The 576,716-nt window shown below is 44.6% G+C and overlaps 1 protein-coding gene across 1 annotated transcript; it reads right to left on the reverse strand.

Moving 5' to 3' along the window:
- Nucleotides 1-5,279: 5,279 nt before the first annotated feature.
- On the reverse strand, nucleotides 5,280-417,436 carry SLC38A1 (solute carrier family 38 member 1). Its single transcript, XM_069229085.1, has 16 exons — nucleotides 417,159-417,436; nucleotides 377,586-377,800; nucleotides 336,731-336,806; nucleotides 324,641-324,756; nucleotides 172,147-172,220; nucleotides 154,498-154,590; nucleotides 105,474-105,555; nucleotides 98,537-98,619; nucleotides 89,622-89,680; nucleotides 89,394-89,522; nucleotides 35,379-35,458; nucleotides 32,732-32,832; nucleotides 23,952-24,070; nucleotides 14,085-14,226; nucleotides 13,890-13,987; nucleotides 5,280-12,972 (listed from the first exon to the last, which is right to left on the reverse strand). Exons 2-16 carry the CDS (start codon nucleotides 377,702-377,704, stop codon nucleotides 12,874-12,876), a joined length of 1,470 nt encoding a protein of 489 aa, XP_069085186.1. The 5' UTR covers nucleotides 377,705-377,800; nucleotides 417,159-417,436; the 3' UTR covers nucleotides 5,280-12,873.
- Nucleotides 417,437-576,716: the final 159,280 nt, after the last annotated feature.

The raw sequence follows: 576,716 nt of genomic DNA on the forward strand, positions 1-576,716 counted from the left end.
AGGCTCAAGCTTTGTGTTACAATGCCCCAGGGCACTCCAGCTAGTGGAGATGCCCGCCCCCTGGACACAGCCCCCACATTTGGCGGCAAGTCCAGGAGAGATAATGAGAAAAACAAGGAGGAGTCACTGGCCAGTCAGGACAGCCCCTAAGGTGTCCTGAGCTGAGGTGACTCTGACTTTTAGAAATCCTCCATCTTGTAGAAGGAGGATTCCCCCAATAGGGATAGGAATAATGTGACCCCCTCCCCTTGGGAGGAGGCACAAAGAGTGTGTACCCACCCTCAGGGCTAGTAGCCATTGGCTACTAACCCCCCAGACCTAAACACGCCCTTAAATTTAGTATTTAAGGGCTCCCCTGAACCTAAGAATTTAGATTCCTGCAACTTACCGAAGAAGAAGACTGCTGAGCTGAAAACCCCTGCAGAAGAAGAAAGAAGACACCAATTGCTTTGGCCCCAGTCCTACCGGCCTGGCTCCTGCCTTCTAAAGAAACCTGCTCCAGCGACGCTTTCTCAAGGACCAGCGACCTCTGAATCCTCAGAGGACTGCCCTGCTTCAAGAGGAACAAGAAACTCCAGAGGACAGCGGACCTGCTCCAAAAAGACTGCAACTTTGTTTCAGAGGAGCAGATTTAAAGACCCCTGCAATCCCCCAAGAAGCGTGAGACTTGCAACACTGCACCCGGCGACCCCGACTCGACTGGTGGAGAACTAACACCTCAGGGAGGACCCTCCGGCAACTCCGAGACTGTGAGTAACCAAAGTTGTCCCCCCTGAGCCCCCACAGCGACGCCTGCAGAGGGAATCCCCAGGCTCCCCCTGACCGCGACTGCCTGACTCTAAAATCCCGACGGCTGGAAAAGACCCTGCACCCGCAGCCCCCAGCACCTGAAGGATCGGAACTCCAGTGCAGGAGTGACCCCCAGGAGGCCCTCTCCCTTGCCCAGGTGGTGGCTACCCCGAGGAGCCCCCCCCTTGCCTGCCTGCATCGCTGAAGAGACCCCTTGGTCTCCCATTGACTCCCAGTGGAAACCCGACGCTTGTTTGCACACTGCACCCGGCCGCCCCCGCGCTGCTGAGGGTGTACTTTTTGTGTGGACTTGTGTCCCCCCCGGTGCCCTACAAAACCCCCCTGGTCTGCCCTCCGAAGACGCGGGTACTTACCTGCTGGCAGACTGGAACCGGGGCACCCCCTTCTCTCCATTGAAGCCTATGCGTTTTGGGCACCACTTTGAACTCTGCACCTGACCGGCCCTGAGCTGCTGGTGTGGTAACTTTGGGGTTGCTCTGAACCCCCAACGGTGGGCTACCTTGGACCCCAATCTTAACCCCGTAGGTGGTTTACTTACCTGCTAAAACTAACAATACTTTACCTCCCCCAGGAACTGTGAAAATTGCACTGTGTCCACTTTTAAAACAGCTATTTGTGTTTTATGTGAAAGGTATATATGCTACTGTGATTATTCAAAGTTCCTAAAGTACTTACCTGCAATACCTTTCAAATGAGATATTACATGTAGAATTTGAACCTGTGGTTCTTAAAATAAACTAAGAAAAGATATTTTTCTATAACAAAACCTATTTGCCTGGATTTGTCTCTGAGTGTGTGTTCCTCATTTATTGCCTGTGTGTATGTACAACAAATGCTTAACACTACTCCTTTGATAAGCCTACTGCTCGACCACACTACCACAAAATAGAGCATTAGTATTATCTCTTTTTGCCACTATCTTACCTCTAAGGGGATCCCTTGGACTCTGTGCATGCTATTCCTTACTTTGAAATAGCACATACAGAGCCAACTTCCTACACAAACCTTTTAGTGTATTCCGTAAGGAGCAGGAGCTAGATGTCGGGAATTGCTTTTTCTTAGGATCGAATGACTGTGGGTTTCGAAGGTGCTTAAAATCAAGATTACCCCCACATACTTTTATTCTTTCACTAATTCCACGGTGGGATGTTCCGGGTGTGACGTTGGTGGTGGGCTTCTTCTTGTGCTGACTAGCATTATTTTGGTTTTCTTAAGATTGATTTGGAGACCATGCTCTTTCACATAGGCTGCTGTGGCATTTATTAGTCTCTGCAGGCCAGAAATACGTTATCAGCATACAAGATGTGAGAGGCATTAAAACCTCACATTGTTGGGCGTGCAAGTTTATTTCATTAAGAGTTCTTGACAGGTCTGCTAATTACAATTTAAGCAAGAACCGGCCAAGGACACAGCCCTGTTTCAGGCCATTACTTGTGTGTATTTTCCTTGAAACAGTTGTACCAGAGCCCAGACTTACTTGTGTCCAAGTGTCAGTATTTAATAGCTGGATAGCTTTGAGGAGTCTTGGAGAGATACCCCAGTTCATGAGTTTGCACCAGAGAATGGTGCGCTATACCTTTTCAAGCGCAAAGTGAAGGTCTACAAAACAGAAGCGGAGGCTCCGAGATCTGGATCTTGCTTTATCGATTAATAAAGTTAGAGTTAAGATGTTTGTCATTGTTACTGTATTTTTAACAAACCCTGTTTGATTTACTGGATCTAGTGAATTTTCCACTGCCCATTCAGTCAGGTCTGCCAGCAAAATATTGGTAAAGTATTTTGCCTCCCCATCTGACACAGCGATCAGCCTATAGTTTGACTGTACTGTCTTCTTTCCAGCTTTGTGGATCGGGGCTATAAATGACCCCTGCCAGATGTCATGTACAGCCTGATGCAGAAGGACGGGGTATAAATGTGGCACAGTTGTTGGCCCAGTAGTGGGGATTTTCTTTAAATATGGCCTGTTGTAGGCCATCGGGGCCAGGGGCTCCGTCGCCTCACCATGAAGAAATTAGCATTAATTTCCCCTAGAACAGCAATGTTGACAGCTATTGATAGATCACATGTGCCTGTTAAGCTTTACAGTGCACTCTTACTGACAAGTTCCTGCCACTCATTTATGGGCACCTAAAGGAAAAGGATCAACCCTATAACTGTTGGTGAATTAGAGGAACCTGCTGAAGTAAGTTGTTTGAGGCATACAGTAAGGAAAATGTCATAATTCTGCTCAATATCTGTCTACACTCGAATTAGTCCCTAAAATTAAAAGAAATTCTGTTTGGAAGGCGAGTGGCTCATGTTCCTTATACATGTCAAAAGAAACTGCATGGCAATACTTTTATATTAATTTTCAAGTGTCGGTTTTGCTCAGGACTCAACCTTGGACTGCTTACATTTTAGACTAATATTAAACAGGTTTAAATTTATTTGCACTGTAAATTAAATGTTAGCAAAATCTGACAAGAGCCTGTATTAAATAACTCTTTTTGTTGACAAAAGAAGTATGTTATTGTTCCTTAGAACAGCAAACTGTTCAAAACGTGGAATATATATATATATAAGTTGGTTAGTAATATTGCCTGAAAGTTCTAGCTACAGATGACAAACAAAAATATTGAAGCTGTCTCCTAATAACATTTGTACCTTAACTTTAGACTGCATCTGTACATTCAAAGATCTTACCAAAGGAGATGAACATTCAGGCACGCGATATTACATTTTTTCTATTTGTGTACAAGATTGTCCTGAAGGATTCCAAGGTGTGTGTTACATTTGAAGAACCTGAACCATTGCATTGAGGAGTGCAACACCTGGAATAAGATTGTGGGTTCGGAAGATGATGGGGGGGGGTTTGGGAAATGCAGATTAATTATTGCTCATTGCCAGGTTGTAGAGTGCAAGAATTCTTCTCAATACTTGTGGCCTGATTATGTGTGGTCCATGTTGGAGTAGATAATTATGCACTTCAAGAAATCCAACACTGAGGTGTTTGGAATTTATAAAGTGCTATAATTAGTACCTAGTCTGATTTATTGGGGATTGACATGCAGATTTCAATGCTGCCGCACTAAAATCCACAGGGGCATATTTATACTCCGTTTGCGCTGGAATTGCGTCGTTTTTTTTTACGCAATTTCGACGCAAAACTAACTCCATATTTATACTTTGGCGTTAGACGCGTCTAGCGCCAAAGTCCATGGAGTTAGCGTCATTTTTTAGCGTGGATACCTACTTTGCGTTAATTATATGCAAGGTAGGCGTTCCCGTCTAAAAAATTGACTCTGAGGCATGTGCGTCGGATTTATACTCCTGGGCAAAAATCACGCCCGGGAGTGGGCGGGTCAAAAAAAATGACGTACGGCCGCTTTTGCGCCGTTTTTTAGCGCCTGCAAAAGGCAGGCGTTAAGGGACCTGTGGGTTCTGAAGGAGCCCAGAGGTGCCCTCCCATGCCCCCAGGGACACCCCCTGTCACCCTTGCCCACCCCAGGAGGAAACCCAAGGCTGGAGGGACCCATCCCAGGGACATTAAGGTAAGTTCAGGTAAGTATTTTTTTTTTTTTTTTTGTGGCATAGGGGGGCCTGATTTGTGCCACCCTACATGCCACTATGCCCAATGACCATGCCCAGGGGACAGAAGTCCCCTGGGCATGGCCATTGGGCAAGGGGGCATGACTCCTGTCTTTGCTAAGACAGGAGTCATTTCTATGGGGGTTGGGAGTGAAAAAAAATGGCACAAATCGGGTTGAGGCGAAAAAATTGCCTCAACCTGACTTGCCCCATTTCTTGACGCCCAAGCCCCATATCCCCCTACGCCAGCGCTGCCTGGTGTACGTCGTTTTTTTTAACGCACACCAGACGGCGACGGCGGCTAACGCCGGCTAACGTCATTCAATAAATACGGCGCCCGCATGGTGCTTCAGAATGGCGTTAGCCGGCGCTAATTTTTTTGACGCAAAACTGCGTTAGCGCAGTTTTGCGTCAAAAAGTATAAATATGGGCCACAGTTCCCTAAAATAGCCGACCTTTATCCCTGTGACATTCAGGCACGTTTGACTTGTTGAAATTTAACGAAGTGTGCAAACTTTATAGCATCCAGTAATTATCAGCTGCAGTGAACATTGTACCACTTATTACTGCAACCCCTACTTACACAGGTGTTTGTACAGGAATCGCAATGTAAAAGGTATATGTAATCAGGCGCTTATCTATGACGTTTTTAATATGGAACATTTGACCTTTGTAGGCTGTAATTGTGTAGTGGTAATGCTCAGTCCTCTGCTTGATTGGATGTAATGTCACTTTAATGGTTTTGCTTGGTAATAAAAATAAAGATTATCAAGTAATACAGTACGTAAATGTAAACAAACATACATTATTTCATTTGTGAGAAAGTTACTAAATTGTATTGTTATAAAAAATGCATGGCATAATATAGTATCACGACTTTCGATTTTGCCAAACAAAAAATAGTGTATGTTAGTAATTTTATTAAGAAGAGCGAAAAGTATTCTGGAATTTAACAGAAGCAAACTTATTATTCACAATGATTCTAATGAACAACACAAGTGATCGAAAGAGTGCACATCAGTAAACCCAGAATTTGGATTAAAACAGGTGACATCTGATATACAGTTAAACTTTACAAAGCAGGTTTATGTGAAAAACTTTAATTTCAAGTTTTTTTGGAAAAAAAATTACTTTCAGACATTAGGTTTGGTTGAAGGTAACACTGAAAAACAAAAGACACAACACATGTAAACATTTGTAATGTACAGTTACTGCTCATTAAAGCACTTTATCCTATATACCCCTGTAAATTTGTGCTCATTTGGTTGATTACACAACCTTGATTTTCTCAAACCAAGAAAGAATATTTGAAAAGGTAAAAACATAAGCTTTTTCAGACCCTTTAGACAACCTGAAATTTACAGAAATACTGTGCAATTATATTGTACTTGTGTTTATAAAGACAGAATATTGCATGAATATTCTTCGTCCATTTGTATGCACATCTACAGTTTCATGTATCAACTGTGGAGGTACTTCCATATTTTGCCACAGATGTAATAATATCTTCTACATAAATTATTATAGAAAGCTGATACTATCTATGCTAAAACTACACAGGTCTTGGATAATTTCATTGCGTTACAATGTGGCGTAAATTATTACAGTTTTAGACAGTTTTAGACGTGGAGGGAATTAGCTCAATATTTTAGAGTGGACTTACATATTTTACAACTACATCGTTTATATTTGTAGAAGCTTTCCAACACAGAGATACAAATATATATGTTATGAACGTGTATATAGATATGCACTTACTACCACTTAATTTTTCATCAGGAAAAGCAACTGCAAAAATATACAGCCAGCTATATATTTACAATATATTTACACAACAAACATATTTCACACAATGCATGACAGCTGCATAGATTTCGTATCAGAATATAAAAAGCTAGGTGACACTACATGTATTATACTGCGTACAATTATGTTCTTTTCCATATATACTTCATTATCTTTTAATTTACCATACTTATTTTGAACGTTTGTGTAATCATCTTTAGAATTTCATGGAAGAAAACCACCCCTTCAAGTGACTTTGCATTATTACAGGATGGGTGACATTTTCTGCAAACAGTTTGCAGAATTGGATTGAGTACACAGAAATACATGGCCAGGATGCCACAAAACACTCCACTCCCTTTGTTGTACATCTATGAGAAGTTTGCCTCAAATATTCTGCATGGTTCTCTGGACCACAATTGTGAAAACAGATAATTTAGGGGAAGATCTCTACTGGAGTCCTACCACAATGGGACAAAAGCAACATTATGAAAACAGTGACGTCCCATCTAAGTATCTAGACCTATATAATTTGGAATGGAGGATACAGCAACAGGGGCCAAAAAGGCGCCCATTAAATACGATCAAGATATTTTTGTACTGATCTCTGCTTTCGATGTTTAAAGTACTTCCGCTTCAAATAACCAAACATTTTTGCTCCAATTACGTGTTCTTTGGCAAAAATCTCAATATTTGTTTCATGCTCATGCAAGAACAAACAAGTATTTGCCTAAATATCCAAGGTATGTGTCATTTACTGTTCTAAATTGTCCTCAAAGACACAAGACAATTGAAGGGAAAACAGTTGTTCAAAAAATTGTTTGGTGTGGAAGCTGATGCTCACATGAATGTGATTTAAGAACAGGAAGTAAGAGTTGGACGGCAATACTTCTGGATAGGACATTGCAGCACTGGTACAAAAAATCCAAATTTAAGAAAATGTCAGAAAGGCACAGAAAAGCTTTCAGGAAGGGGAATAAGGGGAAATGTAGAGACAATAAAGAGGCTTCAATATGGAATTAATACCTGAGTGATGGAATGGTTAGGGGTTTGTGGTCCTCAACAATGTGTTGTCAGTTTCAATTTTTTTGTCTTCTGATGCAGTGTGAAGATATCTGATACTGAGTACAATTATTAAAGACTAAGGGGCAGATTTAAGAAAAGTGGCACTGCTCCCAGTGCTGTGCCACTCTTCTTGCGTCGCTTAGCACCCTCTACTGCCACCATGTGTATTTAAAACACGGTGCGCCACGGCGCAGGGTAGGGGGCAATGGCATCAAAACGTTTGATGCTATTGATGTACTGTTCAGGGTTAGCATCAATATTTTGGCGCTAATCCTGAACAGTACATAGGGGACCATTGCAACCAGTGGCTTGCCTCTTTTTAATGCCTTAACACCATTTTTGTGGTCCCCCTAACATGGGAACGCCCCCTTTGCATACATTATGCATGCATAATGTGGCGAAAAGGGTTACAAAGTGTCGCAATCCATGCACTGCGTCACTTTGTTAATATGGTGCTGCGATTTTTTAAGCCTATCGCCATATAAGTGTAAAAGAAATTACGCTAATGTGGAGCAGCTTCTTAAATCTGGGCCTAAATTGTCGAAGGTAATTGGGCAAGCAAGAATGATTGGCTTTGCCATTGCTAGTGTTTCTAAGTAGCCTGCTTCTTGAGGTTGAAACAGGTCAAAAGAGAAAAAATCGCACCTTCTGAAAGAGTCAAAAGTGAGTTAGAAATGAGGATACTTACCCATGCGGTAGAGATGTGCTGAAGACTTTAGGGGCAGATTTAAGCAAAGTGGCTGTGCACCCAGTGCAACGCCACTTTTCGTGCTCCCCTTATCGCCCCCCCTACTGCCACCATGTGTGCGCTGTATTTAAAATACAGCACACCAGGGTGCAGGAAAGGGGTCAATAGTGTCAACATTTTTTACGCTATTGATGTACTGTTCAGGGTTAGCGCCAATATTTTGGTGCTAACCTTGAACAGTACATAGGGGCCCATTGTAACCAATGGTGTGCCCCCTTTAACACCTGCTCTGAGCAGCCGTTAAAAGTAGCGGCAAAAAATGATGAAGTGGAATCTCTCTTGTGCCATTTTTGTGGTCCATGCATAATGTATGCATTATGTGGCACAAAGGGTTAAAAGAGGTGCAATGCATGCATTGCACCACTTTGTAAATATGGCACAGCAAATTTTGAAGCCTAACGCCACATTAGCGTAAATAAAAGACACTAATGTGGTGCTAGAGTTTCTTAAGTCTGGGCCTTAGTTGTAACTACTTAGATGGAATCAAGCACCAGTGTAACCAGTTAATGGTGTTTTAACAAATATTATTCATGGACATAGACAACCAAGCCCTATTGACAGCTCAACGTTTAAGTGTTGGATCAAATTGTACCATTTAATGATTTTTTTTGTTATGGAAAAGCATACATGGGACAGAAATCAATAAAGAGTAATTCCTTAAGTTACTAGAGATAGACTTTCATGCCTGCACCTGCCTTTCTTCCTCTCTCCTTATTATTGTCAGGACCCTCAAAACTGGTTCTCCTACATGTTTAACAGGGTGCACTACCTCGTTTTTATGAGCTCTGGAAAAAGTAAAGTGTCACAATCAGATCTTTTAGGGATCCTATCCGCCATGAAGGCAGAGGTCTTAGGATACATGATGTTTCCATCTAATGTACTGATGGCTGAGAAAGAAACTGGCATTTCCTGAAAAGTATACCCAGGGACATTTTCTTTAGAGAAAATGTTGTTTCAGTTTACATATGAGGGTACAAAACAGAAGAGCGGCTTACTATTATTAACAATATTAACAAAGGAAGGCCTTGGTGGCACAAGAACAACTTTCAGAATTTTGGTTGTTCAGTCAGTCAGAATTCTCCATACTTTATTTTTTTATGAACCCTTTCATTGCACAGATACATGTAAAAGGAAATGTCAAAAGTATTTTGTTACACACTTTACCTGGTTCAGTGATGTATTTGTACTTTGTATTTGCAAAACAATTTAATCGGAAGAGTTTAGTAAACAAAATGTAAACATAGCCATAAGAGTTAATCTCAAAATTAGAACTCTGGTCTTTCTGCATTCATATTTTTAAAAATGCTTTTCTGAATAGGCTAGAGGCTCCATTTTATAGAACAACCCGTTATGTAGGGTGCCTAACATATCTGCCCTCTTTTTTTGTTTTGCAGTTTGCTGCTTGTTGTTCCAGAAGGGGATCACAAACACTACAATCCCCAGAATGCAAACAGAAAATCAGAAGTAGAAGGACTGCTTATTTGTGCTATAACCCAACTAGCGATCCCAGGTAATATTATGCTCTTTCTAACAAATATTATGCAAGTTATTTAAAGATTATTGATGGTGAGAGGGGAAACATCTAAAAAAAAGTACACACGCTGCTGTTTTATGTACAGAGAGGTGTTGGGGTGGCGTAGTGGCATAGGCGCGTGCTGCTGCTGCAAGCAAGCGTCCCGCTATGATGTGAATCTGCAGCTTTTGTGCATGTGGAAGAGTAACAATACTGCACCAATAAAAGTAGAGCTTTCCATAAAAACAATAAAAAGTAGCAACAGATACTGTGCGCTTTGATCTTTCTTTTCACAATTCGAAACGATCAAAACATTAAAGTACAACTTTCACAAGTGAGCAAGTGGAAAAAGAACCAGCCTTGATTTTTTCCAACTACCTCGAAACGAATTGAAAATGAAATATACATACGATTTTTCTTCAACGTTCAATGTTACAAACAGGAAAAAATGTGCTTCACTGGTTTCAAATAAATACACTTGAATAAATTAAAATGCATTGATATATAACATCTACACAAGTCACAGCGTATTCAACGATTTCCATACATCGTTAATCTTTGATCAACTATTTGAATCACTGGGTTTTCTGGTAAGCAATCAGAAGCAGGCACGGCATACTAACAGATTTTGCCCCACTCACTAATTTCCTTATTTTGGGGAACTCTAGAGATTGCACATTTGTGACAATATGGTACTAGTGAGTCGCCAATCAGTCACAATCGCAAGATGTTTTTAAAATACTACCATCTGGTATACTCAGTAAAAAAAGTCACTTGCTGTAGATTGTGGCCATTAACTTGATGGCACAGAGTCTTTTCTTTCCTCGTCTACTTTCAATATTAATGAACTAAGTGCCGGCGATATGTGGAATCTTCGCGTCCTGTGCGGTTTCTGTAGATACGCGCACCAGTCTGCGGCCTCCCAGATCCCCCAGCCTGAGCTTGTCTTACTGAGTTATGCATCTGACTGATCTGATTGTTGACCAACCAAGAACAAGATGGCTGCATTCCTTCATTCAAACATGAGGTCTATTGTTCCTGCTGAATGTGGCTGTTTTAGCTATTGCTCTAGATAATGTTATGCGCCTCTAACATCTAAACATTACTTAAACAGTATTGTGTTTCCCATGCCACTTGCTCATATATATACTAAGGGTTCGTAACTCCCCACTGCTACATAGTTCCTAAATATTTACATCTCTTTGCTATTTTTTGGCTGTGCCTCAATTATCAACGTAATTTAAGCTGCTCTTGTTTTATACACATATTATTCAACATCGAGTTCTTCCAAAGATCAATACTTGCATTCTACTTTTTAAAGGCAAGCACCCGTCCATCCCCAGGCTACAATTCTGGTCCCATAACGTTACAAAGCAACGACGCTTGTGAGGGGAGTGTGCAATCTACTGTTCTATCCTAGCCTTGGAGCCCTCTTTACGAAGCGTGCAATGTATCAGATTAGTCATCTGAGTTTGTGATTCCAGAAAGAATACACAGCACACCGTTCTCTGGAATCACTGTGTTACATAGGGATGTATAGAATGCATCTCTCAAGAAACATACAAAGGTTGCATGAAATGTTTCCAGTGTGCGAATTTAATGTGAAATAATGCTACTGATTGTATTCGTTAATGAACTCAGAACAATAAATGCGAACAGAAGAAATGGCAATATGTGTGTTTTTAAAAAAAAGACCCTATGTTTTTGTAGTCTCAAAATAATCCTTCATTATAGTTGCCAAGTGGCTTAAAACTATAAATCCGGCCCTGATCTTCCAGGCAATAACACTTTGCATTCTGCGACTTTTGTGGTTTCTATTATTCAAGTATGAGCCTAAAAACCCCAGCACACAATATCCTGTTGCGTGAAAAGTCAAGACTGACTAAACGTTTCGGAAGTCGCATGGCGTAATTTGACGGACTAGCTTCCTGTTCATGCCATAAGCATGTTTAATGATTTGTGAACCAAGAACATATTTGTAGTGGCTAGTTCGTTGACTGTGGATCATGTAGGTCATATTTTGGTTTCCCACTTGACCTCATCGCTTGTGCTTCAGTTTCCTTTGTTGTCATAATTGGGGACATTTAGAAGAAACCTGACTCCAAGAGCCAATTAGGTACTGATATGTTACCATGGAAGACCATCACATCTGGCTGTAGGGTATATCTGGAAAAGGGTACTTTGTAATGCAATGAGCTGCGTGCATGACTCTGCAGCACTTTGCAACGTTTACTACACAAATTACCTCATTTACTGGGGTCGTGTATCTCAGTTCTGACGTTCTGGCGAGGTAGAATGTATAATAATGTTTATCTCGGTACAGTAAATAGCAACAGGAAGTCACAGCAAATATATTGTTTTCTTAAAATGGAGATAAAAACACAAAAATTCACAAGTGATTCTTAAACAAAAGCCAGAGGAATGAAATCCTTAAAAAAGTTGTGGCTACTATTTCTTGAGAAATAAAAAGTGAATGTAGGTCCTGAAGTGATACCATGAGGACACACTTTTCTCTTAGGCTTCACTAGCTGCCCTTGTAGATCATTTGCAATATGTTTACGAATACGACAAACATCTCCCTTTTGACAGAGAATGAGCATCACCTAGAGCCATTTCTTATGTGGTCACAGGTTTGGGGGTTATTGGGCATTGGCTTATGCAGCAATTCCATGTTAGCCTAGTGCACAATAATCGGTCCAAAAATAAATAACAAAATCTCCCCTCAGACCAGGTCATATGTGGTTATAACTTTAACCTCAAAAAGCCAAAAATAGCTAGTGGTTTATCACCAGGTTGGCTGAAGTTAAAAACCAGCAAGTACAGCTGAATATCTGCACTATGGTTAGTCCTGATCGGATCCCTCCTTGCCTACCAGCAGTTGTGTGTGCTAGAATTCCTCACTTGGAAACAAAATGGGTTCTGGTAATGAAATAACATTTCTCAATACTGAGAGGTCTACCTCCAAAATGATCTTGGATGACTTGGGGCGCCATTCAGATCTTTGTCAGTCAGAATGCCATGAGGAAGAGACTTTCTGCAGAGAAGATAAGGAAGTGTCTTACTGGAGGCATCAAATACAATATAACACCTCCATTTTAATAAAATAATCCTGAGACTGTAGTGGCTCGGAGACAAACCTTTTGGGAAGCTACTACAAATCCTTTGAGCTACATTCTGTGGGGACATTTCTTTGATACAACGCATTGAAACATCTGTTAGTAAACTAGGCCTGCTTTTTCTTTGAAAAGGCAATATTATATCTATTTAATGTATTTCGTTCGTATTGCTGTAGACTTGTAGACGGCAGGGTGGATATTTGAAAAGGGTAATGGAGATTTTGGTGAGCAGCCAACAGGAATGTGTTCTCTTCCGTATCCGACGGACATCATTGGCCTTCTTTGTCCCCTGTGTTCACCCAATCATAGATGACAAGAGGAATACTGACTAAGGAAAACAGCGCCCCCAATGCCAAGAAAGCAAATGCCTGCAACAAAACATAATGTACAGATTAATTGAGCAGATTATTTGAGTATGTTATGAGTAGTCCATCTCTGGTTATAGCTCTATGCAGCATATAAAACTGAAAACAGTATGAGGCTCGGGCAAGTTCTCCTCAGCTAGTGTAGGCCTTCGAATCCAAAATAAACATTATTGTCAATCAGCTAAACGAGGCAGTCTATTTATATTAAGGGAAAGTGTCCAGAATGAAGTTTAGTGTAGAGGGTTAGTACGTGCTTGGAATATTGTGTATTGTACAAATGTCACATTCTAAAACAAGATTATGCTAAATAAACTATTAGGTCACTGGTGTGAATGTATTTAAATCAGGGGGTGAGCCCAGAGTCTAAGGCCAGGCTGGACCCCAAATCAAATGTTAAGTGGCTCACTTTCAGCCCAGAGGTCATACGTGACCCTAAACCAGAGGTACTTTGCTCACTTCACATCAAAGGCCGGCACAAAGCCAAAGATCACATTTACCTACTTGTTATTATGTCTTCGATGGTAATGCAGTGGCTATGTCTTCAGAGGCTTACACTGAGAGTCGCCTTAAAAAAAGATTTACATCGATGCTGAGAAATCAAATCAGCTGAGAGCCTGAAAAAGGACACCTGTGGGTGGATGACCCTTTAAAAGCTGTTTCAGGCTCATTTGTGTAGTGGCACCTTCTCTCATTGCCCAGACTTAACCCATTTGCTCAGGGTCTGCGGGATGATGTCCACTTAGTAGCCCTTCCACCCCGCCATGCCGATAAAAGTATGTAGTACGCAGGGACAAACTGCCAGCTAGACCTGCTCTAAGACTGGGTGCCGTAGCATGTGATATTATCACGAAACAGAACCTCCAAAATGTAGACTTTCTATCAAATAAGAGTTGAAGAACATGTGCTCTGGTGATACCTACCCACAGCCTCTGCTTATATTCGTCCTCGTCCCCTTTAGTGATTTTTAAGTAAAGAGATGCTGGCAGGATAAAGATCAGCATGTTTGCAGACGTCACGCCTAAAGCAATAGAAAGAAGGAGGAGTTTTAGAAACATAGTATACTCACTTAAGTACATACATGAGGCTCTTACTAACGCACTTAAAGTGTTCCTTACCGATCACACCAAAGATGTCTTTCATAGAGGGTATGAAAATGACCAAGAGGTCCAGAATAGCTAAGAGAATTAATGTCACAGTGACATGTTGGCATATGTTTGGCTTTGCTTTCCTGGCCAGCTCGAACAATGAAGACCGCACCTGGAAGTTACAAAGAGACAAGTGTTCCATTTCACTATACATTTTTATGATGTCACTTCGGTCACAAGAGCTAAGACTAAGCACATCCACTGCAGAACCAAACTCCTGCTTCAACCCCAGCGTTTAGTGCACATCGACCTTCCTCACCACATTCTGCACAAAAGTCCAGGTTGCCACAACCAGTTCCTGCCTTTGCCTGCCTTTACGGTGATTTTCAAACTGTTCGTTAGGAGAAGGTACCTGGCCACCTTAATCGAGAACTAAGCAAGCCAAACATGGGCGCGGGTCACGTGATCACCTTCGTAAACTGGCATTATAAAAAGTCTAAAAATAAAAGCTTTATTGAAGGTGTGCTTTTGTGTTTCATACAAAGGTTATTGTCCCATGTCATTCTTATATGGACGAGGTGATCTTTTTGTGAGGAAACCTTTACAAGCTGTACTCTTCATGCATACAAAGTGTAGGCGCTGTGCGCCTGAGTACAGGGTAGGCTGGGTCAGTGAGTGTGTGGGCAGGGTCAGAGACATAGCTAGCAGTACTGTAGCGCAAAATGGTAGGGCCCCCTGCAGAATGTCAGGAAGGGTCCAGGCGTCTTGCAAATCGCACAGATATTCATTGGTCTTGGGCTCAATGGGGCCCCCATGAAGGATTCCTCAGAGGCTTGCATTATGCCCCTGCCATGATCAAAAGCACACAGCACCTTTTGCTGGGCCTCCGTCTGCCAGCCATGCTACATGAACAGTGTTGCTTTTCAGCTTTTTTCTGTTTGGGAACGCAGAGTGGCTTTCTCGAACTTTTAAATGTTTTTTATTCCATGTCATTGCAAGCATTCTGCCAGACATGCAATGACATGACTTAAGGACTGAGGGGGCCCCTTTAAAACAAGGAACAATGGGCCCCCTCCCGCGCCGCGGGGCTGCAGGGTCCTCCGATATGCCCATGATAGGTAAATAGAACAAAATATTTATTCTGAAACAATTTTTGTGGTTATTAACTAACTTATTGCAAACGTTATATAAAAATGTAATAGTTTATGGGCAATGAATTATTCTGGGAGGAAACCTTAGCCGGTTAATGCAAACACACATATTTACCCAAAAAGAAGCAGACTAACGCACAGTATAGCTTTTCACATATTTATAATCTTGTTAGAGGCTTTGGTGACACATTTAGAGGCTAGAATATTAATTTTTGAAAATAATAAATAGACAAAAGTTCCCTCCACTTTCGAATAGGAGTTTTCGATTTGTACAGAGGGAGGTAATTTACAAGGCACTTATGAATTTCCATGAACAAGACAAGATAAAATGTGTTCCCTAAGGAGTTCATTGTTCTGTCATTGAGAGATCATTTTTAAATAATTGGAAAATAATGCTTATTTATGTGTTTTTAGGTTAGTATAGCTAGGCCGCAAATTGAATTTTCCGAGCCTTTCCTTGTTTGCACTGACATTTGGTTTAAAGTTCCTGAAAAAACTGTGGCTTTTAGATATGCATGACGGTGACGGATATCCCGCCAGCCGAAATCTAAATCCCATTATATCCTACAGGGTTTAGATCTCTGTGGATGGTATATCCGTCACGACGGAGTAACTTGTTAGCCAATATCCAAATCAGGCCCTAAGTTTTCTACCTGCAAATTTTTTCTCTTCAATGTGTTTTTTTCCTTCTCATAAAATAATTAAAATGGTATTTAGTTCATGGTGTTATTTTCTTATACTGTATCTATCTGTTTGTCTGAGGAGGAAACCATGTTGATGTGGTACAATAATCAAAGCTGTTGCTGCCCGAGCAGCAACTCTATTTTCATTTGTAGTTTGCTTCAATAGGGCAATGTAATTTCCCTTGTTTGTAAGGGAAAGGGAATACATATTTATTCATGATTTAGGCGTTCCCTAAATTAACTTATGTTATGCAGCACAATTTCTACAACGTTGAGGGGGTTTATGTCATGTATCTTTGTTAGTACAGCCCTATGATGCCACTCACGCCATGTTGAATGCATTGTTTTTGACTTCTTGAAACTGTACAATATGCCCTTTCTGGGATGTGTGCGCTTTGACAGTTCGCTTATTTGATTTATGCAGGAAGACTTTCTATTACCTTGCAACAGATCAATCTTCATTTGAGACTGTTATCTAATTTTAGAAACAGACTTTCACTGCCTTTCTTATTTAGCAGTCTTTATGTTGGACTGTTCTCTGATTTATGGTAGGCTCTCCCTTGACTTATGAACTGAGTAGAATTCTATGTCAGGACCGGAGGCGAGGATTATGCATCATCTTTCTTCACTTTTTATTAACAGCAGGTTCAAAGTTCAACAAATATAAAAAAATGAACTACAACACCCATGGAAGAGCATCACCATGGCAACCAATGTCCAATCACTGTTCTATCCGACAGTCCGTATATATATATATATATATATATACAGCAGTGCCGATGTCCGTCCTCTTTCTTTACTGCTCATTCGTCAGTTAAGTAATTTCCCTTACTGTCTCTGAGTTTGGAAAGAGTGCTTATATATTCTGTATTTTTTTGCCATTACATGTGCTTTCGCTGTGTGCTGGCTTGCTTATAGTCGCCGTTTCTATTGGCAACAACGCACTGTAGGCAGTTTGCTTTGCCTGAGCGCAGATTCAGATTTTAATCTACGTCAGGTCCACCAGAGGGCGCTCTTTCGCGCACTCCAGTGCCCAATGCATTTCCCTTCAGCGATTCGAGCCGCGTGAGGCGCTCGATCGCCTTAGAGTAATGCGTTAGGGTTTTAGTGAGCATACAGCTCATTTGTAACCCTTCAACCCCCACAATTACACCACGTTTGCGGTAGGACAGCTTTCTTTCAGAGCGTGACGCAGCGATTGCGTATCGCACGTCGAGACCGTTGCTCTCCTCGATTACTGACAGGAGTGCGGGGGGCTTCTCTCAGTATTTTTAAGGGAGTTTCTCCTGTCTTGACCCTCTCTGTGTCCCTCCATGCAGTCCTCTCAGGACCACGATATTTACCCCACCCTGTCCCCAGGGGAGGGCACCTCTCAGCGGATGCTTCCCCCTGAGGTGGATGTCCTCCTTACCCAAGCCATCAATAGGGCCTTGGCCCCTCTGAAGGATAGTGTGGCCAAACTATCCGACCAGGTTTTTAGGGGGACAGGCATGTTTGGGGGGATGGGGGCTGACCATAAAAGTGCGGCGGCCCCTAAGATAATTTGCAAGCGCGACACGGGGCACCTGGAAGGCTTCGATCTCCCTCCCGAAGTCTTCCATAAGAGTGCGTGCACGCTGAAGCGACCACCCTTCCGGGAGGGTTCTTACCCCGGAGAGACCAGTGAGGAGGTTCACCACATACTAGACCCGGACGCAGGGTCACCCAAGCGGGTAGAGGGGGACACAGAGGGGGATTCTTCCTCTGAGGAGGAGCAGGATTCAGGGCGTCCGTGGTGTCCGACCTCTAACTTAACAGACCGGCAGGAGGCTGAGGACTCTGACATGTTCCAACCAGAGGATACTTACCACCCTAGATCCTCTGAATGGCACCTGGAGAAGAGAGTGGCAGACTATGTTGCCAGTAAAATTCGGCAACCTCTAGATAAGGAAGTTAGGGCCCAGCTGAGGTCCGAATGCCCTCGTCCTACTCTGCCAGGCAATGTAGTGGCGACACCAGAGATTGACCTGAACATGTGCACATTCTTCGCAAAATACGTTAAAGACCCCAAGAAGGGCATTGACCGCTCCTGGAGAGAATGCCAGGACAAATTGTTGGACGTCCAGGGACCTCTAACACAGATCATACAACTCGCTGAACACACGAAGCACACCAATACTCCCCTGCCTACGGATATCGTAGCGGGATTGGCCCAGAGGGCAGTATGTCTATTGGGCAACGTTAATTGCGCCCTCTCCACGGAGAGGCGACGATCCTTACTCATCAAGGTCGACCCCAAATTAGGAGAACTCTCCAACTCAGAGGCAGGGGCTATTGCCCAAGGGAAATTGTTTGGCGACCCTTTTGTGAAGGAGTTGGGCAAGTTTGTGGCCACCTTCTCAGCGCTTGATAAGGCGCAAACCTCCATAAAAAAGATCTTCCGGGGGAAGGTTTTTGGAGGGGCCGGAAGAGGCAGGGGTCGCTCCTCCGGCCGAACGTACCAACAGGGCCCCAGTTCCTACCCCTCCAGAAACAATGGATGGCGAGACAGCCGACAAGGCGCCTTCTTCTCCAATCGGGGTAGAGGGAAAAGCAGAAGAGACGCCCGGGGTGGAGCGAACGCTCTCGGAGGTACCAACGGTGAGTATTACCCTTTTTTCCCCTCAAATTCTCGGAGGGAGGCTGCGTTTCTTCACACAAAAGTGGTCCCAAATAACTTCTCCAGACGGTGTCAGGGTTCCACATAGAGTTTTGGGGATCTCCGATCCAGGAGGAAACGCCGCGGCCTTTGGTCTTTACGGAGTCAGACACTGCGCTGATAGATTCGGAGGTCCAGGATCTCCTGCGCAAGGAAGCCATTCGCGTGTCAGTCCGTCACCCCAGAGGTTTCGTGAGCAATCTTTTTCTCATGAAGAAAAAGGATAAAGGCTTCCGGCCAGTCATCAATCTCAGAGCTTTCAACGAGTGGGTCATATACAGGCACTTCAAAATGGAAGGCATTCACATGCTCAGGGATCTCCTGCTGCACGGGGATTGGCTGATTCGGCTGGACCTCAAGTATGCTTACCTGACGGTCCCGATTTTTCCACCTCATCGCCGATTCCTGCAATTCTTCTGGAGGGATCAGGTGTTCGAGTTCACGTCCCTGCCTTTCGGACTGTCGTCGGCACCTTGGTGCATCACGAAACTGCTCAAACCAGTGGTGGAGTACCTACGGTCTCGGGGGATCCATTTGATCATTTACCTCGACGGCATCCTCCTGATGGACCAGTCCCGCACGCAGCTAATTTCCAATGCGAACACAACTATTCAGCTCCTCCAGGACTGGGGGTTCGAGATAAACTCCCAGAAGTCGGACCTTCTGCCCTCACAGTCCATGACCTTCCTGGGGTTCCTCATCGACTCCCAGGCAACCTCCCTCAGTCTCCCGGGCTCGAAGATATCCAAAATCAAAAAAGAGTTGTCGAAGGTCTTGAGGCGCGACAGGATCCCTCTCAGGCAATTGGCCAGAGTGGTGGGGCTCCTCTCATCCTCGATTCAGGCCATCTTCCCGGGCCTGCTTCACTACAGGGCCCTTCAACGCCTGAAGGCTCACCACCTGCGACGCGGCCTTACTTATTCCGAACTGATAACTCTCCCCCAGGAGGCACGGAAGGAGATCCAGTGGTGGCTGGACCACATGGAGGCGTGGAACGGCAGGGCGATCTTCGGTGCCTCGCCGGACCTCGTGATAGAGTCGGACGCCAGCCGTTACGGTTTGGGGGCCCGATGTGGGGATGTCTAGTTCGGGGCACGCTGGACCCTACGGGAACTCAACCTTCACATCAACTGTCTGGAACTCCTAGCGAGATCCTTCGCGATCAAGTCCCTGACGCAGGACAAGGTCTCCTGTTGCATTCTCTTGAGAATGGACAACATATCAGAGGTGCAGTACATAAACCGTTTGGAGGGCACCCGCTCGAAGGCCCTAGCGGAGATGGCGAAGGATTTCTGGCACTTCTGCCTCCAACAAGATATCGGTGACGGCGGAGTACCTTCCGGGCTCCCAGATCACCCTTGCGGACTGAAACTCCAGATATCTGGAGGATCCCAGCGATTGGCAACTGGACAGAACTGTATTCCTCACACTCATGAAGCGCTGGGGTCCCTGTTCAGTGGACCTTATTGCGTCCAGGTGGAATGTCCACCTACCACAATACTTCAGCTGGCGTCCAGACCCCGGTGCGACGGTGGTAGACGCCTTCCTACAGGATTGGGGGTGGGATCAGAGTTATGCATTCCCCCCTTCCCTCCTAATCCTGAGAGTGACAGCACAAGTACGTCGCCAAGGAGCTACAGTGATCCTGATTACTCCGCTGTGGAGATCGCAGGTGTGGTTTCCTTCCCTTCTGGAACTCTGTTGCGATCTTCTGATTCAGCTTCCGGTCTTCCCGATCATTCTATTGAATCCAGAAGGACAGCTACACCCGCTAGTCCTTCAGGGCCATCTCTCCCTGGTGGCTTGGAGGATTTCCGGTCTCGCTGGACGGACCACAGACTTTCATAGGAGGCTGAAAGATTTATCAGACAAGCTTGGGCCCCGAGTACCTGTAAAAGATACAAGTCAGCCTGGTATCGTTGGGCTCGTTGGTGTGTGGGAAGGCACATCGATCCCATGGGGGCCGAGATTACAGATGTCATAAATTTCCTAGCCGCTCTTGCGGAGGCAGGTCAGTCCTACTGCTCGATTAATTCGGTTCGATCTACGATATCGGCGGGACACCCCCCTATTAACACTTGCCTGGTGGGGGAGCACCCATGGGTGTGCAAGCTACTAAAAGGCATCCGGTTGACCAGACCTCCTGAACCCAGGTACTCCACATTGTGGGACGTCAACCAGGTTCTACGTCTGTTGCTCTCTTGGCAAGACAACCAGTATCTTTCCCGGAAGGAATTGTCAGCAAAGTTAGCTATTTTGCTCTGCCTCATCTCTTGTAAGCGTACGGATGTGAGAGCTCTGGACATGTCTGCTAGGGTTTTCTCTCCAGAGGGTGTGACTTTCACGATATCCAGACATACAAAGTGTAATACCAAGTCGGTAACCTATCCCGCTTATGAACATACACCCAAACTGTGTGTGGTAAGGTGTCTGAAGGCATATGAGGAAGTGACGGCCGAACTTTGGCCCCCGGGGGAACTACAATTGTTGATTTCCATAAAGAAACCCTTTAGAGCAGTTTCCTCCTCCTCCATTGCTAGGTGGGTCAAATGGATTTTGATGGAAGCGGGCATCAATGTGCAGGTTTTTGGGGCACACTCCACTCGGGGGCCATGGCCTCCAAAGCAGTACAGCTAGGGGGAAGGCTGGAGGACATCATGAAAGCGGCCGACTGGTCGTCAGAATCCATGTTAAAAAAATTATATTTTAAACCCATCCACGAAGCAGCCTCTTTGGTGGTAGGTAAGCTTTAAACATGCATAATCCTCGCCTCCTGTCCTGACATAGAATGAGAAATTTCCTAGCTATCGAGAAGGAAAGTTTCAATTCTATTAAGGACACGGAGGCGAGGATTATCCCGCCCGACATTACGGGCATATCGCCCACCCAGGAGCTGACTCAACGAATCTGGAGGTGGTATTCATTTTTTCCAGATTTAATCATGATGTTATCTAAGGTTGAATTTGTTCAAGCCTGTTAATGGTGTTTGCAAGCATTATCGTTTCTTATAATGAGGTGAGTGGGATCTCCGGACTGTTTGCTTACTTCACCTGTTTATACCTTAACGGACACGAGTCCCAAACTCATTATTTTACATTACTTCCTAGGAACAGAAACCGCACCAACCTAACGACAGCTTAACTTCCTATTGCAGTGAAGTCGAGGACGGACGTTGGCACTGCTGGATATATATACGGACTGTCGGATAGAACAGTGATTGGACATTGGTTGCCATGGTAACGCTGTCCCATGGGTGTTGTAGTTCATTTTTTTTATATTTGTTGAACTTTGAACCTGCTGTTAATAAAAAGTGAAGAAAGATGATGCATAATCCTCTCCTCCGTGTTCCTAATAAAATTGAAACTTTCCTTCTCGATAGCTAGGAAATTTCTCATTATGCTAGTTCATAACAAAACTATATTTTGTTCCTTAATTCCCTTAAGTTTTGACCTCTCACAACTGGATTTAGTTTTATGAATTATTGATGCTGATTTGAATCGAACTAATGTTTTGCTTTTTTTAATGATTCTTAATTTCAAATAAACCTTTATGGTTTTGACTTCGAATATTGTCCTGAGAGGTTTTCCTTCTTTGTTCTAGGGCCCTGATGCCTTGGGACTCACACAGCCCTGTTCTTATGCATCTGCAGTATGTAGAGTGAATTCATTGAGTCCACTATTTCTCTGAGTTATTTTAGGCAGCACAGCTCGGAAACAGAAAAAAGGCAAGCCCTGCTCACCATTTCTGAGTTGTACTGTCTGTAACTCAAACCTTAAATCAGACAAATACTGAATTAAATTAATTTGCTTTGCAAACTGCAGGTGCATAAAAACAGGCACTTGGCTCTGCGCTGCAGTAGCAGCGGCCATCATGATACAGCTCCAGGTGGTTACCTCAATGCCCGTGGAATTTGCATACAGACCATAGGTGCCTGCAGACACTGCAAAAAATCACTGAAATAAATGAGGTAGTAACTTTGTACTTATGCGGAAAGTGATGAATCCTGCTTCCTATGCTCACCCCTTTGCATCCTCCTTTGAGCTTCCTTTTGGGTGATTCTTGGTTTGAGTTATGTCAGTAACCTGTGAAGCGCCACATCTCCCTTCTCGGGGTCATTAAAAGCATTAGGCCATGGAGTGATCAAATGTGGAGCAGTCTAGTAGTCCTCCTACTCTATTTGACACCTTCAGCCAGCTCTGGTGTTTAGGGCTGGCTCTTTAGATACTGGGACTTTAAAACTCACGCTCTTATTAGAACAGGCAAACATCCCAGCTTATTAGGTTCTATTGGTTAAAAAATCTCACCTAGATAAAAGTGCTCCTGATGGCATGGGGTAACTGGTGTAGAAGTTATATTCCGATTAGCATTATATGTGCTTGTTAATAAGAATCATTTGCATATGAAACAAAATTCTTGTGATGCACAGAAATATACTTTTCTGGCCTATGCTAACTATCCCTCAACTAGGCCTCGCCATCATTTTACAATAACATGGCCTATGTTTCACATTTCTTGTGTGTTTATATTTTCTCATTGACACCGCAGCAAAATGTGCACTGTTGATTAGGTATGCTATGTTATTCTCGGAGAACTCCAGAGGAACCCTTTAGATACTTTCAAGGCATCGTGCCTGAACACTGTATTGCATAAATTATGGGTTTTGTCATTGTTCATGTAACTAGCTTGTTCTGATACCTCCAGTGACTTTGGGTCAGAAGGGGCAAATTATTATCCATAGTGATAGGATGGTGTAGTTAAATGATGTTTTATAAGGTAGAATTTAGATTTGTTGTAATGTCCTACATTTGCTCTCACCATGCTGACAGTGCATTTCCGATTACATTCTGTGGTGACATTTTCTACAAAAACCCTTGAATTAAGAGGTGAGCTAGTTCTTTATGGGTGTCTGTCACGGATGCTGTCCGTTTCTCTATCAATTTCCTACATCATTTGGCTTAATACTACATCTTTTTAAACTCCGGGGAGTCTTCATGGAATTAATTTCTATGTCTTTTGACTGATTTATTGAAAGTGCCGTATGTTTACCTTTCGTTATTGCACTTCAATATTTTAATAAACCTTCATGGTAAATCTATATATCTGATCTCCAGCTCCTTTTTTGAGTCCATTCATGATTGTTGACTGTGTTTTGAAATGCTATTTGAAACTTATCATTAGGGACATATTGCCACATCTATTCTTGAGGACAACCCTGTGACCAGCCCTGCAATGGGTGCTATGGAAATCATGCAGAATCCCTCAGAGATAGCACCCACAATGGTACCTCGTGAATTTATATTTTGGCAACATGCAACCCGCGCACTTTTATGTACCACCGTTCTGCTACTGATATTCTATTACAAACCTTGAGACATCTTTTACTTACAGTAAAAAACAATACCGGCACAGTGAGTATTACAGCAGTAATCACAGCCAGTCGCACTGTCAAGAGGAGGACGTCCGTTTTACTCTGGTACGTGTGCAGCAGCTCAGAATGTACATTGCCTACAAAACAGCATTCAGAGCAGCAGGTCAACAGTACAGCCATAAACAACACCTCAAAAATGCACTCTTGTGCTAGAAACCAACGGGACGCAATCAGTCAACATTAACATGCCAACATTGTTTACACAGAGAATCTTTCCCCAGGAACTGACGCCTAGTGACTGTGCTAGTAGGAGACTCAAAATCGAGCCCTGGTGGCTTTTCCACATGGCGGTGATATCTGTGATACTTGCAGCGCTGGAAATGGAAAAAATACTCTGAGATTCCATAAATTGGGGGGAAGGAAGTGTGGCAGAAAAAATGGGGTGGAGTGACAAGGGGCAGAGTAATGCAAAGCAGAGTTTGACAGTCAACTTATACTTTTTTTTTTAAAACTGTGCACAGAAACCAATAACAAGGAAAAATAAGACATTAAGGGCCTGATTTAGATATTGGTGGAGGGGTTACTCCGTCACAACAGTGACGTATATCCCGTTAGGCGAAATCTGAATCCAATTGGATATAATGGGATTTAGATTTTGGCGGATGGGATATTTATCACTGTTATGATGGTGTAACCCCTCCCCCAGTATCTTTATCTGGCCCTAAATCTGTAGTGGCGTGCGTAATTGGTCACCAATAGGGTGCATTTCAAAATATCTTATATAAATGTGTTTATTTATAGATTGTAGCGCATGCTGTTTCCCAAACATGGAGTCTGGGCACTGATGATGGTGGGGTTGCACTGCTAGATGAGAAAACTAGAAGAGTTGGGTCTTTACTTTTTTGAGGAATTAGAGAGGTGCTTAAGATTCGTCACAAACAGTTAGGAGCGCACCTGCCTGACATCCCAGCAATTAATCTGCCCCATTGCATCATGGTAGATGTAGTATCTTCAAAAAACGAACTCCATTAATTTTTAAATATTTCACCTTTAAGTAGGTACAGCCTTTACTGTGCATCTCTGGACACATGTGTTTCTGGGTTAGTCCCTTCTTCAGCAGAGAACATATTTGCGGGGTGCTGGGAATGCTGCCATAAATCACCCGGTTTCAGTACCTCTTCCCTGGCCTGCTGGTGCCTGCTCCAGAGCTCGTCAGCCCAATGGCTCAAGGGAGCCTTTAAAGTCACAAACAGTTAGGAGCGCACCTGCCTGACATCCCAGCAATTAATCTGCCCCATTGCATCATGGTAGATGTAGTATCTTCAAAAAACGAACTCCATTAATTTTTAAATATTTCACCTTTAAGTAGGTACAGCCTTTACTGTGCATCTCTGGACACATGTGTTTCTGGGTTAGTCCCTTCTTCAGCAGAGAACATATTTGCGGGGTGCTGGGAATGCTGCCATAAATCACCCGGTTTCAGTACCTCTTCCCTGGCCTGCTGGTTTATTAATTGCTGGGATGTTAGGCAGGTGCGCTCCTAACTGTTTGTGACTTTAAAGGCTCCCTTGAGCTACTGGGCTGACGAGCTCTGGAGCAGGCACCAGCATGCCAGGGAAGAGGTACTGAAACCGGGGGATTTATGGCAGCATTCCCAGCACCCCGCAAATATGTTCTCTGCTGAAGAAGGGACTAACCCAGAAACACATGTGTCCAGAGATGCACAGTAAAGGCTGTACCTACTTAAAGGTGAAATATTTAAAAATTAATGGAGTTCGTTTTTTGAAGATACTACATCTACCATGATGCAATGGGGCAGATTAATTGCTGGGATGTTAGGCAGGTGCGCTCCTAACTGTTTGTGACTTTAAAGGCTCCCTTGAGCTACTGGGCTGACGAGCTCTGGAGCAGGCACCAGCATGCCAGGGAAGAGGTACTGAAACCGGGGGATTTATGGCAGCATTCCCAGCACCCCGCAAATATGTTCTCTGCTGAAGAAGGGACTAACCCAGAAACACATGTGTCCAGAGATGCACAGTAAAGGCTGTACCTACTTAAAGGTGAAATATTTAAAAATTAATGGAGTTCGTTTTTTGAAGATACTACATCTACCATGATGCAATGGGGCAGATTAATTGCTGGGATGTTAGGCAGGTGCGCTCCTAACTGTTTGTGACTTTAAAGGCTCCCTTGAGCTACTGGGCTGACGAGCTCTGGAGCAGGCACCAGCATGCCAGGGAAGAGGTACTGAAACCGGGGGATTTATGGCAGCATTCCCAGCACCCCGCAAATATGTTCTCTGCTGAAGAAGGGACTAACCCAGAAACACATGTGTCCAGAGATGCACAGTAAAGGCTGTACCTACTTAAAGGTGAAATATTTAAAAATTAATGGAGTTCGTTTTTTGAACATACTACATCTACCATGATGCAATGGGGCAGATTAATTGCTGGGATGTTAGGCAGGTGCGCTCCTAACTGTTTGTGACTTTAAAGGCTCCCTTGAGCTACTGGGCTGACGAGCTCTGGAGCAGGCACCAGCATGCCAGGGAAGAGGTACTGAAACCGGGGGATTTATGGCAGCATTCCCAGCACCCCGCAAATATGTTCTCTGCTGAAGAAGGGACTAACCCAGAAACACATGTGTCCAGAGATGCACAGTAAAGGCTGTACCTACTTAAAGGTGAAATATTTAAAAATTAATGGAGTTCGTTTTTTGAAGATACTACATCTACCATGATGCAATGGGGCAGATTAATTGCTGGGATGTTAGGCAGGTGCGCTCCTAACTGTTTGTGACTTTAAAGGCTCCCTTGAGCTACTGGGCTGACGAGCTCTGGAGCAGGCACCAGCATGCCAGGGAAGAGGTACTGAAACCGGGGGATTTATGGCAGCATTCCCAGCACCCCGCAAATATGTTCTCTGCTGAAGAAGGGACTAACCCAGAAACACATGTGTCCAGAGATGCACAGTAAAGGCTGTACCTACTTAAAGGTGAAATATTTAAAAATTAATGGAGTTCGTTTTTTGAAGATACTACATCTACCATGATGCAATGGGGCAGATTAATTGCTGGGATGTTAGGCAGGTGCGCTCCTAACTGTTTGTGGCTTAAGATTCGTCTAAAGTGTGTTCCACAGAGTCGCTGTGAGGTAGGAGAAGGAATGTCCGACTGTACTTCCCTTGTGAATGATGGCGATCTGAAGCAGTGTTTGAAAGGAGGATCTAAGGCCATGAGTAGGCCAATAGAGATTAAAGATGTTTCTTAAATATACAGGCCCAGAGACGTTTTTTGCTCTGTGGGCAATGCAAAGGGCTTTAAAAGCTGCTTGTTACTTAATAGGGTGGGAGGGGAGATATGTAACTTTAAAAGTAATTTGATGCTGAAGAAGTGGGGGCAATTTCAGGATTAGAGGCGCAGCTGCATTGTGTACCACTAGAAAGCGGTAGAGAAGAATCTCTGGTAGACTCAAATATAGTGCATTGCCATAGTCCAAACGTGAAGTGATAAGAGAGTGAACCATGGTGCGTTTGGCTGAATTGTGAAGAAAAGAAAGACCTTTTTGGAGCATAAGTAGCATGAAGAAGCAGGCATGTACCTGATTCTTGAAATTAAGTTGGTCGTCTATTGTAAAGCCAAGATTCTTTGCCAAGATTACTGGGAAGGGAGTGGTGCCTAACTCTAAAGGCTACCGGTCAGGTGACCACGGAACTGTGGGATGACCGAAGAGGAGCACCTTGGTTTTATCACGGTCTGACTTGAGGAAGTTGGATTGCGTCCATATGGCAACTACACTCATAAAGGCTCTGAAAATGGAGTTGCCTTGCTTTTGCTCTTCTGAGAAGGACACAATAATTTGAATATAGCCTGCGTATGTTGTTACATTGAATCCATAAGAGGGAACCAGAAATGCTACAGGTTGAAGATATATATTAAATAGGCTGGGGTTGATGGAGGAGCTCTGATGTGCTCCACAGTTTGTGATAGAATTAGATAGGAAAGGACTAGCTGCATCCTTTGATAATGTGAGCGCAAAAATAAGCCAAGCCATTTCAGCGCACTGAGGCAGATGCCGATGTCAAAAAGACTGTGTAATAAACTGGAGTAGGAGCCAGTATAGAAAGCAGATGATAAGTCGAAAAATATGAGCGTAGATGAGAGTCCTTGGGTCAGTTTAGACCTGATATTTTCTGTGGCTGCCACTACGGTAATTTCTGTTATATTCAAAGGCCTGATACCAGACTGTGAGGGGTCAGTACGTTGTTAGTTTATAAGTAGGTGGAGATCCGCTTGTTGATAGCTTTTTCCAAGATCTTATATGGAACTAAAAGCAACAAGATGGGTCTATAGTTGCTTAGAACATTTAGGTCAACTGAATGTTTTCTTAACAAACGTACAATATGGGTTTGTTTCCATTGGTCATGCACCATATCAGAAGAAAGGGTTATATAATACAAGTCTGTACGCAGTGGTAAAAGGATCTCAGATCCCAGGGCATAGATGTGTTGTGGGCAGCTGTCATTAGTTGAGTCTGATTTAATGGAGGCCAAAAGTATGGATATTTCTTTCTTGAAATTGGCTCAGTGGGTATTGCCAGGAAGTTTGAGTTCCATTATTGTGGCTAAAGTCTGCTCTGTAGGGCAGAGAGGGGGCAATTTGTTATGCAGTTCTAAAATTTTGTTAGAAAAAAATTAAGACAAATTCAGTTCATGCAGTTCTTTGCAATGAGAAAGATTTCTTCAGCCAACTTGGAAGCCGATTCACTTTTATTAGTATTAAAGCAAGTTTGGGTGACACAGTTTAGTTTGGGGTAGTCCCTCAGAGCTGTCCTATAGTGGGCTTGTCTCTCCATCGAATACAAGAGAGGCAAGAGCCCTTCCTTTGTCTTACAGTGTCTTTTGGGCAAACGAAGTTCCTCATTGAACCATGTAGCCAATGGTTGTTTGCAATGGCTTTGACAATGTTTCAGGGAAGCGATATTGTCAATTGCAGAAGTTAGCCAATTATTGAAAGTTGTGACTGCTGTGGTTACATTCTTAGTAATTTCAATAGGAGTTTTGGAAAGAATATGCTTACGCTTAGCTTCACTCATTTTGGACTAATTGCAATTTAATTTGGAGGTGTGGATAAGAGTAGACTCTCATGAAGTGGAACGCAAAAGAGGAATGTAGAAAGTAGCTAATAAACAGTCCAAATTAGGGCAGGGGAGCAGGGACTCTGTTTTTTAGCAATGCTACAGCTAATAGACCAGCAATGAATGGTGCTAGACCTCCCCCCCATGTGCCCTGACAGTCTAGTGGTTGCATCAGCTAGCTATGGGATAGCGGAAGCAATATCAGAGTTAGCGATCTCACATTACCAGGTGTCGTTTATGAAACATACATCTGGCTTTAATGTGTAGTTGGATCAGAAACAGCCTCATGATATTTTGGAAAAGAACATACGTTTAGTAGAAGAGCATTAAGCCTTGAAGGTTGCTTTTCTGAGGGCGAAATTTCATTCAGATTGTTGGACTGAGGGCTGACCAAAAAGTGTGAAAAATTTCTTACAAACTTAATGCAGCTGCTAAAGGAGATATGTGTGTGCCCAGCAATTGTCAGGCAATAATAATATCAGTAACATTCTCTGGTGGTTAATGCAGTTGGCGGGGCAATCTATGTTTGTCTAGTCACAGTTTTCATGCATCATAAAGTAAAGTAGATGGGTAATATGTCTCCTGCAAAGTACAACGTAAAACATGCAGATCTCAGATTTGTATTTCATTGAGATAGCTCAGTGAGTTGCGGTTTTTGTCACGGAGATGCTTGTGTTACTTGTAGCCCATGAGTTACAATCACTCTCATAAAGCACAGTGAGCCTGAGTGAGCCTTGAAACTAAATCTAGGAGGTGACTGAAAACTGCAAGGCACACATAAGTTTAGAACGTAACGTTATTTTCTCAATCTTTCAATGTACAAAGTTTGCTAAATAGAGTTCATTTAGTTAATAATGCAGTTCAGTTAGTACAAGGAACCTCAAACACTGTGCTCCGTCCTCAATACCTGACATTGTAGTTCTCCAGACCAAGCACTCTCGACATATTTTGCCTATCAATGTTGATGATATGTGACACCTTCTAACCCCCATTTTCTTGTTTAACGTTTCTTTTACATTGGCGTACAAAGTGTATTAGCCTCTGTATAAAATATGTGTGTGATGTAACATGCTGTGGCACCCTACATTGGGATAAGGGGAGTATTTAAATAAACTAAGTAAAAATAATTAGTAAGTGATTTTTGCGTTATTATTAGTACAACTACGCAGATAGACGTCTGACATTCTCAAAGTGCATGCTTATCCTTTACATTCGTGGGGTGAACAAAGTCATAAACTTTAATTGGTTTGGCATTTCTGGGTGTTAGGCTCCAGATAGCTCCCACCTAAATTAAAATTACAACAAAAAGTGGGCTGATGGAACTTTAAGTGAAGCCTTTGTATTGGGAACAGCTGAAAGTGAAAATAAGAAACCTCCGTCTTCCCTTGCAGGTTGCTACTCCGAATGGAAAGCAGATAACATGTGCGCACTCACCACTGAATGTGTCCCTGCGTCAGCAAATTACAGGAGGATAAATTCACCATATTTCACAGGGACTGCCTGGATCCAGCTCAATAACAGCTGCCAGATCTGGAATCTGTGCTTGTGTTTTTTTAATGATTTTTGAAAAACCCTAGCACTGTGGAAGCTGCTGGTCCCTCATTAATCTGAAAAAATATCTACAAGCAAAAATATTAACTGGCCTCAAAAAACACACATTGCCAAAGTAGTCCCTAGTACTTAAAGGAATGACTTCACGTCTGGATGTGCTTCTTGTGAAAGGGCAGAATGCCATCACTCACAGTGAAGTGAGCCAGTTTCTGAAGAGGGCTAATCCATTGTCCCATGCTGCATTGGGTAGAAGATACATTTGAATGAAACAAAGACGGATCAATGGAAAAAGAGGGCCATGTGAAAGCCCATATAAGTAAGTATATTAGATATATAATTTTAGTAAAATCAAAAAGTCTTGGATGCCATCAGGCTTTAAATAACATAGGCTAAAACCATAAACACTTTTCTGAAGGGAGCTGCTTTTGTGTGGATGTGCTGCTTGTTAAAGGACAGAAATCTTCACTCATTGTGCAGATAGCCAGTTGAATGTAGTGCGCTGATCCATTCCCCATGCAGTATGCAGAAGGAAAATGTGAAATACACAATAACAGACCAATGGACAAAGAGGTATTGTTCAAAGTCCCTATAGGTAGGTAGGTCATATGTATAATTTCCGTAAAATCAAAAAGTCATGGCTAACGCCATACCTAAAAAGGCCACATTAATGGTTATGCATGTTGTGTAAAAACAACAAGAAAATTAAAATCTGTATCATCTTCAAAGCAAAATCATCAGTCGAAAATCACCAGTTATCTGAAAACGGGATGAGACTTTCTGTTTAAACCCATCATTTCCTCTGTTTATCATCCACATAGGATATTAAGATTTTGCAATGGAGTGTGCATTTGTTACCTGTGCCTCTCTGTAGATACCTGTATACCATGATTAAAATTATATTTGCCACTGATTGTCACCAGTTTTACACAAACACGAATTTTAAACACACCCCTCTTAACAGACAGTAGAAATTCTTCCATTGGCCAAGATTTCAGATTATAAATGCATATTTTAGATTTCTGATTTACGTGTATTATGGGGGTCATTCAGACCTTGGCGGACGGCGGAGGCCGTCCGCCAAGGTACCGCCGACAAATGACCACACCTCGGTCAAAAGACCGCGGCGGCCATTAAAACATTTCCGCTGGGCCGGCGGGCGCTCTCCAAAAGAGCGCCCGCCGGCCCAGCGGAAATGCCCCTGCAACGAGGACGCCGGCTCAGAATTGAGCCGGCGTAGTTGCAGGGGTGCGACGGGTGCAGTTGCACCCGTCGCGTATTTCAGTGTCTGCAAAGCAGACACTGAAATACTTTGTGGGGCCCTCTTACTGGGGCCCCTGCAGTGCCCATGCCTTTGGCATGGGCACTGCAGGGGCCCCCAGGGGCCCCGCGGCACCCCCTACCGCCATCCTGTTCATGGCGGGTTTCCCGCCATGAACAGGATGGCGGTAGGGGGTGTCTGAATCCCCATGGCGGCGGAGCACGAGGATTCAATGGGGCAGCGGTAAACCGGCGGGAGACCGCCGGTTTACCCTTTCTGACCGCGGCTGAACCGCCGTGGTCAGAATGCCCTTGGGAGCACCGCCAGCCTGTTGGCGGTGCTCCCGTGGTCGGTGACCCTGGCGGTCACCGGCCGCCAGGGTCAGAATGACCCCCTATATGTTTAAATGTTCTGTATTTTGACAAACAGCAGTGGAGATGAACAAGAATATTATCATTGTCGCTGTTCTGCAATGTATTCGAGCTGTGATTAAAAATACTGTATATGTTGTTTTAAAAGAACATATTTTTGAAGTGTCAGACTATGAGACTACAAGGGCCACTTTAGTCGCAAGGCATTGAGGAAGAAAGACACAGGGAGACTAAACAGATGTTTCATGTTAATACATAGAGAGTTGAAAGATGAGACAAGGTGAGCCGAACAGCGCTCGGAGTTTCAACACGTTATATCATATTATGTATCCTCAACATATAAATAAATAATGTTAAACAGGCCACATACTCACAGCATCATCTTTGACGAGCTACAAAAAAACATCTTTGAATCGCTTTCTGACCTTGCAGTGGTTTGTTTGAAAGAGTTTAGGATACAACAGCGACTTTAAATTGTTCTTACCATAAAACGTCAAGTAGCCAAAAATAGCGGTCATTAGATACATGGAGAACATGGCAAAAAAGGAAACGTTGGATACCATTTGCATTTTTTTCTGGGAACGACTGTGAAGAAAAGCAACACAAGACGGGTCAGTGTGCTAGTGGAAGGCACTGCACTGCAATCAAATTATGAGTGACTTAAGGAAACCCCAAACGTGCCTAACAGCCGGGGCAGAAGATGTTACCACCCTCTATAAGATATGACACTCTTCCAAGCATCGTTCCATCACATCATTTCATATCTGTCCAATATCACAAACTAGAAGTGCTGTATTAAAATACACCGAACATAGTAATGAGCTGCACACTTGGGCGAGACTAATGTGCATTCTGTACTGTTATGTAAGGATAGCATCTCGTATGCTTCCAGATAAAATTGTCTACATGTCATAAGAGGGTGCGCATCACCACATCGCGAATTAACACACATTTATACATCACATGGTCCAAAAACAATGAACTATTTCAGATACTCTGACATGACACAGCCAGGCTAAACCTGAACACACTTTGAATTCTGTATCTAATATACATTTTGGGAACTTATCACAGACATCTCAAGCTCTCCTATCTGTATTAGATATGAGCAGCCAGTGGCGCTGGAACAGTTTTCAAATGTGAAAAAGGCAGGAGTCAGACTAAGAAAAAGTGTAGCAAATGACCCACGCCCATTCAGCAAGAAAGTGGTGATTTTGCATTTTTGAGCATCCTGTCGCAAATATACTACCAAATTACGGTGTGTTTACAGACAGCACATTCTCCATTTAATTGGCTACTGAGTTTGCTAACAGTTTTACTGATAAAACTAGAGAGCACACGAATGATAATGCATGGAAATCGTGTTTCAGTCAATAGTTGTCATTTGTACATCATAAAGGGCCATATGTACGAACACTTTTTCCCATAGACACAGAATGGGTAAAAACCTTTCCTACATTTGGCCCAAAGTGTCTTGACTTTAATTTATTAACATCTTGTTTCACTTCAGATTTAAGAAAATCATGCTTCATTTGTGGTTTCCTAACTGCAGATCTATTTTGAAATAATTGTTCATTCATTTACAGATATTTAAATGTAGTTGTGAGTTAGAAAAATAACATCCTATTGCCTTTCCTTTTAAATCAGAAAGATTGTCACAGAGTTGACTTAACAAAATCCTCTCACTTTGTAGCTGGAGAAAGAGAAGTAAACACAATTTCCATCTTAGAAGAATAGGCAACTCTGACATAGTTCTGGAAAAGGATTTCAATAGACTTCATTGTGGAATTATCACCTTTTATATGGTTATTATAACACTTAATTGTAACACTTAACTTTAGTAGACTATTTTACAAATATATTACCAACAGCTATGGAATTAACAGAAATGTTTCTGATGGATTTCTTTCGAATAAATGGTGTTTCTGATGTTGTTATTGGAAACAGGCAAACTTAGTTCACATCACTCTTCTGGAAAAAACTTACTAAAGGTATAAGCATTCCAAATCCTCCAGCTATCACCCACAAATAGATGGACAACAAGATGGACATATAGAATGCCTGAATTAGTCTACTGAATAATATCTTTTATGTTGTCTAATGATCCAATGGAATGCTTGGAAAAGATTGATTGTACTGGCAGAGTTCCCTTACAAAAACATACAGCGCTCATTTTCAGTGGTGTAACAAAACTTGAGGGGGTCCCTCTGCAAAGTACTTGGAGGGATCACCCTCAAGACTTACTAAGGAGCACTCAGGCCAGGGAAACGTGCTCAGAGGCCCCCTTGAAGCTCAGGCCCCTCCGCACAGTGGGGGCTTCCTGGGGTATTTGTTACGCCACTGCTCATCTTAGGGTGATCACCTTTCTATTGGTCATGAGTTCCATCCATAAATGTGGCCTGTCAAGATCACAGCTTCTTCTGTTACTTGTCACAGATCTCCTACAATATATCTGGGCCTTTCTTTAAGGTGCTTACCACTATCACAGGCAGGTTAAGGAACAATGTAAACATTTTGTAGATCCCCTTAGGAGCCCAAAATCTTCATACCAGAAGGGGCAAAGGGTTTGGCTGTCCACTATACATCTTACTGTTCCAGGTTCACATCGCAAGTTCACACTCCGTATGTAGATTCTTTTAATGTCACAGGTTAAGGTGGGCGCTTTGGCTGCTTGCCTTGCGCTTCCTCGCAATGGCACATCCACCGAATCTTTTGCATTGACACTATGGACCTCATTCAGTAATAGTGGATGGCTCTCTTGACTATGAAGTACAATCAATAATTGATTCCTAGGTGCAGAAGGCCTAGTTGTAATACCTGGCAGTCTGTAAAGGGTATGATATCCCGGAAAGATCATAGGAACCAGGTGATTCTGTTCTTGCCGATCATTTGGTCACAAAATATTGCAAATGCTTTTCTTTAAAACCAGGCCCTGCATCTTGTTCCCGAGGGGCGTTCTTTGGGGGTAAACGGGGTTCTGTCAGGGAACTGTGACAGAGACCATATCTTAAATTAAATCTTCCAGTGTTCACTTTGTGTGATGAGACATAAAATGTGGCTTGTGAATCAGGTGATAGGTTTTTGCGTATCATACATTCACCTCATAAATTTAAAACAAATGAATGTCTTACTCTTTGAGTTCACTGTAAATCGGAAGTACAGAAGGATGGCATACAAATGCAAATGCAAGGGTGGGCATGGCGTAGACAGTCTGTGAAAGTGTAAAAAAAACAAATAGTTAAAGATATAGTAACATTTTAAGTTTACATACAGAGAATACCATTGTGGAAATACATTTCAGCATTTCGCATGTTCTGCAGAGAACCATACCACTTCCAACCCCCAATCATAAAAGAATTATACCGAACATCTTTATATGAAAAAACAAATATGCAACACAAAAATGACTGAGACACACAACAGCAAAATTCAGAGCAGGTGAGAGGAGAGAAGCAGGACCTCCACTTTTCTTCTTTTTCTCATATAGTAATTGACTAATGTTTTTCATTAACCCTATCAACCCTGCTTAATCTACCAATGTTCTTCACATATTTTTCATATGGTCTCCAACTCATTCCTAAGGTATTAATTATTTCCTAGAACCTTTGTGTAAGAACTATCTTACCAGCAAGCTACCATCTAACACGTCCAGAGCCTCTAACTGATCTTTCCTATCACAGTACATGTTTCAGCAACACTGTCCCATTGATTCTGCTGTATTACAAGCACTTCCATAGACTGGTCGGTTCCCATTGTGTGGAAATTGAACTTTGAATGTCTTCTGTTTGCATTTCATAGAGGTAAAAACATTAAGAATCATGGTCAGACCTAACTTGCTCATCACTAGATCCAGTACCACGTTAACCACTCTGTAGGGTCTGCCTCCTGTTGTTGGTCATTCCAGATGTGGAAATTGCAATGTTTGATAATTTACCATTGAGACAAAAGAGTTTGTGTTTAACTATATTAAAATCATTTGGATCAGTGTTCTGATTGTAATACTGAAAATTTTATTTATACTATCAATTGTCCATGCAATATGATTTACATTGGTCAAACTACACAGTAGGTACGCATAAGGATTTCCAACATAGGAGTTGCCTTCAGTGTAAAGTGGTGAATGCTCTATTGGTGGACCACTTCTTGGAGAGTAGTGAAAATGATCTCCGTTGGCAAGTCCTCACGGCATCACAGTTTTCAAGCCCCCTCCAAGAGGGGCCAACATCAACTCCCTACTCGATAAACAGGAATTTAAGTGGATAATACGGACAAACAGCTTTAACACTGACCTGAATAGGATGGAGGACTGGACCATGTTAATATAGCTGTAATTACTATTGGGGGGCTTTCAGGCTTTAATTTGCTCTTAATGGACTTTATGGTACATAGTTCTTGTACATTCATGAGTATTATGTTCCCGAGATATGTTCCTCTCTGTTTATCTCGGCTATTCCCCTTTCCTCACTTGCATTTCTGATCTAATTTGATTTGGTTATTTTGATCTCTTCACAATTGCTATGCTCTTGTACTACCTAGGGGCAAGCTTCTTTCAGCTTAGTTGCACCCACTTTCTAGTTCTATTCTGGTTTTTTAAGTACGACAACTGGTTGCATCCAATTCCAGTTTTGCTCCCTTGCTATTATTTTATTTCTGGCTTTTATAAGCACTGCACGTGGTTGGTTCTTTCTTTTATTTATTTAAGATAATTGACAATTTTTTATTAGGTTGCCTTCTTGTCCCCCCACATGGTTACTTCTCCTTTATCTCGCACTTACTTATGCCTAATTCAAGATGGCTGCCCCAGTTTTATGGAGTGGGCCACTTGACGCATGCTCCTCACTCCTGCCGGCCTTCATATTCATTGCCCGCCACTGAGTATGGGTTTGTTGTCTTTGAGCCAATTTGCTCTGCAGGAACAGTTTGTCTTTATGGTCCGGCCGCCCTGCTGTCTTTTGATTATCTGAGTGATACTTCTCTCACGTGAATGGCTGCCCGATGGTGCACGCATGTCACGCTATAGGAATTGGGACATTCTGCAATTAATAATATGGTAGGTCATTTCTTCCAGTCTGATTGCACAAGTCCATCCCGAACTTGTGGATAATTAAGGAGGCCTGCTTCAAGTTGTGTACTTTAATTCATTCTTTGGTTGTTTTTTGGCCCCATAGCGCTTTACCTTGGATGTTCCTGTTTTGGCACATTGACCTCTCTTACCATAATTATTGAGCTTGGTGTTCTTAGGGCTTGGACTCCATAGTTTATTGCATGGTTTTTGTTGTCACTACCTGGTTTGGGTGCTTAAGGATTGTGAGATTTTGTTTGCAGTTTCCATTCATGCATTTTTGTTTATGCACCACTAGAGAGGGGGATGCACTGACCTTAAGAATCAGCTTGGAGAAGCGTAAAGACATGCAGGTACGGTACTGGTAGGGCCCACGATGGGCTGACTCCCCTTGCCTAAGGGACGCATTATGATACTGATTGGGCAGTGGAGATCCGAACATAATGTGACAGTTGAAGACATAACTGTGAGACCAGTGGTATTAATGTGCATTGGAGATGCAATTAAAGGAGGGGGGACAGATGGGGTGGGGTTGAGTGGGTTGTTTATTGTTTATTGAGAATGAAGGTTGCCAATGGATGATAGGAGTCACATATGCAACATAGTAAGTGGATGCAACAGAATTGAAAGACATGTTTATTGTAAAATTGCTCTTATATATGCTATGTGAAGATGATAATTGAATGAGTCCAGATGGGCCTTCTGTATCGGTTAAAATTAATAAAACGTGTTTAATTTTTTAAAAAAAAAATCAATGAGTGAATCTATGGCAAATTAAATGTAGTTTTTACTAGTATTTGGCACGGTCTCAACTGGGTTTATTTTGCTATATCACACTGTCCATTATCACTCACCATTTACTCTTTAGCACGGTGTCAGTAATGCACTTGGGCTTAGGTGACATCCTTCATTAAGAATGATATTAATCATACAATGTACAAAAAAGAAATGACTCAGGCTTTAAAGTGAAACACAAAGATACTTAAGAATTGAGGTCACATTCCAACAGTACTCATGCTCATTGCTACTGAATACAAATCAACAAAAGCTGAGTCAAAGTACTCTAGTCGACAACGTTTAAATCCTTTAGTCTAATATGTGGAACATCATCAGGACCAAAGCAATGTGCCTGACGAGAAAGGGTGTTCAATACATAACCCAGAGCATGAATAGTACAAAACATTGATCGATCCCCTATTTTCAATTCTGGGATCACTATCCAAGAAAAAAAAGGTGGGTTATAGTTGCATCCTCAAGTGCCTGTATGTATCAAAAAGTAGAAAAAAGAGGGGCGGGGAGAGGGAATAAGTGGGGGAAAGGGGAAAAAGGAGCAGATGGGAGAGAGGACAACAGTGAAGAAGGAAGAGAAAACAAGAGAGAAACAAAAAAGATAAAACTATGTTTCTTTCCCTGTATGTGTGTGTTTCCCCACGACATTAATCAGTTTGTAAATACATGTATTTATTTTTTCATTTTTTCTATCTTGTGAATTAGAAATAGACTCTATTGGGGCTCTATTGTCATTTTATGTTTATTGTTTTTCTTGAGGGACCTATGTTCCTTTACAGCATACTTTGACTCCTGGGCCCTGAGTACCTATGGGTGCCCTTGTTCTTTATAGTGTATACTGGAAAAGAAGCAAACAGTGGATTTCCACATTTCCCAAGTTGCACATACATCCTCATACCTCAAAGACAGAACATCTGCTCCTCTGTTCCAGGTTTGTATAATTTATTTTAGGCAGATCCCTGACATGTTCACTTAGGGGCACAAAAGGTTCAGTAACCTGGAGACACATTATGCTATAACTGTGCTATCCTTGGAGGATATAAACCAAATTAGCCTGCAAGATAAGCTATCCTAAAAGTCTCTGTTAGGTCCATGAATATTCAAGGAAAAGAGCAGTTTATCTTCAGAGCAGGGCGATGGGACATCCTTAATCCGAGGCTTTGCTGAAGTTCTGTGTTTTACTAAGAGCTTTCCCAGAGGGATCATCTCTGCAGGGACATCTTTGTAGCTCCTAGAAGCTTGCTGGCAGTTAGCACTAAGCGTTGGGAGGCAGTTAACTGGTGGCATACTTTGTACCCATCATGGATTTCTCCTTGCCAGAAATATTGACCTAAGGCAGTTAGGTAAATCCCCACTTTAAGACTCCTGATATCAGTGGAGGCAGACAATGCATTTGTTTATATTGCAAAAATAACTATGACTGCACTACTCCATAAAAATGTCCAAAATGTAGCAGAACCCCAGTGGAAAATCGGCACAAGAAATTCTATGTTCAATACATTTGATCACAGGTGACACTTTAAACTAGAATGCGCGAAGAATCCATTGCAGAGCGCAAATGTCCTGCCAATCAGTTCAGGAGCATTACTGTTTCAAACTGAAAAGGTTCCTTTGGTAAAAATGACCACACTCTCTGTTGCTAGAATCCCATGTCCCATCCTCTCCTGGTCTCAGCCTTAGAAGCTCACCAAATAAATAGTTAAATGAAGACTCATTTTCTTTTGAGGCATTTTCCCACTGCTCATTGACTTTCATGGAAGCCATGAATAAATGTTTTCGTATTATTTTGGTTAGCTATTTGCCTTCTAATGGGTTCAAGTATTGAGGTCTGTCAAGGTACTAACTGATGAGACAGTGGTACGCTAGGCAGAGTTGTCATTGCTGTCTAATCACTGACCTCATACACAAGGAATACCGCTCCAAGAAAAACAAGATACCCTGGTACCAGCTGTCTCTAAAGTAAAACCATTCCTACCAGAAAGCAAATTAAGGACTGCAGTCCAAGCCCTCATACAGTAGCTGATCAGTAACTGACCAATTCTGGGCTAAAAGAACAGACAAATTATAACCTAAGAAAGTGCCTCATCTTACCTGGAGATAATGTGTAACAGGCATGTAACAACGCCAGAGAGTGTCAGGTATATCTTATTTAATGTTGTGAGTTGGCAGCCTTTTACCGCAAGTGCATACACACAATGATTTATTTGAATGCAGATTTAGTGCAGAAAAGAGAAAGAAAATAATTGCAAAATCGATAACATCATAGTGAAAGCATAAAAAATAAATCTACATTTTTAAAATTTGGCAACTTATCATATAAGGTATTTTTAGAACGTGTACATGCCTAATTTTAATGCCTGAAGAGGAAACGTATTGCCATAAAGAGGGTACAAGTATTTCAATACATGCGACACACACTTGTCCCTGCACTTCATTTATATTGTGCAGTTTACATGGCTGCCTGCAGAGCAAGTACATGTTATGTTTCTTTTGGAAAATATATTATAAGGCAGTCTTCTCAAACGTCGTTAGATAGCCGGCCTCTGAGCTGCACTGCTCAGCTAGCTTGAATGTAAAAGTCCTGATCTCGCTGAGAGGTCTGTGAACACCAATAATATAGCAATCTAAGTATTAATTTTTAGAAGAATAAACCTTGAATCATGATGAAAGGAGACAGAAATAATGTGAGGATTCCCTCACACACTCAATTAAAAGTTAAAGGTATTCTGCTTTCTCCTATGCACCATGTTTTCCAATAATAAACATGAACATATTAAGTAGAAACATACTGACAAATGGGAAACCTATTGCATGTAATGCACATTGTTGCAAAGCAACAACAACAAATGCATCAACTACTGCAAATGAATAAATGTTTATATGGCATGAGCAAATGTGCAAAGGCACATTACGAGGAGCCTTAAAAGACATGTAGTGCAAAATATATGACAATGTGCTGTACATTAAGGCATTGCTCGTCCTCAATCTGCTCTTCCAACAAGATGATACGAAAACTTAGGGTTATCCAAATGTTTGGGTTTTCAGAATGGATCACAAGTCCTATATCCATGCCAGATTAGTAGGCTAACAACTGACTATGTAAACTAATTTCTTTCCGACTAATTTTATGTGACGTTTTGTCTACATATGAGTAGCACTGAGGATAACGAAATTTATATTTTGCCCTCAAAATAATGGGAAAAGGTTACCAACCGGTACAAATGATTTGTATGAAACGCTAAAACAACACTGGTTAAACATGCTTAACAAAACAAACCCAACTTAATTCTTCAGAAAATGTACAAAAGTCAATATGCCCTGCCCTCCTAAAGTGTGCCCCCCCCTTCAGCCTACAGCAACAACTACCCCTAAACACCGCTAGGCACAAAATGTGTGGGATGCCATCTAAAATAGGTCAACACCTAATTAGAGACAGCTGTGCTGGGCATCAGACTGGACAGTTTGTATTTTATTGTATCAAGAAAAAAATGAAGAATTATTAGAAACATGAATGTGGAGCACTGGTTGAACATCTGTTTACTTTGCATATTTTTTTGACGTATAGAAGTCTGAGCTGTTGACCACCGCCGTACGATTTGGCTTGCCAACGAAGTTCCACGCCCTAGTCCCCTCCCTACCTCTCCATCTACCGTAGGCCTGTCCTGGCTCAAGAAGCTGGGTTAACCGTGAAACCTAACACAATAAAAATAATTAACTCCTTTTAACTAAGAAGTATTTTTGCTCTTGAAAGTAAGTTATGAAAACTGTTGTGCAGGAGAAATTCTGCCTATCATTATCTTTGGCAATCAGTCATGTACCGAAAAGTTGAAACCTTTGCTACAGGTCCAAAAGCCTCACTTGAATAAAAAATGTACCTCATTTTAAACTGGATCTCAAGTTTGAGAAAACAATTAAGAACACAAATATATCCTAATTTGGCCTTGTTATTTGAACTTTTGATATGTGGAGTCTGCTGTCCCTAATTCAGACTCACTGCTTAATGAGATGCATACAGGCAGCTAAGGCTGGAAGATGCATTTCACCAACACCTGTGGATGATCATGTTGAAAGACGGGCTGCCCAAAGCTTCAGAGGGAACAAACATAGTGGAAAGGGAATGGGGGCTGACCATGGTTCCCAGTCTGCATATTTTCGACTGTATCGACTTGATCATATTTGAATCCTCATTTAGTGTTTGGTGGAGCACCACAATAAATCGTTTGTGCTCCCACCCTGCCTAAATCACTGTTCCCTCGCTTTATTTACAGTTCGAGGAAGCACTGTGTTTACACCACAGAGTGTAATCTTATGAATTGGTCACTGCCCGGCCCCGCAGACCGTTCATGAGACTTTTTTTTTTAAATAAAGACATTTTTATTGATTTTGCAAAATAAAACAGTGATACATACATGTAACTAGGCGCCAACGGGCACCGAACAAGGTCAATCCTGAGTCCTGGACAACACCCTGAGTGAAAAGATTATGCACCTCCCTGCAAAATTGTCTCGTGAAAATTTTCACCCATTAGAAGGGGGAGAAGGAAGGGCTTGTTCAGGCTCTTCCGGTGTTAAGCCCGTCGATAGTGCTGGGAGGTTGATTGTTGTGGCCTCCCATTTCCCCCATACCTTATTATATTTATTCGGGCACCCTCTAGCCTCGTAGACAAGTTTTTCACGTTGAGCACACCAATCCACTCCTCGCCTCCATTTAGTCAAAGTTGGTGCGCTTTTGGTTTTCCAGTCTGCCATTATATCTCTTTTAGCCACTAAGCATGCTACCCCGAGAAAGGTCCGTTCCACCCTCCTCAGTCCAGTATCAACCATTATCCCCAGTAGGAGCGGCTTTGGTGTCAACCCCATGTCCATCTGTAGGGCCGTTGAGATCTCCCTTGTAACAGCCTTCCAGTAAGCTTTAATGATTGGGCAGGACCATACCATGTGGAAAAGGTCTGCGTTTGGGTCCTTACAATGTGGACAGTCGGCTGCAGTATGGAGACCTGCCCTGTACAACCTGACGGGTGTTAACTAGGCCGCATGGAGATAGTAAGTCTGTATTAGTCGGAGACGAGTCGTCATCGTTAGGATGTGTGGAGCTGCTAATGCTTCATTCCAGTCTACCTCTTCCATAGGACACACCCACCCCTCCCATCTCCGACGGAGTCCCTCTAGGGAGTCGGCAGTGGTGGCGATTAACGACCGATATATCTGGGAGACACCTCCCCTACCCAGGTTCCCCATCAGAGCTTTCGCCTCCATAGGGCTGTATTCGGGTATGCCATCCCCTATTTGGATTTCTGTCAGTAAGGCGTGACGGATTTGGAGGTACCTATGGAATTGTGTCTTGTTTAGTGAAAACATTTTCTGGAGGTCTTCAAAGGAGCGCATGTGTGAGCCTTCCCATACGTCACCCAGTGTAGAAATACCTATTATGTCCCACTTCTGAAATCCTTCCAGACCTGCTACCTCCCTTAAATGTGTTCCCCGCCATAATGGGGTTTGATGGGTGTGGCGCCCCCACCACCCTGTCACCTTTTGGGCCGTCTGCCAACCCCGCAGCACCACCCCGGTCACCTCCGGTGTCCCACGTGAGATCGGGCCTCCGTACAGGGCATCAAAGATCTTTGGGTAACTCATGGTCTGGAGTTCTAGCCGATACGCCGGATCTGTCCATCCACCCCCCACCCAATCATTGATCACTAGTAGTTGCATTGCTAGGTGGTAGTAATGGATGTTGGACATTCCCAGTCCCCCCTCATAAACATCTCTCTGACAGATTTTAAGCGCCAATCGAGGACGGGTGCCATTCCATAAAAATTGGCGTGCCTGTGAGTCCCTCTCTCTGAACCATCTCATGGGGATAGGGTGAGGGAAATTCTGGAGGAGATAAAGAAGTCTGGGGAGAACCATCATCTTGTAGAGAGCGAGTCTCCCATGTAGATTGAGGGGGAGGTCTCTCCATCGTTGGAGGTCGGTTTGTATTCTCTTGGTTAATGGTGTGATGCTGCTCCCATGCTAGCTCAGGGAGCAAGGAGACGTGCACACCCAGGTATTTAAAGCTATTTCTTCGTATTGGAATGTTTTGCTGCCAGTCTATACAGTCTCGGGATTGATGGAGTGGAACCAGCAAGGATTTACTCGGGTTTAGGGTCAACCCTGAGGCTTCCGAGAAGAGACCTAAAATGTGTAGAATGCGGGGCCCACTCTTAGCCGGGTTTGAGATGTACAACAGGACATCATCCGCATACAATGCCACGCGATCCTCTTGGCAGACGGGCCAGTGCCAGCCCTCAATCAGCGGGTCTTCTCGTAACAACTTCGCCAAAGGCTCTATTATTAGTGCGAAAAGCAGGGGGGATAATGGGCATCCCTGCCGGGTGCCACGGCCGATAGGGAATGGGTCCGAGATTACTCCATTCACTTGGACATGGGCCGTTGGATTAGAATAAAGTAGTCTCACTAGACCCCGGAATCTAGGCCCAAGTCCGTTTCTTTGTAGGACTTTTTCGAGATAGGACCAGTCTACCGTGTCAAAGGCTTTCTCGAAATCGAGTAAAAGCAAAGCCAGGGGGGTATGAGACAAGGTCCTTTGATGCGCCAAGGCTAAATGCAACCGCCTAATACAGTGCCTAGTGCTACGGGCAGGCATGAAGCCACATTGGTCAGGGTGCACCAACGTGGGCATTACATCTCTTAGCCTTGAGGCCAGGATTGAGGCTAGTACTTTAACTTCAGTGTTGAGGAGTGAGATGGGTCGATATGCCGAACAGTGCTGCGACGGGGGTTGGGTCTTGGGGATCACTACTATTGTCGCTAGGTCAATCCCAGGAGGGAAGTGGCCCTTCCGTTCAGCCTCTTCATACATATTGAGTAGGTGTGGAGCCAGAATATCACTACATTTCTTGTATATCTCTGGCGGGAATCCATCGGGACCTGGGGTCTTGCCTGATGCCAGGCTGGCAATCGCACTAGTTATTTCTGTGAGGCTAATTTCCTCATCCATCCTACTCCTGGCCATCTGAGAGACTCTATAAAGAGTTATGTCGTTCAGGAGGGGGGATTCCCGTTCAATGGTGGGTCGAGGGTGTTCTGTGTACAGGCGTGCATAGTAAGAGGCAAAGCTCCGTGCAATCTCAATGGGCACTTTAGAGAGAGTACCCGAGTCATCTCTGATCTCAGGTATGATTCTATTGGCCAAGGGGCGGGTGGCCAGCCAATGCAAAAGTTTCCCATTCTTGTCCCCCCAGCCATATACTCGTGTGGCCGAAGCTCTCCATAAGTGTTTTGCCGACTCAAGCACTAAGTGCTTGATTTCCTTTCGGACCCTAGTGAGTTGCCTCACAGTGGAAGCCGAGGATAAGGTTGTTTGTTGGCGCTCCAAGTTTAGCGCCTCAGCTTCCAACTCAGACACTCGTGAGTCTCGAGCACGCTCACGTGCCCGAAGAAGACACTTGGCATGCCCTCTTAGCGTGACTTTGCAAGCGGCCCATATTATACCTGGGGACTGGACCGTTCCCAAGTTCTGCTCAAAATACTGCGCAAGGCGGTCTCTTATTTCAAGGGCATATTCGTTATCTTGCAAATACCATGCGTTCAGTCTCCATATCGGGCGGCTGGTGGGGTCTGTTCCACCCAATCGAACCCGCACAAGTGCGTGGTCTGAGACCCCTCGTGGCAATATATCAGCTCCCTTGACACCGGTAATGTCTAGAGCAGGCATAAATATTAAGTCAATTCTGGAATGTGTCCTGTGAGCGGCTGATGTGTGTGTGTATTGACGTTCTTTAGGGTGCCAGGTTCGCCACACCTCGCAGAGACCAAGGCTCTCCATCCATCCGTTAAGACTCGTAGCCCGGGAGGACCTACTAGTGGTGATGTCACCAGATACATCCAGTCTGGGGTCCAGAACAGCATTAAAATCCCCTCCTATCAACGTGGTTCCCTGGGGGAGTCCCGCCACCACCCGGCGGAGTGAGATTAGGAAGGCATCGAATCCCGCTGGAGGGGCGTATGCACATATGAGGTTAAGCGGTGAGCCGCGAAGCACCCCTGAGGCTACCACAAACCTGCCCTGTGGGTCAGACAGTGTCGATGTAATCACCATAGGTAGTGAGCGACTAAGTAAGATGGCCACTCCCCTGGATCCCCTGGAGAAACCCGCATGATAAACCCTGTCAAATCCTCCCCGTGAGAGCATAGGGCATTTAGTTCCCAGGAGATGGGTTTCCTGCAGTAGGACCACTGAGGGGGAGTATCTGCAGAGGGTGTTGAAAACTGCGGATCTTTTGATCTTATCTAAGAGCCCGTTTACATTCCAGGAGATGATTTGTGTCAGTGAGGACCTGTCGTGGGCTGCGTGGGTGCCGTATCTTGTCAGGTGTCCATCAGTGGAAACAAGGATGACCTCTTAAAACTTAACATTGAAATACTAAACCTATAGTGATTAAGTGACTGAGTGTTACTATCTAAACCCAACTCAAACTTCTCACCCCCCACCTGCCCCCCACCCCATACTCCCACCCCGGAAGCATCTGTCGCCCATGTACCCAACCAGAACAAAACAGCCAGTGAGACTGTCGTGGGAGTAGAGTGGTGGACCCCTCCATTCAGTCGGATCATTCTGCAATCATCAATGAAAAGTCGTTAAGTCGTACTTGGCGAACCCCAGGGAGCCGCCGGGTTATCCGAAGGTACGTCCCGGAGGGCCCCATGAGGGCGATCCGGTCCCCTCGGTATCCTCCATGTGTGACAATGGGAGCTCCATGCAACATTTCAGCCAAGCACCGGGGACTGGCTCAGACGGCCGCCATCCTCGGCTCGCACCTGGTCTTGCACCTCCGGGGACTCAACGGAGGCCTCCTCCATCCGGGGGTCAGGGTCTCCAGCCGTCTCACCACTTCCGGATATAGTTAGGTCCCCTCGCCCCCCCTTCCGGGATCTGGTGCGCCTCCGGCTCCTTCGGGGTCCTCCCATAGGGGGGGGCCTATCTCGAGCGGGTTCACCCCCTTGTTTCAGGGGTCCCCTTCGGGCTCCAATGCCCTCCTCGGTCAGCCAGTCCCATGCCTCCTCCGGAGATTCAAAGAAATGTGCCCTGCCAGCCATAATGACATTAAGCCGCGCGGGGAAGAGGAGCATGTATGAGAGTTGCATTACTCTAAGTTTTTGTTTAACTTGCTCATACGATCGGCGGCGGGTCTGGACCTCTCGTGTGTAGTCTGGGAATATTAAGATCTTATGATTCTCCCATTGAAGATCTTCCAAGCGTCTCGCCTCTTTGAGGATATTGTCTCGATCTTTGAAATTAAAAAAACGTGCGATCATCGGGCGCTTCGGGCCACCCGGAGGGGGCCGCGGTGCAAGGGCTCTGTGTGCGCGTTCAATTGCAAACCAGGGTGAGAGGGCCTGGTCTGGCATCCAGGTCTTAATCCAGCGCTCCAAAAATTCTGAGACTTTATCTTCCTCCGCGCCCTCCGGGAATCCGACAAAACGCAGGTTGTTGCGTCTAGATCGATTTTCTGCATCCTCTGCACGGCGGTGCAGCTCGCTGGTTCGGGTCTGTAGCTGGGCAACTTTTGTTCTAAGATCAGCCAGTTCGTCCTCAGTTTGGGAGACCCGGCCTTCCACTTCGGTAATTCGGCTCACTGCATTTCTGAGGTCCTGCCTGATAAGGCCCATATCTTCACGCACTTCCCCGATTCTGGTCTCCACAGCCGACTGCGACGACTGAATTGCTTGGAGGATGGCGCTTACTCCGTCTAACGCTGGGCCTCCACTAGCAGTTTCCCCTTCTCTCCTGGGGCCCGCCGGCATCGTGAACTGGTCGATCTTTTGCTGGGAGGCCGGGGGTTGTTTGTTCGTTTTGTCCTTTCCCATTCTGTCTCAGGTAACTTGGCTTGTCGGCGCCCAAGTCCACCTGCAGGGTATCAAAAGCATATGCGGGTGGGCACCGACCCAATCACCTCCCCAGGGTGTGGTAGGCACTGGTCCTCAACACTCTGATTCACGCCGCCAAGCGGCCACCCGGTCCTGCAGCAGGCCCTGCCTCGCACCTCTAGGTCTCCAGTAGGTCTTATTCCTTGGTGGAATCAACCACCCGGTGTATTGTTTCGGTTGGGACTTTTCTCCCTGCCAAGTTTGTGTCGAAGCCCCCTTTACCTTCCAAGGGGGGCGAGGGGCCCCACGCCTCTCAGGGCCCAAAACCAGTGGCCACCCAGGGGCCCCCCACTCCGCCCAGGCGCTCAAAGCCGACCGCCGGGAGCAGGACCGCCCCACATGGCAGTCTCCTCGATGAATTCAGCCTGCCCCCGGAGCCCGCGTACCTGCGCGGCAGAGTCCGGCCGCCGGGAGCCCTCCTGCAGCCGCTCGTACAATCCCAGCGGATCCACCAGGGCCCGGGTCCCGGTGCGCAGCGCCGGCGCCCCCGGAGTCGACCCCACCACCCAGGGCGGCCACCCCCGCGGACAGGCCGCTCGCAGAAGCACGGCCGGGCGTCTCAATTACCTCGCCCCCACCAGTCCGGACAAAAAGGCCTCTCGTACCTCCCGGACCTCCGCGCAGATGCACGGCAGGGTCCGGGTCACCAGGAGCACTCCGCGGTCGTCCCCACCACAATCTCGTCGGCCCACGGGGGGCCCGGGCTCCGAGGCGCAGGGTCGACGTCCCCAGCGTCACCCACAGAGCGGCCGCATCAACGGAGGAGCCTCTCACCTCGGGTTCGGCATAGCGCCGCAGCCCCGGCCGCCATCTTGGTTTAATCGGTCCGGTCGCGGCCGGTGTTTACGGCACAGATTTGCCGTTATTCGCTTCTGGGGAGGATCCCTGGGGTCCAGGAGCCGTCTGGCATGTTTAGGGCCATGCCAATAGTGTAGATGATGGCAGCTTCATGGGGCGGATGACGGAGGGGTCCAGAGCACTCTCAGAGTGCGACCGCCATCTTGATGCCCGAAGCCACGCCCCCATGAGACTCTTAATGAAGACTTAGGCGGTCATTCTGACCTTGGCGGACGGCGGAGGCCGTCCGCCAAGGTACCGCCGTCAGAACACCGCACCGCGGTCGAAAGACCGCAGCGGTGATTCTGACATTTGCCCTGGGCTGGCGGGCGGCCGCCAAAAGTCCGCCCGCCAGCCCAGGGCAAATCAACCTTCCCACTAGGATGCCGGCTCAGAATTGAGCCGGCGGAGTGGGAAGGTGCGACGGGTGCAGTTGCACCCGTCGCGTATTTCAGTGTCTGCTGGGCAGACACTGAAATACTTTTTGGGGCCCTCTTACGGGGGCCCCTGCTGTGCCCATGCCATTGGCATGGGCACTGCAGGGGCCCCCAGGGGCCCCGCGGCACCCCCTACCGCCATCCTGTTCCCGGCGGGAGAACCGCCAGGAACTGGATGGCGGTAGGGGGTGTCAGAATCCCCATGGCGGCGGAGAGCGCTCCGCCGCCATGGAGGATTCTCAAGGGCAGCGGAAAGTCGGCGGGACACCGCCGACTTTCCGTTTCTGGCCGCGGCTGAACCACCGCGGTCAGAATGCCCAGCGGTGCACCGCCAGCCTGTTGGCGGTGCTACCGCCGACCTCCGCCATGGCGGTAATTACCGCCAGGGTCAGAATGACCCCCTTAATATCCTTTCAAAAGAAGTTTACTGCCAAGGTAATTTTCTCCGATACGCAGTATGACATCCTAGGATAGGTGGTTGAAGTGATCAGATTTAGGCAGTCTGAATAAGGCACCTATTAGTGCAATCTCATACACTGTTACGCATAATAATAGAGTGCAAACATCAAAAACAAAACAAGCAGTAAGAACAATGCAAAAATCATAGAAGGGAATATTTCTTAGAAACCTAATTTACTCTTGTTTATTATACATGTATTGTTCAGTTCTTGTTTACAGGTTTTGAAGATCAGTTATTTGGTAATCAGCCAACATATGTCTTGCTCTGTGTGATCTGAAGGCCTTGGGCTTTCTCAAAGGTTGAGGTATGTAAATAAGGTATTGATCTTGGTGGGATTAGAAACTTATGCTCAGTATGTACAAAAGCCCTCATGTGATATTGAATCGGTGGCGTCTTTTACTGTAGGGTCAATGTGATCTGTTCTGAGCTCTAGCCCAGTCGACAGTGAGCCAAAGGAACACTTAAGGAAACTAGTTTACAGCTGCAGACTGGACTATGGAGCATAGCCTCATGGACCATTTTCGCACAAGCATCTATTGAGTTGGCACTTGAAATCAGATAAGGCTCCAAATTGGAATTTAATGATAGGAAAGCAGTGAATCTTTTTTTTAGCAAAGATACATATCACATTCAACTGAAGATACGTTAACAAGTGTAGTGCTTTGTGTATTTAACCACCGACTCTATCTTGACCATTGATTCCATTTTGTGCACTGTTTCAGATGCTGCCACGGCAGCGCAGGGTTTTTCCACTCAGAGCTTGTTTTTCACACAGAATGTCTTTTTGTTTTTTTCTCACTAGAACAAGGTCATACTGTGTTGGAACCTATTACAGAGAATGCGGACAGGATAAGAGGGTACCAGGCTGGGAATGTTTTCATCAGAGTAAGGTACAGCTCTGTCTCTGCAATGCGCATTGGGACCTGGTCAGTTCTTTTGCGTGTTTTCGACACAGACCAAGTACAGCCAGCGTTTGATTTCGTAACAGAGGGGAGGGCTTTCTAGAATGCTCTTCTAGCCTGTTTAAGGTATAAAATACAGGGGCACTTGGTGCTAAGACAGGAACTCACCTGTGGAGAAAATACGCTGCCTGGGAGACTTTGATCCCACGTGTGGTCTCCTGCCATCAGAGGGTTCCCCGGTCGGGGTGCTGGCTAGGATAGCGGATTTACCCCTCATGGTGATGCATTTTAACTGTTCATTATTTAGTATATACATATATGTATATATGTATATATATATATATATGTTTACTGTTGATACAATGCATTGCACATCTCTGTCTGTGATAGCTTAACTGCTGTGATGCTACTTGTGCATATACATGTTTTACTTCATTTGAGTTAAATGCTTGTTTTCATATATTTGTGTGCTTTTATTTGATATCTGGGAAGTGCCTTAATAAATTACGTGGACTAAGAGTGCTGAATTCTTTGGCATTGTTTCCTCTTAGTTCTAGCAAGAGCAACACAAACTGGCATCACTTGCAGGATTCAAAGTAAAAGATTAAAAAGTTAAAAATGTTTGGCAAAAACCAAAGGCAGTTTCCAGATGCCAAGTGAAATACCGGGTTGGGAAAAAGCTTCTTATGATGTACTTGCAAAACGAGTAGGCTTGCGGTGCCGGATTGAGTGAGAATTGGGACGTGTGTATGGTAGATGCTGAACCAGCAAAAGTATTAGCTTGTTTGCAAAACGTTCCAGTAGAAAAAAGAAGAGAATTATCTAACTTAGGCAGAAGGGGCTGGATCCTTTTATGTGCTTATCGGAAAATGCAAGAGAAATGTGTTCAGTTAGAACAGGAACATGCACAATTAAAAAGGCAGTCTGTGGATGCCAAAAATACCCTGACAATATTATCATGTCAGAATAAATTACTACAAGATAAAGTTGATACTTACCAGACCGTGACAGAGCGGACTGCAGTGGTTGTAGCTCAATATAAATACAGGAAGTGACAGAGAAGAGTTAACAAAAAGAAGGTTCATTTAGCATTGCCAAAGCAGGGCTAGACTGGAATCCTGACAAATGGGATGCTAATACTTGGGATCCCTCTGACTTTTCTGACTCCGGTGAAGACTCTTTTCAAAACTGTGGTGGTCAAGGTGAGGCAGACGAACAGAAAGTGGTTTGTGCACAGCCTATATTTAGCCAGAAAATACAGGACACCCTTCAAAATCCAGGGTGGGGGGGGTTGAGATGCACTCTCTAGAAAATTATTCTTAACAGGAAATCAATCACATTATGGATAGGTTTCGTCAAAAAACTGGAAAGGTGTTGTTTATATGGATGGTGCGATTGTTTGACACAGGTGCTTCTGGAGTGGCGTTGGATGTGGGGGATGCAAGGAAGTTCTATACCCTTAGTGCTGATTCCATTATACTGGAGCAATTTAGAGGTTATGGGGACGAAGGAGTGACTAATCTGTTACAATTGGTAGTTATAGGGTATATTCACAAATCTCATACAGAGTCAGACTGGCCACCAAATGATAAACCATGGTACACATTGAGAGATGCGATGCAGAGAATTAAGGAAGAAAGTATGAATTATGCTGTCCTTTTAAATGAGGCTCACAATTTGATGGATGCATCACTGACTGACACTGATGTGCGAAACAAAATAATTCTGTTAGCTATCCCAGCTTACAAGCAGGTTATAATGACTCTCTTAATTAACCAGACAGGGCAAGCATTGAAAGATGTGCTTGAGGCAGTGCGTGAGTTGGGAGATCTGGGAGACTGGGTAAAATCTGAGAGAGCCTCGAGGTCTGAGGGCTGTACAGATAATAAACATACAGATAATAACAGAGTATCTAGGAGAGATATGTTTATGGCATTGTGAAAGGATAGTGTCAACAAAGAATAGATAGATGGGATAGATACCAAGAGTCTGTGGGAGATGTATTGCAAGGGAGGCCTGGACAGAAAAGGGGGACGGGCAGGAAAGTGAATAAGCAGGATAACACACAGGTGAGTCAGGGCAGGTCAGAGATGCCGGAGGGAGGAGAGAGAAAAAAAAATTCCTCAAAGGTGAAGGAGGAGGAAGATTTGAATTTTGATTGGCTGACTGAGGAGAACAGGAAAGGAGAAGAATCTCCTCAAAGGTATGAGAGCATATATCCGGATTTGACTTGGGGAGAAGTCAACAGATTTAAATCAGATTAGGAAATAGGCCAAATTCCGGTACAGAGATGGGCTCGCAAGGATAACAGACCCCATGTTGATTTAGAAATTCACTGGAAAAATAGAAATGTTAAAAAAGGTCCGGGCCTTGGTGGACACCGGAGAAGAGGCCTCGTTAATATATGGAAATCCGAAAAGGTTCACAGGTCAGCACTACACCATCACAGGGTTGGGTGGAAAGAAAACTCCTGCTGTGCAGACTAATGTTCAAGTGAAAACAGGTATAAGGGCAAAAAGAGAATGCACTGTCTTGATAGTGGCCCTATTAGAATATATTCTTGAAATTGTTCTAGTGAAGGGAATGACTTTATATTTGGAGAATGGGTGTTATCATTTGGATCAAAGAGATACATTTCAGCAGTAGCAGTGAAGGTGGGTCATCTGAAGATACCCCCAGTGAAGGTACTTCCAGCTCCAAGGTAGTTCAGTTGAAATAGTACCGAATTCCGGGATGGCAGGAGGAGATAAGTAAGACCATATAGGATTTGGTAGAGGTAGGAGTGGTGGCCCCGGTCACCACTGGGTAGAACAATCCTTTGTGGCCTGTGCCCAAACCAGATGGGAGCTGTAGAATGACTATCGATTATCGAGGATTGAACAAATATACACCCCCTTTGACTGCCGTGGTCCCCGACACCCTCACTTTGATTGAAAGGATATAAAAACATAAAAGGGGTATGCAGCCATTGATATTGCTAATGTTTTCTTTTCTATACCATTGGCTCCTGAGAATCAGGAGCAATTTGCTTTCTCGTGCCATAGAAGATAATTTAAGTCATTAGGATTGTCCATAGGGTATGTACACAGCCCCACCATCTGTCACCGGCTGGTGGCAAAACACTTGTATGAGGTACCTGTTATTCTAGGAGTGCAGCTGTCTCATTATATAGATGATGTGCTGATTCAGGGAGAAACACAAGAACAGATGCAGACTCAGTTGGAAAGGGTTGTGGAACATTTGCAAAGGGTGGAAGATACATCCAGCTAAGATGCAAGGACCCTCTCAAAATGTGAAGTTTCTAGGAATTCATTTGAATCAGGAACATAGAGAGGTGTTGCTGCAGGTAGGACAAAAGATAATAGAATTTGCCACACCCCTTAATAAGCAGGAAACTCAGCGATTCACTGAATTGTTTGGCTTTTGGAGACAGCATATCCCACACTTGAGTCAGATTTTGGCCCCTTTGTGCATGGTGACTCGAAAGAAACATGAGTTTGAATGGGAAGAGCAGCAGCAGTGTGCGTTTTATTTGGCAAAGGAGGCGAGTCAACATGTTTTAGACTTATGGCCAGTACAGAAAGGAGACATTGAGTTACATGTGACCATTCAGGGGTAGTATGCAAATGGGAGTATGTGGCAAATACAGGGAAGAAAGAGTGTGCCCCTGGATTTCTAAACCAAAAAGTTACCAGACGCTGGAGAAAGATATACTACCTTTGAAAAGCAGTTACTGGCGTGTCATTGGGCTCTAATGGATACTGAGCAAATGACAATAGGACATAATGTGATACTGAGACCCGAGATCCCGATAATGCAGTGGGTGATGAGTTCACCCAAAACTCACCGCATAGGCCCTGCACAGGAAGCAAGTGTCATTTAGTGGAACTGGTACATACAGGACAGGGCCAGAGTGGGACCAGCAGGAACCGCGGCCCTGCATGAAAAGGTGGCACAGATCTCCGTGTAGGATGAAAAGGTGTTACAGGAGGTGCCAGAGGTTAAGGAGTCATCTGTAAGGTGGGGTGAGACATTTGAGTCCTTGTCCCCTGAGGTTAGGAAGCATGTATGGTTCACTCATGGCTCAGCCAAGCAAGTGGGGACCAAGAGAAACTGGAACGCAATGTCATATAATCTTATAAAACCAGGAAGCTGCTTCCACTATAGGAGATGGGAAGAGTTGTCAATATGGAGAATTGTATGCTGTATATCATGCTCTAAAACAAGAATTATCTGGGAAATGTCACATTTATACTGATTCCTGGTCTACTGCCAATGGGCTAGCTAACTGGCACCCTACGTGGCATGCACATAACTGGCAAATACATTCTAAGGAGGTGTGGGGCAAAGAATTGTGGCAAACAATTGGGGAAATAATAGAGTACAGTACGGTCACTGTATATCATGTAGATACCCACTGTCCTACCGACTCACAAGAACAATGGTTTAATTCCTTTACAGATGACAAAGCCAAAATCTCAGAGGCAGAAGTGGCGGAACAGGATTCTGACTTGGTGGGGATGGCTAAGTGGGCTCACCAAAAATGCAGACACCTGAGAGAGAAGGCCACTAACAGGTAGGCAGAGATTAGAGGGATGCACATTCCAATAGATATTATCAAAACAGTTATCATGCAATGTCCTATTTGTCAACACACGCAACAGAGATCTGTTCCGCAGACTGTCAGAGGTCAGTTAGGGAGAGGAAAGTTGCCAGGGTAGATGTGGCAGATTGATTACATCGGGCCACTACTGAATAGTCACGGGTGTCAATACACCTGCACTGTGGTATATACTTATTCTGGTTACCCGAGCGCGTTTCCATGTAATCGTGCTACTCAGTTTAATACCATCAGGACGCTAGACTTGTAAATGTTGTATTATGGTCCAGAGTGACAACAGGTCGCATTTTAAAGGTAAGTTGGTGCAAGACTACTGTTCACAACACAATATAGAGTGGATTTATCATATTCCATATTACCCACAAGCTGCAGGATTGATTGAGAGAATGAATGGCTTGCTGAAAGCCCAGTTGCACAAGTTGGATAATGGTACGTTGAGATATTGGAGAGATCATTTAAATGAAGCCCTTCAGATCCTGAATAATAGAACTTTGATGTTAGAAGTGGGGTATTTGGTTGGCAGTCAGGCTACCCCCTGTCCAAGCAAGGACCCTCACTCTAGTCAGGGTAAAGGAGAATCACCCTCAGCTAACTCCTGCTGATCCCCTTGGTAGCTTGGCATGAGCAAGCAGGCTTAGCTTCAGAGTGATAGGTGTAAAGTATTTGTACCAACACACACATTAAATAATGAAAACACTACAAAATTACACAACACAGGTTTAGAGAAATAGAAAATATTTATCTAAACAAAACAAGACCAAAACGACAAAAAAACAACATACACAAGTCAAGTTTTTAATTAAAAAGCAGAATGAGTCTCAAATCCTTGAGAAAATAGGTAAAACACTGTTAGCGCTGAAAAGTACCTGGGTAGCGTTAAAATAACACGCACGGGTGAGTGTGCATTGAAAAAGGTAAGCGGTGCGTCGATTTCTCACCCGCAAGCGAGACCGTGCGTTGTTTCTCTTTCTCTGGTCGAGTCGGCGTGCATCGCTTTCCTCCTCGCAGGGGAGTGAAGCGTAGATCCGGGCAGCACTCAGGTCCGGGCAGGCGTTGTGTCATTTTTCCACACCCAGGAAGGTTTGCATCGAAAATCCTGCCGCACGGTATCAGCAAAACCGCGCAATGTGGGTTGCAAGGTTAGCCTCTGTCAGCAGGTGTTGCGCGTTGTTCTACCAGCTCAGTGTGTCGATTTTCCAGCTGCGATGTCGGTGGAGCACCGATTTCTGCCCGAAGCCGGCGGCGTGTCGTTTTTCATCCGCGCCTCGAAAGGTGCGTCAAATTGTTCCCTGCACAGCGGTCTGTGTGTGGATTTTCAGTCTTGGTCTGTCAGCTTCACCTTCCAAGCCCCCAGAAACTGGATAGGGCACCACTTGGCAGGGAAGGGTCTCAGCAGAGAGTACAGGTGCTGGCAGGAGAAGTCTTTGATGGCCCTGAGACTTCAACAATAGGAGGCAAGCTCAGGGAAAACCCTTGGAGATTTCTTCAAAAGCAGAAAGGGACACAAAGTCCAGTCTTTGTCCTCTTGCACACCCAGAAGCAGAAACTGCAGGATAGCTCCACAAAGCACTGTCTCAGGCAGGGCAGCACTTATCCTCAGCTCTTCAGCTCTTCTCCAGGCAGAGGTTCCTCTTGTTGTCCAGAAGTGTTCTAAAGTCTGTGGTTTTGGGTGCTCTTCTTATACCCATTTTGGCCTTTGAAGAAGGCTTACTTCAAAGGAAAGTCTCTCTTGTTTGTGAAATCATGCCTTGCCCAGGCCAGGCCCCAGACACATGCCAGGGGGTTGGAGACTGCATTGTGTGAAGGCAGGCACAGCCCTTTCAGGTGTAAGTGACTACTCCTCCCCTCCCTCCTAGCACAGATGGCTCATCAGGATATGCAGGCTACATCCCAGCTCCCTTTGTGTCACTGTCTAGAGAGCGGTGCAAGCAGTTCAACTGTCAAACTGACCCAGACAGGGAATCCCCAAACAGGCAGAATGGTTTAAACAAGAAAATGCCCACTTTCTAAAAGTGGCATTTTCAAAGACACAACCTTAAAACCAACTTTGCTAAAAGATGTATTTTAAAATTGTGAGCCCAGAGACCCCAAACTCTACATGTCTATCTGCTCCCTGAAGGAATCTATGCTTTAATCATATTTAAAGGTAGCCCCCATGTTAACCTATGAGAGAGATAGGCCTTGCAACAGGAAAAAACAAATTTGGCAGTATTTCACTGTCAGGACATATAAAACACATTAGTATATGTCCTACCTTAAACATACACTGCACCCTCCGAATTGGGCTACCTAGGGCCTTCCTTAGGGGTGTCTTACATGTAAGAAAAGGGAAGGTTTAGGCCTAGCAAGTGGGTACACTTGCCAAGTCGAACTGGCAGTTAAAATCTGCACACACAGACACTGCAGTGGCAGGTCTGAGCCATGTTTACAGGGCTACTAATGTGGGTGGCACAACCAGTGATTTAGGCCCACTAGTAGCATTTGATTTACAAGCCCTGGGCACCTCTAGTGCACTGTACTAGGGGCTTACCAGTAAATTAAATATGACAATCATGGAAAGCAAATTATATACACAATTTATACAGGAGCACGTGCACTTTAGCACTGGATAGCAGTGGTAAAGTGCCCAGAGTAACAAAAACAGCAAAAACAGAGTCCAGCACACATCAGCAACCTGGGAAACAGAGGCAAAAAGTTAGGGGAGACCACACCAAGGATGAAAAGTCTAACATTTGACAAATGCAGAAACTCCTTCAATGCGAATGCTGACCCCAGCTTTACAGATACAACCACATGTAGCAACTAATAGTATTAGGTGCTGGGAGACAAAGGCAGGAGCTTTAGCTCCATACTGAGCAACACCACAATCTGCAGGTCTTGATTTGCATGCTTTGAACATGTACAGGCTGAAACCAAGAGACATGATGCTCATAGCAACAGATGTTGGGATATAAATTTCCCCAGAGCATTTTGGATTGATTGCTCTTCGATCTGGGCTGGCAATCAAGGGTATTCATCTCTTGGGGGGAGTGACTGATGCAGACTACTAAAGTGAAATTAAAGTGATTCTTTTGAACAGTGGAGACACTGATTTGATAATACAACCTGGAGACAGAATTGCTCAAATTCCAATGTATGGAAGTATAGTTAAAAAGGGAATTGCCCCAGCCCTTCTTACAGTGCGTGGGGATGGAGGCTTCGGCTCAACTGACAAAAATCCTCATGCTAAGGTGTGTGCAGAATCCCTAAATCGTCCTCCTGAACCAGCAGAAATCATAGCAAAGGGCAAAGACAATATTCTGTTAGTTATGAAACCAGGACAAGAAAAATGGGAATATGTACCAGCTGCTAAATGCTATTTGCGAGAATGATCATGATTGTCTCTTTTACATATCATACTATAAGGTGTCTTTGTGCTAGCTGTTCTGATTTGAGCATGTTTGGCTGGATCTGAGTGGGGTTGGGAGGGGCTGAAAGCCCCCAGCTCTGAAGTAATCAACCAACAACGTAGATAGACACCCTTGCTGCACCAGTCCGAGAAACTTGGATTTATTTAGCCCAAACCCTGTAGAACAGGTCGGACTTCTGCATCACGACTATGAAAAGCACTGTTGATGTCATTTCCACATGCTTAGTCGCTATTCCAACTTCCGCCAGTGTTCTGCTGCACATTTTCAATGGCACAAAAGCTGATGAAGCAGTGGAAGAAATAGATGTACTGACTCATTTGACCTCTTACGAGTGTTGCGGGGTTTGCCAAGAAACGACGGAGGAAAAATGGGACAACCTAACACAGGTAATCACTTACAATTTTACTGCCGGCAATGTCTGCTACAACCTAACATGCAACACTTACAAAATCAGAAAGTGCGCTAAAATGCACCTTGAAGCAACAAGGGGGTCTCCTCAAGAGATCCCATGGGAAAAATGAGTACTATGTCAACGAAAAGCGATAAAATGTGTTAAAATGTAAATGATAGCATGCCTGGCAAGAATATAGGGGGTCATTCTAAGTCTGGCGGGCGGCGGTGGCCGCCCGCCAGACTTCCCCCCTCCAAAATACCGCTCCGCGGTCGCAAGACCGCTGAGGGTATTTTGGCTTTTGCACTGGGCTGGCGGGCGACCGCCAAAAGGCCGCCCGCCAGCCCAGTGCAAAAATCCTTCCCACGAGGACGCCGGCTCAGAATTGAGCCGGCGGAGTGGGAAGGTGCGACGGGTGCAGTTGCACCCGTCGCGAATTTCACTGTCTGCAATGCAGACAGTGAAATTCAAAGTGGGGCCTGCTTACGGGGGCCCCTGCAGTGCCCATGCCATTGGCATTGGCATGGGCACTGCAGGGGCCCCCAGGGGCCTCACGACACCCCATACCGCCATCCTGTTCCTGGCGGGCGAACCGCCAGGAACAGGATGGCGGTATGGGGTGTCTGAATCCCCATGGAGGCGCAGCGAGCTGCGCCGCCATGGAGGATTCAGAAGGGCAGCGGAAAACCGGCGGCAGACCGCCGTTTTTCCTCTTCTGACCGCGGCTGAACCGCTGCGGTCAGAATGCCCTGCGGGGCACCGGCAGCCTGTTGGCGGTGCTCCCGCCGACCCTGGTCTAGTACCGCCGGGGTCAGAATCACCCCCATAGTGTCTGCTGCTAGTCACATTAAGCATGTCAAGTTACCTGTTGGATGATTATTTTCTTGTGGAAATATCACATATACTTCCATTCCTGCAAATATAACTGGAGGGTTGTGTGCTTCCATGGGGCTAGGACTCATGACGTTTCCATTACACACTGAATTACATACTCAAAATGCAGGGGCAACAGTTCAATTAAGTGAAGACTGTGATTCTGAAGTTCAGTTATTATCTAGATCAGAATATGTAGGCTTAGGTCTTTCTATGGTAGTAGTTCCAGGATTAGCTGTTTATAATACTAGAGTTATTAACAAACTAGCATGTTTGATGGTTAAGAATATTAATAATACATCTATTGCTTTGGCAGAGTTATTACTAGATATACAAGGCACTAGAAAAGCTACTTTGCAAAACAGGCCAGCTATTGACTACTTGTTTTTGAAGCACAACCATGGCTGCTCAGAATTTGAAGGAATGTGTTGTTTTAACCTATCAGATCATTCTAAATGTATCCAGTCTAACAGTGAAGCCTTGCACAAATTAGTGAAGGGAGTGAAGCAAGATGTACACAAAGGGTGGTGAGACTGGCTCCTTAAGTGGCTTCCACATTTTGGTCAGCTTCATTCTATTTCAGGTGGAATACTTGTAATAATTTGTATCATAATAATGCTATGTTGCTGTATACAATGCATACCTATTCTAATGACCATGTTTAGACCAAAAAGGGTTACATTCAGACCAGTATCTCAGAGAGTCAGTGGTCAAAGCGTGGAGTGTAATGCTATGTATACTTCATCTTCATCTTCATCTTGATCATTGACTCCATTTTGTGCACTGTTTCAGATGCTGCCACGGCAGCGCAGGGTTTTTCCACACAGAGCTTGTCTTTCACACAGTACATGATTTTGCTTTTCCCACCAGAACAGGGTCATACCATGTTGGGACATATTATGGAGGATGCGGACAAGATAAGAGGGTATCAGGCTGGGAACATTTTCATCAGAGAAAGGTACAGCTGTCTCTGTAATGCGCATTGGGGCCTGGCTAGTTCTTTTATGTGTTTTCGACACAGACCAAGTACAGCCAGCAGTTGATTTCGTAACACAGGGGAGGGCATTCTAGAATTCTAGAAGGCTCTCCTAGCTTGTTTAAGGTATAAAAAAGCGGGGATTTGGTGCTAAGACAGGAACTCACCTGTGGAGCAAATTCTCTGCCCGGAAGAATTCGATCCCATGTGTAGTCTCCTGCCTTGGCTGTCAGAGGGTTCCCCAGCCGTTGTGCTGGCTAGGATGACGGATATACCCCTCATGGTGATGCGTTTGAAAGTTTGATTATTTAGCATATATATATATATATATATATATATATATATATATATATATATATATATATATATATATATATATATATATATATATATATATTCACTGTTAATACATTGCAATGCACTTCTCTGTCTGTGGTTGTTTAACTGCTACGATTCTTGTGCATATACATGTTTTACTTCATTTGAGTTAGATGCATATTTCCATATACTCGTGTGCTTTTCTTTGATATCTGGGAAGTTCCTTAATAAATTAGGGCCAGATGTAGGAAGCCTTTTGCGCCTCGCAAACTGCGAAAAACGCAGTGTGCGAGGCGCAAAAGGCTTAACGCGATGCACAACCTCAAATTGCGAGTCGTACCGACTTGCAATTTGAGGCTGCGACTCGCAAATAGGAAGGGGTGTTCCCTTCCTATTTGCGACCGCATCACCATGCAGAGTTGGTTTGTGACCGCGAATGCGGTCGCAAACCAACTCGCAGTTACCATCCACTTGAAGTGTATGGTAACTCATTTGCAAAAGGGAAGGGGTCCCCATGGGACCCCTTCCCCTTTGTGAATGCCCCCAAAAATATTTTTTCAGAGCAGGCAGTGGTCCTATGGACCACTGCCTGCTCTGAAAAAAACGAAATGGTCAAATGGTTTCGGAATTTTTTCTTTTTGCAGCTCGTTTTCCTTTAAGGAAAACGGGCTGCAAAAAGAAACAAAAAAACTGCTTTATTCAAAAAGCAGTCACGGACATGGTGGTCTGCTGTCTCCAGCAGGCCACCATCCCTGTGAGTGCCTAGATTCGTTATGGTGTCGCAAACTGCGACCCACCTCATTAATATTCATGAGGTGGCTCTTTGCGACCTCATAGCGAGTCGCAGAAGGTGTCTGAGACACCTTTCTACATAATAGTTTGCGAGTTGCAAATTGCGAGCCGCTATGACTCGCAATTTGCAAGTCGCAAAATATTTTTTTGCTACATCTGGCCCTTAATTATTCAGACTAAAAGTGCTGCATTCTTTGGCATCGTTTTCTCTTAGTTCAAGCAAGAGCAACTCAACAAGGTAGGGTCAATATCTTTGGAATAACACTATTTAAAAAGTGATACTGATTCCTTAAACCCTTCACTCCCAGGCCTTCCCCCCCTCAGGTGCCAGGCATTTGTTTGGGCTATTTAGGGCAGTTTGCACTTAGGCCCTCATAACATTTTGTCCACATAAGCTACCCATGCCAAATTGACGTCCTTGTTTGCCAACATCCTAAGGATTCTAGAGGTAACCAGAGTTTGTGGGTTTCCCTGGAGGAGATCAAGAAATTAGCCACAATAAAGCAAAAATGTTGTTTTTGTTTAAAAAAATAGGAACAAAGGGCTGCAGAAGAAGGCTTGTAGTTTTTTCCTTGACAATGGCATCAACAAAGGGTTTGTGGTGCTAAAATCACCATCTTCCCAGCTTTCAGGAACAGGAAGACTTGAATCTGAAAGTCACGTTTTTCAACACAATTTTGGCATTTTACAGGGACATACCCCATTTTTACTATTTTTTGTGCTTTTAGCCTCCTTCCAGTTAGTGACAGAAATGGGTATGAAACTAATGCTGGATCCTGGAAAGCTAAACAGTTCTGAAACGTAGACAAAATTCTGAATTCACCAAGGGGTCATTTGTATAGATCCTTCAAGGTTTTTCTACAGAAAATACCAGCGGAAATAAAACAATATTGCAATTGAGGTTAAAAGAAGCAATTTTTCCCCATGTTTTACTCTGCAACTTTTTCCTGCGATGTCAAATTTTCAAAAGTAATATACCGTTACATCTGCTGGACTTTTCTGGTTGCAGGATATATTGGGCTTATAGGTTCATCAAGAACCCTAGGTACCCTGAGCCAATAAAGGAGCTGCACTTTGCAATGGGTTTTCATTGTATACCGCAATTCAATTTGGTAAAATATAAAGAGTGAAAAATGGGTATCAAGGAAACCTTTCTATTTCCGAAATGGGCACAAGATAAGGTGGTGAGAAGCAGTGGTTATTTGCACATCTCTGAATTCCGGGGTGCCCATAGTAGCATGTGAATTACAGGGCATTTCTCAAATAGATGTCTTTTTTACACACTGTCTTACATTTGGAAGGAAGAAATGTAGAGAAAGACAAGGGGCAATAACACTTGTTCTTCTATTCTGTGGTCCCCCAAGTCTCCCGATAAAAATGGTTTCTCACTTGCATGGGTAGGCCTAATGCCCGCGACAGGAAATGCAACATGAACACATCACATTTTTACATTGAAATCTGACATGTTTTTTGGAAAGTGCCTAGCTGTGGATTTTGGCCGCTAGCTCAGCTGGCACCTAGGGAAACCTACCAAACCTGTGCATTTTTTTAAAGTAGACACCTAGAGAAATCCATGATGGGGTGACTTGTTGGGCTCTCACCAGGTTATGTTACCCAGAATCCTTTGCAAACCTCAAAATTTGGCAAAAAAAACACTTTTTCCTCACATTTTGGTGGTAGAAAGTTCTGGAGTATTTCCTTCCACCCAGCATTTCCCCAAGTATCCTGATGAAAATGGTACCTCACTTGTGTGGGTAGGCCTAGTGCCCGTGAAAGTAAATGCCCCAAAACACTATGTGGACACATCAAAATGATCAAATACAAAACTACCTGTTTTTGCAGAGGGGGAGCACCTGCATTTTTGATCTTGAGCTCAGCAGCCATATTGGAAAAACCTACCCAGCTCAAACATTTCTGAAAACTAGACACTCGAGGGAGTCCATGGAGGTGAGACTTGCGTGGATCCCCCTGTGTTTTCTTGCCGAGAATCCTCGACAAACCTAAAATTTAGCTAAAAACTCACATTTTCCCACATTTCTGTGTGGGATCACACACCAGAGCAAATTTCCTACCACCCAATGTTTCCCTCAGTCTCCCGGTAAAATGATACCTCACTTGTGTATGTGGGCCAAGTGCCTGTGACAGGGAAGAGCCAAAAACATGTAAAAAATGAGGGGGAACCAAAGCGGGTCGAAAAGGGCAGTTTGAAAAAAAAACATTTTTAGCCGGACAAGTGGGGCAGAATTTTTAGCGGTATAGATGCGACAATGCTGGGTGGTAGGACTTTTGTGGATTCCTGCAGATTATGGAAGGTTTCATCACAAAAATGTGGGAAAAATTTGTGTCCAAAAAGTGCAGCCCTCACCATTCCAAGTGGGACGATTTTGAGAGTTAGCCAAGCTCTCATGGCCCAATCAAATGTCCTCTTGCTTGCCATGGGTTAAGATGTTTTAGTGTGCGGGGGAGAGCTGAAAGACTGTTACCCCCTTCAGTTGGGGTGGGGGCATAACCATGCCCATACTGGTTGGTAGCCACCACCCCACTATTTTCTTTTTTAATTCCCTGGCATCTAGCAGGTTTTTTGCCCCCAGGGGAGTGAGCAGGGGGTAATTGCTGCATCTGCCCACCGGTGGGCAGAACAACTTTTTCCCCATTTATTTGGGGTGGGGGTATGGCCATATCCCCATCCTCTCTTTTAAAAAAAAAAGTTCTTCCCTGGTCTCTGCTGGGCTGCCTGCCCCTTGGGGGCAGATGGGCCTTCCAAGAATAGGCCGATCTGCCCCCAAAGGGGGCAGAAATGGCCAAAAGTAATGTGCCCCCATGGGGTGCGACCCTTGCCCAAGGGGCTGCCACCCCGAAAAACACACACACACACACACACAATCACCAATCTCTGGTGCCTAGGTGGTTTCTGCCCCTCTGGGGGCAGATCGGTCTAATAGAAATAGGCTGATCTGCCCCCAAGGGGACAGAAATGACCTAAAATAAATTTGCCCCCAGGGGAGCGAATCTTGCCTGAGGGGTCGCACCCCATCTGTAAAAAAATAGTTTTTTAAATCCCTGGTGCCTAGTGGTTTCTGCCCCCTTTGGGGGGAGATTGGCCTAATTAAAATAGGCTGATCTGTTCCAAGGGGGGAGGGCAGAAATGGCCAAAAAATTAATTTGCACCCCCAGGGTCGCAACCCTTGTGTGAAATAGCTAAAAAAAAAAAAAAAATCCTTGGTGTCTAGTGGATTCTGCCCCCCTTGGAGGCAGATTGGTCTAAGAAAAATAGGCTGATCTGCCCTCACGGGGGCAGAAATGGCCTAAAATAAATTTGCTCCCTAGGGGAGCGACTCTTGCCTAAGGGATCACTCCTGTCCTGTAAAAAAAGAAAAGTAAACAATCCCTGGCATCTAATGGTTTCTGCCCCTCCACCCCCCGTGGGCAGATCGGCCTAATTTCAGTTGGCCAAACATCCCTGGTGTCTAGTGGACATTTATGCAGCCTGATCGCTTCAACATCACAGAGGCATGAAAGGAAAGGCCTTTCCTTTCCTTTTATGCCTCTGCCTGCCCCCATCTCCTGAGCTTCCAGCGCAATGGGGGGACGACCTCTGATGAGGTCAGCGTGCGACTGCGCTCTGACGTCATCAGACTTCACGGAGGGAGGTGGGGGTCAGGGGCTGAAGGGGAAGCGATTCCCCTTCCATCCCTGCCCATAGTCATGGGAAGGAGTGGGATGCCCAAGAGGGAAGCGCTAGCGCTCCCACCGTCAGCTGGGTGCAAGACGAGCGGGTCTCGTCCTCAGCACACAGCAACTGTGGCCTAGGATGAGACCAGCTCGTACTGGGCACATTGAGGGTTAAAAAGGCCACTCTGGTGGAATCATCACATGTATGCACAGGACCGGCTTTAGCGCTTGTGGCGCCTTGTGTGACAATCTTTTCTGGTGCCCCCCCAATGATCTCCTCCTCTGATTCCCTCAGTACCACCTGGCAAAACTGCCCCTCATCTCTCCATAGCCTCTCTCTTACATACCTTTCATTTGTTTTAAAGTGCCGGTAAAGGCTGGCTTTATTAGTCCACTCAACTGTCCACATAAAATACAAATCTGTGCTGTGCAGCAGGCACATTAACCCTCTGCGCTACTTTATGACGAGTCAATACTTTCACTACATAAAACTCTGATCTCTCTCCCTAGCAGTAACATTAATCACAAAAGTTATCTTGACATTTTTATTACTGCTTGAAACCTGGATGCACAAAGAACTCTGAAGAAGGTGCTTTTAAATAGTCATTATTGATAAACACAGCACGCCCTCTGAAGTCAATACCACCAGCCCCCCCTTTCCAGGTCAGCACTGAGTGCAGCCTCACCAGTTGCACTGCCCTAAAGCTGTCTGGTGAATATAATCACTTTAATGGCTTCCTCTTTGGAACCCAGGTCAAGGCATTGTCCTCAGAAGACTCCTGCCGCCAGTTATAAAATGGATTTGGGGACCAAAAATCATTGTGCCTGACCTATCACCTTCCCTATGATGTCATACTGGCTGTGAATCTCTTCTTATCAGTGCAACTGGGCTACAGGGGATTCTGTGAAATTGGGAGGCAGCTGGTAGGGACCCCTGGGTAACTGAGCTTCTGCAGTGGTAGTGGTAGTATTGGTGGGACTCTTGTAACTTGAAGAGGTCCAGAAGTGGTGGGGCTTGGATCTGTTTTAATCAAGTGACTCACACTTATGTAGCCCTGCCGCCACCAGAAACAATCAATCAATCAAGAAATTTATAAAGCGCGCTATGTACCCGTTAGGGTTTCAAGGCGCTAGGGGTAGCTGCTATCGGTCGAAGAGCCATGTCTTGAGGAGTCTCCTGAAGGTGAGGAGGTCCTGGGTCTGGCGTAGGGAGGTCGGAAGTGGGTTCCAGGTCTTGGCGGCGAGGTAAGAGAAGGATCTGCCGCCGGAGGTCTTGCGCTGGATTCGGGGGATGATGGGGAGGGAAAGGTTGGCAGAGCGGAGTTGGCGGGAGGGGACGTAGAAGTTGAGTCTGTTGTTCAGGTAGGCGGGTCCGGCGTCGTGTAGAGCTTTGTGCGCGTGGGTGAGAAGTTTGAAGGTGATCCTCTTGTCCACGGGGAGCCAGTGGAGGTCCTTCAGGTGGTGGGAGATGTGGCATCGGCGGGGTATGTCGAGGATCAAGCGGGCAGATGAGTTCTGGATGCGTTGGAGTCGTTGGATGTCTTTTGTTGGGATGCCTGTGTAGAGTGCGTTGCCGTAGTCAAGTCTGCTACTGACGAGGGCTTGGGTCACCGTCTTTCTGGTTTCCGTAGGGATCCACTTGAAGATTCTGCGGAGCATGCGGAGGGTGTTGAAACAGGAGGAGGAGACTGCGTTGACCTGTTTGGACATGGTGAGAGCGGAGTCGAGGATGAAGCCTAGGTTGCGTGCGTGGTTGGCTGGAGTGGGTGGGGGGCCCAGTGCGGTGGGCCACCAAGAGTCGTCCCAGGCCGAGGGGGAACGACCGAGGATGAGGACTTCTGTCTTGTCGGAGTTTAGTTTCAGGCGGCTGTTTCTCATCCATTCGGCGATGGATTTCAGTCCCTCGTGTAGGTTGGCTTTGGCGGTGTGTGGATCTTTAGTGAGGGAGAGGACGAGCTGGGTGTCGTCAGCATAGGAGAGGATGCTGAGGTTGTGCTGACGGGCCAGTTGTGCGAGGGGTGCCATGTAGACGTTGAACAGCGTCGGGCTAAGCGAGGAGCCTTGGGGGACGCCGCAGATGAGGTTGGTGGCTTCGGAGAAGGAAGGGTGAGAGTCAGACTCTCTGGGTTCTACCGGAGAGAAAAGAGGAGATCCAGTTGAGGGCATTGTCTTGAATTCCGGCTTCGTGGAGTCGGGTTAGTAGGGTGCGGTGGCAGACCGTATCGAAAGCGGCGGATAGGTCTAGGAGGATCAGGGCTGAGGTTTCGCCGTTGTCCATTTGTTGTCTGATGTCGTCTGTGGCAGCGAGGAGTGCAGTCTCGGTGCTGTGGTTGCGTCTGAATCCGGATTGGGAGGGGTCTAGGATGGAGTTGTCTTTGAGGTAGTGGGAGAGCTGTGCGTTGACGATCTTCTCGATGACCTTCGCTGGGAAGGGGAGGAGGGAGATCGGTCGGAAGTTTTTGAGGTCGTTGAGGTCAGCCTTGGGTTTCTTGAGGAGGGGTTGGATGTCGGCGTGCTTCCAGCTGTCCGGGAAGGTTGCGGTGTTGAAGGAAAGGTTGATGATCTTGCGTAGTTGGGGGGCGATGGTGGCGTTGGCTTTGTTGAAGACGTGATGTGGGCAGGGGTCAGAGGGAGATCCTGAGTGGATGGAGTTCATGGTCTTTAGGGTTTCGGCGTCGTCTACGTGGGTCCAGGTGGTGAGGCGGTCGGCGTGGGAGGGGTTGTTGGGGGTGGGGTCTGGCGGAGGTGTGGTGTTGAAGCTGTTGTGGATGGCGGCGATTTTCTGGTAGAAAAAGGTGGAGAGAGCAATATTTGTGCTGGCAGAGATGAAACCAGCAGATCTGGCAAAGAAGAGGGACCACCAAATTATCACAAAGCAAAAAAGAAGCACTGAAAAAGTCAAAAGACTGACAGTCAATGCCAGGTGTATTGGTTGTGCCAACACTTGTTGTAATACTTGTGGCTTGAATAATACTTGTAATACCTGGCAAAAATGAAAGAAGCGATAAGTGGGTCACACTTTAAGTGTTGGCTTCAGGCGTTGCAACCTGACTTTAAGCCTTCATCCCATGGTAAAATATCTAACCTCCTGATGACTTCAAACAGAGTATCCAAAACGCATGATACATATGTGAGTGTCGGACTCCTACATATTTATTACATCTGGCTTATTTTAAACGAATGCAATGCTGCTTTATTAATTAAATGTGGCCATACTCGGCTGTGCACAGAAAAACTATGCAGAATAACACTAGCCAAACTGTGTGCTTGTCACTAGAGCTCATACATGAGGAAACCTTATTGCTAAATGTGATTTGTCAATAGCACTGAGTTGACAGACTGCTGTATGCAAAAAAACTGTTATCATTTGCCACAGATTTAATTATAGCAATCCATACCCTTCTTCAAGACAAACTGAAGAAAGATCGGCTTGTTACACAGAAACGGGAACCTTCGCCATTAAAAAAAGGAGTAGCGTTGCTAGCTCATAGCCAACCTATGGAATTTTAATGGACAGAAGAATAGCATGACAAACTCAAAAGGAAGCCACCGTCAGTGAGCAGCATGCCAATTATCAGGTTCTCTGGCACCCAGGTCCCACCATCAGGTGTTGCACACCCTACCTGAACACTATCAGCATGTAAGCTCCATAAGGCTTATAACCTGTGGAGTATGTGAAAATTGTTTCTTTCTGACTCTTAAATCATTTTTCCTGGGCAAGAGGGAGACTGGGAGGTAATGTAGGCAGGGTCCCTGTGGGATGGAGAGTGAGACAGGGTATATGCCAGAGGCAGCTCAGTTCGGTTGTCTAAAGGGTATGCTCAGCCAGGCGGAACGTGCCACTCCTGTCTGGGAAGTAATGTAGACAGGGTCCCTGCGAAATGGTGAGTGAGACTGGGTATTTGCTGGAGGCAGCTCAGTTCGGGTGTTTAAAGGGTATGCTCAGCCAGGCGGAACATGCCACTCCTGCCCGGGGTGGTCAAGTACACCAGCTAGATAACCTGCGCTCACCCTTGAGTAGCTTGGCATGGAGCAGGCAGGCTTATCTCTGAGGCAATGTGTAAAGCTACAGTACACACGTTCCCACAACACCCCAGCTGAACGACCCCAAAGAGGCTTGACATGGGTTGTAGGTATAGAAAAATTGTATTCAACATGCACATAACACAGTTTGATTACAATGTGACCTCAGTGTAAATGTCAATGAACACACAGCATACAACAATAGGCAATGTAAGCTTTGCTGTAAATCTCAATTAACAACGCAACACACGATAATAGGCCCAACTGTGTTAAACATTGATCACTGCATGTACATTTGAGGAAAACGTACATTTGCATCCCACACCCGCATAAGGTGACCACCCACTGTCAGAACTAGGCCCACCTTATGCCAACATATGGCATCCACCCGTGGTTAGCACAAGGCCCCCCCTCATGGCCTCTACTACTACCTGACCCACCAGGCCTAAGGCACACTTCAGTTCAACCATGGCTGGTCCCGCACACGCTGGCCAGCGAGGTTGCCCCACTTGGGGAGCACCTGCGCTTTCATCTTCACCTTGCCCATAGTGGGGGCCGATGCTTGTGGCCCATGGTCACGTATCAGGGAACCAGCTCCTCACCTTGGGATCCGTCCTGCTCCCTTCCAGTTGGGTTTAACCCCTGGGTAGTCCCCCCCTATCTGGGCAGGTCCTTTGGGATGAACCCGCCCGGCACCATGCCGACAACAATGGATGGTTGGGTGAAGGAGAATGAAGTAAAGGATGATCAGGGGCTGTACAATTTGATTGCAAAAGAGCACATGTAGAGCACATATTCAGTCTTTGTTTTGCAGATCTGCTACAACACCTGATTGATAGTAAGCTTGCTGGCCACAGGGAGCTTGCTTTGGAGGTGGACCACTGGCTCAGCATAAGGGTCCACAAGAAGGTACCTGGGAGTGACCCAAAGAAGGGTGGTTCAGGTTCCCCCCAGCTAAGTGAGGGGGAGGTCAAGGGAGACACAGACAGGTCCCAGAGTAAAGGAGGAGGAAAGGGTTCCAATGCCCCTTCTAAGAAACAAGGAGGAGGTTATGATGGGCGGTGGCTCAGGGTGCCCCATTTCGAACCCTGCTGCTTTGATTGCTCTCAGCTAAGACACAAGCAGGGAGACCCATTCTTCCCTAAGAATGCAAACTCTGGTGGGACCTTTACAGGGGCTGCCAATGCAGCATGTGTGTGCAGTTTTAAACTGCCATTTGGACCTGGCAAAATAAACCTTTTTTCAGGCCTAAGTCTTCCTTTTTAATACATATAAGTCACCCCTTGGGTAGGGCCTGGACAGTCGAAAGGGCGGGTGCAATGTATTTGAAAGGTAGGATATAAACTTTTGAGTTTTACGTGCCCTGTAGGGAAAAACATTTAAATTAGTTTCTTACTACTGAAAGGCCAACCTCTCCCATAGGATCACATTGGACTTACCTTATTACATTAATAAGCTGTAACTTCCAACTGGGACCAGGCAGACAGGCCAGGTTTGGTGTCTAAAAATAGTAATTAAAAGCCCTCTTCTATGCTAAAGTCAGATTTTTCAAACAATTCTGAAAAAGCCACTTTTAGAAAGTTGCCATTTTCTTGTCCTAACCATTTGGTGACTGCAGTCTGTGCCTGGGTTACATCACTAGGTGTAACTAGCAGTTGGGCTTTGTGTATTGCCCCTAGACAGCAACACAAAATAGCAAGCTTAGGTGTGCCTAGATGTGCCATCACTGGCAGGATGCGAGGGTGGAGCTGGGCACAGTCCTACTTATGTTTTAATAGGCTGTGTCTTGCCTCCACGCAAAGGGCTGCATTCCCCCTGTAGTTAGTCTGAGCCAGGAAAGGGAAGGCAGGATGCCTGGAGACTTCAAAGGGGATTCTAGAAGCTTCTCCCACCTTCAGAGGAAGGGCATCAGGTATAAATATTGGACCTTAGACACCAATTCGTCAGTACACTTCTGGACCTGTGGACACTCTGCCAGGAAGAAGGACTGCTGTGCTGCTGAAAAAACTTCCACTCTGCTGGACAGCTGCTCTGAAAGACCTGCTATCCCGCTGTGCTGACCTGTTGCCTGCTGCCCTCTTGCCTGGGTGAGAAGAACTAGACCTGCATCTGTTGAACGCAGGAACTCAAAGTGACTCCAAGGGCTAGTTGGCTAGCCTCCTAATTAGAGCTTCAGGGACAGAAGGCTCCAACAACCTTGCACTCAGCACCTGGACTCTGATATCTGTGAGTCTACCCTGCTAAGTGGTGCCACTCCAGTCATGGACCCTTGGAAGTGAACTTAAGGTCCTCTGCCAGCCTCTGTGGAGGCAACAGAACTGACACATCACCACTGCTGTGTGGATTGGATCTGTCACAAAGACACGCATGCTTAGCGGAACCGCAAGTGCATGATGCATCATTGGCTCAGGCCCTCGTATCCTTCATTGATGGTAGACTCAAAGCCACATCGGACTGCATATCACAGCCTAAAAGCTCCTCAGAACTGAAGCATTGCTGAAAGCCCCATCAAAGTGACCCTCAACGACAAAGCAGGGACTTGCATCGCAGTCTCGCCATGTCCTCAAACAGCAGCATTGATCTGACTGTGATGCATCTCCAAAGCAGATCCTCACATAGCTCCATAAACCAGGATTTAAGGTACTCGGTTCAGCAGGCCCAGCTGGATTCCTGTAGCCGGCCTGTGCTCCATCACGGTCAGCATGAACTTGTGACTTTGCTTAAGACTGGCGTGACCCACACTTGCTTTTGGTGCTATTTTCACTAATTCTCTAAAAGTGAACATCTCTGATTCTACTGATTGGAATGTTGTCATTTTGGTCTTGCTTTGTTTTTTAAAGATTGTTCTATTTTACTAACTGGGTTTGGGATCCTATTTGTGTGGTATTCTCACTTCATTACTAAGTGTTGCAGAAATACTTTACATTGTTCCTCTAAGTTAAGCCTGACTGGAATGTGCCAAGCTACCAGAGGGGTGGGCACAGGTTAGTTTAGGATTTGTTTGTGCCTCACCTTTACAAGGGTTGTGGTTGCTGCTTGACCTGGGCCCTGTCATCCAGCAATCCAATTTCTTACAAAACCCTATGAGCACAAAGGCAAGCAGATGGGCTTGGTGAAAATTATGTTGAGCACCAGAATTCAAAGGAATGCACTTACTGTGTTAAGAGGAGAGACAGAATCTTGCCTGAAATAACCAAGAAAGCCAGGGTCATAAGCTTGGTAGAGTGGTTGATGGTATTGTATATTCCAAAGTTTTGAAAAATGAAAAAAGGGACACTGTGGGCTCTGGCGAGTAAGATGACAACGCGCATCAGGGATTTTTCTGGGGGCTTTGGTCTCCAGATGCCAGAAATATTGAAGAATGAGCGATAGCAAGTGAACCCATAGAATTCCACTCACTCAAATGTTTTCGAGAAAAAAAGGGAAGTTGGTAAAGTGGACAATAGTGTTCATGAGAGGAAGGGTAAACCATTTGGTTATTTCATTCCAGAGGTAGAACAACTGCAGGTTTAAAGGAGTGAGATTATTAGCCAGAGATGGCAGGTGGGTGAAAAGGAAGGAGAGACACGGCAAGACGCCAATATGGGCAGAGTGCGTGGTGGTAAAGAGTGATGTGTAAAAGGGTGGATTCAGCACAGAGAAGAGTGCTCATTGTGTTTCCAATGAAGACTACTATCCTGGCTGAAAATAGTAACATGGCCTCCATTGTAGGGGTGCTCAGTGACATGGCCAACACCATGAAAAGAGAACAGAGCACACCAGCGGCCCACTTCCACTAGCCAGTCCACTCAGCAGCCATCAACATCTGCTGCAGCTAGTGGACAGGAGGACCTGCAACACCACCCACAGGCCAACAGCACCCCTCCCCATGCAGAAGGTGAACCACCCGCAAATGTTCCTTTGACCAGACAGACACCAGAGACTGTTGCTAAGACTGAGACCACCACCAGGAAATGAGCCCCTCCAGAATGTCCCCCTTGTGTGCCACTGAGTCACCTTGTTCACTTTGGACTGCCATTGCTCCTTTTCCGATGGCCCCATGGACACTGGACCTGTGGTACAAACCAACTGGGCCACTACACTGAAGTTTTCTCCACCATCACCCCACTCAGAATTACAGACTGAGTGTCATTGGAAGTACTGCTGAATGATATGTGTCCTATTGTCCACATCCTCCTCATCCTCCTCCTCCTCCTCATCACTGTCTTCAGTGTCCTCTGCTGCCACAGGTACATTGTCTCCCCCCTGCAGGTAGGGCACATGGCGCCTGAGGGCCAAATTGTGCAGCATACAGCAACCCACCACTATCTGGCAGACCTTCTTAGGGGCTTAGCATAGGGGTCTACCTGTTAAATGGAGGCCCCGGAACCTGGCTTTCAGTAGACCAAATGTGAGTTCAACATCCCTCCTGGTACGGCCATGTACTTCATTGTACCGGTGTTCTGCCCCTGTTCTCGGATTCCTCACTGGGGTCAACAGCCAGGACAAGTTTGGGTATCCTGGAGTCACCTGGAAGTAGGGAGGGACACAGATTACTCATGTACAATGGCATGGAGTACAACTCATGTTGGCATACACAGACATACACTGTGTGAAGACTCAAGCTCACCTATGAGCCACACTCTGTGCCTCTGTAGTCGTGTCATCACCTGTGGGATGCTGCTATTCCTCAATACATAGGCATCGTGCACAGATCCAGGAAACTTGGCAGTGACGTGGGAGATGTATTGATCAGCAAGGCACACCATCTGGACATTTAGAGAGTGGTAACTCTTCCTATTCCTGTAGACCTGCTCACTTGTTCTGGGAGGGACCAAAGCAATATGGGTCCAGTCAATGGCCCCAATCGCATGTGGTATGTGTCCTATGGCATAGAATCCAGCCTTCACAGTGAGCAAATCTTCACTCTGGGGGAATGAGAAGTAGCTGCTGATGTGTTTGAGCATGGCAGCCAAAAACCTTCCAAGCACAATCAAAAATATTGGCTGTGACATTCCTGCAGCCAAGCCCACTGTCACCTGGAATGAACCACTTGCCAGGAAGTGGAACACTAACAGTACCTGCACTACGGGGGGTATTGCTGTAGTGCTACGGATAGCAGGAATCAGATCTGGCTCCAATTGTTGACACAGCTCAGTAATTGTGGCTCTGTCTAGACGATAGGTAAGTATGATGTGCTGGTTCTCCAGTGTAGCCAAGTTCACTAGGGGTCTGTACACGGATGCTTGCCTCCTCCTCCACAGAGGTAGGTATCTAAGTAAACCAAACATAAGATGTGTGTGACTACAGGAAGTATGGAAACACAATATCACAGTCCCCAAAGCATGTATGTATGTAGAAGACTGGAATTGTCTAGGTATGTACAATCAATACCTATGACGCACATAAATGTGTCCAACATAAGTACCAGCATAAGGAAATGACAACCGCCTGTCCTGTATGCAGGTACAGGCGGAAGTGACTTCACTCCGCTGGCATTTGGCGTCATGGCGGAAGGCGGTCTGCACTGCAGTGCAACTCCTCATTGACTAACATGGAGCTCTATGGAGCACAGGAACCAATGATGATTAACGCCGGCGGTGACGATGTTCACCGCCACGGATGTGACCATCATTTTCTCTGTACCACTTCACTTGATTCCTGACTCTCTATGGTTCAACATCTCCACTGCTTGTGCTGCTGTGTCCTGTGTCTGGAACCTGCGATGGCCCGTGCTACACGGGAAAAGGCCCCAGCCTTCACATCTGAGGAGTTGGTGAGGCTTGTGGATGGGGTCCTACCCCTGGATGGGCAGTTGTATGGGCCGCCAGACCAACAGGTGAGTACATCATGTGTGCGTTGGATGCAACATGGCTGCATGAAGATATATGCGTGTGCTGGCAGTGTGTCAGTTGGGGGGTTTGGCTGCATGCAATGTGTATGCAGAGGTACGGGTCATGTGTGTGCTTAATGTGGGTTCTATGCAGTATGTAAGCCATTTCTGTTACAGAATGGAGTGTTGAGTTCAAGGTGTCCTTCTGTCTGTGTCGCATCTTCAGGTCAACGCCCATCAGAAGAAAGGGTTGTGGGGTCCCATCGCCAAAGATGTGCGGACCCTGGGGGTCCATAGCTGGCAGAGCACCGACTGCAGGAAACGGTGGGAGGACCTGAGATGCTGGGCCCAGAAGCCTGCGGAGGCCCAGCTGGGGACGGCCTCCCAATGAGGGAGAGGTGCCCTTCGGACCCTGACCCCCCTAATGGCCCGCATGCTGGCGGGAGCCAATCCTGAGTTGTATGGGTGCTTGAGGGCAGCACAGCAGCCACAAGGAGGTAGTATAGACTGTGTGGTATTTTGTTTTTGTTGACTGCCATGGGGTTTGGGTGCAAGGTTCTAGTCAGTGGATGCCCCAATATGCCGGTTTAGCTATTCTTGTGTTGTCCTGCTTAGCAATGTAGGGAGGAATGTATATTTGGTATTAGTAAGTAGCTAGCATACCATGACAGACATGGCTTAGTGAGTCCCAGTAGGTGTGCAGTTGGTAATGTTTGGGTTCTTTACTGCTGTTGTACCCAGGTAATGGTTTGGCATTGTGGTCCATACTGCACAGTGTTAGTCCCAGTGAGTGATTGTGATGTGTATGCCATATGGGATGTTGATGCTGTGATTGACCATGTGCTCCCTCTCTTTTTCCCCCACCCTCTCTCCTTTTCTCATCCTGTCCTTGTGTGCAATAGCATCATCTGGTGAAGGAGCAGGGGCACTGGTGAGTGGGGGAGCTGCAGCCCACGCTACCCAGGAGGCAGAGTCCACTGACGAAGAGGGGATCAATGGGTTAGAGGGCGAGGGGAGCACCACAGGGGAGACTGGAGCAGTTACATCTGCCTCTAATTCCTCCTCCGGTGGAAGCTCCCTGGTGGTGACAGACCCCTCTGGGACCACTCCAGCTACAAGATCTTCCTCCATCCCCATACCAGCACCTTCCTCCCAGTAGCCCCAAGCCCGCTCACGCAGGAGGGTGGGGGTCTCCTTTGCCCCAGGCACATCAGGCCCTGCCATAGTCAGCCCTGCTGCCCTCACTGAGGAGGCTATTGACCTCCTGAAACCCATCTCCGTAGGGCAGTAAACCATAGTAAGTGCCATCCAGGGGCTGGCATCACAGATGCAACAATGCAATACCTACCTGGAGGGCATTCAGGGTGGCTTGGCTGCCCCACATAGATCGTTTCAGGCTCTGGCGTCCTCTTTGACGGCAGCCAGTGTCCCTAGTTCTTCTGTCCCCCCTTCAACTACCTGTTCCCAGTCCCAAAGCCCTCTCCCCCAACCCACGTACATAATCTGACAAGCATGCACCCAAAACAACAGACAGGACTCGCACAGAAAAACTCAGGCACCACACTTCACTCAACAAGCACACACACAGCCAACACACAGAAGCACATACAACAACAGCCACTGCCTCCACTGTCCCCCTCCTCCTCGTCCCTCACAGTCACATCAACACCATCAACACTCACACCTGCATGCACTGCATCATCAGTCCCGGATCCTGCCACCTGTACAGTCTTGCCCACAGTCACTACAACAGCAGACATGCAGACTAGCACTCCATACACCACATGCGAAGTCACCACCACCACCATCACAACCTCATGCAGCACACCCACCTCACTTGCAGACACCACAACAACATACATACACATGTCCTGTTTGTCCTCTCCCACCCTGTCTGCCCCACACTACCAAATGAACGGTCCCACTCAGACACTCAACAGCTATCCACCTCACACACGCACACTGCCCATGCACCTACACCCAATTCCAGCACACCTACTCCTCTTACAACCACTCCCTATACCTCTACTCCCAAACCTCCTCCCACATCCCACCCCACTGGACCTAAGAAACTTTTCCTTTCCTGCCTTGACCTCTTCCCTTGCCCCGTCCTGCCTGTAAGAGAAAGATCCTTCTCCCCCAGCCCAGTACCGCCAGCTCTCAGTCTTCTCTTGTCCCTCCCCCTGCAGCAAAACCTAGCAGTAAAGGATACAAGACTACCACTCCATTCCCCTGCTCCAAGCCCACTCCTCTGCCCCCTAAACAAAAGAGTAAGGACCCGGCCCCTCCCAATCCCAAGTCCTAGGACCCCCCTCCCAAAACTCCCTCCCACCTCTCCTACCTCCTGAGGGGCCTGCCTACTATCATCATGATGCTCCTTCCCAGCGGAATGACTTGGGCTGTCAGGAGTCAAGTTGGGCCTTGGACGTTACCCTGTGGCTATTCATTGACAATGGACTGGCCAATAGCCCTCTCTGTATATACAGGGGAGCTGGCGGCGGAGCAGCCCCCATGGATCTCGTTCCCTCTTAGAGGATCACCGGATCAGGTAAGGTGATCGTCCGTTAGGGGAGGGGGTGGGGGGGTGTTGTGTGTGTGCATGGGGGTGTGTGTGTGAGTGTGTAGAGGGGGTGTGTGAGTGCGTGTATGCAATCGGGGTGTGTTGTGTGTATGGGAAATGTCTGTGTGTATATCTGTGTGTATGTCTGTGTGTATGTGTGCGTGTATGTGTGTGTGTATGTGTAGTTGTAGTGTAAGTGTGCGTGTAGCGGGGATGTGTGTGTCAATGTTGGGGGGTGGGAACAAATTTCCTGGCACTGATAGTGCCTACCGACATGGATTTTGTGGCGGTACAGAACCCCGCGAAATCCATGGCGTTATGCGGAGTCGTGATGCCGGTGGCAGTGTAGTAACGGCCGCCGGGCTGGAGACCGAAGTCTCCAGCCCAGCGGTCTTTACCACCCTGGCGGTCGGAGTGGAGAAGTGGCGGTTTTGCATGGCGGTCACCGCCATGCTTGTAATTCCAATTTTTTTTACTGGCGGCTTGTTTTCAGTATTACCGCCACTTCTCCACTGACCGCCAGGGTTGTAATGAGGGCCTAAATCTTCAGATGGTTCTCAGTGTGTGGTATGTGTGTATGGTGTGTGTTGTGCGTGTGGGTGTGTCACTCTCCCCTCCCTCCCTTGTGTGCTAGGTGGCTGTACTCACCGTTGTCCTCTTCATCAGAATTGCTGCTCCTGCACTGCCATTGCGTGGTACAGCATCAGCAGGACTTCCAGTTCAGGTTCCATGGCGGCCGCAGACTCCTCTATGTCCCTGGAGGTGAGTGTCTCCTTCTATATGATGTGTTTCCGCCAGGCTTTTGGTGGCGGTGGTCCCGTCCTGGAAATCCTGGCGGTCTGCTGTGTCATAATATGGTGGATGAGTCATTGTCTTCTGCCAGCCTGAAGATGCCTACCACCATGGTCAGTGGACTGACCGCACTGGCGTTCCAGGTGGTACATTGGCTGTCTATGGGAAGGATCACTGCGGTGGTCATAATTTGGCGGTCTTCGCAGCCAGCATGGCGACGGTACTACTCCCTTCACCGGCGTGGCGGGCACCTGACTGCCAATGTCAGAATGAGGGCCATAGTTTGTAGCAAACATATATACAAGTGTGTAAAGGGAACGTAGAGAGTGACTCTACTGAGCACTTTTTATGTGATCTATTTTTATTGATTGCCTTTTAAGTAACTGATGTACTGGCAAATGTCAATTGCTTGCTAAAAATAACAATAGCAATAGTTATAGGTCATGTTCTATTCTGATGCTGCGGGATACTTTCTAAAGGAAAATCAATTCCTGCTATCAAAGTACAGAACTACTGGAACAAAAGGAGAACTGATGCAATGAGCAGTTATGTTGACTCTAGGAATACGAGAGCAGAAACAAGCATCTCTCATTTCGTCCTCTATGCTCCTTTCCCCTACTGGCTACAAGAGCTTTTACTTGAAATAATCTTCGATATATTTTACATTTTCATTCACATCTGTACATAAATCTAAACGCATTTGTGTATATCACTTGCGGTTTGACTTGGTCAATGCATTTTGTTAGTAATGATTTCTGAATATAGTGTGGCTATCTCAAATGAAAAATAAAGTTTTTTTCAATCTATCATGCGTTTTATTGCTCTTACTATAGTTGTCATTGCAATTTACAGATTTCAAAGGTATTTCTAAGAGATAATGACATTTGGTGTACTTTAGATACAGCAAAATCTATCTAACTGAAAGCACCCAAGAGCAAGCAAAGAACCGCGGGCATACTTAGCTCACCATACCAAGACAGGTCAGCTACGCTAGGACTGGAGATCTTGGAAAGGGTTGGAGTTGAAATCTCCATCTTCAAACAATACATAGAAGCATAGATTTACTCATGTGCATAATGTTTACTAATATTGAGATTAAATATGTGTACACAGGCCTCTAAAATTAGGCTATCAGTGGAGAGGAGCGGAGCACTGTGTGGCTGGCGGTGAGAATTGTAGATGGCCATATCTCAGGATCACAAAACACTGTGCTATGGCATGCACTCTTCATGAATAACAAGAAGCACTTACTGTTCACTATGTGCCCACCTCTACATATACTTTGTCCAATTGCGAAGCAAAGACAACAGCTGCATAGAAGCCACCATACACTCTGCCTTTTACTTTCAAGACCTGATGGACATTGTTGAAGTGTATGGAAAGCCAAGCAAAGGCTGTGGGAGTGAAGGGGTGAGGAGACTGAGAAAGCAGAGGGAGAAAAGGTCAGGTACATGGGAACAAAGTGGTTAGAAGCCACTTGGTGTTGGTTCCTAGTGAAGTGGCCTCCTCCCCTCTATGAAAGAGATTCTCATCAGTGCATATATCCTGGAATTGTGAAAATAAGACTGCATTTCTTTGTTTTGTCATTGGCGTCTGATGTTGAGATCTAGGTCAGTGGAAGAAAGGGGAGTCTTCTGCACACCACTATGCAGTACCTGCGTATAAACACACATTGTGCACCTAGGTATTTCAGAATGTTTGCCTTCCATCACCCTCCTATTATTGTTTCATTATGATTAGCAAACCAGAACCATCATGCCACTTTCAATAATTGAAAAAATTACCAAGGATCAAATGGATTCAGATCAAGATAAAGCACAAAAGAAAAATATCTCTCAATATAAGCATGCAATGAACAAATTAACCTCAAAAACTAATTTGCATTGCAAGCTACCTGAGATGTTTCTTAAAAAGAAAGCAATACCTCATGTTGCTTCGATATTCCCTTTAGTGCGGTCACAGCTGCAGTCAGCTATTTCCATATCGATTCCCTGGCCTTTAGCCCCTTAGTCCCACATGCAAGGTCAGAGGCATGCAAGTACAGGAGTGATTAGAAGCCCCTGGAAGACCTGTCCAGGCAAAAGGAATCATGAATGATAAAAACATTCAAAAACTGTGTAAGGAAATGCCTCCTTGGCTTGGTTACCCCCTGACTTTTTTCCTTTTGCTGATGCCAAACTGTGATTGAAAGTGTGCTGGGACCCTGCTAACCAGGCCCCAGCACCAGTGTTCTTTCCCTAAACTGTACCTTTGCTTCCACAATTGGCACGGCCCTGGCACTCAGATAAGTCCCTTGTAAATGGTACCCCTGGTACCAAGGGCACTAATGCCAGGGAAGGTCTCTAAGGGCTCCAGCATGTCTTATGCCACCCTATTGACCCCTCACTCAGCACATGCACACTGCCTCACAGCTTGTGTGTGCTGGTGGAGTGAAAATGACCAAGTCAACATGGCTCTCGCCTCAGAGTGCCATGCCAACTTCACACTACCTGTGGCATAGGTAAGTCACCACTCTAGCAGGCCTTACAGCCCTAAGGAAGGGTGCACTATACCACAGGTGGGGGCATATGTGCAAGCGCACTATGCCCCTACAGTGTCTAAGCAAAACCTTAGACATTGTAAGTGCAGGGTAGCCATAAAGAGTATATGGTCTGGGAGTTGTCAAACACAAACTCCACAGTTCCCATTATGGCTACACTGAAATCTGGGAAGTTTGGTATCAAACTTCTCAGCACAATAAATGCACACTGATGCCAGTGTGGAATTTCTTAGAGATGCCCCCCGAATACCAGTCCGACTCCTAGTGCTAGGCCGACCAGCTTCTGACAGCCTGCCACAACCAGACGAGTTTCTGGCCACATGGGGAGAGTGCCTTTTTCACTCTGTGGCCAGGAACAAAGCCGTACTGGGTGGAGGTGCTTCTCACCTCCCCCTGCAGGGACTGTAACACCTCAAAGGCTCACCCCTTTTGTTACAGCGCCACAGGGCATCCTAGCTAGTGGAGATCCCACCCCTCTGGCCACTGCCCCCACTTTTGGCGGCAAGGCTGGAGGAGATAATGAGAAAAACAAGGAGGAGTCACCTACCAGTCAGGGCAGCCCCTAAGGTGCCCTGAGCTGAGGTGACCCCTGCCTTTAGAAATCCTCCATCTTAGTTTTGGAGGATTCCCCCAATAGGATTAGGGGTGTGCCCCCCTCCCCGCAGAGAGGAGGCACAAAGAGGGTGTAGCCCCCCTCCACGACAGTAGCCATTGGCTACTGCCCCCAGACTAAATTCACCCCTAAATTTAGTATTTAGCGGCAGCCCAGAACCCAAGAAATCAGAATCCTGCAACCTGAAACAAGAAGAAGGACTGCTGAGCTGAAAGCCCTGCAGAGACGACGGAGACGACAACTGCTTTGGCCCCAGCCCTACCGGCCTGTCTCCTGACTCGAAGAACACTGCAACAGTGACGCATCCGACAGGGACCAGCGACCTCTGAATCCTCAGAGGTCTGCACTGACCCAAAGGACCAAGAAACTCCTGTGAGCAGAGGCTCTGCTCAGCAACAACAACAATTTTGCAACAAAAAAGCAACTTTTAAAGAACTCACTCTTCCAGCCGGAAGCGTGAGACTTCACCCTCTGCACCCACACCCCCGACTCGAGCTCCAGAGAACCAACACTACAGGGAGGACTCCCAGGCAACTGCGACCTCATGAGTAGCCCGAGACGACCCCCCTGGACCCACACAGCGACGCATGCAGAGAGAATCCAGAGGGTCCCCCTGACCGCTACTGCCTGTAACAAGGAACCCGACGCCTAGACCAAGCACTGCACTCACAGCCCCCAGGACCAGAAGGAACCAAACCTCAGTGCAGGAGTGACCCTCAGGCGACCCTCTGCCTTGCCCAGTCAGTGGCTGACCCGAGTAGCCCCCCTGTGCCCTGCCTGCACCGCCAGAGTGACCCCTAGTTCCCTCCATTGAATCCTATACAAAACCCAAAGCCTGCTTTGCACACTGCACCCGGCCGCCCCTATGCCGCTGAGGGTGTGTTTTGTGTGCCTACTTGTATCCCCCCCAGTGCTCTACAAAACTCCCCTGATCTGCCCTCCGAAGATGCAGGTACTTACTTGCTGGCAGACTGGAACCGGTGCACCCCTGTTCTTCATAGGTGCCTATGTGTTTTGGGCACCTCTTTGACCTCTGCACCTGACCAGCCCTGAGCTGCTGGTGTGGTAACTTTGGGGTTGCCTTGAACCCCCAACGGTGGGCTGCCTATGCTCAGGAACTTAGACTTGTAAGTGTCTTACTTACCTGACAAACTAACCATTACTTACCTCCCCCAGGAACTGTTGATTTTTGCACTGTGTCCACTTTTAAAATAGCTTATTGTGATTTTTAATAAAACTGTGTATACTATTGCTCTAATTCAAAGTTCCTAACTTACCTGTGTGGACTACCTTGCATTTTATGTATTTACTTCAAATCTTAAACTTGTGGTTCTAAAAATAAATTAAGAAAACATATTTTTCTATACAAAAACTATTGGCCTGGAGTTAAGTCTTTGAGTGTGTTTTCCTCATTTATTGCCTGTGTGTGTACAAAAAATGCTTAACACTACCCTCTGATAAGCCTACTGCTCGACCACACTACCACAAAATAGAGCATTAGAATTATCTAATTTTGTCACTATCTTACCTCTAAGGGATACCCTTCGACTCTGTGCACACTATCTCTTACTTTGAGATAGTATGTACTGATCCAACTTCCTACAAACAGGATAAAGACCTTGTAACAAATCCTTTCTGTTTCAGTCCACTGTGCATTTCAGCACTGAAGGTAACTGGGAAGTACACCTAGGTCAACAATATATCCTGGATTCGATGGATCGCTAAGAAACTGCATCTTCCAGGAACAAAGGAGTCTAGACAGCAACTATTATTACAATAGACACAGGCCTCAAAATCCTTGGAGGCCAAGTTGAGTTGTCTGACTGGTAATAACCATGCTCCTAGTCCTTTACAGTGATGTACCTTGTCGGACAAGGCTCTTTTTAGAGGATTTTACTGAAACATTTTGCTTTTTTTTCTCCCAGTTTGTGCTTACTCTGTGCAATAAATTATAGCTGCACTAGGGGATTGCAGTGGAGCAGCTTCATAATGTTTAGTATCATTAGATTCTTAACCTTTCCAATGGTAAAGGTGGTTTTGTCAGTAATACCTTGGAAATGTCACTTCTAGAAACTGTGCTTTTCCATGTTCTACAATCCCTTTTGTGTGCCTTTTTAATTCAAGCTTTATTCCACTGGGGCTGGGGGAAACCACATCTGTGCAGTCCCCAACAACAGCTATAAAACGTGGGCAACTGAAATGATAGACCTCGGTCTGTCAATTGCGGGCCTGGTTGGTTAAATTGGAGGGAGAAGTTTTGACATTTGGCCTCTCGGATTCAGATCATAGCCTCACTAACGATGAAGGTCTACATTCCATGGCCCTATGACAGACAGGACTGAAATTTAGGGGAGACATCTGTGTTTCATAGGGGAACAACATCTACTTCAAAGGCACAGTTGAGTATAACTAGGGATAGTACACTTCAGCAATTTAGAGATGCACTTCCAGGAACGCAGGACAGAGCCCCGAACTGCGTGGTGCACACTGCCGGAATACTCTGCTGTACACAGGAGAATTTACTGTCCTAGGAAGGGACCGCACACCCTTCCTCCATCGTGGCTGGCCTAGGCACACTGCTTGCTGCACTGTAACACTCTTAAGTGTGCTCTCCAAGGGATTGTTGGCTTACCCCATGTTCTGTGTGGAGGTCCAGGGCCATCAAATACCTACTTCGAGGGCTCTACACTTTCTACCATGTCATCTGGAGAGTGGTGCCCTCCTACATGTCTACAGTGTCTGCTGGATTCCACTGGGTAGCAGCAGTATGAATGTAGAACTAAGAATTGTACCTGGAGACTAAGGGGCTCATTCTGACCCGGGAGCACCGCCAACAGGCTGGCGGTGCTCCGCAGGGCATTCTGACCGCGGCGGTTTGGCCGCGGTCAGACCAGGAAAACCGGCGGTCTCCCGCCGGTTTTCCGCTGCCCTGGGAATCCCCCCGCCGCCATGGGGGGTTCCGACCCCCTCACCGCCATCCTGTTCCTGGCGGTTCCGACCGCCAGGAACAGGATGGCGGTGAGGGGTGTCGTGGGGCCCCTGTGGCATGGGCACTGCAGGGGCCCCCGTAAGAGGGCCCCACTTTGAATTCCAGTGTCTGCTCAGCAGACACTGGAATTCGCGACGGGTGCAACTGCACCCGTCGCACCTTCCGACTCCGCCGGCTCCATTCGGAGCCGGCTTCCTCGTGGGAAGGGGTTTCCCGCTGGGCTGGCGGGCAGCCTGCTGGCAGTCGCCCGCCAGCCCAGCGGGAAAGCCAGAATGGCCTCCGCGGTCTTTCGACCGCGGAGCGGCCATATGGCGGTTCCCTCCAGGCGGGCGGCTCCTGCCGCCCGCCGGGGTCTGAATGACCCCCTAAGTCTGCCTGGTGCAGAGCCTGCAAAGTGCTACCCCCATTTAAGGGGTGTGGCCCATTATTGTGGGGCGATGTCACGCATAAGTGTTTGGTTTATAGTGAACAGATTACTGGTTGCAGGACCCCGAATGGGCCATTGTTGTTGAGAGAGCCGCATTTCTCTCATGCAATACCCGGCTGCATGCTCATTGTGTCCGTTGGCTGTGTCACTGGTTGCCACCCTCAAAGGTGTTGCATTCTACCTCGTGCGGTACCGCTGAACTGGTGTCTGTGTGTGTGACCGGATTGGTTTGGTGTGACTCAAGACGTCATGCACCAGGCGTTGTGTCTCATTCCAGCGAGGTACGGAATGGGAACTGATTGTGTGTGTTCAGAAGTGCCTGGTGCGACTCAAGTCATTGCGCACCAGGCGTAGCATCTAATTTGCGGGAGGCACTGCAGTGATAACCTTTTGTCTGCAAGCAGGATTGTCTGGTGCGACTCAAGTCACCAGACGTTGTGCCTCATTCCAGGGAGGCACAGCATTGGAACTTGTCATGTGCCAGCGGGATTGTCTGGTGTGACTCAAGCCATCGTGCACCAGATGTTGTGCCTCATTCCAGGGAAGCACGTACTGGAACTCATTGTGTGCAAATGGGATTGTCTGGTGCGACTTAAGTCATTGTGCACCAGATGCTGTGCCTCATTCCAGGGAGGCACAGCAGTGGTAATTTATTGTGTGCAAGCGGGATTGTCTGGTGCGACTCAGGCCATCATGCACCAGACTCTGTGCCTCATTCCAGCGAGACACAGCAGTGGTGACCTTTAGTGTAAGAGTGGAATTGTCTGGTGTGACTCAAGTCATAGCGCACCAGATGTTGGGCCTCATCTCATGGAGGTCCTGCATTGAGCACTTTGCGTCTGCATTCTGAAGTTTCTTGTTCGACTCAGGCCATCGTGCACCAGACCTTGTGCCCATACCAGGAGGGCAAAGAATTTGGTAAACTCTTTGTGTGCAACCGGGACGCTTGGAGCAGTCCAAGTCATCGGGCCCCAGACCTGGTGCCTCCTGTCCTGGGAGGTGCCAGATTGGTAACTATCTGTAAAGTGGGATGTCTGGCTTGGCTGGGCACCACTGTGAACAGTGCGTCCTAAGGCGACCCTCTCCCTGTGCTTTGTAGACCAGGGGCCACGCCCGAAGGCTGGTGTGGAGACCCCTGAGTGAACTTTCCGAGTGGGGACCAAACCTTCATTTGCCGACTGTGGCTTGATCAGCCATTCTCTCTTTCTTTCACTGTACCTTTGCCCGGGATCCTGTCTAAGTGTAATCACCAGCCACGAGTGGCCTAGTATTGGGAAAAGGCTGCTTCATCGCTAACTGGTGGTGGGAATTGGTTGGAGGAAGGTTTGGGTCCAAAAAGGGTATGCAAACTCATCTACACCTCACCTGCCGTCTGTCATAGCACTGCAGTAGGGTGCTGGAAGCGAGTGTGTGACAGTGTGTGTATTCTAGCATGACTGATATCCATGGCACCGCATAGCAGTGTGGAGTAAGAGTGTGGGAGCGAGTGTCTGGGCTAGATTTCACCCTGCGGTAGCGTTGCCATGTCTGTTGTTTATAATAGCAGCTGGCATTGACGTTTAGTGGTGCGGCCTATGCCATAGAGCTATTTCAAAAGAGCTATAGTTCTCTGTATGTATACGTTGTTGGTATCGTTGGGAACCAGGGCGCATCCTACAACAATTTTATTTTGAATTAGGGTGACTGCTGGGGTGGGTCTTGTGCTGCCTACATACACCTCGTGTGAAGTCTCATTTGTGATGCTCACTGTACTTATTGTGTGGATGTGCTGTGTTAATGCTTTACTCTGTGATAAGACTGATTGCTCTGTGCCAAGCTACCCAAGGGTGAGCGCAGGTTATACAGTGAGTGTAATCACCCACCCTTAATGGGAATGGTAAGTTCTGCCTGGCTTGGGCCTCACCTCAGCCAACCAGAATGTGCTGCCTGCAACATACCTCAAGTGGACCATTCAGGGGACTCCTCAGATATTTCCTCCACATTGTGAGGGAATCTTCTTCCTTGATCTTTGAGACCCTTCTGGATATGCTGGGCCTTTTAAGGACAGATCCAGCAATGTCACAGAATAAGGAATCTTTGTCCAATATTAAAGTGTTCCCCACACCAAACACGCCTGTTATTGTAATAACATGATGTAAGTGGATTTACTTAGTAGCAGTCTACATCTAATAGAGACAGCTCCACAAGATAGCCTATGAGGAAAAACTTCCTAGCTCTTAAATACCACCCCTAAATGAAAATACACTCGACAGAAACCAAATGTTATCCCCAGGAAGAGCAAATAGAAATCTTTTTTTTTAAACTGGGTACATTTCCTGGGGTCAAAAAGCTGGGAGTGCCGTTTCTGACGATTTGGCTTGCCACCTTAGGGTCATGCCACACCTTTTCATGTAGATGATGTCTGCCCCTTCTTACCCTATCTGCTAGCAAAACTCTTCAGTCAAGAGCTTGGCAATCCCTAGCAAGCTATAGTGGCATAAATTAATATAATTTACTGCCAACTCAGGAGATATTAACCACATACTAAAATTAACATTCACTGCAAAATATGTCTGAAATAGTTAATATTCCGTGTGAGACTAAAAATGTTTTAAATTTACATTAACAAATGTTTGCTTCAGCCAAAAGTACAGTCACATTGTAAAACTCAAACCTGTCATCGCCAGAACTTAAAAGATTCAGGTTACGGGTTTTCATTAATTCACCCACATATGGAATATATTGCTGCCATGTGACAGCTTATCAGATGACCTACTACATCGCAGAGACATTTCTGATTTGTGAAGGGTAAAAGATTTGTCGCAGCATTCACTTAATAGCTACCCACATACCTTTAGTCATGACCTTGCCATCTCTAATTACAAAACTGGAGTATAAGTATTACATATTAAACACATTCGAGAGTGAGACTAGTGTTCCGATCTCCAGGCTGTTCAGGCTTGCATGATGAGCTGCATTGAAAGTGAAGGGCATGTCATTTTGAAAAGGACATATGGTGCCTGCTGCTGGGACAGCATGCTCCAAATGCCAGCAAAAGGCAAATCTTAAGGGCCCAAAAAACAAATCAAAAAGTGTCAAGGGAACCAGTGAAAATACAATTGCTCACATTAACGCTCTGACTTCTGTTTATATTTCTCTGAGTTTACTTCATCCCTATATTGACAAGTAATGTTTTCCTGTACTCTGGTGCAGGAAAAAGTCAATCGATAGAACGTAAAATAAAAACTGTTCACAAACGTTTTCGAACTGTGTGTATTATTAAGTGGATCCAATGCAAGTTTGCTAATTGCATAAGGTGTAGAGGCAGAGGGTTTATTTAATGAAAAAGCACATGAACTATAAGCTGAAATTAATATGGTGACAGCAAGTATAGTGGTATTTTTCAAGTTAATTGTGTCTGAAAATGTCACTCTAATTACTAACAAGAAAACTATTACAATTGAAAAAGGATCTTACATTAGAGGAAAATGGGCTATTTCCTTACATAATAAACATAGCTATATTTTACGAAAAGTTCTTATGAACTATTTATGCCACCTTCATTCACAGCCGAGCCTGCTGTGAGCATTGCACTATAAGCTCTCAAAATCATAGCATATGCACTGCTTCAATGACTGCATGGTGTGTAGCTTATGTGTCTTTACATCCAATAATCTGTTCTTAACTTTTAAAACTGCTTGTTGCATCATATTTATTCCTAGTCCATTTATTTCCCGAACACTTCTAAAAACAACATCAAATTGATCAACTTGGTCCACTGGTAACAGGACACAATAGAGTCATAAAGGAAACCATAATATTCAGTGATTGCAACAGAGGATGCAATTACCAATTCCCTACAGTCCCATATCACAGGGCACACGATTAGGGTCCAGACAATTTGAGGTCTTAAACATACAAGCTTAGATAAAAATAAAGTTACCTTTGAATTGAAGGTGAAATACTTTGGTGTACACATCTCTTCAATTGTAGATTTATCATTTGGTAGACTATGCATTGTTCCATTCAGTTCTGGTAAAGGACAAGGAATATGGAACTTTTTGTAGACAACCTATAAGGAAATGAACACTGTGCTTAATCTGGATCAAACAATATGATCCCCAAAAAATACAACTGTGGATGACAATTTAGTTTAGCATTCAGAACTTACCACAATGAGGAAAAAGAACATACAGGTCAGGGAAAATCCACTAGTGTAACCAAGGTACCCTAAAAGGAATTAAGACATTCAATCAGTCATGATGAGAAGGTTGAACAAAGAGTGAAAACTTGTATTTTAATATTATTGCTAAATTTATCCCCCGATGGCTTGTGGCAGGTAAATAATTATAAAATTCAGAAAGTCTAAAATTAAGAGCTAGTGTTGATTTGGATCAGGTGTGTAAAATAATACCTCCGCCTCCAGCACACCCGGAATCAGGGCCTAAGTTTGAATACTCAATAATGCAAAATTGGCTTTTGCTCCCCATTTTTAGAAAAAATAATTACTTTGGCTAACGCTGAAGGTAGATCACTCCTTGGGCCACCGTCAGACCATTTGAGGATACTGGTATACGGATATGGCATATTTTCTGGAAGCTCTCAGTTCTAACTCCTGCTCCTGTTTCAGCAATTACAATCAACCTGACCAGGGGTACGAAGACAACTGGATGGTACTGCTCTTCACTGGATATCCCCATCCTGCACTGGAATTAATCTGTCATCTAAGACTGACTAAGGGCCTGATTTTAAGTTTGGCGGATGGGTTACTCTGTAACAAACGCAACAGGTATCCTTTTGCCAGTATTACAAGTGCATTATATCCAAATACATTTGTAATACGGCCAAACTCTAAATTGGGCTGGGCCCTAAGTCTGAAGGTAAGTTTTTGTCAGTGGCTTAATCTTTGCCTTGAGATGACCTAACAAAGGACCATGCCACTTGAAGACTTTTGTCACTTGTTCTTCAGACAGTTTTCCCACTCCCATTGAATGTATTTGCTGCTCAGAATAAAGTGTGTACTATGGCTGTACCACTGCATTCCCGCTGTATTGCCATAGGAATCTTGTGTACCATATTATTGAAGTTGTTTAAAAGAGTAATTTCTAGCAGTGAAATTTTATGTTTAGAGTTCTTTCATCTGCACATGGCAGCCTTTATCTCGACTGTTTGGAACTGTGTGTTTCAGTCTCTGAATCCCCGTGTAACATCGCTACCTTCAGGATCTAATCTTTCAGACTGACCAGCTACCAAAACGGTGAGCTAGGAATTGATGGTGGAGAAGTGGCTCATCTCTGTTTGTGAATAAGACATGCTCAGGAGAGGCAGAGGTTTGCTGTAGTGACGAAATACTTTTTCCCTCTTCCTTCTACCAAGCCAGTAATTTTATTCCATTAGTGAGACACAGTTGGAATCTTGGAAGAGAACAGCTGATATTTTACCATTCCCCTAACAGAAATGCTTTTAGGTATTATTCATAGCTATAAAACAACAAAATATACTATTCCTTTTTACTTTAAATTTTCTTTTACATTTTGCATAACATCACACTTAAATGGAAACACAAAAATAAAGCCCTGTAGAAAAGGTCTAAACAGGAATCATCTTAATGCAGTTCTCATGAGCAGTAAAAAATATTTTTCTCTAAAAAGACATGTATTTCGATCAAAGGCCCATATTTATACTTTTTGACGCAAACCTGCGCCGGTGCTGGTTTGCGTCAAAACATTTACCACCGGCTAACACCATTCCAACGCGCCAGGCGGGCGCCTTATTTATGACATTAGCTGATGCTGCGGGCTGGTCAGAGTAAAAAAAATGACTCGAACCAGGCAGCCCCGGCATAGGGGAAAATGGGGGTTGTGCGTCAAAAAATGGTGCAAGTCAGGTTAGAGTAAAAAATCATGGCTCTAACCGGACTAGCGCCATTTTTTGACGCACAACCCCCATAGAAATGACTCCTGTCTTAGCAAAGACAGGAGTCATGCCCCCCTGCCCAATGGCCATGCCCAGGGGACTCCTAGCCCCTGGGCATGGCCATTGGGCACCGTGGCATGTAGGGGGGCTCAAGTTAGGCCCCCTATGCCACTATTTTTTTTTTAAATAGTCCTACCTCAACTTACCTGTACTTACCTGGGATGGGTCCCCCCATCCATGGGTGTCCTCCAGGGGAGGGTGGGGGTGGCAGAGGGTGTCCCTGGGGGCAGGGAAGGGCACCTGTGGACTGCTTCCATGGTCATGAGCCCACAGGTCCCTTAACGCCTGATCTCACCCAGGCGTTAAAAAACGGCGCACAGCAGGCTGGGTGCAGTTTTTTAAGGCCTGCCCCCTCCTGTGCGTCAAAATGACGGGGGAGTATAAATAAGGCGCACAGGCCTTAAAGTAATTTTTTTGGACAGGAACACCTACCTTGCATGTCATTAATGCAAGGTGGTTTCCCACAAACAGAAAATGACGCACACAGAGGAATTTTGACATTCGCGGGGTCGGGCGTCATAGTATAAATATGGTGCAAGGTTTGCGCCGAATATGTCAACATTTTTGACGGACATTCGGCGCAAACAGAGTATGATTATGCCCCAAAGAACACTAAAAAAATTAAGTTTTTCACCACTGATGCAGTATTCAATAGTACAATCAATGACTGCATTGAAAACGTTGAAAAGCTCATAGTCAGCATCCACAGCTCTAGCAATCCATCCTACCCTTTATAAATTGTTTTTTTATTATGTTATCCATGTGGAATGCACTCTAGAGGACACAGAGCTAAAAAGATTCACTTCCAAGGTTTATAATCCGGGTATGCAGTCTGATCATGAGCTTCCTTGAACCATGAAAGAAGCATTATATAGCTTCCAGATACCCTTCAGTAATCATTTACTCTTTACACAAATATCAACATAAGGTAAGCAATGTCACCAAAACAGCATTTCAACATCTGAGAATGCTGAGGTTGGGGGGGAGGGGTGATCTACCAGGCTTCCTCCTTGCCCAGAAAATTTCCCCGGTTTTAGCCGTGGCTATTTTATGCCTCGATCACTGCAATTGCCTCTATAGGGTTCTTCCAAATAAACCACTCTCAGAACCAGATCTATATACCGATCCTCCTGTTCAGACTAAAACAACAGCTCTGGAGGGAATCCTACCTTAGCCAAAATGCAAGGTCACACATATCAGTAAAGGCTTGACAAATAACAAGCATTAGGAAACATGAACATAGACTTGCGGTTGGCTGGACTTGTCCTGATCTTCAACCAACTTCAGGTTATTCTGTGCTGTTTCTGATGGTGTGGGAGCTCTTGTGACACAATTCAGGGTCACTCTTACCTGTTCAGGGTGCCAGAATAAAGGGCCTGGTTTAGATCTTGGCAGAGGAGTTACTCCATCACAACGGTACCTGATATCCCGCCTGCCGAAATATAAATCCCATAGGATACAATTGGATTTATATTTTGGCTGACGGGATATTTGTCACTGTTGTGATTGAGTAACTTGCCCATCAAGATTTAAATCAGGCCCGAAGACTTTATTCCAAACTCTGTTCAGTTCTTCTTGATAAGATGACTCTCTTGTTTCCAGAGTGGCAAGTTCTTGAAAGAAGTTCATTCTGCTCTTCCTAAGGATCAGTATTTGTTTCTTCAGTGTGCCTCTCTTAGGCTCCTACCTCTGTCCCAGAGTCCCCAAGCCCACAATGAAGGTGCCCACACCACTCAGCTTATTTCACCACTTATAATGGGAATTCAAATGGCCCTGTGTATGTCCATCACGATTGGTAGTGCACCGCTAAAAACCTCTGACTTAATAAACTGCCCAACACAGACTTGATGTCTATTGCCTCTAGATGCACGGAACCACCAGCACCCTTACCTTGGAGGTCTGGCTGCATTTTAAAGGTCTTCAGTTTTATTCTCAACTGTAACAATGGAGATAACTGCACAGTAGTGAAATGCTTCTTGATGCTGTATTTCAGTTTGGGTTTTGTCAATGTATCCATGAAGTTCACTTTGCCATTAAAACCTTGAACATCATGTCCTATCTAAACTGTCCCCCCTGAAGTCACTGTGGGTCAGTTATGCTTTCACTGCTGAGACCTTATCAGAAACCGGAAGTGAGGACTTCGTAAGGTCTTGTAATGTAATTGTATCTATCAGAGTGAGACAAGCAAGTTGGGGATCTTCTTCCATTTTCCTGCTGGTGTCCTCAGCTGAAGAGGGAGACCTGTGCAGGAAGACCTCCTTCTTGTCCCTGGCAGTATTGTTCTAGTTCTGTTTGGGTGGCATTATTGCTGAACAGCTTAATCTAGCGTTTTAAACAATGGAAAATGATGGACACCTGCTATTTATCTACTTCTCTGAAGGAAGTTCTACTACTGAGGAATGACTGTGCAAAGCTTGCCTACTGATCTGAGCACTGGAGTATTTTAAAGGAAACCAAGTTCATTACAAACGAAGAGGATGGCTGCCATTCCTAATTTAGCCTTTAAAATGATCTGATTTACAAAAGACAGTTGGTATTGAAATATCAATTACATTTTGGGATTATGGCTCCGTTCTGGGGGTCATCAGTCAGTCATAAGACTTAAGGCCAGGAACCACTCTGCACGCCGAGCAGCCCCACCAGACTGCCCTCGTGTTCCTGATCCCGCCCTTGCTGCTGCTGCGAGTTCGAGGCCCTCCACCACCCACTGGCACCCGCCTGCGCCTCATCCCTGGTATCTAGTGGTAGACGTAAGTATCGTGTGTTGGTCTTGTTATCTTGTGTGTTTGTCTTGTTATCTGTATTCTGTGCTTGTGTGCTGTTTTCTGCTTATTGCCTTTTTGCCTGTTTATTTTTATTGTTGTCTCTGCCCGTTTCTGCCTTGCTTTGCTCTGCCCCGGTCTCCCCATTCCCGTTGCTGCGTCCGCTGCGTCCCTGCCCCCCTCGAGCCCCCATTCGCCACCCTCTCCCGCCTCCCAGCTACTCCTCCCTCCCACCTCCCCTTCTTAATGGCACCCGCTGCGCGGTGCTCTGAGTGACCCCTGACCTGACTTAAGGCCAGGAACCTCTCTGCACGCCGAGCAGCTCCACCAGACTGCCCTCGTGTTCCTGACCCCGTCCTTGCTGCTGCAGCGAGTTCGAGGCCCTCCACCACCCGCAGGCACCCGCCTGCGCCTCATTCCTGGTGTCTAGTGGTAGACAAAAGTATTGTGTGTTGGTCTTGTTATCTTGTGTGTTTGTCTTGTTATCTGTATTCTGTGCTTGTGTGCCGTTTTCTGCTTATTGCCTTTTTGCCTGTTTATTTTTATTGTTGTCTCTGCCTGTTTCTGCCTTGCTTTGATCTGCCCCGGTCTCCCCGTTCCTGCCGCTGCATCCCCTGAGGCCCTGCCCCCCTCATGCCCCCATTCAGCACCCCCTCCCACCTCCCAGCTGCTCCTCCCTCCCACCTCTCCTTCTTAATGGCGGCCGCTTTGCGGTGCTCAGAGTGACCCCTGACGTGACTTAAGGCCAGGAACCACTCTGCACGCCGAGCAGCTCCACCAGACCGCCCTTGTGTTCCTGACCCCACCCTCACTGCTGCCGCGAGTTTGAGGCCCTCCATCACCCGCTGGCACCCGCCTGCACCTCATCCCTGGTGTCTAGTGGTAGACGTAAGTATTGTGTGTTGGTCTTGTTATCTTGTGTGTTTGTCTTGTTATCTGATTCTGTGCTTGTGTGCCGTTTTCTGCTTATTGCCTTTTTGCCTGTTTATTTTTATTGTTGTCTCTGCCTGTTTCTGCCCGTTTCTGCCTTGTTTTGATCTGCCCGGTCTCCCTGTTCCCACCGCTGCGTCCTCTGCAGCCCGCCCCCTTCGCGCCCACATTTGCCACCTCCTCCCGCCTTCCAACTGCTCCTACCTCCCACCTCCCCTTCTTAATGGTGGCCGATGTACGGTACTGCTGCTGGAGCGCCAGAGGAGTGCCAGAGGCAAGCCCGTTTGCACCCGTCCGCATCTGGACTGCACCCAGCGCCTTTCTCCCTGCCCCTCGCACCTCCCACGCCGCCAGACGCCACTACAGCACTTCGGAACTCCTCGCGCTCAACCCTGGTGGCCCAAGTGCCTGCAACCAGGCCTCTCCTAGGGACACCCACAGACCTTTTTCTTGCCGCTCATGCCACTTCACCTGCGCTCAAGCCACCAAGCATCACAACAACGCCGCACAGCCCAACCACCTCAGCTGCATCCTACTCAACACCTGCTCCGTCCACAAGCACGCCATCGAACTCTTGGACCTGCTCACATCTTCCTCCCCAGACATCGCCTTCCTCACCGAAACCTGGATGAACCCCTCATTGGAACCGGACATCGCCATAGGTATCCCTGAGGGCTACAAGATCACCCGAAGAGACCGTACCAACAAACCAGCAGGAGGAATTGCCATTGTCCACAGAAGCTCCATCAGGATCGCAATCGACACCCATGATGACCTAGATGCGCAGAACACCTGCACTTCCAGATAAATGTTAATGCCAACACCACCCTGAGAGGAACCGTCATCTATAGACCCCTGGGCCAACTTCACTCACACCACCGACTACTGTTGTGTTAATTTTTCCTTCTAGAAGCCCACCAGCCATCACCAACAGCATTGGATCCCTCACTGCAAGTGGGACAAGATTTCCAAGGACAAATTGATCTCCAACCTCGCTCACGCCCTACCACCCAACACCAACGACTCCAACACCGCTGTCCTCAACCTCAAACTATGGCTCGACGACTGTGCCAACATTCTCGCCCCACTCAAGAAAACCACCAACAACCACACCAACAAGAAAGCTCCCTGGTTCACATCAGACCTTCAGGCATCTAAACGCGAATGTCAGAAAGTCGAGAAGATCTGATGACAGGAACATTCAGAAGACAACCAAGCCGCCCTCAAATCAGCCATACGCAAACATCACCAGCTCATCCGAGCCACCAAAAGATCTTTATACAAAGAGCGTATTGACAACAACGCACACAATAGCAAGGAGCTCTTCAGCATCATCAAGGAACTCACCAACCCCAAGTCCTGCTCCGCCGACCCACCCCACTCACAAGACCTCTGCGACTCCCTCGCCACCTTCTTTCACAGCAAGATCACCGACATCCATGGAAGTTTCACACCACTGCCCCCCACCTCCACCACGGCCAGGGTGGACCCCAACGCACCCTGCCACACCAACATCCTGAACGCCTGGACCCCCACCGACGATGAGGAAAACACCAAGACCATGAGCACTACCCACTCCGGCTCTCCCGCTGACCCCTGTCCTCACCACATCTTCAATAAAGCCAGCCAAATCATCGCTCCCCAGCTCCGGACCATCATCAACATCTCCTTCGAGACCGCCATCTTCCCAGAGAGCTGGAAACATGCCAAAGTCAATGCCCTGCTCAAAAAATCCAAAGCCGACCCAGAAGACCTCAAAAACTACCGACCTATCTCCCTTCTCCCATTCCCCGCAAAGGTCATCGAGAAGATAGTCAACAACCAGCTATCCCGCTTCCTGGAGGACAACAGCCTACTCGACGTCTCCTAGCCAGTATTCCACAAGAACCACAGCACCAAGACCGCCCTTATCTCCTGCACCGACGACATCAGGAGCAGACTCGACAGAGGAGAAACCGTCACCCTAATCCTCTTTGACCTTTCTGCAGCCTTTGACACCGTCTGCCACCACACCCTTCGCACACGCCTCTCCGATGCCGGAATACACCCACAGAGCCCTGTACTGGCTCACCTCCTTTCTCTCTGGAAAAACCCAGAAAGTCTTCCTTGCCCCATTCCTGTCCAAGGCCACCAAGACCATCTGTGGAGTTCCCCAGGGATCCTCACTCAGCCCCACCCTCTGCAATGTCTACATGGCTCCGCTCGCCAACATCGTATGATCCCACAGCCTCAACATCGTCTCCTACGCAGACGACACGCAGCTCATCCTCTCTCTCACGAAGTACCCCGCAACCGCTAAGATCAACCTCCACACCGGACTCCACGCCATCGCCAACTGGATGAAAGAAAGCCGCCTCAAGCTAAACTCTGAGAAAACTGAGATCATCATCTTCGGCCCCAACAGATCACCATGGGGCGACTCCTGGTGTCCTGCCACCCTGGGGTCGTCTCCAAAGCCCACCACCCATGCATGCAACCTCAGCTTCATACTGGACTCTTCTCTCTCCATGACCCAGCAAGTCAACACCATCACATCCTCATGCTACAACACCCTTTGCATGCTCCGCAAGACCTTCAGATGGATCCCCGTGGAAACCAGAAGAACGGTCTCACACACCCTCGCCAGCAGTAGACTGGACTACGGCAACGCCCTCAATCGGGGATAATGGCCAAGCTCCAGAAGAAACTCCAGCCCATCCAGAACGCCTCAGCACAACTCATCCTCAACCTCCGTGGCCACAAACACATCTCAGCCCACCTCAGAGATCTCTACTGGCTCCCCGTCAACAAAAGGATCGTCTTCAAGCTCCTGATCCATGCTCACAAAGCTCTCCACGACACCGGACCGGCCTATCTCAACGAGCGTCTCAACTTCCACATCCCTACACGCCAACTCTGCTCCACCAACCTCGCCCTTGCTACCGTTCCCTGCATTCACCGCACCACTTCTGGCGGTAGATCCTTCTCCCACCTTGCTGCCAAAACCTGGACATCCCTCCCGTCAACCTACGTCTGACCCAGGACCTCCTGACCTTCAGGAAACACCTCAAGACCTGGCTCTTCGAACAGTAGCACCCCCCTCCCATCCCCCCCAGCGCCTTGAGACCCTGTCGGGTGAGTAGCACGCTTAACAAATCACTGATTGATTGACTGATAAGAGCCATTGTGTGGTTAGGGCCTTGAGATACGTGTGCCATTCCGTGTGTACATTGAACGATAAGCTTGGGTGCTGCTTGTGTCATGAAGTGTGCCAATATGCAACATGTGACGAGGAATGAGTGAAACAGGTGTATTTTCCTCTCACAGGTGAGTTCAGCACCTTCACACTGCATAAGTGTTAAGTGGCAGTAGGGAACAGAAATTTTATTTAAAAAACAAGTGTCAATATTTTTAACTGTTATTCCATGTGAGCTCTTACCTAGATTCTTCAGGAGACACAGGGGAAGAATAATAGCAATGGTGACGACAACCACGAGTATTCGGCCATCTACATACCAGGCCCTATAAAGAAATAAATCGATGAAATCAAACAGCAGTGCAATTAGCATAATTGATAGGATTTTAAAGCGCAGCCCACCCTCGCTAACAATGCACGTTTTTTAAACCGGCTACACAATATAGGCAATTAGAATAAATACTTGCCAGACTAGTTTGAGCACTTAAGTGAAGCAAAAATGCCCAGGACCCCTTGACAATGAATACAGCGTGAGATGTTTGATTTAGCTTAACTGTATTTTGTTCACTCTTTCTTCAAACAATCAACATTTAGGACGGCAATTGTTGGCCTCAGAGATGCTGGAAGACCATTGTGCCCACCATTGTCTTGGTGATTGGAGGAGGTGGCGGAGATAGATATAGATATAAACTCCCACATGCAAAGTAAAATTTAAACATTTCAAGTAAATATCTATCTATACATATAATAATAATACATGTACATAGATATAGATATATATTCCCACATGCAAAGTAAAATTTTAACATTTCAAGTAAATATATATCTCTATATATAATACATGTATACATATGTATATACACTGATATATAGGCTTGTGTGCATGCATTTAAGCACACACATACACACACACCATTTACCCCTTGTTGTTGGCCTCACCCGCTGTGCACCGCTAGAAGCATTGGCAAAGCCAATGGGTTTCACCTTTGAAACCTATTGGCTTTGACAATGTTTAGTAGCCGTGCTGTACATCAGTGTGGATGCTTTGCAGTGTGGCTTAAAACTAATTTAAAAGAGTGTTGTGACACAGCCAGGCTAATGCGTTTTTGTTTTCTTCAAAAAATTGCATTAGTGCTGGATGCATTATAGTCCTTTATAATTATTTTTAGACATGCTGCACCGCAGCAACGCTGTGAGACAGACATTTGACCAGTTAAAACCTGGACAACTATTACCCATGTCTGTGATCAAATTTCTAACACTGGGAACATGTAGTGTGTTATTTGTCTGAAAAGTGCTTTGGCGCCTCCTCACCTGTAAAATGCACTACATGATACTAACAGAGAGACAGACATGCATTTGATTTATTAACCAAAAGCTGATATGTTTCAAAGATCTTGAAAAGTGGGCGTTCCTTTTGTACTTACATTGACCTGCCCGTCTGAACTGCTGCCTGCAGGGATGAGGCTCAAGGAAGAGCCTCAGCTGAGTCCCCTCTTAAAAACAAGCCCCTGTGCTCTCGGTAATTGGCTCCTCAGTAAGTTCGCAATAGTTTTAGTAGGAAACACTTCGTTTGGAAATGTCTCACTGCTTAATGATATAATATCCACAGTCTAACAATGTAATTGTCTCCATAGGCGAGAACGTGTTCAGTTTCGGCTTTAATCTGCGGTACGGATGCCATGAACCAGGACTGAGTCCAAGCATCAGCTGCCCTAAGCAGGTGGTGATTCATCATGCAATGACATGACCTAGTTGCACTCTGGAACAGTTTGCGTGTCCTCCTTTTCCACTCTCAAGGCAAGAAAATAAAGCACAGTAGGACAATCAACAGCTGTGACAAGGAAAAAGCAACTCAGCACTCGGGCCTATATTTCCTGGCCCGGAAAATGAGCAGGTATTTCCTTCCCTGTGAAGTTAGTGATACATGGGAAATCAGCAAGCAACTCTGGGGACTGAGGAAAGTCTGTTCTGTTATGTGGTAAACCTAGAGGTTCACTAAGAGAGGAGGAATTATCAGGAGAACCAGTCATTTCTGGTCCAGTTCTCCTGACGATTCCCATTTTACCTGGAATCTTCATCCAGAGTTTACAGCTGCTTTGAAAGGCCGAAATCTCCAGTTGAAAGTAAACAGGTCAGAGTGCCTCACAATTCTGACCAGTGGTTAAAGTGTTACCAGCCTCATTGGAATTAAGTGGCCACTGGGACTGAAGGCTTTAGATGAAATTTAAAAAGCACTCCCAAAAAAAGGTTACAATGCCACTGACATGAGCACTGGTGCTAGCCAATTGTCGTGTCACAAAGAGTCTGCAAGTCACCTAGAACTGTGGCTGGCACTCATTTTAAAATGGATGCATCCCACTTAGGGTCTCATGACGTGTGGACTGGCAAAATGAATTGGAAATACCGAGCCCAATATTTCCATTACTGGCTGCTGTTACAATCCCACTTATGTCATGATATATGCGGCCTGGAATGGGGAATAGTCAGGAGAACCTTGTAGTATTGGGCTGTTTGATGCGTGTTTTCAAAAATTCTAGACATTTTTAACTCAAATTCGATTTGCTCTGAGTAAAAAGGAGACATTAAAGAATTTAGAGGAGGGGTGTCCATCATAGGTCTAGGAACACCGCCTCCATCCCAGTTTTTCAGAATAACCACTGATAATATAAATCAGTCCCACTGTTTTCTTTCTACGTAATTCTGCCTTGTCTTACACCACTGCCCTTAGGGTAAGTAAAAGGTCTTCACCTGTCTGAAATCTGAAATCAATTGCACAAAGCAGTGCAACATATGCGTCCCCATCACCTTCAGTGGTTTAGTTGCTTTTAATACGCAAACAACAGCACACAAACTTATATGCCAAGGTATCAGTTCATCAAGGGTTGAAGTATAGCACCATCCTTGTCTAACTGCAAAGGCGATCAAAAGAAAAACAGTTAAAACATGAGCAGCACCGGAAGTTCATAATGGCAAATCTCAAAATATGCAAACCTCAACAAATGAGTGCCAGGAAATACGTGCACGCCAAGAGTGGTAGCCACAGAAACACAAAGAAAGGAAGTCGTAATTCTGTCCACCTGTGACTTGGGTTTTACTCTTCTTTAGTTTGTGCTTACCTCTAAATGAATGCTCAGTATTAGTGTTACTCCTTCTAGCACCACAGGGGCCAGCAGCTAGCCAGGCCTCCCTCTTTTACACTGGGCCAGCTCCCTGACAGACCGTCTTAGGTAAGCCACCCTGAGACATTCATGCCTGAAGAGTACCAAACTGCCCTTGAGGTGGGCCGAGAGCCCTCTTGGCGGAAGCAGAAGTTTTGATCCTCGCCTGCTTCAGGGGCACTGAGGCCAGGGGCACTGAGGAAAAAAACGTGGCACCTTGCAGCCTAATCGTATCACCTTTCTACCTCAAAACTAACAGTTATATCTCTTTGTGGTAGACATGTTTAGTGCAAGGCCAACCTTCTTTTCCTTTTCTTCCACTTATGAAGTATCTGCCTGAGTTTCCCAGCTCTGGCGATCAAGGTTTAATCCTCATGAAGGAGGTTTTCAATGGATTGTTCACCTGTATAGATCCTTCATGGGATTTTTGGCATACCCATTACATGCGACTTTAATGTTATATCAGGGCCGGCTTTAGCGCTGGTGGTGGCCTGTGCAAAAGTCTTTTTTGGCAACCCCGCCCCATGACCACCTCCTCGGACTCACTCACTACCACGGCAAATGTGCCCCTCATCTCTCCATAGCCCCCCTTTCACATACATTCGTTTTAAAGTGCTGGTGAAGGCTGACCTTACTAATTCACTCAGCTATCCACATAAAATATAGTTGTGTTCTTTGTTAACCCTCTACACTGCTTTATGGCGAGTCAAAGACGCCAAAACTCCCCTCTCTCTCCTTAGCAGGAACATTAATCACAAGAGGTTTCTTGACATTTTAATTGTTTCCTGAAGGCTGGACGCACAAGGAACTTTTCAGCAGAAATTTAAACCGCAAATTTCCTAAGTTGTTGCTAAACACAGCGCCCCCAAATCTCGTCTGCTTCGCCCTAAAGCCGTCCCTGGGTTATATGTATGTCTTGTATGCGTTACGTTTCATGAAAATGCTCTCCAGAACAAGTGTTGTTAGTCTGTTAAATGCTTTCGTTATAATCGGGCATTCTTTTCCTTTGCATTCAACGTTTTTTAAGCAGTCGAAGGAATGATATTAAGTTTAAATTTGGGTTTACATTGAGTTGACATATGGGGCGACAAAAAACAAGATAAATGGTGATGTAAGACATAATTAACTGTGCAAAGAAATGACAGATGTCAAATACACTGTGCTTCAAGGCCAGTGTGTCTGTGCACTGCTACTAATAAGAAGAGGCTGAGTGACAGCATTAAATATTATGCTCGGCAGAGACCCCCTCAGGTCATCTGTAGCATAAAGGCTACGTCAGCTTATCTCAACACCCGTAGGCAGCAGGACAGAGGACATGTACAAAAGTGTTTTTAAGTGAAATATTTGAAGTTGATAGTAGCCATGCCTGAGGCACATGCCTACAAAATGATGCAGCCACCTGCGTCAAAATTTTTTTTTTTTTTTTAGCCATGTTGCACAGCATCAGGGATTCTGTGAACCATAGCTAAAATCTATTGGCAGAGCCAATAGGACCAACAAAGCAACCTTTTGGCCTTGCCAATGCTTGTTAGGTTTGGTGTTAGTCAAGACCTTTTGATTTTACTAAAATTATATGCATAAAATGCTTACTTTCGGGGCTTGCTCCCAGCCCTTTTTATCCATTGGTCCATTGTTGTGTAATTAACATTGTCTTTAGCCCACTACAGCATGGGTCAGCACTTCAGCCACTGAATAGCATTTCACTGTGAGTGATGGCATTCTGCCCTTTCATAAGCACACTCACACACAAAATAGTTCACTTAAGTGCCAGGGGCGTTAATGACAATGTGTGTTTTTTCTGAGATCAAAACTATTTGCTTTTAGGCAATGTTTATTTTTATATTTATGATAGCCCTGCAGCTTCCCCAACAATAAAGTTTTGCAAAAAACATTACAAAACAAAATATGCATTGATAAAGCCAAAAGACTGGTGTCCAACAAGAGGCATAGATTATGTCAATGGTTATTATTTTATTGGACATGCAGAGCAAACAACTATAAGTATGCACACCAATCTAATAAAAATAAGCATTGGCAAAGTCAATAGGACGCACATTTCATAATACAGGCATAGCTCTATTGGGTTTGCCAATACTTGGCTGCTTTGGCTACTCTAGACCCAAGGCATTCCAGGATGGTCACCTGCTTGACTCTGTAAGCTCAGGTCACCATCTTGTTTTTTTCCCAAAGTAAGCGAAAGATGGCAAGATGGCTACTGTGTAAGATTGCTAGCATTCAAGAGCACACAGGTGCATGCTCTGGCAGCATTCATAAATATTTTTTTGCTATAGTTTGACAATTTCATTCCAAGATAGCAATCTATGAATCCAAAAAGCAAGTGCTAAAACGGAATTAAAAACCAAAAAAGTCCCCTTGCGTTAGCAGAGGAAGGATCCAACTCATCCAGTCAGAAACAATGTAAAGAAGAAATGTTCCAGTGCTGGGAACATTTTCTAGCAGGGAGGGACAATATTGAATAAGAAGAGGCGAACTGAGGAAATCAATCAATGGGGGTCATTCTGACCCTGGCGGTCCAAGACCGCCAGGGCCACGGATGACTGAAGCACTGCCAACAGGCTGGCGGTGCTTCATTGCCCATTCCGACCGCGGCTGTAAAGCCGCGGTCGGAAAACCGGGTTTGGCGGTTTCCCGCCGGATTTCCCCCGGTTGGGCGAATCCTCCATGGCGGCGCTGCAAGGGATTCTGACCCCCTTCCCGCCAGCCTGTTTCTGGCGGTTTTTATCGCCAGGAACAGGCTGGCGGGAACGGTGTCCTGGGGCCCCAGCCTGCTTTTCACTGTCTGCCTAGCAGACAGTGAAAAGCGTGACGGGTGCAACTGCACCCGTCGCACACCTGCAACACCGCCGGCTCCATTCGGAGCCGGCTTCCGTGTTGCAGGCCCCTTTCCCGCTGGGCCGGCGGGCGCTACCTTAGGTAGCGCCAGCCGGCCCAGCGGGAAAGTTAGAATGGCGCCAGCGGTCTTTTGACCGCGGGGCGGCCGAATGGCGGTTCCCTCCAGGCGGGCGGCGACCACCGGGGTCAGAATGACCCCCAATGTATTGTAGAGTGCGGCTATTCACCCGTTAGGGTCTCAAGGCGCTGGGGGGTGGCAGAAGTGAAGGTCAGAGGGGATCAAGTGAAGAGCCAAGTTTTGAGGTCCTTTCTGAATTGTGATAGAGAGGGAGATCTTCTGAGGTGGATAGGAAGGGAGTTCCAGGTCTTGGCCGTGTGGTGTGGTGGAAGAAGGACCTTCCTCCAGCTGTGGCCTTCTGGACGCGTGGGACGGCGGAGAGGCCGGCGGAGCGGAGTTGCCTGGTGGGCTTGTAGACGTGGAGTCTTTGGTTGAGGTATTCTGGTTCGGCGTTGTGGAGGGCTCTGTATGCGTGGGTGAGAAGTTTGAATGTGATTCTCTTGTCTATTGGGAGCCAGTGCAGGTCTCTCAGTAAGGCGGAGGTGTGGCTGTGTTTAGGGGCGTTTTTAATAAGAGAGGCGGAGGCGTTCTGGATTCATTGTAGTCTATTGTGTACCTTGGTGGTGGTTCCGGTGTAGAGTGAGTTGCCGTAGTCCAAGCTGCTGCTGACAAGGGCCTGGGTGACTGTTCTTTTGGATTCGGTTGGAATCCATTTGAAGATCTTCCGGAGCATACTCATTGTGTTGAAACAGGTGGAGGAGACTCCGCTGACTTGATGGTTCATCAAGAGTGCTGAGTCCAGGATGAAACTGAGCTTGTGGGCGTGGTCGGTGCGGGCCAGAGCGCTTCCAAGGGCAGTGGGCCAATGGGCAGGCAAGAAAGTCATCCAATCATAAGCAATGGACTGACCCCAAGTTGACTATGTATTTCATTGTAGGCATAACGTTGTAAACAACCAACAGCTAAAGCTGGGAGGTTCTCTAAGGGACATATATCCAATGGGGATGTTTAAGTGCTGACCTCAGACATTTAAGCAACAATGGGTAAAACATTTTCAGGTTGCTGAACTCCAGTAGCAATACTTTAAAATAATAAAGATTATACTTACGAAAATTCAACATCTTTTCCCATGAGGAATTTAATTGCCGATGGTAGCTCAGTCTTTACGATGAAAAGGTAGCTCAGCATCGCTGTAGGGAAATGGAGTAAATGAAGTAAGGCAAGTGGATCCATAATAATATAGTGCACAGATATGCAATATATACTCCTGATATTGTTATCACACAAACATTGTGATTTGTTTTAGACCTCAAAGTATTGGGAACCACGTCCATATGAACCGTCCAAAAGATATTAGTCACGTGATTTTACAAGTAGAAATATGTCTTGTATTAAAACACACTAAATACCACATCATTTATCCACAGCAAAGTCCGTTCAGAATGAAATGTTTGTCACATTACATCAAAAAGCAGAACAACCCTACAGAATAGAAACCTATGAACTCCCTGCTTACCTGTAAATAATATTGAATCGCATGGTAGGACTCTTGGCTACTGTTCATCATTCCAGTTCTCCCCAGCTGGGTTCACACAAATACACATTCATACATACACACATACATATGTGCATCTCTCTGTTTTGATGGAGCTTTACGAAAAAGTGAGGTATCTGAATGTCTAGTGTCAAAGGGCAGCCAGGGAGGCTCACTGCCATTATTATCATGAATGGTTTGTTGTCACCAGTGCAATACAGACCAGGATTAAATTTTACAGGAGTCACAATTTAGACTGCTCGAATGAACATGAAACGTTTAAAGAAAGAAGGGAAAAACCTAAAAAAAAAGTGGAGGCCCTAAAATGAGGCTGGAAAACATTCCATTATAATTTCGAAAGACACTTTGACTAAGTGGAAATGCTTTGCACACACGCACGGACACATCAGATCAGTTTGTTGGGGGAGTAGGAAGCATAATAATGAGTTTTAGAGCGCATTTTGGGGTTTATTTCCTAAACCAGACACTTTTAAAATATGTCACTTTGCCGGAATGTAAGCTTAGTGATTACTGTGGCATACTGTAGTTGAGTTCCAACCCTTCTACCATCTCCTCGTGTCACCCATGACTGTTTACTATTGGCACATTTGGAAAGATGACTTTACAAGATGTAGAACTCAGTCTTCCAAACAGAATGAAATAGTCCTGAGGTCTGAAACACCAAAGGTAAACAACAGAACCCAGCATGGATACTGCCCAGTAACCACCTGAGGTCCCAGGACCTACCAAAAAGCTTTTACAATCAATCTACTTTTGCTTTTGTCCCATCATATGAAAATGGGAGGGAGATTTAGAAATAGGCACAATACAGGTTTTGAGTGCTGCAAAAAAACAAAAGGATCGCTAAGTATGTGGACACTCACTGGTGTGGGTAGACACCACCACTAGACTTAACGTCTAATTTTACAACTTTACCTAAAATGCTGAAAATAACCACTGAATTCTGTATCATGACTCTTTCTTTGTAGCGCAAGTGTCACCATGGATGAAGGCACACGCAACATGATGAGGTGGCTATTTTGGTTTTGGTTTTTAATCACCATTCAATGATGCGAACACCCATCTTGGAACAGTAATTCAAAGAAACATAAAAAGTGTGCCAAAGGGCAAGTTTTGTACAAAAAAGGGGCCAAGCAGGTAATTAAAGCTGCTATGCTCTCTGAAAAATATATATGTTAATTCAGCTAGATTGGAAGGTGAGTCGGGGGAGGGACAGCAGTGGGAAGTTTTGATGGAGTGAATGGTGGTAGCAGCAGTGGAGCAACAAAGATGCTGATTATTAAAATTGTAACAAGTGAGAAACTCAAACGGGACCTGAAGGGAGGAGAAACAGGCAGAGTCCCGGGGAATTGAACAGGTATGGTGGGAGAACCAACCAACGCGTTAGTATAGGGTAGAGAGATTTCATTGAGGAAATAGCACACAAGGGGTCTTGAGGTTTCATTTTCCCATGATAATATTAATTAAGTTGCAGCAAAGACCACCTCCTTCAGGTGCACAAAAAGGTCTTATTGCATCACTGGCATACGCCCTGGAAAAAACAAAGGCCTGAGTAGCTCTACAGAAGTACTGTGATGAGAAATGTCCTGCAACCTCTGAATATTAAGTTGACAACTTGCTGTCGTCACAAATCCACTTATGTGTGAAGATTGAGTCAGGCCTGTGTCTGATGTGAAGCCGAGGGGTTTGACAACAGTTAAAAGAGAAGGACAAAAGTCATCTTAATAGACCAATAAGCAAATGCGTAATTTCATACATTTATTGCATTTTGACGATGCGCAATGTGAGCTGTTTTGAATTTATGGGTGAGATGTGCTTGAGCAGGCCAAACATGCTTAAGTGTAAGCTGATTTGAAGTTCTCCTGAAAGTATTTCGCTCTCGAGAACTGGGTGTGAAGAGGGAAACACAGAGCTTATAAGAAAGAACAGAGAAGCAACACATTCATTGGTGTGTCTTTATGCAGTGGTGACTGATGGTAGAGTTTTTGAGGAATGCGTGGTATGTAAATATGTGCAAAGAAGGCAACCGTGACTGTCATGTGATCCTTTTATTTGAGCTTTTGTTTTTTGTTTTATTGTTCAGCACATAATTTAATATCAGCACAGTATGTGAGGTCACAGCTAATCTTGAAATGTACTTAAAAGATTATATAATACATAAGCGTACGCAATCTTTGTATAAAAGCCAGTCTCTAATTTTCTTATTACAGGACTTGTGATGCATCTAGTCACCTGTAATAAAGATTTGAAGCTTAACTGTAAGAACTTATTACAGTTGAGTTCTGATGTCACAATGCCCGCGGCTAGATACAGTGTAGGGGAAATGAAGGCAGATCCAGAGCATAATTAAAACTGTAGTTTCAAATAAGCATTTACAATGCAATAGGTCTCTCATTTGCTTGGGAAAGAGCTATTGGCATTGTAAATTCTTAACTAGACTTTTCTTGCCACATAAATTGGTCAAGCCTGCCTCATAATTTGGTCTGACACATAATTCCAGTGGCCCTGCAGATAACTAAAGCACTTTCATTCACCTTCTTGCCCTATCTGCAGCAAAAAAGAGAATGTTGCCATTTAGCATCTTAATTTAAATCTGCCATGCTAATTACAACAGAATACCACTTTCACCACCCCACCATCAGAGTTGCTGGCTGGCTAACACAATTCCTAAGACAAGACAGCCACAGAGGAGTAACGAGAGAAATTATCCAGAACAGTTTCGCAAACATATCAAGAGTTTTCAAACAGTCAAAGTTTAATAAGGATGTTAAATTGGCCTGAATTATGGTCATAATTGTAATAAAGAGAGATTATTAAACCATTTATAATAATCATATAAAGCTTTGTCAGAAATAAACTTTTGGCATTAGACTGTAATGCTCACAACATCCCCTAGAGGGCACAATAACAAAAATATAATTTGTAAGGAACATGGTCATGTAACCATATTGTTAGCCTCAAGAGGGGATAACCCCATGAAAAAAATATAGGTGAAAGTAATGCAGTGTAACCGTATACTTAGCCCCTAAAGAACATTGTTAGGGCTTGCAGGCCTACTGCAATGATATTACAACCAAGGCCTTTAAAACAAAACTTCCCCAGCTATAAAATAAAAGTTGTAGCCATATTATTTTGGGGTCCCCATTAACCTAGTGTGTGGACCCAGAGATGGTTTAGACAGAAAGAGCATTTTGAAGGTGGTCCCATTGTCCTACGACCACCAGAGGCTGAGTTATGAGCCAAAATGTTTTGTACAAGTAATCCCCTGCAAAGCATTATGGGGTGAGTTGTTGTGCTGCAAATATTATAGTATGTAGGCTACAATGCTCAGAACAGCCCACAGAGGACAACACAATAAAAATAGCATTTGGAAGAAACATGGTCATATAACCACTGAGTCTGCCCTTAGAGAGCATGACAACATGAAACAAGAATGGCAGAAAGTAATGCAGTATAACTATATATTTAGTCCCTAGAGGACACACTTTCAAGGCTAGCAGAACACATTGATATTACACACAAGACCCACAAAACATACGTTCTCTGAGCTGTAAAACAAAAGTTCCAACCATGAGAAAGCTTGAAAAGTTAATGAATGGTGGTAGGGATTATTATTTTGTAGTCCCAGCTCACATAGTGTGGGGATCCAGAGATGATGTAAATAGAAGGAGCACATTGTGGTCAATGCTGTGAAGGTGGTCCCATTGTTCTAAGACCACCACAGGCTGAGCTATGACCCACAATGAAAATAGCATATGTAAGAAACATGGTCACGTAACTGTATAGTTAGCCCCTAGAAGGCATAACCACAAAAATAATGGACGAAAGTAAGGCAGTGGAACCATATATTTACCCCCTAGAGGGCATAGTAAATTACACATATTCAGAGCTAACAGGCCTATAGCAATGATATTATAAAGATGGCTATTAAACCACAACAAACTCTCAGCTGTAAAACAAATGTTCCAGCCACGAGAAAGGTTAAACAGACACTAAATGATGAGAGGGGTTAACACCACCGGCTGAGTTATGAGCAAAAATGTTTTGTAACAGTGATGCCCTGCAAAGCATCGTGGGACAGGTTTCCTGCCACAAATATTTAAATATGTTGATATGACTGTAATGCTTAGAACAGCCCCTAGTTGGCCCCACAATAGAAATAGCATTTGGAAGAAATATGGTCATGTAACCAGGCAGTCAGCCCTTAGAGAGCATAGCCACATGAAAAAGAATGTGAGAAAGTAATGCAGTATACCTATATATTTAGTCCCTAGTGCATTACACATTTTCAAGGATAGCAGAACTATTAGAATGATATTTCAAACAAGATCAATAAAACAAACCTTATCTCAGCTGTAAAACAAAAGTTCCAGCCATAAAAAAGCTTAAAAAGATAATAATGGTGATAGCGGTTATTATTCTGTAGTCCCCACTAACATAGTGAGGGGACCCCGAGATGATGTAGACAGAAAGAGCACATTATGGTCAATGTTGTGAAGGTGGTCCCATTGTCCTAGAACCACCACAGGCTGAGTTATGAGCAAAAATGTTTTGTGAAAGTAATGCTTGCAAAGCATTACAGAACAGGTTTCCATGCCAAGAACATTTTAATATGTAGATATGACTGTAACACATAGAACAGCCCCTGGAGAACCCCACAATGAAAATGGCATTTGTAAGAAACATGGGCCTGTAACTCTATAGTTAGCCTCTAGAGAACATAACCATAAAAAAATGGGAGAAAGTAATGCAGTGAGGGCATAATACATTACACATACCCAGGGCTAACAGACCTATAACAATGACATTATAAGAAAGCCATTATAACACAATCTACTCTCGGCTACAAAAACAAAAGTTCTAGCCATGGTAAAGGTTAAACAGATGCTGAATGGTGGGAGGGTTTTTTCGTTTTGGGGTCCCCACTAGGGACCCAAAGATGATGTAGACAGAAAGAGCACATTGTTGTGAATATTGTGGTAATGGTCCCATTGTCCTAGGACCACCACAGACTGAGTTATGAGCAAAAATGTTTTGTAAAAGAAATGACCTGCAAAGCATTATGGGACAAGTTTCCGTGACACAAATATTTTAATATGTTGATATGACTGTAATGCTCAGAACAGCGCCTAGAGGACTCCACAATGAAAAGAACATTTGTAAGAAAAATGTTCAAGGAACTGTAAAGTTTGCCCCTAGAGAGCATAACCACAAAAAAATGGCAGAAAGTAATGCAGTGCAACCATATATTTAGCCCCTAGAGTACATAGTACATTACACATATTCAGGGCTAATAGGAGTATAACAATGATATTACAAATAAAGCCCTTAAAACACAACCTACTCTCTATCGTAAAAACAAAAGTTCTAGCCATAAGAAAGGTTAGACAGATGCTGAATTGTGGGAGGAGTTATTTTGGTGGGTCCCCACTAACCTAGTGTGGGGACCCAAGGATGATGTGGACAGAAAGAACACATTGTTGTGAAAGTTTTGGTTTTGGCCCCATTGTCCTAGGAAAACCACAGGCTGAGTTATGAGTAAAACATTTTTTTTAAATAAATGTCCTGTAAAGCATTATTGGACTTAAGTTTTCTGTACCACGAACATTTTAATATGTTGATATGACTAATGCTTAGAAAAGCCCCTAAAGAACCTAGAAAGAAAAGAGTGTAAACAACATGGTTATGTAACTGTATCATTAGCCCCTAGGGACCATAACCACACAAAAAAAGGCAGAAAGCATTTGCAATAAGAGCTAATAACGTTGTAAATTCCTAACTGGACTTTCTTGCCACTTAAATTTAAAATGAAAAGTAGAATAGTTGACATAAGCGAGCTAATTCAAACCGCCATAGCCCCCATGAGCATGAGCGTGAAGGAGAGACACAAAAAGAAAAAGAAGTTCGCTCGCAGACAAACATATTGGCAATCGTGCAGCTATCCATATAACAGGGGCAGTTTGCAAGGAGGTAACAAAACCGCCCCAAGGAGAGACAAATGTAAAGCATTTACCAATGATAACAAAGGATTTTTGAAAGGCAAGCCCACGAACAAGTGAAAGTGATGGGCGTGTGGTGGGTGTGGTTAAAAGGCCATAATACTTACAACAGGTCAAAGCTCATGCACGCTTGACCTAAAAATGTTTCCAGAAATTGACATGAAATCTGTAAATAGGTAACTATCTAGTTTAACAGGGCATGTTGATGTTTTAAAAATTAAAAAGGCATGTGAGAGCTTTAAGAGAAGGTTTCTGTTGCTACAGACAGTTTGAAGGCAATGCCTGCCACTGACAAAGGCTAGACCGTTTTCTGTAAAATGTGGTGGTTATCGATATAAGGGCTGGAATGAAACAACCTGCAGTAGAAGCTGAAGCTATGTCATAATGGAAGGTATTCCATTAACTGCCACAGAAGCTCATTCTTTAACTGCATATATAATTTGATGCTTTATGATTAATTATCATGCAATACACATGATTTCAGAAAGCCATGAGTACTTAAGTTCCTTAACCTCGGTGGCAGTATTTCGGTTCATAGAAGAAATATTAAACCCATCATGATTTTCCCATTTGCCTCCACAAAACACTGTTTTTCTTGCTTTCTTACATTTCTTACACAACTGGTCTTCAAGTAAGGCAATTTATTAGAATTCACAGAAATAATCTTAATGCCCAAAGTTAGAAATGGGGTCTCAGGTTGGCTGTTAGTTTGCACTCTGTCCAAGCAGGGATCCTCACTCTAGTCAGAGCAATGAAGATAGACACTTAAGATAACCCCCACTCTCCCCCTTGGTAGCTTGGCACAAGCAGTAAGGCTTATCTCAAAGACAATGTGTAAAGTATTTGTACCAAAACACACATTAATACAGTGAAATACTACAAAATGGACACCACACCAGTTTAGGAAATTAGCCAATATTTATCTAAATCAAACAAGAGCAAAACAACAAAAATCCAACATACACGAGTAAAGTTATGAATTTTTTAAATAATAGAATCTTACTCGATAAAAAACAATGGAAACTTTGTTGTTACATGAAGTACCTGGTTTGTGTAAAAATGAAAGCTGCACGGGCTAGCCTGTGTTGGAAAAGTGTTGATTTGTTACTCGCAAGTGAGGCCATGCTTCGTTTCTTCTTCTGTTGGGTAGGCGATGCATCGATTTTCTCTCCCACAAGAGACCGATGCATCAATGTCCGACCGGGGCACCTCGGATCAGCGCAGGTTCACATTGATTTTGACACACAGTGATGACGCATGCGAAAACCAGTGCGGTGATCGAAAACCGCGCTGCCTGGGGTTTGTGTTGTTTTCAGCAGCAGCAAGCAGGTGTTGCGTCGTATCTCCAGCCGCAATGCAGGTGATATGTCAATTTCCCAGCCACGATACAGGTGGTGCGTGATTTCTCAGCCGCAATGCAGGTGGTGCGTTGTTTTTATAGCCGTGTTGCAGGTGGTGCGTTGAAACTTTCCCCGCACGCCTCCTGTGCGTAGATTTTCACCTTGGTTCTACCAGCTTCACCTTTCAAGGGCCCAGGTACTGGATAGGGCATCACTTGGCAGAGTCGGAGTCTCAGCAGAGAGCCCAGGTGCTGGCAGAGGAAGTGTTTGATGGCCCTGAGACTTCACAACAGGAGGCAAGCTCGGTCCAAGCCCTGGGAGACACTTCACAAGCAAGAATATACCACAAAGTCCAGTCTTTGTCCTTTTTCAGGCAGAAGCAGCAACTGCGGGCCAAACCTGCAAAGCATAGTCACAGGCAAAGGGGCAGTACTCCTCCTCTAGCTCTTCACCTCCTCTCCTTGGCAGAGGTTCCTCTTGAGTCCAGAATTATTCTAAAAATGTGGGGGTTTGGGTCCACTACTTATAACCCATTTCTGCCTTTCAAGTAGGCAGACTTCAAAGGAAAGTCTTTGTTTTTCACAAGATCCTGCCTTGCTCATGCCTGATCCCAGACACACACCAGGGGGTTGGAGACTGCATTGTGTGAGGGCATGCACAGCCCATTCAGGTGTGTTAGCTCCTCCCTCCACTCTGGCCCAGATGACCCATCAGGATATGTAGGCTACACCCCAGTTCCCTTTGTGTCACTGTCTAGTGGAAGGAAAACAGCCCAACTATCAGTCTGACCCAAACGGAGAATACACAAACAGGCAGAGTCACAGAATGGTTTAAACAAGAAAATGCCCACTTTCTAAAAGTGGCATTTTCAAAATGACAATCTAACAACCAACTTTACCAAAATATATATTTTTAAATTGTGAGTTCAGAGACCCCAAATCTCTATCTGCTCCCAAAAGCGAGCTGCACTTAAGAGATATTTAAAGGCAGCCCATATGGTCACCTATGAGAGATAGGCCTTGCAACAGTGAAAACCGAATTTGGCAGTATTTCTTTGTCAGGACATGTAAAACACATCAGTACAAGTCCTACCTTTAACATACACTGAACCCTGCTCATGGGGCTACCTAGGGCCTACCATAGAGGTGCCTTACAAGTGTAAAAAGGGAAGGTTTGGGACGAATTGGCAGTTTAAAACTGCACACACAGACACTACAGAGGCAGGTTGGGGCCATGTTTACAGGGCTTCTCATGTGGGTGGCACAACTAGTGTTGCAGGCCCACTAGTATCATTCGACTCACAGGCTCTAGGCACCTCTAGTGCACTTTACCAAGCACTTACTAGTAAATCAGATATGCCTATCATGGAAAAGCCAATTACACATACAATTCACACAGGGAACACTTTCACAGTGGTCAGCAGTGGTAAAGTGCCCAGAGTACCAAAACCAGCAAAAACAAAGTCCAGCACACAGTCAAAACATAAGAAGCAAAGGCAAAAAAGACAGGGGAGACCATGCCATGGATGCCAATTATAACACCTATGTATATAAAAAAATATAGTCCATATTAATAGCTCTCCAGCATAAATATCTGTGACTTCTTAGACTAGTTCTCACTGCTTCTTTGATGGGTAATTTCATTCTGACTCTCCTTGCCCCTTGTCTTGAGAATAGATTAAACCTGCTGTCAGTGTCTGTGCCTTTGGCTGCCACGAGGTGACAACATCAGAGTTCTAACATAGTGACAACATAGAACTCTGATGTTGTCATCAAATATTGAAGTACAAAAAACAGAAATACATTCTACAGTGCTTCAATATTTCTGCCTGAATTTTCTCTATAAACCCACTGGGATTGTCTAGCATTTTGTTAATAAAAATAAGTTAGGAGTGGGTTCAACGAGGATCAATAACTTGTCAGTATATCGTCACTGCTAATGGGGGTTGGATTAAGCAAATTACTCTTACTCTGTTTTCTATAGGTTGTACTTTTTTAATATGCTTGGTAACAGCTGTCACCTTGTCCCCTGGATTTCCTGATCAAAAATAAGTCAGGGTGATTAATGTCTCATTGGCATGGACAATAGGAATGTTATGTACATAAATACCATTTTATTAAGGTATAGGAGGCCCCATGTGGACTCAGATGGTCACAAAGTACTTCAGATGCATTCCCAGACCTGATGTTAAGCCTCTGTTTTAAGAACTGAACTTCTGGATCCTTCAGCTTTGGCAGGACTGTGAGGAATGAGGAGACTGGTTTCAAACCATTCATCCAGGGACATGAAGCAGGTGATTTAGCACAGTTACTTATTGAGTGATATGGATCTCAGACTCTGCACTGTTTACTTTCTGTGTGGATTATGATGCTAATTGAACACCTTGGCTTAATAATTGCCTCATGAACAGCTAGTGCTCAGGAAATGACAGCTTGGAAAGAAAGTAGGACTGCATACCTGTCCCATATCGGCTTGTGGGTTACTTTGGCCACCGAGATCCTCAGGGACATTCCTGAGATAGTAAGGTTGATCTAGAAGAATGGAAGGTCCAATACCCTATGAAAGGATTCCAGGCATGATACATCGGTCTGTGTATCAGTGAGGCTGCTGAAGAACATGAGGCCAAAGGGATATCTACTGCAATGGTGGCACTTGGGATGCCCTCTGCCCACTCAACAACTGGAGCAGATGACTGTCAGATTCCCCACTACCTATTGTGTTACCACACACCAAGCTCCTTTTGTTAACATTAAAAAATATCTTTTGGATACAAGGCAGCCTTTTCCCATTAAAGAACTATGCTCATTTAATCGTGGACATCATTTTCTACTCCATATCCTGTGTACATACTGCCTGAGGAAACAGAGTGTTATGCTCAGGTTCGGCGTGCGCTGATGCGTGCTGAACCCGGACTGCCTCGGTCGCGCGGTGGGGGGCTCGAGCGAGGCAGAACGGCGGTTGGAGAGAGGTGAAGCTACGGGAGAGAGGCGGTCTCGGCGCTCATGTTGGTTTTGGGCATTAAGAATAAAGACAACAGAAAACGTTACCTCAGTGTCTTTAGAGTTGATTATAACAACTCTAAATTGGCGACGAGCTGGTTTCCTACTACGCGTGCATCGTGGGAAGATCAGGACGATTTTCATGGGCAGTTTCTTCGTGGATGGTGTCCTACATACCATTTCTGCGAAGATAACAGACGTATTCTGGGCGTTTCCTTCCGGAGGTTGGTGAATCAGCAAGCATAGAACGTGTACTTTTTATTTTTTTACTGGAAGTGGCCATTTCAGTGGCCATTTCAGGGGTTCTTCCATGAACATTTACTGAATTATATCACCAATTGAACTTTATTGTTACATTGTTCAAAGCACATTGACTGTCAACGTCACGCCTGGTTTTAAGTAATGCAGTCTGTCAATCCCCCACCACCGTTCTTGGAAACTCCTGGGGCTCCTCCTATTCCATGGAGACAGTGGTTTGATGGCTTTGAAACCTACCTGGGTGCAATAGGAGCCTCTCGTTTTCGTCCTGAGAGAAAGAAGTGTTTGCTTTTACATTCATTGGGGTATGAAGGGAGAGAGATTTTCAAACACTTACCTGAGCTACCGCAATTTTATGAGGAAGAACTAGATGAATATTTGATGACTAAAAAAAAATTGTCCACAAGATTTGATGTTTCACCGAGTCTTGTAGTTTTGCGGCACAAATTCTTCAAGCGTCAGCAATTTCAAAGCGAGGATGTTGATGCATATGTCAGTGCTCTAAGACAACTGGCTTCCAAGTGTGAATTTCGGGATTTTCAAGACCAACTCATAAGGGATCAGTTCATTGGTCATTGTTCAAATAAACATATTCAGCAGAAATTACTCACAATGGGTAATCCAACGTTGGATGAGGCTATCAAAGTAGCCAAGAGTGTGGAACTTGCCCAGATCTCTTTGTTGGAACTTTCTTCTAGCTCTACTGTGAAGGGTTCGGATCCTCTTCATGTCAGCGTTGTTACAAAAAGGGGTGTGGCAAAGAATACTGATATGAAGAAGAGTGCCAATTTTTTTTTAAAATCTTCGAACATTTGTTTTAGATGTGGAAACATGCCTCATTTCAAAGATGGCAAGTCTTGTCCTGCAAAGAACGTTATGTGTAGAAAATGTGGTAAAGTCGGTCACTTTGCTAGAGTCTGTCAATCCACTAGTAATAAGCAAGGTAATGTCACGCCCATAGTGGAGGAAGAGGAAGAAAATAGAGAAGAATCGTTTGTAAAAGCCTTCCAAGACATGATTGTGGTGGTCACAGATAAAGTGTTAGGGGTCAAGGAACGTAACCAATGCATAGATCCCATGGTGGATATTTGGGTTGGTGATAAGATGCTTCGCTTATTGGTGGATTCTGGGGCACGCATTACTATGATTTCATCAGATCTGTTCCATAATACTTGGGGTGACAGGAAGTTATTCCCTCCTGATAGATCTCCGGTCTCGTATGAAGGCAGGAAAATTGATTTAGAAGGTTACATAGAAGACAGTTAAGTGTTCAAGGGTCGCAAGATTTTTGGTAAGATATATGTGGCCTACAAAGGTTTGAATATTTTGGGGTGGTATCATCAGGGCTTGTTTGGCATGGTGCTGAAACCTGGAACAAAAGAGCAGGTTTTGGTGGTGGAGTGTGCAGATTCCAAGACACCGTTTGAGGATGAGTTTCCTGGTATTTTTGCTCATGGGTTGGGGAAGATTACCAGATTCAAGCATAGAATTAAGGTTAAGGATAGGGCCATTCCTGTAAGACATAAAGTCAGGTCAGTACCATTTAGTTTAAGAGAAGATCTTAAATCTGAATTGGACAAGCTTCAACAGAATGGTGTAATTGAGCCAATTGAATCCAGTTTGTGGCTTTCTCCTTTGGTTGTTGCCCGTAAACGTAATGGAGACCTGCGTTTATGTGTGGATCTCAGGAGTCTCAATAAGGAAATATGGGTAGACTCATATCCCTTGCACAAGATCAGTGACCTACTTGAAGGGCTCAGGGGCTCAGTGTGATTTTCAAAGATTGATCTGGCGTCTGCATATCACCAGGTTGAACTGGATGAAGATTCGCGCCATTACACTGCTTTCAATTCACCATTTGGCACTTTCCAGTTTTGCAGGATGCCATTTGGGTTGGCTTCTGCGGCATCAGCTTTCCAACGCATCATGCACACAATTTTGGGGAAAATCCAAGGTATTTTGATCTTTCAGGATGATGTGTTGATTCACACAAGGGGTTTAGAAGATCACAATGAGAAAATTAGATCTGTGTTTAATATTTTTCAGTCCTTTGGAGTCTGTGTAAAGAAGGAAAAGTGTGAGTTTTATAAAAAAAAAAGAAATTTGGGGCCATTGTGTGTCTGGGGAAGGCATTATACCTCGTCCTGGGTTAGTAAAGATGATTGTAGATTCCCCTAACCCTAAAGATAAGGATGAGTTAAGATCTTTTGTTGGCATGTGTGAATACTATTCAAAGTTCATTTCCAATTATGCTAGCAAAATGAAGGTTTTGTCCAATATGCTCAAAAGCAAAGTTCCGTTTAAATGGGACAGTGAGTGTCAAATCATTTTCGAAAGTGTGAAGCAAGAGTTGGTAAATGCCAGGCCACTGAGTCCTTACGACCCCAGCCAACTGTGTACCATTACAGTGGATGCCAGTAGGTATGGGTTGGGTGAGGTGTTGTCGCAAGGTCAAGGGAAAGATGAGAAAATTATAAGTTATGCTTCTAGAGTGTTACGTGATCCTGAATTGAATTATTCAGTGATTGAAAAAGAGTTGCTAGCATGCTATTGGGCTAGTGAAAAATTTAGGAGTTATGTATGGGGCAGAAAGTTTGTAATTCAAACAGATCATAAACCGTTGGTTTACATTTTAAATGGTGATAAAATTAACTATACGACTCCTCGTATCACACGCCTCACCACAAAATTGTTGCAGTATGACTTTCAGGTCAAGTATATTCCGGGGAAAGACAATTTCACAGCAGATTTCCTATCTCGTCTACCTATATGTGAAGAAAGTAATCTTGATTTGGAGGATGATGTGGAAGATTGTTTCATAGCTGCAATTGATGCTGATGAGTCCAAGTTGTGCACTGAGACAGTGTGGAGAGAGGCTGAAAGCAGTGATGAGGTGTTTTTCATTGTTAAGCAGCATATTATCAAGGGTTGGCCTAAAGAAAGAAATGTGAATCCTGAAGTTCAGCCATATGTCAAGGTGGGTGATGAATTGTCAATTGAAAATGGAATCATATTGAGGAATGATAAATGTGTTCCCCCATGTGAGATTCGTACAAGGTTGGTGGACCATGCTCATGAGGGTCATCTTGGTGCCACTATGACTAAGAGACGTATTAGAGCTCACTATTGGTGGCCATCCATGGATAAGGATGTAGAAAGAGTGGTTGGTGGGTGTGTGGTGAGTAATGGTGCATAAAAAGGGTTGAGGATTGCAAAACCTCCATTACAACCCATATCGTTACCGGACAAAGCTTGGGTCAAAGTTGGGGTCGATATGTTTGGACCTTTCAACTTTCTCCCCATTCAGATGCGTTATGCATTTGTGTTAATGGATTATTACACTAAGTGGCCTGAAGTGCGTTTTTTTGCAAAGCCTACTGCTGGTAGTGCGATTCAGTTTCTCAAAGAGATTTTTTGGAGGGAAGGTTTTCCGGAAACCTTGATTTCTGACAATGGTGTACAGTTTGTGGGTCATGACATGGAAATGTTTCTGAGTGTATCTGGTGTGAAACATTTGAAAAGTTCTCTATACCATCCTCAAACGAATGGTTTAGTAGAGAGAATGAATAGGGTGGTTGTGGAGTGTATCAAATGGGCTACAGCGAGTAAAATGGATGTGGAAGAAGCGGTGAATTCGATGCTGTGGTTCTATCGCACCACTCCACATTCTGTGACAAAAATCTCTCCTTTTGAACTGCTCAAAGGAAGACGTAGCACCTCAAGACTGTTTCCAGCGTGGTTAGCCAGAGCTGTCTCTGGTAAAATTCCCGATTCTGTGAACAAGGACGGGCTGTTGGGTGAAGTAAAAACAAATCAAGAAAAAGTAAAAGCTAGGTATGACCTGAAGAATTCTACAAAAAAACTCTCATTCCAACCTGGAGATTTGGTGCGTGTCAAGTTACAGACATTTGTGAGGAAAGGGGAAGCCTGCTATGGTTCTCCTGTGAGGGTAATGAAAGTTTGTGGTAATGCCATCATGGCTGAGGGTGGTCAATGGTGGAATATGGGGAAGGTTGTAAAGGTTAAGGATGTTGGGCACCGTGAAGAGGTAGGAAGTGACTCCTCTGGGTCAGAGGTGTCAGAGGGCATTCATCGAGAACGCAAGGTGTTAGATTATCCTTTGTTAGAACCCGACACCTTGAGGAGGTCTGTCCGTGAGAAACAGGTTCCGATCAAACTCAGGGAACATCATAGTATTTAGCAAGTTTGTTTTATGTTTTTTTATTTCATGATCACGCTGATGTGATTGTTAAATGTTATGTAATGCCTAGGTTATTCAATGCTTTTATGTATTTCCTGATTATTGATGTAAGTTGTTCTGGTTGTTTAAAAAAAAAAAAGAGATAATATGTTATGCTCAGGTTCGGCGTGCGCTGATGCGTGCCGAACCCGGACTGCCTCGGTCGCGCGGTGGGGGGCTCGAGCGAGGCAGAGCGGCGGTTGGAGAGAGGTGAAGCTACGGGAGAGAGGTGGTCTCGGCGCTCATGTTGGTTTTGGGCATTAAGAATAAAGACAACACAAAACGTTACCTCAGTGTCTTTAGAGTTGATTATAACACAGAGTGAACAAGCTGATCAGAGAAAAGGCGCAAGCAACAATATAAGACAGATTTAGAGACAAGGGGAGCAACTGAAAGTGAAACATAGATGACAAACGCTCCTTGCTAGGAAGGGGTATTAGATGCAGAGAAATATGGAGAGGTTTTAAAGAGAACAACACACTTGATGGCTTAAAGACTTATTAAGAAATCAGTTAAAGTTTAGTAGAGAGAGGGATGAGTGTCGGAGAGGTGAGAAGAGTCTGTAATTGAAAAAAACGGGCTAAGAAAAGTGGAAAATAATTGTAGAAATAAAAAGATCAGAAGCGGGTGGGTTAAGCCTGCTGTTTGCCATCTGAGCTGCTGCCATCCTCTGATCCTGCTCTGCTGTCTTCTACGTCCTGACAGAGGTTCACCCATCTTCACAAGATGGATACCATCTTACCCTTCGGTATTGGACATGTCTGACAGAAGATAACTTTCGCTGTATACATGCCATACGTTTCACTTAAGCATTCCAGCCACAGTTGATAGTGACAAAGACTTTCACTGTTCCCTCAGAAGACAGAAAATATTGCTTGAATTGATAGTTTACTGTATGCAGAATGTATTTATAGATGATCATATGTTTGAAAACAAATATACATTTTTAGTAAGGTCACGGAGAGAGTTAAGCAAAAATTCGGCTCTGCTATCCAAAGCACACCATAAACTACAGTCCTTTTCTAATTTGCCTTGTTTTTGCTTCCGATTACAGGCCAAAAACTTCAGCTTCCTAATAATTGCATGCGTGCTGCATGAAGCCAGATCATTACTAATTTGACTTATTTTGGTCTCCTCGTGGGTTTTTACACAGATGACCATTAGCTGCTTTTGTCTAGTCAGTTGTGATCGGGATACGAGCTTATGGTCTTGTGTGTCTCTGCTCCCTTGTTTGTAGTTGTATGCAATATGTTCTGTTAGAATCACCCCGGTACCCGGTATGTCTCACAGATTAATTCAGAAGCATCAACTCAGCTTGTATTGTTTACTGTTCACCGCCTTATTTTAAAGGCAGGTTGGATGTACCACCATATTAATGTAAGCCAGATTTACCCTGTCTGGTGGCACAGGTATACTGCAGAGTTTCAGGAACAGTTTTTCAGAAAAAAACAGAAAATACCTTTTTTGGCACTGGATTACAGAACTTGTTTCCTTCTAACTTTCAACAAGCAAACTGTTTCAGAAAAGGGCTTTCATTAATGTCACTTTTATGTATGATTCTTTTTCTAAGGCTAATGGATTCAGATAAATAATTTTTGCACTTTTTTCACGGTTTTATGTATTTCCTGTTTTTCTGAATATAAGTCCTGTGAAAAGCTTTTTGATGCCCCCTGTGACTTGATCCCATGCTACTTCTAATTCTGAAAATAAATAAAGCATATAAAGAAGTCAGATCGAGCAAAAAAACAACTGTTAAATTTGTGGTCTAAGATGAAGTCTTCAAATAAATAATGTGTGTCTCTAATGCTTCACAGGAAGACGGGAATAACATGTGCAAGATTACTGGTTGCATTTACCAGCTGATCACAATACTGACTTGTATGCTGGCAAAAAGAAGCAATTAAGAGCCTCATTTATCGTGAGGTGGCCCTGCCATCAAACCACTGGTGCAGAAGAGGCATCGTCTCTGCAAGGGTTGCCACTGCTGGCCTTGCCAAATTTATAGGTTGCAGTTCGGCAGCTGTTCATATTCTCCCGAGGCACAGCTTCAGTGGAAATAAAACATTGATGGCAGTTGTCCACCAAGCTGTAGGTTTTTATTAAGAATACATACACATCAAAGCGGGGAGGGCATATTTAAAAACACATAACTAACTGTTTTTTTCTGAACACTGCCACGGTTGAAAAGACAGGTCTAAACAGAATGGATGGTGTCAGAGGGCCCCCAATAATTAGGACAACCACTTCAATGCTGTTGTGCCCACGCAGTCATTGTTCCCTGTGGCAGAGCCGGCCGCAGTTTGGTTGTCGGGAAGAAACTACTTTCTCTTGACCTCCAAATGATGTGGTGGCAACCACAAGAATGCGGAAGGGACATCTACTGCCCCCCTCTGTATAAGGCCTGGTGTCATACAGTGTGAAAGAAAATGCTTAGGTTTATAGAGGTTTATCTATGTCATCAACATGAGAAAGCAGGGCTTTAACCTTTATTATGGTAAGCTGAGCACTCTCAGATGCCAGAGTTTAAAATATTACCCCAGAGGTCAAAGCGAAATCACCAAGGAATGAAAAACTGGAAAATAAGGCTGGAAAAGTATTTTCTTTTTATACTAACAGAATGAAAAGCCCTGCAAGCATTCTTGCCTCACATTTCAACAATGCTATAATGAAGTTAACTACAGCAGAGCAGCCTAAGAAGAGTTATGGCCCTAATAAAGGAGATAAGCAATGTCCTCTATATGAATGTCAGGGGGGCCCAGGAGAGATTCCAAAAGAGGTTCTGCAAGTTTCACATCATTGTTTGTAGGTTTAGCTACATTCTACATGAGAAAGGGCCTATTGTGGCTTTCATGAGCAGTGAGCTAAATCTTTAGGCACAGGGTGTTTCTTTTGTAAAAAGTAGCTTATTTTATCGTTACATAAAGACTCACAAAAATAAGCTTACTTCAAGATTAAATCAAGGCGCACGTGTGCTGGCCTGTACTGACAGAACATTAATCAACAGATGGTGGGCAGTGGTAACATTAAACAAGCATTTGCAATGCAATAAGTCTTTCATATTTCGAACAAGTTAATTGTCATCTTTTGATAACAATGCCCACGAGCAAAAACAAAAAAAATGAGTGAAAAAAATGACTTAACCAAATAAAATAAAGTTAGCTTTAAAAAATAAAACCTTTCAATATTGTTTGTCCTGCTGGGCACGTTTTTGCCAGTCACAAGACTTCTGTTTGAAGGGCAGTCGAAGTTAGAACAAAATAGTACCTCGATCAAGTCTGGAGCAGCGGACCGGCACTAATTAAGTTGAAGTCAATAAGTGCTTGATCCCTGCTCCACACCGAGGAACGGAAATGATGCCAGACATACTTTGACAAATTACGAGGCTGTAAAGAAGAGTGTCACGCAAACCAACAAATGGGAGCGACAGACGGGCTCCAAGGTCTTTACTGATCACAATAGTGTCTCGCATACGAGATGCATGCACAGGTTGTGATGCATGCACAACCTTAAAAATTGAAGCCTAGGAGCTACCTTTTATTAAATATTTAGTGGTGGAGTAAATGTTCCAGGAGTCAGAAGAGGACAGCACTGGGATAAAGCCAAAACAAACGTCAGCGACATGGGAGAAGGTGGAGGAACGGAATGCGGCAATAAAACACAGGCAGCTACCAGCCTAAAACACCCACAGTGAAAAGGCAGCAACAAAGAAATGCCAAAGTAGTCCGTCACAGCAACAGATAAAGAAACTAAAGCGGAATAATACAGCAGTTGGTCACTGCTCTGAAACAGGAAAGGAGGGAGAAAAAGGCAGAACTGACCTCTAGCGAGCAAGAATTTTTAAAGGACACTGCAACCAACAAATGAAATCACTTTAAGCCACAAGAAGTATACTAAAAGTATATAGCAGGTTGAATGCTTACACTCGACCCAAAAACGAAAAGTAAGCATGGCTTTTCTTTCATCTGCTTTGTTTTTCTAGATGAACAGTGATAAGCAGAAAGGAGTTATTTATAACAAAATGTTTAGGTAATTATAGGAAAATGTAAACTCTGTATGTTTTTACACCTTTTTAGCTACAGCATTCTTTTTTAATCTGAATTGTATTATACTGATTCTAAAATCTTTTTGCAACAAATATGTAACTGTTTTTGGGTGTGTTTAATTTTGCACTACAGATACTAAATATATGATTCCTGTTTACATACATCATATAATTTTCACCTGAAAGAGTAACACATCAAGGATTTAAGCGTTTTGTGGGAAAAGTGGTGGTTGTATGGCCATGTATTTTAAGGAAGAAAGCGTCCCCTGCTGTACAGTGTAAGGATATTGCAAGTCACCTGTGAGTTTCATGACCTTGTAAAGGAATTTGGCCTTCTTCCTTGTTCCTCTATATGGTCAAGGAACTCCTTGGTGACTTGCAATGTCCTTACAATGTACGGCAGGGGTACTTTACCCAAATGTAGTCACCCTGCCTTTATGCATATGTGATTAACAAAAAACAGAACTTTCAGAGTACTGCTGAGAAAAGGGCTTAGACTCCATCCACACTGGTTGTACTGCACTTTTTAACTTGTATCAAAACAGTACATCAGGGCTGAGTTGGTTATGGTGGCAAGCCAATGATCATGACTAGAGGTCACATCTGTTTATTATGAAATGTTATTGTAAATGCCACAGACCTGATATATTTAGTGTGAAAATCATATGTTAAAATTAATAGCGGTTTACAGGTGAATTGGTGTTACTCTTAATGAATGCCTATATATAGGTATTTTGTTACATAGAATATAACATATTACCATGGTAGGGATGGGTTTAGGTATTTCTTACTGCCTGTGACAAACCATGGACGTAGAAGATTTGATCTGTGAGAATCCTTATTAAGACTTCTTAGAAGAGATTTGCTTTGTCAACTCTAATTTTGTATACCTTTGCAGTTTCATCACTGCATGCTTGATGGTTGCCCTGTGGGAAAGTTTGCACGCAGTACAGTAGCCATTAGTTTTTTAATAGCTAGCCAATGAAAAGTGCTATAGGCTTCATTGGTGTGCAGGAAAATATTATGCCAGATGGCAGAGATCTAGTCTATTTATTATGAAAAGTTATGTTACAAGCCGTAGGCATTTGCTAAAGCCAATAGGTCTCTAATAGTAGATTGTCATCACATTATGTTACAGACTGTACACTGGTATTTGTTTAATCTCTCAAATTATGACAGTAGGTGAGAGTCTGATGTTGGTCACACACTTTGCCACACCTTGGAAGTAAAATTTCAATTTCACTGTGATAAGACAAGTGCTTTCCAGCTGCTTTACCAGTCTTCCCATTTGGAGCAGAAAGACAAAATGGTTAGTTTATATGACTGGAAGGAAAACTTTCTGAATGAATGAGTGGGTACTCAGCTGCTCTGAAGGAAATCTAATTTCTATACCAGCTGAGTGTAGCATTTTATTAAAGGTTCAAAAAAACCACAGAACACATGATTAGGTCACTAGCAGATTCTCCCCAAAACAAGATATCTTATCATCTTATCTCCATATGATTTACAGTAAACAAAGCAATTAGTGATTCCTATGCTCTCAGTGCCACTTTTTTTTTTTGTGAAGAAAATGAATGTATTTTCTTTTTTCCCATTGTGAGAAGGCCTTAAGCAGCCCAGAGATCTATTTACTATCAGATCTGGGTGTAAATCCTTGGGTATTAGGGAATATTCTAGTGATTGACCAAGTGCAAATGAAGAACATCTAATAAAAGCATTTCCAAACTGTAAATGTTTGAGGCAGATCCCTTTGCGCCAAAGTCAACCAGTGTTTATCTGACTCACTCTGTATCTCTCCATCACCAATATACTCAGTGTCTTCAAGATGGGATTATGGCAACTTCACTCAAAAGTGACTATTCTCACTGAGGTCTGCAAGTTCATAACCACTGCTAGTCCGCTGTTCTCATATTCCTTATCTCTCCCACGCATTGGACACAGCCAACAATATCACCCTATTGCCCTTGGGACCACCAGCGTACTACTCCGAAGGGCTCCTTGTCAATTGGTAAGCATTATTTCTGCATTGGCTGATGCTTCCTATTGTCTAAACCTACTCACCTTCATTCCTTTGGGGATTCCCAAGCACTGATTCTTATTCCCCCCTTTTAACTCTACACAATCTCCCTGTAGGACATTATCTTTTCATTTAGAAACGTCCACTACCTTTTACAGACAACATCCAAAAGTTCTTCTTTCTCTTTGCGTCCTTTATTCCTTACCTTTGAGCCAAAATCAGACGCTTTATTGAATGAACTTCATTTTCTCAAGCTGAACTCTGAAGAAACGTTAATACTTACCTTGGTTCTCTGCACCCAAAACCACCCACTCTCATTTCCACCCCGCCACCTCCCAATATTCTAATCCCTTACTTTTCTGTGGCGACCATTTGGTACTCCTTGACAGGCACACATCACTGCGTGTCATCATCTGATCAATTGTCATCTTTTAAATAGCTGCAGGATTAAACATTGCTTTACTTCTCACTTAGTCAAGATCCTGAACAACACTCTGGTCCTGAGCAAACTCCATGATTGAGAAAGAATCTCACTGGCCTTCTAAATATCCCTTCACCCTATCACCAAAGTCATAAAATTCAGTTGAAACACCCTCTTTAGCTTGTGCTCTTTTGTCCTGACCTCTACCTATTACACTATGCAGACTGGTTCTCAGCACCTAAAAGGGTCCTCTACTTCATCTTCAAAGCTTCCCACGGTTGAGGAACTGCTACTCCCTACTCTTCAACAAGTATCTTCAGTTACACCCCCAACAACTGCATTTACTCCTTGTAATGCCCAGCCCACCCTATGAAGAGTACAGATTCAAAATATTCTCACTTGCAGGTCCTCTGTTAAACAACTTTTTGCTGAAAAATAGCTTCCTGCAAAAGTTCAGTAAGGCGCTCAAGGCACACCTCATGGACCATGAAAATCGAAAACAAGGACAAAGCCACAAACGTTTGGTAGATGTCGAAATCATGAATGTATGTTGCGTCACAATATTTCTACACCAGACCTACACCAGTGACCCCTCTCATATATAACCTCCTCCAGCTTCTCAATTTATATAAAGCATGTACTACCATTTCTGATTGTGTACCACATTAATTGTCAAGCTGCTTCAGTAACTCATAAGCCTAAACAAAAGTAATCAAAGATTCTTTTGATGACGGTTTGTTGATTTAGGCTGGATGATTTTTATGGAGTTTGTTCAAATCATTGTTTTTTCAAGTACAGTACAGGCCTCACAATTCTGGCCTATTTCCTCCACCTTCTTCATATGTTGAATGCTAGGAAAATTCGGAGGACCGATCTTGAATCAAGCCATCAACTGTGCATTACAAACACAGGATGTCGCTGGAGTAGCCCTAGATAGGGGACACACACCTTTTTACTAGTAAGGCCCAAGGTACCTGTTGGACCTGGCAGCTTTTGATGTATCCCCCCTGTCTTTTTGCCTTCTGACCTCCTGTTTTTATGACGTACTGGACTCTGTTTTTGCTGGTTTATTGTCTCTGCACACTTTACCACTGCTGATCAGTGCTAAAGTGCAAGTGCTCCCTGTGTAAATTGTACTGTTGACTGGTTTATCCATGATTGGCATATTTGATTTACTAGTAAGCCCCTAATTAAGTGCACTAGAGGTGCCCAGGGCCTGTAAATCAAATGCTACTAGTGGGCCTGCAGCGCTGGTTGTGTCACCCACATGAGTTGCCCCGCAAACTTGTCTTAGACCTGCCACTGCAGTGTCTGTGTGTGCAGTTTTAAACTGCCAATTTGTACCCACTTCCCAGGCCCAAGCCTTCCCTTTTACTACATGTAAGGAACCCCTAAGGTAGGCCCTAGGTCGCCCATTGGCAGGGTGCAGTGTATGTTAAAGGTGGGAAATGTACTGGTGTGTTTTACATGTCCTAACAGCGAAATACAGCCAAATTCGGTTTTCACTGTTGCAAGGCCTATCTCTCTCATAGGTTAACATGGGGGCTGCCTTTAAATATTCTTAAAGTGCAGCTTCCCTTTGAGAGTAGATAGAAATATGGAGTGTAGGGTCTCTGGACTCACAATTTAAAAATACATCATTTAGTAAAGTTGGTTTTGAGATTGTGTGTTTGAAAATGCCACTTTTAGAAAGTGGGCATTTTCTTGCTTGAACCATTTTTGTGACTCTGCCTGTTTGTGGATTCCCTGTCTGGGTTAGTTTGACAGTTGGGCTGTTTGCACCTCTCTCCAGACAGTGACACAAAGGGGGCTGGGGTGTAGCCTGCATATTCTGATGAGCCATCTGTGCTAGGAGTGGGGGGAGGAGTGGTCACTCGCACCTGAAAGGGCTGTGCCTGCCCTCACACAATGCAGACTCCAACCCCCTGGTGTGTGTCTGAGGCCTTGCCTGGGCAATGCAGGATTTCACAATCAAGTGAGACTTTCCTTTGAAGTAAGCCTACTTTCAAAGGCCAACATGGGTATAAGAAGAGGACTCAAAACTGCAGACTTTAGACACTTCTTGGGGTAGACACCATACTAACTCAGACACTTTATGGAGAAGAAACTTGTAACCAGAACCTGCATCCTGCCAAGAAGAACTGCCCGGCTGCCCAAAGGACTCACCTGACTGCTTTCTGAGAAGGACTGCTGCCTTGCTGTTGCCCTGCTGCCTTGCTGCTCTCTGGCTGAGGTGAAGAAGTGCTCTCCATGGGCTTGGATAGAGCTTGTCTCCTGTTCCTTGAAGCCTCAGGACCAAAAAGACTTCATCTCTTCAAGAAGGACTCCTTGTGCAGTAAATATTCGACACACAGGCTGCTAAAAATGATGCACAGCCTGCCCTGCAGTGAGAAATTTACTGCACACGGAACGTGGACGACGCAGTGTGACTTTCCAAGGAGAAGATCGACGCAGCGCCTGCGTTGAGACCAGAACTTCGACGCATGGCCCACAGGATCGACACACAGCCGACCCGGGACGACGCAGCCTGACTTCCAGAGAGGAATCAACACAACACCTGCAGTGCGGGAGAAATTTCCATGCAATGCCCAGTGGATCGACGCACAGCTTGTGACTGTGCTCCTCAAGCCCAGGATTCCACGCACAGTCCCCGGGGTGCCAAAAAAAAAAAAAACCCAAAGAGGAACCAAGTCCGCGTGCCGGAAATCGACGCAAAGCCTTTCCCTGCGTGGAAAATAACAACGCAAGTCGGTGTGCAAAGGGGCGAAACCGACACACACCTCCCCGTTTTCCACGCATCGCATCCTCTGCGGTCACTTGCAGAGAATTTGAACGCGAACCAGGTACTTTGTGCTTGCAAGAGACCTTTATTGTTTTTAAGAGACATTTACTTGTTTTGCAAAGACTTAAGACACTTTGGGGGTCATTACAACCCTGGCGGTCAAAGACCGCCAGGGCTGTTGTGGCGATTGCACCGCCAACAGGCTGGCGGTGCAATCCCGGGAATTATGACCACGACGGAAGCGCTGCGGTTGCACCGCCGGGGCCGGCGGTTTCCCGCCACATTTGCCCCAGCGGTGATAATCCACCTGGGCAGCGCTGGCTTGCAGCGCTGCCCAGGGGATTACGAGTCCCCGACCGCCAGCCCTTTCCCGGCGGTTTGAACTGCCAGGAAAAGGCTGGCGGTATGGGGAGTCGCGGGGCCCCTGGGGGCCCCTGCACTGCCCACGCCACTGGCACCCATTCTTCTAGACTCACCTGCTGCAGGACCAGCTATACCAGTCTCCGCTCCCGGAATCTCATCCTCAGCTGGGTTAGCGGACAGCCCCCTCCATCATATGATCGAAGCCAAGCGACCAAACCCTGCTGAGCTGCACATACTCTTACTACTCCCAAAAAAGGTGCCTACCAGTAGCGGCTCGCTGTGGGGCAAAGGGGCGGAGCTGCGCTGGAGGAAGGCGGCACAAAGACATTTCATTTTACAAAAATAATAATAATAATAATTTTTAAAAAATGTACCTGCTCCACCACCTCTCCTCTTTTTTGGCCACTGCAGGTAGGCACAGGCTTCCCGCTTTCCCTGCAGCCAATCCTAACCCTGCCTGAAGAAGAATTAGGATTGGCCTGAACGCCCAGCCAGGGTGCTCCCAGGCAGACTGGGAGCCTATGCCTGCTCTCTCCAGCCCGGCAACACAGTGCCAGGTTGGAGAGAGCACAGTGCACATGTATGTTTGGCCAGCCCAAGAAGGACAGCCCTTTCCCGGCGGTTTGAACTGCCAGGAAAAGGCTGGCGGTATGGGGAGTCGCGGGGCCCCTGGGGGCCCCTGCACTGCCCACGCCACTGGCACCCATTCTTCTAGACTCACCTGCTGCAGGACCAGCTATACCAGTCTCCGCTCCCGGAATCTCATCCTCAGCTGGGTTAGCGGACAGCCCCCTCCATCATATGATCGAAGCCAAGCGACCAAACCCTGCTGAGCTGCACATACTCTTACTACTCCCAAAAAAGGTGCCTACCAGTAGCGGCTCGCTGTGGGGCAAAGGGGCGGAGCTGCGCTGGAGGAAGGCGGCACAAAGACATTTCATTTTACAAAAATAATAATAATAATAATTTTAAAAAAATGTACCTGCTCCACCACCTCTCCTCTTTTTTGGCCACTGCAGGTAGGCACAGGCTTCCCGCTTTCCCTGCAGCCAATCCTAACCCTGCCTGAAGAAGAATTAGGATTGGCCTGAACGCCCAGCCAGGGTGCTCCCAGGCAGACTGGGAGCCTATGCCTGCTCTCTCCAGCCCGGCAACACAGTGCCGGGTTGGAGAGAGCACAGTGCACATGTATGTTTGGCCAGCCCAAGAAGGACAGCTAAACACACATGCTCACTGAGGGGAGTGCACAGTGCATTTACCCTTGTCCCCGTCAACCCCCACGGCTCTGCTGGCCATGCCCATTTAACAATGAAACGATAATAAACATAGTTTATTATCATTTAGTTGTTAAAGGACTGCAGCGGCTGCCTCTGGTGCCCACCAGTTCGATGCTTCTCCCCTCATCACAGTCACTGCCAATGCGGTGCCACCACACCCTGGCACTCAACTCAGGCATCTTGTCCATGCTGCCTCTTCCATAGAAGGCTTGAAAGATATTGCACTACCCTGCTCTTATACCTGACCCTGGTTGCAGCTGCAGCCACGCTTTGCAATGAGCGCTGACCAACAAGCTGATGTACTTACTGTGCCAGACCAGTGAGCACCACCCCGCTCTGCGTCATAATGCCTCTACCACAGCATGTAATGATGGCCCACGCCATCAGGGGTGCCTCCAACCCTTTGCTGCCCTTCAGTGCACTCAGCAACCCAACTACTTTAGGGCCACAACAGAGACTGATGGTGAGACAAAACGCTCTGTGCTGCTGCACTAGGCTGGGAAGGAAATCTTCAAGCTGTTCCACACACTCCCCAACACAAGTGCAGACTGTGAGTACAACAAAGCCATCACTGCCCTGAATGCTTAATTTGACCCCAAAATGAACCCTGATTTTGAAACACTGAAGCTTCTCCAGGTCCAACAGCGAGAATGGGAATCCATTCACTTCAACTCCCATCTCTGGGAGCTCGCCAGCACCTGTACAGAGGATGATCCATAGAAAGACGTGAGGGCCCAAAACATCCAAGTTTGCCAGTCAGCTACCCTGAGGTGTCACATACTTTGCCAGCCCAAGAAGCCAGTGGGCATATCCCAATGCTTGCCTGCTCCCACAAACTGTCTAATGACCAGGCAGACCAGATCGTGATGGCATTCCTGGGTTCTCCCTCCTACTGGAACCAGCACAGAATCCCATCAAAGTAGAAACGGGTGCAGCCATCTTCAAAGGCCTCCCATTCACTGACAACCACCCAAACCAATGAACTATGTGGTTTCTGGGGTTTCTTCACCTACAGAGTCACTGAATGGCCAACCCGCGGCAAGACCTGCTCAACATGCCAATGCCCCAACCACTTTGCAAGGGTCTCTTGCCTTGGGGGCTGAGCCCACGCTATCCTTGGGTGTGGCAACCCCAGGTGCCAAGTTGTGAGAGAGGTGACACAAGAGCAAACTACACATCCAGAGGAAACTACCATTACCTCTTCCCACTGTAGTGGTGCAACCGAAGATGATGATGATGAAATTGTCCAGATCTCCTGCACCAAAGAACCTAGAAAACCCTCATAATGAGCCCGCCCTACCTGTCCAATACTCATTGGACACACCCTTTGCTTTAGACATTGCTCTCGCACAGAATCAGTTTCACAGCTGTGCTTAGCGGAAGCGAACCGGTTCATGATATGGCCTCAAACTGGATCGTTTCTGCTAGATCCAATATGAGTATTTTGAAGCCATTCTGATTATCATCCTCTAAAACACAGAAGAAAATGAAAATTTCTCTCTAAATTAGTACCTCCTCTTTTATCCTTTTAATTTTTAGTATCTGGTCTTCAGATTTTCTGAAAAGACAGCAGTATCTACACTTTCTGCACACTTTGTTGGGAGGAAATATTTTTATCAAACTAGTCATCCTTCACCTCCTGTACAAAGTTTAATGTATTAAAATATCAACTGTGTGAAGTGAAAAAATTCAAATGGGTGCTATATTGTAGCCCAGCTTTAAAATATGTCATTAAATAATTTCATGATCATCTTTACCAGAATGGCACAGCTGTGCCTTTCTTACAAGCTTTTCCTTCACAAAGGCCAATGCAGACGCTGCTGGTAGTCATTTCAGGTTCCCTTTTTTAGAGTGTTTCACCTGGAAGGAGCCATTTTTCTCTGTGCTAAACAGGTGTGGCTGGTATCGGGACAAAGTGATGGGGTGGGGGTGGGGGGAACCTGGCCACAAAAAAAAAACAAAATCATACCTGTCAGAGTGCTGCATTGGCTCTTCAGGCTCTGTTGAGTGGCGAAAGCCACGTGCGCACAGAAGAGAGTGTACACCACTTCTCCTCCATGCCTGTCACCCCCCATGGCCCTGCTCCCTAGAAAAATAAAACAATAATAAACATAGTTTATTATTGTTTTATTTTTCAAGTTTTGGAGCTGCAGAGGAGCCACTGCTGGTGCTAAAACAGGATATTTCTCAATGTCACATTAATGTTATGGCTGCATTAGAAGACGTGTTAGAGAAGTGCAAGCATGTGGTTGAAAAAGGGAAAGTTCCTGTGCACCCTTCGAACAAAATTGAATTTGATTTTGCCATTTTTAATCCTACACAAAACATTTGCGCAGCAGATTCCTCTGTACAAATACATAATCCTGCCTCTACCACCAGAATAAAGAACACAGAAAGGATGGATACGCTCCGTGGGTTGTATAACGGAGCACCCGGCCCTGGGGTGCTGGAGTCTGGTTCTTCACCACCGCTGCATTAGGCGCTTCAGATCAGTATCAAGGAAAGGCCTGCTTGCAACCTACTGTAGTCATTTTTTTTACATTTTTTTTTTTTGCATTTAGTCAGACAAAACAAAACACAGTGGTGTACTGTAGGCGAGCAGAATAATAAGCAATAATAGTTCATAGATGCACCTTGTGACATAGGACCTGATTTAGAGTTACTCTGTCACAATGGTGATGGATATCCCGTCCACCAGAATATAAATCCCATTATACCCAATGGGATTTAAATTACAGCAGATGGAATATTCCTCACCATGGGAAGGAGTAACCCCTCCGCCAAACTCTGAATCAGGCCAATACTGTCCAACAAACCAGCAGTATGTAAGAGGGGGAATAGGGGGCTCCCTATACACAGACCCCAGTCATGGAGGAAGAGAGTGAAATCATCCACATTCCTGCACTCCAGGGCCTCATATGCCTATCATTGCATCCGTATGCATCTGGGAACCCAGGGTCAGTCTCACCATGATACACCAAATGGTTTAAGGGGACGCTTTTGGGGTCAGAATCACTCCTGGCATATCAGCAGTTGAGGAGGAACCCTCTGGGAAGAGTTCCTCCTCTATGATTCAGCCATAAGGGCAAAGTCTGGGGCAAGCAACCAGAACAGCATCCCAAGCCGGCAAGATCGTCACTTTATGTACACCCCTATTCTTTCCCTTCTGAGTCGCCTCCCTCTCCCACTTCGCCCATTTCACCAGCTCAAATAACCATCTACACACATCAAGGCCACAGGCTCACTTGCAACTCATCGTCAGTTGTCTGCGAACAAGTATAAGTACAAAATACTATAAATCTATCCATCACCTTCCGGCTGCACTATGGTCGTGAAGGTATAATAAACTGAATTGGGGAGTAAGCTGGAAGTTCCGCTCTGCAGCCTGACAAATGACCTGGAGGACAGTGGTCCAAAAAGGTATCAACGTCAGACAAGACCATACCATGTTCCATACAGGATCAAGGGCAGGCTGGCTCCATGCCAGGGTACGCGGCATGTAGGCATCAGGGGCAATGTACACCTTCTGTAGGTAGTAGAACTGAATAACCTTGAAGCGAGCATTGCTGGATACCTTGTGGTGGAGCTCCAGTGCCCTTTTCCAAGCTGTATCAGACAATGGAGTCCCTAAGTCCTCCTACCAGTGCTGTTGCAAGTGCATCAGGTACAGCTGTGTCTGGTTCAACAATGCCCTGAATAGCAATATGACCGCCCTTGTCAGACCCGTGATGAGAAATAGATAATGCAGGCACTCGTATTCCGGCAGTTCTGCAATGCCACGGCCCCACCATTTGGCCAAAAGTCCTCTGCAGTCCTAGAAAAGGTCAGGTTTCACTTCCCACGAAAAAAATGACCTATTATGGTGATCTCTGTCTTTTTCCACTGGTGCAGCCCCAACTAACCCCTAGCCACCCCTAGCGCTGGGCAATCAGCAACAGCAGCTCAGTTGTGTATGGTAATGTAATGCTCATCCTCTGTAGCACCCTAGCCCAAATGTAATGTGCTGTTCTAATCAATACATTCGTATTTCAAACCATGAATGCGGGCATGGGTTTTAGCAAGATACTAGTCGAGAGGTCTTTGGAGGTCAGTCCACGCTCTTGATGGCCCACTCTGTCCCACAATGTAGACCTCTACCAAGCTATTCACTGCAGTTATGCTATCGGCTAGTAAAGTTCAAAATCTGGAACAGGCAACCCACACACTTCCATCGGCAACAGCAGTTTCTGCAGCACCACACAATGCTGCGAAGTTCCTCAATATAGTGTCAGTAGGATACCATTCAACTCTCGAAAGAACCAACGTGGAATTTCTACAGGGAGGGATGCAAACAAATAGAGGATTCGGGGCAGCACCACGATGTTCGAGACAGCTATCCACCCATCCACTGACAAAGGAAGAGTGGTCCAGAAGGCCTCTGAACTTCCTAGGGCGGCAATTGCATGGTAAAATTGCCCTCATAAAGCATGTCCGCGATACAATAAATAACCACCCCCAAATAACGAATGGTAGTTGGTCCCCACTGCAGAGTCAGGGCAATCGGGAGGGATCTGTTCCCCTCTTGACCATCACAGAGAGGGTAGATGCATGATTTGCATCAGTTCACCTCTAGGGTAGAGAAGCACCCAAAATCTGTCAAAGCTGCCACCTCTCACCTAAGGTCCTCCCCTTTCATATATAAAAGCATGTTGACTGTGTTGAGGGAGAGAGATAAAGGCAATCAGAAGAAAGTTGTAAACCCTGATAGTAGTCATCTGGTCAAACTGTCTGTGCAAATGGCTCCAGAGCCAGGGCAAACAACAGAGGGGATAATGAGCACCTCTGCTTGGAGCCCCACTCCATTCTGAATGCCTCCAAAATCATCACCAAACCACTGCAGTCTCAAGCCAATGGGCCAATGTGTACTTGAAGGGCAAATAAAAGCCCATGCCAAGCAAGGTGGCATAAAGAACTCACGGTGTAGCGAGTCAAACACCTGGTGAATATCGACAGACATGAACAGAGAGTCTGGCAGTAGCCACTCCCATTGCACCAAGACAAAAAGCAGCTGACAAATGTTAGGCATGGTGCTACAGGTAGGAATAAAACCAGTTTGATCAGGGGGGACCAGGGAGCACATGTGGGGAAGTAACCGGTTCACCAGCACCTTACTGAGGATTTTATAGTCGTTGTTGAGTATCGAAAAAGGGAGATAGGAGCCAAAAAGAAGTGGCTCCTTATCCTTCTCAGGTAGGGACCCAATTGTGGACTGTTGCAAGAAGAGGGAGCACTCCTGCACCCAAGATTCATTAAACAGGGCTGGAAGTTTAGGGACGAGGTCCGCGGCATGCATAGAATTCTATGGGTAGGCCATCTAAAATGGGGAACTTCCCCCTCCCCATCTCCTTAATTGCACCCTGCTGCACCTGTTCTGTGACATCCACACCCAGTTGAGTCATCACTGTTGGATCTAGGACACCGGAAAGGAGTTTGCAATGTAGTCCAGCATATCTACCTCGCTGACCTCAGTTCTCACAGAGTATAGATCTCTATAATAATGGAAGAACGCAGTATTAAAAGATGTCCTGCCCTTAGGCGTCACATACCTGAAGAATAGTATGCCCTCTCACCTCAACTTGTAAGAGCCACACAAGTATTCTTCCCGACTTGTCTTTCTTAGCATGGGCCCAGGTAATGTAGGCCCTATGATCAAATTTCTGCAAGCGGTCCACCAGAGTGAGCAGTTTCTCTTGTTCATCCAGATTGCGCACCCTACCCTTGGGGTTCCCTCTGGCGCACGGGGAAGACTATTGCGGACTGCTTCTTGCCATTTAATATCGTAATTCAACTGAGCGTGTACCCCTATTTTCTTAGAAATGCAGAACCCTGAATTACCACCTTCATAGCCTCCCACTCCATCCCCACTGATGAGGTCGAGACTGTGTTATCAAGCCAATAACGAGCAACTTGCTCACCCAGAGAAGCCTGGAACGCCTGATCATGTAGCAGTGTTGGGTTCAAGAGCCAAGTGGGGCACTCAGCCTATATGAAGACCACTGAAAGGAATACAACAAGGTGGAATGGTCAGATTATGTTCTTGCCAAATACTCTACATCTACCACTCTACTGCACATTGCCTTACTGCTATAGACTCTACCTTGTCATACTTCCAAGTTGTCTAGAACAGAGCGATAGGAATACATCCAGGCTGCAGAGTTCCATGTCAATCAGCAATCTATAAGACCCCACTGTAGAGGCCCAGGCACAGGTAGGCTCTGCCAGTCTATACCTATTGGGTGCAATCTATCAAAACTCAGGTCCACTACACAATCAAAGGGGCCACCCACAATCCTTAAATAAGAGAGCAGAAATGGAAACGGGAGGGGCCAAACTGGTCAGGAAAACTGACTGGTCAACATTCGGTACATAAACATTCAACAAAGCAACATTGCTACCATCCAATACCCAGCACAAACACATAATGACCATATTTGTGAATAACTGCTCTGTGTAAATGAAAGGGCACTCCCGGCCTGATCCAAACGAAGGCTCCCCATGCAAAAGCGGAATAAGGCGTGTTGTGTGACTGACCCCACCATCGCCTATGAAAGACCTGGTCCTTTGGTTCCGTAACATTCGTCTCCTGTTAAAACACAATCTGTACCCCTCTACGCTTCAAGTAAGCCAAAACGTTATAACATTTAGGGACTAGTAGGCCTCACACGTTCCAGGTAATCAATCTAATCTGGTCCGCCATTCAGCCCATTCCAGTTACAGACCCACAGGTTCCTGCCTCAACACTCAGCAATCGGTCCAGGCCACAAGCACCAGTCACACATCGCAACTTCCTCTGCTATACTCATCCCTCTAAAAAAAAAAGTAAAACAAAAACAATGTCCCTCCAGGACTGGGATGTAGAAACATCCTGCAAACACTGAATAATGCAAGGTCCATCAATGAGCAAACAAAGGCCAAACAACGGGGCCAACGGATTCCATAACGGAATAGAATGTTCGGGTAAGGAGAGCAGCCAGTCAAAGAAGGAGAAAGTGAAGAGAGGAAAACAAACCAATAAAACAGGACACATCACACAAGCTTCCCAAGAACACCCCCCACAGCCCACACAGATTACAAAACAGGAGCCATTGAAAGAAATATAAGAGATGCAGCCACCACAACACCACAGCACAGTCAAGGTAATGGTCTCATCCTTAGCAATTGCCAACCAGATAATCATCAAACAAGGTTGTCCGCTATGCCTGGGTTAACCCCAGGCAGTATGTCCTCCAGGCTTGGCACCACTGAGTCCTCTGAATCAGTGGTTGAACTTTGATGGATTGAGGATGCACTCGATGTGGAGCCTTTGCTAGCCACAATAGATGCAGCTGTCTCCACCACCCTTGCAAGTTCCAGGGCCACCTGTGACTTAGTAGACCGATTCACACCATTTGCAGTAAGTTCGCTGTTGCCACAGGTGTGGTGTTTTCCATTGTCCTGCCATTTCTAATCCCATATTTCCTTTTTCGTACGACTCCAGCCAGTCCCATGATGCAGCCAGTTCTATGAAGAAGTTCACCTGATAAATTGTCTGGGCTTTCATCTGGGCTGGAAACAGTAACAAGTAGAGTAAGCCCAGTTTGCCCAGTTTTCGCTTAACTGCAAGGAACAACGCCCTTTGGGTCTGGACCTGGAGGGTTAAGTCAGGGCACAAAGACAAATTGGCATTTTCCACTACAAAGGGGCCATAAGCACGAGCCTGCTGTAATAGATCGTCTCTGTCACGAAAGTGCTGAAGGTGGACCACCACTGGGCGAGGTGGGGCCACAGGGTGAGGTGGCTGTGTAGGCACCCTACAACCCATTCCAGGGCATAGAACTTGGATATTCCCCCTGGATCCACCACCTCCTGAAGCCAGTATTCCAGGAAGACCAGCATGGAGTCACCCTCGATTCGCTTTGGTAGGTTCACAATCCAGATATTGTTCCAACTGGCTTTTCCCTCTTGATCATTCAGCTGAGCAACCAATTGTGATATTTGGGCCTCCAATTCCATGACAGGGAAATCTGTGGATTGTGCTGCAGGTGCCATTGTCTAAACAGTGACCTCCAAAGTTTTTACCCTCTCAGATAATTTTCTGAAGTTCTCTCAAATGAGGCCCGGTTCCACTGTAATGGAAGCTATTTTATGCTCCAGACTTTCCCCAGAGGCATCAATCGCAGCCAGAAGTTTATCGAACTAACTGTCAATATGCAAAGTGTCACCACTACTCGCGCCCTGCTTGATACCCTCTTAGGAGGGGCTTGTGGAAGTATCCTCGTTGGTCCATTGCATGTGACCCATGGCAGCTCCAAACACACAAAGACTGAGGGCCCAGAGATAGAGGTTAGCCAGTTACAACCCTCCCACAGTGGTTCTATAATGGCAAAAGCAGCAGATGAGACCCAAGAAGCAGTCAGGGAGACCCCAGGCTACCATGGTGCCGGCTGCCAGTCAAGATTCCAAAGTTCTAGGGGACACAATTCAACTTGCACCAGCCACACAGCGTGAATATGTGGATTACAAGTTGTGGTAGGAACACTCACAAAGTATAAGGTGACCACAAAAAGCATATCTGCACACCAGTGCAGTAGCCACAGACAAAGTGAGTAGATTTTCACTAAATCCAGCCCAGGATCCCAATAAAATTAACATGATCAGCTGTCCCTGGGTAGATCAAGCGTTGAGCAAGAGCCACCAGAAGAAAAGAAGCCCAGTCGGGGTAGCACTGCCACAATAACCAGCTCCCCAGAAGGCTGCGATGGCCCCACTCACAGGTGCCCCTACAGGGCAAAAGACACTGGGGCAGGTCCTCTGCACAATCCCCAGAAGCTCCAGAAGATCAGAATTGGCCTGGACCGAAGTGGTGGTCCCACACTGTATGCAGTGGCAGACTACGTTGTGAAATGGAACCCAATGCTTTGTACGTCATCCAGAGGAGTAGGAGACCCCCTTTGCAGGGGCACTCACGGCTGCTTCCTCACTGGGGTTTCTTCTCCAAACACGGCCAAACATAGGGGCTACACCTGAAATTCTAGTGGTACTCCCTACTCCAGCGGGGTTGTCCATCTTGGCTTCATAGGACTTTTCACACAAACAGGCTTGGTCACGGCCCCCTATGGTGGTGGGGTCTCCCAGTCATGTATGGACCCCCAATGGGCTGCAGGGCCAGAGCAACCCTATCAGACCCAAAGGGTCATGCAGAGTGGCTACAATAGGGCCATGTTAGGTAGCTTTGTGGCCCTCGCTAACAGCCCAGGGCAGCTATCTTAAGGAGAGCTGGTCACCACCTCTGATCGGCTCTGTCGTCTGACGTCACCAAGGGACAACTCGGTGATCCCCATTAGGCCCCACTGGGCACAAAGCAGCCTGGAGGTGTGTCGCTGGGGCGAGCGGGGTGTGCCCTGCGACTGCAAGGGCCGAGTTTTGTGGTTGGCAAAGAGCTTGTGCTGTCTGTGTCCTCATGGCATGGTGTCTAGCTCCACACCCTACCTACTGTAGTTAAAGAAGCTAAGGTATCTTGTTTACCACCATTTTGGTGAATAACAATGGCAAGTGAGCTGTAGCATTTGGTCCCTAGGGGATTGGCAGTCCCAAACTCTCTTCTACTAAATTGGGTACCCCAAAAGAATCACACATTCTTAACGGCGTTCCATAATAGTATCCTGGTTTAGAGGAAGTGGACATGTGAGATGCTGAACACTGCTAATGGAAAGAGCGGCAATCAAGCACCGCATTTGCACTGCTTTTAGAGTTGTAGTATCCTCTTAACACAAATTTCAATAATAAGAAGAGAAGCAAAGGAATGAAAGAGGGATCATAAAAGGAGAAAACTGAAAACTAAATGACTGGCCAACCAGTCCTGACACTGGAGCCCATTCAATTTTAGGTGGGTTTGCATATGTGATCAGAAAGTGGCATCATTCGCAGGATAAGAGAGCCAATGACTGATGTGAATTGAACCATTATCCCATGTTGTACGCGATCATGGATGGAAGCAGAGTGTAAATGACAGACTGTTCAAAGGTAGAAGAGAGGCCACACAAAGTCCCTCTATGTATTTATTTGAGTGGTTGAAGTTAATTAATAAAAGTATGGGAACTATGATACTGAGTCCACTGAGGGTGGGGGTCAATAAGCGTAGGGGAGGGATCAAAGGCATGGCTAAAAAACCTAAATATTCTGTAACTTTTTACTGCTCTTTCACCTTCAAATAACTGCTTATAAATATCAAATGAAAATTAAGTGCAAGTTAAACTTATCAGCTAGAGAGGCACTTTTGGTTCATGCAATCGCTGCAGATATGTGTGTGTGTGTCTGTGTGTGTTTGTGTGTGTGTGTGTGTAACTAGAGAGAGTCACAGAATTTAATTCTGGTCGGTGCAGTGGCGAGTAGTGACTTTTTAGTTTTTAGTGTTACAAGGTCCCTGCGTGTGACAGATTCACTGTGAATATGTACGTCTTTAGACACAATATAAGATAGGCTCACACAACGAGCTCTAAAACATTTAGGTTTAAGGTAAAGTGCTTTCAAATATAGATCTGAGTAACATGCACACTGTACCTAGTGCAAACATTTTTTCTAACTGTCTCTTAAAATCATGCACTCCACAGCTCATCAGCTCACCTTACAAAAGCATGCACTACACTGCTCATCAAGTCTCAAAAACAATATTCTTCAAGTGACTCCATTAATTAAAACCAATATCAGCTCCCAAGCAGCCTTTACATTTGTATCATCAGGACTCAGTGACAAATACAGAATATCACCTAAAATGCAATCATCAATCACGCTGACACGCTGAGTGCCGATGCAGGTCTAAAACCTTTTGACCGCATCTGTGGATTACTGACATGTTGATTGCATCCGCCAGATGGAGAGCCATGGCACTAAGTTGATTACTCAGTCCTTAGTAACCCATGAATTGAGTGATTGTGATCAGTATTGGATATTTTAGGACCATGCAAATGATTGATGATTGCATTTTAGGTGATATTCTGAATTTGTCACTGACTCATGATTATGGTCTTGTGGACCGTTTGGCAGCGTAAGACCGAAAAGTCGACTAATGGTCCTCTCTATCCACATTGATCTCATCATATGTTGATGCTGTCTAATAATTGAAAGCTTGATGACAAGGGCATTGGCCGTTTTGGACTTGCGATTTATATCACCTATGATTGGGAGGACTTTACGCTTCCTTAGCCTCTTTGATTGTTGAAGAGGGAATGTCAGTGCTGTCTGTACACACCATTATATTTGCTGGTAATAATAGTTATTATATATGCATAGGAATTGTGACATTGTTCTTTATATATACCAAAAGTGAAGTGTGTTTTTCATTTTTAGGGTCGAGCCTGCGTTGCATGCGCTCGCGCATGCGTATCGCAGCGAGACACTTCAGTTACTAGAAAAGGGCTCAGAGCCCTGTCTACGTCACGTCAGTGTGTTTCATTGGTTCGTGGGCTTGCCTAGTAAAATCTGCTTGCTTTCATTAGTGGAAGGCATGCACACGCCATGCCTTTTCCGGTGGTTAGCCCTCCTCGAGTGCAGCGCCCAAGTATAGAAAACATGCGAGGCTCGCTGTTTTCTGTTGGATCATGGACTACTTTTTCTCTATTTTATTAGCGGGATTTCGCTTGGCAGAAGTCGAGCGCTTTACACAGTTAATTTCACTTTTTCGGGTTACGTACATAAAAGCACTTTTGCCGATAGATGAAAAGTCGGGTTAGGAGTGTACAGCGCGATCAGCTCTAACATGAGCAAATGCGAGACCCGTTGCATTGCAAATGCTTGTTACAATATGCTACGTATGACTGTTTGTCTTAATTTATGTTTAATTGTTTAGTTATATATTTTTCCTGATTTAGTTCTGGCTGGATCACTGCGGTGACCAACACTGAGTAGTGTGAATATTTATACAAATAATTCCTCCTGAACTTTTTGTCTTGTATATCATATTACTCAGTTCAATGGGGAAATCTGGGTTGCCCTGTCTTTTATAAACTTGCCTATATCTTTGGCAAAAAAGTTGTGCTTCCCATTTTACATCCCATAGGACCTTAAGACACGACTACAGTCAAAACCGCTGGACGAAATGACACACAATTTGGCAGAAAGCTAGCTTTTGGTACACACATTACACTTTGCTTATTTGGTGTAAATTCATCTAGTAGTTTAAGAGAAATTAAAGGGAAAATAAATGTGTATATCTAGGGATGCGAATCCTCCCTGACGACTTTGCGAATAATGATGAGCTCGTGCAGGGAAATTTACAACTTGGATTGGCTGGCAACACTTCAACCAGGAAGTGTTGGCACCATCTTGGGACTCAGCTTCAGCTGAGTCCCTCAAAAAACTAGTGAAAAAAAGAAAAGGAGCCCAGGTAGGGATTCCCTGAATCCCCAGCCTTGTTCTTGGGGTCCCAGTGGGACCCCAGTAGGGCAAAAACCACATTTTCTTAAAACATCTGCTGCACATTCATGAAATTTGCAGATTCATGGCAAATAAATGGAAAAACAAGCGCTGGCTTTTTTTCTAAAGCCCCCTGGTGGGCCAGGTCCCATGGGCATACAAAAAAATGAGGAGGGCTGCATTGGGCCCCTCTCCTTGGGCAGAATATGTAAGCAAATGTGGGGGGCGCCTGGCTCCTGCCACAGCCCTGGGGACCACCACCTCCCTTGCGCAAATATGTAAACAAATGCAGGGGGCCGCCTGCCGCCCCCCCTTACCCAGGGACTACCACCTCCCTGGGGCAGGTTAGTAAATTTATTGCAAGAGGGTGCGTTGCCCCCTCGCAGCCCCGGGGGCCGCCACCTCCCTGGGGCTTTTTCTAAAAATAATCAAGGGGGCCAGGCCCTGTGGTCAATCCCGTAGCGCATGGCCATAGGCCATGCGCAGCGGCGATTCGATTAACGTATAGTAATGAAAATTACTTTCTGTTAAAAAAATGTAGACATTCACAAAAAAAAAAAAAGGTTACAGGGACGTTATAGTTATGCTCACATTTTAAACGTACAAAACCATAGAAATTCACCTGTTATAGATAGAGTTACATCAAGTAATTATAACTCCTGCTCTCGCCATGCACTACCAATTACCCCACAAGTTACGGCACTCATGATATCTTTGATAACATCATTGATAATATCAATGTAATATTTGTAGCAATTTTTTGATGAAAAAACTGTGCATGGCTGGGGGAGAGTTATAGTTACCTTATAGCATGAGTTATAGTTACTTGATATAACTAACTTTAACAGGTGAATTTCTATGTTTTTGTACGTTTAAAATGTGAGCCTAACTATAACGTCCCTGTAACCACCCAACTTCAATATTCCTTCCCTACAAAGATAATCTGTAACATTTGAAGTAGCAAAATACCTCTCTAATGGGTTTGATACATAGAAACAACAATCAACCCATAAATGCTTATTGACTTAAACAAATGCTTTTCACAAACAATATGTAAGGGCTACTGCCTTTATTGTAACTTCTCATTATAAACCATCAGGTATGTAACCTTTATTATTTGCTTGCCATCATAGTCAACTCTGATTTAATGTGTTGGTCATAAGCCTTTCTACAAATCAAGCATAATAGAAATACAAATATGTACTCTTTTAAAGTTGTAAAAACAATAAAAACAATCTCTGCAAACGGAGCCTGACAATGATTACTGTAGTGCAAATCTTTTATCCAAGTGGTATGCTTGGGTGGGACCCAACACTAAAACCCATGACTACTACAATAACCTGTGAGATTCCATGTAACAAAAAACTTCCTACATGTTTTGGCACAGTGTAGTAAGAATTCCTCCGTAAAGCCTATTGCCTTTAACACATATTTATTCACAATAAGTAAATGAGGCCTATTTGCTCTGCCATAACTTCTCATTATAAACTGATGACACCCATGGAATTTGACATAACCTTTCCAAGTGAACCAATAAGGCATGTTGACTCTATATCCATCACTGGCCTACTGATGTGCACATAAGCTAGCAACCATCAGGAATACATTTTTAGAATTATAAATGTGTAAAAAATTACATTTAGCAAAACAATATACAACCCCTCTGAAAAGGGCCTACCAGGAATTAAAACGCTGATTGAGCTTCATCAACTGAAACCAAGTATCTAGATGAAAGCTCTTACCACTCCCAAATGTACATTTTGCTGATCTCAGTCCCCTATGGCAGGGCCATCTTGTAGTGTCCTCCTTCACATGACAGAAACCATTAGTAAAGTATTGGTTTATTTAACTTCTCTTCAACTCAACACAACTGTCCCTCAGCCAGTCAGACCAACTGGCATCCTTTGAATGCTCGCTCATGAACTAGAGTCTGGACCATGGAGAGGATCCACATTCCAGGTTCCAGGTACATTACATCACAAGATTATGACACATCCTCCTCCCTTACAAACACTGGGTAGGACGTATTAAACAAGAAACATCTACTCCAGAATAAATGATGACAATAGGAATGGAATAACATGTGATGAAACTTGCACAATTAATTAACATGGTCTCTAAGGTACTCAGGAAGTCGAATTTCTCTTCCTACTCTTGACTCATTTATCTAAAGGTTCAGCCCATTGGATTCACAGCAGGTTTTGACCCTCACATCACCTCTATCTTGGGGAATAACCCATGTGTCACCAGTGCTCTGGGAGGACTGAGATAACTCACCATCCGACATCTACATGAATGCGCTGTTCCCCTTCTCCCTGTCCCTCACCTCATGTTGACCCCCTCTTTGATACAGAGCCACCCGCCAATTGTCCCACTTGTCACTACTGTCCAACTCAACTGAAAAATGAGGGGTATGTGTCACCCTGAATAAGGATCTGAACTTAGAGAAATCACTCCCTTTCTGACCACAACACAGTTTAACCCAGTCACCTTCACATATACGTCTGTTGACCTTGCACTCCTCAATCTGATTGTTATCTGAGCTGCACCCTTGGGCACGTCTTACCAACTCCTTCATCCACACAGGCACTAACTTCATTCCTGGCACTCTCCCCTGCATCATTTCAAATGGGGTCTTACCAGTTGCCCCGTGAGCACTTGTGCGAAATGCCCTCACCATCTCTATTATCATCCTGCTAGCTTCTAGTCCAGTGACAACAGCCATCTGGATGGTACCCTTGACCATCCTATTAGCCCTTTCCACAATTCCATTACTATGTGGATTATACAACAAGATGTGATTGTGCCTAATCCCAAAGGACCCACAAAAGCTCTGTATTTCATAGAAAGTTAACTGTGTACTGTTATCTGTGATGATAAATGATGGAACACCCTCCTCACATATAACCTCCTTCAACAACAAAACAGTTGCGAAACTTTTGCTCTGGTAGTGATTTCTTTCATAAACTTAACCACTATCCACTCTGAATACACATCCACCACCACCATGGCATACATCAATTCCCATCTCAACTCATTCATAGGTCCAATGAAGTCTAAACACACTGTGTACCATCCTTTCCCAGGATCCTTTATGTGCCCCAAATCCGACAGCGCTCCTACTTTCAAACTTTTCTCTCCTTCCTTACATACACTGCACCCCTCAACCCATTTATCCACTTGTTCATCCATGCCTGGCCAACACCACTCATCTCTCAATCTTTTTTTGTTTTGGATTTGGCCAAGGTACCCCTCATGTGCCATTCCTACAAGTCTCAGACGTAACCCATGAAGAGGAATAAATTGTTTCCCTCTCATGATCACAGTATATTTATACACTGAAAGCTCATCCAAGACCTTGAGGTAGGGTTTGACGGAGAAGACCAGAGAACTCTCCCTCTTACCTCCCAATAAAATCAGACGTTTTACCTCTTTAAGAGTCAGATCCAAGTCCATTTCCTCCACCCATTCTTGCATGGAAATAGCATGTGCATAACTAAGGTCCAACACAGCCATCACTGATGCCACTGCACCTTCGCTCTCCTTTGCCAAAACAGAGTACCATCCACCTCATGCCAATCCAAAGAAAACCTTGATAAACAGTCAGTTTGACAAGTCCTCTGCCCCTGAATATGTTCTAGTGTATAACAATACTCTTGTAGACGAGCAGCCAGCCTAACTAATCTCACAGACCCCTTACCCGCTCCACCTGGTAGCAATATCCTAACCAGAGGCATGTGGTCTGTCCGCAGAGAAAATTGGAAACCCTTTGAACCCCACAGGTAAGTCCTAAAGTGTTCTCTGCATCCCAAGCTGCTGCAAGTGACTCATGTTCAATCACAGATTAATTCCTCTCAGAGGTGGTCAAGGTTCTTGATGCAAATTACACTGTTTTCTCTTGGTTGCCATGTATTTATGATAGAACAGCCCCCAAACCTGTGGCATGTGCATCAACAGTGAGAATAGATTCCACCCTGGTTTCAAATGGCGTTAATATACCTGCACTTCAAATTTCTTCTTTAATTTGCTCAAAACACTTCTTTTGCTCATCTCCCCACAGGAAACTGGCACCTTTCTTTAGCAAAAGCCTTAAGCATTCAGCCTATCTGAGTTACCTTGGTACAAACCTGGCGTAATATTCGATGAGACCCAAGAAAGACCTTAAACCGATCTTTGTCAACTGGTGAAGGAGCCAACCTTATTTCATCCAACAAATTTTCTTTGGGTTTCACCTCATCAACAGTGATATTATACCCCAGGTATTCTACCTGATCAATCAGAAACTTACACTTGTCTTGCCTTAAAGATAATCCAGCTTCCTTTAAGCTATAGACAGCTTAAATAAGGATCTTGTTATCTTGTTCAATGGAATCACCCAATATCAGACTATCTTCTTGGAAATAAAGAATGTTTGCCATGCCTCTGAACACTTCACTCATGTGCTGGAAGGTGCTTGCTTCTGAACATAAAGTGGATGGCATTGCTGTAAACTGAAACTTACCTTTTATAGTAACGAAGGCTGCAAAGGGCTTTGATTCATCATGTATTTGATTTGGTGGTAGACGTTCTTCAAATCAAGTTTGGAGAAATACTTCCCACCACCTGGGCCAGTATCAATTTGTTTATGTTTGGCAATGGTTAAGTGTCTACCAACACATTCTAGTTTAGGGATCTCAGGCCATACACAATCTGCACTTGCCATCGGCTTCCTCAGTAATCACCACTGGAGATATCCACCTGGATGTCACTACTGGTTCATTTACTCCTGATGAAATCATTTCTTATAACATCTCTTTCACCTGTGCTCATGCCACTAAAGGAATTCTACGTACTTGATGTTGGACAGGAACCACATCAGGTCTTAACACAGTCTTGTGGACATAACCCATCAAATAGTCGTATTTCTCCTTAAGGACATCCTGGGCCTCCTCTAGAATATCAGGCAAAGCCATTTCATTAACTACCATCGATTGATTGGCCGCTCTTAGATTTACCACAATGTTGAGGTCATACTGGTGCAACCAGCCTAAAATGGATGGTCCATCCTCAGCCACATAAACTTTGCCTTAATCACTCTCCCACTAAACTCCACAGTGGTTTCCATGTATCCTACTAAATCTATTTTTGCACCCTGATATTCCCTTGGGTTAATGCCCTTAGGCAACAAGTTCACCTCAGGCCAATTATCCAAAAACACAGCTTTAGGAGCAATGGTATACATAGAACCTGGATCAATTATGAGCTGTACCGTACTTCCTTTAACTACAAACTCTGCCTTAGGTCTGCTGCTCCTTCCCTGCACAAACATCACTAATACAGAGAATTGTATCTTGCTGCTCTGTCGTTTTACTTTCTTCATCTATTATAGCCACCCTTAACTTGTTCACTTGCTTGCATTCTGTCACAACATCCACATTTTCGACAATCCTTATTTATGGCTACACATTTATGGTAATCAGCAGTGTGAAAGTTACTCCCATATCTATAGCATGCCTTAGAAGCCTGCTTTGTTTTAGTAGCAGCAAGACCTGCCTTAAACACTGCATCCACATCAAGGTCCTCCTTAGCAATAGTCGAAACCGCACTATTAGCATGTCTTTCTTCCCCATTTCTCGCATGCAAAGTTGAGATTGCTCTACAGCCTTGACAATGTCAATTACACCTTTGAGAGAGAGGTTCTTGGCTGCCCATAAGGGTACCTCCATTTTCCTGCATTTGCAATGCACAATTAACCGGTCGTAAACTAATTAATCAGCCATTGCCCGAAATTTGCATTTCAAAGAAAGTTCCCTCAATTTTGATACAAAGTCATCTATGGATTCGGTCTCTTCTTGTGGGTGGGTGTAAAACACTTAGCAATTCATTTCTAGATTGATTTCCTTTGCAAATTTAAGTTCAAGATGTTTCTTTGTTTCTACATAAACATCCTCAATAGGATCACCATTGGGCTGAGTATGCAAATACTTAAAGATATGTTGCCCTTCCTTGCCTGAGTTTTTCAAAAGTAAGGCTTTGTCACATGATGCACTGAACTTTGTATCCTCTAACGCTTCAAAGTATGTTTCAAACATACTTATCCAATCCTCCCACTCCATGGACAAAGGGCCTGGCACTGACAAAAGTATAGATGGTGAAACAATAGCACTCTGAGACTGTATGATGGCAAACAAAGAGATAGTCTGTGAAAAATAAGGTGTATACAAATGACACCCCATTTACTGTGCAATGTGAGGATCAAATAACATGCTTTCTACTTTCCTCAAAATAGCACTAAAGACCCACAATGGTTGTGCGAATCAGCGATCCATGCACATTGCTGAAGGGAAGCAACTTTACTATGCACACATAGACACAACTGTTTTGTTGCTGGTTTAGCTGGTGTGCATATCACTGTATACAGGGCAACTAAAAGTTGCCCTGGGGAATGCAATGTTATGCAAAGTTGGCGTGCGTATTACCGTATGTGGCCAACAGAAAGGTGCCCTTGTGAATGCAATGCCAGTCAGCTGGTGTGTGTATCACTTTGTGGGCCCAAAGAAAACTGTGGCCACATGTACGACATATTCTACGTGAGGACACACCATCAGCTGAGCGCAAGTTGCTTGTGTTGAGGCCTGTGGCTCTAGTCTTGATGCTCGTATCTCACGGCACTGCTCTCCTTCTGACTCACACGGCTTGTCCTTAAAAGAAGGCAAAGTCTTGCGTCTCACGTGCGTGTACTTCAGTGGGTTCCCTGTGCTAAAATGGGCTCCTGGGCGATAAAAGAACAGACAAATACCGGTGTTGCTGGAATACCAATGCCAGTTCCGTCTCTGACCGATGCAAATCCTCAGTGTAATCCAACGGATGTCACACTGGGTACGTGATGGGTTCACAGCTGCGAGTTGTAGATTCTGGCTGGCCACCTCATGACCAAATTCTTGTACTGTCCTCCTCTACACGAAAGGACACCAGGAACCGTAAGTAAACTATTGGTTTATTTAATTAACTCCTCTATAACTCGGCACAGCTATCTGTCAGCCAGTCTAGCGCTAACTGGCATCCCTGGAACGCCTGCTCAGGAGCTGGAGTCTGGGGCACGGAGAGGATCCACATTCCAGGTTCCAGGTACATTCCACCACAACATTATAACACGCAGGCTTTAAGCACGGTCGAGATGGGCCCTGGCCCATGGCTCCAAGTTTCAGAGGGGACCACTGGGCTTGACTCGTAAACCGCTTTAATTCACTTTTTTTATTACAGGCCTTCTTTGCTTGTTCTTTCTCTCCATGTGATACATAAATGTTTCCTCTTCTTAGTCTCCCTCTGTTTGCTTCCCCCTTGCACTTACTTCACCCTCACACCATCTGCCCCTATCTTTGGCCGCTCACTTCTAACTTTGCATCCGAATAGGTGATTTAGGTGAGCGGGGAGGGGAACTGACGTGTGTACATGGAAGCCCTCCACCTCTACCTCCCTTTAAAATCATGAGCAGCAGGGAGAAGTCGGATTAGGTCAGTGACAGACTTCCATAACTCTCACCAACCAACTGCATTGCCCCTTAAACATCTCAGCATCAACTGTTTGCTGAGGACGTGAGAGGTGAATTTCTGTATGTGCTTTGCTTCTTTTCGTTGTTCAGACATAGTGGGTACAACATTGTCAGACAGCAGAACGAGCTTCTCTCGTTCACACGGAAAAGGTGTAGGATAGCAGAAGCACTATTAACACGCATAATAATAATTCAAGTATAAAAGACTGGGAGGATAGAGGAGTGTGGGCGCAGGAAGAGACCAAGAAGGGGGGTAATTTGATTTCACTGGGGCACTACTGTAGCCAGTGCTTAATTTCAGCAGGTGGGGGCTATAACTTATTTTTCTGCATTCCACAATTACTGAGTAAAAAAGACACATATGGGAAAGACAGAGGAAGAGAAAGACGGAAAAGCCCCACAAAGGGAGAAAGCAGAAAGCCGCAAGAGGCACTGAATCAGCAATCATGGGGTGATCTTAAAAACACAGTCAACAGCAATGGAGTTGCTGCACTACTTCTCTTGGACCTCTCGGCAGCCTTTGATATGGTTGACCATGACACCCTAATTCAAAGACTCCATGAAGCCGGCATAGAAGGATACATCTTACCTTCAAAAAATAACTAATATCATCTATTCGCCCCCCTTCTCGTCCAAACCCTACCTCACAAAAGCAGGGGTCCCCCAAGGATCAATCATCTCACCTTTGCTTTTCAACATCTACATGATATCATTACCAGAACTGATCAATGATATTCATCTCACATGCTACAACTATGCAGATGACACACACATACTACTTAAATTAGAATGCCCCAAAAACATTGAAAACTCACTAATCTTCAGTTGCCTCAGAGCCGTTGATCAGTGGATGACTTGGAGCCATCTCAAACTAGATGCCTCCAAAACAGATATACTCATATGTGGTGACTGGAAAAATTATGACCAACTGTGCATGCACCTGGCCTGACGATCTCGGACCACCTCCTCAATTATCCAAGGAAGTTAAAAACCTTGGAATCACCATGGACTCCAAGTTAACAATGAATTCCCAAGTGGACAAATTAGCACAAACAAGCTTCATCACCTTGAAGACTCTACAACGCATCTTCCCCCACCTCAGAATTCCACACAAGGTGCAAGCTACTATCTCGCTTGTACTATCCAAACTGGATTATGCCAATGGCCTCTACCATGGATCTTCTGTATCTATTATGAAAAAACTACAACGCATTCAGAACTCCGCAGCCAGGCTACTATTACATGTAAAGCCACAAGCCCACATCCCCCCTGCCTTGAGAGCACTACACTGGTTACCCGTTGCCAGAAGATGCTCCTTCAAGCTGCTTTGTATCACCCACAAAGCTATACATGGAACAGGACCGCTCTTTATCAGAAACGAAATAACCAAATACATTCAACAAAGAAACCTCCGCTCAAGATTGGCACCCTCCCTTAGAACACCACCATACAAAAAAAAAGACTATAGGTGGTACATCCTTCTCAGTTCAAGCAGCCAAACTATGGAATTCATTACCCCCAACTATAAGAGCCACAGATAACTATCTTGTCTTCAGAAAACTACTCAAGAGTTGCTTCTTTCCTTTATAACCACCATATTCAAACAGCTATGGACTGCATTTGCCTATGTTGATAAATATTTGTTATCTGTTTATGTGTATATTCTAGTTATATATAGTTCTTTAGAAAATATGTATCGCTACTATGTCATAACAATAAACTATACATATACTCTTTAAACCTGTTTCACTAATGTATATCTACTCATGGCTTAAATATGTATGTAAATATATGTGTGCATATATGTGTGCATTCATGTGTGTATGTATGTGTGTGTGTGTGTGTGTGTATATATATATATATATATATATATATATATATATATATATATGGTGTGTGTGTGTATGTTATTCTATGCTTAACATGTTCATAGGTCATTGCATAACTCCTAGATAAGTTGTTATATCAGATACTTATGAATCCCTGCTCTCATTTTATATCACACTTTGTCTACCCATCACCATATATCATGTCTCTATCAATCTATCCTCTATTCCCACTCTGACTCATCCCAAATCCATTCTACTATTTTCATCTCCTAAATAACGCTGCCAAAGCTTTTCCCTCCTCTTCCACATCTAACTCACCCAAAACTTCATTTTACTACCATGATCTCCCAAACAACCCTACTAAATTCTCCCTAATTTATCTCACCCTGCTACTATGATCTCCCTAACCCTTTATACAGACTCTTACCTCCTCCATCCCCCCTTTACTCATCCCAAGCCTAAATCCTATTACCATAAACTCCCAATTAACACTTCTGGATTCTTCCCTCCTCCACCCCTCCATTACTCCTGTCAATCCAACTTACAAACTCACACATCCGTGGCTCAAATTAACTCTTAATAATACTACAACTGTACTCATATTTACCTACACTAATCCACCACTAATTCCTTTTGAGTTCCAGAGTAGCGTGCTTAGCACCAAAAAGCGCTTCGACGTCTCGTCAGGGGTAGTAAGCACTATATAAATGCTATTACAATACAATACAATACAAGAGTCAGCTGAAGGGGCAGGGAGTGGATGTCAATTAATTAAAGGGGACCAAGATGGCTTTAGGACCACCCTACCTCAGTATTCTGTGCTCGCACATTTAATTGCAGCAGTGTGTTTCAGAAGTTTGGGCACCGGCACGTTTTTATTTACAATTTAAGCACTGATCGTGCCACGGATCGGTCCCACGGATTGCGATCTGTGATGATGCTGTCATTGTGACTCAATTGTTAAGGTCGTCACAAACATGTTATGTAGTCATGAGCGCATTTGTGATACTGCACATCAGTAATCAATTAGACTCTTGAACTTCAGCCTACCTCCAACATTCTGCAGAGAGGTGCATCCAAACACCACCAGCTTCCCCGGAGTTCCAAAGACTTGTTCTCCAAGTTTTTCATACACCATGCACCCTGATGAAAGAAGTAATGTGTTAGAAATGTTACAATGCAATAGCCTTTGCTGATCACTCTTGTACTATTGAAAAGCATCATTGGCGATGGCAGCCGTGGACAACCTCAGTTTATCACAGGGGAACAACAGCTCTCTAATGAAACTTGCAAGAGCCAAGCTGCTTTTTGTTAAAATTCGAAGAGTATTTTCATTTTCTCATTACAATTAGAGTTGCATACTTTAAGGACTTGTGAAGGTAATTGACATACAGCACCACATATACCTAGATCAGTTGCTACAGGAGTGTGGCGCGACTGCACCTGAGCTGCATTATCAATGGAGTCCCAAGTGGTTTCCTAGGGGTGTTTGCTGACTGCTGAATCCTACTGTGTGCTTTCTTGAATTGTAATGTGCAGCAACGTCAAACCAGAGCTTGCTTCAGACCATCACCATTAGTCTAATAATAGCTTACCCGCAGGAGACGGCTGATAATTGGGTCTTACGGGTCTTAAAGGCTCAGTCCACAGAGGAATGCACAATTAAAAATAGACTGACTCAACCTGTCATTACAGCTGGATCAGTAGACTAACTCACATCACCCCTTGCAGCTACAAATAAAATGCACTTTACCACGTACCCGTGCTTTACTGTGTAATCACCATAGTCAGATTATCAAATTTACAAGGTTAGTGAAGGAGGCAGACAACCCGAAAGAAACCTAGACAGAATCCACAGGCTTTGCCACATGGTAGGCGATGGTACATTTAGTGGAAGTCAAAAACGGCTCAGGGTGAGATGGCAAAGGCAATCTTCTAGCAGGAGGTAGAACATGAAGGAATACTCTCTTAGTGGAGAAAGGAGAAAGGAATATAAACCCCAAGTGGAAGTGGAAGCATGGGAGGGCAATCCACACTGGAAAAGGCAGCAGGAAGGGACCTATAAGTGGTTATCATTGTATTTATACAACCTTGGGTTTCAGTGTCTACGAATATTTCTGTATATATGATCACAGTACCTCCACAAAACCTGCCAACTGGCCTGAAGTTTCGTTTATTCGTAGAGGTAAAATTATTTTTCAGCTAAAATCTCCCCTAAGCTGTTAGACAAGCCAAGATGGGCAGGCTAATTCATTGCAACTTGCCTTGTCAGTTATGGATGCTGCCCATAACCGTGGGACCCGGATGGGAATTTGGTGCAAAAAATCTAAACATGTGTTGCCTAATTCCAATCATTTTAACTGCACTAAGTCAACTTTAAATTGCCCAGTAGAATTCCTTCCCAGTAAGATTATACAACATACACATTTAAGACCTTGTCACATTATTCATAGTGTTTATGAGTTTATTAGCTCACACTGAACTGGATGCATCCGCCAGTAGCTAATGCACAACGTTTTCTGTTTTAATTGTGAAGTGAAAATGAACAAATAACTTTGTTGACTGGATCTGGTATCACTGTAGTCTGGCATGATTTACCTCTAACCACTCAGCAGAGGTCCTTTAAACTCTAGTGTGCCCTTCTAGCAACACAATGGCTGAGGAAGAGTGGGTAGGCTTAAGCTATTTGGGGGAATGATCTTGAAAAAAATGCAGGATGTTGACAGATTTTTGATGATATTGACCTTTGATGATTATTGATTACTTATTGAAGCTAGATATTTCTAAGTTTTAAAGCATGTCTCCGAGTTGGATTGGACTCACCAGTCAGTTGCTCAGTCAGACCCAGCACTAGTACATACTTATTTTCCTTAGGATTTTACTTGCGGAGAATGGTTCATGTAAGAAACTCCTGAATGCCAGTGTGTTTTCTCTCCTCACTTTCCCCAATTATACCTTGTCATTGTTACTATCAGAAGATTATTATCTTCGGGTTCTCTGTCTTAGGGAGCTACTGAGATTGTCTACAACTGAGCCACTGAGTACATGTACTTGGTTTGAAAGTTTCTTGATGTAACTCTACACTTTCTGAAACTCTGCCTGAGAAGCACAGGTCTCTGGCCTTCAGCACCTGAGGGACTTATTCCTGCTAACGAATCCTGACTGCAAGATCCTTGTAAGGATTTTTGCAAGTCTATAATATGTGGCTGTTCTGAAGGCTACCCGTGTATGAGCCACATCCCTTCTGTGGCCCACCACCTCCTGTCTAATGAGAAGCATGTTGGGTAACTTACACAAATAGGCCAATTATTGACAAAGCCTGTAGGTTTGGCCTTTAATGGCCACCCTCAGAGCTACTGACTTTGTGAATGTTAATGGATATGCAGCCAGCAAAGATAAAGTATGAGAGAGTAAAAACAAGTTTATTAGTTAATTAAAACCATAAAACATTTCCTTCCACGTAAACATTTAACAGAACAATTTTAGTGCAAAAAGACAATTACAGTTCTTTGGCTTAGGGTGAAATGGTAAGTAAAGTTTCCTTCCACATAAAAATTTTAAGAAAAAAACATACTAGTGCTATAAGGCATTAATAATAGGGCAACAGAACAATCTTATTGAAGGTAAGAAAAATGCAGTGCCAAATAAAATCTTGTGTTTAAAATGAAATGATATATGAAGTTTCCTTCCACAAAGAAATATAAAGAAAACAGTAACAGCCCAATGAGGCATTGGTAAAAATAGGACAAAGTGGGAAGAGACCTTCTATCGATTTTATTTACCCCTACTTAAGTCTGGTTGTTGATACCAGACTTTATTATGACACAAGCTAAACCTAATGGACTACCTAGGAGCCTTCCCTTCTTTAAGATGTTCAAAGCGGGTTATAATGATTTCGCTATCGTTTCCGCCCTCCCTCTGAGTTGGTTATTTCGAGAGGCTGTGGTTTTTACAGTGAAAATTTCCAAAAATTGAACCAGCCTAATGTTCAATATTGTATTTCGAGGGTTAAAGGCTGCAATTAATGCTTGTCTGCATGATCTAATTGTTAAACCGTTAAATTTATTTTTTAGTAAGAGTCTCCTTTCGGCCGCCAGGGCTAGGCAAATGCAGACCACATGCATCAAGTTTTCATCTGCTAGATGACAGAGACGGCACTCCTGGGAGCCTACTTGCCGCTCCTTCTTCCATTTTGGCATGAGGTCTAAAGTAGGGACTTCACTCAGCCTAAGTCTGAGAAAGGATTGCTTGATTTTCCGTGAGTAGGAGCTAGCCATAAGTGGTGATTCTTTAAATGTTTTGTAGGAGTTAAGGATCAACCAACTATGCTCCCTTTTGGCTAATGAGATCTTATCTTCTAACAAGCTCTATAATTTACTTGCTTTATTCACTGCTTTATTGAAAACGGGGATGGGTAGAGACCGGTTCCATACCTTATCTAAGTTCAAAAGATTCTTACTTTTTTCTAGATACCTTATGTAGTTGGGGTTCCCTCTTTCTAGGATAATTTCCTGCCAGACTAGATTGGCTAAAGACCCTTTCGAAGCGCGGCTCAGTTTGTAGCAGCATTTAATGTATGCTGCCGGTCGGGCTAACAACTGTTTGACCAGCATAAATTCCAGTCTGACCTGGGCTGGCGATGCACGTCCGGGCAGCCGAAAAACGTGCTTATAGGTTTTTATCAGAAGCTTATCCAGAAGACCTACTTCCATCCACCTCATTATTTCGGTCCCATAGGTGATAGTTGGAAGTAGCTTCGCTCTCATTACTGCTGTTAATGGGTTCAGAGCATGACCACAGATTGAAGTTGCTAGCTTGCAAAAGGCGTAAGTAAGGGCCCGCGTCTTGTTTTTTATAGCCTCTTTTTGTGGCATGTAATTACCTCTAGCATCCACCACCAATCCTAGGTATCTGTATGATGTTACTTCCTCTAGGGTTTTCTCATTCATATGCCATTTGCCTTGGGTGGTTGGCCTGCGGTTTAAGGTAATCATTTTAGATTTTTTATGATTAATTTCTAAATCATTAGAACCTGAGTATTCTTCTAATGCCTTTAACAATTTCTGCATGCCTATTCTGGTATTACTGATTAGTAGTAGGTCATCTGCATATAGTAGGTTGGATACTTGTTGACCGCCCAGTGATGGAGAGTGGGATGAGTGACCATTTAACTTGGCGGGGAGATCTGCTATGTACAGGTTGAAGAGTGTTGGAGCCAATACACAGCCTTGCTTCACCCCCACTGTTGTTTTGACTGCCCTGGATAGGTGAGAGCCTTCCCCCAATTTAACCCTTACCCAAGTATCAGAGTATATCATTTTGATGGCATTTAAAATAGAGTGTGGCAGCCCCCATTGTAGTAATTTGGCCCACATTTTGCCGCGGGAGACACAGTCAAAAGCAGCTTTAAAGTCAACAAAACATAAATAAGTTGGAGTCCCCTTTGCTTTTGCTCTGTTTATGATCAAGCCTAGCCTCATAAGATTTGTTAATGTTCCTTGGTGCTTGGTAACCCGGTTTGATTAAAGGGTAGAATATTGTTCTCTGTAATCCAGGCTTCTAGATGTTTTAGCACACAGCAGGAAAAGTACTTGAGGTCAACGTCTAAAAGAGCGATTAGTCTGTAGTTGCTTGGGGAGAGCACGCTCCCACCCTTATATATGGGGTGGATTATTGAGCCTTTCCAGGATGCCGGGACAATGACTGTTGTGATCACGTCATTAAACATTGCTGCCAGGAAATTGGCCCATCTTTCCGTGTCTTGTTTAAATAGTGATTGCGGTAAGCCATTGGGGCCTGGGGCACAGTCCATTCGTGACTTTCCAATGATTTTTAATAGTTCTGGTGCCGTAAATTTCAAAGGTTCAGGGATGTTGGGATCCCCACCAATCATATGTGACTGCATTTGGGGGCCTTCTTCGATGGTCAATTCTTTTAGATGTGACTTTAAATGGGATACCCATACTTCCTCTGTTATGTTTGCGTTATTGCCTGCTTTTGCACCATTGTCTATTGTATTGATGATTTTCCAGAATCTTTTGGAGTCAGATGTTTTGGTCGCAAAATGTAGTTTGGCCCATAGGACCTCCTGTTGGCCTTTTTTAAAGGTCCATAGATCCCTTTTATACAATTTCCTTTGCTCTCTAAGGGCGGTCAATATTGATCCATTATCTGGGCATTTACGCAGTGACCTTAATAATTTACCTACTGCTGCAATGATAAAGTATGAATAAAGCATTGAAAGATGGTGACCTGTATTTGCATACATAGGAGGCCATCTTTCAATATTCTTTGCATGTTTTAACATTCATTAATAGCACCAGGAAGGATGACACATTTAGAAGCAATGCGTATTCCATGTTTCATTGGTAACAAAATGTTAAAATATGCAAAATGCAAAAAATATTGAAAGATGGCTACGTGTGCCATCTTGAATATTTTTTTCCCATACTTTATCATTATTTACTGTTTGAAGATGGCATCGTTTTGAACGCAATTCATAGGCAATCTTAGAATGGTAAAGAAAGATAAAGTATGTCAGAAACATTCTCAGATGGCTGTCCTTAAGTGTGCATGCACAGTAGACTTTTTTTTATGCTTTTTGGTATACTTTACTATTGATTTACTGTTCCAAGATTGCCAATGGCTAAATTTGGAATTATAAACTTACAATATACTACGGGAAAAACCATAACAAGATGGCCATTTCTAATAAAAAAAAGGCTCTGCCATAACAGATATACAAAAAAAGTAGGTGAAAATTGCCCTTAAAAGAATTTATAATGCAGTGGAGTTAGGTTGCAGCTGTTACAATCTGCCAAAAGAAAACACATTAGCTGAGGTATCTTTGAGTATATACCTCTCAAGGGTAAAAAATCCAAATAATGTTCCTCGGAAACCACCTCGCTCTCAGTTTTGTTATCAAAGTGAAAAATGCAAGGTAACAGCAATTAGACCCCAGTGACCCTGGTTGGTTTCAGCCCATAGCAGTTGGAAACATTGCTTAACGGGTTCTGTAAGTCTGGATCCGTTAGAGGAGAGGTACCAGACAACTCAAACACACTTTTCTGTGGATAAATCTACAGTTTCTTGTAATGAAGGTCATTACCCACATCACAATCTGAGAAGGGACATGATTTATCTGGAACTTTCACCACCATGGTACAGCAGGTATCCCTCATTGAGCTTGTTGGCATACTGTATCCTGAGCCTGGGTGCAGTGTAGGTACCGGATCAATACTGATTAGCAATTTTCCGGATCAATTTCATAAATACCTTTGTAATTGCAACTTCATTATGTTTAGTGTGGTTTATACCTATAATTAAATTAAATTGATCTGAAATACCTCCGCAGGATGTGGTGCTGTCAAGAAAAGACCAATAAGCGAATATGAACATTTACACTTTCACGTGCAGCCCAGTGACAGTTCAACAACTTCAAATGCTATGTTCAGTGGCACGTAGCTAAAAATGCATATTTTGACAGTCGGTGACTCACACTCTGCAGTTTATATTTTTAATTTTCAGATACACTGAAAGTGTTGAAAATGTGTGCACAGGGATTGCCACTATGTAAAAAGCAAGTCCAGCATTACACACGTGCCCATGCAGAATACACACAAAAATGTGTTCAAGCTATTTTGATGTTTAACTAAAGATGTGTGTGGGTGTAGCCTATGGGACTTTGCTAAGGAAATGGGAAGGAGCTTCTTAAGCATCCGCCTCACTGCGTGAACCCACCTTTTCAGGCCAGCGAGTTCTTCGATCGCCTGACCTCATCTGAATGTTCTGCATCAAGAGTTAAGAAGGTCGCAAGGCTATATCCGTCCTAGTTTACCCACGAAGCATTCTTCTTCTTAAAACGCACTTATTTAATTGTCTTGGACTAAAGTCAGTATTTCTCTTTCTCGTTGTTGCTGGAAAGCATTTGTTAATAGCTACCAGGAGCAAAATAAGAGAATAGTTGAATCCCTTTAAAATGTATTAAGTATCACTCATGTTAACAGAAGGCACTATTGTTAAAACAGATTTTAAAACAGGAAAAGTTGACACTAAACCCTGGGTGCAGGTGTTAGTCTCCCTTACTCTGCTAACTAGAAAGAGTTTTCCTATTTATATATAGTTTATTGCAACTGACAAAGCATGTTGCTTTACAACTATTTCACAGCTTATTGTGATTCCGTGATCCTTTGTTATAGCCCAACTGTGGTTGCCCTTGGTGTTTAAGTCTAGCATGACAGTGCAACTGTCTCCAAACTTATGTGGTCCAAAAAAGAGATTTCTGCAGTACTGCAGAGAGGGGCTCTGGCTGGTTGTTTCCATGAGCATAGCTTTCGATTTGACAAAAACTGTGTACTTCCACTGAAAGAGTTCTTAACCTCCAACCAGCTGCGATCATTTGATGAGCCAGCAGCAACGCCGGCTTTAGGGTACTGCGAGCGGTGCGGCCACACCAGGAGCTGACCTGAATTGGGGGGCTCTGACTTCAGGGGGGCACTGTGTTTAGCAATAACTAGAAACTTGAGATTTAAAAGCACCTACTGAAAGGTTTCTTATGCGTCCAGCCTTCAGGAAGCGACTAAAATGTCAAGATACCTCTTGTGATTAATGTTCCTGCTAGGGAGAGAGATGGAAGTTTTGTCTAGCAGCAGCTTTGACTCTCCATAAAGTAGGGTAGAAAGGTAATATGCCTGGTGCAAAGAACAGAACTATATTTTTATGTGGATAGCTAAGTGGATTAATAAAGCTGGCCTTTACAAGCACTTTAAAACAAGTGAATGTATGTGAAAGGGGGGCTATGGAGATATGAGGGGCGCATTTACCAGGTGGTAATGAGAGAATCCGAGGAGGTGGTCACAGGGTGGGGGGTGTCAAAAAAGACTGTTGCACAGGGTGCCACAAGTGCAAAAGCTGGCCCTGGCCAGCAGTTCTAGTCAGGATCTTTATAGAGCAAAGTTATTGTGTTTCGCACTTTAAGTCACACACAAATGCCACTATAATAGATGGAGCATGCCCTTTAAGGTCATACAAATTCCATAGTGATCCTATAAAACAATTTCTAATAATGGTGTTTTTCTTCTCTGGTTGCCATGTGTGAAAGGCTAAGCACAGTACAGGAAGGCTTCATTGGTCATGGTGGCAATCCAATGATTAAGACTATAACCTTTATTTATTATGGTTTATCATGAAGAGTTACAATCAAGCCAGTGGCCCTGACGTATGTATTGTGAAAAGGATATGTTAAAGTTAATAGGCATTTAAGGATGGATTGTTATTCATCTATTTCAATATATGCAGAGAGGAGAGGTAATTTGTTATAGTTTACTGTAGTAGGCAAGGGTTTTAGTGTCGGTTACATCCCTCGACAAAACACGGGGATAGAAGATTTGTACTGTGATAATAATTGTTAGGCTCACATAGGAGTCCTAGTATTTTGCTTTGCCTACTGCAGTGTTGTTTACTTTCTAATTTTGTGACTATATTCATTATGGCTACCTTGCTGTAGAGTTTGCTCTTAATACAATAGGCCTGAGTTGGTTATGGTGGCAACCACTGATAAATGGTATAGGCCTGCTTGGCTATGCCTGAAGCCGTATGTATGATCACTGTATTATTGTAATAGTAATTGTATTTATGTAGCACTTACTAACCCAGATGATGAGTTGAAGTGCTTTAAGGCGAGAAGCACAGCACTCAGGAACTGAAGGTTAGTGGTTTACAAAGTGTTGGCTATTAGGATTTGTCATGTGCTCTCAGGAAACCATTCTATGCATTTACTCCTGTTTCTTTGTGGTAGATTACATTAATTAAAGTTAGGTGTGCTCATTAGTGGGGTCTATGTGGGTTCATCCAAATGGTTGGTGAGATGGGTGGAGAGGCTGGCAGAGATTAGGTATTGTTAGGTTGCAGGGGTTGGCTATGAAAGGAGAGGTGGTGATCTACGAAATTAGGTGCAGGCCATTTGCAGAAATACAATAGCGTAGGTCAAGGAAGACAGGCATGTGACTGAGAGAGGGCTATGCTTAGAAAGAGGTGGCATGCAGAGGATGGAAGGGGGTCATTCTGAGGAATCCGTCCAGAGCTTTAAGTCAAGATCAGGTTGTCAAGCAGGGTGTTGGGAATATAGCAGAAAGATGCTGTCTGAAATAGCATCTGATCTGAAGGTGTAAGGCTGTAGACAGAAACAAGACTAGTAGTGCTCTACATAAGGAGAAGATTGCTTAATCAAGCAAGTCTGAGTGAGTATATTAAGAGCCAAAGCCCGTTGTGTGCTCAGTGTACGGCAGACCTTTGAAGCTCAATGTGGAATATCCCAGGCTAGGTACATTGTCTGTTTACTGTGCAAGTGAAGGTGGTGGAGACTCATTTATGCAAAATCTTTTTAATAATTTTTCCTCACTAATGTAACATCACTGCACTAAAATGTTCTTTTACTTACTGAAAAGGGGTTATTTAGCATTAGCTGAGGCCATCTTGCCAACATGCAGTCAGATTTATATTCCACCTTACCGAACCACATTCCAGGTTGTTTTACAGCAGAGGAACCACGGCTACAAAGGTAGTTAGTGTTAACATCCCAAGTAACTGTTCATGTATGTTGCCTATGTTCCAATGCGCTCTGTATTTCAGTGACTCTGAGTAGTGGAGACCTGTGGGTTCCATTTGAAAGACACCAGCCTGTTCTGGTGCACCTGACTGATGTGTGTTTGTATTACCAGACTAGACTGCAGTTCCTGTTCTCAGGGCGTGAAGAGTCCCTTAGAATAGGTCAGTCTCTTTTCTCTCTTTCCTGATCACTGTTGTAGGTGGCAACTGAGAGCTGGGTGCAGACTCCTCACACCTCTTTGTGCCCCTGTTGTAAGTCCTCTGGGCTGGGAACTACCCTGCTGTGACGAGCAGCACTCTAAACCATGCTTATGTCTACAGAACAGCCTGGAGAGGGCGCTTTTGTATGTGCGCAGTCTGAAATTTTAATTCAGGTTTATATGGACACATATCGACTGAATGTATCTTCATGTTTAAAATTAACTTATGTTTGCACATGTGAACATATGTGAATGCACATATTTAAACCTGTGCTTACACCCTGTATCTGCGAACACACATTGCACTCGTAAACAAAACTGATTTGTTTCATACACCATTATAACATGTTATGACAAAGGAAGGAGACAGCTTATTTACTGTGAAAAGCATTTATTAAAGCAGATAGACCTTAAATGGAGGATTGCATTCACACTGTGTTAGAGGATGTAGACAAGTATTCTGTTACAAGAAATCTCACAGATTACCATACTAGGAAAGGGTTGTGGTGTTTGACGTTCCCTGTCGCAAACGTGGATGTAGAAGATTTTCATTGTGCTAATCAGTGTTAGGCCCTTATAAGAGGAGTTGTAAATTGCTCTGCCAACTGTAATTTTGCACGAATCTGTAATTTTAACACTGTATGTATTATGGTTGCTGGCATATGAGCTCTTTAGTAGGCCTGTGTTGGTTATGATGTCAAAACCAATGGTAAAAGTTATAGGCCTTATTGGTTCATTGGAAAAAGATATGTCAGATTTTATGGGTCAGATCTGTTTATTATGGCACATTATGGGAAATCCAGTAGGCTGACTTACTTTTTGTGAAAAGCATATGCTAAAAGGCTTTTAAATGTTGATTGTTATTACGCTATGGCCAAAGCCCATAGGTAGGAATTTTGTTAAATGGAGTCCTAGAGAATACTATAGTCAGCAAGGGTTTTAATGTTAGTGACCTACTCGAACAATCCTTGGGGATAGAAGATTTGCAATGTGGTAATCCTTGTTAGGGCTTCTTACAGGTGATTTTCTATGGTTTTGACCACTGTACTTTTTACATCTTTGTAGTTGTATTATTGTGTACCTGATTTTGGCCTTCCGTGGAAGCTTATGGTCAACAGAGTAGGTCTGAACTGGTTATTATGACAAGACAAAGATAAAGGCTACATACCTAATTGGTTCATTGGGAAAAGTTATGCCAGATGCAGTAGTTCTTATCTATTTTTATAACAGAAACAAAAAAGGCACTAGGCCTCATTTATTTATGAAAAACTCATGTTAATGCCAATAACCCTTTAGGAGTGGATTGTTCTTCTATCACATTATGCCCACAGAGGTATTCTATTGCATGAAATCTCACAGATTATCTTTGTAGGCAAGGATTTAGGTGTTACCCCTTCTGACAAACCCATAGGGGTATATGATTTTCTGTGTAATAATTCTTGATTAAATCTCTTCAGAGGGTCTGACAGGCTAACTTGTCTGCCTAGATCTTGTAATAGAAAAAGCATTAAAATTACTTTTTATATGCATATATATCAGCCACAGGGCAAGCAATAGAGCCAATTCAATACAGTAAATGGCAAATGCACTCTGCATCCATGCATGATTATGTTCAGCATAGGGCAATGGCTCAGCCACTTCAGACATCAGCTATAAGTCCCCCATGAGTGATGGCATTCTTCTAATCACATGCACATTCACCTGAGTGTGCTTCAGTGCCAGGACTGAAAGGCCAGTCCTTCAGTTTTCCATTTTTTCCTGTAATTTCTTTTATTCTCATTTTTTTTTTTTTTCATTATTTTGGAACATACTACAACTCCCTGGACAGTGCTAACAGACAGCTTGCTTGTCATTTATTTCATATGTCTTGCACTGCATCCCGCGAGGTCATAACCTCTAGGATTCTGTTATGGAATGGTATTGTCTAATAGTTTCACCTTTTTAGCATTTCAAGAAGGCGAACACATTGGTTCTAAATGTGAAAGCCATGCTGGAACTTCACAACAGTGAAACACTATGTACACTACCAGTGTTAGATGGCCAACTGCTGCTATGTTTAATTTTATTTGTTAATGCAAGCATATACCTGACATATTTAGGCCATACCATGCTTTTTTGTACTTTTTTTTTTATTTATTTATCTTGCAGATGATGTTGCACTTGTGTGTGACTTTACTCTGATTGTATAAGTGGATGAATGCAAGAATGAGTCAGTGAGTGGATGAATTGATGCATGAGTGTGAGTGACAGAGTGCATGTATGATGACTCATTCAATGCCTAAACCCAGCATTGACTGAGAAGGTAGTTTCATTTAAAGCCAGACCTATTGGCATTGTCAGTGTTTGTTGTTAGTTTAGGCTCAGTTCCAAGATCTGCAGTGGATTTGTGGAGGCTTGGGGGCATTGTTGGCAGGTGAGGAACAGGCATTCAATGAACAATTGAGTAGGCAATTAACTAGGTGTGAACAGTCTCTTTAACAGCCCTTCCTATTATTTTTCTTGTTGACATTATCTCTTGGAAAAGAGAGAGCTGGAGGGTGGTCCATGTTCAGTTTATCTGTTTGAGCGCTTTCCTTAAAAGCACTTTGCTGGTTTGTGCATGCTTGTTCCCCATAAATGCAAACCTCACCTTTTGAATGCAGTGTTAACAGTCACAGATTTACAGAGTTATTCTTGCTGGATTTCTGACCAGAACTGAGTAACATTCCCATGTGATTCCTCTCTCTCTCTGTCTCTCTCAAACCTAGTCCCATGTTTTGGAAGTAGTGTTAGGATGGGCTCAAACCAAGCTTCAAGTAAAAAAGCTGAAAGAAAACTCTAGCCAAACTGGGTAGCCAAACTAGAAGGCAGGGGTGGAACTCATATACCATCCAGTCTTTTTCATGTTTCTTCATATCAAACAGAGTGAGAGCTAGAGAGTGGAACACGGATAATAACCTCCTGGGTAGTCTGAAAATCTGATGGAATTTTAATTTGGCAGATGGCATTTGGAATGATCTATGTGGGTTTTTGCAGATCTGCACTAATGTGGAATCCCTTTGAAAAAGCACAGATACACTCTGGGCTTTGGTGGATTCAGCGTGGGCTTCCTACAGGGTGAGTAATGGATACTGATGTGATTTCATTGCAAAAAAAGATGCATAAAATAATCCAGAAATGAATCCAGTGAACAATGAAACATCTCTTACCACTGTAAGAGAGTCGGGTCTCCTCATCTTCCATAAGGTAGAGGGTCAGTTTTTTAACACTGCCTCAGTTAGAATAGAATGAGACAGAAGTAGAACTACCTCTTAATCTTGATGTGAAAATCTGATACAATCACTAGAACAAAAGATAGATGTACACTTCATAGGTGGTGGCCACTTGAAGTCCTCAAGCCTCAGGGAGTTATGGGACTAAAGAGGGGATTTACAAGTTTGCCTATTATTACGTATTGACTTTTCAGACACACTCATTTTGCATTCTAGAGCAGTGCCCTTCATTCTCTTCTCATTGCATCAATGTCGATATCAATCAGAATCAATGGGTTTCTGGTGCAATGACTGGATGGATGTGTGAAAAGGTTTGCATGGCAAGAAGAGATGAATACAATTACTCCTCTTGAGGATTGTTGTGCACTCCGACCGTTCATACTTAACTTTTACAGGTAACAATGGCTCTTTCTGCTATGCACGATGTCACTGACAATATCATCAACATGGCCATTGTAACTATGGAAGCAGACCATGGTCCGTTTGGCCTGACATAGGCATTCCTAGCTATGAGCCCTAGACTGGATTCAGAAAGTGTGCTGACTGGTGGAAACGTGGTACTTCAGCAACAAAATTACTAAATAACATCTAGTGAATCTGCTGTGCTTTCTGGGAAGGCAAAGAAGATACAATGTTTAGTTGACATTTGTGTCTCTGGCCTCATCTTGTAGGTGAGTGCGCCAGCTGTGGAGAAAAGAGATATTCTGTAATTTTCGAGACCAACTGAGATTGTAAAGACATCACTTAGACAGGCCAGACCACCTCTGACACGCACTGCAGATACGTGCATTGAATTTGGTAACAAATAATTACAACTGGGAAGATCCTACTTGTTGAATGTCCATTGGGAGACTGCAGATTTCAGTTGCCATTTGAACAACAGAGCAGTGTATCTCAAACCTGCATGTCTGAGTCTGAAAGAACTTTGGGAAAAGTTGTTATCTAATCTACTGGTGATACACTAATCGATCCTGTATAAGTCAAAACTAACATAAGCAGTGAAAGTTGAGGATTCTGTGTCACAAATTTTTTGAATCTGTGTTGCTAGGAAAACATCTGGGGCACATCAAGGACATTTTTAGCAAACCTGTCATAATCCATTACAAAATATATTGAGATATGGCCCATCATTCTTCACTTTTGGTAGGTGGATGAGGCAAGAGATGTTGTGGTGTTAAGCCTACCTGTGCAGTTAGGTAGCAGAATGAGACTGAGTTTTACCTTTTCTTTTTTTTTTAAAGAGCATTGCAGTGTATTGTGGTATTTCACAATATTAACATGGTCAACTACAAGGTCAAGAAGTTTGTAGTTTATTCTAGACTGTAGATGTGCATCTTCTTATCACATTCTGATCACAGCACAGATCGCCCATTGATTGTGATGAGCTCTAAAAATTAAATTAGAAGAGGGTGGTGAAAATTGGTTTATGTGACTCTGGGCAGTAATTAGTCTGAAGTTGTTGATTGCAGAATTCACCACAAAAGAGTTTAATGAAGTACAAGATGCATATTCAATATAGTCACTTTATGCATTATAATACCACCTTGTACAATCTGATTTATAACGTCTACGTTTCACTTAGACAGTCTCCTCACAGACAGTATGAAGCATAATCCCTTTAAGAGATAGTAATTGTAATTGTATTTATATAGCACTAACTACCCCTGGTAAGGAATCAAAGTGCTTTTTGGTGAGTAGTACGCTACTCCAGAGCCCAAAGAGGATTATGGTGGATTAATAGGGAAATATAAGTTGATTTGAGCGGTGGACATGCAAGTCTGTTAGTTGGATTGAATAGGTAATGGAGGGATAGAAGAGGGAAGAGTCTAGAAAGTGTTATGTGGGCGATCATAGTAGTATGATGAGGTTTGGGATGAGTTAAAGGAGAGATGGAGGAGGAAAGAGTCTCTAGAAATGGATTAGGGAGATCATAGAAGTAAAATGAGGTTTGGGATGAGTCAAAGGAGGGATACATGAAGGAAGAGTTTAGAAAGGGTTATTTTGGAGTTCATGGAGATGAGACATCAGGGGCCTATGTTACCTTTCCACCAAGGGAGCTCTTTGTCTTGAGCTGTCCACTGAGAAGAGAGGATGAATCAGATTTTTTTCCATTCCTCAAATAGGCTGCAGTCCTAATGATGTAAGAGGCCTTCCGCACTAGTCTCCTTGCATTCTTGAAGCCCCAGTCCTTAATAATATATGACCTTGTAAGTGAGGGACAGATTCTTTCATGCCTTGCACGGTCCCTGTTGAGTAGCCCTTAGAAACAGAGGTCTTCGAGAAGGCTGCACTTCTGTTTTGATAGCTAGTACCGGGCTGTGCACTATGTCCAAAACATCCTGGAAGCTGAAAATGATCTATTGAGCGGGTGATGGCTAGATTAGTAAATAGTTCCGCTGGGGAAAGATATGGTGCCCTTTCTTTAGGACTTTGGTGAAATTCAGAGAAGCTAAACTGAGGTTGAAGAAATGTACTACTAATGATGATCCCCAATGATTAACCTTAGGCGCTTCTGATGGCCTTTCTATGATGTGTTTCCAAAGTAAGTAACTTGATTCCACGAACGGCACCAAATTTAGTCCCAGGTTTTCAACTTCAATATTTTCTAAGAAAGCAAAACCCATGGAGCATGGCGAGCTCTACAAAATATCTTATTTCATAGGTTAATTGTTTCAAGCCAGGGTGTACAAAATTCACCCAGAAGGTCAGAGAGCACTGACAGAGGTTTGGAGCATGCGCTTTGTGCCAATGGATTCGTCTAATTTCTTTATAGGCTAGTGCAAAAGAATGATTTTTGTGATTGTACAAAAATATCACTCGTAATGTAAAGTTTGCCTTTGTTGCTTGCCTTACAGGTTCCAAACGGCTGTGACCGCATAAGATTTGTATTTCACAATATTAACATACCAGTAGTATTGACCTGTAACAATATTGACTGTAGAATATCGTCATCACGTGTTTGATATTTTGATTCCAGAGCTCTGCAAAAACACTGACAAAGCGGTTTGGAAAAATAGCAACCTGTCAAGTTTAACCTCTAACACTTGTGTGTTAGAGGTAGAAGGTCACAAATGCATGAAATACATTTAGCGTCTTTCAACTATAGGTATGTAACATGAATCTAACTAGATTGGTGGTAATGACAATTAATTTCGGCCGATTACTAGTATATGTCAAATAAATTGAACTTACTCAAGTCCCAGAATACACTTGACTAGCTGAGATAAAATTCATTTAGCATAATCCCATCTCAATAGCAGTACAGACCTTGGGGAGGTGGGAGTGGGGCAGTGAACCTCTATGAATAGGCAATAATGCCTCCAAGCACACCTAGTACTCTTCTTTCATACACTTAGGGTACATATGTTGACAAAGAGGCTGAATCAAACGAACGAGAAATGTCATCAAATTTAACTTTGTGTTTTAAGGGTTGTCAGAGGCCCTTATTGCAACACCCCCTCCCTACCACCCCCACCACACCCCTTCTGGCTACTATTAGAACATTGGAATGTTGGGAGCTCCACTGAAAACAATTGAGTGCTCCGGGCTAATGGCTGGTAGAGGCCCAGAGCTTCAACATTTCAATGTTTTCCTTCACAGCTAATGCTGTGAACAAATGCCTCATGGAGCCCAAGGGGATTCCAGTCCCCTCTGCACCAGTGAGGCCTTTGTATTATTTATTAGAACATTCTGCACTCTAATGGCAGAATGTTCTAATAGCCTTATAGCCCTACGTAGCTGGGCTATACCTGCTCCCTTGTTAAAGGCCCCTGCTGAAGGCTGGAGCGGGCCTTTAATAGCTGGTCATGCCTGCTACGCTACGCTGGGCTATAAGGCTATAATGAGACTCTCAAATATGCTTTCTCGTGACACGCATTGCAACTACTTTGATCCTTGGACACTGGAAAGAAAATGATGCAACCGATAGGTACTAATATTTAAAAAATGTGATGGTCAGATTAATATATTTCAGTTTGCCGAATACAAATGCTGTTGGGTTCTGTAGAAAACTTTATTGCACTGAATCATGAACTCTAATTTTTAATCGTATATATATAGCATTTGGGTTTGTAATTTATCCAATCACAGGAGTATAGTATATCATCTCACTGTAACAAAGTGTCTCAAATCTGGCCTGAAATCTACTCCAAGAACTCCTCGAACTACCCTCGTGCTCAAGTAATTTCCTTTTGTAGGATACTTATGTCACACTGTGCTATACAAAGTATCGTAGTGTGACCGGCTGAGTTTGAGAGGACATCAAAGGAAAAGTAGTACAAGGAGCAGGCCCCACCCTACTAGGTTCACAACACAAAAGGTCTAACGGGCAGCCACCTATTTCAACACACACAGACGAACCAGACGTGAGGAAGGTTCCAGCCCAAAGTGGGGACAGAACTGAGACTGAAGGAGGCAGAAAATACTCAGTGGGACTGGACAGGCCAAGTATAATTTCTGTATTCAGTATTAGGATTGAAAAGTAGATCCTAAGAAAGCAGTTTCCTATCCTGCCACAAGGTGGCAGGCGTTAACGCCTTTAGGAACAGGAGAGAGTTGATGGACAAATTACAATTCTCTTTTAGGCAGAAGCATAGCATTTACATATTCAATCAAATATGACAATTTTCTCAAGCTAAACATACCTGTTTCCTTCGAGCATTTCAGGAGGAGGTTTATTGAATACACAGAGAGTATCGTCACTGATACCAATAGCATTCTAGAAAAAAACGAAACAATAAATGAAATGTTTAGCTATGGGAGAAAAAAAGAAACTCAGCTGTATAGCACTTGTGAATACGCGATTACCAACTGCAGCAATTATAAAACAATTCAGAATACCGTTTTCTGCTCAAACACCCATTTTGACGCCAAACAGGTGTTGTTAAAACTCGAAATAAAGCGATAGAGAAATCCAGTATTTAATGTGAGCTAGTTTGTGCCGGTAGGCATCACTGGCCAAGGTGGTCGACTTTTAGTTATCCTTCACACAAGACTTCGCGCCTGTGTAGACACTGCGTGCGTGAAGAAGACGTTGATTGGGGTGGGCGGTGGATGTGAGTCACTGAATACATTGTTGGGCTTTAATTCAAACTCCCTCCTTTCACATCAGCCGTTTTATATGATATTTCTTATCAAGTCTTATTACTAAGTAGTACATCATTTGAGTTTCAACTCCTTTACCAGCTCCTGAAGAAATCTTGACTGCGCACTATTAGCACCTCTGGAGAGAGGAGTTTGCAAAATGAAAACTCTGGCACCTAAATGGAGTACTCCTAATACTTTAACCAGCAATGATAAACAGCAATGTCCACCACATTTACTTTACTGCCCAGTAACAACCTACTGCCTTATAACCTAAAGAAAAGTCTCACAATCTAATTCCTTTAAAGTCTTTTAACAATTCATTTTTTATAACTCATTTCATTGTTTTCACTTTTGCATTAGAGCCAAATGACAACAAGCTCAGGCCTGAAAGGCCGCGTTGAAACATCCATCAATACATAAATGTCAACCGAGTTATACATATCAAAATATATTGTCATCATCTCTAGTCTTTTAAACAATTCTTAAAATATTTTGATATTAATGTGACTAAATCGTATACATTTATTTTAATCTTAGAACTAAACACATGAACGGATACCACATATTAACTTAAAGGTGTAATAATTAAGTAATTAATTAAAATATATGTATTTAAATTTTGAATAACATTAAATGGAGTACTCCTAATACTTTAACCAGCAATGATAAACAGCAATGTCCACCACATTTACTTTACTGCCCAGTAACAACCTACTGCCTTATAACCTAAAGAAAAGTCTCACAATCTAATTCCTTTAAAGTCTTTTAACAATTAATTTTCTATAACACATTTCATTGTTTTCACTTTTGCATTAGAGCCAAATGACAATAAGCTCAGGCCTGAAAGGCCGCGTTGAAACATCCATCAATACATAAATGTCAACCGAGTTATACATATCAAAATATATTGTCATCATCTCTAGTCTTTTAAACAATTCTTAAAATATTTTGATATTAATGTGACTAAATCGTATACATTTATTTTAATCTTAGAACTAAACACATGAACGTATACCACATATTAACTTAAAGGTGTAATAATTAAGTAATAAATTAAAATAAATGTATTTAAATTTTGAATAACATTAAATGGAGTACTCCTAATACTTTAACCAGCAATGATAAACAGCAATGTCCACCACATTTACTTTACTGCCCAGTAACAACCTACTGCCTTATAACCTAAAGAAAAGTCTCACAATCTAATTCCTTTAAAGTCTTTTAACAATTCATTTTTTATAACACATTTCATTGTTTTCACTTTTGCATTAGAGCCAAATGACTACAAGCTCAGGCCTGAAAGGCCGCGTTGAAACATCCATCAATACATAAATGTCAACCGAGTTATACATATCAAAATATATTGTCATCATCTCTAGTCTTTTAAACAATTCTTAAAATATTTTGATATTAATGTGACTAAATCGTATACATTTATTTTAATCTTAGAACTAAACACATGAACGGATACCACATATTAACTTAAAGGTGTAATAATTAAGTAATTAATTAAAATAGATGTATTTAAATTTTGAATAACATTTCTTAAAAAATAACTAAAAAAAAACACATGCAATATTTTTATTTTATTTAACATGTATTAACAGCTCTTAAATATGAAAATAAATTTATTAATACACTTTACAACAATATAATAATTAGTATACGTATATCTGGGGAACGCTACTGAGTATAGTTATCAGCACCCACGTTTCCATAGGAAATTGATTTTTTGGTTTACTAATAACTTTATTGCCGTTTAACAAGTCTTCACAAAATTTTTAAAAAAAGTCTCATCCACCCCAGCTCCTTCCTGGAAAGTTTTGAGATGATCCGTCAAGTCGTGGCCGAGAAAAGGGGTCACAAAACACATTTTCCCCGTGCGGTTACCCATAGCAAGATTAGACAAAGCTACAACCAAAACAGCTGATCACAACTACACCAAATTTGGTGAAAACCTAGAGCTTGATCCAGAAAGTGTTCTTTTTATGATTTGGTGTAAATCCATTCAGTAAGTTTGATAAATTAAGGATTAAAGTGTATAAATATATCACACACCACGGAGAATTCGGGAACCCGATACATTTAAAATAAGGGGGCTGATTACAAGTTTGGCAGAAGGAAACATCTGTCCGCCAAACCCAAGAGGAGGAGGTAGCTGCAGTGCTGGCGACCTCCCTGCTGGCCCAATTACAACTTTCCCACTGGGCAGACGGGCGGAAACCAAGATGTCATAATAAGAGAGCCATAAGAGAGCGGGCGGCAATGCTGCTGCACACAGGGGGCACCAGCACCCTTGAAATGTGCACTGTCTGCACAGCAAACAGTGTGCATTTCAAGGATGCTGGGCAGGGGGACCCCTGCATTGCCCATGGCATGGGCATGGGCTATGCAGGGGCCCGCTGTGGCCACCTACACTTGCTCTCTGCCAGCCTTTTCATACGATTGAACTGCCATGAAAAGGATGGCGGAGAACAAGGTTGTAATCAGCAGGGCGGCACTGAGTTCAGCGCCAACCTGGTTGATTACAACCAGCACTGCCGTCAGCCCATCGGGATCTAGGATCCTGGCGGGGATTGCAGTAGGTTGGCAGGTCTGTCTGCCAACCTTGTAATATGGCAGTTGGACTGCCACAGTGGTCCGACTGCCACCACAAGTCTGGAGGTCCTAAGACTGCCAGACTCGTAATCTGGCCAAAAATCTGATTTTCTGCCACCACATCAACAAAGATATGGCAGCAACCATTTTAGGACTTTGGGACTCAGTCCCCATTCCTGCTAATAGAATGAAAACAACAAATAGGGGAAATGATAGGGATACACTGCTCCCTACAAGTGGTGGGGGTGAAACAGGAAGGGCCAAAAACATGTTTTTGTTTGTACAGCTGGTCCACAGTACCAGGAAAAAAAAAAAAAGGCAGGCTTTTGCACGTTTAATTTTAAGCCCCTTGGGATGGGCTGGAGCCAAAGGGGTCAGCACAAACATTTACTGGGGGGAAAAGGGTGTCCAACTTCCCTTCCTGAGCCAGCTTAAGGCCCCACGTACTCCAGTTCACCCAGGCTGCTTTCCTTTTAATCAGGAGGGGTGCATGGCACCCCTCCCTGAGACCGTTTTAGGACCCCATCTGCTGGGGCTGATTTTTTTTTTTGGGGGAAGGGGCGTACAGCTCCTCCTACTGAAACCATAATGTGTCCCTCAGGGCTGATGAATTTGTTTAGTTGGATAGGGGGCAGGGGCCTCCAAGGCACCCTATGGCCCCTGAGACTCCATGCCAAGGGCTGAAGCAATTATTCACAGTAGAAGAAAAATGGCCTACTTCCACCCGCTTCCATGATGGGCGATGGCTGGGGAGCTGATAGGTACTGCGGGGGTATTGGGGCTCTACCCATAGCCCCAAAGTGTGCATTAAGTGTGGGTGTACCAGGTGGGACTGGGACACCCACAAACAAAAATAATGATAATGTATTATTTTATGTATTATTTATTATTTACTGCTAAAGGCAAGGAGGTACATTAATGCCCTGTGAGGGCTTTTAAATGATTTTTGTATCCAGATAGTACCCCTAGAGGGGCAGGAACACCACAAAGTATTTTTTAATGTTATGAAGGGCTGTAAAGAGTGCAGCAAGCAGCTCACCAGCCACTTAAAAAAAGTCTCCTGGGTCACTGAATCCATGAACCCTGGGCAGTTTACCATTGTTTTTAAAACACTCTGAGCTGGAGTTCTATGCTCTTCACCTGGAATGTGATTGGTTCTATGGCTGCACTTGTGGCCTGGAAATGTTAAAAAAGGACTCAGAGACATGTCTATGATTGTTTGGAAAAAATGCTTTATTTAAAATATTTTGTGAAAATAAGTATCGTTAAATATTGCATTGTATTTATTTATAAAGTACTTGGTGACGTTTTTACAAAGTCAATGGATCTGCTTTATGTGTATTGATGTGCTAATCTCCTGATAAAGTCAATATGCCTCAATTTTATATTTACCTATTTTAAAAAAGGGGGTTCTTTCTCTAAGGGTTGCTGAGCATCGGGCCTGGACACAGGCCTGGTGCCCAAGCCTATAGCCAAGACTGTAGGCTGACTTGGGGGTTGGGTGCCCACAGGGGTAGTATTGGTCCCAGGTTCTGTGCCCAACCCCATGCTGTGCATGGCTGGAGAGTGAGGCCCATACACATGACTGAAGGGGGTTTGAGCACCTGCAGAGAGTTGAACTGCCCAGTGATGTACATCTGACTTTATTTTTATTTTTTAATGGAAATACTAAGGTTAAAGTGACTTTATAGTTAAGAATTGAGATATCTTATTTTACATTAGAAAAAATCCTAGGTGACAATAGCAGTTGAAACATAATGTTTTCAACTAACAAAAGCACTGAAATTCACCAGTTATAGTTATCTCAAGGGGGTGCAAATTATAGTTACTTTAGGGCATGCCTTATAGTTACTTGTGAGAATTATAACTTGTGAATTTCAGTGGTTTTGTTAGTAGAAAATGTTTTTTTCTGACTGACATTTTCACCTAAGGATAATGTACTTTTAACCTTTTTTTCAGTGAGTTTCTGTTTTTATTAATCTTTATTGAAGTTTATTGCAACGTAAAGACATTAAATCATATACAATAAAAAATAGGTGTACACAGTACATATCTCGTATAAGTGTACTTTGTAAAAATAGGGATTAACATCCTTGTGGACTACTCAATAGATTCTAAGTTAAGACATAAGCGGAATTTTGCATGATAATATTGGTTGAAATTGATCAGTAAATTCAAAATCTTAATTAACCAAAGATAAAAGATAACCTTCCACTGTGATAATTAGGCATAATATATTCATAACAATATTGTATACTAGAGAATGTTACTATTAACAGAGAAATAACTTAAAGATTGAGAGATCCAGGGGATGTTGTAGGAGGGTGATATACAATTGGTTAATAGATGTGTGTTCCTAATTATCGTACAATGGGAAAAGTTAGAGGTTTTGGTCAGAGTGGTTGTTAGGTGTAAATCATCCAAAGTTTGACATGTTGCTTGTGAAATTCTGGGATTTCCTGGTAGAGCCTCTTGGGAATTATGTGCACTTATTATATAAGTGATCCATGCCCACTAGGTGTGAACACTTTTGTAGCAACAACAAAAAGAAGGTCAAGAAGTGCTAAATCGCATGCATTAAGGGTCTATGACAAGGGTGAGCACCAGGGGCCCGACATGACCAATGAGAAATCTAAGGTATGGAATGTTTCCATTCTGTGAGAATGACTTTTGTAGCAATAACCAAAAGAAGGTCAAGAAGTGCTAAATCTCATGCATTAAGGGTCTGTGTTAAGGATGAGCTTCAGGGGCCCAACATGACCAATGGGAAATCTAAGGTGATCGTCGTCCCAAATATTTTAGTCAGTTGGTCTGTAATCTTTACCCAGTATGACCTGAGTTGGGTATAGCCAAAAAACATATGTTCTGCTGTTCTGGGCAGAGATTCACAGTTCCAACAGACTTTTTTTCCAATTAGTTTGAGTTTGGACAGTTTATCCGGTGTCCAGTGCAGTAGATGTAAAGTAAAAAAATTAGATTGTGCAAGTGCAGGAATAATTTTATTTTGAAGTGCTTTATCACAGGTAGTATGCCAAACCTTCTAATGGAGTGGAGGGGGGGTCTATTTCTAAAGCGTCAAACTTGGTTTGGCTAATTTTTGTAATGTATTATTTCAATTCCCAACTATAACATCACCTTAACCTTTGTTATTTTCAGTTTGTGTATATATATATATATATATATATACATATATATATATATTCATTAAAAAGCAAAGTTACTCATGCCCTCCAGTAACTACAACTTGCACCACTGCCCTCGTCATGCAGTTTTCAGATCAATAATTTTACTGCAAATGTTGCAATTATTTTATCAATGATCTCATTTAAAATGACAAGTACTGATGTAATATATGTGGTAATTAGCAGTGCATGGTGAGGGTGCGAGTTGTAGTTACCTTGGCAAAAAGAACAGATAATGGATGGAATGCAGAACAAATCAAATATTCACCCCAGTCACAGATCTGGGTTTAATGTTCTTTTTGCTTATAGTTACCTTAGGGCACGAGTTATAGTTACTTGAATTAACTCTACCTATAACAGCTGAAGTTCTACGGTTTTGTGCATGTAAATTCTGATCCTAACTATAATGTCCCTGTAACCTTTGTTTTTTTATTGAATTTCTAAGGTTTTCAAATGCAAATTCCTAAGTATACTGTTCCTGTAATCTTTGTTTTTTTTTCAGTGAATTTCTATTTTTTTTAACACAGTCGGGAGTTGGCCGCAGGGCCTGGCCTGTAACCGGGCTTGATGGCCAACCCCCGCGTGCATTCAACCCCATGCCATGAGGGAAAAAGCAAGTAGAATGCACAAACAATGAGGGAAAAACAAGGAGAAGGCACACAAAAATGGGGCAAAATGCAAGGAGAAATCAGTGAGAACAATGCAAAAGCAAGGAGAAGGCACATAAAAACGAGGGAAAAAGAAAGGAGAAAGCAGTGAAAATGAGGAAAAAGCAAGGAGAAGGTACACAAAAAATGGGGAGAAAGCAAGGAGAAAGCAATGAAAAGTGAAAATCAAGGAGAAGGCACTCAAAAAAACACGGGGGAAGGACAAAAACTGTAAAAATGAGGGAAAAGCAAGGAGAGGGTACACAAAAAATGGATGAGAAAGCAAGGTGAAAGCTGTGAGAACAAGGGAAAGCAAAGAGAAGACACTCAAAAACAGGTGACAAAGCAAGGAGAAAGCAGTGAAAACAATGCAAAAGCAAGGAGAAGGCACATAAAAAACAAGGGGAAAAGAAAGGAGAAAGCAGTGAAAATGAGGAAAAGCAAGGAGAAGATACACCACACAAAAACGGGGGAAAAAGGAGAAAGCAGTGAAAATAAGGAAAAAGCAAAGAGAAGGCACACATAAAACGAGGGGAGAAAGCAGTGAAATTGAGGGAAAAGCAAGGAGAAGGTACACAAAAAATGGGGGAGAAAGCAAGGAGAAAGCAATGAAAACAAGTGAAAATCAAGGAGAAGGCACTCAAAAAAACAGGGGGGAAGGACAAAAACAGTAAAAATGAGGGAAAAGCAAGGAGAGGGTACACAAAAAATGGATGAGAAAGCAAGGTGAAAGCTGTGAGAACAAGGGAAAAGCAAAGAGAAGGCACTCAAAAACAGGTGAAAAAGCAAGGAGAAAACAGTGAAAACATGGGAAAAAGAAGAAGAAGGCACAAAATGAGGCAAATGCAAGGAAAAAGCAGTGAGGACAAGGGAAAAGCAAGGAGGAGGCACACAACAAAACAAGGGAAAAAGCAAGGAGAACACAGTGAAAATGAGGAAAAAGCAAAGAGAAGGCACACAAAAAATTGGGCAAAAGCAAGGAGAAAGCAGTGAAAACGAGGGAAAAGCAATGAGATGACACACAACAATGGGGGAAAACAATGAGAAAGCAGTGAAAATGAGGGTCTAGCAAGGAGAGGGTACACAAAAAATGGGTGGAAAGAGCAAGGTGAAAGGTTTGAGAACGAGGGAAAAGCAAGGAAAAGGCACTCAAAAAACATGTGAAAAAGCAAGGAGAAAGCAGTGAAAATGTGGGAAAAGCAAGGAGAGGGCACACAAAATTTAGGGGTAAATGCAAGGAGAAAGCAGTGAAAACGGGAAAAGCAAGGAGTCGACACACAAAAAATGGAGGGAAAAGTAAGGAGAAAGCAGTGGAAACGAGGGAAAAACAAGGAGAGGACACACAAAAAACAGGTGAAAAAGCAAGGTGAAAGCAGTGAGGGGCGAAGCAAGGAGAAGGTACAGAAAACAGGGTAAAAAGCAAAGAAAAGATAGGAAGAAGAGTAGTGCAGCAGCAAGGGGAGAGATGGGTCTTTTTTTTTTTACATTTTCCTGCAGATTTGCGGATCCATTGGGAACATTTTTAAATAAATAAATGTTTTTCCTAGGGGGTCTGGGTATTCCTATCTTGCCTACTTCTGTTTTTTTTTTTTTTACTTTTTCTTGGGACTTGGCTGAGTGCGAGTCCCAAGATGGCTGCCAGCACCTCTTGGTTGAAGCGCTGACAGCCAATCAGATATCCGCATGAGGCCATTTGGATGTGCGAAGGCTCTGCGTCCCTATATATACAAATTTATTTTTCCTTCAATAACTCCAAAACTACTAAACAGATTTACACATAATTACAAAAAGGGATCTTTCTGGTCCAAGAGCTAGCTTTCTGCCAAATTTGGTGTAATTCCGACCAGCGGTTCTGGCTGTAGTTGTGTCTAAAATCCCTGTGGAAAATTGCATGGGGAAAACGTGTTTTGGGATCCCCCCTTTTTTTCAGCCCCCACTTGACAAATCACCCTAAAACTTTCCAAACTTTAGCTAAACTGACTGGCGGTATACTCGTTTTCAAGATTTTGTGAAGATTTGCCAAACGGCTCCAAAATTGGTAGCAATCGTTAGCAAAACAAAAAACGCTTTTCCTATGGAATCTAGGTCCTAACTATCACTACCTACTGCCGATGATATTTAAAGTTAAAATATTTGTATTTAGTTAGCATTATTTCCAATGAAGTATTATTTTAAGTTGCTACTCCATTGTTTTATATGAGTTGGTCTTGCACAGCCTGTGAATAGCCATGTAGGGTGCTGGACCTACTCCAAGCTTGGCTGGAGTACATTTACTACTGGCTTGTGTCCTTTTTAGGCTGAGCATAGGAGCATGCATGCACTGCTCTCTCGACATGCTGTAATATAGTCTGTGGGCATTAACCACACCTATCTCACGTCAATCACTTTAATTCGTTCCTTGGCCTAACTTTAAAAATTCCCTTTATTTCGCAGGTAAATGCTTTACGTTTGTACGTTGTTTCCTCCTTCCCTTTATTTCGCAGGTAAATGCTTTACGTTTGTACGTTGTTTCTTCCTCTTCCTTGTTTTTCGGCATGCTGTTGTTTCTTTGTGGTGTCTGCGCCCAACGGCTGCAAGCTGGAGGGGGGGTCTTTTTTTTATTTTATTTTATTTTCATATAGCGCGAACTCGATTGGAGGAGAGCTTTACATGAGTACCACTTACCTACAAGTTTAACAGTTGAAAATATTATGCAAACTGGTGCATTTTAAACAGAAAAAACTCATAAATCCTCAACGAGGCTCTCCCAGCACAGCGGGATAGTCAATGCTACAATATTCACTGCACTCTGGAAACTCGCCCCATAATGCTTTTCAGGGCATTTCTTTTACAAAACATTTTTGCCCATAGCTCAGCCTTTGGTGGTCCTATGACAATGGGACCACCGCCAGAATGTTCAGCACAACGTGCACTTTTTGTCTATGTCATATCTGGGTACCCACAATAGGTTGGGGGCACCCTAAAATAATAATCCCTCCCAACTTCCAGTGTCCTTTTTAGCTCTCTCATGGCTGGAACATTTGTTTAACAGCTAGGAGTAGTTTGTGTTTTTAGGGCTTTATTTGTAATATTATGGCAGTAGGCCTGCTAGGCCTGATAATGTGTAGGGCACTATGCCCTCTAGAGACTAAATATGTGGTTACACTGCATTACTTTTTGCCACTCTGTTTTCATGTGGTTATGCCCTCTAGGAGCTATGTGGTTACATGAACATGTTTCTTCCAAATGCTATTTTATTGTGGGCTGTTCTGAGCATGACAGTCAAAATGCTACAATATTTGCTGCACTTGGAAACTCGCCCCATAATAATTTGTGGGGCATTTTTTTACAAAACATTTTTGCCCATAACTGACAGTGTGGTGGCCCTGGGACAATGGGACCACCATCAAAGCGTTCAGCACAACACACGCTTTCTGTCTATGTCATCTCTGGGACCCCACACTAGGTTTGGGGGGGGCGAAATAATAACCCCTCCCACCATTGCTGTCTCATGGCTGGAACTTTTGTTTTACAGCTGGGAGTAGTTTGTGTTTTAAGGGCCTTGTTTGTAATTTTATTCTAGTAGGCCTGAAAATGTGTAATGCACTCTGCCCTCTAGGGGCTAAATATATGGGTACAGTGCATTACATTCTACTATTCTGCTTTTATGTGGTTATGCTCTCTAGGGGCTGACTATATGGTTCAATGACCATGTTTCTTCCAAATGCTATTTTTATTGTGGTGCTCTCTAGGGTCTGTTCTGAACATTGCAGCCTAATGCCAATTGTATGAAGGAATGCGCAAACACAATGTTTATTTCTGATAAAGGTTTTTATTGGGTTTACATGATGATTATATATGCTTTATTGATCTCTCCTAATTGCAGTTATGACCTTGATTCGTGCCAACGTAACATCTTTTTTACACTATGACTGTTTGAACATTCTTGATATGTTTGGGTGACCCTTCTAGGGGGTCACCAGTGGTTGCACAATGTCAACTACGGTATGTTCCATCTGACAATGTAATGTACTACATGGCTAAATACTTATAAGGTCCCAAAGGCAAGATCGATTGGCTATGCCAGTGCTTGTTGTGTGAAGTAACTGTATAAGTGTAAGTTTTATTTTATGAGTGAGTGGCTGAAATTGCATGTCCCTCTCTGTGCAGACAGATCACCCAAATGTCGGACAAACATGCAAAACACACAGAACAGTTGACTACCCTGCCACGGGCACTTTTTTCATATTTGCCCTACGAGTCCTGAATGTCAAACATTACAAGTCAACAGAATTGGAAAATACGGATCTGTTGTTCCACTGGTACCACCTTGTCAGAAATTACAAACTGCAGGCCGTAGTGCCAGAGAAAGCATTTAGGAAAACTCATAGTCGGTGACCAAAAGAGTATTGTGGCTGACTATATTAAGTGCCCTGACGTCAGCCTCAGCCACAGTACCACTTGAGTAAATATATGTTGTTTAGGATGAATTATGAGCCTGAGGCCGGTGGTCAAAATCTGCCACCCCAGTTGTGGAAGTGAGCGTTGGGCCCTCTTAGAAAAATTTTGGGCATGGGCACTTATTTTTCTTTTATAAATTAAGCCTCAGTTGTGGCAGTGGGGCGGTTTATTCTATTGTTTATACATTAAAATGAGCCACCGTGGACAGGAAGTCCACCGTAATGCCTTCTGGGAATCATGCTGTCGCCCTTAATATGAACTAGTCTCCTTTCTTATCAGGAATGAAGAGAAAGTGATTCCCAAGGTAAAAAGTGATAGGATATGCTTAAGTAACTGACGTGGTTCACACAGTACAGCACCGAAGTACTTACAAAGTGCATTTTATCCTTGCTAGAACTTACAAAACGGAATAACAAACTTTTAGTTTGCTGAAGAAATAACAACTTGACCTAGGCACAAAGTGTGCCTAGGCCCAGCGCCCCACTAACCTTTGACCGTTCCTCCGACCAGTCCAAGTCCCTTTTGGACCCGGTTAATTTCCTCGAGGCTCCTGCCTCATCTTTTTCGTCCCTCTTCTCACTCTCAGAGCTTCTCTCTCTCATTTCATTTGTTTCGCTCTTTCTCCCGATTTTCTGCCCGTTTTGTGCTTTCCTTAAGTTTTTTTCTGCTCTCACTCCTTTTTGTTCTTTAGATCTCCTCCTCTGTGCGTCCTTACCCCCACACATCCTCCCACGCTTTTTTTCAGCCTCCTCCACTCCTTCCCTCCTGCTTCTTTCCATGTCCTCTTCCCTCCCTGCTGGGCCGCCCAGTCAACTGCTCCTTGCCCCCCACCGCTTCCCATCCGAGGACCAACTTAATGGCAGCCATTGACCAGCCCCACCACTTACCTGTGGCGGTCCTCTGACCAATCCAATGCCCTTTTGGACTCAGCTTCGCTGCTTCAAGGCTCCTGCCTCACCTCTTTCGACTTTCTCTCTTGTTCTTTCACTCTCACATCTTCTCTCTCAACCCTCCGTTTTTGCTCTAGTTTTTTTTCAGCTGTTTTTCAGCTCATCTCATTCACCCCGTTATCTGCTTTTTTGATTTTTTTTCTTTTCAGTTGGTTTCATCTTATCTCTTTCATCCCATTTTTTGCTTTTGCTAGTGCTCTTTTCAGCCACTTTGTTGTTTTGCTCTTTCCCACGGTTTACTGCCCATTTTGAATTTTTCTAGGCTCTTATCTGCTCCTCTGGGCACTCTTCGACTCCACCACCTGCCCGTGCTTTTTTTACCAACACCCACTCCTTACCTGCTTCTTCTCTCCTGTGTCATCTTCCCACTCTGCTGCACAACCCTACCCAGGCCCCAGCACTCTCCCAGGACCTATTTATTGGCAGCTGCTATGCATCTGACAAAGGCACACCAAAGGCATACCCAATAGAGCCTGTCTGAACAAGGACCACACACAGTGCCACAAACCCTGGTCCAACCGCCACTATTTACACACCGCAGCACTCTCTCCCATCACTGCTACCACGCAATGCTACACACAACAGTGGGATTCTTCACCTGCTCCCACTGCTTTTTCACCAGCAGCAACCTTATTGCAAACCCCACAGAAACACCAGCCTCCACAACAACTCTCCCACTCAACACCTCACGCCACTGCAAACCAGTATGCCAAACCTCACTCACATGCATGCTACTCAATATCCCCTTGCAAGCATGCATCTATAATCTGGGACTGGCTGAGCACCGACGCACCGGACCTCCTCTTCCTCACGAAAACCTGATTCGACTTATCATCAGCATCCAACATCACTATGGTAATTCCGGCAGGCCACAAGATTGCATGATAGGACTGCCATCGGAAGCCAGGAAGGGGACTAGCGATCATCTACAAAGATGCAATTATCTGCTTAACAACCACATAGAATGCCATTCCGTTCCAGGGCCATCTGCACTTCAAGCTTCATATCTCCAAAAACGTCACTCTAAATGGAACCGGGCCACAAACTACCGTCACCAACCTCATCACAGACTTCATGGTCCCTACCACCATTGATTCCAAGGCCTTCATACTCCTCGGACACCTTAACTTCCACCTGGAAGTCCCATGCTCCACAGCACTCCTTGAAAGCCTAAACAACATAGAACTAACCCAGCTTATCACAGAACCCACACACATCACCTGGCACAGACTGGACCAGATCTTCACGACCTGCAAAGACATCAAGTTCAACTCAACCTCACTCCTCACATGGACCAACCACGTCCAAATAAACACACTGAAGACCAACTCACCTACCAACATCATGCTACCAAGCCTCAGCTGGAGCCAAATCTCAGAAGCACAATGGCTCAATGCACTCCATACACACCTACCCATCACTACGGACAACTTCAATGTGAGCATCGGCAACTTTAATAAATGGATCCAGAACTGCACAGACTCCCTAGCTCCCATCAAACTAAACAAACAGAGAAGATCCAACAAGCAAGCCAGTTGGTACAAATGCAAAAAAAAATAGATGATGGACGGAATGCAGAACAAATCAAACATTCACCCCCAGTCACAGATCTGGGTATAATCCATCATTTTTTTTGCTTGCCATGACATTCCATTTTGGACCGAGCCATATGCAAATCAGTCTTGACCCTGTTCCCCATGGGAACAGTCCAGCCCGAACTGCCAGGCAAGGTCCCCCCCAGACCAGAAACAAGCATCCTGGGACCGGTTTCAGGTTATCATCCTTCATCAGCCAGGCTACTTTGAATCTGGTGGCATAGCAAGCACAGGATCCACGTCTGGGCATACCCTTCCCATTCGAGTGACAAATGCAAAAAAAAATAGATGATGGACGGAATGCAGAACAAATCAAACATTCACCCCCAGTCACAGATCTGGGTATAATCCATCATTTTTTTTGCTTGCCATGACATTCCATTTTGGACCGAGCCATATGCAAATCAGTCTTGACCCTGTTCCCCATGGGAACAGTCCAGCCCGAACTGCCAGGCAAGGTCCCCCCCAGACCAGAAACAAGCATCCTGGGACCGGTTTCAGGTTATCATCCTTCATCAGCCAGGCTACTTTGAATCTGGTGGCATAGCAAGCACAGGATCCACGTCTGGGCATACCCTTCCCATTCGAGTGACAAATGCAAAAACAATAGATGATGTACGGAATGCAGAACAAATCAGACATTCACCCTCAGTCACAGATCTGGTTTTAATCCATCAGTTATTTTACTTGCCTTGCCATTCCAGTTTGGACCCAGCCATGTGCAAATCAGTCTTGACCCTGTTCACCATGGGAACAGTCCAGCCCAGGTGGTACACAAAATACCTTCTTGACACCAAATGACACTGCAAACAGCTAGAGTGAAAGAAGAGAGTCAGCCACAAAGAAACCGACAGAACCACCTTCAAAACTGCCCTCACACAATACCACCACCAACTAAGAGAAAGCAAGGAAACAGCACTAGCTAAACACATTGAAGATAGTGCCAACAGCAGCATATAAATCTTCTTGATAATCAAAGATTTCACCATTTCCATGGGCTCCACCAACAGCATCACCCCCTTGCAAGAACTGTGAGATAACCTATCCAACTTCTTCCAGAGCAAAATCATGAACACCTACAGCAACTTTGCACACAAATCAGATCTAGAGAACACATCATAAAATTGCCCGTCATCAACCAAGACAACCACCTGATCAGACAGAAGAACATCAACAGTGAAGAAACAGCCATAATTATGTGGTCCATCCACTCTGGGGCTCTATTGGATCCTTGTCCCCACCAACCTCTGTGCATCGCCAATCAGCATAGCAGTCACCCATATCCTGAACAGCTCCATCGCCTTTGCCACCTTCCCGGAAGCTTGGAAGCATGCAGCAGTCAGCGCCCCCATCAAGAAACCTGCAGCTGACCTAAACCAACTGGACAATGTCTGACCTAACCTACTCCCTGCTCCCCTACCCAGCAAAAGTAATCAAAAATGCCATCAACAAACAACTCACTAACCACGCTGAGGTCCACCATCTTTTGGACAACACACAATCAGGCTTCAGAAAGAACCACAGCACTGCAACAACACCCATCACAGCCACCAAAGATATCAGGGGCATCATTTACAGAGTAGAAACATACACCCCCATCCTGCGTGACCTCTCTGCAGCATTTGACACAGTCTCCTAAAACACAGAAGCTTCCATGAGTGTGATGTTTAAGAACCAGAGCTCAAATGAATCTGATCCTTTCTCACAGGAAGAACCCAATGAATCAGAGTGCGACCTTTCACATCCGATGTCAACAAAATGATATGTGGAGTTCCCCAGGTTTCTTTCCACAGTCCAACCCTTTTCATGGCTCCACTCACCAACATCATCAGATCTCAAGGCATTGTCATCATTTCCTACTCAGACGACAGCCAATTGATCCTCTCTAGCATGGACAAAACACCCACCACCCGAATCAACTACACCAACTGCATGACCTGGTAGGAGAATGGGTTAGAACCAACTGCTTGAAACAGAACTCCCAACAATACTGAAGTACTGTCTTGGGAAACAAGAACTCCTCGTGGGACACCACCTGGTGGCCGACAGAACTGGAACCCACACCAACACCCACTGACGATGCCAGAAATCTGAGGCTCATCCTGGATGACAAACTCAACATGATGGAACAAGTCAATGCATTGATCTCTGCTTGCTTCCACATCCCATGAATGCTACGAAAAATCATCAAGTGGCTTACACAGAACACCACTTGAACCATCAAGCAAGCACTCTTCACAAGCTGACTCAACTAAAGCAAAGCACTGTAATCCGGGATTTCCAGAACTACTTTGGACTCTCCAGAATGTCACTGTAAGACTCATACGCAACCTTTCTCGCTGCACGCACATCTCATCTCACCCCAGGGAGCTCCACTGGCTCCAATTTCACAAACACAGACAATTCAAACTCCTCATTCACACCTACAAAGTGTACACAACACAGGACCTGCACACCTCAACAACCACATACACTTTCAGAGCCCATCAAGACACCTACACTCAGCCTCATGCTCAATCGCACCCAACCCCTGCATTCAAAAAAGCAGGACGGGAGGTCGCTTGTTCTCTTACATAGCACATAAAATGGGGTGACTTCCCACAACACATCAGAGCCTCCTCCTCTCTTCTTGAGTTTCACAAGAAACTGAAGACCTGGCTCTTTGAATAATTTGTCTAGGACCACATGCCTACACACCTGCTCAAGTGCATGGATACCCTCGTGAGTGTTTAGGGTGCTCTACAAATCAAAAATAGCATAATATAAGATAACAAAACTTGGACTTTGGTGGATGGGTTATTCTTTCAAAATTTGAAGATATTCCATCTTTTGTGTTCCAAAGCCCTAGGCTATATTGCATTTGTAATATAGTGGACAGGATATCTGATATGTTTGTGATGGAGTACATTATCCACCAAACTCTTAATAAGTCTATTTTTTCAGTCCTTTAGATTTCTAATCAAAGAAAAAATGTCTTACAGTATTCTGCACTGATTGGATTGAAACGTGTGTTGAATTGTAGCATGTCAATGAAAAAAAATTAATGCTATGTTCCATAATAAAGCAGAGCATAACCTGATAATTTTCTTTTGTTTCCAAATTGTGTATTTCCTTAGAACCGCCCCCACCCCAAATATTATCACCCAAAGCCAGTCTCCAACCTAGTGTATACTGATGACACACTATTTTATTCCATGAATCCGGACATCTGTAACAGAGAATGGCATCATCTGTAATGCTCTCCTTTGGGGGACTTGATGAACCGTAGCATTTTGAGGAAGACTACACTATTTTCTGACCCTACCTGACAAGTGAAATTAACTACATGAGCAATAACAAAACGTCTGTTGATTGGAAGACGGTTATTACAGTGGTTCAGTACTGCTCTTCAGTTCATCATATTACTTTAAACTGAAACAGCCTGTTAGCTTTATCTCAGTTATCACTGCATTGATGTCATTTTCACTTAAACACTCATTGCACTGCACACCCAATAACACATGTGATACTAATCCTTTAGATGTGAAATTCATTGATTGGACATCGAAAATGCATCTCTTCTGAAGAAGGGCTGAGATACAATGCTGAAAAGGTCATGCTGTGGACATTTTTAGGTGTCGCCTCAAACAGTGCGTGTTATCTTCCTTTCAAGGGATATTGTGTTACAAAAGGGGTTTAGAGCCAGCCTCCATTTGTTGGCTTCATTGTCACTCTTATTTGCTTCCTCACAATTGACCAGCGTATGCTTGCTTCACTTCCTCTTCTTTCATGTGCAGCATAGACCAAGTGCTGATTGCATTACCTTGATAAGGGTCCTTCTGCTGTGATATATGTAATTTTTTTAGGTTGATCATAGCAGCACGCAAGCGCAACATGTTGGTATATAGCTAGGCTTTTAACCCCACCCACCTCACGCCCATCACTACCACTCGTTCGTGGGCTTGCCCTTCAAAAATCCTTTGATGACATTGGTAAATGGTTTACATTTGGGGATGTTTTGTTACCGCCTAGGCTATTGCCCCTGTTACATGGCTAATTGTACGTTTGCCGATAAGCTTGACTGCAAGCAAACTTCTTTTTCCTTTTGTGTTTCTCTTAATGCTGATGTTCATGGTGGCCATGGCGCTGGGAATCAGCTCGCTTACATGAAAATGTTTTACTTTTCATCTTCAATTTATGTGGCAAGAAAAGAGCGGTTAGGCGCTTACAATTCTAATAGCTCTAACTCGAGCAAATGCAAGACCCATTGCATTGCAAATGCTTGTTTCTTATTACTATTGTATTGTTTCTTCCCTCCAACACCTGTCACTCTTGTCTGTGTTGCGTCTTCCTACCCACACTTCCACTGTCTGTCTTGCTTCTTTCATTCCACCTGCCCTCTCCTGCTCTCTGGGTTGTTTATTCACTCCCACCACCACCCACTAATTGTCTGTGTTGCTTATTTCCCTCCGACCCACCATCTTCCACACTCCTGGTATCCATGTTGCTTCTTTCCTCCCACCACCCCCAGCCTCCCCTTGCCTGTGTTGTTTCCCATCCCACCTGCCATAAGAAAAAAAGCAATATAATGCACCCAGCACTGGTTGCAACATACCTCCTTTTTTCCTAATCTTCTTGCCTGTTCCCACCCACCCTCACTCCCTCTATCCTTGTGCCTTTTACCTCCCACCCTCCCACTCGTTGTCCATGTTGCCACCCCCACAGATTTAGCCATGTTGCACAGCAGTCATGCTGCAGTGCGACATAGCTAAAGGACATTGGCAAAGCCAATAGCTCTCGCATAGGCAAGAACTATTGGCTTTTCCAATGCTTGTTACAGAAAAAGTGCTAAACCCATGACTGAAAAATAGGAAAAACGTATAGCTTGACACTTACGCACAAATGCAGTCGGTCTTCTCATATTCAGCCACAGGAATTAATGTGAGGGTACAGAGGCAGGCAACTTAGGTTGTATTTTAAGTTTTTTGGGCAAGAAGAGATGGCATAATAGAGTTGTCCAGACATTCGCACTGTGAGAAACTTTCCACGCAGCCTTTCAAGAGAACTAATGCATTCATTTATGTTTCTTAGGAGCAGAGTATTCCATTAGTACTCTGGGAGAGAACAGAAACGGACATTATTCCAACCAGAGAACCATGATGCACACGTCTCAGGTTTTCTAGAATGCAGCTATTTCAAGAAATCCACGGCAAATGGCTGAGAACTGAAAGTACATTTGTTCACATGGCGTAGGTGGCATATTCTGCTTGATTTGAGGCTGGGTTCTTGGGATCACGGGACCCTATTATCGCCAGTACTCTTTAAGTAGGCCTCGTGCTCATCACTGTAGAACATGAAGAATAAAGCTCTGGCAAAACAACATGATGGCATGATCATGCTGGTACCGAGGGAGCGTATGGCCCACACATAGACTAAACACAGTAGTGGTAAAGAAACAGCGGCTGTTCAGCAGTATATGGAGTCTACACTTTGTAAAGTTTGACCACTGGGGTTACACTAATAACTAAACTAAAGTAAAGATTGGAATCAGTTGCTCACTAGCTACAAATTCATTGGACCCTAAACTTCACTAGGGCTGATGGAGATTTTGCTTATGGTAGGAGAGGTCGAGCATTCACTGTATGTGCTTCCTGTAGCATTTTTTGAGGGATTTGTGCCTCCCATCAAGCAAAAGGGAACATTATGACAGTGACGGTAAAAACCGCCTACCGCCACGGCGACGGCCGCCAAAAGGCCGTCGCCGTGGCTACCAGCAGATCGCCATGTTATGACCGTAGATGGAATTCAGCCAGAAGGATGGTGGAATTCCGGCTACGGTCATGGCGGCGGATGGCGGTAAGGTGGCGCTGCTGCCAACAGCAGCGCCACGCCACACCAGTAGACCACCGGAGACAATATCATGACCCATGATACGGCATGGCGGTGCTCTGCTGGCGGACGCTGCTGCTGGCAGCAGTGCCCCGACCCGTCTCCTGCCGGAGGACCCCCTGACTACAGGTAAGTCGGGTGCTCGGACGGGAGGGGGGTGGAGGGTGTTGTGTGTGTGCGTGTGGGGGTGTGTGTGTATGTTTGTGTGTGTGTGAATGCAGGTGTGCATTGTGTGTGGTATGTGTGTTCATGTGTGGATGTGTGAGTGTGTGTATGTTGTGTTGTGTGAATGCGTGTGTGTTGTTTGTATGTCAGTGTGTTTGGATGTGTGTGTGAATGGATGAATGCATGTGTGGGTGCATGTGGGTATAAGTGTGTGCATGAGTGTGTGTGATGGTGCGTGAAGGTGCCTGTATGTTGGGGGTGGGTCTGGAGAGGGGCGGTGGGAGGGAAATCTGGGGAGGGGGAGAGGGGCAGGGAAGACCCCATCAGTGATAGGGAAGGAATTCCATGGATGGGCTAGTGGCGGCTGCCAGGCTGGAGACTGAAGTCTCCAGCCCAGCAGCTGTTACTGCCATGGCAGACGGAGTGGTACATTGGCGGTTTGGCTATAGCCAAACCGCCAATGTCATATTATGGGGAGAAGCACCGCCAGCCTGTTGGCAATAATTTTCTCCATAATACCGCCGTCTGCCAGGGTCATAATGAGGGCCTATGTGTCTTGCAATGTTTGTTCTGTACTACCAATTACCTAAGTAGGAATCCGAGCACCTTAAGATGGGGAACAGCAGCATGAACGTCAGTTCACCAAAATGGCAGGGATAGCGGAAGTGATACCACACGCCATTTAGCATTTATTTACACATGCACCCACATTCACGCATACACACACTTGCCCTTAGATAAACGCAATCTCACCGCAAGCATGCACACAGAATGCATTTCAATGCATTTTTACCTACCTCAGCTACCTGGGAGGGTCATATTCCAGCTGTCATGCATTCTGTATTACACTAATAGTGAATAATAATATTATTCACTATTACTGTATAAAGGTTTGACAGAAAAACAAGGAAAGTGGAGCCCCAACCCATGACCATAAGAATAAGCTGCTCTTTTGTTCCTGGCATTGATTTAGCCACCACTGAGGCATAGGGGTCACAAGGGAAAAGCCAGGGGTCGCAGCTGCGACCCCTGGTGACCCCTAAATGATGTCCATGAACAGCAGACGTGATAAAAGGATATGTATTAGGTGCCAGAGGAGGAGAATAAGTCTGTAGTACACAGAGGCTAATGCCAAGATACCCCTTATCAAATGATTCCCAAAGAGATAATAAAGCCTTAAAGTGTCTGAACTATGAGAGATGGTGGAGGAGGCAAAGTCGGTCTTAGGTGTCTGACTGCGCATGACTTAAGAGCCATCGGAAGATTTTCTAAATTAGAAGGAGAAGAGTTGAGAGCTTCTGAATTTGAGAAAGTCAGTTTTCTGCCTCATTTGGAAAGGGAAAGAATTACACAGGGAGAAGCACAAGCAGTGGAAAGAACACCTGGGAATATATGTGTATAAGGTAGAGCCCAGAATATTCGCTGGTTGGCAGATGTAAATCATCTGGAAGGTAGGTCTGAGATAAGCAAGTCAGCCTTCCTCGTCAGCATCTAAATGTCCCTCCACACTCATGGTTGCATTGGAAACCCAAAGCATCCTTGGTAGATTTGGTTAGAGCAGCCCCCATAGAGTGCATAGGGAGCAAACCTGACCACTACAATGGGACGTGAAGGGTTCTCCTCCCAAAAATATTTGGGGGAAAATGGCCCAAACTGTGCATTCTACAATACATTTTTCATTATATATTCAATTGTATTAATTTTTAAAGCATAGTAAATGATGACCTTACAGTTCACCGGGATACAGCAGTTTTTATTGGGGGTTCTACAACGATTCCCTCCCCCTTAACCTCTAACAGAGCCTCTCATTTCTCCGTAGCCGTTCTCTCACTTGTATTTCATTTGTTTGACAGTGCCTCTCTTACCAGCATAGGGTTTTGGAGCACTTTACATCACACACACCTAGAGAGACAAACGCTCATACTTGTGTAAATCAGTGTATAGTAAATACTGACAAAGGGGACTACAAGCAGTAGGATTCACATGTCATCCAGACTGGTAGGCATTTTTTAAGAGTGCTTGGTCTGGGGAAGCATAAAGTCAGAATTCATAACATATCACAGTGGTTAAGGTTGACTTTACTAATAATTTATTTCTACCCAAACAAACCCTTTTCAACAAAATTAGGATAATCAAAGATTGAAAAAAAAACATAACTTTCTAACCTGTACCATGCAGTTTGCCTGCAGCTCTTCGATGGCAGTTCATAGCTCACATACTGAGCATGCTGGTTTATGATTGTAACTTATGAACTGCACAGTAATAAAAGGAGCTCTGTGACAAAAGTAGTATCCCACTGAGCATTGCAAAGAAAATACTTTTTTGTGATCTTCAAGTTCTTTGCAGCAAGTATACTGTCCCTCTGAGCTACCTTGAATAAGTCAAAACTGCCAATAGACAAAACCACGGTCTCCCTCCAAAAGGAACAGTAATCACCAGTTTTCTCTTAGCACTTATATTGTTGCCTGAAAACTACTGAATATACAAGAAACTCTGCAGTGCATTTAAAACTGTTGCACTGCTACAGAACCAGCCTTCTGTAACAAAAGCGTCCACCCACCCTTTCAGGCTCCCGGAAACGCCTGATGCCTGGTATGGCTAGTCTGGCCTTGTCCACACCCTAACCATTTATAAGACTTACTAAAAATCTTTGTGTTTCAGAAAGTCAAAAAAATGAATGTCAGTATTATGGGTAGAGGAAAGGAGTAGTATCCAGTGCATTTAAAATAAAGGACTAATAAAGTATCTTAGCAAAAGTAAAAGTATAAATATAGAAGAAATTAAAAGCTTTGCAAAATGTCTTTCTTGCATATAGGAATGCTCAAGACATTATGGCTATGATAAGAATAGACATGCAGGTGATATATTGTATTTGCATTAATATGGCACTTACTACCCTGACGAAGAGATGAAGGCCCATATTTATACTTTTTAAGTGCCGCAAAATTGTATTTTGTGACTTTGCGATGCTTTTGCGTCAAAATATTACGCAAATGCAGCGCTAAAAAAGTATAAATACGGGCCAAAGTGCTTTACACCAGACAGCATGCTGCTCCATGTAGTAAAATATATATGTTTGACACTGACTTTGTGTTGCACCACTGTGCATTTGGATTAGTTGTTCAGAGTTCACCAGTTGCAGATTACATTTTGTATTCAGTTAGCTGCCTATTGACTTTATCAAGGTATTAGACTTTGCAGTTGAGACATTGCAGTTGAGCTGTGTTTTTCCATATGGTAAACTGTGCTTGTTTTTCGTATTCTTTCTCACCGAACAGTTAGTCAGTCAGTATGATAAGAATGTACATGTTTTTTTCAGTGCAGGGAACGGTTTGGCCTTGGGAGGAGAGCCTTAAGATGTTGGTCAGTTTTCAACGTTTTGCTTTCAACTCTGACCTACAGTAGCCAGCATGTTTGAATATTTCTCTTTCATGGGAGTTTTTTTTTCCAGAAAGCCCTTTCGGTTCTTTAAGATATAAAATGGTGGCCCTGCTCAGTAGCGGTGGAATTTCCAAGACCTCGGTCAGGATTAGATGTCGAATGCCTGACACGCATTTGTCCTGTGAGGGTGGATATCTCTTTCTCGCAGTTGAACGGAATCATCTTCTTGCTGGCATGAGAAAGATGAAGAACTTGGCAGGCCGTACGGTAATGAATTTGTACTTTATTCTTTGCTTTGCAATTATGCTATAATATAATCACATATATTTGCTGTGTACATTGCAGATGAGAATCATTTTGATATATTTTTCTTCCATTGCTGTGACTATTTTTAAATGTGTGCTTTCGACCTACTAATCACCTTTTTTCGGAACCTCATAGTGAAATAATCATAAATGTCTTCTTTAAACTGAGAAGTGTATTCCAGACATTTTTGTCAGCTCGGTCATTAGTGAAAGCAAAACACTCCAGAACCAATGTTAGTGGTTAGTCCAATGCTATTGGTTATTGTTGATTACTGGCACTACTCTTGTTCACTGAAGCAAACCATTCCATGCAGTTTCCTTATGGTATATTAATATAATAAGAGTTAGGTGTGATCATTAAAGGAGGGGGTAAGGGAGTTAATGCAGATGTTTGGTGGGGTTGCTAGATAAATTAGAGGAGATTATGTATTGTTTAGTTGCAGAGGTATGACTTTCACAAAAGGATTGGTTGTGATTTTTTAACTGAATCGTAGGCAGTTTCCAAATACACAATAGAGATTAAGGCAAACAAGAATGTGACATAGAGAAGGTTGTACTCAGGGACTGGAGGCAGTTGTTTATGCCACATTTTAGGAACAGTGAGGGTGTTTTTTGAGATAGCATGCAATTTGAGGAAGTATCTTGCAGGAATGAATAATTAAAGAGCCTTCTGAAAGTGCACAAATCTCAACACAATACTATTTTGGCAAAATCAATATAATTTAAGATGCATCATCTTAATAACCACACACAGAGTTAACAGAAATCTCTACACTCAGAGTCATCCTGTTTCTAACCACCCATAAGGTATTTGCACAGGATCATAATAGACAACTAGGGCCCAGGTTTATACTTTTTCGAGCAAAACTGAGTTAGAGCAGTTTTGCGTGAAAAAGTATAGCGCCGGCTAGTGCCATTCCAAGATGTCGGTCGATATTTATGGAATGGCGCTAGCCAGCGCTAATACCCGGTTAGCTTCCTTGTAAAGGAGAGGCGTAGGGGAAACCAGAGCTTGTGCGACGAATTATGGTGCTACACTGTTTAGAGGCAAACAAATGCCTCTAAGCAGTGTAGTGCCATTTTCTGGTGCACAACCTCCATGGACATGGCTCCTGTCTTAGTAAAGACAGGAGCCATGCCCACCACCCCAATGGCCATGCCCAGGGGATGGATGTCCCCTGGGGCCAGCAACATTCAGGGGGCCCCAAGTCAGGGCCCCGTCTGTGAAAAAAAAATATATATATACTTACCAAGACTTACCTGGGATGGGTCCCCCATCCTGTGGTTTCCCTCTGGTGTGGTTGGGGGAGGGTGGGGGTGTCCATAGGGCCAGGGAAGGGTACATGTGGTTTTTTTCCATGGCCTCTGACCACGGAAATATGCCTACAGGCTCCCTAACGCCTGCTCATACCCAGGCATTAAATAATGGCGCTAAGCTTAGTGCCATTATTTAAGGCCCCCTTCCCACCCCCCGTGCTGGATTTTAGCACAGGGATAAATATGGCGCTAAGGCCATATCGTCCTTTTCTGGACAGGAATCCCTACCTTGCATCTCATTGACGCAAGGTAGGTTTTCACGTCCTGAAAATAACGTTAACTACATAACTTTGGTGCTAGACGTGTCTAGCGCCAAAGTATAAATATGGAGTTAGGTTTGCGCTGAATTAGTGTAAAAAAAAAATGACGCTAATTCAGCGCAAACTGAGTATAAATATGGGCCTAAATGTTAAGGTCAAGATCGGAAAAAATGTATTCTTGATAGGTAGCAATTTAGGCACAAGACAACATCACCGTCCACAATAGGCTAATGATTTATGTTGGTAATGGTTTAGCGATTTATCAGTGCATTGTCTAGGAAGATACAAAAGATGTATGTTTGCCTATTTATAGAGCTTCCTGTCACACAAAGATGTATTTATGGGCATTGGTCACATGCAGTTCAGGCAAGTGGGGTAGCGCCTGCAGGAACTAAAAAGCTCATTGTCACTTCAGTCAGTCCTTGATGCAGGCTGAAGGGTAATTTGGCCTTTGTATCTGTGATGGTGAAAGACAGATACATATGTGAACTCACTGCCATGCTCTCCATCATCAGCTGTTTGATAGCTACTCTGTGCCATTAATAGCAAGGCAGATTCAGGATTAATGGGCCAATTAGCACCGTCTCCTAACAGAGAAGATGAATAATGGCCAGGAAAATACTCAGTCACATTATTTATCCAGCAATTGCATAGTATCATCAAAAACATCTGCAGCCTGCAGTCAGTATGGTCTACATGTGGCTGCTTGTGTGTTCCTAAGTCAAAGGATGTGTGCCTATGTACATTTGTTGGTTTACAACAATCTAGGAGGTTAATGTTATTCTACACTTCTAGTAGGTCTTTTAAAGTTAGTATTGGTGGTAACCTGTACCCTAGTCTGCTAGCCTCTTCTCTATGTGTATGCCAATATTATGCTTGGCTTTGCCAGTATTCCTATTTTAGACATGGCCTTTTTAGGGAATTTCCCTGAAACTTGTTGCTTTTTTCCCAATGTTTTTGCTGACTCCCTTCATGTGGCCTTAAAACTCTGGGCACTTTTCCACTGTACTGCATTCTTACACATGCCAGACAGGCGCGCACATGGGGGTGGTTGCTGTGCTATACCCAAGAGCACTCCACATATATGGGACAGGTACAGTCTTGGCTACTAGTGGGATGCTGCACTGAGTGTGCCACCGACTAGAAGAGCCTGTCAACCATGCCCTATGCCTGACAGAGCTGGCCTGTGGGGACGTGGGTATGCCTGTGCAAAGGGTGGCATCTCTCATGCCATGGGCAACCCTGAGCAAACCTTACCCTTCTCCAGGGCAGGTGCACCAACGTGTGCAATGCCCTGGTAGGGAAGAACCCCCACGCAGACTTTCCCTACCTAGGAAGTCAGCCTTTCCCATAGGGTGGGCTGATTCTCTGGTAGTGGCCTTAGGGCCCTGGGCACTGTCCCCCTGTGTGTACAGAATGGAAGTGCGTACACCCTCCCTCCACCAGTTAGGAAGTGGCACTAACTATCGGGTAAGGGACCTGCTGCAGAAGACCAGTGTGTGCACACTTGCACAGTAGTCTTTTACTATGTGCTGAGCTTGTCATTGCAGGCCACTATGTGTGCACTTGCACAATGGTGTTCAATAAGGTACCCAGCCTGCCATTGTGTCCCAGTTGTGCACACTGGTGCAATGGGTTTTTCACTGGCCAATATGTGCACAACTGCACAATGGTGTTTTCACCCATATACTAAGCCTGGCACAGCCAGCCAACATGTGCACACTTGCACAATGGTGTTTTCATTTATACTGAGCCTGACATGACTTGCCAGGGTGTGCACACTTGCGCACTGGTGGTTTTGTATACACTGAGCCAGTCACAACAGGCCTGCAATGGACGCACTGGCACCTTTTTGGTGATCCTAAACTTGTGTCCGGCCTGCCCCTGCAGGGTTATGTGTGCACCAGGGCACATGTGTCCAGGGAATGCAGAATACACATGTTTATTCTCACTGCCTATGAGAGCTGGTCTGCTCATAGGTTAACAATGGAGGATATTTATAATTAATCTTGACTGCAATTGTGGAATGCAGTGGAGCAGCCTCATGATGTTTACTATCAATGGATTCACAATGACAAACCCCTTCTCATGTTAAAAGTGGTTTTGTAAATAATACCCTAGAAATGCCACTTCTAGAAAGTGGGCATTTCTATGTTCTAAAAAAATAAAATCTGTGTCTTTTAATTCAGCTTCATTCCAGTGGAAGGAGAGAGTTGGGGGAGTAGATCTGTGCATTTCCCAGCAACAGCTATAAATCTGAGGCAACTGGAACAATAGACCTCTGCCTTTTGAGGGCCTGGCTGGTTAGACTTGTGGGAGAGTTTCTGACAATTGGCCTCTCGGAGCCAGATCATGGCACCACTAAAGATAAAGATCTGCATTCCACAGCCCCATGGAAGGTAAGACTGAAATTTGAGGGACATATGTGGTTCCAAGGGCAACCCTTGGAACCACCCCAACTTTAAAACGGGCACTTGAGTATAACTATGAGTACCACTTTTCAGCAACTTATAGATACACTAGCAGGGACATGGGACCGGTACCACTGGACCGTGTGGTGCACACTGCCGGAGGAATGTGTTGTGCACAGGAGTATTTACTGTCCTTGGAAGGGGTCTGCATACCCTTCCTGCATCATGGCTGGCCTGGGCAGATTCCCTGCTCCTGTGTGGCACTCCGCAATGTGCTCTTCAAGGACTTGTTGGCTTTCCTCTTGTTCTACATATAGGAAGGGATACAGAGGGAAGAGGGTATATAGGAATAGGCGCTCACAAAATTTCACCAAATTATTTTATGAGAAAATCAATCATAGGCACGGTTCTCCTGACAGGAGGGTCCTCCCCACCCGTCCAATGTTTCCCTAAGAAAAACAAAGCATAATCAAAGAACGTCAGGGAACACGTGAATTAACAAATGGTCAAAAAGTCTGTGTTTGGATACAATAAAGTCCTCTTCACAAATAGTCAAGTATACTGTAGACCGGAAAATATTAGCATAAATCCAATTTATTCTTCAGGGGTGATTTTCGTATACTGGTAAAACAGCCAACAGCCAACACGTGTTTCGTCCTATGAGAGAATCTTCTCAAAGACTTCCTCAGGGCTCAGTAAAAAGTTAGAACGATAGTGATAACGATACGGTAGTAGTCAAAATTGCTTTCCTTAAGATTCCAAATGAAAAGGATCCAGTACTCAAAGCTGCATTACTAGGTCCGCGTTTGCTCGTGAGGGGTGTATGTATACACGCCGGTCGGAGAGTGAGATTTGGCTCTTTCGGACACGCTACTCTGTGTCTTTTTGTTACTTCTAGATAAGTGGTGTTTATACATACACCCCTCACGAGCAAACGCGGACCTAGTAATGCAACTTTGAGTACTGGATCCTTTTCATTTGGAATCTTAAGGAAAGCAATTTTGACCACTACCGTATTGTTATCACTATCGTTCTAACTTTCCTCTTGTTGTGTCTGGAGGTCTCAAGGGCATTAAAGACCTCCTGCGAGGGACCAACTCTGTCTACTGGTGTCATCTGGAGAGCGGTGCCCTCTTCTGCACCTACATTGTATGCTGGACTCCACCTGGCAGCCGCGGTGTGAGCGTAGAATATGTATTGGGCCTGGAGACTGGAATCTCCTTGTGTCGAGCCTTCAAAGTGCTGCTCGCACTTACGGGGTGTGGTCCTTCATCGTGGAGCCACTGCACGCATTAATGTCTTGTTTGTTGTGAGCGGGTTCACCGGTTGCAGGACCTCACATGGCCTGCTTTTGTCGAGTACATCACATTTCTCTTGTGCAACACCCGACCGCATTCTCATTGTGTGTGGTGCCTGATTCATAGGTTGCGACCATTGGTGGTGGGGGTGCATCTGAAGCAGTGCTGCAATCATGTGGCACCCCTGAACTTGCTTCTTTGTGTGTGACCGGCTTGAAGTCCTCATGCACCAGGCATCGTGCCTCATTCCAGGGAGGTACAGCATCGGAGTTCTTTGTATGATTGTTCGAAATTGTCGGTGTGACTCAAGTCATCATACACCTGACTTGTGCCTCATTTCAGGGAGGTATTGCATTGGAACCGTTTTCGTGTGTGATCAAACTGTCTGGGGCAACTCAAGTCATCGCGCCTCAGACATTGTGCCTCATTCCAGGGAGGCCCGGCATTGAGCACATTACTTGTGGGATCGGAATCATCTGGTGCGACTCAAGTCATCGTACACCAGATGTTGTGCCTCATTTCCCAGAGGTAGGCACCTGGTAAATCTTCATGTACAACAGGAACTGTCGGGTGGCTCAAGACATCATGCCACAGACGTGTGCCTCCCTCCTGGGAGAAGCTGATTTGGTAACTATTTAGGTATTGGAGTGCCTTGCTGAGCCCCACTGTGACTAGTGTGTGGCTCCTGCAACCCTCCCCCCATGCTTTACAGACCTAGGAGTGATCCTCCAGATTGGTGCCCAAACCTCTATCTGTTAACTGTTTCCTGATCAGCTGTTGTCTCTGTGTTCTCACCACCTTGACCTCGAGATTCTGGGAAGTGTGATTTCGGCCATGAGAGTGGCCCAGTATCTGGGGAAAGGTTGCTTCATCTCCAGCTCGTGGGGGGAGGAGGTGTAGCAGGAACTGGTTGGCAGATGGAGGGAGGTTTGGGGCACCTGGTGTCTGCAAATCCAGTGACATTAACCGGCTGGATATCAGTGCAGTGCATTAAGGTGCTACCAGCGAGTGCATGCAAATGTGTGTGTTTTCAAGCGGCCTGATATCTATGGCACCGTGTAGTGGTGTGACGTGAATATAAGGGAGTAAGTCCAGATGATTGATAGAACAACACAGTGGTGTTGCCATACATGTTATTTCTTGTCAGAGGCCTCTCACGGTTGACATTGAGTTTTACTTGTGCGGCCAAGGCCATGGAGCTAATTAAAAGTGCTGCAAGTCTTAGTATGTACATATTGCTGCTAATGTTGTGAACCGGGGTGCACCCTGCCACAGTGTCTTATTGAACTGGGGTAGACTCTAGGGTGGGTCTCAAGCTGACAATGTTTTGTACTGCATGAGGGTGTCGAGGGGAAAGTATTATTTTTCTCAAGGGTACATACTATTTATGGTGTTTAACACAGTTGTGCCTAGTACTGCAAGTAATCATTCTAAATGTGATATATGCCCAGATTAACATGATAATCATGCTGTGTTAATACTGTGTCTGTTGAATACAAATCTTATTTACATACACCTCGAGTGAAGTCTCTTTTGTGATGCTCAGTGTAATTGCTGTGTGGAAGTGATGTGTCATTGCTTTACACATTGCCCATGAGATAAGCCTGACTTCTCTGAGCCAATCTACAAAAGGGTGAGCGAAGGTTGTTCAGTGAGCGTAGTCACCCTCCCCTGATGGTAGTGGTAGGTTCTGCCTGGCTAGGGCCTCGCCTCAGCCAACCAGAATGTGTTGTCTCCAACAACCAATAAGTAATGATGCTCACGCTACTCTGTTTTGTGAGTCTTGTAGCATCTGCCCTTTATATTGCCTGTTGGTCACGATCACAGTCCAGTGCAGGTTAATAGCATGATAATGGCTGTTTGTGGGCTTCCATCAGGGGACTGCTTCCAGGTTCGGTAGGGAGCAGAAAATAGGCTGGTGCACCAAAGTAAATGTATCCACATTTATGATGTCGAAATCTAAAGAAGTGGCCCTTATTTGCATTTTCAGCAGCTCTGGGCTTGTTGAGACATGATGTCTGGGTGGTCTCCAAAGGGTGGAGAACCGCAGATACATGTGCTTGCTGTGTGCATTATTCACAGCTACAAAACCGGCCCTACACAGAAGCAAAACTAGCCCACACACTGACTTGTCACTCAGGCCCTAGGGCCCTGCCAGATCATCCTGCAGGCCAGTGTCAAGTTGATTGCCTGTAGGCAAGTTAGATCAGAGGATCCCTCTGCAGTAGAGGTGGGCGAGCCAAAACATTAACAAGGAGAGTCGAGCCAGAGCCGAGCCAAGGGTCTAGCTCAGATCTTAGTTCCCAAACAGGAGCTATGCCCTGAAAATATTTGCTATGCAAATCATACAACAAACATCACATAAAATATTTTAGTATTTTCAAAGTTCACAAAAGTTATTTTTTCTTAACGTGAAAGCTTTGAGATTAATAGGGCACATTATAGCACTGCCCTGAGAACTACTTCTTTAAAGTGATAGTTTTATACATTTGTTATTCTGAAATTATCTGAAAGTGTTTTTATGCGTGATAATGATGAAAAAAGAGTTTTGGAGAAATAAAAAGTGTGCCTGATATAACACAACTTAAGCGAGGAAGCTGCGATTTACCCAAGTTTCTGCTTTCACTTAGTACAAGTCCCTCACTAAATGTACAGTGGTTAATGTTAGCCAGTTAATGGGCATCTGTTTGTCTTTCCTTAAGTTAAGGCTTTGTTTATACCCCAGTGCATTTTTAAAACATATCACAAACTCGACAGAAAGTATTGGATCACTTTACACGAGCACCAGTTAAATTACACAAGGTCACGTGCATTGCTTATAAACACGTGGGGATTAAGAGCTCTGCCCAGAGTCACATTCTGGGTAAAGAGAGCGAGACAACCATGCAGAAGCCACAAGAAAGCTCGCGTCGTTATGGATAAGAGATTCATCGAGCTGAGTCAGAGCCAGGCTTCAGGCCTGGGCCTGGCTCTAGCTTTCAGTGGCTCGCCCATTTCTACTTCGCAGTGTGGGTGTGTCACTGTCCAGTATCAGTGCACGTCTTGTGCGTCTTTGTCCCAGAGTTAGTAGCAGTGACACTCTGTGCCCTGTTCAGTGTGTTGCTGTTTAGGTGTAAGTGTCTCTCTGAACCTGTGTGAGTGCGCCTTGGTCCCAGTGCCAGTGAGTCTACCCCCAAGAGCTATTTTAACCTCGCCCGACTGAGTGTGTCAATGACCCAGCGTTTGAGTCTGTCTTCAGATCTCATTGTAGCACCTTCCTGGCCCAGTGTCAGTAAGTGTACACCAGGAGCTTGCAGGTCTTTTTTTAATGTTAGCAACAGTGAACGCGCACACAAACACACCTCAAACACCCCTCAAACAAACAAACACACCTTCAACAACGCACGCACTCACACACACAACCCGCTCCTCCCTCTTATTCTCTACCGGGGATGCAGCGTGCGAAGTTTTTTAAAATCTTAGTCTATTTTCAAAACAATTTTCATTAAAAATGCATAAATCCAGTAGATTTGGTTGAGCCAATATTGTCACGCTGCTAACGCTTACATAAAGCTCTAGTCACGGCAGGCAAGGCAGCTGGTACTGTCAGAGCTTTCAGAATAATGTCTGTGATCAACAACTGCTTGAGCTCTGCCAGAACACTCCGGGCTAAATTCTGTTGACAATCATCACTACACACGGGGCTGATGAGAGCGTGTCTCCTGCCTCTCAGCGAGAAGACGGCGTGGACGTGAGGGGAGGACTGGCAGGGATGCCAGCCTTGCTTCCTTCGGCGCCATCATCCCTCATCCAGCAGCAAACGTAAGGATGGCAGGAGGTTTGTCACAACTCACCTCAACGCCAAGGGCCGTGGGATGCAATCAACAGTAAATATGCTATTTTATTCCCAGTGTAAGAAAAGTAGCTAATTCATTTCGCGATTACTGTGGTAGATGAAGGTTCGAGACCATTCTTGTTGCGAACTGGTGGTTGTACTTGAGCTCACCAAGAGAACCTGGAAATCTATGGCTGCCCAGCTTTGGCAACCTTTCTGGAACAATGCTGCATGCTCTTTGCGTATGCAGACTCCGCTATGACTAAGGTGACTACCCCCATCCAGGTCACTGTTTCCAGTCCCGAATCTCTGCAAGACAGCCTACAGCATTCCAGGTGCGGAAGTTTTGTTTTCCTTCCACCCAACTAATTTCACTCCTCATGTGAAGATAAAGATTTGTACGTGAAAAGTTCATGTCTGAAGACAAACAACGTAATAACTGGGAGTGAGGTTGTCACTCTACCTAAGACAACGCCAATCACCATTCCCGGGGCAAAGGGGCCTCTGTGACATTTTTGGAAAAAAAAAATACCTTACAAATATTTAGCAGTTGTTTGGGAGCAAACCGGTACCCCAAAATTCAGACAGCCCAAAATTTACCTAAATCGGTTCTCCCACAGTTTACTGGATCGGGGACAGTGTTGAAGTAATTTTTTTGAGGCAGTTTGTCCATGCATTAAGGCACCTCCTGGGACATCAAATTATCAGAGCAATGCAACTCAATGAATAAATGAACCCTCCCCCCCCCCCCCACCAAAACGGAGGTTCATATCAATAGAATGTTAAAGGATTTTATTACATAAATCCAAAATGAACAACATAGAATAAATGCATGCCCTTAAGGCTCTCTGATGCAAAGGTATACAAAGTATGCAAAAAGTCCTAAAGGGCAGCATAATCATTAAGAAAATGAATGGCATCCTTACAAGGACAGGGAAGTCTTCAAAATGTCTCTGGCTCACCCCCCAAAATCAAGGGATATTTATACACAATTCTTGCACAGAAAATTAGAGATACTGCAGACTCATCATGGAATGAACAAAAGTATATTTTTTTTAGCAACTCAGAACACAAGAACAATAAGTCATTTATTTAACACATAAGACCTATCCCAGTGTCTCTAATAATTATTCGACACCCGCTATGCTCATAAGAATTACTCTGAATGAAACACACTAGCGAAAGAATAGAAAACATAGTTAGTAACATGTATCGATATTACATCCGCACCAAGAAGGATTCAAAGCGAGAATGACACGAACAACAATAGAAGTAAACTATTATGACCTCAGTTTGAATGTGCTCTGCAAAGCCTGTAGAGAGAGGATGTGCACAGGGGAAGAAATATGAGTGACTAACAAAGATAGCTTCCACCTTGTTCAAAATGAAGTTTTACACAGATATTATAAGAAATTAATTTTAATTATTGCAATTATGTTAATTCAGTCTAAGTTCTCACAAATATTAAACATAATTAGGCATTGCACTGACTGTAAGAAGATTCCACATGAAATATTTAAATACAATGTTCTAAAGAGAGCCGGTTAAAGGTAGAATATATAGCACACTTTTAGTTAATGCTAGTAGATGTTTAGTACTAGTTAAATTAACAAAAGACTGGTCCAAATACTCTCAAATTAGGTTTAGACGCCTTCATTTTTTATGCTGTGGATAACAGAGATATATCGTCCTTAGTGCTTCCATGAATTATTTCACTATTCTTGGCGCTATTTATTAAATAATTAATACAACTTCCTGATATCTACACGCTCATTTCTAAAAATGCAAAATTACGGAAATCATCAAATATACACAGATGATAAGAGCTAGGAGCTCATTCACTGGTCATAAGCTGGTGGATAGCTAAGTAACTTTAACGTTTAGCTTTGCCTTCCTCACGTTTGAAGACCATGAATATTTTGACTAGACGACTCTAGCATATGGCGCCGTCCAATGCTCAGGGAAGTAGCTTGGTCAGTAAGATTGGGGGTTGGCTGGTGATTTTCCAACAATCAGGCTGGCATCTAGTGTTAAAATACATTATACAGCAAGGAGGGCACATGAGAGGGGCTTGAGGGCAGTGGAAAGAGAGAGGAAAGCGGATTGGTAGGAGTACTAAGTGAGAGAAACACAATAATTTGCAAGATGACCAACATTTTTTTGGACTTTCAAAACAGAGATTAGAAAGTGTTGGCGCTTTCGCCAGTGTGTGCATGCAAAAAGCCCAGGTGAAATTCGAAAGACACCGCCCCATACAGATTGAAAGCACCTGTACCCAACTGTCCATCAGAAAACAAATTTATTAGGGGGTTGTAATACCCAAAACACCCACCTGCAGTTATGCCCCTGCCAGCATTAACTTCTGCTGAATGCCTCTTTGTGAATATACCACAAAAGCAGACAAGCCCTGCTTTTATAAAATATAAATTCGTTTTGCAGCAGCAGCGCAGGGCGCTGAAGAGCGCGGGGCCTAAGGCAAACATCCTGCCTGCCCTTCACTGGTGACGGCCCTGCGGCGAGCAGGAGTGCACCTACTGTTCTACACGTGTGACGTGGCAGTACTACGCTCTGTAGATCTCAATGCAAGAGGCGATAAGTTGATTTCCGCCAAGACTGACGCTCGACGAGAAGATAATGATAGATTTACTATGAAGATAGCTGAGATGTTGTCAGCATGACGTACAATGTAATATATCAAACTGGAACTCGTAAGCAACGAACACTGATATTTTTGGGAGCTACTTGTCTCATAAAAAATTTTTTTGTGGTACGGGACAAGTTTTGTTTATGCCGATTTTATAGTGTTGTGTGCAATTTACACAGCTTTTGTTCTGCCACCTTTCAAAATTATTTACCATTTGGAGTTTTCAGTCTTCTGTCCTCACACTGCCGCACGGGGCCAATGTGCACCAATTTGTTATAAACCACCCGGTCACAATCCCATGTGATGGGCTGCACAGACCCCGAGGCCAGGCTCGGCCCGAGGGTTTAAATAAAGGGGGATTAGCCACTCGAGTCTAGTTCCTGCCTTACCCCCTCAGTGGAGCCCTGTGGTGTTTTATGGTGTCCCCGCAGCCCATACTCAGGACCTGTAATAGTAATAATCCTACCACTGGTTCCGTGCAGCCCTGGGGTTTACACTGGAGACGATGGTGGGAGTAACCCCGCGTGCCTCCCGGCAACATGCGCGGACGCCTCTGCGCCGCTAACGAGAGGCCCTAATGCTGAAGAGGAAGCACTGCGGGCAGCGAGTGTGATCACTGGAGGTGTCCCGAGATCACAGGACCATGTACCGGCCTGTGCAAAAGAACATGAGGCGTTGAGGTGCAGGAGGCAGTGCAGCAACAGAGAGGCCTCAACCAGCACACGCGCAAGGAGCCGCAGAGTGGTGAGAAGCACGTGAGGGAGAGCTCACCAGGTGAGGAGGCATCTACAGAAGGGGAGGACGTCTGCGGCAGCGTGCCCCCCGGCTAAGAGGAGGCCCAAGCCTTTGAGACCAGACAAAGGGGAGACACAGGAGAATAAGAGCCCACTGGCAACAAGCACTGGCACTGAAAACAAGAGCCAGAACCAGAGTGAGCAGCAAGAGGACAAGAGCAGTATGGAGAACTGAGTAACTAGCACAGCAGGACTCACACAAAAAAGAAAGAAAAGAAAGCGAGAAAATGGAGCAAACACCCAAAAGACAGAGATAAAGGAGGTAAATGAACCAGTGAGATCAGACACACGCACACCGGAACCCGAGCGTCGCAGAAGGACAAAGTGAAAGGTCAGACAGCAGCATGTCGGAGGCACAGCACAATGCGACTGTGGGTGCACAGCAATTCATCTGCACTCACAACTCTATATCCACATTGCCACTGTTTAGTCAACTAGAAGACCCAGCAACAGCCGCACTGCAGTGGCGTAAATGGCTTGGGAAACTGCACCATTACTTTTGCTCCACACATGAGACAGATAACACAGTGAAAAGATCCCTCATGCTGCATATGGGCGGAGAAGAGCTGTGCGACCTGTTTAAGACCTGCCAAACGCAGGTGCGGAAGATGATTTTGATGCTGCTGTTACGGCCCTAAGCAGATGTTTAAACCCCCAGCTAAACCCAGACTTCAAGATGTTTAAGTTAAGCCAAGCACGTCAGGCGGATGGGGAATCTGTCGACATTATCTTCTCACAACTGTGCAGATTGGCGAGCATATGTGCAGGCATAGACAAACAGGATGAAATTCAGGCGCAATTAATCCAAGGATGCAGGTCCTCGAACTTGAGAAAGCTAATCCTGCCACATCTAGGGATATCGTTGGATGACATCTTGATACTGGCCAGATCACACGAGCTGACAGAAGGGCGCAAGCAATGGAGTCTGCCATAACGCAGCAGGCACCCATCCCAGCATCTACAGGGACAGTCAAGTTGAAGGAGGAGCGAATCAAGGTCTTGCAGAGACAACCGCACAGGGATGGAGGAGAAAGCAGAAGGAGTGATGTCACATGCAGCAACTGCGGCCACCCACCTCACCCCCCTTGAGGGTGTCCAGCCCAAGGGAAACAGTGTTTAAAGTGCAGAAGGAGCAATCATTTTTCAAAGGTCTGTTGGTCAGCCATCAGCACATTCACTCCCAGGCCTAAAGGAAAATTAGGAGGGAACATCAAGCAACTGTCACTGGAAGAAGGGACAGACCAGGCAACACCAACAGCCGAATGCAGTGAAGGAAATTGGAGGGAGGAAGAAGACAATGAGATTTTCATGACATTGGTCGCAGGAAGAAACAATCATAAGAGGAGACCACCTCCGGTATGTCAAACAATGGTAGAAGGAGTGGAAATAACCACACTCATCAACACTGGAGTTTCCATGAACGTCATTGACATGGAACAGTTCCAGAAATTAAAATCTCAGCCAAGGGTATCACCCACAAAAGCAGGAATGTACACACATGGAGACACAGAACCAATTCCCCTGAGAGGTGCCATAGAGTTGGAGATAACCCATGGCATTTTGAAAACCCGGACAAAGTTTCACGGAGGAATGCACTGGAACGTAACTTGGATGCCACATGGCTGAGGGTCTGGGCCTAGTCTTCTTTGCTCTACAAATTCACCAGCACCACGCCAAACACATTTTGAAGGACTTCCCAGAACTGTTTTGGGGGTTGGGCTGCCTGAAAGATGTAGACGTGAAGCTCCACATTGATAAGACTATCAAATTAGTGGTGCTACATCACATAAGAAGTTCCTTTCATCTCTGCCCTCAAGTTGAAAAGGAGCTAGAATACCTTGAGGAGGCGGGGTAATAGAGAAGGATTCAGGCCCAACACCATAGGTGTCACCACTCATGATAGAGCCTAAACCTAAGCAGCCCGGAGCTGTGTGGTTGTGTGTGGACATGCGACTGCCAAACAAGGCCATCAGAAGAGAGAGACACACATTACACACCCACGATAGATGAAATAGTGGCCGATCTGAATGGAGCCAAGTGGTTTTCAAAAATCAACTGGAGTTCCGGATACCATCAATTGCGGCTGGAGGAGTCCTGCCGATACATCATGACTTTCCCCGCTCACTGGGGGCCGAGAAGGTTCAGGTGCCTCAGTTTTGGTGTCTCATCCGCTGCTGAGGTATTCCAAGAAGCCATCCGGATAGCCCTGTCAGGGATCGTGGGGGTGGGTAACTAACATGAAAGACAAATGCAATATATTCAAGCACGCTGCAAGAACACCACCTAAAACTAAGAGTCACACTCCAGCACCTAGTGAAGAGAGGGCTGACACTGCATCAGAGAAAATGCATGTTTTACGCCAAGGAGGTCGAGTTCTTTGGGTACCGATTCTAGGAGAAAGATCTACAAGTACATCCAGCCAAAGTGGAGGCCATCCGGAAAGCAAACATGTCAAAGGAACTAGCTAGTGTGGGGGGCTTTCTGGACAAGGCTAACTATTGCAGGAGATTCATCCCCAATTTGGCAACCCTCTCGGATTCGTTGAGGACCCTGATTAACAAGAACACCCCCTGGGAATGGGACGGAAGAACGGCCAAAGCATTCCAGGACATTAAGGCGGCCCTTCTGCAGGATGCCACAATGGCATACTTCAGCCCCACCCAGTGCACCAAACTCATAGTGGATGCCAGCCCCTTCGGGTTAGACACAGTGCTACTGCAGATGAAGAGGGAAGGTGAATGGGTGCTGATAGTCTATGCCATCAAGGCACTCACAGGAGGAGAGATGAAATACGCCCAGATTGAGGGAATCGGTAGCCATCCGGTGGGCATGCAGACACTTTGACTTGTATCGCTGCGGACATCATTTTTGCATTGTGACCGATTACAAACAGCTGGTGCCCCTTTTTGCAGGCACGGCCCGGAATGTACCACCTCTGATCGAAAGGTGGGCAGTTCAGCTGCAACAGTATGCATTCGATGTGGTTTATCAACTAGGAGACAACAACCCGGCTGACTATATGTCCCACCATCTACTGACTGCTGACCCCAACACTTGACAAGAGGAAGATATGGGAGTTGAAGAGTTTGTCAGGCTCGTAACATAAGCAGCGTGTCCCCGAGCCCTCACATTGGAGGAGGCTGAAGCAGCATCCTGGTGGAGAAGCTTCCTGGATGAGGTGCATATGCTGGTGAGTGAAAAGCAAGAGATGCAGCAAAAGCTATGGAGGAGCCGGGAAGAACTGAGTGAAGGCTAAGAGGGGCTAATCTTAAAAGGTCATCAGGTTGTACTGCCCCATAGTCTATGGGATGGCACAGCAGAGTTAGCTCATCAAGGCCAAGGGGTCTCCAACACCAAAGCCCCACTCTGGAGCAAAGTATGGTTTCCAGGGATGGTCCAGATGGCAAAAGAACTGGTGAGGATATGTCATTCCTGCCTTATCACAGGTTCCAACCACTATCAATCAATCAATCAAAATCAAATCAATCATGGATTTGTAAAGCACGGCTAATCACCCATAGGGTCTCAAAGCACTGGATGTAGGCGTGCTGCTCAGTCGAAGAGCCAGGTCTTGAGGTCGTTCCTGAACTGCTTCAGTGATGCAGTCTGCCTGAGCTTGAGGGGTAGTGTGTTCCATGTCCAGGCAGCTAGATGGGAGAAGGATCTTCCTCCTGCTGTACTTTTTAGAATCTTGGGGATGGCTGCAAGGGTGGGCTGGGAGAAACGGAGACAACTGTTGGGTACGTAGAAGGTGAGGCGGTGGTTGAGGTATGCCAGTCCTATTTTGTGCAGTGCCTTGAAGGTGTGGATCAGGAGTTTTTAAGTGATGCGCTTGTTGACTGGGAGCCAGTGTAGGTCTCTGATGTTGGAGGAGATTCGGCTGTGTCTGGGGATGTCCAGGATGAGTCTAGCTGCTACATTCTTTGTAGTCTTGATTGAAGATTCTTGGTGATGCTTTCATAGAGTGCGTTGCCGTAATCCAGTTTGCTGGTGATGAGTGGGTGGGTGACTGTCTTCCTCGTGTCGGTGGGAATCCATTTGAAGATCTTTCTCAGGAGATGGAGGGTATGGAAGCTTGATGAAGAGATGGTGTTAACTTGGTAGGTCATCGTTAGAGAGGAGTTCAGGATGATGCTGAGGTTGTGTGCATGCCCAGGTTGCCCCTCCTACAGCACCCATCATCACTGAAGAGGAGTCAACTGAACCAAGGACATCCATCAGCATTGGCTGAGGACTTAGAGAGCTCTCTGAATAGGTTTCTCAGGGCTTATAACCAGACACCCCACACCACCACCGGCTGGGCCCCCAGAGATTTGTTAATGTGGTGAACAGTGAGGGATCACATCCTGGCAGGGCCCCAGTGGAAGCTGGCCACGATTGATGTCCAAGCAGTACAGTTGAGGAGAAAACGCAACAATGAACGGGGACTCTGAAACAGACAAACTGAGGAACCGGATCTTCAGGAGGGTGATAGGGTGGTCATCAAAGATCAGCACCCAGGAGGAAAATTCCTCACCCTGTTTGGAAGGTGGAAAGGTTTGGAAGGTGGTAAAAGTGAAGGGGACCAAGGTGGCTGTCCGCCGGGGGTAATACAAAACATGTCCTGGTTCAAAAGGATCAACCGGGGGTGACAGTGACAGAGTAGAAGGCATGATCATGGATGAATCGTTGAGCCCCGCAGTAGAGGGGGTGCTCGACAATGCTACGGAATGGCACTAGATCGGAGTCTCGGCAGCCAAGGTGGGGAGAGTTCCTGAGCAAGAGAAGAAGAAAGGAGCCATCCTTATGGTCAAGAGGAAGTGCCAAGAGGCCACCCCTTTCAGCTGTGATCCAACCCACAACCAAACCGAAAGTTAAAGGACTTTGTATGCTGAAGGATCCGGTTCAGAGTGAAGACAGTTTACCATACTTATTTGTGTGCTCAGTTTTGTTTCCCTCTATTATAGTTGGGAAGGGATGTAATAAACCACCCGGTCACTACCCCACATGGTGGGCTACACACACCCCAAGGGACGGGCTCGGACTGAGGGTTTACATAAAGGTGGATTAGCCGCTCAAGGCTAGTTCCCACCTTCCCCTCACAGTGCTGTTTTATGGTATCCCCACAGCCCGTACTCAGGGCCTCCAACAGTAATAATCCTACTGCTGGCTGCTATCAGGTTTGGTGCGGTCCTGGTGTTTACATAATTGTCTATTTGTCCATTCGAGTCAAAGAATTCAACAGGGTTCTCGACTACCCTGTTTCCAACGACCGGAAGGAAGCCACCGACTCCAGGAAAGAATTTATTTACATTTGGCAGGGACTTCTGAAGGATATTGGGGGGCCTAAGTCTAACGTTTTTTGGGAGGCTTTGTTTGGAACAGCTTTCAATTTATGATCCAATTTCAGCTCTTTTATGCCCACTTTCGCCAGGTAAGTGACAGCGCACAGGCACATTCAAATTTTAAATGTATTTTACGTCTAATATTGAGAGATAGTGACGTTGTAACACAGCAGCAGCTCACTAATATTACTGCAAAGAATCTCTGTGACACCCTCCATTTTCTCATATATGCGGTCACCTGTTTTGAACTGAAAGACAATTTTTATGGATGTTGCATGAAATGTAAACACAAATTTAATTCTCTGTTAAATGTGTGTAATAAACTCTCACACATCACCCACATTATTAACACGTCTCGATATCTGAAGCAATAGAATGGCTACACAGAAATAGAGGAAAGGCTGTTACATTCCGTAGGTTCAGAGGGATAAAGGTTTTTTAGACCACTTCCCCCATTTCGAGTTGAAGAAGTGGGGTTTTCAATTCTTATGAAGATCTGGTGTTGCGTTTACAATGGCAAGTACTGGGAAAACCAATGGTTATGTTACAACACCATACATTGTATGCATGGTACCAACAATAAATCAAACAATAGATAAATATATAGGTTAGCTTTTACTTTGCAGCGTTTCCCAATTAAGTAATGAACGAGGAGTCTATATTTCACCCTGAGTAATAAAACACACTAGCGTTTACAGGCAAGTACAACAGCTAGCCACCCCACTGAAACATAATTAACACTTCAATTATTTATAGAACGTACTAGAATAATAGCTCCCAGTCCCAAGAGGGAGAGCTGAGAAAAGATCCTGTCAAGGTCATAAAGGACTGTAAGCTGGAATATTTAGCACAGGAATATTGTGACACATTGATACCGTTTACAAGGTATCGAGGACCAAAATACCGAAAGGTAAGTGCATATACAGAAGAAATTTACTATTCTTCACTGCAGATTTATGTACTTTGAAGATATGCATAGACATAAATATATATATTCACTGAAAAAAACAAAAGTTAAAGTAACGTTATAGATAGATGAAATGTTCAGTAACTAAGTAATGTTTTATACTCAATAAACCACAGAAATTATGTTTACCCTAAGGTAACTATAACTCACACTGTTTTCTGATCAGTAAATTAATTGAAAATGTTGCAGTGATAATATCAGTGATGTCTTAGAAGATGTCATAAGTGAAGTAATATGTGAGGTAATTAGTATTGCATGGCGAGGACATGAGTTATATTTTCCTTAAGGCACGAGTTATAGTTACTTGAGATAACTATCTATTGAAACTTCATAGAGCTTCATAGAGCATTTAATGCATAATTACATCTCCAGAGAAGTCAGTCCTAGGACAAGATGAACTGACTAGTTGTGCGTTTTACATCCACACTAGTGATTTGTGCACTTGTGCAAAGGCCAGGACATCACTAAAAGCATTCCACAGGCAAATTCGAATATGGCCATTTTAAATGTGTGCACGAACTGGTGGGATGTGGACAAGATTTTGACGGTGTCATTGCGCAGCCTAGTCCCTGAAGACTGCAAAAGAATTTCGCTCCTTCCTCATGTTGCATGTCCTTTTCAGAGTGAAGGAGTGCAGACACAGGGTACAGTCCAGGTCCGTGCAGTGACGTAACAAAATTTGAGGGGGGCCTCTGCAAAGTACATGGAAGGGTCCCACTCCAGACTCACCAAGGAGCTCTCAGGCCAGGGTACTGTGCTGGGAGGGCCCCCTGGAGCCCTGGCCCCTGCCCCTCACCGTGGGGGCTGCAGGGACCTTTGTTATACCACCGGGTCCGTGTGTGACATCATCCTTCAGTTGAGCAATGCTGATGTGGAAAGGTGCACTCTGACAGCTCGCGATATTTTTAGGATGATGAATCTGCCATTGGAGGTAACCACCATAATGTCTTATTAGATAAGACTTTCTGGGAGGATAGTGAGAAGCCAAAATGACATCCACAATCTCAGACAGAAGACCAAAACCTCCTAGCTGGTTCTATCTCCATGCACGGAGGTGTACATTGTGGAGGTTGAGTTGCAGAACCCTACTTTCTTGCTTGGGCAGCAGATCCTCCGGAACAAAAAGCTGAAAAGGAGGGGTGATGCTTAGAATTAGAGTACTAAAATTTCAGGCTTAATCTGGCACCACTAGAATCAGCTGTGGGTGGTCTCAACATTACTTTCTTCATGACCAGCAGGATCAGTGGCTGAAGTGGAAATGCATATAGGAGGCTGGAACTGAAGGGGAACTCCTTCTCCTAGATACATTTGAGATGGAAATTCTAGAGCACAAAAAGCCAGACATTGAATGGTTTTAAGAGGTAGTGAATTGATCTTCAGGAGGCACAGCTTACTGGGTGATGATACTGAATTACTTCCGGACACAGATGCCTCCTGTGACCAGGAAAGGAATTCCAGATGAGCGGGTCTACCTTTATGTTGAGATGACCTTCCAGATGTTTCACAGTCAGGGAGACCCTGTGTAGTTTCAGCCACTGCCACAGTCTTATAGCCTGACTCCACCATGCATGCTGCAGTACCACATAGCGGTCACGTCTGTCAACTCCTGAATCAATCTTCTCGTAAAAGACGGATGAAAGAGATCGAGAGCAAGGGGCATGGTACACAGCTCCAAAGACTGATGTAATGGTTCTGGTTTAGGGGAGTGCAGCGGCCTCTGAGCTTAACTTTGTCCAGCTTGACTGCCCAACCTATATGGGACGAGCCAGTCACCATCAATACTTCTGGAAGAGAAGGTGTGAAGAACAGCCCTGCCATACATCAGGTTAGCATCTGACAACCACTGTAGGTCCAGTGTCACATTTTACAGCTTTATCTAATCTGTGATGCATCACAATGCAGCTGAAAGTTCCACTGAAGGGCCCACATGTGCCAAAAAGCATGCAGCACCAAAATGATGCAAAATGCCTGAAGATCAAGTTGTATCAGAACTGTTAAAGCTGGAATTGTAGCTCTCACTTGAAGTATAAGGATCATGGCAAATGTCCTGGACTCTGTGGCGGTGGAAAAGGCTTCATGGAACCAGCATCCAGAATGGCTCAGAGAAGAGACAAGGTCGAAGACGGGATTAGGTCTCATTGCTGGAAAATCCCAAAGTAGACAATAACAACACTAGTCTGAAGATGGTCCAAAACTAGCTGAGGTGAGCCGTCATCCAATCCATGTTCAACAGGCAACCACTGAGGTTGGAATATACATGGATCCCCAACCTGCTCCACAAAAATTATTTGCCTTCTTTGAAAAAGAGGTAAACAAAATAATAATTGTATATATATATATATATATATATTTATTTTTTTTGCCCTCCAAATGGCCCCCATCAAAGCGCGCTCTATTAAGTTGGTGCTCAATGTCAGTGATGGGCCAGCACTGTGAAATATTTTTCCACCAAGCAACACGAGGTCAAACACGGCACACACAGGAAACCTTGTGTTTGTTGATTTATTCTTACAAAAGAGATGAATATCCCAAACTACACCAACACGTTTCAACCACCAAAGGTCTTGATCACGGTGAGTGAGTGGTCCATTTACCACTCCATTTATAGTTTCTCCTAGTTTCTGCCATTATGGGGCATTCTGGGAGATGTAGTTATAACACATTTTCTCATTATTTACAAATCACCCTGTGATAATACCAAAAAATCTTTTTTACATCCCACTACTCCAATAATCCAACAAAATATGAACTGAACAAATGTAACACATATTCAAAAAATGTAAACTGTTAAAACCAAATAGCTATTATTGTTAACTGTTGACCTTTCCTTTTTACATACAAGCTCTCACATTTTTTTAGATACAAAATCTAACATTTTTCTGGGGATTTGTAGATATATACTCTGAGATTTTGTATTGTCTCAGTACTTGGAAAGGAAAGAAAGAAAGGAAAGAAACAACATCACGTCAGAGGCAAAGGATATGCATTTATGTGTATGTTATGTATACCTTATTCTCAATACAAATTGTTAAGCACTTTTGAAATTTACTTTCGTATTATCTGGACTTCTTCAAGACTATTGCAGGGAAAAAATCTCTTATTTTCTTACTCAACTCGTATTGAGAGGATTTCCCTCTTTACACTATCATTATCCATTTATTTATATTATTATTATTCTACCTCCTTTCTTTTCTCTGACCAGCATTTTACCTTCCCTATGATGTAAAACATATTTGTCTCAAAACATATCAATATTTGTGTGTACACATTGAGTCAAATACAAATACCATTTTGTCTCTTCCTGATTGGGAAATTTTGACACACCTTACAGATGACAGTAAAGCTCCTCAACCCCATTAATCCCATAGGGGGTCTTCGTTCGTAATCTGATTATAAGCCTTGATTCTAAACGTCTCAGCTTTAGAACTCTATCACCTCCTCTTTCATGTTTTTTTACCACCCCTATCCCAGAGAAGCTCACGTGGAGCCAATCCGCTCCCACATGATTTTTCAAGTGTTTAGTCATCGCATAATTACTATCATCATTTTGGACTGCTCTTATGTGTTCTAAAACTCGCGTTTTTAGAGGACAGATAGTACTACATACATACCTCATACCACAGCGACATTCTATCACATATACCACAAATGTGGTGTCACATGTGATTCTTTCATCAATTGTGAAGGCTCTACCTTAGGGATCTTCTATTTGTTTTCTGTCTGTACCAATTTGACATGCTTTGCATTTATTGCAACAGAAGAAACTCTTTTGTGGGGTTGTTAGCCAATTAGATGATAGTGGTGATTCAAAATGACTTTTCACTAGCTTGTCTTGCAACAATGGTGCTTTTCTGTATGTTATGTTAGGACGTTCACCTACTCTCTGACCAATATCTATGTCTTTTTTGATCAGATGCCAGTGTCTGTTCAGAACATTCAAAATTTGTGTATTCTCCTTACTGTAATCCAGAATCAAGCGCATCTCATTATCTTGTTCTTTTCTCCTCTCATTATCCGCTTGTACCAAGATTTCCTTTCTAGATTTCTGCCTTGCTTTTTGTTGTCCTTGCTTTACATCTCTGATCTTATATCCTCTAGATAAAAACCTAGCTTCCATTTCCTGATATTTCAACTCCATATCTTCTACATCGGAACAATTCCTTTTTATCCTAATGAACTCCCCGTATGGGATACTCTTAAGAAGTGACCTAGGATGAAAACTTGAACCATGTAGAATACTGTTTGTGGCTGTAGGTTTTTGATATAACGTAGTTTGAAGTGAGTTTTCTTTCATATATACCTCAACATCCAGAAATTCTATAGAAGCCTTTCTCATTTTATATGTAAATCGGAGTCCTATGTTGTTGCTATTTAATTTGTCAAAGAACTCCACAAACAGATTTTACATACCACTCCAGATTAGGAATAGGTCATCTATATACCTCAACCAAAATGGGACATGTTCCATGTAGCATTCATTTTCTTCTCCCCAAGCTATGGTCTTTTCCAACCATCCCATGGTTAAGTTTGCATAGCTTGGAGAAAATGATACCCCCATAGCTGTCCCACAAATTTGTTGATAAATATCATGGTTGAAAATGAAAACATTATTGTGCAGGCATATTTCTATCATTTCTGCTAGCATTTCCGAATGTTTCAAGAAGTGAATATTTCTCTGTTGTAAAAAATATTTAACCGCCTTCATACCTATATCATGTGATATTGAGGTGTAAAGAGACACAACATCAGTGGTGATTAATATGTAATTCTCCTGCCATGTTATACCTTCTAAACATCTTATAAAGTCACCTGAATCTTTGATATATGAATTGAGGTCCGTTATCATTGGGGCCAAGAAGTAATCTTCATATGCAGATATTTTTTCGTATAATGAACCAGGGCTAGAGATAATCGGTCTCCCTAGGGGTTTCTTCAAAGTCTTATGAATTTTTGGTAGGAAATACAGAGTGGGCATCATTGGATTGTCATTTCTCATAAAGTTCAGTTCTTCTCTACTAATCAAACCTTCTACACACCACTTTTTGAACCTTTTATTCACTTCCAAAACTAAAGTATTCATGGGATTCTTTGTCAATTTTTGATAGTTAGTTTCTTCCCCAAGTTGTTTGTATGCCTCCTCTAAATAGTCCTTTTTATCCCAAATCACTATACTTCCTCCTTTATCCGCCGGTTTTATCACTATGTCCTGATTTGCCATGACGTTTTTCAAAGCCTCTCATTGTTCTTTTGTTAGATTTTCATGTGCTTTTTTGTTTCCATCATATTGTATTTTCTCCAAACCCATCACAACCAAATCATGAAAGATGTCAATCTTGTTTCCCGGTGCTAATACTGGACAGTATTTGGATATAGGTTTAAAGTTTGTGCTGTCCCGTTGTTCATAATCAATTCCCAATGTCGCAAGTACCTTTGTTTCTGACATCATGTCATCCTCCAAATTATGCAATATGTCATAAGCCGTTTTCAAATCAGTTTTTTGCTCAATTATCATATTTGATTTCCAACTCTCTTCTATTGATTCCATTGTCACATTCTGTTCATCGTTCACTTCCATTTGCCCTATTGAGTTGATATTATTCATTTTTGTAAAATATTTGGCCAATTTCAATTTGCGCACAAATTTATATAGATCAATCCTTGTTTGTACACAATCATAATGTTTTTCTGGACAGAAGCTTAAACCTTTTTGTAACACACTCTTCTCAATGTTCGTTAGTTGATAACTTGACAGATTTACAATCACATTTTCATCCTTTTCTTCCTTCAGTTCCTCATGCTGCGTAGTGTGTAAACTTTTCCTCTTTCTTGTACTCCTAGTTTTCCGGTATCTTTTGTTACTTTTGTTTTTGCTCCTCCTCGACCCCTGCCTCTTCCTCTGGTCCTTGGTGTTTTCTGGTCTAGATACACCAGTTTCATTTCATCTAAAAAAGTGGTCTTTTTTACACTCGTGCTTGGTCCTTCTCCTTCACTATGGTCAGTCTCAAATCCACTGTTTTCCGTACCTTCCACGTCCTCTAAATGAATTGCACCAATGTGTACCTGTTGCTTCAAAATATCAAACCTTTTGGCGAAAGTCAAGATGCAACCTGTTGCATAGTCTCTTTCATCTCTCAAGAATTTGGTCCTCTTTCGCTCTTCTATTTGATTTTCATACTTGTCCAGAGTCGTATTGAGCGTTTTTTTAAAGCTTTTCTTGTTTTTCATCCTGATCTAATGCCTGTAATCTCAACTCCACTTCTTTAATGTTCTCTCTTAAATTAAAAATATCCTTTTTTGCATATTTGATAATAATCTCCATCAGGTGTTTCGAACAGTGCATGCTATTTGCACCCCTTTCTTCTAACATCTCCGGACTAGTATCAGGATGATTTGGAAGAGTAAAAATTCGTAATCCCCTTGGTACTCTTTCCATTTGTATATATTTTTCTAAAGTAATAATTTCCAAACTTTTTGAGATCTCTTTTTTCATCAGTCATTCCAACTGTATATATAGTTGTTTGATATCTCGTTTGGACGATGGCACTCCTTCTCCTCGTGGCATTGTGGTCAAATTTGATCCATTTGATCTACTAAAGGTGAGTTCAGCACGTTGTATTCTTTTAGCTGCCCTTTCTTCCATAATTTCTTACAATTACCCAAACCAAAAATGTCTCAAAATGCAAAATAAATCAAAAGTCACAGAAGCTCACTACTTGGGTATATTCTCTCTAATGTTTTTTATAAAATCATGTATTTTTTTGTAGATTCATATATTTTGATTTCCATAACACAAGGATGCCTGGGTTCTATTAAAACAACCCTATTCGGTTGAATCTATGAACCACTGTGAAGGTAAGATTTATAAATCAAGCCAGTGGGTCGAACACACACTTGTAAATCCAACCAGAAAAGTAATATGGCGATCCCCAAATCAATCATCCATTTCGTTGTCCTAGGGCTTCAACCACATTTCCAGTTTTCTTTAAAGTTTCACTTCTCCATGGGACATCTACATCGGTCTTCGTTTGTTCTATTTATTTTGTTCCTTGCCGTTTCAACTAAGTCAAATATATTGATATAACTCTTTAAAAAATGATTCTTAAAAGACATATGTGTACTCGTACTTAAACCCAGTTCATGGGGTGCCCAGTCACGAAGACCAATGATTCCGAACTGCTTTTGTCCAGGCAGGGTATTTATTATCGCTTCAATTTTTTACCTCTGCGATAATTATAAATAAACCAACCTTTTTATTTCCAAACAAAGCTATTGGGATGGTTTTGCACGGAGTCGTCTATTTTATTTATTCATATATGTTCTTTGTGCTTTACCCACCGTAGTTGGATTCCTCTGATAAAAGCCAAGAGCTGGAGGAGTCAAAACGAAACTGAAACCGGGCTTTTCAAAAGCACACCGTTAGCGTTGCAAGACATCGGGGTTTACAAAAGCAGTCACAGTCTCTTCGGTAGGAAGTGAAAAAGAATTCAGGTCTTTGACTTTGGCTATTTGCCAAACATGCTACTTCTTACTTCGATCTTCGCTCACAGCTGTTGCTAATTATAGCCAACAATTAATGTGCCTCAAACAACACTCCGATTTTAGTTTACTCTCGGGTATCACAATCAAATATATGTATATATAAACAATAATTACATATATATAACATATACATTTATATATGTATATATATTTGGACTTTTTTAAACGTCTGTGAGTATTTTTGCCTTTGTCTTGCAGAGACAGAGGATTTGTGTTCACAGAAGGCGACCATTTCTGCACGCAAAGCCAATGAATGTGGATAGATTTTGGATACCTTACCGTTCCACTTCCTATCCTCTCTCAACCCCCACACTCCAAACGTACATATCCCCTTAATGAATAGGGAGACTTTGACATTTGTTTACTCTTGTGTGGATTCACCAGCCCCTTGTAATTTTATGGGAACTCTTTATAAATCTGCCCTTCAGGGTCTTTTTATCGAGAGGCCCACAAAGATTTTGTTGATCAGAGTTCACAAGAACTATTATGGTAGAAGGTGGTTTTGGGGTGTGTATGAAAATAGGAAACTACTTTGGAAATAAGGTGAGATGTGTCAGATCGATCAGCCTGTTTGTATGAATGACCGAAGGATGCCGATGAACTAAGAGATTTCACAATTTTCTGTGCTACAGTAATGGTAAATAAATGTGGAGAATATTATTCAATAACAGCATTGCAATAACTGTATCGATATCCCACAGTGATGAAGCTAAAAAAGGAGGAAAAGATGCATGGAACAATCAAAATGTCTTCCTCTCACTGTGTGTTGTGTTATTATGAGTAGTGTTGAATTTGTGAAACAATAAGTGCCCGGGGCCAAGGTTTTGCACAGGACGCTGTGGCCGGAGCTACGAATATTGGGGGTGTTGAATCCCAAGGCTGTGTAGGCTTGATTATCTCATGACTCTTTCATCGACCACCAGACACCCCCTTCCTCTTTATCTCACCCTTGTAGGTTCTTTTTCATCCCTTCTTTCTTCACTTGTCACTCTTTTTTAATCTTTTGCTTCTTCTTTCCTTCCCTGCGTTTGTGTTTTTCTCCCTGTTGCTCTGGTTGAACGCCTGAAAAGTGCCGGTCCCAAAAATGTGTTCCGGTGGGTACTAGCTGCATCCACCGTTCAAATTAAGCATTGAGTAGGAGACTAAATGAGCAGCAAATATGTTTTGCAAGAATGATCTTGAATATTACATTTCACAAATCCTGTTGAAGAATCTTATGTCACCAATAGGAAAGGTCGAGGATATATTTCCTGCTTTTAACAACAATAACATCATTAACTCTTTGAAACTGGGTAGAATAAACTTCGGGTGTTGTAATGACATTTCTATTAGAATCAGAAAGGTTCAAGGGTTAGGAGGTTTGATGGTCCGAATCATAATTGGCAAGTACAAAAATAGGCAGCAAAAAGGCCACATTTGTTGCTTTTGGGATATACTGGATCACTGTGTGAAAAGGGGACCAAAGTGTCAGAGCCAAGGCTCTGAGAGCCATTGAACAGTGTGGGACACTATCTGCCCGAAGGCCTCGTAGCGCTTTATACTGACAACTAGATCACAAGAAACATAACATCAGATACTTCAAACTCTAAATAGCCATGTTTTCAAAGTTTTAAGGCATGTCACTTCCTGTGAGCATGCTCGAATATTCTTCGGCAGACTGTTCCATAATTTTGCTCCTTGAAAGGACAAGGTTCTTTCTCCCCATCTTGCCTTTCTTGCTCTCGGAACCTTAGCCAGACTAGCTAAGGAGGATCTCAATTGTCTGCCTGGTATATAGAAGGTGGCTAGTGGTCAGGTCATCTCAGGACCGAGATTATGTAGGGCTCTGTACATATAACATAGGTTTTAAATTGAATTCTTTTGGCGACAGGAAGCCAATGTAGCAAAGATATTCCCTTACGTACAGACTGATGTTTAGGAATGTTCAAAAGTGCTCGTGCTGCAGCATTCTGGACCCTCTGTAGTCTGTCTATCACATATTGGGGAGATCCTGTAAATAAGGCATTCCCGTAATCAAGCCGGGTGCCTATCATGGCCTGGATAACTAATCTCTTAGCTGTAAAAGGCAGAATTGCTAGTATCTTACTGAGCATCCTCAGGAGTGCGAAGGAAGTTCCAGCTGTTCTATTAGCATGTTGGGCCATTGTCAGGAGGGGGTCCAACCAGACTCCCAAACTTTTTACAAGGTCCTTGGGCGGTGGAAGAGCACCTAGCCCCTCTATTACTGTGGACCCTACTAAGGGGTTCTTGTGATGTCCAAAGAACATCACCTCAGTTTTGCCATTGTTGAATTTTAGTTTACTGGATGCCAACCATTCAGCCACTGCCCATAAGCAGGGTCCAAGCGCTGTCCTGAAGTCCGGTTGCTTACTGGACAAGGAGACGAGAAGCTGTGTGTCGTCAGCGTAGGAAATCAGTCTCAAGCCAAATGATTGGACAATCTCAGCGAGTGGAAGCATGTAAATATTAAATAGCAACGGGCTTAGGGATGAACCTTGCGGAACTCCACAGCAACTTGAAATATGTTTGGAATATCAAGAACTTTCTAGTACCTGATAGGATCTTTCCTTAATAAAGGAATTAAGCCAATCAAGAGCGGTACCAGTTATTCCTGCCTCTTGTAGCCTTTCCATTAGAACATCCAAGTCTACCGTGTCAAATGTGGCACTGAGATCTAACAGAATGTTTGCAGTTTCGATCCCTCTGTCAAGTTGCAATTTGGCTTCTTCAGTAATTGCTACTAATGCAGTTTCAGTGCCACGTCGTGGCCTGAAACCCATCTATGTTGGATGAAGAATTTTATTCTCCTCCACAAAAAAGGAGAGTTGGCCCTGTACATGCCTTTCGGCTACTTTGGCTATAATGGGTAACAAAGAGATGGGGCGGTAATTATTAATAATTTCTGGGTCCAGATTAGATTTTTTCAGAAGGGGCTTAACAATCGCCTGCTTCCAGAGATCTGGGACTGTGCCTGACTGAAGTGAAAAATTAATAAGATCCGCAATCACCGGGCTTAGTATTGATGAGCCCAAGGAGAGGAACTGAGGCATTGCTGGGCCAAATGGTGAACCTGATTTGATGGAGCCCATAGATTGAGTTACTGCCTCTCTGTGAATTGATGTAAAATTATCAAAAATTGCTATTTCCTTGACCTTATGTGCTCTAGCCTTAAATTCTCCTGTATAAATATTAGAAAAGGATAAATAAATATCCTGTACTTTTTTGTGATTTTTTTTTGCTAGATTGTCCACCAGAGCTTGTGGATCCTCCATGTGTCGTGGCTTCTCAGGAGTCTTAATGAGATCTTTGAGGGATTTAAAAATTTCTTTTGGGGAGTTAGCCGCTTCAATTTTTAATGCATAATATTTTGTCTGTGCTTCCTTAATTTCATTATTGTAAGTACGAATCAAAGTCCTATATTCTACTTTCGATGATACTTCATGATCAAGTCTCCACTTCCTTTCTGCTCTTCTGCACTTCCTTTTAAGTTCAAGTAGTTGTTGAGTGTACCAAGGTGACAAATTTCTCTGAGGTCTGTCACTTAAATTTTGGACGGGTATGAGTCCATCAAGGCTATCGCATAAGCAATTAATGAATGAATGAGACAAAAGTGTTATATTTTTTAGATTCTGTTGCTTGTCATTATCCCTAATTAGAGGCACAATCATATTGTCTCCTAGATTCTCTGGCTTGTACTTTCCAAGGGACTTCTTGAAGTCCATAGCTTTTAATAGATGCCATTTTCTTGTGTGAACGGTTGATTTACCAGCCCTTAACTTGTATTTAGGGACAGTTATTTCTATTTCAATTAGATGATGATCCGACCAAATCAAATTATGGAATCTCAAATATTTTAGTTCCCAAGTGTTAGAAAATACAAGATCTATAGTATGACCTTTATTATGAGTAGGGTCAATGATCAACTGAGTTAGATCACATGCCTTCATGTCAGATACTAAGCGCCTTGCTGAGGCATTCTCTGTTTCTTCGACATGCAGATTAAAATCCCTGAGCACAGTGAAATTAGATTTAGTGTGGGCTGGTTGCGATATATTCTCAGCTAATGATGTTAAGAAGTCTCCCAATGACCCCGAGGGCCTGTATACAAGAACACCAGACATTGTGTAGTGGGGGGTGATGCTAACAGAAAAAGACATGCTCTCACACCCCTTAATCGTCAGGGGTATTGTATTAACCGAGAATGTGTTTCTAAAAATAATTGCGATACCACCACCCCTAGTAGCTCTGTCCAGTCTACTGATTTTATAATCTGGCGGTAGTGTTTTTACAATATCAGGGGCTGAACTATCATCTAACCATGTTTCGGTTAGAAATAAGATAATTGGTTGTGTTTGTTCAAAAAGGAGATTAATATCCAGTTTATGCGCCCCTAAAGAGCGACAGTTGTTCAGCAAAATAGTGTATTTATTGGTTTCCACCGGCAGCTTTGTGTCAACAATACACGAAGGAGTCCATTTGCATCGCGGACATATATGACTCTTGCTGCAAAGATCTACTGAGTTCCCACAGGAGCTATGTATCCCTGGATTAAGAGCATACAAGGTGTCCCTGTCATACCGTAATAATACTCTCTTACTTGTGGGAGAACCAGAGTTTCTGGGCTCTAGGCTCGTCTTGGTGCGGACGGGCGCAGACAGACTTGCCTTTGGTGCACCTATAGGCCAGAGATTCAGAAAGAGCTAGAGCGTTAACCCCAAAATAGTGGTCCGGGTACAGAGTGAAAAAAAATGGTGTAAAGACGCCCGTTCTCTTCTGACTCACAGCTGCCACTGAACAAGAGCCCTCCTGTGAGATGAGAGACTATGACCGTCAGCAAAAAAGCAGTAGTGTGAAATACCACCTTTATACAGCGCAACAAGGAGTTTAAATGATTAAAAAAATTTCTACAATATTTTATAAAAACAGCAATATAGTGCACATTTAAAAACTAGCAAAGCATTCTAAAAAAAGTCCTCACAAATGATCTTAAATATCTTGCGATCACGTTTTCAAGCGTTAGGAGACACCAAATACCTGGATGTCTTCCTTCCGCTCCTTCCAAATTAATGTGCAGAACCATAGAGTAGGTAGAAAGTTGCATTGAGCTCTATGATCAGTTCATTAGAATTTGTCAGTTGTTGTACCAGATTAATGTGAAAACTTTTAGTATTAGTAATGACCCTTGCATAGGACACACAACGCACTGAATTGCTTCTACACGCTTGAACAATTGGTGCCATTTTCATGCAACACAATGGATTTGATGGTATTGAACTTAGAAACATGAACAGTGGATTCCTTCCTGCTGGAACTTTAAGATATTGCCTCTAGGTTTGTAGGCAGATGTTTACCAATTGACCTCTGATACTGGCTAGAGTTGCAGAAGAGGCTTTCAAGCTGATCTGTAGATGACCTCTTGCGTTAGGAGTCACCGCATAATGGAGATGTTCAGCTTTAGCTTGTCTGGAGAGTAGGGTATGCTTTTAGTAAGGCAGCTTAGACCTTACTTACACCCAGGACAGACTTGTTTTTTTGTTTTGTTTTTGCAGTTTTTTATAAAGCGAGCTCAATCTAAAGGTATTGGAGCACTTTAAATGAGCTCCACTTACATTATGCTAGGACACACTCATATTTAGTTTTCTAGACACAGGAGAGTAACTAATTTGCCCAAAATCACAGGATGTTGAGGCAGCCGACACCAAGACTCGAACCTGGTTTCCCAGCTCCAAAGTCGGCAGTTCTGGCCGTTGCACCTGTGCAAATATTGCTTGGGCATTGTGCTTGATTACCCACAAGACACTTGAGATTATTTGTACATGGCAAAGGATTGAATAGTTTCTGGCAAAACGTCCTTTCTAGAAACCAAAGACCATGACGTTGTAGGCATCTTGCACAGATGAACCACTTACAAGCAGGTGAGACTGTTTTATTCAGCCCCACCGAGCGTATCACGTTAGAATCGTGACAAGGTCCAGAGGTACATTATAGGTTTTGAATGAAAAGTTTTCTTTATGAGACACCTATCTTTAACTCATTGCTGGGCCTGGATTTATGAGTATGTAAAGGCCTTACAATTTTTCTCAGTAGGCAGCAGGCTAGTGTAGGGTAACCAGACGCCCCGGATTTCCCTGGACAGTCCCGGTTTTCAGAGGACTGTCCCAGTCTCAATTTTAAATGAATGTCCCGGTTTTTGGGACAAAGTTCATAGCATTGAATAAATGTCCTGGTTTTTGGGACAAAGATCAGATCATCAAGGGAAGCGCAAGTTAAAGAAGCCTACAAAGTATGAAATAATTAAAGTATTTTATCTGTTACTGTCAGGCGACACAGTACCCTGTCTGCTCCGAGCAGAGAGATGGAGTGGGGAGCAGAGAAAGGTGGGTGGGTTGGGGGTGCAGGGTGGGAGGTCAATCCATAGATATTTTTATATATTGTATTGCATTGTAATAGTATTTATATAGGGCTTACTACCACTGACGAGGCATCAAAGTGCTTTTTGGCGAGTAGCACGCTACTCCGGAACCCAACAAGAATTAGTGATGGATTAGTATCAGGAAATATGAGTACAGTTTTAGTATTATTATGAGTTAATTTGAGCCGCGGATATGAGAGTTTGTTAGTTAGATTGATATATGTAGTCTTGAACATGTGTGTATATATATATATTTGTGCATGTGTGTGTGTCTATAAACACACACACACACACACATGTATAGGCACACATTCACAAAGCTACGCAAAAAAACGGGACGGGCCAGATATCAAAGTGAGTAGTCTTTAGTCCTTCTTTTATGTCTGACATGTCCCGGTTTTTGGTCCTCAAAATCTGGTCACCCTAGGCTAGTGGGCTGTTTTGAGAGCTGGGTGAGCTGTCACGACTGGACCATGAAGACCATAATGGTTCTAGTTTCAGCCTCCTGCACTGTGGAGTGATTTCTACATTTTTGCCAAGGCTTGTTTTGGTTTCCGGTCTGGCCCTGGCTCTGCTTACAGGTAGCATCGATAGCTGCACTTTCTTTTTTGCTGGTACCCCTCCCCAAATATCCATTAGGTGTTCCAGCTCCTAGCCTGCTTATTACGACCAGACCCTCCATGGTCGTCAGCTTCACACATCACTCGAGCAGAGGCCCAAAAGGCAGAGTCTGTTGCTGCCCGTCTTTTCCTTTAAGATTAAACAAGACATAGAGGAAGTGTAAGGGGCGAAAACAGAGAAAGAGAAAGAAGATGCAGAAAAAGAGGAGGCAGGCTGAGAAAGAAGAGAGATGGAAAAGCAAGATAAAAAGGGGAAAAGTTGGAAGAGTAGAAAGCACGAGAGAGAAGACGAGAATTAGCAAAGACAGAAAAGGGAAGAAAGTGAGGGGAGCAAGAAACGGTGATGGTGAGAGAAAAAGGTAGAGGAGGAATGAAGACTCAATAAGAAGGAGGGAGTGAAGAAAAGAGCACTGGTAATAATGAAGGATCAGAAGAAAGGAGGAAGGGAAGGAAGTCGTGGATGTGTGGTTAGAAAAATGTGAGGATTTGAGAAAAAGGATGAGAGTAGGAGAAAATTCGGGGCGAAGGGAAAATGAAATGGGTAAAGGAAAGCAAATGATGAAAAAATGTTTTGTGAAATGCAGCAATTGTCCCCATTTTTTCCCAAAAACATTTAGGGGCAGAATTCTACCAAGCTTGCCTGCTCTGTACGGTAAGGGGGCTGCTATGCAAACATGTGTGAGGGCGTCTTTTACCTCCAAGTTCCATCCCTGTAAAAACCAATAGGCAAACAGACCCAATACATGTGAAATCCAGAGCATTCATTAACGTTTTAGTCTAGAAGTAAAAAACGAATTACTTGATGGCCTGGTCCCTTGGGGGTGAAAACAACGTACAATGTACAGAAGAAATGCAGTCTGGAGATAGCAGGAAAGACTTATTGGCCTTCAAACTTATGAACTACTCAGTATTTCTATGGCATCTCGAGAGCATACATTGTGATCCCTTCTACTAGAATGACAACGAGCACATTTTCTACCATCAAGTGTATACAACTAAAGCCCTACAGAATCAAGACTGTGTCCTGGCACTGAATTCCACCATTAATAAGATGTTTTAAAACAAGAATTGGCATAGCCAAACGGTCTGGCATTCAATGCCAGCACTTTGGATTTGTTAATGCTTTTGATAAACCTTAATTTTCAGGAGCTGCCAGGCCCTCACCAATATTAGAAAACATAGACTAAAACCAAAAATATTTTTTGACATCACACAGTATACTTTGCTATAGACATCCCTGGTAGTGAAGGGAACTACTTGTGCGGTAGTCCTCTTTGTGAAAGAGCAGAATGCCCTCGCTCACAGTGAAGTTAGCCAATGACTGAAGTTAGACAATGGCTGAAGTGAGCTGACTTAATTGCCCCATGCAGTATACTATAGAGGGTGGGAGAAAAATGTGAATGGCACAATAGACAAATGGATGAAGAGGGTCTGATGAAAGGACCTAAAAGTATAATATATATAGACTCTTAGCAAAATCACAAATTATTGGCTAACAGCAGACCTAAAAACGCTTACGATGAATTCCTGGGCTAACTGTTTGTCACCTCAAGAATAGTTTAATAGGGTGCAGGAGGGACTCCTATGCAATATTAAAGGAGCGTCGCCCCCCACTGGCTAAGAGTCAACAGCTGAAAAATAAAACAATATTTAACTATCATTTTATTATTCAGCTGCTGGCTCTTGCAGGGAGCGGCGGGCTGGGCAATGGGAAGGGGGAGGAGGACTGGAGTGGAGTGCACTTAAGTGCGCATGTCAATTTGGCCGGTCATCTTAGGCCAGCCAAACTGACATGCGCATTTAGGTTTCTCCAACCCGGCTGAGCGGCAGACCAAGCCACTCAGACCAATCCTAGCGCTGCTCTCATGCTAAGTATAGCATGAGGTCTGCACCACAATTGCATTGGGAGCCTGTGCTGGTGTCCCAGGGACTGCTGGGACAACATCAGGAAAGAAGAGGAGTGAGGTGGTTGGCGACGGCAGTGGCAGCAGCACCAGTAAGTTTTTTAAAAATGTTTATTTTATTTCCCCGTCCTCCCTGCCCTGTCCTTGAGATTTGCAGCAGCCACCGCTGGTAGAGGGTAACATTTTAAGTGCAGCCTGAATAGGAGAGCAAATGGTTCCACCCTCCAGGCTGCTTTTGGCTTTTCAGAGAAGAAAAACACACATTTCTTTAACCCCTTCGCTGCTAAGCCTTTTCCTCCTCCTGTGCTAAGCTTTTTTTTGGCTAGTTAGCATTTAGGCCTCCAAAACAGGTACCTGAGTGGGAAAATGCTGCCACAGAAGAAAGCATCTGTTTTTTCCCTGTAAATGACATCAAGAAAGGGTTTGCAGTGCTAAAATCACCATCATCCCAGCTTTCAGGAACAGGCAGACTAGAATCAGGAAACCAAATTTTTCAACCCAATTTTGGCATTTTACTGGGACATACCCCATCTTTCCTATTTTTGTGTTTTCAACCTCCTTCCAGTTAGTGACAGAAATTGGTATAAAACCGAAAGGTGGATATTGGAAAACTGTACATTTCTAAAAAGTAAAAAAAATATGAATTCAACAAGGGGTCATTTGTGTAGATTCTTCAAGGTTTTTCTATTGAGAGTAACACTTGAAATAAAAATAAATATTGAAATTTAGCTGAAAAAACAGCCATTTATGTCTATCTTTTCATCTGTAACTTTTTCGAAGTATGGCAGATTTTTGAAAGCCATATTCAGTTACGTCCACTGGTCTCTTCAGGTTGCAGGGATATATAGGGCTTTTAGGTTTTCCTAGAACCCGAGCTACCCAGAGATAATAACTAGCTGCACCTTGCAGTGGTTTTTCATTATGTACCAGGAATACAGCAATTCATTTGGTAAAATATCAAGAGTGAAAAATAGGTATCAAGGTAACCTCTGTATTTTGAAATTGGCACCAGATCTGGAGTTTAGAAGGAGTGGTTATTTGCACATCTCTGAATTTGGGTTTCTCCATACTTGCATGAGAATTAGAGGGCATTTCTCAAACTGACTTCTATCTTACACACTGTCTTACATCTGGAAGGTGCAAATACAGAGAAAGACAATTGGTAATATCACTTGTTCTAAGATTCTGTGTTCTCCATGTCATCAGATTAAAATGGTACCTCACTTGTGAAGGGTGGCCTAGTGCCCATGACAGGCAACAGACCAAAGTGCAATGTGGACACAGCACATTTTTCCTCTCTTAACTGACCTTTTTTTTGCTGTGATGGAAAGTTCTGGAATCTGAGCACATTTTCCCTCTTTAAACTGACCCTTTTTTTCTGTGATGAAAAGTTCTGGAATCTCAGGGAGCCACAAACTTCCTTCCACCCAGCATTCCCCCAAGTCTCCCAATACAAATGGTACATCACTTTTGTGAGTAGGCGTAGTGTCCACGTCATAAAACGCCTTTTTCAGCCACAATGTGGACCCATCACAATTTTCCATCCATAACTGACCCTTTTTTTGCAATGTGCTTAGCTGTTGATTTTGGGCCCTAACCCAGCGGCACCTAGGGAAGCCTAGCAAACCTGTACATGGGAACAGTCCACCCCGACTGGGGGTGAGTGTTTGAAAAGTTTCAGCACTCTTTCTATTATCTTGTTGTGTCGCTATGCTCGACCTAAGTAGGAAGGGTATGTCCAAATGTGGGTCCGTTGTTCACTGTGCAACTGGATTCAAGCTAGTCTGGCTGATGAGGGGTGATACCCGGAAACCAATCCCAGGAAGCTTGTTTCCAGTCCAGGGAGGACCTGGTCTGGACTGTTCCAATGGGGAACAGGGTCAAGACTGATTTGCATATGGATGGGTCCAAACTGGGGTGGCATGGTAAGCAAAAGAACAATGGATTTAACCCAGATCTGTGAGTGGGGGTGAGTGTTTGAAAAGTTTCAGCACTCTGTCCATCATCTTGTTGTGCTGCTATGCTCGCCCTAAGTGGCAAGGGTATGCCCAGGCCTGGGTCCCTTGCTCACTGTGCCACTGGATTCAAGTAATACCTCAAAACCAGACCCAGGGTGCTTGTTTCCAGTTCAGGGGGGACCTGGCCTAGCAGTTCGGGCTGGACTGTTTCCATGGGGAACAGTGTCAAGACTGATTTGCATATGGCTGGGTCGAAACCGGGGTGGCATGGAACAATGGATTTAACCCAGGTCAGTGACTGGGGATAAGTGTTTGAAAAGTTTCAGCATTCCATCCATCATCTTGTTGTGTTGCAATTTTTGAAAACTAGACACCCAGGGGAATCCAGGATGCAGTGACTTGTGTAGTTATCACCAGGTCCTGTTACCCAGAATCTATTGCAAACCTCAAATTTGTCTAAAAAACACATTTTCCTCACATTTCTGTGATGGAAAGTTCCTGGATCTGAGGGGAGCCACGAACTTCCTTCCACCCAGCATTCCTCCAAGTCTCCAGATAGAAATGGTACCTCACTTGTAAGGATAGGCCGAGTGCCCACGACACGAAACGGCCAAAAACTCAATGTGGACCCATCACATTTTTACATCCAAAACTGACCCTTTTTTTGCAATGTGCCTTGCTGTGGATTTTGGGTCCTAGCTCAGCTGGCACCTAGGGAAACCCAGCAAACCTGAACATGTTTGAAAGCTAGACACCCAGGGGAATACAAATGGTACATCACTTGTGTGGCTAGTGCCCGCGACAGGAAAGGGCCCAAAACAGAGACATCAAAATTATTTTTCACAAAATGACCTGTTTTTGCAAGGAGGGCTCCTGCGCATCTGGTCCCGGGCTCGGCAGCCATCTAGGGAAACCTACCAAACCCAGACATTTCTGAACACTAGACACCCGAGGGAGTCCAGTGAGGTGTGGCGTGCATGGATCCCCCAGTGTTTTCTTACACAGAATCCACTGCAAACCTCATGTTTAGCTAAAAAAATCAAATTTTCCCCACATTTCTGTGTGGGATCACTGCACCAGCAGAACTTTCCTACCACCCAGCATTCCAGTCGGTCTCCTGATAAAAATGACACCTCACTTTTGTAGGTGGGCCAAGTGCCTGTGACAGGGAAGGGCCAAAAAATGAGTAGAGATAAGGGGGAACCAAAGGAGGGCAGTTTTGTTTCATACGTTTTTAGGCTGTCTCTGCTTTGGAAACCCACACAGGTGGGGCAGAATATTTCATCAGTACAGATGGGGAATTGCTGGGTGGTAGGGAGTTTGTCGGTTCATGCAGATTTCAGAAGTTTCCATCACAGAAATATAGGGAAAATGCATGATTTCAGGTAAAGTCTGTGGTCTGCAAGGCATTGTGGGTAAGAAAATGGTGTGGGGTGCATGTGAAGCACACCACTGTGGACTCCCCCAGATGTTTAGTTTTCAGATATGTCAGGTCTGATGGGTATACTGCCACTTGGAAAAACCTAAGTCCAAAAAGTGCAGTCGCTCGCCATTGCAAGTGGGATGATATTGGGAGCAAGCCAAGCTCTCTTGGCCAATATGTAAACTCAAAACCCAAAAGAGTCAAATGTCCTCTTGCTTGCCATTCAGATGAGATGCTTTAGTCCTCGGGGGGGGATGAAAGACTGTTACCCCTTTCAGTTGGGGTGGGGGGGGCACAACCAAGTCCATGGTGGTGGGCAGTCCCCAGCCCTCTATATTTATTTTGTTTTAATTCCCTGGCATCTAGTGGGCTGTCTGCCCCACTAGGGCCGATCGGGGTAATTACCCCATCTCCCCCTTCAGGAGGGCAAAAATACTTTGTCCCCATTTATTTGGGGTGGGGGCATGGCCATACCCCATCCCTCTTTTTTTTTAAACAAATTCTTCCCTGGTGTCTAGTGGGCTTTCTGCCCTCCAGGGGTCAGATCGGAGGTAATAATCCCCATCTGCCCCCCCCCAGGAGGGGCAGAAAGCCTGTTTACATATTTGTGGTGGGTGGGGTGGGGCATTGGTAAGCCCAATTTGGGCACACCCCCACCCCAAAGTTTGGAGAAAAAAAAAGTAATCCCTGGTTCCTAGTGGGCTTGCTGCACCCCCAGGGGGGCAGATCGGGAGCACGTCAGCTCGACATGCATGCTGATCGGCATTTCAATGAAAACAAAGAAACAGCCTCGGGAGATGGGGGAGCTCTACCCTATCTCCTGAGGCTGTTTCTTTGTAAAAGAAACCCCTCTGGAGCTCTCACCAGAGGGTTTGAAGTGCTGTGTGTGTGGACGGCCGGGCTGCCCGATGCACATGTGCACTGTAGTGTCGGATGGCCCCTACTCATCTGACGCATTGAACGGGTTAAAGAAGACATGACTAGAATAGCTTCTGTGAATGGGCTGATGCAGGATAGAAACATAAACTTCTCCTGTTACACTGGAACTACAAAAATAACACATTATGAAATATATTATGAACGGAAAGAGGATATTGGACAACCAGTGCTATTAGAGTTGTTGTTCCATCGAAATGGCAGTCATGTAATCAAATCATCTGCTAATAGGGTTAAAAGTATGACCAAACGTAGATTGTTTTCAAATTCAACTCTTCCACGAAGAACATTAGTGATTAATAGGAGAATGCTTGAGTATTAAAAATTGGCAAATTAAATGAAGTATTTATACAGGAAAGCAATCCATGTAATAAAAAACATACAATCATCATTGTGTCTGATTTGGTATTCCTACATCATTAATTTCACACAATATCCCAGGCATCTGTAATTTCAGGATGCAAAAGTACTGGGGTTACTAAAACGACTCCTCTTGGAATGTGGATTTACTGGGAAAAATGCTTTTCGTTCACAACTATGTGAGGTAACCTTCGGCCATGTGCGGTGGGGGTTAGACACAGGACCTGGCTCTGGGAATCCTTGGGCCTTTATTTTTTAAAGAGGATGGGGGGCCATGTGCCCCCGTCCCCAAACCTATTATGACCCTGAGGACCCCATTCCCCAGGGCCACTAATTAAAATTAATGGGAGGGGACACATAGCCCCCCCAGGGCTGATTGTGGTCCCAAGGACTCTATTCCCCAGGCCGACTGCATTTTTTAGAAGAGGGGTTATGGGGCTCCTCTCTCCGGGGTGCCTTTGGTCCCATGGACCCCATCCCCCGAGGCCTGGCAACATATTTAAGGGCTAGGCGGGCATGCAGACCCCCCTCCTAGACCTCCTTTGGCCCCGGAGACCCCATCCCCTGGGGCATGGCGACATATGTATAATGGGAGCCCAGGGGACTGTCACCTCCCTGAGGTGAATGTGCAAATAAGAGTGGGGAGCCGCAGTCCCCCATGCCCCAGGGACCACCACCCCCCTGGGCAAAACTGTTTTAAAGTAAGTGGGGGAGGCCGAATGGCCTCCCCCACAGTCCCGGGGACCGCCACGTTCCTGGGGCTATACATTTAATTAATGACCTTTAAAGCAGATCCCGCATACAGGGAACAGAGTTGAAATGCTTCAGTAAGCACGGAGATTCTGCTGCATGGAGCTTCCCCTGCAGTGCCACGTAGCCCATAAAGAGCATTTTATTTAAAAAATATATATATATATGTTTATATATATATATATATATATATATATATATATAGAGGGACTGTAGGGGAGCCCTTATGGGCTTCAGGGCTTCACACTGAGCATTGGGGGTTTGTGTCCAGCTGGGCTATTTAAAAAAAAAATATATATTATTCTTTTTTTAAATAATAAATATATTTTTGAATTTAAATTGTACACAAATATGTTGTTGCAAGTATATCAGACATCAAACCCTAAAAAAACTCTATCGCTCTCCCTCACTTCCTTTCTCTCTCTGTCTCTCTTTCAAATTCTCCTTCTCACACACCCACTCAGACACTTACGCACCCACTCACAGACCCACTCAGACACTCCTGCACCCACTCAGACGCTCAAGCACCCACTCACAGACCAGACCCTCATGTACTCACTCACAGCCCCAGTCAGACCCTCATGCACTCACTCACAGACACACTCACACAGTTATGCACCCACTCACACACCCATGCAGTGTGTCACACACCCACTCACAGACCCACTGATACCCTTATGCACCTACTCACAGACTCACGCACACACTGACACACCCAATAAAACAATGATGTACTCACACCCACACCCAGAAAGACAATCTAACAGCCACTCACACCCCAGATGCACCCTTTCACACCTATTCTTACACCCAGAGAGGTCACGGACAACTCCCGCCCTGCATGGCCAAAGGGCAATGCGCAGAATGGGGTTGGGTGGTTAGGGAGGTTGGCCACAGGGTCTGGAGCAGGCCAGGTCTTGCGGGCAACCTCGGCTGCACATGGGTGAAGGCCTTGCACGGTGTAACGTTAGGTGGTTATAGGGGGTTGGCCAAAGGCCATGCGCAGCGATGGCTGAATTAACACATAGTGATGAAAAATACTATACGTTAAAAAAACATAGAAATTCACTGAAAAAAACAAAGGGTACAGGGACGTAATTGTTAGGAACTAGAACTACAAAAACATAGAAATTCACTGAAAAAAAAGGTTACAGGGACGTTATAGGTAGGCTCACATTTTAAACGTACAAAACCTTAGAAATTCGCCAGTTATACTTAGAGTTATCTGAACGAACTATAACTCATGCCCTAAGATAACGATAACTGATGCCCTCGCCATGAACTGGTAATTGCCCACAAATTATGGCACTTATGGCAATATTGATTACATAATTGATAATATTAATGTAATATTAGCAGTCAAATGTTTGCTGAAAAAACTGTGCATGGTGGGGGCGGGAGTTATAGTTTCCTTAGGGCACGAGTTATAGTTAGTTGAGCTAACTAACTATAACTGGCGAATTTCTAATGTTTTGTATGTTTAAAATGTGAGTCTAACTATAACGTCCCTGTAACCTTTGTTTTTTTGCAGTTGATATATATATATATATATATTTATATATATATAGTTTTTTTTTTTTTTTTTTCCTTTTCCCCTCCTATATATGCACCCAGAAAAGTCACTCAAAAAACAAAGGTTAAAGTACCATTATAGTAAGGTGAATATGTCAGTGACAACATTAATGTTTTGAACTAAAAACACCACAGAAATTCACCAGTTCTAGTTAGCAGAGCACCCTCACAATACACTGCTTATGACCTCACACATCATTCATGACAAGCTTTACGACATCATTAGTGACATCACTGATGACCTCTCAAATGACATCACTGATGACATCACACATGGCATCATCCAGTGAGTGTGCTAGTTTGTTTTATAGTTTACATTGTGGCGGGGAGCTATCATATTTCTTTTCTGCCTAATTTTGTACAGCCTGTGTCCAGCTATAGAGTGTAAGTGTTTGCAAAGCACATTTGCTCCTAATGCATCATAGGTATTTAGAGGTACTGAACACATTATACATCTTTGTATTGAAGAGTAACACTATATGCAGGTGACAGTTGGCGACTTGTGCTCAGCATGTTCAACACAAGTTGTTTGGTTCTGCGGAAAAAGTTTCCAACAGGGCAAATATTCTACATAGTAGATTCTATTTATTCTAAGCAGCCTTGAGTTATTAGACTATATCTTCTAAGCATGAATTTCTACATAACTTAGAAGGCTGTCTGCGCCAAGTACTAACCTAAATACACGTGCTTCTTTCACTTCAGAAGATGGGCGATCTGTAAAGGTTTCACCACAGTATGAAGACAGCAAGTAGTATAATCTTTAGCACTTTTAGACGTTGGTTATTTTAAACGAATAGTGTCCTTTACACAAGTGTTGTATAGATAATACAAAGCTCTTATTAGATACTTTTAAGTACTCTATGGTGCATTTCTCATGAGAGTTACAATGTCTGCAAACAGTGTGGTACATATTGAACTCTCTCCGTAAAGTAAACCTGTTTACAGTTCTACTCATTTCAACTTCATTTGTCGATGTAGGTTCAGTGACTGTGGGGGTTTGACACAGATAAACGCTGTCCATTATAGGACATTCATTTTGTAACAGACGTTCACTATCTTTAGGAACTTGGCTTTTTCTGAACAGTTGTATACATATTGAATACCATATGTAATAAGGATTTCCTATATATCTGTGGTTGACTGTTAATCTGAACTAGGCTACCCATGAAGTATATGGCATTGGGTCAATGTGCACATAGCACATTCTTGCTACACCTAAGGAAGTTTTATCTGTGATGGTTATATCGTACTAACTTTCAGGCCTCTAATTCCATACTGGTTTGTAGAGAAACAAGTAAAAAAGAAGCTTTGATGATGCCATTAGTGATGATATGAATGGTCATATGAGATGTCATCAGTGTTGTTTTAAATAATGCCGTAGAACATGGCATTAGTTATGTAATAAGTGAGGTCATAAGCAGCGCATGGCGGGTGCAAGTTATAGCTACCACTGGTAACTAATAATTGGGAAACCTCTGTGTTTTTTTTAGTTCAAAACCTTAATGTTTTCTCTGACATATTCAACTAGCTATAAAATTACTTTTGGTATGTTCAGTTAATTTCTAAGGTTTAAAAAAAAAAAAAAAACAGATCCTTTTATCACATCTAACTATAATGCTACTTTAACTTTTGTTTTTTTTCCAGTGAATTTCTCATTTTTTAAATGTTTTATTACCATACATAAAGCCAACCCCCTGAAAACTGCCAAAGACCCTCTGTCAAGCCCCCCACAGGCAGCCAAACCCACACTGTGCATGACCTTTGGCCATGCATAGCAAGGAGATAGTAACAAGTCTAGGTGGGCAACCCAATGGAAGACAGTCAACCCCCCACAGGCATGCCAACCTCACAATGCGCACTGCCTTTCATCATGTGCAGCATGAGGTTGGCTGCAGGGCCTTGCTTGCAGATAGGACCTGCACCCAACTCCCCATAGATAGTCACTCGGAGGCAGCCAACCACAAGCAATGCACAGCCTTTAATTGTGCGTGGTGTGGGGTAGGCGGCAGGACCTGTGCTGTAGCCTGGTCCAGCTTCTGCTTCCAATTCCTTGCAAGCAGCCAACCTCATGCTGCACACAGCCTTTGGCCATGTAAAGCAGGAGTTTGGCCACAGGACTTGGCTTGCTGCCATACCCTGTGGCCAAATCCCTAGCTGGCTGCCAAGCTCACAACACACACAGCCTTTGGCGTGCACAGCAATGGGTTGGCCTATGGACCTGGGAACCCCATCCCTGGGGCCAAAACATATATATTAAAGGGAGGTTCATGCAGCCCTTACCTTAATTAGCACCCAGAGACCATACCACCCGGGGGGCTTCGCGGCCCCCTCCTTTGAGCCTTCTTGGGCAGCAGGTACCCCATCCTCCAGAGCCAAAATATAAGAGGAGGTAGGCTTGGCTACTATGGCCCCAGGGACCCCCATCCCCAGGGGCCTGCCTCTATTACAGATGGGTGCCCCATTGCCCACCCAGGCCCTCCACTATGCACATGTTGGGAGCTGCTGGGGGAGCCCCAAGGCCCCTGGGGCCTCAGTTGGGTCCTTGCATGATGTGGGAGCCGGCATTGCTCCTGCCTGCAGGCAGCAGCTATTTATGCTGCTTGCTCCAAGCGGGAGCAATATCTCGTTCTGTTTCCCTGCCTCCATCAGTGTGGGCAGGGAAACAGAATACAAGTCTGCTTCCAGCCGGCAAGAGCTTTTTTAAAGCTCCTGCCTGCTGGGAACAGACTTTGTGTTTGTTCCTGGTTGACGGGAGATTCAAAAATGCTCCTGCCAGGCAGGAGCAAACACAAATTCTTCTGACCGCACAGGTGCGGGCAGGGAAACCACTGTATTTTTGGGGTGGGCTTCCCTGACACAGTATGTGAGCTGGCCCCAGGGGACGGGGTCTCTGGGGCCATTGAAGGCTCAGGGAGGGGGGGGCCATACACCACTCCCCTTAATTAAAGAATGCGGGCCAGGGCCTGCCAATTTTTTGTTGCAGTTCCGCAGAAGCCTGCGGAAATGCAGCAAAAATTGCAGTTTGTTTTTCAATTTAGGCTCCATGGGGTCCCTACCCCATTGGGGCCTAGGTGGGCAGGGTATCCATACCTGCCACCTTATATTCCCTTTTTTCTACAGGTTCAGGACAGGGGACTTAGCCCCCGAGTCCCATTATGGCTGCCAGCAACACTTTTCTCATATTGCTGGCAGCCAATCAGAGTGCTCACTCCCACAGGAGTCTGACTCAGGTGGGAGCAAATTGGCCCAAGGAGAAAAAAGCTCCATAAGCCAATCAAAATGCTCTATTTTTAAATTGGAACTCCTGCGAGAGTCTTGCGAGACTCTTGCGGACCCAAACATCCACATATACATATATTTTTCTACCTTCACTTTTTAAATACTACTGAACGGATTTAAAGCAAATCACAAAAAGCACAACCTCCGGACCAAAATATAGGTTTCTGCCAAATGTTGTGTAATTCGGTTCAGCAGTTTTGGTCGTAGTGTTTCTTAAAGAAGTCTTTGGAAAATGCTTGGGAAATTTGTGTTTTTTTGCCTTTTTCTCAGCCTCTGTTTGACAAAGCACCCCAAACTTCCTAAGCACAAACTAGTGAAAAAATAGCACCTTTGTGGAAAAGTTTAGAATAGAGTCGTCAAACGGTGCCAAATGTATCAGCAACACAAAAAACACATTTCCTGTGGAAACGCTGACCTAACTATAACTACCTAGTGGTAGTATACACATATATGTTTTATTTATAGAGGAATCATCAAATTGTACTTGGCTCTCATTGTATGGCCTTTCAATGAATGAAATGCTGAGTCAGGTTTTTCAGGATTATAACCTGTGGCAATGCAGTTAAGCTGCTCCTACCCTCTTAAATGTTTAAAACACTATGAAATGTTTTCAGGCTGGAACTTTTTCCTTTGCATCACATTAGAAAGCAACACAAGTGGCTATTCAGTGCGTAGTAAATTCAACATCAGGATCGCAGTCAGAGACAATTAGTTTTAGTGGATCAAGAGGGACCGATGCATCAGCACAGAGCCATCATCCAGTATCCCTTCCAATGTCAATAACTTGAATGCCATTACAATGAATGAAATTAATATATCTCATTGACAGCATAGCAAAACGTCACAAACGTGGTAACAAGCACTATATAAAAAGCTTATTTGTTATCCACACCATCATCTCTTTCACAAGGTATAAAGACATTCTTGTTCCACCAAGTCTTTATCTCGTGTTGTCATTAATAGTTTCCTGACACTACTCCGTGTCTGGGTCCATTCCATCTTTCATCTTCTCTCTCTTCCCTCATAATTTATAAATTATCTAGCATCATTAATTCTCTTGCAGGTACTTCTATTGTTATGGAGGCATGTAAATTGATGATAAATGTTTTTCCTTGAATGACAACATACTACAAACTTTAGCTTTCCAATTTTGGTGTGAAGATATTAATAAAGAAGAAATTCTATACGTTGGAAAAAAACTCACAAAAAGGAAAAAAACGGTTTAATTATTCTTGATCTAGGGTGTGCATGAAAATGCAACTCCCCTAAATGGATGAGCGAGCGGGTGAAACGCAGGCAACATACACAGATTCAGGAAATACTGACATTTGCTGTCGGGACTGTAAGTGGAGTTTAGTCACTCTGGTGCTTCCCGCTGCTTTCAACCCTGAAAAGGAAAAAAAAAATCCCCAGGGAGAAAAAACATTTCCTTGTGGAGAAGCTCTTAGGCCTCCACTCCCAAGAATTATCGGAGTGTTCCCTTCTTTTTCACATTGCAGAAAGGGATTTACTTCTACCCTTGGCCAGGGTCATTTCCAGAGCGGGAAGGGGTCACAAAGATGTTGTGAAAACCCACAGACTTTAGAGCCTTCGGATGCTTCCAAGCTTTCTAGGTAAGCCATGTCCTGGAACACCCACATCCACTACTCGAGCGGGGTTTTCTCAAGTGAAATGCTAAGTAGTTGTCAGGGGCTGATGCAAACGAATAAAAGGATTTGTGGTCCCAAGTTACGTTTTGGAATACCTTGCAGTTATTAATCCATCGTTTGCGTGCCCAACTCAGACTTACATGCTCAAATAGCTTTGCAGCTCTTAGGGTCTGGAATATGGTCGAGCTCCAATGCCTTTTTGAGTTGTATGGGTTGCTGCAACGCATAAGAGAGACAAAGAAATTTGCATGGAAAATGTCCAGTTCTTGTGGATTTTTTAATCTACAGAATAGAACAAGCACTATGTTTTAAGGCTGGGCCTGTCATACCTGAAGATTAGCTGTTGGGTGGTAGATATATTTCTTTATGGCAGGCCTAAAGGAAGACCATGTGAAGGTAAATGTTTAATTTTATTTCATGTATATCATAAAGGAAGTACACTACAAAAAGAGAGGAGGTACTGCTGTGACTAAACGTTCATGATGATATTAACAATAGCTAATTTTATTAGGATGCTCACGATTGCAATAAAATGAAAGACGAGTGTAATATTAATAATAAAAATAATAATAATAACCATGCCTATAATTACAACAAGATGATTTCTGAGTGTAATGATAATAATATTAATAATAACGATAATTATAACTATGTTGGTATCATATAGTGATGGGTACTGCAGGCTTATGTCAGGCTGCAAACAACATCCGTTCTCAGTAGCCTACTAGGTCGTCCTTATATCATCAGCCACTGTTCTGCAAGTTACAGAAATAGCTCAGTGAAGGATACTTAATCACTTGAAACTGGTAAAAAAATAGCCACATCAGTGAAAATATGCAAGTGTTCAAATAGATTTTTAACTGTTTCCCTTTCTCAGAAGAAACTTCCGTATTCTCGCTGTGGGGAAGGTTACTTAATAAATCCACAAGCGGGAATGCAGCGTCTGTGCATTGCTAGGAAGTAAATAATGCAGAGCACAGCCAAAAACTTGCCTATAAGCTGTTTAGGCTTACAATAGCACTAAGCCTAGGCTTGAAACCAGCTGCGGCCTGTCCTCATGAAGAGTGCCTGTCAGGCTGAGCAAAGGTCAGCCTGACAGACACTCTTCATGTTCAGAACAGGCAGCCAGGAGTGAGACGTGTGATTTGCGCAGACTCCTGGCTGCCTGAGCTGAACTTTGCTGGGCTGAAGAGGTCACAGCTCCTATGGGCGTGACCTCCTCTGTTCAGCAAAGGTGCCCTGAGGCCCTTCCCCTCGGTGACGAGGGGAAGTGTCACCCATTGACTTTGACCTCAGCGCTTCAGGTTTAAGCCCTGAAGTGCCCAGGGCGAGTGTCAATCAGTGACACCTCGTCACAGAGGGGGGAGGGGTCAGCAGTCTCACTGACCCCATTGCACTCTGTGACAAAGTTGGGACTGCTGTCTTCCCTCATTGGCTGACCTAATGAGGGAAGTCCATTGAGGGAAGTCAGTGAGGAAAGGCAGCAGTCCCAACCCTCCTGTGACGTCTGAGGCTGAAGGTAAGTGTGTGTGCGAAGGTAAGTGTGTGTGTTTTTTAAATGAATGTTTTGTGCGTGCGTGTATGTTTGAATGTTAATGAGTGTTGTGAATGGATGTGCGTGCGTGCATGAGTGAATGCATGAGTGTGAGTGTGCTGCACGCACCCCTGCCTCCTAAAATTACCAGCCGCCACTGCCTGAAACTCTTTTTTTGTGACCAGGGACTGTTCAAGATGCATATGGGGTATAGAATCTGCACGCAATTTAAAAAAAATAAAAATAGTTGCAGAACAGATTAAAAAGCTACATGCAGATTGTCAAAGTATGCAGAAGCATTGCGATGGCCTCTCTGTGCCTTACAGCCCCCGAAGACCTGTAAGATTACCCATGTTCAAAATCACATTCCTACTAACTTCATTCCATATTTTAGATACAACAGATGGAGGAAGAGAAGTGAGAAGGCTGCAAATACGTGAATATTTACCATATTTATTATTTTAAGCATGTAGAAAATGAAAGACACTAGATCCATTCATAGCCAGGTTCACAAATTTATTTTTGGTGGTAAAATTACATTTATGGGTGAAAATGGCTGAATTTACTTTAATTAGGCGTTCACAAAAAGTGTCCCTTACACAGGGGGGTCTCCTCATGGTGGGCAGAGGGGCTACCTCTTTCCAATTTTACAAACCATGTCGATTTGCTTGGCCTGCCTGATGTGATGCTTGCTAACATGGGCATGATGCCAGGAAGGCAGTTTTGCAGAGGCACATGCACTAATACAGATGTGCCAGTAAAACAGTTTTTCGGCCATGGCGAATGTTAAGCAGCCAACAGGCTACATGTCGCCTGCCCTGGCATGCTGTACTTTGAGGTTCTCAATGAGAATCCACTTACAACGCAAATCAGAGTCAGATTTTGAAGCAGCACAGATGTGTATAGAATAATCCCTGTACACCCCACTGCTGCTCGTCAATTATTTTTGCAAGCTGCCTAACAAAATGACCCTTTCCCAAGTCATCACAGGGTGTGGTGTGGGCAGCAAACATACCTGGCCCAGTGCTTAATTTGCAAAAAACTAAGGGCCAGGGCCCTTGTCAGGAGGTCACCGCAGTTTGCAACACCCACTGCCCTTGCCAGCGCTGGCAATGGCACTATCAATACAACTAACCATCACACTCCTACAAGTGTGACAGTTCAAATTATTCCAAGCCTTCAAAGCCATAAGAACGACTAGAGTGGCAGGTTGAAGTCATTTTTAAAGTATATTGAATTATTGAACAAATGTTGGAGTGCTAATTTTTAAATTAGGTAAACAGCACCACCGTGTGACAGACTGTCATAAGTGCCAGTGTTGACAATTAAGTGCTGGTGCCGAGCACCGGAAACCACTGGCTCAAATTAGTACTGAGAGACTCCACCCCACCATGTCACAAGTTGGGAAACGGAGGAGTTATAGGGAGCTGCCTTTAGCTGTGGAATTGGAGGACTGCAGTGCAGAACGGTACTTCCATCTGTGATTGCAACACTTACAACTGAAGCACTGGCCAATACTGTCCAGGATGGAGACAGATGGCAAGTCAGCATGTTTCACCTCTGCCCACTCTTGTACAGATCAGGAAAGCCCTCAGGCCTGCCATTCATGATTGCCAGCCTGTGCTTTATTATTTCTTTATAAACAAACAAAGGTACTATTTAAAAACAGACTTTGAAATTAGCACTATAAGGCCCTATATTCATGTCCTTAAGTGTACTTGCAAAATACATTGATCGATTTTTTAACACTGAAAGTTAAAACGTTAACAGTGATTTATTTCCTGTTTATATTTTACATGTTTTTCTTAATCTTGCATTCCCCTAAGGGTGTTAGCTTTTTCGAGGATGTTGTGTTTCTGTATTTATCTCGTTCAGTAAAATAATCCTGTACAGTGGCAGCTGCTGGAATTGGAAAGTGGTGGGGTTTAAGACCAAATGACAAATTTAGCCATGCAAGCTAGAAAAGTGTGCTAGCTCGCTGTTTTTCAAGGTGGTTTGTGGGGGTGCTACGCTGAGACAATATGCAAAAATTGGTATAAATTGGTTTACTTTCCAGCACTATTTCTATGATAAATGCAGTGGTTTCTCTGACAGCTTCAACCTGAAAAACATAGACTTGACATCATCATTTAAAAGAGCATCTAAATCCATCTTCGAGTGTGCTAGCCAGAGCATCACTTGATCTTCCCCTACCTGTGATGAAGCAGAAAATGAAGGTTTTGATTTATTAACGCATAAACGTAGTGCTGATATAATCGTGTGTGGCATTAACCGAATTAATAAAGATTGTACGGGGACAAAATGTGCCCTCAGAGTAGTTTGCCAACATTTATATGCGTGCTTTATGTAACGTGGTGTATTAGAATTGCACTAATCCGACATAATCATAAACATGTGCTACGATTTGCTTATTTGAAATGCCTTAGCTTAGCATTACTTTAGCGGAGGCTTTGGCCTAGTTGCCTGGTCTCACGGTTTAAATGTTCGTATTTTTCCACTGTGCTATTAAACGTGTATTTCTGCTTGAAGCTGTGCTTTTCCACAGAGACTGTTCACATGCTTATCTTAAAGTTGGTGCCAGCATGGCATATTTTCTCCTTAATTCAAGGTCGGCTTGCAGGTGCGGACAATGGAGGCTCTGAGAGTAAGCTAATGGAGAAACAATGTTGCAACTTGCGTACCCATCTCCAAGGATAATGTATGCTTAAGTAAAAGCTTGAGAACTGTCGTTTTTGATTGGTCAATTTGAAGCTAACCTATGAACCCTCCAATGGAGACCCTACTGGACTTGAACTGTTGTCTATAAAACCCAGGTGCACGAGAGGAAAGCTCTCTCTATCTTCGGACATCCCGCCATTTTGACTTCGTAGCTACTATGACCCATTTTGCTGCGACGCCATTTTGAGAGACTTTGATGCTTTCTCTAGTCGAGAGAAAGAGACTTTAATGATTCTTGCCCTAGAGACTTTAACTTTGATTTGTCCCTTTGCATGAAGTAGTAGTCTTACTTTGCCGCAGTGAGGCAATTGCCCCGTTCACCCCTGCCCCTTTGTCCCGACTCATGCTGATCGAGAAACGGTACCTGTGAGACGAAGACTTCATTGATTGCTGATTGGAATTGGTAAATATGAAAGGAAATTGTAAAATTGCATTGTGTTTCTTTTAGGTAACCAACTGCTGATTTTTGATAAGGACCCTAGCTAGGAGTTTTCTAAATTGATGTTGCTAAATTGTTTTTGCATGAAGTCCCACATGCTGATGCTAATTTGAGGTTAGACGAGGATTCCATATGTCGCACGATGCAATTTGAGATCTTGTTATGCTGACTAAATGTACGCAATTAGCCCATTGCAGATTATCGTATTAGTGCTTTGCATTGCCACTATCGAATGCCTCGTGATTCAAATGCTACATAGATTACACTTGTTCCGACGATATGGACAGCTATTAATGTTCATTTATGTTTATCATTTGGTGTTGAGATACATCTATATCGTGCTAGCCTTGTTAATATAGGGAAATAAACTCACTAACTTTGCAACAAACTGGTGTGGTTATTCCTGGCTGAAAGGTCAGGGTTCGCCGAAATGTATTCTGGATTAATTGTTAAGTGTTATGTTGTTCAAGGTGTTGCTTATGTACGTTATTGATTAACGATATAAGGTGAGTGATCGATTAATAGTACAGAGAGTTCCCACTTAGTCAAAAGATTCATCGACCTAAAGAGCGTCCGAACGCAGGTAAATTGTTACCACGTTCCGCTCTATCAGTAGATGGTAGCAGAGGACGGTTACGTCTTTTGGGACCCTGTACCATTAGAGTACATGGTGTCGAACTAACGGTTACGCATTTTGAGGCCTCATTCGAGAAGTTGAATTAGATTTTCTTGGATGAAAATAATTGACAAGATGATGATGGGCTAGGTCCACCGCGACTTTCCCGGGATCTCGAAGCTTGCGAATGGAGAGAAAGGAGATGTGGAATCAGCGTTGGCGGTACTAGTGATGGTATGAGTGAAGTTAGGGTTTTGCGCTTGCACAGCTTATTGCCGCAGGGTGTGTGAAAAGGTTGCGAGGGTTCTCTTTTAAGGATAGCGGAGGTGCGACTCCGAGTGTAGAAGAAGAGAGGTCGTCGAACTTCATAGAGATAGCGGAGGTGCGGCTCCGAGTGTGAGAGTAGGGAAGTCGTCGAACTTCATGTGCGTCTGGCGCTTTGTGCATAAAAAGGTCCACGTGGTTGTTGTTGTTGAGACGGGCCCTGCGAGGTCAAGAGACTCCGGAGTATGTTGATCCATGTTGTGGTCTGGGCGGTTTAGTAGGTTGATCGGGTGTGGTCAACGAGTGGGTACGTGTGTTAGGGAGTGATAGGAATTTCGACTTCGGGCTTTGACAAGATTCTAAGTGCACTAGAACAGATCATTGACAAGTTGAGAGTAGGTCTGCGGGTCAGATTTGCTTGCGAATGTGGGGACTGAGAAAGACGGAATAGCGGCCGAGGCTGGTGAAAGAGATCGAATAGTGGCCGAGGTTAGTGAAAAGTCCCTAAGGTCCTGAAGCGATTATGTTACCCTTCCTGTAGTAAACCGACAGATCTGTTTTGGTTTTTTGGTAGCTCGCGATACATGCAAAAAGTTGTTACGGGAGGACCTGAGTGAAGGAAGACTAGCCGCGAGGCTTTGTCAGCCGCAGTGTGTGAGTGTGATGTCACTAAGAGCCGCGCTTGGATAGGTTGGTTGGAGAGAAGGGTCGCGCACGGATTGGACGCAGTCCGTGGGACTCGATTGGAAGGGGAAAGGCAGGTGAAGAGTATTCCGGGAATTAAAGTCACCTATTGATTACAAATTTTGTGGAATAAAAGTGACCTATTGATTATAAACTTTGTGAATTAAAAGACGAGAAAATGAAATTCCTTAAAGCATTCAGGAGCGCGATGAAGGGAGAGTCATACATTAAAGCGAGCGTAGGAGAGGAGACGCCGCCCGAGGGTACACCAGCTTACATTGTAATGGAGGAAAAAGGGGTAGCTCCGTGTCTTTGGCTAAAGCAATGGCACAAGTGGACAGAGAAACATGGGAGCGTAGCATTCCCGATACATGGGACATTCAATATAAGGGTCCTAGAGAATTTGAGATTTACGATGTATGACATGAAAGTACCTCCAAGGCCAGCACAGTTTGAGGCCCTAGCAATATGGGAACTCATGGCTAGGCAGCAACAGAAAAACAAGTTTGAAACAAGGATGAGGAAGGTAGAAAAGACACTAGCGGATGCTAGGTGGGATAATGCGCAGAAGGTGTGGAGGTCAGATGTATTGCAGGGAATAAAATTGTTCCCCGCAATTACTAAGGATGAAGAGGAGACAGGTAAGAAAGCTACCTGTAAGACAGACAGGAAGTGTTCCAAGGACAGAGAGGACGAGGAAAAGTTGAGAAAAGAAGAGGAGTTAGAGGATGAGGAATTGATAATGGAGTTGTTGAACGACCGTCCACCACCCTATGCAGAGGATGGACAAGGTCCAAGTACCAGTTCTGCCCCTCCGGCATCGGTACAGAACAGTGAAACGCAGAATCCAGGAGCACCATCGAGATCTAAGGACCCGAGCTTACTGCTCACCCCACAGATACCGCAGGTCAGGAGAATGTATCCAGATGTGCCCGTGTTGAAACCAGCAGAACATTATCAGCCGCAGATGCCAGGGTACTACAGCAGTGATAACAGTGGAGGAATGATTCTAGATCCAACCGTAAGGGGCGTACAGAATGGTTACAACCCAACAATGGCACAAGCTGAATCAACTCAGTTTATGATGCCTCAAAAGCAAATGCAGGGAGGAAATGTTCATGCTCAAATGACGGGGAGTCAGATGGGCATGCCGGCAATGATGGCCCATAATATGGGGATGAACATGCCTCAGAATATGGGAAATGGACAGAATCCAGATGCAATATCACTGCCCATTACCGTAGGTCCAGTGGTACCTCTGTATAGTCAGCCTAACTTAGGCATGAACAGTCAGGGAACAATGCTGCAAAATGGGACAGAAAGAAGGTGCATAGAAAACATTCCAGGGATAACTCCGATAGCGACTCAGCCAACTGGGTGTGGGTCCCTGATGGAATTTAGTCCCGTATGTGCTCAGTCTACACTGGTGAGGTCGAGCCCCCCACTGATAATACCATTAACATCGAACACTGAAAAGTTGCCGCAACCATCGATGGCAGTCGATGTGAATGCCACACTGATGGGGGTAAATGCGCAACAGCTGACACAGTGGTTCAACAGTCTAAATTCCACACAAAGTTCAGACAGTGGGAAAGGAGACGATTACTTGAGCAGGATGAGGCTGAACATGGAAGCACAAGAATTGGTGGAAGGGAATATGGGTGTGAACAGGTTAGAATCCTACACGGAAGAGGAGTTGAGGTATCTATGTCCAAAGATCACGAAAGAGGTAAACAAGGTACATAAAAGTTTGCAGGAAGTAGCAGACAGGAACGGGATTGACATAGGCAAGACGAAACACTTGAGCAGGAGCTATAGGTTGGATTTTGGGACCACAGATTTTGAACACATGAGATCAGCAGGCATGAAGGCACACCTTAGAGAATTGTTGCAGAGTGCCCAAGTGTGGAGATGCTTAGACAAGTGGGAAAGCAGATGGGTAAAGAGGAAGGATAAGAGGAGGGACAGTGCCACAGAGCACAATGAGAGAAGACCGCAGAGCAGCGAGACCGTAACCATGTTACCCATGAGGGAGACAGCAGGGGGAAAATTAGTACATGTACCATGGCACAGGAGTGATATTCAGTCTTTTACGAATGATTTTCCCAAACTGAGGGAGAAGCCGATCGAATGGTATCAACAGACTGATAGGTTTGTGAAGCTTGCCAAATGTCTCTGGGAAGACCTGAACACTCTATTCGAGATTGTGGTTCCGGCAGATTTGTGGGAGGATTGCAAAAGAGCTGTAGGTTGGCCGACAAGTGAACCAGAGAGAGATAGAGAGACGGGCGCACCATCACCTATGGTGATGTGTCTGTACTATAAGGTGATTGAGCATTTGAAGACGAAGGTTGCCGCGAAAAATGTGGATTGGCAGAAAATTGATCGAACTGCCCAAGAGGCTAAAGAGTCGATTCATAGTTACTATGAGAGGTTGTTGAAGGCGTTCAAGAATTACAGTGGCACGGAAGCAATAGAGGCGAAGGATATGCTTAATTTTGTGTTCAGATTTGTGGAAGGGCTGAGACCAGAGATAAGTCAGATGATAAAATCGCATTTGATCTGCTGGCAGTCGAAACCGATTGATGAAGTCTTGACTTATGCGAAATACTGTAGCGATGAAATTGAGGTGAAACAGAAAAGGCTGAAAGAAAAGGTGATGATGATGCAGCTTAAAGCGGCTCAGACAGGCTTGCAAGGGTTGCCAGGGATGCAAGGGTTCCAACAGCAGGTACCGCAACAGCAGCCGCAGTTGCAGGGAAACATGGTGTTTCAGCAACCGCAGCCGCAGTTGCAAGGAAACATGGCGTTTCAGCCACAGGGCAGAGGCAGAGGCAGAGGAGGTTTTGTGAATAATGGTCCGGATTTGAACACTGTTGTGACAGGTGTGCAGGCAATGAAGAAAGTGATGCCGTGTCACGCGTGCGGAAACGTAGGTCATTGGAAACGCGAGTGCCCAATGGTGGTGCAGGAAGGTGCAGGTGCAGGTGTAGGTGTTGGTCAGCAAAACAATGATGTCAATGCATTTCAGACAATGAGAGGACCGAAAATGAGAGGTCTAAACCCAAACTTTCAGACTATAAATCAATTGCAGGGATTACAACCTATGCAGCCGCAGCAGATGCAGATGCCCCGTGTGCAGATGACGCAAATGCAGCCGATGCAACAGCAGTTACCTATGGTACCTAATCAGCAAATGCAAATACCTTTGGCACCAATGAGTCAGCAGCAAATGATGGTTCCTCCACAGGTAACGGGTCAGGTAATGAGCACAAACGGCACAGTACAACAGTTCCCATTACACAGTGAGAGTGGAATAAACAATGTATGGGAGAGTGAAAGCTCAGAAGAGGAAGGAGATTGTGTGCTTGCGGCATCCCTAGAAGTTGATCAAAAGGGTCCGTACGTAGAAGGAAGAGTAATGGGTCATCGTGTTTCATTCTTGGTTGACACGGGAGCCACACGTTCAACTGTTAAGAGCAGTGAAGTACCAAATTTGCCACTCTCAGGGAGGACAGTTCAAGTGGTGGGAGTAGCAAACAGGCATCTGACGAACCCAATAACAGATCCGATACCAGTCAACATTGGTAACTATCAAGGGGTACATCAGTTTGTAGTATGTGACTCAAGCCCGATTGCACTGTTAGGAAGAGACCTATTGTGCAAGTTGGGTTGTTCGATAATGTGCTCGAACGAGGGAATAACAATACAGACGAGCAGTGATGGGGAAGAAGGAGACAGTGAAGGGGGTGATGAGATAGAAACAGTTGACGAAGAGTATCCTCTGATTTGTCTTTTACCAATGATAACTGAAGAAGATATCCCAGCAGAATTACGGGAAACAGTCGGAAAGGAAGTGTGGGACATGACAGGGAAAGAGGTGGGATTGATGAAAGGAGTAGAACCAGTAAAAGTGATGGTAAAGCCCAATGCGATCTTTCCCCAGACCCCACAATACCACATGCCACAAGATACCCTCATGAAAGTTGCCCAACTTATTGACGAGTTCGTGAAGCAGGGAGTACTGAAAGAAGTATTAAGCAGCCCATGTAATTCACCGATAATGGGACTAATAAAGCCAAGTGGGAAAGTCCGACTTGTACAGGATTTGAGGAAAATAAATGACATCATAATAAAGTGCTGCCCTGTCGTACCGAATCCGGCTGTGATAATGTTTCAGATCCCTTGCGAAGCTGAGTGGTTCTCAGTCATCGATTTGTCACAAGCATTCTTTTCTGTGCCTCTTCATGAGGACAGCCAATTCCTCTTTTGTTTCAAATTCCTAGACAGAGTATACAGTTGGTGTCGAATTCCTCAAGGGTTCTCTGAGTCACCGTCCATATTCAATCAGGTTCTAAAGAAAGACTTGGAAGAGTTAGAATTGCCATTCGAGTCAACCCTAGTACAGTACATTGATGACTTACTGGTTGCATCAAAAACGGAAAGTGGCTGCACAGCCGATACCATTGCTCTGTTGAACCATTTGGGAGGGAATGGACACAAGGTGTCTCCTTCCAAACTGCAGTTCTGTCAGAAGAAAGTGAAATACTTGGGTCACCAAATAGAAAAAGGGTCACGGAAAATAATGAAGGAAAGAATTACCAGTCTACTTCAAATGAGTCCACCAAAGACAAGGAAGGAGGTGAGGAAGTTTTTGGGAATGGTGGGATACTGTCGCCAGTGGATTCCCAACTTCTCGTCTCTAGCAAAGCCTCTACTGAAATTGACCCAGAAGGATGCCTTGGATCAGATCGAACTGAAAGGGGATGAGATGGATGCTTTTGTTGAATTAAAGGAGTGCATGTGCAGGGCTCCAGCTTTAGGTATGCCTGATTACACGAAGCCTTTCATATTGTTTTGCCATGAACGTGATGCATGTTCTTTGTCTGTCTTGACTCAAGCCCATGGTGGCGTAAACAGACCAGTAGCGTATTTTTCAGCTACTCTGGATCCGGTTGCAGCAGCACTCCCAGGGTGTTTGCGCGCCGTAGCAGCAGTTGGTATCAGCCTCACTCAGAGTGAAGGAATAGTGATGGGACACCCAGTAACAGTCATGGTCCCTCACTCAGTTGAGATACTTTTGACCCGCTCCCGAACGCAGCACATGACTGGAGCAAGACTCACAAGGTATGAAACGACTATTCTGGGCTCACCGAATGTGCAGCTGAAAAGGTGCACTACGTTGAATCCAGCTACCTTGCTTCCTGGAGAAAATGCTGAAATTGAGAACGCTGAAGACGTCGAGCATGACTGCCTTCAGGTGACTGAATTTTGCACAAAACCCCGACCGGATATCAAGGATACAAAACTTGATGAAAATGACCAAATTCTTTTTGTTGATGGTTCATGTCTAAGAGATGGGGTGGGAATTTTGAAAGCAGGATATGCTGTATGTACTGTGACAGGGGTCTTGGAAGCGGGATGGCTCCAAGGAGTCTATTCTGCACAAGTAGCAGAACTTGTAGCCCTTACTAGAGCATGTCAACTGTCTGCATTGATGAAAGTCACCATTTACACTGATAGTCAATACGGGTTTGGGATTGTGCATGACTTCGGACAACTGTGGTCACAGAGAGGTTTCCTGACTTCTTCAGGATCCCCAGTGAAAAATGGGGAGAGAATAAGGGAATTGTTACATGCCATTCAAGTGCCAGCTGAAGTTGCAGTGGTAAAGTGCAGTGCTCACACGAAAGGACAGGACTATGTGTCTCTGGGAAATGCCTATGCAGATCAAGTCGCAAGATTTTGCGCTTTGAACTGTATATTGCTAAGGGATGATTGGAATACAATAAGTGAACCAGAACTCGAACCAGCTGAAGCATTTGCCTTGAAGGTCGTAGATACAATAGAAGAACTAAAAGCACTACAAAGTAATGTCAGAGAGGATGAAAGAGATTCTTGGATTAAATCACAATGTATAAAGAGACAAGACGAGCTATGGGTTTCAAATGAGGGAAAATTTGTTCTGCCAAATGGTCTCTTATCACAGCTTGCGCGGTTCTATCATGGGCAAGCTCACCTAGGGAGAGATGCCATGATAAGATTGTTCAAAACTGATTGGTTTAACCCCAGATTTCGTCAAGCTGCAGAAGCAGTTTGCCATCGATGTGTCACTTGCCAACAGATGAACCCAGGAAAGGGAACAGTTGTGAATGCGAGCCACATTGGTAGGGCAAGCGGTCCTTTTAGTCGTATGCAGATGGACTTCATTGAGATGCCTGTGCATGGAGGTTTAAGATATGTGTTGGTGGTTGTGTGTATTTTTAGTCATTGGATTGAGGCATACCCAACACGTAGAAATGACAGTCTTACAGTTGCCAAGCTATTATTGAGGGAGTTAATACCACGTTTCGGATTCCCGATCTCTTTAGAATCAGATAGGGGAAGTCACTTCAATAACGAGGTGATGAAGTTACTTTGCGAAGCACTGAACATTGAGCAAAAGCTGCACTGTAGCTATCGCCCTGAAGCATCAGGACTGGTGGAGCAGATGAATGGTACGCTGAAGTTGAGAATGGCAAAAATATGTGCATCAACAAATTTGAAATGGCCTGACGCATTGCCCTTAGTGCTAATGTCAATGAGAAACACTCCGGATAGAAAAACTGGATTGTCTCCGCACAAAATTCTCATGGGCAGGGCTATGAGACTTCCTGCAGTTCCCGCAAACATGCTTTTGAATATTACAGATGATATGGTGTTAGACTACTGCAAAGGTCTGGCTGACGTGGTTCGCTCTTTCTCTCACCAGGTGGAGGCGACCACCTTGCCACCGATCCAAGGTCCAGGACACGCACTGAAAGCAGGTGACTGGGTCGTGATAAAGAAGCACGTGAGGAAGTCGTGTCTGGAACCCCGTTGGAAAGGCCCTTTCCAAGTGATCCTGACGACAACTACTGCTGTGAAGTGTGCGGGGGTTCCCAACTGGATTCACGCCAGTCATACAAAGAAGGTGCTGTGTCCCACAGATGAGGAAGTTGAAGCGCTGAAACTACCAGTGCCTGATAAAACGGTGCCGAGTGCTGGGACAGAACAAAAGCGAACTGAAAGCGAACAAGCAACAGCAGGAGAAAAAGAGATATTATTGGAGAACGAAGAGTCCGACTCACTTGGGGAAGACCAAGGAGAAAGTTCAGACAGCGACGACGAAGCTGCAGGTGACAAAGAGCCTGAAGCAGCTGAGGGTAGCAAAAAGCCTGAAGCAGCTGAAGGTGACAAGGAACCTGAAGCAGCTGAAAGTGATACAGAGCCTGAAGAAAGTAACGGTGACGAAGGGCTCGAAGAGAGTGAAAAAGCAGGAGAGCCTGAGCAGAAGGGGGCTTTCCCAGAAACAGGCGATACAGAAAAAGAAAAGGGAAACGTGACTGATTCCCCTGAAGGTGGGAACCAAGAAGAACAGAACGAAAGAGCTCAAACCTCTACAGAAAAGATCGCAGGTCCATCAAATGGACACGGTGCAAAAAGAAGACTAAGTATATCACCGATAAAAGAAAAGGGTAAAGAAGGTTTGAACGAAGGAGGAAGGCCGAAAGTGAAAGAGAAAAGAAAGGAAGTGACTGTCGTGGAACAATCGTCAAGTGAGGAAAAGGACTTGGCGAAGGAAGAGAGTGCCAGCGAAGCAGAATCAAAGAGAGAAGCAAAATTGAAGAGGAAAAGGATACCAAACAAGAGGTATTCCGGTCCTGAATGGGCATATGCGGTAAATGATGATTGGACTGATGAGTTTGTATCTCTAAGCATCGAGAACGAAGAAGAAGAAGAGATACCAATAGAAAAGAAAAGCTTCATAGACTCTGTTGATTGAAACGGTAGTAAATGGCATTGCTTGCTGCAATCTAACGTGAGACAAACAACCAGCTGAGACATTGCTAAACCGAATTGAGACAAATGCTGCTAACCGATAAGTGACTGGCCTTTTGAAGAAGACGGTGTGAACATTGTGCTCGTTCAGCTTTGTAACTGAATTGCTAAGTAGTTTAATTTATAAGTGCTTCTAGCTCTCTGATTCTATACAGATCATGCCTGGGTACGCTATGCAAAACAATAGAAAGAAATATTGTAAATACGTGTGTATAGGCTTGGTACTAACAAGTGTACTAATAATAATGGCAATTGTGTTTGGAATGCATGGGAAAGGTGAGAATGAGACTATTACTGCTTCTACTATTGTTCCTGTTACTGTCACTGAACTAACACCATTGAAAAGACTAGCAATGGATGAGAGGCTCTTGCATGATAAGAAAGAGCTTTCGTATAACGTTTTCTATCGCTTATTAACAGAGTATGTTGAGACTATGGATGCGAAAGATTGTTATGTGTGTACACAGATACCGACATCAGTAAAGGAAGGGGTGACTTATCACCACATGCCTCTTACATATGGGATTACATGTAGTATAGTAATGTCTAGGTTTTATGGTCAATCTAACATACAGTATTTTTTCTCAAATTATGATGTTACCTTTGCTTATGTTCCTATAATAGCGCAGCTAAGCGAGACTGCAAAATATTGGGATTACAAAATTATGAGGGACTTTTTCGAGCCAATGCAACCTTTTGAAACGGCTCATGCTCATAGGGAGAACCTTACTTGCTCCGTCTCTGCTGTAGAAATAAGCTTTTTAGATCGCACAGATGATAGAAGGGCTCAAATGAAGGCGAAATTAGAAAAAGAACTGCATAAGAGGACTTCGGTAGATAATTATGATTTTGCTGCTATAAAGACACAAGGGAAAATAGCTTTAGATGCTTGGCATGTAGGGAAGTTTTGTATATATCGAGGTGAATCTTACTATGACAATATTTTTGTAGGAGCGAGTGAATGCAAACATACGTTTATTTTTAAGGCCAAATGGACATTCATGATGGACGGACTTGACCCTGTCATTCCAGGGGTGTATTACATTTGTGGGCATAATGCCTATTATCGTCTTCCAAAGGGATGGTGGGGAAGATGTTATTTGGGTATAGTGTTTCCAAAGGTTTAACAACTAGATGACATATCGATGATTGAAAAGACACCTGGATCCCATCGTATCCAGAAAAGAGAGACCGCAGCTGCTGTGGTAGGCGATATATTTGGAGCCATGATTCCTTCATTGGGAGTTGTGTTGAATTCCATCAAAATAAGAAAGTTGTCTACTATAGTGGATAACATGTTGACAAAGTTTTCAGGTGCTATAATCCTGATGGATGCTGAACTTGCAGCGGAAAGAGCTATGACTCTTCAAAATAGGCTTGCTTTAGACATTCTTTTAGCAAAGGATGGAGGCGTTTGCAAAATGATTGGTGCACGTCACTGCTGCACCTATATACATGATAATAGTGTGAAAATTAAAACTATGCTTGCTAATCTAACAAAAGAAAGTGCAGATTTGAAAGAACTGAAAGAACCAGGAGTGTGGGAAAAGGTTGGAAAGGGACTTGCTTCAGTGGGACATTGGATTGGGGGAATTTGGAATGGAATATTATTGAAAATAATAGAAGGGATATTAATAGTGATAATTTGTGTATTTGGAATTTGGGGAATAAAAAGGGGAATAATAATGATTATGGAGAAAATTAAAAGAAGAAAGGAGGAGAAAATAATGAAAAGAATGGCAGAAGAATACAAAGCGCAAACTAGGGGAACTAAAAGGAAAAGGGAGCTGACAGAATTTTAATGGGATAAAATTTGTGGGCTAAATTTGTGTGATGACAAGTAGTCATCAGAGGAGGGATTGATGAAGCAGAAAATGAAGGTTTTGATTTATTAACGCATAAACGTAGTGCTGATATAATCGTGTGTGGCATTAACCGAATTAATAAAGATTGTACGGGGACAAAATGTGCCCTCAGAGTAGTTTGCCAACATTTATATGCGTGCTTTATGTAACGTGGTGTATTAGAATTGCACTAATCCGACATAATCATAAACAAGTGCTACGATTTGCTTATTTGAAATGCCTTAGCTTAGCATTACTTTAGCGGAGTCTTTGGCCTAGTTGCCTGGTCTCACGGTTTAAATGTTCGTATTTTTCCACTGTGCTATTAAACGTGTATTTCTGCTTGAAGCTGTGCTTTTCCACAGAGACTGTTCACATGCTTATCTTAAAGTTGGTGCCAGCATGGCATATTTTCTCCTTAATTCAAGGTCGGCTTGCAGGTGCGGACAATGGAGGCTCTGAGAGTAAGCTAATGGAGAAACAATGTTGCAACTTGCGTACCCATCTCCAAGGATAATGTATGCTTAAGTAAAAGCTTGAGAACTGTCGTTTTTGATTGGTCAATTTGAAGCTAACCTATGAACCCTCCAATGGAGACCCTACTGGACTTGAACTGTTGTCTATAAAACCCAGGTGCACGAGAGGAAAGCTCTCTCTATCTTCGGACATCCCGCCATTTTGACTTCGTAGCTACTATGACCCATTTTGCTGCGACGCCATTTTGAGAGACTTTGATGCTTTCTCTAGTCGAGAGAAAGAGACTTTAATGATTCTTGCCCTAGAGACTTTAACTTTGATTTGTCCCTTTGCATGAAGTAGTAGTCTTACTTTGCCGCCATGAGGCAATTGCCCCGTTCACCCCTGCCCCTTTGTCCCGACTCATGCTGATCGAGAAACGGTACCTGTGAGACGAAGACTTCATTGATTGCTGATTGGAATTGGTAAATATGAAAGGAAATTGTAAAATTGCATTGTGTTTCTTTTAGGTAACCAACTGCTGATTTTTGATAAGGACCCTAGCTAGGAGTTTTCTAAATTGATGTTGCTAAATTGTTTTTGCATGAAGTCCCACATGCTGATGCTAATTTGAGGTTAGACGAGGATTCCATATGTCGCACGATGCAATTTGAGATCTTGTTATGCTGACTAAATGTACGCAATTAGCCCATTGCAGATTATCGTATTAGTGCTTTGCATTGCCACTATCGAATGCCTCGTGATTCAAATGCTACATAGATTACACTTGTTCCGACGATATGGACAGCTATTAATGTTCATTTATGTTTATCATTTGGTGTTGAGACACATCTATATCGTGCTAGCCTTGTAAATATAGGGAAATAAACTCACTAACTTTGCAACAAACTGGTGTGGTTATTCCTGGCTGAAAGGTCAGGGTTCGCCGAAATGTATTCTGGATTAATTGTTAAGTGTTATGTTGTTCAAGGTGTTGCTTATGTACGTTATTGATTAACGATATAAGGTGAGTGATCGATTAATAGTACAGAGAGTTCCCACTTAGTCAAAAGATTCATCGACCTAAAGAGCGTCCGAACGCAGGTAAATTGTTACCACGTTCAGCTCTATCACCTGTCATCTCCACAAAAACACAACCCCTCATTTTGAAGCAAGACAGACTCATGTCTACCATCTCCTTCCTCCACACAAGAATGAATTCAAATAACTTTAAAAAGCTTCTCTCCCAAAGAATTAACCAGTTTATTTTCAACACTTCTCCTGAAACACAATATACTAGTTGAGTGACTTTGATCTGTAGGCAAAGTATTTAAGATTTCAATTTGCTCTCCTTCCTTGCCGAGAAACAACAAAGCACAAAACTGGGAAAAGGTTACCTTTATTCCCTTGCTCTGCAACAGCCACCATAACACACAAATCACTGATTCAGAAAACAAGTTGACATTCTATTTTTATGTTGTGAATTTTGAGGCATAGGAGAGGTAAGCATCCTTAGGCTCGATGTTTCTAAAAGTGTCCCGTTCCTAAGCTCCAAACAACTCATAAACAGGATAGGAACTTTCACTGCCCCATCTGCATTTGCAGAGAACAGGATGCTAAACTCAGCACTTACTCGGTCCGTCCGTAGTCAGCTTAAACTCCTAAACCAAATACTCCTGCTCAACTTCTCTTTTCCCATGAACAACCTTCTTGCCATGAAGTCCAGCGATTCTTGACCTATGGGACATAGGCCCCCAGGTGTCCACAACACATTCTCAAGGAGTCTGTGGGCAAGAGTGCCTAACGCCATCCCAGACTGCAGAAGAAGAGTGTGAAAAGAGGGTGCAAAAAAAGAAAACAATGATGTGTGAAACATGGAAATGGAGGGTTTCAGAATGAAGTGGGGGAGAAAAAGGCTCGGGAGTTCCTGGCTTCTTGTAGTGATCTAGTAGTGGTCCTCAGAAGTCAAAAGCTTAAGACCCCTGCTCTAGTCAACTTCTGTCTCAACTATGGCAATGTACTGTTTGTAGACTTCCCTAACTACCAAAGCCAAAATGGGATTCAGGACCCGACTTCATTTTAAATCTCAAGAAGAGGCAACTTATCTCCATGCATCTAAGATCACATAACAGCACCTATGTCAATCTAAATAAAATTTAGAGTTGACCTACAGAAAGCTCAGTGGCCACTTAGCAAGAGATTATGACTGAGTGCTAATACCATAGCCACATGAGGAGCTGTGCTCATGGCAATCTCTTGATCATATCTAGTACCTGGTGATGCACCATGTGAGGTTGTTCAGTTCTAGTTAGAACTCTCTCTCTTATATTGTAATAGGGATAGAATGATTCGGACAGTTGGGGATTGACTGTTGTGGGTGGGTGAGCTCGCTTAGCTTAGCAAGCTGCCTGCCGTCTTTGCGAGATCATTTCACGACAACTACAAATTTGATGAGTGTTGGATAGTATTTGTGCTGCACTAATCTTTAACCTCAACATCAAAGTGCAGCAAAGATGTTAACTGACCGCTTCACTGCAGCTAAAATTGAGTGTACTCACCAGTTCTCTGCAGGTGGCAAACAGGAGCGGAACAACCATGACATGGGTACAATGCAAAAAGTGCTGTTTTAGAAGGTGAGAGGGTCCGGGAAAGGCTCAGAAAACTGAAGAGAACTGAAATGCACACTGATGTCTGGGGGAATGTTAGTGTGCCAAGTGTCCTGTAGAAACATTACTGTTTTGTTTTCAAACAAGCTCAACTTTCCAGGAAAACAAGTTGATTTGTGTAGTGTGATCACGCTCAGCACTCAATTTCTGTGTTTGGGCTTGGCACTTCAGCATCCAAAACAAGCCATACTTCATGAGAAAATAGATAGCATTGTAATACATGGGCACATTTAGCGGACATTTTATGTGATTAGGCTCAATCACATTGAGAAAAAGCAGCAATACGGGATATGGCCACACAATCTTGTGCACTGATATTCTTCGAGAGCATTTTCTAGGACAATTAATCCACAGCTTGAGGTGTCTGACCAAATTAAATGGTGACAGGCACACCTGTAATCTCAACGTACCAGACGGATTAAGGTGAGGAGTACAGACAGGATCATGTACCAGGATAAATGGAACAATGATAGGCATATAAATACCTCTGTCCAGCTTCAGTGTTTGTTGTTCAAGTGACTTTCTGTATAAAAGGTGGCAGTCACATCATTGACTCAGACTAACTGCAGTGCTTGTTTTTATTAGAAATGGTGACAGGCACACCATTAACTCAATCAAGTTACAGTGCTTGTCTTTTAGGATCGGTGATAAGCACTCCTTTTATATTACAGTAATTTGGTCATATTTAACTATAACTCTATGTGCCTAACTTGTCGAGGCGGAGACTGGTATAAATCCATTGGCTCATCAACATAAAAGAAGTATGGTTGAAGGTTTTTGGGGTTTTTTCATTTTGACAATGCAGGATGTCACACCACCGTAAAAAACATTCCAGTCCAGGAGAACCATCAATTACCTGGCAAAAATGGAAAAAGATTTTTGCCAACTATGCAAGAGTTTTTGGCACTTTTTTAAGTGCAGAACATAAATATTCAATGCTTTTGCATTGTTTAGTGGTTGAAGTTCAAGTGATATTGAAAAACCTACCAGAGTTGAGTACAGCTGATTGAAGATCTTTAAATGAATGTAAAATGTGTATTCTTAAACTCGATCAATATCACTTACCTAAGGTCAGCACGATAATGGAAAGGTACTAATCTGGGATGAGGGAACAAGGGAAAGATAAATCTGTGGAGGATTTTGTGGCAGATCACGAAAATTAGCATCTATGTGCCAGTATGGTGGTCTAAGAGAAGACAGAATAAGAGATCAATTTGTATTGAGAAGTTACAATGGTAAGATAAGGGATGAACTTTGGTTAAAGGACGAGCCACCATTGGAGGAAGTAATAGAAATAGCTAAGTGGATTGAACATGTGGTCAAATGTGTGTGCGAACTAGGCAAGGAGAACAAACAAAATGTGAGTGCTAACAAGATTGAAGAAGCTGTATGTCAGGTTAAGCAAAAAAACAATGTTAGTGTGAATAAGAGAATACGAATGAGCCAAAAGTGGGATCTGATTTTCAGGGAACATACATTGCGTGTGTGAGGTTTGGACATAAGGCTAATACTCTACATGTTCTGCAATCCATGTTTTGTGCAATAATTGTGGTAAAAAAGGTCATTTCTCAAAGTGGTGTAAGGGCAAGAACAAAAACGAACAGAAATATGAGGTAAAAGAGATTGTCTTCACAGTGAACATTTGCAAAAATGATCATCCTACTGAATGGGTGAAAATTGAAAATCTCGAGGTCATGGTGAAATTTGACTTATGCTCACAGCTCACCATGATTTCAAAGGACATTTTGGAAAAACACTTCAGAGGGAAAGTAAAAATGCACAAGATTGGTGTGAAACTGACTGTGAATGGTGGTTCACCAATTGAAATGTATGGCTATTTTGTTGCATGTCTGTAGAACAAAGGGAGGTTTGTGGAAGCAAAGTATATGTGTCAAACAAAATGGATGAGTTACTTGGATGGCCACATCAGAGACTATTGGGGGATAACAGTCAGTGCTAATACAGTTCCACAAGTTAAAGTGCAGAAGATAGATAGAGACAAACGTGATAATGAAGCAAGATTTGCCAAATTATTTTGTGATGAATTGGGATCTCTGTTAGGGTACCAGCATTGCATAAAGTTAGAATTGAGTGCTAAGCCAATGGTTACCAAAGTAAGACAAATACTACTTAGTGTACAGGAAGGAGTGCTGTGAGAAATTACACGATTATTTGACTTGGGGGTGATTGAGCGGTGGAAGCCAAGTGGTTGGCTCCGATAGTGGTGGCAAATAAACCTAATAATGAGATACATTTGTGTGTTGACCTCTGAGTACTAAATATAGAGGTGATAGTAGATTGTTTTTCTCTTCTGAACATTGATGAAATGGTAACGACTTTGGCTAATGCTATTTATTTTACACACTTGATTAATCATCAGCCTACCATCAAGTTACATTGGACAAATCATCACAAGATTTGACAGCATTTATTACTCCCATGGGGGCTTACAAGTTTCTTAGGATGCCGTTTGGCTTAATATTGGCAGCCTCAGTATTTCAAAGAGTGATGGCCACAGTATTGAAAGGGATACAAGGAGTATGTTGTTATCAGAAAAATGTGTTGATTTTTGGACAAACGAAAGGAAAACATGATATGAAAGGTGTTGAAGTACTGCAAAGGTTGTTAAAAGCATGACTCACATTGAGAAAGACAAGTGCAAGTTTTGTGCACGTGAGGGCAAGTGTTTGGGATACCACATCCCTGGGAACGAGATAAGGCCAAAGAAAGAACTAGTTGAAACAATTGTGAGCATAAGGGACCCCCGTTCCAAGGAGTAATTGGTGCCTTTCCTTAGAATGGTAGAGTGCTATGATAAATTTATAAAATAATTTTCATATAAAACAGTTCACCTTCAAATGTTTTTGGGTAAGAAAGTGGAATTTAATTGGGAGGAGGAGTGCACAAAATAATTTAATCGCATGAAGGAAGATCTAACTAGTGCACCCAACTTGCAGGCATTTGTTCTAGGCATAAAAACCTGTGTAATCACACATGCCAGAACAAAAGGAATTGGCACGGTTGTTGTTCAGAAAAGTGAGGGATAGAAAAATGTATTGTATGTGCCTTGAGATGCTTAAAAGGTGAAGAGTTAAACTACTCTGTGATTGAAAAAACAGGCTCTTGCTATCTTTTAGGCACTAGCCAAATCCAGAAATCTGATTAGGGCAAGATCTGACCACAAGCTCTTAAAGGAACTTTTTCAGAAGAAAGGTCAAGGTTCTATTTTGTCTAGGATAAGAAGGTGGTTTATTGCTCTCCAAGAATATGACTTCACTGTAGAATACATCCAAGGCACACACAATTTCACAGATGATTGTTTATCACGGTTGGTTGACACAGTGAATTTGCAAGGTTCACAAGATAGTTATAATGATTTTCTAGAGCAGGAAGTAAATTTCTCCGAGGTTACTCTAGGAGCAATAGAAAAGAATGAGTGGAAAACTGAAATTGGTAAGGATCCTGCTCTTTTGAATGTAAAAGAAAAATGTTTTCAGGAAATATGGACGAACTGGAAAGACTATGGTATATGGTTAAACAAGAATTGGCAGTAACATATGGCATTTTAGCAAGAGGCACTAGATTGGTTCCACTGGAAGGATTGAGGTATAAATTGATTTTATTACCACATGAAGACCATGTGGGCATAGTTAAGGTGAAAGAATGTTTACATCAAGATTTTTGGTGGCCCGGAGTAAATTTGATGGTGGAACACACAGTGAGGGACTGTGTACAGTAAAATATGAGTGACAAAGTGCTAAAAACTAGATATATCCCTAGGTGTGTGGAGAGTGACCAAGATATCCATGGGAGGAGGCAGCAAAAGATACAGTGGGCCCTCTCCTTGATGAGAATTGCACACCTTATTTAATAGTACAGCTTGATTTATATTTGCAAAGAATTGAAGTGAGTTGTGTAGGTGACATTTCCTCATACAATCTGATTAAATTCTTAGAGGAAGTATTTAGGAGGGAGAGTTATACTCATTTTATTCTGTCTGATAATTGTCCTCAATTCTGCTTGCAAGAAATGGAAAACTACTTGAAGGATTAGTCAGAAAGAATTCTCTCTGTGTCATCCTGTGACAAATGGGGCAAATGAGAGGTTAAACAAAACCGTAAAAGAGAAAATACAATTGGCTAGAGTGAACAGTCTAGACTGAAAAGGGAGTTGCAAGAGAGGATCACAGCTTACAGATTGTCATGACATGCCACTACTGGCAAGTCACAGTTTGAGCTGTTCAAAGCGAGGTCGGCTATACAAAATTATGTCCAGTTTGGATGTTACTAGACAAAGGTGTAAAGTTTAATGGAATTGGTGAATGGAGAGAGAGAGAGATCTGAAATGTCAACAAGACAGGAAAAATTACTTTGATGTTAAAAAATGTGTTAAAACATTGCATTTCAGGTTGGTGACTATGTAGGAATGAGGGCAACATTTGGGTGTCAAAAGTGGTTTAAATTTAGAAAGGAGAAACAGGTCATTAAAATATTTAAGAATGACATTAAAACCAATGATGGAACAATTTGGAACTTCAATTTGGTAGTGGAAGCCCATCATACAGCGATTAGTGACAAAACTGAAAGTATTCGGCCTGCTAACAGGGAACCAGATGGGCAGAATTGGACTGAACAAGGTGGCAATAACAGGAAAACTGGGAGGATATGCAAGTCTCCTCGATGCGTTAAAGATTATATAATATTTAAAATAAGGAAACCTGAAAATTTCGCTAATCTCCTCAATATATAAAGGATTATGTACGGTGTTACAAAAATGAGACCACCCGTAAATTTCAGCTTGTTATGTCTCTGCATATCAGTTTCTTTGTAACACTGAATGTATATTTCATATTGTGGGGGGAAAGATGTGTTAGGTAGTTATTATTATAGAGATATTTTGTTAATAAGGAGGAAGAAGTGTAAAGTAGTTCAGTTCTTAGTTAGAACTCTCGCTCTTATGATGTAAAAGGGAGAGAATGTTTAGGTTTGAATAACCTCACTTAGCTTAACAAGCTGCCTGACCTCTTTGCAAGATAACTAAATGACAACTTCACACGCCATTTGGTTAACATCGTAGCTTTTCAAATAAATTATGCCTAAAATGATCCACTTGAATACTTCACTGAAAACCAGGACAGCTACATGAGCCACCCTACACATAATCTAAAAGCACTTGTGATGCTTTTTGTAACATCAATGCACAATTGACTTAACTAAAAAACAGGGCCGGTGACGGAGCCATCCATATATTCCAAAAGCAGAACACTCTACTGGCAATGCACTATTCTCGCAGGGACCAGTTTTCAGGCTACTCCATGCTGCCTTTCCTCTGCACTATACTTTTGGGTCTAGCTTTAGTTGTTTCTCCAGCCTTGAGTAATCAAATAATACATAAAATAATATGTACATATTAGTATACATAGAGGAGCTTTGCGTCCACCCACTTTAACTACTGTTGTGGTCCATTGTCATTCACATTTGCTTCCACCCATGAAAGCATACACCATTGGCCAACTGATCAGCCCAATATCAGTAACTTCAAACCCAGCCTGCCGAAACATGAATCCGCTCGAATTCACATCATCCAGAAAACAACAGCCAGACTAAAAGCTGGATGAAAGCTTTAAAGCTCCCCAAAACTGCAATCCCTTTGCTAGCTTTCCATCAACTTACCTTTAAAGGCACATCCACACTAACAGACCGATGATGGGGCTGAAATGCACTTTCCAGTTTCAAATTATAGGTTTGGGAAATCCTCAAATATTGTTCCCAAACAACTGATGTTTAAACTTTACACAAAACCTCGGCCCAAGCCCCAGGGATCTACGTATTATTTTTACATGGAGCAAGGCAAGTCTGGAGGACCAAGAACATCAGACAGCAGAACCTGCGTGTCCCCCTCAGTTGACCCCAGAAGTAGATGCACTGAAGAAGTAAATAAGGCAAGCCTGTCTGTGCCCATCTGTGACTGCACACCAACAGCCACTTTGAGACTATTGTTCCATCGTACTCAGCTAACCAGGGAAAACCTAGTAGGTTGTAAGAAATGATCATGTCTTTTAACCCCACAAGATGCCTTATTACCAGCAGCCTCATCTGTTAACAAGTGTATATGTGGTTAGCTCTACGACCCATCCAACTTATGCAATTATACCTCAAATCAAGAATATTACAGTATCACCAATACCATACCCTCTGATTCTGAATCACAGTACATCATAAGTTAACAAACAGGACTGTAGTTGCCCCATATATCCTTAGGACGATTGGCCTGCAGAACTGTGGATTAGTATGTTTCTAACTATTCATTGCAACATATGAGGTTGTTTAACCAGGTTTTAACTGTTGGGACATGGTCCCTACACCACACACGGGCAACTCACCCAATTCTTAGCTGGCAGCACTGCCACTGAATTGAGCCATCACACGTTCTGGGTTGTGTTAACAGGCACAGCCCAGCGAGGCCAGGTTCATTGTTGGTGGTATTGTCGATTCCAACATATCAGATAGAGTTTGGAAACCTTTGCACCAATATCTGGCAATTAGTGAACAGTACCAGGCCATGTGTATAAAAACGGTATTTAGAGTATTGCATCTGGTACATATGGAACCAGCCTAAATGTATTTGTTAAACAATTTTAGAAGTGTGTGGTACACCTGATGGAGGAATTTAAAATTGATAAGGTGTAAACTGTCATTGGTGGAGGGGTACCGTACTTGACTGCAGCAGTACAGCAATTCTTTTTCTGAAACTAATCCCCCCTAGGTCCACCTTCCATTGTGTCTTAGGTCCGGGCACCACCATTGGAATCTTAGTCTTCATTGTCAGGTAGTGACTGGATACCAAGTGTTTCTGAGACTGAGTAGTTAAAAAGAATTGTTAGTGACTTCGATGCAACTGGATCTTAAGGAAAAGTCGGGTAGAAGACGCTACAGCACCTGAAGACTTAAGTATGTGAAATTGTTGAATACACTGAAATCCACATTCTCTCCCATGCACAAATGTATTAAAAATGTTCTGAATAAATAATTTATTGCAGAAACTCAGTTCCTGAAGCATGATAATAACAGCTGAAACAATATCAAAGTCACTGATTTCACTCCTCACATCACACCCCATACTGTCTCATTAGACATTGGGATGGTAATCCTGTAAACAGAATCTGCTAAAGTCAAACAAAGTAAGACGTGGCAGAGCCAATATGTTTGGCATTGGCTGACAAGCTATTGGTTTTGCCAATGTTTGTTTCCTTTGGAGTTTTTAATAGTATAACAAAAAACATTGAAATATGGCTTATCAGGCTTGCATATGTGAGTGTGTGTGCAAATCGCCGTATTGTAATGGTTTTTGTAACACTTTAACATATTGCAAACACATAAGCTCTTGTTTTCGTATCGTTCGGCATACAAATATGGGGATCTCTGCTGCCTTCACCTTACTGATTGCATGTAGTTTGGTTTTAGGATGGTGTCGTTTGATCCTTTCTTTACACTCTGGCTGCTATGAAAAGCTATATTTTTTAGTCTAAACATAGAAATGTTTTGTGTCAAAGTTAGTTCTTTGGGTGTTGATAGTCAGAGTTTGAGGCTCAGCATCCCAATGGTGCTTTCACTAAGTTGGGAGGACCTAAAGTGTTTGGAAAATATTAGTCAGTTTGAGGAACTGAAGTAGTGGGTTGATCAGTAGGACTTCCAGCATCTGGAGAAGAAGACCAGGATTTGCCCCCATCTGCTTTGTGCAAAGGACTTTCAATTGGGTTCTCTGTTATGAAGTAAGTTGTTGTACAGAGTTTAGTCTACTGAGTCTGTGTCTGCAGCAACTTAGGTCTAGTAGAAATTTAGTGGCATAGTTCTAGACCGCATGACTTTTTTGAGAGATAGGAATGCCTTTACACGGATCTAGGCTTCAAGATATACATTCTGAACAACTGGATTCTAGATGCTATTATATAGGAGGGCCGCTGTTTTTTTTTATTGTGGGTTAGTTAGCCTTGATAGATGATGGGACATTTTTGATAAGATTGATTGTTATTAGGTTTAAAGTTGGTATACAAGATTCCTGCATTGGATGACAGGTGTGACAAAGGTTGCTGGTTGTGTTGAATTTGTTTTGCTATCGCAGAATCTCAGCTTTTAGGCCACTGTTACAAAGCTGGATGTGGTGCCTCCAGCTCCCAGTAGGTCGGAGGTACCAAGAAACCTGGAGATTCCTGCTTCACATCTCTAAAACTAGAAGTACAGAAGAGTATGGTTGATGTATGTTTGGTATTTGTGATCATTAACTTTAAATATGTTTGCTTGTGATTTGAGGAAAATGCTATATAATAAGGCTGAGAGTTAAAATGTCTATGGTAAGTCACATGTTAGATTGTAAAGTTTTAGAGAGGAACTTGTCAGTGAGGAAAGACAGAAACCAGGCACTGCCTTTGAAGTATTCCACTATGAGTATTCTACTTAGTAGAATTTTGTGGTCTACGGTTGATCGAGAGCTTCATTAGAAGAAGGTCAAGTGTCTTTGTCTGCATCTTTTAAGAGGTTTTCTTTGGCAACTATCAGCAAAGTTTCTGTTCTCTTGAGCACTAACTGCCTGATAATAGTAATTTAAACCTTTGCTGCTTTTGCTGCTCTTGAAATGCTGCTTTTTCATTCACCTTTTTGTTGGTTATTTTTAAGGAGATGCTGAACTGATCTTCCGGGAATTATTAGTCTATAAAACTCATATAGTTTTGACATTTACTGTAACTGCAAAAATAACGTCAAGTGGATGACCCTCTTACTGTGTGGTCCATTGACTTTGTTGGCTGAGACTAAGCATAGTGATTTAATACAGCAAATTCTGAAACCTACTCCTAAACCTATAAGCAAAGACTTATGGGTGCTGGCATGAATGAGACTCCAGTGTACAAATCAGATTCTAGAAATGCATTCAGTGTGAGTTGAGTAATTTGTAGTTGCAGCAGGACTACATAGTTCTTACTTATTAGTACATCAATGAGTTGGACACCATTGCCCATGGTGTCCCTCAATTATGTAACATTCCATAGATGCAATATGGATTGCACACAGTTGCCTACACATATCAAAACGTGTGTACATAATAATTCGGAGCTAAAGAGGCCACGGGGTGGACTTTATGCTCAATGGCTATGAATTGAAAACTACTGTCATTGTTATTTATGACCGGACAAGATGGCAATATGTGGTGGCAAATCAGAGGATAGCGACAGAGGGTATGTTTCAAAGGCAAACTCTTGGCAATCCAAAATCTGCTCCCCATGACCTTACATTGCTGAAACCTAACTTTAAGTGTAAAAAAGGCAGAATCCACAAGTAGCCTTTTTTGGAAATATCCACAAGGACTTTCTCATTTGTGGTAGAAACACATATTTCATGACTAACCTGTTCTGTTGAACAATAGAATACGCGAGAGTGTTAGAACACAATCTCTAATGGAAACACACCCAACTTTTTTGTGCTAAAGTGGCTGACATAGTGAATTCCCAAATCATTCTCCAAACTTCTCCAAATGTGCATCTATACCATGGAAGCATTTTCTAAGTGCATCTGTACCATGGAAGCATTTTCTAAGTGCATCTGTACCATGGAAGCACTTTCTAAGTGCATCTGTACCATGGAAGCACTTTCTAAGTGCATTTGTACAATGGAAGCATTTTGTATGAGCATCTGTATCATAGAACATTTAGTATGAGCATCTGTAATGTGGAAGCATTTTGTAAGTGCATCTGTACCATGGGAGCATTTTGTAAGTGTACCTGTACCATGGGAGCATGTTGTAATGCATCTGTACAATTAAGCATTTATATGAGCATCTGTACCATGGAAACATTTTGTATGTGTCTGATGCTTATCTGAGTGTCGTTAAGTATGCAAAGAAGGGGAGATGTTTAGCCACATTTAGGTCTCTCCTTTGCTACGACAGGAAGGCAGACTGCTAGAGATGATTGTTTCCGTCATTGCTTCTGTGCAGTTCTATATCTTTAACACCAGCAAAGCAATATTTATTTCAACTTTTAGAATATTTGTATTATTTGCCATTTTCAGTTCAAATTTGCAAATCTTTTAACAGTGAAAAGCCCAAGGTTGTGTTTTAGCATCTCAAGATTAATCCCCAGGACTAACACTAAAACCAGATCCTAGCCACATCTTTTGAATGGTTGGCACATTCACTAAGCACTAGTCTTTGTACAGTACTTGGAATATTTTTTATTATTTGCTTCTTATGGCTATAGGTAGAAGTTTTAATCAAGTTTAATGCCTGAGATAAGACTTTCACAAGCAACGTCATATGTAAACTCTCTAGATTTATGTAGTATTGTAACATGCATACTTTATGTATGTATTGACTTTTTGAAAACGATTTCCGAAACTAGCCATATCTGCATTAATAATTAGGCACTAAGGGACTGATTACGACCTTGGCGGATGGGCTACTCCATCACAAAAGTGAGGGATATCCCGTCTGCCATATTACAAGTTCCATTATATCTTATGGAACTTGTGAAATGGCGGACGGAATATGCATCACTTTTGTGACGGAGTAGCCCATCTGCCAAGGTCGTAATCAGGCTTTAAGTCTCACATAGTGGATTTAGTCAGCTAACTACCAATAGAGGTAACTTTCCTCAGCAGTGTCTAACCAAGGAAGTAAAATCTCTGTGATAACTGTGCATTTTTGTGTTAGATTTCTGTGTTAGATTCTGTATTAGATTCTAGCAACTAACCTTCTGTTTCATGTTCGCAAAGGTTGGTGAGAAGCAAGCCTGTGCAGTGCACCATCTTGGGCAGTCTGGGGCAGTAGGTGGGTAGCCAAGGAAGGGTTTTAAGTAATAGAGTAAGCAGAGAGAACCTACACAGGGACTTAAAGTTATCTGTGGAGAAGTAAGATTGCAATTCCTGAGTTGCATCTGTTTGCCATATAATTGCTTAGGAGTAAAACTTGAGCAGTAATATTAATGGATGCCATTTACTAACCTGCGTTCACAGTGAAGGTAAAATGCCTCACATAGTGTCCACATTAACAAGCATTTTCACTGACCAACATGTATTTACTAACCATCCTTCTCCACAGTGAGTATCGCAAGTGTCTACTACAAATCTATGATTTTGTTGTATTCATTCACACTCTTGTATGAATGTTCACATATGTTGTATTACCTGGATTTTTGTAGGTTTGATAATGTTATTCACAAAAATAAACATATTCGAATGTTTGTCTTAACATGCAATTCGGTAGAGAAGCACATGAATACCTATCTTGTTATTGTTACTATCACACATTATGGGGGTCATTACGACCTCGGCGGTCTTTTCACAAGACCGATGAGGTACCGCTGTGCTGAAGACCGCCAGTGGTGGCGGTCTTCCGCGCATCATATTATGACTGCTGGCAGGCTGACGTCCTTTTTCGTACGGAAAGCCACCAGCAGCCATACTGGTGGACGGCGGGAAAGTGGAGGTTGCTCAACCTCCACCGCCACGTCAACAGAACACCGCCCACTGAATCACGTCCCATGATTCGGTGTGGCGGTGTTCTGGTGACGGTGTTCTGGTGGCAGAGCAGCCCCCATGGATCCCATCCCCTCCCGGAGGATCAACGGACAAGGTAAGTTGATTGTCCGTTAGGGAAGGAGTGGGGTGGTGTTGTGTGTTGTGTGCGTGCATGGGGGTGTGCGTGTGTAGAGGGGGTGAGTGAGTGTATGCGTGCAGGAGGGTGCTGTGTGTATGGGAAATGTGTGCGGGTCGGACGGTGTGCATGTCTGTTTGTATGTGTGCGGGTATGTGTTGGGATGTATGTGTGCATGTAGGGGTGTGTATATGTGCATGTTGGGGGTGTGTGCGTGTAGGGGTGTGTATATGTGCATGTTCAGGGTCGGGGTGGGGAGGGGTTGTGCCAACTTTGGTGGGTGACAGGGGGGTGGGGGATGTTGGGGGAGGATTCGTGGGGGGGTAGCAGGGGTGGGGGAGACCCCTATCAGTGCCAGGGAAGGAATTCCCTGGCACTGATAGTGCCTACCGCCATGGAAGTTCCCAACCACCCGAGATCCATGGCGGTATGCAGGGTCCTGATACCGTCGGCGGTCTAGTGACGACCGCCGGGCTTGAGACCGCAATCTCCAGCCCAGCGGTTCTTACTGCCATGGCGGTCGGAATGGTGAAGTGGCGGATGACCGCGGCGGTACCATTTTTTTTGCCGCCGGCCTGTTTGCAGTCTTACCACCGCCTTTCCACCGACTGCCAAGGTCGTAATGAGGGCCTATATTTTTTAAACGTACACAAATAGTTACCCATGAGCAACCTTTGTTCTTTCTTGTATAGTGTTCAGGTTTCTCCAGGGATGCAGTGTTTATTACATATTGGACTATTGCTCCCAGTACATCAAATCCGTATCCAGTGGTCTTTTTCTAGCCAAATCTGATTTATGGCTTCATGAATATGACACAGGGAAAGCAACATGGGGTTGAGGTCTAATTATGTTGTGTCTTTCTTAGAAAGCTGTGTCTGCATTTCTAGACTCCATGGCCTATCTGTGCGTTTCCATCCGGCAATGTCAAGAAAAAGTTCATCCAACAGAGCGTCAGCAACACATTAGGCTGGGCCCTCAGAGATCAACTTGCAGCTACGTGTCCAGGAAGGACCACTGCAGGGTCAACACACATCTTAGTCAATGAAGACTTTCAAATTGTTGGAGTGGGGCTGTGTTTATGCGGCAGACCACTGCAATAGGTTCAAGGCCATTTTCATAGTTAAAAAGTCCAACTAGTGAAGATCAAGCAGGTTTTCTGTCCCCAGGGGATAGTGAGTAGAGGATGATTTTCCCTGTTCTCCCAATCCACGACACAACACCATTCTATTGGGGTAGCTATGGTGGAAAAACATATCCATTCCTTTGACAGGTGACTGGATACACATTATATGCCTGGTAGGTATCCTTAAAGTACAGAAATGCTGCCACCAAGCCGGCCCTTTGGTAAGGAAGTCTTGGTCAGCTATCTACCGGAAACTGCTCGGGGTTAAGATCTGTGGGGGCCACCACTAATTTAGATACATCAAAGGGGTCTGTGGGAATCACTACATGTGCACTGCAGGGGGATTCCTTGGTTTAGAGGCTGGTCAAACGCTTGATAATGCACTATAATATTACTCTTTAATAAAAATATATTGAGACTTTTACACAGAAATAACGCAGAAGTAATAGAAAATAAATGTAAAATGCCATATAGATAATTTACACGTAGCAAAGAGGAACAACTAACACACGATCTAAAGAAAATCATTCAAACGTTTTTAGCTTCTTGAAAGGGAAAATTGTTTACATTGTAAAAAGCCTGATAGTACTTTCTATAAATATATTTTCTTTAAAATGGGATACCTGGCAGGAAAGAATGACTAAAGCCAACCCTTGGTGGTTAGGTGTATTGCACAAGCACCTTCTTCTAAAACTCAATTTCACTGTATCCTAACATTACCGCTCACTGTATGCTCCTAATACTCGTAGCATGCAATATTAAACATGTGAGGTGTTCAATTACAAAGTGCTCATTAATAAGTCATAGAGAGCAAGTATACTTCGCTCCAACTTCCCAAATACAATATTTGAGTGTCTAAAAAGAAAATAAAGAGATAAAGAAAAAAGAGAGCTTTTAGAGCTTCTTCCAAAACATAGTACTTCAGATTTTCAAAAAAAACACATTTGCTGGGTGATAGTGATTAAATCCGAGGAGGTGGTCATGGGGTGGGGGTGACAAAAAAAACTGTAACACAGGGCGCCACCAGCACTTAAGCCTGCCCTGCATTAGTCAGTGACTCATGTTAACAACCCCGCCGGCTCATCCTAGGCCTTGTTATCCAATTGGAGACCCCTACATCAACTAACACCGATAAACGCGGAGAATAGGTGCATGAATGGGTTGGCACAGGCCTCAGTGAGAAGAAATAGGTGTGTCACCTGACTATGAGTGTATGTAGAGGAAACAGTCCTGTATTGGGTATCACCAAGCAGACTGAGTACAGCGCTTCATGGCAACACTAAACCAACAGGCAACTTGGAAGGGCCTTTCCTAGAGGGGTCAAAGCATTATATGCATATTTTTTTATGTCACCAGACTACTAGGCTCACATAAGGGTCATATAAGGACTGACACCAGGAATACAATGTATTGAATGGAATTTCACCCATGACTCGCCACCCTACCTGGAAAGTCAAATCCCAGATCGAATGAAGATGAGTATACCAGCATTAGGCAGGCGGATACCCTTGCATAGCGCGGCTTCAAGAAAACACAGTGCTATTTTGGTTGCCTCTAGCATAGTGCGTAAAAGACAAGGAATGGCAGAGCTGGGGGGATCTCTACACACCGAGTTTGAGGCCGTGTTTGTGCAGTTAGTGGGTAGAGATGCAACCAGCGGTGAAAGGGTGAGCACATAAAAGCTGGTGACAGCCAACGCTAGACTGGAATTGGGCCAACAGGTCAAAAGCAGTTCCAAAGGCCGGGGTGATATTGAGAAGTTGAGGTTTGGGCAGGAATATCTGGGCACTGGGAGGGATGGCGGGGTACGATGGCTCGCAGGAGTCGGAGAATGACCAGGAGATCGCTGATAGGAGGGCTAAAGACATAGGCCACAAAACCACAGGGCTTTTTTTTAAAGGATAAGAAATGCAGCAATAATAGGTTGCATGAAGGGAACCAGTGAGATAAAAAGACACTGGTTGGGAAGGCGGACAGAACTGCAATAAAGAGGGAGTAAGGAGGAAGACAGTCATCCCTATAAGACAAATATAGAGTAAAATTGTAGGTCTATGCACTGACAACACAGTATAGGTTTGAGAGACATTTTTAATTTCAGGCAAGTACGGCAACATTTTAAATGACTGATCAAATGGAGGAAATACAGTGTCAAGAAAAAGTATGGGAAGAGAAGGGCAGAGTAGGCTTGCAAAACACAGGAGCAAGGAAGTAAAAGGAAACATAAAGCATATGGAATTGGTAGAATAAATAAAATAAAATAAAGGGAGGTAGAAGCCTTGTATGGCACGAAGAACAAACTTCAGCAGCTAGAAGATCAGTAGAAGCTGAATGGTGCTTTACAAATCCCCACCCCCCACACACGTACAGACAATGCAAAACAAATCCGGTGGCTACAGATAGTTGCACTGCAGCCAGGTGTTCACCACAGAAAGCAGGTACAACATAAGAAGAGGCTTTCAAAGTTTTGTTTGCACACAGATCAAATACAGCTTGGGTGACTCCAGTGCAACTTTCATTTAAATGCAGGTAAGGTCCAGCCAAAAAAGCAGTAGCACAAGCTTCTCTTGCACACCGACTACAGATATAATGTGTATAATATAAGTTCCCCTGAAAGATAAACCAGATATAACGTATAGAGCAGCCAGGCAAGCTTCAATCACACACTGCTTTGGGATAAGCAATCTACAGGTGTAGTGTAGGATTGGCAGGAAAGACTTATAACAAGATGTGCTGATAAGTTGTACATTATTTGTGATAATAAACCCCAGCAATGATCTGTCAACGTCCACGTCTGCTCCTCTCCCTCCTCCGTCCAATGTCTGTCTTCATCATGTCATAACATTCCAATAACTTGGTGACACAATGGAATGTGATGACATGAAAGAATAGACACAACAATAGGCCTCCCCATTCTACCAGGCACTACCCCACCAACTTGCAGATGGCATGCCTCCATTCACTTCCTGCAGCAGCAGCATGAGCTTGGTGATCTAGGTCTAGGCTTTCTTGTGATGGCCCATGGTGGCCATAATCTGCTGATACACATCCATCTTCCTTGGGTGAGTAACTGTAGTTGGCTCTGGAAGACTAGCAGGGAAGGACGATGCAGTGCTTGTACTCTGTGATGGGGTACTGCACCTCTCATCACTCCATTTGCACTGCCTTCTCTCCTCTGTCCCAGTGCTCAGACAGTAGGCTGGCTCAAGAGACACACTCCACCATCCACACCCCTCACTCATACACGGGTAAGCTCCACTGCCCTGTAGTAAAATGTCACAACATCCTCTAAGATCAGTGTGCAGAAGCTGGTCTCCCATCCCCAGCTCACATCTTGGTGTCAGTTCACCTGCACCCTAGCTGTCCATACTGCTTGTGTCTGAGATGCAGTGAATGGCCAACACAAGTACACAGCCGCCGCATTTGTTTGGATGAGAATCTCCCTGTTGAAACATTGCCAAAACTTGATTTGCTTTATTTGCCTTTACCCGATGTATGGCTTGTTTAGCAAAGAAATGGGCTTAACAGAATAGGACAAGTGTCATGTTTCTTTGCTGGAAAGTGTTGTACTGAAATATAACCTTGTTGTACAGGGAGTCCAACTAAAAAGAGAAAAGCAATGCGTGAATTACTTATCCCATATATAGTACACTTAGCAGAACAAATGTTGTCCATCTTCAGACTAACCTTTTGCTTCTTTTATTCTGGGTAGTGTTTGTGGGTAGCAGTGTGTCTTCCGATACCTCCCATAGACTGAGAACCCCGGGGTCTTCTTTCGCACTCGGAGGCGTTGGTAGAGAGCACCATCTCCACATGGAAATTACCCACTTCGCCCCACCAAAGGTGTCAGTTCTACCAGGTGCCTCCCTGGAACACTTGGTGGAAATGGTGAGAATGATAAGAGAAAGGTCTAATTTGCAGTGACGTGAACGAAACTTGAGGGGGCCCCCTGCAAAGTACATTGAGGGAGCACCCTCAGATGTGGACCAAGTCAGGGGCCTGCCACCTTTCCACAGTGTACTGTGCTGAGGGGGGCCAGGAAGCTCGGGCCCGGCACCGAGGGGCCTTTGATAGTCCACTGCTCCTTCGCCTTTATGTGTAAATTCCCTTCCACCTCCAGCAATTCTACCCTGTAGAAATCACCCAGCTTAATGTTTCCCAATTGAAGGCAATGATGCTTCATAAAAAAACAATCAATATTTTGTCTTATTGTGATTAAATGTAAATTTCAAACGCATTAAATAGGCTGCTTTCCTGGATATCCATCGGAGTCGTTTTTGATGAGCTTTGTGATTTTTTCAGGAGACAGCGTTTCTTGTTACATCTGGTATCTCTTACGTCTTTGGTGGGAACAGGAGTAGGCTTGTGGAACACATCTCAACTCTCCTGTTCCTTCGTTGCTTCGATTTCTCTGTCTACCTCAAAATATACCTATTGATTTCTGAGAAATGCTGTGAAATAGTAGATGTTATTGTGGCTTCTGGGAATTAGCACATAAAACGTCATCCTCGTAAGATACAAGTTAATATGTTACCACATTAATCCTTCTCTGCCCAAGTAAACACACAATGAACCTTCTTTTCCAAGGCAGAGAGGGAAGGGTATGACTAGTTTATTATGTACAGACTGGAAGACAGCCGCTACACTGCAGGATCAATCCTGCAGGATCAACGCTTTTGGCGCTTAGCCCTGGTCGCCTAGAAAAGACTCAATGAAGAGCTCTTTGCTTGATCCCACCTCCACAAACCCTTGTCAGTGCCCTGTCATTTTATGGAGGCTGGGAGCCTCTGCTCACTAGACGTTGGGTTTTCCTAGCAGTTAGCTAGCAGCATGAAATGCCACATAATATGACCCAAAGCATGTATTTCATCTAGATCACTGATGGGAAACCAAGCACATACACAGATCTCCATGTCTTTCTACAACCCAGACCTGCCACTGAGCCCTGACGAGATTAATTGGTGGAGATGGTATGGATGTGACAGCTGAAGGGAAAAAGTGGGAATTGAGAAACGGCTCTAAGGTGTGGAGTAGTCTGGGTGAGGTGGGGTGAAAATCCGCTTCTAAGTGAATCACTGTGTGGAATACAAGGCAATGCAACCTTGCTTCTCTGTGTGTGGGATTACATGGAAGCATGTGATCCCTCATGCGCTCAAGGTCCCTTGCGATTGCACTTGACAATGGGCAGGTAAATGCAGTTGGAAATACATCTGAATACAGCGTTGGAAAGGGCACAATACTTAGCATTGCAATGGGGATCCTGCTGTGATGTAAAAAATGATTGTCCTTGTTTGATTTGGAAACGTAGAAAAGTAGTTTTGTCCTTCCATTAGTGACAATAGAGCGCCAAGAAGCAGACATAAGCAGGTAGTGCTGATTTTATAGGGAAGGGACGAGTTCTCGAAGTCAGGTCATGCTTGATTTGCAAAATCATAAAGTAGACAGGAGGAAACACAGTTGCTGCATTTCCTGACTCACAACATGACACAAAGCAGCTTCACATGGCAGACTGGAGAAACCAAGCAGTGCTAAATGGCAGCATAAGGCGCCCTCTCATGTAACTGTGAGGTTTGGGCAGGAATCCCACAGAGAAGAAAAGTCAGCCTTCCTACTTCCTGCGCCTATGCAGTTATGCACATGTGACAAGCATTTAACGGTGTTACTTTCAGTTATACTTTTCAAGGAAACTGTGTTTCGGCCTCTGAAACAATATGTTTGTGCTGTTTCCACATACTCGAGTGGGGGAAGGGCCACGAACGCGAGTTCACATGTGGGCATTTGATAGAAAGGGTGCTGGTCATGTGACCCGCTGGCTCCACACTCTTGAGATACCAGTCAGTGCATATTGCGGGAAAGGAATCAAAACACAAAGGGGGTTATACAACTTTGGAGGAGGCGTTAATCCGTCCCAAAAGTGACGGTAAAGTGACGGATATACCACCAGCCGTATTACGAGTCCATTATATCCTATGGAACTCGTAATACGGCTGGTGGTATATCCGTCACTTTACTGTCACTTTTGGGATGGATTAACACCTCCTCCAAAGTTGTAATAACCCCCAAAGTCTGCCGCTCGAAGATTTAGTTTTTTGAGGCCGTGATCCGCCACAAGATGACAGCAAAGTTCTTTTTTTCTCTGTTTTAAGAAACTTTGAGGATGTTTTTCTACCTCAAAATTGTAATAATTCAGGCTTAACAGACAAGTGGGGTCGGAAGATTCGCTACAAGAATAGTGGTCATCAAAAACCATTGTAATTTATGCAGCAGCAGTCATGTGAACTCTCAGATTCTATGTCAGGAACGGAGGCTCCAATTATGCTATCTCTTTCTTTACTGAATTTAAACAGCAGCCAATCACAATACACTGAACCAAAAAACTACACATCCCAAGATGCCTATAACTCTGAGTCACATGGTCCAATCACCAAGAATCCCCTTGCCCATAACCGGAATCCCTCACTACGTAAGATCCTCTTTCTTTGCTGCTTCGCAGCAGATAAGTACATGACTTTTATTGCTCTTGTTAAACTTTGGATATTTGAATGTTTTGACTTCATTTACATAGCGACGCGATTCCGCTCACTTTCCTGCCTTTGGGCATATTGTTTTCGGCGTCTTTGTCGTTTGTTTGTTGATGTTATTTCTGCCTGTGGAGCGGGAGCGGGAACACTGCGCGCCTCGCGCAGAGTCTGTTTTTTATTTTTAGCACGCATTTGGTGTGCGCGCTCTATTTCACGAGCCAAATCTCCTTTCCCTGAAGTAACCCTGGAGTTCGGCTCGTGATTTCTAGCGCGTGAGGTCAATTGTACAGTGCTTGCTCCACAGACTTTAAAAGTGCCTCCCTGACGCCCAGATCTGGCCTTTTCTGGGTTGTAAAATCGATATAGGCAGTGTCTACAGTGTCATACAGGCAGCTCCCTTCGCATATTATTATTTCACTTTTATAATTGTGCCTGTAAGGGGTTTTTACACTCCCCCTTGGTGAAGTCTGACAGTCTTTATATATTTTCTTAATTGATTAATACCATGGCTCAATGGAGTGACCAGGATGCCGGATATTATCCTGAAGACACTGATAACCAGTTCGAGGTAAACTTGGTGGAAGCGCTGGACTCAAGGGTTCAGCAATCAGTGAATGATGCCTTGGTGAGTGCGCTAGGTCCCTTTTCAGGTCAGCTGTTTGAATATGCTCACTCTCAAGGCTGGTTAGCGGACAAAACTCCATCTGGCTCACAAGGGGCTAAGCCTAGGACCACCATAAAATCTTAAGGCCAAAACAAAGAATCTGGAGAGTTCAGATGTCCCTTCTGGTGATTTGCATGCAGACATGTTCGCAAAACTGTGCAAAAAGAGAATAGCCGAGCATAATTATAGTTAAAAAAACGATACGTCTTCTTCAGACAATGATTCTTCGGAGGGGGACTAAGACGAAGGGGTTTCACCAGTTCCAGCAAGAAATCAAAAAAGCAGTTTTCAACCCCTCAGCTGTTAGATTTTGACCCATCAGAAATTTTACAACCCAGATCATCTAATTGGCTTCCATCCTCAGAGGTTGCGCAATATATCCATGCTAACTTAAGACGCGGTTTTGATAAGGAGGTGCGTTCAGATCTTACAGCAGAATGCCCTAGACCAGATTTGGATAACAAGGTAACTGACACCCCAGAAATCGACCCCACCATGGTTACTTTCCTAAAAAAGTTTGTGAAAGACCCTAAAAAAGGGCTGGATAGATCTTGGCTTCTTTGCCAAGACAAACTTCTTGATTTGACCGGCCCGTTAACTAAAATTCTGGACTTGGCTGTGGTTTCTAAAGAATCAGACTCGCCCGTGGACACAAATGTCTTAATGGGCTGGGCTCAAAGAGCTGTTTGCCAGTTGGGTAATGCTAACTGTGCAATTTTAACTGAGCGCAGGAAATCCATCTGTATTCGTATGGATCCTAAGTTGATTGACTTGGCTTCTTCTGAGGCAGGTCCAGCAGCAGAAGGTCTACTATTTGGCTCCTCATTCATAAAGGAGTTGGCGAAATTTTGTTCTACTTTTTCCACTCTGGACAAAGCGCAGATGTCCCTTAAGAAAGTTTTTAAGAGAGGCCTTTTTACCAGGGCCGGACGTTATGGTGGACGAATGCCCGGCCGAGGTTCTTTTGCTAGTCCCCAACCATATTATCCCAGAGGAAGAGGTTACGGGTAAGGAGATCAGGCCGATTCCACCGTCTACCCTACTCGTTCCAGAGGAGGTAGACCCAGATTCAGCAGAGGCCCTCGCAGAGGTCAACATGGAGCGATTCAAAATTCAACGTACTCTGGTAAGGATTATTCCCCATTCTCAGGTCATTCTTGGGGGCAGAGTGGGTCTGTTTCTAGACAATTGGAGAAAAATTTCAGGGATCCTTGGGTTCTTCAGACGGTATCAGGTTTTCACCTAGAGTTTATCAGTACTCCGGTCCAGCTGTCTCCTCCTACTCAAATGAGTTTTTCCCAAGCAAGTCAGTTATTTATAGATACAGAAGTACAGGCTTTATTGGACAAAGGAGCTGGATATTTCTCTACTCTACTCCCCTCCGGATTTTGCAATCCCATCTTTTTAGTAGACAAGAAAGGCGGGGGTCATCGGCTAGTCTTAAATCTAAAAGACTTCAATTCTTGGATTGTGTACAGACACTTCAAGATGGAGGGGATTCATATGTTGAGGGACACCCTTTTAGAAGGAGACTGGATGGTTCGTCTAGACCTAAAAGATGCTTACCTGTCAATTCTGTTTTTTCCCCCTCACAGGAGATTTCTCCTATTTCTTTGGAACAGTCATTGTCTGGAGTTCAAAGCCTTACCGTTCGGCCTGCCATCAGCCCCTTGGTGCTTCACGAAACTGTTGAGACCAGTTGTGGAGTGGTTGAGAACCAAGGGGGTCCGGTTAATTATTTATCTGGACAACATTCTAGTGATGGCACAAAATCCCCAGTCTCTGCGGTTGCACTTGAATTGGACAATCAATCTCCTACAGGATTTGGGTTTCTTGATCAATGTGCAGAAGTCATCATTGAATCGGACTCAAGTGATCGAATTTCTAGGTTTCAAGATCGACTCTATACAATCACAACTGATACTTCCCTCGTTAAAGATTTGCAAAATCAAGAGGGAATTAAGATTGGCCCTAGCCAGCCCGACCATCTCTCTAAGGAACATTGCCAGATGGTGGGGCTCTTGGTCTCTTCCATTCAAGCAATCTTCCCAGCCCCTCTTCACTACCGGGCTCTGTAGAGATTGAAAAGCAGGCATTTACGGCAGGGCCTGAGTCACTCGGAACTGATTCCTTTAAACACGGAAGGCAGGGAGGAAATTCAGTGGTGGCTCCATCACATGGAGGCTTGGAATAGCAGGGCCATCTTCGGATCTCACCCAGAGGTGGTGATAGAATCCGACGCCAGTCAGTGGAGAAGGGGAGCCCGATGCGGATCTCTAGTGACTGGGGGTCGTTGGTCAAGGACGGACCAACTTCTCCACATCAATTGTTTAGAACTCCTGGCAGGGTCTTTTGCTATAAAAAGCCTGCCCCCCGTGAAGCCAGATTGCTGCATTCTGCTGAGAATGGACAACATTTCAGCAGTGCGTTATGTCAACAAACTTGGGGGAACGAAGTCCAGGGTTCTAGCAGAGATAGCCAAAGAGTTTTGGCACTATTGTTTGAATCATCGGTTGATTGTACTAGCAGAATATCTACAGGCAGCCCAGAACACGATTGCGGACTGGAACTCCAGATACCTGATGGATCCCAGTGAATGGAAACTGGATCCAGTTATCTTTCAACAGCTAGTCAGGGAATGGGGTCCTTGTGAGGTGGATCTGTTTGCCTCACACCTCAATGCTCAAATTCTGAAATTCGTCAGCTGGCACCCGCGGACCCTCTGGCTCTTGCGACCAATGCGTTTCTGCAGAATTGGGCCCCCTTTCGGAGTTATGCTTTCCCTCCTTTTCTGCTGATCCCCAGGGTCCTGTCTCAGACAGAAATCAGACCTGATTTTGGTGACTCCATTGTGGAGGTCTCAGCCCTTGTTCCCTATCGCTCTTCAACTGGCATGCGCTCGCCTAATGCTCATTCCTCCTCGTCTGAATCTATTATTGAGTCCGGAGGGCCTTCAACATCCTCTGATTTTGTCGGAGAAACTGTCATTGATGGCCTGGATGGTTTCAGGTCAAGATTGAAAACCCCAGGCCTTTCGAGAGAAGCTGCGAACTTTATCAAACAAGCTTGGGCCTCTGGCACTCACAAGAGATGTGCTTCAGCATGGCGCAGATGGGATAGTTGGTGCATGGGAAGGGGTAGTAATCCCTTGGAGTGTAGTATTGGTCAATTATTTAACTGAACTGGCTTCATCTGGCTTTGACTATAGAACTGTTAATAACTTCAGGTCAGCTATTTCAGCTGGACATGTTCATGTTGATGGTAAGCTGGTAGGAGAACATCCTTTAGTTTGTAAATTACTGAGGGGTATTAACCTTTCCAATCCTCCTCAAGCTAAATATTCATTATTATGGGATGTAAACATTATTTAAAATGTTTTAGACTCTTGGCCTAGTAACAGGTATTTAACCCGTAAACAGCTTTCAGCTAAATTAACCATGCTACTCTGTGTGATTTCATGTAAGAGGGTCTCTGATGTAAAGGCTTTGGATTTGTCTGGGAGGGTATACTCTCCCGAGGGTATTACTTTCATCATTAACAGAAGGACTAAAACTAATTGCAGGTCAGTAACGTATCCTGTGTATCCAGATAATTCAAAAATTTGTGTTGTGCAATGTTTAAAGGATTATGAGGTGGTTACTGAAGAATTCAGACAAGATTCTGAGGGACAATTATTGATTTCTTTAAAGAAACCTTTTAAGTCAGTTTCCTCTGCCACTCTCTCGAGATGGATAAAATGGTTAATGAGTGAAGCAGGTATCGATACCAGTCATTTTGGCTCCCCTTCTGTTAGAGGAGCTATGGCCTCTAAAACTTATGCTTTAGGTTCAAGATTGGAAGAAATCATGAAGGCGGCAGACTGGTCATCTGAATGTACATGTAGAAAGTTTTATCATAAACCTGTAGTAGATGTTGCATCTGTGGTAATTGATCAAGCTTCAAACTAGCATAATCATAGCCTCCAGTCCTGACATAGAATAAAAACTTTTCTAGCTTACGCGTCAAGAATTTTCAATTCTATTGACACGAAGGCGAGGATTATCCCTCCCTTAAAAGCATAATATGGATATGTTAAAATACATACCATTTTGTGGATTTGATATGGTTATTATGCCCTCCCTTGTTTATCTGTGGGAAGTTTTAAAATATTTTTGGATTTTTTAACAACATGAGATATTACCTTTTTTCATTGTTTTTTCAGGTTCTGATCAGAAGAATTCCTGATTTTATGGTGCGTTGAACATTGATGGAGCTGTTCCTTTGTTCCAGTTTACAGAAAGTTGGGCAAGTTTTCCAATTCCAGTTGAATTGGCCTTGATGACTGTTTTGATTTGAAGAAGTCTGGTTTCATCCTTTTAGAAAAGAAGTTCAAGAAGGAGTTGCAAGGTTATCTGTTCGATCAAAGAAAGAGGATATTACGTAGCGAGGGATTCCGGTTATGGACAAGTGGATTCTTGGTGATTGGACCATGTGACTTAGTGTTATAGGCATCTTAGGATGTGTAGTTTTTTGGTTTAATGTATTGTGATTGGCTGCTGTTTAAATTCAGTAAAGAAAGAGATAGCATAATCCTCGCCTCCATGTCCTTAATAGAATTGAAAATTCTTGACGCATAAACTAGACATTTTTTTATTTGTCAAGGAGAGCTAGAGTGGGACTATCGTTATGTTGCAGCATGGACTGGCCTAACTGGGAGGGGGATCCTCCCCAGTCGAGTACAAGTGGTGTGGGCCCCTGACATAAGGGGTGAGAAAATAAAGGTGGACTCCGGTTTTCACGCTGGCAGTCGGAATCCTACCTGGTGTTCTGTCATTAATTCTATATCAGGACCGGAGGCGAGGATTATGCAGTCCTTTCTCCACTTTATTACAATCAGCAAGTTCAAAGTTCAAACATGATCGAGAACACAATAAAACTTCAAACCCCATGATGCCCACAAGTAACCATGGCAACCCATCACCAATCCGATGTCCATAACAAGGAGTATATAAGTAGCTGAAGGGCACAGTCCTTTCTCTTTCTTCACTGCTGCCCGTCAGTTAAGTCCTCGCTTCTTCTTGTTTGTTTCACAGGGGTTCGGGGATTGACTGTGCTGCGAGCGTTTGCCTTGTTGCCTTGTGTTTACTGCTGTCAGTACGCTTCGGCCCGAGTGTGTGGTGCGGTGGCACCTTATCACCGCTAGGGGCACGCGTACGCGTCCCTCTGCGATCGTTTGATTCAGCGCTTCGCGCGCTGTCTTTCTCGATCGCGTCAGGGCCTTTCAGGATCCCGCCCTCGGGGATTCCTGATTTCTGTGGCCCCCAACCCTCGCCAACACCATGCTGCAGTACGGGCAGGCACTACCTGTGTTTCTATTCGCCCTTAGGGGAACCTTTACAGTTTGGTTTTTCTGCATATTTTTTTCCATTTAAGAGCACGGCAAGGGGGCTGCCCTGTTTATTTTAGGTTGGGCGTTTTTTCTGTGCTCTCACTCCTTCTATTGACAACCCCCCTGGGGGTAGGTGGCATATTTATCTGGTCTGGCCCTGGGTTCTACTCCACTCTAATTGGTTCTGTTGGGATATTTTCCTGATGTATATATATATATATATATATATATATATATATATACATTCCTTAGCCTGGGGATGTCCTCGTCCCCTCCTTCCATGGACTCTTTTGTGGACAAGGCTTATGCTCCCTCTTTGGGGACGGAGGAAGTCTGGCCTCCCCAACGCCACCTTCCTGAAGGCATGGCAGATTACTTTCGCAGGAGGTGGCGAAAGCCTTAGCACCCCTGCAGGATAGGGTGGATAGGCTAACGGACAAGGTTTCCAATTTGTCTGGTGTATTGGGAGATCTAGACCCACGGGTTTGTACCTCGAAGACATCTTCTTCCTCTCGGAAGCGTGACGCGGGGCACCTGGAAGGTTTCGCCAGATTGAGGGAAGCTTTTTCCAAGAGTGCACGAATGCTTGATCCTGTACCCTGCCAGGAGGATGTTATGCCCGGAGAGCATGGCAGCCCTGCTGCCCTTGCGCTGGATCCCTTTGTGGGATCGCCCCGTTCGGGGGTGGGGGGGGTGACTCTAATGATGAGGGCTCATCGGACGAGGGTTGCGTTATGGGTAGACCTTGGCGCCTATCCATGAATACCTCCAGTGTAGAGGAAGAAGGTTGGGACTCTGATATGTTTGATCCGGAGGATATATACCATTCACGGTCCTCTGAATGGGTCCCCACTCCCAAAGTGGCGGCTTATGTTGCTAAGGTCATCAGCCATCATTTGGAAAAGGAAGTTCGGGCCCGCCTTCGGGTGGAATGTCCTAGGCCTGCGTTTGGAGACAAGGTGGCGGCTACGCCTTCTTTGAACCCTAAATTATGTACTTTCTTCTACAAGTACATGCGTGACCCCAAGAAGGGGATCGATCATTCCTGGTGGGCCTCTCAGGATAAACTCTTAGATGTCCTGGGGCCCTTGACAAAGATTATTGAGTTGGCTGATTCGGCCAAGGTCTCAGGGGAACCGTTGCAGACGGATCTGGTCGCTGGATGGGCACAAAGGGCGGTCTGTCTGTTGGGCAACGCCAATTCTGTTATATCTACGGAGAGGCGTCACTCTCTCCTGATCAAATTGAACCCATATTAGGGGAACTGGCAATATCTAAGGCAGGTGCGGTAGCCCAGGGCAATCTCTTTGTGGACCCCTTTGTGAAGGAGCTAGGGAGATTTGCTTCCACTTTCTCTGCTTTGGATAAGGTGCAGTCCTCGATGCACAAGATTTTTCCAGGAAAGGTTTTCTCTGGGGCCAGACAAGGAAGGGGTCGCTCCTCTGGCCGTTCCCTGCAGGCAGGCCCCTCCAGAGCTCAAGGACGACGCAACAATGGCTGGAGTGACGGTCAACAAGGGGCCTTCTTCCCCAACAGAGGTTCTGGTAGAGGATGTTCCTCACGTTTCAACAGAGGAGGTTCCAATACTCAGGGAGGAAGCACTGGTGAGCATTCCCTTTTTTTCCTCTCAAGAGCTAGGAGGCAGAATCGCTCTCTTCTTAGAGAATTGGGCACAGCGCAGTTCCGACCCTTGGGTCTTGGAGACAGTATTGGGTTTTCACATAGAGTTCTATGGGACCTCAGTTCAACCGGTTCGACCCCCTCCCATTCGGCTCAGTGCTCAAGATTCTCAGTTAATAGACACAGAGGTTCAGCTTCTTCTTGGCAAAGGGGCTGTTGTTCCGGCACCTCTTCATCCGAGGGGGTTCTTGAGCAACATTTTCTTGATTGAAAAGAAGGACAAGGGTTTCCGTCCGGTGATAAACCTCAAGGCTTTCAACGATTGGGTGGTTTATCGCCATTTCAAGTTGGAAGGTATCCATCTTCTCGGGGATCTTCTGTGTCAAGAGGACTGGATGGTCCACTTGGACCTCAAGGACGCTTACCTTACGGTCCCGATTTGCTCTCCTCACAGGTGCTTTCTGCAGTGTCAGTGGTGGAACCAGATTAATGAGTTCAGGTGTCTTCCCTTCGGCCTTTCTACAGCACCTTGGTGCTTCACGAAGTTGCTGAAACCGGTGGTCGAGTTTCTGAGGACTCAGGGTGTCAGACTGATTATTTATCTGGACGACATTCTTCTGATGGATCAGTCCCGGTCGCAACTGTTGTGTTACGCGAACATTACTATTGCTCTGTTGCAGGATCTGGATTTCATGATCAATGCGGAGAAGTCCTCTCTTCGCCCGTTGCAGTCCACAAATTTCCTGGGGTTCGTAGTGAACACTACGTCAGTGACTTTGAAGCTCCCAGAGCACAAGGTCTCCAAGATCAAGAAGGAGATTTCCAAGGTGGACATCCTCAGATTGCCAGGATTGTGGGTCTTCTGTTGTCCTCTATCCACGCGATCTTTCCAGGTCCCTTGCATTACAGTGCCCTGCAACGTTTGAAGGTGTCACATCTCCGGAAGGGTCATACGTATTCAGCACTGGTGGAGCTCTCTTCGGAGGCTCGTTCGGAGATGCAGTGGTGGTTAAGCCATATGGACGCATGGAACGGGAAGGCCATCTTTGGCTCTCTCCCCGACCTAGTGATAGAGTCAGATGCCAGCAGACTGGGTTGTGGGGCCAGATGTGGTCAGATTTCTATGGGGGGTCAGTGGACTTCAGAGGAGTTGAACCTTCATATGAATTGCCTCGAGCTCTTAGCGGGCTCGTTCGTGATTCGGTCCCTGACTCACGACAAAGTATCCTGTTGTGTCCTTCTTTGTCTGGACAACATTTCGGCCGTCCAGTACATAAACAGACTGGGAGGCACTCGGTCCAGGGTCCTGGTGGACCTTGCGGACCTGGTGAAGGATTTTTGGCATTATTGCCTCCAGAGACAGATTTCTGTAACAGCGGAATACCTTCCGGGAATTCAGAACCAGGTGGCAGACTGGAATTCCCGCTATCTCAGGGATACAAGCGACTGGCGACTGGATCAGGAGATCTTTCGGTCTCTGATGGATCATTGGGGTCCATGTTCTGTGGACCTATTTGCCTCCTTGTGGAATGCTCAACTCCCAACTTACTTCAGTTGGGGGCCCAATCCGGGAGCGATCGCAGTGGATGCGTTCTTGCAGTTTTGGTTGAAAAAGCAATGTTATGCTCTCCCTCCGTTTCTTCCGATTCCCAGAGTGGTGGTGCAGGTCTGATATCAACGGGCGTCCTTGATTCTGATATCTCCGATATGGAGGGCACAAGCGTGGTTCGCCACTCTTCTGGAGTTGTCGTGGATGTCTCCTCTCTGACTACCATGTACCTTGGGAATCCTTTGGTGCTTCAGGGACATCTCAGACTCATAGCTTGGAGGATTTCAGGGGATGTTGGGAGAACGTCTGCCTTTCATGGGATGCTACGGCCCTTATGAGACAGTTGTGAGCTCCAGCTACTATCAAAGGATATAGATCAGCCTGGAACAGGTGGGCTCTTTGGTGTCTGGAGAGGGAAGTGAATTCCAGTGGGGTCTCCAGTTGAGTGTATAGTCAATTTTCTGACTGAGCTTATTACCTCGGGTTTGGCGTATTGTACCAGCAACTTTTTTCGTTCTGCTATTTCAGCAGGACACAATACGATCAATATTCTACAGGTTGGGGAGCACCCCTGGGTGAGTAAACAGTTAAAAGGAGTATGTTTATGTCGTCCTCCTGAACCTAGATATTCTGGTTTATGGGATGTCAATAAGGTTTTTAACTTTCTTTCTTCCTGGCCGGAGAGTCCGTTTTTGACCAGGAAAGAGATTTCCGCTAAGTTGGCGATGCTCCTGTGTCTTATTTCTTGTAAACGAGTTTCGGATGTGCGCGCTTTGGATGTTTCAGCCCGGGTTTTCACTCCCGAAGGGGTTACTTTTACCATTTCGAGACGGACTAAAACGAGTACCACGTTGGTTTCTTATCCCAGTTTTGAATCTCATCCCAAGTTATGTGTGGCCAGATGTTTTCAGGCCTATGAAGCTGGCACGGAGGAAGATAGACCTCCAGGAGAGAGACAACTCTTGATTATTATCAAGAAACCGTTTAAGGCAGTGGCTTCCCCTACTATAGCCAGGTGGATTCGCTGGCTCATGTCCAAAACTAGGATTGACGTTAGGCGTTTCGGGGTTCATTCAACTAGAGGGGCGATGGTTTCCAAAGCTATTTAAGTAGGTGGCAGGTTGGAGGATATCATGAATGCAGCGGGTTGGTCCTCGGAATCAGTTTTCAAGAGATTTTATTTTAAACCGATTCATGAAGCAGCATCTTTGGTGGTGAGTAAGCTTTGAACTTGCGTAATCCTCGTCTCCGGTCCTGATATCAAATGAAAAATTTCCTAGCTACCGTGAAGGAAACTTTCAATTCTATTAAGGACACGGAGGCGAGGATTACCCCTCCCTCATACTGTGACTGTATTACCCACCCGATGTGGATTTACCTTGCCTATTGCTTCTGGGTGGATTCCTCTTTTACAGGTCAGTGGTCTTTTTCCTATCTGTTGGAGGCTTGTTAATTATATGTATGTTATTGGTGGCTCACTTGGTGATAACCTTGATATGCATTATGTTGTCTCAATGATTTTTTCTTTCCGTTTATCAACATGATATTGTATTTTTGTGGGATTGTTTGCTTAGGATATGACTCTGTTTGCTGTTATCTGATCACTTCTTATTTTGTAGGAGGTGATTCCAAAGGTGAATGAGATTGCGAGTTCCTTAACTTCCTTCCGTGAAGAAGAGGAAGGACTGTGCCCGTCAGCTAATTATATACTCCTTGTTATGGACACTGGATTGGTTATGGGTTGCCATGGTTACTTGTGGGCATCATGGGGTTTGAAGTTTTATTGTGTTCTGGATCATGTTTGAACTTTGAACTTGCTGTTTGTAATAAAGTGGAGAAAGGACTGCATAATCCCCGCCTCCGTGTCCTTAATAGAATTGAAAGTTTCCTTCACGGTAGCTAGGAAATTTTTCATTCAGTGCGTTATCCGCTCCTACTGTCGGGCGGGAAACGCAACAGCAATGAGCAATGACAATTGGGAGCACGTGGTGGAGTGAGGAAGAAACAATGTAGGTGGATGGTGCTCCTATGTACTGACATATTTTCTCATAGAAATAGAATGGGAAAACCACTCTGATATATCAGACAATTGGTAAGTAAGCATGCAAATGATTAACTGAGTGGACTGAGTTGCTGGTTGAGTGACGCATTGGCCAGTAAATGAGCTGAAGGTAAATAAGTAATTACAGATGGTCGACTCGTCCTGCAATATGTACACAAGGCCCCTGGCGCGAGGTATCCTCTGAGAGCTCTACTTGTGTTCATTTAATTTGCCTTTACGTTTGGCACAGAGAGCAGAGCACACAGATTACAGAAATGACCCAAGAGGTCAAAAGGTATACTGAATACACTGAACAAGAGAGAGAGAGGTGCTTTTAAATCTTTGAAAGACATAAACTTGGCAGACAAAAGTGTTGGAATGAAGGGGGAACCAGCTGGATGCGGTGAACCCCCCCTCTTCGCCCCCCAAGTGAAATATGCTGAATTGGTCCTGATGTAATTTGCCAACACCGGGACCTTTTTGTTGGAGCAGCAACGTGCAGGCGGTAGGAGGGCTTTTTCATTTTCACTTCCAGAAGGGCCCAAAACAAAGGGTGCATTTATTTATTTATATATTTGTTTGTTTTTTCACCGACAAATAAACATTAGAACTGTAATATGTGTCCCCCTACACGACTCTTCACAATATGGTATCTTACACTCGGAACGTAACAATGTCCTAACAGACATCATCAATCGTATGCACGTTTGTGTAAATACGTAAGCATTACTTATCAATTCTTTCGCTCTCGCAAACTCATGTGCCAGTTCGAACCTGGGATTTTTTTAAGTTCGAACTCTTCCCCACTGTATCTGCTAATTGGTTTTGTAGAATGTATTGTTCAACGGGGACCCAAATGTCCTTGGGCTGTGATTTCCGGGGTACGGTTTCCCAGAATTCTGACAAATGTTCATTACAGTATGCAACATCATGTATCCAGCCCTTGCTTTTTGGTGACATGTTCGCCCCATTTGATGGGCACTCTGTGCCTCGCGAATACTAGCAACAATGAAGTCAGTTTCCTATTCTCCGCAGGATTAGTGTTCTAGTAGCCCTGCGCACCTCCCCTCGGAAGTGCTGTACCTATGGACAGAGCCATGCCGAGTGCATAAAATCCCCAACTGTCCCTCTGCATCTGTCAGTTACGTGTGTCCCTGAGGCCCATAGTGTGTAATTTGCTGGGTGTGTAATACATTTTATGCAACTACTTAAAATGTATGACAGAGCTTATAGTTTGGGGACAGTTCCCCGGACTGAGTGCAGCAGTATTCCCACTTACGTCTGTCATTTCAACTTTCTGATCCTCTTCCCATTTCCACAGTGTGGTACTGGTGACACACTCTGGCTCAGGCCGTATAAGCGAGACACCAGTCTTTTGGGCGAGGTCGAAGCTAGAACCTATCTAAGTGTCTATTAGTGTTAGGGGAATGGTTGGGATTTCAGAACCAAATTTGCTGCCTGAATAAATTAATAAATTAATGTATCTAATGGCTTGCTGTCAGCATTGTGGGAGAATATCTCAGGTGCAATGAATTTGATTCAGAGGTACAATTTGCCCGGGCAGGTGAGATGCACTGTGTGAAGTCCAGTAGCAGCTGCTATCTAACAATAGTGGTGGGGCGGCACAGGGGGACAATAACAATAAAATAAATAGAAGCACTAACCTGCTACTAGCCACCTGGATGCCTAGGTGCTCCTCTGCTGCTAGTGCACAGACTCCCAGATTCCCCTATGTCAGTGGTTCTCAACCTGTGGTCCGGGGACCCCTGGGGGTCCATGAAGCCTCTTCAGGGGGTCCGCGACTGCTTAGAAAATTAAATATTATTAACAGATTAGGTCCTCAGCCCCTGGGTTGCAGTAATTATAAAGTGGGGGTCCACAGACCTGAAAAGGTTGGGAAACACTGCCCTACGCCAACTGAGGCGCTTCTCTCATGCGGGTAATACTATTGCACAGCATGAGAGAAGCATAGGGTTTGGTCTGAGTGGGCTGGTTTTGCACTCCCAGGGGGACTGTGAGCCTGTGCCTGCTGTTCTCTATTTGCAACGTAACTCGGGGTTGGAGAGAACTCAGTGCGCATGACGGTTTGACCGTCCTAGGACAGCCGGCCAAACCAACATGTGCACTTGCAGCAATGCCCACCATTCCTTCTTCAGTGCTGTTGTCATCATAGCCCCGCCCCTAACACTCATCTCTTCAATTAAAATAAAATGATAATAAAAATAGTTTTATCATTTTGTTTTTCTTGTTTGCATCTGCTGGAGGAGGGCGATGCTTCTCCGCCATAACGGAGGAGCCACTACTGGTCAAGTCATCTACACAACCCTCCAACACGTCAGTGGGAGTCTCAGGTTAAAAGCCAGTTTTGCAATAGGGGCTTACAAAACCTCCAGGCCTCTTCAGGTCAGAGGTTTGCATCAAACCCAGACCGTGCAGCCCACCATGTTAATTTCATTTGATGGCCTTTTATTGTCAGCCCATAAAGAGGTGTTCAGCCGCTGTAGTGAAGCAGCATCAGCTTCAATTACATGTGCAGATGGAATAGTCGCGGGTAGACCCAATAGTGGAGATAGTGCACCTGTGCATTTTAGAAATATAATTCAAAATGTGGTGCCCCTGTGCCACCCTGTTTCTAAGGCAGTACCAGTGCCTCCCACTTCAAGCGGGGCTATTTGCCAGACCATGCCAGCTTTTTAAGAGCAGATTGCAGTTTGGTGAAAAAAGCTGCTGTAAAAGGGATGGGTGTGTTATTAAACAGAGATACCTTGGCATCTCTGTGAGAGCACTCTAGTTGCCAGTGATAGTGACGGCGGCCGTTTTATCCATCTGTAAATTTGTTGTTCCGTTTTATCCTTCAGCTTTCCATAGTCTTCCTGAATTACCTCTTGCATCCCCTTCACACCGAGGCCCCTAGACATCCAATAGGCGTTAAGTGAATATTCCATCAACCCTCCCCTCCGAATGAGCAGTCCATGAAAGGCATAACAAATGATTTACCAAAACTGATGTTTATGCCAGATAGGCAGGCAAAATGTAGGAACCACTTGATTTTCTGCATCACTTTAATAGATAGTTTCTTCACGTGTAAAGTATAGTATGAATAAATGTCTAGCAGTGAAGCTAAGGCCCTGTTCTGCATGATGTTGTCATAGGTCGCCAGGGGTTCCATAGCCAAGGCAAACAAGAGTGTGGAGAGCGGGCAGGCTTGTGTTATACCTCTGGCTATAGGGTCCGAGATCATTCCATTCTGACTAATTTGTGTCATTGGCTGCTCATAGATAAGCAAATCCTCTGCAGTATCTTTTCGCCAAATCCAGCTGTTGTAAAATGTAAAACAAATATGGCCACTCCAGTGTATCACACGCTTTAGGGGTCTCTAGGAAGACTGCCACTGCTTAACAATCAGGCTAGATCTGGTTGCAAAGGTGAATTTAAAGGACCACCCGTCCTGCTTTTGTTCCAGAATAATCCTAGGTAGGAGCTATCTGCAACCTAACACTTCTATACAATGAAATGGAGAAATAAAAGCACGCAGCTTGTTTACACTTCACAAGCACTTCCGAGTAACTGCAGTTTGGAGGCAGGTTTTTCACTTTGTGCAATAGATATTCAAGCACTTTTATGGTGTCAATTTCTTTGTGACAGAGTTTAAAAAGCATAAAGGTAGAAGCTGACTGGCAGGCTGCTTTTTATGACTCTGCTCCTTGTGACGCTACTTTGTTTTTGCTGGCAATAGGCAGCTGTTATTGGCTTCCAGAGTGAAGCGTTTCCAGTTCCAGCACTGATCTCATGGAAAAGACAACACACTGATGTAATGATCTTCCTCTTTTTTCCAAACTGCACAATTTCTCTCCATTTGAGCTGCACAAACAATGTCCTTCTTTGAAGCAGTGCTTCGACCACAAATCCTCATTGTTCAGAAGTGCGGCTTGTGCTTATCTCCACAGACCACAGCAGGGAACAATCAAGCAATGGTTAGGCATGAATAATTGGTATAATCTGCATAATGTCATTGACATAAGCAAGTGCAAGGTATGGCCAGCATTATATTTTTAACATTAATTTGCAAAGCCAATAGCTCTGTGCAGAAACTGCATGTTCCGGCTCACTATGTGGCAACCTTGGGCAATAAAAAAGAAGGCCCTAAACATAGGAGGCACAAAATGGTGGATGATGCATACAGATCAGGGACTAACAGTGTGCACATTTGTGCATGTCTGTGTTCATATACGTTAGCAGATTAAAGCCAAACCTATACTCTTTGCCAGTGCTTGTTTGTTATTCACTCGATTGCCCTACGTGATAACGTGTTGCTGCTGTAAAGGCAGTTGTGGTCAGTGCTCTGATACCAATCATGAAGGCAGTTGTGGTCATTGCTCGGTCTCTGTCATGTTAGTAGCTTTGGTCATTCTTGTAAGCCCTGCTGTGTTTGCAGTGGTTGCTGTTGCCGTGGCAGCTGATGTGGTTACTGTGGTGGAGGCTGTTGTGATAGCTGGTTTGCTATTGTCTTGCTGTGGTGGCATCTGTTGTTGCACTGCTGCTTTCACAGCTGATTTGGCTGTTGTTTGGTGGTGCCTGTTTTTGTGACAGGTGTTGTTAGTGCTGTTTTTCCTATGTTGCGTACAGCAGTTGTTGGTGCTGTACGTCATATCATGCTGGCAACTGTTGTAGTGGTTGATTTGATTAATGCTGCAGTCGTTTACTGTGAATGTGTGTAAATGTCACGGCAATCACTGGCGCGGCATGGGCAGCATTTGTATCAGGGAATCGCCATAATGCAATCACAGGGAGGGACTACTTTTTTTAGTCCCCTCACTAAAAGCAAAAACACAATACAAATTGTAAACATCCTCACATTCCCTTTATTTTCACTTTTTAGCTTACATGAATTCTGACCGACAGTTAAAGCTTACTATAACCCGACCTAAAAACAGACTTTCTGCTTGGAAAATGGTCTATTTCTACTCCCTTCCATGGTTGTAATCTGAACTGTTCAAAAACACAAGTAGAATACATTAGGTAAAGAATTTGATATCGCCAGAAGACTACTCTCAAAACGGTGCTTGGGGTGAATAGCAGGGATCATGTAACTAACATCCGGCTTTGCCCAGTGGGAGCTCAGTTTTTTTTAAGGTATTCATATTTGAAACATTTGCCTATAATAAACTAGCCCTTCATATGCATCAGAGCATCGTTAGTAGGATGCTCTAAAAGCAAAAAAGCCAAAGTACATTGAAAAGGTAAAAAGGATGGAATTAACACAATAATGTATTGTGAAATACAGTTGGGCCACAGCAGCTGTATGATGTATATCTCTAAAGGGAAGGGTGATGTTGCAAACACTAGAAGAATTATATGTTAATGGGTTGCATGCAAAAGGTGGAGGTTACAATAATGGTGCCACAACTTACCGTACCGGAGTTGCCATCACCAGTGTCTCCCCTCTGTGCCCATCAGGCCTCAGTTGGTCTCAAAATAAAGCTCTCATCCAATTAGTGACTGATTCCCAGGGCAAATCACAGGGGAAATAAATGCTCCAATTCTTTACCTTCTCACTGGTCAGGCTGAGAATGTGAGGGCCTCCCTATGAGAACTACTTCATTTTTAAAGGTTTCTCACATGTGTAGAGCACTCTGCGTCACCTACCATCACTTACTACAGATATCCCCTAGCCAGGGACACACACTAAAGTACACTGTAGGAATGCATGCATAAGAAAAGTTCAAACGTCCAAGTGAATGACTGAGAACACACCAGTTTCATTTGAAGAAAGTTATGTTGCAAGTAACAGGATTATTTAGAATGTTAATGGGTTAACTTACAGGAGATCCAAGGGAAGCCAGTGGCGATTTGATGTAAGCTGGCTGCCCACCTGATTAGCTAGGGAAGACCAGGAATACACAACATCTGGCTCTGAACCTTTGGGGGTTAACCCCACATCTGTACCCCATAGTCCAGGAAAATAAACTCACATGCAGAGGTGGAGCATTGCGTGCGAAGCCCCCAGTTATTCAGGCTTACAACTGACCATAGGAATAATCAGGCACCGTCGCTTTTATCCTGGGGCCCTGCTGTTGGGACTCCTGTGGTATTGGCATGAAGCTCCTATGGGCTCAATCTTGTGATTGCTTTTCACACCAAAGTTCTTTGGGTAGGTCCCAAGGGCCCACTGGTCTCCCTGATCATCACAATGCAACCTCAATGTGCAAGCTTGCAAAAAGAGGATGCCCCCTGGAGTCATAAATTATACAAGAAGGATCCTTCCGCACAGGGGGTTGGCCTTCCTTCTCAGGTGCAAGCATTCCCTGACCCAACCTCCAACCTCTCTTGAGGGGAATACAGCAGATAAGAGAAGTGTACAACCTGAGAGGGGAATGCTGAGTTAAACTGCTGCAAGCCAAATTACTTACTCGCCTGCAACACAGGTAGTGACAGCTACAGTGGTGCCAACAATAAGGATTATGGGCAACTGCTGCTGTCACACTTCTATAACCCAAAGCTGCAGCTCACGGATCTCAGGGCTCAACAGCTGCTCTGTATGGACATACAGGAAGGCCCCTTTTTCAAAAACCATAGAAAGGCAGCTATGAAGAGAGTCACCAGTGTCATCAGCTGCACCCACCTACCAGACCCTTTTAAGTATTCAGTATCAGAGTTTTGACAGCTGACAGTCTTTGAAATGTTTTTCTCCATGTTCTCCTGTGCGCGGCTTAGCTGGCTGCACTAGGTTCTATGTCTCTCTCTCTCTCTGAGTCTAAATAACTGCAGACCACAACCTTTTCCTTGGTAGTCCACCCTAGAGAGCAGAGACCGTAGCTTCATTGCAGGTGCTAGTGCTGAATGTTGGTTGTGATTTGCAGGGTCATCCTCCCATGATAATGGCATCAGTAATGGTCCTGGGAGGCCCAATGCAAATCTCTCACCCAAATGGAAACCAGAGAGCCCACCCACTGTAGGTCTGAAGCCAGATCGCTGTTGAGTACAATTCCAAGGTATGCCTGCTGATGACATCTAGTGCCAGTTCATCAGAGTTTCCAATCAAGTGCAATGAGAATGATTTTCTAGACCACAGCTCACTCTTAGAACACCTTTATAGTGGAACCATGACCATTCACTTTCATTGCATATGGGCATCATCAGAACATCTGAAGTAATTGGAATCCACACCATAGCCACCTGTCCTTGTTCAGACAGGTTGTCTGTTTTAGCAGTAGAATAACCAGAGATTGCTCAGGACTATCAAGAATTAAAGTCTGGTGACACACTGTCATGGAGCAAGGGACAATTCAGACTACAGCCCTGAGTCACACAGCTCCATCCCCCACGCCTCGTTCAATGCCTTGCTCCTGGCTTCGATCATTCTCACACTTCTACTTGTCTCCTTTAGCTTACTGGACTATACAGTACTCTTCATCTATGGCCCTCCTTTCAGTAATGATATCTCCAGTGTGCTTTTCTCCTCAGTAATCTCCTTTCTTCAAGCCTCCCCATAATGCTTCAAGTGAGATGGCAAAATCACAGCCATTTTGGCCCTGACCTTAGCGAAGTAATGTTGCCCTTAGGCACCAGCTCTGGAACTCTGTCACCTTCTCATGACCCACCTGGATTAGCGCAAAATCCTGGAACACAAATCTATTGATGCCGTCCCATATTTATATCAAGTTAGTAAACTAGAAATGCATATTCCAGTAATTTGATCTGTTGTGGGTTTTCTGTTTCGGTGGAGTGGGTTCACCTCCTATCCAACTACTCAACCACAGGTTATTGTTATGAAAACGTTGCCTGCAAGACAGTGGAGGTGGTGTCAACTGAGAGGAGCCTGCAAGACAAATGGGACAAAAGGAGTTGGGCTTCCCTTAACTGTCTGAAACACAAAGGTTTAGTGCACATGTCTGTGGAAAATGGGGCAGGAAAGGAGCAGAGACTGCCCTTACACTTCAGAGGGGCTTCTGCCTCACTCCCTACTTTCACATGAGCCTGATCTACTACAAAGGTCTTCTGAAAAGTTGAAGAGACTGATGTTACTTTATGCCCTCTGTTTCCCAATCTGTCAGGCTCACACAAAACACACACGCACATACACATGCACACATAATGCTCATTCCGTCGCACAGCACAGCCCAAAATGCATGCACCCTCCTTGTCACACATGGAACTAGAAAAGGACTTCGGTTCTGAAACGAGTTCTTTTTGCAGAGAGGACGGGAAGGCCACCTTCCCTATGCAAGTAACATGAAAAAGGACGGCACTTACTAATAGGATTATCTGGTGCCACCACTGTGCATATTTCCCAATGCCTTACAAGGACAGTAGTCAGTCTTGACTAAGAAGGATGCCTCCTAGACCACAAAGCCCCACTCTAGGTCTCATATCACATGACAGGCCGTCAGTATACATGCAGGATTCTCATGTGTGCTGAATCGGAAAAAGGGTACAAAAGACCGAGGGACTTGGTAAGGGAGAGTTCAGTGACATGGGAACATGCTCCTTTGCGCCATGCGTGAGGCACTTCTATACCAATAGGCGAGTACAGTTAAAAACTAAGAGTCACAAAGTGATAATGAGATATTTACAGTGAATCTGAAGATAAACAAGAAGAGCTGTATTAAACCCAGGGCAGGTATAGACAGCCCAAACCATTTCTTATGTGTATTTACTCCGTTTTTTTCACCTATTCTGTTTGTATAAAGAAATTACGACTGAGTGGAGTCACTGCATAACAAAAAAGAGGTGCAAACAAATACAGTCTTCATTTAATGAACTCTCTGTACTGAAGCTTATGGACAGGAGGTTTGTAAAGCCTATGATGAGTGATGGTTTGAGACCTCCACGGTCAAAGATCTCCTATCTGTCCATATACCCAGGGGGTGCTGGAGTGCTTGAAAAGGGCTGTTCTAGAGCAAGAAATCATTCCTCATTCCCTGCCCATGAAACAGAAGCCATCTTAGCCCCAAGAGAAAGGAGACAGAGGCCGTCTGGAGCCCTAAGTAAACTCAAATGAGGGCTGCCTCTGTCTGTGGGTCATACAGATAATGACTTAGGCAGCGCTTTGGGCATTAAAATCATTCACATTGCATTACAAAGGCTCCCAATTGAAGCCATCAGTGTTTATGAAATGAATTGTCTTATCCATATTGTCAAACAAATACACCCATCCAGCTATCTAACCCAGAAACTGACTTTCTCTGAAGACCTGAAAGCACTGGCACACTACGCAGTACAGTGTCTGTTTTTTTTGGACACCTGCCTTTAACAAACATTGCACCCTATAGCAGTCCTTCTCAGGGACTGAACTCTCACCCTTTATGAGAACCACATCATTATATTCTGCATTCAGAAATTATCTGAAGCCTTTTCTGTTTCAATATCATGTTCAGTCCTGGCTACTTTCACTTCTTTTGCTCATGTCCTGTAATTATTTATTTCTGTTTGATTCTTCCTCATTCTATGTATGTTTATTCCGCTGCACCTTCCAGCGCAGGGTCTTTCTTTTCATCCTGTTATTTCTACTGCTTCTGTCTTCCAGACCTGTTCTCATACGTCCATTATCATCTGTGCTAGTTAGTATTCAGTGAAGGTCCGTGTATTTTAGCCTGCTCTTTTTATTACAATCGTTGCTAAGTGATAGCTAATGTATTCGGCTCATGATTGTTTGCATTATGCAAAACTGCAAAAACTACTAAACATATGTACAAATGAAAGACCTTGCCCTCTTATGCTATTAGTAGGTTCAATAAGAGTCTGTTAAATACAGGTTTATTTTAAAAGCACACGGATAAAACATCTAGGAGGATTCTTGATGTTGTCACAATTTTATGTTTTAAAGGTGGGAGTGGAACTCGGTCAGATCCCATTCTCTTTGCTTTTTGTTTTGTTTTAATAAAAAGATCTTTTGCCATACTCTACCCATCATGCCTGTAGTTTTGCTTTTTGCAGCAATTCTCTCTATCTCTGTCTGTTAACCGGCAGGCACTGGGCAAGAAAAGAAGTATGTTTACGCTTTGATGTCTAAGCATCAGTTTTAAGCCTAAAGAACAAAACATCAGAAGAAAACTTCTTTTTATGTAACAAAATAGCCTTCTGCACACCCGGGCTCCTTCAATTCTATCTTCTTGGGCTGCAGTTACATTCTTTGACCAAGGATGGCAGTAGTGTAAAACCAGTCATGCTTGTAAGGGATTTTCACGCCTACACTGCTTGGTACACAGGGCTGTGAATTAGAGGCTCTAAGGACGGAGGAAGCAAATTCAGTCAGAGCATGAGAAATAGTCCCTTCATCTTAGAAAGATCCTTGACAGGGGCGGCTCATCCATTAGGGCGGAGGAGCGTCGCCCCCCCGCCAGCAGCGGCATTTGCAGACCTTTTACCAAAAAATGAATACACTGTGTTTATTATCATTTTTGGGTAAAAGGTGTGGCCACGGGGGTGACGAGCAGTGAGAGGGAGTGCTTAGCACTGCCCCTCAGAGCGCATTTGTGTTTGGCTGGCCGTCTCGGCCCGGCCAAACACATATAAGCAGTAGGCTCTCTCCAACCCAGCAACACAGTTGCCAGGCTGGAGAGAGCCTGCACAGGCTCCGAGTCTGCATGGGAGGACCCTGGCTGGGTGCTCCCAGCAAATCCTGATGCTGCTTTGAGCAGCGTCAGGATTGGCTGCAGTGCAGGCTGGGAGCCTGTGCCTGCAGTGAGGAGACGGAGGAGCGGAGTGGTGCGTGGCGTTGAGGTAAGTGTTTTAAAAAAAGTATTTTTAGTTTTATTTTAAATTTCCCCAGCCCCTCCCCTTGTGCTGCCCCTCCGCTTCTGCTTGCCGTGAGCCGCTCCAACTCCTTGAACCATGATTTATATTCCATATTGATCATACATCTAATGCTTTTTTCCAGCACCCCATTTGATAAAATCCTAAAATTGTGGCACTCAGTAATGTAATGTAACCCAAATTCATTGATTTTATAGACTTACTTTAAATTTGTGAACATGAGATCTGATTTTTAAACTGCTCACCAGCTCATGTTTTCACGAGAAAATTGAACTCTGGTACGGGTAAGTGGCTTTCCGTGTGCCAGCAAAAGCATGCAGAAAAACTCAAATAGCTGACACAGGGTGATAGCTGTGGATGGTTTTTCAGAGCCTCTATAGATTAATGAGGGTCCCAAGCATGTCCTATTCTATTTTGTAAAAGCAAGGTCTTTCGCAAAGAAAACTGCTAGTGAGGACTGAAGCAGAGTGAAAAAAGCACAAAGTCGTGCCTTGAAGCCAGGCAACACCTCACAACTAGGGGCTCACAATGGAGCTTTGGGTAGAAATGCTTGTGCCCCATAGGGACGGACGAACCAACCAATAGTAAATGAAAGAGGAGGGCAATGCTAATCTGTCAATCACGGCAATGATGCTTGCTTTAGAATGAGCCATGCAGCTGGTGCAAAAACGAATTTGCTTTGAAAAACATTAGAATTAATAAAGAAGGAAATTGTCTAGGACAGTGGTGTTCAAGCTTCCCAACGCCACGCATCCCATGCAAAAAAATCCTTCCCCCACAAGAATGACACATATATATTTTCACAATTATCAAATTCTCAGGTCTAAGCATTGCAGCTATGTTTAGTTGGCCCTTTTGAAAATGCAATAAAATACACGATTGCCAACAAGCAATAGGCAGCCTTATCTCCGTAACACGTATATGTATCCATTGTGTATTTCTTTATCAGAAATGTGGAGGCGGGGCTAGAAGGGTTATTTTGAATCCCCTTCATTTAAACACTTAATCCCAGCCATGGCAAGAGTGACAGCAGATGTTACTGATGCCACATTACAGAGTGACTCGCTGCCACTGTTTTTTTCACTAAAAACACAGCATGATTGTAGTGCTTGTGGAATTCTCAGCAGGCAACACATACCGAGAATTCCACGATCTAGAATGCTTGGTGGGGCTCGAGTGCGAGTTGGGAAAAATGTTAGGAATTGATGGGAGAGGTGGAGGTTGGTGAGGGAGCTTTCGTGTCTTCGTGCCAACTGTGTGGATCAACAAAACCCAGAACTGAACACTGCTTCCGTGTGGACTCTTCATCAAGGATCTTAACATTGGCAACAAGCACCTACCTCCTTCTCCACACTACGGGAGCACAAAGATTCGTAAGTGATGAACCCGTGTTTTGGAAACGGCGAGCTTACAAAAAAAAAATAAGGTACTAGACAATTTGCCAGCGTACTTTTAAGTGACTTTAGTTTTATTTATTTGGAAAAGTACCTTCACTCGTCTGAGCCTGTCAGCCGTCGCGCGCCTCAGCCAGCTCATCACACTCGTATAATCAAGTGCTATGCGCGCGCCACATCTGGCAAGTCGCGTGCATTCTAATCCGAGTGCAGGCACGCGTCACAACTGTCAACATGCCTTCAACGTGCCTATTTCCTGCTGAAAACTGCAGTTCGGCGTTAAACAACCCCCACTGCCCATACAAGCATACGTTAGGCGATGTGGCAGCCATCTTTAATGTAGAAAATATTGCAAGATGTGCGTGTTACATTATATACTTATTATTTTGTCAGACACAAGTTAAAAAAAGAACTAAAGGATTTGAAAAGACAGTAACTATTAAGTATTCAAATATTATGGACACATTATAATTACAATATTGGAACTGTTTTGTCAGTCATTCTTGAAAGTATTATATGCATTATTTTAAGGAGTATTTTCTTGATAAGAAAATTTACATGGCTACTAATACACTCCGTTCCTCGCCCAACCTGGTAACCCAACTATTCCTTGGGAAGAATGGACTGATATTTTTGAAGATTATTTCGTGGCACTCGATGGTCAGGATTTAAGGGCACCAAGGAAAAAAACATCCTTCTCAGCACATTGGGCCAGGAGAGTCAACGCATATTTAAATTCTTACCTCCAATTTTGGAGCAGGATGGGCAACAGGCAGCGGATGTGTACAAGGAAGCAAGGAAAAGATTGGAAAAAAGATTCTCATAGGAAATTAATATAGTAATGGCGAGACACAAATTGTATACACAACCACAAAGATCAGAAGAAAGCATTGATGAGTTTGTTACAAGTTTGAGGGAACTATCTACTAAATGTCAGTTTGGTGTGATGACAGAAGAGTTAATACATGACCAATTAGTAGTACAATGTTGTAGCAAAAAGATGCAGATGAGGTTATGGGCAGCGAAAAACCCTACATTAAAAGATTCCATCAATATAGCAAAAATAGTAGAACAATCTGAGTACTGCATGAAGGAAATGGAAAAAAAAAGACAAAATGTACAATGACGATTCTGATACAAATTGTATTGCTAGGGAGAGTAATGATGTATTAGCAAGCACAAAAGATGTACGTGCATCCTAAAATGGTAACAAAAATGTGTACATTGATATGAAAAAAACTTAGTAAAATGTGTACTAGGTGTGGGAGCAAGTTTCACAATACAGAATCGAAGACATGTTTTGCTTTGGGTAAAGAATGTATGAAGTGTGGTAAAGGGGGCATTTTGTGCGCATGTGTAAGACCAGCAACAAACCTAGGTTGGGTGTCATCCATGAAGAATATATGGCGTTGTAAGAAGAAGTGGACAGGGCTCTGTCAGTAGTAAATAATTGTGATGGAAAAAATAATGTATCCAGGCCACCCAGACCACCGGCAAACTTTATAGTGCGTGGGAGGAGTGTTCAATTGTTGATCGACTTTGGTTCTTTATATACAATTGTACCCCAGAACATGTTTGCGAAAGAATGGCCTAAGGTATGCCTCTTACTGAAAGATATTAATCCAGGTGGATATCAAGGTGAAAAAATAAATAAAATGAGGTTTATGTTGGTGAAAATAACATTTGGGAAAAGACAAATTGAGGGTAAGGTTTACGTCGCCACTAATGGTCCACCAATCTTGGGATGGCACCATCAATATGATTTACACATTAAAATAGATCTGATAGCAGACGATAGGGTTATGATGCTACAAGACATCACTCTAGATGAAATCTTAGAAGAGAATAAAGAAGTCTTTGCTAACAAGTTAGGAGAACTCAAAGGGTATGTACACAGAATTGTAGTAAAGAAGGATGCGGTCCCAGTACAGCATAAGTTGAGGAGGGTTCCCATTAAGGCAAGGAAAGAGGTAAAAAAATGATTTCTGATATGGTACAAGAAGGTATTATTGAACAGATTGAAACCTCAAGTTGGATTTCTCCAGTAGTTATTACGAGCAAATCAGACGGCTCTTTGAGATTTTGTGTTGACCTTAGATCACCCAACCAAAGTATTGAGGTGGATAATCATCCGTTGCCGAACATTAACAAACTAATCCTACTACTAGGAGGGGGGAAAGTACTTTTCCAAGTTAGACCTTAGAAGTGTGTATCACTAAGTAAAGTTGCTTGAAGAGTCAAAAGAACTAATGGCATTCATCACAATGGATGGGGTATTTCAATTCACTAGGATGCCATTTGGTTTGGCCGCTGCTACGGGTGTGTTTCAGAGGATGATGGTTGATGTATTTGAAGGAGTGGATAACGTAATTTATTTTCAGGATGACATTCTAATTTTGGGGACACTTTGGAGAAACACAACAAAGTATTGAAGTGTGCGTTGGAGAAGATCAAACGAGCAGGACTTACGTTAAAGAGAGAAAAGTGTACATTTTTAGTTAAAGAAATTGAGTACTTGGGGTATACTTTGTCAGAAAAAGGAGTTAAACCAAAAAGGAGTCTACTGGACGCAATTGAGAAAGTTCCATCTCCACAAGACAAGGAGTAACTCAGATCATTTTTGGGACTTATTATTACTCTAAGTTCATAAAGAACTTTGCTGATAAAACTGAAAACATAAGGAAGCTTTTACGCAAAGGTCAAAAATTTCAATGGGAAGAAGAACAGGAGACTGCGCTCCAGAACATAAAAAAAGAAATGTGTGAGGCAAAAGTATTAGTGCAGTTCAATGTTGATGCAAGAACCATTGTTACTGTGGATGCGAGTGCAATTGGTTTGGGAGCTGTTTTGTCACAAGTTCGTAACAAAAAAGGAAGAGACCGTAGCATTTGCCTCATGATCGCTAACTAAATCAGAACAAAATTACTCGGTAATTGAGAGAGAGACACTGGCTGCCTCATAGGGCCTTGAATATTTCAGAACTTATATTTGGGGATGGGAAATAATACTCCATATTGATCATAAGCCATTGCTGAGGGTGTTGTCACTAGGGGGAGCTAGTCACCACGACTAGCGAGGTTAGCAGCGAGGTTAGAAGAACACCAATTTATGATTGAATACATTCCGGGATGATGTAATATCCAGGCAGATTGTTTATCTTGTTTGCCTCTGAATTGGCAGGAGGTAGATGAACAACGTGTATGAAAATATGAAAATGAAGGTGCAGTAGCGAGTGTTGAGGATGTAATTGAATGTGCCATGGAGACATGGAGAATGATAACACAAGGAAGGAAGTGGTTAAAATGATCTGGGAAGGAGAGAGGAGATAAAGTACATTGAATGTTCAGGCTCGACCATACTTAAAAGTTCTGAAGGAATTGTCTCTTATTACAAAAGACATTGTGGTGAGGGGTGATAGATTTGTTTCTCCAGTGGGCGTTAGATTCAAACTATTCAAATTGGCCCATGAGGGTCACTTAGGCCAAACATTAACTAATAGAAGACTGAAAGAAAATGTTTTGTGGCCAGGAGTTGATAGTGATGTGGATAACTGGGTGGAAAGGTGTGTTGATTGTAAGGAGAGTGAAAAAATGTTGAAGGAAGGAAAACGGAACATAATGGGAAAAATACCAGATCCTGGTATGGCATGGCATACGTTATGCATGGATTTCATTGGGCCATTGAATGGAGTTGCATGGTACATGAGGTATGCGTTAGTAATGGTTGATGTTAATTCGAAGTTGTTGGCAGTGAAGTTCATGAAGGAGGTCACCACTAGAAGCACCATTAGGGTAATGCAAGAAATATTTCATGAGGAGGGATGTCCGGTGAAACTTATCACGGACAATGAAATACAATTGGTGTCCAATGAAATGGAAGAATTTCTTAGACAATGTGGGATTTGCCATACCCGTACCACATTGTACAATCCACAGACTAATGGTATTGTTGAGAGGGATAATCGTATGGTGAAAGGAGTTATTCAAATGGCGTTAAGAGGTGGCAAAAATGTACGCACTATGGTAAGTGATTTAGCATGGGCTTATCGTACTACTATGAACAGTGAGACGGGCAAAATACTGTTTGAGGAAATGAGAGGCAGGAGGGCACGCACAAAAATTAACCCACCTTGGATTTCATCAGTATTAGAAGGAGGAAGTTTAGTTAAAAGGATGGTAGGAACACCTGCTTTGAACTGGAAGAGGAACATGAGGGGAGATTTGGTAAAAATAAAATCAGGATGTATAGGAAGAGGTATTACGAAATTCCATGGACCATACTTAGTTAAAGACGCAAATGAGTTCCATGTGGTTTTGGAAAATGGAGAATGGTGGAACAAGAGGAGAGTAGCCTTATATAGCAGAGGCGACAAAGAGAGGGAAAGGAGAGGAAAATCTGAAGAGTATAGTAGCTTTTTACTTATGAGTGATGAAGATCTATTGTCTAATGGAGAGGTTGGTAAAGAGGGGTTCATTCCGACACAGTCGGGTGTTCATGAGGCCTAGGAACCAAGGATTGGTCTGGGAATTGATGCTCCTAAAGCCAATGCAAAGGATATCCAAACAAGAAGTGTTGGCCCAAGAAGTCGTAAACCCCCAGAGTATTTATGTGATTATACTATGTAAAGTCTGTTCTCTAAAATGTTTGTATATTTGTAATGTAACTTATGAATCTTGTTATATGGATTTTTCTTTTTTTTTTTGTTGTAAAGGAGGTGTGTTGGAAATGGCCCTTTTTGCAGGGTTATCCCCAAACTTTTTGCCTTCTTCCTCCTATTTTTTTAGGTCTGTTTTTGCTGATTCATTGTCTCTGCGCACTTTACCACTGCTAATCAGTGCTAAAGTGCAAGTGCTCACTATAGAAATTGTGCTGTTGATTGGTTTATCCATGATTGGCACATTTGATTTACTAGAGGTGCCCAGGGCTTGTAAAGCATATGCTACTAGTGGGCCTGCAGCACTGGTTATGCCACCCACATTAGTAGCCCTGTAAACATGTTTAGGGTCTCTGAACTCACAATTTAAAAATACATCTTTTAGTGAAGTTGGTTTTTAAATTGTCTGTTTGAAAATGCCATTTTTAGAAAGTAGGCATTTTCTTGCTCATACCATTCTGTGACTCAGCCTGTTTGTGGATTGTCTGTCAGGGTCAGTTTGACAGTTGGGCTGTTCACACCTCTCCTCTAGACAGTGACACAAAGCGGGCTTGTGTGTAGCCTGCATATCTTGATTAGCCATCTGTGCTGGAGGGGAGGAGTGGTCACTCACACCTGAAAGGACTGTGCCTGCCCTCACACAATGCCGTCTCCGACCCCCTGGTGAGTGTCTGGGGCCTGGCCTGGACAAGGAAGGATCATGCAAACACTTGAGACTTTGCTTTGAAGTTTGCCAACTTCAATGGCAGAACTGGGCATAAGAAGAAGACCCAAAACGCCAGACTTTTAGAATCTTTCTGGAATCAAGAGGAACCTCTGCCCAGGAGAAGAGCTGAAGGAGGAGTATTGTCCCATTGCTGTGTTGCTTTGCTGGACTGGCCTGCAGTTGCTGCTTCTGCCTGAAAAGAGTGCAAAGGGTGAACTTTGCTGTGTGTCCTGCTTGAGAAAATTCTCCAAGGGCTTGGAGTAGAGCTTGCCTCCTGTTAGAAGTCCCAGGGACACCAATGACTTCAGTTTCCTCAACCTGCAGCACTGGGAACTGTATGTTTTGTGCTGTTCAAGAGGAGAAACCACCGCAACGCCGGCAATGACGCCGCTGGCCTGCACCGTGACTTGCCGATGCCACACGGAGTCGCATTGCTCCACTTTGCACCGCAACCCTGGTCTCACCGACGCCGTCATCAGATGACTTCACCGAGCTACTGCTCGCACAGCGACCTGTGGGCCCCGTACTATGGCATCGCCTGCTCACACCGCAGCCTGGGCATCCCCGACGACGATGCTCCTGCTGACACCGGCGCCGCTGTCTGCACCGTGGCCTGTGGACACCGCTCGTGAGGTACACGAAGCACCGTTCCATCCGCACCGCAGCCCCGGTCTACCGACGCCAGCCTGTCGTCACCAGGCATCCTGTCTGCACCGTGGCCTGTGGACACCACTCGTGAGGGTCACGAAGCACCATCCCGTCCCGCCCCGCTGGCTTGGGCCTTCCGACGACAGCGCTTCAGCTGCCTGCACCGTGACCTGTGGACACCGCACATCGCAACGCCCCGCTTCACACCGCAGCCCTGGTCTCACCGACACCATTGGACGCCGTCACCGAGCCGCTGCCTGCACCATGACCTGTGGGCACCGCACGTCGCATCGTCCTGCTTTGCATCGCAGCCCCGACGCCATCCACGCCAGCGCACCTGACTTTATCAGCCTTGAGTTCGATCTGCAACGTATGTGACCTCAAGGGTCCGACGACTCCTGCACCGACTCCGGAACCGACACTGCTACGTCAGTGACGCCGCTCTCCGGAGCTCACCGCGATGATCACGACGCCCTGCAAATCCAAGGTACTGTTTATGGGTCTTCCCGGTCGGCCTGAACTGTTGGTTTTGTTGATCATGACGCCGTGATAGCCCCAGGTGGAGCTATCGACTTCAAGGAACTGTAGTTTTGAGTAAATCTTGCATAATTCATAATTTTCTTACTGTATGTTGGATTTCTATTGTATTTGGTCTTGTCTTAAATAGATAAATATTGGCTTTTTTACTAAAACTGGTGTGGTGTCCGTTTGTAGTGTTTTCACTTATTTCTGTGTGTTATGTGCAAATGCTTTACACAATACTTCTGAGATAAGCCTTACTGCTAGTGTCAAGCTACCAAGGGGGTGAGCAGGGGTTATCTGAGCGGGTATCTCCCTTATCCTGACTAGAGGGAGGGTCCCTACTTGGACAGGGTGCAAACCGGCTGCCAACTAGAGACCCCATTTCTAACAAGGTGGATATGTAGTGCTTGTGGAATTCTCGGCATGTGACACATACTGAGAATTCCACGATCTAGAATGCTTGGTGGGGCTCGAGGGCGAGTTGGGAAAAACATTAGGAATTGATGGGACAGCTGGAGGTTGGTGAGGGAGCTTTCTTGACTTCGTGCCAACCGCGTGGATCAATAAAACCCAGAACTAAACACCACTTCCGTGTGGACTCTTCATCAAGGATCTTAACAATGATGCTCACCTTGTGCCAAGTGCGTGATGCCCTCCCAAAGATCACTTCTGGCCCCGAGGGGTGCACCCCCTTCTATGTGACAATAACATTGGAAAAAATGTTCAGATCTTTAAAGATAAGTTTGGAGTTTCTCACAAAGATTTTATTAGAACATAAGTGGCATATTATTAAGTACTTTAAATTACATTTTAGGTGAGTGTCATTAAAAACTGGGTGAGGTTAAAATTGAGAGGCACATATTATTTGCTACTGGTACGAGTTACAATGCATTGTCAAAGTAAATACACATTGTTTTTTCCCAGAGCAGGGACTATGCAGCATAAAGCCTGGAAGAATGAGGACTCCTGTTCCTTCCCTTGTGACAGCCCTGCCCTGGAGAGTTTAAAAACTTATCTCCACAAGGTTATTATCTCAGTATTGCCCATATACCACTCTTCATATGAGTTCCCAACACTAGGGCCCAATGTAAAACGTGATTTTGCAGTTGAAAAAGACGAATTTCGCCTTTTGCCACTGAAAAAAGGCCTATTCCAAAGTACCGTACCTATTTTGCGAGCAGGCATGCAAATACAGACTCGCAAAATAGGGATAGTGACTTGCAATTAGGAAAGGGTGTTCCAAGGGTGTCCCTTCCAAATTGTGAGTCGCAGAGGAATGTATGAATGTTTTGTGACCACAATTGCGGTCGCACAACAATCGTAGTTACCACCAAATGTGAGCAACTGGTAAATCTGCAAATGTAAAGTAGCTTGGAAACCTGCATTGATTTTAATCAAAGGAGTCACTTGAAGCTTTCTGATGACAAAGATATTTTCTTTTAGAGAGGTACTGTAAGAGTCTTCCAAGGTGAGCTGTGGAGTGTGTGGTTTTATTGGACTGTTATAAAAAATGTTAATACTAGGTATAAACTGTGTATTATTCAAATCTGTATTTTAGGACGACTTTTTATTTATTTAACCAAAATGTATTTGCGCATGTTGTAGCAGCCTCTAGTATGATGTGTGTAATGCATGTTTGAATTGAGGACATACACATTCACACTTCTTTCAGGGACCTCGGTACCTCATAGTACTAACAAGCATTGGCAAAGCCAATAAGTTTTAGCCATGTTACACACCAGAGTGGCTGCTGTCAGCATGGCTAAAAGTTAGTGGCATAGTGGTGTAGAGTAGGTTAGAGTGGCATAGTAGCAGCGGCGTAGAGCACAGTGGGGCAGAGTAGAGTACAGTGGGGTACAGTGCAGTTGTTTAGAGTGCACTGGCGTAGAGTGCAGTGGTTTAGAGTGCAGTGGCATGGAATGGTGTGGGACAGAGTAGAGTGGCATAGAGTCAGTGGAGTAGAGTGGCATACACTGGAGTGGCAGAGAACATAGAGTGGTGCAGTGGCATAGAGAGCAGAGTAGACTCGTGTGGCATAGAGTGCAGTGGCATAGAGTGGTGCAAAGGGGAGTAGTATAGAGTGGTGCAATACAGAGTAGAGTATAGTGCTGTAGAGTGCTGTGGCATAGAGTGGAGTGATGCAGAGTAGAGTGGCATAGAGTGTAGTGGCATAGAGTGCAGTGACGTAGAATGCAGTAGTACAGAGTAGAGTGGTATAGGGTACAGTGGCAGAGAGTGCAATGTTGCAGAGTAGAGTGTCAGTGCAGGGGTGTAGAGTGGCACAGAGAGCAGTGGCGTAGAGTACAGTGGTGCAGAGTAGAGGGCAGTGGCGTACAGTGCAGTTTAGAGTGCACTGGCGTAGAGTGCAGTGGCATAGAGTGGCATGGGGCAGAGTAGAGTGGCAGAGTGCAGTGGAGTAGAGTGGCATACAATAGAGTGGCAGAGAGTGCAGTAGTACAGAGTGGTGCAGTGGCATAGAGTGCATGGTAGACTCGCGTGGCATAGAGTGCTGTGGCGTAGACTGGTGAAGAGTGGAGTGTAGAGTTGTTCAGTGCAGAGTAGAGTATATTGCTGTAGAGTGCAGTGGTATAGAGTGCTGTGGCATAGAATGCAGTAGTACAGAGTAGAGTTGTGTAGAGTACAGTGGCGGAGAGTGCAATGTTGCAGAGTAGAGTGTCAGTGCAGTGGTGTAGAGTGGCACAGAGAGCAGTGGCGTAGAGTACAGTGATGCAGAGTAGAGGGCAGTGGCGTACAGTGCGGTTTGGAGTGCATTGGCGTAGAGCGCAGTGGCATAGAGTGGCATGGGGCAGAGTAGAGCGGCATAGAGTGCAGTGGAGTAGAGTGCCATACAGTAGAGTAGCAGAGAGTACAGTAGTGCAGAGTGGTGCAGTGGCATACAGTGCATAGTAGACTCACATGGCATAGAGTGCTGTGGTGTAGACTGGTGAAGAGTGGAGTGTAGAGTGGTGCAGTGCAGAGTAGAGTATAGTGCTGTAGAGTGCAATGGCATACAGTGTAGTGGCACTGAATGCAGTAATACAGAGTATAGTGGTGTAGAGTATAGTGGCAGAGAGTGCAATGTTGCAGAGTAGAGTGTCAGTGCATCGGTGTAGAGTGGCATAGAGTGGTACAGAGAGCAGTGGCGTAGAGTGCAGTGGTGCAGAGTGAAGGGCAATGGTGTGCAGTGCAGTTGTTTAGAGTGCATTGCCTTGGAGTGCAGTGGCACAGAGTGGCATGGGCAGAGTAGAGTGGCATAGAGTGAAGTGGAGCAGAGTGGCACACAATAGAGTGGCAGAAAGTGCAGTAGGTTAGAGTGGTGCAGTGGCATAGAGTGCAGAGTAGACTTGAGTGGCATAGTGTGCAGTGGCATAGAGTGGTACAGAGTGGAGTAGTGTAGCATGGTACAGTGCAGAGCAGAGTATATTGCTGTAAAGTTCAGTGATGCAGAGTGGAGTTATGCAGATTAGAGTGGTATAGAGTGCAGTGGAATAGTGTGTATTGGGGCAGAGTGCAGTAGTACAGAGTGGAGTTGTGTAGAGTATAGTGGCAGCCAGTGCAGTGTTGCAGAGTAGAATGTCAGAGTGCTGTGGTGTATAGTGCAGTTGTTTAGAGTGCATTAGCATAGAGTGCACTGAAGTCGAGTGCAGTGGTTTAGAGTGCAGTGGTGTAGAATAGATTGTTTCAGAGTAGAGTGCAGTGGCATAGAGTGGAGAGGTGTAGGGTAGAGTGCAGTGGCATGGAAGGAGGAGTACTGTCCCATTGCTGTGTTGCTTTGCTGGACTGGCCTGCAGTTGATGGCATTGATGTAGAGTGTTGGGGAATAGAGTTGAGTGTTACAGAGTAAAGTGCACTAGCATAGAGTGTATTAGCATAGGGTGCAGTGGCGTACAGTGTAGTGTTGCAGAGTGGCATGGAGTGGAGTTGTGCAGACTAGATTGGTGCTGCCTGGACTGGAGTGGTATAGTGGCAGAGGCGCAGAGCGCAGTGGTGTACAGAGGTGCAAAGTGCATTAGCACAGAGTAGCGTGGTACAGAGTAGAGTAGAGAGGCAAAGTCTGAAGTAGCATAGAGTGCAGTGACATAGGGTGGAGTGGTTCAGAGTAGATTAGAGTGCAGTGTCCCACAGTGCAGTGGCATGGAGTGGTGTAAATTGGAGTGATGCAGAGTAGGGTGCAGTGGTGTGGAGTGGTGCAGAGCAGAGTGGAGTGGAGTATGCATGGTGTGGTAACACACTGCCATTACAAACAACATGTTTTTGATTGAAATAACCATTACATTGCACAGATATACTGTTTTTCGAATAAACCTATACAGTACACAGATGATGATGTGTGGAAATTGCATCACCTAATGCAATGATTTGTTTCAATCATATAAAGGTGTTTGTTTCCAGCACAGTTCTTAATTAACAAAAATGGGATTAATTTGTACTCCTGATTTTGATATATTCTAAAGTTTATTTAAATGTTGTCATGCGATAGAAAAAACTCTTCCCTAACCCTAGTATCCAGCAAGATTGTAGCATAAATCCTCTCACTTTGAAGTCAGAGAAAGAAAAGTAAACACTACGTTCTCACCAAAGACAAAGCCTGACATGTACCTTGTTCTTTGAATGCATAGCAAATATGCTCAATTTTTTTCTAGGTTGAAAGTACATGGGTGGTTCCGATATTTTTGTTCAATTTGTTTAAACTTGAATAAGTTTAATTACCTTAATGTTTCCCAAACTGTTTGCCAGGGGATTTAAAATGTTCAGAAACATAATCAAAATGTTGTTGTTACTTTCTCTTAAAGAAAGATTGGGTAGATTTGGGTAGGGGTGATGGCCTTGACACAGTGCTGAAGGCCATTACTTTACTACTGAACAAGACACCTGTAATGTGACACCTGAATGTAGCATACCAGGAGGCAATCACAAAAAGACCACAGTGAATAAATAGTGCTATGTTAAAAAGGAGTAAATAAATGCACTGATAACATAATGGGGTATGACCTCTCTTGGGTGTGTCTGTAAAATTGACGTTTGTTCTTGAATGTTTCGTCCCGAATTTTGACCCTTCTTCCTGAGTTTTGACCCTTTGTCCTGAATAATTTTTTACAGTCCTGTCCAGAATTAGCCTCAAAGCCAGGTGGTCACCCTATCCCACGCATGCAAATAACAAGGGGGTGCGGTATTGTGTGAATAAGTAAAACCCCTTCAGAGACCATATTGCCTTGTATCCTATTTTGATGTCATACACTGAACATCCAATTCATTTTATGAGCTGGAATATGTCAATATACCCTTGTAAACACATGAAGTTACAAATTAAGCAATGCGATTGCAACACCTCAATAAAAATATCTTGCACACATCCGCCCAAGCTCCTTCCTCTTGCAATTTTGCAATTGCTTGGTATACTGTACAACCAGAACACTGATAAGTGACACCTGCTGCTATAATAAAAAGTTTTACATTATGTGTACACTCTAATCAGTGGTAAGCCCGTGTCAATCTTGCGGTGTAACATTTGTTTTTTCAGTTGGCCATATGGAAAGTTCGGAAGTGACTAACGCGTGATTGTAATTAGCATATTATATGACACAGTGTTCACTATCCTTGGAATGTGTAATATAGAGAACATTAACGGCAAACAAAGTACCAGATAAAAGCTGAATAGAAACATAAGTAGGTCTTTCCACGAAAAATATTTACTTCATCTCTGAGCAGCAGCTAGACACACTTAATGCCATTGCCTGTGAAATGTTCTCATTTTTGTTTCCAGAGAGATGTATTCTTTGGTCTCTTCTTTTTAAAAGGGAATTGTATTGAAAAATACTTCCAATTATATAGGGCTTGAGACCCCTCATGAGGTGCTGATGTGAATGTGCTAGGAAGAAAATAGTGTATGTGATGTAGCAAACAAGGGTAGTGATTTGATGTGTAACAGGACCAGAGGTGCACTCTTATCACGATTTGTTGCAGCACCAATGCCTGAATTTGAAGGCACTTGAAGTGAAAGATAGGACGTTCAGGCATTAGATGCTATGTATGGACCATAGAAAGTGTGTCCATATAGTGTGGCCCATCTCAGAAGTGTTTTGGTGTGGTACAAGTATGGTAGAGATACCTCAACCAGTGTCGCAAGAAGCATGGGAGTAGTAGAACTATGTAAGAAAAGATGTGACTGTCCAGACAGGCGGATACTTACTAGTTTTTGATTGGTCTGTATTTTACAGTTTAGACCACATTGAATATGGCCATAGGAAGTGCTCAGTTGTGAAGGATGGTACCTGTGGGTTGCAATCTTGCATTAACTACAGTATTTTCCCTTGAGTCCACATGATAGTGTTGCGTATGTGGAATAAAAAGAATGATGGTCGGATGATGGTGCACAGGTGGACCCACTAAAGATCCATGGAAAGATATCACAGGGATGTTAGGACATGTGCAGATCTGTAGAGTGATGTGAAGATGGGGGAGCATGTGTGTATCCATAGAGAGTAGGGTCAGATGGTGGTGAATGTGTGTATCCATAGAATGGTGGTTACGGGTAATAGTATGGATTAGAGGTGGAGTGTGGGATGCATGTGTGAATCCAGGAAATATTGTGGGTAGGATGCTGGTCTATGTATAGCTCCAGAGATTAGCGGTGGTGAGGTGAGGGTGTATGTATTATTCAGAGAGAACGGCACTAGGATGGATCCATAACTTGTTGCTTATCGCTGGAGGGTCAGGGGTGCTGGTGCGGAGTGATCAAATAGTGGTTGTGGCATGATGGTGAATGAGTGGAACAATACTATGTAGTGGTGGAATAATGATGCAACTGTGGATCCTTAGTATGTAGATGTTGTGGTACGTGTGTTGATTGACACATAGAGAGAGGCGTTGGTATGTTGGTGGTGCATGTGTAAATTTAGAGAGAGTGGTGATGCATGTAGGAAATAGAAAAGGATGGTGACAATGAAATAATGGTGTCTGTAAGGATACATAGAGATTGATGATGCAAGAATGGATCACTCAATAAAAATGTGGGAGGTAGGGCATTTTTGACTGCATATAGTGGAATTACAGCAAGTGATGGAGCATGCACGAATTAAAATCAATAACTGTGTGTGTGCTGATATAGTGGGGTGGTTAAATGATGGTGCATAACTGGATTCAGAGAGCAGTGCTTCTGGGTTTTGAATGAATGTATCGATCAATAAAAAATAGTAATCATAAGATGGTGTTGCATGTATGAATGAATTGAGAGTGGTTGTGAGATAGCAGAACGTTTGTGGAACGATAGGTAATGATTCAATACAGAGAGGGTGGTGCTCAGATTATGGTGTATAAGTTGATCCACAGAGATCAGATGTGGTTGTAGGGGGAGTGCATCTGGGAATCGATAAAGTGGAGGCCAGTTGGTATAGCTAATGTAAGTAGTGAGACAGAGGTGCATCTCTGGAGGCATAGAGGGTGTTGCTGCATGTGTGGTTCAAGTAGAATGGTACTATGGTAGTAGTGTGTGTAGGACTCTATTGGTACTGGTGAAATAATGGTGCACGTGTGGATTCAGAGTGCATGGTCATGGAATGATGGAAATTGAGTGGATCCATGTTAAGAAGAAGTGGGAGGAATATGGTGCAGTATTGATCCAAATAGTAAATGAATAATATTGACAAATACCCCAAAGGTTTGGAGTCATCAGATGGTAAATTAATGATTCATTTGTATATCTCAGTTCAACAGAAAACCCAGGCATCGTTTAGGGAAGAGTATGGGTAACAATCCCCATGCATTCCATTCATCCTATTTTGTGTTGATGACCCTTTCTAACTGTTACTATGTCGGCCACTTGGAGTTGAGGAATCATCCTATCTGCGTGAGATGGTAACGTGAGTTAGCCAAAGTGGGATGAAAGGAGACTTAGTAAGGCTATTGGACTATCACGAGGGTACAAAGATGAGATCGAAGTCTGTAATTTTACTTGCACTACAGTCCTATGATTGTTGTATTCTTTGGATTTGAAAGCAGTATTAAGTACCTAACCTATTACCCTGTTCTCTAGTGTTTCAGTGACATGAAGGTAGCATTGGTGGCCCACCATTTCGAACAAAAAATGTCTTTTGACCTTGATTGTATTCAGAAGGGTTGAAGGGCACTTCAGACTGTCAGTGCTGGGGCCAACATTCATAACGCAGAAATTCTCACGAGGTGGTGAACGTATTTTAGGCATTCTTTCATCAATTGGCAGAGGCACTGGGCAATCTTAGTAAGCAGCTGTCTCAACATATTGTTGCATTTAGAACTCAATTCATTGTACTACAGACATGAAAGAACCTGTGGAGTATACCCAGAGAAGCATTTTACTCGTTCTTCCCAATAAATAATAAAAAACACAAATCTTTATGACTTTCCAGTAGAATGTATTTAAATGTATTTGGTAGTTTCACAACATCACAATCTCCACCAGTAGCTTGCAAAACAGACGTGTACTACAAATCCTCAGGAGTAGGTAAGTGTATGATTGACTTGGGTCATAACTCGGTCATACAAGCATGTTTTAGAAAAAAGACATGCACTTCGACCATTTCAATTAGCTACACAGGTGACACAAGGGACCATCCTCGGCTGTTATCTACACATGGACACACTTCGGCTGGTCTGCTAATCTTGATGCTATTGCTGTGTAGGTCATTGTAGGCATAAGACAAGGATCCTGAAATAAGACTATAAACCACAGTTGTCCTCCCATACTTAAGGAGAACTTCAACACCACAATGGCGTGTTACAAATGCAAACAACATACGATAACATTGAGGGTTGTAAATCCCTAACTGGGAAATTCTTGCTGCATAAATTGAAAATAAAAAGTAAAACATCACTTCAAAGCACCATGGCCGCCGTGAGGGCGAGAGTTATTGGCTCCCTCCGTGAATGTCTAGAAAGGAACGCAGCTGGGATGAAAGGCAAACCGAAATGGGAGGAGGAGCCATCACACGCTGTAACAGGAGGAAGCGTGACTTAGTGTGATGGCCAACAAAAATGTTCACTTAGTGAAACCGCCTGGGAGGGAACTCGGCACACAAAGGCGGGACATTTCACAAAATGCACCAATAAAAATAAAGCAATTAAGACAAGCACAACAAAGAATGAATAGCAGTAGTTGGCGTGGTTAAAAGCTAATAGAGAGATTACAACAGGCCAGAGCACGTGTGTGCTCGACCCTAAAAAGCTTAGGTGTGTTGTCATTGCACTCATCTTTACTAGCCCATTACATTTAGACCTGCTGTTTTATTTACACTGTACTTAACTCAACAATAATTTAATATTCAAATTAATTACTTTATGATTTATTGGCCTCATCCATCTAAAGTGGGAATATTCAAGTAATATTTATATACAATTCGTAGAAATAAAAAATACTGTGAACTCTCCACTAATAGGGAACGGAGTCAGGAAGGAATTTACATAAAAGACTAACCCAGTAGTACTACTTCCCATTTTTATAAATGTTCTCGTCAATCGATTCCTGTATGGCAGAATATTCAACCAACTTTGCTCATCTAACTTCTTTTTAGACATAAAGACAGTTACTAAACAGGACAACAATAAGAGCTTCCCCCACAAAAGCTACACAGGGCATTCACAGCGGAAAACGTTCTAAGCATTATCTTATCATTATTAAATCAGAACAAAGAATTGTGTTACAGCCGTCTAAGGAAGGATGCCAGATGGCTTACGGCAATTAATTTCTCTCAGTGAAAATCGACAAAGCAGAAAAGGCATTTACCTGAAAAATAAAGCAATTCCACAAAGTACATCAAACAGAAGCGCAAGACAGGGACAACGTGGTGTCTAAAATAATTAGATTTGCTAATGTGCTTGTAACTGACAATGACATACATGGGAAAAAGGAAGCACTTTCTTGTACTACAGCAAAACTACGGACATGTAAATATGCTACTTTCCTCCTTATGTTATTTGTTTTAAATATATAATTTCCTCAGACATCATCAGACTGTCCTGTCTTTTCAGAAATCATTGCTGGGACTTATAGTGTCATCTATTTCATTCCAATTATTTTATATTATATAATGGCAATTGTCTAACTCACATAGAAAAAGTGAAACTACGAGTACTAGAAAGCGAACTGCTCTTGGGTGAAAAGTCAGGACTGGCTTGGGGTATCCCACGTTTTGCATAAGGCAAACCAGCGCTCTATCTATATTTATCGTTATATGTACTGTGGTGAATTTGAGCACATATCAATGTGTGGATATGTTTTCAAGATTTTAATTAAAACATACTGCTTCTGTGCATAGTCATTTTTTTAAATAAAAGCCACATAAAATCATTTGTTCCTACAACTGGAATTTCAGGCCGTCTGCACTTGTCCCCGCACTGCCTGCAGCCAGCACCTGCCACGCTGCTCCTCTAGAAGGACACAGAACGATTTTACCACAGGTAATCCTTGTATCACATAATCCATGAGCATGCTTTTAGCTCTCAATTCATCTATTTTTCCTCACTCATTTTCATCTCGTATTGTGCGGCTCAAATCTTCCTTTGCCAGTCCCAGTCCCAGTGGCTCCATCCATAAAACTACTTCTCACACTTCCACTGTAACTCAGAAAAAGACTTCTTCCTCTGGCCCCCATTTAATGTTCGTTGGATCCTAAAACATGCAAACGAAATTTCGGATCTATTACCGAGCTCTAAGCTGGGTATTTTAGCTGTCACCAAAGTTTGGACTTCAGACACGTCTGGCACTAATTGCTTTTTGACTTGCGCTTCTGACTCTACTGCTTTTCGTGTCCTTGGGCCAGGCAGATCTGGGAGCGAACTAGTGGTGATTGCTCACAATCAAATTATCATCACACCTTTTCCCCTTGACCCTTTTAAGTGTGCCAAACTATTAGTTTTTTTAAATTAAAATCCATAATGCAATTAATATTTAGATTCTTCTGCTATAGACCTCCATCATATTGTAGCAATTTCGCAAATGCTGTCACATATTTTCTAACCCTGTTGAGGATCAGCCACTGTCATTTGCTCACATTGCAAACTTTATTCTGCTGTCCGAAATACCACACAATAACCTATTCAGTAATTTTACTCCTACACTGTTGATCTAATATTTGCCCCTACTTCTTCAATTGTGTGTCACCCTCAATTCCCCCTCTCCTCGACTGATCACGGACTTATTCCTTTTTCTTTTATCCCCCAACCCGTTTCTACAAATTTAACATATTTGCCTCCCTTCCAAGCCATGTCCTTAGTGAAGTCATCTTACCCTTCAGGAGGATGTTACATCTCTTGGAAGAATTTGACACTTTGGACCATTACTGGGCCATCTTCAGGTAGTAAGACTGGGTGCTGCCTAAGGTAAAATTCTATTTAAATTCTATTCTCATTAGACGATTCAACTTCTCGAAGTACACTCAAATTTAAACTACATGACCCACATAATTGAATGGATGTCTTGGAATTCCCTCAAAATCAATGTAGACAAAACTGAGATCATTCTGATCCCTTCACAGAGATCTCTTGATCTGGTCTCTCTCAACCTTTGGTCACTGTACCCGGGTGCCCCTGCACATCCCAGTTATAACAGTATGTAACTCAGGATTCCATTTTGACCATGATTTGTCTTTCACTACAAAAGTGAATGAGCTATTTTCCACTTTTTTTTTTTAGAATTCGAAGAAAGATTCTCCCTACCTCTCTAAAAATGACTATCCTCCTATTCTCCACTCTACCATACTCAGAAGATTCCTAATGCTTTTCATGATGCTCTTGAATGCATCATCGAGCGCCTCCAACAAGTACAAAACATGGCAGCAAGAATTAATTGCCTTGTCTATTCCTAAATAATTTTCAGCATCTTAGCTACTCAATGCCCTCCACTGTCTCGCCATGAAAAAACCCATTGTGTTTAAATCTCTTTGACTAGTTTTCAAAGCCACTAAAATTCATGCCTCTCTACCACCACATAAAATTTAACCAGTATAGGCCATTTAGGAGCCTGAGGTTTGCCTCAGCCAGACTCCTTGCTGTTCCTCTACACCAGAGGTCTTCAAACTGGGGGGCGGGCCCCCCCTGGGGGGCCTCAAGTGATCCCAGGGGGGGGCGCCAAACTCTGGCCAAAATAAATATTATACAGATAACATGCCTTTGTTTTAAGCAGAAGCATGTTATTGCAGTTTTAAAAAGGTAACAGTACTTAACTGCAATGTTTAAATAGGCTTAGACCTATTTAAACATTGCCATCTTTCTAAAATAATTGTGAAAAATTCTGAGGGGGGCCCAATGATTTTTATTTTTCAACTGGGGGGGGGCGCAGCATTAAAAAGTTTGAAGACCACTGCTCTACACTGTTCTAGAACAGAAGGTGTCTCTGCGGCTCACCTTTGGAATTCTCTCTCTTCTCATCTTCAGTCACAAACACTTTTACTTTTTTTGTAAATTGTTGCAAACCTGGCTATAAACCAGGTAAACTAAGTTTCTTCTCAGTGCCCCTTCTCTGTCACTCATAGCACCAGCATACCATCCATGGTAATCGTGCGCTTTACAAAACCCAAACTAAATAAATTCATAAATAAACGCATACATACGTACACAGCTAAAGTAAAGCAGCAGGGTACAGTATGGTGAGCATTCAGCCTTTCCAGCCTTTCCAGATACTTCATTCAGCCTTTCCAGATACTTATAGGTGAGTTGTGTGTTTTTTGTCTGGAAAACGACAGTGCTTTCGCTGTCGTGATGCTAGCTATGCTCTTTCTTTACAATACAACTGAGTAATAAACAGTAAGCATGTGATTTCACAGATATGTAAGGAGGTATTTGAGATTCTGAATATCAGCATTATTGTTTATGTATGGATGTGATTACTTGTTTTTCATAACATAACAAAAAATATATGAGCTCTACGCATTTACAGTTTTGTCTTTCCACCTGCTGAGTTCATGGTGGTAAAGGTCCTTAGAACTTTAAGCCTCCATGACCAAAGCTCTCAAGTTTCCCTGATCTATGCATGAGCAGCTCGCCCACTGCAGAAGTTTTCTTTGCATAATGGGTCTTGTAGTCTTGGTTGTAAAGGGTTGAAAAGGTATTCTGCGAGAAGTCCCAGAATGCAAAGCTAAAATCTAGACAGTATTAGTTACTCACATAAGGCACCTGGGAAACTTGAAGACTCTGCAAAGTCCCCAAAATAGTTATCAGCAACTTTCACATCCTCCCTCCACTCGAGCATTGACTTAGGACTACTTTGGTAAATAACTCTTCCAAATAACTTTGAGAAGAAAGTAGCACATGACATTCTGCTGTTTTCTCTCAGCTTTTTGACTCAGGAGCCACAGTAACAATGTCAACATAACAAACATTATTGCTTGGGATCTATATTAAACACACAATAAATAAGTACATAGAACTACTTACACAAAGAGTATGATTCCAGTGTTAGCCAAAGCAAAGGCCAGGCCCAGGATTCCACTGCCCATGATTGCATTGCTTAAGTTAAAGATGGACATTCCCATGGAGGTCGTTCCTGGAATCTGATGAAAATAATATGATTGATCAAAGTTTGCCTCCAGTATAAAGATTCAAATAACAATATTTGTCACTTGGACGGAAGAGTTTCAATAGCATAAAGTGTGGAAATCAATTAGCATGAAAATATACATCCTACAAAAACAAAAATAGTCAAAGAACCAGGGGCACTTCACTGCAAGCATCATAGTAAGTGAGAGGCTCAAAGAAGAACAAAAAGATGAACAATAGCCACCTTGCTTGCACCGAAAATTACCGGGCCGAAAATACATGCTCAGATACATCTTCAACCTTTTCATTTCACACAGGTTGTGGTTCAATTTAAGTGTAGCTGCTGCTCGATTTCTGATAATCTATTATTCAATTTCATATTAACGTCTGCGTGATTCTTGACTTTTTACTGCTCATTTTTTAACTAGCTGCTTCCTGATTCTGGACTAGCTGCTGATTTATCCAGGACTAATTGCTTCTCAAATCGAAACTAATTCTTGCTTGATTTCAAACTAACCTCCTGCTTAATTCTGGAGTTGTAGCTGCTTGACAACTCTAGACTAGCAGCTACTCATTTTGAGGGACTTACTGTTACTTGATTTTAGAATAGCTGTTGCCCAGTACTGTACTAGCTGTAGCTCAATTTCAGCTTAGGGTTGGTTAATTCTACACTAGCTGCTGGTTGAGCCTGACGTAGTTGCTGCTCGAATCTGGAACAATTATTGCTGGGTACTAGAGTAGATATGGCTTTGTTTAGAGATTGGTGTGAATCAATTATTAACTAGCTGTAGCTCAGATCCGGACATGTGGCTGCTTGGTTTCATACTCCCTACAATGCAATTTCAGACTAGACACTGCTTTGTTCTTGACTAGATGTCACTTGTTTCTGGATTAGTAGTGATCAATCTGTTTCTTTCACTATTTGACTATTGACTAGATGCTCCCCAATTTTAGATTAGCTGCATGAAATTTTATGTCAAGACCAGAAGCTTCATATTATGCTTCACCTTCTCATAGCAGCCAATGGAAAAATATGTATTAAAAGAGGAAACAGAAACCTTTTACAAAAACTAACATTCCCATTATGCCATTGGAAGAGAATTACTGAATGACATAACAGTGTTCCAAACCCAGTTATATAATCAAGGCATAGTCTTAGTCCTTCCTTTTTCTTACTGCTCCAGGAGTCAGATATGTGGTGTTCTTTACTGTTTGTTTATTATTGCCAAATATTTGTCTTTAACAGTTAATTAATGGACAGCCTCTGTTTGACCTCAATTTCTTAAACCATGCTAATTCTTCTGTTTGGGTTACTCTATCCCTCACAGTTTACTAAGCAACATTTTTCTAGTCAAAAGAAAATCAAAAAGCTATGCTGAGTCATATATCTGAAACATTTAAATTCTTTTGTCATCATCCCTTCAAAACAGAAACTATCGAACATCTCAGGGACTAGCTCAAAAAAGGGGGATTGGTTGACACAATTAGACCTCAAAGACACTTATCTAACAATACCCATTCATCCTTCATACAGAAAATATCTTCAATTTAAAGGGTTAGATATCATGTATCAGTTCACATCTCTTCTCTTTGGTCTTTCGTCAGTTCCTTGGTGTTTCACCAAGTTACTGAAACAAGTATTATCCAACCTCAGATCAGGGAATACATATTATAATTTATTTAGATGACATCTTGCAATTGGTTGAGGACAAAACAAAAGCACTGTCTTATCTCCAATCAACAATAACCGTTCTAGAAAATTTAGGATTTGAAAAGTCTACTCTATATCCTGTCCAGTCCTTGGAATGCCTAGATTTTCTGGTAAACTCCAAATTTTGTACACTTCAGTTACCAGATTCAAAAGTGTGGCTAATAAGAAATAACTCTTGCTTTCTTATCACTCTCTCAAATCTCCCTTCCTCAGCTAGTCAGAATTGTAGGTCTTGTCTCATCATCAATCTAAGCTGTTTTCCCATGACCTCTCCAATAAAAGTCTAGGCAAAGACAAAAAATGTGACACTTGAACAAAGGCCTGTTATTCAGAACTAATTCCGCTAGATCTTGAGACCAACGAAGAAGCCTTCTGATAGTTAGAACATCAAAAAGCAGGGAATATGAAAACAATTTTTCATTCTGTCCAGACCTTCTTTTAGAGTCAGATGTAAGCACATCTGGTTGGGGGGCTTGATGCGGAGAGACTTGACTGGTAGAGCATGGTCCACAAGAAAGTCAGTTCTGCATTTTATCTACTTAGAGTTTCTTGCAGGCTTCTTTGCTGTTCAGGTATTTACAAAGAATCATATAAGATGCTCAGTTCATTCTCGTGCAGAGAATTTCATTACAGTCTAACACATAAATAGGGTGTATGACTAAACCACGCATGCTAGAACCACACATGGCTGAACAACACAGTTAGAACCACAAACACGTCTTTACCACGCATGCCTTTACCACGCATGTCTTTACAATGAATTTCGCTATAAAAGCATGCCTAGTAAAGGTATATGTGCTAATCACATGTGTAGTTCAGCCATACAACCCTCCCCCTTAAGTTAAATATCTACCCTGACCCCCCCCCCCGCCCAGAGGCTTAAACCTACCTCCCTAAAAACCTCTCCCAAACCAAGGCCTAAGCCCCTTCCTGTCCTAAGCCTAAACCCTTCCCACCTGCAAACAAAAAGAACAGCACCCTCTACCCCCAAAATGCCCTAGGAAAAAAAAAACTATCCTGAACCCTGCACCCGCCCTGAGTCCTAAAACCTTCCCCCAAACAAAAAGTAAAATAACCCAGCCACCCCCTATCCACTTTAAGCCCTAAACCATTTCCCCACCCCGAAAACCTTAACCCCTCTTAAAACTGGACCCAGACCCTCCCTGCCCTGAGACCTAAAGCCTTCCCCCACCTCTAAAAATCAAAGCACCCTGACCCCACCCCATGCGCCCTGAGGCCCAAAACTGCACTCCAAAACTACCTCTCCCTCCACCCTCAGCCCTTGTTTCTTCAGCTGGAGATCAAATTCGTTAGCAAAAGTGACAATCCTTTTCCCTAACTCTGGACCAGAGGACTTCTTTGTGCCTTTCCACCTTTTTTCATCATACTTAGAGTCTGATGAAAGTCAGAAGAGAAAAAATATCTATAGTAATCATAACCCCATTTTATTCCTGGACCTTCTCAGATGTCCGTAGATATTCCTCATCTCCTCCCAACCATCTATACCAACATCACAATCTTATTATCTTCGGTACTTTTGCAACACTCTGTTAAACTCATCATTCTGCATGGGCCCCAGGAAGAATTAAAGTTTATAAATCAGCTTGGTCTCACTGGTGTATGAAATCAACGCCAATCCTTTTTCTTCTGATACTGCCACAACAGCCAATTTCCTGTATTCATCAGACAGTTCAGGTAAATACTATAGAACTATAAGTACCAATAGATCAGTCATATCAATGCAACATAACTATAACAACAATAAACCTGTCATAGAGCATCCTATCAATTGCAGATTACTCTGTGGGATTAGCGTGAGTATTCTACCTTTGCCTAAATATTATTTTCTTCAGCATGTAAATATTATTTTACAATATTTCTTGAAATGGCTGGACAGTGATTCCTTGTTGCTCAAAAAAACATTCTGCTAAACTTACCAAGTTGTAATGCTTAATATCTTGAAAAGAATTTCAGATACAAGAGGTTTGGACCTATCAGCGACACAATATACTTGTTCTGGAGTCTCTTCTCCTGCTCAAGGGGAACTACAGCTTTTTCAACTTCAGTATAGTATCCTTCCTTTCTGTTTCATCCACAGCTCTGCGTAGTATGTTGTCTGAAGGAATATGAGGATCGAACAGGCACATTAAGATATTCTTCTGTATCTCTATTAATCTCTTCTTTAAACCTCATGCTCCAGTTTAATCTGCCATTTTAGCTGAATGGGTCAAATGGATAATGACCCAAACTGGCATTGACATTTCCTATTTTGGTGCCCATTCTTCTAGAGGTGGATGGCATCAAAAGGTTTTTTTGTTGGTGCTATATTAGTGAACGTTTTGAATGTGGCTGATTGGTCTTCATCTTCAATTTTCAAAGCATTTTACCATAAGCCTATTACTCATGTTTATTTACCTGTAATTGATTTTCTTTGAAAAATCATAATTTGAAGCCTCCGGTCTTGACATAAAATGTGGATTGTCCAAGTAATCATGATGGAAAGTCCAAATTTATTTAAGACAGGTGCAACAATTATCCCACTGATTATTTTTAAAAGTCTCTCTTCATTTTATAATTAACATAATACTTCATAAGTAATTCGTGATTCATATATTGCATGAAAACTTCTACAAACCCTCCTTTATTTAAATTACCATCTGTAATGATTCTTTTTTCTCTATTTTTTCTTTTACACAATCTACAGTTCCTCAGTCGGGACAGTGATATCTTGGAAATCAATCACTGGATACTTTTCTTCTTCAGGATTGGAGTGTTTATGTACTTTGTCTCCTTTCCTCTCTTTTTACAACTTTAAATGGACTATATTCACTTCAAGAAAGAGGAAGGACTAAGACTATGCCTTTATTTTATTATTGTGTTTGGAACATTGTTAAGTCATTCTGTAGTTCTCTTCCCATGCACCATGGGAACATTTCGTGTTTGTCAAATATTTTTGTTTACTCCTTTAATACATTGTCTTTTTTACAAGATTGAGTGAGACATAAGTCAGGAAAGTGAAGCATAACATTTGCCTCCGTGTCTTTAATAAAATTAGGACTTTCCATCATGATTACTTGGAAAATTCATATTGTGCAATAGCTTGTGCTTTACTTTGGACTAGCTGACTGTGGCGTGCTGTTGCTTAATTTTGAAGTTGCTGTTACGTGATTTTGGACTAGCTGCTCTTCTTTTTCAGATTAGTTGTTACTCTGTATTACTGACCAGCTACTGGTTGGCTTCAGAATAGCAGCCACTTCATTTCCAATATGCTGCTGCTCAGTTTTATACATGTTTCTGCTCTATTCTGGAATGACTACTACTGAATAACAGACACACTCCTGCTCGATCCTGCACAATCTGATGGTTGATTCCAAGGTAATTGCCTCTAAATTCTGACTTCTCTTGAGCTCAATTCTAGACTTGTAGTTGTGTGGTTTTGGACTAACTGCTGCTTGATTTTGGGCGAGCCACAGCTCGAGTTTTCATCAGCTGCTGTTTGATTCTGATTGGCTGCTTTTCAATTTAGGGCCAGCTGTTGTTCAGTTTTCGACTCACTGATGACTGTTTCTGGACTTCTTGTTACTCATGGCTTGACTAACAACATCTCAATCATGGATACGTGCAGTCCAGTTTGAACCAGCTGCTATTCAGTTTCAGTCTTAGCCATGGTATATTCTGGAGTTCCCACTGCTTGATTTTGGAAAAGCTGATGATTCATCTTGGACTAGGTGTTGGTCAGTTCTGAACTTTGATCCTGCTTGAATTAACAACAGCTGCTGCTTACTTCCGGACTAGCTGCTATTGAATTCCAGACTAGGCACTGATTATGTGCTGGTTTTTGCTTGATTCGAGACTTATTGTTTTAAATTGTAGACTGTATGCGTCTTTTCTGGACAATCTGCACCTTTTAGTCTACATTCAGAAGAGCTTGAGCAAGCGGCTGCCTTGCTTTACGCTATCTGCCGTTCAATTCTAAACTGTATGCACCTGAATCATGGCCTTGACACAATTCTAGTGTAGCCTATATGCCAAATTATTTTTGGAGAGGCTGCTGTCTGCTTTTGGACTTGAAGCATGCACACTGTCAAGGCGGGCTGGGAACTAGAAGCAGCCTGGGAACATTTTATCAGACTAGGCTCCCCGTACTGCATGTAGCAAGCGAGTGCAATGAGAAAGTTGGACCACTGCATGTAGGGCTTGTGGTGCTTTTCTGACAAAGAAAATTTTTGAAAGTGATTGGAAACACAGTAGGTTTTACAACACATTTTTTATTATCAAACCTTGTCTAATCATTAGATGGATGGTTGGATGACTGGATTGAAGGATGGATTAATGGGGATTAGGGGCAGGGATTCATAGCTCAACAACTGAATAGGTGGATGGTGAGGGTTGGGCGGATGAAATAATTCAAGAATGGATGACAATAACCAAAGAATTTTAGCAATGTGAAAAAATTGTCTCAATGCAGGGTTGTTGCTCTGGTTTTCATTTTAGCTTCCTCATTAAAACATCACCCTCCCCAAACACTAACACAACCAATCTTTATGAACAGTACATGACTGTTAGTATTTGACACAGTTCCGATTTAGCTCCTCAAATAACTAAACACAAAGCATTAAGCTTTGATCTAAAATGAGAAAGAGAGTGAGATAACTATGTAGTGGCTAAATTGCACAAAGAACCTTGCATCAGTTCTGGCTTCCACTTGACCACACTGAGTGATCCTAGCAATTACTTTTTTCACCCTGCCTTTCCCTTCATCACATAAATGCACCTTGCAATAGATCAGTTTGGGGTGTACGCTGCATTAAAACAAAATACTATAATGTTACTCCAGGTATAGAAACTTCTTAGGGCACGTGTATGGGGATAAAAAACAACTTTCCTATTGAGTCCCAAATGGCATCATCAGGGCAGTGGTGGTGTGGTAATGAATGTTTCTAGGTTCATGATTAGAATATGCCACTTCTAACAATTGCCTGTCAATGCTATGGTATAATTTATTGTAAAAAACTGTAATGTGTTTGAAACCCCACATTAGAAAGTTTGAGCTTTGAAGAGTTTTCATTACACATGCACTGGACTCTTGTGAGCAAACTGAGGGCAGCTTTTTCAATCTCCCCTCCCCAAACCCTGAAGGTCTGCTCGGGGCGGCCATGCGGGAGGCAGGCACCATCCAATTGCATAAACAAATGGTTTGAAGCAGCTTTAAAACCATTTGATTTACACTGTATATTCTTTAAGTGCCATAGTGCTCCAGGCAGCCCCCACTAGCAGTGAAACTAGTCTCCACTATGACAGCCCACCAGGAAACCATCTGCTACCCAATAGATCCAGTCCGGGCTTGCTCAATGTCGACGTTGTTGCTTCATTATTTTTGATTCGCTGAAGCGCGTGTTGCAGCTCACTACTAAACTAACATTTATTTAATTTTGTACACACACTGCCGGCCAATTGTGGACTAGTCTGCAGAGTGTCCCAAATAAACTGCAGCTTATTCAGAGCTTAGCCGCACCTTATTCTGCATTAACTGGTTTTCAATTTCGGACTAGTCGCTGTCCAATTGACAAGTTGCGATTCTTGTTGCTGGCAAAGCGTTGCTCATCCTACGACAGCCGTAGAACAGAAAGACCCCCGTTGTCTCCCAGTGAGATTTACGTTACGATTTAGGATTGATCCTGCATCCCCAATGAATAGGAGAACCATCAAAAGACCTGAATCCTCAAACGATGCTGTACACAACATCACAAATCTCGGAAGCTAACTTAGAAGCTGAAAAGAAAGTGGGTTCAGGAACTGTTACGCCCAGAGCAGAAGGGACAGGGAATTTGCGTCATATTAACCTGCAGTTCATTGTACCTGCTACTAAAATATTTAAAATCAAATAGTGAAAAGCACAAACACGTAAAAATAAAGTAAATCAAAGTTTTTGCTTTTCAGGGTTTTGTGCTGCATAGGAGGAAACTTCGATTGGAAAGCCGATGTGGGGATGCTCTTCTTAAATTATTTGTCTCTCTTTGATCTACGGGATAAGAGAGGGGCATAAAAGAATAAAAAACACAGAAGTGCAAGAATACATGGCATAAAGGGTAGAAAAAATTTCTTGAAAAACAAAAAAAGAATTCCAAAAGTTGAGTGCTTGTGAGGGAAGCCCCGGCATCTCTCGGTTCTCAAAAGTAGAAGAGGAGCGTAAACTAAAGTTATTACTTGTTTAAATAGTAAATCATCTACGCGAAGCACATATATGTTATCTACTTATATATTTCATATAGAAGCATTCATTTTGTGCTATATTCTTTGCACTCTAAAAGTGCACTGTAGGTGCTAATATGGGTTGTGTCTTGTGGGGTGAGGGCCGGACTTATAAATAGGATAAAGTACACTGTGCTATACATTCTGAGGATACTGTATTTCACTGAGGAGTTCTGTGACCATATAAAGCAATGAGGCTGAAGGTCATGTAACTCTGAGGCGATGGCAATATATTTAATACAGCAGGGGTTATTTTGTGATTTATAATACATGGTCACACCATCACCCTTCCCGTACACCGTTTAGATCCATGATGTCTTGACCTTTCAGGATCATTTCAGACATGAAGAATGAAAGCAGAACGAGTACTGCTAAATTAAACACAACAAAAAGCACATAGTAATGCTTGTAAATATATATTAGAACCAGTTTAAAGTACACCAGATAAATAAATGATGCGGCTCAGATTGAGTAGAAAGATGCAGATTCTGTCTTTCCTGTAATAACCTATCATTCCAATTGCTAACAAAGCCACCCAAGTCCTGATACAGACACCCAGTGACTCATGTTGCAAATTAACTATTTGCATTTCAAAAGCAAAATCCACCAGTGTTCAAGCTGTCAGACTTAATGGTCTGCAATAAAATATAATACGAGGGGCACTGATCAGGGTTAACAACAGAGCACTGAAAGGGAGACTTGAATCAGCATGTGCAGCTCTAGACTGGAGTTCCTCACTGTCCTCAGCCAAGGATGCGCAGCACAGATCCTGCAATTTTAAAGGGCAGCAAGTTCTAGTTAGCTCAGTAAACTATTACTGGTGAATTTCAGAGTTGTTTAGTTTTTCTAAAAAATTGTTTTTACCTTATTTCAACAATTATAGAGTCACTTAAACATTTGTTTTTTCTTGTTAACTTATCACATATGCACACACACACACACATAATTTCTCATAGGAGTAAAATAGTTCATAATTGTACCCATCACTGAGCCTTTTGCAACATCCAATACCAAAACCTGCTTCTGCCACGGCTGTGACCTGGCTTTCACCCTGGTTGCTTGCTCTAGCAGCAGGAATTGTGACATCAGAAGTCAACAAAATACCTTTTTACTGTTAAGCAGCTATGTATTTTCTCTACTGCAGGTGACAGGAGGCCTCACATTTGTGACTGCATTTTGTACATTGGAATGGGCCTTTATACAAGGACTGCAAACTCCTGTGTATTATAAAAGTGAAACAGCTTTTATAGAGCTGAGAGATTTGCTTCATAAATCAGGGATTCAAATGAGAGAAAGGCTGACCTGACATATTATAACAGTAATACCTTTATGGTTGTGAAATGATTGCTGCCACACTGCTGTTGTGCAATCAAACTGTACACAGCTGCATAATTATTGCCAGATTTAATGGTACCACTTTTATCACCACTGCATGCATAAAAGTCTTAGGGGGTTATTACAACTTTGGAGGAGGTGTTAATCCGTCCCAAAAGTGACGGTAAAGTGACGGATATACCACCAGCCGTATTACGAGTTCCATAGGATATAATGGACTCGTAATACGGCTGGTGGTATATCCGTCACTTTACCGTCACTTTTGGGACGGATTAACACCACCTCCAAAGTTGTAATAACCCCCTTAGTCAGTACCCCAGCAGGGCAGGTGAAACAATAAGGCCAGGGGAACACAGCTGAATTACGGAACTACCAAAGCTGGCCACATGGGGTCTCCAAACTGAACCAAATGGTATGAAGAAAGCTGTCCTTGCTAGACGAAAGGGATCGCTCAAATGGCAAAATATTATTTTGCCTTGGACTCTGAAAATGCACCCGCCGAAGCTGGCCACTGGTATTCAAATCTGCGACCTGCAGCATAAGGCTTTAGCACAGTGAGTTACCTTCCCCTTTGCCCCAGACCTACATGTCTTACAGATGTAATAACCTATCAGGAGATCTGCGACTTTTACAGGCTAGTGCCCCTTAGGAATGAAGTGTAACATATCTGGAGTTATCATAATTAATGTAGGTTCAGAACCTCGTCTTAGCATACTGTGACTGGTGAAAAACTCGTGTCCAAACTAGGAAAAGTCACTTGGTAATGGCTGGCGCCACCCTGCCTAGCACTACCCAATGCCCGCATCTCTCAGAACCCTCCACCCCGCACAATGCAGGAAGATAAATAAGTATCACCTCTTCCTTGTTAAGGAAGCTTCCTACCACCGTGAGCAGCCTCTTTGCAAAGTAAAATATTTGTGGAAATGTAAATATCCTTCTGGCTGAACTCTCTAAGCGCCTGGAGGTTTCCTTGTCAGTGCTATGCTATCCAAGGGGACAAATGTATAATTCAGTCACCTAAAAGGGCATGACCTGATTCCACCCTTTCCTGGGGGCAGGGCGACTTCAAAGCCACATTCCTTCCAGAGTTCTGGAGCACTACGCGCTGTACCCCCAGCCTGAGTCGTGTTAAGCCATAACACGCTTTCTTTTGTCTCCTTTTTGAGGGGTTGCACAGAGCAAAGAGCCTTCAGACCTCTGAGGGGGGGGGTTCCACGGTGGGGAGCTCCGTGCAGAAATCACTGGAGCTCACCGGAAGATCCTGTCTCTCGCTGGGGTATCGAGAGGGGAGGGGAAGTCGGCAGCCAGAGACAGCTTATGCCCTCAAAGCAGAGACCTCGACAATGCGACCCCCGGGGGCCCGGTTCAGACGGCAATGCGCCCCATTCTTCCGCCAGGGAGAGATTATGCTTTGCTGAATGAAGCACCCGATCGGATAAGGTTCCATTGAAATCTGGGTCAGTGCTCCTTCCTTTGCTTAAATTATAAGGTTAAGTAAATAAAGAAAAGGTTTTAGGGGATGAAATTGTTTTTCCGTCAAAGGAAGCAGTTTCTTGTATGGTTCCTATGGGGGGGGGGGGGGGGGGGGGGGGGGCGGGGGGGGGCCTTCCAATGTAATGAACTGCCTGAAAAAATATATCTACTTAGTAGTCAAGGTCTTCGATACGGAGTATAGTACTTATTCTCTATTAAGCTCAGAGCCTTAAAATCACATAAAAAGGATATGAATAATGCTTGCTCTTAGATGAACATGTATCCAAAGAATATAATTCTACCATAAGATAACACAACATACCGTGAGTTTTCATTTAATTTATCAGTAGTATTATTAAAAATAACAAAACAACAATACTACTACAACAACTACTGCTACTACTAATAATAATTTGAATTATTTGAACACAACTTTCACCTAGGGATGAGTCCTGCATGCTCTATATCACACAGCAGACTACTGACCCGTGCCCTCTGTTACTTGGCCAGTCCGACCGAAGACCGGTGGTGTCTGCCCTGTCCATGGGGCACGGGGCAAGCAGTGGCTAGGGGGCGCAGCCATGGTGGTTGAGGTGGTTTACCAATGGTATCCCGGGGTCTATCCTCCTGCGGCTCTTGGCCAACTACAATCCCTTCTACACCTGAGCAGTGAGATCAAGCATCCAAGCTTTCTTAGGCAGGTAGTGTAAGGGACAAGAGCTCAGAACTCTACAATCAACCAAGAGATATTAAATAATTTAAGGTTCAGCTCAGTGCTTGTCGTTTTGTAAATTAAAGTACTTTAATCACACAACAAAACTAATCCATCTGCATGGTTTGCATTGTAGGCAGCGCTACTGGAATTACATCATATATTCAATCAGCTGCTGCCTAATTTTTAGATTTCAACAAAAATGTGTGTGTAGTTTAAATAGGTCAACGGTTACTTATAAAATGCCCAACACCTGGTGCCACAGTAGCAGACCCTTTGCAAAGGTTAACTGGCCACCTTAAAGTTGGTGATTGCAATAGTCAGGTGTTAAACTGTACTTAAAAGATACATTTGCAAGGGCGGTGCTCATGATGTCTTAAAATTATGAAATAGCAATGATTGACACAGAATGCACTACATTTGGCTGTATGATTCCTGAGTCCCTGAATGTGAGTTTCAGAACTGAAAGAGCTGAGTTTAATAAATCATTTTAAGTTATACTTACATATTCATCGCATTTCCTTTTTTCTAGGTGACTGTTGGTCAGACTTCTTCGGCTCTCACGGTCAGCGATGAATTTGCTAAAAAACAATAAACAAACAAATTCAGCAATGAAGATTTATAGAACCTCATATCAAGCGAGCCATTCCCACACGTGATAACTCTTGGGAAGACCTAAAATGAAGTTTCTGCTACAGAAAGACATTTGTGTTTGCCCATTGATTGCCACAGGAGGGTGGAAATTTAAGGAAGAGAGAACGTAAAACAACATGGGCCTTCATTACTTTGTCGGGCCTGCTGAATGGGTCCGGCCTACTAAGCAGAAACATCTGGCTCGAGTGTGTCACAGAAATATAACTAAGAAATCACTGTCTGTTTAACTAAGTACTGTATCACCAAGGGCAGCTTTGTGTGTTAACACAGCACCGCTTACGACGAAGTTTGAATGCCTGGTTTTAATGGCGGTGTAGTGCTTATGGAACAAATTTAGTGAGGGCAGCTGAGGAGACATTTGTCACGTATACCAACTGGGGAAAATCTGTTGGACCTCGATCGCATGCGTATTTTAAAGTACACCATTGCCCTACAATTCTTGGATAATCCCCAAAAACGTAAAAATGGGCCGTTTTCAAACGAGATATTTAAATCAAGACTGGAGACTCAGTGAGGGCCCAGGCTGGAAAGCAATTGATGGAATTACATAACAATTTCAGGGTTCACTCAAAATATGATCTAGTAATTTAAATTGTTGACAAGAACCTAGTTTGTCCCTTCGTGGCGATTTTCTCGTCTTTCTCTTCCTACCACTTCCCCCCTTTCTCTGTTTTTGCCTCCCTTGATCTTGGTTAATGTCTGAAGCCGAAATATAAGTGTTGGACCACAAAAAATCCGTGCCGTCGGCCCCCACCGGCACCCACCCGCTCAAATTAACATTGACATTTCACTTTATTTGGAGACCTGCAGGCACTGCTATGCTTCAACTAAAACAATATTATAGCCTTGCCTCGCGAAACCCATTACAGAGAAACGAACCATGAAAGAGTAAGAACGGGTCTTTGTTTTTATCAGCTTCAGATGCACTCACGAGAAAGCCTTAAGGGTTAGCTAGACAAATTTAAGGTGTTTCTTGAAATCATTTTTTTCATCTTGACGTATTCTTACGCAGTGAGACCAGTACAGTAAAGTTTGATCTAACTGTGTGGGTATTTCAATGACTAATTTGCCTTCTCATCTTCTTGCATTAATGTAACATTGCCTAGGACGAAGTGTCAAAGTATGCATGGCTGCATGCAGTGGTGCTGGGGTATTTATAGAGTGCAGACTGGCGGGGGTGGGGCAATGAAGCATACATGGGTCACATATGCCACCTGGTGAAAAAACCTGTGAAATTGGATGGCATATGTATTTTTTCACGTACAGTTTAAAAGACACCTATATTCTACCAAAAGTGTTGCGTTTTGATTGGCGATATCTACCTAGAAGATTCATAGCTAGTACTTGAGACAAGCCTCTTTAGAGTCTCAACCCATATATTGCTGCTGGTTATTCCTAAACCAGCTTCCGTGAACAGCAGTGAGTTCGAATAAAGAACTAGACAGTTCACCTAGCTCATAGAATGTGTCTGCACTGAGAGACATGCTGCTGGAAATGAAGGGTTCAGAATCATATTATTCCATATATAGAAGGCTGAAAATGCACTTGAAAATGTTTCTTATGTCTGCTGATCCATGTTCGAGGAATAAATAAGTCCCCGAAAATATTCTATTCCCTTTGTTTGCATTACATATTTGAATTGTCTTGAGCCTGTGACAACTGTGTAGTCCACGCCCATTTTCACTGTTTTAAGATAGGAGTTTCCTATTTCTGACTGATTCACAATATTACGTATTTTAAAATATGTTTTTATTAATGTTGAATGAATTAATTTCTATGTAGGGCAACGTGTTTTATATACAATATATAGTTTTAAATATGCTTTATAATATCTTTAGATTTAACTCAGTGCTAGACCTGGCAACTTTTGGCGTGGTTTTCCCTGACTATTTGCTCTGTGACCTCCTGTTTTGACTGTGTGTTGAGCTCCGTTTTTGCTGGATGTAGGACTCTGTGCACTTTCTCACTGCTGACCAATGCTAAAGTGCATGTACTCTGTGTCTAAAATGTGATACTTTGGGTCTCTTCTTGATTGGCATATCTGATTTACTGGTAAGTCCCTAGTAATGTGCATTATGTGTGCCCAGGGCCTGTAAGTCAAATACTACTAGTGGGCCTGCAGCACAAATTGTGCCACCCCCTAAAGTATCCTTCCAAACATGTATCAGCCCTGCTACTGCATAGCCTGTTTGTGCAGTTTAAACTGCTATTTCAACCTGGGAGGTGTACCCACTTGCCAGGCCCAAACCTTTCTTTTTATTACATGTACGTCACCTCTAATGTAGGCAGTAGTTAGCCCCGAGGGCAGGGTGCAGTGTATTTAAAAAGTTGGACATGTACTTTTAAGTTTAACATGTCCAGATAGTAAAAAACTCTTAAATTCGTTTTTCACTTTTGCAGGGACTATCTCTCCCATAGGCTAACATTGGGGTAAACATAAACATCTTTTAAGTGTAATTTCCAATTGGGAAAAGATAGAAATATGGAGCTTGGTGTCTCTGGACTCACAATTCCATTCAAAAACACATCTTTTGGTAAAGTTGTTTTTTAAGTTTCAGGTCTGAAAATGCCACTTTTAGAAATGTGGCTTTTTCTTACTTTCACCATTCTGTGCCTTAGCCTACCTATGATTACACACCTGGGTTTAGGTGACAGGTACACTTGTGCATTCTCTTTAGACAGCCACAAAACAGGAAGGGCAGGGTGTGACAGGGGACACATCTGCATTCATCTGCATACCAACAGCCTTCCTGGGCAGGGAGAGGTAGAGATAGTTCACACTTACTTATAAATTGGTTGTGTCCTGCCCTCACACAAAGGGCTGATTTACCCCCTACTGTTAGTCTGGAGCCAGGGCTGGGTTGAAAGGGATCCTTGTGCACTTCAGAGATTTCCTTTAAAGTCACCTCTACATCAAAGGCCTTTTTGGGTATAAGCACTGGACTTCTGACACCGTGTGCTCAGAACACTTCTGTACTGAGGACATTCTGCCAGCAAGCAGGACTGCCTTGCTTCCAGGAGGGACTGCCACTTTGCTGTTTGTATTGGTGTGTTGGCCTGCTGCCTGCTGGTTTTTGCTTGCGAGTGAGGGGACTGTACTTAACTCTCTACATCCTGCAACCTTAAGTTTCTCCAAGGGCCTGACTGTGCTTGCCTCATGTTTCTGACGTCTCAGGGACATCAAAGACTTAATTTGCCTCTTGCTACCAGCACCTGGGCTACTCTGCTGTGAGTCCTGCTCTACCAAGTGGTGCCAAATTCAGTCCTGGGTCCTTGAAGGTGATTGTTCTGCTGTAGCTGAAGAAACCGATGAATCTATCCCTGTGCATTTATTGGAACTGATGCATTGAACCGGCATATCCCGCTGCTGAAATGACGCCTCACCACTGCCTGTACCGAAGCTGTAAACACCGATCACCAACTGCGTGACCCAATTACCCTGACTTTTAACGCAGCCCGACTTGTCTGATGCAGCATCAACACATCAAAAAGGGTACTCATTGCTTCTGGACATTGAAACATCAACGACACTGTCCGATAGGGAAATGACGGATCACCTGCAAAACCGTCACATCCCCTCTTTTGAATCAATGCATGGTCCCCATGCATTGACGCAACTAAGGTGCTATCAGCAGGTCTGCGTAACTCCTGTACCCAGTCTGTGCTTCATCGCAGTTGGACTGAACTTTTGGATTTGGTCCAGTATAGAGCGACCAGACAGCCCCGGTTGGAACTACTGTCTTCTAAAAACTGCATTTTTAATTAATTCTTAAAAATTCATACTTTGGCTTGTGTATATTGGACTTTTGTTGTTTTGGTCCTGTTAAATATTGGCTATTTTTCTAAATTGGTGTGGAGTACTTTAGTGGTGTTTTAACTGTGTTACTGTGTCTGTGCACAAATACTTTACACATTGCCTCTTTAGTTTAGTCAAGCTACCAGAGGGTAAGCACAGGTAAACATTTAGGGGGTCATTCCGACACTGGCGGTAAAATCCGCCAGGGCCGTGAACGACGGAAAGCACCGCCAACAGGCTGGCGGTGCTTTCCTGCCCATTCTGACCGCGGCGGTAAAGCTGCGGTCAGAAAAGGGGACCGGCGGTTTCCCGCCGGATTTCCCCTGGCTGGGCTGAACCTCCATGGCGGCGCTGCAAGCAGCGCCGCCATGGGGATTCCGACCCCCTTCCCGCCAGCCTGTTTCTGGCGGTTTTTACCGCCAGGAACAGGATGGCAGGAACGGGTGTCGTGGGGCCCCTGGGGGCCCCTGCACTGCCCATGCCACTGGCCCTATTTCAACAACATGAGTTTCAGAAGTGATTCAGTGCATCATCAATATTCACTGTTAGCACTACCATTCATTAGAATTCTGTGGTGAAGTTGTAGTAGAACAATGTGGAATTTACATACAAACTGCTGCTGTTCTAAGTACATATTCAGTCAGCATGTCAGACATTTATCTCACATGGATGACAAAGATATGTGTGAATTCAAACAAAACGTGCCCTCATTTTAGCTTCTGGATCACCTTCTACAATTCCAATAAGAGGATCATGAAAGAAAAATGCTTTCTATCACCCATGGATCATCAAATCCCAGCAGAGTTTCGGCAGTTTTTACAGGTTAAAGCCAGCTCAATACTCCCCTTAGTTCCTAAAATTAGTATGATACCGTCAAAAATGTTTTCCATTGTGACTAAAATCTGCTCTCACCGTTTCTATGTGCTCCTTTTTGTGCACTCACATCCAGAGATTTACTTGTATGCATTCAAAGGTACAAAAATAGCTGGACCTTTATCACCCAAAAAATCTATCAGATGTGCTCTTGTAATATTTCACTGAAATAGTCATATGAAAAACTTACCATCTAACAAATAATTTTGGGAATTTCATCTCTAATTTGACTAAGGACTCGTTCCACTTTTACTCCCCTGACTTCATCCTGGTCAATAACGACCTGAAAATGCCCTCCACCTTGGGTAATATTGTTTTAATATTGCCCTACAATTCTTGGCTAGTCTAGTAAAACACACAGGCCCTCTTTACTTGTGGCTCATTAAACTGTCATCCATATAAAAATACTTGTTTGTGCATGAATTACAGTGACAAGTGGTGCGATATTTATTGCACCCGGTAATTACCAGTCCATTATCGTGTCATTCAATACATTTCAATAGGTAAAAGCTGCTGGACTTTATGACGGGGAAAAGGCTCAGTTTCACCAGGACATGCAGATTGTCGTTGTGGTAAGAACCAGAATCTGCATGCAATTCCCCCCAAACTCAGAATATGGGAACATTATTCAATCGGATAAAATCCGAAAACATCGATATCCGATTTGTTCCACGCTATAATTATTGTATCAAAATACTGTCCATTCATAATTAGTACCATAACATGAGTGTGCTTGGTGCCAATGTGCTCCTGCTGAGGAGTGCTCCATGTGTTGTCAATGTGTAATATGATGGTGCCAGGCTGCTTTTGTTCAAATTAAGAGTCATTCACCAATAAAGTAAGGAGTTCCATCATCTAGACTCGTTCCTACGTTTTGGGTACATTTTCAAATTTCTCTCATGTTCACAGCAAGTCCCAGGTTCTGGACGTCTTTGGGAATTCTGAGTTTCTTGCATGGGTATGTTTTTTTTTGGCATGTTTAAATGTTCATTTCTACTGGTGTAAACACTTTGAAAAACCTGTTTCTCTATACTCCACCACTTTTGGAGTGTTCCCCCCTCATTATCGTGCTGGGGATTGAATAACGTCGTCCCTTACAGGATTACATTTCTGATCATGTCCAGGACGGGAATGTCCAAAGATTAGAAGAGGTGGCTAATTCGACTGCAAATGCTCTTCCAGGACCAGTTTTCATTTATTTGTGACCTGTCTGCTGAAATGGCAGGATCATTCTTGTTCACTGTTGCAATCATGGAACTGTCATGCATTCTGGAGGTCAGGTTCCTGTTAGACATGGGTTTTTTGGTTAACAGTCAGGTTACCCCCGTTCAAACTAGGACTCTCACTCTAGTCAGGGTAAAAAATAATCACACTCGGGTAACCCCTGCTTACCCCCTTGGTAGCTTGGCAGAGCAGTAGGCTTAAATTCAGAGTGCTAGGTGTAAAGTATTTGTACCAACACACACAGTAACTTAATGAAAACACTACAAAATGACACAACACCAGTTTAGAAAAATAGGAAATATTTATCTAAACAAAACAAGACCAAAACGACAAAACTCCGACATACACAAGTCAAGTTATAAATTTTTAAAGATTAAACTCAAAAATAGCACTTAGAAACACAAAATGCTTCGATGAGGTATTAACACGGCGTCGTGACGGAGTCGTTCCCAACAAGCCGACACAGGGGCGCCGGATACGGAGTCACGTAGACCCAGAAGTACAGTACCTTTGTTGAAGAGTGAAAACAAGTTGATGCGCGAAGTCGGGGATTGCGGCGTCTGTGCGAAAGGTTGAATCTGCGCACTTTGAGCGGCGTCGGTCACGACGTGGTGCGGCGACTTCCACGGAGTCACGGACTTCAGCGGGGCTGCAGTGGCGTTGGGCCTGCGAAGGTCGTCACGTTCCAGCAACGATCACGGAGTTCGTTGCAGGCGGCGTCCCCGGATTCAGCGGCGGCGTCGGTCCGAAGTCGTCCGAAGTCGATTTCCTTGCATTTCCACTAGCTTTCCTTTCAAGGGCCTAGGGACTGGATAGGGCACCACTTGACAGAGCAGGAGTCTCTCCAGAGACTCCAGGTGCTGGCAGAGAGAAGTCTTTGCTGTCCCTGAGACTTCAAACAACAGGAGGCAAGCTCTAAATCAAGCCCTTGGAGATTTCTTCACAAGATGGAAGGCACACAAAGTCCAGTCTTTGCCCTCTTACTCTGGCAGATGCAGCAACTGCAGGATAGCTTCACAAAGCACAGTCACAGGCAGGGCAGCTCTTCGTCCTCAGCTCTTCAGCTCTTTTCCAGGCAGACGTTCCTCTTGTTTCCAGAAGTGTTCTAAAGTCTGTGGTTTTGGGTGCCCTTCTTATACCCAATTTCTCCTTTGAAGCAGGCATACTTCAAGGTAAAGTCTCTTTGGAATGTGAAATCCTGCCTTGCCCAGGCCATGCCCCAGCCACTCACCAGGGGGGCGGAGACTGCATTGTGTGAGGACAGGCACAGCCCTTTCAGGTGTAAGTGACCACTCCTCCCCTCCCTCCTAGCACAGATGGCTCATCAGAAAATGCAGACTACACCCCAGCTCCTTTTGTGTCACTGTCTAGTGTGAGGTGCAACCAGCCCAACTGTCAAACTGACCCAGACAGGGAATCCACAAACAGGCAGAGACACAGAAATGGTATAAGCAAGAAAATGCTCACTTTCTAAAAGTGGCATTTTCAAACACACAATTTTAAAATCAACTTTACTAAAAGATGTATTTTTAAATTGTGAGCTCAGAGACCCCAAGCTCCACGTGTCCATCCACTCCTAAATAGAATCTACACTTTAATCAGATTTAAAGGTAGCCTCCATGTTAACCTATGAGAGGGACAGGCCTTGCAACAGTGAAAAACGAATTTAGCAATATTTCACTGTCAGGACATATAAAACACATTACTATATGTCCTACCTTAACTATACACTGCACCCTGCCCCTGGGGCTACATAGGGCCTACCTTAGGGGTGTCTGACATGTAAGAAAAGGGAAGGTTTAGGCCTGGCAAGTGGGTACACTTGCCAAGTCGAATTTACATTTAAAACTGCACACACAGACACTGCAATGGCAGGTCTGAGACATGAATACAGAGCTACCTATGTGGGTGGCACAACCAGTGCTGTAGGGCCACTAGTAGCATTTGATTTACAGGCCCTGGCAACTCTAGTGCACTTTACTAGGGACTTACTAGTAAATCAAATATGCCAATCATGGATAAGCCAATTACATACACATTTTGTAAAGGAGCACTTGCACTTTAGCACTGGTTAGCAGCGGTAAAGTGCCCAGAGCAACAAAAACAGCAAAATCAGAGTCCAGCACACATCAACAACCTGGGGAACAGAGGCAAAAAGTTAAGGGAGACCACGCCAAGGATGAAAAAGTCTAACATGTGTCCCCCCCCAGCTTAAAGTGGGGAGCAACTACCCAACCACATGGGAGTTCTCGTCACTAAGGCGGAAGAACCTGGACAGACCATCAGCACTGGCGTGCTCTGTACCAGGACGGTGTTCCACCTTAAAGTCCATCCCCTGTAGGGAAATGGACCACCTCAACAGTTTTGGATTCTCACCCCTCATCTGCATTAACCATCTGAGGGGCCTGTGGTCGGTCTGAACTCGGAAGTGAGTCCCAAACAAGTAGGGTCTTAGCCTCTTCAGGGCCAAGACCACAGCAAGTGCTTCACGATCTATGGCACTCCACCTACGTTCCCTGGGTAGTAACCTCCTGCTAATGAAGGCTACGGGTTGATCTAGGCCCTCTTCATTAAGCTGTGAGAGTATTGCTCCAATACCATGCTCTGAGGCGTCTGTTTGCACAACAAACTCCTTGGAGTAGTCAGGTGCCTTCAGCACAGGTGCTGTGCACATGGCAGCCTTCAGGGCATCAAAAGCGATCTGGCAAGCCTCTGTCCAGATCACTTTCCTGGGTTGCTTCTTAGAACTCAACTCAGTTAAGGGGGTAACAATGGTACCATATCCCTTAACAAACCTCCTGTAGTATCCTGTGAGACCTAAAAAGGCTCTCACTTCAGTCTGGGTCTTGGGAGGCTCCCGAGCCAGAATTGTGTCAATCTTAGGCTGTAGGGGTGCCACCTGGCCACTCCCCAACTGGTGTCCTAAGTACACCACAGAACCCTGCCCTATTTGGCACTTGCTCGCTTTAATAGTGAGGCATGCCTTCTGCAGGGCCTCTAACACTCTCCAGAGGTGTTGCAGGTGTTCCTCCCAGGTGGAACTAAACACAGCAATGTCATCCAGGTAGGCGGCACTGAACTCATCCAGCCTGGCCAACACCTGGTTGACCAACCTCTTAAAGGTGGCAGGGGCATTCTTCATCCCAAATGGCATCACTTTAAATTGAAAGTGGCCATCTGGTGTAGAGAATGCTGACCTCTCCTTGGCCCCCTCAGTTAAGGCAATCTGCCAGTACCCAGATGTTAAATCAAATGTACTGAGGTACTTAGCAGCTCCCAACTGGTTAATGAGCTCATCAGCTCGGGGAATGGGGTGTGCGTCAGTCTTGCTGACTGCATTGAGTCTTCGGTAGTCCACACAGAACCTGAGTTCTGGAGTGGCACCAGGTGCAGCAGCCCTTGGGACCATGACCACTGGGCTGGCCCAAGGACTGCTGGAGTGCTCAATAACCCCTACGGTAAGCATTTTAGATACCTCATCCTTAATGCATGCCCTGACCCTGTCAGTCACCCTGTAAACCTTCTGTTCAATAGGTGTACTGTCCCCAGTGTCCACATCATGTGTGCACAAGTGTGTGACTCCTGGGATCAGGGAAAACAGTGAGGAAAACTGTCCCAACACGTGGCAACAGTCACCTTGCTGCTCCTCAGTCAGGGATGGGGAGAGGATCACTCCCTCCACTGACCCATCTTTTTCTCCTGCAGACAGGAGGTCAGGAAGAGGCTCACTCTTCTCTTCTACCCCATCATCTGTCGCAAGGAGCATGGACAGTTCAGTCCGCTCAAAGTGAGGTTTGAGACGGTTGACATGCAGGACCCTTAAAGGGTTCTTTGGAGACCGCAAGTCCACCAGTGTAGGTGACTTCACTCTTGCGCTCCACCACCTCAAATGGCCCAGTCCACTTATCCTGGAGCGCCCTAGGCTCCACTGGTGCCATCACCCTCACTTTCCGTCCAGGTTGAAACTCAACCAGAGTGGCATTCTGGTCATACCAGCATTTCATGTCCTCCTGGCTTGCTTCCAGGTTCTCCTGAGCGAGACTCCTGAAACGGGCAGTCTGATTTCTCAAAGCCAGCATGTAACTGAATACATCCTGGGGGGGGTTTACTAGGAGCTTTCTCCAAAGCTTCCTTAACCAGACTCAAAGGTACCCTTACAGGGTGGCCATAAATCAGCTCAAAGGGCTTAAACCCAAGTCCCTTTGAGGCACCTCCCTGTAGGCGAACAAAAGGCATGGCAAGAGCATGTCCCACTTCCGCCTCAAGGGCTCTGACAGGCCCAGGATCATGCCTTTTAAGGTGCGGTTGAATCTCTCAACCAGACCATTACTTTGGGGGTGGTAAGGTGTGGTGAACTTGTAGGTTACCCCACATACTTTCCACAAATAATTCATATACGTAGATATGAAGTTTGTACACCTATTAGATACCACTTCTTTGGGGAACCCCATGCGAGTAAAACTCCCCATCAGTGCACGACCCACCACAGGGGAAGTGACTGATCTTAGAGGAATGGCTTCTGGGTACTGTGTTGCATGGTCCACCAAGACCAGGATGAACCTGTTGCCCAAGGCTGTCTTGGGGTCCAGAGGCCCCACAATGTCAATACCTACCCTCTCAAAGGGAGTACTGACAAGAGGCAAAGGTTGGAGGGGAGCCTTACATTTCCTCCCGCTCTTGCCACTTGCCTGACAAGTCTGACAAGACCTGCAATGTGCATCTGAGTGTCTGCGCATTAGGGACCAGTAAAAGTGGGTGACAAGCCGCTCAAGGGTCTTGTCCTGCCCCAAATGTCCAGCTAAAGGCACATCATGAGCCAACGCCAGCAGGAAGGACCTGAAGCACTGGGGTACCACCAGCACACGGGCTGATCCTTAGGCTCGCTATACAGGAGGTCATCCTCCCAATACATCAGGTGTGATCCTGGCTCCTTGCCAGCCACCTGGTCTGCAACCTGCTGCCGCAAACCCTCCAAAGTAGGGCATGTCTTCTGTGCTGCACAGAATGATTCCCTGGTGGGCCATCCTTCCTGCTGCCACTGTGACAGCTCAGGGACCTCCCCCAGTTCAGCCACCTGTTCCCTTGTAGGCTCCAGGGCGTCACCCTCAGGCTCCACCTCCTTCCAGACCGTGGGAACTTCTGGGGCCGGTTTCCCGCGCCCCCTGCCCTTCCTCTTCTTGGCGGTCCCCTGGGCCACTGTTTCATTCTCCAGGGACTCTTGATTACCCTGATGGCTGCCATTGACCGGGTGGATACGCATACCCACCCAGGCAGACCCAACATCTCCAAGTGAGACCTGTGTTCCACCTCCTTCCAAGGGGAATCCTCCAGGCAATTGCCTAGCAAACAATCAACAGGCATGGTTGGACTCACAGCTACCTTCAAGGAACCTGAGACCCCCCCCCATTCAAAGGGATCCTGCTCCACTCTGCACAGGTGCTCTGAGTTGTCCACGGCAACTACTTGGTGAAGTACACGGGGATCTATCTGCTCTTCAGACACCAGCTGACTCCTTACTGTAGTCACACTTGCTCCTGTGTCTCTCAGAGCCTCCACCCTCTGTCCATTAATGGTCACCCAAAGCCTGTACTTCTTAGTGTTTTCAGGCACTAAGGTTCTCTGGACCATCTCACTGTCCCCTAGTGAAACAAGGGTAATCTCAGCTGGTTCCCACCCACCTGAAACCAACTCCTCCCCAAGCGCTACACTGGCCAAACCCTGGGATGGCGCACCAGTGGGTGCCGGTGTACTTTTGGGCCATTTGGGGTCCCCCCTCACATGACCCACCTGGTCACATGCATAGCACTTACCTGCGGGAACACCTGCCACTGGCTTCCCTTTAGAGAACCATGGCTTCCTTTCACTGGGGTTTGGGAATCCTTACCCTGGGAATCAGTTTGGGGCCCTTTAGAGAACTCCCCCTGCTTACCCGTACCCCCCCCTTTCTTCTGAGAGGGACCCTGCCCACCCTTGGCCTGGTCTCCCCCATACCTCTTTTGGACTCTGGTGCTCTCCCAGCGGTCCGCTTCCTGTGCAAGCTTCCTATGGTCAGTCAGCTTGCTATCAATCAGGTGCTGGCGCAGCTCTGGAAAACATAAACTGTACAAGTGCTCCCAAGCAATCAGATTGTAAAGCCCCTCATACGTAGTTACCTTAATGCCCTTCACCCAACCATCCAGTGACCTGCAAGAACAATCAACACATTCCAACCATGTTTGGGATTCCTTCTTGTTGTAGGACCTAATCTTATCCTTGTACTGCTCAGGGGTAAGGCCATACCTTGTAAGCAAGGCATCCTTCATGTTAGAGTAGGTGAGATTCTGAGCATCCCCTAAGGCTGTCAGTGTATCCCTCCCCTCTACCTCAAAGTGCTTCCACACACCCGCCCCCCAATGAGCTTCAGGGACCAGATTCATGTGGAGAGCAGACTCATACCCCTTGAACCACAAGTATAAGTCATCCTCCCTCTTGTAATCTTTCACAAGGTCTTTAGGAATGTGCACCCTCCTCTCAGGCTGCACTGTAGGGTTGCTGCCACCACCTCTACTGGACTGGCTTCTAAGATCCATCTCTCTCAAGCTAAGCTCATGAGCCATCGCTAACTTCCTCTCCTCAAGGGCTAGCCCTCTCTGCTCCCATTGGTATTCCCTTTCTGCCTGTCTGTCCTGTAACTCCTCAGGTGTCAGACCCTTAGATGAGACACTGCTACCTGCCCTGGAGACCTTCTCCCTGTACATTACAGGCCCACCCACAATACCATCGTGTACAGAACACTCTTCCTCCCCCTCCTCATCTCCCTCATCCTCTGTGTCCCCTTCAGTGCTCTTGGCTGTCACCCAGGCTCTCAGTGCCTTTTGTAGCTCCTCCTTCCTGGATGAGCTCTTAATGGGACAGTCAAAACTTTTACAGAACTGCTTCAATTGAGCCTTGGTATAACTCTCCAATTTCTCAAGGTCAAAGTCAGCTCCAACTGATGCATCTCCCGCTTGGGACATGATGAAGATTCAAAAACAAGTGTAAAGTTCCAAAGGCAGTAAAAAGAAGTTCCCAAATGAAGTTTCAAAGAAAGTCAATCAAGGAATCAGTGAAAAAAATGGAAGTAGAACAAAAACAGTCTCAAAGAAAAAAAATCAAAAGATCACCAAACAAGTAGTATGTGGTCACGTAGTGGTCTGCACTCAAAATAGTAGTGTACACTTAATCACTGTATGCCAAGTACAAATACAAGTACAAGTCCCAACATCTGATCACCAATGTTAGAAGTGGGGTCTTTGGTTGACAGTCAGGTTACCCCCTGTTCAAGTAAGGACTCTCACTCTAGTCAAGGTAAAAGAGAATCACCCTCAGGTAACCCCTGCTTACCCTCTTGGTAGCTTGGAAGAGCAGTAGGCTTAACTTCAGAGTGCTAGGTGTAAAGTATTTATACCAACACACACAGTAACTTAATGAAAACACAAAAAAATGACACAACACCAGTTTAGAACAATAGGAAATATTTATCTAAACAAAACAAGACCAAAACGACAAACATCCGACATACACAAGTCAAGTCATGAATTTTAAAAGATTAAACTCAAAAATAGCGCTTGGAAACACAAAATGATTCGATGAGGTGTTACCACGGAGTCGTGACGGAGTCGTTCCCAACAAGCCGACACCAGCGGCACCGGACACGGAGTCGCGTAGACCCCCAAGTACAGTACCTTTGGTGAAGAGTGAAGACAAGTTGATGCGCGAAGTAGGGTATTGCGGTGTCTGTGCGAAACGTTGAATCCGCACACTTCGAGCAGCGTCGGTCACGACGTGGTGCAGCGACTTCCACGGAGTCGCGGACTTCAGCAAGGCTGCAGCGGCGTCGGGCCTGCGAAGGTCGTCGCGTTCCAGCGAAGATCACGGAGCCGGTTGCAGGCGGCGTCACCGGATTCAGCAGCGCTGTTCGTCCGAAGTCGTCCGAAGTCGATTTCCTTGGATTTCCACCAGCTTTCCTTTCAAGGGCCCAGGGACTGAATAGGGCACCACTTGTCAGAGCAGGAGTCTCCCCAGAGACTCCAGATGCTGGCAGAGATAAGTCTTTGCTGTCCCTGAGACTTCAAACAACAGGAGGCAAGCTCTAAATCAAGCCCTTGGAGATTTCTTCACAAGACAGAAGGCACACAAAGTCCAGTCTTTGCATTCTTACTCTGGCGGAATGAGCAACTGCAGGAAAGCTCCACAAAGCACAGTCACAGGCAGGGCCTGGAACAGAGCTGAAGAGCAAAGGACAAGGAGATCAGCTCTTCGTCCTCAGCACTTCAGTTCTTTTCCAGGCAGAGTTTCCTCTTGTTTCCAGAAGTGTTCTAAAGTCTGTGGTTTTGGGTGCCCTTTTTATACCCAATTTCTCCTTTGAAGTAGGCCTACTTCAAAGTAAAGTCTCTTTGGAATGTGAAATCCTGCCTTGCCCAGGCCAGGCCCCAGACACTCAACAGGGGGTCGGAGACTGCATTGTGTGAGGACAGGCACAGCCCTTTCAGGTGTAAGTGACCACTCCTCCCCTCCCTCCTAGCACAGATGGCTGATCAGGAAATGCAGACTACACCCCAGCTCCTTTTGTGTCACTGTCTAGTGTGAGGTGCAACTGGCCCACCTGTCAAACTGACCCAGACAGGGAATCCACAAACAGGCAGAGTCACAGAAATGGTATAAGCAAGAAAATGCTCACTTTCTAAAGTGGCATTTTCAAACACACAATCTTAAAATCAACTTTACTAAAAGATGTATTTTTAAATTGTGAGCTCAGAGACCCCAAACTCCACATTTCCATCCGCTCCCAAAGGGAATCTACACTTTAATCAGATTTAAAGGTAGCCCCCATGTTAACCTATGAGAGGGACAGGCCTTGCTACAGTGAAAAACGAATTTAGCAATATTTCACTGTCAGGACATATAAAACACATTACTATATGTCCTACCTTAACTATACACTCCACCCTGCCCTTGGGGCTACCTAAGGCCTAGCTTAGGGGTGTCTGACATGTAGGAAAATGGAAGGTTTAGGCCTGGCAAGTGGGTACACTTGCCAAGTCGAATTTACAGTTAAACCTGCACACACAGACACTGCAATGGCAGGTCTGAGACATGATTACAGAGCTAGCTATGCGGATGGCACAACCAGTGCTGCAGGGCCACTAGTAGCATTTGATTTACAGGCCCTGGCAACTCTAGTGCACTTTACTAGGGACTTACTAGTAAATCAAATATGCCAATCATGGATAAGCCAATTACATACACATTTTGTAAAGGAGCACTTGCACTTTAGCACTGGTTAGCAGCGGTAAAGTGCCCAGAGCAACAAAAACAGCAAAATCAGAGTCCAGCACACATCAACAACCTGGGGAACAGAGGCAAAAAGTTAAGGGAGACCATGCCAAGGATGAAAAAGTCTAACAGTTCCTTTATCCCGAAAGGTGTGGGGATACAGCCGTTCTCAGCTGTGAGGGAAGAAACATCGAGTATGCACACTTTATGCAGTGCTTAATTTGTACATGTATAAGTGCTGTGCCCGACGCTCTCCTCAGAAGTGCGGGGCTGGCACTAGTGCATGTCGGTGCGATGAATAGTCTGGAACCACCTCATGCCTCTTTAATCGACTCCCAGACACTCTCTGCTCCTTTATTTCACTCTGGCAGGTACCTGCTTTCTCTCTTTATGACATTTTTCCATCATTTTCTTTCTCCTTCTTTCCCCTTTGCATATCTTGCTCTTGTGGAAATGTCCGATGTGGAAAGATAAGTACCAGTCCCCAAAAATGAAAGCATATGGGCTCCACCGGCTCGAATAAAACACTAAACTAATGGGATCATAAAGAGGATTGCAGAAGATCTCTTAGAAATGCTGACTCGGAACACTCGTTGAACACAACAGTGAATACTGTCCGATTGTTAAATACCCCCTGCTGCCATTCCACTTATCGACCCTCTTGACATTCACAAAAAGAATAGACCTAGAACAGCCATATATCGATTTAAGCCCCATTCATCTTGACATGGATTTCTTCACCTTCTGCATACATGCCATAGACAGGTTTCTGTGTCCAATGACCTGACATGACTCTAAGGTGTACTTCAAGCATGAGCGTGTCATCAGCAGATTTCCTCTTGTGGTCTGCTGACATGCTCTACTTCTGAAACGGTGGGGTTGCTGCTTGTCCTATTGATCCCTCTGGGAGGTTGATGGTAACTTACTATTGGATCACTGAACACCTGTGTTCCATTAGAGGGGACCCCACCACACTCATATTCTGAAGTAGAGTGTGCCCATGCAGATGTTGCTTACACAAATTGTGCACCCTTCCGGCCTACACCCTTGCTTCTCATTTCCTACAGCTCTTTCAGCTCAAGGACTTTGATCTTTGCAGTCATCACATCATGTGATCTCTTAATCAAGGAAGGCACCCTGAACATTGGCAGCTATCTGGAAAGATAGGATTTTGCTTTGGGCAGCTTCTTTCTACTAGGGCAAATTTGCTTTTTAGTCGCAAAATACTGAAATCCAGTTGAGTTTCCAAATGTCCCAGAACTATGCAAATGCTGCAAATGAAGACTGTTATATGTTTCATTTCCTCATTAATATTCATTGTGGATATGATGGAAACCTGACTGGATGTTACTGTTTGCTGATTAGACACCCCAAGCTATATTTGACGCATCCCCTGCATTTGGCTAACCTTCCGGCCACTCTCCTTCCTTGGGCCACTCTTCCTCCACATAAGGGCACAATCCATCTGGCATCATTCAAAGATCCATCATGCCTTATTTCACTTTGTGCAGCCTGTGTAAAGCAAGTCACAACTATGTTTATTTATTTGAGATGAGTGGCCTGACATTTGTAGAAAGTTATCTTTGCTCACGTCGTCATGTACCCACCCATGTTCTTTCACCGCTTCCCTTGCTGGACACCTCCAAACAACTTTTTCTCCATCCTTCATCCTAAATTGTATCATCACGTCTCACTTCAGCCTCAAATGAAACATTCCTTTCTAAAATGTTCTCTTTCTCTCATTTCTAGGACCACTTTACTTTAACTCCATCATCTCCCACTTTCCTCTCTCCCTGTATTGAGAGAAAGACAAGATAACTTTCTCTTAACCACCATTAAATATCTTACAATACGCTCAACCCCTCACCTTTGATTTTCTGTCATGTTATGCTATTTAATATATTAGCAAATATGTATGCTTGAGTGGCTTCTTGGAGGTCTCCATTGCCATATCACACTGACGATGGCTGTCAATTACTCTACAAAAGAATGAGGGTGGGAAGTGAGAAAGAAAGAGAAAGATAATGTGAGAGAAAAGATGGAAAGAGAGAAAAATAGTTAAAAAGAGAGGGTGAGGAGGAGAGTGCAGTAAACTGTATCAAAATGTTGGTAGCACCATGAAGGTAATTTCCTAGTGAATTAAAGACCTCTAGCATCTAATGACATAAACGACGAAGAAATCAGCAAAACCATAAACTCCATCCACTCAGGCTCCCCTACAGACCCCTGCCCCCACCACATTTTCAAAAAGGCCAGCCAAATCATCGCTCCCCAGCTCTGCGCCGTCATCAACATTTCCTTCGGCACAACAACCTTCCCAGACATTTGGAAGCACGCTGAAGTTAACGCACTCCTCAAAAAACCCAAAGCAGACCCAGAAGACCTCACGAACTACCGGCCCATCTCTCTTTTCTCCCCTTCCCGCAAAGGTCATTGAGAAGATAGTCAATGCCCAACTGTCTCACTTCTTAGAAAAAAAACAACATACTCGACGCCTCCCAATCTGGATTCCGCAAGAACCACTGCACTGAGACCGCCCTCATCGCCTGCACAGATGACATCAGGACCAGAGTGGACAAGGGCGAGACCGTCGCCCTCATCCTCCTAGACCTCTCTGCAGCATTCAACACTGAATGCCACCATACCCTCCGCGCACGCCTTTTTGATGCCGGAATTCGACACAAGGCCCTGGACTGGCTCACCTCCTTCCTCGCCGAAAGAACCCAAAGAGTTCGCCTCCCTCCCTTCTGGTCTCCAGCCACCAAGATCATCCGCGGGGTCCCCCAAGGATCCTCCCTCAGCTTCACCCTTTTCAACATCTACATGGCCCCTCTCGCCAACATCCTCCGCCCCCACGGAATCCCCATCATGCCTTACGCAGACCACACCCAGCTCATCATCTCCCTCACCAGGAATCCAGTCACCGCCAAGATAAACCTGCACGCCAGACTCCTCGACATCGCCAAATAGATGACAGCAAGCCACCTCAAACTTGACTCAAACAAAATCGAAATCATCATCTTCGGCCCCAACAAGACGGTATGGAACAATTCCTGGTGGCCCACCACCCTAGGACCACCCCCAACACCCAGCGCCCACGCACGCAACCTTGGCATCATTCTAGACTCATCTCTCTCCATGGCCCATCAAATCAACACCATATCATCCTCCTGCTTCAACACCTTTCGCATGCTATGCAAGACTTTCAAATGGATTCCTTTACAAACAAGAAGAACAGCCACCCACGCCCTCATCAGCAGCAGACTGGACTATGGCAACGCCCTCTATGCAGGGACCACAGCCAAGCTTCAAAGAAAACTCCAGCGAATTAAAAACGCAGCCGCACGTCTCATCCTCAACCTCCCTCGCCACGAACACATATCCACCCACCTCAGATCCCTACACTGGCTGCCCATCAGCAAAAGGATCATATTCAAAGTCCTTGTCCACGCTCCCAAAGCCCTCCACGACACTGGTCCGGCCTACCTCAACGAACGAGTAAACTTCCACATACCAACTCGACAGCTCCGCTCCACCGACCTCGCCCTCACTTCAGTTCCCCACATCCAACGCACCACCTCCGGCGGCAGATCCTTTTCCCACCTCGCCGCCAAGACCTGGAACTCCCTCCCCACCAACCTACGCAAGACCCAGGACCTCCTAACCTTCAGAAAGCACCTCAAGACATGGCTTTTTGAGCAATTTATTTGATTGATTGATTGATTGATTGATTGATCTAATGACCAAATGTATGATCCGGGCATGGAGTGTTTGAATTTCGCTATCAGGAAGAATGCCCTTTTTGTGAAATGCCTACTTTTTATTTATTGCTTCACTCTGATCATTGCCTTGTCCCTCTATCCTCTCAGTCGTAAAACCTTTACCTCTAAAATCCTCGTTCATTCCTTATAATCGATTGCTGCAGTGCAAACTGGTTTTTCTTCACTCAAATACACAATCTGACACACCTTTTATTACATCTTACCATGTTTATCTTTATATGTGCTCTTTAACAAAGTATAGGGGGTGTAAAGTGCATTTTATTGATTGATTAGTCAATATTTTCTTCTTATTTGAGAACGTTTTCAGAGCAATCCTAACAGTGGAGAGAGGAGATTAAGTGCAAATTAGTGGGTAGTAAGCTCCAGTAGGGAGGACTAAGCAGTTTAAATGACTGAAATGTTAGGGCTGTGCAGAGAGGGTCATGTGTGGCTCAAATGTTTTAGGATGCGGAGTAAGTACTTGACACAAAGTGTGGTTAGGTAGTTATGGGATAGTTCTTTCATAGTGTTGAAGACCAGGACAAATGCTTTTTTTCAGGGCCTTATTTTTGCTGATAGACATCCAGCCTACTAAGGATAATGTGTGGCAGAGGGATTTTAGGGTGCCAGGAGGCCCACCTATTAAAAACAAATTGCCCCTGGGGCCTGGCCCACCTGGGGGCTTAGTTAAAAACAAAATCAGAAGCCCGCCCGTGTATTTCTTTATTATTTTTTACCGCAGATTTGCAAGTTCATCGTAACAATTTAAAAAAAAAATCGTTTTAGCCTGGGGGGTCCTTTTGTGACCTCAGCACCAGAGCTAGGGGGTCAGGGTATTCATACCCTGGCCCCTTTTGTATTTTTTATTATTTGATTCTGGGGCTCAGCTTCCGCCCAGTCCCAAGATGGGTGACAACACTTCAACGGCTTCATCAGCCAATCAGATCTCAGCATGAGATCGGGAGGGGTAGCGAATCCTTTGCATCCCTATATATACAAATTTGGATTTTCTTTAATTTCTCTAAAACTACTGAACTGATTCACACTAAAACAAAAAAGGTCATGTTCTGGACCAGGATCTATCTTTCTGCCAAATTTAGTGTAATTATGTCCAGTAGTTTTGGCGTTATCGCTTTTCAAAACCCCTTAGGAAAAAATGAATGTAGAAAAAATTATTTTGGGACTCTCCCCCTTTTTCTTGCACCCCACTTCCCTCTCACTCCCTTTTCCCCCACATGAATCACCACGAAATGTTCCAGATTGCAGCTGGCGTGACTGGCAAATTTTGTTAACAGGTTTTGTGAAAATTGGTCAAGCAGCGTCAACGATATAGGCAAGTAAGAAAAAACTTTTCATATAGAAACTAGGTCCTAACTATAATTCCCTAGTGACAATCGCTATTACCATTTAGAATATATGTATTCTAAAAGGTAATAGGTCATGAAAATATAACCTGTGGATGCCTTGTCAATGTCTCCCACAGATGTCTTCTGTTTAACAACATTAAGGTCTATTCACAAATGATAATTTTGTCATGCTCATAACATGCTTTTATGACTGAATTTACTTTTTTTTTATGCCTGTCTGAAATTGTCAAAGGGAACCCTAGCACAAGTGTCAATGTTTTATGTAGTTCTAGATCACTGTCAGAAGCGCAGACATGCCCGCGATCGTAAATCCCAATTTGAGGGTATTCAAAGGCATGTTTACCTGGGAGATTCGGAAACACCCACAAGCATGTACTTTATGAGTTTTCCCAAACTCCTCTTTGACCTCTTCTGTAAGGAAATGCCTCCTTGGCATGGTTGCCCCCTGACTTTTTGCCTTTGCTGATGCTATGTTTACAATTGAAAGTGTGCTGAGGCCTGCTAACCAGGCCCCAGCACCAGTGTTCTTTCCCTAACCTGTACTTTTGTATCCACAATTGGCAGACCCTGGCATCCAGATAAGTCCCTTGTAACTGGTACTTCTAGTACCAAGGGCCCTGATGCCAAGGAAGGTCTCTAAGGGCTGCAGCATGTCTTATGCCACCCTGGAGACCTCTCACTCAGCACAGACACTCTGCTTGCCAGCTTGTATGTGCTAGTGAGGACAAAACGAGTAAGTCGACATGGCACTCCCCTCAGGGTGCCATGCCAGCCTCTCACTGCCTATGCAGTATAGGTAAGACACCCCTCTAGCAGGCCTTACAGCCCTAAGGCAGGGTGCACTATACCATAGGTGAGGGTACCAGTGCATGAGCATGGTACCCCTACAGTGTCTAAACAAAACCTTAGACATTGTAAGTGCAGGGTAGCCATAAGAGTATATGGTCTGGGAGTCTGTCAAACACGAACTCCACAGCACCATAATGGCTACACTGAAAACTGGGAAGTTTGGTATCAAACTTCTCAGCACAATAAATGCACACTGATGCCAGTGTACATTTTATTGTAAAATACACCACAGAGGGCACCTTAGAGGTGCCCCCTGAAACTTAACCGACTGTCTGTGTAGGCTGACTAGTTTTAGCAGCCTGCCACAAACCGAGACATGTTGCTGGCCCCATGGGGAGAGTGCCTTTGTCACTCTGAGGCCAGTAACAAAGCCTGCACTGGGTGGAGATGCTAACACCTCCCCCAGGCAGGAATTGTCACACCTGGCGGTGAGCCTCAAAGGCTCACCTCCTTTGTGCCAACCCAGCAGGACACTCCAGCTAGTGGAGTTGCCCGCCCCCTCCGGCCAGGCCCCACTTTTGGCGGCAAGGCCGGAGAAGATAATGAGAAAAACAAGGAGGAGTCACTGGCCAGTCAGGACAGCCCCTAAGGTGTCCCGAGCTGAGGTGACTCTAACTTTTAGAAATCCTCCATCTTGCAGATGGAGGATTCCCCCAATAGGGTTAGGATTGTGACCCCCTCCCCTTGGGAGGAGGCACAAAGAGGGTGTACCCACCCTCAGGGCTAGTAGCCATTGGCTACTAACCCCCCAGACCTAAACACGCCCTTAAATTTAGTATTTAAGGGCTACCCTGAACCCTAGAAAATTAGATTCCTGCAACTACAAGAAGAAGGACTGCCTAGCTGAAAACCCCTGCAGAGGAAGACCAGAAGACGACAACTGCCTTGGCTCCAGAAACTCACCGGCCTGTCTCCTGCCTTCCAAAGATCCTGCTCCAGCGACGCCTTCCAAAGGGACCAGCGACCTCGACATCCTCTGAGGACTGCCCCTGCTTCAAAAAGACAAGAAACTCCCGAGGACAGCGGACCTGCTCCAAGAAAAGCTGCAACTTTGTTTCCAGCAGCTTTAAAGAACCCTGCAAGCTCCCCGCAAGAAGCGTGAGACTTGCAACACTGCACCCGGCGACCCCGACTCGGCTGGTGGCGATCCAACACTTCAGGAGGGACCCCAGGACTACTCTGATACTGTGAGTACCAAAACCTGTCCCCCCTGAGCCCCCACAGCGCCGCCTGCAGAGGGAATCCCGAGGCTTCCCCTGACCGCGACTCTTTGAACCTAAAGTCCCGACGCCTGGGAGAGACCCTGCACCCGCAGCCCCCAGGACCTGAAGGACCGGACTTTCACTGGAGAAGTGACCCCCAGGAGTCCCTCTCCCTTGCCCAAGTGGAGGTTTCCCCGAGGAATCCCCCCCTTGCCTGCCTGCAGCGCTGAAGAGATTCCGAGATCTCTCATAGACTAACATTGCGAACCCGACGCTTGTTTCTACACTGCACCCGGCCGCCCCCGTGCTGCTGAGGGTGAGATTTCTGTGTGGGCTTGTGTCCCCCCCGGTGCCCTACAAAACCCCCCTGGTCTGCCCTCCGAAGACGCGGGTACTTACCTGCAAGCAGACCGGAACCGGGGCACCCCCTTCTCTCCATTCTAGCCTATGTGTTTTGGGCACCACTTTGAACTCTGCACCTGACCGGCCCTGAGCTGCTGGTGTGGTGACTTTGGGGTTGCTCTGAACCCCCAACGGTGGGCTACCTTGGACCAAGAACTAAGCCCTGTAAGTGTCTTACTTACCTGGTTAACCTAACAAATACTTACCTCCCCTAGGAACTGTGAAAATTGCACTGTGTCCACTTTTAAAACAGCTATTTGTGAATAACTTGAAAAGTATACATGCAATTTTGATGATTTGAAGTTCCTAAAGTACTTACCTGCAATACCTTTCGAATGAGATATTACATGTAGAATTTGAACCTGTGGTTCTTAAAATAAACTAAGAAAAGATATTTTTCTATACAAAAACCTATTGGCTGGATTTGTCTCTGAGTGTGTGTACCTCATTTATTGTCTATGTGTATGTACAACAAATGCTTAACACTACTCCTTGGATAAGCCTACTGCTCGACCACACTACCACAAAATAGAGCATAAGTATTATCTCTTTTTGCCACTATCTTACCTCTAAGGGGAACCCTTGGACTCTGTGCATGCTATTCCTTACTTTGAAATAGCACATACAGAGCCAACTTCCTACATTGGTGGATCAGCGGTGGGGTACAAGACTTTGCATTTGCTGGACTACTCAGCCAATACCTGATCACACGACAAATTCCAAAATTGTCATTAGAAATTCATTTTTGCAATTTGAAAAGTTTTCTAAATTCTTAAAAGACCTGCTAGGGCCTTGTGTTAGATCCTGTTTAGCATTTCTTTTAGAGTTTAAAAGTTTGTAAAAGTTTGAATTAGATTCTAGAACCAGTTGTAGATTCTTAAAAAGTATTCCAACTTTTAGAAGCAAAATGTCTAGCACAGATGTGACTGTGGTGGAACTCGACACCACACCTTACCTCCATCTTAAGATGAGGGAGCTAAGGTCACTCTGTAAAATAAAGAAAATAACAATGGGCCCCAAACCTACCAAAATACAGCTCCAGGAGCTTTTGGCAGAGTTTGAAAAGGCCAACCCCTCTGAGGGTGGCAACTCAGAGGAAGAGGATAGTGACTTGGAGGACAATTCCCCCCTACCAGTCCTATCTAAGGAGAACAGGGTCCCTCAAACCCTGACTCCAAAAATAATAGTCAGAGATGCTGGTTCCCTCACAGGAGAGACCAACACCTCTGAAATCACTGAGGATAGCCCCAGTGAAGAGGACATCCAGTTAGCCAGGATGGCCAAAAGATTGGCTTTGGAAAGACAGATCCTAGCCATAGAGAGGGAAAGACAAGAGATGGGCCTAGGACCCATCAATGGTGGCAGCAACATAAATAGGGTCAGAGATTCTCCTGACATGTTGAAAATCCCTAAAGGGATTGTAACTAAATATGAAGATGGTGATGACATCACCAAATGGTTCACAGCTTTTGAGAGGGCTTGTGTAACCAGAAAAGTGAACAGATCTCACTGGGGTGCTCTCCTTTGGGAAATGTTCACAGGAAAGTGTAGGGATAGACTCCTCACACTCTCTGGACAAGATGCAGAATCTTATGACCTCATGAAGGGTACCCTGATTGAGGGCTTTGGATTCTCCACTGAGGAGTACAGGATTAGGTTCAGGGGGGCTCAAAAATCCTCGAGCCAGACCTGGGTTGACTTTGTTGACTACTCAGTGAAAACACTAGATGGTTGGATTCAAGGCAGTGGTGTAAGTAATTATGATGGGCTGTACAATTTATTTGTGAAAGAACACCTGTTAAGTAATTGTTTCAATGATAAACTGCATCAGCATCTGGTAGACCTAGGACCAATTTCTCCCCAAGAATTGGGAAAGAAGGCGGACCATTGGGTCAAGACAAGGGTGTCCAAGACTTCAACAGGGGGTGACCAAAAGAAAGGGGTCACAAAGACTCCCCAGGGGAAGGGTGATGAGACAACCAAAACTAAAAATAGTAAAGAGTCTTCTACAGGCCCCCAAAAACCGGCACAGGAGGGTGGGCCCAGAGCCACTTCACAAAACAATGGGTACAAGGGTAAAAACTTTGATCCCAAAAAGGCCTGGTGTCATAGCTGTAAACAGCATGGACACCAAACTGGAGACAAGGCCTGTCCCAAGAAAGGTTCCACTCCAAACTCCCATCCAGGTAACACTGGTATGGCTAGTCTCCAAGTGGGATCAACAGTGTGCCCAGAGCAAATCAGGGTCCACACTGAAGCTACTCTAGTTTCTGAGGGTGGGGTGGATTTAGCCACACTAGCTGTCTGGCCGCCTAACATGCAAAAATACAGACAGCAACTCTTAATTAATGGGACTAGAATAGAGGGCCTGAGGGATACAGGTGCCAGTGTCACCATGGTGACAGAGAAACTGGTTTCCCCTGGCCAATACCTGACTGGAAAAACTTACACAGTCACCAACGCTGACAATCAGAGAAAAGTACATCCCATGGCAATGGTTACTTTAGAATGGGGAGGGGTCAATGGCCTGAAACAGGTGGTGGTCTCCTCAAATATCCCAGTGGACTGTCTGCTTGGAAATGACCTGGAGTCCTCAGCATGGGCTGAGGTAGAACTAAAAACCCATGCAGCAATGCTGGGTATCCCTGAACTGGTGTGTGTGAAAACAAGAGCACAGTGCAAGGCACAGGGTGAAAAAGTAGAGCTGGAGTCTGGAAAAATGGCCCAGCCTACCAAGAGAACAGGAAAGTCAGTTGGGAAACCAACTACCACACAGCAAAAGAAAGGGAACCTCTCTTCTCAGGAAGAAGTTCTGCCCTCTGAGGGAACTGAGCCTTTGGAGCTTGAACCTTACCAGGTTGAGCTCTTAGGCCCAGGGGGACCCTCAAGGGAGGAGCTGTGTAAGGGACAAGAAACCTGTCCCTCTCTTGAAGGCCTTAGGCAGCAAGCTGCTGAAGAGTCCAAAGGCAAGAAAAATGGAACGCATAGGGTCTATTGGGAAGATGGACTCCTGTACACTGAGGCCAGAGACCCCAAACCTGGTGCCACTAGGAGAGTGGTAGTGCCTCAGCTGTTCAGGAAGTTCATCCTAACATTGGCCCATGACATTCCCCTTGCTGGACATTTGGGACAAACCAAGACGTGGGAGAGGTTAGTCAACCACTTCTACTGGCCCAATATGTCCAACATGGTTAAGGAGTTTTGCCTCTCCTGCCCCACCTGTCAAGCCAGTGGTAAGACAGGTGGGCACCCAAAGGCCCCCCTCATTCCACTTCCAGTGGTGGGGGTTCCCTTTGAAAGAGTGGGTGTGGACATAGTTGGTCCACTAGAACCTCCCACAGCCTCAGGAAATATGTATATCCTGGTAGTAGTGGATCATGCTACCAGGTATCCTGAAGCTATTCCCCTTAGGTCGACTACTGCCCCTGCAGTAGCCAAGGCCCTCATTGGTATCTTTACCAGAGTGGGTTTCCCTAAGGAGGTGGTGTATGACAGAGGTACCAACTTCATGTCAGCATACCTAAAGCACATGTGGAATGAGTGTGGAGTGACTTATAAATTCACTACACCATACCATCCACAAACTAATGGCTTGGTTGAGAGATTCAACAAGACATTAAAAGGCATGATCATGGGGCTCCCAGAAAAGCTCAAAAGGAGATGGGATGTCCTCTTGCCATGTCTGCTTTTCGCTTACAGAGAGGTGCCACAGAAGGGAGTAGGATTCTCACCCTTTGAACTTCTGTTTGGTCATCCTGTAAGGGGACCACTTGCCCTTGTTAAAGAAGGCTGGGAGAGACCTCTCCATGAGCCCAAACAGGACATAGTGGACTATGTACTTGGCCTTCGCTCTAGAATGGCAGAGTACATGGAAAAGGCAACCAAAAACCTTGAGGCCAGCCAACAGCTCCAGAAGTTTTGGTATGACCAAAAGGCTGCACTGGTTGAGTTCCAACCAGGGCAGAAAGTCTGGGTTCTGGAGCCTGTGGCTCCCAGGGCACTGCAGGACAAATGGAGTGGCCCTTACCCAGTACTAGAAAGGAAGAGTCAGGTCACCTACCTGGTGGACCTGGGCACAAGCAGGAGCCCCAAGAGGGTGATCCATGTGAACCGCCTTAAGCTCTTCCATGACAGGGCTGATGTGAATCTGTTGATGGTAACAGATGAGGATCAGGAGGCAGAGAGTGAACCTCTCCCTGATCTTCTGTCATCAGACCCAAAAGATGGCACAGTAGATGGAGTGATCTACTCGGACACCCTCTCTGGCCAACAGCAAGCTGATTGTAGGAGAGTCCTACAACAGTTTCCTGAACTCTTCTCCTTAACCCCTGGTCAGACACACCTGTGTACCCATGATGTGGACACAGGAGACAGCATGCCTGTCAAAAACAAAATCTTTAGACAGTCTGACCATGTTAAGGAAAGCATCAAGGTGGAAGTCCACAAGATGCTGGAGTTGGGAGTCATTGAGCGCTCTGACAGCCCCTGGGCTAGCCCAGTGGTCTTAGTCCCCAAACCTCACACCAAAGATGGAAAGAAAGAGATGAGGTTTTGTGTGGACTACAGAGGGCTCAATTCTGTCACCAAGACAGATGCTCATCCAATTCCAAGAGCTGATGAGCTCATAGATAAATTAGGTGCTGCCAAATTCTTAAGTACCTTTGACTTGACAGCAGGGTACTGGCAAATAAAAATGGCACCTGGAGCAAAAGAGAAAACAGCATTCTCCACACCTGATGGGCATTATCAGTTTACTGTTATGCCCTTTGGTTTAAAGAATGCCCCTGCCACCTTCCAAAGGTTGGTGAATCAAGTCCTTGCTGGCTTGGAGTCCTTTAGCACAGCTTATCTTGATGATATTGCTGTCTTTAGCTCCACCTGGCAGGATCACCTGGTCCACCTGAAGAAGGTTTTGAAGGCTCTGCAATCTGCAGGCCTCTCTATCAAGGCATCCAAATGCCAGATAGGGCAGGGAACTGTGGTTTACTTGGGCCACCTTGTAGGTGGAGGCCAAGTTCAGCCACTCCAACCCAAGATCCAGACTATTCTGGACTGGGTAGCTCCAAAAACCCAGACTCAAGTCAGGGCATTCCTTGGCTTGACTGGGTATTACAGGAGGTTTGTGAAGGGATATGGATCCATTGTGACAGCCCTCACTGAACTCACCTCCAAGAAAATGCCCAAGAAAGTGAACTGGACTGTGGAATGCCAACAGGCCTTTGACACCCTGAAACAAGCAATGTGCTCAGCACCAGTTCTAAAAGCTCCAGATTATTCTAAGCAGTTCATTGTGCAGACTGATGCCTCTGAACATGGGATAGGGGCAGTTTTGTCCCAAACAAATGATGATGGCCTTGACCAGCCTGTTGCTTTCATTAGCAGGAGGTTACTCCCCAGGGAGCAGCGTTGGAGTGCCATTGAGAGGGAGGCCTTTGCTGTGGTTTGGTCCCTGAAGAAGCTGAGACCATACCTCTTTGGGACTCACTTCCTAGTTCAAACTGACCACAGACCTCTCAAATGGCTGATGCAAATGAAAGGTGAAAATCCTAAACTGTTGAGGTGGTCCATCTCCCTACAGGGAATGGACTTTATAGTGGAACACAGACCTGGGACTGCCCATGCCAATGCAGATGGCCTTTCCAGGTTCTTCCACTTAGAAAATGAAGACTCTCTTGGGAAAGGTTAGTCTCATCCTCTTTCGTTTGGGGGGGGGTTGTGTAAGGAAATGCCTCCTTGGCATGGTTGCCCCCTGACTTTTTGCCTTTGCTGATGCTATGTTTACAATTGAAAGTGTGCTGAGGCCTGCTAACCAGGCCCCAGCACCAGTGTTCTTTCCCTAACCTGTACTTTTGTATCCACAATTGGCAGACCCTGGCATCCAGATAAGTCCCTTGTAACTGGTACTTCTAGTACCAAGGGCCCTGATGCCAAGGAAGGTCTCTAAGGGCTGCAGCATGTCTTATGCCACCCTGGAGACCTCTCACTCAGCACAGACACTCTGCTTGCCAGCTTGTATGTGCTAGTGAGGACAAAACGAGTAAGTCGACATGGCACTCCCCTCAGGGTGCCATGCCAGCCTCTCACTGCCTATGCAGTATAGGTAAGACACCCCTCTAGCAGGCCTTACAGCCCTAAGGCAGGGTGCACTATACCATAGGTGAGGGTACCAGTGCATGAGCATGGTACCCCTACAGTGTCTAAACAAAACCTTAGACATTGTAAGTGCAGGGTAGCCATAAGAGTATATGGTCTGGGAGTCTGTCAAACACGAACTCCACAGCACCATAATGGCTACACTGAAAACTGGGAAGTTTGGTATCAAACTTCTCAGCACAATAAATGCACACTGATGCCAGTGTACATTTTATTGTAAAATACACCACAGAGGGCACCTTAGAGGTGCCCCCTGAAACTTAACCGACTGTCTGTGTAGGCTGACTAGTTTTAGCAGCCTGCCACAAACCGAGACATGTTGCTGGCCCCATGGGGAGAGTGCCTTTGTCACTCTGAGGCCAGTAACAAAGCCTGCACTGGGTGGAGATGCTAACACCTCCCCCAGGCAGGAATTGTCACACCTGGCGGTGAGCCTCAAAGGCTCACCTCCTTTGTGCCAACCCAGCAGGACACTCCAGCTAGTGGAGTTGCCCGCCCCCTCCGGCCAGGCCCCACTTTTGGCGGCAAGGCCGGAGAAGATAATGAGAAAAACAAGGAGGAGTCACTGGCCAGTCAGGACAGCCCCTAAGGTGTCCCGAGCTGAGGTGACTCTAACTTTTAGAAATCCTCCATCTTGCAGATGGAGGATTCCCCCAATAGGGTTAGGATTGTGACCCCCTCCCCTTGGGAGGAGGCACAAAGAGGGTGTACCCACCCTCAGGGCTAGTAGCCATTGGCTACTAACCCCCCAGACCTAAACACGCCCTTAAATTTAGTATTTAAGGGCTACCCTGAACCCTAGAAAATTAGATTCCTGCAACTACAAGAAGAAGAACTGCCTAGCTGAAAACCCCTGCAGAGGAAGACCAGAAGACGACAACTGCCTTGGCTCCAGAAACTCACCGGCCTGTCTCCTGCCTTCCAAAGATCCTGCTCCAGCGACGCCTTCCAAAGGGACCAGCGACCTCGACATCCTCTGAGGACTGCCCCTGCTTCAAAAAGACAAGAAACTCCCGAGGACAGCGGACCTGCTCCAAGAAAAGCTGCAACTTTGTTTCCAGCAGCTTTAAAGAACCCTGCAAGCTCCCCGCAAGAAGCGTGAGACTTGCAACACTGCACCCGGCGACCCCGACTCGGCTGGTGGCGATCCAACACTTCAGGAGGGACCCCAGGACTACTCTGATACTGTGAGTACCAAAACCTGTCCCCCCTGAGCCCCCACAGCGCCGCCTGCAGAGGGAATCCCGAGGCTTCCCCTGACCGCGACTCTTTGAACCTAAAGTCCCGACGCCTGGGAGAGACCCTGCACCCGCAGCCCCCAGGACCTGAAGGACCGGACTTTCACTGGAGAAGTGACCCCCAGGAGTCCCTCTCCCTTGCCCAAGTGGAGGTTTCCCCGAGGAATCCCCCCCTTGCCTGCCTGCAGCGCTGAAGAGATTCCGAGATCTCTCATAGACTAACATTGCGAACCCGACGCTTGTTTCTACACTGCACCCGGCCGCCCCCGTGCTGCTGAGGGTGAGATTTCTGTGTGGGCTTGTGTCCCCCCCGGTGCCCTACAAAACCCCCCTGGTCTGCCCTCCGAAGACGCGGGTACTTACCTGCAAGCAGACCGGAACCGGGGCACCCCCTTCTCTCCATTCTAGCCTATGTGTTTTGGGCACCACTTTGAACTCTGCACCTGACCGGCCCTGAGCTGCTGGTGTGGTGACTTTGGGGTTGCTCTGAACCCCCAACGGTGGGCTACCTTGGACCAAGAACTAAGCCCTGTAAGTGTCTTACTTACCTGGTTAACCTAACAAATACTTACCTCCCCTAGGAACTGTGAAAATTGCACTGTGTCCACTTTTAAAACAGCTATTTGTGAATAACTTGAAAAGTATACATGCAATTTTGATGATTTGAAGTTCCTAAAGTACTTACCTGCAATACCTTTCGAATGAGATATTACATGTAGAATTTGAACCTGTGGTTCTTAAAATAAACTAAGAAAAGATATTTTTCTATACAAAAACCTATTGGCTGGATTTGTCTCTGAGTGTGTGTACCTGATTTATTGTCTATGTGTATGTACAACAAATGCTTAACACTACTCCTTGGATAAGCCTACTGCTCGACCACACTACCACAAAATAGAGCATAAGTATTATCTCTTTTTGCCACTATCTTACCTCTAAGGGGAACCCTTGGACTCTGTGCATGCTATTCCTTACTTTGAAATAGCACATACAGAGCCAACTTCCTACATCTTCCCACTCTGGAAATGCTCAGAGATTTACTACAGCACAGGGCTATATTAACTCCCTTTCCAAGGTGGAAAAGAGAACAGATCACCTCAAGGTTTGATGGGAGTGTTCAGAAAGGGATTTCTACACGGATTCTTCCAGGTTTCATCTCTGAGCATGAGGTCTGAGGAGTTATATAATACCAAAGATATACTTGTATTCATTTCACCTAAAATTATTACTCTACAGTTCGGGTATGCAGATGCTACATTCTCAATTCATTTTATTACTTAAGTCCACTCCAGTGTTAGCAACCTAGTGTAATATATAAATGCAAAAAGATTACATCCAGTTACTTGCCTTCTTGTGAAGCGATGGTTGAACTCACTGCTGGCAGTATTTTTGGCTTGGTTTCCAAGAGTACCATGATGTCAATAAAGTGGCTCGACCTCCATTTACATGCCCCATTTGTGTGGCAAGGTTATCCAAAGCTTCATAGCTTGAAAGCCCAGACTCATGTTTCATCCAAATTTTCTGTAGACACACAATGCCTCCATTGGCAAGCAAACTCACAGATGGTCTCCCTAGTAACCTGGCTAGCACAGCAAAAACCATGGAGTTAGGGACCTGTGTATATTTTTCATTCTATGGAATATAGTCCTGCAGCAGCCATGGTGCCCTGTTTCTGTGATCACTCGGGTCTCACCCTGGTCCATCGAAAAGATCTACAGATTGCGTTTTGCAGATAAAACGTCCTATAAAAGATCTAGTCTATTCAATGCAAAAAATACAAGTCGTTATTGTGTTATATCCATTATTTTCACATTGATTTTTATTGAATTTCTTTCAATAAAACGGACTGACTCCACAATCCCCAAAGCATATGGGGTGGAGGAGCACCCATCATCAGGGAGTTAACCCTGCATGATACATTCATGATATATTTGTGATCTTCGAGGCATATTTACAAGCGCTGAGGCGTAGGTCAGTGAAGCAAGTGACCTTGCTGCCCTGCACCACAGGGAAAGGGCAGAAATACATTGTATTTACAAGATACAGTGCATTTCTGTCCTTTCCCCCTGGGCTGGCACAAACATTGCTGCCTAAAGCCAACGTAGGCATCCTTGCACCATGTAGCAAAGGGTGTCTGTGTTGTCATCAGCATTGTTTTTGTGCAGGGAGCTTCACCTTCCTGCACAAAAACAATCCGGAGAGGCATTTTCGTCTTTCTATCAGTGCTGCAGAATGCAACACAAATGGAAAGAAGAAAAAATGAGGAGGAATAAAGATACCTTCTCATTGTGACTACACTGGGGAGGCGTACAGTTTTTACACATTTCCAGGTTTACAGATTCTTGAAAAGGTGGGAATGCGTCACAACCCATAGGTGTTGCGTGGAAACACCCTCCGCAACACCCATGTAATGCCTCTCTGATGTAGTGTAAAGCAATGCAGCGACTCGCGTTGCCTTACAACGTATCTACAAGGCCATGAAAAGCTGCACAAAAGTGGCTTTGCGTGGCCTTGTACATATGGGTCTGCACTATGCACTGCTGGTGCATCACAAAAAAGTGACACACCGGGCTTGTAAATATGCCTCTGAGTCTTGTACGGGGATCACGATGGTGGTAGTTGTTTCTTTCTCGTGTGTGAAGTGAATTCTACATTGAAATATCCATAAACCGACATGAATTTGGAGATTGAGGGACACCATAGAAGTAGTGCACCCAGGGATAACTCATACCCTGGAGGAGGTATGTGGAGAGAACAATAATCGATATCTGCCTCCCAATGATCAGAGGGTGACGGTCAAAGTAGTACACAGAAAATACAAAAAGAGCAATTAACGTTGTTATAAAGAGACAAAAACAAATTAATTAGGGGTGCTGGAGCTGTTCAATTTAGAGAAAGATTACTTTCCCATACCCTGGTAAACATGTCATTGAAGACAAGTAAGAATGGTCAAATTGTCTTTCGAAAGTAGTAGACACCATCTTGGATAGTTTCATTGGCTGAATCTATGTATCCATCTTTCATGTTTTTCTTATTGTGCTAACAAGCCCTTCTCTGTTTCTTGTAGCACTGGTGCACATGCAGACGCTGTGGGGTCTAGCAAAGTGTATGGTTGCAGTTGAGTGGTAGTTGAACACCTGCTTCGGTACTGGAAGTCACCACAGAACATTTGAAAACATAATTTCTCATGTAGCTCTCTATGCATTACTCGATTTTGTTCACTTTTGATTAGCTACTTTGCTTATCGGCGTCTCCCTTGGAAGAGCAGGAATAATTTACTTTTGTTCTGCTCTAAAGATATTTTGCCCTCTTTTTCTTAACACTTTTTCTTGGTTTTCTGGACATGCTGACTACTTTCCCTTCCATCGGTTGTGTATAGATGTTTATCTATTTGAGTAAGCAGTGACTCTTTCCGTACAGCCAACCGATTATCACTACCATTTCTGTTAGTCCCGGTATGTTACTTTGTCAGTTACTTTGGGTTGACTACGCCTTGGATGCGCATGTGACAATAATGTCAATCAAGTCAAGTCAAATAAACTGTATTCGAGTGTCAGAGACACACATAAAAGTACATAATACAAAATAAAAATACATAATATGCACATCTAAAATGACCCTGCATTTAAAACAGCAAAATGTAGGGAATAATACAAGCATTATCTGTCTGCAATTAACTGAGGACAGCAAGAACGACCCTACCCTCCTCATCTAAAGGCTGTAAAAACAAATAAGTCCATTTTGCTCTGTTCAAATCTGTGTCCTTTAGGTAATTAAAAACCACATAAAATAAACAGCAAAAAATATGAAAACAAGAATAAAGTGCAGAAAGAAATGTTTGGACGCATCTTCACACAAATATGTGCGTATTGAGTGGCCAATATGACGGCCCAGTGGGAAACAGAGCAAATCTCTGTTCTCAAACAGAAATAGTAAATATCTTTCCGATTGACCTTGTGTCAATAACAGATATGGTTCAGGACTAAGGGCCTCATTATGACCCTGGCGGGCGGCGGAGGCCGCCCGCCAGGATCCCGCCCTCCAAATTACTGCGCCGCGGTCAAAAGACCGCGCCGGGTATTACGAGTTTTCCCCTGGGCTGGCGGGCGGTTCCAGTTAAACCGCCCGCCAGCCCAGGGGAAAACGACCTTCCCACGAGGATGCCGGCTCATAATCGAACCGGCGGAGTGGGAAGGTGCGACGGGTGCTACTGCACCCGTCGCGTATTTCACTGTCTGCAAGGCAGACAGTGAAATACATTTTGGGGCCCTCTTACGGGGGCCCCTGCCGTGCCCATGCCATTGGCATGGGCACGGCAGGGGCCCCCAGGGGCCCCGCGACCCCCCCTACCGCCATCCTGTTCATGGCGGCTTTCCCGCCATGAACTGGATGGCGGTAGGGGGGGTCAGAATCCTCATGGCTGCGGAGCGCGCTCCGCAGCCATGGAGGATTCCAATGAGCAGCGGAAAGTCAGCGGGAGACTGCTGACTTTCCGCTTCTGACCGCGGCTGAACCGCCGCGGTCAGAATGCTCATTGGAGCACCGCCAGCCTGTCGGCGGTGCTCCCGTGGTCGGTGGCCCTGGCGGCCACCGGCCGCCAGGGTCAGAATGACCCTCTAAGTGTCATATTTAGGTTTTTAAAGCAGGTTTTCCTAACTTTATTTCCTCCCTACATAGCCGCCTGATTTCCAAAAACTGGGATTTAATAATTTGCTTATCGCCTAAACATCGGCGTCAGACTGTCAAACCAGGAAGATTGCCTTAACATGCAAACCACGGAATGCTGAGACCTTTGTTGCAAGACAGACGGTCTCTGAGGTTGTCAATTTTTAATCACACTTCGGGGTTAAGCCAAATTGATAGCCCTAAAGATACTGGGCCCAAGTTAATGCAATCTTCTATATATGGGAGCCCCAGTTCTTCGTGGCACACGTAATGCGAGGCGGAATGGGGGACCAGAGCAGCCAGCTACAGACGCAGATCTCTCCAGCCTGAATGGGTGTGCAGTTATAGTTAGCACACATCCCAGCACTGTACACTGGAGTTGGAACACACTGAGTGTTATAGATTTCAAGTTAGGGTATACTTGACCTCTCGTCCATAGGGTGAGGCAGGTTAAAAAGTTCACCGACAGATCGGATGAGCTTCATGTGACAGTTTAGGACATTAGTCCCCCATGCCCCAGAATAATCAAAACAACCCCAAGATAGGGAAATCTATTTGTTCTGTCTAACCTGTTGTTGCCAAATACAATGGTAGTTATACTCAGCCCTTTAGGGCCGCATGCCATAATACGTGATTTTGTAAAACTTGAGGCCATGTTGGGATCTGCCATAAACTGAATAAAGGAACTGTGTAAAGCTCTTGGGGATGCGGGCCATTAGGACTGCATGGTCCACATAAAATGATGCAGGAGTAGGGCCTCTGTTTATCAATGGAACATCCTAACAGGCAGTAGTTAAACCAGAACTTAATTTTGTTAAGAAATAAACAAAAGAAGAGGATCAAGAACGCACCCTTGATGTACGCTCCGCCGTAAGTGAACAGGACCTGACAATTCACCTTTGGAAATAATTCTAACTTTGGCAGACAAATCATGTTGCTTCCCTAGAAATTGGGCCAGTGCTACATTCAGTCCCAGCTTGAGAAGGATTAACCACAGCTTAGTGGCGTTAACTATTTATAAAAGCGGAAGGCAAGTCCATGAATGCTAGGTACAGTGGGCAGCATCTCTTGTCAATCACATGGCCCATTTCCATACCGAGTGTTTGTTTTTCATCATTTTCTTGCTTTGCAGGTAGGATACGTAATAAATTGGCAAAATCACCAAAGGATGGTCCTAGTCAGACCCTTGCTTTGTCAATAGTTTTATAATTGCCAGTAGAACATTGTTAATAGTAGCAAGTAATATATGCACTGCTTGAGGGTCCAAGGCGGACTGAGGAATGTTACTGTATAAGCTGAAGGATGACTGACCTACAAAGCCTGGTTTCTTTAACTTCACAGACAAGACATTCACATTCATTTCAGAAAGCATATGATCAACACAGTTCTACTTCTGTGCAATCCATTGACCTTGTGTGATACCTACTCAATCCTGATTCACTTGATTAGTCAGAAATACATTAGGTAGCTGAGATCATCCCATGTGACAGATATTATTTGATTCCAGAAATGTCCACTGTTATAACAGGTTTGCTTAGTAATAAGCCTGTTATTTGAATGTATTAGAAGGTCAAAGAGGCTGACTGTGGATTGTCACTATAACCTTTGTATTAATATTTTCAGTTTTATCTATTGTACTTAGTATCCCTGGCCCAGAGTCTCTTACGGTGTTACTACCACTAGTTGGGGGTTTAAGTTAAATAACTGTGGCAAATACATGTAGTATAGTTTTCAACTGTTCATTGACCTTTACTTTGTCCCAAAGGACATTTCTCTTTGATAAAGTTTGTGTCTCTTGTAGGGAGGTGGGACTTCTGCTTTAATTTCCTTTTAAAGTAATATTTCTCTATCCAAAATTCAAGATGAAGTCTCTGATACTGGATTTCAGCACCTCACAAACTTTTTAATGCACCTGACCTGTCTCAGAGACCACAATTTCACAGTGGCAATTTTCCTTAGTTAGTACAACAACATTTAACCAACATTACTGAGCCCCATCTGTGGTCTGCTGGTCTGTCAGTGTCATGATTTCATCCTTTCAATCAAGAGCAGAACACATCACACTAAAGGAACTGAATACTCTTGTTGCTGGGATGATGGCCAGCACATATTCTAAGGATGTTTGTCCAGCCCCTGTTGTGAATCCATTCTGTCATGGTTTTCTCCCACCTAATTTGTCTTCCTCACAGTCAAGGCATATGACCCTACTCACTGAAGGTTGGTCTCATGCCACCATAATGGAGACTGGCAACTTTGAAAATGTTCACTTGTATGTCATGATTTGCTCAGGGGGTATGTATGGGGAACTTTTCAATTATACAATCAACTCTCTGTCAATGTTTCATATCCCTGTACTGACTTGCAGCTTTTCGTTAAACATGGCCAGGATGCTTGCCTTCCCAAAAACTGTATTTCCCAGAGGACCTCACTCTAAGGTGCATCCCAAAAATTATTGTCGGCTTATTAGAAAGCATTCAGGACTTCACTTTCACTTCATATACACTATTGATTTTTTGGCAAAATGATGTAGTGTTTCAGATAAAACAAGCGGTTTCAAAATATATATGTTTAGAGATATGCAATCAGACTGTTCCTAGTGCAAACCTTATTATGTGCCCATTTAAAGGACACACTTTAGAACTTATCTGGTAACACATTTACAGTAAAGAATAGATCTTTGTCATCATGAAGCTTCACGTGACTCCATTAAATAAAGCCTATAGAGGTTCCCACACAGCATTTACATTTGCTGATTACCCAACTACACACATTTACGTTTTTAGATAGCACACAACGAGGTGAGAAGACTTCTTTCTTCTTTAGCTCTAAGTAGCTCCCTTGTTTCAGAACACAGGAGGTGCCCTCCCTTTCCCCTTTAGCTCAGGCACCCCTGGGTAAAAGTTCATGTATTTTCTTTTTTTTTAACAGAAGGTATCAGGACTGTTTTTGTAAAATTAAAAGGCAGGGAACAGTGTTCGCAAGAGTTCCCACCCACTTCAACTTCTAAATTTATTTTACCTTTTATAATTCTACCAATATTACCAGATCCAATGAGTCTGCAAGAGACTGCATTTCCTAGAATCCCTTGGTCACCAGTTTAGGTTCATTCTGTCCGGTCAAGTATGGGTGGAGAAATCATAACCCCTGTGGCTGGCAGGTAAGAGCTAGGTCACACGCGAAGCATGCGATTATTATTGCGGTCTGGTAAAGGATCTGCTGATTGATTGCATTGTTTGTGCAGATTTTCTGTCTGAATTATCTTTAGTTTTTAGAGATTTCCTGATGCTTTTGCTGCAACAGACTCTTGTTTCCTGAAACTGTAATGTCTTGCAGGACATTCTGGTTTCCTGAAAACGGGCTGTTTAGCAATGGACCTTTGTTTCTTAAGCTAGTACTCATGCGTAGTGAGCCCTTGTTTCCAGCGCTCATATTGTTTACAACGGTTTCCTTGTATCCTGCCCTATCAAATGTACGTTTATTTCTTGAGCTTTCGTAACTTTAAGTGGATACTTTTTTTGGTCCCTGAATCCCCATTCCCCTTTCCTGGTTCCATGTTTCTCCATGTGTTGCTTTCTTTCCTTGCTTCTTTCGTTCCCAATCTGCTGCTTTCCTACCTCTGTTGCCATAGCTCCAGTTCCTGGAGTGCTGCGCTTGCTTGCTTCTTACCAGGAGTTACCTACATTTTCCATTCTTTCCTGTTAAGAATGATTCTTCTCTACCTAATTCCCCAACTTGCCCATTGTGGCTGTGTATAATTTTCCACACCGTTGTTTTAAACATCTTGCAAATATTTGTGTGATAATCAGGATTTATAGACACAGCTCCCTACCCATGTGGTGCTTCTCACTCACTGTGAGTATTGTCTTTATGCACTGAATGGCATGCATTCAAAATGTTTGGGAACTAAGATCCTGAGTGCAATTGTGGGCAGGGTCAGAAATATGGCTAAAAGAAGAAAATATTCTGCAACTACTGCACATAAAATAACATGAACACTTTAAATGAAAATTAAATGCAAGTTAAACTAATCGGTAGGAAACGCTCTCATTTACTTCATGAAAGCTCATCTGGTTAATGCGATCACCAAAGATGTCTGAGTGTGTAACCATAGACCCACAGCCCTAAATTCTGGTTGGCAAAGTGAAGAATATTGATGTGTATTTATATTGCTGCGAGGTCTCAGGTTAGGACCGAAAGCATTGTGAAGATATGCCATTATTTCAAAATGTTATTGCACACAATATAAGATAAGCTGCCACAAAATGTGTAAAATCATGTAGTGTTCAGATAAAACAAGCGGTTTCAAAATATATATGTTTAGAGATATGCAATCAGACTGTACCTAATGCAAACCTTTTTATGTGTCCATTTAAAGAACACACTTTAGACGTTATCTGGTAACACATTTGCACTAAATAATACATCCTTGTCATCATGAAGTGATGATTTCCAAACTACACACATTTAAGTTTTTAGATAGCACACAGCCCGGTGAGAAGACTTCTTTCTTCTTTAGCTCTAGGTAGCTCCCTTGCTTCACAACACAGGAGGTGCCCTCCCTTTCCCCTTTAGCTCAGGCACCCATGGGTAAAAGTTAATGTATGTTTTTTTTTAACAGAAGGTATCAGGACTGTTTTTGTCAAATTTAAAGGCATGAAACGGTGTTCTCAACAGATCCCACCCACTTCAACTTCTGTATTTATGTTACCTTTTATAATTCCACCAATATTACCAGATCCAATGAGCCTGAGTGTGCATTTATGTCCTATATGCGTATATTATGCAGACAATATCTGTAAGAGCTTTTGTGGTAGGGAGCTTAATGAGCTTCAGTCTTACCATATGGAGCTTTAGAGTGCTTAAGTCACAACTCCTACCATTCTTTTGTTTGTTTGTGTCTTGGATGCCTGGATGTTACTTATTTTGAATACTGTATTTCCTCTTAAGTGCCTCTTCACTTTAGCATTGACACCCTGTTACTTTGCGCAGGGCCTCCTCCTTTTGTACCTCTTTGCCTCTTAAACACTACGCGGTCTTGGGAAGCTCTCTCTTGCCAACTTTCGTTCTCTTTTGTCTCCCCTATAACAAGCCCCTGACAGACCTCTGCCTATCTATTTTGGGACACTCCGTGGGAGGATTGGCATTCATACAGTGTGTCATGTATGACCTTGTACACACTTTACCTTCTGGGAATTCAGGTTCTCTGTTTATGTGCTCAAATATGGACTCAGATTATAATTTAAAAAACTACAAACTGTTAGGAGTGTACATAATAGGATCATTTTGTTTTTGGATGAAACTATCACATTTTTAAATGTTCTGTCAATGCCACAATGGATAGGAATAGTTTTTCATAACTAACCCTGACAAGCAGATATAATGTAAGCAATTACAAACCCATACATACTTGTTCCCATATTTCATTTATTCACCGCCTTTCATCAATGCAGCATATTCAATTAAGTTATCAAATGTAGCTTTTTGAACTGAGGTAATTTACTCTTTGAATAACCGTGTGAATTACATGAAATCCTTCAATAGTTGAATAAGTGAAGGTTTGAGAATGGTCTTCTGGGAGTCAAGTCGATGACCAACAAAGGAACAGCAGAACTCTACCCCAAACACTGAACCCAAAGAGCAAGCTTACCAGCTTATCTTGTAGAGGTTGTGGCTTTTGCTTGAGCATTGCTATTCTAAACAAGAATGAAAGTGCACAACTAACACAGCTGCTTTACGGGCCTTCAATTCCTCAACACAATATTTACATGGGCAATACAACTTACTTCTTATAACAGAAAGTGTGCTTTGTAAGAAATAAATAATTAAGGGACAGCACTAAAAATACTTTAAGTGCCTATAAACTAAGTTGAAAAAACACTCACCCTTTTCTGGGGGCGTTGTCTATCTCACTCAGATCATTGGAGTCATTGCTGATGTTATCATCCTCAGGTGTGCGCATGGTCTGCAGCTCAGTCAACTCTAGTCCACTTTTGAAATGCATGGTTGTGGTTAGGTTCAATTACCCAATAATCCAGAAAAGCTGATCGCTTGATATTTCCAGTTGCAGGTAGAAATTGGGCTCAAAATCTTGATGAACCTAGAAGGTAAATATATGTGTTGAAAGTGGAACCCAACTGCGAATGAGCTTCATGACATCCACCATGTTCTCCCAGCACTTGACCACCATCCCCCAGGACCTTCATATCAGTCAGACCTCACACAACCAAGGTATCTTTTACCACAGCTTCACCAATAGGTTCTGCATGATTACTAACACGCCGGGTTAGACACATCCCACACAACACAAAACGGACAGTTAAGGGAGAATGGGACCGGGGAGGGAGGGGTTAAAATATCAAGTTGTGTTAAGTTCTGGGTTAAATAAAAGTGTTGTGTTTTTAATATACCCCGTTGGTAATCTCCAACCCCTAGAACCCTCAGCTCTTGTAGGGATGATATATAACGTACATATGACAATAAAATGCTGGCAAACAAAAAAAAACAATAAAGGATGTCAAAAATGTTAAAAGTGGAACCCATAATTTTCACATTCTGCTCCATCCTGGGTTCGTTTGGGGTCCAAGAAAATTAGAGTGCTCCACAACTCATGAGAAAAATGTTACAACCTGTGTACTGAATCTCACATGTTTTGGAGCTACATATATCGAAGGGGAAAATATATTCAGGTTTACACAGCAGGGTATTTTAAAAAATGGCAACCCACTATGCCCTTTAGGAAACTGTGAATACTATATATGTATACAAAGCAAAAGTTCTCTATGGATTTACAAATGTGTTTTAGGGATAAGATACAAGTCAATTGTCTATGCAATTAACTCTACACAAAGCCATGCTAGCCAGTACAAACATAGCCCCTCATTCTGATTCTGGCGGGCGGCGGAGGCCGCCCGCCAGAATTCAGCCCTCCATAATACCGCTCCGCGGTCAAAAGACCGCGGAGGGTATTATGAGTTTTTCCCTGGGCTGGCGGGCGGTCTCCAAAAGACCGCCCGCCAGCCCAGGGAAAAACTCCCTTCCCACGAGGATGCCGGCTCGTAATCGAGCCGGCGGAGTGGGAAGGTGCGACGGGTGCTGTTGCCCCCGTCGCGTATTTCACTGTCTGCCAAGCAGACAGTGAAATACTTGTAGGGGCCCTCTTACGGGGGCCCCTGCAGTGCCCATGCCATTGGCATGGGCACTGCAGGGGCCCCCAGGGGCCCCGCGACTCCCCCTCCTGCCATCCGGTTCCCGGCGGGAGAACCGCCAGGAACTGGATGGCGGGAGGGGGAGTCGGAATCCCCAAGCCGGCGCAGCAAGCTGCGCCGGCTTGGAGGATTCCTGGGGGCAGTGGAAAACCGGCGGGAGACCGCCGGTTTTCCCGTTCTGACCGCGGCCAAAGCGCCGCGGTCAGAATGACCAAGGGAGCACCGCCGGCCTGTCGGCGGTGCTCCCGCCCCCGTTGGCCCTGGCGGATTGTATCCGCCAGGGTCAGAATGAGGGCCATATTCATAAACAATACCCAAGGCTCAAATAACTGCAAACAAGGTGTTTGGTGCCCATGGTGATTATAAGAAATGTAAAACAACACAGGTCAGTCACAGTGATCTTTGGTTCACAATATGTAAACACACAAGATAATAACATATTAAGAAAGAGTTGGCCTAGACTGTGGGCCTGATTCTAACTTTGGAGGACGGTGTTAAACCGTCCCAAAAGTGGCGGATATACCACCTACCGTATTACGAGTCCATTATATCCTATGGAACTCGTAATACGGTAGGTGGTATATCCGCCACTTTTGGGACGGTTTAACACCGTCCTCCAAAGTTAGAATCAGGCCCTGTGTGTTTAAAGCATCGACATTTAACCTTATTGAGCAATTTAAAAGATTTTCATCAGGACTATATAATTTTGGGGACACGACAGAGTGGGTTCTGCATGCAGAGGCTCTTGAGGTAAGAACATTTAACTACTCTCAGAAGAGCCTGAATGAAGAAATGATCATGCAGGTCCTAGTTGTCGCAGGAACCCAGGCAACCAAATGCTTGGCAGAAGTAGCTGTTACTGCCCGAGGCTGGGAATAGCGACATGGTTAAGAGACATAGGGCCAGATGTAGCAAGAAAAAAAATTGCGACTTGCAAATTGCGAGTCATACCGACTCGCAATTTGCAACTCGCAAAAGTGAATGCAGAAAGGTGTCTCAAATTGCGACCCCATAGCGAGTCCCTGCACTCTCAGGGATGTTGGCCTGCTGGAAACAGCAGACCTCCATGTCTGTGACTGCTTTTTTTAATAAAGCAGTTTTTTTTTTTGAATTGCCGCCCGTTTTCCTTAAAGGAAAACGAGTTGCAATTCAAAAAAATAATGAAACCATTTGGTTTCATTTTTTCAGAGTAGGCAGTGGTCCAATGGACTACTGCCTGCTCTGAAACAATATTTTCAGCGACATTCACAAAGGGGAAGAGGTCCCATGGGGACCCCTTCCCTTTTGCAAATGCGTTACCACCCACTTCAAGTGGGTGGTAACTGCGAGTTGGTTTGCGACCACTTTCGATGTCACAAAGCAACTCAGCATGGCGATGCGGTCGCAAATAGGAAGGGAACACCCCTTCCTATTTGCGAGTCGGAATCACATTTTGCGAGTCGGTACCGACTCGCAAAATGTGACTCTGCATCGCGATGACCGTTTTGCATGTCGCAAACTGCGTTTTTCGCAGTTTGCGACATGCAAACCGGTTGCTACATCTGGCCCTATGCCACCAAAGCATTATCTTTATTTACGTTTTGTTTATTACCTAGCACTGTTACCAGCTAGTGGTAGAGTCTCTTTGTAATGCATCAAAGTAATCTACAAAATACAAGTACCAGAGATTTTCAAATTGGTTAAAATACGTAATTCACAATTTTTTGTCATACATCTTTTTATTGTGTTTTATGACAATACACGATCTATGAGAAGCCCTGCTTTTTCCATGGTCACTGAACAATACAGAATCACATTAGGCAGCTTATCTCCGAAGCCACCCCTCACCCATCACCTCAATGAAAGGAACTTGTCTAGCCCTGGTTCTCAACCTGTCACAATTAACTGTTAAATAACAACATTCACACACGTTCGGCACAGTCTATTAACAGAGCCCTCAATGTCCCTCTCATGTCTCAGACCCCTTGCCCACCAACTCAGTGCCACATAGTGTATTTGGGAGACTTGGGAAAATATAGTAAGAGAGAGGTATCCTTGTGCCCTAAACTACAAGTGGAACCCTCTAGATTGCTACACACATGCACCAACACAAGGATAGACCATAGCCTGTGATACCACTGAGTTAGAAAAGGACAGTCTTTCTCTTTTTTCAAGCAGAAATCAGCAGGTAACTTCCGAGAGACAGCCAAATTAGGTGCTAATTGTAACTAGTGAGGCCCCTACATAGCAGTAAGGAACCAACACCTCATCTCCCCGGCCACAGCCAGGAACCAATGCCACACCGGCCCCAGAGGCGTCTCATTTCCCCGGCTCCATGCTACATCTTTGTTTCCTTGTTTACCAAAGGTACTGTGCCTGGGGTCCGTGCAACTCCATAACCGGTCCGCACTCCCTCGGTGTCAGGCTGTTGGGAATGACTCTGTCAAGCTTCAGTTGGAGCTATTGTGTTTCTAAGTGCTATACTAAGAGTTAATCTTGCAAAATCCATATCTTTACTTCTTATTTTATTCAGATAAATATTCTCTATTTTCCTAAACTAGTGTGAATTACTTTTTGTGTTGTTTTCACTGTGTTACTGTATGAGTTATTGTACAAATACTTTACACATTGCCTTCTATGTTAAGCCTGTTTGCTCTGTGCCAAGCTACTGGAGGGTGAGCACAGGATAATTTAGTCTGTGTTGTGACTTGCCCTGACTAGGATTGTGGTCCCTACTTGGACACGGTGCATACCTCTGCCAACTAAAGACCCAATTTCTAACAACACGTGCAGGGTAACTCCTTTTACATCACATCCAGTATTCCTTCCCGGCTGGTGTTAAGATGTATATGATGAACCTGTGCTCGTTTGTAAAGGAAACCAGAGAGGATTTTGTAATGTATCTCATGGTTCCGCACCATACACACAACGAGATTTATGTATGTTCTTTCTCAAAGTATAGTGTTAATGTTGGAAGAGGATCCCCACTTAACCACCCAGTTGCATTTAACTCGAGGACCTTCCACTCCTGTGCCTGCTGTATTTTTTACAATTTGTGTTTCTATCTATATTCAATGACACTTTACTCCATAATGTTATCAATGTTCAAATATGTATTAAAAAAACACATTAAAGATTGTTCCAAATTTACTTTACATGAAGTCAATCCATCTTCAAATGAACTCAATATATCCGTGTGCATTACAATAACCAATGCATTTCGGGTCTTATAGCACTTCTTCAGGGGTCTATGAAAAATATAAACTCTTTATACACACTGTAAACCGGCTCAATGACAACAAAAGAACAATGCTCTCTTTAATGCTGTAAGTCCATGTGAACTGCTACTTGCTGCCTAAAAACTGAAGTGTGAATGTATTAATCAAGTCCTATTCTACATGCAAACCCAAACCCATATTGAACACTGTGTGAGAACACAAACTTTACATCACCAAGAAATCTCACAAGTGGAGCCAATCCCCACATGTACCAAAATCAAACATGTACGATTCCTTTGTGAAAATAAAAATAGTATGCTCATTGTTCCACAAATCAATGTAATGCCACCCATACAAATGTAATGAAGCATCGCTATTTAATCATTAAGTGAATAATCCAACATGCGCATATCAAACACTGAAAAAAGAACTCTGTGCATATTGTTTGGTACTACCCTCCATGCACACTATTCTTAATTAAATCAGTCGCCAAAGTGTGACCAAAACCGTTTCGGTGAGCACCTCCTTCTGACCAATGCAACGGAAATCAAACCGCTAACTCTTAGAAACGCTGGCCACTTCCTGCACTGCTGCCATTAACAACGCGATTACTGTTGAACGTCCGCATTGCGCTATATGATCCAATCTCCATATAAGTTAACACGAAATGTGAATGAATGCCTACAGGTCTGGATGGTCCGCGAGTTAGGTGCCACTGTGTGGTGAAGTGGGAATCCACATCCGACATTAACGCTATATTACATGTGTCATATAGAAACAAGACACATCCCTAGTCAACACAGGTATTAAACGAGCATAATTAGGCATAATCATATGCTCAACAAACTAATGAGTGCGTCTGGCAGATAATTTTGGCTTTCTCAAAGTATACCACTGAGATGGCAGGATATGCCTACTCAAACATATCAAGTGGGTAGTGAGTCCATAAGTATTGCACAGAAACTGGAGATCACGCAGAAGTGGCTGGTGAATTCTGATAGTGGTGGGGCACTGAACATGCGAGCAAGCATGTCTAAACTGAAAGAGGGTCTTGCAGGGTTTTTCTTGTTGCATGAATATTTAGGAAAATACAGTTAATTTTATGGTTTAAGAATCAATAATTCTTACTACAAAAATTGAAAAAAGAGTTACAATTGTGCATTGTACAGTGCAGACTCCAATTCTTAATATTTCATAGTACTGGTATCTCCATGGCCCTTTTAAGCTACACCTCCCCCAAACCCACATTAATACCAGTGGCTAGCCATACCCCTTGTCTTTACAAGCTGGTGCTCTTCTCCTTTTCTCCTAGACCACAATGGTCAGCTAACATACAGAGAACTGCTAAGCTGGCAATTCCCATCCTCCTAAGTCTTTACATTGGGTGTGTCCAAGGGCAAGTAAGAAATCCTGCACTGTTTGCTGCCTGAAAAGGATGGAGTGCGTTTGAAAGATAATTCAAATACTGTCATTTGCTTGCATGCCCAGACAGATTGTAGGAAGAAGTCCTGTTGTGATGTTGGTGCAAGCTAACCACACAAACCTGCCAATTGCCCACAGCGACTCCGCTTGAATCAACTTCACATTAATTTAAATTGGAAACAGAAAACCATTAACAGCAAAATGATATAACAACCGTTGACTCAATACTTAGAGCTGTCGTACAGCAAAGACTGCTTGTCACACTCTGTGTTTCCGTTTAGAAAATGATTTAGGAAGTCATATGATGCGTCCTTTTATCATTGATTGCTGTATTTCCCAAAAGAGGAAAGGGCACCTGTAACAAAGATGTTATCAACGGCATCATATGGTGACATCTTAATCAACAGACCAGAACATTTAAATTACATATTTAAAGACTTTGTGACATCAACATGTTCAGCCCCTGACACCAGATTGTATTGATTTTTGGAAAGAAAAGTGAAGTTCCAATCATCAAGCATCTGGAGAACTATAAAAAGCTTTTGAAATCGTGAAGTGGTGAAGGGAGGCCTGGGTCAGCTGCCACGCTAATAGTGACCCCAACTTTGACCCCTTGCACTGTTTGATGCTTAGGACGTCAGAGGGACAGGGACTGATGGGTTCTAACGCTTCTCCTGGTCCAGCAGTCCTGCATTTCAGCCCCATGGAAAAACAAATGTTAAAGTCTGGCAGGCAGGAGGAGATGTAATCATTAGCAATACCAGTGATAAAAGCAACTTATCTTAAACATCCTGCTGCACGATGTGACATGTGGCAATAGGGCGCCCACAGAAGCATTACAACATGTGGACAGATTGGGCCCAATACAGGGGTGTTACATTGATCTCACAGAGATACAGATGTAGGTTACTGGATAATGAAGTCCTAAGGTGCAGGGGCACATAAAATGGTGGTGTTTTTTCTAGTCCTGATGGTAAACACAACTAGAATAAGAATGGAGCGCTCCACCTCATCCAATCAAAACTCTAATTTACAACATGTAAAGGATTTAACCGAGCCCCTTATGAATAGATCTACAGTTGTTCTACATTCCCCTTCCCTCCATTTATGAAAGGGGTCCTCTTTTAGTGTTAGGAAAAATTTGCTGTTAAAATTAATCGATTGTGAGCCCCGTCCTTTCCACCAGCTTATCCGACACTCACACAGTGTTTGAGCCAGGGTGTTTGCCTCTTATTTAGTGATATCAAATCCCAGAGTGGCCTAACAAATATGGTGTGATCCATAAGTACTATCCACACAAAAGACTACCCCTTGCTGTTGGTTGTAAAATATTGCAGTTAGTAGTAAAAGCCAAAAGATACCTTTAGGATCAGAACGGAAGAACCTCGCCCACTTATCAGGTGTGTTGTTTCATCATTGGCCCCTCCTGACACCTAAGATCCAGGTATGAGCTACTGCCCAAATGTGGGGGAGCACATGAGGAGTTTTTGTCAAAAATTAACGGATACCAAAAAATCTGCTTCAACCTATAGTTGCTTCGGATATCCCAAACAAATAACTTTTAAGCATTCTGTATTTGTGAGGAATCATCATCCAAAAGTCTGGTAAAGGGTTCTTTAAATAACAAGCCCTACTTTTCTATTAATTTATCAGGCAGCCATAAAGTATTCTACAGAAGGTGACTCAAGTATATGCATGTATGATGCCAACCTGGGTTCTCCACTTGCACACTTTGTAATGCACCATTTTTTTTTTTAAAACAAATATGCAGTGTTTCGAAGTACACACGCTAGCTGCAGCTGTTACTCTGTGACCACAAGAGAGGCAAGGGTAATTCACGGAGTGTCTGGTCATTTTGTAGGTGGCCTGCAAATCCAGAAAAGGCAACTGAAACCCAGTTAATACAGACCAGAGCTGTGCTCCCTATTATGGCCCATGCCAAGGCCTGGGTCTGGGTGCATGGGGTGTTTTGCAGATATTGATAGTCTGCACATGCTCACCCCGAACTCGGTTTCAGGAACGTCCTCTTCCCGTGTGTGGTACATTGGAGTCTCTGGGCCATTTAATTGCCACGTCCATGAAAATGCACACAGGCAAAAGGATTCCCTCATTGGCACTAGGCCACGCCCATATGCAAATGAGCAGAGTTCCTCACTATACGTGTGGGTGCTGATTTCAAATGAGTAAAGACTGCGTAACCTAGTTTGTTATAACAATCTTTTCATCGTGCAGATCAAAGAGCCTCTCATTTCATCAGTGAGCGGGTGCAATATTGTGGCCCCCATGACAGTCACCACGCTACACAAAACGATGACGTGAGAGAGTGCAATTAAAAAGAAACACTTGATTAATTAGAGCATTGTGACAAGACGCCATCTCTAGGGTAAATGTAAAACACAGTGGCATTTCTACTATTTGAATGGTTTTGATAACACTCTAGCGTGCTAAACGAATGGCAAACTTTGAAAGCTGCAGGCGGGTGTGGAGGCTCAGAAATGCATGGACCCAGAGCCGGGATCCAACACGTCAGCTGCCGTGATGACTGTTCCTGTGTAAAAAGGCTCTTTTCTATTTTATCCCCTCGGTTCTTTTACGCACGCAAGTGACTCATGGAACAAGCTCCAGCGTGGTCTCATAAACAGCAGCACCAACCTGGACTGACATTTACAATTAATACTTTGTGTCAAGGTGCCCTTTGTGAACAGTGTCACTGGAAGTGTACTGCATGGGCTGATGCACCACTGCCCATTGTCCCAGCCGTACAAGGAGTACCACGAGTACAAGGCGAATCTGTCCCTTTACATGTTCGGATCAAACACAAACCAACAGGAACAAATATGAATATTATGCAGCCTGCTGCTGATCAGTTCCATAACACGTTGTTGTCAGCTTTCACTCTTCACAATTGAATACACTTTTGATGTGATGGGACTATCTAATGCCTGTTTTTAATTGTTTATAATGACAAACATTTATTAGTATTACATCTAAACAGGGGTGTGGCCAAGATGGGGCCTTAAATACCTTAAGCCTGTAGCAAAACCGGAGACTACAAAAATGGCAGGTACAGGGAGGTGCTGAGGAGGAGGTGGGAGCTATATCGGTCTGCTCTCTGGAGTACCTGGGAAGTCAGGATGGCAAGATTTCTTTTTGATTGAACTTAGACTCGATCCTCGCAGCGTGGAAGGATGGGGCCCTGTCTGCACTGTTCAGTTTTGGGTATCAATCCTTGGTGCCTCACAATGAACAATCTTATTTTTTGGATAGAGTGTTTCAGCTTCTCAGTCCTAGGAGAGGGTGTTGTGGTTGTTACGGGTAATTCAGGTTTTGCTGTTGCCCTACATTACAGAGAAGAACAATTGTATCACAAGCTTTGAGTAGGGTACTACCGGGGTGGAAGTTCTGTGGGGTCTTTTGAGATTTGCACGTTGATGTCTTTAAGAGTCATAACATGGAATGTACAGGGACTTAATCCCGATAAGCGATACAAAGTACATGCATTTCTTAAGAGACGGAAGGTTCAAGTGGTTTTCCTACAGGAGACACACTTAACTGGATCAGAGGGCCACGCACTACACTCACGATGGAAAGGCGGGGTGCATTGCATAGCATACTCCGCATATGTGAGTAGGGCATTGATATAGATTACACGGGGATCCCCTTTCATACTCATGTAGAGGCAGTAGATCAAGAGGGGCCTTATACACCCTTTGTGGTGCAGCTAGATGGGAAAAATATTGTATTTCTTAATATACATGCTCCTAACATAGACCAGTGTGCCTTTCTAGGCACCCTGGCCACAATACTGGCTAAGATCACACAATATCCATAGAAGATAGGAGGGGATTTTAATTGCATAGCCAACATACTTTTGGACAGATCGCACCCTCCTATTGCCCAATGCCACCCCACGCAAGATTGCCAAGGGGTCTTGCGGCTGGATGACACACTGGGGCTTAGTGGATGCATGGTGGCTTTGACATCCCCTACAGAGGGAATATTCCTACAGTTTGGGAGTGCACTCAGTTTATGTGCGGCTAGACAAGTTCCTATACAATGCACCTTTGGAGCTTCAATGTCCTGCCGGCAGAATATCCTACCAGAAAGTTTTCTGATAACAACCTGGTGATAGTGACATTTTCTTGGGACATGCATACACCTTCGATCCAGACATGAAAACTTAACCTGCTATTGCTGGAGGTTCAGTCTTCCATAATACACTGGGAGACATGATACACAGCTACTTTAGGGAGAATGAGGGAACTACCTCCTCCAAGTTATTGGAGTGGGATGCCTTCAAAGTAGTATCCCAGGCAATGCATAGCTACAGCTTGTGGAGTCCACATGCAATTACTATTGCTGGAGGAACCAGTCTTCTGTGATCCACTGGGAGACACGATACACTACTACTTTAGGGAGAATGAGGGAACTACTTCCTCCAAGTTGATGGAGTGGGATGCCTTCAAAGTAGTGACCCTAGACAATGCCTAACAAAGGTGAGTAGGGTCCACATGCAATTACATGTGAATATTTGGCTACAGGAATACCTCCTTCAGCCCCTGGAAAAAGCGATGAGTGGGGACACTGCTGCTGAAAATAGTTTGTGCAAAGAGAGTCACTCTTAGAGCTGGCCGAACACTTTCAGGGATATGACTACTGGTCCTATATTACCAAAGGTCACGACGAATGTGGTAAGGCCGACCGATTACTAGCTTGGGTTGTTAACCCTTGAGGGAATTGCAAATACTGAGCATCAAAAGTAAACAGACAACGTGGTTTACTTGCAGACGGCGATTAATCAGGTGTTCATGGAGTACTATAAACAACTATATAAACAGGGCAAAGAGTTATAACGCAGTTACTCAAAGAATATGTTCTCTTAAGTGGGGCGCCTACAGGCACTGGAGGTAGAACCGATGGAAGAAGTGATTTAGAGCAAGAAGTCAGGAGGCCATCAATTCTGTAGCATGGGGAAAGGTACCAGGAACAGACAGCCTCCCGATTGAGTTATATGCGGCCTAAGCGACTACTTGATCCCCAGGCTAAATGCACTATGCAATGCATCTAGAGAAGCCTGTGAACTCCAAAACAGCATGTGAGAAGCATTGATATGACATTACCCAAACAGGGGCGGGATATAGAGAGAGCTGGATCAAATAGTTTACTGAACATAGACCACAAGATTCTCAGCCGCATACTGGCAGATAGACTGCTGCCCCATATTCAAGGCCTTATCCTTTCAGACCAGTCGGGGTTTGTTCCCACACATAATACCTTCTAAAATAACTGGTGGCTCATACAATACTGGACAGCCATGTAGTGCTCCCTTCGACAGCCACTGGCCATTGATATCGAGAAAGCTTTTGACTGCCCGTCCTGGGACTTTTTTTATGTAGCAGTGATGGGTGTGGGACTGGACAGTGACTTCATCTGCTGAACAAAACTGCTTCATACAAACCTGACAGCCCGAGTGAAGACTGGAGCAATTATTTCAGACAGTCACAGCGTGGGCAGTGGAACCCAACAAGGAGGCCGGCTTTTGCTCAAGCTGTTCGCATTGGCACTTGATCCACTATCCAATATGATCTGCTAGGGAACATGGTATTAGGGACTCAGGATCAATGGAACCTTGCTTTATATATCACTGTATGTGGATGACATACTATTTCACATGCAAGGAGCTATCCGATATTCAAAGGGTCTTTGGTGTTCGGAAAAATCCTGTGCATAAATGCTGGTGACCACTAAACGGGGGGGGGGGGTAATTCCTGCAATTCTGGGAGACAAGCTACAATGGACACCTACCACAATCAAATATCTTGGGGTCTCTACTTATCACACGGCGGACCAAATTTTAGATGGTAATATATGGGCCACAGTGGGAGCACTGCACCCAGTTGTATGGTTTTGGCCAACGCTTCCGCTTTCATTTATGGGTAGGACAGCCCGGACTAAAATGATCATTCTCCCTAGACTGCTTTAATATTTTTCCACCCTTTCCATAGTAACTCCAAGGAAGGTGTTGCAGGACATCGATGCACTGATCCTGTGACTAACATGTGGCACTGGCAGGTATACAATAGCATTAGCGAAGCTAAGACTCCCCACGCCAGAGAGGGGACTACTGGCATGGGCGTAATTTAGGGGTCGCCGGGAGCGCACTGCTAGTTCAGTGCCAGGAACACAGAGGCAGCTCGTCCTTATTGACGTCGATTGTGGCTCCACTCGCTTTGGTTTCTGTCAACTTTTATTACAGGAATAGTGAGTAATTACATATTTTTCACTATTAGTGTAATAAACATGGAGTACAATTAGCCGGAATATGCCCTGCGATGGCAGCTGAGGTAAGTAAAGAATGCTATTATATGTATGCTGTGTGTGTGCTTGCAGGAGAGAGTGTGCTTATGAGAGAGAGTATATCTAAGTGTGAATTTGTGTGTATGAGTATGTGTGTATGAGTGAACCTGGAGGTTAAAGGTAGTGTGATGCCACTTCCGCTACCCTTTGTTGTTTGGTGAATTGACATCCATGACTACCGGTCCTGGATTTTGAACTATACTACCCGGGGGCACAGCTGAAGAAGCTGGTACACTGGCAGGAGAACAGTTGATGAGACTACTGGGGAGACAGATCTGAGTGCATCCCCCCAGAACGGAGTTTGCACAATAACTACTAGCATCAATGGGCCCACCTGTACTACAAGAGGAAGGAGTACTGATAGTGACTCTTCGATATTCGTGGCAACAGGGATTACAGCTCACCAAAAGGCCAGGGAACTTCCTCTGCTGAGATTATTCACTCTCCCCCACAGGGGCAACTGGAGATAGTTACGGAACTGGCTGGCTACAATCTCACTAGAGTGTGTGATTTATATATAAATGACACACTGATGGACTTAGACAGTGTGAGAGATCAATACGAGATTCTGGCACAACAATTTTTACTCCATGGAACACTCATGGCAGTGATTCGACGATGGTGGCACAAAGGTCTTGCTGAACCCACAGTTCTTAATGGCCTGCAATACATCTGCAAAATAAGTGGGTACCAACACACAACCTTGCTACTATGTCAGGTGCACAAGGCATTGATCCTCACTAGGCACCAGCTGCTGACTATGGCCTGGAGGAGTCCTGAGGGGACCAGAATACAGGACTCCATAAGGGAATGGTATTAAAAAGAGCATCGGATAGGAGGCTATTTCCTGGCAGCTAGTCTAAGGCCTGGACCCAAATACTGGAGGATCTACCACATGTGGAGAGGGGTGGACAGGTAGCGAGGCATGAAGCAGTGGTTTCGGGATCACCTTGATGCTCATAAAGACTTGAGACAAGTTTTAGTTGTAATCCCTCTTTACTAGTATTAATCTACTGCAGATGGATTGAGACTTGGCCCTGGGGCAATGGGGGCAACAAGGCACACATAACTCCACCCATGACATACACCCCACACAATGACTTCGATAAAAATCAATAGTATTAACTTCACTCTTACAGGTTTTGTTTATGGTTTACAGTGTGTTTCCGAATTCCTTCCGAATTCACCACAGAATAACTTGCTCTCCTATAATTTGATTCAATCACAAATAGTATAAGCTACTAGCAGTGGCGTAGCATTAGTCCCTGCAACCCCAATAGTGCAGGGTGCTCCCCAAGCACCAGGGGGCCCCATCTACAGCATGCAGTCACGCACCATGCTCTGGCCAGCACTGTGCACGTGCTCCTGACTGGGTCATGGGTGGGAGACATCCTTCATGTGCTTGGGACCCTCAGAAGTTTTGTTATGCCACTAACTACTAGTATAATTCAATGAGACCCAGATTAGAGCCTGTTCAATGCAGAGGAGCGGGAAGCACATGTAACAATATCTGATTTACTTGTACTGTGAAAACTCAATAAAATACCTTAAAAAAAAAAATATATATATATATATATATATATATATATATATATATATATATATATATATATATATATATATATATAAGAACAAAACAATATTAAACATACTTCAGGAAAAAAGGCTTAGAGCTTCAACACACTTCAGCCAAAAGAATAGGTTGAGAATAGTGGCTACAATATGCAAAGTCATGACGTCAACATGTACTGGGTTATCCTTTTATAGATGTACATGTTGTCGGTTATCTTTTTTTTAAATCATTTATATCAGGCATGTTTGTGCTATCAACGCAAGTCAGTGTTACAAACCACATAACGCACGCACATTTTCATGAAAGTCCAGACCTTTGCAAGGGCCCAAATGTGTTCTTAGGAATCCACCATTGGTGATTGTTCAACGGAATATCAACAGCAACAATATTGTGTCATACGACTATTGAAGGCAAAATATCAAGGCACAAAATATCAAGAGATAAGTCCATATAGGGAAGTATGGATTTACTACTCCTAACTTCACATTTATGTACCTTGAAGATAAGTATAAGTATAGAAAATCTAGGCTCAATTTATTTTATAAGGGGACACGTAAGGGTGACCAACCATCTACCCTCATGAGGTCGGATGAACCTTTGGACTCACATAGGTGTGAGTGTTTGGCTCTGAACAAAATGAAGTCAACAGTAAACAAAACCAAACAATACCATCATTAATCAACATTAGAGTCAGTAATTGGCCATGAATTACCACACCAGTTCAGTAAAGTTCAAACATTCATTGCCCTTTAGATTAACAGTTCTGAGAACACGTAAATCAAATGCAAAACCAAGTTATAAAGATACATGAATACCACAGGTTGACCAAACCTTCTAAAGAATCTCAGCCTTGACAGAATATGCATCATTAGGCACTCAAGAAACACCATAAAGAATGACAGCAATATCAGATGAACAGTTGAGATTGAATACATTGATTTAACACAGATGTATTATTCACAATCAGTTATCTTGCGCTGCCAAATTCATAATGTGACATTCTAACTATTGCCCTAATTAGATTACGCATGTTGGACTTCATGCAAAAAGAAAAAGAAGACCAAATCTAATTTGAAAAACATCTATCTGTGGCACCAGCAAAAATAGCAGAGAAAAACATAGAAAAATCAGCAAGAAAGACAAATGCGCAAACTATGTTATACCTCTCCTTAATGGGTTCAGGAGCCAGCAAAGTCTTCTTCAGTGGAGCATCTTCATGGTCATCTTCAGTAGACAGTGACATATATGGGAACAGTTCAGTAATATTTGGCCTTTAAGCATCTGAACTGTCAGTGGCACATTATTTCACTAACAGAAATAAAAGCATATGTGAACACAGCAAAGGTCAAAGCAAAATCTCCCAAGTCTGAGCTTACATCACAATATTAAAGTCCCAAACCACTGGTTTAGACTATACAGTGGTTTTGGACAGAACCAATTAAAACTAAAGCACATTTCTTCATGGTGCACTTCTTGTGTTCTTTTCTCCCTCATTGGTTCAGCTCCTTTCATTGCCATCACCAGTTTCCGCCGCAAAAATAAAATGTTTCAAACTACATAAAACTACTGAAAGCCATTGTTTTCTGTGGAACACTACCTGGCAGGAACTAAACAATTGTTTCAGTATTAGTACATTTCCCTCCATGTTAACAGGATGCTTCAGGAAGGACAGAACAGTGGCAGTGACTTTCCATTTACATCAGCAATTTCTAAGCATCATGTTATTTCAATCTGAATTTGCTTAACATAGGCCTGTTTCAAAACACAGTAAAATGTGCAGTGTACATTTCATAAAACTCAAACTATTTATTTTCTGAACAAGTTAATTATTATTTTTTCATTACTCTCAGTTAGTAAAACATAAAATACATTTAGTTAGCCAATGATTTATTTTCCTTTTCCAAGTATCTGCGTCAATTATCAGTGTAGGCCTCATTTTCATTTCAGCTTTGCCCTTTTAAACGCATGTTTTTCTTCCAGTTAATCACGCAATTTTATTAGTAATTTTCACACTCTAATAATATTCAGAGGACACCACCACCACTGGTGCTGGTTGAATGCCGGTGCTGCCGAAAACCGAAAACCAAGGGGTGGTTAATTTTGGCCCTGCCCTGTGCCTCATTCTTACCCTGATCTACTTTCCTGACTCTTTATATTAGTCTTGCAGATCCTTTTTCGTCCCTGCTTTCTTTCTTTGTTACTGCTTCCCTATTTTTCTCATTTCTGTCTCATGTTCTGAGCCAACATTTTCTGATAAAAAAAAAGCCTCAGCTCCAAAAATGAGTGATGCGACCTCTTCTGACAATCACCCGAATAATTTAGGCACTACTTCTTGCATGCAGTAATAATCCGCATGTCCGAGGCATATAGAAAGTCCAGCAACCACTCCGCCAGTATGCCTCATTTTAACTTGGGGTATTCCTGTTTTACACTGGGTTACATTGAATGATTGGGTTTTTATTGAGATATTTCTTACCACATTAACAACCCAGAGCCAACACTATGTTGGAAGAGCATCTGGTTTAAAGCAGGTGGGTGTCTGCATGAGGCTGATCGGGGCTGCATGTGCTGCATTCAAAGGGGCTAGGATACCGGCAGAGGAATCAGTATGTCCTTTGTGCCACATCAAAAAAGCACTGAGACATTTAGAGGGGTGTGCTTGATCCTCCGCCACATTATGCGTCCTTATCTTCCTTTCAGGGCACGTGACTCACAAGGGGTATTCGACTGACCATTAAACACAGACCAGTGAAGCAGTTTCCAAGGCTCAAGTATCATGCACAATTGAAAAGGAGTGGAACAGCCAATCCAGTTGCTCGGAATGTAGTCCGAATCTGCTGGTGCAGTGCAAGCCGCTAGCTGACACGCTCGCTCACCACACCCCTGACTGGACAGGGACTGGAGGGATCCAGGGTGAACATGCTGGGGCATTCATCTGCTAATATCATTATTGACCTGTAACACCAGTCAGTAAAACTGCATTATTCATTATATATATATATATAGCTGAGCAATCATTCGAGAAGGCTCCCTGGCCGTTGTCAGATGCATTCGTGCAGGTTAACACTGCACACAAAAGAATAATGCTTAATGGCATGTACCAAATGAACCATGTTTTTAAGCAGCCCTCTTGACTACTTTGAGAAAAAGTATAACGTCTGTATATTGTTTGTAATCCTGTTTAGAACTGTTCCCAAAATGATCTTTTTTTATTTAAAAAAACAAAAAAAAAACACCTCATAACATGTCACAGCATGTACCATGAACAAGGCCACTGGAATTATGCGACAGGGTAGGGGCAAATTATGCTTCAAGTGGAGTAAATTATGCAGCAAAGAAGGCAAATTATACAGTTTAATGTGACACATTTTGTGATATTATGACTTCATTATTTTGTCATTTTTACACTAAGAATTGGTTGCACCTCGTTAGTGCCAGTTTAACACCCAAATATATTAATAAGAAACAGAAAGGTGACCAGTCAGCCTTTCAAAGGGGCCTTGCACTGCGCAGCAACATGTGTTGCTGCACTTTTAGTAACTTTTGAGCCATTTAAGCAATAAATCATTTTTTTGTTAAAACCTGCTGATTATGCAGGAGCTCAGTCAGCTGACCCTTGGAATCACTTCAGCCTGGGGGTGGAGGGTGCTTGTCCAGTCTTCTCAGCAAGTAGGCAACTGGCAGCAATGCAGCAGAGTGGCAGGGCGGCAGTTTAGCAGTCCTTTTGTCAGCAGAGCAGCACAGCAGTCCTTCTTCAACAGTATCCACAGGTCCGTAGGTGTACTCAAGAGTTGAGTCTGAGGGTCCAATATTTATACCTGGTGCGACTTTGAAGTTAGGAGAAGGTTCTGAAGGCTTCCACCCCCACAAGTGTTTGGAATTTCCTGCCTCTCTGCCTTGGCCCCAGCTTGTCTCGGGACAAAAAAGACTAGTGCCATATCCTTTGTGAGGTTGCTCACACAGAGGCTTTGTGATGTGCAAGTGTGGTAGATGACAGCTCCACCCCATCAAGTCACAGAGGGCCAATCCTGCCAACACCTATTCCCTCTTTGTCTCACTGTCTGTGAGCAATACACAAATGCCAACTGACAGCTACACCTAGTCATGTAACCCAGGAGACAGGCTGCAGGGATCAAACCGTTAGTACAAGAAAATGCCAGCTTTCTAAAAGTGGCATTTTCAGATTGTGAGGTAAAAAGCAACTTTACCACTAAGGAGTTTTTTTTTAATTATAATTCTTTAGACGCCAAACGTGAAATCTCCACCTGCTCCTAATTAATCATTACAATAAGTACCCCAATGTTCTCCTATTGGAAACGTAGGCCTTCAAGTAGTGAAAAATGAATTTAAGAGTTTTTCGCTACCAGAAGTGTTTGGAATTTTATGCCTGACAGCCCTGGCAGGTGCCAGCTTGTCTTGGGACAGAAAAGATTAGTGTAAAATCCTTTGTGAGGATGCTCAGTCAGAGGCTTTGTGATGTGCAAGTATGATATGTGACAGCTGCATCCCCTATCAAGTCAGGGATGGCCCATCCTGCCAATGCCTTTTCCCTCATTGCCTCACTGTCAGGGAGCAATACTCAAAGGCCAACTGACAGCTACACCTAGTCATGTAACCCGGAAGACAGGCTGCAGGCACCAAATGGCTAGGACAACTAACTGACAACTTTGTAAAAGTGGTCTTTTCAGAATTGTGACTTAAAATCCAACACTACCATTAAAGAAGGTTTTAAATGACAGTTCTTTAGGCACTTAACTTGACATACCTACCTGCTCCTAATTAAAAATTAGCACTTAATGAATGTAATAAGTAACTCAATGTTATCCTATGAGAGAGGTGGCCCTAGCAGTAGTGAAAAACAAATGTAAGAATTTTTCATTACCAGGATATGTAAACATTAAACGTGCATGTCTACATTTTTAAATACACTGCACCCTGCCCTATGGGCTGTTTAGGGAGATTCATATGTATTAAAAAGGAAGTTATAGGCTCTGCAAAAAGGTTTATTTTGCTAGGCCAAAATGGCATCAGTTTAAAATTGCATACACAGGCTGCAATGGCAGGCCTGAGACATGTTTAAAAGAACACTTAAATGGGTGGGACCATCATGGCTGCAGGCACATTAGTAGCATTTAACTTATAGGCTCTGGGTTTCATGTAGTACCAATTTACTGGGGACCTATGAGTAAATTGAATGTGCCAATTGGTTGTAACCCAATTTTGTTATGTTTAGAGTAAAGAGCATACGCTCTTTAGCACTGGTTAGTAGTGGTAAAGTTCCCAGAGCCCCAAGGGTAACAAAACTGAGATCAGCAAAGATGAAGGGGTAAGGCAAAGGTTTGGAGGAAGACTACCCTAAGTCTGACAGGTCTAACAGAGGGGAAGTCTAAGAATACCAGGGCACACCGAAAGTAGTCAGAGAATCAGGTCCAAAGTGGAACGAGAAGTCAAAGTCCAAACACAGTGTGGAGGTTGAAGAGATTTTATTCTTCGTGACGCAAGTATATTCTGCAAACAGCCGAACCCGTGTTTCGTCACAAGGACTTTTTCAAGGCGAATTTGTAAATGTTGATATTTCTATTTTGAAGAAATTAATAGTAGTCACGAGTCCAGCAAAATTGTGATTGCAACAGGTCTGGTAAAAGATGTACCATGTGCCAACAAGATGCTGCTATTTGTGTTCCGAGTAAACAGTCTCTTAAGAAAAGGGTATGGGTTCAAATGTTGAGAAAGGCCATATTAAGCCAAAGGAATACGCTCAAATCCTTTCAGTCGGAACGCGAACGGAAGTGAAAGGACGATCAGGGTAATGGTGTCATTCTTGTCATGCTGGATCTGTCGGCACCCTTCAACACCATTTCACCATCTTTAGTGATGAGTAGGCTGTGACAGGCTGGCATCAGAGTTAGGGCGCTACAGGTGCTGCACCCTTTCTCAGGGACAGGACTAACATAGCCAGCTGTGGAGACTTTAGAGCTGCCCCTTTTCAGCTGCCATGCAGTGTCCCTCAGGGATCGTCCCCTAGTCAGACGCTGCCTAACCTGTATGTGATGCCTTTAGCATACTTGATAAAGTCTTACAGTTTCAAGGTGACTTCATACTCTGATTACACTCAAATCATGGTGCCTTTGGGGAAGGATTGGACAGTGGTGGCAGAGAGATTTAAGGCCTGTATGGCAGAGATCAGCAGCTGGATGAAACAAAACTGGCTGAAGATGAATTGTGATAAAACTGAGATTCTGTTTTTTGGGGCTAACAGTGATTTCTGGAATAGCAGTTGGTGGCCTGAAGTGCCATGCCCTCCACCCACCCCAGTGAAAGAAGCTAAAAGTCTTGGGGTGATTTTTGATGTAGGACTGACCTTTGAGGGGCAGGTCAGCAAAACTGGGAAGACGTGCCACTGGGTTCTAAAAATGCTGAGGAAAATCTAGAAGTATATTCCGTGGGATTTGAGGGTGCCAGTAGTCCTCATGCTTATTATCTCACACCTGGACAACTGTAATGCCCTGTATCTACATGCGGCCAATTACTCCCTTAACAAGCTTTAAATTATCCAAAGTGGGGCAGCTAGGTTGGTTCTTGGGCTCCCGAAGATGGACTCGGTAATGGAGAGACTGGGTCCCTACATTGGCTTCCGATTACAAAGAGAACAATTTTCAAGGCAATCTGTCCGGTTTATAAGGCACTGCATCAATCCGGATCAGGATATCTGAGAGCTGCCTTCTCCTGGTATATCCCCGGGAAAGCCCTGAGATTTGTAGGGAGCATGAAGGTTATTTTCACCATATTTTGTAAGACCAGATGGGGGGATCCTTCTCAGTGACTGCAGCTAAGATGTGGAAAATGCTATCGCTGGAGGTCAGAAGGATTGACTCTCTCTTGAAATTCTGTAAGGCCATTAAAACTTGGCTTTTCAGAACTGATTAAGTCAGTCAGGGGTGGATTTGGGTTTTTAGTATGTCCGGTTGTGATTTTGTTTGTACTCACCTAGAGCTTAGATACCCCCTGGTTTGAACGGGCATTATAAATGCTAACATATCATAACATTACATAATTTGCCTGTGAATTGTACAGGATGCCAATGGAGCTGTTGCATCAGTACACCACTCCATGATACTCGGAAGACACTTTGAAATCAGAACTCAGACACCTCACTGACAGATGCATAAAATGTCCTGGCAGTCATAGATCATAAAAGCCTCACTGTTGCTGATCTCTATCTATTTAGAAAGTCCAAGATATAAATTGTTTCTGGCAAAATATACAGAACCAGAACACAAAGCAATTTTCACTGGCACTATCAGGTTTGCATGGTGGTACATAAGGCAGGGCTTGGTGCAAGCACCTTCTATCACCATATTCTGAAAGGAGACTTGTGAAGGTTATAAAGTGTAACAGGAATGTTAGAGCATTTTTTTAGTTTTGCATTTTGTTTTATTGGTGATGCCTTTTTTTGTTTGTGCTATTGTGTTTTTCTGCTGCATTATTGCTTTCTATCCTTGATGAAGTGTACTGTGGCTGTTGAAATGCTTTCAGTTTTATTGTGTTGTGCTCTGTTGTTGCATTGTTATTGTGCTTTGTGTTATGTTATTGTGTTGAGCTTTGTAATTACCTGAACAAATACAAAAATGCTGCTATGTTTCCAGCAACAATCAGCACATTATTTTAATACTCCAGGAACAACCAACCATGTACTTCTGTCTTGGGTGGTAAAAGACCACAGCCCAAGCTCTTCATTTATCTAAGGTACCTGTTACTCCACAACTTTGGCTGAGACTGTATATTAAATTAGCACTTAAAGTGCTCGTTGTATGTAATAGGACCTGAAGTACAAATGGGCAGTCTCCACGGATGTACATTTTCATTCTCTTCTTTCAGCTTCAATGGTATGGTGAACTGAAACACAAACTAACTTGAATACATAGAAAGCAAATCAGAATTTGGTCTACAGCAATAAGACTTGAAGGAGGAGAGCCACAGTGTGCATATGTATTTGACAGTGTATGCCAGGGCTGGCCTGTCCTTTAGGGCAGAGGGGCCACGCCCTCCCACCTTTTGCCCCTCATGAAGAGTGTCTGTCAGGCTGAACAAAGGTCAGCCTGACAGACACTCTTCATGTTCAGGTCAGGCAGCCAGGAGCAGACAGGGGCGATTTGCGCAGACTCCTGGCTGCTTGAGCTGAACTTTGCTGGGCTGAAGAGGTCACAGCTCCTGTGGGCGTGACCTCCTCGGCTCAGCAAAGGTGCCTTGAGGCCCTCCCCCAGGTGATGGGGGAAGCATCACCCATTGACTTCGACCTGGGCGCTTTAGGTTTAAGTCCTGAAGTGCCCAGGGCGAGTGTCAATCAGTGACACCTCGTCACAGAGTGGGGTGGGGTCAGAAGTCTCACTGACCCCATCCCACTCTGTGACGAAGTTGGAACTGCTGCCTTCCCTCATTGGCTGACCTAGGGTCAGCCAGCGAGGGAAGGCAGCAGTCCCAACCCTCCTGGGACCGAGGCTTAAGGTAAATGTGTGTATGATCTTCTTAAATTAATGTTTGGTGCGTGCGTACGTGTTTGAATGTTGATGAGTGTTAATTGATGTGTGTGCTTGTGTGTGTGAAACAATGAGTGCAAGTGTGCTGCCCGTCTCCCTCCCTCCTAAAACTGCCGGCCGCCACTGGTGTCTACACTACTCCTAAAGTAAGAATCAGAAGACATGACTCCAGGATAATGCGAGCAGAACAGGTGCAACCTGTTCATGCAAGAGCAACAGCCAACTGCCTCTAAAAACAAGAGCATGTATATGTTTAATCTGCCCAACTACTGAGCTTCCCCTCTTTTATCAATTCCCCTTCTCCTTGAATTCCCATTATTTCCACCAACTTCACTCTCTTTTACTCTCTTCATCAAAGCACTGCCAGTGATGAAACATGATGCCTGAAAGATATTTTGAACCACCCCACACCACACAGGAAGCTCCAAAGACCCAGCCAGTCATTTTCTTTAAGAAACTCTTTCGATGGTTCACCAAAATCATTGACTTTTCTCCATCTCCCTCCATAGAAACATTTCCCTTCCTAAAAGAACTTAGTGCAACTTACTAAAACCAAGAGAATCAATTCTGTAGAGCACAGTCACTTGAACACTCCATGTTTTTAATATACACTTATGTTTTTGCAGAAGGTTCTGAATGTAGAAAACACAGATCCTTCTGTGTGACATACATTTCTTTGCTCTCCCTATGGATTACTTCATCCCTTCTTATCCTTTTTACCTCTAGACCCCTCTGTGTAATGTTCAACTGAAATAATTTTTACTATTCATGTGACTGAGTGGTAAAACGAAAACTAGAGGGCCCCCCTTGCAAAGTGTATGGAGGACCCCTCCCCACCTAATCAGGAGCTCTTAGGCCAGATACTCGCCACCTGTGCACAGTGTACTGTGCTTAGGGGCCCCCTGGAGTGCAGGGGCCACTCCGATCTGTTATGCTCTGGGGGCTAATGTTACTCCACAGTTGTGATCCAACACCAAAGACGTACATTATATTATAGTTTTAAAACCAGCAAAAAATTCAACTGGGTGTCTACCACACAGAAAGCTTGTATCTTTGAATATCTACCTTGATGGAATTTCACATGATATAGTCTGCTTAGCTGGTTACTGCACTGGATTGTCCAGTCTGAGATTTTATGTTTAGTGGTTCTCCTCAGCTAACATGGCTGGAGGGAGAGAGAAGAAGAAAGATCTGTTGTTGAACTTGTTATGTCTCAAAATCAAGCACTAACTCTATGAAGTGCTTATGCTCAAATCACAAAACATATTTGGAGAAAAGATTTTCTATGGCGACTGAAGGACTGCCATGTGGGGAGGGTCAGATCAAAGACAAAGGGGCCTGCAAGAGATGGAACTGGTGTCGAGCTCAGTGTGTATATAAAAAGCTGTGAAAATGACAGGCTAGTCATGGGCAGCAGTCAGTCAGAAGTCATCACTACACCAGCAATGCAGCTGCTGGATGATGGCCAGAGACGTTATGTGGGGAGTACTTGACAACTTAATCAACCAGGAAGGAAGTACATTTCATTGGACATGTGGTGATGATCCAAGGATAATTGATGGCAGTCTACTTTGTCATGTGGGTTATGATCATACCTTTTGCAAACTATACTAATTCATTTTCTAGTACTGCTTCAACGTTGTATCAAAAACATATTGACGTCACATGATATGCATAGAACACAGAACACAAGCATTTCACGGACATCATAAGCATTGTACAGCTAGGGGTGGGCAGAACTCGTGGAGTTTCACTCTGTGGAATTCCGTGGAGTTACATACAAACTCTGCAAGATTCTGCAGAGTTTCAAAAGTGGGTGGAAATATGAATGTTGCACTACTCGTGCTTCAATTTAGTGTTGAAAAATCAGTGTGAAAGGCACTGTGTGGTGTGCAAGAGCACGTGGCCATTCAAGTTGGTTTTTCTGCTGCTTAAGTAGAAAATCTACTCGATCAGCAGGAAATCTACTCGAGAAGCAGACCTCTGACTGCGACCACTTAAGATGATAGGGGATGCCAAACATTGTTTGCACTCACATTTCAGGAGCCTCGAAGGAGAAAATTCACCCATGCACAAATTAGGGGATTTTTCAGAACTCTGTGTTACAAACATAGTGTGGAGTAGCCAAATTTTGCCAATTCCGCAGCTAAAATGAAACATTTCACTAACCCCTAAGTACAACCAGCATAAACAGAGAACATCTACAACAAGCTTCACATACACTAAATTTTCAACACAGAGAATGAAAGCACTATGGCCCTCATAGGGTTGCAGTGGCAGTTGGATTGCCGCCATTGCAGCGGTCCGACTGTCACATTATGACCGCTATGGGAGTGCCTCGGTCGGACCGCCAGCACCACCAGTTGTCCTCCTCTGGACAGTCTGGTGGTGCTGGCAGTCCTAATCCGTCAGGGCAGCACTGCAAGCAGCACTGACTTGGGGATTACAACTCCCCTCTCTGCAGGCTGTTTCATGGCAGCAACCCCTCCATGAAAAGTCTGGCGGAGATGCATTGCAGGGTGCCCCATGGGTACTGAACAGTGCATTGCAGACAGTGAACTGTGCGAAGGGTGCGTGTGCACCCTACGCACTACAGCATTGCAGAATGCTCTAGTACGAGCTGGCGACAATGCTGTAGGCCGTTTCCTGCTAGGCCAGTTGGTGGAAACTGAGTTTCCGCCGGCTGACCCAACAGGAAACTCATAATGGCCCTGGCAGGGAGGCAGCCACATTGGGGGCAACCTCTCTGTCAGAACTTCGGCAGACGGGCTTTTCCGTCCGCCACATTCGTAATTGGGCCATATTTGTATCACAAACACGACACACAGGTAAAACTGCATACACACATTTTCCGGCATCTCACACAGTCTAAATAGAAAGTGGATCAATTACCAAAAGCCCAATACATATTACAGACATTATACACAAACCACTCAAATGTGAAACATCATGTACCTTATACAAACAGCTCATTCACGGCACCCAGCAGAGAGAATTAGACTGTCTAAACAAAATACAAAAGGCACAAAGATCACAACCACTATAAATACTACAGGACATACACAACACAAAGCAAAAACACTACACACACGACCACAGGCCAAGTGACAAACTTAGTACAAGTGTGAAAACTAGTTAAAACATGAAACATATTACAAATACTAAAAGCAGGCACTAAAACATACCACACACACACGCACACACGTGCACAAACACACCATCTGCACACAATATAAACGTCATTGTTTGAACTTGCACAAAAAAACAGAGCAAGCAACTTCCACATTTTGGTCAATAGCACATATACTCCTTGCACATATATTCGGGCTTTATTTGTTGAAGACTTGTTAGACTCCTCATTTGCAACCCGTTTTGTTAATACATCTGTAGTGCTGAAAATGATTAATATCGTCATTTGCTATGGATCTAAGTCTTATTATAGTAGATTTTGTAATGGAACGCAGTTAATCAGTGAACCTCGCTCTCTGAATAGAGAGATTTTCGATTTGCATATGTGCTAAACAGGTAGTACCAGACTTTGTATTTAATATATTATCCTGGACTACAGATTTAATGAGCGAACCTTTAATGATGCTTATGATTGACCTTTGACAAACAGTACTCAGAGATGACACATACTGAATAAATGACAACTACCAATAATGAAACATCACAAAAAGAATGCAGACATGTCACAACAAAAATATAATTCACAATACACATACATATACCGAGGACACTAGATACATGTGAAAAACTCAAATATTAGGCAGGTCTTGAGAGAAGCCAATATGGAAAAGATGGTTGAGGGATAAAATATTCGATAGCATTTTGAATGCCCCCCTCACTCACACTAGTGGGGGAGAGTCACTTTACAGGGGTGTAACTTCGGGGAGGGGACGGTACTGGGTGGACCACCGCTCAATAATTTACGGAGTAAGGTGGCTGACGAGAAAAGTCAGGTCTGTCCTGCCTGCTGCAGTAGGCCATGCTGGTCCAATTTGTATCACACAACTTCTGTTTCTGTCACACAAACATGACAACTAAATACTACTTCTGGGGCGCTTCTGCGCTCAGGGTGGACTGATGGCTACTGATAGTGTCTGTGTGCTCCAGATGCAATGGCTCGACTCTCCTGACACCCACGGACTGCTTCAGACCTCCTGTGCAATGATTCAAGGGCTTGCCGGCTGCCTCCCTTCTCCCATCTAAATCGGGTTTAAAGATGCCTGTCAAAATCCGATGCCTCATCCTTCCTGCAGCTGCAATTATCCCAGTGCAGGTGGCCTGTGCAGTCCTCCAACCAACAAGCTGCCTTTAGGGTGGGAGGCACCCGTCCCGCCAAGCCGCTGCCTCAGTTCTACTCAGGCTTCAATGTACCGACCTTTGACACCTGGGACATTACAAAGTATCAAGATCTCATATAGTAGACCTGCAGGAAACCTTTAAGGCGGATGCAGCTCTCCACTGTGACTCCCCCACCCTCCCCACACATAGGAGGCAATGGAATACGCCCTCCTTTGTGCAGGGTAACAAGCACATGAGGGAAAGGCAGACTAAGACTAGGCATAGAGCACTATGTGCAGAGTAACACATTATGAGACAGGCAAACTCCACGCCCTGTATCTACAGATACATAATGCCTTCATACCAAGGGCTACAGATAAATAGAATAATTTATTAAACAAATAAGCAAAGTCCCTCTTTTCCAAGACCCCCATGAGTGAACGGTGACATAGCCAGACAAATAAAAAGGAACGTAAATGCTTAGAGCAATACGTGGGCATGAGACACACAGGGCCAGATCCCTCTGACTGCTGACACATAGCTACATAGTGAGGAGTAGCACCGTTTTTCGTACAGGGACACATAAAGGTGCATGGCTGATAGGTGACAGAGCTCTGTGTATGCAAGGACACAAACATGGCCGAGCTGGAAGACAACAGAGATGTGTGGGACACACACACGCCCATGATAACAGAACAAAACTCATATGAATGCAGAACAAAACCCCTACATGTCCAAGAACATAAACTGGTGAAAAGACAAAAGCACGTTCAAAGTGAAACACAAATCGGAGAGCTCCTGCGTGTGGCTGGACTCACAGGCATGGGAGGAAAGAGCATATTTGATAAGCAAATGCAGATGCACAAACGCACATTAAAAAGAGGTCACAGTACTTAAGTGCTCAGGAACCGAAACAGGGACATCATGACAGAGGAAAGAGTCCATGTGTGCAGGAAGACACAGGGGAACAAGGTGGAAGAAAGAATATGTGCAATAACACACCCATCCTATGATGAAACTGGGACCCCTTCATTCTTCAGGGACTCGCATGGGCACTGATGAGAGCTTCTGGGAACCTTCCGTGGAGCGCCACAGCCCTGTGCCTCCACCAGATCACTGCTTCTCCTGACCGTGATCCACAGTTAGTAGGACTCCAGGTGCTTTTTATTGCACCAGATAAATAACAATACTGGTGTATTGCTCACAGTAATGATGTTATTATCAAGTGTGATAAAGAGCCCCTGTTATGAGTTTCTGGGGTATAACATGGGGATTTTGGGGCTTACTACACCAAAATCAGAATGGCACAGTAAGTACCTTACACTTTTCCCCTGTTCAGTTTACTTTAAGAAAGGTGATATCATTATCTCACTGGAGAATAAGTGGATGCAGTAAATACCACCCAACTTGGAATTCCTACCCCTGGAGGAACAGGGATTTACACAGGGTTCGGAAAACACCGACCCACTCGTAATCAGGTCCAAAATCTTACAGCACTTGCTAAATCAACACAGAGATTTACAAATACAAATCACCCCAGATCTGCACTGCATGACAAACTACTTCTCGATGACACTTGACATCCCCCCACAGATCTAACAAAGCATTTCAGTCCTGTTCTGCACCTAAATGACAACTAACTGACCAGTTAAACCAAACGTAGCACTGCCATCAATCCTCCTTGCTTGCCACCTTTTTCATGCCGCATTTGCCTTCCTCTTACACCTGCCAAAATGGGAAGACGGCCTCCAAGTGATAAACATTGACACTGATGAAACACATCCCTGTGATTTCAGGAAGTTGTTCTGACCTGTTTGTTGTACCCATATTACAGGTGTGAGTCATAGTGGTTGTGCTTAAATTGAGATGTTTAGCACGTTGTACATCCCTGTAGCGGATTGATGTTGGGATGTGAATGCTCCTGCATGAAATTGTGAGCGTGCTCCCCTGAGTTACCCAACTGCAAGTATCGATGGTTTTGATTTTTCGTGCTTACCGTGCAGAACAATCATGTGTGCATGCCGGGACTTGTGCACTTAAAGGTACTGAAGACCAGGAGAGGGGCTGTATGATCTGGAGAGGCAAAAAAAGCATGCCTTCCTTTTTACATGGGAATGCTGACCATATATCAGTTCATATATGCTTAGCGGTGGTGGCAGCATGCCATATCTGTATATTTAGTACCAAATAGGCCGTTTTTACTTTCCCTATCAGTGAATGAAAATGCTACCAGACGCGCTCTCCAAAGTTCCACCAAAGTGCCATGCTTGGGTCCTTTCCTGACATCCTGAGTGTGAAGTATGTGTGCAAGGAGTATAAGGTGAGTCGCTTTATAAATCTATATGAAATGGGAGCCAGTGGGCCTGGTGGTCAAGAGATGGATGGAGAGGGTTTGAGGCAAAGCAAATCCCTTACTTTTGTGAAGCAAGAGCACATGTGAGATGTGATCTGGACAGTTTCTCCATCATGTTAGATTGACCATAGTGGCACAAGAGACTTGCGTAAACAGGTATTCCACAAGACACAAAAACACTAGAAAAGTGACTGCTGTCACTATGGAGAGGGATGCAGATGGATCTTCACGGCGCATGCAGCATCAGGAGAAGACAGAGGTCAGACTAAGTTGAATGATGGGGGCATGTGGGAGAAGGGGTGTCAGGTACCGTTGACCAAAACTAAATGGAATAAGGCCTGCATATACGTAAAAAATGTATCCTGCAATGAAAGTTGTAAATTACAGCAGGGTGACTGCTTACATATCACACACATAAACCCCAAAACGCTTAGTATAAAAATATACCCTGAATGGCGCAACATGTCCTAGGTGCCCAGCAAAAGTAGCAACTGTTGTGTTTTACAAGTGGATGTGCCTGAAAGTACAGATTTGATTGGGAGGGGCGCTTGATCAGTTGCAAGTACTATTACACCATATGGTTTTGATGAAATCCAAAAATTGTCTGCAAGGGTTCTTCACACAGCCAAAAAAAGAGAAATTTAAGCACAAATTTTCTTCATAGATCCAACTGTTTTGTACAGCATTTTTAAGTCCCAGTAGACTCTTTTGTGTTACAGATGTTGCAACAATCGTGTGAGTGTGTGTCAAAGCAGCATCTAGCATGCATTCTCAAAAGATTAATGCTTTGGGTTGATGCCTCTAAGTGTATTATTATTATAATTACAATACCTCAAATATATATATATATATATATATATATATATATATATATATATATATATAAAACCAAAATGACAATACTGAGATAAACACAAAGGGCCAGATGTAGCAACATTTAGAATTGCGACCCGCAAATTTCAAGTCGCAATTCTTAATGTTGGATGGTGTCCCTGACATCATCTGCGATTCGCAAGGGGGTCTCAAAAGCCCACCTCATAAATAATCATGAGGTGGGTCGCAATTTGCGACCCCCTTGCGAATGGCGCCCTCACAGGGATGGTGGCCTGCTGCGGACAGCAGACCGCCATGTCTGTGACTGCTTTTTAATAAAGCAGTTTTTTTTTTGTAATGCAGCCCGTTTTCCTTAAAGGAAAACGAGATGCATTACAAAAACAAAAAATTAAACGTTTTTGTTTCATTTTTTTAGCGCAGGCTGTGGTCCATAGGACAACTGCCTGCTCTGAAAAAATGTTTACAGTGCCATTCACAACCGGGAAGGGGTCCCATGGGGACCCCTTCCCTTTTGCGAATGGGTTAGCACCCATTTGAAAAGGGTGCAAATCGCGATTGGTTTGCGACCGCGTTTGCAGTCACAAACCAATCCTGCATTGCACTGCGACTTGCAATTAGGAAGGGAACACCCCTTCCTAATTGTGATTCGCAAAACGAGGTTTGTGCATTGCGATGTGCTTTTTGCACTTCCCAAACAGTGAAATTTGCTGTTTGCGACATGCAAACTGCTTGCTACATCTGGCCCAAAATCACATAATGCTGATACTTTTGCAGTTCTTCTTTTAGTCTTTGTTCACTGTGTCACTGGTTTAACTCTTAATACAGCACATTCAGCCAACACGTGTTTCGCGCACACTGTGGTTCTTCAGGGCTGTTTAAAATACAGAAGTTATACATCAGTTTTTTTTCATGGGTAACAATATAACATAATCAAAAACTGCTAGAAAAGAACATCATACCTGATCAGAATTCCAACTTCTTCATCGTGTCTCTGAACAAACATCTGTTTGAGCACATACCATACTATGTGCTACATTACCAACGCCTTTATAGCTATCCCACTAGCTTCCCCGGGGGACGGCACTAAAACTACTTCAATTCCATACATACAGTAGTGACTCATACTTCTCAAGTTTGTATTTAGTGATTTTTCCATGCCCAAATCAATCGTACCCTCCTAAATATGCAAATCATTACCTTGAATACAATACCAATTTCTTTCTGTACACTTAATTTCACTCACAACATATAACAATGCATCTTCTGACCCACGAAAAATACAACAATCTTCTGTGCAGTTAATTCCTGTAAACAATAAACTTACAACATTTCATTCCTCTGTACATGAGTTTCCTAAAATGTGTAGAAGTAATCGATTCCTTCAATTTAATGAGACACTAGAAATTTTAGTACACTCATGGTGTTATCTGAAAAATAGTGTAGAGCGTAGTTATTCTCAAAACTCCCATTTCCCTTCCCAGTGAATTTTCTTATTTTTAAACCAATGCCTCACCTTAACACATCTACTAAACCCAAACGTGTATTTCTGCAAGTTTCCCAATTATTCGTTCTTTTTCATTTCTGATCTCTCCCCATGATACAGGCTCCTACAAAGTTAGTATACCATACATTTTTGTCTAAAAGACTCAAAAAACAAAGATTTCATAAAAGATTAAAGTGACAGTATATTCCAACAGGTCATGAAATGCAGGTGGGCCGAGGGACCCTCACAGGCCCGGGGACCACCACCTCCCCAGGGCAAATTTAAAATCAAATAGACCTCCTGTAGCCCTGGGGACCACCACCTCCCCAGGGCTATGTATGTTGGAGGGGGTTGTGCGGCCCACCTCAAGGAGTCAATGATGGCCTTGGGGACAACTGCCTCCCAGGGCTGGCTGCTGCTGTGTCCTGGGGTGCCCACCCCCGGGACGAAGCTGTTTCCTGTTACTTGGCAGCAGCTTTGAAGCTGCCGCCAAGTCACAGCAAATATTCCAGTCTGATGAAAGGAGAGCTGTCAAGCAGCTCTCCCTTCATTGGAGCGGAGTTTCCTCTGTCTGCCGGCAGACAGAGGAAGCTGCTGTCACAGAGAGGGACCTGCTTCAGCAGCTTCTTCTCTGTGACAGCAATGCTGGGCCCCACAGGAGGTGGGGAGCCAACTGGGACCGTGGGGTCCTTCAGGCGTCCCCCACAATACCCAACATTGTGACTGGGGGGCACCAGCTCACCAGGCCCTGAGTGATGGGGACCCCAGGGCCGAGATCGACCTGGTGAGAAGGTGGCCTCCTTCCCACCCAAAATAAAAAAATGCCCTGGAGATGGGGTCCTTTGGGCCCAGATTGGCCTGGGGGGCAGCGTGCCCCCCCAAAAAGAAAATGTATAGGCTGTGCCCTGGTGTCCCCGAGGCCGAGATCAGCATGAGAAGGGGGGCTGCACGCCCCCCCCAAAAAAATTAGGCCACGCCATAGAGGATGGGGTACCTGGGGCCAAGATCGGCCTGTGGAGGGGCCATGTGGCCCTCACCCCCTAAAAAATGAAATGCTTAGACTGGGCCCTGAGGGTCGGGACCCATAGGATTGAAATCAGTTGAGGAGGGGGGTTGCATGCCCCCCCAAACAAATTAAATATTTGGGCTGGGCCCCGGGGGATGGGGTACCCGGGCTGAGATCGGTATGGGAATGGGGGCTGTGTGGCCTCCCCTCACCCCTAAAAATAATGTATATGCGTGGCCCTGGGTGATGGGGTCCCCAGAGCCAGGATTGGCCTGGGGAGGGGGCTGTGTGGCCCTTTCCTCCCCAGCTTGGCCACAGTGTGAGTGATAGTTACCTTAGGGCACGACTTTTAGTTACTTGAAAGAACTCTAACTATAACTGCTGAATTTCTATGGTTTTGTATGAGTAAATTCAGAACCTAACTATAACGTCCTTGTAAGCTTTGTTTTTTCAGTGAAATATATATATATATATATATATATATACACACACACACACCATTTTCACTGCCCCCCCAGCTCTCATGGGGGTAGCGAATTACACCAGGCATAGTACCCGGCCATTCACATGCTCCACTTGGCCTCAGAGTGTCCAACAAACCAGACGCACACTTAGGACTGACGGCTTCAAAACAAGTGTTTATTTCAAAAGTGGCAATTAAGCAACGCATTTTTTCCCATCGGCCTTGATCACACATGGCCCCACTCCCTGAGCCTTATGACGCCCCAAGGACACCACCATCAAGTGCTGCATGTTTTTGTAAAGGGGAGGTGGACAATTTTGCACCCGTGAACCCATTCCCTGGAGAATGTCTAAAATACATATAGGTGCCCGGTGCCCACCTGGGGAATCCACCAACCACCATGTTGGGGGTGGCAGAGGGGAGCCCCAGGGCCCCCATGACCACAGCTGGCTCCCTGCATGGTGCAGAAGCCAACATTGCTTCCATCTGGAAGGAGCAGCTATTTATGCTTGCTCCCTCTGGGCAGGAGCAATATCGGTTTTGTTTCAACAGAACAGAAGTCTGCTCCCAACCAGTGGGAGCATGTTTAAAGCCCCACCGGCTGGACCGGACTTCCATGTTTGCTCCTGTTTGGGAGGAAGATTTAAAAATGCCTCTGCCAGATGGGAGCAAACACGTGTCTCCCTGTAAGTGTTGGTGTGGGCGGTGAAACTATTGTGTCCTGGGAGTGAGCTGAGTTGGCCCTAGGGGGATGTGGTCCCCCAGGCCTTTTAAGGCTCATAGATGGGGGCCCCATCCACCCTCATATTTTTAATTGATTTTAGACCCTGAGGGTTCCTCAGGGAGGAGGTCATGTGGCCCCCCTCCCCTTTTTTGTTTTATTTTTGCCCCACGGGATAGAGACCCTGGGCCCAAAATGGCCTTGTGGAGGGGAGCCCTATATATTTATTAAAAATGGCGGACGCCATTTTCTTTTCTTTTTTTCCCATAATCCTGCAGGAGTTTGGCAGGACTTTGGCAAATATTCCCTTTTTTTACATTTTGGCCCTGGAGGGTCCCTCTGGGTCCCCCCAAAAAAGAGCCTGGGGAAGCACGATATCCTTTTTATATATATAAAACTTGGGGACAGGGTACTACGTGCCTGAATCCTGGTTTGGCTGCTAGCAACATTGTAATGTTGCTGGCAGCCAATAAGAGCACTCTATCTATCTTTCTATCTATCTATCTATCTATCTATCTATCTATCTATCTATCTATCTATCTATCTATCTATCTATCTATCTATCTATCTTAAAAATACAGGGAAAACACAATTACTACATAATACAAACGCAAAGCATACATCTCACATAATATACTTAAATGCTTAACAAAATAATAACATACCACATACATCCACTCCGGTGCCCCCTCGGACCCCTGCCCACACCTCATCTTCAACAAAGCCGACGACATCATCGCCCCGCATCTCCAGACCATCATCAACAGCTCATTTGCTTCTGCCACCTTCCCGAGAGCTGGAAACACACGGAAGTCAACGCCCTACTGAAGAAACCTACGGCGGACCCCAGCGACCTGAAGAACTTCCACCCCATCTCGCTCATCCCCTTCCCTGCCAAAGTCATCGAGAAGACCATCAACAAGCAACTGACCAACTTCCTTGAAGGCAACAACCTACTCGACCCCTCTCAGTCCGGGTTCCGAGCCAACCACAGCACAGAAACCGCCCTCATCTCAGTCACAGACGACATCAGAACTCTGATGGACAACGGAGAAACAGCCGCCCTCATCCTCCTCGACCTCTCGGCTGCCTTCGACACCGTCTGCCACCGATCCCTAACCTCCCGCCTGCGCTCCACCGGTATCCAAGGACTGGCCCTGGACTGGATCACCTCTTTCCTCTCCAACCGCTCCCAAAGAGTCTACCTCCCTCCATTCCGCTCAGACCCCACCGAGATCATCTGCGGCGTCCCACAAGGCTCCTCGCTCAGCTCTTCAATGTCTACATGAGCCCCCTCGCCGACATCGTATGCAAACACAACATCATCATCACCTCCTACGCCGATGACACTCAGCTGACACTTTCCCTCACCAAGGACCCCACTGGCGCCAAGACCAACCTGCAAGATGGAATGAAAGACGTCGCAGAATGGATGAAACTCAGCCGTCTGAAACTGAACTCAGAAAAAACAGAAGTCCTCTTCCTCGGAAACACCCCGTCCGCCTGGGACGACTCATGGTGGCCCACGGCCCTAGGCACCGCACCAACCCCCTCAGACCACGCACGCAACCTCAGTTTCATCCTGGACCGCTTCTCACCATGACCAAACAAGTCAACGCTGTATCATCTTCCTGCTTCCTCACTCACCGCATGCTCCGAAAGATCTTCTGCTGGATCCCCGCCAACACCAGAAAAACTGTGACCCACACCCTCGTCACAAGCTGCCTGGACTACGGAAACACCCTATACGCAGGAACCACCGCTAAACTCCAGAAACGTCTGCAGCGAATACAAAACGCCTCAGCCCGCCTCGTCCTTGACATACCCCGCAACAGCCACATCTCCGCCCACCTGAGACACCTGCACTGGCTTCCCGTCAACAAAAGGATCACCTTCCGGCTCCTCACCCACGCACACAAAGCCCTCCACAACAAGGGACCCGAATACCTTAACCGTCGCCTCAGTTTCTACACGCCCACCCGTCAACTTCGCTCCGCCAACCTCGCACTCACCACCATCCCTCGCATCCACCGCACCACGGCAGGTGTGAAATCCTTCTCCTACCTGGCAGTCAAAACATGGAACTCCCTCCCCGCCAACCTCAGGACCACCCAGGACCACCCTGCATTCCGGAGGCAGCTCAAAACCTGGCTCTTCGAGCAGCAGTAACCCCCCCCCCGGCACCTTGAGACCCCCGCGGGTGAGTAGCGCGCTTTATAAATGTTTTTGATTTGATTTGATATGGTGTGAAAACTGAACTGAGTACAGCAACAAATGAGTAGCGTTCACCTCATCCTAGCACCACAGAGAAAAAGACTTTGAAAGAGTAAGTGACAAAATATGGTTTGTGAGACTTGATCAACATGAAATGGCGATTCTTGATACAGCTTTTTTTCACGCAGTTCATTCCATCTTTTTAGTCTATATAAAAGGCACTTCATTTTTTGGGATATGAGCGCTCAATACAAAGCAACAAAGGTTTTTGTCTGCACCCACAGCTTGGGCTGAACAACAATTTTGGGTGGAAGCAGATTAAAAAGAAGCAAATGGCAAATGCAAAGCTGGAAAATTATGTGAGACTGTCCACTTAGCTAGTCAGGTGAACCTTTGGTGCTGTAAACCCTCCCGGAGGCTGAGAATACAACACAACAACCACAGCGCACTTATTTCTGTAAGATTTTTAGAGCCCCAAAAGTTTAAAAAAGAGATGTCTTTTCATTTAAAAAAAAAAGAGTGTTTGAATTTAGTTTTTCGCTTGCAAACAATCTGTGCTTTTTACGAATTAAACGTATTAGATGGTTACATTAAAAACTGGGACACATTAAACATGATGGTAAAAAAATATGAGGGAGATTACAAACTTGAACTCCATTAGCTAAGACATTTTCACTTGAGGCAGAATCCTGTTTATAAATAAGAATGTAGGGCAAATGTGCAGTAATGTACTCAAAATGTGCAAAATTCTAAAAATGCTTATTACATGCCATGTATTGCGGATCGCCACGTCATCAATTTATATTGAATGTACAGTACAGGTTGGGCCAGGATTTTGACACTGCATTCAACTGTGCTACCTAAAATTCTCTGGTCTTATAACCATGGACGTCATTTAGGGGTCGCAAGGGGTTGCACCTGCGAATCCTGGCTTGCTCCTTGTGACCCCTGGCACTGCCTTTGTGACTCCTGACCTCAGATGTGGCAAAATCAGTGCCAGGAACACAGGGGTAGCTTGTCTGGGGCTCCACTTCCTGGTTTTCTGTCAATTCTTTTTATTGCACAGATAGTGAATAATATGATTTACTATTTGTGTAATAACAATTGAGGACAATTTGCTGGATTATGGCTCTATCTGGCAGCCAAGGTAAGTAAAAATGCTTATAAATGTATGTGGTATGCATGCTTGCGGGTGTGTGTTTATGTGAGCAAGTATGTGTGAATGCGTAAGTGTAGGCAGTAAAGATCAAGTGGCATTTCATGTCAGTTCCGCTACCCCTGGCATTTTGGTGAATTGATGTCCTTGCTTATAACTAGCCCCATGTACTTTGAAGAAATCTCTCCAATTGGCCCTCCTTATGGGGCCTGATTTAGATCTCGGTGGATGGAATGCTCCATTACAAACGTGATGCATATCCTGTCTGCCGTATTACGATTTCCATTGGATATATTGTGATTGTAATGCGGTGGACAGGATATCCGTCACCTTTGTGACAGAGTACTCCCCTCCGCCAAGATCTAAATCAAGGCCATAATTTTTTTTCGCATTACTTTTAAATTTGAATAATATCTTAAACAAACCTTATAATGTTGCACTCCATACTTCACTTCAATCAAAGTCACAAAATGTTTTTACTCATGTATGAACGTTTCGTATCACATACATAAATGCACCCATTCAAAAGAGAAAACAAACACCTAACTCGAGTTAGGATCTCTTATGCCTCCGTTTAATTTAATAACAATCATATCCTGCATATAATTAGTAAAAATAAATATATTCAAACCACACCCACCCAACAAAGGTATGTGCCAAACGTTCAACTGTCAGGTGGCTATGAAACAACATGGGGACTGCCTGTCTTTAGTGCCATCCCTTTCGTCGCATGATGGTATATTGAGTTAATGGAGGCAACCACTGCCCCTATGTGGTTTCTTTGCTTTGCTTTCTTTCAACATCTGTGTATTGTTTGCGTTGACCCAAGACACACATCACCCCTCCAGACTAACCATTATTGTGGGAGATGGCGTTGAATCACATTGGTTTTGGAGGACAGTGCCTCGCGTACAATAGCCCTGAAACGGATATTAGCACCACACGAATACACTTGGCCCCACTACCTGAAGTGCCAACATACGGAGATTGGAAAACGCTCTCTGAGATGAATAAATTATGCAAATCAGGTGATAAGCCCTTGGATAATGTTCACCCTGAAATCAATGTTCCAAATTTAAAGTGAATGACAACAAATGCGAGGCGCTCTCTCGCCCGACCCCTCCTTTCACCGACGAAATAGGTGACGTTGGACGCAATGTATTCATTTCGCTGGTTACCACGCATCAGTGAAATGTGACGCTCGGAGCTGAGGGGAGGCGAGTCACCGGGCGGTAATTTTCCAGTTCCTTGTTCTCTCTTCAATGAGTGAGTGAATGAAAGAAAGAAAGGCCTTTCATGTAAACAATGGACGATACAACGTGCTCCTGTTTACCCTGCCTCCGGCACCTCCTGGTGCGAATATACACAACACCACATCTCCGGGAAACACAGACGCCGGCAACACGCAGCACGCAACCGACAAAGCGTAAATACCACTCACCTCTGGCAAGGTGCAAGTATCAAGTCAGAGCACACTAAGGAAATTCATACAGTGTTCATTCAAGGGACAAAGCGCCCACCGCCGAAAGAAACACGCAATGCACACGCAGACACATAAAATTCGTGCAGAGCGCACAATCTGCACACAGGATATAGTGTACACACAAAGCACAACTTAAAGACACTGAACACACACTGTACGTGCAGAGCACACAACAAAGAAAACACGATGCACTGAGCACGCAAATACATACATTACATACAGTCCTCATACAGAACTTATACTACAGTTATAGAATACACGATACCCATGGACAACACAAAATGCGCATGCGACACACAAAACACAAACAACGCACAATAAACGTACAAAACAAACAATACACACCAAAATACATAACACATAAAGAACACACACTACACATACAGAACGCTGAGAGAACACACACATTCACACGCACAACTCACAATGTATCCGCAAAACTCACAATGTGCGTATATGACAATACTTTTGCATAACACAACATTCATATATAGAACACACAATGCGTATATTGCCCCCATCCTACGTGCACAACACAAATACATACACATACCAACACACACTCTACATAAGGAACATACAAGTAACGCAGCTTACACGATATGGAAACCAACATGAAATATTGAAAAAATAAGCCTATTCGGTAGCTCCCACTGCAGAATGACAAACTGCTGTGTCTGTGAGAGTCTGGGAGTGTGGGATGACGAGGTAAACTCCTGGGCAAGCATGGTACCATTTTCCGTGTGTGTGTTTATATGTGTATGCGCGCGCGCGTATGTTTGAGTGTCCATGTGTGTGTTTGTACACCACAATGCTCTTCGGCAGGCCAGTGCCACATTTGCATGCGTTATTATATAATCCAGATACACGATGTTTCGGTTCATATAAATGGTTTTTTCACTGTGAGCAGATGCAGACGCCGCACATACCGCCCGTCTGCCCGTACAGACAGACGCTGAAACGTGCCCTTGCCCTTACACGCGCGCGCGCGACTATACATTCGGTGTGTGTACACCCCAGTTCTGCAGCCCTTGCCTGCACACACTGTCCCTGTGTATCCTTTTTGCACAACCTACCCCTCAGTAGCAACCCTATCTGTACAATAAAGTGCTGCGAGTGTGGGGCAATCCAATGGAGGTGAGGGGAGAGAGAACATGTTCTTACCTTGGGGAGGCTGCTGTGCCAGCCTCCGTAGCGGGGAGGGAAAGGATGAGATACCTGGGTGACCTGCCACAGTCACAAGCTTCTCTGAGCTGATTCCGAAACGAGGACCCTGCAGAAGACCACAACGAGAACCCACAGAGGGTCCAGGACCAGCTTCCCCTGTGTCATGCACGCGGATGTCACCGCGCGCTCTGTGTAGGGGGTGTGGGAAGGGCAGGGGATGGAGATGCCGCTGCGACCTTCACCAGCCTTCTGCTGCTGCATCCGTCCGGGGAGACAGGGGGAGGGGCTCGCGCTATTGCATCAGAAAGTCGTCGCGAAGAGTCAGAGCGAAGCTCATGCATGCAGAGCGAAGGATGCGCTGCACCTGGGCTCCGGCAGCAGGGCCGACCCTTCCTAGGGCCTTATGTGCTGGACGTCTAGCAGCAGGGAAGGCCACTCGCAGGTCCTTATGCCTGGGACGTCAGGCAGCAGGGGAGACTCCTCGTAGGGCCTTATGTCTGGGACTTCTAGCAGCAGAGCCTTATAGCTGGGACTTCTAGCCGCAGAGGAAACTGCTCGCAGCGCTTTATGACTTATGTCTTGTACTTCCAGAAGCAGGGAGACTCCTCACATGGCCTTATGTCTGTCTGCAGCAGGGGAGACTTCTTGGCGCAGCTAGTGCCTAATTTGAGCCTGTGGTCGCAGTGGGTGCCATTTGCACTTACTTGAGAGACCGGCCCATATTTTTACGCATCAGATATTTACCGAGAGCAAGAGATCAAAATGCACATCACAAAGAGGGAGGAAGAGAAAAGCGACAAAAGGAATAGGTCATGCATTTGTGAGCGTTAGCGCTATTGGCATTGTAAATGAAATGTCTTTTACCGATGTGTTTTGGCTTGGAGTGTAATGGATGTATGCCAGGTTGCACAGCAGCCCTTCCAGGGGCCTGTCACTGCACGAGAGAGGACACAACAAGGCCGCCATCTTGGGAGTGTTTGTGCCTCATTCCCCCAGACTGGCTGTGATGATATACACAGGAGTCCAAAGGGTGATGGGGAAGCCTCTGCGCCTGTGACAGAGACTGGGGATGGGGGTATATTCAAGATGGGGCCTCTTAAAACAGGAAGCAGTGCTATTCACGCGCTGTTTTAGACAGCGCTTCTGGAAGTTGCATCTGCGATGTTGCAGTAGATGTGAGGGGACTGTCAAAGCCGTGACACCAGTGAATTCTGAGAGGAGGAAGTGAAGGAGTTTGCTCCACTTTTGGGTCCTATGATATGCTGCTCCTCTCACTGTGACTACCTTCTTTGCGCTACAGGGTTAGGAAAATGGCTGCCTCTACTGACGGAACTCTATTTGAAGAGGCCCAATTTACATCCAAAGGCTAGACGTTTTTTCCTATCAAGCTTGAGGCCCTGAAGTGCTTGGGTCTGGAATCACAACTAATTTTCCGCCATTTTGGAGACAACAACTTTCGCCATCTTCTTGCCTAGAACTAACCTATGTGCTTGGTTGGTGACCCTGTGGAGGTTACCAAGAGCACATGCTATCGCCTAGTGTTAAGCTCGACTCAGGTCAGTTGGTTAATGCACCCACTGCAGAGGTCTTGACAGAACGAGAATGTCACAGATTAACATTTGTGTCATAGCTTTTTTACCTCTTCATCTCTGCAAGGTTGATGCAAATGAATTCTATCCATTTTGTTAAGAATCACACCTGCTTTACAGCTCTATGAAATGGCAGAACATATATTACCAAGCGTTATATAAAAAAAAACAAGTTATTCCCAGACTGCCCAAACATGCATTAGACAAAGAACCCTATCAATCAATCAGTTTTTATAAAGTGCGGCTACTCACCCGTGAGGTTCTCAGGGCACTGAGGTGGGAGGGGAGTGGCCTCATCCGAAGAGCTACATCTTGAGGTTGTTCCTGAAGATGGTGAGCGACGGGCTTTGTCTGAGGTGCAGGGGGAGGTTGTTCCAGCTCTTTGCTGAGATGTAGGTGAAGGATCGCCCTCCAGCAGTGGTTTTACTGATGCGAGGGGTGGTGGCCAATGCCATCTGGGCGGAGCGGAGGGATCTGGCGGGGGTCTGGAAGGAGATGCAGTGGTTCAGGTAGGCTGGTCCTGCGTTGTGTATGGCCTTGTACGTGTGGGTGAGTAGCTTGAAGGTGATTCGTTCTCGACCGGGAGCCAGTGGAGGGTCATCACTTGTTTGGAGATGTGTTCTCGGTATGGAAAGTCCAGGATCAGTTTGGCGGCGGTGTTCTGGATGAGTCGTAGTTTTTTTATGTTTCTAGTCGAGGTGCCGGTGTAGAGGGCATTGCCGTAGCCGAGCTTGCTTGTGACTAAGGCGTGGGTCACTGTCCTGTGACAGTCTGCTGGGATCCATCTGAAGATCTTCCAAAGTTTGCGGAGTGTGTGCCAGCAGGAGGAGGCGACTGAGTTTACATGGTGGGTCATGGATAGGGAGGAGTCGAGGACGACACCTAGGTTGCAGGAGTGCTCAGTCGGTGCAGGTGGGGCGGGATGTGGGCCACCACGAGTCATCCCAAGCTGAGGTGGCGTTTCCGAAGATGATAAGCTCAGCCTTGTCGGAGTTGAGCTTGAGACAGCTTTCTCTCATCTAGGTGGTGACGGCGTCCATTCCTGAGTGAAAGTTCCTTTTGGCAGTGTCCGGATCTTCAGTGAGGGAAATGTTGAGTTGTGTGTAATCGGCATATGACACAATGTTCATACTGTGGTTTCTGATGATGGCTGTGAGAGGGGCCATATATACGTTGAACAGTGTGGGACTCAGTGAGGATCCTTAGGGGACTCCGCTGTTGACTCCTGTGGGTCTGGATGTGTAGGGTGGGAGTCTGACCCTCTGCGTCCTCCTGGAGAGGAAGGAGTGGATCCATTCCAGGGCTCTTCCGCGGATTCCTATGTCGTGGAGTCTGGTTCGTAGAGTGCTGTGGGAGACCGCGTCGAAGGCTGCTGAGAGGTCGAGGAGTATGCATGCTGCGGCGTGACCGCGGTCTAGGAGTGATCGGATGTCATTGGTGGCTGCCAGGAGGGCTGTCTCCGTGCTCTGGTTGCTGCAGAAGCCAGACTGGGAGCTGTCCAGGGAGCTGTTGGCCTCGATGAAATTACGCAGTTGTGCGTTGATTGCTTTCTCCAGTACTTTGGCGGGGTAGGGTAGCAGCGAGATGGGCTGGAAATTCTTTATTTCTGATGGTCGACTGAAGGTTTCTTTAGGAGAGGGCGTATTTTGGCGTGTTTCCAGTCCTCGGGGAAGGTGCTAGTGTTGATCGAGCAGTTTATTGTGTTCTGGAGCTCAAGGGAGATGGATGCGCTGGCTCTCATTTATATGTGGTGTGGGCAGGGGTCCGTGGGGGCTCCGGAGTGGGTGCTGTCCATGATGCTGAGTGTTTCCTCAGGCAGGTCGCTCACCGATCCGCCTCCGCGCTCCATCCTGTTTTTCCCTGCTGCCACCTCCTGATTTTGCTTCTTGCTTTTTTCCTGCCGCTGTGTCCCCTGCGGCCCCTCCCCCCTCCTTCTCACCGCTTCGTTTTTCACCACAAACTCCACCCGCTCCAGCTGAGTGACCTCCTGGACCGTCATCAGTGATGACGAAACCCGCAAGACCATGAACTTCATCCACTCCGGATCACCATCAGACCCCTGCCCACACCACATCTTTAACAAAGCAGACACAGCCACTGCACCACACCTATGGAAAGCCATCAACATCTCCTTCGAAACTGCAAGATTTTTGAAAGTTGGAAACACGCCGAAATCAACGCCCTTCTCAAGAAACCAATGGCTGACCCCAAGGACCTGAGAAACTTCCAGCCCATCTCTCTGCTCCCTTTCCCGGCAAAGGTCATCGAGAAAATCATCAACACTCAGCTCACCCGGTACCTCGAAGACAACAACATCCTCGAGCCCTCCCAGTCCGGCTTCAGACGCAACCACAGCACGGAAACCGCCCTCCTCGCCGCCACAGACGACATCAGAAGCCACCTCGACAATGGAGAAACATCAGCCCTCATCCTCCTAGACCTGTCAGCCGCCTTCGACACCGTCTGTCACCACACCCTAAAATCCCGCCTCCACGCAGCAGGAATCCAGGACCAGGCACTCGAATGGACTGCATCCTTCCTCGCCGGCAGAACCCAAAGAGTCCGCCTCCCCCGTACAAATCCAAAGCCTTCAACATCATCTGCAGCGTACCCCAGGGCTCATCCCTCAGCCCGACGCTGTTCAACATCTACATGGCCCCCCTCGCACAAGTGGCCAGTCAGCACAACCTCAACATCATCTCCTACGCCAACGACACCCAACTCATCCTCTCCCTCACCAAGGACCCGCACACCACCAAAACCAAACTCCACGAGGGAATAAAAGCCATCGCCGACTGGATGAGAGACAGACGGCTAAAAATGAACTCGGACAAAACAGAGGTCCTCATCCTTGGGCGCACCCCCTCCGCCTGGGACAACACATGGTGGCCGACCACACTGGGTACCCCACTGACACCCACCGACAGCGCACAAAACCTCTGCTTCACCCTCGACTCCTCACTCTCCATGACAAAGCAGGTCAACGCCATCTCCTCCTCCTGCTACAACACCCTCCACATGCTCTGCAGAGTCTACAAATGGATCCCAACAGAAACAAGAAAAACAGTAACCCAGGCCCTCGTCAGCAGCAGACTCGACTACGGCAACGCCCTCTACACTGGTATCTCAGCCAAACTCCTACAACGCCTCCAACGCATCCAAAACGCCTCCGCCCCCGACTCATCATCAACATCCCTCGCCACTGCCCCATCACCCCCCACCTAAGAGACCTTCACTGACTCCCCGTCAACAAGAGGATCGCCTTCAAGCTCCTCACCCACGCACACAAGGCACTCCACAACACCGGACCAACATACCTGAACAACAGACTCAGCTTCTACACCCCCACCCGGCAACTCCGCTCCGCCAACCTCGCCCTCGCCTCCATTCCCCGCATCCGACGCAAATCCTCCGGCGGCATATCATTCTCGTACCTCACCGCCAAGACCTGGAACACCCTCCCATCAGATCTACGACAGACCCAGGACCTTCTTTCCTTCAGAAAACTGCTCAAGACCTGGCTCTTCGAGCAGTAGCAGCACCCTCCTCCCCACCCCCACCCCAGCGCCTTAAAACCCTCACAGGTATGGAGCGCGCTTTACAAATTGATTGATTGATTTCCTCTGTGTTGAGCGTGGACCAGCAGTTGATGGTCTGGGTGTGTTCCGGGGGGTGGGGGGGGTGGGTCAGTCATAGGTCCGGAGCCAGGATTTTACAGGAGGAAGCTGTCGTAGTGTCCTAGATCTTGCAGTGGAAAAAGGTGGTGAGTTTGTTGCAGAGGTCCTGTGACGGGGGAATGCTGGTGGCTTCGGAGGAGGGGAATCTGTAAACTCGCTGAAGATTGAGAAGAGTTACTTAGAGTTGTGTTTAGAGGAGTTGATGTGCTCCCGGAGTGCGTCCTTCCTAGCTTTCTTGATTTTTCTGCGGTGCAATTTTGTTAAGAATGGCACCTGCTTTGCAGCGTTATGAAATGAAAAAACCTGTATTACCAAGCGCTATGTAAAAAAACAAGTTATTCCCAGACTGCCCCAACATGCACCAGACAAAGAACCTTAGAGGAGAGGATATAGCCTAAGGCCCAAAACTGCCAACTGTGGAGCTGGGGAACATGGTTCACGTCTCGGCGCCAGCTCAACATCATGTGATTCTGGGCAAATAACTTCATCTCCCCCTTGCTATCAAAAGTGAATGTGTTCTTGTGTAATGTAACCAGTGATTATGCAAAACACTGTAGTAACTTTGTATCAAGTTCGCGCTAACTGAACTCTATTTGAAAAGGCCCAATTTACATCCAAAGGCTGATGTATTTTGCTATCATGCTTGAGGCTATGGAGTGCTTGGGTCTGGAGTCACAACTCCCTTTCCACCATTTTTGAGACAACACCTTTTTGCCATCTTCTTGCCTAGAACTAACATATGTGCTTGGTTGGTGACCGCCTGGAGGTTATCAAGAGCATGTGCTATCGCCTAGTGTTAAGCTCTACACAATTCAGTTGGTTAATGCACCCACTGCAGAGGTCTTGACATGACAAGAATGTCACAGATTACAATCCTGACATAGCTTTTTTTCTTCTTCATCTCTGCAAGGTCGATGCAAATGAATTGAAATGATTTTGTTAAAAATGGCACCTGCCTTGCAGCGCTATGAAATGGCAGAACCTGTATTACCAAGCTCGTTATGAAATAAAACAAGTTATTCCCAGACTGCCCCAACCTGCACCAGAAAAAGATCCCTCGAGGAGAGCATGTGGCATAAGGGCCTGAGATGCTGATTTTGGAGCTGGTGTACACGGTTCGAGTCTTGGCGCCTGCTCAACATCCTGTGATTCTCAGCAAATCACGTAATCTCCCCTTGCTACCAAAAATGAATGTGTTCATGTGTAATGTAACCGGTGCACATGTAAAGCACTGTAATACCTTTGTATCAAGTTCGCACTATATAAAACTGCAAAAAAAAAATAAAGCTCTCCAATACCTTCGTGTCGAGCTGCATAAAATTGCAAAAAAAATAAAAAAGACTCAGCAGACATTGCAAAGTAACAGCAGGATGCCCAAAAACAAGGAAGAGGAATAAGCAACATACGACCAAACAGCGCATAGCGGCAAGGCAAAAGAGAAAAATAGTGTGCCACACTAAGTTACATGACCCATCGTGCAATCATCTATGTAACAGGGTCAGTCTTCAAAGCAGTAACAAACCAGCCTCAAGGTGGGACAAATGTAAAGCATTTACCAACGACATTAAGGGATTTTTGAAAGGCAGGCCCAGGAACCAATGAAAGTGAAGGGCGTGAGATGGGTGTCATTCAAGCCCACAGAATAGATTACAACATGTCGAGAAGAGCAGGGCTTGTGCACTGCTATGCGCGATCTAAAAAGCAGGAACCTGTAAGTTCAAGAAAAAGGGGTAGGGAGTGTCTGGTAATATATTAAAGGCTACCAGCCTTGAAATTCAGTGCTCTGACATTTATTTGTATCAGCTATTGGCTTCTGAGCAGAGCTTCAGGCACTAGAACTCTTTCTTTCACAAAGTAAGCACTTGGTGCAGCAGGAATTTACCTAAGGGATTTGTAACTTCAGACATATGAGCCTCCCTCTTCATGCCTAGATTCACAACATACGAATAGGTAATTCCCCTTGTTGGTCATGGACACTCTTACTGCCCTGCCCTTAGCGGTCAGGCCCTGTGAGTTATTGAGAAGTTAACTAAAGGGGTTGCTAGTTCCTAGTGCCTCCTTTAGGACTGAGTGCCTCTTACTTTTTTAACACCTCCACCTTAATCCTTTGAGGGAAGTTGGAGAACCAGCACACAGTAATGCAGGGAACATTCATGTGGTGCTGGACCTTTAGCGGGTGACACCCAAATCCACATTTCATACACAATAAATCATAGAGCGCTCTGGATACCACAAGTATTAGCAAGAGCCCTCACACACCCAATCGGATGTCATGCTTCATCATTGGGATGCTCCCCGTCAGACCGGCGCTGCAATGTCTGAAGGGCTCCCCGTAAGGGGGCTCTTTGCCAGAGATCTTTTATAGTGACTGCCGTGGTAGAATGTGCTAGTGTATGATACCTACAAGCAGACACTAATTGAGCAGGAGAGGAAAATCTATAATTGGTTCTAAACCTCGACGAACATCACCATTTATTCAATCAGCAAACGAAAGGATTAGACCAAGGTTAAAAACAAAATGAAAGTGATAATTGAGAGATCATGCTCAATCACTTTCCTAATTGGTAAGGAGACGGAAATTATCACACGTCCTCTAAACACAGGGCAACATGTTTTGCGTCCAGCGGTCCAACCGGATCCTATGACGCTTCATCAGGACCAAAAAAGAAAAGGGTAACTTCTCCTGAAGCAAAAGAATAAAAAAAAAGACACTGATAGGACTCTCTAGAAAATATGCTAGAGAACAGTCACTTACATTCAAGCATAATGTCCGTCCGGTCAAACTAAACAATCAGGTCACCCTGTAAAATAAGGATTAGTTAAGAATCAATCCAAAAGTGCATGACGTGCATTCAAACTCAACCCGTGGCAAACGGTGCAAGTAAGGGTGAAGACCGTGATAAATGGTAGTAGAAACTGCTAATAGGCTTACCATCCCCAATTCTGGAATGAGGCTCCTTGGGAAGGCACATGCCTAGGACTGTTGCTGCTGTTGTCAGGAACAGGGACCATATGCTCAAATTATAAAGGCTTAGATAAAACTGCATTAGTCAGGTTAATGTAATCAATATGGTACACATGCACTGAAGTGTCAACATAAATCTGGGAGACAGAGCCAGTGTAATCGATATAGTCTCAGCCATAGTCAAAAACATGATGCAGTCATCATAAGCTTGTTGATTGAAACCTAAAGGCTAAAGGAGATAATATAGGACCATGACATACTTGAAACCTCAACAGAGAGAAAGCACAGCCTAATACAGAACTGAGCAAGTAATCAAGTCTTTGTAATCAAGTCTTTGTAAAACAGTGCAAAACGAAGAAGTCGCTTGGTAATGGGCCTCGACATTAACCACATATACAGGAAATGCAGAAGTTAACTACAAGGTGCTGTTAGGTACTTACAGAATAAGCGATTGGTCCGCACTGCTGAACCTACCCCGGCTGTCCTCCCGAATGATGGACTTGGGGCGCTAACGATAGTGCTTTTACATGGCAGACGCGGAAGTAAACTGACTTCCGGATCACACGTCTAAGAAAAACTAGAAACTGAAGATGGCAGGAGGGAGAGAAGCCTCTCTCCGACTAGCATCATCAACATTCAAGAAGGACTAAGCAATATACAAAACAGATCGCCATGTCAAAAGAGGATTGTCGCAGTGGTAAAAAACAGAAAAAATATGTTGAGTCAATGCTCATTAAGTTGCTGTGAAGTCGCAATGGGCATAGTATTGCTGATACAAAAGGATAGTGCCAAGGAGCATGTCACACTCAATTAAGGGGCATACATTATGAAAATTATTTTAAAAAGTGTATGGAAGAGGTGTAAATATCATCTTGCCAGAAAAGTATAAACATACTGACTGGGTACCATTTTAATGTAAATATTGTAACAAAATCAAGGGGAAAGTAGATTAATGTGTAAATACGACAAGGAGCATCCCCGATGATGAAGCATGACACCCAATTGGATGTGTGAGGGCTCTTGCTCCGAAACATATGGGTTTCCCCTTATGCTTTTTTGGAACAGTGTACCTATTGTTTTGTCAGTAATAGATTAGGGAGACTGTACACTGGACCATTAACCTCCCTGTCCCTTCCTTTTTTTGACGTTGATACCACAAGTATTATGCATAACTGAGCAACTCCATTGTCAACACACCATGCTATTAATACAGCTTCTCAGAATATAGAAAGTATGAGAAGAGGTGGGCGAGCCAAAAAATTAACAGGGAAAGCCGAGTCAGAGCTGAGCTAAGTGTCTCTTTGTGGCTGCGTCATTACATCTGCATGTCTGCACTCTTGGGAGGAGGTCGAAGAAGAGCGAAGGAGCCAAATGGAGGTGCCGAGCAAAGGAATGGAGGAGAGAAAGTCATATGGCAGGAGGCAGCTGCAGGTAACAGCGTTCAGCGGGCTGCAGGACGGGCCCACATTACGGCGCTACGAAGATGTTCACCCAGCGTCTGCGGGCCCTAGTGTCTGTAGGGAAACTTAGAATCAAATGTTGATGCCGCTGCCTCTGCTGTTGGTGGCCAGGTGCCCTCCCAACACATGGTTCAAGTCTCGGCTCCAGCTCAACATCTTGTGATCCTGGGCAAATCACTTGATGCCCCCTTGCTACCAAGAATTAATGTGTCCTTGTGTAATGTAACCGGTGCTCATGTAAAGCGCTGTAATACCTTTGTATCGAATTTTCACTAACTGAACTCTATTTGAAGAGGCCATCCTAAGGTTAGATGTTTTCTGCAATCAAGCTTGAGGCAGTCAAGTGCTTGGGTCTGGAGTCACAACTCCATTTCCACCATTTTTGAGACAACACCTTTCGCCATCTTCTTGCCTAGAACTAACCTATGTGCTTGGTTGGTGACCCTCCTGAGGTTATCAAGAGCTCCTGAGGTGATCAAGAGCATGTGCTATCGCCTAGTGCTGTTGCTACCAAGAATTAATGTGTCCTTGTGTAATGTAACCGGTGCTCATGTAAACACTGTAAACCATGTTAAAGGCCCGCGCTATGGAGAAGCTAATTGTGCACTCTTCTCCAACAGCCCACTGCAGGACGAGACTACCAGGAATATGGGTGCCTGTCCGTCTGCCCGCACATGTACTGGAATAACTGCTACCAAAACCCCCCCCAAAAAAACACCACAGCGGAAACTGGGGATGCCTGTTGAAGACTAGTAGCAGCATCAGGAGAGGCCGGCAGTGGCCCTGAGAAACTGTGCCAAGCGGACGTATGCAAGCTTGCGGGTCCAGACGGCAGTGGTGAAGGGCAGGTAAGGCTCTAGGCTGCGGTTTTCTCTGTTTGGGACGGAAGTGGCCGGCATTAAACTTGTGGGGTTTGCTTCAGTGGAGGGACCGCAACCTGCTCTTACGGATGTATGTTCTGGTGAAAGGCTCTTGGATTTGAGGTGCTTTGAGCGGCATGGGGGCTGCTGCAAACCTACAAGTTAAAGAACCTCTTTGTCCTTGTCGCATGTGTAGAAACACCCGACTAGGACTGTATGACGGTAGGATGGTACTGTGTTGTGCTTTGTGCATTCAGCCCCTTTATTCAATCTGGTTGTCAACCTTAAAGCCGGAATCCATGATGAAGGTCAACTTTGAAGTCCGAATCCATTATCATGGTTGATAACTAACACATGTTGCAGCAAGACAAGAGCAATCCCGGTGATTAGGCGGTGCAAGCAGAGATGCTGTAAATCTTCTAATCCGCCTCTAAATAATAATAATAACAATAATATTAGTGCCACAAGTGGGTCGCCGGTGATGAGCCTTGCGGTAGGGAATCTGAAACAGGACACAGGATTCCATCTTCTACCACCAATGACAGCGAGCCTTCCCCACAAGCAACCAGGGTGCTGCATGGAATAAATTTGCTTTTCTGATAAAACCCAGAGGATGTATTGCTTCTACAAAATAGAAACGTGCATGGTCTACAAATGTCCATTAAGCCCCAATTGCCCGGTATGCACAACGCCTTGTTAATAGAAAAACACGACTATGCCACAGACAAACAGAAGGCTTCTTTCCTTGGGAGTGCCCTCACCATGCACAGTTTTCTCATCAATCATTTTATTGCAAATGTTACAGTGATACTATCAATGATGTCAAAGAAGATCTCATGAGTGATGTAATATCACAGGTAATTAGCAATGCATGGCGATGGCGTGTGTTACAGTTACCCTAGGGCATGAGTTATAGTTACTTAAAATAACTCTAGCTATAACAGCTGAATTTCTATGGTTTTGTGCATGTAAAATTTTAACCTAACTATAACGTCCCTATAATATTTGTTTTTTTAGTACATTTCTAAGATAGTTTTCGTTCTATTTCCCCATTAGACCGTCCCTGTAACCTTTGATTTTTTTAGTGAATTCTTAGGATTTTTTTTAACGTTAAGTTAGATGCCCATTGCAATGCACGGTGGGGGGGGGCGCTGGGGTGGGAGTTCTACACAGGGTCTGGTCCCCTTGATTTCCTTATTTACTGCAGTTAGTATTATCAGTAGAAAATCCTTTCAGTTTTCCACTTCAATTCTATTGCAATGGCCTTCAGACTTGGCACGCTTTTGGCATAAATTCAGAATGTTAGCACTCTAGTTGTTCATCCTATGTCAGGACTGGAGGCGAGGATTATGCAGTCCTTTCTTCACTTTTATTAAATACAGCAAGTTCAAAGTAAAGAAATAAAAACATTGCAAAAATACTCCATCTCACATGAGTCCAACAACGTAGTCATGGAAACCATAAAACAATCATAACAGTATCCAAATGTCCATATAAATGTCTGTCGGGTCCAGTCCTTCCTCTTTCTTCACTGCTGACTCCCCAGTTAAGTACATCGCTTCCTTAAAGTTTTCTCTGCGTGTTGGGTTGCTGGGACTTGCCTTGTGTTAATAATGCTTAGCGCGTTTTTATTGCTATAGTTGTAATAACATTTTCTTACTGACAGTGCGCGGCAGGCTATGTTCTGAGCGCACCTTTTGGTACCTCGCCGGTCCACTAGGTGGCGCACTTTTCCACTGCACTTGCGTCCTGACAGGTGCGCAGCAGTCCTTTTTAGCACTTTGAGCAGCGCATATTACGAAGTGCCAGCAGGATCGTATTCTCCCCTCCAACCCTCGCTGACACCACTTTAAGCGGTAAGTGACAGGCGAGGCCTGCCTTCTTCTAAAGCCCTTTGAGGGTAAGTGCTGCTTGTAGGAAAGTAGCCTCTTTCTAGCTTGGTTACCCCCACTTTAGGCATGTTTGTCAGTGTGCTTGACTGTGTTCACTGGGATCCTGCTAATCAGGACCCCAGTGATTATGCTCTCTCTCCCAAAAGTCTGTATTTCACCCACAATTGACATACTGGTGCCCTCTTATAAGTCCCTAGTATATGGTACCTGGGTACCCAGGGCATTGGGGTTCCAGGGGAGCATTATGGGCTGCAGCATTATTTATGCCACCCATAGGGAGCCCATGCAAAGGCTTCCGCAGGACTGCCATTGCAGCCTCTGTGAAAAGGTGCAATTACCCTTTCACTGCCATTTTTCACTTCAGCAGGGCACTTTGAAGTCACCCCTATGGTAGGCCCTCTAGCCCAGAGGTCAGGGTGCAAAGTACCTGTGTGTGAGGGCACCCTGGACTAGCAGAGGTGCCCCCACAGACTCCAGGCCCATTTTCCCAGCCCTCGTGAATACGGGGCCACCATTTTACGGGTGTACTGGACATAGGTCACTACCTATGTCCAGCAACATAATGGTAACTCCGAACACAGGCATGTTTGGTATCTAACATGTTGGAAGGCTTTTTCAAGCATTGGTTGTATGATTCCATGCACTCTGGGGGTTCTTTAAAGGACCCCTAGTATTGCCATTTCAGCCTTCTGAGCGTTTCCAGGCAGCCCAAGCTGCTGCCACCTCCCAGACAGGTTTCTGCCCTACTGTTGCTTGAGAAGCTCAGGCCCAGGAAGGCAGAGCAAAGGATTTCCTTTGGAAGAGGGGTGTTACACCCTCTCCCTTTGGAAATAGGTGTTACAGACTGGGAGGGGTAGCCTCCCCAAGCCACTGGCAGTGCTTTGAAGGGCACATTTGGTGCCCTCCTTGCATAAACCAGTCTGCACCGGTTCAGGGACCCCCAGTCCCTGCTCTGGCACGTAACTGGACAAAGGAAAGGGGAGGGGAGTGACCACTCCCTTGTCCATCACTACCTCAGGGGTGATGCTCAGAGCTCCTTCAGAGGGTCCCTGGGTTTTGTCATCTTGGATTCAAGGTTGGCAGGGAACTCTGGGAGCATCTGAGTGGCCAGTGCCAGCGGGTGACGTCAGAGCCCTCCCCTCATCGGTGCTTACCTGGTTAGGTGACCAATACCCTTTCAGGGCTATTTTGTGTCTCTATTTTGGGTGGTTCCTCCGATTCGTATTGCAAGACTCCAGAAGGAATCCTCTGCACTCTCGCCTTGGACTTCTCACCGAAGAAACTGCGTCCAGATTCTTCAGGACCCTACAAGCTGCAACAAAGAAGCAAGAAGCCTTCTGCAACATTGTATCTCCGACTCCTGCCAGCAACTGTAACAGCTTCCCGGTCGTGCATTCTCCCGGAGACAGCTCATCTTAAGCCTGCATCAGAAGGAAGAAGGAATCTCCTTTGGTGGTGAAGGAGTCACTCCCCTGCTTCTGCAGGCACCAACTGCAACGATGACCGGCTGTGTGGATCCCCTCTCCTGCTGAGCTGTGTGGATCCTGCATCATGACTGGTGGACTGAAGTGGTCCCGACGGTCCTCTCTTCCAGCTGTCCAACTTTGGTGTAGGTAAGACCTTGCTTTCCCGAGCAAATAACTGTGTCATTTGCAGCTGCCAAGGCTTGTTGGGATCCTTCTTCCAAGTTCTTCATGCAACTTGAAGCTCTGGCCCTCAGCACTTCGTCCTGCGACGCACAGCTTCCTGAGTGGTTCTCCGGCAGCGTGGGAGCCTTTGTCGTAGTGCTGCATGGGCCTCTTTTGCAACTTCTTTTACCCGTCTTGTGGGACTCCTGTGTGCGCTGTCTGGTCTTCTGTGGGCTCTCTCAGTTGCTGAGGGCCCCCTCTGACTTCCCCTCCTGGGTAGAGTCCACCTGGTCCTTCCTGGTCCCCGGCAGCGCCATTTTCCACTTACCGAGAGCTTTGCGCAGGCCAAGGCTTGTTGCCAGACTCCGACAATGCAAACCCAACTGCAATCCTCCATCTGGCGTGGGATATCACCTGCATTCTCCAGGAACCCGACTCAGTCCTTTAGGGTGCAGTGCTGACTCTTTATCCTCACCGGTGGTTCACTTCTTGCACCTTCCTCCTGGTGGGTTGGGGCTCCTGCCCTTCCTGGACTCTCCTGTGCTTCTTGGACTAGGTCCCCTCTTTCCACAGGGTCTCTGCTCCAGGAATCCACTGTTGGTGTCTTGTAGTCTCTTCTGGGTTTTGCATAGTTCTTCTGGTCTTCTTTCTTGTGTGTTCTATGAAACTTAGTGTGATTTACTCCTGCTTTCCTGGTCACTGGGGTGGGTTCTGGTACTTACTTTTGGGCTTTCTAAGTACTCCCAGCTCCTCTCTACACACTACACTTGCCTAGGTGGGAGACCGACTTTCTCATTCCACTTTCTTAGTATATGGTTTGTGCTCCCCCTAGGCCCATTTCTAACTATTGTGATTTCACTAATTGCACTGTTTTCTAACTGTTTTCTGTCTATTGCTGCATACTAGTGTATATCATTTGTGTATTACTTACCTCCTAAGGTAGTATAGCCTCTACTGTATTTTTGGTATGTGTCACCAAAATAATGTACCTTTATTTTTGTAACACTGAGTGTTTTCTTTCATGTGTGTGAGTACTGGGTGACTACCGTGGTACTGCATGAGCTTTGCATGTCTCCTAGATAAGCATTGACTGCTCATCCACAGCTACCTCTAGAGAGCCTGGCTTCTAGACACTGCCTACACTACAGTAATAAGGGATAACTGGAGCTGGTAAAAGGTGTAAGTACCATAGGTACCCACCACACACTAGTCCAGCCTTCTACACTGCTGGTTTGTGCAGGCCACAACCTGTACAAGACGCCCTCTCTGGGCAACACTAAAAGGATTGGGGCCTAGATCATGGCCCTGGAGCACCAGCAAGTGGGCTGCCCTAAGTAATAGTCACAGGGCATGTGACCGGTGCTCCCACCCCAGTAAATACATTTAATAATATTTATTGTGGAGACAACACAGCATATAGCTCTGGAATAAATAGCATTATGTTGAACATTTACTTAATTATGGCAGATTAGTATGGAGGCCTTCGAGGACCACGCATATGCCCCTAACGTGGCAGCAGAGGAGGAGTTGCCTCCACAGCGTCACCTGCCTGCAGGGGTCGACAGACTCCGATCACAGATGATCGCCAAGGTGCTGGTTTCCCTGCAGGACAGGATGGACAAGCTCATGGACCAGGTTTTGAACAACCCAGGCATTCTGGGGGACTCAGCGGCTGGGATCAGTTCCTCGACCAGCTCTTCCTCCTCCAAGCCAGTAAAGTGCAACACTGGGCACCTGAAAGGCTTCAACAGCTTATGGGAAGCCTTCTGTGAGAGTGTGCAAACGCAAAGAAATTTACCTTGCCGGGAGGATGCAATGCCCTGGATGTGGATCCCGACCTAGGGTCTTCCCGATTCAGGTGGAGGGGGGATTCTGATGAGGAGTGCAATTCGGGCAGACCTTGGCGCCTGACTGCGACCACCTCAGGCTACGGTGAGGAGGAGCTAGAAGACAGATATGTTTGATCGCAAGTCGGTTCCAGATTCGTAGGTGGGGGCATACATGGCCAAGTAAAATAGGCACCCCGTGGACACAGAGGTGAGGGCCTGCTTGCGCGCGGCGTGCCCATGGCCTGTGCTGGAGGGCAAAGTGGCAGCCACTCTCTCCATTGATCCAAAACATTTTACCTTTTTTGCCAAATACATGCGAGATCCCAAGAAGTTAATCAGTCGCACCAGGCAAGCTTGCCAGGACAGGCTCCTGGACGTCTTGGGACCCCTAACCAAAATTGACGAGCTGGTGGAATCTTCCAGGCAGTTGGGTCACCAATGCCAATGGACATAATCGAGGGCTGGGCCCAGGGGGCGGTCTGCCTGCTTGGAAATACCAATTTTGCCATCTCCGCAGAGAGACGCCGATCTCTCCTGATAAAAATTGACCCCAAGCTTGGGGAACTATCCGACTCTGAAGCTGGCACGATTGCACAAGGCAACCTTTTCGGGGAACCCTTTGTAAAAGAACTCGGGAAGTTTGTGGTGACCTTTTCAGTGCTTGATAATGCGCAATCTTCTTTTAAAAAGATTTTCCTGGGGAAGGTTTTCTATGAGGCCAGAAGAGGCAGGGGTCGCTCCTTCAGCCACTCTTTCCATGCTGGCCCCTCCAGAGCACAGGTCCCCTGCAACAATGGCTGGAATGATGGAAAGCAGGGAGCCTTCTTCCCTAACCGAGGAGTCAGTAGAGGCAGATCCTACCGCAAGAGGAGGCCCGGATGCCCTGGAAGGCTCTAGCGGTAAGAGGTACCTTCTTTTCCCCTCGAAGTCTGGGAGGGAGACTGAAACTGTTTGCACACAATTGGGGATGGATTACATCCGATTCTTGGGTGATGGAGACAGTCAGGGGTTTCCACATAGAATTCTATGGCACCCCGATTCAAAAGGTGATACCATGCCCTATTCAGTTCAACTTATAGGATTCTCAAATGATCGAGACAGAGATACAAGAACTCCTATCCAAGAAAGCCATCATCCAATCAAACTTACACTAAGGGTTTTTTTGAGCAATCTTTTCCTCGTTGAAAATAATGACAGGGCTTCCGTCCAGTTATAAACATCAGGGAGTTCAACGAGTGGTTAGTTTATCGGCACCTAAAGATGGAGGGTATCCATCTCCTTCAAGACCTCTTACTGCAGGGACATTGGCTGGTTTGCCTGGACCTTAAGGACTCTTACCTTATGGTCCCTATCTTCCCTCCGTATCGTCACTTCCTGCAGTTCCAGTGGAAGGGTCAGGTATACGAGTTCCAGTGTCTACCTTTGGGCCTTTTTTTGGCACCTTGGTGCTTCACAAAGTTGCTGAAACCAGTCCTGGAGACCCTAAGGACTCAGGGCATCAGGCTGATAATTTATCTCAACAATATCCTCCTGATTGACCAATCCCGCACGCAGTTGCTGGTCCACCTGAGCACGACTATTGTCTTACTTCAGGACCTCGGGTTTGTCGTCAACAAGGAGAAGTAAATGTTGACCCCGTCACAATCCACGATTTTCCTGAGATTCCTAATAGATACCATACCAGCCACATTAAAACTCCTGGAATGCAAGATCAAGAAGGAACTTTCAAAAGTCTCCCTCAGACAAAAAGTGAGGACTGTGGGACTTTTGTCATCCTTGATCCAGGCTATCTTCCCGGGCCTGCTGCATTACCGAGCCCTACAGCGGCTAACGGCATTGTATCTCAGGAAAGGCCTCAAGTACTCGAACTGCTGGAGTTATCACTGGAAGCCAGATCGGAGATCCAATGGTGGATAGACCACAAGGAGGCATGGAATGGGAGAGCGATCTTTGGCTCTCTTTTGAACATGATAATAGAGTCGGATGCCAGCAGACTGGGGAGCCCGATGGGGACAGATCTCCATAGAGGGACAATGGACACAAGAGGATTTAAATCTTCATATCAACAGCCTGGAGCTTCTTGCTGGCTCATTCGCGATCCGATCCCTGACGCAGGAAAAGGTCTCCTGTTGCATCCTTTTGAGGATGGACAACACTTCAGTGGGTCAGTATATCAACAGACTGGGGGGCACCCAGTCCAAGGCTCTGGCAGAGCTGGCAAAGGATTTCTGCCACTACTGCCTACAGACACAGATCTCAGTGACAGCGGAAAATCACAGAACATGGTGGCGGATTGGAATTCCCGCTACCTCAAGGATTCCAGCAATGGGCAATTAGATCCTTCAGTTTTCAAGTCTTTAATGGATTGATGGGGACCCTGCAGCATGGATCTTTTTACATCCAGACTGAACACGTAGCTACCCTGGTACTACAGTTGGAGGCCATATTTGAGAGCGGAAGCAGAAGCAGTGGATACATTCCTGCAGGTCTGAATGCTGGGACAGTGATACGCCTTCCCTCCTTTTCTTCTGATCCCCAGGGTGGCAGCTCAGATCAAGGGACAGAGAGCTTCTTTAGTACTAGTTACCCCAATTTGGAAGTCACAAGCATGGTTCCCTACTCTGCTGGAACTTTCCTGGATGGAACTTTTGAAGTTACCCGCGTGAGCTTTCGGAGGAGGCTAGCAATCTCATCAGACAATCCTGGGCAACGGGCACAACTAAGAGATATAAATCAGCCTGGAACCGTGGGCCCATTGGTGTTTGGACAGGAACTTGGATTCTGTAGGGGTGCCCGTCACTCATAATCAATTTCCTGGCGCAACTTTACAATTCTGGATTGGCGTACCACATGATCAATTCCTTCCGATCAGCCATTTCAGCAGGACACCTGCCCATCAACAATTTACCAGTAGGGGAACATCCCTGGGTGAGTAAGCTTCTGAAAGGGGTCAGATTTTCTAGATCTCTGGAACCCAGATAATCAGTGTTATGGGATGTGAATAGGGTGCTTCGCCTTCTCTCAGACTGGCAGGATAATCAATTCCTATCTAGGAAAGAGATTTTGGTGAAACTGGCCATGTTGTTGAGTCTTATCTCTTGCAGAAGAGTTTCGGATGTCCGGGCCCTGGACATTATGGCAAGGGTTATGTTTACAATTTCCAGAAGGACCAAAACAAATACTAGGTCAGTATCGTACCCTAGCTTTGATTCTCATCCTAAGATGTGTGTGGTAAGATGCCTTGAAACACATGAGGAAATGACTGAGGAGTCAAGGCCTCGGGGGAGAGACAGTTGTTGATCACTATTAAGACACCACACAGGGCGGTTGCTTCACTGACTATTGCCAGGTGGGTTCGATGGATTATTATGGAAGCAGGAATCGATATAAAAATTTTGTGTGCTCATTCTGCCAGAGGAGCAATAGCTTCTAAGGCCATACAAGTAGGTGGTAGACTGGAGGATATTATGAACGCGGCCGACTACTCAACAGAACACACCTTTAAGAAATTCTATTTCAAACCTACACATGAGGCCGCATCTCTGGTGGTAAGTAAGCTTTGAACCTGCATAATCCTCGCCTTTGGTCCTGACAGAATGAGAAATTTCTTAGCTATTGTGAAGGAAAGTTTCATTTCTATTAAGGACAAGGAGGTGAGGAATATCCCTCCCCATACTTTGACAGTATTCCCTTCATCTCCGGTGAGTGGAGCGGTTTGTTCAGGGCTTACTAGTATACTGGAACTCAGTAATTGACAGGTATTATATATTTTTTTCCATATATATTGCATTTATATTGATTCTTATGTGGTTATGGAGATTATTCTGTTGGTTGTCAACAGTTTTTCAAGGCAATTGTATTACTTGTAGGCATTGGTTTATGGTGAATGTGGATGCAATATTGCTTTAGGTAGTTTCATCTGGTTTGAAGCCAGAGGATTGATATCTTTCTTATGTTTTAGGAGGTGATTCAAAAACTGATTGAGGCCACTTGAACTTAACTTCCTACAGTGAAGAAGAGGAAGGACTAGACCCGATGGACATTTATATGGACATTTGGATACTGTTATGATTGGTTTATGGTTTCCAGGACTACGTTGTTGGACTCATGGGAGTTGGAGTATTTAGCGATGTTTTTCTTTTGAACTTGCTGTATTTAATAAAAGTGAAGAAAGGACTGCATAATCCTCACCCCCGCACCCTTAAAAGAATTGAAACTTTCCTTCACGATAGCTAGGAAATTTCTCATTAGAACAGTGTAAGCTGCTGATCGCCAGGGAGTTAACTGGCAGTCTGCTGGTGTTGAAAGTGCATGTTTCAGTCCACATGTCAGAATATTTTAATGAATGAGAAGAGAAAGATTTTGAGAACTCACTTAAAACATGTGCTACATTTTCTTTCTACAGCACAAACCATAATTTCCACGACAAAATGAACCCCCTTATTGTGTTCCTTTCTAAATTAAATGTTTTGAGGTTTTACCAGCTTGATTCAATCAAGATAGCTTCAGGTGTCATAAGTAAAACTGTTAGCACTCTAGTTTTTCTTTAGAAAAATACGGGAGGCTGCAGTAGAACACAAGGGAATCAACTGACAGACCATTCCTGTTGGAAGTACATCAGGAAGATATTTTAGAACTCAATTTAAACATGTCCTAATTTTTCTTTCGACATCACTAATCATAATTTCTGTGACAAAATGAACCCCCTCATTTTATTCATTTCTAAATTGAATGTTTTTTAGTTTTACCAGTTTGATTCAATCAAGATGGCTTCAGGTGTGCCACACTTTTGTCATAAGTAAGACTGTTAACGCTCTAATTGTTCTTTAGAACACACTGGCAGGCTGCAGTAGAACACAGGGGAATCAACTGATAGGCTGCTCCTGTTGGCAGCACATGTTTTAATGCAAATGGCTGACTTCATTCTCATATGGCTGAGAAGATAGTGTGAATTTACAGAGAATATGCTCTCATTTTAGCTTCTGATGCACCTTCCGTAACCTCTGTGGGAAAATCATGAGAAAATAGTTTTCTCTCAAACATGATTGATGAAATCCTAGTAGGGTAAAATTACTTTAGAACACACCACAGTTCCTAAAATTAGTATGATACCATCAACCAATGATTTACGTTGTAACTAAAATGTGTTACCACCCTTTATATGTTCTCTGTTTTGAGGTCATCAAAACCAGCCATTCAGTACAATGCATTTCAATGGTGTGCTATCATGTATATAGGTCCAATGATGGCTGCCAGCACTTTCTGGTTGAAGTGCTGGCAGTCAATCAGATCTCACCATGAGATCTGTGCTTAGGCTCCACCCAGATATACAAATATGGTTTTCTTAAAATATCTAAAAAAATACTGAATGGATTTACACGAAATAACAAAAAAGTGCGCTTTCTGACAAGAGCTACCCTTTTTGCTAAATTTGGTGTAATTCTGTCCAGCGGTTCGGGTTGTAGTCGTGTTCAAAATCCCTATGGAAATTAACATGGGGAAAGCACGTTTAGTGACCCCCTCTTTTTTCTGCGCCCCTACTTGACGGATCGCCCTGAAACTATCCAGACAGCTGCTGAAGGGAATGCCAAATTTGTTATGGAAAATTTAATGAAGATTTATCCATGGGCACCAAAGATAAGGGCACGTCAAAAAACAATTTTCTATGGAAACTAGTTCCTAACTATAACTACCTAGTGGCATCCACCACTAGATTAAAAAAAAAAAAAAAAGAAATATATATATATATATATATATATATATACTATATATTAGAAATGGGATCCCTTGTTGCCAGAGGTATACACTATACAAGTAGGGACCACAATTCTAGTCAGGGTAAGTCACATACAATCCAAATTATCCTGTGCCCACCCTCTGGTAGCTTGGCACGGAGCAGTCAGGCTTAACTTAGAAGGCAATGTGTAATGTATTTGTGCAATAAATCATACAGTAACACAGTGAGAACACCACAAAAATACACCACACAGGTTTAGAAAAATATAAGATAACTAAATAAAGGTGAAAACCATAAAGATTCAATAAGCACAGGTTGAGATATCACTTTTGCACGATTAAAAAGAGACCGCAGAGGAGGATATGCGTGGAAAAATAGGGTGTGCAAAGGATTTTCCAATGCGGCACAGACAATGCGTCATTTCTTTCAATGCTGCAAGGGGATTTGCATTGATTTCCGGCACACAGTCTTGGTTCCTCACTGCGATGCGGGGATCTTTAGACGCCCAGGAACGATGTGGGGAAAATCCTTGGCATGCGGGAAGAAGTCACAGGCGTTGTGTTTATCTGGTAGGTGATGCGTCAAATTTTCTGTCGCACAGCAGGCACTGCATCTATTCTTTACTCTGGAAGTCGGGTTGCGTCTTTCTGGTTCAGCTGTGTGGCGATTTTCTCATCGCAGGGCAGGCTGTGCGTCGATTTTCGGCACACAAGGAGGTTCCTTGAAGAGATTAAGGGGGTCATTCTGACTCCCGCGGGCGGCGGAAGCCACCCGCCTGGCGGGAACTGCCAGAAGACCGTACCGCGGTCAAAAGACCGCGGCGGTCATTTTGACTTTCCCGCTGGGCTGGCGGGCGACCGCCAAAAGGCCGCCCGCCCGCCCTCCCAGCGGGAAAGCCCAAGCAACGATGAAGCCGGCTCCGAATGGAGCCGGCGGAGTTGCTGGTGTGCGACGGGTGCAGTTGCACCCGTCGCGATTTTCAGTGTCTGCTATGCAGACACTGAAAATCTTAATGGGGCCCTGTTAGGGGGCCCCACGACACCCGTTCCCGCCATCCTGTTTCTGGCAGTGAAAACCGCCAGAAACAGGATGGCGGGAAGGGGGTCGGAATCCCCATGGCAGCGCCGGCGTGGAGGATTCCCTGGGGCAGGGGAAAACCGGCGGGAAAACGCCAGTTTCCCTTTTCTGACCGCGGCTTTACCGCCGCGGTCAGAATGGCCCCTGAAGCACCGCCAGCCTGTTGGCGGTGCTTCCTCCATCCCCTGCCCTGGCGGTCCATGACCGCCAGGGTAGGAATGACCCCCTAAGTCTTTTTGGCCCTTAGACTTCAGAAAACAGGAGGCAAGCTCAGTCCAAGCCAGGGCTGAGACATGGTTAAGAGGCTACTTATGTGGGTGGCACCACCAGTGCTGCAGGCCCACTAGTAGCACTCAATCTACAGGCCCTCGTCACATGTAGTGCACTTTATTAGAGACTTACAAGTAAATCAAATATGCCAATTGGGAATGAACCAATGTTACCATGTTTAAGGGAGAGAGCTTATGCACATTAGCACTGGTTAGCACTGGTAAAGTGTGCAGAGTCCTAAAACCATATGTATATATATATATATATATATATATATATATATATATATATTTATTTATTTTTTCACTGAAAAAAAGGTTACAGAGATGTTATAGTTAGGCTCACATTTTAAACGTACAAAACCATAGAAATTCACCTGTTATAGTTAGAGTTATCTCAAGTAACTATAACTTGAGCCCTAAGGTAATTATAACTCACGCCCCCACCATGCACAGTTTTTTTCGTCAAAAATTTTACTGCAAATATTACATTGATATTATTAATGATGTTATCAAAGATGTCATGAATGCTGTAATTTGTGGGGTAATTAGCAGTGCATAGCGAGGCTGTGAGTTATAGTAACATTAGGGCACAAGTTATAGTTACTTGAGATAACAGTCATATGTAGAACCTTTGTTCTAAGGTTCTTTGTTGATGTGTGTTCCAAAGGCAGGAAAGAATGTTTGTAATCAAATCCCTGTAGTCAGTTACCCAGGAGGGTATCAAGGTGAGGAATTTGATACATTTTTTTCTAAAGCATCTATATTGCTACAAACATTTCCAATCCCTCGTACTACTCCTTTTCCGTTATACCAATACCTGTTTGTTTCCCCATTTCCCACATGCAAAACTCAGACTCTTCAACAATTTTAGCCATGTCAATCACATCCTTTAAAAAGAATTCCAGCCCAGTAGTGGAGAAGGTGCCATTATTTTTACCATATTTTTTGGTGATGAGGGTGTCAGCCTAACTATCAACCTGCCAGGTGGCAGGGAGTTGGGAAGGAATTTAACTCCCAGTTGTACCTAGCATCTCTCGGCATGTTTGGATATCTGGGATTATTCCAGCTATTGTTTCAAGGGTGTACTCCACCCCCTGTGAAGGTACTGTTATTATAACCTTTGACTGAGTGAACTGCGTCTATTTGTGTGAAACAAGCTGCCATTTCAAGTTTTACCTGGCATAGAATGAAATGGAGGTGCAGAGGTTAAAGAAATAACATGTTGTGGAGGTGCAGCACTTAAAGAAGTAACACATTGTTATTTATTAGACCAACGCAAGGATTTAGTCCCGCTAACTGGTTTAGCACAACCGTTGAATGAAAGCTAACGGCTTGAGGGACAGGGGACACTTTGCCCAGTGTTTGGTTTGAGTGCGCTAGCCCCACATATCTGCCCAGTGTGAGGATCCTCAAAGCTGTGTTTCACACCGAGCGTTGAAACGGCTATGCCCTCAATCATCCATGGAGCTCGGTGACGTGCACACCACCACAAGATCCAGAAAGGCAAAATGTGCTGAACTTTAGTTTTTCCTAGGTTCGCGGTAACACTCCCACCAGTCAAGATTTCTTAAAGGCTTTTTGAGTTGATATTGATGTTTACAGTTCACTTTGGAGCATGGTGATGCGCACACCAGTAAAACATTTTTAAATGCAAAGTGTGCTCCGCTTTAGTTTTCCGTAGGAGGGCAGTAACACGTGTAGGAAGCTGGCCTGGTGGGTGGGGAGCACCTATGGTGTTATCACCTTATCCCAGGTCCAGGTATCCCCTATTAGTGAGGTGTAGGCAGTGCCTAGGAAGCCAGGGCTCTCGAGAGGTAGCTGTGGATGAGCAGCCAAGATTTATCTAGGAGACATGCAAAGCTTATGCAATACTACTATAGTCGCACAGCACTTGCACACATGAAAGAACCACACAGTTTTACAAAAATAAAGGTATTTTATTATGGTAACACAATTACTAAAATACTGCACAGGTAATACTCCCCTAGAAGGTTAGTAAACACACTATTACATACACATTAGAAGTCAGGGGTTAGCATAGAAAACAATAGAAAACAGTAAAATAATAGAAAATAATGAAGACCCTAGGGGGAGGCCAAACCATATCCTAAGTAAGTGGAATGCGAAAGGCAGTCCCCCACCCAAAGAAGTGGAATCTTTAGAGAGGTGCTGAAGGAACTAGGAACCCGAAAAGGTAAGTATCAGGGTGCCCCCCAGCGACCAGCAGCAGAGGTAAGTACCTGGTTTTTCCCCAAACCCACAGGTAAACTTTGGAAAAGAACTGTAAAAGACCCAAGTAAGACTGGAAGAAACCAACGGTGGACCCTGACAGAAGGGGACCTGCAAAAGAAGGGGACCAATTCCAATTCAAATTGAAGTGTCAGGTTGGGGCAGGAGCCACTACCCTCCTTTCTGGAGATGCAGGAGCAGGTTGACGGTGAAGACAGTGAGTCAGCTGTGCAGGCCTGGAGCAGAAGAAGAGTTCCAGAAGTGATGCAGACAATGTCCTACGATGAAAGAAGAGTTGCAGTCAGTCAGTGGTATTAGAAAACCACTAACAAGCCTTGGCAAAGACAAAAGTCGCAGATGAAGAGTTGAAGAGCTGCGGGGACCATTGAGGTCCAGGGGGACTCAGTCCAAGGAGAGGAGTCCCAGGTGACCCTCAGCAGCGTGGATAGTTGGAAGACTAGGATGCAGCCCCCACAGGCAACTCACAGGTAGCAGGCACAGGAGTCACAGTGAGGCCCACTCAGCACACGTCGCTGGACCAGTAGACAGGAGACTGTGCTCTACATGGAAGAGTGCTGGAGGACGAGTCTACATGGAGCCTGAAGATCCTTTGGACCTGGGAGGTGAAACAAACAAGCCTTGGTAGCTTCAAAAATCTCAGTGCAAACAGGTACTGTCTGGCAAGGAGAGGTGAGGGTTCACCGTCTCTCAAGTTGGACAGCTAGTAGAGAGGACCGAGGAGACCAGTCCAGACCACCACCTGTGTTGCAGGATCCACGTAGTTTTGCAGGAGAGAAGATCCATGCAGCCGGACGTTGTTGCAGTTGGTGCCTTCACTCCAAGGGAGATTTCTTCCTGCTTCTTGTGCAGGCTGAAGACTTGTCACCGTCAGAGGATACACAGCCAGGGGAAATGTTGCAATTGCTGGAAGGAGCCGGAGAAACAATGATGCAGAGCGGAGTTGTCACTCGAGTTGCAGATTGTCAGTTCCTGGAGGGTCCAGTTGCAGTCCCAGTGGCCAGAAGATGAGGTAAATGTTGCAGAGGAATCCTGTTGGAATCTTGATTGCAGAAATCTGAAGACCAACCCTGAAGGGAGACCCTAAATAGCCCAGGAAAGGGGATTGGTCACCTAGCATGGTGACCACCTATCAGGAGGGGGCTGTGATGTCACCTGCCTGACCTGGCCACTCAGATGCTCCCAGGAGCCTCTGCCCACCTTGGATTCAAGATGGCAGAATCAAGTGGCCACATGGAAGAGCTCTGGGCACCACCCCTGGGGTGGTGCTGGACAGGGGAGCAGTCACTTCCCTTTCCATTGTCCAGTTTTGCACCAGAGAGGGGACCGGGGGTCCTTGGGCTTTGTGCAAACCAAATGTGCCCTTCAAAGTATATCGGTGGCTTGGGAAGGGTACCCCTCCCAAGCCATGTAACACCTACTTCCAAAGGGAGAGGGTGTTGCCTCCTTCTCCCAAATAAATCCTTTGTTCTGCCTTCCTCTGCTTGAACAGGCTGAGCAGTAGGAGGGCAGAAACCTGGCTGTGGGGTGGCAGCAGCACTGGCTACCCAGACAACCCCAGAAGAGTGGGAGGAGCAATGTTGAGGGTCCTCTAAGGAGCCCCCAGAATGCATGGAATCATACAACAAATACTGGCAACATTATTGGGGTATGATTCTGATATGTTTGATACCAAACATGCCCAGGTTTGAAATTACCATTATGCAGCTGGACATAGGTCGTGACCTGTGTCCAGTACATGGGTAAAATGGCTTCACTTACAAAGTCTAGGGAAATGGAGCTGGAGTTTGTAGGGGCACCTCTGCTCATGTAGGGGTGCTCTCACACACAGGTACTTGCACCCTGCCCTCTGGGCTAGGAGGGACTGCCATAAGGGTGACTTACAGTGACCTGGTGCAGTGACCTGTAGTGAAAGGGTGCAAGCACCTTTTTGCACAGGCTACAATGGGAGGCCTGCAGACATATTTTGCATGGGCTCCCATGGATTGTATATTACATGCTGCAGCCCATGGAGAACACCTCTGCCCCAATGCCCTGGGTACCTAGGTACCATATAATAGGGACTTAAATGGGGGCTCCAGTATGCCAATTGTGGGTCGTGCTAAGTCCTAAGCAACCAAATTTAGTGGGGGAGAGCACAGTCACTGAGGTCCTGGTTAGCAGGGTCCCAGTGAACACAGTCAAAACACACTGACAGCAGGCAAAAAAGTGGGGGTAACCATGACAAAAAGAGAGTACTTTCCCACATAACCTCCCCCCCAAATGAAGGACAATAAGGCTAACCTTGTCCAGTTGAGTCTTCATTGTCTAGATGGAAATATCTGGAGAGTCCATCTGCATTAGAGTGGTTACTCCCAGGTCTATGTTCCACTGTATAGTCCATTCCCTGTAGGGATATGGACCACCTCAAGAGTTTGGGATTTTCATCTTTCATTTGTTTTAACCATAGGAAGGGCTTGCAGGGTTTGAACAAGGAAGTGAATGCCAAATAAGTATGACCGTAGCTTCTTGAAGGCCCAGACCACAGCAAATGCTTCCCTCTCTATGGCTGGCCAATGCTTTTCTTTGGGGGTCAACCTCCTGCTAATTAAAGCTACAGGTTAATCCTGGCCCTCATCATTCACTTGAGACAGTACTGCCCCTATCCCTACCTCAGAAACATCTGTCTACACGATGAACTGCTTGGAGTAGTCAGGGCTTCTTAATATAGGAGCAGAGCACATGGCTTGTTTACAGTCATCAAAAGCAGTCAATAAAACCTTATTTGGCATCCTTTTAGAGGTGAGGTAATTTAGAGGGGCTACAATGGAGCCATAGTTCCTAATGAACCCCCTGTAATACCCTGCCAGGCCTAGGAAGGCTCTGACTTGGGTTTGTATAGTAGGGACAGTCCAAACCAGAATAGTCTGGAATTTGCCCTGTGGTGGTTGGATCTGGCCTCCACCTACTATACCACTTTCCCCAGCCCTATCTGGCACTTAGAGGCCTTGATAGTGAGGCCTCTAAAACATACCCTAGGTGGACCAGGTGATCTTCCCAGATGGAGCGAAAGACAACTATTTCATCAAGGTAAGCTGCACTGAAGCTTTCCAATCCTTGGAGAACTTTATTCAGAAGCCTCTGGAATGTGGCAAGTACATTTTTCAACCCCAAGGACATCACAGTGAAGTGATAGTGTCCACTAGGGGTAGAAATGCTGTTTTTTCTTTAGCATCCTCTGATAACCTGATCTGCTAATTGCCAGCAGTCAGATCAAAGGTGCTCAGATACATGGCAGAGGCCAGTGTATCCATAAGCTCATCTGCCCTAGGGATAGGATGAGCATCCATCTGTTTAAGAAACACTGTTGAGACCTCTGTAGTTTACACAAAACCTCATTTCCCTTTTGTCATTCTGGGAGTGGGGTTTTGAGACAAGCACTCCAGAGCTAGCCCATGGGCTGTCTGAGGGCGCTATGACTCCTAGGTCTATCATCTTCTGAACTTCAGACTTGATGCATTCCCTGACATGATCAGGCTGCCTGCAACTGTTGTTCCTAACAGCAAGCTGTCCCCTGTGTCAATGGTGTGTTCACACCATGTAGGCTGACCAGGTGTTAGGGAGAACAGTTCAGAGAACTGTCTTAGGAAGTTTCTGCAGTCCTCTTTTTGTGACTCATAGAGACAGTCTGCAAGTACAACCCTATCTACTGAGCCATCTGTTGTGTTGTGGGAGAAGAGGTCAGGGAGAGGGTTACTCTCTTCTTCCTGTCCTTCATCAGTTGCCATGATCAAGGTCATGTAAGACATGTTATAGTAGGACTTCAGGCAATTCATATGAAGCACCCTGTGGGGGCTTCTTGGAGTGCCTAGGTCAAACAAGTAGGTGACCTCACCCTTTCTCTCCACAATGGTGTGTGGACCACTCCACTTGTCTTGGAGTACCCTAGGAGTCACAGACTCCAGGACCACCCACACCTTCTGTCCTTGCTAGTATCAGTCAGTACAGCCTTCTGGTCATGCCATTGTTTCTGCAACTCTTGGCTGGCCTGAAGGTTTTTAGTGGCCCTCCTTATGTACTTAGCCATCCTTGATCTGAGGCCAAGCACATAATCCACAATGTCTTGTTTGGGAGGCTTGAGAGGTTTCCCCAGCCTTCCCTAACAAGAGTAAGGGGACCCCTAACAGGGTGCCCAAACAGAAGTTCGAATGGGCTGTAGCCCACACCCTTCTGAGGAACATCCCTATAGGCAAAGAAGAGGCATGGTAACAGGACATCCCACCTCCTTCTGAGTTTTTCCCATTATTATACCCTTGAGAGTTTTATTAAACCTCTCAACTAAACTATTTGTTTGGGGGTGGTAAGGCGTGGTGAACTTGTAAATAACACCACACTCTTTCTACGTGGCTTTCGGGTACGCAGACATGAAGTTTGCACCCCTGTCTGATACCACCTCTTTAGGAAAACCCACTCTTGAAAGGAAAGCAAGGAGGGCCTTTGCCACTGTAGGAGCTGTAGTGGTCCTAAGAGGAATGGGCTCTGGGTACCTGGTGGCATGGTCCACCAGCACCAGTATGAATATGCTCCCAGAGGCTGTTGGAGGGTCAAAGGGGCCAACAATATCCTCCCCAACCCTCTCAAAGTGGATCCTAACCACAGGAAGTGGGATTAAGGGGGCCTTTGAAGTGTCACCTGTATTGCCACTGGCTTGGCAGGTGACACAGGAGCGACAAAACTCCTTTGTGTCTTCAGACATAGGGGCCAATGAAAGTGAGGAACAAGCCTGTCCCAAGTCTTCTTTGTCCCAAGAGACCTGCCAGGGGAAAAGCATATGCTAAAGTCAACAGAAACTCCCTAAACTTCAGAGGGATTACCAATCTGCTAATGGCACCAGGTTTGGGGTCCCTTGACTCTGAGTATATTAGACTGTTTTCCCAGTACACCTCTTGGGTGCCACTGATATCCCCTGCCTCTTGTGCTGCTGCTTGCTGCCTCAAGCTCTCCAGTGTTGGATAGGTTTGCTGTTCCTTACTGAGTTCCTCCCTGGTACCCCCCTGCACTCAAGAGCTCAGCTGTGTCAGCTTGGAGGTCTTCTGGTGTAGGTTCCACCCAAGGAATGGATTCTTCTCCCTCAGGAGTTGAATCCTAACTGGAGGCTGGAGCAGGGGGTACCTTTTTAACCTTCCTGCTCTTTGGTTTAGGAATCTCTTGGGCCATTGTTCCAAGCTACACGGTTCCTTGTTCCTTTTGCTTCTTTGCCTGTGCTCTGGTGAGGGCAAAGGTATGCCCTGGGTTGCCCAGCATTGCTGCATGGGCCTCCAATTCCACTTCAGCCCAAGCTGAAGTCTCCAAATCGTTACCTACCAGTAGACATTCTACTGGTAGGTCAGAGGATACTACAATTTGTTTAGGGCCAGTACCCCCCCACCCCACCCCAGCTGAAATCAGTAACTGCCAGGGGGTGGCACAAAGTGTTATTTTGAGCATCAGTCACTTGGTACGTGTAACCAAGTAGGTGTTGCTCAGGGGACACCAGTTTTTCAGTCACTATAGTGACACTGGCATCTGTGTCCTTGTAGGCCTCAGCCTCAACACCATTGACTAGGGGATGCTACCGGTACTTACCCATATTAAGGGGACAAGCAACAAGGGTGGCAAAGTCAATGCCCCCATCAGGGACTAAGACAGCCTCGGTGGTCTCTCTCACCAGCCCAGACCCCATTACAGTCCCCACGGTGAGCCCAGCTACACTCTTGGACTGACTACTGTTAGTAGTACCACCACTACTGCTATTGCTAGGGGCTGTAGGAGTAGAAGTGGAGTTAGTAATGGTGGAAGGCTTGGTGCCTTTCTTAGGACAAGAACTGTCCCCTGTCATATGGCCTTTGTTTTTGCAATCATAGCACCAAGGATTCTTGAAGTTGGAGGAAGAGGAAGATGAGGAGGATTTATTCCCACCCCAGATGAGTTTTGTGATCCTCATGAAGACTCTTTACTTTTACATTTGTCCCCACCCTTATACTGATACTTATCTGCTTTGTGTGGTCACCCCCTGTGTGAGCCTTCCTACTCATGCTGGTATGGACCCATTTGTCTGTCGTGTTTCCCAATTCTTGGGGAGAGGTCAGATCAGAGTCCACCAGATGCTGATGCAGCTGATCAGATACATAGTTATTTAAAATGTACTCTCTTAGAATTAGGTTATACAAGCCCTAGTAGTCACTTACTTTGCTCCCATGTAACCAGCCTTTCAGAGCCTTCACAGAACTGTACACAAAATCTACCCAATCTTGTGAGAACTCCTTCTTGGTCTGTCTGAACTTGATCCTATACTGTTCAGTAGTCAGACCAAACCCTTCTAGCAGTGCTGCCTTTAAAAATGTACTAATGTCTGCATCTTCTTCTCTGACAGTCAGGAGAAAATTGCTGCCCACTGCCTTTGGGGGACCCTTTGTACCTTACAGCCCCTCTCCAAAGCAGTGAGCCAATTGTAAATACCATCTCCCACCTTGTAAGATGGGACTCTCTTGTTCAAGTTTCTAGAATCAAAAGAGTAATTCCGGATCCTGGTGTCCCTGAAATTGAAATTGCTGCCACCATGGGGTACTAACCCCAAATCCTGCCTTTCTCTCTCCACAGCCAGAGCCTCCCTATCTGGGGCAAGCTGTTGCTGCTGCAGCCTCACCTTAGTCTCCTCCAATTTCAGTTGCTTCTATTCCCTGTCTAGGGAATCCTCTCCTGAATTGGAACAGTGGGTCCCCTCAGATACTGAGGTTAAGTTAGAGTAAGTAGAGGAGGACCTATCCCTCCTGCTGGGGACCCAGGCCTCTAAGAGTAAAGTTGGCCCTACTATTGTGACCCCCCTTCTCACTACCTGCTAGGCTTCTGGCAGGGCTGTGATGACCTCCAGTGTGTGCCTGATCTATCCTTTCTAGGATTGGTGAATTAGACTTTGCTTCCTTTTCCTCCTCCTGGCTATCAGTAGCATTATGATCAGCCTGGAGGAGCAAGCCCGGAAGCAGACTCTTGTTGGGATTCCTCCCAGTCTTCAGTTTCCTTAACTCTTGAAAAGTTAGACTCTTGTACTAAGAGTCCAGGGCCTGAGGGTGTGCTCAACTGAAGATATGATGTCTAGCTATAGTGGTGTAGGAGTCCCTAACTACTCTAACACTAGGCTCCCAGCATAGTTTGGAGCAAGGGCTATGCCAAACCCCTAGCTTACCCAAACTCAGGACACTAGAACCCTAAGTGTAAAGTGCACCTGCAGCTAGTAATGGGCTTTCCTGTGTAAAGTACCTAGTGGCAGAGTGTTAAAGAAACTGCAAGTGTCTTATACTACCGCTGCACCACCAATGTAGGAAGCTGGTGTGGTGTGTGGTGAGCACCTATGGTGTTATCACCTTACACGAGGTCCAGGTATCCCCTATTAGTGAGGCAGTGTCTGGGAAGCCAGGGCTCTCTAGAGGTAGCTGTGGATGAGCAGCCAAGACTTATCTGGAGACATGCAAAGCTTATGCAATCCCACTACAGTCACACAGCACATAAAAATAAAGGCACTTTATCATGGTAACACAATTACTAAAATAGTGTACAGGTAATACTCCAATAGAAGGTGAGTAAACACAGTATTATATACACATTAGAAATCAGGGGTTAGCAAAGAAAGAAATAGCAAACAGTAAAATAATAGAAAATAATGAAGACCTTAGGGGGAGAACAAACCATATACTACGTAAGTGGAATGCGAAAGGCAGTCCCTCACCCAAGGAAGTGGATCTTTTTTTTTAATAAACATTTTTATTGAGTTTGTATAGTAACACCAACAAGCCCAACAGGTCGCAGTGGCAGTGCGCAAACAAACATTACACCAGATTAAAGAATGTAACAGAAACATATGATCAAGAAATGTCATTGAGGATTAGGGCACTGCACTTAACAGGTAGATATTACCGTGTACCCGTGGTTTTTTCTCCACAGGTCCCCATCCATTTCCCCCACACCTTATCATGTTTATTGGGACAGCCCCTTGCCTCATATACAAGCTTTTCCTGTTGCGCACACCAGTCAACTCCTCTACGCCACTTCGCCACTGCCAGAGCTGTCTCTGATTTCCAGTGTGTTGCGATGTCCCTCTTGGCCACCAGACAGGCTGTTCCGACAAAGCCCCGATCTGCTCTATTGGAACCTACCTCCTCAAGGACTCCCAAAAGGATTTGCACCGGGGCAATCTCCACCTCCGCCTGCAAGACCCTGGCTATTTCTGCCACTATCGCCTGTCAATAGGACACAATGTGCGGGCAAGTCCACACCATATGGAAGAAGTCTGCGACCGGGCCCGCACATTGTGGACAGTCAGCCTGGGTTCAGAGGCCCATTCTGTATAGTTTCATAGGGGTGAGATATGCAGTGTGTAGAAAATAGGTCTGTACTACTCGGAGACGGGAGGACATGGCCAACTTCCTTGGAGCCATCAGGGCGTCTCTCCAGTCGTCGTCATCCATTCGGCCTGTCCACCGCTCCCACCTCCCACGAAGCTTGTCAAGATTCTGTGTCGTGTTTGTAATCAGTGTACGATATATGCGTGACACTCCCCCTTTACCCAGGTGCCCCATCAGCGTCTTGGCCTCAACGGGGCTGAATGCAGTGCATGGCGGAATTGCAGGTATTTGTGGAACTGAGAGCGAGTAAGCGAGAACTGTTGTTGAAGCTCCTGAAAGGACCTCATGTGGGATCCCGCCCAGACGTCACAAGCGATGAAATACCAATAAGGTCCCACTTACGAAACCCCTCAAGTGCCGAGGAGTCTTTGAGCCATGTTCCCTGCCACAGCAGGGTGTGCTGCGTGAGTCGATGCCACCACCCTGTCTCTCTCTGTGCGGCTCGCCACCCCATCAGCACCACCCTCGTCACTTCTGGAAGTGTACACGGCAAGGGCACGCCGTATAGCATCTCCATCATACCGGGGAACCCTAAGGTCAAAAGTTCTAGTTGGTAGGCGGGGTCTGACGAGCCCGCTCCCATCCAATCATTGGTTTCTAGCAGGTGCATTGCTAGGTAGTAAAGGTACAGGCTGGACATCCCCAGGCCACCTTCATAGACATCGCCCTGGCAAACATCATTGTTTAGTTGCTTTGTATATTATTTTGGATAATAGTGAATATTGGTTGTAGCTCATTTGCTTTTTCTTGTACTCAAGTATTTCTCCCTGGATGGGCTACTCATCACACCAGGGACCCTCAATAGTCTTCTTTCTTTGTGATACGACACTTTATCGAGAGGGTTATGTTTGTATATGTTTTTAGATGTATGTCAGAATTTACTTATTGAGAAGTGGTTTTCTTGAGAATTTTCTACCACTGGGTTCATTAGTTTTTTTGATTTTGTTCTCCCTTTTTTTGTATTTTTCTGGGTGTCTATTATTTTTCTCTTCTTTCCTATATATATATTCCCCTTTGTTTGGTGGTTGTGGTGAGTTTCCGATTTAACCAGGCCCTTGTTTGTTTAATCATGGATGGGATAAAAACATTTGTTTTTTCTGAAGAAGATTTGATTAAATTGCTAGGGCAGGGTCAAGCCCAGGTTTTAATCAACCCAAAGAAGGCTGGTTTAGATTAGTGGAATTAAAAAAGAAGGCTAGACGATCGGAACTACATGCAGACTTTATGCTAGAATACCTGAGGGCAGGAGTAATACCAGCAGGCCTAAGGGTGAGAAATATACCGGGCCTCTTTACAGAAATACGTAAATTCTTAGAGAAATGGTCCTTAATATCGAACAGATGTTCTCGCGATTGGATGATTCTTATCGTGGAGACTGCGAGGGAACTTATTGAAATACTAGCCACTGAAATACAGACACTTGAAGAAGAACTAAAAACCCAAGATTCCGTACATGAAGCTAAGAAACAATTAGAGATGGTTAATCAGGAATTAGACTCTTTGGACGCTTATTTGATAAAAAGAAAGTCAGACAAACTAAGAAAAGACATCAGATGGTTTACCCAAGAAAAAGCCTACCCCTATTTGTCAGAGAAATATTATCAGAACTACAACCAAACAGGTCAATCCTCAGACCGACAATTTTGGACCAGAAAAAAAATTGTCACTTTTTCTGACACATCTTAGTCCGAGGGCGAAGGTACCAGTGACCGATTAGAACAGCCCGGTAATATGAGTTCCTATCATGAGGACTTTAATCAGTCTAACCGTTTTTTATCCCGGAGAGGATCGCAACGCACCAGGTTCAGAAGTCAACAGAGAGGCAGATATTACAATACAGACAATCCTACACACTTTCTGCAGACAAGGAGACAATAGTACGGGAGGGACTAGATCCCATACCAGTATTTAATCTCACTTCTTTCCATTTGGATGTAAATATGGAAGCAATTCTGAAAAAAAGGTTTATCCTTTGTTCCCAGTGTATCCATCAACTATTTTGGACTTTTTACTGATTTACATGCCTTTTTTAGATGTATTAGACTTAGAAGATTCTTTGAGAACAGGAATAATATTGTAGAGAACAATCTGTCTGGGTTGAAACCTATTTCCACTTTTACTCCTAGTCTTGACATGGTGGGACCAGAAATAAGAATCTTTGAGAATTTGGTCCTTGAGAAAGTTAAAAAATTGTGTAAATTCGCTCCCAAGCCTGATTCTAACCTTACGAGAAATGAACAACAGGCCCTTCTGAAATTACAGCAAAATAAGAACATTGTTATTAAACCTTGTGACAAAGGGGGAGGAATTGTGCTGCTTGAAACAGATCAATATAAACAGAAAGTTAATCTCATGCTAGGAGTATCAGAGCATTACAGCAAAGCCAACAATAGTTGGCAAAGGGAAATAAAAAAGGCAATCCAGGAAGTAAGTTTGAAAGCACACAATGAAGGACTGATCTGTGACAAAGAATATGTATTTTTGAATACTTCGACCACTTGAGTCCCCATCTTGTATGGTTTACCGAAAATACATAAAAATGAGATAGACCCTCCTTTTCGTCCTATAGTGTCTACGGTAGGGTCCATTACTGAACCATTATCGAAATTTGTGGAAAAATTCTTGAAAGGAAGAGTGGTACAACTCCCTGCATATATTAAAGACACAGGACACATTATTTCAAAATTGGAAGGGGTTAGTTTCAACCCAGACACTGAGCTCTTGGTGACCATGGACATCGAGGCTCTGTATACGAATAACCCTCAGCATGAAGCCTGGCAGGCAGTTCGTCAACTATTTGATAAGGAAGGTATGACTGATCATTTGCTGTTTGTCCTTGACTGTTTAAAGATTGTATTGGAAGGTAATTTTTTTTAATTTGATGGAAAAATGTACCAGCAGAAGAAGGGAGTCAGTATGGGAGCAGCGTGTGCCCCTAGTGTCGCAAATATCTACGTGGGTTTATTTGAAAAGACCCACATTTACAATGAAATTGCCCCTTTTTATGAGAATATCAGGCTATGGTCCAGGTACATAGATGATGTCTTCTTTATATGGTCAGGACATGAAGAACAATTGGATGAATTCTGTGAATGGATCAATTTATGTGACACAAATCTCAAATTTTCTATCCATAGAAGCAGGGCCAAAATTGAGTTTCTAGACATTTGGATAATAAGCCATAACTCTCAGTTAGAAGTGTCATTATATACCAAATCTACGGCAAAGAACACTATTTTGCATTTTGACAGTTATCATCCAAGAAGCCAAAAACAAGGTGTTCCTTTTAGTCAGTTTCTTCGGATCCGCAGAAATTGTACGGAACTTAGTGAATACAACATACATGCAGATGTTCTCCAAAAAAAACTCCTGTTGAGGGGATACCCTAAGAGACTGATTGGGGAATCGTATAAACGGGCAAAATACTATGATAGAGAGAGTATGTTTCAACAACGTACAAAAGAATCTAAAGCACAATTAGTTTGTGTTATTCAACATTCTAATATGAATGATAAAATCAGGAAAATAATTAACAGCAATTGGCAAATCCTGAATAGCGATCAAACTATTGTACCTTTAGACAGACCCCTTCTGGCGTTTAAGAAAAATCACAATATCCGCAATAAATTGGTTAAGGCAGCCCTACTGAGAGATAAGGAATTTTGTCAAAAGTACATCATTGGATCAGTCCCAGTTAGGGGGAATCATCAATGTGGGACATGTAAAGCATGTCCTAAAGCTATGGTAAGTGACTTATTGGTGTGGAATCAAAGGAAGTACAAACTGTGTGATATGACCAATTGTAAAACATCAAATTGTATATACCTGATCACCTGTCCCTGCCCGGCTGGGTATGTGGGAGAGACGGGACGTGAAATTAGAGTTTGAATTTCAGAACATCTATCCAATATTCGTAACAAGAGGGAGGGAGCTCCCCTAGTTCAACACTGGTTGAAAGAAAAACATTGTTTGGACGATCTGACTTGGACGATTTTGGAAAAAATTAAGGACGTTCCAGGTAAAGAAAGGGAAAATATAAGAAAAAAGCGGGAAGTTTTTTGGATTTTCACCTTCGACACACACCGTAATGGTCTTAACGAGTATATGCCTTGGGAAAATGCCTTAGTTTGAATGCTTTCTGGTATTTAGTACACTTTCCTGTTAAAATTTAGAGAATCGGCTATTAATATGTACATACTTTTTTCTTTTGTGTTATCTATATAGGCAGTGGGGAGTATTTATTCACCTCAGTGTCTAGATCTATATTTTAATTGTAATTGTAATCGTATTTATATAGCGCTTACTACCCCTGACGAGGCGTCAAATCGCTTTTCGATGAGTAGCACGCTACTCCGGTACCCAACATGTACATGAGTTATTTGGTTCCTGGAGGGATCCCCAGGGCAGGTATGAGGACCAGTTAACTTTGGGTTTCATCATCTTTGTTGTTGTCCTCTCTTTAGTTTTTATTAGTTTTTATTATTTTCTGTTAGTGTTAATTCTTTGGTTGGTGAAAGTACTTCTCGGGATATTTCTTTTCCTCTCGGTATGTAATGAGTTTTTAGAGTTTTTATGACCATTTCAATATGGCCGACAGTATTCTCTGTTGCTTTTAGATTTCTTCCTCTTCTGGTATCTAAAGAGCCTTTTGAGTTTTTATGACCATTTTTATATGGCTGACAGTATGTGCTGTTGCCTCTAGTTTTGGGCTGATGTGACTAAATATGAGGGGTTTCGGTCCTATGACCGAAACTCAGAGTAAGATGCCTGGCTCTTAAGATGAAGAGGTATATTTCTGATGGTCCTCAGGCTGTTTTAAAATGAACCATCGTTAGTGGGTTGATCTTTATATTTATTTGAGTGTACACTGACCGGGGTGTTACAACAGTTAAAATATAGTTTTGGTTTCCTTTTTCTCTATACTGTTTATTCTGATTACAAACCTACGACCATTTCAAGATGGCCGACACTGTTTTTTGTCCTTTCTTGGACCGGTGACCTCACGCACACGCGAGAAGTCTCGCAGTCTTTTGACTGAGAACTAGAATGAGATGCCTGACTTTAAAATGGAGATTTCTCCATTCAGCAATCTTTTATCGGGCGCTTGCAATCCGCGTATAGAAGAAATCGGCTAATCATAAGGTATGTTCTTTTATGTAAAAAATAGTTTTTCTTAAAAAAACAGGGTATGTATGTGCCTGTCGACAGGAATCGAATTTTCTCTAAGTTTACAATATGACTCGATCTTTGTTTAGTTGTAAGGCATATCACTTCAGTTTGGAAAGAATGGGGCTCCGAAGCGTCTGAGGAAAGCGTTTAGGTTTAAATCGGGCAGACTCTTTAATTGAAATGAATGTGGAGGAATAGACAGTTTGATAAAGGAACATGGGTGACCAGCTACTGTGGACGAACATTATTATTATTTTCTTGCTGTTTCTCCTCTTTCTTTCTGTACACAGATGGAGGAGTTATGAAAGTTGTGTGAAAGATCCCCCGAGAAATTCCTTACCTTAAAGACTATCTTGGTAGGTGAAGCAGTAGGTTTCTGTGCCTATTGATAGAAGATTAGGCTTTTACACCTTTTTATTCATCTAGGGTGTATGTTTTGAAAATAGGGGTAGGTAATTCTTTATATTTGGTTGTGTATTCACACAAGGAGTCGTTTGAGAACGGAAGTTGAAATTAGAAAATTGAGCCCTTTCCGCATTGTGTCTGAGGAAACTCATCAACATCGTCGCCTGGTATTGATTATTGTTTTATTTTTGTGAATGCTGTTATTGGGTATTTCACACATATGGGAAATTTGGGTGCATGTATTTATTTTTTCAATTCACTTTCATTGGTTGTGTTTTATTTTATTGTCTTTTTATTTCATCACATTTTTTTCTTTTCTTTATATTTTCTACTTTTGATTTTTTAGTTCTTACTCTGGTTGTGGTATTATTTTGGTGCTAGTCACTGGTGGTTAGTTGGATGTCAAGAAACTGGATCAAATGCATCATTTTGTTGTATTTTGTGTCTATCAGGATACATACTAACGGGAAGGACGAGAACTTATAAAATCTGCGACATTATACATTAAGTATTGAAAAGGAACTGCCCTGATGAAGACGGCCTTATAAATTAGATGGTCACCGCCGAAACGCACGTAGGCTTGGTTCCTACTGTTGTCTGGATGGACTATGAATTTATGGTGCAAAAACATAATTTTTTCTTTCTTGATTAAGTAAGACGGAGACACAATCAGGATTTGAATAATAGTACGATATAATTGTGAATATTATTACAGCTCCAGAAAGAGAAAGTGTATATACTTAGTTTGTATCTCACTGTATTTTTGAAAATTTGAATTACATTTTTGTTTAGTGTCATGGTTTTATTATCTTCACTGTCTTGTCTTGTGCGGCACTCTGTCTTTGTCTATCAATTTGTTTATATGTGTAGGTATTTATAGAAATAATAGCCTGTCTTCCTAGTTTAGTATTCATATATTTGTATAATTTAGATATTTGCGTTTGCCTTTGTTGTACATACATATGTAATAAATATAATGTTTTGAATTTTTGTCATTGTTTAGTTGCTTTGTATATTATTTTGGATAATAGTGTATATTGGTTGTAGCTCATTTGCTTTTTCTTGTACTTCCTTGCCAGTAGGCCATGACCAGCCATCAATCAAGGGGTTCTCCCTGATTAGCTTCGCGAGCAGCTCCATTGCCAGGGCGAACAGGAGTGGGCACAGGGGGCATCCCTGGCACGTACCCCGGCGAATAGGAAATTGGTCAGACATCGCCACGTTCACTTGCACTTGGGCCATTAGGTTAGAATGCAGGAGTCTGACTAGTGCTCGGAATCGCGGCCGAGTCTGGCTTTCAACAGTACTTGCTGAAGGTAGGACCAGTCCACCGTATCGAAGGCCTTCTCGAAGTTGAGAAGGAGAAGTGCTAGTGGAGAGGTCAAAAGGTTCCTGTTGGTCAAGGCCACATGTAGTCGCCGAATACAATGTCTAGTGCTCCTAGTCGGCATAAAGCTGCATTGGTCCGGGTGGATCAATGTGGGCAGCACCCTTTTCAATCTTGTGGCGAGGACTGTGGATAGTACCTTGAGTTCTGTGTTAAGCAGCGAAATGGGGCAGTACTCTGCACAGCACCGCGAAGGGGAGTTAGTCTTCGGGATCACCACAACAGTGGCCACGTCCAGACCGGGGGGGGGGGACTCCCTCTACCCTCGGCCTCCTCAAACATAGTGAGCAGGTGGGGAGTGAGGAACCTCGAAACTTGGTATAGAACTCTGCCGGGAAACCGTTGGGACCTGGCGTCTTGCCTGCAGCCAACTCCGATATGGCCGTCTCCACTTCGCGGAGGCCTATAGGCTCGTCGAGATCTTGTTTATCCATCACTAAAATCCTCGGAAGGGACACCTCCTCCAGTAGGGGGGCCTCTCTTTCGACTTGGGGCCTAAATCGCTCTTCATGGAGCTTACTATAGTAGGTGGTGAAGCTCTGCGCTATTTCATATGGCATCTGGGAAATGGCACCCGTCTCATTGATGACCTCTGGCACAACTCTGTTTGCCATCGGTCCAGTCGCAAGCCAGTGTAATAGCTTGCCATTTTTGTCTCCCCAACCATACACACGGGCCATGGAGGCTCGCCACATGTGCTTCGCCGCCTCCAGAGTAGTGTTTCGAATTTCCTCCCTAACTAGCGCTAATTGCCGTGTAACCAGTTTGTGCGTGGATTCAGAGAGCAGGCCCTCCAGACGCACCGCTCTAGCCTCGAGTGCCGACACTTTTTGAAGGCGTGCGCGCTCCCGCACCCGGAGGAGGTGCCTAGCATGGCCCCTGAGAGTGACTTTACAGGCAGCCCAAATCGTACCCGGTGAAGATACGGACCCGAGATTAAAGGCAAAGTAGTCCGAGAGCTGCTCTCCGAGGGCCTGGACATAGTCACTATCCTGCGAGTACCAGGTGTTAAGCTGCCATATCGGTCGCCTGGTCGCGTCATTGTTGTCCAAACGAAGCAGCAACGGCGTGTGGTCTGAGACCCCCTGGGGAAGTATTTCCACTCCTGTGACTCGGGGAATATCAAGGGCCGGTACAAAGAAGAGATCTATCCTGGCATGGGTGTGATGCGCTGCTGATGTGTGAGTGTACTGCTGCCGGTGGGGGTGCCAAGTCCGCCATGCATCACATAGGCCAAGGCCCTCCATCCACTTACGCAGCCCGACCGATCCGAGGGTTCGGCCTGAAGACGTGGGTCCAGCAGCATCTATCTCTGGAGAAAGCACTGAATTGAAATCCCCCCCCAATATGGTGAGTCCAGGGGGGAGTCCCGCCACCACATCCCTAAGTATTGCGAGGAGACGCCCCTGTGCTCCAGAGGGGGCATAGATACTCAGTATATTGATTGGGTTACCTCAGAGCAGTCCAGAGTCTGCCACATAACGGCCCTGTGGATCAGATCAGGCTACCGTCACCACAATGGGCAGAGATCAGTGTAACAAGACAGCTGCGCCCCTCGAACCTCTAAAAAATCCTGCGTGGTAAACTCTATCATAGCCCCCCTCATAAGCATGGGGCACCTAGTGCCTAGCAGGTGCGTCTCCTTGTGCAAGACCATGGATGGGGTAAAATGACAGATAAAGGAGAATACTGCGGATCGCTTAATTTTGTCAAGGAGCCCGTTTACGTTCCAGGAGAGGACCCGGTTAGCTTGTACTGATTTGTGCAGGGAAACAATAGTGTTATGGGAAGTGTGCCTGTCCGAGCATCCCACCACGACCAACTAAGTAAGGGCAAAGAAACGCAACATGAACCCCACATTGAACAACTATAACTAAGTGTGCCCACTTGACCCCCCAACTGCCCTCACCCCATACTTCCAACCCGGAAGCATCTGTCACTCTAAACTGTGCCCACAAAGCATCAACTACAAGATTGGAGTAGTGGACCCCTCCATTGAGTCGGAGTTCTGCCATGCGTTGCTATCTCGGCCTTACCGCAACACAGTGTGACCTTGGATCAGGTTCAGGTGAGCAGGGGGGACTGACTAAGTCACTCTCCCTTCGGGGCTTGAGCCAGCCCCCCCCCACTCAGGCCTCCTGATGCACTTACACCTCCGGTGGGGACTCAATCGTCTCTCTGTCTCGGATGTATTGCCTTGGCCATTCTGCCTTCCCCAGCTGGATCGGGTGCGCCTGTGCCCTCCTCTTGTTCCCGGGGGACCGCCTGAGTCTAACACTGGTCGGCCAACTCCCGTCGGGGGGCCTCTCCGGGCCACCCGGTGTTCCTCTGTCAGCCAGTCCCATGCATTCTCCGGCGAGTCAAAAAAGAAAGCTTTCCCATCCATGAGGACCTTAAGGCGTGCAGGGAAGAGGAGCATATAAGTCAATTGCATCGCTCTAAGCTTCTGTTTAACCCCTTCATATGAACGGCGTCTGGCTTGCAGGGTGTAGCCTGGTAAGATAAGGCTCTTATGATTCTCCCAACGGAGGTCTGGTTGTGCCCTTGCTTCTCTAAGGATTACGTCTCTGTCCTGAAATTGAGGAATTTTGCGATCATCGGCAACGCAGGCCACCCGGAGGGGGCCGGGGCATCAGGGCCCTGTGAGCTCGTTCAATAGCAAACCAAGGGGAGAGTCTTTGATCCGGGACCCACGATTTGATCCAATTCTCCAGGAAATCTTTTGCACAGTTCTTTTCCGCGTCCTCTGGGAAACCCACGAAGCGCAAGTTGTTACGTCTGGAGTGATTTTCAGCATCTTCTGCCCTATGGTGGAGTTCCCCTGTATGGGTCTGTAGCTGGGCGACCTTGGTCTTGAGGTCCGCGAGTTCATCTTCTGTCTGGGAGACTCGGCTTTCAACTTCCGTATTGTGACACACTGCTGTCCGCAGATCTTGTCGCAGCAGGCCCTCGTCTTCTCGCACATCTCCGACCTTGGCATCAACTGCCAGCTGCGAGGATTGGATAGCCTGCAGGATCGTGCTGACACCCTCTCCCGCAGTGGTCTCCAGCACCGGGTCACCCACCGCACGTGAGGTAGACTGCCTGGCAAACTGGTTAATACGCTGCTGCGATTCGGGTGGCTGCTTACTCGTTTTGTCTCTCCCCATGTCTTTCACTGCTCTGTGCCTTGGTCCTAGATCGGATCGCCTCTAGGCCATCAGCCAACCTCCTTGACTTCCGCTCCCTGGCGTCCCCACCTCGGTGTACCACTTTGCCACTGCCGCCCACCGCCTGGGCCCGTTTTCACCTCAGCCGGGGCTTTCTGCTCCTCGCCGCACCACTCGCTGACCCATGGCTCGCCTTCAGGGCAGGCCATGGCAGATCCGGCCACTATCCCCTCGGCTGTTCGCTGTTCCCCACTGCCCTTCCAGGGGTAAGTTAATCTGCTATAGGCCGCGTTTCCCCCGGGGGCCCACATGTATCAGTTCTCAGCCCCAGGAGGCGCCGTGGCTCACCACATACTCAGTGGGGGCCCCAATGTCATCCGGGGGGGGGGGCTCCCCAGCCCCCAGTCTCTGGGCCCCTTGTAACCTCTCAGCACCTCTCCTCTCGTGTACCGTGGGCTCTCTAGCCGACTACTGGCACCAGCTGGACTCACCGCTGCTCCTCCAGCCGACAGGGAGGTAATATGCACGTTTCTTGGGGCGTGGACCCACTCAGACGCTGGGGCCCAGACGCTCCGCGTGCCACCGGTCTTTCCTCCACCTCTGTGCTCCCCCGGGCCACCGCCCTGGCCTCGATCCCCCGCGGATGGAGACGGGGCCATCTCGTCCTTCTTCGCCGCAAAAGTGGCCAGATTCGTTTATGGGGCCGGTGGCGCCCCTTCCTTGCTGGACGCCTCTACTCCAGCTGCCTGCCGCTCCGAACAGCCACTGCAGCCCTGCCGGGACTCTGCCTCCTCCAGTCGGCCCAGGGGCATGCCGCCAGCACCGGCTCCTCTCTGTCGGGCCTCTCCACAGACCCGTCGTGCCCGAGCCAAGGGCACACTTCCCTCTCCTGCTCCGGTGGGCCCCTCAACGTGTAGGGGCCAAGTAAGGAGTCAGAGGACACAGGAATGCTGGGCCAATTTGGGGCGGATGACAGAGGGGTCCGGAGCACTCTTAGAGTGCGACCGCCATCTTGACGCCCGTGGCCACGCCCCCAGGAAGTGGAATCTTAAAAGGGGAGCTGGAGGAACTAGGAACCCCAAAAGGTAAGTATCAGGGTGTCCCCAAGCAACCAGGAGAGAAGAGGTAAGTATCTGTTGTTTCCCCAAACCCACAGGTTTAATTTGGGATAGGACTGTGCAAGACCCAAGCAAGACTGGAAGAAACCAAAGGTGGATCTTGACAGAAAAGGACCTGCAAGTCCAGTTCGAGTTGGAGTGTCAGGTTGGGGCAGGAGCCACCACCCACCCTTCTGGAGATGCAGGACCAGGTTGAAGGTGAAGACAAAGAGCTGTGCAGCGCTGGTGCAGGAGAAGAGCTCCAGCAGTGATGCAGATGATGTCCCACGATGGACGAAGAGTCAGTCAGTGGTAATGGAAAACCACAAATAAGCCTTGGCAAAAGCAAAAGCCACAGATGAAGAGTTGCAGAGCTGCCGGGGACCAGCAAGGTCCAGGGGGACTCAACCCAAGGAGTGGATCCCCAGGTGACTCTCAACAGTGAGGAGAGTTGGAAGACGAAGATGCAGCCCGACAGGCAACTCACAGGCAGCAGGCACAAGAGTCGCAGTGAGGCCCACTCAGCACACCTGGAGAGGAGTCCCATGTTGCTGGATGAGGTTGTACAATAGATTAGCTGAAGAGACCAATGTGGTTATGGCCACGTATAATTTTTATCTCTAACCACTACGGGTGGGTGAATCTATTGATGAATTTGCAATAAGAATGAGAGAGATGTCAGTCAAATGTCACTTTGGTGCAATGAGTAATGAAATGATAAGAGACCAATTGATAGTTCAATGTAAGAGTAGGAAGATTCTATAACGATTATGGGCGGCCATGAATACCAGTTTAAAATTGACATAGCTAAAATTGTGGAAGAGTGAGTTTTGCATGCAAGAAATGGGAAACATAGTGGTATTGATATAACGGAAAAGGAGAAAGTGGCTGAAGCAGTAGGAGACATCAAAAATGTTTGTAGCAATATAGGTGCTATATGAAAGAATACCTAAAAAAACACAGTAAAATGTAAGTATTAAGTTCAATAATAAGAAGTGTAACAGATGTGGTAGCAATTTACATAGTAGTGAATTTAAGGCGTGCTTTGTCGCAGACAAAGATTGCAGAAGGTGTGAACGCAAAGGCCACTTTGTACACATGTATAAAGAGTGGCCTAAGTCCAAGGTTGCTGTGACGTGTGATGAAGAAGGTGAACCCTGTGGTGATAATGTTTTGAGTCTAGAGGATGAAAAAGAAAATGGTAGAAGAAAATCCAGGCCAAGACCTTTGTTCAGATTTGGGAACAGAAATGTGGAACTAATGGTTGATACCGGTTCAAGACATACTATAACTTCAAAAGATATATTCAATGAGAAGTGGCCATATGTAGTTTTGAGAGGAAAGGACATTTGTCCAGGATGGTATCAAGGTGAGGAGATTGATTTTTTTTTCCGGCATCCATGAGGTTAAAAAGCGAGAGAGACACAAGGTAAAGTTTATGTAGCTCACAGTGGGCCACCAATCCTTGGGTAGATGCACCAATACAACCTTACTATAACAGTAAATCCAAGGTGCTTGGAACAAGTGATGATTGTGGAGAAGAGTGACGTCACAAAAATTCTCAGTGAGGTCAAAGAAGTGTGTGGTGAGGAGTTGGGTGAGCTAAAGGGTTATGTGCACAAAATCTGGATGAAACCAGGTGCAGTATCAGTAAAAAATAAGGTCAGGAAAGTTCCTTTCATAGTTAGAGAAGCGGTCACTCACATGTTTCGGGACATGGTGTGGGGGTGATTGAACCAGTAGAGGATTCTAGTTGGGTATCACCCATGGTCATAACAAAGAAATTTAATGGTCAACTTAGGTTTTGTGCGGACCTTCATAGTGAGACCCAGAACATAATAAAAGTAAATTTTCCTTTACCTAACATCAATGAGATGCTTCTTTTGCTCTCAAAATTGGACTTGAGGAGTGCTTACCATAAGATCAGGTTGCATCAGAGTTCCAGAGATGTAACAGCCTTTATCACCATGGATGGCACTTTTCGTTTCATCAGGATGACTTTTGGACTCTTTTCCGCAGCCAGCGTTTTTCAGCACATGATGTCACAAATTTTCGAGGGTTTTATCAATATAATGTTCTTTCAAGATGACATTTTAGTGTATACATCAACAGTTGAAGAGCATAATCAGATTCTGAGGAAGGTACTTAGAAAACTATTGGATGTTGGATTCATTTTGCATAAAGAAAAATGTGTGTTCTTAGGCAAAGATATTGAATACTTGGTCCACACAATTTTAGGGGAGGGAGTGATACCATAAAAAAAGCTTTTGGAAGCTGTAAAATTGGCTCCATCTCCAAGAGATGAGGATGAACTTAGGGTCTTTATGGGACTCAGAGCACTATTCAAAATGTGTTGAGAACTTTGCAACTAAAACAGAAGAGTGGAAAACATTAGTACGAAAAGGGTGTACTTTTCAATGGTCTGAGGACCAACAAGCAGGTTTTGACACGATAAAACAAGAAGCGTATGCTACAGAAATTTTAATACCTTTCGATACCACATTACTTTCTATCCTCACTGTGGATGCCAGTGCGTCTGGTGTGGGAGTGGTCTTATCCCAAATACACAAAAGGTATTGAAAAGACAGTGGCCTTCACTGCGGGCTCATTGACAGAGACTGAGAGAAATTACTTAGTTATTGAGAGCGAGGCATTGTCAGTGGCTTGGTCCGCAAAGTATTTTAGAACATTTCTGTGGGGTGTAAATTTCAAATTGAGAATCATTGGTAGGTGGCATGGGATACGGGTGGTGGTTGGGAGTCAGTGAGTGCCCCTTAATGCCAGGTCAGACATTGCAGGATGATGTATAGTAAATTCAGGAAACCTAGCTAGGTTGTATTCCATATCAGACAGGGCGTAGTGGGTCCCAGGATGGCTGCAGTTGGCGGTGCTTGGCCCTCATCTTGCTGTGGCACCTAGCCAATTGATTGTCAGTGTGGTGCATAGTGCTCAATCCTGAACCCTGTCTGTGATGGTAATGTGTATGCCAACTGTGGTGTCGGTGCTGTAATTGACCTAGTGTCCCCTTTCTCTCACCCCCCCTTTTTCTTCTGTCATCCTGTCCATTTGTGCATTAGCATTATCTGGCAGAGGAGCAGGGACACCGGCGACTGAGGGAGCTGCATTCCACAGGACCAAGGAGGCAGAGTTCACCGACGACTATGGAACCAGTGGGACGGAGGGCGAGGGGAGCACCATGGCAGAGAAAGGAGGTGACAACACTGACTCTGATTCCTCCTCCGATGGGCGCTCCCTGGTGGCGGTGGACACGTCTGGGACCACCCCAGGTACAGCTGTCGCCCCCTGTACCAGCACCGCCCTCCCAGTAGCCCCTCAATGAGTCACCTGTGCCCGCTCACCCAGGAGGGTGGGCATCTCCTTGGCTGCAGGCACCTCAGGCCCTGCCCCAGTGAGCCCTGCTGCCCTGAGTGAGGAGGCTATTGACCTCCTGAGAACCATATCTGTTGGGCAGCCAACCATAGTGAATGCCATCCAGGGGCTGGCATCCCAGATGTAGCAATGCAATGTATTCCTGGAGGGCATCCACAGTGGATTTTTGGCCCAACAGAGATCGTTCCAGGCTCTGGCCTCCTCTCTGATGGCAGCCATTGTCCCTGTTCCTACCGTCCCCCCCTTCAACTACCACTTCCAAGTCCCAGTCTCCTCAACCCCATGCACACATACAGACAAGCATGCACAGAAAACATCAGACAAGAGTATCACAGTCAAACACAGGCATCACACTTCAGGCCACAAGCACTCACACAAACATCAGACAGTTGCACACACAACAACATCCACTGCCTCCACTGTCACCTCTTCCTCCTTCTCACAGTCACATCCACACTCCCACCTGCATGCACTGCTTCAACAGCCAGCACCACCATCACCACACTAAGCAGCACACACACCTCACTAGCAGACACCTCTACAAAATCCATCCACGCGTCCCCTGTGTCCTCTCCCACTCTGTCTGTCCCCCCCCAAGGGACACAAATGTAGACACTCAGACACCCAACTGCCATCTACCTCACATCAGCACACTGCCCATGCACCTGCACCCAGGTCAAGCAGATGTGCACCTCCAACAACCACTCCCTCAACCTCCACTCCCATCCCTCCTCCCTCATCCCGCCACACTGTCCCTAAGAAGCTTTTCCTTGCCCAACTTGACCTCTTCCCTCCTCCTCCAGCCCCCATCCTGCCCATAAGAACAGGGTCCCAACAACCCAGCCAGCACCTCAGCCAAACAGTCCACAGGGACAGTGGAGGCACCTCCTAGTCGTGGAGGCAATAAAGTGAAGGATCCCACTCCACCAGCCAGGAAAGGGAAGGATCCCACTCTACCAGCCAGAAAAGGGAAGGATCCCACTCCCCCAGCCAGCAAAGGGAAGGATCTTACTCCACCAGCCAGGAAAGGGAAGGATCCCAGTCCTCCAGCCAGGAAAGGGAAGGATCCCAGTCCACCAGCCAGGAAAGGGAAGGATGCCAGTCCACCAGCCAGGAAAGGGAAGGATCCCACTCCACCAGCCAGGAAGTACAAGGTTCCCACTCAACCACCCAAGACAGTAATGGTTCCCACTCAACCACCAATGACAGTGATGGTTCCCACTCAACCATCAATAGAAGACAAGAAGCTCTCACCTCCAGCAGAGGCTGCTTAGGAGACACCTCCCCCAGCAGAGAAAATGTAGCCCTCACCTCCAGCAGAGGCTGCCCAGGAGACACCTCCCCCAGCAGCGACAATGCAGCCCTCACCTCCAGCAGAGGCTGCCCAGGAGACACCTCCCCCAGCAGAGACAATGCAGCCCTCATCTCCAGCACGAGGCATGTAGGCCACCCTCCAGGGACCGTTGTACAAGCAGCCCCCTTCAGAAGCAGTGGGCGAGTTCCCTACTTCAAAGAGTGTGACCTTGAACTCCCCAGCATTGGGAAATGGGCATGGAGCCCCCTCCAGAAGCAGTGGGCGAGTTCCCCACTTCGGAGACTGTGACCTTGCACTCCCCAGCATTGGGAAGTGGGCATGGAGACCCCTCCAGAACCATTGGGCGAGTTCCCCACTTCAGCTGAGGTGTCCCCACGCCCCTGAAGTGCCTGCCTTTTTCCAACATGTTGCCCCTGCACAGTTTGGTAAGGTGAATGTCCGGATCAAGTTGGGACTTGGATACTGCCCTGTAGCCATGTGGGCCTTTTATACTTTGGACTGGGCATTGGCCCTTTCTAGACAATGGTTCATGTATAATATTTGTCACTTCGGTACTAATGGTGGTTGTTGTCATGCAAATACATTTTCAATACCACCTTACTGTTGTCCTTGCATTATTATGACGTATGTCCTGTGATATTGTTTTCGTCTGCAGCTGGTTGTGTGTATGGTGTGTGTCTGAATGGTGTGTGTTGTGCGTGTGTGTGTGTCACTCTCCTTTTCCTCCCACTCTCCCTTGTGTGCTAGGCAGCTCTACTCACCATTGTTGTCTTCGTCGGCATTGGTGATCCAGCTGGAGCATGTCGTAGAAAAGGATCGGGAAGACCTGCAGTTCCGGTTCCAAGGCAACGTTGATCTTCTCCATGTCTCCAATGGTGAGTCTTTGGTCTTCTGTGTTCTGTTTCCGCGAGGCTTTTGATGGCATTGGTACCGCACTGGAAATTGTGGTGGTGTGCTGTGTCATAATATGGTGGGCAGTACCTTGTTTTCCGCCTGGCTGTTGATGTCTCCCGCCATGGTCAGTGGTGTTAACACCCTGGCGGTTGGTGTGGTACATTGGCTGTCTATGGGAGTTATCACCGCCATGGTCATGATTTGGCGGTAATTACCGCCAGCCTGTTGGCGGTATTACCGCCATCTGTATCACTCACCGCCAATGTCATAATGACCAACTTAGTCCAAACGTTAACTCAAAGGAGAGTGAGAGGTAACTTTTGGTGGCCTGGCACTGACATACAAACTACTCAATGAGTGGTGAAGTGTATAGGATGTAGGGAGGTTGAAAGTTGGCATGAAATCTGTGATGGGAAGCTTTCAAGACCCAGAGGAAGTATGATATACTATCTGTATGGACTTTATTGGGCCTATGTCTGGAGTGGGTCATGATTGTGGGTTTGCCATGGTGTTGGTCGATGTGTATTCAAAATGGATGGAAGTTTGGTTTATGAAGGAGATGTCCACAAGGAGCACCATTAATATTTTGGGAGACATTTTTAGAAGTGAAGGTTTTCCTCATACATTAATTATAGACAACGGTACACAATTACCTTCTGTTGAACTGAGGAAATTTTTGGCATTGCATGGGATTAAGCATCATTTTACGACCCTTTATAACCCACAGGCCAGTGTTCTTGCTGGATGAATGATTTGCATGATTAAAGGGACTATTCAGTTGGCAGTGAGGTGTGGCACTGATATAAAGGAAGCAGTTCAGGAAGCTGTCTGGGCCCACCGTACTACAGCACATAGGGTCATTGGTAAAACATCTTTTGAAATAATGAGGGGGCGCAAAGCTAGAAAAAAGCTGGTTCCGAGTTGGTTGACAGATGGTGACAGTGCAGAAAAAACTTTACAAGAGTGCAAAGGTTCAGACATTTGTGTTGGGGATTGGGTGAAAGTGAAAGATGGACGTGTAGGAAGGGGATGGTTCAAATTTCGCAGCCATTCAAAGTCAAGAAAGTGTGTGGCTTGTATTTAGTATTGGTGAATGCGACCAAATTGAAGGGACGCAGAGCAGCATTATACCAGAGAGGAGGAAGATGTGGGGAATGGGAAATGGACAGGAAGGAAGAAGGATGTTGTGAATTCATGTTGGCTGAGGCTAAAGTAGTTTACTTGACAAAAGACGAACCTGTTAAGTTCATCATAAGAGAAGTAGCTTGAAATTGTTAGTATCGCAGCTGGGGAATTTGTTCTTGTTTACTGTTAAGAATTCCTCTTTTCTGTTTATCTATATTTACCCTAGTTTTTTCTAGCATATTCTGGAATGAACTTTCATTTTATATTATATACTTTCTGTTTGTATAATAGTCAGTGTTATCCTTTTTAACACAATAGTAGAATGTTGTTTTTGTGATTGAAATGTGACGGTGGGAAGACGTGTCACAAGTAGAACGTTTGTTCTAAGGTTCTTTGTTGATGTGTGTTCCGAAGGCAGGAAAGAATGTTTGTAGTCAAATCCCTGTAGTCAGTTGGTGTTAGACTGGCAGGGGAAAAGGTCACCATCCGGCAGGTCAATTAAAAAAATTCCAGCTCGGTATTCGAGAAGGTGTCATTATTTTTACAACAATAACCCTAACTATAACTGGGGAATTTCTATGGATTTGTACGTTTATAATGTGAGCATAACTCTAACGTCCCTGTAACCTTTGATTTTTTTAAGTGAATTTCTATGTTTCTTTTAATTCTATTTTCTAACTAAAATCTCCCTGTAATCTACATTTTTTTTCAGTGAATTTCTATTTTTTTATCACAAAGTAATTTTCATTACTATACTTTAATCCAACCACCTCCATGCATGGCCTTCAGCCATACATGACAGCAGTTGGCTGCAGGACCAACCCCTTATAACCACCCAACCTTGTGCCATACACGGCATTTGGTTATTCGCAGCCGGTGATGGCCACAGATCCACGTGGCCCACCGCTGGCCGATTTCAGCCCCAGGGACCCGGGACCTGGCCCTCTACATAATTTTGGGGGGCATGGACCCCCCCTCCCCTTGCCAGTTTTGGCACCGGGATATTATCCCCCAGGTCCCGGCATTAATATATTTATTTATTTGGGTGGGGGAGCAGTGTGACCCCCTCCCTCTTCCTCAGACGATTTTGGCCCCGGGAACCCCATCCCCTGGGGCCTGGCCTTCACGTATTTTGTTTGGGGGGGAGAGGAGAGAGGAAGAGGGAGCAGTGTGACTCCCCTCTCTCAGCCGATTTTGGCCTCGGGAACCAAATCCCCTGGGGCCTGCCGTTAACGTATTTGTTTGGGGGGGAGAAGAGAGAGGATGAGGGAGCAGTGTGACCTCCCCATCCCCTCCCTCAGCCGATTTTGGCCCCGGGAACCCCATCCCCTGGGGCCTGGCCTTCACATATTTTGTTTGGGGGGGAGAGGAGAGAGGAAGAGGGAGCAGTGTGACTCCCCTCTCTCAGCCGATTTTGGCCTCGGGAACCAAATCCCCTGGGGCCTGCCGTTAACGTATTTGTTTGGGGGGGGAGAAGAGAGAGGATGAGGGAGCAGTGTGACCTCCCCATCCCCTCCCTCAGCCGATTTTGGCCCTGGGAACCCCATCCCCTGGGGCCTGGCCTTCATGTATTTGTTTGGGGGGGAGAGAGGAGAGAGGATGAGGGAGCAGTGTGACCCCCCCTCCCTCAGCCGATTTTGGCCCCAGTAACCCCATCCTGGCCTTCACATATGATGGAGGAGATGGAGGAGGAGGAGATGGAGATGGAGGAGGAGGAGATGGAGATGGAGGAGGAGATGGAGATGTAGGAGATGGAGGAGGAGATGGAGATGGAGGAGGAGATGGAGGAGGAGATGGAGATGGAGGTGGAGGAGGAGATGGAGGAGAAGATGGAGAAGGAGATGGAGGAGATGGAGGAGATGGAGATGGAGGAGATGGAGGTGGAGGAGGAGATGGAGGAGCAGATGGAGGAGATGGAGATGGAGGAGATAGAGATGGAGAAGATGGGGATGGAGGAGATGCAGATGCAGGAGGAGGAGGAGATGGAGGAGGATGAGGAGATGGAGGAGGAGGAGCAGGAGGATCGCGCGCCCCCCTGCATCAATTTACAATTCTGCCCCGGGAAGGTTACAGTCCCCGGGGCTGCGGGCGGCGCACCTGCCCCCGACATCAAGTTACTATTCTGTCCCGGGGAGGTGTTGGCCCACTGGGGCTGTGGAGGGGCCAGGTGCCCCCCCCCCACATTTGTTTACATATCCTGCCATGGGGAGGTGGTGGTCCAAGGAGGTGGAGCCTGTGCGCCCACCTCCTCATTTTTTAGTATGCCCCGGGACCTGGCCCACCTGGGGGCTTTAAAAAAAAAAAACAAGCGCGGGCCTGCACTTGTTTGTTTAAATCAGTGGTTCCCAACCTGTGGTCCGGAGACCCCTGGGGGTCCACGAAGCTTCCTCAGTGGGTCCTTGACTACTTAGAAAATTAAATAATATTAACAGATTAGGTCCCCAGCTTTCAGTAATGACTCAGTGGGGGGGCCCTGAATTCCAATAATGATTTAGTCGGGTCCCCGGGTTCCAGTAATGATAAAGTGGTGGTCCGCAGAAGTCAAAACGTTGGGAACCACTGGTTTAAATTATTTTTTGCACCGAATCCCAGAATTTCATAAATTTTCAGCAAACATCTTTAAAAAAAGAGAAAAGTGGCTATAAATTGCAGTGTATTTATTTGTAGAGGAACGTTTTGTTTTGTCAACGCACCAGATCAGGTACAAACATTGCTATGACAAATTAGAGGACAATAAAAATGCCTGCCAGAGCAATATACAATAAGTTAGAGGTGGTTGAAATTCTAGAGGAACATCAACATCTGAATGATCATGAAGGAATACTCATACAATCTATACACGCTTTTCAAGCAATAGTGTGTATGGAATCAAAGACTGGGAAACTAACACCCACTGAGTTTCAGAAAGGGCTTAAAGGGTTGTGTATTTACCTTTAGGTTTTAAATGCAATATTGAATCTTTGGGTGTAAAGAGAGATTTGGATGAGCCATTTGGTATTCTAGTGAATGGTGTGCCCAGAAAAAACAAAATAATCTGCCAGGAGCTAGTGGATGTAAATAAGGTGAAGAAAGCTAAATTGCATCTTAAAGAGAATAATGTGTACTATAGAGATGTAGATATTGTTGCACATGGAAGTTGCATGGAGAAAGAAATGTTGCCTTCAAGTGGACAGTTTGAAAAAGTGGATAGAAACAAATCAGAAGAAATATATGAATACTACTGTATCCGTCCACTGCTTTCAAAAGTGGTTAAGGGGATACTATTGAACTATAGCAGATGGAAAAATTCTGAAGGAACTCATCATAGTGAGCTCAAATGCATGTTGAAAAACTTGGTTTGCAACACTAAAGCCCTCATTAAGAGTTTGGTGGTCACCGGATCACCTTGCCAGCGGTGGTGGTCACACCCCGCCAGTCCGGCAGTGCAGACCACCATATTACGACTACATCCATGATCCAACCACAACATAGCCAAGACAACGCCAGTGCGGTTAGACCTCCACCGACGGCAGTAGCCATCTCCAGACCATCAGGGACCAATTTACTGCCCACCATATTATGAGTCAGCAGACCACCAGGATTTCTGGTTCTCCTGCAAGGTGGTGAGTATCTGGCCCATTGTGTCCTGGGATTGCTGGCAGGCTCCCAGGACTCTGGAGATGGCCTCCTGGCCAGTTATGTTGTGTTGCTGCCTCATCCCTTGGGCCACAGTTGCCCTCCCACTGACCCTTTCCCCCTGTGCCCTTGGCACAGTGTGCCCACTCCCATAGACACCAGGACCTTCATTGTCTTTCGTTTGGGGTGTTGACTCTGATCCCTGTACTGTGGGACACACTGATAAATGATCTGTCCTTGGACACAGGTTTGGAAAGGTGGACTCAGCTGTGCTGTAGGTGCCACAAGGGAGGGGGATTAAGTTGTGGGCAGGGTGAGGTTGGTGGTGGTTGAGGACTGACCAGTAATGCCTGATGGGCCAGGCAAGTCATTCCTCTCCAGATATCAAGGGTATTCTTCCTCTATTGGACCTACGTCCAGGGGCTGGCTTTCAGTCTCTGACATCCTCTGTTGTCTGGCAGTACTAGGGATACCTGAGAAATGAGAGGAAGTGTGTATGGTATAGTAGTTGTGGTACACATGGTTGTTTGCTATCATTGCCTGCAATTGCTGATCTGTGATGGCATTGACAGTTTCTTGACAACTGCTAGTTTTTGGGTATGTTGGAAGTTGCTATTGTTAATTCTTGCCATATGGTTGATGGTGGTCTTGACTGCTGTCATTGCCATGTACTGATGTGCATTCAAAATGTCTTGATGGTGAAGGGGGTGACATGGTTATACGTGCAGGTGTCCAAATGTGGAGTGGAATTAGCAGTTCTACAATGGTTGGGATTGTTGCATTGTGGTAGTTGTAGTACTTGCTGCAGTGTGAGAAATCCATGCAGTAGATGGTCCTGTGTGGGAATGGTGTTGGTGGGAAGGTGTGGCATGCAAGGGAGGGTATTGGGTTCAGGGTGGATTGGTGAAGGTAAGGATGGTGTGAGTGGGTGACAGGGTGGTGGGGGTACATGCTGTGCAGGAGTACATAGTGCCCAGGGAGAGTTGTTGACTTACCAGTGTCCAGCCCTCCTGGTATTCATGTGAGGCCCTCTGAGTGTAGGATGGCCAAGACCTTCTTCTCCCATGATGTGAACTCAGGGGGAGGAGGTGGAGGCACAGTTGCAAGTCTTCATTCCGGCAATTTGGGGTCTCGTTGCCATAGGCCGTATCTTCCCCCGTAGGTCGTTCCGCCTCTTCCTGATGTCGTCCCTTGTGGGTGGATGAATTCCCACTGCGTTCACCCTGTCGACGATCCTCTGCCGTAACTCTGTTTTCCGGGCTATGGATGTCTGCTGGACCTGTACTCCACACAGTTGGGGCTCCACTCTGACAATTACCTCGTCCATGACCCTCAACTCCTCATCTGTGATTCATGGGTGTTTTTGTGGTGCCATGGTGGCTGTATTGTGGGTGGTGGGGTGTGTGATGTGCAGGGATACTGGGTGTGGTGTTTGTAGGGGTGAGGTTGAGTGCTAGGTTGTGCATATGATTTGTGGTGTTTGTGTCCAGTGGTGATGTGCATGTTGTGTTACTGATGCGGTTGTGTGTTGGATGATGCGTGTTCAGTGTGATGGTGCCTATGATATCCAGGTGCGGGTCTTCTGTTAGTGTAGTCTTCTCTCTCTTTGTCAAAATTTCTGGATGCAAAGGATTGTGGGTGTGTATAGGGGTGTGTTATATAGTGCTGTGGTCAGGTGTGTGTATGAGTATCAGGTGGGGTGTATTCGTATTGTCCAATGTGGTGGTGTGTTCAGGTGGAGGTGCGTTTTTTACTGCGGCTGTTCGGACCACCAATTGATTACTGCTGTGCAAAGACCGCGGTACTGATTTGCGAGTCATAATTTGGAGGGCGGGATATTGTCTGTGTGGCAGTGCTGGTGGTGGAACCGCCTCTCTCCGCCATCGGTCAGGCCGACGATGACAGATTTTTGGCAGTTTTTGGGAGGTGTTCTGTTGGTGACTCGTAATACGGTGGTCTTCAGACCGCCATCACTGGCAATCTTTCAGCGCCCGCTTAGACGGCAGGCTTCGGGAATTACCACCAAAGTCGTAATGAGCACCTATATTTTGCAGAATATGTATGGGATGACTTACACAACTTTTTGAGGGAAGCAAACTGTAACATTAAAGGCATCAAATTGAAGGCACCAGGAGAACTTTTCTCGTTGGATCCTGCAAATGTTTGCGGGTACTTTAACCACAGAGTTCAAGCTATGTTGTCCTTCATCTGCAACAAAAAATCCACCTCTTTGAGAAATTACTGATTTATTTTGGTGAAAAGAGTACCAACCAAGAAGTGCTTCTCATATTCATATGCTGTTGTGGGTAAAAGATGCACCTAAACTTGGAACAGACACAGATACGTCTGTACTTTCTTTCATAGAACAGTAATTTATATATAGCCTCCCAAAAGACACTGAGGAAAAAAGCCTAAATCAGCAAGTACTGTGTTTCCAATCGTGTAGATGTGGAAAGTACTGTTGGCGGAAATACAGAGCAAAAGGAAAATTTAACCCCATTGGCTTTTCAAGACCTGTTATTTCAAAAGGAAGAGTGAACAGTTTTTTTATGTCTGCAGTGAGACATACACTTACTTGTAAATGACAAAAAAACACATACAACAGAGGCTTCAAAATATATGAATGATTACAATCATGTCATTTCGGACTGCCACTATGAATATTCAATTTGTGGCAGACAACTCTATAACTGTTGCTCGTTATGTTACTTCATACATAACAAAATCTGAAAAGACAGAGATGCAAGATGTGTGCAAAGAGATTTCTACTGAAAATCTCTAACACAAAAATGTACAGCTTCAGTTTGAAGATGCTTTGTCACAGAAAAATGGATTCTGTGAATATTGTGATTGGTTGAGTTCTACTAGTTTATATTCTAAGTTGAAAGGAGTTATTTGGTGAGTCTAGCCTTAGTATCAACTCAAAAGAGTTTTGAAATCTTTTCCAGAAATTAAATATCTTGCTGAAAATTGAGCCATGTAGTACAGACATTGTAAAAACAAACATATTGGACACTTACTATCCAAAAAGGAGTGAACATCTTGAAATCATTTGTCTCTATGAAGTACTCCAGTACTACACATATAGAAACAGTGTGACCGAAAATGTAGGTGAAGGTAAATTTGCAGTAATTGGTTGCAATGGGTGTTTGATGTGACATAGCAAAGGCAGTTTAATTAACCATAGAAAAATGAGTTGCCAGACTGCTGAAAAAAGAGAAGCTTCCTATTTGGTACTTTAGCAGCTGTTTATACCTTGGCAGTGTGAAACAGAAGTACTAGGAGAGTTTGACTGCTATGAATCTTATTTCAATGCTGCAAAGGATGGCACTGAGTGCTCAGTATTTCCAAACTACTCGAAAATGTTGAATGATTAAATTCAACAAGAAGATACAATTGCTGCTGATGTAGCTAATGACAGTCCACATACCATCTAAAGTTCAGACCCTTAAAGTCAGGACCCACTTGGGCAGCCAATTACTGAAAATGAGGCTGCTACTGCAGTGAATGAGGTGGAGAAAGCAAGACAGGAAACAATTGACTTGGCCGATGCACAGCTAAATGATGAACAAATGGAAGTATGTATGGAGGTGAAAGCTACAGTTGAGTATTGATTGCTTCAAGAGAAGAGAAAGTGTGCATGCTCAACAGTTAAACCTATCCTGTTGGATGTCAGTGGTAAAGCTGGTACTGGTAAACGTTTCTTACTACAAGTTCACATTGCCTTTTTACAGAAGACTACAGATTGCAATTTATCATGTGTGGTTACAGCACTTACTGAATTAGCTGCACACAATTGTAAAGGTATTACTTTACCCTGACGCTTGATGCTCCCTGTGGAACATGACAACAAACTGGAATATTAAACGTTATCTAGGGAAGCTTGTCATGAAGTGTCAAGAGTGTTAAAAAAAAGAAACTTTTAGTCATTGATGAGGTGAGCATAGTCTCAAACAATGCTTGCCTTTTGTACATTTGAGAATGCAAATGGTTCTGAGAACAGTTTATGAAGTGCTATTTGGAGGAAAACATTTGATTGTTTTTGGAGATCTACTGCAATTTACACCTGTGAAGGGAGATCGACTGCAATTTACACCTGTGAAGCATCAACCTGTGTTCAGGATACTGCTTCATGATGAAACTAGGAATTCTTTGGGAAGCAATGGAAATGTGAATATGTAGTTTAATTTCAAATACAAAGAATTAATAAGGAATATGCAACAAACGACTGACATTCAATATGGTAATATTTTGAAAGACATTAGAGTAGGGGTCCTTTTAAAAGAGGGAAGGCATGTTCTACAAAGTCTTCTTCTTAAAAAACGTTATCCAACAATGAATACAGCAGCAGAACTAATGTTAAGTATTATAGAAGATGGTAAGCATATTGTGTGCCTAATGCCTGCACTGGAGGAGTGTGGATCTTTCAACAATGAATTGCTAGAATTGGAGGGAAAAAAAAGTTGCACTAGATAAAATAGAACACCAGAGTGTCACTGTATTTCTAAATGAAAAGTTACAAGCAAAACCGTATTAATGGGAAAAATCTGTTTCACGAACTGCAGGATTAGAGAAATGTTTAAGTCTATGCAAAAACTGAAGGGGATGATTTTGCCCTGAAATTTAAATGTTGAAGAAGGTTTGATTAGCGGTGCTATGGTAAAGTGGTTAATTTGATTAATTGTCATAGTAGGAATGAGGTGGAATACCTTATGATTAAATTTGAACAGATTGACAATGCAAAGTAAATTGGACAACTTAGTGCAAGTTTTTTGCTTGTGAAAGACAAATGTTTGATGGAAACAGATTCTCTAGGACAGAGGTCTTCAAACTGGTGGGGGGGGGGGCCTTAGGAGGGCCTCAAAAGATCCCAGGGGGGGCACCCGGCTCTGGCCAAAATAAGCATCATGCTGATAACAGGGCCTTGTTTAAGATGAAAAAAAATGAGCAGCAGTAAATCGCTTTTAATGGGCCATAACTAATATGTTTTGTCATGTATATCCAAGCTGGGAGTATATGTCAAAAGGGAAGGGACTCCAAATACTTTTGTAACCCCCCCTCCTAATAATCACATTGTGGACACTTTTACACTTTATTAAGGCCTGCCTGACCAGAACAGTATGTTTGATATCATGTATTTGGTTGCATTTTTAAAACAGTAACATAACTTAAGTGCAATGTTTAAATATGTCTAGACTTAGACGTATACACTAGAATTGCCCCCATTTTTCATGAAGGAGTTAGTATTATATCTGTTCATTATACTGTCTATCTAAAAAGAAGAAGTGGATGGACAGAATGTAGTGGTAGGAACCTTAAATTCAGACAAACAAGGAAGTTACCAAATTCCTATCTTTTGTTTTTGGAACCAAAATTCTAACGAACGTCACAGTTGTAAAAGTGGAATAATCTAGTTATAGTAGATGCATTATCAGTAGTTATGATATCATGCAGCCTAGCAAGGGTGAAGTCTTAATAAGGCTTTGCCTATGCGGTGCATCTTCTATATCTAGTAGTGCTACTGTAGCACTTCTAATGATGAATTTCTCATTTACAGCACGTTTCTTTGGATTAGTAGTGCAAGTACAGATAAAATGATTGTTTAGAAACTTGTAGTGAGTGCAACGCGTAGTGTTGCTTTTTTACAGTGACATACTGTGCAGTTGTGTTTTTTTTTTTTAAGACGGTCTATATGATTGCTTTTCCCCTCCTGAGGTTGATTCTTTATACAGTACATCATTTATGCTGTATAAGTATAAAGTCTAAGAACAGTAAAAAAGTTATTTGTTTTTTATCATAATAGCATTAGAGCATGGGAAATGTGTAGATGTTTAGTGCTATTGTAAAAGTATACATTGTTAACCTTTTTAATTAATTTATAAAGTATAAAACGAATTCATATTTGTTTTTTTTACTTTTTTATACAGATGAATGACACTCTCTATTTGAGTAATGTGGTTTACAAATTACTTCTTTGTGTTGCTGAATTAGATTATATTGTGAGGGTGTTCCGGAGTACAATTAAAAAAAACACAAACCCACTTATGCAATCAGACACCCACATACAGTCCAATACAGCCACTCACATACTCACACAACAATGCCTATGCAGCCACTCACTTCTCACATACCCACAAAGTCTTTCGGATACCCACTTGAACAACCATACAGTTACACACATAGCTACTCACACACCTACACAGACATTCCCATTCCCAAAACACACCTATACAAGTACTCACACACTAACTCACACAGCCATACAACGACTCAGACATCCACTCTCACACACAGAGCAACCCTCATACCCACTCACAGACCCACAGAGACACTCACACACCCACACAGATATTTACATTTCCACTAACACTATAAAGTAACTCACACAGCTACTGACACACCCACTCAGCCACTCAGACACCCACTCAAACATACACAGCCACTCCCACCCCATTTACAGATCCACACAGATACTAACACACCCACTCAAACACCCCATTACACACCCACACATTTACATCGCCACTGACACACCCATAAAGTCACTCACACCGCTTCTGACACAGACACCCTCGCACTCCCTCACAGCCACTCACACTTCAATACACTCACACACAGACCCATTTAGACATGCACACACCTACTCACAGACTCATATACCCAGACACTCACATACTCCTTCACACATCTACACAGCCCCTTACACACCCACTCCTAGACCCATACAACTACTGACACACCCAGAGAGCCACTTACACAAGCAATGATGCACCCATACAGCCACTCACACATCCACTGAGACACTCATACAGCCACTTACACATTCATTTCCATTTTAGTATTCTAAATGACATTGCAAAACATTTACTAGTGTCTTTTTAAATACTTTATAGGTTTATTCCCCTTGCTGACTATTAAAGTGGTCAGCTGTGCTCCTGTCATTTCACTTATGCGGGGTATGATACATGTATACGTAGAAAAACTAATGAGCACTTAAACACACAATTGCACAAAAACATAAAACATGTTGTTTGCACTTTCTTTGACCAGATGAAGTGGTTCTAAAAAGGAAAAATGTTAGGGTGGGTTTTTTAAAAAAGTTTTTTTTTTGGTGGTTTTTTTCTTTTGGAAGAAAAAAAACAAGGGTAGTGTTAGAGATGGGGTCTTTGGTTGGCAGTCAGGTTACCCCCTGTCCAAGCAAGGACCCTCACTCTAGTCAGGGTAAGTCACACACAATCCAAATTATCCTGAGCCCACCCTCTGGTAGCTTGGCACTGAGCAGTCAGGCTTAACTTAGAAGGCAATGTGTAAAGTATTTGTGCAATAAATCATACAAGAACACCATATAGCACCACAAAATACACCACACAGTGTTTAGAAAAATATATAATATTTATCTGATAAGATGCAGGTCAAGACAAATAAAATGCAATAAGTATATGTTGAGATATCACTGAAAAGTGATTTAAAGTGTCTTAAGTCTTTTAAAAGCCAACAAAGTCCCTTTCAAGCACATAGTACCTGGTTCGCGTGAAAAATCTCTGCAAAGAACCGCAGAGGAGGAGATGCGGGAAAACAAAGGGGTGTGCATTCATTTCTCGGGCCGCATGGAGATGCGTTGTTTAGTTTTCACGACGGGACAGCTGTGCATCGATTTCCGGTGCTCAGTCATGGATCCTCTTTGGGTTGCGGGTTTTCAGATGCCCCGGGGACAGTGCGTGGATTTCCTGCACTGGCAGGACGAAGTCACAGGAGCTGCATCGATCCGGTGGGCGTTGCGTCAAATTTTCAACCGCACGGCAGTGTCTAAAATGTCGAAGGAGGAAGCAAAAAGTTAGGGGTGACCACCCTAAGGCAGTCAGGTCTAACAGATAGTAAATAGAGTAAGGGAAAGCAACTTGGAAGAAGCAACTAGCTTCTGTCTTTCAGAGCAATGGAATGTGGAACGGTGAGGAGAAAAAAAATGAACAGGTGTGGCTATTGACAGGATTCATGATGTTGGCAACGGATGACATTTTTTGTTCCACTGGCAAATGACATTTGCCACAAGGAGTGACCATATCCAGTAGTTTCTGTGAGAAAGCAGGGATAGTAATAATCTGATCGGGTGGTAAGGGCCCCACAGATTGTCCAGCTGCTGATGATGCTGCTCCACCTTCCTTCTGTTATTATCCTCTCTTATGTCCGTGTATGAATGTTTTTGAGATGTTTCCAAATGGAGGCTGTGTTATGCGAATGTTTCGTGCCTGTTCCTCTTGATAGTTTAAAGTTGCATATATTGCTTTGTACAAATTTAGCAACAACCTTCTTTTCTCCTGATGGGATGGAGAAATGTTTTCACACATCAGACACCTTCTTGGGAGGTGGCAAGTCTTCTTCCTATTCATCTCGCTTTTCTGCTTGTCTTCTATCTTCAGAAGAAGACATCATGATTTTCATACAGTGTTCTTTTGGGGAAAAGCCAAAAAACACAATAGAGCTGGGTTTGTCACTCTTCTTCAGAAAGAAAGCCAAATAACTGATGCATGGTGTGATTTGCAATGTGCATGGGTGGGGACTTACTGTATTCATTCAGAAGTTAAGGTTTGGGTGTGTTCCTTGTATCATGGCAGATCCATGGACTTGCCAAACTCATAAAATAAACAAGTATAGTTTCTCAATGTTAAAATTTGAGCGGCCGGTATATGATATTTATAATTTTATTTTAATGTTTTGACAAATCCATAGATCCACTGAGATTGCGGCACAGAAACTAGTATCCATAGAGTACTCATATGGGCTCCTTTCTCGAATTAGCGGTGGATCTATAAAATTATTAAAAAAGAGAAAAACTTGGTCTAGTGCATTCATAGAATGACTGTATGTTACTTTACCTTTAATTGTTAATTGTTAGTTTTAAAATGTATAATAATAAGTGTGTGTCTAAAATATATTTATAAACTTGTAAAAATGTATATCGCTAAATTGTACTTATAGGTGAAATTGTAGTACAATTTATATTAAAAGAAACTGTGAAATTCACTAAAAAAAACAAGGTTACAGAGATTATATCATTCGGTTCAGCTGTTACACTCACGAAACCATGGAAATTCGGTAGTTATACTTACCTGAGGTATAACTATAATTTACGCCCTCGCAATACATGGCTTATCACCTCACATATTACATCACTGGTGCTCAATCCTTCCCCTTGGTCTGTTGTGCTTCCCTGTGGCTGGTGCTCTCTGGGTCACTTTACACTTTAATATGTTCTGAGTAAAGACTTCATTGGCTTGAACTTAAACCAAACATGTACCATCCAGCCACTCTTGTGTGTGATGTCTTCGGTGCGCAGCTGCAGATTGAACGTTGCTTAATTTCACATATTTTTTTTAAAGTCCCAGTTTTGTGAAGCGTGTAGCTAGCCAAGTGTAACCAAAAAAAGGAGAAGACTTGGAGGCCTGTGCAACAGCAGGACAATGCTACTATTGTTGTCAGGACCACCAACCACCCCACTGAACCTCCCCCACTGCTTGTCTGGCCAATAACATTCCTTGCCCACCATTTTACTACTTTTAACGGACTAGGAAGATTACTCCAGAGGCTAATGCTGCTCTACTGCAATCCTGCCCTATGAAAGTTTTCTGGGGAATTTCAAATCGGCTGGTCACCATTCTCCACTTTTGACCGAACTAAGACCAGATACATGGAAAGATCAGCTCTCTAAACTACTCCAAATGTATTTTTAAAAAAGTGCATGATTTCCCCTTAGTGGGCGCTCAAGAAAAAGGCATTGCAGGTCCTTAACCGTTTTTCATGGTTATACCCCCTGGAACTCCCAGCGCCCTCCGATGACATATTTCCCATGTATAAATCACACAATGCTTGCACAACATATACATGCATAACATTGACTGTATTGAGTGCTTGCATCTGTGATTTAGGAATTTTTGGCATAATTTCAGTGAAAATACCTGTTAGCCGCATATATATTTTAACTGCGCTTGTTAAACAACATCTCTGTATTTTGTACTTTACCAGGCCCTATGGTGGCTTTGCAGGCCTTGCTGGGGTTCTTTTTAATATCACATGAAGTAAAATAAATAAACAACGCTCTTTGATTGGGAAGGTGAAGAAGAAGACATTCAGAAATGAGTCTTGCAAACTCAGAATCCGTAATATTGCTCTTTTAAGAATTATTGTAAAACGTCCATGCCAAAGTCGACTTGCTTCATCTTTATAATTTGATGCAAATCCTGTTTCAAAACAGAATTATCCAAGAAGCAGAAAATGTAAAGAAGCCAATTATCTCTGGCAACAGATGTATAGTTGCAAGCTCCTAATTATTGTATACGTGTCCAGTACACTTCAGCACTCGGTAAGAATGTTAATATATCAGAGGCAGGGTTAAAGGTAATGACTTCTCTTCAATGTAGCAAAGGCCATGTTACTCCTATGTGTTTATAACACACGTATGCAATATACATAAACCTGGCAGCCTGAGGTTAGGTGGACTTTAAACCGTAAGCACGCCATCCTGCACGAGGTAAACGTCTGTACCTTATTTTAAGTTTGTCGATCGTGTCATTTTGCATAAATGTTTGTAGTATAATAAGAGGTGCTTTTCACTTGAATGCAGGCCGAGCTAACTATCATTGTAGCCTTTTGTTGGGGGATTTTAACTCGGAGCACACGTGGAAGCCATGGGAATTTCGATTTTCAGTAGTAAGCGTCCGCTTTTTAGCTTCGATGACTTTAAGTGAAAGTTCAGAATAGTGTCGTAATCAAAAGGGAGAATCATCTCTAACAGTCGTTTTGCTCAAAGTTATTATATAACTACAGACACATTTTGCCCTGCTTATGGATTTGGTTAGAGCGATATTCTCTCAGCGTGACAAATGGGCTGTACTTCCCAATAACACAATGGTTGTGATGTCAGGACATACTGTTTGTAATGTGCAATAGAAAAAAACACTCCACGTGAAAATGTTACGGTAGGTGAAATTATGGTTGGGGTCTAATGACACGGCCTGCATCCAGGCATGGTGCTAAACTGGACATCGCTCCACCGTGATCTGTGTAAATGCTACAAAGAGGTCTATTATTTGAACAGGAGGAAATTAAATACATACACTATCACGTCACAATTTTATTGAAAGCGCAGTATAATTATGAAACGAGAATGTAAAAAAGAACTGGGGTGTGAGTTGAGTAATAGGTGTTTGTTTTAATTACTTATACTGGCACCTTATATTGGAGGAACAAAATAATATGAAGATGTGGGAGTCCATTAGCTCGCAACACTGTAATAACTTCCACAGATTCGAGCAGATGTGCAGAATGCTCATCCCTGAAGAAGGAATCTGTGTGGTCTTAAAAGTCAAAATTACACACCCAACTAAGAGAATAATTATTTGAACTGACATCCCAGCAAGCAACCTTTACATAAATAAGAAGTTTAAAATAAAATGTTGCATTTCCTCTAACATAATTAACAATCACACACATCGTAATAAAATAGTTTAACTGAATACAAATTGCAGTGCTCCAGCCGTGCTTGTATCGACAGGGGCGTAGCTTGGTGTGGGGGGCGGGGGGGGGGGGGGGATCGGAGGAGCTAGGAGTTTGAGGTATTGCAACCCCCTAAAAAATGCATTCTCTAGTGAATAGTTAGGTACAAGTGCTGCTTTCACGCGGGTATGGTGAGGTGGCTGTCAGATTTCACCTATGATTTTCACATGCACACACAAAAACATACACGCTTTCTCTCTTCCCTCTGTTTTGAAGTTCTTCCAATGGTTGGTTACTTTACAATATATTGTCTTTTAAGTAACCCCCTCCGCACTGATCCCAGTGCCTCTTAAACTTCCGCATGCTCTGCTTCTCAAGTAATGCATTTTCCCACGATATGGCAGCGTGATTGCTGGGAAATTTGAAGCTCGCCCCCAATATTACTGAGGAAGCATGCAGTGCTTAATTTGTGCTTGATGTTTCCGGTGCTGAGCACCAGCACTTATTTTTGCGGGGCGGGGCTTATTCTTCTTCCTCAAGCATTTGCTGGGAGCAAAAGACACATATAGGAAAGGCGGAGGAAAGGAAAAACGAAAAAGTGCCACAAAAGGAGAAAGTAGAAAGCTGCTAGAGTGAGCTGAAGGGAACGGGGTGTTTATTATGGACTGAAGAGGCCCGAGATGGCTTCAGGATTACGCTGTCTCAGTATTCCGTGTTCCCGCATTTAATTGCAGCAGCGGCGTGTTTAAGAGGAGGGCTTTGGGCACCGGCACATCTTTATTTACAAATTAAGCACTGGAAGCATGTGCATTGACAGCACCCCACCACAAAAAAAGTCTGACATTTTGAGTTTCCATATAAAAAAAAAAGGATATTCTTAGGCACGGCTGAGGACAAACAAAACAACCGTTAATCTGAGTTTCCTCCTAAAAAAGATTCTGATACTGTGAAGTTCTGACATTTAAGAGTTGATATTGTGAAAGCACCAAGAAAAAAAGATTGTTATTGGGACAGTGGTGTTTTTTAGGGTGCCCTAACAAAAAGGCTGACATTATGGGGTCCTAACGCAAGTAGTTCAAATATTGTGAGTGTACCACTACCAAAATTCTTGCTCTTGTTAGTGCTCATCAGTGGGACAACAGAAAAGTTGATGTTGTGAGTGTCCAACCCAAAGCCTCCGATTAGATAGAAGGGCAATGTTAAAGCCACTCTACATTATCTACAGAGCCTCCCAAGGAAAAGAACTGCTATACCTACAAGTTAAATTCAAGCAATACAAACCAAACAGAACACTGCACTCCAGGCGGCTTGCACTACTTATCATACCACTTTACCATTAGAAATCCATAGTAAGCACTGCTTTCTCAGTACAAGCTGCCAAGCTCTGGAACTCACTACTAGCCAACATCAGAAGCACCCAGTAACATATACACTTCCAAAGATAGTTAAAAATATGGCTATTTCCTAGATAACTCCACCACCCACACCCTGGCACTGGAGCCCAGAAAACAGTTGCACCCTCAAGTGTAATCCTCAGCTTATAACCCAAGAACTGGAAATAACTCAACCAGAAAACTGCTTTCATATGCAGGTAAGCTAAGACAGATCTGTGAGGTTTGTCCATCACCATCACCAGCACTATGCAGCCAAAAAACATACATTACCAAATGAACAGGAATGGGATAAATACAGAGATCTGTCACAAATTGCTGGACAATTTAGAAGACTTTAATAAAGTTCACCACTGCAGGTCCAAATTATCTATACAAACTGACTGCTAATTTATACCTCACGAAGACACTCAGATATCAGATGATAATAATAATAATGACCATCACAATAGACCTTTTCTCTTCATCCTCCCTCCTCATGACCACAACTATGCACAGAATCTCAGATTGGACAACCCAGTGGGTAAACAGCTAATCAGACTATATCATAAGAAATACCATTAAGGGAGCTGCTTCCAGATCATCAAAGCTACCAGAGTACTGAAAACCATAAAACTGTGCATCTGTCTGTTACAATTCATCATCCACCACATTGCTATGTGCTGTGTTCCATAAGACGATAGCCACACTTTAGTGGTCATCACACACAACAAAAACAACACCCTAAGAATCACACACTCTGTATGGTGTGGCGTGCTACCCATGTTGGCAAATGCTTCAGCACCCTACACAGGGTTAGTAAGCACCACAGAAATGCCACAATGACAATATAACAGCAGGTCTTTCACGTGTGGCCAATATGTTGCAGTTTTAAAAATGTAAACCCATCCTATCATGCTAACCCTTTTTGATGGGTCAAAGCCTTACTTTTAAATATTTATAAGCCACCCTTACTAGACTGTACTGTCCATAAGGCAGGCTGTATGGTATTTAAACGTAGAACATGGAGGAATTTAATGTTAAACATGTCCTTACAGTGAAAAGTCCTAAAAGGCTACTTTTGTAGCAAGGCTGGCTGTTCCATATGAAAACACTAGGTGACATTATTACATTTAACAATGCTAATTTCGGTTTGGAAACAGCTAGAAACATATATCAAAGACTTTTTAATAGTTATTCATTCTAAATCCCAATTGATGATACAATCAAATTTGGTATAATTATTAAAGATAAGGTACTTTTATAATAGCATCTCCCTATCTAAAGCCTCTGGAGGCCTATTTGCATGAACTCCAACTGTCACCTGGCAGCTGAGCAGCCCTTTGATGAGGTGTGAAGTGGCGTACAGGAAGGGGACAAACATCCTTGGGTGTGGGGAGATATATTGCTCTCTTGGCAGGCTGACTTGTGGGTTGGGACTAGGAACTTGATTCACTTCAAAGAGGCCTACCTTGTTTTAAGCAGATTGTTGGAAGGTGGATTATTACTAGGGGTAAGTATGCACCTACCACTAGCAATAGGGCGACCAACACAATATAAGGTCCAGTGAAGGTCTCAATACATAAGACCCTGGCTCAAACCATAGTAGCTGGCTGCGAGCAGGCAGGCTTAACTCGGGAGAAAGGTATGTAAAGCATTTAAAAACACCAATATATTAAATAAGTAAGATACAACGAACAATAAAAATCCCACACCAATGTATAAAAATAGGAGATATTTTTATATTTAAAATGACACCAAAACAACAGAACTCCAAAATATGGAATGGGAGATATGCATTTTTAAAGATTAAATACTTTCTAGTGCTTATAAATCTATAGCACCAACTTGGGACATCTGGTCACACTCCAATGGAACAAAGTCAAAGTTTGAGGCTGACCATGATGGAGCCCTGGTCAGGTACACTAAGTGGGAGGCCCTGGTAAAAATGTTACATTTGGACTTAAAAACTTTTCTGGAGGACTTTCTCTTGATGTCATGTGGTCCCCTCCAGCAAGCCGATTTTTATCCAATGTGATCAGATTGCTTCTCCGCAAGGCCACATTCAAATCCTGGAAGTCTGGAGCTCCGGAGCTTTCAGCAGGACAGACCTGAAATCTAGGCCGGTTCGCGGTTGAAGGTAGTCAGCTTGACACTTGATGTCGCTTTGGTCCAATTAGCAAGTTTTTTTAAAAGCTTCAAACTTCTGAAACTTCTTCCTGAAGTTTCCCTTGAGGGTTCAAAGAGTCCATAACACATATCCAGGTCTAGAAGCTCTGAGTCGGTCCTTGGAAATTTGGAACTACAATTCCCACAATGCACTAGTCAAATCCTTAAAAGTCCACTGGATTGACTTCATGCTGGAGACTTCTTGAGGGAGATAGTGCAGGGAAACTCTGTTAACCTGTTGATTTCAGGGAGTTCACTCCTTAATCCTTTTGGAGGCAAGGCAAAGTCTGCAGGGCTGTAGTTCCCAGTGTGCAGCAGGAGCAGTCCTTCAGGGTACAATCCTTTGGGGTGCAGACCAGGTTTCCAGCATGGCAGTCCTTCTTCTTGTAGTTTTCAGCCGCAGATCTGAGTTGCTGTGCTGCCCTCACATATGTATTCAATGGTTTAGGGTCACAAGCAGGGGGCACCCCTGTCCAATGAGGAACAGTGTGCCATCCTAAGGCATGACAGCTTTGTCCAAAGTGTGGCATATTCTTGTCTTACAAAGCACTGCACTTTAAAATTCAAGATGGGCGATTCCTCTCCAGGAGAGTAAGACCTGGATAAAACCAACCTATTGGTGTGGTTCATTTCCATTAACACTAACTCCTGAAAAGACCTTCTGCAAATTCCATTCCTGGGCCTGCCATCTGGCTGGGGGTACAGGAAGAGGGGGTAGGCCTGGCTGGCATTCCTTACTGTCCTGCTGTCTTGGAACCCAGTTTTATTTACTCAGGCCCCTTTCTGGCCTGTTCTCTGCAGCTGCAGAGCTCCCACCCCAGATAACCTCTGCTCTAAGCAGACCACCTATCTCATCAAAGCAGCTTGGCAAATCCTGTTAAGGCTGCTGACCAATCAGGAGAGCCTGCTAGAAGGCTGGATTTTGGCTCCCAGAAAATAAAGTCCTATAACGTCTCTTATGTATTAGTCATGATAAATTCAACAGTGGCAAGGTGTTGGCTGTATAATTACCAATCTTTTATGTCCTTGAATTACATTTGTAGCTCCTTCCTAGCACTATTTATACTTTCATAAAATATCCAATGTTAGCCTATGAAGCTAACTATCTACAATAGAGAAAGTGAAATGGGCAGCTTTTCCCTCACCAGGGCATATAAAACAGTTTTTAGAATATCACTGTGTATAGTTACATGGCACCCCACCCCTGGGGCTCCTAGGGGAGACCTTAGAGATGACTTATTTGTCAAAAGAAAGTAGGTTTCCACTTTGGAAGTACCTCTAATTCCAAGGTTGATTTTGCATGTATTTTACTTTTAAAGATGATCTGCAAAGCAGGCTGCCTTTAAAAATTACAGCAGGCAACACAGCAGTGCACATTCCAGTGCAGGAAAACTACTGAGCCTCTAAACCTCCCTGCCCTATTATATACTAGGGACTTATAGATAGCTTGAATCCCCCTCGCCTTATTATATACTATGGACTTAGAGGGGTCTGTCATTGCCAATTGTAATTATACCTAATTACCATATACATTTTTAATCATAGCACTGGCTGTGGGCCTGGTTAATAGAGTCCAGGTCCCAGCCATTATCAGTGAAAAAATGGACGTCAACACGGCTAAAAACAATGACTTTCTCACGTATTTGTGGGGTAATTAGCAATGCATTGTGAGGGAACGAGTTATAGTTCCCTTGGGGCACAAGTTATAGTTACTTAAGATAACTAACTATAACAGGCGAATTTCTATGGTTTTGGACATTTAAAATGGAAGCCTAACTATAAAGTCCCTGCAACCTTTGTTTTCTTTAAGTGAATGTCTATGTTTTATTAATTCTATTTCCTAACTATAATGTCCCTGTAACCTTTGTTTTTTTCAGTGAATTTCTATGGGTTTTTTAACATATAGTAATTTTGATTACTATATGTTAATCCAATCACCGCCGCACACAGCCTTCGGACATGCGTGGCTGGCTTTGGCTGCAAGGCCTGTGGCCAACCCCTATAACCACCCAACCACGTGCTGAGCACGGCCTTCAGCCATGCGCAGTGAGGGTTGTACGCACCCCCTATTTTTTAGTTTGCATGGGGAGGTGGTGGTCCCCGGGGCTGTAGGGGGGGACCATGCAGACCCCCTGCACACAGTGTGCTAAATGCCCCAGAGAGGTGACAGTCTTTGGGGCTCCAGGGGGCCACACTGCACCCCGGCATACAATAACATTAATGCCCCTGGGAAGTGGTGGTCCCTGAGGCTGTGGGGGTCGGGGGGCAGGGCAGCCCTCCCATTACAAGTGATAAAAACCCCGGGGAGGTGGCGTTCCCCAGGGCTGCGGCCCCCGCACCACAATAAACAATGCCCCCAGGACTTGGCCCACCCGCAGGCTTCTGAATGAGGAAGATTGCTCTTCATTTTGTTTTTTGAATTTCCCACAGATCAGCTACGACTCGCTGTGAATTGTTTTTCTAAACAAATGCTTTTTTGCTCTGGGGTGGTCCCTCTGGGACCCCAGCACCAGAGCTAGAGGGTCAGGGTGTCTGTACCCTGGCCCCTTTTCTTTGTTTTTATTCTTTTTTTCTGGCTGAAGCTGAATCCCAACATGGTTCCAACACTTCCTTGTTGAAGTGTTGGCAGCCAATCAGATCTCAGCTCGAGATCGGGAGGGGTTGCGAATTCTTTGCGTCCCTATATATACAAATTTGGATTTTCTTTAATTTCTCTAAAACTACTGAATGGATTCACACCACATAACAAAAAGGTAGCTTTCTGGACCAGGAGCTACCTTTCTGCCAAATTTGGTGTAATTCCATTCAATGGTTTTGGCGCTATTGCTGTTCAAAATCCATATGGAAATATGAATGGAGAAAACGAGTTTTGCCCCCCCCACTTTTCTCAGCCCCCACTTGACGGATCGCCCTGAACCTTTCCAGACAGCAGCTGACGTGACTGGCAAATTTTTGGGGAAAATTTTGTGAAGATTCATCAACCGGCACCAAAGGTATAAGCAAGCAAAAAATATTTTTTTTCTATAGAAACTAGGTCCTAACTATAATTCAGGAATATTCGGCGCTTATGACTATTGATGAGGATCCCCTGGAAGAGAAGAGGCCTTTCCATCAGCTGATCAGTGGCAACTGGACCTGGACTGGATTCTGCCTGGCACACTATGGGGCATATTTATACTCTGTTTGCGCCGAATGTGCGTCAAAAGTTTGACGCACATTCGGCGCAAACCCTGCCCCATATTTATACTTTGAAGTCCGACGCAGCGGGCGTCAAAGTTCCACCATGTGCGCCATTTTTTGGAAGGGGGAACCAGCCTTGCGTTAATTATATGCAAGGTAGGCGTTCCCTTCCAAAAAATGACTTTAAGGCCTGTGCCCCATATTTATACTGTGACGTCATTTTGACGCACAGGAGGGGCCAGGCCATAAAAAACGGCGCCCAGCCTGATGGGTGCCGTTTTTTAACGCCTGGGTCAGGGCAGGCGTTAAGGGACCTGTGGGCTCAGAAGGAGCCCAGAGGTGCCCTCCCATGCCCCCAGGGACACCCCCTGCCACCCTTGCCCACCCCAGGAGGACACCCAAGGATGGAGGGACCCATCCCAGGGAAGTTAAGGTAAGTTCAGGTAAGTTTTTTTTTTCGTTTTTTTTTTGTGGCAAGGGGGGCCTGATTTGTGCCCCCCTACATGCCACTATGCCCAATGACCATGCCCAGGGGACATAAGTCCCCTGGGCATGGCCATTGGGCATGGTGGCATGACTCCTGTCTTTGCTAAGACAGGAGTCATTTCAATGGGGGTTGGGCGTAAAAAAAAATGGCGCAAATCGGGTGGAGGCCAAAATTTTGCCTCAGACCTGACTTGCCCCATTTTTTTACGCCCAAGCTCCATTTTCCCCTACGCCGGCGCTGCCTGGTGTGAGTCATTTTTTTTGACTCACACCAATCCGCAGCGCCGGCTAACATCATTCAATAAATAAGGCGCCCGCATGGCGCTTTGGAATGGCGTTAGCCGGCGGTAAAAGTTTTGACGCACAACTGCGTTGGCGCAGTTGTGCGTCAAAAAGTATAAATATGGGCCTATGAGTCTCTTGGTCCTGCCTCCTTAGGTCCTGGGGGGCTTTAGAAGTGAACTGTTGTGGAGGACTGGGACCTAAAGTAATAAAGTCAGAAGCTAAAACCTTTTGCCCAGGATAAACCTGGTTGTCGTATCTGACCAACACTCATTGCAGTCAGCATCAAATTACGTTTAGGTCCCGTTCTATCACGACCACTGGCTATCATCGGTGTTTTGTGCTTCTTGACACTACTTTTACTTAAAAATGAAAATATTCATATGTCCTGTTCCCCTTATTGGATTTTTGTCATTTTTATGTTATTTTGTTTATTACATTTTGCTCTGTCTTTCTAATTCATTTTGGGATTATTATTGTTTTGCATTACACCTTTATTACTGTTTTAGTATAGCATAAATGATCTTCCCCACTAGTGCCTCTAAATTAAGCCTGTCTGCTCTGTGCCATAGCTCGGACAAGTATTGTGTTTATTACCTGAAGTGGTACTTCCTTCCCTCAACAAATAAATCAATTTCTAACATCTACCCTATTCTCCACAACTTGTAATCAGTGCCAAAGACTCTTAATTTGTGGGTCACAACAAAGAAGGTTCAACCATTCTTAAGGTCCTAGGTTAAATGTCTAGGACTGTGTGTGCCCCAATGGAAGGGCTCTGTGACCTTCATTACTTGTGGGCCAATAAACTCCGTTATACAGGATGACTCCTATTAACATACATTACGTCAGAGTTATGGGCTTTGATTTAAACATCAGAACGCCCAACCTAATAATATTTATTGGGCAAAAATGCCTGTAAATACAGGTACATGCAGATTTTGGTGAGGTAATCATCAAAATCCATGGTATTATTCCATTGTGGCACGCAGCACCTAAAAGGGGCGGGCGGGTGTGGTGTGACAGGGAGGGGAAGGAGGGACAGGGAGAGGTGGGAACGGGGGGGGGGGGGGTGTAAAATACATTAAATTATAAAAATAATAATAATTAAAAATAATTGATTTTTTTTTTTTTAACTTACCTGAACTCGCTGCGCGCTGCTGCTCCATCTCTGCTGCCTTCTGCTGCAGGCACAGGCTCCCAGCCTGCCCTGCACCAATCCTGACGCTGCGCAGAGCAGCGTCAGGATTGGCTGGGAGTGCCCAGCCAGGGTGCTCCCAGGCAGACTGGGAGCCTGTGCAGGCTCTCTCCATGGTGGCCGGCCTGGAGACAGCCTACTGCCCATGTGTGTTTGGCTGGCCAAACACACATGCACTCTGAGGGAGAGTGCTGAGCACTCAGTGTACGTCACCCCCAATGCCCCACCCCTTTCAGAAGGAAAGGATGATAAACATAGTTTATCATCCTTTCGTTCTGAAAGGTTTGCAGCTTCTGCTGCTGGCGAGGGGTGACTGTGCAGGTTCCTTTGACGTCTGTCTCTAGGTTTTGCTGCTCTCAGCCCTTGCTTCTGATGCTCTCTTGTGGGAAATGTAGTTATTACCATTGTTCCGGACAGCTCAACCTGGGCTCACAGTTCTTTCCTTCAGTTTCCTCCACTTGAGGCAGGATCTGGAACCAATCAGTACTGTTTATTCTCATTCATTCTTCCCCGTCTCCGGGGCAGAAAAGTGTTTCTTTTCTTGGCTGTGCCCAAGACACTTGCCCTGAGGTTTCAATCTCGTGTTTTCCTACTTGGTGATTGTGGATTTGCTTGGAAGTGTCTTTAGCCGTCTGGGCCTTCTGTCCGCAGGAGGCTCAGGTCTGTGATGTTTTTTCAGCCTCTCCTGCTAGGACGTCCTGTCTTGATTTCAGGGGATTTAATCAAGGGTTTGAACACTTCTTAGGTGGCGGCCTGCAGTGTCTCTTTATTGGCTATTTACAGAACGGGTTCTTGGACAGTCTCTCGCACCTGCGTTCTTTACTGTCTTTAAATTGATGTGTGAATTGAAGTTGAAATTTGGTTCTAATGTGTTCTCTTCTGGATCCGTGGGTTGCCTCTCTGTTGCGATGAATTGCACTGCGAATTTCTTGTGTGCTTACTGCCATTTGATCTGATGTGAATTTTTATGGTTCCTCTATGTTTAGTTGACGGCATGGGCTTGGTAAATCCTCACAGTTAAGGAGGGGATAAGGAAAGAGCACCAAGAGTTGATGGATGAATTGCTTGCCAGTAATCACCAATACACCATCTTCCTTATCCCATTCGCTAACTTCTGTTCCTTCTCGCCTGGTGATTTTGGCACTAATCTGACCTGTTGGCTTGATAGGATGGGGTAGACTTCTGCATTTTTATGGCTCCTTCCCTGAAAATTGAATGAATTATTAAAGTAGGATATTTATAACGTTAGAAAGAACTGTTTGGGCGTGCGTTCTCTCACACAGTAGGAAATGGGATGGGGAAGGTAGCTCCATGAAAATTCATTGCAAGAAATCAGGTCCTCATTATTCCATGGCAAAGATGTGGGTTTCCGGCTTTTTGTCCTTTTCAATCTGCACGAAGTATTCACAAAAAACTCGCCTACATATTTTTGATTCTGGAACGATTTGTATAATTAAATAAGCTGATAAAGGGAGGGGCCCATTAGTTACTTTTTGCATTCAAATTCCCACGGACACCATTTAGCCAGTAGATGAACACCAAACGTGTTATGAACACACTATAGGTTTGGTGTAAATCTATCCAGCATTAAAAAACAATAATTATAATATATCAGTGAAAACAATGGAGCTTTAAAATGTAATATTAGTTAATATTGAGTTCAGGCTCTATTTGCCTTTAAAGAGCTGATCATTTGTGCTCCAACAGCCATTAAAAGGTTCGTAAACCCCAAAACAATTACAGGCTCCATACTGAAACAAAAGTATTTGCTGGACTTGTAGGGAAGGATGAGCACACTACAACACTAGGAAGGAGGTGTGAAATTTGCAAAGGGGATGAAAAGGCCAATTTGTCCCAGAAAATATTTTTGGATCCAAAAACCGAACTTTAGGTCCCTAAACGTTTATGCAATTTATATTCATTGCCTGCCACTTTAAAGGTCAAGATATTAGTGTATACCTGTGTCAAACCCTAACGCTGAAAGCAAAGCCAATACATACTGTCACCATTATATTCAAGTGCATTCCAGTACTGTCCGCAGTCCATTGTAAATATGTTTTTGAGCTTGCTGGCTCTTTCTTTGCTGCTTGTCATCAAGCTTAGTGCTCCCTGATGGGCGGACTTATGTCTAGAGTGGGATCTGGATCCTTTTGAGGAGGATATAGTGAAGATCATCAACTTTTCATGTCAGGAGGCATAAGAAGGCCTTTCGTACATGTCGGTGAATACTTTTCAACATGTGATTTCAGCTGGTCATGAGTCAATTAATAACAGTCTAATTGGGCTGCATCCCCTAATTTGTAAACTGCTTAATGGGATTAGAATATCCAAACTGCCTAGGCCCAGTTATGATAACATATGGGATGTGAATCTCATATTGCATTATTTCAGAGTTGGCAAGAAGATGCAGTTACTGAGGAAGCAATTGTCAGCTAAATTAGCTATGCTCCTGTGCTTGGTATGCTGCTGGAGAGTCTCTGCTGTTAACGATCGGGACCTAGCATTGAGAATTTATTTCTTAGAAGGGGCATTATTTTCCATTACCAGACAAACACAGACCATTTCTCGATGTATAGAGAATTCTGCATTTCTACATCATGATAAATACTTGAAAGTATAATACGCATGAACTAAGGGTTTACAGGTTGATCCCAATGGTTAATTGTTGATTGCAAATTGAAGCCTCATAAGCCTGTCTCTTCTGCAATATCAGCAAGATGGGTGATGACTGAAGCTGGTATAGGTGCTTAGATCTTCTGAGCTCATTCTGCTAGGGATGCCAAGGCCTCAAAAGCTTATGGGTTTGGTTCCACAATAGAGCAGCTGACTGGTCTACTGATTCAACATTCAAACAGATTTATTATAAACCTATTGTTAACATGGCATCTGTGGTTTTAAATCACAGAACATCCATAATAGCAAAGCTGCTGTATAGCTGTTAGTGAGTTTCAAAATGAGGGGGATGTTGCACTCTGTGTACCAGAGGTAGATGCCAAGAGGATGTTGAGACCTGGACAGAAGCGACATCACAGACCAACCTGAGAGCGACCACAGGACAAAAAAAGATCAGCCCCTTCAAAAGAACCTAAATACACCCTAAAGGTTGACCACAAAACCATTAGGGTAGAACAGCAAGACCCTCAGCAACAGAAAGCACAAAAGAGCCAGAGCATCAGACCACACAGCAGAGAACATAGGAAGAAGTACCAGAGAGACGCATGCAGTGATAAGGGGGGAAAACCCAGCAAAGGACAACTGCCTGATAGGTATCCAGCACATGCAAATGCCCTGTCATGGGAGAAGGGAAAGTAGACAGAGCTCAGAAGGTGGCACTCAGAGAGGTGAAAGAAGGTAAAGTGACAACAGCAACCAAAAATCCTCAAGAGCCCTCAATTCCTATGGGCCAAAGTAACAGGAGCCAAGATGAATCTAAATGTATAGGACCAACACCCACCTTGAGCCGAGGGAATCAAAGCAGAGAGGGAACTGCAACCTGCCACCTAAGCATGCCTTTTGGCATCAGGCCTGATAATGACTTAATGACTGGTCTCTGTAGCTGAATAGGGGTGTCCTGCAATAGTAGTCTGTTAGAGAGTCAGAGATCAGCAAGTACCAGGGCTAGAATCCCATAAAAAGGACGTCAAATGTGACGGTCAGCATGGAGCAGCATCAACAACAGACTATAGCTAGCAGAGACACCACAACAGAATAAGACCTTTGCACAGGATGGCCTGACTTAGAGCAAAGCCAAAGTATATCATCCCATAGAACACTGTACACTATGAACAAGTCAGTGGTACAGAAGCTGCTTCTAGGAAGTACCCCACAAACCAACAAAACAGTTAACCGTTCACCCCACAAGGAGAAGAAACATCTACAAAGGTGCTGAAACCTCCAGAACATCCGGAGGAGGACCCAAGCCCAAAGGTCAGCACCCTGAAAAGCAACTGTATATTACCAAGGAAACCAAAGGCAATCCAAGGCAAGCCAAGGAACAGGATTAGACAGGCAGCTTAATTCTGAGAGAAGTCAAAACATATTTAGGGGATCCCATTCCAAAGGATGCAAGACCGAAAGCGACAGGTGATCTTTCTTCAAATGTGGAGAGGATAAGAAAGGACTCAAATTCCTCAGAACAGTCCACACACTTGAACATGCACAATAGTAAAATGGCACTGGAGACATTTCAAGACCCTCACAGGGGCACTACTGCCACCAATCAAGGAGCTTTAAGATACCACGGACACAGCCCACGTTCAAAGGCAACAACAGGACCATCAAAACAGGAGGGGATGATCAAAGTCATGCAGAACACTCAGATAAAATATACAGGCCACCACAAAATAACACTGTATCCAGTATCCAGGAAGCAACATAGACTCACTTTATACCGGAAGCTGTAAAGTTTAAGGGTTCCAAATCTCAGGGACTGCAGACTGCAGAGGCCAAGGACATACAACATCTTGACCAAAAGTCATCATGGAAGAAACCTAGAAGGGAACCAGGGACATGGAAGACCGAACAGCCCATCGAAAGAGCAGAAACAGAGACCTCAGTGAAAAGACCTTGAGTAGACCAGACACCAAAACCCACAACAAGACCACCCCCTCCCACAAAATAATACATGAGTGAAGATAAGAAATAGACAGGAAGAGAGAAAGCAGCCTAACATCCAGCTTTACTGAAGAAGATACAAAAAGAAGACACAAAAATGGCAATGCCTTGCAAGCATAGCAGGCTGTGAGAAACGACTTAGAAGAGCAAGCCCAACAGTTCTCTGGTCTCAAAGCTTATATCATAGAGCACTGTTTGCGCTTCCCCACCATCTACCAAAAGGTGCACACTCAATCAAAAAAGAGTACCATTTCTTAAAACCTAGGGACAGGATATTACCAGTTCAATAAAGGTGACCAACTTGTCTCACAAAACTATCTTTGTTCGATAGAGGATACTTCTGAGCAGAGGGAAAACCCTAAATGGGCGCAGTGGATATACGAACCACACATTTATAAGATAAATTATATCAAACATATATATTTATTACTTAAATATCCACAAGATATGTCTTATTAATTAAAAATTGTTTTAAACTATACTGTAATGTTTTAAAATTAAGAGCACAACCAGTTATAAACTACACAACTCTCCAATCATTAAAAACATATGTATATAAAATATCAATATGTTGCGATTCTGTCTAATCATACCATTGCATATTTTGTGATTGCTCAATTCATAAATATAGTTTGCAAAGTGTCATCAGTAATCTGTAAATACTGAAGTCCATGCAGCGTTTATGTAGTTTCAACTCCTTGGGCCAGCCATACTGAGGGCAAACACATAATGGTACATATGTACACTTCCATAATCACCTAAAGAAACAGTTAAGTGATCAGAATGTCAGCGCACGTATCATTACTACAAAAAATCACAAAAAAGTATCTTCTTTTAAATAAATAATTATTATATAATCACAACTTTCAAATTAACCCCTGCCACCTTTGAAATAAAGCCAAAAAGCGAACCATAGTCTAAACCAGCAGTAAGAAAGTCAGACAGTGGCTTAGAGAAATGAATGCTCATTGTCGACAAAAGGAGATGTTCTTGTGTGCACGAAAATGAACCCCCATGAGACAGACCCATGTAACTGAAGTAAAACAAGAATCCATTTCTTTAAAAAAAAAAAAGTTAAATAAATAAATAAACGCAATCTCCAAGAGCCATAGAAAAAGCAAGGTCAAGTGAACGTACAACCAAAGAGACGAGGGAGAACAGAACGCCAACAATTAGGCAAGTCTTCAAAAGAGAAGTAGGAGGGCAACAAGGATGGAACACTTTGAAGCCAAAGATAGTTCAATCTGGGAAACAACCCAGGAAAGACAAACACTCTAGGAACATAGAAAAAGTACTGTATGAGGCAGAAAAACAAATGATAAAGGGGTGACACAGCCCTGAGGAGTCAACACAGATCACAGGGAACCCCAGAGTCGATACACTGGAGCTCATCTGTGTCCGTCCATGTTTGGACCGTGTCCAGCACCACAAACCCTTCTCCAACTGCATCACAACAGTACTCCACTGCCTTCCTATGGGCTCTCAATCCAGGATGCCTGTACCTCTGCTGCTCTGCACAACACAGAAGGAGCTTTTACTTGCACCCAATGTTGCTTCACATGCAAGAACACACCCACCACACCAACACCACCATCACACACATAACCATCACACAACAAAACCCTCAAACCTGTCAGCAAATATGACAAACTAACATGCTGCTTGTTAAAAATTGGGTCTCTAGTTTGCAGAGGCATTTATCCTGTCCAAGTCGGGACCGCAATCCTAATCAGAGTAAGTCAGATACACAGCCAACTTGTGCTCACCCTCGGATAGCTTGGCACAGAGCAGTCAGGCTTAACTTAAGAGGCAATGTGGAAAGTATTTCTACAACACACACAGTAACACAATGAAAACACCACAAAAAGACTCCACACAAAAATAGAGAATATTTATCTGAGTAAAACAAGACCAAAATGACAAAACTCTAATATGCAGAAGTTGGGAAATTAATTTTTAAAGAGAAAATGTGAAAACAGTGCTTAGAAGTCACTAGCAGTTAAAGGGTTACTTGAGGTCACGAAGGAATGGTGCACGTCCAAAGTTCAGGCTCACAGCGATGAGGTGTAGGCTGGCTATAGAACTCACACAGGGTCCACTTTGATAGAGTAAAGAATCAATGTTGAGGGCTCAATGCAGTGGTATTCTCAATGCAGTCGGGTCACTACGTCGTCATCGGACTTTGCTGAAATACAAGCAATGTGTTGTCGTCGAGCCCTGCAGAGTGTCATCATCAGGCTATGCAGGCTATGATTCTGCTGTCGAACAGCCCCTGAATTGGTGTCGGAGGAGTGATGCAGTCGAAATTCTCACGCACTCAAGACGATGCAACTGTTGTTGCAGAAATCAGCTGCAGAACCGAATTCTGAGGCCCAGGACTGGAAGGGATACCTCAGGCAAGGGTAGGACTCACTGGTAGAGTCCAGCAGCATTAGGAGAGTTGCAGGCATTCTTTGATTTCCCTGAGAGTGCATCAGAACAGGGGGCAAGCCACCATGCCCTTTGAGTCACTCTGGGTACAGCAGGATGGGACCAGTCCTTGTCTTTAGCAGGACAAAGATCAGTAGACAGCAAGGCAGCTCAGCAAAGCAGGGAAGCCATTTCCTGGACAGTCAGTCCAGGCAAATCGACACTTCTTACAGTACAGCAGTCTTTACTCCAGCAGACTTCTTTCCAAGAACGGGTGTACTGATTTGATAGAGCATTAAGAGTAGCTTGGCTGAAGAGGGGTGATACCCCAAAACCAATCCCAGAATGCTTGTTTCCGGTCCAGGGAGGTCCTGACTTGGCAGTTCGGGCTGGACTGTTCCAATGGGGAGCAGGGTAAACACTGATTTGCATATCTTTGTGTACAAACTGGGGTGGCATGGGGAGCAAAAAACAATGGATTAAACCCAGATCTGTAACTGGGAGTGAATGTTTCATTTGTTCTGCATTGCGTCCATCATCTGTTATTTTTGCTTTTGTTACCCTAAGTAGGAAGGGTATGCCCAGATGTGGTTCCCACGCTCACAGTGCCACTGGATTCAAGCTAGCTTATGAGGGGTGATACCCTGAAACCAGTCCCAGAATGCTTGTTTTCGGTCCAGTGTGGACCTGACCAGGCAGTTCGGACTGGACTGTTCTCACAGGGGGCAGGGTCAAGACTGATTTGCATATGGCTGGGTCCAAACTGGAGTGGCCTGGGGAGCCAAATAACAATGGATTAAACCCAGATTTCTGACTGGGGATAAATGTTTGATTTGTTCTGCACTCCGTCCATCATCTGTTCTTTTTTCTTTTCGCTTTCTAAAAGTGGCATTCCAGTTATATGAAACATGATGTAACTACTGCTTTCTGATCAGGAATTACAGCTTAAAATTATCCTAAGGAATTCCCAATGCTGGCCTATGAGAAGAGTAGGCCTCACAGTCGTGGAAAATGACTTTGGGAGTTTTTCACTACCAGGACATGTAAAACTTAAACATACATGGCCTGCCTTTTACTTACATAGCACTCTGCCCTATGAGTCCCTAGGGCCTACCTTAGGAGTGATTTACACATAATAAAAGGTGAGTTTAAGGCTTGGCAAGAGGTTTTAAATGTCAAGTCGAAGTGACAGTAAAACTGCACACACAGGCTCTGCAATGGCAGGCCTGGGACAGGTTTGAAAGGCTACTTGTGTGGGTGGCACAATCAGTGCTGCAGGCCGAGTAGTAGCATTTCATTTACAGGCCCTGGGTATATGGTATACAACAAATTAAATATGCCAATTGTGGATACAACAATTTTACACCCAGGTGAGGTTTTCAGGCCCGGACAGGGAAAGTATTGACAGATTGAAAGCTCTTTCTCGATTCCGTGAGTAGTGGTGGACAGTTATTCGTAGTTGGTGGAGCGGTTTGTCTGGTTAATTCCTATAACGAACGAGACTCCTCCATGCTAACTACTTACGCGATCCCCAGAGACTTGGCTGAGTTGTTTTAGATGAAGATTTGAAATACAGGAATTTTTACATTGCACTATGGCTCCTTTCATGTAATGCATCTTCCATAAAAAAAAATCAATCAATCAAGATTTATAAATTGCAGTTAATCACCTGGCAGGGTATTCAGGTGTTTGCAGGTCCCACAGGATTATTCGGAATTCTGAAAGTAAGGCGATGGTCTGGAGCTGAGTGGAGGGAGGCTGTTCTAGGTTTTTGCTGCAATGTGAGAGAAGGAGCATCCTCCACTTCTGCTTTGGTAGATGCGGGGAGTATGGGCAAGTTAAAGGGAAGCACAGCATAGTCTTTGTGATGGTTGGTGGAAATTCAGGAGGTGGTTAATGTACACAGGTCCTTAGTTGTGTAGAGCCTTGTGTGCGTGGGTCAGCAGCTTGAGTTAGCATCTCTTCGGTCCAGGGAGCCAGTGGAGTTGCCTCAGGTGGGGTGTGATGTGGGTTTGTCGGAGGGAAGGTCAAGGATGAGTCTGGCTGCATCATTCTGTATGGTCTGAAGTCTCTGTAGGAGGTGTGTGATGATTCCTACGTAGAGGGCGTTGCTGCAGCCCAGTCGGCTGGTAATTAGGCCTGTGTCACGGTGCATCTTGTGTCTAGGGGTAGCCCTTTGAGATCTTACCTAGCATGAGCAAAGTGATAAAACAGGCTGAGGAGACAGCATTGATCTGTGATCTCATGGTGAGCCTGTTGTCAATGATGATTCCGAGGTTTGTTGCTTGGTCAAAGGAGGTGGGTGCAGTTCCTAGGTCTGATGGTCACCAGGAGTCATTCCATGTGTTGCTGCTAGTAGCAAAGGTCAGTACTTCCGTTTTGTCTGTGTTCAGCTTTAGGCAGTTGTTCTTCATCCAGTCATGGATTTGTGGAAGTTGGTTCTGGTGATGGAGGGGTCATCAGTGAGTGAGAGGATGAGTTGATCCTCTGGGTTCTTCCAGTGAGGAAGGAGGTGATCCATCTGAGCGTGTCCCCTTGGGTGCAGATGTGGTGGAGTCTTTTGATCAGCATGTGATGGCATATGGTGTTGAAGGCTACAGAGAGGTCGAGGAGGATCAAAGCTGCTATTTCTCCTTGGTCAAGAAGGGTTCTAATGTTGTCGGTGGCTGCGATCAGGGCAGTTTCGGTGCTCTGTTTGCTGTGGAAGCCTGATTGGGAGGCGTTGAGTAGCTGGTTCTGCTCCAGGTATGTCAAGAGTTGCTTGTTGATGATCTTTTACAGTACCTTCACTGGGAAAAGGAGCAAGGAGATTGGCCGATAGTTTTTGGGATCACTGGGCTTTTCAGAGAGTTTTCTAAGTTGTGGGCTGACTTTGGCATGTTTCCAGGCATCAGGAAATGTTGTGGTGATGATAGAGGTGTTGAACAGGGTGGTGAGTTCCTGGCCAATACTTTGACTTCCAAAGTTGAAGATGTGGTGAAGGCGTAAGTCTGTGGGAGCTCCTGAGTGGATGGATTTCATAGTGGAGGTGATGTCCTGGGTAGAGAGAATGTTCCAGTTGGTCAGTGTGTGGTTCATGTCAGTTACGGTGGTGATGTATCTATCGAGGAAGTCCATAGGTGTGGGTTTGAAGTTTCTGTATATGGTTTGAATCTTGTTGTGCAAGAAGTGGACAAGATTGTCACACAGCTCCTATGAGGGTGTAATGTTGTGTTTGCTGGGAGCCAGGTCAGAGAACTCCTTAACAGTGTTGAAAAGCTCCTGGTGGTGTTGGCACTGGTTTTGATGTGTACAGCAAGGGCTGTCTTTGTTGCTCTCAGCAGGTGGTGGTAGAAGTTGAGGGAGCTCTTGAAGGCTGCTGTGTCAGAGGTGTCTTTGCTGGTGTGCCATCTCCTCTTCAGCTGTTTGCTGTCTTATTTCACTGTTCTGAGTTCTTGGGTGTACCAGCTGGCCCTTTTGGAGAATTTTCTCTGGATTTTGCTCTTGATGGGGACAATGCTGTCAGCGCAATTGGTGATCCAGTATTTGAAGTTTTTCTCTCCCTGTTCAAGGTTGGTGGTGGTAGAAGGGCTGGAGGTGTTGATGGTGTTTGCCCAGCTGGTCTCTGACATTTTGTCCCACCTCTGGTGGGGGGGGCTTGTCATCTTGGGGGTGGAGGTGTGGGGGCTGGAGATGCTGAAGGGGACGACAAAATGATCGGTTCATGGGAGTTCTGTGACATGACTGTATTTGACGCAATTGATGGAGGGGAAAATTGAGTCCAGCTTGTGTGCTGTGGTGTGTGTAGGGTCGTGGACAATCTGGGTCAATCTGAAACTGTTCATACTGTTGAGAAGGTGTGCAGTGTTGGCATTGCGATCATCGATGTGGAAATGTAGGTCTTTGAGGAAGATGTAATTCTTAAAGTCTATGGCAAGGGGAGCAATGACGTCTGCAATGGTGTTGCAGAAGCTGGAGCACGGGCCTGGGGGTCGGTATGCAAGTGTGCCTCTGATGGTTGTTTTGTAGTCTGTGTGGAGCTAGAAGTTGGAATGTTCAATGGGGATGGTGGTGTTGCCAGTGGTGGTGGTGCTTTATATGGTCTGTTTTTGGATGATGGCTGTTGATCCGCCAGGCTTGTTGGTGAGGTCCTGGCGAGCGATTTTATATCCGTCGGGGATTGTTGTGGCAATGTCTGCGACATATGTGGGGTTGAGCCAGGCCTCGTGTAGAAGACGATGTTCTGTGTGAGGGTGGCGATGAGGTCCCATAATTTGGTGGAATGCTTTCAGAGTGAGCATGTTTTGAGAAGGGCACATGCAAGTTATTGTTTTTGTTCAGGTGGTATCTCTGGTGTGTTCAGGGTGGGGGTGGTCTTTCGGCTGGTGTGTGCTTTGACAGATGAAGTGGTAGTGGGTGCAGGTGAAAGGTTCTAACTTGGAGCATGGGTTGGAGTGGTGGCAGTGAAGTCCGATTGTGAGCACACTGCCTAACGTTCCAGTCGAGTTCGCCCCTTGCATCCTGGTACATGCAGTTTGAACAATTAACGCTTGCTTGAAAAAATCTCTAGTATTTCACTAAAGTTAGTGCAGACAGTACTGTTCATCTCTAGACCTGTGTTTCTGGGTTAGTGCCCTTCATCAGTAGAGACCAAAGAACAACAAAAATATTTGGGGCTGCTGGAAATGCCGCCAATATCGTCTCAGGTTTAGTACCACTCCCCAGCTCACAGGTGCGTCTCCAGAGCTCGTCAGCTCAATGGCTCGAGGGAGCCTTTTAGACATGAAGCAAGCGTTAATTGTTCAAACTGCATGTACCAGGATGCAAGGGGCAAACTCGACTGGAATGTTAGGCAGTGTGCTCCCAATCAGACTTCATGTTTAAAAGGCTCCCTCGAGCCATTGAGCTGACGAGCTCTGGAGATGCACCGGTGAGCTGGGGAGTGGTACTAAACCTGAGACGATATTGGCGGCATTTCCAGCAACCCCAAATATTTTTTGTTGTTCTTTGGTCTCTACTGATGAAGGGCACTCACCCAGAAACACGTGTCTAGATATGAACAATACTGTCTGCACTAACTTTAGTGAAATATTACAGATTTTTTCAAGCAAGTGTTAATTGTTCAAACTGCATGTACCAGGATCAAGGGGCAAACTTGACTGGAATGTTAGTCAGTGTGCTCCCAATCGGACTTCATTTTTAAAAGACTCCCTCGAGCCATTGAGCTGACTTGCTCTGGAGACGCACCTGTGAGCCGGGGAGTGGTACTAAACCTGAGATTATATCGGCGGCATTTCCAGCAACCCCAAATATTTTTGTTGTTCTTTGGTCTCTACTGATGAAGGGCACTAACCCAGAAACACATGTCTAGAGATGAACAGTACAGTCTGCACTAACTTTAGTGAAATACTAGAGATTTTTTCAAGCAACCGTTAATTGTTCAAACTGCATGTACCAGGATGCAAGGGGCGAACTCGGCTGGAATGTTAAGCAGTGTGCTCCCAATCGGACTTCATGTTTAAAAGGCTCCCTTGAGCCATTGAGCTGACGAGCTCTGGAGACGCACCTGTGAGTCGAGGAGTGGTACTAAACCTGAGATGATATCAGCAGCATTTCCAGCAATCCCAAATATTTTTGTTGTTCTTTGGTCTCTTCTGATGAAGGGCACTAACCCAGAAACACGTGTCTAGAGATGAACAGTACTGTCTGTACTAACTTTAGTGAAATACTACAGATTTTTTCAAGCAAGCGTTAATTGTTCAAACTGCATGTACCAGGATACAAATGGCGAACTCGACTGGAATGTTAGGCAGTGTGCTCCCAATTGGACTTCAGGAGATGTGGCAATGTTTGTTGTGGAGTCCGGAGTGGAGGAAGAAGAGCTTGGCGATGGTGTATCTTCAGGGGAAGGGGAGAGCCACGAGAGCTGGGCTAGGTCCAGGCGCAGAGGGGTGCAGACGGGCTTGCCTTTGGCGTCCCAGCGGAATGCCCACTGCATGCGCCCATGGGCAGCTGCTCTGCGGCCTGCATTAAGTAGATCTCGGGCAAGGCAGCTGCAATGTCACTGGATCAGTCTGGAACAAGCAGGAAATGGAAGCCACAGGCAAGTGGCAGGCTAAGTGTCCAGGTGCCAAGTATCTTGAAAGGAATACCAAATGAATCTTGACCGAGGGATACATGAATAATTAACTTTGGGGCTACTAGGTGCATTCCCTGCATGTGGATTTATTTATTGGGATGAGATACACACTGGAAAAGTCAGAATGAACAGTTGGATTATAAAAAATAGCATCTATCGGGAACATAGGTCTTATGTCATGTCTATACAAAAATATAATACTCAGACAATTTTACAAACTGGTATATTGTGACTACTCTGTTACTGCCCACATTGTTGATGACCTACATGTGTTAGATGCAACTACTCACTTGCCGAATACAGACCTCTAGATGGCTTAGGGGGAAGGCAGATGGCTCTTTTCTCCAATATCACACTCAGGTATCTGAATATACTTAATGGGCCTGGTGCATTCTTTCATATAAACTGAAGTAAAATAGATCTTTTAACAACATAAAGGTCATAAAAGATTAAAGAAGGGAGAAGAGGTCACAGGTCTCAATAACACTGCTGGTCAAATCCACAGCCTTTTTTTATCATATAATCTTTCCAATGGAAAATCTACTGATGAAGAACGTATTCCAGTCTTGAGTTTTACAGAGCTTCTAAATTAGAATTACCCGGTCCTGTTGATCATTATCAATGCAGTACAGGGAGGACACGAAATCCCAAGTTCTTGGAGATGCATAAATATTGGTATTTTTCACAAACACACAAGGCAAAAGATGGTAGGTGATTATATTAGCCAGATGCAAAAATGTATTAAAAAATTCACGCCAAGCACAATAGCAGGGCTATTGAAACCTAGTATCAAAAGCACAACATGGTTTTGTATCTGGCGTGATACCACATCATGCATAAACACAACTATTTTGTTATTTGATGCTTCAGAAATGGTATGGAGGAAGGCTGGTATAATCCTCTTAGACGCAGAAAACACTTTCAATTAGGTTTCAGGGACGTTTTTATGGATTGTTCCCAAATGTAAGATTTTTGCCACAAACTTCACTAAAATGATACAGGGATTGTATAAAGGGCTGACAGGATCCTCCGAATGGGTATTACCTCTGAACTATTTGAAATCACAAGCGGTACAGTGGTGTCTAATCTCCCCCTTTCGCTTCACCCTCTATATAGAAGCCAATTTGAGGTGGTTCTTATTGAATGCCACAAAGTTTGGCTTTATTTCCGGGCATTCTATAAATAGAACAAAACTCAGATTAACTATGATACGGGGGCTTAGGCACAGGAGAATCGTCATGAAAGTAACGTATATAAGAGTTAAGGTAATAAGTAAGGTATGGGGAAATTATCAAATTGAATTTATGCTTAAAGAATGTGTAGCGAGAATGCATAACTGCGATAAACTACCAATTCAGTTAATAGAGAGATGCAATTTAATACAAATGTCTGTATTCCTAAATATTTACATCATTTGTATTCCTTACCACTGATAGTGCCCACTTTGTTTGCCAATTAGACTCACAAATCAGCACAGTTATTTGGTACTTTAAGTCTTTAAGACGGCCCACCCAAATATTTGAAATTGCCTCAGAATAAGGAGGTTGGTATTTACCCACGTTTCATGTTATTACTGGGAAGGCATGGGGAATAGAATAGCCACTTTAGTTACTACCGCTACAAATCCAGACACCACCTCAATGTATCTGATTTGTTTTGGTGCAAATGCTTACAAATACTTTCTGAGACTATGTGAGCTTAGCTGCTTCAAGAGGGTCCAATTCATGTTGGTACATGCTACTCAGCAGATTTGGATAACATGATATAGGACGTTTAATATAAGAGATTATTATAGATATGCACAACTGTAGGGGGAAATGTCTTATCTGGACTATCTTCTGAAATTGGCATGTAGTATATGAGAAAACTGAGAAATATTAAAAATAGACGAGCTATTGTACATTCATATATCTAAAGAAGAGTATGGGGGTCATTACAACCCTGGCGGTATTCGACCGCCAGCGCTGTTTTGGAGGAAGCACCGCCAACAGGCTGGCGGTGCTTCCAGGGGCATTACGACCGCGGCGGAAGCGCCACGGTCGCACCGCTGGGACTGGCGGTTTCCCGTCACATTGGTTTAAATCTGCAGCGCTGCCCAGGGGATTACGAGTCCCCCTCCCGCCAGCCTTTTCATGGCGGTAAGAACCGCCATGAAATGGCTGGTGGAAAGGGGAGTCGTGGGGCCCCTGGGGGCCGCTGCATTGCCCATGCCACTGGCATGGGCAGTGCAGGGGCCCCCTGCCACGGCCCCATGGAGCTTTTCACTGTCTTCTATGCAGACAGTGAAAAGCGTGACAGGTGCAACTGCACCCGTCGCACAGCTGCAACACCGCCGGCTCCATTTGGAGCCGGCTCCCGTGTTGCAGCCGAGACCCCCGCTGGGCCGGCGGCCGGAAACCAGGTTTCCGCCCGCCAGCCCAGCGGGGATCTCATAATAGTCCCCGTGGGAGTGCGGCCGCATTGGCGGTTCAACCTTGCTGCCCGCCAAAGTTGTAATGAGGGCCTATGTGTTACCCAGAACTTGCTTTACAAAATATTTACAAATATGTGATTTAATTCATACAAAATGTGCTGTTACTGCAATGGATGAAATTCTGCTTCAAAAAAGCTTTAACGTGGGACATTTTAAACTTAACATCAAGGACTCATAGCCTCTTTATTTTAGAAGCAATTGCAGACGATACTGACAGATTAGCTAACTGACTGTCAAAGATATTGGATACAGAGGTTTCAAGAGAGAGAGGTTCTTAAAAGGTGTCAAGTGGAGTTGTTTAAACCTATTGGCAGTGAATCTACAACTGTAAAACTGTAAAACTTTTGAACACTCCCTACTGCAATCTTCAGCTGCCCTAGCATCATTTTTTTTTAAGCTAAGGTGGCATTAAGGAGGCCATTCCCCCATGTCATATTTACAAAGTGGTGCAATGCATGCATTGCACCACTTTGTAACCTCTTGCGCCACATTATGTCTGCGCCAGGCATAATGTATGCAAGGGGGGCGTTCCACTGCAGGGAGGCCCAAAAAAATGGCACAGTAAAATGTACAAGATTTCACTGCGCCATTTTTTCTGTAATTTTTAACTCTTGCCCAGGGCATGCGTTAAAGTGATGCTCCTGTATTGACCTATGGGCCTCCCTGTGCTTTGCTGCACTAGTGCCTAAATTTTTGGCACTAGTGAGGCAAAGGGCCCCAACAGCGCCCAAAATGTTAATGCTGTTATGATAACAACCGCCATGGTGTGCTGTGTTGTAAATACGGCGCAACCATGGTGTCATTAGGGAGGCAAGGGGGGACACAAGAAAGTGACGCATCTTGACTGATGTGCCACTTTCTTGTGAATATGCCCCTAAATGTTAAACTACATCTCAATATGGATGCTGTAGTGATTCAAAGTGCCCTAAATGTGGGATGGAAGAGAACGGTGAAATCCATTAATGTCAAGTAATTAGAGGATTTTGGCATGTTATAGTGTATAGATTAAATAAAGTTACACATTTTGATTACACTGTGAATTTTAGAACCATTGTCTTTTGGGGGGGCAATAGGATCTGGATAAAACCCGGGCTGGGTTGTGCTTTATTGCTATCATAATTACTCAGTTATGCATTGCTAGCGTTGGATCGATCAGCAGCCGCTGCCTCCCAGCATCAAAAAGTAGTGGACCTCACTGCTTAATGGGTATGAAACTGAGACAGAGGTTGAAAGAATAAGTGGGAGGGGGGTCAGAAAAAGGAACTCTTTGGAAACCACTTGAAGAACGGCTGGCTTTGGATGGTTAAACTAAGCTGCTTGGTAAAGACGTTGACCTCAATGTGTATGAGGATATAATGCATTTTCTTCCTCTTTACTGTTCAGTCTTTTCATGTTTATTTATCTGATCCCTCACATGCAAAATCAAAAAAAGAAGGACACCCAACACTTTTTCAAAAGCTAATATCTCAATGACAACTGCATGGGTTTACACCAAATTAAGCAAAAGAACTTCTCATAGTACAATTACACTTCCATGCCAAGTTTGGTGTAATTCCATTCAGCATTTTTTTGTATCATCATGCAAGTTTTCCCGATTGGACGGAAATGCTCAGTTTTTGCCCCTTTTTCCTTTCCTCCCTTGGGCAGATCTGAACGAAGGGTGACATGCCGAACGGAAACCAGATTTTTAAAACTTTCAAGCAGATTTGCAAACTGTTAAAGTTATAAGCAAAACAAAAAATGCGTTTTCAATGGAAACTCATCCCTAGCCATAATTATGTCAGTATCACTAACCTTGGTATAGATTTATATACATTATATATGCAGATATGCAGAGTGTAAAATGCTGTTTTTACCATTTTTGAGTGTTGGCAGGGGCTGTAACTAATGAGAGGTGAATAACTGAGTGTCTCATAGTGCCACCCCTTTCATCAACAATGATAATATATAGCATATCATATTCAGCATATTTACATCTATTGTTTATGCCTTGGTATTTTTTATGTGCACTTCGTTATAAGTATATTCATTGATGAAAACAAGGATGTGTGAAATTATGGTTAGAGTGTGTTAGAGTGTGTTATGGGATCTTATCATATGTCTAAAAAGAACTCCTAAAAATTCACCTAAAACACATTTTAAGTGCAGTTATGGTTACAAATTAAAACTGAAAACCACTGAAATTCACAAATTATGGTTAGTTCCTCAATACATAACTCACACATCAGCAATGCAGACTATAACACACACAGCAAATGAAATGCTCAGCCTTAGTGTGACAGCTTCAAATACACCAATAATCTTACAGATCAGATGACATTCCACCTTACCCTTTACAATGTGAAAGAGATGACTGAGACTGCAGCAGTGTTTAGTGGTTTAAATCTGGGGTGTTTTTTTAATTGCGGTGTGCTCTTAGGTGTTGTTCTTTATTGGTATGAATATTGCGAGAGCGACATTGACTTTTCACATTTTATCCCCCTTCGGAGTCTTTGCTCCTTGATACAGAACTACAAAAGTAAATATGACCCTCAAGTTTTGTAATAACCATGGAGAGTATTTAACGCCAAGACGAGCATAAGCATCACGAGCAGAAAGCAGACCTGCAAGGGCCGGAATCGTGGCAGCAATTGGTTTTCATTCGAGTGGTGTCTCAAGAGGCTGCATCCTTAATGTTTAGCTATTAAATGCTGCTGTCAGCATGGAAACACGGCCTGCTTTAATCTAGTCTCGTGTAACTTGTCCTTGCAAGGACCTGCTCGACATTAGAGTGAGTGAGAGCTCCTTCGCTCGAGCTATATTTAGACCAGCCAGTGCAGGAAGCAATGCATGATTAATAAGAGGCCGTAGAAGATGGACAGGGGCGCCATACCTATAGGGAAGCTGCGGAGGATCACCGGAGGGTCAGGCGAGCCGCTGGAAGACAGGTTGAGAGCGGTGGTAGTTGGTGGATCACTTGACCTAGTGGTAGAGCGTCTGAGCCAAAGCCACAACTGGACCACTCAGAACTTAATGAAAGTGACTTTCAAAAGCCACAGGTAACCTCTGTAGACCTCACCGGACAAAGTTCACCCTTAAGACATCTAGAAAACCTTGGTCTCACATTTCTAGGTTACCCTAAATCATCTGTCTGGGCTTTCTCTCTGATCCTAAACCCGCTTCTTTCACATCTATTTGTCCTGCTTGATGATGAATGACCTGTAGATATTCTGTCAGTACAGCAAAACATTGTAAGGTACAGACACTCCCTGTTCACCTTGGGGAAACTGAACCAGGGCCCTCTAGAAAGGCGCCAGGTTCAAAATCTTGAGGAATTCCATAGGCTTTGTTGGAGTGTAGCTTTTATATTCATTCAATATTAACATGGAATGCTTACAAAATAATGTATAATGAAACTGCATAGAAAATGTATTAAGGTGCTACTAATGTACGCGTTTGAAATGTGCCCACGGGGAGTGGCCATCAATGTATACGATGATTAATGAAATTGACTGATGATGAATTAATAATGTACCAATGTATGATTTTGTATTAGCATTAAGAGTTCTATGTTAGGATTTTGCCAAATTAATCACTAGGCTTTTGTTAGCAAGGGTCTGGCCCTAGCTGCCTGGTTCCATATTAAATGTGTTTTCTAACGTGCAATGTGCTGTCTTCCTGAAAGACATGAAACTGTACTTTTCCAGAAGCTAGAGATGTGTGTGTAACCGTAGTAAATTCTTTCTCATGAGACCCGACTTGCTGAAGGAGACATTCTTGCTAAATGCAACCGTGTAATTCGCAACAGGTGCAATGTCGCCTGTACTGGGAGAAGACAATGGAGCTCCTGACTGGATCGACAAGTGTAACTTTTCTTACCTGACACTCTACCCGTTGAAGACGTCAATCACAGGAGCCAATAAACTATGTGAGAACTGTATTAAGTGAAAGTTCAACTAAGGTGTATCATGGATCATTGGACAGAGATAACGATGCACCAAATATTGCCCAATTGGAAATTAGAGGCTTGTTCGACAGGATTAATATAACACCATGACACAAGGAGAAATCAGCTATTACCCGCCTTTTACTAAGCCATTCATGCTGTTACTTTGATATTCTGCCTTAAGACTTAGCTGTTTGATTCTTCAAACCATCCTCACCTTTCTTGCCTTGCCCGATACTTACTTCTCCTCCTTAAGAGGGAAGAGCCTATTGTCCTACCTTGCTGAGACTTTGCTGCTTATCCTTGCAGATGGCGAATCGATTGATGTCCTGAGGACGAAGACTGACTCTGTATGCTGACCCATTACGGAGGGTAACTATATGATAATGAATTGTAATTGTCTGTTTGCCTTTTCTTTCTAGGTACCAACTGCTCTTTTGATAGAGGCCATAGTTAGATGTTTTCTAAATTTGTGTTGCTAAATTGTTTTGCATGAAGCCCAACATGCAAATGCTAATTAGAGGTTAGTTAAGGAGTTCACTAAATACTGGGTGCAAATAGACAAATGACTGAATCTTTGCTTTGTTGAATAATGTGCTAATAATACTCTGCTAAAGTTGCTTCATGTTGACGTCGTGTTTTGTTCTAATGTTCATGACCTTTGCTTTGATAAAGTCATATTCAAGTTGCCATATTGTAGTATTGTTGATGTGTTTACTGGTATTGAGGCTAATGAACTTGCTAGTAGAGTGTAACAAATAGGGAATAAATATCCTAAATCTTACTAGATTTGTGTGGTTATACATAGCTGGAAGGTCATGGCCTGTCTTGATTCTTATTAATGTCAGTAACTAATTTGATTGATTTGTTATTGTGAATATTGATGTGGTTATTGATTTATTGTTAGAAATGCTAAATAGATATCTCGTCCTAAGGAGTCTCCAATCAGGGTCAAAAGGTTCATTGGCCTAAAACGAGTCTCTGTGTAAGTAAATTATTAAATGTGGGCCGCGTTATCAGGTCTGGTAGCAGAGGATGGTTAGGCCTCTTTGTCAGGGTCAAAAGGTTCATTGGCCTAAAACGAGTCTCTGTGTAAGTAAATTATTAAATGTGGGCCGCGTTATCAGGTCTGGTAGCAGAGGATGGTTAGGCCTCTTTGGGGCCCTAGGACGAGGGACCATTGTTTGAAAATTGTTTTTGAGATAATGCAAATCGGAGAGATGATGTGCCCCTAAGTCGCAAATGACTTTCCCGGAATCTCGGAGCTTGCTGAAGTGAGTTGGATATGTTCTCGGCGTTCTAGAGAAAGTGTGAGTGACGTAGGGTTTGCGCTTGCACAGCTTATGCATACCGCAGGTGAATTGTGAGGTTTGTGAGAATTTTAGGCCAGGTGATGTTTTAGTAGGAGTGGGCGTACTCCGCAGTATGAGAGTAGGGAAGTCGGCAAACTTCATGCGAGTGTGGCGCTTTGTGCTCAAAAATTGTCCACGTGGTTGTTGGTGATGTACGGACCCTGCGTGGTCTAAGACTCCGGAGTATATTGATAAGTGTATGAGACACTTGGTTTATGTTGTAATTTGCACGGTTTAATAGGTCAATCGGCGTGGTTGACGAGTCGAGTTTGAGTCAAAGTGAGTGAATGAAAACTGCGATGGATATTTGGCGAGTTCTAAAGTGCACTAGGACAAACCATTGACAAGTCGAGAGTAAAATTTGCGGGTCAAATTTTGCTTGCGAGTGCGGAATCTGAGAAGGAGAGAGTAGCGGCCGAGGCTTCAAGTGAAATCTCTGTAAAGTTCTGAAGCGATTGAGTTACCCTTCCTGTAGTAAACCAGCAAATTTGAGTTTTGTTAGTGCTTGCAATATATTGCATTTGTTTTTGTGTGAATCGAGCGTAAGGAGGACAAGCCGCAAAACTTTGTCAGCCGCAGTGTGTGTGAGTGTGACGTCATTGGAGCTGCGCTGGGATAGGTCGGATAGTAAGAGGGGTCGCGCACGGATTGGCAGCCGTCCGTGAGAGGCAATTGGTTGAGAAGGTGGGCGAAGAGAGTTCTGGGAATTAAAGTCACTTCCTGATTCGATTGTAAACAAAATAAAAGACACAAAAATGAAGTTTTTCAAGGCTTTAAGAAGCGCTTTGAGGGGAGATGTGTACATTACCGCGAGTGTGGGGGAGCCCACACCGCCCGAGGATACACCAGCTTATACCGTAATGGAGAAGAGGGGAGTCGCGCCATATCTTTGGCTAAAACAGTGGTGCAAATTAACAGAGAAAGATGGGTGTTTAGCTTTTCCGGAGCACGGATCGTTTCATATAATGATTTTAGAGAATTTGCGAAAGGCATTAAATGAGCAAAAGCCACCTCCGAGGCCAGCACAGTTTGAGGTGTTAGCAATTTGGGAACTGATGGCCATACGACAACGGCAACAAAAGTTTGAGAGGAGGATGAGGAAAGCGGAAAAGACACTAGCGGAGGGATAGTGAGCACAGGATGTGGAGAAGGGAAATAATAGATGGAGTTAAAATGTTTTCAGCAATAACGCAAGAGAGTGAAGCGCAAGGGGGTAAAGCCACCTGTAAGACGGATAAGGGCTCTAGGAAAGCAAAAGAGACTAAGAAGTCTTGGGCAGATGCAGATGACTCAGATGATGATGAGTTCCCTAATCAGTTGTTACATGATCGACCACCACCATATGCCATAGATGACAATAGACCAAGTACTAGTGCAGGTCCTGTAAATTTGATGCAAAACCAGGGAACAACAAACCAGGTACAGGTAAATGGGTTGCGACACCAGCTCCAATACAGAATAGTGTCAGTGTGTCTACTGCTCCAGAGATAAAGACACAGTTGCAGCCACCACCAGTTCAGAGGCTCTACCCTGATGTCCTGATATTAGACAACTACGAACTTGATGGTGCCACCAGATCAGGCATATACAAGATCAAAGTTAGTGCAGATTGAGCCAACTCCACTTCTACTGCCTCAGGCACAGCCACAGTTGTTGCCTAATTGCACTTCGGTCACAGGACTGCAGTCAGTCACAGCACCTGTAATGAATCAGAATATGGGAATTAATGCTCCACAGGGTTTGGGAAGCAGGCAAGCGCCAGCCGCCATATCCTTGCCCATTACAGTTGGTCCACCAGTGCCATTATATGCAAGTGCGAATGTGCCACAAACACCAATGATGCAGGCTGGAAATATCTTGTTGCAAGGTTTAACTGCGCAACAACTGAATGAATGGTTAGACAAGCTGACTACACCACAGACTACTCCTGCAACAGAAGAGCGGTCGGAGAGAGAGGAATACCTGAATTTTGTGAGGTTGGGCATGGAAGCAGCTTAGCTAGTAGAGGGGAGAATGGGAGTGAACAGGCTAGAATCATATACTGAAGGAGAATTTAGATATTTGTACCCAAAGATAACCAAGGAAGTGAGCAAGGTGCACCAGAGGTTAGCTAACTTGGCAGATAAATACAACATAGATTTAGACAACACCAAACATTTGAAGAGGAGTTACAGGTTAGACTTCGAACCTAAGGATTTTGATCACATGAGGTCTACTGGGATGAAGGCACACCTTAAAGAAATACTACAGAGTGCCCAAGGTTGGGTGAGCATTAGAGAAGTGGGAAGGCAGATGGGCAAAGAAAAGAGATAAAAGGAAAAATGACTGTCCGGAATGGCAGCAGTCAAAAGCCGTGCCGGATACGGGTACAATAAAGATGTTACCAATGAGAGAAACATCTGGGGGGTTTTAGTCCATGTACTGTGGTGGAGAGGTGACATTTTGTCTTTCACAAATGACTTTCCCAGACTCAGGGAGAAGCCGATAGAGTGGTATCAGCAGACAGACAGGTTTGTGAAGCTTGTGAAGTGTCTTTGGGAAGACTTGAACACACTGTTTGAGATCATAGTTCCAGCTGATTTGTGGCTTGAGTGTAAGAGAAGTGTTGATTAGCCAACAGCGGAACTGGCAAGGGACAGGGCTACAGGAGCACCGTCTCCTGATGTAATGAGGTACTACTATAAGGTGATTGAGTTTTTGAAGCAGAAGGTTTCGCCTCAGAATATTGATTGGCAAAAGATTGTTCGAACGGCACAGGAGGCCGAGGAGTCGATACATGCCTACTATGAGAGATTGTTGAAGGCGTTCAAACATTACAGTGGTACAGAGGTCATAGAACCGAAAGACATGAATCACCTTGTGTTCAGGTTTGTTGAAGGATTGAGACCTGAGATTAGCCAGATGATTAAGAATCATTTGATCTGTTGGCAAGCGAAGCCGATTGATGAGGTGTTGCAGTATGCAAAATATTGTAGTGATGAAATCGAGTTGAAGCAGAGGAAGCTGAAGGAGAAAGTGCTGGTGATGCAAATTAAGGCAGCGCAAGCAGGGATGCAGGGAAATGGAGTACAGCAGATGGTGCAACAGCCGCAAGGAAATGGAATGTACGATGATGGTGCAGGAGGGTGTTGTTCAACAAAGCAATGATGTCAATGCATTCCAAAATGTTAAAGGACCGAGAATGAGGGGTCCAAATCCGAACTTTCAGAATAACATGGTTCAGGTGCAGGGTCTCCAAACCATGTAACAAGTGCAGATGCCACGTGTACAGCCAGTCCAGATGCAGCAAGTGCAACAGCAGATTCCCATGGTACCTAGACAGCAAATGCAGTTGCCCTTAGCACCAATGGGACAGCAACAGGTGATGCTTCCTCAACAGGTTACAGGTCAAGGAATGAGTCAAAATAATGCAGTACAACAGTTCCCATTGCGTGGTGAGAAAGGAATAAACGATGAATGGGCGGATGACAGCTCAGATAGCAAGGAGTGCAGGCTTGCAGCGTCCCTAGAGGTAGATCAGAGGGGACCTTATGTGCAAGGGAAAGTTATGGGTCACAAAGTCAAATTTTTGGTTGACACAGGAGCTACACGCTCTACAGTCAGAAGTGCAGAGGTTCCGAAACTGCCTCTTTCAGGACGTACTATAAAGGTAGTAGGAGTGGCAAACCAGCTCCTGACGAACCCGATTACAGATCCGGTTCAAGTTGAGATTGGTACCTTCCATGGATTTGTAGTTTGCAATTCGAGTCCCGTGTCCTTACTGGGAAGAGACTTACTATGCAAGCCGAGGTGTTCAATCACCTGCTCCAATGAAGGAATTGAGGTGCAGACAAACAGTGATGATGAAGGGGACAATGGTCAGATCTCAGAGCCAGAAAAGGAGACCACAGATGAGGAGTACCCCTTGATAAACTTCTTCCCAATGTTAACAGTGACCGAGTTGCCCGCAGACTTGCAGGGAACAGTCACAGAGAAGTTGTGGGACTTGACAGGAAAGGAAGTGGGATTGATAAAAGGAGTAGTACCAGTCAAAGTAGATGTGAAGCCAAATGCTGTGTTCCCCCAGGTACCGCAGTACCACATGGCATAGGATGTCCTTATACAGGTAACACAGATAATTGCAGACTTTGTGAAGCAAGGGGTCCTGAAGGAAGTGATGAGCAGACCATGTAATTCACCAATAATGGGACTGAGAAAGCCTTGTGGGAAAGTTCGAATTGTCCAAGACTTGAGAAAGATCAATGTCATAGTGGTGCAATGTTGTCCGGTAGTGCCAAATCCAGCTGTGATTATGTTTCAAGTCCCATGTGATGGAGAGTGGTTCACAGTCGTGGACTTATCTCAAGCGTTCTTTTCTGTGCCTCTTCATGAGGACAGCCAATTTCTCTTCAGTTTTAAATTCCTGGACAAGGTTTACAGTTGGTGTCGAATTCCTCAAGGGTTTTCGGAATCGCCTTCCATCTTCAATCAGATATCGAAGAAGGATTTGGAGTCATTGGAATTGCCTTTTCAATCAACTCTAGTACAGTACATTGATGATTTGTTGATTGCCTCCAAAACTAGAGATGATTGCAAGCAAGATACTATTGCCTTACTGAACCATTTGGGAAAGAATGGGCATAAAGTGTCCCCAAAGAAGCTGCAGTACTGTCAGAAAGAAGTGAAATACTTAGGTCATCTAATTGAGAAGGGGTCGAGGAAAATATCGAAGGAAAGAGTGACTGCCATATTGCAGATGAATCCCCCGAAATCTAGGAGAGACGTTAGGATGTTTCTGGGAATGGTGGGCTACTGTCATCAGTGGATCCCGAATTTCTCAGTTATCTCCAAGCCATTGGTGAGACTGACTGTTAAGGAGGTTAAGGATGGCCCAGATACCATAACTATGTCTGAGAAAGAGATGAAGGCGTTCATTGAGCTCAGGGAGTGTATGTGCAGGGCTCCAGCTTTAGGTATGCCTGATTACACGAAGCCTTTTGTCCTGTTTTGTCATGAACGTGATGCTTGTTCCTTGTCTGTCCTGACACAGGCCCATGGAGGTTGCTAAGCGACCAGTAGCATATTTTTCAGCTACTATGGACCCAGTCACAGCAGCCTTACTGGGTTGTCTGCGCGCAGTAGCAGCAGTTGGTGAAAGTCTTACACAATGTGAAGGCATAGTGATGGGACATCCTTTAACAGTTATGGTCCCACATTCAGTTGAAATTTTACTGACCCAAACAAAAACCCAGCACATGACAAATGCCAGATTGACGAAATATGAAACGATCATATTGGGGTCACCAAATGTGTCACTGAAAAGATGTACAATGCTGAACCTGGCAACTTTGCTTCCACATGAGAATACAGAGGTTGATGATGCTTAGGAGGTAGAACATGATTGTTTTGAGGTAACAGAACTGTGCACCAAACTGAGACCTCACATTAAAGATACCCAATTGGAAGAGAATGACTACATTATCTTTGTCGATGACTCATGTCTCAGAGACTCAGTAGGAGTACTAAGAGCTGGATACGCTGTGTGTACAATCACTGGTATCCTAGAAGCATCTTGGCTTGAAAGAGTATACTCTGCTCAAGTGGCTGAATTAGTTGCTCTTACTAGGGCATGTCATGCCGCTGACAAACTGAAAGTAACTATACTGACAGCAGGTATGGATTTGGAATTGTCCATGATTTTGGCCAACTATGGTCACAGAGGGGTTTTCTGACCTCTTCTGGTTCTCCAGTGAAAAATGGTGAAAGAAATAAAGAGTTGTTGCACGCGATTCAGTTACCTTATGAAATTGCTGTAGTAAAATGCAGCGCTCATGTGAAATCACAAGACTTTTTAAATGGGAAATGGATATGCGCATCAAGTCACAAGGTTTTGCGCACTGAACTGTATATCGTTCAAGGATCAGTGGGAATTGTTACCTGAAACAGAAAATGAGACATGCACAGGTTACGCATTGAGGGTGGTTGACACATTGGAAGAACTGAAATTGTTACAGGGTCATGCCAGCAGAGATTAGAAGCGCTCTTGGCCTAAGATGCAATGTGTACAAAGACCAGATGATTTGTGGGTTTCAGATGAAGGGAAAATGGTTTTGCCGAACAGTCTTTTGTCACAGTTCGCGAGGTTTTACCATGGGCAAGCACATATTGGGAGAGATGCCGTGATCAGGTTGTTCAAAATTGACTGGTTTAACCCGAAATTCTGACAAGCTGCAGAAGTGATTTGTCACAGGTGTGTCATCTGTCAGCAGATGAATGCGGGGAAAGGGACAGTGGTGAATTTGAGCCACATTGGGAGAGCAGGAGGCCCATTTAGCAGAATGCAATTGGATTTTATCGAGATTCCTGTTTGTGGAGGTTTGAGATACCTGTTGGTGATTGTGTGTATCTTTAGTCACTGGATTGAAGCATACCCCAGACGTAGAAATGACAGCCTCACTGTAGCAAAGTTGCTGCTTAGGGAATTGATACCACGTTTCGGGTTTCCGATCTCTTTAGAATCAGATAGAGGAAGTCACTTCAACAATGAGGTGGTTAAGCTATTGTGGGCAGCATTGAACAGAAGATGCATTGTAGTTACCGTCCTGAAGCCTCCGGTTTAGTGGAGAAGATGAATGGTACCTTGAAGTTGAGAATGGCAAAGATGTGTGCTGCCACAAATTTGAAATGGCCTGATGCATTGCCTTTGGTGCTAATGCCAATTAGAAATACACTCAACAAGAAAATGGGACTGTCTCCTCATGAGATTCTTATGGGCCGAGCTATGAGACTGCCCGCAGTACCTGCAAATGCTCTTGTGAATATCACGGATGATATGGTGTTGGACTACTGCAAGGGTCTGGCTGACGTTGTCCGCTCTTTCTCTCACCAAGTGAAAGCAACCACACTGCCACCGATAAATGATCCAGGTCACAACCTGAAAGCTGGTGACTGGGTTGTTGTCAAGAAACACGTGAGGAAGTCGTGTTTGGAGCCACGTTGGAAGGGGCCATATTAAGTAATACTGACAACTACTACTGCTGTGAAGTGTGCGGGAATTCCAAACTGGATCCATGCCAGTCACACAAAGAAAGTGACTTGTCCAACTGATGAGGAAATTGAATTGTCGAAAATAACAGCTAAAGAAAAGAAGGTCTCAGGGCCGGAGAGTAATCAAAGGGGAACTGAGACAGACGTTGAGGATGGCTTGGTCACTCAAACAGTAAACGAGATCCAGAGGGGTGACGGTGAGCCTATCTCAACTGAGGCGCCAGGAGGTCCGACCCAGAGAGAGGTCCTCCCAGAAGCAGACGGATGTGGTATTGAAGTTGAGCCCCTGACAGACCCAGAAGGCGAAGGAGTTGAGGCGGAATAGAGTTGGAGTGTCCAGACTCCTCCTGAGCCATTTGCAGGTCCATCAAGAGGAAACACCACAGAAACAGAGGAGGGCAACGAGTTTCCACAAGGGAAATCAAAGGCCAGAGAGACACTGAAAGGAGGTAAGTGGCCAGAATCGCAAGTGACAAAAGGAAAGGTGGTTGTTGATGGGACAATTGAGGAAGAGGTCGATACCACAAGGAAAGAAGACCTGAGTGAAGGAGAATTGCAAGGTGATCGCAAGTTGAAACGAAAGAGAATAGCAAACAGAAGATACGCAGGTCCTGAAAGGAGTATGCAACGTCAGCTGAGTGGCAACAAGAGTTGTTGGCATTCTGTTTTGATCAAGAAGTTCCAGGTCAGTACTTTGGCACCTAAATCTGGCCGGAGAAAAGACTGTGCAAATGAAAAGAAATTGAGTTAAAGAAACCTGAGACAAGAAATTGATGAATTACCGGATGTGACACTGTTAACCTGAATTGACTTTTGAGAACCGATGTTGACAAGCTGCTAACCTGAATTGACAAGGATCCTGGGAGTGAATGAGAAAAGCAGTAAATATTTGCTGAAGAAAGACTTCGCTTAGCTTTGCTGAAGAAAGGAGGCTCTAACCATCCTCAGTTGTTGTTTACACTTATAGCACTTTACTTTCTGATTCTTTACAGATCATGCCTAGCACGGGAGATGAAAATGGGGGAAGTAGGCGTTGTAAATATGTGGGTGTTGCTTTGGGTGTTGTATGTGTGATATTCATTATAGCTTTGTTTATGGAAATGCGATTGGTAGATGAGAATGAAACTAACAGTGCTACAATTCCTGAGACTGCTACTTTAACACCATGGGAGAGGTTTGAGCAAGATACGAAGTATTTGCACGAAGACACTAACACAAAGGGAGAATTATCTACTAATGTTTTCTTTCGCTTGCTGAGTGAGTATGTTGATACTATGGATGCGAAGGCTTGTTATGTGTGTACGCAGATTCCTGTTTCAGTACAAGAGGGAGTTACCTATCATAGTTTGCCCCTAACCTATGGGATAAGCTGTAGTTTGCTGCTAACACATTTCTATAACCAAGAAGAGGTGCAGTATTTCTATTCCAACCACGGCCTTGTGTTCTCTTATGTGCCTATCATAGAAGATTTGAATAGCGTAGCTAAATGTTATGCCATAAAGTTGGTCAAAGGGTTCTTTGAAGCAACAGTAACAATTAGTACATCTTATGCACACCGCAATAATTTGACTTGCTTGCTTACCCCTGTAGAGAAAAGCTTTCTAGATCACACTGAAGATAGAAGGGGGGTTCTGAAGGGGAAACTAGATAAAGGCTTGCAGCAACAATCCTTTATTAATAGTGGGAGTTACAGTGGAGTTAGGGAGCAAGGGAAATTAGCTTTAGATGCACTACACGTAGGTAAGCTTTGCATAACACGACCTAAGTCATATTATGACAATGTGTTTGTGGGAACGAGTGAATGTAAGCATGTGTTTTTGTTTCAGAGTAAGTGGATGTTCATGTTAAATGGACAGGATCCAGCGATCCCTGGGGTCCTTTATATATGTGGACTTAATGCTTATTACTGTCTTCCAAAGGGATGGTATGGGACATGTTATTTGGGGATAGTTTTCCCAAAGATATATCAGCTAGAGGACTTAAAGAAGTCCCCGAAAGTGCCTGAATTACATTGTACTAGACAAAAGAGAGAGACTGCTGCTGGTGTAGTAGGAGACATATTTGGAGAAATAACTCCTTCAGTGGGAGTTATCTTGAACTCCATAAAGATACGAAAGTTGTCTACTATTGTGGATAACATGCTGACAAATTTTACAGGAGCTATACTCCTGATGGATACTGAACTTGCTGCGGAGCGGCTATGACTCTTCAAACAGGCTTGCTTTAGACGTTCTTTTAGTGAAAAATGCCGGAGTCTGTAAGATGCTTAATGAGCGTCACTGCTGTGCCTACATACCTGGTAATAGTAATGAGATTAGAAGTATGCTTACTAACCTAACAAGAGATAGTGCAGAGTTGAAGGAATTGAAGGAGCCAGGAGTTTGGGAAAAGGTTGGAAAGGGACTTGCTAAAGTAGGAAGCTGGTTTAGTAATATTTGGCATGGGATATTGGGAAAAAATAATACAGGGAATAGAGATTGTTTTCGCTTGTTTATTTGGGCTATGGTTATCATGCAAAATTAGTAAAAGAATTAGAGTAAAATTGGCAAAACGTAATGCAAGGAAGGAAGAAAATAAAAGGGAAAAATTCTTCAGAGCAAAATATGAAAAGGCAAAATCAAGGGAAGAGATTGAGATGAAAGAACTAAGGAGATGAATAAATTGTGAAGGGAAGATTTGTGTGATGACAAGAGTCATCAGAGGAGGGATTGTTGGAGTGTAGCTTTTATATTCAATATTAACATAGAATGCTTACAAAATAATGTATAATGAAACTGCATTGAAAATGTATTAAGGTGCTACTAATGTACGCGTTTGAAATGTGCCCACGGGGAGTGGCTACCAATGTATACGATGATTAATTAAATTGACTGATGATGATGATAATAATGTACTAATGTATGATTTTGTATTAGCATTAAGAGTTATATGTTAACATTTTGCCAAATTAATCACTAGGCCTTAGTTAGCAAGGGTCTGGGCCTAGTTGCCTGGTTCCATATTAAATGTGTATTCCAACATGCAATGTGCTGTCTTCCTGAAGGACATAAAACTGTACTTTTCCAGAAGCTAGAGATGTGTGTGTAACCGTAGTAAATTCTTTCTCACCCCGACTTGCTCAAGGAGACATTCTTGTTAAATGCAACAGTGTAATTCGCAACAGGTGCAAGGTCGCCTGTACTGGGAGAAGACAATGGAGCTACTGACTGGAGCGACAAGTGTAACTTCTTTTACCTGACATTATACCCGTTGAAGACGTCAATCACAGGACCCAATAAACTATGTGAGAACTGTATTAAGTGAAAGTTTTAGTAAGGTGTATGATGGATCATTGGACAGAGATAACGATGCACCAAATATTGCCCAATTTGAAATTAGAGGCTTGTTCGACAGGATTAATATAACACCATGACACAAGGAGAAATCAGCCATTACGCGCCTTTTACTGAGCCATTCATGCTGTTACTTTGATATTCTGCCTTAAGACTTTGCTGTTTGATTCTTCAAACCATCCTCACCTTTCTTGCCTTGCCCGATACTTACTTCTCCTCCTTAAGAGGGAAGAGCCTATTGTCCTACCTTGCTGAGACTTTGCTGCTTATCCTGGCCGATGGCGAATCGATTGATGTCCTGAGGATGAAGACTGACTCTGTATGCTGACCCATTACGGAGGTTAACTATATGATAATGAATTGTAATTGTCTGTTTGCCTTTTCTTTCTAGGTACCAACTGCTCTTTTGATAGAGGCCATAGTTAGATCTTTTCTAAATTTGTGTTGCTAAATAGTTTTGCATGAAGCCCAACATGCAAATGCTAATTAGAGGTTAGTTAAGGAGTTCACTAAATACTGGGTGCAAATAGACAAATGACTGAGGGGGTCATTCCGACCCGCCGGGCGGAAACCGCCCAAAGACCGCACCGCGGTCAAATGACCGCGGTGGTCATTTTAACTTTCCCGCTGGGCCGGCGGGCGATCTCCAGAAGATCGCCCGCCGGCCCAGCGGGAAAGCCCCTGCAAAGAGGAAGCCGGCTCTGAATGGAGCCGGCGGATTTGCAGGGGTGCGACAGGTGCAGTAGCACCCGTCGCTATTTTCACTGTCTGCTTGAGGGGCCCTGTTAGGGGGCCCCACGACACCCGTTCCCGCAAGCCTCAACAGGCTGGCGGGAAGGGGGTCGGAATCCCCATGGCGGCGCTGCAAGCAGCGCCGCCATGGAGGATTCCCTGGGCCAGGGGAAAACCGGCAGGAAACCGCCTGTTCCCCTTTTCTGACCGCGGCTTTACCGCCGCGGTCAGAATAGCCCGGGAAGCACCGCCAGCCTGTTGGCGGTGCTTCCTCTGCCCTCCACCTTGGCGGTTTGAAACCGCCAGGGTCGGAATGAGGGCCTGAATCTTTCCTTTGTTGAATAATGTGCTAATGATACTCTGCTAAATTTGCTTCATGTTGATGTTGTGTTATGTTCTAATGTTCATGATTTTTGCTTTGATAAAGTCATATTCAACTTGCCATATTGTAATATTGTTGATGTGTTTACTGGTATTGAGACTAATGAACTTGCTAGCAGAGTGTAACAAATAGGGAATAAATATCCTAAATCTTACTAGATTTGTGTGCTTATTCATGGCTGAAAGGTCATGGTGTGTCTTGATTCTTATTAATGTCAGTAACTAATTTGATTGATTTGTTATTGAGAATATTGATGTGGTTATTGATTTATTGATTCAAATGCTGAATAGATATCTCGTCCTAAGGAGTCTCCAATCAGGGTCAAAAGGTTCATTGGCCTAAAACGAGTCCCCGTGTATGTAAATTATTAAAGGTGGGACGCGTTATCAGCTTCAATCATTGTAGAACTGCTGGACGTTAAAAGATTTCATTATTGCTTGTTAGTAACTTCAAAAGTGTGCTTTTACACAGTACTTGCTACTAAGCTTCCGTCGTTTCACAGAGATGCAAATAAGAGATATTTCCAATACTATTCTGTGACCAAGGTATCAAAAACGTCACCGGCTTAAATCACTGAATCTGTATTGTATATGCACAGACCAGTAATTATTAAGGTACCCAAAAATTAGAGGGGAGGCCTCCGAGGTTTATGAACTAGAATAAGAACTGTGCTCTTAAAATGGTAAATGAAGAGCAGAATGGAGAAAATAAAACCCTTGAGTGTGTAGAAGGAAAGGAAAACGTTATGTGATAGCACTGGAATAGGCCAAGAAACTGAGCAGTAGCATTAATTTCCAAGAAGAGGATGTTGCACCAAAAAAACAAATTTTACTGCAGGGCAGTGAGCAGATTATACTGCATCAATGCTATGATAAAACTATTGTGTCTGCTTAGGAAAGGACCCACAATGCATTGCTGCGTATTCCTGTTGATCCACAGGGGAAAACATGTCAGGTGCATGCAACCACGAACACACATTGCACACAAAATTCACTGCTGTAACAAATGTGCCTGAAAATAGTACACTATTGGCTCAAAGAAGGCACAGTCAAAAAATAGTCCAAGAAGGGGAGTGTTTTAACAAATGCTTTTCTATTTGTCATAGAATGATGCTGAGGTTGGGGGTGTGACGTGTTGGTGTGGGTGCGAGCTCAGAGAGCCACCACCTGTGGTCCCATGGGGAGGTGTTTTTCCCAAAGAACAGTACTTCCACCTTGTCCGAACTGAATTTCAGGCAGTTGGCTCTCATCCAGTCGGTGACACTGGTCATGGTGTTGCAGACATTTGTTCTGGTGGTGGGGGAGCGGTCTTCTGTGAGCGAGAGGATGAGTTGTGTGTCATCTGCATAGGATATGATGCTAAGTCCGTGAGTTCTAACAATGTCTGTGAGGGGTGTCATGAAAGTGTTGAATACGTTGGGGATGAGGGACTATCCTTGGGGTACACTGCAGTTGATGCTCTTTGGTTTGGAGGTGAAGGATGTCAGGCGGATTCTCTGTGTTCGTCCCGTGTGGAAGGATACGATCCACTTGAGGGCGTTCCCCTGAATGCCGATGTTGTTGAATCTGTCGATAAGTGTGTAGTGATATATGGTGTCAAAAGCTGCTGAAAGTTCATGGACAATCAGGGCTGGTGCCTTCCCGCAGTGAAGGTGGGTTCTGATTTCATCGGTGGCTGTGATCAGGGTGGTCTCAGTGCCGTGGTTGGCTCAGAAGTTGGATTGGGAGGAATCAAGCAGGCTGATTTTCTCTAGGTGTTCAGTAAGCTGGTGGTTGATGGCCTTCTCAAGGACTTTGGTGGGGTATAGGAGTAGTGCAATGGGATGGTAGCTCTTGAGCTCGCAGGGGTCGGTGGAGGGTTTCTTCAGGTTTCTTCAGGAGGGGTCTGATCTCTCCGTGTTTCCATTTGTCAAGGAACGTCATCGTGGAGATGAAAGCGTTGAGGAGTTTGGTGAGCTCTGCCCTGATTTCCTTAGTTCCAAGGTTGGAAAATGTGGTAGGTGAAGGGGTGGATGGGTGCTCTGGAGTAGATGGAGGACAAGACAGCTGAAGTGGTCTGCGTGGCAAGCAGGGCCCAAGTGGTGATTGTGTGGCTGGTGTACGAGGATGGATCAGAGTTGTTGACATTGAGAATGGAGGTTTGGGGGGGCCAAAGTTGTTGTAGATGGTCTCTATCTTGTTGTGGAAGTAGTCCGACAAGGTGTTGCAGACCAAATGATGTTCTCGGTGGCAGAAGGGAAGGAGAATTCCATGATTATTTTGAAGAGTTCCTTCGTATGGTTTGCACTTGTTTCAATGCGGTTTGTGTGGGCTGCTCTTTTGGTTTCCTTGATGCGCTGGTGGTATTTGTTGAGGGTTGATTTGTAGGCAGTTCGGTTGGGACGCTTTTTTGTGGTACACCGTTGCTTCGCTAGTCGTCTGCAGTTGTGCTTGATCATTCTGAGTTCTGTGGTATACCAGCTGGCTTGTCTTGAGGCTTTTTTGATTTTGCCTGGCTTAATAGGGACAACTGAATCAGTGCATTTGGTGATCCAGTTGGAGAAGTTCTGGACTGCCAGCTCTAGGTCTGACGTGGCTTCAGGATGGATGGTGTTGAGGGCTTGTGTCCACTGGGTTTTGGGCACTTTCTCCCAGCTGCGAGGAGAGGGTCAGTGGGTTTGGTGGTGGTGTCCTGGGAGCTTGTGATGGTGAAGTGGACCATGGTGTGGTCACTCCAGGTGAGTTTGGTGATGTGGCTGTACTTGACTGTCAATGGATGTGAAGCTCGGACCCAGGGTGTGTCCTGCGCTTTGTGTGGGGTCAGTGACCAGTTGGGTGAGGCCGATGTTGTTCATGCTGTCCAGGAGATTGGTAGAGGTGGTGTTGTTGGGGGCATCGAGGTGGAAGTTGAGGTCACCGAATAGTATGTAGTGTTTGGAGTTGACAGTCAAGGGGACAGTGAAGTTGGAGGTGGCATTAAAGAAAGCGGGACGAGGTCAGGGGGTCTGTAGGTGACGGTGCCTTTGATGGTAGTCTTGGCATGGTTTGGGAGTTGGAAATTGAGGTGTTCCATGATGGGTGTGGATTCGTTTTCAGTGGTGATGCAACAGATACTTTCCTTGTCAATGATGGTGATGCCTCCCCCGGGTTTATTTGTGCTGTCTCGGTGTATCATCTTGCAGCCCACAGGCATTGCGGTGGAGATGTTGGGGGTTGAGGAGGGGTTGAGCCAGGTCTCAGTGATGAAGATCACGTTGGTGGAGAGGGTGTTGATTGTTATCCCTGATTTCCGTGGTGTGTTTGCAAAAGGACAGTGCATTTAGCAGAATGCACTGAAATTGGTCCTATGTGGGTAGGCGGTGCCATGTTGCAGGTGAAGCGGCAGCATTGGCAGAAAAAGGGTCCATCAGTTAATAGGGTGAGGTGATGTAGCAGTTGTCATTGTGGTGTCTGGAGTCCAGGGCATGGAGCTCAGAAGTGAAGTATCGGTGGGTGGGCAGACAGCCAGGGTTCCTGGCTTTAGACATGGTCCAGATGCGGACGGCCAGGTTTCCTGGCGTTAGACATGGTCCAAATGCGGACGGGTGCAGACAGATTTGCCTTTTGCCAGTGGCGTGGCCTCACAGCGGCCTCCAAAAGTAGTCCTTGGAGGTGGGAGGGGCTGGCAGGGAGGCAAGAGATTGGAGGTGGGAGGGCGGGCGGAAACGGAAGGAATGGACAGCAGTGAGAAGCAGGCAGAAAAACAATACAGATAAGTGATTACAGATAACAGTTACAATTATGGACTTACAAATGCAGGCAGGGGCACAGTAACAAATTTGTAAAATTCGGGCAACAGCAGGGAAAACAAGAACAGTTAACAATTAAGGGCTGAGCACTTGAACACCAAGGCACAATAATACAAAACACAAAGAGTACAGAAAAACAGGTGACCTTGCAGGTAGAAGAAAACACCAATCCCAGGTGACCTTGCAAGGAATAGGCAGCTATCACCCAGGCCGCAGGATCAAACTCGGGGTTCTAGGAGTGAGGCAGAGACAGCAGTGCCTCTAGCCTATCAGCCTGCAGCTGGGGAACAGTATGCTTGACCTCGAAGTGAAGGGGCTACTCATTCATTTTCATGCATAGACATTCATGTTCCATGCACAGACGTTCACGTTTGTGTGCTTTACTCTACTGTAAGTGGCAGAGAGTGCCCCATTTGAAACCACTCAAGAGGACATGTCTTGGATACTGTAAACACGAAGGGCCCTATTTGGAGTTTGGCAGACTGGGTACTCTGAGACAAACATGGCTGTCAAACCCTCAGATTATTATGAACATCAGCCCATCCACCCAATTTAAAGAGGAAGGTCTGATTTTTTTTTTCCTGTTTGGATTCTCCAGGTGAAGTCTGTGGGTCCCAAACATTTAAAAAATACTATTGACATCCAGCACCCAGAGAGAAAACACCCAGAGTGTCAGGGTCACTAGTAATTTATGTTTCAAAAACAAAAAGAAGTTTGGTGAACGTCCATCTGAAGAGCCTTCACAGGAGCTGCTGTGGCAGTGGCTCCTGTGATTGCACAGATATTACTGCTGGGCCAATGGTGATCTCTAAATATGGCGTTTGCCTGTCCACAATTTTGGCGGATGAATTAGTTAACATCTCAACCCACATGAAGGCAACACAGAAATATATATCAGCACTGAAGACCACAAAACACCCTGGCATTCAGAGCAGTGACCTTCCTTTTAACTGGTACCGCTGCTACTCACCCATCATGAATGTGGTTCTTTCAAGTGACGAATGTCACTAAGAATAGGAACCTCACAAGCAACCTAGAGTATGCTATTTCACGAGGTAAGAGAGGGCATGACCAAAGAAATACATATTTAATCCAGCTACGCTACAATACAAATGTATTCACTTCAGTCCATTCACCAAGCAACCAGCTTAACCGGTTTCACAAAAATCGTGCCCTTAGGCTATTCTTAAAGACCTTTGGAGATTGTTGAAGAATACTGCTTTCTCCTTCATGCTGATGCACTAGACCATTTGACTCATGCCGAAACAGAGATGGCTCATCCAGGATGAGAACAGAGAAGATGAAGGCATCATTATGTACAAGGGATGGAGGCCATAATGGTGCACACTGTAATGTGTCATTGTTACATGCTACATTCAACAACCCACAACCATCTCTAGCCCATGTCACGAGGAGGACACTAGGAGCTTGCAGTACAGAATCCTTCCAGGTCAACAGCCAGGACACAAGGACTGGACAGGAAGAGTTTAGAGGAGTCGGACATTTCAAGGACAGAATGGTGGAAACAAGCACACTCAGGAGCAGAAGAACAAACTTAACAAAGAGGGCAACGTAGTAAAGTATGATCTAGCCTCCATAGCTGTTTCCATGTACTCTGGCCCATATTTATACTTTTTGACGCAAAACTGCGCTAACGCAGTTTTGCGCCCAAAAAATTAGCGCCGGCTAACGCCATTCTGAAGCGCCATGCGGGCGCCGTATTTATTGAATGACGTTAGCCGGCGTTAGCCGCCGGCGCTGTCTGGTGTGCGTTAAAAAAAACGACGTACAACAGGCAGCGCCGGCGTAGGGGGAAAATGGCGTATGGGCGTCCACAAATGGTGCAAGTCAGGCTGAGGCAAAAAAATCGCCACAACCCGATTTGCGCCATTTTTTTACGACGCCCATCCCCCATTGAAATGACTCCTGTCTTAGCAAAGACAGGAGTCATGCCCCCTTGCCCAATGGCCATGCCCAGGGGACTTCTGTCTCCTGGGCATGGTCATTGGGCATAGTGGCATGTAGGGGGGCACAAATCAGGCCCCCCTATGCCACCCAAAAAAATTTAAAAAAATACTTATCTGGACTTACCTTAATGTCCCTGGGGTGGGTCCCTCCATCCTTGGGTGTCCTCCTGGGGTGGCCAAGGGTGGCAGGGGGTGTCCCTGGGGGCAGGGGAGGGCACCTCTGGGCTCATTCTGAGCCCACAGGTCCCTTAACGCCTGCCTGACCCAGGCGCTAAAATCCGGCGCTAATGCAGGTTTTTTAGACCCGCCCACTCCCGGGCGTCATTTTTGCCCGGGAGTATAAATACGACGCATATGCATCGGAGTCATTTTTTAAGACGGGAACGCCTACCTTGCATATCATTAACGCAAGGAAGGTGTTCACGCAAAAAAATGACGCTAACTCCATGAACTTTGGCGCTAGACGCGTCTAACGCCAAAGTATAAATATGGAGTTAGTTTTGCGTCGAATTTGCGTCGAAAAAAACGACGCAAATTCGGCGCAAACGGAGTATAAATATGCCCCTCTGTTTTTCTGCACAAGTAAGAACATAACACCATCCAAGCGGGCCAAAATCAGAATGACAACAACTATTGTCGGGCACAGACCTATGGGAACCAAAAGAACATGGCATTCACCCATTGGGTGCTTGACTACTACCCGAGAAAGCTTTCTCATAGTGGGTGACACTCCGATCCACCCAGGAAGAAGGGAAAATTCGTAATTACCAAGAACCTTCCATGATACATAAATACTACACTATAAAGAGTACTGCTAGGGTGAGCAAAGCAGCAGGAAGTCACCTGTAACCTAATGCTATTTTCAATAATCACAGATCCATATAATGTCAGCTCTAATCCAGCAAACGCACAAACCTGTCCATCGAGTGATCTGTAAAGTCCATAGAAACATTCACAAGAAGTTTGTTTCACTGTATGTGATTCAGCAGTGCAATTATGTGAACAGAAGCCAAAGGAACAGAGAAACAAGTTAATTTCTGCTGCAAGACATTGCTTCAAGGAAAACGCCATGCTTAATGGACTTTGATATAAAACATAGTTATCCTTTGCAGCAATACATTGGCTCACAGGAATTCTGTGTGTTGTAACATTCTCTCATGGAAGGTTACTTAGCATGGGTTCCATTCATCACCTGTTGCCTACTGACTGGTGAAGAGGGCACCGCGTGTGAGAGTTCCTGGTGGCTGCAAACCATACCTGTGAAGTACAATTTATTTACAACACGCTGTCCCAGGTGCATGGCTCCAAAGAAAAGACTGTTGCTTTTGCCTCGCACACCTTGACAAGTACCATACAACACTATACTGTCATTGAGAGAGAAGCTTTAGCAGAAATGTGGGGTGTTGAGTATTTTCGTACGTATGTATAGGGATGCCATGTTATGTTATGACCTAATTACAAACCCCTTTTTAAAATTTTATCGCCAGAGAAAACTGGGAAAGGTTGAGCAAGATTAACTAGATTAGCCTGACGTCTCCAAGAGTACAACTACAGCATTGAATTTATCCCTGGTTGGAGAAATGTCCAAGCTGATTGTCTTTCATGTTCACCACTAAACTGGGAATGTGTTGATAGAAAAGAAGTTGTTCGCAGTGAACTGGAAGGAGCAGTAGAAGTGTGGGTGATGTCGACTGGCGCAAAGGAGTGGTGAGTGAACTTGAATGGTCCGATGCTATAAATAATGACAATGTATTAAATATTGTGATTGATTTGCTAAGGAAGGGGAGAGAAGAGAAAGTACGCTGCCCAGCATTGTGTGACCCTAAAGTAAAGCCTTTGATGAACTCTTCAAAGTGGAGGGGATAATGGTCATGTGTTCAATCAATCAATCTGTACCTGTAAAGCATGGCTTATCACCCGTGGAGTCTCAAGGCACTATGGTGGGCATGTTGACCATTCAAAGAGCCAGGTCTTGAGATCCTTCCTGAATTGTTTCAGTGATGCAGCCTGTCTCAGGTTAAGAGGAAGTGTATTCCAAGTGCAGGCTGCGAGGTAGGAGAAGGATCTTCCTTTAGCTGTGCTTTTGTTGATTCTCAGGATGGCGGTGAGTTCGAGATGGGAGGATCGGAGTTGCCTGGCGGGAGTGTAGAAGGTCAGGCGATGGTTGAGGTAGTCTGGTTCGATGTTGTGAAGTGCCTTGTAGGTGTGAGTCAATAGCTTGAAGGTGATACGTTTGTCGACCGAGAGACAGTGGAGGTCTTCCAGATGCCAGAGATGTGGCTGTTGGGGGGGATATCCAGGATGAGCCTGGCTGCTGTGTTCTGGATTCTCTGTAGTCTTGCTTCTAGTGTCTTTGTGATGCCAGTGTAGAGTACATTGCTCTAGTTCAATTTGCTGCTGACCAGGGTGTGGGTGACCATCCTTCTAGTCTCAGTGGGGATTGACATGAAGATCTTTCAAGGAGCCGCAAGGTGTGGATGCTGGCAGAAGAGACGGCATAGACTTGACGGGTCATGGAGAGTGTTGAGTCCCTGATGATGCCCAGATTGTGTGCGTGGTCTGTGGGGGTGGAGGTGGGGGCGTTTCCTAGGGTGGCAGGCCACCAGGAGTTGTCCCAGGCGAGGGGTGGAGCTGAGTACAAGGACCTTTGTCTTATCCAAGATGAGCTTGAGATAAGTCTGCGGTGAGACAAATCGGCATTGTGACAAATCTGCCCCGGCCAGTGAGGTACAAAAACAGACTTTTCAATATTGCACATTAGGACAGAGGATTGCAAAGAAAAGACTGAGGATGGAATTTTGGTGGCCGACAATGGACAATGAAATAGTAGAGTGGGTGGAACTTTGTTCTGCATGTAAAGAAAGTGAGAAGAGGTTAAAAGTTGAGGTAGTCTAAATAAGGCAGCATTAATGATCCAGGGAGTGCACAGCATACTGTCTGCATGGATTTCATAGGACCCATGTTGAAAGTGGGTCATGGAAAATATTTTTCTATGGGAATGGTAGATGTTCATTCCAAATTGTTGATGGTAAAATTTCTAGCTGAGAATCATTTCAACTATAAAAGAACAATGTGAAATGTTTCATGAAGAAAGATTTCCTGTTGCTCTTTTTACCAACACCAGTACACAGTTGACATCTGCACAGATAGAGGATTTTTTATTATCTTGTGGTATGACATTCATGTACTGCTTTGTACAATCCTTGTGCGAATTGAGTTGTGGAAAGAGTTAATCGCATGATTAAGGAGGCTCTACAAATAGCTTAAGCAAACAGATTAGATGTGAAAGTAATGATTTCAGATTTAGTGTGGTTTTATCACACAAAAGAGAACACAGTCACTAGGAAAACCTCATTTTGTTTGATGAGGGGTAGAAAGGTTATTTCCAAGTTGAATCCCTCATGGATGCGCAAAGTGATCAAAGGCAGGGGTGTTGTGTGTGATAGAATGGAAACAGAGCACATCAGGACTACGGTTCACCAGGCAATTGGGCCAAAATCAAATCTGGACAAGTGAAAAAAGGTTTGAGTACATTTTTAGGTCCATTTAAAGTAAAAGAAGTAGTTAAGTGGCAAGTAGTTTTTACAAATGGTGAGAGCTGGAATTTGACAAGAGTGGCCACATATGGTGCTCAGGAGTACATAGTGGGAGAAGATTGTATTGGGAGAGAGAGTAGAGGCTACATGGTAATGAGAAATGAGGAAGTGGTTAGACCATGTGACATCGCCAATTTCCTTGAAGGTGGCAATAGTGCCAACATTAGAATATGTGTTGGTATCAGTAGGATTCCAAGACCAAGAAGACCACCTATGTACATGCAAGATTATGTTCAATGAATTATTATTGTTACTGTTGTATATACAGATTTTATAGTACATCTCTGAATTTTATCATCTATACATCATATTCCTTTAATGAAATAATATTCTAGTACTCCTTTCCTAGATACATTAATGACTATGTGTTCCCTTATTCTTTTCTGTGTGTTTCTCGTTACTCATTCTCAACCAACTTCTAATTATTGTACGCTTTGTTTTTATAATGGAGAGGGCTATGTTATAATGCGTAGTTAGCCTTTGCAGCATTGTACTGACTCAAAAGAATTCTGTGTGTTCTAATGTTCTTTCATGGAAGGGTGGCTTCCATTGATCAGAAGTTGCCTGCTGAAAGATGAAGAAGGCACCATGAGTGAAAGTTCCTGGTATTTGAATAAACGTTGCGAACCATACCTGTGAAGAATGATCTATTTACTACATTCCCCATAACCCAGGGAGACTTTTTAGGAGAAAGGAGGTATCTCAATTACCTTACTCTAACTGATCTATACACTAAACTAATGGCATACTCTCCTGGGCATGCTCTATGTGAAGATAAACAAACCTCATCCATCTTGGGACTACAAACAATAACATTCTGACCATTGTTACTGGAACAGCCATCACTTCTTTGTGCAACAGGTAGCATAGTGTGATGTGCCCTTCATCACATTCACCCTGAAGACGTTTTCTAGTTAATTGCTTGAGCATGAATCTTTAGTTTCTTATTAATACTACTACATTTATCAGTCAGAAGTTGAAAAGTGGATTTTAGTCCATCAATATTAGTTTTTTGACATTCATTCAAATAGCTTGCATTGTACAACAGATTAAAGTGATGCCAGCCTGGTTGTCACCGTGACATGATACAGCCCGTCAGTTAGCAACTGAGAAATAGCTCTCGGACTAGCATGCCATGTGATGTGTGTGAGCCTCTGGACACTACAACCCTACAAAAATTACTCACCATTATGCTTGTTTGAAAAAAGCATGACGATCAAGAGTCTTGTACTTCCAACAACTTACCGGTTCCCCACTTAACCTCTGCCTCCAATAGTCACGGTCATGAGCATGTTGGGCCAGTCTGAAGCAATAAGTTACTATTTCAGGAACCAATTTAACTTTGGGTTAGAATGAATCATAGTTGCTTTGGTAAATAAGGACAAATCAAATAGTTAGCAAGAGGATGGTGAAAGATGCAAACCTGGACTCAGTTTAATAAATAATAAAGTTTCTAAGAAACTAGAGTTAGGAAGATAAAAGAGCAAACTTGAAGATTCAACTTGGATCTTCGGGTCAAATGTTGTTGCTCTACCTCTAGTCAATTCATTTGCTGCTAACTATAGAAGTTGGATAGTTCCTATCCAGTTAGAAATGCAGAAAGGAAGGAAACATGCCACAGACATGTCCCTGCTCAAGAAAACATCAGCTGGCCCAACTATTCTTTCCTACTACAGACAGATATCCCACCTATCATACCTGACAAAGGTCTTAAAGAAATTAGTTAGTGGTTACCTCATCTACCACCTCAGCAACCACTGGCTCCTCGATGCTACCTACTCCTGATTCAGGCCCAACCACAGAACAGAAACAGCACTCATTGCCGGCATACGACCTCAGCATGATCCTTGACATAGAAGACATAGCAGCCCTCATTCTCCTGGACCTCTTTGCAGCATTTGACATGCTCATCTGGTGCCTGCCTGAGGACAGGCGTCTCTTACATCACTCCTTAAGTGTGTAATAGCCTCTCACTGCATACCACAGCCTCTTAATCTCTTCTTGAACTTTGCAAGAAGATAAATACCTGGCTTTTCAATTAACTAAGCTTCCCACAGGCAGGGCTAGGCACACATGCCTGCTCAGCACCAGGGTAGCGTCACGGGTGATTGTGAGCTGTTACAAATCCACATAACATAACATACATACACATTTGTATGTACACTGAGCCACAAAAGAAAGTTTTAAATATGCAAATCTTTCAAAACTACACACCCATCAACTACAAAGTTCAAACAACTCTGAAAGCCTTTCAATATATGCCGATGTACAAAACGTGGCCACTGTTTTCTCAGTCTTAGTTCTATCTTTGTCCCCATTATCCCCAACAGTCAAAGAAGAAATGTCTCCCCTTAGAAATTGTTACCACTGTATATGTTATTGCCTAGTCTCTGCCTGTCTTTAACATTCTGGGGTGGGATTAAGATATATGTAGCATTATTCGGAATAAATATATAATCGTTTCTAAAAGCATTTAATTAAAGGTTAGACACTGGGCGTCGCAAAGACTTAGTGGGCTAGTTATTCTGGAATAGAGAAGGGATTGAAAGGTCTGAGCTTTTAAAACCTTACTGGGTTTTGCGGGATTTTTGTTTTACTTCTTTGCTCTGAAACAACAAAGACTAGTTTTGCAAGAAAGGTGACTTTTAGATAAATGGTAATTTAAAGCCTGAAACTGATCAGATTACCTTGTGTTGTGTTCCATTTTTCATTTTCTCAGAGTTCACAAAAATAGCCGGGAGCTAATCTTACATCTTTAACATTCATAGAAGAGCAGGTCTGCCCACAAGCTGAGGTGGATTTTCAGGAGAAAAATGAGTACTAAAATTAAAGGGATGTTGACCTATCTGTACTGACTGATGAATACTTAACTAAAAAGTGGTCTATGACTGAAGGGTGTGAGATGTTTGTGATCATGTGGCTTGGTCGAGGATATTTAATAGCTTGTCATCTGTCTCGGGAATTACTTTAAAGGGACAATCCAAGGAATGATATCACAACACTTCTCAAACCCCAGCTGATGTCAACAAACAAAGCAGTGCCCTTGAAAGGTTGAATGCTGGACTGGACACCCGATGGGCGTTTTAGAAAAAGTATTAAGAGCTAGTTTTTTAATTAACACGACTGCGATGTGCGATAAATAATTCCAGTTAGCTATGGTTTCCTAACAAATTAATACACCCAGAGGTCACAGTAAATAAAAGTGTAAGGAAAGATCTCGAACAATACTAAAAAGTCTGGAAATTGTGGGTATTAAGGAACAGAATTTAAGAAGATGAACTGACAAATAACCAAACTGCAGGCTTAAATAGATTTGTTTGCGGAAGTTGTCTACGAGTAAAAGGATTATGCACGAGAGATCAGAAACAGTGGCATGTTGCAGATACTTCTACTGAGAACATGGCAGCAATTTGAAAGACAAACTGTACAATGCTATAGCGTAGATTTCCTCTGCCAAAGTGGTCACTGGGGCCTCGAAATGCATCGATCCATAAGTATGCAGAAGTACATAAAACATGTGAAATTCACCTCAGAAGTATGTGACCCTGAAGAATAAATATTCTGAGAGTTATCGATCCTCCATTGGTCTGAGCAATTGATTTCTGTGATGAACGAACTGATGATTTGTGGAATGTTTTAGATGAATGCCATTCCTACAAATTGGAGGTTCTGTGTCACTTTACCAATTTTTTAAAAAAAATATGAAGTTGAGCATTGTAGTATGCCAAATTACATTTTAAGTTATTTACTTTATTTTTGCCTTATAATAAAAACGAACTTTTTGAAATCTTAGCTACATAAAAACAAGGGGCAACATTTTTGAAACACGACATTTGACAATGCATTGCAATTTTTGGGATTGCATTACTGGGAATTAAATCACCAACTGGTTTATTACAATTAATGAATAAAACATATAGACCCAAATTCTTTAACAGAAATCAAAACATAGCCCTTTTCATCACTCCTGTGTGGTATGTATCTCTCGGCATGACATAGCTACAAAGTATTCAGAAAATATGTTTTGAGGAATTGGTTAAAGGTCGACAGAATAACCTACAAGATGAAGTGGTGGATTAAAGTGATTGTAAGAAGATCAACATCAAAATTAATAATTCTATTTGGCAATGCAACAGATATGTATAAATGTACAAAAAAGGAACACTGCACAGTCCTCAATTCACAGGGGCCACATGGCCACAGGGTAAAGTCCAAGGCCCCACTCGTTACCTGCACCAATAGGGAGAGAATACTTCAGGGGCCTCAGTTGGCAAATAAGCAGGCACCTCACGGGGCGGGGGCATCTCAGCCGGTTGGGGAAACAAGACCACTGGTCTTGGAGGGGGCATCATGCCCTGTGCTTTGTCCTGGGGAGTGCAAGGTCACAGTTTCTTGAGTGGGTGACTTGCCCACTGGTTCTGGAGGGGACAACATGACTTGCCCACTGCTTCTAGAGGGGGCAACATGCCCTGTGCTTGGTCCTGGGGAGTGCAGGGCCACAGTCTCTCGAGTGGGTGACTTGCCCACTGGTTCTGGAGGGGGCAACATGCCCTGTGCTTGGTCCTGGGGAGTGATGGGCCACAATTGTTGGAGTGGGTGTCTTGCCCACTGGTTCTGGTGGGGGCAGGCCGCACAGCAGCCTATGGAGGTTGGAACATATGGGCCCTGATTCTAAGCTTGGCGGGCGGCAGTAGCCGCCCGCCAAGCGGGAACCGCCAGAAGACCGTACCGCGGTCAAAAGACCGCAGCGGTCATTCTGGGTTTCCCACTGGGCTGGCGGGTGACCGCCGAAAGTCCGCCCGCCAGCCCAGCGGGAAACACCCTTCCCACGAGGAAGCCGGCTCAGAATGGAGCCGGCGGAGTGGGAAGGTGCGACAGGTGCAGTTGCACCCGTCGCGAATTTCAGTGTCTGCAAAGCAGACACTGAAATTCTTTGTGGGGCCCTCTTACGGGGGCCCCTGCAGTGCCCATGCCATTGGCATGGGCACTGCAGGGGCCCCCAGGGGCCCCACGACACCCCATACCGCCATCCTGTTCCTGGCGGGCGAACCGCCAGGAACAGGATGGCGGTATGGGGTGTCAGAATCCCCATGGCGGCGCAGCAAGCTGCGCCGCCATGGCGGATTCCCATGGGCAGCGGAAAGTCGGCGGTACACCGCCGACTTTCCGCTTCTGGCCGCGGCTGTACCGCCACGGTCAGAATGCCCGGCGGAGCACCGCCAGCCTGTTGGCGGTGCTACTGCCAACCTCCGCCCTGGCGGTATTTACCGCCAGGGTCAGAATGACCCCCATGGTGTCCGCCGGCGGTGACGGAAGCACTGTGGTGGTGGTGGTGGTAGTGGGAGGCTCCTACTTAGCCCCTGCATCCTCCGATGGCTGCACTGTGGTGGTGGTGGTTGTGGGAGACTCCAGCTCAGCCCCGTACCCTCTGATGGCTGCACTGTGATGGTGGTGGTTGTGGGAGGCTCCAGCTCAGCCCCTGCACCCTCCGATGGCTGCACTGTGGTGGTGGTTATGGGAGGCTCCTGCTCAGCCCCTGCACTCACTGATGGCTGCACAACCACGGCTGGCAGTAGGGGGCTCTATGACAGCTGCTGGTGCAGGCTCCCTCCCCTTTTTGCTACCTGGTGCAGGGTCCTTCCCCTTTTTGCTTGCTGGTGCAGGCTACTTCCCCTTTTTGGCGGCTGGTGCAGGCTACTTCCCCTTTTTGATGGCTGGTTCAGGCTCCTTTCCCTTTTTGCTGGCTACTGCAGGCTCCTTCCCCTTCAGTATTTGTGGCCTGGAATCCTTTCCACCACGACTACGTGCTGATGAAACTGGGCCCGTGGACTGTTTGGCTGAGGTGCTTGGCTGTGTTCTTGATACCCTGGCTGTTAGAAATGGGGTCTTTGGTTGGCAGTAAGGTTACCCCCTGTCCAAGCAAGGACCCTCACTCTAGTCAGGGTAAAAGAGAATCACCCTCATCTAACCCCTGCTTACCACCTTGGTAGCTTGGCACAAGCAGTAGGCTTAACTTCAGAGTGCTAGGTGTAAAGTATTTGTCCCAACACACAGAGTAACTTAATGAAAACACTACAAAACGACACAACACAGGTTTAGAACAATAGAGAATATTTATCTAAACAAAGCAAGACCAAAACAACAAAAATCCACAATACACAAGTCAAATTATCAATTAAAAAGCAAAAAGTGTCTTCATGTAGTTTTAAACACACACTAACGTACTTAGCGTGAAAATGTTCCTTGGGTGTGTCAAAAATAACCCAACACGGGCGAGTGTGTGTCAAAAAGGGCTTGCGATGCGTCAATTTCACTCACGAGCGAGACCTTGCATTGTTTCTTCTTTCATCTGCTCGGGGCACGTCATTTCTTCTCTCCGCATGAGAGCGATGCTTCGATCCGGTCAGCACTCTCGGGTCCGGGCAGGCCTTGCCTTGTTTTTACACGGCCAGTGGTGTTTGCGTCGGAAATCCAGCCACGCAATGATCCAAAAACCACGCAGCATGGGTTGCGATCACACCAGCCTCCGTCAGCGATGCTGTGCATCATTTCTCCAGCTCCGTGCACCGATCTTCTGGTCGCGTTGCAGGCGAGTGTCGATTTTCAGCCGCAAAGCCGGTGGCGTGTCGATTTTTCAGCTGCAGATCTGAGTTGCGTCGATCTTTTCCCCGCACAGCGTTCTGTGCGTGGATTTCTTCCTCTTAGGCTGCCAGCTTCTCCTTTCAGGGTCCCAGGAACTGGATGGGCAGCACAGGACAGAGTAGGAGTCTCTCCAGAGACTCCAGGTGCTGGCAGAGAGAAGTCTTTGCTGTCCCAGAGACTTCAAACAACAGGAGGCAAGCTCTAAATCAAGCTCTTGAAGATCTTCACAAGATGGAAGGCACACAAAGTCCAGTCTTTGCCCTCTTACTCTGGCAGAAGCAGCAACTGCAGGATAGCTCCACAAAGCACAGTCAGAGGCAGGGCAGCTCTTCTTCCTCAGCTCTTCAGCTCTTCTCCAGGGAGAGGTTCCTCTTGGTTTCCAGATGTGTTCTAAAGTCTGTGGTTTTGGGTGCCCTTCTTATACCCAATTTCTCCTTTGAAGTAGGCCTACTTCAAAGCAAAGTCTCTCTTGAATGTGAAATCCTGCCTTGCCCAGGCCAGGTCCCAGACACTCACCAGGGGGTTGTAGACTAGAGGCTACATTGTCTGAGGGCAGGCACAGCCCTTTCAGGTGTGAGTGACCACTCCTCCCCTCCCTCCTAGCACAGATGGCTCATCAGGAAATGCAGACTACACTCCAGCTCCCTTTGTGTCACTGTCTAGTGTGAGGTGCAACCAGCCCAACTGTCAAACTGACCCAGACAGGAAATCCAAAAACAGGCAGAGTCACAGAAATGGTATAAGCAAGAAAATGCTCACTTTCTAAAAGTGGCATTTTCAAACACACAATCTTAAAATCAACTTTATTAAAAGTTGTATTTTTAAATTGTGAGCTCAGAGACCCCAAACTCCACATGTCCATCCGCTCCCAAAGGGAATCTACACTTTAATCAGATTTAAAGGTAGCCCCCATGTTAACGTATGAGAGGGACAGGCCTTGCAACAGTGAAAAACTAATTTAGCAATATTTCACTATCAGGACATATATAACACATTACTATATGTCCTTCCTTAACCATACACTGCACCCTGCCCTTGGGGCTACCTAGGCCTACCTTAGGGGTGTCTGACATGTAAGAAAAGGGAAGGTTTAGGCCTGGCAAGTGGGTACACTTGCAAAGTCGAATTTACAGTTGAAACTGCACACAGACACTGAAGTGGCAGGTCTGAGACATGATTACAGAGCTACGTATGTGGGTGGCACAACCAGTGCTGCAGGCCCACTAGTAGCATTTGATTTACAGGCCCTGGGCAACTCTAGTGCACTGTACTACGGAGTTACCAATAAATCAAATATGCCAATCATGGATAAACCAATTACATACACATTTTGTAAAGGAGCACTTGCACTTTAGCACTGGTTAGCAGTGGTCAGAGTAACAAAAACAGCAAAATCAGAGTCCAGCACACATCAACAACCTGGGAAACAGAGGCAAAACGTTAAGGGAGACCACGGCAAGGATGAAAAGTCTAACACGTGTCCCCCCCCAGCTGAAAGTGGGGAGCAACTACCCAACCTCATTGGAGTTCTCATCACTAAGGCGGAAGAACCTGGACAGACCATCAGCATTGGTGTGCTCTGTACCAGGACGGTGTTCCACCGTAAAGTCCATCCCCTGTAGGGAAATGGACCACCTCAACAGTTTTGGATTCTCACCCCTCATCTGCATTAACCATCTGAGGGGCCCGTTGTCAGTCTGAACTCGGAAGTTAGTCCCAAACAAGTAGGGTCTCAGCTTCTTCAGCGCCCAGACCACAGCAAATGCTTCGCATTCTATGGCACTCCACCTACGTTCCCTGGGAAGTAACCTCCTGCTAATGAAGGCTACGGGTTGTTCTAGGCCCTCTTCATTAAGCTGTGAGGGTACTGTTCCAAAACCATGCTCTGAGGCGTCTGTTTGCACAACAAACTCCTTGGAGTAGTCAGCTGCCTTCAGCACAGGCGCTGTGCACATGGCGGCCTTCAGGGTATAACAAGCATTCTGGCAAGCCTCTGTCCAGATCACTTTCCTGGGTTGCTTCTTCGATGTCAACTCAGTCAAGGAGGCAACAATGGTACCATAACCCTTGACAAACCTCCTGTAGTATCCTGTGAGACCTAAGAAGGCTCTCACTTCAATCTGGGTCTTGGGAGGCTCCCAAGCCAGAATTGTGTCAATCTTAGGCTGTGGAGTGCCACCTGGCCACTCCCCACCTGGTGTCCTAAGTACACCACAGAACCCTGCCCTATTTGGCACTTTCTCTCCTTAATAGTGAGGCCTGCCTTTTGCAGGGCCTCTAACCCTCTCCAGAGGTGTTGTAGGTGTTCCTCCCATGTGGAACTAAACACAGCAATGTCATCCAGGTAGGCGGCACTGAACTCATCCAGTCCAGCCAACACCTGATTGACCAACCTCTGAAAGGTGGCAGGGGCATTCTTCATCCCAAATGGCATCACTTTAAATTGAAAGTGTCCATCTGGGGTAGAGAATGCTGACCTCTCCTTGGCACCCTCAGTTAAGGCAATCTGCCAGTACCCAGATGTTAAGTCAAAGGTACTGAGGTACTTGGCAGCTCCTAACCGATCAATGAGCTCATCAGCTCGGAGGATGGGGTGTGCGTCAGTCTTACTGACCGCATTGAGTCCCCGGTAGTCCACACAGAACCTGAGTTCTGGAGTGGCACCAGGTGCAGCAGCCTTTGGGACCAATACCACTGGGCTGGCCTAAGGACTGATGGAGTGCTCAATAAACCCTAGGGTAAGCATTTTGGATACTTCATCCTTAAAGCATGCCCTGACCTTGTCAGTCACCCTGTAAACTTTCTGTTTAATAGGTGTACTATCCCCAGTGTCCACATCATGTGTGCACAAGTGTGTGACTCCTGGGGTCAGGGAAAACAGTGAAGCAAACTGTCCCAACACGTGGCAACAGTCACCCTGCTGCTCCTCAGTCAGGGAGGGGGAGAGGATCACTCCTTCCACTGACCCATCTTTTTCTCCTGCAGACAGGAGGTCAGGAAGAGGCTCACTCTCCTCCTCCACCCCGTCATCTGTTGCAAGGATCATGGACAGTTCAGTCCGCTCAAAGTGAGTTTTGAGACGGTTGACATGCAGGACCCTTAAAGGGTTCCTTGGAGACTGCAAGTCCACCAGGTAGGTGACTTCACTCTTGTGCTCCACCACCTCAAATGACCCAGTCCAATTACCCTCACAGGGTGGCCATAGATGAGCTTATAGGGACTAAACCCAAGACCCTTTTGAGGCACCTCCCTGTAGGCAAACAGAAGGCATGGCAAGAGGACGTCCCACTTCCGCCTCAAGTGCTCTGACAGGCCCTGAATCATGCCTTCCAAGGTACGGCTGAATCTCTCAACCTGACCATTACTTTGGGGGTGGTAAGGTGTGATGAACTTGTAGGTCACCCCACACACTTTTCACAGAGACTTCATATACGTTGATATGAAGTTGGTACCCCTATCAGATACCACTTCCTTAGGGAACCCCATACGGGTAAAAAAAAACATCAGTGCACGACCCACCACAGGGGAAGTGACTGACCTCAGAGGAATGGCTTCCCGGTACCGGGTGGCATGGTCCACCAAGACCAGGATGAACCTGTTGCCCAAGGCTGTCTTGGGGTCCAGCGGCCCCACAATGTCAATACCTACCCTCTCAAAGAGAGTACTAACCACAGATAAAGGTTGGAGGGGAGCCTTACATTTCCCTCCCACTCTTGCCACTTGCCTGGCAAGTCTGACAAGACCTGCAATGTGCATCGGAGTGCCTGCACATTAGGGGCCAGTAAAAATGGGTGACAAGCCTCTCAAAGGTCTTGTCCTGCCCCTAATGTCCAGCTACAGGCACATCATGAGCAAACCCCAGTAGGAAGGCCCTGAAGCACTGTGGTACCACCAGCACGCGGGCAGACCCAGGCTCATGAACCTTAGGCTCGCTATACAGGAGGTCATCCTCCCAATAAATCAGGTGTGATCCTGGCTCCTTGTAAGCCGCCTGGTCTGCAGCCTGTTGCCGCAAACCTTCCAGAGTAGGGCATGCCTTCTGTGCTGCACAGAATGCTTCCATGGTGGCCCCCCCTTCCTGCTGCCACTGCAACAGCTTAGGGACCTCCCCCAGTTCAGCCACCTGTTCCCCTGTACGCTCCGGGGCGTCACCCTCAGGCTCCGCCTCCTCACGGACCGTGAGAACTTCTGGGTTGGTTTCCCATGCCCCCTGCCCTTCCTCTTCTTGGCGGTCCCCTGGGCCACTGTTTCAGGCTCCAGGGGCTCTTGATTACCCTGAGGAGCTGCCATTGACAGGGTGGATACGCATACCCACCCAAGCAGACCCAACATCTCCAAGTAAGACCTGTTCCACCTCCTTGAAAGGGGAATCCTCCAGGTCATTGCCTAGCAAACAATCAACATGCATGGTTGGACTCACAGCTACCTTTAAGGAACCTGAAACCCCCCTATTCAAAGGGAACCTGCGCCACTCTGCACAGGCGCTCTGAGTTGTCCACTGCAACTACTTGGTGAAGTACCCAGGGATCAATCTGCTCTTCAGACACCAGCTGACTCCTCACTGTAGTCACGCTGGCTCCTGTGTCTCTGAGAGCCTCCATCCTCTGTCCATTGATGGTCACCCACTGCCTGTACTTCCTAGTGTTCTCAGGCACGAGGGTTCTCTGGACCATCTCACTGTCCCCTAGTGAGACAAGGGTCATCTCAGCTGGCTCCCACTGACCTGGAACCAACTCCTCCCCAAGCGCTGCACTGGCCAAACCCTGGGACGAGGCACCAGTGGGTGCCGGTATACATTTGGGGCATTTGGGGTCCCCCCTCACATGACCCACCTGGTCACATGCATACCATTTACGTGGGGGACCACCTGCCACTGGTTTCCCTTTGGAGAACCATGACTTCTTCTCACTTGGGGGTTGGGAATTCTTACCCTGGGAATCAGTTTGAGGCCTTTAGAGAACTCCCCCTGTTTACCCTTACCCCCCCCCTTTCTTCTGAGGGAGACCCTGCCCACCCTTGGCGTGGTCTCCCCATACTTCTTTGGGACCCTGGTAATCTCCCAGCGGTCCACTTCCTGTGCAAGCTTCCTGGGATCAGTCACCTTGCTGTCAATCATGTGCTGGCGCAGCTCTGGAAAACTTAAACTGTACAAGTGCTCCCAAGCAATCAGATTGTAAAGCGCCTCATACGTAGTTACCTTACTGCCCTTCACCCAACCATCCAGTGACCTGCAATAAGAACCAACACATTCCAACCATGTTTGCGATTCCTTCTTCTTGTAGGATCTAAACTTATCCTTGTACTGCTCAGGGGTGAGACTATACCTTGTGAGTAGGGCATCCTTCATGCTAAAGTAGGTGAGATTCTGAGCATCCCCTAGGGCTGCCAGGTTATCCCTCCCCTTTACCTCAAAGTGCTTCCACAGACCGCCCCCCCAATGAGCTTCAGTGACCAGATTCACATGGAGAGGAGACTCATACCCCTTAAACCACAAGTATATGTTGTCTTCCCTTTTATAATCCTTCACAAGATCTTTAGGAATGTGCACCCACCTTTCAGGCTGCACTGTGATGTGGCTGCCACATCCCTACTAGACTGGCTCCTCTGATCCAGCTCCCTCAAACTGAGCTCATGAGCCAACAACAACTTTTTCTCTTCAATGGCCATCCTCATTTTCTCCAACTCCCTCTGGTGCGCCCTCTCTGCCTGTCTGTCCTGCAATTCTTCAGGGGTCAGACCCTTAGATGAGACACTGCTACCCGCCCTGGAGACCCTCTCCCTGGACATAACAGGTCCACCCACAACACCATTGTGTATGGAATGCCCTTCCTCATCCTCATCCTCCTCATCTTCTGTGTGCCTTTCAGTGCTCTTGGCTGCCACCCAGGCCCTCAGCGCCTTTTGCAGCTCCTCCTTCTTGGATGAGCTCTTAATGGGACAGTCAACACTTTTACAGAACTGCTTCAACTGAGCCTTGGTATAGCTTTCCAATTTATCCAGGTCAAAAGCAGCTCCAACTGATGCATCTCCGGATTGGAACATGATTAAAAGTCAACAAAAGTGCAAAGTTCCAAAAAGCAGAAAACAAGTTCCAAATGAAGTTCAGAAGTCAATCAAAAATTACCACAAAAATAGATGTAGGGAAAAATCCAAGCAAAATAGAAAAATCAAGGATCACAAGACAAGCAGTATGTAGCCATGTAGTGGTCTGCACTCAAAACAGTAGTGTACACTTAATTACTGTACGTCAAGTACAAATACAAGTACAATCCCAACTGCTGATCACCAATGTTAGAATGGGATCTTTGGTTGGCAGTCAGGTTATCCCCTGTCCAAGCAAGGACCCTCACTCTAGTCAGGGTAAAAGAGAATCACCCTAAGCTAACCCCTCCTTACCCCCTTGGTAGCTTGGCACGAGCAGTAGGCTTAGCTTCAGAGTGCTAGGTGTAAAATATTTGAACCAACACACACAGTAACTTTATGAAAACACTATAAGATGACACAACACAGGTTTGGAAAAACAGAGAATATTTATCTAAACAAAACAAGACCAAAACTACAAAAATCCACAATACACAAGTCAAGTTATCAATTAAAAATCAAAAAGAGTTTCCATGTAGTTTTAAACACACAGTAACGCTGTTAGCGTAAAAATATACCTTGGGTGCATCAAAAATAACCCAACACGGGTGAGTGTGCATCAAAAAGGGCTTACGATGCGTCGATTTCACTCATGAGCAAGACCATGCGTCATTTCTCCTTTAATTGGGTCAGGGTGTGTCATTTCTTCTCTCCGCAGGAGAGCGATGCGTCGATCCGGTCAGAACTCTTGGGTCCGGGCAGGCCTTGCGTTGTTTTTACACACCCAGAGGTGTTTGTGTCAGAAATCCAGCCACACGATGATCCGAAAACCACGCAGCGCGGTTTGCGATATCACCAGCCTCTGTCAGCGATGCTGTGCTTTGTTTCTCCAGCTCAGTGCGTCGATCTTCCAGTCACGTTGCAGACGAGTGTCGATTTTCAGCCGCAAAGCCGGTGGTGCATCGATTTTTCAGCTGCAGATCGGAGTCGCGTCGATCTTTTCCCCGCACAGCGTTCTGTGCGTCGATTTCTTCCTATTAGGCTGCCAGCTTCTCCTTTCAGGGTCCCAGGAACTGGATGGGCACCACAGGGCAGAGTAGGAGTCTCTCCAGAGACTCCTGGTGCTGGCAGAGAGAAGTCTTTGCTGTCCCTGAGACTTCAAACAACAGGAGGCAAGCTCTAAATCGAGCCCATGGAGATCTTCACAAGATGGAAGACACACAAAGTCCAGTCTTTGCCCTCTTACTCTGGCAGAAGCAGCAACTGCAGGATAGCTCCACAAAGCACAGACACAGGCAGGGCAGCTCTTCTTCCTCAGCTCTTCAGCTCTTCTCCAGGCAGAGGTTCCTCTTAGTTTCCAGAAGTGTTCTAAAGTCTGTGGTTTTGGGTGCCCTTCTTATACCCAATTTCTCTTTTGAAGTAGGCCTACTTCAAAGCAAAGTCTCTCTTAAATGTGAAATCCTGCCTTGCCCAGGCCAGGCCCTAGACACTCACCAGGGGGCTGGAGACTGCATTGTGTGAGGGCAGGCACAGCCCTTTCAGGTGTGAGTGACCACTCCTCCCCTCCCTCCTAGCACAGATGGCTCATCAGGAAATGCAGATTACACTCCAGCTCCCTTTGTGTCACTGTCTAGTGTGAGGTGCAACCAACCCAACTGTCAAACTCACCCAGGCAGGGAATCCACAAACAGGCAGAGTCACAGAAATGGTGTAAGCAAGAAAATGCTCACTTTCTAAAAGTGACATTTTCAAACACACAATCTTAAAATCAACTTTACTAAATGATGTATTTTTAAATTGTGAGCTCAGAGACCCCAAACTCCACATGTCCATCTGCTCCCATAGGGAATCTACACCTTAATCAAATTTAAAGGTAGCCCTCATGTTAACCTATGAGAGGGACAGGACTTGCAACAGAGAAAAACAAATTTAGCAATATTTCACTTTCACACATTGCTATGGCCCTCATTATGAACATGGCGGTCCATTCGGCTCTGCCGGCGGTGGCAGTAGAAACCGCCAACAGAGGAGCGGGCCGGACCGCCAAATAATGAACCAAACGAAACACATGCATGCCGCGCACCACCCACCACCAGGAAAGGAGTCCCGCTGATGACAGCAGAGTCCGCCCACAGGTCGTCGGAAAGGCCCAACCCGCCCATCAATTTCCGATGGGGGTGGGACTTTGACTTGCGTGAGGAGGTTGGAGGGGGGGTGGGCTTCTCCTTTGAAGGGGGTGGGGGCTGTTTGGCTCGGTGGAGCTGGATGGCTTAGGCTCTGAGTGGGCCTTCTTCTTCACCGGGGAAGGGGCACGGGAATGGGAAGGCTGGACCGGGGTGGGCTGTGATGTGGAAAGAGCGGAAAGGGCAAGGAGGTGGGCACGTTTGGGGACAAGACGTGGTGGGCCAGTGGGTTGGAACAGGTCTGCACGGGAGAGGAAAAGTTTCTTGGAGCAATTGGGATGGGCATGGATGAGGGCGTGGGAGTGGAGGAAGATGGAGTTGATGTATGGGGTGTAGGTGTGCATGTAGTGGGTGCAGGTGACTGCTCAGTATGCTGTGGTGTGGTGGATGTCTGATGGGTGGGTGTCTTGGTGCGTTTGTGTGTTTTGAGAGGGGGGGTGGACACAGTGGGAGAAGACAGACAGCTTGTGTGGATGTATGTTGGGTGGGAGTCTGCAAGTCTGGTGAGTGTGCTGGATGTGTCAACTACAGTAGAGGTGGTGAGGTCAGGTGTGGTGTATGGGGTGCATGTATGGCTGTCTGCTATCATGGTGAGTGCAAGAAGAGGAGCAGTAACAGTGAGTGAAGGTGCAGTGCATGAGGGTATGGATGTAGAGGGGACAGACAGGGAGGCGGAAGAGGCGGGCACACTGGGGGAAGTGGACGTTGTGTGTTCAGGTGTCTGTTGGCTGTGTGAATGCTTGTGGTGGGAGGTGTGGTGCTTGTGTTTCGAAGTGTGCTTCTTGTGTGTTGATGTGCCTGTAAGCGGGTCTGATTGTGTGCTTTGGATGGGTGAAGGGAGTGGGGTGCTGGAAGGGGTGGAGGAGGTTGGAGGGGGGACGGAATGGCCAGGGAAACTGGCTGCCATCCAAGAGGAGGCCAGAGCCGTGAATGCCATCCAGATAGGCATTGGTCTGCTGCACCTATGATACCAGACCCTAGATGGCATTGACAATGGTTGTCTGCCCTACAGAGATGGTTCTCAGGAGGTCAATAGCCTCCTCTGTGAGGGCAGCAGGGCTGACTGGGGCATGGGAGGAGGTGCCTGGGGCTAAGGAGACGCCCACCTTTCTTGGTGGGCGGGCACGGGCAACTCAGTGGGGAGCAGAAGGGAGGGCGGTGATGGTATGGGTGGTGGCAGAAGATCTCACTGTAGTGGTGTGTCCACTACGGTCCGCCACCGCCGGAGGACCCCCATCGGAGGAAGTCTCAGAGTCACTACCTCCTGTGGTAGTAGCCTCCCCGTGGAAGTCCCCTTGCCCTCCCACCCCTGGTTCCCTGGGCGTCCGTTGTCTCTGCCTCTGAGGATCCGTGGGCTGCTGCCTCCCCACTTGCCGGTGCCTCAGCTCCCTCGCCTGATGTTGATGCTGTACCAAACCAACACAAGAGAACAGGGATGGGGAGACAAAACAGGAGAGATAATTGTAAATAGCTGAATGCTGATACACAATGGCCAGACCTACACCTACCCAGCAGACACACCCAACAGGCAGCACCGTTCACTATGCCCATGGCCAAGCCCCTGACTACTGAGCAGTATACTGCCCTACACCCATCCCCTGAAATAATATTGGAGCTGAGGTAGGTGAAACCTGACAGGGACACTCCTACACCCTTTGGGGAACATACAGTAGATGGACACCAGTCAAATTCCCTGTTCTAAGCACCATGAGCCCTATCGCACACACATTCATCCAACCAGGCTGAAGTATGGTCTGTGAGTAATCACCCCCTTGTGACTGCTGTGCAGCCTTCAAGCGCCCATCCAGGTCTGAGTACGCCACCGCCAGGATCCTTTGCATGAGGTGGGGTCAGTGCACGTGCTCCCCTTCCACGTTGGGAGGACTTCCCCGGCTGGGCCTCAGTGATCTTTCGCGCCCAGCGCCGCAGGTACCCCCACCTCTTTCGACAGTGGGTGCTCCGCCGGTTGTAGACCCCCAGGGTCCGTACCTCCTTGGCAATGGCATGCCAATGTGCCCTCTTCTGGTGGGCGCTGACCTAGTAGGGTGATACAGAAATGGAACACAGAGGTCAGGCACCTGCACGATGGGAACAGCTGGCAGATTATCAAACATAGGACTGACAGTACTCCCAGACATGCAGGACAGGGGCACGCAGCATTCCATGCACCATGGCCCACCCTGGCTCACAGGAGCACATATATGTGCAATCCACTCCATCCATTACTCACACAGTGCCCCCCAATCCCGGACTCACTGTACCTCTGGCTGGCCGTAGAGTCTGTCGTAAAGGGGCAGGACCCCTTCCACTAGTTTCTCCAGTTATTCCTGGGTGAAGGCCGTGGCCCTTTCCCACTGCACCACGTAGAACATCCACAGCCAGAGGCAGGCGACAGCAGTACACAGAGTGGAGTACCTGTCCGCACAAGATCAGGGAGTCAAGTGATCAAACAATGACAAACGCGCGTAAGTTCCACATCGGTATGCACCGTCACCGCCGGCGGCGATCATGATACGCTAGGATTCCCCATCGGCATCCATGTTAGCCAATGAGGGTGCGAGCAGCGGTCAACACCGCTGTACGCTGTGACGTCAACCGCTACAACATCTGCAGTCCTATGTGTGATTCCCCCAAAGTGCTGACCTCCCTGCCATCAAGTCTGACTTCTATGCCTTTGCAAACATTCCCCATGTCATAGGTGCCATAGATGTCACCCACATAGCTATCATCCCCCCAAGAGTGAGTGGACAGGTGTACAGAAACAGGAAGAACTTTCACTCCATGAACATAGAATTGGTATGTTCTGCAGACCAGTACATTTCCCATGTGAATGCCATGTTTCCGGGTTCAGTCCATGATTCATTTGTTTTGAGGAACAGTAGTGTGCCACAGAAGATGGAACAACTACAAGAGGACAGAGGGTGGATCATAGGTAAGTTCGCCTGTCACTAACTGACACATTGCAGAAAACCTGCCTGTCTGACTAAGGGACATTACAATGACGACTCTGTATTGACCCTTTTTCTAGGGAGAATCCCTATCCAAACTTGCGTTGGCTCCTGACACCAGTGATGAATCCCAGGACGGATGCAGAGAGGAAATACAATGAGGCCCATGGACATACTAGGAGGGTGATAGAGCGTCCTAAAGGTCTCCTAAAGGCTAGATTCCGGTGTCTACATAGGGGGGATTGGTCATGATAGGCGAGACATGGACCTCTTCAGCATGGTACTGACAGACAATATATGCATTCTCTCCTTGCCTAATTTGAAACACACATTACCACGACCAAGGACAAATTGACAATAAAGTTGTTCTCTGCCAGTTGCATCCATACTCCACTTTGTTCAACATTGAAGACAGGGGACAGTGTTACAGGTGAGAAATGTGTTTTATTGGTTGAATACAGTGAAATGTGCTATGTACAGTGATGGAAGTCGTAAGGGTTGGGTGTCCTCAAAACTGACTTGGTGGCAGCCCTGTTGGATGTCATAGGTGGCTCCCATTTGTAGTGTAGTACTTCATTTTGCCCTCAGCTAAGTGTAGTTGGTGAATGGGTGGGATGGTTGCTTTGCAGTAGTAGCAGTGTCAATTGTTGGAGTGGGGCTTGTTCTTAGCTGGGTTTCCAGTGCCATATCTTGGCTTGAGACTACGTTTGGGCGCCTGCTGTGGAGCTTCTTGGGAGGCATGGTTGGCCCTTGTGATTCCTGGGAGGGTATTTCCTGTGCTGTTTCTGCTGCTTGGGTCATCTGTTGCTGGTTGTCCAGGGCTGTTGTGGGGGCCTCTTGTCCGGTGTGGGTATCTGAGTGTTTGTTGACCAACTGCAGCAGTGCTCCAGCAATGGTGGCCATTGCAGCATTCTGTTCTTTCCACTGCTCCATGGCCTGTTGGTGTTGTTGCAGCTGCATCCTCTGACTTTGCTCCAGGGTGGACACAATCTGTGCCAACTTGTCTTGGTGTTGGTAGGCCCCCAATACCTCTGGAATGACGTCCTGGGCTGCTGCATCCATCCGGTGCCCTACCCCCTGACCCAATGGGGCACTTGAACTTGCCCTAGCCCCCTGTGCCTGTGCCCCCTGCGCAGGTCTTGACATCCCACTTGTACTGGGGCCCTCACCTTCCTGCATGTTGGGAGTGGGAGACGTGGCCTCTGTAGCTGTGTTCCACCTGTCTGTGCCCTGGGTCCACTGGTGTGGGTACGCCTCCCCTGGCCTGCTGGTCTTGTCTGGGTGTTAAGGGTGACAGTGGATTCCTGGGTGGGGCTGCTGCATAGTGAGCATCCATGGCTGCGTGAGGGGCCTGCCTGCTCATCAGTGTCCAGGGGTCCTTCGCCAAGGTCTTGTGATGTGTCTCTGCCTCCCTGGAGTGCTGTGGCACTCCTTGTCCTCTCCATTAGGGTTGCATGGGTGGTGGTGCCTGTTGGGGGACATAGACATGTCTGTAACATATGCCTGAGGGTTTGAGGTGTACAGAATTGTGCAATTGTGTGCTGGTGTGACTTTCAGTGGCCTTCCAGGGTGCCTTTGTGAGGTGGACATTGCATTTAGTGGCAAGGGTGGGGTTACATTGTGGTGGGGGTATTATTCCATTTTGGGTACGTGCAGGGGTGGGTGGCTGTGCACAGTGGAAGTGATGTGGGCCTAGTAGTGAGGTGTGGGTAATGCAGGGTGGTGGATGTGGTGGGTAATGGCTGGGTGGGTTGTGGGTGGGGTGAGGTGGTGCATGCATTCCAGGTGTGATGGATATGGGGTAATTGTAGATGACTTACCCAAGTCCATTCCTCCAGTGAGTCCCTCTGGGTGCAGGATGGCGAGTACCTTCTCCTCCCAGTCGGTGTAGTCGGGTGGTGTTGGTGGCGGTCCTCCCCCAGTCTTCTGCACTGCGATGTGGTGCCTGGATGCCATGGCCCTGACCTTCCTCCGCAGGTCGTTCCATCTCTTGTGGATGTCGTCCCTGGTGCGTGGATGGTGTCCCACTGCATTCACCCTGTTGACAATGGTCTGCCACAGCTCCAATTTCCGCGCAATGGGTGTGTGCTGCACCTCGGATCTGAATATTTATGGCTCCACCTTCAGGATCTCGCCCACCATGGTCCTTAGCTCCCTTTCGGTGAAGTGGGGATTTTTGGGGGGGACATGGTGAGGGTGGTGGATGGTGTAGGGACTGGGGATGGGGTATGGGTACTCCTGTGTGGGTCATTATGCGTGTCCTGTCTGCTGGCGTTCTCTGTCTGGCCCTGGTGCTCTCCGTCTTCTGGCCCTGGTGTCGTTGCAAGGGATTGTGCTGTGTGTATGGGGGTTCTGGATGGGTGTCAGGTGTGTGGGTGATAGGCCTAGCCAATGTGTGCACTTGTTGTGGACTTGTTGCTGTTGGGCACACTTGCCGCCTGTGGCGGTCGCAGCCGCCAATGGTCGTCCAGCCTCCACTGTCCGCCGAGGTGATTTGTGCATCATTATTTGGAGGGCGGGATGTGGGTGTGCTTGGCGGTGGCGGGGTGGGGTGGGCCGGGATTCCCTCCGACAGGGTCCTGGCGGGTAGTGGTGGTCTGGGATTTTTTGGCAGGGTTGGGTTTTTCAATCATTATATGGCGGGTTTCCATTCGCTGCCACCGGCTGGATTCTGTTCACCGCCGACACGGCGGTCTGCGGTCTTTCCCACCATGTTCATAATGACCGCCTATATGTCCTACCTTAACCATACACTGCACCCTGCCCTTGGGGCTACCTAGGGCCTACCTAAGGGGTGCCTGACATGTAAGAAAAGGGAAGGTTTAGGCCTGGCAAGTGGGTACACTTGCCAAGTCGAATTTACAGTTAAAACTGCACACACAGACACTGCAGGGGCAGTGGCAGGTCTGAGACATGATTACAGAGCTACTTATGTGGGTAGCACAACCAGTGCTGCAGGCCCACTAGTAGCATTTGATTTACAGGCCCTGGGCACCTCTGGTGCACTGTACTAGGGACTTACTAATAAATAAAATGTGCCAATCATGGATAAACCAATTACATACACATTTTGTAAAGGAGCACTTGCACTTTAGCACTGGTTAGCAGTAGTAAAGTGCCCAGAGTAACAAAAACAGCAAAATCAGAGTCCAGCACACATCAACAACCTGGGAAACAGAGGCAAAAAGTTATGGGAGACCACGCCAAGGATCAAAAGTCTAACACTGGCCATACGTGCAGGACAGGGGGAGGGGTAGGGAAGAGGTCAATGGTGGAAAGGAAAAGCTTTTTAGGGACTTGGGGCAGGAAAAGGGAGAAGAAATGGGAATGGAGGGAATTGTTGGAAGTGTTTGTCTGCTGGATTTGGGTTCAGGTGCACGGGTTGTATGCTGTTGTGAGGCGAATGGCTGTTGGGTGTCTGAGTGCTTGCGTTTGTGTACTTTAGGAGGGGGGGAGACACGGTGGACGAGGACACAGGGGACATGTGCATGGATGTTGTGGAGATGTCTGCCATTGAGGTGTGTGTTCTGCTTGGTGTGGTGATGATGCAGGTAGTGGATGATGATGTAGTGCATGCAGGTGTGAGTGTGGACGTAACTGGGTGGGAGGTGGAGGATGAGGAGGAGGGGGAGACTGTGGAAATAGTGGATGTTGTTGTGTCTGCAATTTAATGGTGTTTGTGTGAGTGCCTGTGGGATGAAGTGTGGTGCTTGTTTTTGCCTGTGACACTCTTGGGTGTTGTCCTGTGTGCATGCTCATCTGGCTGTGTGCTTGTGATGGGTTGGGTTTATGGAGAATGGGACTGGGAAGTGGAAGTTGGAGGGGGGGGGCAGTAGAAACAGGGACAATGGCTGCCATCAGAGATGAGGCCAGAGTCCTCCAGGAATGCATTAGATTGCTGCTTCTGGGCTGCCAGCCCCTGGATGGCATTCACAATGGTTGACTGCCCTACAGAGTTGGATCTCAGGAGGTCAATAGCCTCCTCACTCAGGGCAGCAGGGCTCACTGGGCCAGGACCTGAGGTGCCTGAGGCAAAGGTGATGCCCACCCTCCTGGATGAGCGGGCACGGGAAACACGCTGAGGGGCTGCTGGGAGGGGGGTGCTGGTACGGAGGTGGAAGCTATACCTGTAGCTGGGGTCACAGAGGTGTCCTCCACCACCAGGGAGCTCCCATCAGAGGAGGTATCTGAGTCTGAATTGTCCCCTCCAGTCTCTGCCGTGGTGTTCCCCTCGCCCTCCGTCCCACTGGTGCCCTCAGCATTGGTGGACTCTGCCTCCAGGGTCCTGTGGGATGCAGCTCCCTCCGTCGCCGGTGCCTCTGCTCCTCCGCCAGATAATGCTAATGCACATAAGGACAGGATGACAAAACAAGAAAGGGAGGGAGAGAAACAAAGGATACACTGGGTCAGCGACTGCACAAACATCACTGTTGGCGTACACAGCACCCTCACACACAGGAAACAGGCCTACGTACTATGCATTGGACTACCAGTGATATTGCTAGCCACTAAGGCATGAGGAGGAGCACACAACGCCAACTGCAGCACACCTGGGACCCACGCAGCCCTGACCAGTAGTGGATGCTTACAAGCTAGGTAGGCAGTATTTCCCCTTCAGACCCTTAGCCACCAGCGGACCTACGCTGCTATGTCTGGCCTGGCCTAGGGGCACCCACTGACACCCACCACCCGGATACCACCCCTCCAGCCATTTCCTTCAATGATGGCCACTGTACTCACTCCCTTGTGGCTACTGTGATGCCCTCAAGCGCCCATCCAGTTCTGGATAGGCCACTGCCAGTATGTGGGCCATAAGGGGGGGTCAGGGTTCGACGGGAACGCCTTCCTCATTGGGAGGCCATCCCCAGCTGGGTCTCTGCGGTCTTCCATGCTCAGCATCTCAGGTCCTCCCACCGTTTCCGACAGTGTGTGCTCCGCCTGGCATAGACTCCTAGGGTCCGCACCTCCTTGACGATGGCACGTCTTCTTTTGATGGGCGCTGACCTGCAGAGGCAATACAGACAGGAGAACACCATTAGAAAAACAGTCCAGCCTGTAGCAGGAATGGCCCACCATACCCGTTTCCATCACTATCGGCACACACATAGCCCAGCACTCAACGTGTACCCAGCCAAGAAGACATCCCTTCCCCCTTACATGATGCTTTCACACACACACACACCTCCATACATTCATGCCACATGCATTGTGCACACAGTGTACTCACCTGTTGGTCTGGAGGCCCATACAGCAGTCCGTATTGGGGTAGGACCCCATCCACCAGTCGCTCCAACTCCTCTGAAGTGAAGGTTGGGGCCCTTTCCCCAGTCACACAGGCCATGGTAGGTTCCAGACACAGGTCACAACAGCACATGCAGTGTAGGTCCTCTCCTATGGAAGGTCAGGAAACAAGTGAGGAATCAGATAGAAAATGGTGGTCACACCCACGGCAGTGCATACCGTCACCGTCGGTGTACATCACCATTGGCCACTGTACCCCATAGGGCCCAATTTTAATCAATGATGAATTGTACAGTGATTCACGACTGCCTCCCGGCATAACGTCAGCGGCATTACCTCACTTCCACCTGTTCCTTCACACAAGATAAGCGGACGCCATTTGATGTGGGGGCAGGCCTATGGAATAATGCTCCCTCACAGGAGAAATAGGCACATTCTGGACAAATCACATTGACCCATTACATGTTTACAGATTGCAGACTACTGTTGTGGCTCTATTGTTCAGTTTGTGACAGCCTCCTCACTCTTTTGTCCCTTATATTCCTATTGCTGCGGATGAATAGGAGATGGAGACATACTCCCCTGTACAGACCCTTGGCTGCACTGGAGGACAGGCACATAATACTCACCTATAGACTGGACAGGGCCACAATCACAGAGCTGTGTGCCCAATTGGAGGCTGACCTGATATCTGCTATCCGTCATCCCACTGGGATCCCCTCTCTTGTGCAAGTGCTATCAGTTCTCCATTTCCTGGCAACTGATTCTTTCCAAGTGACAGTGGGCTTGGCAGCAGGAATGTCACTGCCAATGTTCTGAATAGTGGTGACAAGAGTGTTGGCTGCCCCGATAAAACACATGTGCAGCTACATTGCAACCCTACAGGTTGAGGATGTGGCCACTGTGAAGGCCGAGCTTTATGCAATGGGACATATCCCCAATATAATTGGGGCGATTGACAGAACACATATAGCATTTGCCCCCCCCACCAGAATGAACAGGTGTTCAGGAATCGTAAGAGTTTCCACTCTAGGAATGTGCAGATGGTGTGCTTGGCGGACCAGTATATCTCCCACGTCAATGCGAAGTATCCTGGGTCGGTGCATGATGCCTTTGTCCTGAGGAATAGCAGCATCCCAAATGTGATGGCCCAACTACAGAGGCACAGGGTGTGGCTAATAGGTGAGCCCTGGTTCCCACCCAGTATATGTTGGTGTATTGCTATGGTGTTGGCCATATAGGATAGTATGTGGTTAAATGTTGTGCCTTAATATTTGCAGGTGACTCTGGTTGCCCAAACCTATCATGGCTGGTGATCCCTGTGAGGAATACCAGGCCAAGGGCAGAAGAACGTTATAATGAGGCACATGGCCGAACCAGAAGGATCATAGAAAGGACCTTTGGCCTCCTGAAGGCCAGGTTCTGGTGCCTTCATCTAACAGGTGGATCCCTGTGCTACTCACCCAAGAAGGTCTGCCAGATAGTGGTGGTATGCTTCATGTTGCACAACCTGGCCTTCAGATGCCATTTCCCTTTTCTGCAGGAGGAGGAGACTGGAGATGCCCCTGTGGCAGCAGTGGACCCTGTGGATAGGGAGGATGAGGAGGCAGAGGATGAGGACAACAGAACATCTGTAATCCGTCAGTACTTCCAATGACACACAGGTGAGACAGTGCAACTTTTCATTTAATTGACTTTGGTTGTATTCTGTGTGGCATTGGCATGATGATATTTCCCACTTCTATGCCCACTTATTGTTCCCTCTGGCTATTCATTTTGCAGATGTTGGTGATTTGACAAATACTCCTGGTGTGATCACAACAGCCAGCTACAGGTCATTAAATCTATGCTCATTCTATGTACAGTTCATTTACAATGGTTATACATGTTTCATTCTATCCATATTTGAAATACATGACATACTCAAAATCGGTTTTTATCAAAGGGTGTTTATTGAAGTGCTAATATATAGAAAGGAAAGTCCAGGGTATTGTTCCAGTCTGTTTGTAGCACAGGTGCATTGTCCAAGGGGACAAAGGAAGGGGAGCAATGGCAGTTCAAGGTGGACAGGGTGACTGAGTGGGACACAAGGGGGACAATCAGGAGAGTCTCATTTCCTGGCGTCGGTCTTGGCAAGTGTCTCTAGCTTCTGTCTGGATCGCAGGGAACTTTTGAGGGGTGGTTCACCTTCTGCAGGGGGAGGGGTGTTGGTGGCCTGTGAGTCCTGTGGCTGGGCCTCCTGGCCACTAGCGGCAGTGGAAGTGGAAGGCTGTTCAGATGACTGGCTAGTGGCAGGGGCCCGCTGTTGTGACACTGCCTCCCTCATAATGTTGGCCATCTCTGCCAGCACACCTGCTATGGAGATCAGCGTGTTGTTGATGGCCTGCAAGTCCTCCCTGATCCCCTGGTGCTGTCCCTCCTGCAGCCGCCTGTTCTCCTGCACATTGTCTAGGATCTGGCCCATCGTGTCCTGGGAAGTTTGATAAGCTCCCAGGATCTCGGAGAGTGCCTCCTGCAGGATCGGTTCCCTGGTCCTGTCCTCCCCCTGGTGCATAGCAGTCCTCCCAGTGTCCCTGGTGGCCTGTGCCTGTGTCCCCCTGAACTGCGTGCTCATTGCCACTGACCCCAGGGCCCTGATTGTCTTGTGTGTGAGGTGTGGCCTAGGGTCCCTGTATAGGTGGGCACACTGCTGATCGACGTCTCCTGAGGACAGAGGTTTGGGGACGCTGGGTGGGTGCTGTAGTGTTGTTTCCTGATGGGGAAGGCTCTGTGGTGGTCTGTGACTGGGCTTGGGTTACTGGCTGTCCAGTGGTCCCAGATGGGCCAGGTAGATTGTCCATATCCTGAAGACCAGAGTTACTGTCATCACTGTGGGCCTCTTTAGTTGGGGGACTGGATAGTGCTGGCACCTCCTGTCCGGTGACATTAGCTGGGGTACCTGTGGGGATGTAAATGATGTGTTATGGTTAATGTGTATGACATATTGTACATCCCTGGCTTCCCCTCTATGGTTGGTGTTGCCCTACCAGCTTTTACTTGTGTATGTTGGTGTATGGTGGGATTGTTAGTTCTCTATGCTGTGCATGCTTTAGTGATGAGTGTCCATGTAGGGCTGTGAGGGGTGTCCATGCATTGGTACAGCATGCAGGGCTTGGCATTGGGATTAGTGAGATGTGATGGTGGAGTGTGTGGGATGTAGTGGAGTCATAGGAGTGAGGGTGAGGGTATCTGATGGCATGCAGGTATGGGGGGTGATAATTGATGGAAGTTGACTTACCAGAGTCCAGTCCTCTGATGACTCCGGCCAGGCCCTCAGGATGCAGTATTGGCAGGATTTGCTCCTCCCATACTGTGAGTTGTGGGGGTGGAGGTAGGGGTCCACCGCCAATCCTATGGATAGCGAGCTGGTGTCTTGCTGCTATGGAACGTAACTTCCCCGTAGGTTGTTCCACCTCTTCCTGATGTCGTCCCTTGTTCTTGGGTGCTGTCCCACGGCATTGACCCTGCTCACGATTCTCCACCACACCTCTATCTTCTTTTGCTATTGATATCTGCTGCACCTGTGCTCCAAAGAGCTGTGGCTCTACCCTGATGATTTCCTCCACCATGACCCTTAACTCCTCCTCAGAGAAACAAGGGTGCCTTTTTGGTGCCTTTGTGGTGCCGTGGGTGTTATGTGATGTGTATTGGTGAGGGTGTGTTGGGTAATGTGTTGGGGTGTGTGAAGTGGGGTGCGTGAGGGATGTATGGGTGTATGTGGTGCGTATATGTAATTGTGTCAGTGGTCTTGGTGTCAGTCTTGTGCCAACAAATTGTATTTGTAAAGTGTTGTGGGTAATGTGTGTGTGTTTTATAGTGGTGTGGGTGTGGTGTGTGTATGGGTGTCAGGTGTGTGTTGTTTGAATTGTCCAATGTGGTGTTGTTTGTATGTAGGTGTCCATTGTGAGCGCGGCAGTATGTACCACCAGTGGTTTACCGCCGTTGAATGTCCGCCGTGGTGATTCGTGTGACATAATGTGGTGGGCATTGTTCTGTTGGCGTAACAGTGTGGATTTTGATACTGCCAGTTCATCACTGACCTTTGGTCTGGGGGATTTGTGTCTGTGGCTGAATTCTGTTGGATTGGTGTGTGTGTGTCATAATATGGTAAATGGATATCTGCTGCCGCCACGGTAAATTGCCGGCCATCAGCGTGGAGGTAAGCAGGATTTACCACCAGGGTCATAATGAGGACCATAGTGTTTAACACCATTGCTCTTTATACAATAAAAAATATATAATTATGAAGGGTCGCGAATAAAAGGAATACAAATTCAAACCAAACGCTGAGATATGTAAGGAGGCAGGTACGTTAAACACAGCATTAACTCAATTAAGAAAGGAAAAGATACAAAGCAGAGCACAGCAGACTAATAGGCAGTGATGTGTTGATTAATTTATATGTTTTCTGGTTTTTGTCTGGCATCACTATGTAGGCATTCAGCAAACTAGTGAGAAGACAAGAAGGGCGCTGGGCAGGGCTAGGACCTGGGCGTTTCATTAAGAAATCCTAAAATATGCCGCAGGTGTGTAATGATGTAAACTGCAGCATGTGATAGACATGATTAAATCATAGTAGGATTGAGCTAGGAAGTCATTTACCAGCCATGAAGGGATTATGCATGCATGTGTATGGGTTATGGGATTGCCAATCGCGAGTGGCAATCAAAATGAACAATTATATAATTACACGTTTTGAATTTGTTTTAATTACTCGAGTCAAAAATTGTGGGTTCCGTGTCAACCCTCATACTTGCTCTTAGTACATGGAAACATGTTAAAAAGAGGATTTTGTTCCAATATTTGATGGTTATTTAAGGATACATGGCAGAAGATGCGTTGAAATAACACCTGGAGCGCTGTACATACAACCAGAGATGATTACACATGCCAGATAGCTCACAGTTCTCTGAAAGCTGGAGAGGTGTAATTTTGGAAGAGTTTATAAGGGCGGAATAAACATTACACCGGTGCAGCGTAATGTTGCACCGATCACCCGTGTTTGGAAAGGACATTCTTGCACTGCTCGCTCGTTGGAGATGTTGGGTTAGAAGTGCTCTGTGCTGGCCCTTTACACAGAACACGACATTGAGAACAGGCCTCCATGGCCGCCTGTGACCAGGTGTCTGTCGCCCCAGAGCGCGCAGTTTACTACACGGGGATTACTAGCGCCGGCGAGAAGATTAACCCGGAGCCCAACATATAAATAAATAAATCACAGCGCCTGAGCGGATTATGACGCAAACGGTTTAGGACGCAAGCACAGCGCGTGGGCTCCTCTTCCTGCTGCTAAGGCTCCCCATAGCACGCAATGCCGCTGGCTACTGTGCCCCAAACGTGACACCATCAAACCATTCTGTTGCTGCAAAACCATTTACTACTCTTGCTCACCTGGCAGGATCCGCACCGGGTTCCGCTAGTACCACTGTCAGCCAGGAATCTAGCCAGTTCGCAGACGAAAAGACAGCACAGGCTGCCAGGTTACATAAGTATGTTAAGCAGTGCTTTAAACGCCGTGACAAGCGGGAGTTTCTAAAAAGAGCGTGGCCGAAGAAGCAAAACTAAGCGTATTTTCCAGAGGCGTGGCCTCTGTAATTAAAGGACATGACTGGCATGATTTACTGCAGGTGAACTAAATTTAGGATTGAGAATGTTTTAATTCTGGAAATACATTAAACAGACTAATATGAATTAAACGTAACTGAGGTGATGCTAGCGCGCCTGGTCCTTAGTAAATTTACAAGGGGATGCGTATAGTCCGATGAACCTTTTGATTCGCATGGTGTATCCTAGCTGCCGGGTAACCAATGTGTACCAATAATCAATACACACAATCCAATAACCAATAAGCAAAACATTAGTCAGTAATTAATAATATAAAATTTCATGGAAAACCACACCTCAATATACGTTTTAAAATGTAATTTCCCTATTAGTTACAATACTAACTCATGAGATTAATTCAAACTTTATTCAAATCGAGATTAATTCATATGTGACCACCAATAACATAACCTAATCAGAATTTAAGAAAACATGCGTTCTAATGCTTCAACATAAGCCAATAATGATGAATATGTTAACATGAGTAGCAGAGTTCGGCAAATCAGTCCGTCAATCATTTGTCACTGTATATGTCAACGTCTCAGAATACGAACCCTACTTAACCCAGATTAGCATTAGCATGTGGGACTTCATGTGGAAACAGTTTTAGAACATAAATTTAGAAAAACATCTAGCTAAAAGAAAAACTTAAAAAACAGTGCAGTTGGTACCTAGAAAGAAAAGGCACAAAAGTTAATTCAGTCACATTGTCATAGCTACCTATCCATGGTATGGATCAGCAACAAAGTCAGTCTTCGTCTTCAGGTCATCAATCGATCAGCATCACATCAGGCTCTCAAGAGCATGAGCCCAATGACAGAATCCCAAATCTCTTTGATCTCATAGTTTCTCTCTGGACATCTGCACCTAACATCTCTCCTTCAGTTCTGGAGATTTCCCCCTTTGTCATGGCATTATATTGAGAGAGCGTAATCTAAATATTACGTTTGTTAAACGTGAAATGCTTATATAAATAAATGCCTAACAATGCTGCATAGAAAACGACAATAAATAGTAGTTGCTTAATGTGTATTTGAATTATGATTATAAAACATGAAATTACTATTATGCACATGAACTAATGTCGGTTATAAGAAATGATTGCTTGCACCATGATTAGTCGAGCATATATTAGCGTTTAAAAATATTGCATTTGTATTATACAGATTTTGAAACAAAAGTATATGAAAGAATGTAAAAGGACATTTGACCATGGACAAGGAAGCTCATGACCCGAGAGACGAGCCAAGATGGTGATGAAACCCCCCAGATGTGCCATCTACGAAGACGTCAATTATGAAGACCAATCAAAGTGTTATAAATTATCGTAGGGTGACAATTGGTATTACCTAATGTATAATTTGATAGGTCAAAGATAGTGGGGTATAGTGAATATCCAATAGAATTTTGGGGGAAGGTATTACGAAAAAGGGATAAAAACTCATGTCACAGAAGGGTCGTTAGGAACTAGGTAGGGAATGCTGTCGATTTTATCCAGAAACTTTGTCACTCTGATTTGTGACTTTGAGACGAATAGACTATCCTCACCCATAGACTGCCCCTTTTTACGCTTCTCCTCCATATGAGGGAGGTGTCCCCTTGTCCACTAGACTAAGTCAGACTGACGGCGATTCGACTGATGTCCTGAAGACGAAGACTGATCCTGTGTGCTGACTTAATCCTTGGAGGGTAACTATGACAATGCTATTGTAATTTGTCTGTTTGCTTTTCCTTTCTAGGTACCAACTGCTGTATTTTTGAATAGAGGCCATAGTTTAGATGTTTTCTGTATTTTTGAATAGAGGCCATAGTTTAGATGTTTTCTAAATTGGTGTTCTAAATTATTTTGCATGAAACCCAACATGCTGATGCTAATTATTGGTTAGGCAAGGTGATCACCCTGACTGACACATATAAACAAGACTGACGTTGTGCTATGCTGAACTGAGGCTGGCATCATATTCTCTGTGTTTTAATCTATGATTACACTGTGCTATATCCTTATGTTTGTGATCCTTGCATTAATGAAGTCTTATTACGGTTGCCACGTTGTGACTATGTTCTTATGCTTATTGGTTTTGAGATTGACACTTCTGCTAGTAGATTGTAATCAATAGGGAATAAAATTAATAAAATTCTATCAAAGGGTGTGGTTATTAATGGCTGAAAGGTCATGGTTGCGCCGACAGTTTAATCAATGTCTGTATCCAAAGTAAAGTGTATTGTGGTGATAAATATTGATGACATCATTGACATATTGCTCAACTTATTGATCAGTTATCTCGTCCTACGGTGTCTCACCACTGGGTCAAAAGATTCATTGGCCTAAAACGAGTCCTAATGTGTATAAATTGACATAAAGGGATGCGTTATCAATATCAAAGTCACCAAGACTGTCCCCCAATTGGCCAATTAGTCACCAGTTATGACTCTACCCAATAATTTCAGTTCTTCAAATCTATAAATTCTAGTATTATGCAGTTCTCAAGGTGTCGATTGGTTCACTGTACGATATCCTCAACATCCGGCTCGTCAGGTATAAAAAATGTTGCATCTTCTTTTCTAGTCAGTGTCTCCATTGTTCTAGTCCTGGGAAAGTACATCTCATCTGCTTTACACAGTCCTTCATACATTTATTATTCCATCATCTCCTGTCCGTCAGTTCACACATAGGATTTTTGCTGAGCAGATTTCATTAAACAATAAGCAGTTCAGGGTCAGTTCAGCACATTAGCTTCTCTACATTGCGCTAGTCATTCAGCTTCTGCATGAGACCTGGCAAAACTAGGCCACAACTTCGGCTAAGTTAACTCTACAATATAATACAAAACACACGTTATATATCTCAATATGACATACTACTACATTGTTTTAATACATTTTTGTATTTTTCATACGTTATTCATTTTTTTAGTACATTTGTGAATCTTGGTGACCACTCTCCGATGGCACATTTTCAACCGTGCACATTATTTTTCAACATTAATTTTTCTACATTTTATTATTATTATTCAAAATGCATAAACACTCATTAATATCTCTAATTAACATATTTGCTTCAAGAGTCCCTCCTTTGATGACTAAATATGTCATCACATTAATTTTTCCATTAGCATTTTAATAGCTCAATTTCTTCTGTATTTTGTCTCCATCTCAAATCTTCCCTATAAATTCTTTCCCTATTTCGTTCTTCCCTCCTCTGATTATTTTTAGACCTTTTCATTTTAATCTTTTGACACAATTTACATGCACCCCATAATCCTAATATGCAAGCAATCATAATTAATATTCACTGTATGATTTTTAATAATACCCCATTCCAAATGTTACTAAGCCAATTTCCCACTGAAGCAATTCCCTTTCCAACCTTTTCCCAAACACCTGGTTCTTTCAATTGCTTCAAATTCTTACTTGAGTTAGTCAGATTAGTAAATTAGGGCCAGATGTAGCATTTTCCGATTTTGCGAATCGGAATTTGCGAGTCGGTGCGACTCGCAATTTCTGATTCGCAAAATTGGATGCAGTACGATGTCTCAGACACCGACTGCGAGTCGCTATGGTGTCACAAAGACCCACCTCATTAATATTAATGAGTTGGGTCGCATTTTGCGACCCCATAGCGAGTCCCTGCACTCACAGGGATGGTGGCCTGCTGAAGTCAGCAGACCTCCATGTCTGTGACAGCTTTTTAAATAAAGCAGTTTTTTTTTATTTTGCAGCCCGTTTTCCTTAAAGGAAAACGAGTTGCAAAATAAAAAAAATAACGAAACCATTTGGTTTCGGTTTTTCAGCCGCCTGAAAAACCGCTCTGGAAAACCCTTTTTGGCAACATTCACAAAGGGGAAGGGGTCCCATGGGGACCCCTTCCATTTTGCAAATGGGTTACCACCAGTGTGACACTGGTGGTAACTGCGAATTGCTTTGCGACCGCATTCGCAGTCACAAAGCAATTTAGCATAGAGATGCGAGTTGCAAATAGGAAGGGGACGCCCCTTCCTATTTGCGAGTCGCATTCACAATTTGCGAGTCGGTACCGACTCGCAAATTGTGAATGAGCATCGCAAACGGCATTTTGCATGGCACAAACTGCAATTTTTGCAGTTTGCACCATGCACAATGTTTGCCACATCTGGCCCTAAGTTTCTAATCTCTTTACTATTGTTAGGAATACACGAGCAGCAATGCCTAGAGTTAATCATTGTACAGACTCCACTGTCCTTCGCTAGAAGGATGTCTAAAGCAAGGCGATTCTGAAACGTCATAGCTCTATCCGCAGCTAATTCAGTATCTATCAGGAATATTGCTCCTGTAAAATTTGTCAGCATGTTATCCACAATAGTAGACAACTTTCGTATCTTGATTGAGTCCAGGATGACTCCCAGTGAAGGAATTACCACACCAAATATATCTCCCACAATAGCAGAAGTTTGTTGCTTATGATGTAATTCAGTCAATTTCGGAAACTTTTTTAAGTCATCTATTTGATAAATCTTTGGGAAAACTATACCCAAATAACATGTCCCATACCACCCTCTTGGAAGACAGTAATAAGCATTAAGTCCACAAATATAATAGGTACCGGGAATTGCAGGGTCCTGACCATTCAACATAAAGGCTCATTTACTCTGAAACAAAAACACATGCCTACATTCACTCGTTCCCACAACTAAAGTGTCAGTGCATGATCATTCTTTTAAGTCCTTTTTTCTAAGCCTTTTTCTAATTTCTCCTTTAGTGCTTTTCTCCTATCATCAGTATGTTTTATAAAGCTCTTTTCAAAAGGTGTAAGCAAGCAAGTGAGATTATTTTTATGCACTTAAGCAGTTCCAAATGTTAGTATAGGCTCAAATAATCCTCTAACTAATACTATATCATGATCCTTAGCTGTTCTACTCAGATATCTAATAATAGGAACAAACGAAAACACCACATCATAGTTAGAATAGAAATACTGTATATACTCTTGATTACAGAACCTTGTTAGTAGCAGACTTCAGCTTATTCCATAGGTTAATGGAACGCTGTGATACGTAACTCCTTCCTCTACTGACGAAGGGATTTGCATACACATAAGACATTCCCTTGCATCCATTGTCTCAACACATTCACTCAACAAGTGATAGAAGATGTTAGAAGAAAGCTCCCCTTGAGCATTAGTATAGTCATGCAAATACTTCTCATCTAACTTAAACCTTTCTAAAACCTTTAGTGTAGTAGTTCCAGGAACAGAAGTACGATTGGCTCCTTTCGTATCAAGAACAAACATTCCCACAATCATTACTATAAACAAAATCCCACACATAATCGCCAATCCAATGCTCATAAATTTACAGTGCCTAGCATCCCTAATTTGATTATTTAACTCAGCCATGATCTGTAAAGAATCAGAAAGAAGATGAAACTCCTATATAAGTGCACTAAAAATAAAAGAAAAGGGAACAAAATTCTCTCACAGTTCAGTTTTTCATCCAGGAACCCCTTTCCTTTGTCAAAATTGATTAGCAGCTTGTCACATCCGGGTTTCAAATGTCAAATCAGGTTATCAATGTCTCTTTCGATTATTTTCAACAGTCTCTTTAAGTATTTCAGATTGGTTCAACAATTCAGCTTCTTGTTCACCTTCAGGTTACATCAAAGTTCTGACTAGGAACCTCTCTAGCAAAACAAAAGGACATAAACTTGTGTTGCCATTCATTAGTAGTTGCATATGCCCATTCAGGACCTGTGTAATGCCGACTTGCTATTCTCTTTCTTTTAAAATTTCTCCTTTGCTCAATTCTTCTTTTCTCGTGGTATCTACTTCTTCCTCTATTGTTTCATTTATGACCACTTCCTTTCTTTTTTCTACTTGCGGTTCATGCCAACTATCTCCTTTTCTCAATCCTTCTGTTAATATTCTTCTCAAGATCGGACTTTTCTCCTTCTCTTTTTCTATGGTGTTTTCTCTTGATGGACCTACAACAGGCTCAGGGGGAATCGGATCACCTTGGCTTTGCTCTGTCTCAACTCCCTCTCCTTCTTGGTCTGACACTTGCTTCTGGGAGAACCCCTGCTGAGCTAGACTCTCATGCTGTATCCTTGGGGATTGACTCTTCCGCACCCTCCTGTAAATCTTCACTTTCGTCTCTTACAGGGGTCATAGAACCATCTTCCACACCTCTCGTTCAATTTCAGGCTCTCTTGGTTCTTTTTCTGGCTCAGGTGTGACAACCTGTTTCACTGTTGTTGGTGCTCTCAACAACGCTTCTTCATGATCCAGTGGACATGCCACCTTCTTCGTATGACTCGTGTGAATCCAGTTTGGAAGTCCTGCACACTTCACAGCTGTCGTAGTTGTTAAGACCACCTGGTAAGGCCCTCTCCAGCGTGGCTCTAATCACGTCTTGCGAACATGTTTTCAAACAACGACCCAGTCACTGGCTCGCAGATTATGTTCTGGATCGTGGATGGGTGGCAGGGTAGTGGCCTGCACCTGCTGAGAGAAAGAGCAAACATCAGCCAGACCCTTGCAGTAGTCTAACACCATATCATCTGTAATGTTTACAAGTGCATTTGCTGGAACTGCTGGTAATCTCATTTCTCTGCCCATGAGGATCTCGTGCGGTGACAGCCCTGTCTTCCTGTCAGGTGTATTTCTCATTGGCATCAACATCAAAGGCAATGCATCTGGCCATTTCAGATTCGTAGCTGCATACATCTCAGCAATTCTGGATTTCAAAGTACCATTCATCTGTTCCACTAGTCCTGATGCTTCAGGGCAGTAACTACAATGCAACTTCTGCTCAATGTTTAGTGCTGCACACAAGAGTTTAATCACCTCGTTATTGAAGTGAGTTCCCCTATCTGATTCTAAAGAGATCGGAACCCCAAAACATGGCATCAACTCCCTGAGCAACAACTTTGCTACTGTGAGACTGTCATTCCTTCTTGTGGGGTATGCTTCAATCCAGTGGCTAAAAATGCACACAATCACCAAAACGTACTTCAGACCTCCGCACGCAGGAACCTCAATGAAATCCAATTGAATTCTGCTGAATAGACCCCCTGCTCTTCCAATGCGGCTCAAATTTACCACTGTCCCTTTTCCCACATTTAGCTGCTGACAGATTATACAGCGATGACATACTGCTTCTGCTGCCTGCCTGAACTTAGGATTGAACCAGTCAACCCTAAACAACCAACCCATTGCATCCCTCCCAATGTGTGCCTGCCCATGATAATACCTGGCCATTTGCGACAATAAACGTTTTGGCAGGACCATTTGACCTTCCTCAGAAACTCATATTTCATTAGGCCTTTGAACACATTTTAGTTTAGGCCAAAGTCATTTTTCCTCTTTGTCAACATTATTTTGCAGTGTTTTCAACTCTTCCAAAGTATCGATCACTTTCAATGCAAAACTTGTACATGTATTAACTTCTTCTGACATCAGTTCCCACTTGTCTTTGAACGATATACTGTTCAATGCGCAAAAACTTTGCGACTTGATCCGCATATCCATTTCCTAGTGAGATGTAGTCTTGTGACTTTAGATGTTGTAGGAAGTTGGCTCTGTATGCACTATTTCAAAGTAAGGAATAGTATGCACAGAGTCCAAGGGTTCCCCTTAGAGGTAAGATAGTGGCAAAAAGAGATAATTCTAATGCTCTATTTTGTGGTAGTGTGGTCGAGCAGTATGCTTATCAGAGGAGTAGTGTTAAGCATTTGTTGTACACACGCAGGCAATAAATGAGGAACACACACTCAGAGACAATTCCAGGCCAATAGGTTTTTGTATAGAAAAATATATTTTCTTAGTTTATTTTAAGAACCACAGGTTCAAGATTTACAAGCAATACTTCAAATGAAAGGTATTTCAGGTAGGTACTTTAGGAACTTTGAATTAGCATATACAGTTTTCACATAAATGACATATAGCTATTTTAAAACTAGACACAGTGCAATTTTCAACAGTTCCTGGGGGAGGTAAGTGTTTGTTAGTTTTTGCAGGTAAGTAAACCACCTACGGGGTTCAAGTTTGGGTCCAAGGTAGCCCACCGTTGGGGGTTCAGAGCAACCCCATAGTTACCACACCAGCAGCTCAGAGCCGGTCAGGTGCAGAGGTCAAAGTGGTGCCCAAAACGCATAGGCTTCAATGGAGAAGGGGGTGCCCCGGTTCCAGTCTGCCAGCAGGTAAGTACCCGCGTCTTTGGAGGGCAGACCAGGGGGCTTTTGTAGGGCACCGGCGGGGACACCAGTCAGCACAGAAAGTAAACCCTCAGCGGCACAGGGGCGGCCGGGTGCAGTGTGCAAACAAGCGTCGGGTTTGTAATAGAAATCAATGGGATACCAAGGGGCTCTTCAGAGATGCAGGCAGGCAAGGGGGGGGGGCTCCTCGGGGTAGCCACCACCTGGACAAGGGAGAGGGCCACCTGGGGGTCGCTCCTGCACTGGAGGTCGGATCCTTCAGGTCCTGGGGGCTGCGGGTGCAGAGTCTTTACCAGGCGTCGGGTCTTTGAAGCAGGCAGTCACGGTCAGGGGGAGCCTCGGGATTCCCTCTGCAGGCGTCGCTGTGGGGCCTCAGGGGGGTCAACTCTGGCTACTCACGGTCTCGTAGTCGCCGGGGAGTCCTCCCTGTGGTGTTTGTTCTCCACAAGTCGAGCCGGGGGCGTCGGGTGCAGAGTGCAAAGTCTCACGCTTCCGGCGGGAAACGCGTGTTGTTTCAAAGTTGCTTCTTTGTTGCAAAGTTGCAGTCTTTGGGGAACAAAGCCGCTGTCCTCAGGAGTTCTTGGTCCTTCTAGATGCAGGGTATTCCTCTGAGGCTTCAGAGGTTGCTGGACCCTGGGAACGTGTCGCTGGAGCAGTGTTTTTAGAAGTGGGGAGACAGGCCGGTAGAGCTGGGGCCAAAGCAGTTGGTGTCTCCGTCTTCTCTGCAGGTTTTTCAGTTCAGCAGTCCTCTTCTTCTTAGGTTGCATGAATCTGAGTTCCTAGGTTCTGGGGAGCCCCTAAATACTGAATTTAGGGGAGTGTTTAGGTCTGTGGGGTAGGTAGCCAATGGCTACTAGCCCTGAGGGTGGCTACACCCTCTTTGTGCCTCCTCCCTGATAGGAGGTGGGCACATCCCTAATCCTATTGGGGGAATCCTCCATCTGCAAGATGGAGGATTTCTAAAAGTCAGAGTCACCTCAGCTCAGGACACCTTAGGGGCTCTCCTGACTGGCCAGTGACTCCTCCTTGTTTTTCTCATTATCTCCTCTGGCCTTGCCGCCAAAAGTGGGGCTGTGGCCGGAGGGGGCGGGCAACTCCACTAGCTGGAGTGCCCTGGGGTGCTGTAACAAAGGGGTGAGCCTTTGAGGCTCACCGCCAGGTGTTACAGTTCCTGCAGGGGGAGGTGAGAAGCACCTCCACCCAGTACAGGCTTTGTTACTAGCCACAGAGTGACAAAGGCACTCTCCCTATGTGGCCAGCAACATGTCTGGTGTGTGGCCGGCTGCTAAAACTAGTCAGCCTACACGGATAGTCGGTTAAGGTTCCAGGGGGCACCTCTAAGGTGCCCTCTGGGGTGTATGTTACAATAAAATGTACACTGGCATCAGTGTGCATTTATTGTGCTGAGAAGTTTGATACCCAAACTTCACAGTTTCCAGTGTAGCCATTATGGCGCTGTGGAGTTTGTGCTTGACAGACTCCCAGACCATATACTCTTATGGCTAACCTGCACTTACAATGTCTAAGGTTTTGCTTAGACACTGTAGGGGCATAGTGCTCATGCACTTATGCCCTCACCTATGGTATAGTGCACCCTGCCTTAGGGCTGTAAGGTCTGCTAGAGGGGTATCTTATCTATACTTATAGGCAGTGTGAGGTTGGCATGGCACCCTGAGGGGAGTGCGATGTTGACTTAGTCTTTTTATCCCCACTAGCACACACAAGCTGGCAAGCAGTGTGTCTGTGCTGAGTGAGGGGTCCCCAGGTTGGCATAAGATATTCTGCAGCCCTTAGAGACCTCCCCTGGCATCAGGGCCCTTGGTACCAGGGGTACCAGTTACAAGGGACTTACCTGGATGCCAGGGTGTGCCAATTGTGGAAACAAATGTACAGGTTAGGGAAAGAACACTGGTGCTAGGGCCTGATTAGCAGGCCTCAGCACACTTTCAAATCATAACTTGGCATCAGCAAAGGCAAAAAGTCAGGGGGTAACCATGCCAAGGAGGCATTTCCTTACAGATGTGCACTGCATTTCACGACAGCAATTTCTTCTGGTAACTGTATTGCATACAGCAACTCCTTTATTCTGTTGCCATTTTGTACTGGTGTACCAGTAGAGGTTAGGAAACCTCTTTGCGACCACAACTGACCAAAATCATGGACAATTTCAAATCCGTATTGGCTATCTGTGTAGATGGTAACTCTCAGTCTTGCAGATACGTGGCATGCTCTAGTAAGAGCTACCAATTCTGCTACTTGTGCAAATTATACACCTCGAAGCCAAGAAGCTTGTGGAGTACCTGTAATTGTGCACACATCATATCCTGCTCTCAATGTTCCTGTACCATCTCTGAGGCATGAGCCATCAACAAAGACAATTTGGTCATTTTCTTCTAATCGTGTATCTCTGATATCAGGTCTGGGTTTTGTGCACAACTCAGTTACCTCAAGACAATCATGCTCAATGTCTTCTTCCTGTTCAATTTCCACAATACCACTTGGAAGTAATGTTGCCAGGTTCAGCACTGTACATCTTTTCAATGTTACATTTGGAGCACCTAGAATGCTCGTCTCATACCTTGTCAGTCTGGCACCAGTCAAATACTGTGTTTTTGGCCTTGTCAGTAAGATCTCAACAGAGTGAGGTACCATTACCGTCAAAGGGTATCCCATCACTACTCCCTCACACCGTGAAAGGCTTTGACCAACTGTGGCAACTGCACGCAAACAACCTCGTAAGGCTGCTGCAACTGGGTCCAAGGTAGCTACAAAATAGGCTACTGGGCGATAAGTACCTCCATGGACCTGTGTCAAGACAGACAAAGAACAAGCATCATGTTCATGACAAAACAATCTGAATGGCTTAGTGTAATCAGGCATTCCCACGCTGGAGCCCTGCACAAACTCTCTCTCAACTCAGTGAACGCCTTCATCTGATCCTGATCTAAGATAATGGGATCTGTAACATCCTTATGTGTCAGCTGCTGCAATGGTTTAGCAATCTCGGCAAAATTTGGAATCCACTGACGACAATAGCCTTCCATTCCCAGAAACATCCTGACATCTCTTTGTGAAGTCGGGGGACTTCTCTGCAATTTCATTGTGATCCTTTCTCTGGAAATTCTCCTGGACCCCTTCTCAATTTGGTGTCCAAAATATTTCACTGACTTCTGACAGTACTGCAATTTCAATGGTGACACTTTATGTCCGAATTTCCCCAAATGATTTAACAGGGCAATCAAGTCATACTTACACTTGTCCTTTTGTTTTAGATGCAATCAGTAAGTCGTCAATGTACCTTTCCAGAGTTGATTGGTATGGCAATTCCAATGACTCCAGATTCTTTTTCAAAATCCGGTTGAACAAGGACGGTGACTCCGTGTACCCTTGAGGAAGCCTGCACCAGCTGTAGACTCTGTCTAGGAATTGGAAAACTAAAAAGAAACTATCCTCATGAAGAGGCACAGAAAAGAAAGCTTGTGACAAATCAACCACTGTGAACTATTCTGCATCGCATGGAATCTGAAACAATATTACTGCTGGATTTGGCACTACGGGACAACACTTGACCACCATGTTGTTCACTTTTTGCAAATTTTGCACAATTCACACTTTCCCACAAGACTTCTTTAAGCCCTTTATCAGTGAATTACATGGACTGCTCAACACTTCCTTCAAAACCCCTTGTTTCTTAAAATCTCCAGTTATCTGTGCCGCTTTCATCAGAACATCATGTGCCATGTTATACTGTGGAAGCTGCGGGGACACAACATTCGGCTTCAAAGTGATCTTAATCAGCTCCACTCCCTTATTCAAACCCACTTCTGTACCTGTCAGGTCTCACGCATTTTTCTGCACTGTTCCCTCAAATCTTCATGCAATTCTTTCACAGTAAACATCAGGAAAAACTCAATCAATAGGTACACTTCGTTAGTGGTTTCATTCTCAGTTTCAGGAGTTTGTTCTTCCTCATCATTACTATTCATCTGGACTTCTATTCCAGCAGTTGAACAATTAATCGAACATCTGATCTTGCACAATGAATTCCTTCCCAGTAGGGATACTGGACTTGAATCACAGACTACAAACTTATGCAGTCCCTGAAAGTTGCCAATCTCAACCTGTACTGGATCTCTGATCGGATTTATGAACTGTCTATTCGCTACCCCCACAACCTGAACTGTTCTGCCTGAAAGAGGTAAGTACAGAACTTCTGCACTTCTCATTGTAGAATGCATAGCTCCTGTGTCCACTAGAAATGAGACTCTATGACCCATTGCCTTCTCTCTCACAAAGGGCCCTCTCTGATCTACCTCTAGTGACAATGCACGCATGCATGGCTCCTCATCTGAACTCTCACGCATCCATTCGTCATTTATTCCATTCTCACTATGTAATGGAAATTGGTGCACTGTGTCACTATTTGTATCTTGTCTCTGACCTGTGACCTGCTGAGTAAGCATCATCTGTTGCTGCTCCATTGGGGCTTGAGGTATCTGCATTTGCGGTCTAGGTACCATGGGAACCTGCTGCTGCATTGGTTGCAACTGTGTCAATTGTGCATGTGGCATTTGCACCTGCTGCATGGGTTGGAAATTCTGCACTTGATTCATATTATTGTGAAAATTCGGATTAAGTCCTCTCATTCTAGGAACTTTTACAGATTGAAATGTATTACAATCACCACTTTGCTGAACAACACCATCCTGCACCATCATCGGACACTCGCGTTTCCAGTGTCCCAAGTTTCCGCAAAGATGACATGGCAACATCTTTTTCATCCCTTTCACATCATTTTGGATCACTAATGTATTCAAATCATGACCACGATTCATATTAGCTCCACAACCTCTACCTCTCACCTGAGGTTGGAACATAACAGTTCCTTGCTGTTGCAGCATCTGCTGAACAAAAGGTCCATGCACTCCTGTCTGAGCTGCCTTAATTTGCATCACCATCGCCTTCTCCTTCAGCTTTTTCTGCTTCAACTCAATCTCGTCACTACAATATTTTGCACACTGCAATACCTCATCAATCGGCTTCGCTTTCCAACAAATCAAATGACTCTAAATCATCTGACCTATTTCAGGTCTCAATCCTTCCACGAACCTGAACACAAAGTGTAGCATGTCTTTCGGCTCAATCGCTTCCTTGCCTGTACTCCTTGAACGCCTTCAACAACCTCTTGTAGTATGCATGTATCAATTCTTTTACCTCTGCACTGTACTGTCAATTCTCTGCCAGTCAATATGTTTGGGTGAGATTCTTGTCTTCAAGAACTCAATCACCCTATAATACTGTTTCATTTTGGGTGATGGTGCACCTATAACTCTATCTCTTTCCAGTTCACTTGTCGGCCAGTCCACTGCTCTCTTGCACTCAACCCACAAATCAGCTGGCACTACTATCTCCAACAGAGTCTTCAGGTCTTCCCACAGACATTTCAAAGCTTCACAAATCTATCTGTCTGCTGGTACCATTCAACTGGTTTCTCACTCAACTTTGGATAATCATTTGTGAATGACAGAACTCCTGTGCCACAGAACATGAACAAATTGCCCCCCTGGAAT

This window comes from Pleurodeles waltl, chromosome 4_1, assembly GCF_031143425.1.
Source record: "Pleurodeles waltl isolate 20211129_DDA chromosome 4_1, aPleWal1.hap1.20221129, whole genome shotgun sequence".
Lineage (NCBI taxonomy): Eukaryota > Metazoa > Chordata > Amphibia > Caudata > Salamandridae > Pleurodeles > Pleurodeles waltl.

What these genes read in the sequence shown, in the direction of transcription:
- SLC38A1 (XM_069229085.1), bottom strand. Translation starts at nt 377,704, where the DNA reads ATGCATTTCAAAAGTGGACTAGAGTTGACTGAGCTGCAGACCATGCGC. An exon ending in CTCTCTGCAGAATGTTGGAG is followed by an intron (nt 105,556 to 154,497) that starts GTAGGCTGAAGT and finishes ATTTCCCTACAG; the next exon opens with CGATGCTGAGCTACCTTTTC. An exon ending in TGCCGGTATTGTTTTTTACT is followed by an intron (nt 14,227 to 23,951) that starts GTAAGTAAAAGA and finishes TGTAACTTCCAG; the next exon opens with GTGCGGTCTTCATTGTTCGA.